Source organism: Aedes albopictus, chromosome 3 (genome assembly GCF_035046485.1).
Source record: "Aedes albopictus strain Foshan chromosome 3, AalbF5, whole genome shotgun sequence".
In the NCBI taxonomy this organism is placed as follows: domain Eukaryota; kingdom Metazoa; phylum Arthropoda; class Insecta; order Diptera; family Culicidae; genus Aedes; species Aedes albopictus.
The window spans coordinates 330,949,211-331,525,926 of record NC_085138.1 but is presented as its reverse complement, the minus strand read 5'-3'; the positions used below and the strand labels follow the sequence as shown (position 1 = coordinate 331,525,926).

The following is a 576,716-nucleotide window of genomic DNA, read 5'->3' as shown; positions in this document are numbered from 1 at the left end:
GGTTTCCAGAGAGCCTCAGAGGTGCATTATAGGGTATCAGGGGAATTACGGACGTTTCGGGGGGTTTCAGGGGGTGCCAGGAGGTATCAGGGGCGTACAACTAAGTCTCATGGAAATCTAAGGGGCTCCAGGTGGCTTCAGGCGTTTTAGGTTTCTCAAAGGGTCTTTTGGAATCTCAAGAGTGTTCCAGGGGATCTCAAAGGCGATTCAGGATCCTGGCGATTCTGGAAACCTCTTGAAAAGCCCCTGAAATGCTATCAAACGCCCACTATAAAATAATGGTTTACAGCAGACAAAAAAGTTAAAACTGTAAGCCAAAAACTTATGTAATATAAAAACTCGGAAGAATTGCCTTAAAGAGTGGACTTGGTGTTATGGTTGCAGCACGTGACTATCACGCTGAGAACCATGGATCGAATCTCACTCCCGACAAACTCACAAATTGTGAGTTCTTCCTTCGGATGGGAAGTAAAGCGTGGGTCCCGAGATGAAATAGCATAGGGATGAAAATCTCCTTAATATAGACAAAAAAAAGAGTTGTCTATGTTCAAAAGCTGGAAAAAATATCAAGAAAAGCATCCAATGAATATGTTAGCAGCTAAGGACCAAAGTTTTTCCTTTAATTACTAAGATATGCTGTTCCATAGTTAGAAGTTCAAACACGAATGCCACATAAGTGGTAAAGTGTCTTTTATAAATATTAATAATAATAATAGTTAGAAGCAGTTGGGAGTAGGGCTCAATTTGGTAGATCTTTCGTCGCAACGCAACCCAAAAAGTGATCTTCCTACGCTACGAGCTCCGTTAAAGATCGAGCATCCCCTCAACCACCCATCCCTCAGCACGGGTCGCCTGACACCTTGGATTGGGGTTACCTGTTTGGTGGACTTTTACCCCCGGAGCAGGTGGTCCGTAGTGCTATTCTAAGTCGGTAACTACACGGGCAAGCAAAATGTGTTACTTGGGTTTGAAAAATTTCTTGGAGAATCTCTAGGAAAAAAAAAATCTGAAGAAATTCGTAGATGAATTTCTGGAACAATCTATGCAAGATTTCTTGAAAGGAATTCTTGAAATACGTTTTCTTAAGGAATCCATGAAGCATTTCTGAAAACTATCCGTGCAAGGCTTTCTTAAGAAGATCTTTGACAAGTTTTTGGAGGATATTCCAAAGTCTTAAGGAATCCCTAGGAGATTTTCTTCTTATTGAATTTCTTTAGGATTTCATGGATGATTTTAGAAGTTGATCTACAAGGACTTTCGAAAGGAGTCCCTGAAGAATTTCTTTAAGAATCCCTGAGAGATTATTTTTTCAGGAACTCGTGCAAGATTTTTTAAAATAATCTCTGGATGGATCTCAGCAAGGGTCAATTAAAAAATTACCGTAAAATCTGTGGAAGGTTTTTCAAAGCAAATCTTGGAGATTTTTTACATTAATCTCTGGAGGAAACTATTGAGATATTTCTGAGGAATTTATTAGTTAAATTCAACTCATTTAAACCATGGAAAATTTTGGAATGAAAAAAAAAACCTCGAAAAATATATGGAGGCACCCCTAAAGCAGTTTCTATAGGAATGCCCGCAGAAAAATTCCGAAAGGATGTCCCATTTTATTGAAAGAATCCATGGAAGAATTTCTAAGAAATCCTGGGAAGATTTTCTGAAAGAAATTTCAGATTAAACAAATATTTAAAGAAATGTCTGAAAGATTTTTCGGAAAAAAATGGACAAATCTCTGAACAATTTTCTTAGGAAAATCATACTCAATTTTCTTACACATTTTTTTGTGAAACTATTGAAATTTATGGAGAAATAGGAAGTTTCTGTGGAGTTTCTGGTGAAATCCTTTGGAGAATTTCCAAAGTAACCCCAGTACAAGTTTTTGAAGGAACTTTTGGAATATTTTCTGAAAAAAAAAACTTTACAATATTTTCTGAAGGCATCGCTGAAAGTTTCATTGAAGGGTTCTGGAGGAATTTCTGGAGGAATCTCTGTTAAAATGTATGGATATTTTTTTGGAAAAAATTGAGAAATTTTAGAAGTAAGCCATGCAACATCCTTTGAAAGTATTACTTGTGGAATTTGTAGAATAAAAGAAATATCAAAATAAATCTCTTTAGAAAATTTCCGAGGAAATCCAAGGTAGATTTTTTCAAAGAATCTGTGAGGGAATTTTTGACCGAATACTCAGAAAAATTTGAAAAGATTTATTTTGAAGATTTTTATGACAAATTTCTGTAGAATTTCTTAGATTTTCTAAACGCATCTCTAATAGGTTTTCGAAACGTATGCCTAGAGAAATTTTTGAATAAATATTCAGAAGAATATCTGAAGTAATCCCAGGGCGAATTCTCAAACAATTTTTGAAAGGATTTGTGAAAAATCATGGAGGAATTGGCGAAGCAACCCATGTCAGATTTTGTAAAAGAATTCATTATGTTCTTACATGGAAGATTTTCCGAAATACTCTGCAACATGATGATTTGATTTAGGAAGTTTTCTTCGGAGACCGTCGTTATAAAGCTGTAACTTCAGGGATCACTTACTTTTATTTAACACTGCAGAATTGTAACAAAAGGCGACCGAGCAGATAACGGTACAAATCAATACTACTCGTACAGAAAGATCGTTCGGCAATCGGAGACATTTTCAAAGGAATCTCTGAATGAGATTCTGAAGTTTTTGATTTTTTTGGGACGCTTATGCAAATAATGTTATTGTATATGTCCATTGCTAAAAATATTGGCTTTTGAATTAACCATACATACATATTTTTGGAGACAAAAGATTGCGATCATAACAAGCTAGCGAAATAGTGGTTTATTCGTCCTTTAACGAGAATTACCAATAAATGTGAAGAACTCCGAGCCCTTTATAGAAAAATCAGTTTTCATGCAGTTTTTATATCGACTTTTTCGAACCCTCTAAGCAGAATACCCTCTACGAATGAGTGTAATCAGTTTTGTACTTTTGAAAAGTGGATTACTGACACTGAGGAAGATTACAAGTGGTAGTCGAAATACGCGTATCTTTCAAAGGATAAGCATATAGGGCGGTATTAAAAGGTACAAAACTGATTACACTCATTCATAGTTTTCATATGTTTTGCAGGTAGACAATTTAAAAATATAAATAAAAAAAATTGCTTCGATTTTATGTAAAATTCGATTTTATAGACATTTTGAAAATTGAAATGTCCACAAATCGAAGTATACCTGTTAAATGAATTTGGGAGCATGAGATTACTAATGGCACTCAGATCCTCTATGTCTCCGAAAATCTTCACACTTTTGTATGGGGCTTCAAGAACTCGAAGTCAAGTACACGGCAATTATCCAAAGTCGAGTTGAGGTCGAAATACGTGCTAAATCGTCTGTTTTTTTAAATAGGGCGAACATAGGGGCATACGATATACGATGAAGAAGCAAACTCATACCCTATGTGTCGTTTGTTGTCAGAGTAGAAACTAAAAATTAATTCAAAAATGATCGACTAATAACCCAAGTAATAATAAATGCTGAACAAGAACAGTGAGTATTAGCTGAAGAATAGCTGGTTAATGGTGTCAATGGCTGAACACAATGACAGCTGAATATTTGTCTGAAGTATGGCTTGTTCAACTTCTTTAATCAGCAATACATAGACGGCTGAATATCTAGTTGAATAGAATATTATTCATCTGGGTAACCAGCTTTGAAACATACACCAACATGTGGAATTAATCATATGTTTTTCAACCTTTCTTCTTCTTCTTTTCCTCAGGGTTGGCAGTCTACTGAAAGACTATACTACCAAGTCTTGTCGTAACTTGTTCTGTTAGTTCAGCTGATGACAAGCCGATTTAAATGTGCGGTTTTAACCCGATTATTTTAGATGTTTTTGATAAAACTCGTCTTTTGGGCACCAATCTTTGGATCGGTGGATGTTTCAAAATTATTTTTGTTTAAATAATTATTGTTTTTGTTAGTTGTTGTGTTTAAGTTCGTGTAATAAGTTAATATAACTTTGATTTCTTGTCCGATCCCGAAGACCAACCGGCTCGGTTGATCGTTGCTTCGGAACTGTTGTTCAACCTTTAATCAAATAGTTTTTGACAGCTGACTCAAGCATGGTTTTCGTGAAGTCCACATCGCTTCTTTAGCCCCAATACAACTTAGTTCATCTTATGTTCTTGACTATTCAGACACAACAAGTACTGCTCTTGTTTTCGAGGATATGTACACTACCCGCCATAAATATGGAAACGCGTATTGCAACACTCATACTGAATACTGCAGCACCTCAAAAAGTATTACATCACCCTGAAAAGTGATTATTTCAGGTCTTTGAGGCACAAATCACTTATGACCCCCCTAATTCGCTTTGAAAATGCAACTTCAGCTGCCATGATTGCTGTTTGAGTGATGCGATGGCACAATTGGAGCAAACCCATTGTCCTGATTCAGTGATTCGATGATGGTGTATGACGATTGGGATTTCCAGTGCCATGTCTTCCCGATGGCGTATTATGTCGAATTCGTTTTTGAACCTGGGTTGGAACTGGATTGGCGGAAAATGTGTAAACAAACAAACGTCAAACAAACTCAAACAAACTTTAGTACAAGCGAAACCGAAGTCGGGTTGGGGTTGAAACTGTGATCTCATCCAGTTCCAACCCAGGTTGGAACTGAATCAAAAACGAATTCGACATTAGTTGGCTCCTTTAACCATGTATCCACTGTCCTTCCAAAGGCATCCGGCTCGAAGGACCATTATGTTGGGACTTGATCCACCACCCACAACACGTAAAGAGGTAAGGCATCCAGAAGAACAATCCTTGGGGGTAAGTACCTTCCTTTTGCTGTCCATCTCCGCGATCCAGAATTGATGGGGATTTTGCTCTCCTAGAGCTTCCTGCTGGACTCTTCCAGCATTCTCCGATTCCTTCCACAATCGCATTAAAGAAGTGAGATTTACGGTTACACTATTTATTGCACGCTCAAACTACACAGAACTACATTTATTTAACTAGTCAAGTACTATATTACAACATGTATATAATTTGTCTTAAATTAAAACTTTGGTGACCGTTCACCTAATAGTCAAAAATGGCACTGATTTCTACAATGTCAGGTCTCTTGCCGATCGACCCGCTTCGATCGTGTAACGATGAGGTAATTATGCTGCTCTCTGCTCATTTCCTCAAAGGTTCTCATTCTATACGAAAGTTGATCCAGTGGTGTGTTGCAGAGTGGGTTAAGCGGTAACGCAGCTCCTAAACACTGAGTACTGCAACGATTCCATATTATTGGCGCGTAGTGTATACAATTGTGTGTTGTGTAGGTGCTAAGGTGAGTGACTATAAATCAGGAGGTCCGAGTTCAATTCCCAGTTTTCCCACAGATTAATTTATACATTCCTGAACATCTCTTCTGGAAATAAACGCAGCTAATGTTAAAAAAAGGTTCACGAAAGTGTTTTCATTTTATTTTTACACAATTAATAAATTTAATTGATTGCTGATTAAGAGTATATTAAGTCTTAAATCAGCCTTCCAATGAACCTCAAATCAGCTAAAGGTTGAATAAAATCACTAAAATTAGATGTTAAGGAGCTAAAGGATTGCATCTCTTGTGCTCAGCTCTTGTTCTGGTTTAAAATAGTTGGAGAAACGTTTGTACAGCATCAAACTGTTACCTGGGAAAGCAATTAACCCGTTAACGCCCAAGGTGTCTCACAATTTAAATCTTCAAATAAATTTGTTATCAGGGTCAAGTTCCAATAAAATAAGCATGATTTGATGAAAAAATGGAAGTCTATGGTGTAGTTCCAAAAACATTCTTCATTGTAGGTCCTCAATATCTGATAATTTTCTCGAGTTCTACTTCAGCACAACTTCTACGCTATCGTTATATTCTGATCCGTATAGATAAAATGCAGCTCTAAACAAGTGAGAGAGATAATAACCACTCAAAAAGAATAGAAAAAGAACTTATTAATTGGGGCAGAAATATAACCCGATAAACGCCTAAAAGTATGCAATGTATGGTTCTTGTAATTTCATGTAGTTTCGACTGCAGTGTTCAACATTTCTCATTTTTTTTAACAAATCAAATAAAGAGAGCTCACTATGTGTGGCATGAGCAAACGTTAAAATACTTTGGAAGTTAGATTTTACACAGATAATTATTTCTAATAAAGTAATTGAGTTGTTCCTTCAGCACCCCACAAACTCTCTACGTACTCACCATACGTAAACTTTTCAGAAGTTTTTTATATTTAAAAAAGAAAATCGTGTTAAGTAATGTTCCATTTAATTTGTCTCCTTTGACAGATACGTATTTCGACCTCAACTATATGGTCGTCTTCGGTGTCTCGTATTTACAGGTATTCTACTAACACGCCCAGGTTCATCATCATTCCATGTTTTGATATAAAATTTCAACCAGATATACTCTACACGGCTTCTCCACTTATGATTGTTTATTCGTGAACAATATGTGAATTCTATGGTGTTATTCTGGACACTATCAAAGTTACATCGAAAAGATAACGTGAAATCCCCGAATGAATCCCGGGAGGATATACAGAAGGAAGTCATATCTGGTAGAGTTCTGAGGGAATCGAAACTGAAAGCTTGGTAGGAATCCCTGAAATAATCACAGAAGAAATCCCGGGAGGAATTGCTGTATAAATCCCGAGCGAGGATCACGGCTCATAGAAAGAATTCCATTAGGATTCTCTGAATATGTTTCGATTTCTGTCCAAAGTATACTGAAATGAATCTGTGAAGTTATTCCAGAAGGAATCTGTGAAAGAATGCTGGGTAAAATTTCTGAAAGAATCCTTCCAGGATTTTTGAAAGCAATTCTGGCAGAAATCCCTGAAGTTTTTTTTTGTTGGTTTTAATTGGTTTTTCTCGGTGATGTTGAATGTCTTCGAACGGGCGGCGGAATTTTTCTGATGATGACCGAAAAAATAAAAAAGTAGGTTGAAACGTTAAATGGTTTTTTAAAAGACATTCAACATCACCGAGAAAAACCAATTAAAACCAACAAATAAAGTAAACGGTGATCAAAACCAATGAAAAATCCCTGAAGTTATTCCTGAAGGAATACCGCAAAGAATACCTGATGTATTCCTTAGAGAGATCATGACAGGAATGCCGGCCAGAAGCTGAGCAGATATTCCTGCAAGAACCATAGAAGATGTCTCTATGATCTAGGGTTGCCTGAAAACAATCTCGGAAGAAACATATATTTTTTCATTTTTTTTCGGGAGGGATCCCTTAAGAAATAGCAGCAGGAATCATGGAAGAAATCTTTGAAGGAATTCCAGCACAAATCCCTGAAATAATGCAGAAAAGAATAACTAACAGAATCCTTTCAGGATTTTCCAAAACTCCGGAGCAATCCATACAGCAATCTCGGAAGCAATATCTGAAGGAATCTCGGGAATAAACCTGAGAAGATTCTCGAAAGGAATGCCTGAAGAAATCCTGGAAAGAATTCCTGAAGGTATCTCAAAAAAGAACCTCAGCTCATTTAATCTCATCTCAATTCTTCACCCTATTCTCTAGCCCAGTGATTCCCAAAGTGGGCGAAATCGCCCCCTTGGGGGCGAAAATCAGACCCAGGGGGGCGAAAATTAAAGAAATCAATATTGGGGGGCGAAAATATTAAAAAGGGGGGCGATTTTTTCAATGATTGGAAAACATCAAAAGTATTGAATTACAAGTCGAGAATGTGAACTGAATCCTGACATTCAAGTTAAGTAAAAATATATTCGGAAATTCCTATAATGAACATTCGTGAATCGTGATTAGTTTTAGTCAAAATTATGAAAAGAACTATGTTTTTTTTGCGAATTGATGATAAAAATTGCGTTTCAACTCGTAGGCGCACTTATTCATGGAATTTCTAAGCAAAAACATGAATAAATAAACGAATTTCAGAACACTTTTCTGATGAAATTCGTATCACAGTGTTTACAAACAACTGAGTTTGAAAATTTTTCAAAAAAGCTTCTCGGAGGAATTAGAAATTTTACTGAAGTTAATTTGAAAACATTCCAAAAATTATGCGTAAAACTCCATTTAAATCTAGTCATGATTGCTGCATATTTACTTATCTAATAATTTATTTAAAATACAGAAAGTATTCAAATTTATACGAAGCTTGTTGATTTGAATCTGGATGTGGAAATGGAGAAATGTTACTACATTTGAAAATACACCGATTTTTATTATATTGTTTTTCTTTATTATCGAGATGTTCAGCCCTCGGCAACACACCGATATATTTCTGAGTTGCAATTTTTTCCCATAACATAATATGTTTGTGATTGTTTTCAAATTCTCCACCAGTCTTATTTGACTACTTGTGACCAAACATTGACTTTCAGTTGTTTAAAAAGTCCTTTAAAGAACAATGATAAAACATTTGGTTGGGAATATCGAGTGTTCATATGTGTTCACAGTTCGTTCTATTTCGATTAATTAATGTTCAATTAACCTTTCAGGACGCACGCCATGAAGCAACCGAAACTACACCGCGCTCGCGCTGTATATGACGAGCAAGGTTTTTTAGTAGTGTTGTACTTCTTACAACAGCGCGCGTCCTGAACGGTTAACAACGGATTGAGAAGTAGGCATAAACACGATTTCAATTCATTATATTTTTTTTTCAAATGCGGAAAATCAACGCATATACAAAACAATTTGATGAAAATGAGAGTGACACAGATTTAGATACACTGAATGGCACTGCTAGATTTGCCACAGTAGCGCTTTTAAAGGCTTTAGCTAAGCACAGTTTCAGCCTTCTACTATAGAAAAAATGAAATCTCACCTAGGGGGCCGAAAATATTTTTTTGAAGCTCTAAGGGGGCGATACCTCCTAAAAGTTTGGGAAACATTGCTCTAGCCTCTACCTTACTGTCTTCTTTGCCCTCTATTCCAACCCTCTACGGGGCTGTCCATAAACCACGTGGTCATTTTTTTGGAACTTTTCAACCCCCCCCCCCCCCCCCCCCGCGTGGTCATTTGTCCATACAAAATTTTTAATTCGTCCATACAAAACGGTCATTGGCCGAAACCCCCCCCCCCCCCCCCCCCCCATGACCACGTGGTTTATGGACAGCCCCTACCCTACGCTCTATCATAACCTTCAGCCTACCATCTGCCCCACCCTCTAAACTATCCTCTACTACAGTGATCCTCAGCCTAACTGTCTTTGCGGGCCAAAATTGAATTTTGAAAAGAGGCTGCGGGCCGCATGTCATTGAAGAGTATTTTCAAGATTCAACACAAAATCCATTTGTTTGATTTTTTGAAAATATTGAACAAGAGCTAAACAACTTGGAGTTATCAGGAGATTTTATTTCACTTGGAAAAGTCCTGAAAAACGTAGGAAATTTAAAACAGGATTTTCAAGACCGTAATAATTAGGTATTGTAGTTCTTGGTATTAATAATTTTGAGCAAATTATTTCAGACTAGTTACTTGAAAGTCATATGAAAAATAAGACATGGCGAAGCTGGCTAGAATAATATGAACCTCTTTAAGAATATTGTAGATAAACTTACAGCGTGTTTGTAGAGCAGAAAGTGAAGAATTCTGGAAATCCTAGACGCGAACACAGACAAATTTCTTGTAAAACCCCTGGATCGAATGAAGTTTCTTTCTGCAACTTAAGGATTTCTTAAAAAGTATATCGAACCCTTTATTAAAAACAATCTTGGAACTGTTAGGTTTTTTGGGACATCTCGTGGATTTTGAGAAATTTCAAAATTATCGGAAGAAGTTCTGTTGGCCCATGGCCAACGTAGTCGTATGCTTCGAAGGACCAGATGCCTAAGCATCCACGAGCGCATCCACCGGAATCACTCGGACCTCCAACTGTCGCCGCCAGCTCAGATTTGCCACTCAATTGTCACACTGCATTCGTCTGCCTCCTGGGAACCAGCTCTGAAAAGAGCTGGCTGAAAATAACTCTTAAGAAGCGGTAGGCAGCGAGCAATTCGGTGACCATGAATGCAACCGAGCAAGCAGGTACAGCAGCCGAGGATGGATGGATGATGATGGCAGCAGCAGCTTTCAGCAGCGGAACGACGAAATCTTCCCCATCAGTCAGCTCCGGACGAAACCAAACACTTTCGGTTGAGTGGTAGAAATTCGCCCCTGTTGGCGAGTCACGGTTGTTCGGATGGTGGAATAAATCTCCAATCACTTACACTTAACTTAAACTTTATTCCGTACAGTGTAATCGAACATGTAAAACTGATCAATGTTCACAAATGTTCCCCCCGTTTTATACCCTCTTGCTTCGATGCGATTGCATCATCTTTTCTCTGATTGGCTGGGCGCTATTGCGCAGTTAGATAAAAAAAGGACAAAAACAAAAACCACTGGAAGTGGGACTGGAAAGCCCACCTTCGTCGCGCAGGCGTATGCTGGCAGTTGCTGTCGGCGGCTGAGATTATGATTTAACGGCCGCGCTCAAAAGTGACTGTCAGTAGCATCAGTGTTTCTCAATGCTTTCGCAATCGCGAACAAGTTCCAAAAAACTGCCTGGAGATGCTGTTGTGAAAATCCTTGATGATTTTTTTAAGTTTTGTGTGCGTAGTTTCTTAGGAAGCCAATGAAGAAAAAACATACCAACACGATTTTCTGAGCAATGCGTGCAAGTATCTGTAGCCGATTTAGAATAGATATGTTAAGAGGAATTTCCAAAAATATTACTAGGGGAATGAAGAGTACTTTACCCAATCCCTGAAGTTTTTAGCGAAATTCCGAAAAATACACTTCCTTTTAAGAGAAATTTTTGGCAAAAAGTCTGTAAAACGTCATGGAACAGTTTCCTGGTAGAAGTGCTGAATATAAAGTATATAGAATACAAGGTGTTTTTCGCCGATAAAAACAAAATGAGAATTCATTTTATTTTATTTTCGTGATATTAAATAAATTAAGACGATATCTGCCACAAGCCAACATCCATGGCAAATGACTTGGAAATTTGTCTCAACTCATTATTGAAGTGAAACACACCGTTTTTAACAACAGTTTGGAATATTTTCCTATAAAAATCGAAAAAAGTAGTCTTTAAAATTTAGTAAAACTTTCAATAATTTTACTTCATTATGGAATCTATGAGTGGGCCACTTTCTAGTACATTTCAAAATCAGTTCGCGGGCCGCACGAAACCTGTTCGAAGGCCGCATGCGGCCCGCGGGCCGCAGTTTGGTGGCCACTGCTCTACTATAACCACTGCCATATCCCTTACCGTACCCTCTAGTCAGTCTAGTCTATATTGTGCTTAACCGTACCGTCTACCCTACTCTTTACCCTAACATTTTTCTTACCCTCAAACCTACTCTCTATTCTACCCTTCTCCCTACCGTCTACGCTATCCTCTACCCTAACCTTCTACTCTACTCTCTCTACTCTATCATTCACCCAAACCCTCTACCCGACCGTCTGCTCCACCTTTTATCCTACCCGCTACCATACCATCTACCCTTTAGATACGCATATAGCATGGTATTATAGCTCAAACTACCATTCCGTGGCCACTAACTTGGGTATGGTCCGCCATCTTGGGTTTCAAAATGGCGTCGGATATTCATTTTTGAGTTCTACTCATGAAGCCCGATCGATAGATACCCATATTGCATGGTTTCATAGCTCAAACTCTCTTTCTGTGGCCGCCATCTTGGATATGGGCCGCCATCTTGGATTTCTAAACAGAGTCAAATATCGTTTTTTGACTTCTACTCATCATGTCCGATCGATCGATACACATATTGCATGGTATCATAGCTCAAACTACCATCCCATGGGCGCCATCTTGGATATGGTCCACCATCTTGGTTTTCGAAATAGGGTCAAATGTCGATTTTTTGACTTCTACTCATGAAGCCCGATCGATCGATACCCATATTGCATGGTATTATAGATCAAACTGCCATTTCATGGCCTCCATATTGGATATGGTCCGCCATCTTTGATTTCAAAATGGCGTCTTATATTCATTTTAGAGTTCTGCTTGTAAAACCCGATCGATAGATACCCGTATTGCATAGTATCCGAAGCAGAATTGTCGTTAAAAAGCATATATTCTGGAGTTTTGACCGCCATCTTGGAACCTAAGCCGCCATCTTGAATTTAAATATCCTTGCTACCACCTCCACATCCTAATGAATGTGTGAATAACAACTCTGCCGAAGAAATGAACTGTAAATTATTAACCATTGTCAAGATTCCAGGGAAATAACTTTTTTTTTCGCATTGGAAATGATGCTCACAGATCGTGACAATATTCATTCTTTGCAGCATCGTTTACGCCACCTAGTGAACCAGTCACATACTATAATGTCCACTATGAGCAAGGTATGGGTGTGGAGAACATCTTCTCTGAAGAAAGTATTCTAAAATTTTGCATAATTGTGTAGATATTCACATCCAAAGGACTGTCCTATTTATAGGACGCTGGGCGTTCGAGGCATCTGTCCTATAAATAGGACGCTGGGCGGATATGGGTTAAGCTTTCAGTAAATAGTTGTAGACGTACTTATAAAACGTTAAGCTGTGAAACAGGTCCAAGACGTGCGCCAAGAAGAAGAAAACCTTTTATACGGTAACAGAATTTACCCATTTTGGAGCTGAAGTTGAACAACACAAAAAATGAGTAAGTTGCATTTTCAGCACTGGCCCTAGAGTGAAAATTTCATTGGTTTGAGCCGTATAATTTGCTTGATAATGTCAAGAGTATTATACAGCTTAAACTGATTGAATTTGGGCCAGCGATAGCGCTGGAAATGCAATTTACTCAGTTTTTTGTGGTGTACCGTTTAAGCTTAAATTTAACCCACGAGCGCTCGCGCTGTTGTATTTTGTACAACACGTTGAAAAAATCTCGCTTTTTGTACTCAGCATAAGCGTGGTGCTGACGCAGGTAGTCAACCGCGCGAGTTACGGAAGGTTAAGTGAATCTTGCTCATTTAAGAGTAACTTTTCTTTTATCGTGTAGTTCAACTGAGGTTGAACCAAGGGTTTAACATCCAGATCTACATGCGGATTATGTTTTCATATATTCAAACACGGACCATGCACCTTCCAGTAGCATATTTTGTCTATGTTTTGTCCATGACTTATTCAATTATTCTCCCTAACGATCCAAAAGGAGGCCACTTCATCCCATCCGTCATCAACTACATCGTAAAACAAGCTACTTATGACTCATTAACGTCAGTTTTTTTTCGTCAACATGAGCAGACGGCGCTGATGGTTGAAGTTCTTGGCTCCGTCGTCATTTGCAAATTTTAAATCGGCGCCCAACGAAAACCGGCTGCACGAACAACTATACCTATCTGTCTGCGATGGGGTTTTTATGATTTCATTAGCCTTCACAACCATCATCCGGTTTGCTTTTGCATCCAGCGTGTGCGGGTTATGTTCCGTTTGGTGCCGTTTTTCCCTTAATTATATCAGGGGGGATTTTGCTCCAGATCTTTTTGTTTTTGAAGTCATTCTCCACGCAGACGTGAGAACTCGTCAAGTGCAGACACACATTAAAAGTCGGATGCGGCGACGGCGACGGTGTAAAAGATACATAACTTTTAATCGCCCCATAGACGGATCCTAATTAAGTTTCTTTTGAGAGATATTGAAAGCACGCGCTCCCTTTCTTGGGGCATCATGAAGCCGTTAAGGGTTGTCATACCTATTAGAATGGGTTTTGGCAACAAATACAAACGAAGCCATTGTTCTTTATACTATTTCCGCCACTATTAAAGCGTGAGCTATTTCGAACGACAAAAAGTTAGGCTATTAGGATTTAATGAGGAGGTAAATTTCCCAAAATTTTATTCAATTTGGTAGATTGAGAAAATTGATCGATCCAACAATGCTACTGAGATTAAAGAAGCTTTAGAAAGCAGCTTCAGAACTCGTTCTTAAGCATTCGACTTTCGATCCTGGGCCCGGAGGGCTAAATACGAATAATACAACCATAATTTTAATAAATGTAGGAAGGGTTCTGCTCACCAAAGGTGGATTAAATCAGGTTTTAGTTAAGGATTTTCTTTGAAAATTGCCAATTTTGCATTTACTAAGCAGTCATAAAAATGGCCACTTCAAAAAGCCCCTAAACTGATCTGGAATTCACCTCAGTATGTTCCTCATGAATAGCTGCGCGTAAACCGCCTGAGTTATATGGGCGTCACCTGCAACGACCATCAAGCATCAACCATGTCACGATTGTTGACCAATCAAATGAACAAACGAGAGACTCAACCCCTTTAGGTTTCCCCTTTTTTCGTCCGGGGTTGTTTCATGTTCAGGCCATGTTAAAGAATTAATTACACTAGTTTACAAAATAAAACGAAAGTCATGAACTTGTGTCAACGATCAAAATTTTTGAAGTACAATTTAGCACTGATTTCGAAACCGTGCTTCAAAAAATTTTAAGTAGAACAGTTTTTGAGTTTTAGCTCAATATCGAGTTTTACAACTTTTAAAAATTTAGAATTTACTAAAATTCAAATATCTTGCATTTTGTACAACCAATTTCAAATCTTTTTCCATAAATTGAAAGCTGAATACAACACCATTCGATCATCTGAATGCAGGTTTTGCGTCAGATTGATGAAATTCAAGATATTGACGAGTTTTATGGACGATCTCCTTAAATTTTAGCTAAATTTCCAAAAATATATGAAGAAATGTATTTTTTTCAATAAGAAAATAACAATTTAAAAATTCTTTCTAAACATTTATTTGACATATCATATGTAGACGAGTTACAGTAAAAAATTCAGCTCAATCGGAGCATTGATTACGGAGAATTAAATGTGTGAAGTGAACGACGTTGCTTAAAAATAGAACAAAAATCGATTTTAAATCATCAACCTTGTATGGAAAGTCGAAAAAATTTCCGCTCTACTGTAATTTTTTTCCTTCGCGTTTTTGAACTCAGGGCATGATTCTACACCAAAAATGATTATCAGCTTACCGAGTTCAAAAATGCTGTAAACTAGTGTTAGTGATAGCGTAAATTTGACCGAAAAAGGGAGCTCGATGGTATAGAAGAACCTCACATAAAACACGGAAAATGCTGCACTGCAGAGGAGGAGGAACCCGACAGTTCCATTTGCATGACCACCACCGTACCTTATACCATTTGACAACACCATGGTCGCCGAAAAAAAAAAAACGCAGGAAATTTTTGTATGTTAATGAGTTTACATGATAGCTGATGGAGGTGGAATGTTTGCTCGTGTTTCTCGGGCATTTTTTTTTTGCGTCGCTGATGTCGCCGGGGCCAAGCCTTCCGCAAATTGTTCGCTTTTTTCGTGCTGGTTTGCTCGGGAACGTTGAAGCTTGACGGAATGAAGAAGTCACCGGGAGACACGTTCGAAACAAGGAAACACACCAGTCATGATGTTCTATGTCGAATGGTCCCTCAGCTCCAGTTCTCCGCCTTCGCCACGATTGGGACAACAGCACACGACGTCGACGACGACGACGATGACTGCCGAGGAAGTTGCATTTTTATTTTAGGGAACACAGCCATAAAAATGATAAGCAACTAACCAGCCAGCCAACTAACCAACAAGCGGCGGCAGCGCGCTGGTGGTTAAGCAACAGCAAAAAATCTGCACGAGTTTGATGTTTCTGATGTGTTCTCTCCATCATGTTGTTATGCGATGCTCCTGCCGGGAATTCTTATGACCAGCTAGAAATGCATCGGGGTTGTCAGGGATGCCAGAACTGATTCATCCAAATTTTTGAAATGTGATTCGAACTTACTTACTTATTTACTAACCTACTTATAAAACGTCGGTTGCTTACAGAAAGAACATTTTCGCAGGATTTCTTAGAATGCTTTCAGCAATAATTCTTCCAAGGATGCATGTCTGTCCATGGATTTCTTTGAAAATTTCTCCAGAAATTCGTTCAGTAATTCTCCTAGTTTCCTATAAAACTTCTCAAGAAATTTCTCAGAAGATTCAATTTGAAGCTGGTTCAATGGTTTCTTAAGAAATTCCTTGTGGGATTCCTTAAGAGATTCAATATGAAATTCTTTTTGAGAAATGCTACGTCTGTTCATGCTTGTTTATTCATTCGAGTATTTTTTGAAACAATTCTGAAGGAGTTCCTCATCAAATATTGTCAGATTTTTTTTTCAAAAGCTTACTTCTTTCTCAATTTCTCAAGAAGAATTTTCGAATTTTTCCAGGGGTTTTCCAGGAATTTCTCTAATTGTTTCTTATAGGCAATTCCAGGAAAAATTTTACCTCAAAGATTTGGAGAATTTTGCAGAAATTCCTCCAGAATCTACACTTCCCATTTTTTTTATTTTTTGTGTATGAACACCTTTACTTCTTTCAGGAATTATTTCAAATCTTTGTTCCGATTTCCGAAGGGAACCAATACCCAGTTCCTTTCTTAAGCATGTGGCTCCCATTTTCATCCTACGAAAAACAAAGGATTGAAGCGCTGTTTGTTTTGTTACTTATTTTTGTATTTTTTGTTAGAAGTGAGCACCCATGAAAACAAAAAAACGGAATCAATCGGTGTCGTAATCGCTTGTTTTCGAATAGGATGAATATGGGAGCGTGAGATTAATGATGGAACACATACCCTATTCAGTAGATCTTAAAAAAAAAATTGTTGTTTCTGCAGCATTTTGTTTTCGGAAATTTATGGGGATTTTTAATACAAATCCTTACAGAAATCGTATAACTTTTTTATCTGAAAACACCTTCTGGAGTATCTACAGGAGTCCTTCCACGAAATCCTTTCGAAAATCCTCCAGGGAACACCCACAAACTTATTGAGGATTTTTTTAAGAGTACCACTAGCATTTTTGTTCACGAATTCTGCAGATATTTTTCAATAATATTTGTTTGAGAAATTCTTAATCTTTTTTTTGGGAAATTCAAGCATTTTTGTTCTTTGAATCACTTACATCTTTTCTCCTGAAGTCTCTCGTTATTTATTTTTCGGAGAATTAAGACGGTATATTATGTGTTTCTTTAGGTATTCTCCTGGATATTATTCTAGGCATTTATCCAGGCATTGCTCGGGAAATAACTTCAGAAACAGCTTCAGCAACTCTTGTTCAGGAAACACTCAAAAAATTTCCAAAATTTCTTCTAGAAATTTCCAAAGATATTCCCGAGAATTTTTAAGGGATTTCTTGAGAAAATCTTCCTGGGATATGTAAGAAATTCCATCAGGGATTCCCTGAGAAGTTCGGCATCAGTAATTTTTGTAAAATCTCTGCAAGAACTTCAGAAAAAAAAAATCCAAGGAGAAATATCGGAACAACTCTACAGTGATCTCTAAAGGCATCACAAGAGATTTTTCTAATGTTACCACAGGAGAAATTTCTTAACAAATAACTTGTAGGAATTTCTGCAGGAAGGATCATCATACAGAATTCTTGGAGAACCTCTGGAAAAAATTTTCAAAGCAATCCCTGTACGATTTGTTAAAAAAATCAATAGAATTTCTTTAAAACTCCATGGATGAACTTTTGAAGAAATCCCTTGCTAAAATTTCTGAAAAAACCCTCAATATTCTGAAGAAGATTCTGGTAATAAAAATATCACCTAGAATAATTTATAAGGAATGTCAGCAGAAACTTCTGAAAGAATCTGTAGAAAAAATCTGCACAAATCTTAAGTAGAATCTTAGGCTGGACTTTGGAATGAATCTCTGGAGGAATATCTGAAGAAATCCTAGGGAAATTCTTGAAAGCGGAATTTCTTGAGAACTTTGTTGAAAATATCTGGAGAAACTTTTTGAGAAATCCTTGGCATAGTTCGTTGAAGAAATAGAGGAATTTATTGAAACAATTCAGGAGACATTGTGTAACGGAAAAAAGTTTTGCGGAACACAACAAATGCATTGTGCTCCCGATGTGTACCACAATGTAGACAACTGCAAATAGAACCATACAAATGCGCATTTTATTTTCCGCATCGAGCCCCATATTTTGAAACTAGTGGGATACGAAAAGTAAAATGAAACATTACAAATGCACAAAACACAAACATGCAACACATAACATTAATTTGTGCCCAGTCATCCATATGGATAACGAAGTCCAAACCGAGGATGACGAGGTTTTATTATTGTTCTTGGCCCATCAGTCATTCTAGAATTGTATTTTGTTTGGCAGTTCGCCTTTTAGTTCGCAGCATCTGATGCTGCATTTATAGCTTGTTTTGTTCTAGGAATTTGTAATCCTAAGGGGGCATCCTGATTTTGGCAACATCACAAGACGGTCTACAATTTGATGTCCGTGTTAGGGCACGGCTTGCGTGTTTTGTACTGGATCGCTCCTGAAATATTTGGAGCACTACAAATATACATCAAAATTCAGGGACAGATGTACAAACCTTAGTATAACATACAAAATAAACTGACAAAATGTTCACAACAATTTACTAACATAACAATTGTTCAATAAAATTCTTGGATGATTTTCTGATAGAATTCTTGTAGAAACCTCTGGAAGAATTTACTAATAAAATCTCAAAACCTGGAGGAATACCCAGAGATACGCATAGATAAGCGTCTGTAAAGATTCCTAGAATAAACTCTTCCAACGAAATTTACGTGGAAATTTCTAGGAAAATTTTTTGAATGAATTTTCCTAAGAATAGACATGCATGAATTACTGAAAGAATACCTTGAAAATTTTCTGAAGAAACCACTGGAATAAATCATTGAAGAAATTTTGAAAGAATTTCTAAAGAAATCATTGCAAAAAGTTCTAAAAGAATCTAAGAAGAAATTACCAATAAATTTTTTGAACGATTCCCGAGGAAAAAAAAATAAAGTAACTCCTGATGAAAATTGAGAAGGAATCCATAAAAATCTACCTTTAAGGTTTCTTGAAGGAAATTCTGAGTAAATTAATGAGGAAGAAATTTTGTAAAGCATCCTGGAATAATTGAAAAAAAAAAAAAATAATAAAACGGCGGAGAAGTTTCAGCAAGAAACCTTGGTAGATATTAAGACTGAATTTCTGTAGAAAACTCTGAAAAAAATCCATGGATAAATTTAGGAAGAAACCCATGAAAGATTTCCTTGGACAAATTTGTGGAGGAATTTTATTAAGCATTTTTTTAAGGAATGTCCAAGAAAATTTTCAAAAGAATCCGAATTTCTGGAAGAATATTTGGTAGAATTTTTGAAGGAGTTTGTGTTAAGTTTCTAAAGTAATCCTAGCGGCTTAAGGACATTACCCCGAATGGTTTACCTGCAAGCCTATCTGGAAACCCGCTCCCCGACTAGAAGATTCTAACAAAAATATAACATAAATTTAACAATACATGATATGTATAACTCATTATGATATAATCATGTTTAACATCTTTGGTGTTTAAAAATATTATAACTCAATTGTATCATATTGTGTTATAAATGTTGTTCAATAACTCATTGTGAATTAATTTAGTTTTGATTCCTTGACATTCAGAACATCATTTTACACAATTGTATCAAAATATGATAGAAACTAGTTTTCTTGAAGCTAAAATTAATATCATATTGTGTTAGAATTTTGATCTGATTATAACAAAATAGGTTATTATTTTGATTAGACCGGTGTACTTTTTGTTACGATTTTAGTTATTTTAACATCATCCTGCATCTAGTTTATAACATAATGAGTTATAGAAAAATTTCATAACATCATAACACAATGTGTTATAAACTTGTTATTTTTTTCTAGTCGGGTCTGGGTAAGAAACGGTGCTTCTAGTGATTGGCCAAAATTTTAACAAAGATTTTCCTTTTTTGAGCATATTTTGTCCTTTCTGGTCCTTACTACTGAGGATATTTTTGGCATTCCAACTGCTAATGTATCCGAAATTGGATGGAAAAAATCTACTTAAGAATTCCAGTAGAATTTAAGTAATTTATCGCTTCCAAATCATATAGCCTTCAGTGTACTCTTGGCCAAGTGTACAAACTTTGGTACAAACACTTGACAAAGCGTGTACTGAAGGCTTATGAATTTGAAAAAAAGCAGTTACGCTTTGGCAGCCGAAGAGAACGCACGCTTTTGCAATTGTTCGGAAGAAAAAGTGAAGCTATTATTCTGCCAGTCAAATAGGCTGAGCAATCCAACACAAAACAACACGAGCAAACAATGGCCGTATCACCATATCACCTCACATCAAATGGACCCCGAGTCAACACCATTGTCGTCGATCTGGCTACCATACCAACAAGGAAGATAACGATGGACTTAATAGTTCGTTTTATCAATCACAATCTGAAGATTCAATTCTCAACTGTTCAATCGTTGCAACACAATACGGGAAAGTCTCTGGTATTCTTGGAATGCCAATCGGAAGATCAAGCACTGGCGGCGGCAGACAAGAATGATGGAAAACACGAGATCACGATCGAGAACATCAAATACGCTGTGAATGTCTACATGGAGGATGGAGCGACAACTGTAAGAATTCACGATATCTCGCCGCAATCGGAAAATTCGGTTATCGAGCAAGCGCTGGAGCAGTACGGGGACATCATATGGCTGAAGGAGGAAACCTGGACAGAGCCCGCCATTTTGAAGGGAATCAAGAGTGGAGTTCGATCGGTTCGTATCCGGTTGCATTCTGCCATACCGTCTTACATCAACGTTCGGGGTGAAGTCACGCTGGTCACCTACAAAAATCAGCAGCAGACCTGCAGACACTGCAACAAACCGGTGCATTGGGGAAGAAAGTGCATCGAAGCCAACTACATGGAAATGCAGCTACAATCAGGGATGACCGGAAACATTAGCGACAGACTGAGAGCTTCAGGAGTAGACTACGCGGGAGCGCTGAAGCAAGTGGGTCATCAAACAGCTTCAGCAGCTGCAACAGGAAGTATCAACAAACAAGTAAGTGCCAATTTCACGAATCTTAACCAGCTGCTTCGTACAGAGCAAAATGCTCATGTGAGCAAATCAAACGATGCAGTTATCCCTGCCCTAACACAAAAAAACCACAATACTAACGACACACCAAACAATAACACAGACAAAGGTCTGCAGCACAATTCAGGCTCAAATCATCGCACCACGGTAGGTGATGAGAAGATCTTAACAAGCAACAGTGCCCTTGCCAGTACATCAAAGTTCGTTTCCGAGAGTTCATCGTTAGGAATACCACTAAACAATACGTTCACGGTACTCATTTCTGATGACGAGTTACCTGAAAACGATGGTACTCGGAGCAGAAGCACCTCTCCATCTCACAAAAAACAGCCAAAGCGGAGTAGATCAAGAAAAACATCGAAGTAATTTTTGAAATGAACGCGATATCGTATAGCATTGGGTCGATCAACATGAATGGGATATCTAGCAAAAATAAGATTGATGCTCTTAGAGCCTTTGTGTATTTGACGGAACTTGATATTGTTTTGCTACAGGAGGTTCCTGAGCAAATAATTATAAACGGCTTTGATTCGTTTATAAACATCGATCATAGAAAACGGGGAACAGAAATATTGGTGAGATCGCACATCAAGACCTCAGCAGTTCAACGTAGCATTGATTCTCGTATTATAAGTCTGAAGATAGATGAACACGTGACTATCTGTAACGTTTATGCACCATCAGGGAGCGCGCAAAGAGTGGAAAGGGAAAGATTCTTCACAGATACGATTCAATATTATATCAACAATGGAGTGGGTGAATTAATTGTGGGTGGTGACTTCAATGCTGTTATTCAGAAGAAAGATGCGAATCACACTTCTAACCATAGTCAATCACTGAAATTTCTCGTAGAATCTTTAAATCTGACTGATGCGTGGGAGCATATACACAAAACGGTTGTAGATTACACATTTGTACGAAATGGTTCAGGGGCAAGGCTGGATCGATTTTATGTAACGGAAGGGATTAGGAATAACGTCGTCAATATCAAATCAAATGTATGCTGCTTTTCCGACCATAAGGCAGTTATCTTGAAAGTTAAGTTACCAAATCTAGGGAAACCTCATCGAAACCGTTTCTGGCGCATGAACGATTCCGTATTAACAGAAGATGTCCTTACAGAGTTTAGAGCTAAATGGGTATGGTGGGTTCGCCAGCGTAGATATTATGATTCTTGGTTCACATGGTGGAACGAGCTAGCAAAAAAGAAAATTGCGTCCTTTGTCAGATGGAAAACTAGTATTGTTAGAAAACGGGAACATGACACAATGGAGTTTTACTATGCAGCACTGAATCTGTTGCATAAGGATTATATTGACAATCCGGGATTGATGAGTGAAATCAATCACGTTAAAGGCAAAATGTTAGCGCTTCAAAAACAAATATCTAGCAAATACTACGCACATTCAAAAACAATGATCGCGGGAGAAGACACCTCAATATTTCAGGTCGGTGAGCAAATCAAAAACAGGGGGAAAGCAACGATAAAATCACCAGAAATTTCAGGGAACACGGAACGAAATGCCGAAAGAATAGAACGAGAAATAGTAAGTTATTTTCAAAAACTTTATTCAGCTTCAGAAGTTATAGAGGATGATTTTTTCAATCCTCAAAGGGCCGTTGAAGAGGATCTACCAGCCAACACGGAGTTGATGAACCCCGTTACCGAGGACGAACTGCTATTGATAATCAAATCTAGTCATAGTCAATCTAAAAAATCTCCAGGTATTGATGGTCTCTCCAAGCAGTTTTATTTAAAGTGTTGGAGCATTATCAAAACAGAACTAGTTGCGGTTGTAAATGACGTTATGAATGGAAAAATGTCCAAAAACTTTGTCGAAGGTGTTATTATCTTAATTCATAAAAAAGGTTCTAGAGAAAATTTACAAAACTACCGCCCGATCACGTTGTTGAATTTTGATTATCGAATGGTTGCAAGAATTTTTAAAGCTCGTCTGAGCAAAATTAGCCCTTTGTTACTATCCAAATCACAAAAATGCACAAATAGACCTAGAAACATATTTGAAACCACCTGTGGGATCAGGGACAAAATTTTAGAAACAAATTTAAAAAAGAAAACTTCGATCTTTCTATCCTTTGACCTCGAAAAGGCTTTTGATAGAGTCAGTCACGCGTTTTTAGTGAAAACTATGCACAAAATGGGAATCAATAATAGTTTTATTCAATTTTTAAAACAAGTTAACACTAACTCTTTTTCTAGAATAATGATAAATGGTAGCTTTTCTACCCACATAAAAATTGAAAGATCTGTCAGACAGGGAGATCCCCTTGCAATGCTCCTATTTTGTTTATACTTGGAACCTCTTCTACAGAAGCTAAAAAGATTATGTCATACTGAACTTGATATGTTGAATTGCTATGCGGATGATATTAGTTTGATTTTGAATGATTTTGGAAAGTTAGATGAAATTAGAAGTATATTCGAAAAATTTGAATTGGTGTCTGGGGCTAAAGTTAATTTGTTGAAAACGAAAGCAATGATAATTGGACTAAAAAACACGCGGAGATTACCGGCCTGGGTTCAGCTCTCGGAAAACATTAAAATTTTAGGTATTTACTATCACAACAACAGTCTTGCAATGATGAAATTGAACTGGGAAAAAGTAGTTCAAAGTTTGAGGTTCATTTTGTGGAATAATCAGTTTCGAAATTTAAACTTGATACAAAAAGTTATTTACATAAATACATTTGCTTCATCTAAAATCTGGTTTGTAGCCTCCACGGTTCCAATTGACAAAAAAACAAATGCAAAAATAAAAAACATATACGGAAACTTTCTTTGGCATCGAGCTCCTTTACGAGTCGCATTCGATCAATTATGTTTGTCAAAAAAACGCGGAGGATTAGGTTTGATTTCTCCTGAGCTCAAATGCAAAGCTCTTTTGCTAAACAGATATTTACAATCAAAATTAGAATTGCCTTTCTTTCACACTATAACTGAACGTTTGGAAAATCCGCCAAATATTAAAGACATACCATTAAACTCACCTTTTCTTAAAACATTATTCTTAGAGCTTCCCTACATCGCAGAAAATGTTAAAGAAAATCCTACAGCAAATGCCTTTTACAATCACTACATTACTAAAATTGCAAGACCACACATTGAACAAAAGTACCCAAATTTTAGATGGTCACGGATATGGAAAAATATTTTCAACAAAAATATTTCTTCCGAAGACCAAACCTCATGGTTTCTTCTTGTCAATGAAAAAATCCCATGTGGAGAACAGCAATTTCGTTTCGGTCGAACTGCAAGTGAGATGTGCACGTATTGTCCTCAAGAGATTGAGGATTGGAAGCACAGGTATGCGAACTGCATAAAAGTGCGTAATTGTTGGTGGTATTCCTTAACACAAATCAAATTGATTAACAGAACACGAACTCGTAATTTGAGCTTTGATAATTTCAAATTTCCAGTACTAAATCACCTAAACACATTAGAAAAAACGAGAGCAGCCAAAATATTTATAGGATTTTTTAATTACATTAAAGGAAAAAGCAGGGATGAACTGGATCTAAGTGAGCTCATTTTTTATCTTAGCTGTAGAACATGAAATTGGCACTAAATAGATAAACAATCAACATTATGTACAATAAAATAAGAATTAAGATTTAAAAAAAAAAATGTATTCATCATTTATTATCCTTCTTTCAAACATGGGCTATTCGTTCAAGTAATTAGTTAGCTTTTCAACTGGCAATACTTTGATCAAAGATTTTGCCTTTTTTAACCATAGGCTATTTGTTTTAATAAAGTGGTAGAAGTTTTTTACAAAGCATCCCAGGAGTTTCATATACTTAGATACTGTTACGAAAATAGCGTTTATTGCCCACTTACTGTTTCGGTTCTGTAAAAGGCAGAATGAAATGTTATAAATCAAACTATCTCATTCCACGACTGGCGGTATGGCTTTCTTTTATTTAAGCAAGTAGATAATTTCTAATAGAGAAAAAATATTCGGGGTAATGGAATTCGGGGAAATGTCATAGTCATCCTAGCAAAAGCTTCAGGAGGAACCTTGGATTTTGTTAAAGAAACGTTGAATGCATTTCTGAAGGAAGCCATAGATGATTTAATGAAATAATTCTCGTATGAATTCCATAAAAAAAAAACTTTTGATGTTTTTAAGGAAAACCGTGGTAGCTTTTCTAGAGGATTTTTGGAGAAATTTATGGAGGATCTTCTAAAGAAAACTTGGAAGGAAATTCTAGACTTTGCGAAAGGAATTCCAGCATGGTTTGTTGAAGAAATTCATGGAGGAATATTAGAAGGAATCTAGGGAAGGCTTCATAAAAATGTTTCTGAATCAATTGATGTGAAACTTATAAACTTTGGAAAACATGCTAAGAATTTTCTAAAGGAATTATTTAAAGAATGGACCATTAAACTGCAGTCCCCATGTTCAAGACCGTAAACGGAGGCACCATTGTTTTGGTGTGGTGAGTACCATCAAAGATGGTTTTAATGATCGATTTCTGAAGGATTTCTCAGAGAAATCTGAGGCATCCTGGTAGAATTTCCTTAAATTCCCTGGAAGATTCTGTGAAGGAATTGCTGGAGGAATTTATAAAAAAAAATACCTGGAGAATTATTGGACGAAATATTGAAAAATGAATATATTCATGCATGATTTTAAATATATATTGCGATAATTTTCTGAAGGAATGTTCAAGGAATTTTTGGAAGATTTCTGAAGAAATTCTTAAAACAAAAATTATCTAAAATAATCTTTTAAAGCATTTCGGAGGCATAACGACACGTGAAATATCTGAATTAATACCTGTAAACACTAAAGAAATCCCGTGAAAAAAATTCGAATAAATCTTTGATGGATACGGGGCTGAACCAGCTTCGGGCTAAATTTCCCCATAATAAATTGATAGATTTTCTCAAAGACCCGGTAGAGGAATTTTAGGAGGGATTTATTGGGTAATCCTTGAATAAATATCTGAAGAAATCCCGGGATGAATTTCTTAAAGAATTCGTGAAATATTCCTATTTGTGGAAGAACTTGTGAAGGAGTCCCTGGAAGAAGTTCCAATATCACAATTTTTTTTGCACGGATAAGGGCAAATTAAAAAAAAGGAAAATTCACAATGGTAACTTACTTTTGACGAATTTCGCGCCAACTCGACCAGTGGTTGGCAACACCCTCCCAGAATCGAATGAAACTTGGTGGGCATAAAGACTAGGTTTTTATAAGCAACTTTGCAAACTTAAATTTTCGAAAATTTTCAAGAGTAACATTTGAAGAGGGCCTAACTTTTTTTCGAAGAATTTTTTAAAATCGATGTAACTCAAAAATGACAAGACCTATAGAAAAGTGTTGTATGGGGGACTTTTAGAGAATTGTTCAAGCTTTCATGAAAAAATATTTTAAAAATTCTAAATACATTTTTACACGCTAAAAAATATATTTTTAAAATTAAAAGCCAATTTACAGAAAATGCCCACTTTTTTATGTTTTGAAATTTTTTTCCAAGAAAGTCAATATTGTTGCCTGACTTTCCTCCATAAATCACAAGATGGGCACTTTTAAGGAAAAAAAGTTTTTCTAGCAAAAACTTTTTCATGTTATTTTTTTAGCGTGTTGCGCATTAACTCGTACAGGATGTATCAAGAATCCTTATACCCATTTAATAACACTCAATGGGCATTACAACTTTGTTTGATTGGGTGCCTTCTTTTTCTTGGCGTTACATCCCAACTGGAATAGAATCTGTTTCTCAGCTTGTTTAGATATCTGAATGCTTAAAACAGCATTCTGTTTGCTGAAATTGTATTATTGTGTGCCTAGAACCAGTGAACTAACATCATTATTAGAAGCGAATGATAAAGAATCGGTTTTATTTCAACAATGGCTAACCACTGATCGATGCAATTTGGAAACTATTACTTAGACTATAGACGAGTTTGTTCCGTATTTTGTAGAAAAAGTTGATAAGCTTATAACTCATGATTTCATTTATAAAGAACAATCCTCATTTTTGCGGGATAAAAAAGAATCTCTTAAACAGGGTGAAGTATTAACAATTTGTGACTTTTCAGAAAATTATTCATTTATCATTCAAAATTCAGCTCAAGGTTACCATTGCAATAATTCTCAAGCTACCATTCACCCCTTTGAAGTGTACTACAGAAAAGAAAATAAGTTGGAAAACTTGAGCTTTATAATAATATCTGAAGTACTTACACACGATACAACAGCAGTTCAGTTATTTATATCAAAACTGCTGGATTTCATTAAACAATCGATTGCTTTCTCAAAAATTACTTTCATGTCAGATGGAGCAGCAGCTCATTATAAGAACAAATAAAAATTGCCAGTTTGTGCAGTTTTCGGTCCAATTATGGATTGGAAGCAGAATGGCACTTCTTCGCAACTTCACATGGCAAAGGTCCATGTGACGCTGTTGGAGGTACTCTCAAGCGAATGGCAAAACGAGCAAGTCTTGCTCGAGATTATGGAAACACAATCACAAGTCCTCGAGAACTGTATGACTGGGCAGTTAAACAGTCAGATATACATATAACAAAATTGAATTTCTGCTTTATTTCAAATGAACAATATGCAAAAATGACGGATGAACTTGAAGAACTATACACATGCAGCCACGTAAAAATAATACCTGGTACACAAAAATTTCATTCATTTGTGCCAATTTCTGAAAATCAAATTGAAGCGAAGAAGTTTTCGAATTCAAAAGATAATCCAAAAAAGTTTACTTTGTTTCAGATAGACTAAAGATCTAATATTCAAAAAACGTTACAATAGAATGTATAAAAGAAGGATGTATATATTGTAGAAAAGAAAATAATTGAATACACATATACATCTATATATATAAAAATGCAGTGGCATACGTGGGACCGCGCATAACTTGCGAACGGGTGGTCCGATTTGAGTCGTCTAAGTTTTGCTCTGTTAGTTTTCACCCAAGGAAGGTTTATGAAGCCTAAAACATGGGAAAATTGAGAATTTTTGAAAATCGGGTTTTCATACATTTTGAACGGGGACTTGGGCGCTTGGCTAGGAACTCGAAACGTCAAAAACACAGTAGGCAAGACAAAGTTTGCCGGGTAAAGCTAGTATGTACATATTTCATCAATACACAAGCGTTTTCATTGATATAAAACCCTAAAAGCAAATTTATCTTGAGCCCTTTCCAATATCAAGCACGTTTTCAATGTCAAGCACGTTAAGATATTAAAAAAGTAGTTGAGCCCATTAAGTTTTTATGGATTGTCATAAGGATTCTGGATACATTACTGTACGAGTTAATGCACAACCAGGCTTTTCCGCACTGAGCGCATGAAAATTCTGCTCTTTGGATTTACACCATCAAGCACATCATAAATTAGAAATCTTTTCATCTTATCAGATAGAATGATGTTGAAATATTGTAAATGTCATTTCGAACTGTCAAAAAACCGCACCGCAGCGCCGCACGGGCCGTTCAAAGTGAAATTCACTAGAGTGTTTTCACCCGGGTGAAAATCTCTTTGCGCGCTCCGTGTGGCTCTGCGGTGCGGTTTTTTGACAGTTCAAAATGACATTTACAATATTTCAACATCCTTCTATCTGATAATATGAAAAGATTTCTAATTTATGATGTGCTTGATGGTGTAAATCCAAAGAGCAGAATTTCCATGCGCTCAGTGCGGACAAGCCTGTGCACAACTATATTGTCTTTCTTGGGAAAAAAATTCAAAACATAAAAAAGTGGGCTTTTTCTGTAAATTGACTTTTAATTTTGAAAAGATATTTTTTAGCGTGTAAAACATTTTTTTTATATTTTTTAAATATGTTTTCTTGAAAGCTTGGACAATTCCCTTAAAGTCCCCCATACATCACTTTTGTGTACAACTTATCATATTCGAGTTATATTTTTTGTGAAAAAAAATGCGCAACACGCTAAAAAAACTAACATGAAAAGTTTTTGTTAGAAAAACTTTTTTTCCTTAAAAGTGCCCATCTTGTGATGTATGGAGGAAAATTAGGCAACAATATTGACTTTCTTGGAAAAAAATTTCAAAACATAAAAAAGTGGGCATTTTCTGTAAATTTTAATTTTGGCCTTTAATTTTAAAAATATATTTTTTAGCGTGTAAAAATGTATTTAGAATTTTTAAAATATTTTTTCATGAAAGCTTGGACAATTCTCTAAATGTCACCCATACATCACTTTTTTGTACATCTTATCATATTCGAGTTATTTTTTGTGAAAAAAAAAACGGTTAAAGAACTTTGACTCTTTTCAAATGTTAGTCTAGGTTAATTTAAAAAAAAACAAAATACGCAAAGTTGCTTGAAAAGGTAAAGTCTTTAAACCTACAAAATTTCATAACATTCTGAGGGGGTGCTGCCAACCCCGAAGACGAGTTGGTGCGAAATTCGTCTTTTCCGGCATATAATATGGCCGCAAAATATCGTAGGTAGACGGTTTCTTATTTTTTCAGGAGATGGCCTGCCTCGCCTCAGAACTAAGTGTTCTTTGAGCACTTCCACAGTTATTAATTGAAGGGCTTTCTTTGCCTGCCATTGCATGAATTAGTATATTGTGAGGCAAGTACAATTATACACTATGCCCAGGGAGTCGAGAAAATTTTTCCGACCGGAACGGGAATCTAACCTGTCGTCTCCAGATTGGCGATCCATAGCCTTAACTGGAGACCCTAGGTGTTAATACTGAAATTCCGCCAAGAGTTCTAAGTGGCATTCCTCCACTAATTTACTTACTTCAGAAGCTTCACCTTTGGATTCATCCAGTAGTTTTGCCTAAGATTTCTTGAGCGCAATCTGCTAGGCGTCGTCTAAATTATAAATAATAAAATTTCTCTAGAAGTTCCACTTGGGATTTCTCCAGGACTGTCAGCTGTACCTATTACGATCCCCACTGGAATTTCTTCGAGATTTCTTCTGTGAGTTCCGGAGTGTTATTCCAGGATTGTTCTTCTATGTTCATGAATGTTCCTAAAGGAGTTCTTTGTGTACCTCAACACTAAAAGTGTTTTGTTTTCCTGGTGTTCCTCCGGAAGTGCTTCTTCAGAAGTTCCTCTGGAAATGTTCCCCAGCGGAACTCCCGAGTGGTCTCCATGCTTAGAGTTTCGCTCACAGTTTTCCTACTGGAGTGTTTCTTTTTAAGGTATTCCTTCTGGAGTGCACCTCTAAAAAATACTTTTGGGTCATTCCTACCTGAAGAAATCATTTCAAACCGTTCTTTCGTATGTTCCTTCGGAATATACTTTGATCAGTTTCTCCAAGGGGATTAAAGTCATAAATATAAAGTCCGTTAAGTCGAAAGAATTGCTAGGTTGAAGTTCATATGGCCGAATAGGTCAATAGGCCGAAATATCTGAAAAGTTTCTTCATTTATCTTCACAGTACCAAGAGCCAACATTTTTTTTTTTACGAAATCAGTAACTTTGTCATAGTTTGCTCGATTGCGATGAAAACATAACAAAAAATCATAATTGAATCGGGGTGGTTTGGTCTGAAGCTGGTGCGCAAAGAGTGTGATTCGGCTTTAACAGTAAAAAGATCTTGCATCGATTACATTTAAATCTTTGCCGACGTTTCTGTGTGAGGAGTGAACCTTCTTCAGGATTTTAAAATCTACAAGATAACATATTGTTTTGCTAATTAAGAAATGTCAAGTTTAACAGGGTTAATCTTTTTCCACTGAGGCATCAATCAGGATGATTTAGTCTCTGCTTACGGTTAGGGAAATTTTTGATGTTGCGGGGGATTTAATGACTATAGTGAGCCATGCTAGGACCCATGCGCAGCAAACAGTACCAAACACAGTTATAATCATTAAATACCCTGCAACATCAAAACTTTCCCTAACCGTAAGCAGAGGCTAAATCATCCTGATCGATGCCCCAGTGGAGGAAGATTAACCCTTTCAAACCCGACATTTTAAATTAGCAAAACAAGATTTTAATTTGTTAATTTAAAAATCGAACCTTGGAGAAGGTCCACCCCCGGACCGAAACGTTGGAAAAGATTTAAAAGTAATCGATGCAAGTTTTTTCGCCATTAACGAACTACACATTTGATCACAATTGAGTTATATTTTAATATATGTAAATAATGGAACCAAATGAAATGTTACGTAGTCAAGGATTTGGGCCATAGAAAACCGGAGATAGGAAGGTTCGATCTTCGGCAAAGTTATTTAAGACTACGAGTACACCCAGGTGATGAAGAACACAGTTCGGAATTTCACCACCATGTGGTGCTAGTGTACATAATGACGTCCGGTATGACTTTGGCGGAATATATATATATCTCGAAATTGACGGCTTTCACGAATTTCGCGGCTCACGTTGTTGTCAGCCGTCAGTAAGGATCCGAGGTAGACGAATTCCTCCATCACCTCGAAAGTATCCCCGTCTATCGTAACATTATTACCCAGACGAATCCGGTCGTGTTCGGTTCTGCTTACCAGCATGTACTTTGTTTTTGAGGCATTCACCACCAGTCCGACCTTTGCTGCTTCGCGTTTCAGGCGGGTGTACACTGTACAGCTCTGCCACCGTTCCAAATGTTCATGTCGTCTGCAAAGCACACAAATTGTCCGGATTTTGTGAAAATCGTTCCCTGGCTGTTGAGCCCGGCTCGTCGCATCACACCTTCCAGAGCGATGTTGAAGATTAGGCATGAGAGTCCATCACCTTGTCGCAGTCGCCGGCGAGATTCGAATGAACTGGATAGTTCACCCGAAACCCTTACGCAGTTTTGAACACCGTCCATCGTTGCTTTAATCAGTCTAATCAGCTTCCCAGGAAAGCCGTTTTCGCCCATGATTCTCCATAGCTCTGCGCCGTCGATACTGTCGTATGCCGCTTTGAAGTCGATGAACAGGTGATGCGTTGGGACCTGGTATTCACGGCATTTCTGGAGGATTTGCCGTACGGTAAAGATCTGGTCCGTTGTCGAATGGCCGTCGATGAAGCCGGCTTGATATCTTCCCATAAACTCATTCGTTTTAGGTGACAGGCGACGGAAGATGATCTGGGAGTGTACATGTACTACTTTCAGTATTACTTTGGAAAACTTAGTGAAAGAACTTTGACGGAACAGGAGACCGATACATGAAACGTTATGGTATTGATAGGCTTGTAGCTGTCGCTTACAAGATTCAGCGTATCATTTCACTGTTTCTCCAACAACGAGATGTAAGCCGGATGGGAAGGTTCGATCTTCGGCAAAGTTGTTCAGGAATACGAGTAATTCAAGGTCATGAAGAACATAGTTCCGAATATCACCACCACGGGACGCTAGCGTACATAGTGACTTCCGGTACGACTTTGGTGGGATATATCTCGAGATTGAAGTCACATAGGAAGGTATTGAATAAATTTTCAAGGGAATTGATAAGATGATTGTTGCAGAAATTTCCGAAGGAATTTCCTAAAGAAAATAACTTTTAGAAAAATGACCGACGGAATCTAAAAAGCTGGAGGCAGTTGCTAAATACTGCCTGATATGTGGCCGATGGTCAAAATAATGTCAAAAGAGTTTCTATAGAATAAAGCAAACCGAAAAAATCAGAAAAAAATATGTGCCAAATTGTGAAAGGAACTTCCGAAAGTACTACCGAAAAAGTTTCCAAAAATTCTATCGGCATTTGCGATGGAAGTTCCAAAACAGTTAAACAAAAACACTCCTGAGAATTTTCTGAACTGATGACTGGTTCGAAATTGCTTTCGAAAAATTTTCAAAGGAATTGCCAAAGAAACAAAACTGCTGGAAGATTTAAGAAATGCCAAAATTAATTCCCAAAAAATAGAGGAATCCTCGAAGAAATGTCTGGTAGATTTCCCATATTAATCACAAAAGGAACTTTTAAATGATTTGCCGTAAATAATCAAATTAAATTGGTGAAGCAACACCTCATGCAAAAATCCCAAGTAATCATTTGGCACTACTATTCGCCTTGTGTGCCAATACAGTGTTAGTGTAAAACTGTACAGTTTATGTTCAGCTTGGTTGCCGCTGAAGATCTTGCAGCAACCAAGTCTGTTCTGAGGTTATATATTGATTGTCGAATTAACATTGAAGTGCTATTCATCCAACGCTAATAACATATTGTGTGATTCAGAGTGATTTCCATGATATATCGTATTCACCATATATTGCGAACACGAAGATAAACGACAAATACAATCTGGCACCCCTGCCATCCACACAAAACTAACTGCGCTACTCCCGGTCCTGTGGTAAAGTTGGCCCGTTTTTTTTTCTTTCTTCTTGAACAAAGTCCAACTCACTGCTGGCTGGCGCTGCTGCAACTGCTGCCGTGTGGCCGTGCAGTTGATATGCCATATAATGTCCCCGGGAGAGTTGTCGCTTCTTCGGAGCATTTTTCCTCGGGACAACGACGACCGGTCCCGGTTGTTAGCTGAAGCTGACAAAGTGGTTCAGTGCAAAATAAAAACAAAAAACGAGACTAGCGAAAAACATTTTTATGACTCTTGTTTTATTTACATGTAGATCGTGACAATTATCTGATGCATCTCTGTGTGTTGCAATGGGTTTTCGTGGGGTGGGAGGGAGTAGTGGGAAAAGGTGAGGGATTTGGAGTTATCCACGACTGAAAACCGGGAATAGTGGAGCAAAAATAGGGAACAAGGGGATGAGTTTGTTAGAGGATGGTTTATTGCGCTTTTGAAATTTTAAAAGTAAACGAATAGAATTGCTCGCTTAATATCACCATGTGGGGAAAATTGCTTTGTTGTTTTAATCACGTAAGCAATTTTTAAATGTCGCTGATCATAAGTTATGTAGAGGGCAAAAATCGTTTCAATTGTTTTACTAAATGGTGCTTTGACATATTTGGCTCGTTAAGTCTTTACGAGCATGGCTGGATTTCAAACAAAATAATTGAATCTAGAGTAGTTATTGTATTTATGGAAGTCCTAAAATCACCGTAATTTGAGAATGCTTTTAACTCGATGAAGAATATAATACCTGTTACGTTTCATTGATTGTCCAAAATCACTAGTCTACACCTGAATGCGTAGGAAAAGCAAAGTTTAATCAAATGCATCATTACCTCTTAGTTACACGGATTACATACTTAGCCAGCAAAAGATGTGATTACAACATCCTCTGCCGATTTTAGAAATAACAATCGAATTCCAATCAACGCTTTCCTGCTGATTCATAGAAACGCGACTTTACGCAAAGTGTACCTTGTACCACTATTTTCGACAAAGTTGCAAACAACCGCTAGATAGCTCTCACAGCCAGTCTCACACCATTTGATTAATTGACCAACCATTTTTCACACTCAATAAAAAGAGACACCCCAAGAGTCACAAAAGTACTCAGTCGTAGATATCCAACGGAGACCACAATACAGCAGCAGCAGCTGCTGCTGCTGGTAGATTCACAGGTGAAATAACCCTGGTTAGCAAATTGATACACCTTGCGGCTGTCTGTCGCTGATCGGTTGGAAGTTGAAACGAGGAATTGGGCACGTAACACTTGGGAAGCTTGCTGTGAAGTAGAGTTATTGCTTCACCTTCTAACATAACTTCGATTTTCTCAAAGAAGAGAGGCTAATCTTGTGGTTTCACAGTGTGCTTCTTCTGCCAATTTCGAACCCTGTCCCGCCGAACCATAATCGAGCCGTTGGAAATTGTTCCGTTGACCCTCTGTCGTCACCCTCGGCCTCCCGAGGAGTGGCTCCAGAAACCACTGTTATTTATTAAATTAAATTCTTAATTTTGAATGATTTATGTTCGTTGCATACAGAGCAGCCTGAACCCAATGACGACGACGGTGGCGACGATGAGCGGATGATGACTATAATGGAATTCATGCGGTTTTTGAGCTAGTTTGCCGTTGCTCTTCCCTTTTTTAATGGCAACCTATAACACACTACTGCGGTCGGTCGGCTGGTCCATCCGAGAGGGAAGTGGTGTCATTCTTGGCCTGGAACGGTTCTGTCCGTCCGGCCGGCCGCCATGCGATGCGGCTAACTAGTAGTGGTGGGAGGACTTCGAGTGCCGTCATCGCTCGTTACGTTGGTTGCTGCTGCTGGTCGGTCATGCAGGTCCATGTAAGAACGCCGGCCTTGCTCATACATTCCGCTTCTGATTAATGTCCGGAATATGATGAGTTATAATAATTTATTACATTTTTATTGTCAGCTGCACGGTGTGGTTGATAACTCAGAAAATTGTAAATCAAACTCACTGTTGTGAATATTTTTGTAAGTTTTGTATTTGCAGCCTGATCACAAAACGATGTCGACTCAACGACAACCAGAAAGTAGCGTTCAACATGGCTTAGATCTTCACAAGTACCAACCTCATACTTCCATGCTTTTTCGTGTCAACTGGATCACTAGCAAACAACAACTTTGCAGGGTTGTTGTCCGGCATTCTAACAACACGCCCTACCCACGTTACCCTTCCGGTTTTGGTCACGGTACCTTCTTGATGCTGGGTTCGCCGTTAAGTGCAGAGAACTCGTGGTTCATCCTTCTCCGCGACACACCATTTTCCTGCACACCGCCGAAGATTGTCCTTAGCACGCGTCGCTCGAAAACTCCGAGTGCTTGCAGGTCTTCTTCCAGCATGGTCCACGTCTCGTGTCATGTAGAGGACCACCGGTCTTATTAGCGTTTTGCACATGGTGCATTTGGTGCGAGGGTGAATCTGTTTAGACCGCAGCTTCTTCTGGAGCCCGTAGTAGGCTCGACTTTCACTGATGATGCGCCTTCGTATTTCACGGCTCACGTTATTGTTAGCCGTTAGCAAGGAACCGAGGTAGACGAACTCTTCTATCACCTCGAAAGTATCCTCGTCTATCGTAAAATTGCTGCCAAGGCTTGTCCTGTCTCGCTCAGTCCCACCTACCATCATGTACTTTGTCTTAGCCGCATTCGCCACCAGTCCGACCTTTGCTGCTTCACGTTTCAGGCGGGTGTACTGTTCTGCCACCATTCCAAATGTTATACCATGTCATCCGCAAAACATTACAACAATTGGCTGGATTTCGTGAAGATCGTACCCCGGCTGTTGAGCCCGGCTCGTCGCATAACACCTTCCAGGGCGATGTTGAATAGTAGGCAGGAAAGTCCATCACCTTGTCGTAGTCCCCGTCGAGATTCGATTGAACTGGATAGTTCACCAGAAATCCTTACCCGGGTAGAGCTTAATAGCAAAAGAATGGCAAATTTTACCATTAAAACAGAATGTTTGAATGGCAAAATGTGTTATTTGTTTGTTTGAAATAAGAGTTAAAATAACAATAATAATAACAAAATTTTGGTAGCAGAAAAACTTAAAAATAACTTATTTTGCCACTGTAATAACAAAGTAATGGTAAAGCATGCGGATTAAATTGAAGAACAAAATAAGTTATTATTGAGATATTGATAACAAAATAAGACCCAAATTAACTGTTATCGGTGAATAACAAAATATGGCATTCTTGAGTTATTGATAACAGAATAAGAACAAATTAAGCTGTTTATGTGGCGATCAAAATAATGGTAGGTTTAGTTGTTCAAATTCAATTTTAAAATAATGGTTGATTCAGTTATTATTTCAAAGTAGCAGAAGAAAGGTAAAATGACCTATTTCAGTTCATCAATCAATGTAAAAACAGTCTTATTTTGGGGAAATGAAAAACTCAAAACGAAACGAACTTAAAAATCAAATTCACTTTGATGAACGTAGCCACCGTTGCGTCGAAAAAGATAGATACGCCGTTTTACAAATTAACATAAATTGATGTGCATCAAATAGAATCCATTGCGAATCAAACAAACAGCTGAGAATCCGGATTTGTTTAGTTTTGCGAGATACGTCGAATTGAGAAGTTATGCTTGAAATATACAATACAATAGTTAATGGTATATTAAGAGTAAAATATGTTATGGTGCCTAATGTTCATAAATAGGTTCTCACAATATCAAAACAATGGCAAATGTAGCTAAGAATGTAAATTATGTTATTGTTTTGATATTTTATACAATTCATTATAAAAGGTGCTAAATTGCAAGTTTTACCATGATAGTAATTTTTGTTATTGATGTGTTATTTAGCATTATTCATGAATAACATATCAATGACAAGATTTGCTATGATTGTATATTTTGCTATTGATTTGCCATTTTAAGTTTTTCATAATAACAAAAGAATGGCAAAACGAGATATGATGGCAAAACCAGTTATTATTTTGTCCTTTGTTTGCATTAGCCTCTACCCGGGTACGCTGTTCTGCACACCGTCCATCGTTGCTCTTATCAGTCTGGTAAGTTTCCCGGGAAAGCTGTTCTCGTCAATGATTTTTCATAGCTCTGTGCGATCGATACTGTCGTATGCCGCCTTGAAGTCGATGAACAGGTAATGCGTTGGGACCTGGTATTCACGGCATTTCTGGAGGACTTGCCGTACGGTGAAGATCTGGTTCGTTGTCGACCGGCCGTCGATGAAACCGGCTTGGTAACTTCCCACGAACTCATTTACTTTAGGTGAAAGACGGCGGAAGATGATCTGGGATAGCACTTTGTAGGCGGCATTCAAAATGGTGATCGCTCGAAAGTTCTCACACATTAACTTGTCGCCTTTCTTGTGGATGGGACAGGTTATCCATTCCTTCTACTCCTCCGGTAGCTGTTCGGTTTCCCAGATCTTGACTACTAACTGGTGCAGACAGGTGGCCAACTCTTCCGGGCCCATCTTGATGAGTTCTGCTGCGATACCGTCCTTACCAGCCGCTTTGTTGTTTTGAGCTGGTGGATGGCATCCTTAACTTCCCTCAGCGTGGGAGTTGGTTCGTTCCCGTCCTCTGCTGCACCAACGTAGTCAGTGCCTCCGCTGCCTTGGTCCTCCGTGCCTACATTCTCTTCGCCATTCAGGTGCTCGTCGAAGTGCTGCTTCCACCTTTCGATCACCTCACGTTTGTCCGTCAGGAGGCTCCCGTCCTTATCCCTGCAGATTTCGGCTAGCGGCACGTAGCCTTTGCGGGATGCGTTGAGCTTCTGGTAGAACTTACGTGTTTCCTGTGAACGGCACAGCAGTTCCATTCCCTCGCACTCCGCTTCTTCCAGGCGGCGCTTTTTCTCCCGGAAGAGACGGGTTTGCTGCTTCCGCTTGTGTCTGTATCGCTCCACATTCTGTCGGGTTCCATGCTGCAGCATTACCGCCCGCGCTGCATCCTTCTCCTCCAGAACCGTTGGATGATCAGTGTTACCAGTAAAAATATGTTTTGTCCCAACATGGAACAATGTGCCGCTCCTGAGGTGCACTATAACATTGTTGAACATTCGAATTGCCTATCATACACCATATCAGAAATATTGGGTTAAATTTGATTCTGTATTACCAGTGTTGCCAGCAATAACAGATGTTTGTGTCCCAACGTTGAATTATGTGCTGCATTTGGGGTTCACTATAACATTGTCGAACATTAGAATTGCCTATCTCACATCATATCAGAGATATTGAGCTGTACATATTTGAATCCGTATGACCAGTGTTGCCAGCAATAATATATTTTTTGTGTCTATACGTGAAACGATGTACTGCATTTGAGATGCACTATAAACATTGTCGATCATTTGAATGGCCTATCTCACACCGGATCTGTGATATTGAGCTATATTTGAATCTACATGATCAGTGTTGCAAGCTACTACAAAAAAATATGTGTTTTAAAATGACGTCAAAAATGTTTATATTTTAAAATGACGTCAAAGATTGACTTCTACATAATGACTTCTACATAATGTTAACTGAACGAAAGAATTTGATATATTATCTCAAAATCGTTTTGGTCGATGTTTAACATTATGCAGTGTTGCCAGTTGCAGAGATAACCAAATTTTACAAAGACAAGTACTCAAAATTCTTGCTGATATTGTGTTACGTTACGTCAAACTACAATGAACATGAACACCACCCATAGAAAATTTAATTGTCAGATTTTTATTTGCAGTTTGCCAGTGTTGCTAAATTTGAAAAAAAAACTTCGTTTCATGCTATGCAACATGAAACAGAAATTGACGTCTACTTAAATTATGCTGAAGAGTCTTTCATATTGCATACATGCATATGTATGGGGTCTCCAGTTAGCCTACTGATTATGGCTATGGATCGCCAATCCGAAAACGGCGGGTTCGATTCCCGTTCCGTTCTGGAACATTTTCTCGATTCCCTGGGCATACAGGGTGCGGCAGGAAAAAATGCGAAAAGTTCAAGGCAATATTACACGCTAAATATGGAATATATATGACTATTTTTTCATGACAGTGTATCAGTCAATGTCTATATTCTAGCACTGAAAAATAAAAATGAACATATTTGATGTGTAACATGTGATAATGTAGGCCTAATAAGCGGATATCAATATACTGCGCGCCCAATGGTCATTAAACTAAATGACTATAACAGTAACAAAATTCACTCAAATTCGATGAACCAGACCACACTGATCCAGAACCATGTAGTTTCACATAGCAGATGAAATAAGTACATATATTTGATGATATTGTAGAGAAAATCAAAAATTTTGTTTTATCAGATGCGAAATTTAGCGACCTGTGCGATTTTCTGCGGATTGAAAATTCTGGTTGTCTTCATCTTCAGGCGCCGCCCTGTAAAGGTTAGTGATCGAAATGGGAAATTTTTAATTTACTTTTCAGAAAACTAGCCTATTATAGATCATGGAACGTTGAAACATAGATTGGTTAATGTCAAATGGACGAAAATGAGATTTGAAGTTGAAAAACACTTTCGCATTTTTTCCTGCCGCATACTGTATGGTGCTTTTGGATGCGTCGTTGATAGCTGCTAAACACCTAATTCACTTTTTTCCATATATTCTCAAATATTTTTGCGCCTCCAAACATACCATAAATCTCTGTTAGTGGTATTTATCCCAGAGATTTTTATCAGAATTGTTTCTTTAGAACTTATTCCAGGAAATCCATTGTAACAGGCGAGTCATTTCAACAGTAGGCCAAAATTGCTTTATTTTATATTTGTATATTTTTTGTGAATTTTACCTTAAACTAATTCGTTACACCTGTGGCAGAGAGGCGTGTAGTATATAAAGTTTCGGTAATGGGAGGGTTCAAACCCCTTAAACCCCTTAACCAGAATCCTTGGACGCTTTCAGAAGTTTTTCCCAGGAATTCCTTCACGATATACTGAAAAATATGCAAAAGACTGTCTGTAAATTTCCTTCATAGTTTGCTTTACAAAATTCTCCAGAGATTCGTTTAGAAAATCCCATAGAGATTTTTTTAGTAATGTTTCTGAGAAAAGTTGTTTCGGAAGTGTTTCAGAATATCTTCCAATTTTTTCTACGGAAATTTCTCCAAGGACTACACCGGAAAGAAGATTTTTTTCATGCATTGTTTCGAAATTCTCCTTCGATTTATTTGGACGAATTTTGCAGGGATTGCTTTAGAAATTTATACAAACATTCCCTCAGAAATTTCCTAGAAAAAATTGCATGGATTGCTTAAAAAGTTATTCCATGACTTCATTTAAATTTTTTTCCAGGGATTTCTTGTGAAGTTCTTCTAGAAATTCCACCAACTATTTCACGAAGAAATGCCTTCAGATAATTCAGTAAGAGTTTTACAGAGAGTCTTTCAGGAAGTTTTGTATAGGTTTCTTCAGAAGTAAGTCTAAAGTTTCATACACAAATTTCTACAAGTATTTCATCCTTGAATTTTCCATGTATGTCTAAAACATTCTCTCCAGGGGTTCTTACACAAAATTTTCCGCGGATTTTTTTTTTTCAGAATCCCTCCAGCGATTTTTATGGAAAATGTTTCAGGAATTTATGTGGATATTTTCTCCTTGAATTCTTTCAAAAAATCCTCAAGGTTTTTCTATAGAAATATTTCTAGGTATTAGCATTAGCATTAGCATTAGCATTAAGCGAGTCGCACAAATTCGTAGGTGGTACAGTCCTAGAAATATTTCTAGGTATTTATTCAAAAAATTTTCCGGGTTATCTGGCGCTGTCCATAAACTACGTAGACTTTTTTTCGGCCATCTCAGACCCCCCCTCCCCCCTCGTAGACTTTTGTTCATACAAAATTTTCGAAATTTGTATGGAGCGTAGACTTTGGCCAGACCCCCCCGTCCCCCCCTAAGAGTCTACGTAGTTTATGGACAGGCCCTCTTTTATTTTCTGAAAATTTCTTCAGATATTTTTTTAAGTTTCCGTGAGATGTACTTCTTTAAATTTCTTAAGAAGCTCCTCTAGGTATTCTTTCATAAAATCTTTGGAGCATTCATTTGGAAATACACCACGAGAAGTAAGTATAAATACAGAGCCAATTCCCTAACAAAATATTCATGTTTTGGGACCTAAATCCAGCGATTCGATTGTTATGGAATTTTGGCTAGTATTAGCAATCACCATCCATGCGAACGATACATCGAATTTCCAAATAAGTAAAAAGACACTATATCCTTACTAAAAGTCAGAAGATTTAGAGAAGAAATTTCCAACGTAATCGTTTAGATATTTGAGACATTCCTTCCGAAACTACTGTTAAAATACCTTTAGAAAAATCTTCCAGGGATTACTTTCAAAAGTTTATCGAGGGAATTCTTTGTATAAATCTTCTATTGATTACTTCATATTTTTTTCCTTGAATGTCTTCACACATTTGTTTAGAGTTTCTATCTAAAATTCCTCTAGTAATTCCTCCAACATTTCTTGAAGAATTTCTCTAGAAAAAAAACCATTGATTCGGAAATCTTCCAATGATTCCGTGATAATTTCCTTTAACAGTTTCTTCAGAAATTCATAATAGATTCAGAAATTTATCCCAAGCTTCATTCAAAAATTCTTCCAAAGATTCCTTTGAGAAATCTTCAAGGATCTACTGAAATTTTACCAAATATTAATCCAAGTATTCCTGTTGAACCTTCTATGAATTCTTTCTATAAATACTTCACGGATTCCTTTAGGAACTCTTCCTGGTTGGAATTGGTTAAGGTAACCCTGATTTTTTGTCACAATCAAGGTCTCCAGTTAGCCTCGACTCCCTGCGCATAGTGTATCATTGTCCTTGCCTAACAATGTACAAATTCATGCAATGGCAGGCAAAGAAAGCCCTTCAATTAATAACTGTGGAAGTGCTCTAAGAACACTAAGTTGAAGAGAGGCAGGTCAAGTTCCAGTGGAAACGTAGAGCCATAAAGAAGAAGAAGAAGAAGAAGAAGAAGATGAGAAGAAGAAGCGACGGAATTCTTACCCAGAATGCCCAGCGCATCAAAAATTAAACCCAACAATAAACTCATACGCATCGAGTGGGTTCAGAGTTCATGCAGCATCAGCACAAAATGTGCTACTCAAGAGCCCCGTACGGGCCCAACGACCAATGAAATAAGACCTTACCAAGCTTCATCGCAACAGTACACCTTAAACTAATACACCATGGACCGTTTGGGGACAACGAAACCATCAAAAACAACATCAACGCACACAACGCTGTGTCCTATTCAACGGATGCGGCCTTCTTCGTAGCAATAGTTAAACCATCATAATCTGGAAGTGGAAACACTACGTCAACCATCTAAAATCACAGGAGGCAGCAGCGAAGCGCCGAAACCAAGAAGTCTGAGGGATGTCACCCGACACCTCAGAGCCTCGTCAGCGGGATCGGTGCATCCAGCACCAGTGAGGACTCCCCATGGATGGTGCTCCAGGAACCATAGTACTTCATTTTCTAAACTTTGTAAGCTAAGATTAATAACAATTCAGTTCAATTCAAAAAGAAACGCGCGAGAAAGTAGTTATTCTGATGACCACTCTTCGGATTAGTTTTAAGAACGATACAGGACACCTGGGATGATTTTCGGCGTGGCAGTCGCAATTCCAATCAAACGATCAGATATTCTCCTTCATCCGACCTTTCGATATATATTACATCTTCTTCAGGGAAGTAGGATAATATCTGATCGTTTAATTGGAATTGCGACTGCCACGCCGAAAATCATCCCAAGTGTCCAGATACCTCAATCGAAAGCTGCCTTCAAAATGCACGACACAGATATTCATAAAATACGTCAATGATCCTTCAGGGATGCCATCAAATATTTATTTAAGATTTTTTTTAATGTATCCAAAGATTCCATAGGAAAGTCTTCAATGGATTCCTCCAGAAACTAATACATATTGAGATTTGTTCAGAAAATCCTCTAAGGATTCCTTCAGGCATTTATCCGGTGATTCCCCCAGAAATTTTATTTCAAAGATTCTTTCAAAGATTCTTTCAAAGATTCTTTTGAAAATTACTTAGACGGATTCTTCCGGAATTCTTTCATGAATTACTTTAGTTATTGGAAACTACCGAAGAAATGCATACAGGAATACTCTTAGGAATCCTTCCGGATATTTCTGTATGTATGTTCTCAGACAACTCCTTCAGGATTCTTTCAAAGATGCTTAAGTATTTTCTCCTTGGATTTTTTTTGGAATTCATTAGGAAATTTCTGCAGAAATATTTCCTAAGAGCATCTAAATGTATTCTAAGAATGTTTGCAGATGTTTATTCATTTGTTTCTTCAGATTCTTTAGGGACTTTTTAGAAATACGGCCATGGATTTATGGGACATCACCAATTTTTGTGTGGGTCGTCACGTTATGCAAAACTCCCCACCACCTGAAAGCGTGACGTTATTTGTGCATGGACCCTGGGATTCCTTTTGGAATTTAGGAAAACCAGAGATTTTGCTTGGAATTGCTTAACCCTCTAATACCCAAATTTTTGATTTTGATCCAAATATCATTTTTCGTCATCTAATATCGATTTAAACATGTTTTGGAAGATGATTCTTTTTAATTCTCGATTTCGTGAATTTCAGTTTTTGATCTTTCTAATTTTTATTTATCATCCCCACACTTTTAAATTTTTCCTGGAAGCCAATTTGGGGAACGGATTTTTTGAGATGAAAACATTTTGAGATATTATGATTATTGTTGAAATATTATTATTTTAATTTTTTTCCACAGAAAATTTTATTTTCCGTGTAATTTTAAGAAAAATAATTCTAGAGTGTATTCGATTCCCTTAAACTATTAAACAAGGATAGAATGGTTTGGGAAAAATTTAAAATATGTTAATTCTAGCGATTCAATACAAAATAAGCAATGACTTTTAAAAGGTGACTAAAACATCAATTTTTCAATAGTTTTCAAAAAATGTAAATACGCTTTATAATACACCAAAAACCGTTTTGCGATATACAAAACAGTCCTAAATATCAGCCAAAAATATAAAAAAAATGATTTTCCAAGAAACAAAAATTACAAAGATGCTCAAACTACTCAAGTAACCACAGTGCTGAAACCTTATCGCTTGCAGATATACGGTGCATTTAGTGCAATCATTACTTTACATGCAAACTTAAGGTTGATTTAAAGTGGAAGTGGGCAATTATAGAATCAAATTAGGATTATACTGGTATAATCTTGAAGCAGTCGCTTAATTGCCCATTTCCACTTTAAATCAACTTTAAGTTTGCATGTAAAGTAATGATTGCTCTAAGTACACCGTATATCTGCATGCAATAATGCTTCAGCACCGTGGTTACTTGGGTATACCCCGTCTAAAGGCGGGATTGGGTATTAGAGGGTTAAGGTAGTTTCCTTCATAAAATCATTATTTGTCGCTTTAGATTTCTACAGGATATCGAATACATTTTTTTTTCGTAAATAAAACAGGTATTTATTTGGAGACTTATTAAAAATCCATTTAGACATTCCGCAAGAAATATTTTCGGACAGTGAAGAGAATTGTCAGACAAAAGAGGCACAAAACAAGCAACAAAGAAGGTGTGACGATTAGTTTTTATCCCTACTGGTGACAGATAATGACATGATCTCGAATTTTTTTGTTGCAGACAAAACGGAAGCTGAATTTGTTGCGTACTTTTCAACTCGTGAATAATCAATTATTACTAACCCAAAGTCGAAACTGTGATAGAGCTTCACCAGAGTTGCAGTATTTACCGACTCGAAGTTACCGTTCGAAAATCGCAATGCAAGGCTTAAAAATCTGTAAACTCGTGGTGTATGATGATAATCCCATTATTTTCAAGTTGGGACAAACTTATGTCGCATGGGTTGTTTTGTCGCAACAAATACAGGTTGCGACATTGTCATTATTGTTGCGCGATGGTTGAATTTTGATTCACTGTTTTCGGAAACTCCATCAGTCGCTAAAAGATTCCTTCAGGTATTGTAGCACCATTCTGCAATGATTATGTTTATGAAAGTCCTGCAGGAATTCCTTCAGAAAACATTTGCGCTATAAGGGGTAATTTTTTTCTTGAAAGGTTCTTTTGTTTTGAGGAGCATACATTTGTCAAATTATTTTACTGTTTGCTCTAGAAATTATTGCATAGGTATGAAGAAGGAACTGTTTTTTATGATCAGGGAAAACAGCCCCAATTAGAGTTATGATGGAACTACACAAATTAGTTTTTAACCTTCTTCCTGTTTTAGAAGGCGCTTAGCACGATGACATAGTGAACACTCAGCGAAACTATCTAGGTCGTAATGACACTAATGCACGTCCAGGGTTAATCCCTTGTTAGCCCATATCAGGCCTATAAGAGTAAGTTTTGTGCTTAGTACGCAACTGATTGCTGCTCATTCAGAAATTCATCTTTTTGTAAGAAAAAAAAAACTAAGACCGATTGTACGCTATTTCTACAAAAGGATGCACTTGCAAGAAATAAGTTTCACTTTTGATTTTTTTGGATTTTTATTTAAAAATTTTACAAATCGTACAGAAAAAATCATCCAAATCATGTTATTAAGGCACAATTCTTCCCATAGGAGCGTACCAACCACAACTGCGTCAAAATTTGGAATACCAGGTAATAGCTCTGATTCAACCTTGAAAGCACTACTGGTCAATTAAGAAACAATGAAACGATCAGGGGAGAGGGGGGTGTTGGTTGTTACACCTCTCCCTTTACGTCTTTTCTATGGAGCCGTTCATAAACCACGTAGACCTTTTGGGGGGAGGGGGGCGGTCTGGCCAAAGTCTACGGTCCATACAAATTTCAAAATTTTTGTATCGACAAGAGTCTACGAGGGGGGAGAGGGTCGGGGTCTGAGATGGTCAATTTTTGGTCTACGTGGTTTATGAACAGCCCCTATGCATGGCCCTGCTTACAGGCACTGCACTAACTAAGTCTATCATTATAGCATGACACATTTCATACCAAAAAACAAAACTTAGTCATATTTCTTGAGAATATGCCTTGATTAAACCCACCGTACATGCTCCCTAACACGGAGAACTACTAACAGCCAGACAGACGACATCGTGAAGAATTACATCCAGCAATGACGACCTCTTGGTGCGATGTGTGAACATTTATTTGAGTTATGAAAAAGGCGTTATAAAACCTAACTCTCATTGGCCTCCTTGTCCATTCGGTGGGTATCTCGCGGAATGGAACCGTTATTCGCATCCGTACATATCCACCAAAAGCGGGAAAAAGTACCCACTCGTAAAGACAGCGAGTCCGGATGTGCTTCCAAAATTTATGTTTCGTGAATCCTTTTATGCTATAGCGAGCATAAGCTCTTTACATGCATCGTACGCCATCAGTCATGCGAAGTTTTCTTTCAACCAGACTCGCGATGCCGTGCGTAGGTTAATACTGAAATCATTCACTGTCTGTCACCGAAAAGAATCACGCCAGTTTCAGAAACTCAAATAAAAATTAAGACTTCTTATTTAATTAGGAACAATTCGCTGATCGTAAAACCAACCCGCTGTAGATTTCGATTATGAGCGTAAAAGATGAAACTCACTGGTATGGAAGATCTTCTACCGCTCTGGGCTGAGGAGTAACTGACTGTCTGAATGCTTCACCCAAGCACCGTTTGCTCCCGATTGATGGGAAATGCCAAAATAAAGTAACAAAATATTAATGTGTTTTAACAAAAACTTTTAAAATAAAAGTGGAGCAAACTCAGTTAAAAGTTTGAAGCGCTTGTTATCAAAAAATTATATTTGGTAGCAATTGACCTCTATTCAACAAGCTTCTAATTGTTCATATCAAACTTAAACATATGTTGTAAAAATGTCAAGGTTGAGGTTTCTTAGATAAATACTAAAGTCTTGCAATTTGACATTCTTACCAAATCGAGTTGGAAAGATGTTTGACTCCAAGAATATACCGCCAATCTCGCTTGCGCTGCAAAAGCCAACCCACCCAGTAATTATCTAATGATTCGTTTTGAAATGTGCGCTCACATATTTGTTGCAATCAGCAGTTCCTGGCGTGGCGGGTGCGATGGATCTGACTGGATCCACTGTAAAATCCCCGGCAAAGATCTGCACCAGACTTGCAGAAAATCTCGCGCTCGTCATAGTCACTGGGGAATAATAATGGCGGTGATGCTGTGGATGCTGCTGCTGATGGCATCAGAAAAACTTGCGATATGGGATTAAGTTGGTGAAGCAGATTTTCCAAGTCAAGCGTGAATCAAATAGCACTGACTGGTAATCATCGCTTCCAATCCGATTAAGTGAGATTGTAAAACTTTTGATGTGGTGCCATGTAAGCCGGGAAATCATCACACCGAGAGCTTTTATTTTAATGTTTGATTATCGTAATGATGAGTGTGGAATTTTGGACGAGTTTTATTTGCTGTGAATTGGGGACACGGGATTGAAAATTGTGATTTGGAATCCATGATGGAGCATCCAACAGAACTCTGGTCCTCATACATAAGTTCCTACCTTATGCTTCCACAGGTTAGTCAATGGCATATATTGGCCACAAGCTAAGAGTTGTGTGCTCTACTAGTAGTGCAGCATGGACGCTGTTGTGTTGTCCTTCTGACTTCAGCTTGGTTCAGAAGCTATGTCCCGAGCATCTGGCCGCGAATGATAAAACTTAGATGACATCTTATAATTCATTTAAGGCACAGATTTGAAGTAGGGTCTTGGAATGTGGAAGCCTTGAATGTCGGCGTTTATGCGGCAGCTATCCAGTAGATAGGAATCGATCAGGCTAAGGACGGCGGGGTGGCCTCTGCTGTACATAGTAGCCGTCTCCATTCCACTCGGTCCATGGCTGTTTGTCTTCAGTTCCGCACTCTGCGAGAGTCAGATGACTCTAGAGAACCATTGCTATCCGACATCCTGATGACGTGACCCTCCCACCGTAGCCTCCCGATTTTCGCGGTATGGACGATGGTTGGTCCTCTCAGCAGCTGATGCAGCTCGTGGTTCATTCGCCTTCTCCAAGTCCCGTCTTCCATCTGCACTCCGCCGTAGATGGTACGCAACACCTCCCGTTCGAAAACTCCAAGAGCGCGTTGGTCCTCTGCACGTAGGGTCCATGTTTCGTGCCCATAGAGGACGACCGGTCTAATCAGCGTTTTGTAGATAGTTAACTTCGTGTTACGGCGAACTTTATTCGATCGTAGAGTTCTGCGGATGACTTTATGGGACCATGAATCAATTTATGGGACTAGTCAAGTGGTTTTGGAACATGGATTTTAGAACGGCTGACAAAATTACACTGCAATATTTAACCATAGACATGCAACATTTGACATTGAAATAACTGTTTGGTGTAAGTAATTTGTATAATCTGTATGTTATATGTTAATCAGTGACTAAATGTGAAATTTGTAGTTTGCCCTGAGGATGAATGAATAAACATTCGAAACGTTGGCTTTCAACCTAACCGGTTGTTTTTAAAGAAACCCGAAGACCGATACAGCGCCAAAAAGTCCCATAAATTAGTCGGAAATCAATCAATATAATATCAATATCAGCGAAACCAAGCAACTGAACAGACTTCGTCAAAATCGTCCCACTCGTGTTTATCCCCGCTCTCCTTATTACACCTTCTAACGCAATATTGAACAGCAAGCACGAAAGACCATCACCTTGCCGTAACCCTCTACAAGATTCGAAGGGACTCGAGAGTGTCCCTGATACTCGAACTACGCACATCACACGATCCATCGTCGCCTTGATTAATCGTATCAGTTTACCGGGGAATCCGTATTCGTGCATAATCTGCCATAGCTGTTCACGATCAATTTGATCATACGTCGATTTGAAATCGATGAACAAGTGAAGTGTGGGCACGTTGTATTCGCGGCATTTCTGCAACACCTGGCAGATGGCGAACATCTGGTCCGATGTAGCGCATGCACCCATGAATCCAACCTGATATTGCCCTAGCTATCTAGTAGATACGGTGGCACAAACAGGAGAGCGCAAATCCGAGTGAAGCAGAAAGAAGGATCCCCGGACAACCAGTAATCGTATAAGATGTTGCATAAGTTGATAAAGTGGAGCCCATATGCATGCATGTCTCCATTTAGGCACATGTAAAATGTACGCATATCGCCTCCACTTAAACATCTTATGCAACATCTTATTTGAGCACTGGTTGACTGGGTCCAAGCACCAAAACTTCATTCAAGTACCACATCAGCAACAGCGACAGCAATAAGGCAGCACATGAAGCGATTTTTTCGGTGGAGGTCGATAAGTGATCGAATCTGTGTATTGAGAAAGAGAAGCAAATTCTTCAACTATAGCCAATCAGCATTTTGTGCGCTGAAAACATGAAGGATGAGTTGTACATACATACATTTATTTGTTCAACATCATTAAGACAAGACATAATCAGTAGTACGCCACAATACTCGGTTTGTGGCTGCCGCTCTCCATCCTCGGTCGCGCCCAATGCTCGCCAAGTCACGCTCCACCTGGTCCGCCCATCGTGCTCTCTGCGCTCCACGCCTTCTTGTGCCAACCGGATCAATTGCAAACACCAGCTTTGCAGGGTTGTTGTCCGGCATTATTGCAACATGGCCTGCCCACCGTATCCTTCCGGCTTTGGCCACCTTCTGGATGCTGGGTTCGCCGTAAAGTGCAGCGAGCTCGTGGTTCATCCTTCTCCGCCACACACCGTTCTCCTGCACACCGCCGAAGATCGTTCTTAGCACGCGTCGCTCGAAAACTCCGAGTGCTTGTAGGTCCTCCTCGAGCATGGTTCATGTCTCGTGCCCGTAGAGAATCACCGGTCTTATTAGCGTTTTGTACATGGTGCATTTGGTGCGTGGGTGAATCTTTTTCGGCCGCAGTTTCTTCTGGAGCCCGTAGTAGGCCCGACTTCCGCTGATGATGCGCCTCCGAATTTCACGGCTCACGTTGTTGTCAGCCGTCAGTAAAGATCCGAGGTAGACGAATTCCTCCACCACCTCGAAAGTATCCCCGTCTATCGTAACATTACTACCCAGACGGATCCGGTCGTGTTCGGTTCCGCCTACCAGCATGTACTTTGTTTTTGAGACATTCACCACCAGTCCGACCTTTGCTGCTTCGCGTTTCAGGCGGGTGTACAGTTCTGCCACCGTTCCAAATGTTCTAGCTATAATGTCCATGATGATGATTAACCTGGGCTTGTTAGGGGAATATCTGTAAATAAAAAGAAAATCGGGTTAAGTACGGTTCCTTTGAATTCCACTAAGAATTTGCATCCTTTGACAGATACGTATTTCGACCTCAACTGTAAGGTCGTCTTCAGTGTCTTGTACTTGACTCGACTTATTTATTTATTTATAATGTCCATGTCGTCCGCAAAGCACACAAATTGACCGGATTTTGTGAAAATCGTTCCCCAGCTGTTAAGCCCGGCTCGTCGCATCACACCTTCCAGAGCGATGTTGAAGAGTAGACATGAGAGTCCGTCACCTTGTCGCAGTCCCCGGCGAGATTCGAATGAGCTGGATAGTTCACCCGAAACCCTTACGCAGTTTTGCACATCGTCCATCGTTGCTTTAATCAGTCTAGTCAGCTTCCCAGGAAAGCCGTTTTCGTCCATGATTCTCCATAGCTCTGCGCGGTCGATACTGCCGTATGCCGCTTTGAAGTCGATGAACAGGTGATGCGTTGGGACCTGGTATTCACGGCATTTCTGGAGGATTTGCCGTACGGTAAAGATCTGATCCGTTGTCGACCGGCCGTCGATGAAGCCGGCTTGATAACTTCCCACGAACTCATTTGTTTTAGGTGACAGACGACGGAAGATGATCTGGGATAGCACTTTATAGGCAGCATTCAAAATAGTGATCGCCCTGAAGTTCTCACATTCCAAATGGTCGCCTTTCTTGTGAATGGGGCAGATTACCCCTTCCTTCCACTCCTCCGGTAGCTGTTCGGTTTCCCAGATCCTGACTATCAGCCGATGCAAACAGGTGGCCAACTTTTCTGGGCCCATCTTGATGAGTTCAGCTGCGATACCATCCTTACCAGCTGCTTTGTTGGTTTTGAGCTGGTGAATGGCATCCTTAACTTCCCTCAGCGTGGGAGTTGGTTCATTTCCGTCCTCCGCTGCATTGGCGTCGTCGTTTCTTCCGTTGCCGTGGGCTCCCGTGCCTACGTTCTCCACGCCGTTCAGGTGCTGATCGAAGTGCTGCTTCCACCTTTCGATCACCTCACGTCCGTCCGTCAAGAGGCCTCCGTCTTTATCCCTGCATATTTCGGCTCGCGGCACGAAGCCGTTGCGGGATGCGTTGAGCTTCTGATAGAACTTCCGTGTTTCTTGGGAACGGCACAGCAGTTCCATTTCTTCACACTCCGCTTCTTCCAGGCGGCGCTTTTTCTTCCGAAAGAGGCGGATCTGCTGTTTCCGCTTCTGTTTGTAACGTTCCACGTTCTGTCGAGTCCCTTGCAGCAGCATTACCGCCCTCGCTGCGTTCTTCTCTTACAAAACCGTTCTGCACTCTTCGTCGAACCATTCGTTCCGTCGATTCCGTTCCACGTACCCGATGGTGCTCTCGGCTGCGTCGTTGATGGCTGCTTTCACTGTACTCCAGCAGTCCTCTAGAGGGGCCTCATCGAGCTCGCCCTCGTCTGGCAACGCGGCTTCGAGATTCTGCGCGTATGCTGAGGCGACATCCGGTTGCTTCAGTCGCTCTAGGTTGTACCGTGGCGGTCGCCGGTACCGTACATTGTTGATGACGGAGAGTTTTGGGCGCAGTTTGACCATCACCAGATAGTGGTCGGAGTCGATGTTGGCGCCAAGATAGGTCCTGACGTCGATAATGTCGGAGAAGTGCCGTCCGTCAATCAGAACGGTGTCGATTTGAGATTCCGTCTGCTGTGGTGATCTCCAGGTGTAACGATAAGGGAGGCTGTGTTGGAAAAAGGTGCTGCGTATGGCCATATTTTTGGAGGCGGCGAAATCAATGAGTCGTAGGCCGTTTTCGTTCGTCTGCTGGTGGGCGCTGAACTTACCAATCGTCGGTCTGAATTCCTCCTCCTGGCCTACCTGAGCGTTCAATTCTCCTATGATGATCTTGACGTCGTGGCTTGGGCAGCGATCGTACTCGCGTTCGAGCTGCGCGTAAAATGCGTCCTTGTCATCATCAGTACTTCCGGAGTGTGAGCTGTGCACGTTTATTATGCTGAAGTTGAAGAATCGACCCTTGATCCTCAACCTGCACATTCTTTCGTCGATCGACATTCATCACGATGAAAGCTGTTCCCAGCTCGCGTGTGTTGCCGCAGCTCTGGTAGATGGTATGATTACCTCTAAACGTTCGCACCATGGATCCTGTCCAACACACCTCCTGCAGCGCTACGATTCCGAACCCGCGGTCCTTCAGTAGATCGGCGAGTATGCGGGTGCTCCCAATGAAGTTGAGAGATCGGCAGTTCCACGTACCGAGTTTCCAATCGCAAGTCCTTTTTGTTCGCTGGGGTCGTTGCCGTTGGTCTCGGTTCGTATTATTCTGTTGCTGATTTTCCGTTACAATGGTTTTTTACGGCTGGCTCGTAGGGCCTGACACCAACCCCCTACTTTCCGGAGGACCATAGTGCACAGTTGAGCTTAGAGTCCTTCCCTGGCACTCGGACATAGATCAGCCGCCCCTAACATGGGGATCAGACGCTGTTGTGAGCCGCTCCTCTTGGAGTACAGACGCTCAGGTTTACCGAAGCAAACCCCCCTTCCCTGTCAGCCTATGACCAAAGTTCCCACCGGGAGTTGGTTACCCGATCTTCCCTAAGGTTGCTCATAGTTTCCGGCCGGTACCGCGTGGAGGTAGGGATAGGAGTTGCTGGGCAGAGGCTAGTGGATCACAATGGGATCTGAATTGCGCAGCATACCCAGCCTTTACCGTGCCAAGGATGAGTTGTATGTGACCTTGATAAAACCTACGGAATGCTTAAACCAAGATTTAAAAATGGTCATCGAAAATGAGTATTTATTGTGTGTCTCTTGCTGAGACCAGCCCGCTTACACCTTGCCTTGTACCGGTTCTGAACCATTTCTTTATCTCTTCAGCGCGCGCGCTGTTGTAAAAAGTACAATATTACCAAAAAACCTCGCTCTTCGTATACAGCGCGAGCGTGGTGCAGTTTCGGTTGCTTGATGGCGCGCGTCCTGGAAGGTTGAAAATGATCAAAATGGTAAAGTTCTGGAAGTTCTCGCCAATTTTTGCGGAAGGGCATTCTGGCAGGTTTTTCTTCTATGAGTTCAACAATAACTCTTCTAACGATTTCTTCAAAAAAAAAAATTAGAATTTATTCTTCTCCTGTAATGTTCTATGAATACCTCCCGGCATTCCACCAGAGATTCCTTTAGGGATTCTTTCAAGATTTGTCAAAAATTTTAAGAAGATTCTCGCAGAACGATTCAAGTAAGCTTCGTTCAGAAATTCCTCCTGGGATTCTTTGAACGATTATTTAGGAAATCCCATCAAAGATTGCTATTGAAGCTCGTGCAGAATTTCCCATCAACATTCTTTTGGATATTTCTGAAAAATTCTAGAAATTTCATCAAGGTTTCTCAAGGAGCTCCTCCGAAGATTCCATCAAAAAATACAATTCCAGGTATTTATGTATACAGAGATTCATTTGAAAATGTTTCTAGGGGTTTCTTTTAGAAATCCTATTTTTTTCCCTGGAAATCTTTCATTATTATAAAACTTTCTCCAGAACCTCTTTTGGTCTTATTCCATATACTCAAAGATACCGTCATGTATTATTTTTTTTAGAATTTCACCAGAAAATTCTCAAAAAATTTTTGCTTCATGTATTCTTCCATTTTTTTTGTGATGCTTTTGAAGTTTCTCCAAAGATTTTCTCAGAAATTTATACAGAAATTGCTGCAGCATCTATTCCTTGGTAGAACTTATCATGAAATCCTTCTACGAATACATGCAGAGGGTGCTTCTTTTCTTCCAGGTATTCTTTCAAAGATTCTTAAAAAAAACATTATACATATTTCATAAACCCATTCAAAAGTTCTCTAAAATGTTTTCAAGGTTATTTTTTTTTGTTTCTGTAGGACTTTTATGTTACTATCCCTGAGGAAATAGTATACGATATTATTCCATGAATTCCTCCAGGAAAATCTCAGAAATTTATTAATGGATTTATACAAGAGTTCCATCAGCACTTTTGTCAGTAATTTCTACAGAAACTTTGGCAGACATTCCTTCATAAGTCTCTCTTCGGTTATCTTAAGGTCTTCTCTCAGACATATCTGTAGCAATTTTTCCTTCAAATTACGTTCCGAGTTCCTCCAGAAGTATCGTACTTTTTTTTCTAGGAATTAAGGAGATATCTTAAGCAGTTTCCTCAAATACTTTTCCAGGCATTTTTGTCCAAGAATCGGTCCAGAAAATTTTCAAGAATTTCTTCTAGGAATCTCCAAAATTGTAACAAGGAGATTTTTTAAGAATGGATTTCAATAGACAATTATTCAGGGATATCTTTAGAAATTCATTTGGAGATTATTTCAAAAATTCTTCCAGGTATTTTTATGCAATTTCTGGAAAATCTTCTCAAGGAAATCCTTGTAAGAATATCTGAAACAATTCCTACATACATAAATCTTTGAATGTACCCAGGAGATATTTCTGACGGAGCCACCGAAGCTATTTCCAAAATAAAATCGTGCGGGAATTTCTGCAGAAATCCCAGAAGGAGTTTTTCATGGATTTTTAGAAGAATTTCAGAAAATAAAATATTTTGTTTTTTTTTTTTTTTAATTTTTCGATGAATTTCTGTAAATCTCCACGGAAGAACTGTTGAAAAAATCCTGTACTGATCTGAAGAATCTCTGAAGATATTTTTGTATAAAAAAATCCCAGCAGCATGTTTTGGAAAGCTTCCTACAGAAATACCTGAACAAATTCTTAGGAAAAGCCCAGGGCGAAATTCTTAGAAAAGTTTATTAAATTATCCTAAGGAAAAATTACGGAAGAAATCCTTCAATAAAATTCCTAAGGGAGTTTGTGGAAGATTTTCTAAAGAAATCTTGAAAAAATAAGCGTTGAAATAAGCTTCTGTAAAGATCTATTGAAGAAACTGTTTCTAAAAGAATTCTAGTAGAAATTCTTACAAAAAAATTGTCTGAATGAATTTCTCAAAGAATTCGAAAAGGAATTTATTGAGGAAATACCTGGAGGATATTCTGAAGGAATCTCTGTATAAACTTCTTGAAGAATTCCTGCAGAATTTTCTGGATGAATCCCTGTAGAAGTCCCTGGACACTTTCTGGTGGGGATTTTCAATGGAATTCTTAGAGCAATTCCTGAACAAATTTCTGGTGGACTGCCTGAACGATTTCCGAATGTATCTCTGAAAGATTTTTCGAAGTAACATCTGGAAGAATTTGTAAAAGAATCTCTGCAAAGGCTACCTAAACGAACCCCTTTAAGAATTTCTGAAGTTATCCCTGGCGGAGTTCCAGAAGGAACTCATGGCAATTTACATAAAAGTATTCTTGGATAAATTTTCGGAGAAATCGTCAAGTAAATTTCTAGAGGAAACCTTCCGAGAAGATCCATGGAGCAATTTTGAAAGCAATCCGTAGATGATTTCTTGATGGAATCCACAGAGTAATTTATGAAGGTGTCTCATAAAGAATTTTTGAAGAAATCTCCAGGGAATTTTTTAGTGAACCCCTGGAAGAACTACTGAAGAAAACTTGGGAAAATTCCTGAAGAAGTCGTTGAAAAATTTTCTAGGGGAATCCGTATAGCAATTTCTGGAGGAATACTGAACTTTTATTTTTTGGAGACATCGCTGAAAGCATTTCTGAAGAAATCTAAGGGTGATTTTTTGAAAGAATTCTCGTACGGCATTTTAAAAGAATTGAAGGAATTGAAAGAATCCATGGAAGGTTTTCTAGAGGAGTTCCTTAAAAAAAATTGGAAGATCCTCTAGCTAGAAGTAGTTCTACACTCAATTCTAGAGCAACTTCCGAAAATATTCAGGGCAGATGTTCTAGAAAAAACTTTCGGAAAGAAATCCGTTTAAGACTTTCTGAAAGAATTTAATTAAAGTTTTTCTAAAATAATCCATGCAGCAATTCCGGAAGGAATCCAAGGAGAAATTTCCCAGGGCATTCCTGGCAGATTTTTTTTAATTCTCTGGAGCATTTTCTGAATGAATCGCTTTGTAAATTTCTGAGGAATTTTAACAAGAATCCATAGAGTAATGTCTGAAAATATCCTGACTTATTTTCCACATGCATCCTTTGATAAATATTTGGAGGAATCTCTCAAAGAATGTCTGAAGAAATCACAGGTATTTTGAAAAAAAAAATCATGGATGAATTTCTGAAGCAATCTTTGCAAGATTTTCTAAAATACCCTTTTAGGAAATTTCCGAGAAACAGCTAATGAAATATCTAAAAAAAAAATCCTGTAAGAAACTCTTGAAATCTCTGGAGAAAATTTAGATATAAATCTTTGATATAGTTGTTTGTTCAAGTTATTTCTTGATATTTTGTGAAGTAATCCATGGGCGCTCATACTGGTAGGAAACTAATATTGTTTTGTTTTTATCTCAAGAAAGGGTGACTCAGTGAGTAACTTAGAGTCACTTCGATGACCCCTTGACTTGGAATACACGAATATCATAAATCTATGTTAAACATGTTGATGTCAGTGTTTGATTTTTGTAGTTCGATTTGGGTTTATAGTTCGCCCTCATCTGTCATCGTTTTCCTCTTCGTTTGTCCTCTTTTTGTCGTACTTAGTCTACCAATAAAGTATTTTTTATATTGGATCAGGACAATGTTTTTTGTTTCCATGTTCTGTAACGACGCATTCGGGCAATCTATCGAGATATCCAAGAAATATGAAGACTGTTAAAAGGCTAGAGAGGTTCAGAGGATGGCTGTAATGACGACTGACGGTAATAAGGGAATCACATCTTGTGTTAAGAAGTGTTTAACCCAGAAAGACAAAAAGAAATCTTGGAAATTCAAAACTTCGAAGCGATAGCAATTCCTGCAATTATTTAGCAACAAATATGCCAACTTCCTTTGAAATATTATGGGAGAGGCTTGAGGATGCGAATTGTACTTGATCATTTGTTACCCGACCTGACCCAGTGACCCATCGACCTTACTTCGTCCAGAAGTTCAAAAAATGCTGATCGCTTACATTTTTAAACTAACGGGTTATACGAGTTGGGGTAAAAGTCGGTTGAAAATGAGCTGTTGGTGATATTTTGAATTTTAATTTTCACCTTGGGTTAAACGGCTTGAAGAGATTTCATCTGAGATTCCTTCAAGAACACCTTCCGGGATTGCTCCAGAAATTTCTCCAGTGTTTCTCAAGATTCATTACAAGGATCTTCCAGGAGTTCCATTCTGAGGCTGCTCAGGATGCTTCTTCTGATATTCTTCTTGGGTTTTGTTCAGGATTCCTTTAGAAGATCTTTCTGTGATTCTTCTTGAAATTTCAATAAACTTTTTAGGGTTTCCAAAGAGATTCCTTCTTGTATTCCACAAATAGTTCTTCTCGAAATTTCTGCAGAAGCTCCTTGCTTACAGAATTCTTTCTACGATTTTTTAAGAAATTACAGAAATCTTCCAGGAATTATTATCAAGGTACCTGCAAGGATACCTTCCCATATTTCTCCAGGAGTTCCTTCTGAGATTCCTCTAGAATTTTTGTCATTATTTCCATTAGAAGTTCTCTCTGGGATTCCTAGAAGAGTTCCTTCTATAATTCTTCACAGAGTTGCTTTCCAGATGCCTACATTTAAGGATTCCACCTTCTGAGATTTCTTCAGAAGGATTCCTTCCTGGAATTCATGCCAGGATTCTTTAAAGTTTTCCCAAGCGTTCCATCTGGGATGCCAAAATGAGTTTCATTTGACATTCCTCTAGGACTAGAGGTTCCTTGAGGGACTTCTTTAGAAATTATTTTTTCTTCTTCTGTGATTGCTTGAGGAGCTCTTTCTGGGATTTTCACAGAATTTTGTTTCTAGGATTCCTCCAAGAGTTCCTTGAAAGAAAAACATTCCTGGAGGAATCCCGGAACATATTCCCAAAAGGTTTTATGGAGGAATCTCAGAAGGTATTACTGTAGGAAATTTTAAACGAATGTTTGAATGAATCCTGAAAGGAATTTCTTGGGAAAACCTACATAGATCTAACGAGAAAATCTCAGAAGGAATTCTTAAAAAAAATGTAGTTAGAAATTCAGAAATCTCAGACGAAAATCCTGGTAAAATCCAAGAAATATCTACTTGAAAAATCACAGAAAGAACTCATGGAGAAATTCCAAAAGAATTTCTGAATGAGTGTCAAAATCAATTCTAAGTAACATTTCTAAATTTTGAAGAAATCCCGGAAGGAATATCTTTAAGGGGTCCTAGAAGGAGTTCCTGGAGGAATCCCGGAAATAACTCCAGAAGTCGCAGGTTAAACCTTTTTTGGAATCTCAGGAGAAACAGCTGAAGAATCCCAGAGGGAACTTTCTCAATGCTCTCGTGAAATCTAACAAAGAGCTTCATGAGCAATCCCAGGAAGAATGCCCGAAGGAACTGCAGAAGATATTCCTGAAGGAATTCCTAGGGGAATCCTGAAAAGTTGTCCTGGAGGAATCTCAACAGGAGCTCCTGGGGGGAAATTCACAAGCAGGTTTCCGGTAACCCACATGTTAAATTAACCCTTAAGCGCGCGCGCTGTTGTAAAAAGTACAACACTACCAAAAAACTTCGCTTTTCGTATACAGCGCGAGCGCGGTGCAGTTTCGGTAGCTTGATGGCGCGCGTCCTGGAAGGTTAACACCCTCACTTTGTTTTTCGATCGATTCCACTTTTGAACGTTCGCATTCTCATTTACGCCAGCAAAATAAAAAGGGGTTAGGTATTCGAACGAATCAAACACGTTCAAAAGCGCCCGTAAACAAGAATGGCGTCATATATGAAACTGTTTCTACGTACCTGGTGAGAAAAGTTTGTTGTGATTCTGAGAAAACAACTCGAACTTACAGGGGATGGCCAAAATGTTTGGGATATGCAACTTTTTTTCTCCCACAAAAAAATTCAACATGCTGTAACTTTTCACAGAGTGCATCAAAAAATCTCAAATTTTGACTGTTTGTCAATCTATTATGTGTGCATCATTGGTACAAATTTGGGCTCGATTGATTATTTTTTCGCGAAGTTAGAACCGTTCGCGTAAAACACTATTTTTTGACAACTATTTTTTGAGCTGTCATAACTCGGAAACCAGTGAACCAAATTGAATGAATTTTTTAACGTTTATCAACGATATATTGATACTCAATACGACGTTATAAAATGTAATATTTTCTCACGGCGAATTAAGTTATATCGGGTTGAAATTTTTACCCATATAGAGGAAAATAAGTAAAATTTACAATACCACACAAAAATTATTTAATGTGTTCTTCCTTCAATCTAAATAGGCTCTAATATATCTGATTAGAGATAATTTGAGAACAGAAGTGGAAAATCGTTGGATATCAACACTAAAATTTATTCACATTAATGTAAAAAAAAATATATTTTTTCGAGAAAAGTCCAAAAAGTGTCAATCCATGATAACTTTTTTCAACGTTTAAAAAGTATCTATGTTTTAATAGTTTGTGAAGTATTTACATATTGTTAGTGTACGGTCAAAATTTCATTCAATTCGGTTTACTGGTTTCCGAGATATGACAGCTCAAAAATGCGTTGTCTAAAAAAGGTGTTTTACCCGAACGGTTCTAACTTTGCGAAATATTAATCAATCAAGCCCAAATTTGTACTAATGATGCGCATATAATAGGTTGACAAACAGTCAAAATTTGAGATTTTTTGATGCGCTCTATGAAAAGTTATAGCATGCTGAACTTTTTGTGAGAGAAAAAAAAGTTGCCTATCCCAAACATTTTGGCCATCCCCTGTACATGATGGACGTAAAATTGAGTCAAATTTGCCATTCAGTCATGAAATGTTTTCATATGTTGATAGTTCTCTCTACGCGTAAATTCCTGATTTTCTAGGAGGGAACACCATCGAAAAGCGGTTTTAAGCTCAATTTGCAGTGACAGTTTGTTACAGGTCCTTCTTGACATTAAGTAACTCACAATCGAGGCCTCTTCTCTCTCGGATTTCAGGTTAAATCCTTATATTGTCAAAATTAATGAACAAAAAATAATCTGCCTTCATTCAGATATCGATTTATTTATCACATATTTCCTTTATCTTAATACACCTGGTTACATTTATCATTTCTTCTTCTCAAGAACTCCCAAGATGTTTGACTCGCGGAACAGTTGGTACAGCTTCCCGTCTCCAAGATCTACCTTCAGTCCACCAGCCGGCAGCAAAACCCTATCACCGACGTTCACCGCCAATGGAATAAACTCTCCGGTTTGCATATTGCGAGATCCAGATCCGACAGCAATGACCGTACCCTCTTGCATTTTGATACGCCCTTTCTCCGGTAGAAAGATACCACCTCTGGATTGGGTGGGAGCTTCGGCGCGTTGTACAAGAACTCGGTCCAGCAAGGGTATCACACGCTTCGTGGCCATATCGGTGACGTTCTGCTGTTTAATGACACCGGTGGACAATGTTTGCTTTGATTGAGCTAGTATCTGTTCCCAGAGGAGGTTTATAGTTTGTGCTGCTTTGTGTCTCTTTGTGCTACATATTTCAAGACACTCAGGTAAATAGAAATACACTAGAACGCCAATGGCGCTATACTCAGTTTTCCTATTTATTTATTTATTTTAATAACTTTAGTTGCAATAATTGACTATTTTTAAGGGCCCATCTTGTAGAGGACCTTTTGTTTTGGTAAACAAAATTTATTTGACACTTATAGTACCGCTCTTGGTACCGCTACTGACGCTGTAAGGGCGAGGCAAACTAGATGTTGGTCACACGAACAGTCGCGACATTGGATTTCTGTGGCTGGGCATTCTAATCTCAGGTATTAAATTCTAACTGGCTGTATAAACTGAAACTCACTCGGATTCTACACCAACTAGTGGCTGCTTTGTTAAGGTAGGTAATAAAAAGCATTCGTTCCCGTTTCATCGCGTGCAATTCAATAATTCCACATCGCTTACTCAAACCCATGTTTAAAGAGAAGCCACGTTAGCAATATCGTTCAGTAGAAGCTTTGCCACAGAAGAACTTCTGAACCGCCACTAATCATAAAAAAAAGTTTTCCATCTGCCAAGAAGACGAAACATGTATCGGGCATGAAGTCTGCGAACACCATACCTCTAGATTCAATTTCAGCATGTCGTGTCACAAAACCGTCCTAAGCGTGGTCCTATGTCACATAGCCCGGGGTGTTTGAGATACAGATTAGCACAAGGCCAAGCGCTCTGCAGAAAAGAACTTCTAATGGAATTAATTAAAACTAGTTATAATTCTTAATTAACAAAAGCAGCCGGTTTCGGTCTTGATCTCATGAGCGATCGACTGAATACCATGCCGACACAGACAGACTGACTGTTGCGGCTACCAGACGGCAGTCAGTGCGGGAGAGTTGCATGCTACAAAACATTTCGTGTCAGACGAGGTCAGTTCAGGGATCGGAAAAATAAAATGCTAGTAAAACTATAAACGAACCGAATTTTCACGCCAAGCCACCAACACCGACCACAATTCTGTCGAACTCTGCTTGAGGAGGGCAGACCTTTTCGTGCGCACATAGAATTCATAGGAAAATCAGGCATAAAATACGAAAATTTAGAGTGCATCTTTTTTTATTTCAGGGGCGTTTCAAAAGCGTCTCAGCAGAATTCAGGGGCATGTCAGCTGGGTCCCATGTGGTTTCAAAAGGTACCAGATGGTCTCAGGGACACTTCAGGGTATCCCAGGAGCGTTTCAGGGGGCTTCAGGAGAATTTCAGGCGGTTCCAAGTATCTGAGGGCGCTTTGAGGGGTCTCAATGGTTCTCAGGGGTACTTCAGTGATTCCTAGAGGCATCGCATGGGGTCCGGGAGGCCTTTCGGACGCTTCAAAGAGTCTTTGGGGGTCCAGGGAAGTTCCAGAGGGTCTTAGGGACATTTCAGAGAGTTTCAAGGGATACCAGTAGATTCTGACACTCCCTGGGACCATCTTAAAACGCCCCTGAAATCTCCCGGTATGCCCCTGAAACCACTTGGGTCTTGCTTGAAACTCCCCTGAGATCTTCCTGAACCCTCTGAAACTCCCTAAAACGCCCCTGAGGCGACCCTAAGTACCCCTGATGGCCCTTGGAGCCTCATAGTACTCAGTGAAACACCCTGGGATCCCCATGAAACGCCCCCAAGATCTCCTGGTACCCCAATGAAATCCCGTGAAACACCCTTGAGCCCCTCTGAAGTTCCCCTTGAGGCCCCTGAAGTTACATGGAACACCCTAAGATCCTTTGAAGTGTTCTTGAGGTCCCCTAGAATCCCCCTGAGATCCCCTGAAACCGTGTAGAACCCTCGAGACCCCCTGGATTCCTCTGGATTCCGATGGAACACCCTGAAACCCTCTGATACTACCCTGAGGCCGCCTTAAATGCCCCTGGGACCTCTTCGTGTCTCTGAAATGCCCTGAGATCCTCTTGCTGCTAAGATCTACTGGTTCCCATCAAATGCCATGAAATGCAACTCAAAATTCCCTGAAAACCTCTGCTGAGATCTTGAGATCTTTTGAAGCGCCCCAGAGGTCACCTGAAACTTCCCTTCGATCGCCTGAAACGCCCCCGTACTCACTTCAGACTTCCTTGAAGGACTCTGGAAACTCATTGAAACGCCCCTTAGACCTCTAGGTGTCCCTACAAAACCCCTGAAACCATCCTAAGACCTCCAAGTACTTCTCTCGAAGCCAGCCGCCTGAAACACCTCTGAGATCTCCTAGAACCCCCTCTCCCTCAAACACATTAGCATCCTCTTGAAACGCCCCTGTAATCTCCCTCTGCTTTCTCCTATTAACGCCCTCTGGCCGCCGGCGCCATAGTTAACATCATTACATTATCACAGATATGCACAGTGGTTCTGAAGAGTTTTCTTTTTTTTATGCAGGGCGTAACAAAGGTGCGTACATTAAAATTGCGTGAAAATAACCTGCATAAAAAGAAGTTTTAGTGTATATATTTTTAGAATGTTTTCAGCAATTTTCACTATTCTCTTCAGTTTCCTCCTGGATTTGTTTATTTATGTTTTAGCAATCAATTTTACAATATTTGCCACACATGCCGACTAGTTTTGGAAGTAATGCTTTAAGGATTTCAAAATAACGAAATTATTCCCTCTGAGAAATAATTGAGCATTTCTAGAGTGATTCCTTAGAAAGATTTCAAAAAAGAAAGAAAAAAATCTCAAGATAACTCCTGGGAGAACCCTCTCAAAAGATATTAATAATATGTAATAGATTGCTTAGAAGAATTTTTGAAAAAAAAAAAACTTCTGATAACTTGCTGATTATCCAGAATAATTTTCAGTGAAATTTCTGGAGGTATCTCTGCAATCATTAGTGCTGGAAATTTCCCGAAAAAAACATTTGATAGGTTTCCTCAAGAAGATTCTTCTGAGGGATGAACCTGCCTACGGCAGAAAATCCCTAAATAAAAAAGAAAAAAAAATCTGAGGAATTCTCCACAATTATTGATGTTGGAATCCTCAAAGGAATTTCCCGGAAAAAACATTGAAGAAGTTCCCTCAAGAATATTCTTCTGAGGAATTCTTAGAGAAGGATTAAGGGCACTCTAACATGAAACTAAAGTGCTCCTTTAAGCGATTCCAGCCGGAATATCTGAGTAATATTCTGGAACAATCCTTGAATCCTTGAGTCCTTTCTGAAGGAATCGCTACCTAAATTACAATCGGAACCTTTGAAAGAATTTTATGAGTACGCCTCGAGCCAATATCTGGAAAATGACTCGACGGATCTTTTGGAGAATTTCTGGAAGATTTTCTGAAAACAAGCAAGAATTTGGCAGGAACTTGTGAAGAGTTATATTTGGAGAAATCGTCGTAAAAGTATTTAGTGATATCTTCGCAGGAGTTTTCTGGAGAAATTTCTAGATAAATCCTCGGAGGAACTCTTCAAAGAACAATATATTGAGAAATACTCGTAAAAAATAATGAAAACCTTCTAAAATTTTACATAAATTTTGGGGGAATTCTCGTAGAAATCTTCATATTTATTGAGAAATCCTTGGAAAATGAGATTGGGTTATCTATGGAAGGCTGAAACACACCAAGCTGAAACTATAAAAAAGGCTGAAATAAAAGAAGTGGAAATCACCTATTGATTGGTATTCATCAATACTTTCTTGCCTTAACTCAATCTAATAACTCATTTTATGCATTTCTGAGTTTTCGGCTTTTTTATTTTTTAATTTTTTTTTGTTAATTCAGCCTTACGTTACTATTCTACGACTTTAGCCTTCCGTGTTCAGCCTTTTAAATATTCAGTAGTCTGCAGCTTATTTTTCAAAAGTTGTTGAAACCTAGAATTCGTAAGCTCTTTCGGATTCAAATGACATAAAAAAGAAATCTCTGAGTTTGAGCCAAACGCAAACGCCTCAATGTTGAATTTGCGAGTAATTGAAAGGTGCTTTCACTTTGACTGCCATAACTTTTTCAATTTTCAACCTATTGTTTTCATCTTCTTTTTAAATTTAAAAGTCACGCAAAATATGAGTTTTTAAAATTTGTATTTTTTTTTCTTCTTTAAAAAAAAAACTTTTGGGCTCGATAACTTTTTAACCGTTTGAACAATTTGAAAACTTTTAGCAAACTTTAAAGCTAGCCCCCAGGGGGGCTGACTTAAGATGACTTGAGATGACTTTTAAGCGGCATACGTGCCCGATATGTGAATTTGCAAATAAACTTTACAGTTTTGAGGAATCAAAATGGCTATTTTAGATTTGTTTCTAGTTTCGTAAAATATATGGGTATGAACAATTCCTCCAGGATTTTTTCCAAAGCTTTCATAGCTCTGGAATTATTCCAGAAATTCCTTTTAGAATTCATCAAAGGATTCCACCAGACTTTTCTTCGGGGGTTTGTCTTGGGATATCTTTGAAGGTTCCTCCAGTGATTGTTCAAGTGCTGTTTTCGAGGTTTCCTTCAGGAATTTCTCCAGAGATCCCTTAGGGTATTTCTGCAGATATTCTTTTAGAGATTTCTTCAAGGTTATCTTAATATATTTCTTCAAGAATTCCGCTGAAGATTGCTCCAATAATTCCACTTCTCTCGTTTGTCGGGTGAAGATCACTGCGTCCCGATTTTAGAACTATTGTGATATACCCTTTTGCTGTGAGGTACGCAAGTTATCTCAGTAACATATTTGTCACTGAGATACCTTGGTATCGACTGAACTCAAGACCATCTATTATTGATGAATAGAGATCCTGAGTTACAGTATGTGACTCCCCCATTCTGGCGAGACTAGCTTTATGAAGCCAACCACGTCCTTGGGAGATAAGATCCATATGTCAGCAGGCCCTAAAAAGGGCTTGCTGAGAACTTTGAACCTACGTTGAGTGAGTGCGCTGCAATAGCAGAGGATGTGTTCTGATGTTTCCCTCTCCTCGTCACAGAAGCGGCAATTTGAGGTTTGGATTGCTCCGATCTTTTGTAGATGGTATCTGCAGGGGCAGTGTCCAGTTATTAGACCGGTGTAGATGTTGAGATCCCTTTTGTTGAGACCTAATAGTTGTTGGGTTTTCTTGGGGTTTATCGTTACGAGCCTTTTAGATTGGCTCGTATGGGGAAGTGCATTCCAGTTCGATGTGATTTGACTGACCATATATTTGTTCAGTTCCATTTTTACAGAGCAGTCTGAGATCCCGCAGAAGGGCTCAGGGCCAATGAACCTTTCATTAGATCCATTTCTGGCTAGCTCATCAGCAATCTCGTTTCCCTCTAGACCCGTATGTCCTGGGATCCAATATAGGTAGACTCGATTGCGTATGGATAAGTTTTTCAAAGCCAGAATGCATTCCCACACTAGCTTTGAGTTACAAGTGTAGTTATTAAGCGACTTAAGTGCCGCTTGGCTGTCAGAGAAAATACATATTTTTGCAAACCTATACTTTCTCCTCAGGCATAATAACACGCATTCTAATATTGCATATATTTCCGCCTGAAATACTGTGGGCCACTGTCCTAAGTGGACAGAGATTTTTGTTCTAGGGCCATAGATTCCGGAGCCTGTCAGATTATTCATTTTCGAACCATCTGTGAAGAAATTTATAGAGCCTGTTGGAACGCTGGGTCCACCTCCTTCCCACTCCTGGCGGGAAGGAATGAGCACATCGTAAGGTAAGTCATAATTGACTACCGTTTCCATCCACTCACTACAAATTCCTATTGCGGGATTTATGGCAAATTAATTTAATATGCTGAGGTGATCCGTAAGGTCTCCCGACAGCAGTGTTTTTGTTCTCTTTAACCTTAGAGCACTTTTTTCCGCTTCCAGCTTTATGAATTGATCTAACCAGGGCAGGTGAAGCATTGCGTCTAGGGCCAAAGTGGGTGTACTACGAACTGCACCAGTGATGGCTATGCAAGCGGTGCGTTGGATTTTGTTGAGCTTCGCCCTTGCAGCAGCCTCATTAGTTTTAGGTCACCAGACAAGGGAAGCGTAAGTAGTCCTGGGACGAACAATGGTTTTATATATCCACATGATCATACTTGGTTTTAGGCCCCATCTTTTACCCAGGGTTTTTGAACAAACCCAAAGTGTATTGAGACCTTTCTGCACAACTGATTGGAGATGAGAGTTCCAATTCAGTTTTGCGTCGAGTATGACACCTAGATATTTTACTTCGCTTGAATAAACTAGTTGTGTATGATTCAAGAAAAGGGGTTTCAGTTGGACCTTCCTCCGTTTGGTGAAAGGGATAATGGAAGTTTTTGTAGGATTTATGGATAAATGTTCCTTATGACACCAGGAAAAAGTGTGATTTAGGGCAGATTGCATTCTTTCCACGATAACACTTTCGAATTTGCCTCGTACAATAATGACAACGTCATCAGCATATCCAACCACTTCGAAGCCTCTTCTCTCTAAGCTGTCTAGAAGCTCATCCACCACCAGTGACCACAACAAAGGAGAAAGCACTCCGCCTTGCGGACATCCCCTCGTTGCTTTAACAGTAATGTATGAACCGCTAAGCTCAGAGGAGATTTTTCGATTAGCTAGCATAGCATGTACCCAGGTAACAATGCATGGGTCGAATTTTCTCCTCAACATTGCTGACCCTATAGACGAATAAGAAGCGTTATCGAATGCGCCCTCAATATCAAGAAATGCTACAAGAGCAATTTCTTTTGCATTGAGTGTTTTTTCGATCTTTTGAACTACCGTATGTAGTGCCGAGATCGTAGATTTTCCACTTTGATAAGCGAATTGGTTTTTTGACAAAGGCATTGCTTTCATAAATTTGTGATTTTTGTACTCGCATAGTACCTTTTCCATAATTTTGAGCATTACAGAGGATAAACTTATCGGCCTGAATGCTTTGGGGTTGGTTTTATCCCTCTTTCCTGCCTTCGGAATGAAGACAGCCCGGATTTGACGCCAATCGTTGGGTATGTGCCCCAAAATCAGACTCGCCCTAAAAATCTCAACCAAGAGTGGAACCAGTGTTTTCTCCTCTTTTTGGATCAACGCTGGGAATATTCCATCCATGCCAGGAGACTTAAATGGCTCGAAAGATCTCACAGCCCTCTCAACCCTGGCCTGAGTGAAAGCTTCCTTTGCAACCTTTATTGCGTCTTTTTTAGATCCAGAAACCCATGATTGGATCTCTTGTGGATCTGAGACAGCAATTCCAGTGTCTTGGTCGCCGATGCTCAACTCAGGGATTGAATCAGGGAAGTGGATCTTTAACAATTCGCTCAGTGTATCGCTAGGCTCTACAGTGAGCGAACCATCCGTCTTTCGGAGGCTACCCACACCATTGGAGTGGTCTTTTGAAAGAGTTTTTTGGAGTCTGGCCACTACGGGTGTATTCTCTATGCTTTCACACATTAGAATCCACGATTTCCGTTTGGCTGACCTTATTTCTTTGTTGTAGTTCGTCAGGGCCTTTCTGTATAGGCTCCAATCGCCGGTTCGCTTGGCACGATTGAATTCCCTACGCGCAGTTTTCCTAAGCTGCTCAACAGTTTTATTCCACCATGGAACGTCTCTGCTCGAACTAATTGATTTAGTTGGACAGCTCTCTTGGTAGGCATTAAGGATTTTGTTTTTAATGGATTTGGACGCATCTTCCAATTGTGTAATGGACTTGATGTGACTTTCTATGATGTACTCTTCAGATTGTAGGATAGCTGAGTAGGATTCCCAATCAGTTTTCTTAGGATCTTTAAACGTTTTTTCTATCGTTAGACCCCCTTCCCATTCGAAGATGATGTGTTTGTGGTCTGACATTGATATTTCTTCAGAAACATGCCAGTTTTTTATTTTATCAGAGATAGACCGACTACATAGAGTCAAGTCCAAAACTTCCTGACGAATGAGGTTTTCAAACGTGGGCTTGTCACCAACAATACAAATGTCAATGTTCTTGGAAGAGAGAAACTGTAACAGGTACTCACCTCTGGTGTTTATATTTGTACTTCCCCATACGGTGTGATGTGCATTTGCGTCACACCCTATGACGAAGGGGATGTTGTGTCGGTGGCTGTAGGCTACGAGCGCACTTAGAATTATTCAAAGCATTTCTGCAGGAATGTCGTCCAGAAATTCTTTCAGGAAATTCAACTTGAGATAATTTAAAAATTAATGCAGGCATTAAAAAAAAACGTACAAAAAATCCATTAGGAGCCCGTCCAAGTATTCCTTCAACAATTCGTCCAGGGATTCCTACATAAATTTTTCCAGGAATTCGCTAAAAAAGCTCTCGAGAGATTTCCTAAGGAAATCTTCAAGGGATTGCTTCCGAGATTCATCATGGGGTTTTTTAACAAATTTCTCCGAGATTCCTCCAGGGAATTCCTTCTGTTATTCTTTCGGAATCAACTTCCAGGATTATTTTGCAAATGCCTCCGAGAACTCTTCTTGGGATTCCTCCTGAAGTTCTCCCAGAAACTCCTCCAGGAACTATTCCAAGACTTCCTCCAGGAACTGCTTGGATATTCCCTAAGGAATTGCTCTTGGGATTGCTTTCAAGCTTCCTCCTGGAGTTTCTTCAGCAACTCCTCCAGAGATTCCTTCAGAAACTGCTACAGGAATTGCTCCAAGAGTTCCTTTTTAGGATTTCCTCTGGAATTTCAGCGATGTATTCAGTACTTCTTCCTGAGATTTCTTCCTCTCCTAGAATTCCTTTAGAAATTGATTCTTGGATTTCTTTAGGAATTCTTCCTGGGACTCTTGCAGGATTTCCTCAAGGGATTCCTCCTGAAATTCCCCAATGATTCCTCTGGGAATTTCTACATGGATTCCTCTAAAAAATCTTACAGGGTCTTCAGGGATTCGTCGGGGAATTCCTCTAGCAATTCCTCCAGAGATTCCTACTGAATTCCTTCTCAAGGAATTTCTCTAGAGATTACACCAGGAATTCCTACAGGCGTGTCTTCAGGTATTTCTCCAGGGGTTCCTCCAGGCATTCAGGAATTCCTTTTGGAATTGCTCTAAGCATTCCTCCAAGAATTCCTATAGGAATACCTCCACAATACCTACGGCAATTTTCCCAAAAAATCCAGAAATTCCGATTGAAGTTTATCCAGGAATTTTTCCAAGAATTCCTCCAGCGATCCCTGCATGAATTCCTTCTAAGATTCCTCTAGAAGTTCCATCAAAAATTTCTTCAGGAACCCTCCAGGAAATCCTCTAGGAATTCCTTCCGAAATGCCGCCAGGAATCCCTCCCGGAATTTATCCAGGAGTTATTCAAGGTATTCCTCCGCGAATCCTACCAAGAATGTCACAAGGGATTACTCTAGGTATTTCTACAGTAATTCCTCCAGGAATTGTCTCAAGAATTGCTCCAGAAATTCCTTCAGAAATCCCTACAGCAATTCCTCCAGGAAATCGTTCATTAATTTATTCAGGAATTCCTCTAGGAATTTTTTCCAGGGATTCCTCCGGGATATTTTCCAGGAGTTTCTCCAGGAATTTCTTTGGGAATTCCTCTCGGAATTTCTCTAGGAGTTTTTTTCAGAAATTACTCCAGAAATTCAAGGATTCTTCCGGAGATTCCTCCAAGAATTCCTCCAGAAAAAGTTCTCGGGAATTCCTCCAGGAGTTTCTTCTGAAATTTCTCCAGGGATTCCTCCCAGAATTTCTCTAGAGAATTCTTCCAGGGATTTTTGCAGGGATTTCTTTAAGATTTTCTCTAGGGATTTCTCCCGCAGTTCCACCTGGGATTTCGTCAGGAATTTATTCAGAAGATCCTACAAGCATTCCTCCTGAGGGTCCTCCAGAAATTGCTTCAGGAATTCCTCCAGCGATTTTTCCAAAAAGTCCTTCAAGATTTCTTTCAAGAATTACTCATAAAATTTCTCTAAAGATTCCTCCAGGAATTCCCCAAGATGTTTCTTCTCCAGGGATTCCTTCCAGATATCCTCTACGGAATCCTTCAGGAGTTCATCCAGGCGTTCCTTCCAGAATATGCTTCAGGCATTCATCCAGAAATTTCTTCAGGATTTTCTTTAGGTATTCCTGCAGGAATTTCTCCAGGAATTTCTTTAGGAATTCCTCCACGGATTCATCCAGGAATTTCTCCAGAGATGGTTCGATATACAATCTCAATTTTTGATTTAAAACCAAAACAGTTATTTATGTAACGAGTTGCAAAAAGTTGATTTTTTCAGCACGAGTCGTACATTTATCCAACTCGGCAAGCCTCGTTGGATAAATGTACGACTCCTGCTGAAAAAATCAACTTTTTGCAACTCGTTACATACAAAATTTTATGCAATGATTTTTTCATAATGCAACCCATTTGAGTTGCATAATGTTCATAATGCAACTCAAATGAGTTGCATTATGAACATTATACAACTATTTTTCATTATACAACACATTATGATACCAAAATGAGTTCTATAAAATGTAAATTGTGATACTCAATTGCATAAAAAATATTTCGCAACGGATCGATTGAAAACATCGATTCAAAGCATCCGATTAAATTGGTGAATCGATTCTGCTAGTTCAATTCGAATCGATTCACAAAAATTGATGCCTCAGTCAAACTTGCCTAATGCTTTACATTAAACCTTATCGAAATCTCGCTGAGACCCCCAGTGAAGTTTCATCGTAATTCTGAATATATGTGTATTTAGTATTTTCAAAGAAAGAGAAGTTACTGACCTAATGCCTCCATTGTTTTTTTTTCTATGAAGGCTTGTCAATATGTATTGACTTTTTTTTAGTAAAGACAGTTGCATGTTCGAATCATTTAAAGTGTCTGTGATGCATGCATCATTTTACAGCAAAAAAGTTTAATTCTTATGATTTCATTGCGCATTACATATTAAGTTATCGTAAGCAACTTTTTCCCGAAAAAAAAACAGCGTAACTTTTCCTAAGTCAACCCGAGGTGCCGGTTCGAGTCAGTGATGCGGTTCAATGGCGGATTTCAGTAATTTTGTGGTTTTTCGGTTCCCCCGCATAGAAAAGTCACTGTCGTTGGCATCGCCGTCTTTTTTATGCGCTCCAATTAGTCCCCGGGACGTGTTTCGGTTTGCTTTTCTGGCGTGTTGCTTTGTAACAGCTGTGTTGTAGTTAGTTACAATCATCATTTCCATTGGTTGCTTTGCTGGAAAGTTGTGTGTCGGCGGCGGCGGTGTGATTTTATGATCGATTTATGGCCCAAAGTTGGAACTGACTGTGGGATTCAATTCATTCAACCTGCCGGATGACGGTGTTGCAGCAACTGCGGTGAAAAATTTATACTGTGGAAGGTTGTAAATCAAAATGATGCCGAATGTTGGGGCGGTAGCTGTCGTCATCTTTGACGTTTGTGGGTTTCGGTCGAGATGGTTGACGATGTCGTAAAGGGGTCAAATGTTGTTTCTATCACAAATTATGGTTTTATTGGTAGTTGGAAGTTTTTTAGATTTCAATTAGAATGTTGCTTCAGCTGGTCCAATCAAAACTCCTTTTACCATTCATCGAATTAAAGATCAGCTTCAGCAAATTTAATTTGCAGATTCTTCCCAGAATTGTACCTTCATCGAATGTTTGTTTGTTTTTTCCTTCCCGTCACACAAATCCCTTGAGACACATCACCGACCGAATTTAACGTTCTTTCGCAGAAATCGGCACGGCGGTCAGAATGCAGGCAGCCGCAAAACAGTTGAAACTGAGGGCATGTTTCCCAAACCCAATGGAATGCAACGGGATGCAGAAAAAGTCATGAACTCTCGACGACTGACTTACGACGACAACGTCGCTTGCCGGTGCTTTTTCGTAGTTCGCAGAATGTCTCTTAAATGAAACAAGACAAGTCGAACGATGGGCGATTGCCTTCGACAAACTGCAGCAGCGGCAGCCAGGAGTCACTAGCAATGCCAAATATCTCAATTATCTGGCCGCAATGTCGGAGTATTTTTCGGACGGGTTTGTTTTTCGACTTGATTCTGGTTGAATTAATGTCACCTCTGCGGAGAGGAAAATTGGAAGTAGCACGAAAGGTTAACGCGGATTTATTTTTTCTGTGGGATTTTTTTTTTTCTTAATGCAGAAGGTTAGGATGAAAAGGCACACAGGAAATGTGACAAGATTTCTTACAAAATTTTACTATGACATTATTCCAACATTTTTCCGTTATTCTGTCATTTCGGCACTCATTCTGTGATCATGTGATTTTTCCATTCTTTCATAATTTCTTTTTAGGTAAAGTATCTTTTCTTTCTGTGATTCAATTTTTCTGTCATTTTACTTGTAAATCTGTAATGGCAGAACGCATTCATTATGTCGTTCTGTCTGTTTGCTATTATAATGTTATTATGTCACTCCCTTGTTCTGTCATTCTGATCTATCAATTTATTGTTATGTGGTTCTGTGATTTTGTCAATTTGCCTCTCTAGCATTTTAAGATTCAACTATTCCCTTTTTTTATTCTTCCAGTTGTTGTTCTGCCATTACCTATGTTATTCTTTCGTTCTGTCGCTTCAATCTGCTATTTTGTCATTTTGACACTCTCTTGTTATGCCCTTCTGTTTCTTTCCAGTTTAGCCATTCTGTTAACATTTCCTTCATCCTTTCTGTTGTTAAGTTGTTCTGTTGCTAAAATCAGCCGCATAACTGTCAATGCTTTAATCTTTATTACTTCAGTGGATGTTTAACACCCCAATTCGAGCCCCACAATTATGCAGTCGCAAATAATATCGATTCTAAAAAACGCTCATCAGCCATAACATCGCAAACCAGACGGGTCATCATCCGAAATGAATCATCACACTTAACCTGAGAGTCAAAACAAAGACCCCATAATTATCAGCAGAGCTGTAGAAACACCGCACATTCCAACGCTCCAGGCTACCATGATTTGCGTCTAGCCTTCAGGGATTCAGCAGCGGACTTTATGTTCCCGTAATCAGGGGGTTGCTTTTCAGAGTTTAACGATCCGCCGCCGAGTGAATGCACAGTGCACACACTTGATGCCGAGCTGGGAGGAAAAATTTTAACGATGTTGCACTCTTTTCAGACACAAGTGTGAATCACCGGCATACTTTTTTCCTGTTTCTTGTTTTAACTTCATCGTGGTTAAATGGGGATACAGTTCCATTCAGTGGGTATAATTTGAGGATGCAAATGGATACCCACCATTCAGGTGCAGCAGCAGCAGCTGTTTACAATGTGCAATAAAGGAATGCTTTTCAATTATGCTAGGCGGATGCATCATTAACAGAATTACTGTAGAAGCCAATTACTAACAGAAAAGAAACATTTGTGATGGTTACAAAATCCACGCTAATAAACTTGGTTTTCAAAAAACACTCGACCAGTTGCCTTATCAGAAGCTTTGTAAAGTATATCCAATAACTAGCAGATGTTTGGAACAACTTTGTCATAACTCAAGCTCCAAGAAATCTTCCGGGAATACAGACAAGTTAAGTAGAAACTTACTTTGTCATAAGCGCTAATTTCCGTCCTCTCGGATGGAATAGAGCCAATAATTAAAGATATACCATTTTTTTGCCAATGACTCATTAAAAGGAAGCAAAAAGATGTAGACTATCAATAACCAGCTCCTATAGCACAGGAAATCGAATAATTACGCGAAATTTCACTCCACTTAGGAGTTCACAATTTTTCTCGTTTTGCGTATGACGAAGGCAACCATACCAAAGCAGCAGCTGGCCGAAATGTTATTCATCACAGTTTTATTTCACCACATTCACGCATTAAACTAACCTTTAATTCATTGCTACAGATTGAAATAAATTGCTTTTTTCCCGTCGGTAAATTGCAAACAACGTTTAGAACAAGTTTAGAAAAATTAGCCATAGTAGATTAGGAAAGCTTTGTCAAGAAACTAAGAAAAGTTTCCATCAGTTCCTCCAGAAAACTTTTGAAGAGCTTAGAGAAGCTTCCTTTAAAAAACCAGATTAATCCACCTAGTGGTGATAGTGCCTTTCTCGTCGAATATGTACTCATAAACTTTTCTTCGACGTAAGCCAAAATGTTCCTGAATCCTGAAAACACTTTACACTAGCAACAATTTTAACAAAGCTATCATCGATTTTCGAAACTTATTGATGATACATATTCCGATGTTATGTTCAACAACAAAACAGAGCAGAAAAAGATCAGACCTCTCAGTTGACTGCTTGACCACCTTAACCCTAGTCGTGTATTGGGGTCATTGTGACCCCATTCCATCCACTACGGCAGCGGGGTGAGCGTCAGCTAATGCTTGAAGAAGGTTAACTTTATTCACAATCACAGATCACTTTGTGATCTTCGCCAATGTTTTTTTAGCACACTTTAGGCTATATTTTATTATCATTGGTAACACGAATAATGTAAAATTTGACCTTCCTACGAGGAAAATGCAGAAAATGTAAATTTTCCATTCAAATTTCAATCGCAATGAGAAGAGTGAGGGCTCAACCAGCCGCACCCAAATTGTGAGCAGTAATTTTAGAAGCATAAGGAGATTGGAGATTGAAAAACTGTATAAGGTTGACGCGATTAAATTATATTTTTATATAAAACGTTGATCCATCCAACTATACATTTACACCGCAGGAATCTGAAATGGTGTGATTTGAAGAGATCGCTTTGGTCACGATTTCGTTCTCTCGCATATATGAAGACTTTGATCATTTCTTCATTTATAATCTTTCCCAACGTTTACATGCTATCAAAAAAGCCACAATTTGATTTATCGCTTTGACATTTATTTTGTTAACCTTTATAATTCCGCTATTTGATGTGCAGCTTGCATAGGTTTGGTTAAATTTTACGTTTCACTACTTCCGGCGGGACACCTGGAACTGATTCCGGTTGTCTCAAATATGGTCTTAGACTATGTTTTTGTCAACTGTTCATCACGTGACCTGAAAAGCCGGAAATTGATGTGATTTGAGGCTATTTTCTTGCTAACCGTTCGGCAAATTTTTGAAAATGCCGCGATTTTATGTATCGCATGCATGGTTTTGGTTCACTTTCTATCAAATCACACCCGCAACCGATTCCGAACTACTGTGGCCTGAGACTATTTTCTTGTTGACCGTTCATCAGATTATCAAAAACGCCGCTATGGTTTAGTTCCTTTCTATATTTTACCACTTCCAACGCGTTACTCGTCTTGTCACCAGTTCTGGAACACTACCGGTTCTCCCAAATATGGTCTGAGATTATTTGTTGGTTAAAAGTTTATCTTGTTACTGAAAAAGTCATCGATATGTCGCATGTATTGGTTCTCTTTTACATTTGATCATTTCTGGCGGGACACCCGTAATCAGTTCCGTAACACACTGATAGGGCTTGCGTCTATTTTCTTGCAACTGTTCATCATGTTACCTAAAAAGCCGTGATTTGAGATATCGCATGCATGGGTTTGGTGTCACTTCCGGCCCGGAACCGGTTGCGAAACACTACCGATAGTCTCTTAAATAGTCTGAGCCTATTTGCTTGCTAAAGTTTATTAGGTTATCAAAAAAGCCATGGGTTTGATTCAATTTTATATTTAGCCGCTTTCGGTGGGAACTAGTTTCGGCACTACTGACAGTTCATAATGTGGTCTTAGCCTACTTCCTCAATAACCGGTCATCAAGTTGTCGAAAAAGCCGTGATTTGATTTGCCGCATGCAAGAGTTTTATCAACTTTTATATACGGCCACTTCCGGCGGAACACCCGGAACCGGTTCTGAAACACTACCGGTTCATATAAGGTCTAAGACTGTTTTCTTGCTAACTGCTCATCAGGTTATCGAAAATGCCGTAGTTTGATGTGCTGCATGCATGGGTTTGGATCATTTTTATATATGACCACTTCCAGCAGGACATCCGGAACCAGTTCCGGAACACTACCGGTTCATATATGGTCTGAGACTGTTTTCTTGCTGACTGTTCATCAGGTTATCCAAAATGCCGCAATTTGATGTGTCGCATGCATGGATTTGGTTCACTTCTATATTTGGTCACTTCCGGCGGGACTCCCGGAACCGATTCCGGAACACTACCGGTTCAGATATGGTCTGAGACTGTTTTCTTTCTGACTGTTCATCAGGTTATCCAAAATGCCTCAATTTGATGTGTCGCATGCATGGATTTGGTTCACTTTTATATTTGGCCACTTCCGGCGGGACTCCCGGAACCGGTTCCGGAACACTACCGGTTCAGATATGGTCTGAGACTGTTTTCTTGCTGATTGTTCATCAGGTTATCCAAAATGCCGCAATTTGATGTGTCGCATGCATGGATTTGGTTCACTTCTATATTTGGCCACTTCCGGTGGGACTCCCGGAACCGGTTCCGGAACACTACCGGTTCAGATATGGTCTGAGACTGTTTTCTTGCTGACTGTTCATCAGGTTATCCAAAATTCCGCTGTTTGATGTGTCGCATGTATGTGTTTGTTACATTTTTATGTATGGCCCCTTCCAAGGGTACTGGTCCGGAACACGAAAATGGCCATAACTCCGGAACGGCTGGACCGATCCGAACCATTTTCAATAGGAAACAATGGGACCACATTCCGCGTCGAATGAACCGTCGGTCATTAAAATCGGTTGAGGTTTACTGCCAAAAAGTGATGTGAGTTTATTTGTACACACACATACACACACACATACACACACACAGACATCACCTCAATTCGTCGAGCTGAGTTGATTGGTATATGTGACTTGACCCTCCGAGCCTTCTATCAAAAAGTCGTTTTTGGAGTGAACATATAGCCTTTCCAGTACACTTAGTGTACGAGAAAGGCAAAAGTACTTCCAGAAGCTTAGAGAGGTTGCTTCAGAAACTTCCTTTAGAATATTAGAGAAGCTTTCTTATAACGTGAAGAAAAGCGTCCTCCAGAAGCTTAAAGAAGCCTTTTTTAGAACGCTTGATAAAACTTCTCCCAGAAACTTGAAAAAGATTCCTATAGAAACCCAGGAAAGCTTCTTCTAGAAGCTTCTGCTAGATGTTAAAAAATCTTCCTGAGCTTCTTACAGGAACTTATGAAGGCTTTCTCCAGAAACCCAGAAAAACTTCCTGGAGAAGCTTCGAAGAAGATTTTTTTAGAAGCCTGGATATGTTCACCCAGAAGCTTCCTCCAGAATTTTAGAAAAGCTTGCTTCGCTTGATCCCAGAAACCAAGGAATCTTCGTCTAGAAGCTTTTGCTATATGTTAAAAAAGCTTCCTAAGCTTCTTACAGGAACTTTCTCTAGAAACCCGGAAAAGCTTCCTGAAGAAGCTTTGAAGAAGATTTTTTCAGAAGCATGGATATGTTCATCCAGAACCTTTCTCTAGAATCTAAGAAAAGCTTTCTTTTTCCAGTAGTTCAAAAAACAATCCCCGAGAAGCTTGGAAAAACTTTCCTTAGAAGCTTAAAAATGCTTCCCCCAGAAACTTGATTAAGCTTTAGGCTTTATAAAGCTTTACTTTTCCAAGCTTCTGGAATAAGTTTTTCAATCTTCTGGAGTGAAGCTGTTTCAAGCTTTTTCAAGTTTTTGGAAGCTTATGTGGGTCTTTATAGGTAGTTTTTTCAACTTCTAAAGGAAGCTTTTCCAAGTTCTTTAATAATGATTAATATGAAGAAAGTTTCTCAAAACATTTCAATAAAGCATTTCAAAGCTTCATTATTAATCATGATCAATTCATGATGAATCATGAAGCTTTGAAATGCTCTATTGAAATGTTTTGAGAAACTTTCTTTAAATTAATCATTATTAAAGAGCTTGGAAATGCTCCCTTTAGAAGTTAAAAAAAAACTACCTATAAAGACCCACAAAAGCTTCTCCTAGAAGCTTGGAAAAGCTTCCCCTAGATATTCCTCCAGCAGCTTGAAAAAGCTTCCATGGAAGCTTGAAACAGCTTCACTCCAGAAGATTGAAAAACTTATTCCAGAAGCTTGGAAAAGTAAAGCTTTATAAAGCCTACTTCAAATGTTTGCCAAAACTTCCTCCATAAGGTTGATCGCTTGGACAAGCTTCTTCTAAAAGATCATAGAAGCTTTTTCTAAAAGCTTGTAGAATCTTCGCTGAGAAGCTTCCTTTAGCTAGAGGCTACGATAAGATAACTCCATAAGCTTGGAAGAGCTTCTTACAGAAGCATGAAAAAACTTACTTCATAAGCTTAAAAAAGTTTCCTCAAAAAAACCCAGGAAAATTTCTTTCAGAAGCCAAGAAAAGCTTCTCCTAAACGCCCGGAGAAACTTCCTTTAAAAGCTTGGAAAAGCTACTTCCAGAAGCGTGAAGAAGCTTCCTTGAAAAGCTTACAAAAACATCACTAAAAACTTGTAAATTTAATCTCCAGAAGCTTGGAAAAGCTTTCATCAAAAGCTAAAGCTGAATAAGCTGAGGCAAGGTTCCTTAAAAAGCTTTCTCCAGGATCTTAGGAAAGCTTGCTCTTTCAAGCTTGAAAAGCCTTCTCCAGAAGCGTGAAAGCGTCGCTGAGAAGCTTGATAAAGTTTTGTCCATTAGCTTTAAAATGCTTTTTTTTCAAATGTTTTGAGAAACTTTCGCCTTAAGCTATGAGAACCATTCTAATGGATTATGGACGCGTGCAAAAGCTTCCTCCAGAGAATCAGGAAAGTTTTTGTCCAGAAGCTTGCTTAAGCTTTGCCCAGAAGCATGTAGAATCTTCGTTAAGAAACTTGGAGATGCTTAAAACATAACTCCAAAAGCTTGGAAAAGCTTTCTTCAGAAGTTTGCCAAGCTCTCTAGAAGCTTGTAAAAGTTTCCCCCAGATGCTTTGAATTACTTCTCCAGAAGCTTCGATTGCTTCCTTTAAATGATGGAAGAAGTTATCTTTATAAGCTTGGAATACCTTTCTTCAAGAGTTTAGACGCTTGGAAAAGTATACTGTAGGTACTCAGAAAAGCCTCTCTTTTAGCTTGAAGCTTCTTCCGAAATCTTTAAAAAGCGTCTTACAGAATCCTGCAGAAACTTAGTTTTGTAGCATGAAAAAGCTTTCTCTAGAAGCTTAGAAAAGATCACTCCAGAAGCTTGAAAAAGCTTTCTCCAAAAACTTGAAAAAGTTTACTGCAAAAGTTTGAAAATCCTTCTCCAGAAGATTGTGAAATATTCTTTCAGATTCTTGAAGAGTTTTGGAAAAAGCTTTCTTTAGAACTTCGAAATAGCTTCTCTCAGAAGCTTGGAAAGGCTTCCTCCAGAAATTCGGAAAAGCTTACTTCAAAAGCTTGAATTTTTTTTTCCAGAAGCTCGGTAAACCTTCTTCTAGAAATCCTGATGAGCTTTTTCTGGAAGCTTGGAGTATCTTCCTCCAAAAACTTGAAGAAGGTTCGTCCAGAAAGTTGGACAAACTTCCTCCAGGTGGTTATAAAAGCTTCCCCCAGAAGCGTAAAGAAGTACAGAAAGCTTCCTCCACAAGCTTGGAAAAGCATCCTTCGAAAGCCTAGAAAATTTTACTCCAGAATCTTGAAAAAAAAAATCTCCAAAAGCTTGCAAAAAGTTCACTTCAGAAGCTTTAAAAACCCTCCTAAAAAGCTTGACAAATATTCCTCAAGAACAATGAAAAATCATCCTTCCAGAAGCTTATAGAAGCTTCGTCCAGAAATTTGGAGAAGCTTCCCCCAGAAGCTTGGAGAGGCTTTTTTTTTTTGAAGGAATTTTATTCCTTCAGAAATCCAGGAAAGCTTCTTTCAGAAACATGGAGAAGCTTTCTTCAGAAACTGGGGGAACTATCCTCCAGAACCTTGAAGATGCTTCCTCCAGAAGCTTGAAGAAGCTTCCTCCAGAAGCTTGAAGATGCTTCCTCCAGAAGCTTGAAGAAGCTTCCTCCAGGAGCTTGGACAAGCTTCCTCCAGAAGTTTGATGAAGCTTCCTCCAGAAGTTTAAAAAAGCTTCCTCCAGAAGCTTAAAGAAGCTTGGAGAAGCTTCCCCCAGAAGCTTGGAGAAGCTTCCCCCAGAAGCTTGGAGAAGCTTCCTCCAGAAGCTTGAAGAAGCTTCCCCCAAAAGCTTAAAGAAGCTTTTCCCAGAAGCTTGGGCAAGCTTCCTTCAGAATCTTGGAGGAGATTCCTGCAGAATCTTGGACAAGCGTCCTCCAGGAGCTTGGAGGAGATTCCTCCAGAACCTTGGAGCAGCTTCCTTCAAAAGCTTGGAGAAGCTTCCTCCAAAAATCTTCTTCAAGAACCTTGAAAAAGCATTCTTCAGAAATCTAGGAAAGCTTCTTTCAGAAGCATGGAGAAGCTTTCGTTAGAAACTGGGAGAACTATCCTCCAGAACCTTGAAGATGCTTCCTCCAGAAGCTTGAAGAAGCTTCCTCCAGAAGCTTGCAGAGGTTTTCCCCCGAAGCTTGGAGAAGCTTCCCCCAGGAGCTTGGACAAGCTTCCTCCAGAAGTTTGATGAAGCTTCCTCCAGAAGCTTAAAGAAGCTTCCTCCAGAAGCTTAAAGAAGCTTGGAGAAGCTTCCCCCAGAAGATTGGAGAAGCTTCCTCCAGAAGCTTGTAGATGCTTCCCCCAGAAGCTTTGGCAAGCTTCCTCCAGAATCTTGGAGGAGATTCCTGCAGAAGCTTGGGCAAGCGTCCTCCAGGAGCTTGGAGGAGATTCCTCCAGAAGCTTAGAGCAGCTTCCTTCAGAAGCTTGGAGAAGCTTCCTCCAGAAGCTTGAAAAAGGTTCCTCCAAAAGCTTGGAGAAGCTTCCTCCAGCAGTTTGACAAAGTTTCTAAAAGAAACTCAGGAAAGTTTCTTCCAGATGCTTGGAGAAGTTTTCTCCATTAGGTTGGAAAGCTTCCCTCAGAAGTTTTCAAAATATTCAATTTAAAGCTTAGAAAATTTTACTCCAGAAGCATAAATAAATTCGGAAAGCTTCCTCAAGAAGCTTAGAAAAGCATTCACCAAAAACTTGGAAAATTTTACTCCAGAAGCATGGGAAAGCTTTCTCCAAACGCTTGGAAAAGGTTCACTTCAGAAGCTTACTCCAGAAACTTGGAGAAGCTTCCAACAGAAGCTTGGAGAAAGTTCTTCCAGAAGCTTGAAAAAGCATCCTCCAGCAGCTTAGAGAGGCTTCCCAAGAAGCTTGGAAAAGCTTTTCCCAGATGCTTGTAGAATCTTCTTTCAGATGCTTGGAAAAGCTTCCTTCAGTAGCTTGAAAAAGCTTCCTCTAGAAGCTTGGAAAACCTTCCTCCAGAAGCTTGAAGAAGCTTCCTCCAGAAGCTTGGTAAAACTTCCTCCAGAAGCTTAAAGAAGCTTCCCCCAGAAGTTTAGAGTAGCTTCCCCCAGAAGCTTGGAGAAGCTTTCTCCAGAAGCTTGGAGAAGCTGCTTCGAGAAGCTTAAAGAAGCTTTCCCCAGAAGCTTGGGCAAGCTTCCTCCAGAATCTTGGAGGAGATTCCTGCAGAAGCTTGGACAAGCGTCCTCCAGGAGCTTGGAGGAGATTCCTCCAGAAGCTTGGAGCTGCTTCCTCCAGAAGCTTGGAGAAGCTTCCTCCAGAAGCTTGGAGAAGCTTCCTCCAAAAGCTTGGAGAAGCTTCCTCCAGCAGTTTGACAAAGTTTCTTACACAAACTCAGGAAAGCTTCTTCCAGATGCTTGGAGAAGTTTTCTCCATTAGCTTGGAAAGCTTCCCACAGAAGTTTTGAAAATATTCCCCCAAAAGCTTAGAAAATTTTACTTCAGAAGCATAAAGAAATTCGGAAAGCTTCCTCAAGAAGCTTAGGAAAGTATCCCCCTAAACCATAAAAAATTTTACTCCAGAAGCATAGAAAAACTTTCTCAAAACGCTTGGAAAAGGTTCACTTCAGAAGCTTGAGGAGGTTCCTCCAGAAGCTTGGAGAAACTTCCTCCAGAAGCTTGAAGAAGCATCCTCCAGCAGCTTGAAAAGGCTTTTTCCAGAAGCTTAGAGAGGCTTCTCTCAGAAACTTGGAGAATCTTTCCCCAGAAGCTTGTAGAATCTTCCTCCAGATGCTTGGAAATGCTTCCTCCAGAAGCTTAAAGAAGCTTCCTCCAGGAGCTTGGAGAAGCTGCCTCTAAAAGTTTGGAGAAGCTTCTCCAAGAAGCTTGAAGAAGTTTCCTCCATAAGCTTAGGAAAGCTTATGGATGCTGGAGAAGCTTGCTCCATTAACTGGGAAAACTTTCCACAGAAGTTTCGAAAATATTCTCCAGAAGGTTGGTTGAGCTCCCTCAGAAACCCTGAAAAGTTTACAGGCTTTGAAAAGCATTTTACAGAAGATTATAAAAGGTTTCATAAGAAGTATAGAAAAACTTTCTCTCGATGCTTGAAGAAGCTGGCCATGGAAACTTGTAAAAGATTCCCCTAGAAACTTGAAAAGCTTTCCTCCAAAAGCTTAGAAATGTTTAATCTAGAAACTTAGAAAAGTCGTTTTTTCTGAAAAACTTTTTAAGTTTCATCCAGAAATTAAGTAAAGCTTAACCCAGAAGTTAACGAAAGTTTTCTTCAGAAGTGTGGATATTCCTCCAAAAGCTTGAAAAAGCTCCTTCAAGAACTTTGAAAAAGCTTCTTCCAGAACTTTGAAATAGCTTCTGCCAGCTTGGAGAAAGTAAAGAATAGTTATTTATGCAACAAGTTGCAAAATGATGATTTTTTCAGCACGAGTCGTACATTTATCCAACGAGGCTTGCCGAGTTGGATAAATACGACGAGTGCTGAAAAAATCGAGTTTTGCAACGAGTTGCATACAAAGTTTTTTTGTAATTGCAGAAAAAAACGGTAAGTTTAATCTCTTCTTGTAACACAAACATGTAACAAGAGAAACCACGTGCGCGCCTCCAAGCACGCCTGCGTTGTATTTTTGTTCGATCAGGTAGGCTATGGTAGGCTGGGTGTCACGAATTTTCAAGCTCGCGTCGTCGTCATGCAGCAGCATAGGCAAGAGCGAAAGCAGTTCCAGCTACAGCCTCTACACCTGATCTGCCGTCCGAATCAGAATCTAAATCATCCTGATTCGGACTCGAGCTGCTCAGTGAATATAGAAGCAGTAGCTGTATCAACGGAAGTGGTGGTAGTTGGGAAAAAGTGTGCGCTGGCAAAAGTGTCGAAAAGAATTACTTTTCAGCACTCTTAAGAGTGCCGAAAAGTAGTACTTTTCGGCACTTTTGTTTTAGTGAAGAAAAGTAGGCCGTTATATTGCCCTTGCCGCGAGTGAAAAGTAGGGGAATATGCAACGCAATTACAAAAAAGCTTTTTTCAATTTAAAATCTCGTGAAAATACAAAGATTATGCAAATATCAGGTATGCACCCAATCGCTTCAAATAATGACCCGTCCTTATGAACATACTATTGGATCATTGCTGGGCCTCAATGACCGGCAGTTTTGATTCATTAAATATTTGGACATTTTGTTAGCTCCGTTGTCAGCATATCCATCAATCACCCACTGGTGCCTATAATTCATCGATAACTAGCGTAATAATTTCGTATAATTCAATCTTCAAGAAACTCCCGCAGAAGTTACACTGCCCCCTAATTTACCACTGAACGTCCACCACTCATGATACGCGTAATCATCATCCATTAGCCCCGTCTATGAGTCAATGGATCATTCACCCGGTAGCTATCCTTTTCGAAGTAGGTATTTTCGCAACAGCAGCGCTCCCGCGTGAAATAAAACCGGTGCCACGCGGAGAGGCTTATTACCTACCCTACCTACATGAGCTCACCCGGTTTGGTCAACCAAATTTGCCATCTTCGATCACCATCTCTCCCAGTCGATTGCGTGACACATCATGTAGGGAACATGACACTGATGGCGGGCCATAAATGCTGGACGTCTTGAGCTGCCGAAAATGTCATACCGACGGAGTTTGAGTGACTTGAATGGACGCTTTATTTGGCGGGGGTTCAAGCAACACACATAAACCGAACAAGACGTTTCGCTGTTTATGCTTCATGTGACCGAGGCCTCCGAAGACGATGACGACCGACGTAAAATTGAGAATAATTAGCTTTTATTAATACTCTTTTATGTCGGTAATTGATTCCGTCGGCCGGGCAAATGGTCCTCAGTGTCCGCCGCGCCTTCGACCCGCTAAGAGGGCGCAATAAAATAATTCATGGCTTGTTTGGAGAGTGGACAACAAATTTGTCTTAGGGAAGCGCTGATTCTCACTTGGAGATCTTCAGGATCGTTGGTAAAGGAGGGGATTGAGGAGTTTTATGACAATATAACGAAGGGTTCCAGTTTTATGTTCAAGGGAACGAACTTGTTTATCAGTTGGTGTGAATCAGAGTCAATATAAGGTAAATATGACTACAACTTTTAATGGATAGACAGCGGAAAAGCTAATTTTAAACGCATATCTTTAGTAATACAATTAGACAGAAGCCTCATTTTCAAGCAAATTAAAATTCGTAAGTTGATGGCCTAAACTCCCCAAATGGAAGAGAACATACCTCTGTAGCCGAACTACTGATGTTCGTAAGTTAGTAGAATCTCAAAATCCAAGACAAGGTTCTTCCACTTTGAAGTAATGATTCTAACTGTATGAGAAACGCTTCTAGAAGATTTTTTTTTCCAAGCTTCTGCTAAATCTATGCTTAGCTTCTGAAAGAAGCATTGCTTAGTTTAAGGCAGCTTTCTCCGGGAGCTATTTTATGGAGGAAGCTTTAGTAACCTCTTCTAAGTCGCAGGAAACCATGCTTTTGGAAGTATTTTCATGCTTCTGGAGACTGGAGGGAACTTTCCTAGATTTTGGGAATTTCATGTTTCTAGAGTTGACTATTTCTTGCTGTTGTATGAAGCTTTTCCATATTTCTGGAGAAAACTTTCCTTAGCTTCTAAAGTATACCTTTTTTGTTGGCGATTACAACACAGATTTAATGAATTGCTGCATCCTTTTCAGTCTGGATTTAGAAGTAATTTCAGCTCTAATACTGCTTTAGCTAAGGTACATGATGACGTAGTCCAGGCAATTAACAAGAGAGGCATAGCTATACTGCTGTTGATCGACGTCGCCAAAGCATTTTCAATTTCAGCTTTTCCCAGTCAGCGGCTAGTTTGATCAAATCTTATCTGAGCAATAGACATCAGGCAGTTTTCTACAACGATGTTGTATCATCGTTCAGTCAAATAAAGTCTGGGGATCCCCAAGGCTCTGCATTAGGGTTCCGGGTCATTTGGCCGAACGCCATTTGGCCGAATGCCGTTTTACCGAACGCCATTAGGCCGAAAGGGTCATTTGGCCGAATGCCATTTGGCCGAATGCCATTTGGCCGAATGCCGTTTGGCCGAAAATAAATGATGAACTTAAGTGACCATGCCACTATTCCTCGCATAAGTATTACTCGAAAGAACAGCCTATGATTCAAAGAAGGAAAAATCTTTGGTAAAATATTGACAGGTTCAACGCTAACTCATCCGTGAATGTGAAAACTAGAAAGAATAGCCTATGATTAAAAGAACGAAATATTTCTGATGACCATATTGGTAGTTGGAATGTCAAAAACTTCCTCTGAATTCTTTTGAACATAATTCGGCCAAACGGCATTCGGCCAAACGACCATTCGGCCAGATGGCATTCGGCCGAATGACGTACGGCCAAACGGCATTCGGCCAAACGGCGTTCGGCCAAATGGCCGGACACCCTGCATTAGGACCTCTTTTATTCTCTTTATTTATTAATGATCTTCCTAATTCACTATGCTTTTGTTCACGATATACAAATCTATATATCTTTTGTAATTCTGGTGAGTTCAACATGACCGTTATTGCCAGGAAAATAAGTTATGATTTGAATTGTAGCCTGCAGTAGTCGAAGAGTAATGTGTTGGCCGTTAACCCATCTAAACTAAAGCCATGTTGATATCGAAATACAGAAATCCTCCTCAAGCACCAGTACTTGTTTTTGATAATCAATGAGTTGAATTCTTTGAAAAATTTGATAATTTGGGGATTATTTTTCGATCCAATTTGTCACGGGATACTTTTATCAATGCCCAATGTGAGAAAATATACGGGTACCTAAAACGACTGAACATGGTGAGCAAACACTTTCAACCTGCAATGAAAATTAAACTCTCCAAGTCTCTGGTACTTCCACATTTTACGTACGGTGAGTACGTTTACAGTAATGCATCTGCTGCATCGTTCAATAAACTGAGGGTTGCATTGAATACCTTCATTCGATATGTGTACAACTCTCTTCTCAGCCTTCTTAGGAAGTTTTTCTTAGCTACTGGGAAAAGCTTTTTCATGCTCCAGTAGGAAGTTTTATTATACATCTGGGGAAGCTTCTCCATTTTTCAGAAGAAAGCTTTTGCATGTGAACAGAGAATCTGATGAAAAAAACGACAAATATCTATTGTAGATACAGCAACATGATTACTGTGATGGAGGACAAAAAATCGATTGAAACAGTGCTTGTTGATTGGATTTTAATGATCTCTTAATCTGTGGTGAAGTTGATTAATGCACCTTATCCAGAACATAGCTTCAAAACCCCATTTCGCTACCCCCAACCATTTGCAGGCACACTTTTATTCTACTGCAAAAAGCGTGATGATAAAAGACTAGGAGGAGTGGGGGGGTCACGAAATCCAAGTAAGGAAAACATTAGTCAAAAAAATTGGGGAAACGTGGTTTCAAATCCTACCGGTGCTACGTGATTTTTTTTAGCAATTTTTTTTCATTTCAATTCATCTATTTTAATCACATTTTTGCCTATGACTTTCAGGCTTAACTTGTGTCCAACATAGGATTTTGGTTGGATCGTTGGATGATTGAAAAAACATCAGAATTTGACTTGTATCATAATTGTTTGAATGTTAAAAAGACACAAAAATACAGAAAATGCATCGGGAAATCGTTCGGCTATTTCTTAATATATTCATTTTGTTTTTTTGTAATTCCGAAGCAATTTTTTTTGCTTCTTTTAGATGACTTTCGGAAATCTATGACCTTTGCAGCAATTAGATTGTTAGTACTTTGGAAATTTATTTTGAAATTTCTTTTGAAATACATAAGAAGCTCCTCCTACAGTAAGTTATTTTTTAACTTATTCGGTTATACTAATACACATTTTTTACAGTACTGTTTCGGAAATTTCTATGAAAGTTCCTTCCGTAGTTCTTTATTATTTTATTCTGTAATTTGTATGAAAATAGTCAATTTCTGAGTGAAATTGCTAAGGAATCTTATGTTAAGGAATGACTCGGTTATTGCTTTGGAAATTACATCGAGATTTTTTTTACAAAACGGTTTGGGCTTGAAACTTTTTGAAAATTCCTTCGTCAACCCTTTTTGCACCCTCCGAAAATTATTTTTTGATAAGTATTAATATTTTGCGAATTTCTTAGGTAATGATAAAAAAAATATTAAGTTGTTTTTTAGTCATTCCTTTCAAACTTCCATAAGAAATTATTTGCAGATGGCTTCGGAAATAAATAAATTTTCAAAACAAAATTGTCTGAAGAAACTGCCGAAATAAATTCTGAAAAGATTCGAAGAGTAAATTGCTGAATCAAATTAAAAGGAATTCCAACTCCAATAGAATTTTCTGCAAACTCCAGCGAAACTAATAAATGAGGTGAATTAATAAAAATTATGCCGAAGGAAATCTAAAATACGTCAAATGAAAGAATATTAAAAACATTACCAATTAAAATTCTTGAACACTAAAAAAAGTTCCAAGGAAATAACCATTGAAATATACTGTTAATATACAAATAACATTGAAATTTCTGGGAAATTAAAAAGAAGTTTCTAAAATATTGCCGAATTTAATAAAATTCCAGAGATTTTATCAAATAAATTTTAAAATAATAACCGAAGAAACACATACGCTACTTACTATAACCGTACATAAAGAAGTTTCTGAAGTTATCCAAAAGGCATAATTTAAACAATTTTCAAACAAATTTCCAGATTAATTTCCAAAGAGGAAAATTTCCAAAGTTTCAGCAAAACGCTTGTCTCAGTTTCTGGAGAAAGCCCTTCCATACGTTTAGAGGACAATATCACATGCTTGAGAAGGAAGCTTTTCCATAGCTTTGGGAAACGCTACTCCAAGCTTTCTAGAAAAGCTTTTCCAAGATTCTGGAGGAAGCTTTTTCAAAATTCTGGAGAAACTCGCCCCTTTCTTCGGCAGGAAGTATACTATGCTTAAGGATCAAGCTTTCATCATTATCAACATCATCGAAACATTTACAAGCTTTTGAAGTGCCTTGAAAAATACTTAATAAACTTCCGGCACTTTTTTTAGCTTCCAGTGACAGATTTTTAGTTTCTAAAAAGTGTCTGCTTCCAAAAACAGGCATTTCTTAATACTACTCATAGGAAGATTTCTCAAGCTGAAGCTGTTAAAATAAACTTTTGTTTGCTCCACGCGCCACTGTTCATATTTTTCCATATTTTAACAGATATTTGGAAGCCTTTTATGGTAAGTTACGTATGGCATCCTTGAAGCATTTCCCACCGTATTCTTGGTAACATCTTAATAATGGCAGATTTTCGGTTAAACTCTCGTTAGCCTAATGGTTGAGACTTCGAATCGTCTATAGGAAGACGAATGATTTGATTCCCGATCCTAATGAATATTTAATGTTAAACAGACTTTTTTCCGGAATTCTTCAAGAGATTTCTCTGGAGATTCCACCCAAAAAAAATGCCACGGATTCCATCAGAAATTTTCCCATGTTTTTTGCCTTTCTCGTACACAAAGTGTACTGGAAAGGCAATATGTTCACTCAAAAAACGATTTTTCGGAAAAAGCTCGAAGGATCATGTCGCATATACCAATCCACTCAGTTCGATGATTTGAGATGATATCTGTATGTGTGTATGTTTGTGAGTGTATGTATGTCTGTGAGCAAAATAAGTTCACTCACTTTTAAGGCACTTCCCATTGGCAGATTTTTCGGATTATAGCTCGAATCGAACCGGAATTTTACCGCATTGTTTGCTATTGAAAATGGTTTGGATCGGTCAAGGTGTTCCGGAGTTATGGTCATTTGGGTGATTCGGACCAGCACCGGTAGAACTGGCCAAATATAAAACTGAACAAAGCCCCATCATGCGACACATCAAACTGCGGTGATTTTGAAACCTTAAGCATCGTTGACGAATTTTATGCGGAAATCAAAACTGGAGATCACAAATTCCGCGATGTCGGCTCAAAATTCAAGATGGCAGCTCCTAATTCAAGATGGCGGCTGTTTCATGGTGTTTAGACTCTAAAATTATGTAATATGGGAATATTTGGTATGGGGAAGATGTCCGGAGTCCAAAAACACGACCAAAATATCCAAGATGGCGGTATTAAATTCAATATGGCGTCTCCAAATTCAAGATGGTGGCTGTTTAATGGTGTTTTAGGTTCTAAAACCATGCAATATGGGAATATTTGATATGGGGAAGATGTCCGGAGTCCAAAAATAAGACCAATCCAAAATGGCAGTATAAAATCCAATATGGCGCCTCAAAATTCAAAATAGCGGCTATTGAATGGTGTTTTAGGCTCAAAAACTATTTTCGTAGACCTGTGCGCCGACTTTATTTTGCTCGGCGGCGGCGTGAGGGCCATTTTTGGCCGGCGGCGGCGGCGTCATCGGCGTCACGCCGGTGGCAGCTTTCGGCGGCGGCGGCGGCGGCGTGAATCGGCGTGACCAAAATTTGACCGTAATGTGAACATTGGCGAAACGAAGAAGTTGTCTCTACGCCGTAGAATTTGTAGTTCAGTCTTTGCTTTTTCATGACCATTCATGACATCCCCTGTATATATAAAATCCCAGCGTTGCACAATGGGGAAAAACCCATGAAAACCAGGAAAAAAAATCAATATCTTTTGTCGCAGTGGAGTGAAAATTGCAAACCAAATCATTTCTGCTTGGAAAATGTCTGATAAATCGAATGGAACTAGTGTCGTTCACCGCACGAAACTGTATGTCGACCTACAGAGTCGATTTATCATCGGATACTTGATTTTTCATACTAAGAGATGTGTTTTAACAGTATATCTCACAATATATTGGAATTATGAGTTTACTCTGGCATACAAGTGCTTTAGAATATACACAAGTAGTATTCGACATAAATATTTTTTATGTCGACTCAAGTTGGTTATTTTGGCGAAAATGGTCGATTTTCATACAAAAAATCATAATTCTGTCGTAGTTAACTAGGAAAACTAAATTATTTCCGCAAAGAAAATGTCTGGTAAATTGACTGAAACTAGTGTCGTTTACCGGACGAAACTGTATGTCGACCTACAGAGACGATTTATGACCGGATTCTTGATTTTTTGTACTAAAAGATGCGTTCTGTCAGTATTTCTCATACTATATTATGAATAAACTCTGGAATACAAATCCTTTAGAATGTACACAAATAGTATTCGATATAAATATTTTTTATGTCGACTCAAATTGGTTATTTTGGCGAAAATGATCGGTTTTCATAAAAAATATAACACTGTCGTTGTTAACTAGGAACACTAAATCGTTTCCGCTAAGAACACGGCTGGTAAATCGACTGGAACTAGTGTCGTTCACCGGACAAAACTGTATGTCGACCAACAGAGTCGATTTATCATCAGATTATTGATTTTTTGTACTAAAAGATGCGTTGGGTATTAAAATTATGAATTTATTTTGACATACAAATACTTTTGAATGTACACAAGTAGTATTCGGTACAGTTTTTTTATGTCGACTCAAGTAGGTTGTTTAAATGATTAATTTTCTTACAAATGATTTATTTTCATACAAATTAATATTTGTAATAGTTAACAAAGAAGTAAATATTTGAAAACATTTGAGTTTTGAACATATGTACACTGTAATTACTTCTGTACTCCAAATTTCTATCTCTCACTATCTTCTTGGCGTAACGTCCTCACTGGGACGAAGCCTGCTTCTCAGCTTAGTGTTCTCCCGGGAGTTCTTCCAAATGTACCTGCAGGAGTTCCTCCGAAAATTCTTCCGGGAGTTACTTTAGAAGTTTTTCCAGAAATTCCTCCAAAATTTCCTTCAGAATTTCCTCCGAAATACCTCCGGGAATTTTTCCAGGAAATTCATGCGGGAGCTTTTCCGGAAATGGCTGCAGGCATGCCCCCGGGAATTCCCCCAGAAGTTCTTAAAAGAGTTCCTGTAAGAGTCCCTCCGGTAGTTCCTCCTGGAATTCTTCCAGGAATTTTCCCAGGAAGTTCCTCCGACAGTTTCCGGAAGGAATTCCTGGAGGAATTTCCGGAAGACTTCCTGGAGGAATTACCGGAGGAATTCCTGGAGGAATTCCTGCAGGAAATCCTGAAGAAATTTAAGAAGATTTCCTTTGGAGGAATCCTTTGAGGAATTTGCGGATGGAATCCTTGAGGAATTTCCAGATGAAATCCTTAAAGAATTTCCGGATAAAATTCTTAAGGAATATCCGGAAGAAAACCTTGAGGAATTTCCGGAAGAAAACCTTAAGGAATTTCCAAAGAAAATCCTGGAGGAATTTCCGGAAGAAAACCTTGAGGAATTTCCAAAAATAAACCTGGAAGATTTGCCGGAGGAAATCCTGAAGGAATTTCCGAAGGAAATCTTGGAGGAATTTCCGGAGAAAATCCTGGAGGAATTTCCTGAGGAAATCCTGGAAGAATTTGTGAAGGAAATCCTGGAGGAATTTCCGAAGGAAATCCTGGAGGATTTCCCGAAGGAAATCCTGGAGGTATTTCCAAAGGAATTCTTGGAGGAATTTCCAGAGGAAATCTTTGAGGATTTTCCGGAGAAAATCCTTGATGAATCTACGGAGGAAATTTTTGGGGAATTTCCGGAGGAAATGTTTGAGGAATTTCCGGATATATTTCTGTTCCTGGAGGTATTTTCGGAAGAACTCCTGGAGGAATTTAAGGACAAATTCCTGGAGGAATTTTAGGAGGAATTCCATGAGAAATTTCCGGAGTAATTCCTGGACGAATTCCCGGAAGGATTACTGGAGGACTTTCCAGATGAAATCCTGGAGGAATTTCCAAAGGAAATCCAGGAGGAATTTCCTTAGGACATCATGGAGGAACCTCCGCAGGAAATCCTGGAGGAATTTCCGAGGGAAATCCTGGAGAAATTTCCGAAGGAAATCCTGGAGAAATTTCCGTAGGAAATCCTGGAGGAATTTCCGGAGAAAATCCTTAAGGAATTTTGGGAGAAAATCCTTGAGGAATTTCCGGAGGAAACCTTTGAGGAATTTGCGGAGAAAATCCATGAGGAATTTCCGGAGGAATTCTTGGAGGAATTTCCGGAGGAATTCCTGGAGGAATTTGCGGAGGAATTCTTGTAGGATTTTTTGGAGGAAATCCTTGAGGAATTTCTGTCACTAAACTGGCAAAATCACGAATCGACCACTCTTCTTCTGTCGGCTATCGAGCTAGTCGATTTCTGTACTAGCTTTTCTGCTCGACTCTATAGTGATATCAGGCGAGCCGATTTAATCGACTCGAGTTATAAAATAGCTGTTTACGATATAAAAATAAATTTGGAATGCAGTATTTAGGCCCACATAGCCACAGCTGTAAAGACGTGGATATCCAGCATGATCATGCTGGGAGTGACGGGTTCGATTCCAGATTGCTCCAGGAACTTTCCATAAAGGAAATGTCCTTGACTTCCTTGGGCATAGAGTATCTTCGTACCTGCCACACGATATACACATGCAAAAAGGTCATTGGCAGAGGAAGCTCTCAGTTGATTACTGTGGAAATGCTCATATAACACTAAGCTGAGAAGCAGGCTTCGTCCCAGTGAAGACGTTACGCCAAGAAGATAGTGAGAGATAGAAATTTGGAGTACAGAAGTAATTACAGTGTACACATGTTCAAAATTGAAATGTTTTTAAATATTTACTTCTTTGTTAATTATTACAAATATTAATTTGTATGAAAATTAATCATTTGTAAGAAAATTAATCATTTAAACAACCTACTTGAGTCGACATAAAAAAATTGTACCGAATACTACTTGTGTACATTCAAAAGTATTTGTATGTCAAAATAAATTCATAATTTTAATACCCAACGCATCTTTTAGTACGAAAAATCAAGAATCTGATGATAAATCGACTCTGTTGGTCGACATACAGTTTTGTCCGGTGAACGACACTAGTTCCAGTCGATTTACCAGCCGTGTTCTTAGCGGAAACGATTTAGTGTTCCTAGTTAACAACGACAGTGTTATATTTTTTATGAAAACCGATCATTTTCGCCAAAATAACCAATTTGAGTCGACATAAAAAATATTTATATCGAATACTACCTGTGTACATTCTAAAGGGATTGTATGTCAGAGTAAACTCATAATATCCTAGTTAACCTCGACAGAATTATAAGATTTTGTATGAAAATCGATCATTTTCGCCAAAATAATACATGAGTCGACATAAATAAATATTTATATCGAATACTATTTGTGTACATTCTAAAGGATTCGTATTCCAGAGTTTATTCATAAAATAGTATGAGAAATACTGACAGAACGCATCTTTTAGTACAAAAAATCAAGAATCCGGTCATAAATCGTCTCTGTAGGTCGACATACAGTTTCGTCCGGTAAACGACACTAGTTTCAGTCAATTTACCAGACATTTTCTTTGCGGAAATAATTTAGTTTTCCTAGTTAACTACGACAGAATTATGATTTTTTGTATGAAAATCGATCATTTTCGCCAAAATAACCAACTTGAGTCGACATAAAAAATATTTATGTCGAATACTACTTGTGTACATTCTAATTCACTTGTATGCCAGAGTAAACTCATAATTCCAATATATTGTATGGGATATACTGTTAAAACGCATCTTTTAGTATGAAAAATGAAGAATCCGATAACAAATCGACTCTGTAGGTCGACATACAGTTTCGTGCGGTGAACGACACTAGTTCCATTCGATTTATCAGACATTTTCCAAGCGGAAATGGGTTTGCTTGCAATTTTCACTCCACTGCGACAAAAGTTATTGATTTTTTTCCTGGTTTTCATGGGTTTTTCCCCATTGTGGTTGTCTGTCTGTCTGTCCGTAACGCTTTGAAATGTTTCGTTGAGATGTTTCACCGTAGTTGTATCAAATTTCTAAAAGGTACGAGAACATTCTGGATGTTTTTTGACTTTCCAGAAATAATAAGAAGAACCTTCTGGAATGTTCTGGATCATCAATATTCTAAAAATTCTAAGAACTTTCTGAAAGTTCCAGAAAATAAATAACGTTCTGGAATGCTCTAAAATATGGAACTTCTCAAATTTTCGAGAATCCCCTTGAAGTTTCTGGATGCTTAAGAAAGAAAAAGAACCTTCTGTAGCATTATGGAACATCTTTTTTTTTTTGCGTAACGTCCCAACTGGGACAAAGCCTGCTTCTCAGCTCAGTTATTAACTGAGAACTTCGTCTTCTAATAATCACTTCTAAGTTGTTAAACGTTTTAGAAAAGAACCTGCTAGAATGTTCTAGAGCATGAAACTTTATTATATTGGGAAAGGGTTATGGACGTTAGAAAACGAGCAAGGAAGCGAAAAAAAAACCTTCTAGAATGTTCTGGAACATAAAAATCCATAAAATTTTCAGAAACTTCCTGAAAGATACTGAACGTTACAAAAGTAAAACAATCATCTGAGATATTCCGGACATCACACTTCCTCAAATATCGAAAACTTTCTGTACGTTACTGAACGTTTCAAACAGAAAAAAGAAAGGACCTTCTGAAATGTTCTGTACACTTTTCATTATTAATTTCAAGAACTTTCTGGAAGTTAATGAAAGTTCAGGAAATAAGTGAAGGGCCTCCCAAATTGTCCTGGAATACCAAAATTCATAAAATTTCGAGACCTTTCTAGAGATTACTGAATGTTTTAGAAAGAAGAATAATAATCTACGAAAATGTTCTATATAATCAAAATTCTTAGAACTTTCGAGCAGTTACTGGACAAAAACAAGACAAAGACCTCCAGCAAACTTTTTTAAATTTACGAAAAGTGTCTGAGAGGTAAGAGGTAAGAAGGTTCTGAAACAACCAAATTCATAAAATATTTGAGAAATTTCTGGAAACTACTGAATATTCCAAATGAAAACAGAAAAAAATCTCTAGAATATTCTGGAACATTAAACTTTCCAGGCACTTTCTAGAAGTTACTGAATGTTTCATAAAGAATAAGAAAACTAACCTTCTGGAATTTTCTGAAACAATTTTTTTAATGCCAATTATGATTGGGGAGTTCAAGTCAACGTTCAAGAAAAAAAATGTCTAATGGACCTTCTGAAAAGTTCTGGAAAATCAGAATTCATTAAATTTTGAGAACTTTCTGGAGATTACTAAACGTTCAAGAGAGAAGCATTCTGGAGAGAGATTCTGGAATGTTCTCGAAAACAGTTTCATTGAAGAAGTGTAACTGGAATTTTAAAAACAATCTTTTTCTATCTAACGTGGCTAGCCTAGCTGTTAAGGGCCCATATAGCCGAGGCGGTAAACGCACGGGTATTCAGCATGACCATGCTGAGGGTGACGGGTTCGATTCCCGGTCGGTCCAGGATCTTTTCGTAAAGGAAATTTCCTTGACTTCCTTGGGCATAGAGTATCTTCGTGCCTGCCACACGATATACGCATGCAAAATGGTCATTGGCAGAGGAAGCTCTCAGTTAATAACTGTGGAAGTGCTCATAGAACACTAAGCTGAGAAGCAGGCTTTGTCCCAATGAGGACGTTACGCCAAGAAGAAGAAGAAGAAGAAGTGGCTAGCCACGTCGGGTCAGCTAGTGAATTATTATTATGCCAGTATACAGGATGAAGTATTTGGCCAAAAAGAAACCAATGCTCTAACATCTTGTTTGATTCATTAGTGTCAAACAGGTGTTTTTTTCTTGAGTTCATTTGTCAAATATCTGACCCTGAGTAATTATACCCTTACGTTTGAATGAACACCTTTTTTATTCCTGTTCGGGTCCATCACTGTGGCCAGTAATAAGACCTATTGTGAAATTACCCGTATCCGTATTAGTGCATGTTGCATTACTCCATTGCAAATTAAGGGCAAAAATATAGATTTTGCTACATTTTTCGTTTTGTTTTCTTAGAACCTTCAGAAGCTATCACATTTGATAATAAGGTCGCACTATTTTCAAGGAATCCACGAATGATTTCCAAAAGAATTCCAGGATGAGCCTTGAAGAATCTCCTGGAAGATTCCATGAAGAAACTGCTGGAACAATCCCTGCAACAACTGCTGTATGAAACCCTTAAGGAACTTCTGCTGAAATCACTGAAATGTAGTTCAAGAATCTCTCTTAGAGAGATCACTGAAAAAAAAACTTATGTAGAGTTCTCGAAGGAATTCCTAGAGGATTCCCCAAAAGAATTAAAGCAGGAATCCCGGAAGAATTTCAGAAGGAATCCCCAATGGAATTTTAGGAGTAATCCTGGAAGGAGTTCCAGGAGGAATGCCCATAAGAATTCCATGAGGGAGCCCTGAATGAATTCCAGAAGAAATTCCCGCAGAATTTGCATAAGGAAATCCCGAAAGAATTCCAGCACGAATTCCAAGCAAATTCCAGCAGTAATCCCCAAAGAAATCCCAACAGGAATTCCCGAAGGATTTCCAGAAAGAATCCTCGGAAGTATTCCAGTGGGAATTTCAAAGTGAATTTGAAAAAGAATCCCTCTAGGATTTCTAAGAGGGATCAACGAAAAATATCCAAGAGGAATCTCTGAAGAAATGCCAGGAGAAATCCCTGAGGGATTTCTAGGAGAAATTGCCGAAAGTATTCCAAGAGGAAACCTCGAAGGAATTCTAAGAGAAACCTCCGAAGAAATTTGAAGTGAAGCCCCAAAAGGAATTCTAGGAGGAAACCTCAAAGGAATTCCAAGAAAAATCTCTGGAAAAAATTCAGGAGGAATCCTCGTTAAAGTCCAGGAGGAATCCCTGAAAAAGTGCAGGAGGAATCCCCGGAGAAATTTTAGGAAGTTCAGGAGAAATCCTCGAAGAAATTCTAGAAGGAATGCCAGGAGAAATCCCCAAACGAAGTCCAGAAGGTATACCCGACAGAATTCCAGAAGAAATTTTTACAGGAATCCCAGGGGGAACCCCTTTAAGGAATTCCGGGAGGAATCTCCGAAGGAACGCCAACCGGAATCCTAGAAGGAGTTTCAAGAGGAAACCCCGAAGGAAGTACAGGAAGTACATCCCTGAAGAAATCCCCGAAAGAACTCTGTGAAGAATTCCCGCAGGAATTCGAATCGAAAATCCAGAAAGAATACCTGCGCGTATCTCAAAGGAGTTCAAGCAGTACATCAAAGAAATTCCAGCAAAAATCCATAAAATAATTTCAGTGGGAATTTCAAGGATGATTCAAGAAATAATCCCCGAAGAATTGTGAGGACGAACCAACGAAATATACCCAAGAGGAATCTCTGAAAAAATTCCGGGAGAAATTCCTAAAAAAATTTAAGAGGACCGAAGGAATTCCTAGATGAATCCCCGAAAAAATTCCAGGAGAACTCAGAAAGGAGGAATCCCCGGAAGAATTCTAGGAGGACTCACCGAAGGGAACCCCGAAGAAATTCTAGGAGGAATTCCATGAGGAATCTCCGAAGAATTTGGAAGTGAAAACTCCAAAGGAATTCCAAGAGGAAACTTTGAAGAAATTACAGGAGGAATCCCAGAAGCAACTCTAGGAAGAATCTCTGAAGGAATTATAGGAGGAATTCAAGGAAGAATTCTAGGAGAAATCTCCGAAGGAATTCTAGAAATAATCTCCGAAGGAACTTCCGGAGAAATCCCCGGAGGAATTCAAGGAGGAATCCCTGAAAGAAGTCCAGGAGGAATTTTCGAAGGAATCTCTGGAGGAATTCCAGGAGGAATCCTCGAAGGATTTCAAACCGAAATCCTCATTGGATTTCCATGAGGAATCTCCAAAGAACTCCAGGAGTAATTTCTGAAGAAATTCCCGAAGGAATCCCGAAGGAACATTAGAAGGAATCTCCAAATTAATTCCAGGAGGAATCCCGAATGAATTTGAGAAGAAATTATCGAAGGAATTCCAGGAGGACTGCTAGAGGAATTCCATAAGGACATATAAGAGGAATTTCCAAAGGAGTTCTAAGAGAAGTTATCTAAGAAATTCCAGGAGGAAACCCTGGAGAAATTTCAGGGGAACCCCACGACGGAGTATCAAATGAAAACTCTGAAAGAAATTCTGGTGAAATCCATGATTTAAGTCTAGGACGAATATCAGGAGGAATCCTTGAAAGAATTTCAGAAGGAATCCTTGAAGGAAGTCTAGGAAGAAACCCTGAAGAAAATCTAGGAAGAATCCCCGTAGGAATTCCAAGAGGAATCTTCGAAATAATTCCAGGAGGAATTTCCGAATGATTTCTTTGAAGAATCTCCAAATAAATTCCAGGAGGAATTACCGTAGGAATTTCAGGAGGAATGCTCGTAGGTAATCCATGAGGAACCCCTGAAGTAAATCCAAGAGGAAATCCCGAAGAAATTACAGGGCAAATTGCTGCAGGAATGCCAGGGGAAATTCCCCAAAGAATTCCGGTAGCAATCTCCGAAGCATTTCCAGGTGAAATTCTTGAAGGATTTTCAGCGGAATCTTCCCGAAAGATTGTCAGGAGGAGTCCCCGAAAGAATTCCTGGAGGAATTCTAGAAGGAAATACTTGAGGAATTCTTGTAGAAACTCCATGAGAGATCCCTAAATAATATCCTGGAGATATGCCTGATTATATTCCTAAGGTAATTTTTGGAGGAACTTTAACAAGATTCCCTGAAAGAACTCCTGTAAGAAATCTCTGATATAACTCCTGATGCATTCGTAAGTCCTCCTGGAAAAATCTCAGAAAGAATCCCAAGAGCGATCCCTTGAAGAACTCATGGATGAATTCCTAAATGAACTTCTCGAGGAATCCCCTAAGGTTATCTTGTAGGATTCTGAATGAACTTCCCATGTAACGGAACTAGCTGAATAACAGTTTCTTAAGTTGGTTTAAGAGTTGTTTGTTCCATTATTGTACAGCAAAAATGTTTGTTGGGTTCTAAAGGAATCCCTGGAGAAATTCAGGAGGAACCTCTGAAGAAACATCTTCATGAATCCCGGAAACTCCTGGAGGAATCTATGAAGAAACTCTTGGACTTATTTCTGTAAGAACTCCTGTATGAATGTCTAAAAGAACTTAATAAAATAGCCGTATTCGAATTTGTCAAGACTAGATAAGCCATTTCAAAGTTAAATTCTATCGCAGTCGAATCCAAAAATCGTTAATTGCTGTTCGACAGAACAACACTGGACGAAAAATCAGCAATATTTGAGTCCCTGAAGAAGGTACCAAATGTAACCGAAACGTCGGACAAGATATAATAATAGCTGTATTTGAAATATATCAAGACTGGAAAAGGCATTACAACGTAAAATTTCTAAAGGAACTTCAAAAGGAATCCCTGCAGGAACTCCTAGACTAATGTCTAAGACCTTCTTCCTGAAAGAACTTCTAACGGAACTCTTGATGGATCTCCAGGAGGCATCTATGAATCCTCCTGAAAGAATCACTGAAGGGACTTCTGAAAGAATACCCGAGTGAACTTCTGTTTAAATAACTTAAAGAACCTCTGAAGGAATTCCTAATGAACACCTGGAAGCATTCCTGAACCCTCCTGGAATTGTTGAGGAGATCCTTGAAGGAACTCCTGAAGAGGTCACCGAAGGAACTTCTGGAGCATTCCTTGAAAGATCTACTATACTGCATGAATCCTTGAAAATGCTCATGAATCTATGGAGGAACTTCTGTAGGAATATCTGAAGGAACTCCTCGATAAATCCCCAAAAGAACTCCTGAAAAATTTCCATGAGACATACCGAGAGGAATCCCTGAAGGAATTTCAGGAGGGATTGTTGAAAAAATTCCAGGAAAGATTTCCTGAAGGGACCCTTGATGGAACTCCTGGAGTGATTTCTGAAGAACACAGAACGCCAGGAGAAACCCATTGTTGGAATTCTAGAGGAATTCCTGGGAGATCTCCTAGAGGAATCTCTGAAGAAACTCCTGGACTTATTCCTGAAGAAACTCCTGTATGTAGTCCTGAAGGAATTTCCGAAGAAATCCTTGGAGAAACTCTCTGACTAATCTCTGAAGGACCACCTATTGGATCCCCTGATGAATCTTCTGGATGAATCTCGGATGTATTTCTAGGAGGAATCCCAGAAACCTCCTGAAAAAAAATCTGATCGTACTCCTGTCGAGATCTTCCTGAGAGATCTTCTGAGAAAAAAAAAGCATGTTAAAACTCCTAGAGGCATCCCTGAATCTCTGAAGGAACCACTGGAGACATTTTTGAAGAAACTCCTGAAGAGATCTCTAAAGGATTTTCTGTAGAATTCTTTGATTGGAATATTAGAGAAATCTTCGAAAGTTTTAGTATTTTATCTCAACTTAATGTAAACAAAATTTTGTTCGTGCACTGGTCATCGGCGTGAAAAATGAAAATCGGCGGCGTGACGAACATCGGCGTATGGCGCGCCGCCGATATCACGGTCGGCGTCGGCGTGGGGCAAAAAGTGTCGGCGGCGGCGGCGTGGCGCGGCGGCGCACAGGTCTATTTTCGAATGATTGTAATCAGATTCGTACCTTTTAATTCCGCCCTAATTATTTATTCTTTGACAGATACGCGTATTTCGACTACTACTTGTAATCTTCCTCAGTGTCAGTTATCCAAGTGGAGGAGGAAGATTACAGGTGGTAGTCAAAATACGCGTATCTGTTAAAGAATAAGCAATTGGGGCGGAATTAAAAGGTACGAAACTGAATACACTCATTCGAAGAGGGTATTCTGCTTAGAGGGTTTGAAAAGTCGGTACAAGATCTAAAACCATGTAAGTGTATTTGTGTGTGGGGTATCCGGAGTTGAAAAATTACGAAAAAAATATTCAAGATTGCGGAATAAAATCAAAGATGGCGGCTATTTATTGGTGTTTTAGGTCCTAAACCCATGCAATCTGGGTATATTTGTTATGGGGAAAAAATGACGAACAAAATATTCAAGATGGCCCGAGCAGAAGGGAATAGCAACAGCATAATAAAATGTGTTATTTTGGAAAAATAACTGAGTAGCGGAAAGAGTGATTTTCATGTTATTTACATAACACATCCTGTTATAAACTTGTCTGTCATAAGCGGCAAAATAACAAATATTATAACAAAAAAATGTTCCTGGAAGACCTGTTTAATAACATGTTTTGTTAGTTTCAATAACAACTTAATAACAGCGAACTTTGATAATGTTTCAATAACAAATTTTACGCAATTGACAACAATCTGAAAACAAAATTTGATTTTTTTCTGTTGCGGATAGGAACTCCTCCAAAGTCCCATATGAATTCAAAGGGATACGCAACAATAGGATCTATTGTTAAATGTTTCATTCATAATTGGGACGCTATTGTTGTAGCAAGCGATTTCTTATCGAAAACAGAGAGAAACAATAGTTCTCGTTTATTTTCCAAACAACTTACGATGAAAAACTACCGTCGTTTTGAAACCCTTTATTAGGTGGTTCATTGTTTATAAGATTAATTTATATTTTTTTTTTTTTTTTTTTTATCTGTATTAACGAGATTTTTAGCCCTAGGCTAGTTCATCTCGGGACCCACGCTTTACTTCCCTTCCGAAGGAAGAACTCACATTTTGTGAGTTTGTCGGGAGTGGGATTCGATCCCAGGTCCTCGACGTGATAGTCAAGTGTTCTAACCACCACACCAGGTCCGCTCCATTAATTTATATTATTACCTCATTGATTGACACATTTATCCTAGTTAATCTAAGTGAGCTTGATGCAGTGAAATCAATTAAAATAAAATGTCTAAAAATAATCAACGAAGTTCTTGATGACTTATATTTTTACATTTTTGTCGAAAATGTGTTGTTCGTCGTTGAATTCCACCAGTTGATCCAAAATGTTTCATAAAATGGCTAACACTCTATTACACTCTTTATTTTTCTATTCATACCTAACTGAAACTGGGAAAAAAAAACAGATATACTTTTCAAAGTGCTTATAAAACAAAAGGCTGATAAGTGGTGTAGTTTTGATTGCAAAGCTAGTTATGTTGTAATATTAGGGTAATTTTCCAATTGTTGCACGGCTAAAAACTCGCCTATTGTTGCACACTCCATGCTTTTCTTATGGAGTGTGCAATTATTGGCGAATTTTTAGCCGTGCAACAATTGGCAAATTACCCTAATGATCAACAATTTGTACTAGTCTCAATGACACAATAATAACTGAACTTGTGCTACAACAAAACATGTTATTGAAATGTAATTTAAAGAAAATATACCAAGAGCGCGATCATAACAAAATAAGATTGCCAAACAGAACATGTTATGGAACGGTGATGACTTAATAAGTTAATAATAACAATCCGAGATTTAAAAACAGGTTTTGTGATTCCGTTGTTATTATTTTGATATTTTCCTCTGCTCGGGGGTAGTCTAAAATCGAAGATGGCGGCTCTAAATTCAAGATAGCGGCTGCTGCATGGTGTTTTAGGCTCTAAAACCATGCTATATGAGTATATTTGGTGTAGCGAAGTATCCGGAGTCTAAAAATTACAACCAAAATATCCAAGATGGCGATATTAAATCCAATATGGCGGCTGTTGAATAGCGTTTTAGGCTCTAAAACCATGCAGTATGAGTATGGTTGTGAAGTGAAAAATCGTTGGACATTAACACTTAAATTTTTTGACATTGACGTAAAAAATTAAATTTTTTCGAGAAAAACCCAAAAAGTGCCATTGCAAGATAACCTTTTTCAACGTTCAAAAAGTATCTATGTTTTGATAGTTTGTGAAGCATTTATATATTGTTAGTGTACGTTCAAAATTTCATTCAATTCGGTTCACTGGTTTCCGAGATATGACAGCTCAAAAATTAGTTGTCTACAGGGTGCGGCAGGAAAAAATGCGAATACTTCAAGAAGCTATCACATGCTTAATATGGAATATATATAACTATTTATTCATGACAGTGTATCATTCAATGTCTATATTTTAGCACTACAGAATAAAAATGAAAATATTTGATTTTACCAAGTGATATTGTAAGCCTGAAAAGTGGGTATCAATAAATTGAAAATGAATAGAAATGATAGAGAAAATTTAATCATTCAATCGAAAATACTTTGCAAAATTCCTGACCGGATTCTCACTCAGATTTCTTCGAAAATATGTTCATAGACTCCTCCAGTAGTTTGAGCTTTTTTTCTATGAATATCAGCAAGGCTTTCCATCAGAAAGTTTTCCGTGAATTTCTAGTTTTAGATATTCATCTTAATCATCACTTTTATCTAAAAATATTTAATTGTTCTTTTGGAAGTTCTTTAGAAAGCTCCTCCAGGAATCCCTAGGAAAACTTAGTCAGGTGGAACTGAAGAAATTTCCCAAAGTCTTCTTCTTAGAACTACTCAGGTATTGCCTTTAGAAATATCACCTGGGATTTCTTCAGAGTTTCCTCCAGGACTTCTTTTTTTTTTCTTCACGGATTTTACAGAAGTTTCATGAAAAACTTCCAATTACACAAAAATATACTGGAGAAATTTTTCTAGGATTCCCACAAAGATTTCCTGATGATTCCAAAGTTTTGTAACCTTTCTGTTGAAATTCCTGAAAAAAATCTTTGCCGAAATTTCTGAAGTCATCTCTGGCAGAGTTTCTAAAGGAATCCTTGGAGAAAACCTGGAGGAAATTCTTGAGATGACTTTGGAAGAATTTTGAAAATAATTTTTGAAAAATTTGTGGAGGAATTCAAGGAAATATCCTGAAAGAGTTTTCTAAAGGATGTACTTAGGAAATTCTGAAGTAATCCTCGGAAAAAATCTAATCTGGAGGAATCCTTGAAATAATTTAAGCAGGAATTTGTGCAGAATCTTCAGACAAATATACCGAAGGAGTTTTTGAATAAATAAAAAAAAAACAACCTGAAGGTATTCGTGGAGGATGTTCTGAGACAAACCCTGAAAGAACTACTGAACATACTTCTGGAGGAGCTCTATGAACAATTTCTGGCAAGATGTCTAAAGTTCCAAGCAATGTTGTGTGACCGAGGGCCTTTTTTATTTTAACTATGTGAAATATTTCTCCTGTGACAGTGACCAACCCAAGTAGCACCTGCAACTAAAATGGAAATGATCATCGTTGCAAACATGTTACAACTGAGTTTTCATGAAACAAACCAAATTAAAACCTATTAAAATCCTGTTGTTACGGTCAAACTAAGGTGTAACAGTTTTATAACAACTAGCAAAATGAAAACAAACGTCATCATTAGTTGAAACTTGCGAAACCAATTTGTAACTGAAGTATAATCTGATTGTTTCAACGAATTTTAGTTACAACCGTTTACAAACCAAATCAACCAAAACATTGATTCTGATTGTTATAAACATGTTGACCTGGAACTTATTTAGAACACAACGAACAATTTTGACAGGAGAGATACAAGTTCCAAAATGTGCGGCAAAATGTTTTTGTGATCACGACAAATATAAAATGCACTATAAAAAACCAAAATGTTTCAAAAATAACGAAATCATGTACAAATAAAATATAATTCTTAATAAATTTATCGACATATTCCAAATTTTATAAAATTAAAGTGGTAAAATAGAAAAAAAAATCTGATTAGAAGTATAATATTGACCCAATAAAAAAATCTGCCTCATTTTCGCAGTACTGAACGACTGATACCTACCACTGGGAAGATTTGAATATATGGGATTTTGAGAAATCTAACGTAACGTACAAAAATATTAGGAGTTTCCCACGAAAAAAAATACAATGGGTTTACATTTTTTACAAAAAACGTGAAATTTTCTGTAGGTACATAATAAATGGACAGCCTCTTGTCGACGTAAATGGGAAGTACACTTCCAAGTGTCTGCTTTTTTGATTAGGGGTGATACACAAATTATGTCACGCTAAAATCGTCCTTTTTCAACCCCCCCTCCTCCCTATGTCACACTTTTTGTATGGGACCTCAATATTTTTTGCAAGGGTCGTCACGTTCTTCATAACCCCCTCTCCCCCCTTAGAGCGTGACGTAATTTGTGTACGGCTCCTTATTTATGTCCTACACGGAAAATTCAAACTACCTTACATTGGGTTGATTTTACCCTAAAATGAGTATATCAAATTGAATAGTTACTCAAAATTAGGTAGTTTTTTCTCTCTCCCCCACAGATGTTGTCGTAAATAAACAGAGATGCGTCTATCCAACGGGGGTCCTTGAGGCCAATAAGCCAATTTTGGGTAAATGTAGATTTACCCAAGTTTGGGTTGAATGAAGGGGGTCTTGGGTTGAATTTACATACTCTTGAGTATATTTTTAGTTGGAAGTAAAGGCAATTTACCTTGCGTGAGTTTAATCGATTCACTCAAATGTTGACTTATTGGGCCGAACTATAGGATTGCGTCAAAAGCATCAAATTTTTGATAGTTTGGCGGTTCCGTGTAACACGTGCAGCATTGTTGCATTTTGTCAATACGTATTCCCATAGACACGATTCAGAAAATAGTATCTTTCTAAATTCTAAAATTAATTTTCAGCATTTTATGGGTGCATTAAATAAGCTGCTGAAATGCACTCCGCCAAAGCAATATGGCGAGTTAATTTTTACCACAAATGCCTAAATTTTCACTCACAAAATAATAGGTAGACTGAGGCGCGTTGAGAATACGGAGCTATAATGCGTAACTTACCGATAAATCTGGAACGGCACACAAATTGACGTTCTCGGTCAGCCTTATTTGCGGCATATTTATGCACACAATTTATTTATCACCTGAACGAAACTGTTGATGCATAATAACTGGTAGTGACGAATGTGGTGACTAGCTGACTAGTTGTGGAATTGGTTACCATTTTTTATGTCGACTATAAGTTGTATCTTGGTTATAATTCGATTGCGTATTAAAACCGTTTATATCACGAATGGGTGTTTTATATTGGCTCCACCTCTTGCGCTTTTTTGGTTGCAATTTAGTCGTTAATAAGACGATTGGTTTAAATGGCATAACTTTCAATATAGTTGCATACAAATTACAGGAAATTATTAATGTCCAAGTTTGTTGCTTGGGAATTCAGTTAAACTACACTAATTATTCGTTTCTCTACGTTATTGTGATCACAGTCACCAGCAACAAATCATCACAAAAAATAATGTGTGCTACCTGGAGCTTACCGCCTGCCGCTACGAAATCCCAAATGATTATGGACGGGTTAGATAATAATCACCCATCGTTTCTCATTAATCCTGAAAGGCAAACAGCACCTGAATGGACCCCATCTCACAAACGTAATTACCTCCCAGTGAGTGTCGATGCCCTGTCTCAAACACGAACCAAAAAAATATCTCAGAGCGGTTTATCTGATAAACGACTCGGACAACTCTATTTGCCCTGCAGCCTCGGTAGCGTGTGTAGCACCATTCAACGCTGACGACAATGATTTGTTTTGGGGGATAGCTATAACCAAATATTAGGTGTTTTAAAATGTGGAAATCGGCAGTGACGCAGAACTAAACTTCAAAGCAAACACATATTAGTCAACCAACGGAGTGGTAAACCGTGTGTGAAAGTCGTCGATGTCGCCTGTCAGCGATAACAATGCGTTAAGGTCCAAATTTGTACAAATGGCCAATTAATCTTTGCCTTTTTGGCTGGCAGGGTAAATGTTCGAAATATGATTGAACTTGGGGTCTTTCTGAAATATGAAACTGTTCAGAGCTGCAAAGCAACAGCATGCTGAAGGACCTGCCGTAGTTGGGACGTAAGTACAGCAAGAAGCAAAGATTTGAGTCAACCAAACGAATCTCAGTCAGAGAAAAAACGAATACCTAGATAAACTTCGAAGTGGTCCAATTGCAGCTGACGGTTGTGGTTTGTGGAATGGTGCACGACTCCAAATAAAATCATAATCAATCATTTCGTTTTTTGAGAATTTGTCTAGCCTGACAAGTGTTGTCCCCTGCCGCCTTACTGAATGGGTTACGTTTGATAAATTCGCTCTGTCATGGTTCACATTTGTATAAAACAGTTACGCTCTAAACTGTGACAAATTGCTAGAAATCAAAACACGGATCGATCAAAGCTTTCTCACTCAAATGGCTGAAAGTTATGCAAGTATCCCACGAGTTTCCAACTACTACTGACTGAAATCAGAAACCCTTCCGATAGTGATCCTTGACATTCTCCTCGGATGGAACATTTTTCTTTTCACAGCTCCGAGGTCGTTCGTCGCTAATTTATAGTCGATGTAATTCATCCGGAGTAATCTTCGTGCTTTACCGCAGCAATTCCATTTCGAGAGACTCTGGTTACAACACAGATCACCACAATTCGCGTGACCCTGGCTGAAGTTCAACCGTGCACCGTCAGTACTACAATTCCACAAACCTCGAACTCTCTCGGACAGCAAGATAAGAACACGACTTAGTTCAAAAAAAAATACGACTGTCGAGCGCGGCGAAGCTTGATGTCTGTGGTTTTATTTTTCATTTTCTCAATTTAAATTTAATGCCCTTATCGTGAGCGTTCTATCAGATAGGAATAAATTTCCACCGGCCACCGAAATTTATTACTTTTCATTCGGATTGGAATCGGTTGTTCTTTCTTTTGCACGACTCCAAACGCGGGCGGGAGAAAGGATTTGCACCGGGGGATCACACCAGAATCGATAACGGTTTCGGTTTGGGCGAAGGTTCTTCATTACTGCGCTTCCAAGTGCTAACCACAAACACGACCGAGATGAGGTCGCTGCTGGTTGGATCAGGGTCAGCACTGTGCCGCGGCCGTGCTCGGAAAAGAATCTAATTTAATCAAACTGCCACCAGAGGGCATTCTGGTGGAGCCGCGAGAATCGCGGCGCATATTGAAAGTTCGTGAAAACCTCATCAATGGAATTGGTTGATAAATATTGAGTTAGAGCTAAGGTTAGAGCCAGAAGATATTTTTGCACAGGACTGAAATCGTTTGAGGTAATTGCTTCTATTGTGGCAGGTCAGTTTAATTTCAGATTGAACTACAAGTTAGTTTTCCGCAACCAATCGATCAAAAATTCTTATTACAGTATGTACACAGTTTTGCTTGGCGCTCATTGATTCTAGCTTTTTGTAAAAGCTATTTCAACTATCCATTTCCTGATACAGCATCACGCCCAAAGCTCCTCCGATTACCTGGTCTAACTATTTTGCCGCGTCTTGTGCCAGCCACAACAGTGGCGAACATCAACTTATCGTGGTTGTTGTGTAGAATTCTCATAACATTCTTTGTCTACAATATCCGCCCAGTTTTAGAGAGGGTTTTATCTTATTCCCGTCATAATAAGCACTAACGAATAATGATCGAGCTTATTCTTGCACTTCGCCCAATGCCTCATGGCCAGTTTGGAGTCAATGGCTAATTCATAAATTGGCATTCATAGCATGTAGAATCCTAATTAATCCAGTGATGGCGCCTTTCTCGTGCCTTCGAAAACCCATTTCAACAAAACTCATAAAAGCCACAATCTTGAATTTTAAGCCACCAGTTTTGGATTTAAGTCCACCATCTGGTCACCATTTCTGGACTTTTTCCCAATACCAGATGTACTCATATTTAATGGTTTTAGAGCCCAGAACACCATTAAACAGCCGCCATCTTGGATATTGGTAGCTATTCTTGAATTTCGGTTATCCTCCCTATACAAAATATACCCTTATTGAATAATATATTAACCTAAAACACCATTTAACAGCTGCCATAATAAATTTTGGGACCCCAACTAACATTTTTGCTGGGTAAAAGCAAAGATGTCCGATTTAAAGTTTAAAAGAGCTTTCTTTCGAAAGCGTTTGCTCCGTAAGCTCTTATGCAGCTACTTTTGTTAGTAGGGACGCCATCTGAGATTTACCATCGCCATCTTGGATATTCCGGTCGTCATTTTTGGACTCCGGACATCTTCTACATAGAAAATATACCGATTACATATAAAATATACGATTCATGATTTCAGAGCCTAAACCTCCACTAAACAGCCGCAACCTTGATTTTGGAGCCGCCATCTTGGATATTGTGGTCGCCATTTTTGGAGTCCATACATCATTGTCATACCAACAAGTATACCCATATAACATGGTTTTAAAGCTTAAACACCATTAAACAGCCGCCATTTTGAATATTAGGCTGCCGTCTTGAATTTTGGACCGATATCGTGGAATTTATAGTCTCCCCTGAGTTGATTTTCGCACTAAATTCGTTATCCATGCTAGAGGTTACAAAAATCGCCGCAGTTTGATGTGCCGCATGATGGGGCTTGATTCAGTACTACATACGGCCAGTTCTACCGGTGCCGGTCCGGATCACTGAAATGGTCATAACTCTGGAATGCCTTGACCGATTCGAACCATTTTATAGCAAACAATGCGGTAAAATTCCGGTTTTATTCGTGCTATAATCCGAACAATCGGCTAATGGGAAGTGCTTTAAAAGTGAGTGACCTTTTTCGTACACAGCCACACATATACAGGCTTTAGGACAGAAGGTCGAAGGACATAAGGTCGAAGGGACAAAAGGTCGAATGGCCAAAAAGTATAATGGGACAAAAGGTCGAATAGGACAAAAGGTCGAATAGAACAAAAGGTCGAATGCGACAAAAGGTTGGATGGGATAAAAGGTCGAATGAACAAAAAAATAGTAGACCAAGTTACCAGCTGGTGTGCCTCACTTAAAAGAAAAAAAAATGATGTGTCTTTGTTGTTGTTTATTGAGAGAACTTTATATGTAGTGCTGTTATATAAATCATATGCATTTCAGCCACTAACATTTCTATAGGAAATTTTTCCTTCTGTTGTTTATAGGCTGTTCTTTGAAGTTGTATTAATGTACTATTTAATGGCAATTTATTTTGTTTTTTTTGTTTAGGATTTTTTCCTCTTCAATTTAAAGGCTGTTCTTTAAAGTTTTGTTGCTGAAAAAATACTGACTCTTCAGGTACTGATAATTCAATCAGAAATTTTGCCTTCTTTTATTCAATAGCTGTTCTTCCAAGCTTTAGTGCAGAAATATTCATTGAACTTGTGCTTAGTGATCATCCTCTCTTGGAATGATAGGTAGTTCCTACGAATTGTACTGTATAACCCGAGCAGGAGAAAATAGCTGGAGAATAACTAACTCAGGTATGGAGAACCGAATACCTACAACCTGAATGAGATATTAAGTAGCCCTGCATAAGAGGTAAAATACCTAAAATAATAACTGGTGTGTATTCTGTGCATAACGCCTGAATAATGACATCAGGTATGGCAATACCTAAATAATAACCGGCGATTTTTCCATACAAATAGCGATTTTTCCATAATTGAATAATACCTCAAGCAGTCCTCAACACCAAACCAATAACTCATTGAGGTATTGTATCAATACCTATAAAATACCAAAATAAGTTATTTTCAATACCTGGATAACCGGCTAATCCCTTGTCTTGGTATGATACCTGACTTTTGTATTCTCCAGTTATGTGTCTGTTAGTCATTCCTGCTCGGGAAGGGGCTGTTCATAAACCACGTAGGCCAAAATTTGGCAATCTCAGAACACCCCCCCCCTCCCCCCTCGTAGACTTTTGTCCATACAAAAATTTTGAAATTTGTATGGAGCGTAGACTTTGGCCAGAACCCCCCAAAAAGTCTACGTGGTTTATGAACGGCCCCTAAGTAAATAGTTTCAATTTGTTTGCTCATATAATCAAGGATGGAAGAAAATCACCTCAAGCGATAAATGATACAAGATACGAATAATCCAAGATAGCCTTGTTCTTGCAGTAGCATGATGCCGACGCCTCATACCGTGCTCGTATCACAGAGATAATCAAAGCATCTGATGCACGCTTTATCGCGTGATGACCCGTTATCGGATCATGTTACAAGTCGTGATAAATTTTATTCATTACAATGTATGCACCCGTAAACCGCATTCATGATTCGAAATAATACATTCGTAATCATATCTGCAAATTAAAGCAGCAAGAATGCTCAAAAAGTGAATGAAATCTCGAATTTATCATTTCGACTTCATGATAACGATCGCATCGCGCCCGCACATGCCGAGCGAATCATTCTTCTCGGAACGCAGTTTGTTATGCCGCTTGACGACAAAATGTTATCGTTGTTGCTATGAACGCGCGATGCCGTTCAACCGCGACACATTCGAAATCTGATCATGATCACTAGATTTCCATCCTTGCATATAATACCCAGAGATTTGTCCTTCCCTAATTCATAGAGTATTTGGCTTTATCAACCCTAGTAGAATGTTGGGGTCGATATGACTCAGCCCAGACAATCACGCTGAACGTAAACAATGCCTTCGTGGCGCGAAAACCTAGCATCTTATGGGGGTTAAATCGCTGTAATGGTTGGAGTTTCAAATGACAATAATTCAATCAATGATTCATCCTTCTTTTTTTTTATTCCTGTTCGGGTTTGTCACTGCGACCAGTTTTTAGATCTATTGTGGCATTACCCGTATCCTTAGTGTAGTGCGAAAAATCATTCTATGCGGGAACATATAGCCTTTCAGTGCGCTTTAATGTAGGAGAAAGGCAGGAACATATTGTAAAACATCTAACATTTTCTTAAAATAATAAGATTAAATAGTTGTCCCTCGAATTCTGTTTCCGACTAACTAATGCTACACTATGGCGAAAAAGGGTGCAAGGAAGCCAAATTTCAAGGAAAATGATTTATTTCTATCATGATTTGAGCGAAATGTGGAGTTTAAATGAGTGTGACCATCTTTTGTGAACGTGATCTGTTGTTCACAATTTTTTCTTGTTGATTTACATCGTTAAAGGATTAGCTAACTTTACTAACAGCTAACTTTACTAACAGTTGGGTCGGTTGTATCCGTACTAGAATAGGCTCTGAAACAATCATGACCCTAATTTTATATTAGTACATTTTTAATACAAACAAAAATATATTGTAGTATTGAAGCTGACGTAAATTAAACGCTGCTTTCGATATGAGTTTCGCCAAACTGGAGATGGCTACCCCCAACACTGAGAATTGCTTTGAAAACCCTTCCAGATGCGCGTTAAAGAAAACTCATTGTTTCTTCAAAATTTTCAAGAAATTACTACAGAAATTAATTGAATAACTCCATTGTAAAACTTTTCTTGGAATTCTTCTGAAATTGCATTATAGAGTTCTCCAGATATTCCTTTCTGAAAGTCTTTCGCGGATTCTTTCCGAAAGTTCTATAAGAATATCCTACTAATTTCTAAAATGTCTTTCAGAATTTCGTAGACATTTTTCGGCATTACAGTCAAAGAAACCTTGCGTTGATTTTTTTAAATCTTCGTCAACGTTTCGGCCCTTGTTGGGACCTTCTTCAGGGCCTAAAATTTATTCGTTATTAATTTTTGGGGAACATTTCAAAAGATACTTTTACCCATCGGTGATACTGGATCCTTCGCAGTTTTGTATATAGATTTGACAACATTTTTGTTCGTGCATGATATGCTTACGGAAGGTATAGTGTTGTGCAGGATGCATTTAATCTGCTGATTTAGGCCTTGGACGTTAGCGATCGATCGTTGTGTTTTTTGGACTTTCAATCTTTTTTTCGCTGTCGTGCTTGTGGTCACCGAAGCAGTCTTGTGTGGAGAGGATAGTTGTTTCGTTGTAGAATTGTTGTTAACTTGTTATTACTGCATATTTCTCTTGTTCTGTTTTGACGGTGCTAAGGGCCCTGACTCGGTCGATGAAATTGAACGTTTCAGCAAGTTTTTGGCCCAGTGATTAGAACGAGAGAAAGTTCTGCATCCTACCCGATGCCATAGGTTTTGAGTACCAGTCTGTCTGCACATTTCAATTCTCTCCCCTGATGACCAGCACGTCCAAATAGGGAAGCTTTGACTGTTATGGTCTCGTTGAGCTCGTTGAACATAGCTAAGATTTTTGGATCTGATTCCGATGAAGGATGAGAAACAGATCATCATTCTTGATGTGCTGCGGTGTTATACCAGCCTGTCCTACTGCTCTCAAGATGATGTTTTCCGTCACAATGTCTGCTAGTATCGGTGACTATACACCCGATTTTTTTTTTGCACGGGTCTGGTTTTCGTAATAAACTCAGTCAATTTTTAACCGATTTTCTTGAAATTTTGTACACATGTAGGAACGGTAAGTAATATCAGTGTACTATCAATTTCATGAGAATCGGTGAAAAAAAAAAAGACTGAGTAATAGCAAAAACCAGACTCGTGCAAAAAAGAATTGGGTGTAATGCCGAAAAATGTCTACAAACAAAACACCAGTCGTGCCACAAATATTACACGTCTTTCAGAATTTCCCCTAGTCGGAGGTTCCTTCAGAAATTTCTCCAAGAATTTCTCTCTAAAAGCACCCATGAGTTTCCTCAGCAATTTATGGATACATAGGATAAACCAGAAATCCATGCGTGAATTCTTCCAGCAAATCTTTCACTAACTCCTTCAGAAATGCTTTGAGCAATTCCTAACAAAAATCAAAAGTTCAGGATTTCTTCAGGGTTGATTTTTTTTTTCAATTTTCCCCTGACTCATTTAGAAATTCTTTCAAAGTTTTGTTCAGATTTTTACAGAGATTCCTTAACACTTTTTCCTCAGAAATTCTCTATGAGATTTCCTCATAAATTTGTGCAAAATGTCTTTAGGAATTCTTCAAAAATTGCTCTATGGATTCCTCCAAAAATTACCCCGGCAATAATGTTTAAAAATCTATCATCGTTTCTTTTATAATTACCCTAGGGTCTTCAGAAAGTCTTCAAGAGGTTTTCAAATGAATTTCTTCAGGACTTCCTTCAGATATTCCTTCACAAGTGTCTCCAGAAATGTTTATGAGAATTGTCCAGGTAGATTTCCATGGATTCCTTCTTTAAGAAATATTAATAAATAGTAATTCGACCTTCGGGAGTTTCTAAAGGCATTTATTTACATTTTCAAAAGGAATTCCGTCACATTTTTAAAGATTGTTTCATCAATTCTTCCTGTGCGTTCTTCAGAAAATCTTGCAGAGATTCCATCAGAAATTCCAACAAACTTTTCTTCTTAAAGTGCGCTAGAGAATAGTTCAGTATTTGCCCTAGGTAGTCCCGCAGGAATGTGTCCAGGAATTTCTTCAGAGAACTCTTACAAAAATGCTGTAGGTATTCTAGAGATTTCTGCAGAAGTTCATAAAGGGATACCTTTAGGAACCTCCAGATATTCGTTCATGTATTTGCGTTGCGTTGCGTTGCGTTGCGTTGCGTGGTAACGGAGTAATTCGTAGATTGCATACTGAAAGTTGTCATGTTAAAACTTTAATACTCCTATTCTAACTACTTATGGAATGCTATTTGGGAGGGAATAGCTATCCAATTAGAGGTTGAAGTAAGAAAGACATGAAAACTTCCATTGCCGGCCACGCCCATCTTCTCCGTTACGAGGATAGGAAAGGATGTGATGATATGACACCTACTTTATGAAAGGCCAGCGACTCACCGGCGCCCCCATAGGTGTCAAGGAGTTGGATATTTGGAATGGGTTGATTTGGGGTTCACTGTAAGCGAGTGATGCTACAAAATGCAGATTGTGCGACTGTACTTGAATAGTACATGTAGATGTGTTGATGTGAGTGTAAGTGTTTTAGTATGTTTAAACACCATCGTTGGGAGTGACATAGCTAAAAGGTTTTGTCACTCCTTGGGCCATTTTTCTTCAGGGATGGGGCACAGGCATTTACACTGTGTCCTGGCTAACAAGCCTAGGCTTAAGCGCCATTGCTCGCTCTCTGAAACGATAAGAAAAAAGGGATAGCAGGGAAGGGATGATATCTATTTAACGAGATGCCAGCGACTCACCGACGACCTCGTAAATAGAAAGGAGATGGAATTTTGGTACGAGAATTGGAAATTTTGGAAGTTTTTGATTGTTAACCCTTCAGCGCGCGCGCTGTTGTAAAAAGTACAACACTACCAAAAAACCTCGCTTTTCGTATACAGCGCGAGCGCGGTGCAGTTTCAGTTGCTTGATGGCGCGCGTCCTGGAAGGTTAATAATGCTAGTTTTACTGCGATTTTATGATAAGATGGATAAAACTCAATATACATTGTATAAATATACAAAAAGGAAATCGACGAAGGAAATCGATAATGTTAGTTAGACCGTTATGAAAAATCATTGCCGAAATAAAAGTAAATATAAGTAAATATAAAAGGAACAATCTCACCAATTTTAAAAACAGCTTCATCGTCGTCGACCAAACGGCTGGGCTGGAAGTTTCTACCGAATGCACGATTTCCTGTGCAAGATTTGTGAAAAAAATCCTCCGCATTTTAGCACAATTCTTAGAAATTAAAAAGGTCATTCTCTCAAGAACGATTACTCAAACAAATAATACATGATGTTGAAAATTCGCACTTTTTTTCAATTGAGCATGTACTTCAATTTATTGAAAGTTTACCAGAGTTTTACCAGAGAATAGAATTGTTTAACCTCCGAAGAAAGGTATTCAAAACAGAGCTTTAAAGTTCGTCCAAAAAGTAGTTTTTTTTAGATAGACTATTAACTAAATTTTCTAAATTTTCTATTGAAAAAAATAAATTTAAAAATCGGTATTGAGTGATATGCTATGTGTACATAACTGCTAATAATAATTGTTATTATCCTGATTTTTCCCCGTATAATTTTTCTCGCTACAAATTATCGAAAAGTTAAAAAAAATAGAAGAAGGAGCATTTTGTACAGATTGTTGTTTTGTGTGGTGTACTCATTGAACCGTATTTTCAATAATACTAAACATTTTAAAAATTTCTTCCGGCTCTTCTAAACTTAATTAAATTGTGAAGATGTGATAGAAAAACCGAATAAAAAGATCCACCATGCTTAAAGATAGAGCATTTTGAACATTTACAGTTAATTTCCGATCCACTCCTTAGCAGAATTATTTAAAGATTTGTAATTGATTTTATACGAAAGAGCACCTTTTTCTGAGCCACTATGATTTTATTCAGGTTTTTAGAACTTTATTTTGGTACCTTAAATCTATTCCAAAGATTTTTTTTGAGATCACCTTTTGACAGCTGGGCAACTGTTTGACAGCCCCGCCCAGTACAAACTGCGACGAGGGGTGATTCGACAAATCGCTCCCATACAAACTTCAAATTGATTTTTAAATGGGTTCCCGGGCTCCAAAATTCATGAAAATTTGGATTTCGGCTCAGTTTGACATGCAGATTCAGAATATCGAATTATCTCAACACCGTTAAAGAAGCCAATTGATTCCATAATAACTCCTGTAGAAATTGCTAAAAAATCTTTGAAGAGTTCCTGAACAAATCCCGAATTTCTAGAGGTGAATTTAAGGGCAAATATTGGGGGAATCTGAGAAAAAAATCTCCTAGAGAAAATTTAAGAATGATTTCCAGAAGAATTTCGTGAAAAAAATCTGGAACGTTGTAAGTCATTTGGGCATTTTTTTTTAATTATCGTACAAATTGGGCCGAAGGGTCTCAGATTTTCATGAAACTATTTCCACAGGCAGGATTCATAGATATATGATCGAATCAAAATTGAGAAAAAAAAATCAGGGTCGCCTGTTTTCTCGGGAAACTCAGGTGGAAATTTCTTGTTTTCCCCTGACACTACTTACTTTGAAAAATCATAACTCAAGTACGAAGCATCGTAGAAACAAAGTTTTTTTTTGAGAAATTAAAGTAATTTTTCCCAGAAATCCAAAAAAAATATGAACTGGACAAAGTTTTCCACAGTTGAGAAAATTCGTAAAGAAAAGCCGGAAAAACTATGCCCGAACTCGAGAAAAATTTTCAAAAAAATATTTTTGAGAAGGTTTTTTCATAAGTTTTAATTGCTAAATTTTTTGTAACGCACTTTTTTTCGTTTTTGAGTTATGGACCATTTTGTTTGATAATGTCCAAATGCGCCTGTTCGGATGTTTCAACCAACTTTTGTAGCAGCCGTTACTTGCTTTGGCAGCTCAAACTGTAAATTCAACTTTTATTAATACTTCACTTTTGATCTAAACTAAAAACAACTTACAATGTTTGGTTTTCAAATCCACACAATAATCATTACAACTCCTCTTTCGCCGACAGTATGTTTACAATAACAAGTTGGATCCAAATACTTCGCGACTCAAACTATTTTCTTTTTAACATTATATCTTTTTACTTTATTTACAAACTTTACTAAACTCTTGCTCCACTAGTTTCAATGATTTTTCTTTTTCTTCTGTTTTGCCTTGTTTTTATCTCCCATACTTTCACTGTCACGAATAAAACTATTCGAACCCTGACTGCCCGTTTGACCGATCGTGCTGTTCAGCACTGTCGTAACAGCGCCATATATGCCTTTTTTTGAAAATTCATAACTCATAGCATCGTAGAAACAAAGTTTTTTTCGTAAGCCTATATTATATGGTCATTTTTCACAAAATTGGCCATAACTCAAGAAAGAAAAAAAAGTTCATTCAAAAAATTTCAGCAATCAAAGCTTATGAAATAATTAATCTTCTCAAAAATATTTTTTCGAAAGTTTTCCGCGAGTTCGGATATAGTTTTTCCGGCTTTTCTTTATGAACTTTCTCAACGGTAAAATTTTTGTGGAAAACTTTTTCCGCTTCATATTTTTTTAGGATTCCATAGAAAACTTGCTTGCATTTTCATTAAACAACTTTGTTCCTACGTTACTTCGTTCTTGAGTTATGATTTTTCAAAAAAAAAAAAAAAAAAGCTTACATGGCACATTTGGACATTTTTGAACAAAATTGTTCATAGCTCAAAAACGAAAGAAAGTGCGTTCCAAAAATGTCAGCGAATTAACCTTATGAAATAACCTTCTCAAAAAAATTTTTTTTTGAAAATTTCCCACGAGTTCGTGCATAGTTTTTCTGGCATTTCTTTAGAAATTTTCTCAACTGTGGAAAATTTTGTGGAAAACTTTGTCCAGTTCATATTTTGTTTAGATTTCTGAAAAGAATTGCTTTCATTTCTCAAAAAAAAAAATTGTTTCTACGATTCTTGAATTATGATTTTTCAAAGTAAGTAGTATCAGAGGAAAACAAAAAAATGTCACCTGAGTTTTCCGGAAAATAGGCAACCCTGAATTTTTCTCAATTTTTTTATTCATATATCTATGAACCCTGCCTGTGGAAATGTTTCATGAAAATCTGAGACCCTTCGGCCCAAACCCGTACGATAATAAAAAAAAATCCCCATTTCCCAGAAAGTCAGTTACGTATCCTGAAATGAATTTCACGACTTCGATCATATTTACTAATGTGTAATCGAAAAGAATCCTATCGTAAAATCGAAATCGAAAAGAATCCTATCGTAAAATTTTTGAAGCTTGCTACTTCTCACAGGATGGCAATACGGAAAAATGATCTAGACTCTAGTTTAGACCAGAGTTTATCTAGACATATTTTTTTACTATTTCAATCCAGGTGGCACCAAAGGAAAATGCTCTAGATCACATTTAGTCCACATGGTTCTTGTCTAGAACAATCCATTCCGCAGACACGAACCTACCATATCTAGACAAAAAATTATGAAGACGTTTCACACTCCTTTGAATAAAAGTAACACAACGCCAACAAGTGCTTTCCACTTTTTGACGTTTCTCTCCATTCCCATATTTGTTGTTGTCCTTCGGTCTTCATTGCTTATCGTTTGCTCAGCCTCATTGACTGGACTGTTAATTGTTTACAACCGACGACGGTGATACCAATACTTACCCACTAGGTTATGACGAAGGGGGCCGTCGAGCCGCCGTCGGAAGAGACGAACGACCGACAACAATATAATGTTGTGTTGTGTGTGCCTTGCGCAGTCTATATTTCCCTACACTACTGTGTTGGCTCGTCTTCCTCGTTTTTCCATAAGATATTGGGCGGGCGGATGTCTGTCTGCATGTTGCCACTTGTCTTTAGTAGTATTTCGGACGCTTTCGCCGTCGGTCGGTGCATTTGGTCGGTTTTCGTGCTTTCGGGGGTTACTTTTCGATCGAATTATTCGGTATATTATGTGTCTTTGAGTGTAATTGAGTGAATTTAAATGTGAACTCGTTCATTGATTGAATTTGTTTCATGAGAAACAAAAAAAAAGATCGAAAAGTAGCGATAGTGTCGATCAATATCGAAGTCGGCGGCGATCAAAGGGGGATCAAAGAAGGCGCGTGTGTTGTTGCGTTGGCGATAAAGAGCAACAAACGAGATAGCGTTGTTCCATCTGGTTTTTGTCAACGGCGAACGGTGGGGAATGTCGGGAGCAGTGTTGTATTGCTGAGTACGGCTGTTTCGCAGCCGACCAACAACGTTCGGGGTGAACGGTCGCGGATGGTGTAAAAGCGGAGGAAGTGCACAGCGGGAGGAAGAAGAGGATCAAGTTTTATTGCATTCAAGTGCGAAGAATAGAGCCAGAATGTTGTAAATTTGAGGCAGTTTACTGTCGGTTCAGTGGTGTTGGTGAAGCAAGGCAATCCAAGTGGCTGAGCAGAGCTGAAGAAAGCCAAACAGCCGTCGCCGGTTGCGATAGTGTTGGTGTTGAGAATAGCAGTCGATCGTGTTTGGAGTGTTGTTTATTGCACTTCGAAGTTATCGATAGCTTGGAAGTGTGCGTGTTAAAATAACACCGGAAAGTGGATGAAGTGAAATAAAGTTAAAAGCAATACAAAAAAGGGGTATAAAATCGAAGAGTGTGAGAAGGAATCGTGCGGTTTTTCAAAAAATTGGAATGGCTAAAATGGCAATGATGTTTGAATACATCATTTTGATGCTATGTTTAGTTGGTTCGGGATCCATTCAGCAACAGGAATCGTTCGGGGGTCATGAAATGTCCAGTATGAATTCGGAAGATTTTCAGCACCACAATCGATGTGAAACGATCACAATTCCATTCTGTACGGATATTCAATACAACAGAACCATCATGCCAAACCTGATTGGACACACCAAGCAGGAGGAAGCTGCACTGGAGGTTCATCAGTTCATACCGCTCGTGAAGATAGACTGCAGTCCAGATCTCAAGTTCTTTCTTTGCACCTTGTACGCACCTGTCTGTACAATCCTCAACTATCCCATACCACCTTGTCGGAGCTTGTGCGAGAGTGCACGAGTGTGTGAAACAATCATGAGGACTTTTGACTTTCCGTGGCCAGAGAACTTGGAGTGTAGCAAGTTTCCAGAAGATGGCAAAGAACTATGCGTTTCACAGAATACCTCATCGGAAAGCACACCAATGCCAACGAGTGCAATGCATCCCACTAAACCCCATGCTCCAAGGAAGAACGTCCATGCAGGAGCTGGTGCTGGCAACCACCTAGGAAGCAGTCATCGAGATTTGGGATTCATCTGTCCGGTCCAATTGAAGGCCCCAACGATTATGGGCTATCAGTTGACTGTAGGAGGAAAGGTAAGCCCGCATGATCTAATAAGTCGGTCATCACATCCAAAATTAGCATAATATATGGAGAACTCACTCATCACCAAAAAAGGCCAAGCTCCATCAAAAAGCAAATTTTTCATTTCGAACACGTTTCCCTCGTTAAGTCCATCGGATGGGATGTCTGTTGTTCGTCCGTCCGAGTTCTCCCCATTAAAAGAGCAGCAACAACAGAATACCTATACACAAACAGACCCAACAGACGTGGTCGGGTGCTTACCGTACGTGTCGGCCAGTCCGTTGGTCGGTGCCGGTCAAAAGCTGGAGAACTGGATGAAACGAAAATGTTTGCTTTTCCGTAGTTGCTGCCTCCGTCAGGGAAAGAACCTCGTTATTGCTGCCGGTGGCTGCAAAATCCAAAAATGAACCATCGCATCGGTTGTCTGACTGTGCTCGTGGTCCCAGGGTACCACACAGTCGACTCGACCGAAGAAGCCATAGCTTTGTTGGAGAAGCTTCATTCATGGCTTTGTGTACACTAGTCAGTCTGCGCTGTGTGTTCATAGTTTACCAACTGCCACTGCTGCTACTTGTTGATCAGAGCAATATAATACGGGCGTCTAGTAGAGTATTGGCCGTGGACTTCAATGAGATTTAAAATTGACATTTTATCGAACTTCAAACAGATCTTTCCACTTCGATAATAATGTGTACTGTGCTCTTGGCTTGGTATAGATTGCTGGTGGGAGATTTCATTCACCTGAATGCATTTAAGCATGTTCGTCTTGCTTGTTTGTTGGGACCAATGTCTCTATGAATGAGAGCATGTGAAGTCCCCTAATAGCCTTTTGAAACCTCTACGACACTCCCTGAAACTCCTCTAATGTTCTCTCAAATCCCTCGTTTTTGATTAGTTAAACAATTGTTTGTTTTCGGGTTTTCTTTGTGTTTTACAATTGATTTATCATTTCAAGTATTTTAATCACTGGATTCTAAATACATCTATGCCATTGTTATGTCTATTTTATTTTATTTAATATATTTTTTCTTGAGATTCCTAAAGAGATTGTTTGGGAAATTCCCTAAAGAATTACTACGGACGATATTCCTTCATGAATCTCTTCAAATATTTCTGTTGGAATTTCCAGGTTTATTATCGGAGTTCTCCAGAAGTTTTTCCTTGGGTTTTCTCCAGGAACTCTTCTTGGAATTTCTCAGTGAATTCTTATAAGAATTTCCTCAACGGTTTCTAAAGTCTGCTGCGAGAATCTTTGGAGAAATTTCTAGAAAATCTACAGAGAAAACATATGAAAGAATTCTTACACAAAGATCTGAATTTTCTCAAAGCAACCCCAGAAGAAATTAAAAAAAATGCCTGATAAAATGTCTGAATATTTGGAAAAATACTTGAATGAACCTATGAGGAAATTTCAATATCTATTCCCTCAAAGGTTTCTTCAAAAGATACAATTTCAGGAATAGTTGAGTATACACAGACCTTTTCGTAGGAATTCATTTTTTTTTTCTGAAAACGCTTTAGAAATTTCTCAAGATAATCTCTCAGCAATTCATGCGGAAATTACTTCAGAATCTATTTCTCGGCACTTTTCAAGAATGTTTTTAGGAAATCTTTCAATGGAAGCCTGCAGCGGGATTTTTCCTGGATTTTTTTTTTGTTCTGCTGGGTTTCCTTCAGAAATATCTCCATCAGAAATTATTCTTCAGAGATGTTTAATCCCTTCAGAAGTTGAGCAAGAAATTCTTCTATGATTTTTTCTAGAGGTATCTCTAAAAATTCTTCCAAGGATTCCTTCAGAAAGTCCTTAATGAAAAAATGAGGGGTTTATTCCTGAATTGAATTAGTACCTTTGTCGTTCATTTTTGCAGAAATGTCAGCACAGCAGATATATTTTATTGTTTTTTCTCGCATTTTTTTTTTTCTACAGTTTTCTACAGGATCGTTCCATAAATTTCTGAAATAATTTTTCCCTAAAACTAGGAATTTCTGCAGGAATCTTCAAAGGAATTAACATGAAATTCTTGGAGGAACCCTTAATAGAATCGAATTTTTGACGGAATCTCTCATTGAAATTCCTAAAAATAAATCTCCTAAATTCGGATTGAGTATCTGAAGATATTCTTGAAGGAATACTTGACGGAAAATCAAAAGTAATCCAAGCAGGAATTTCTGAAAGAATCCTTAAAGATTGGTTGAAGGAATCTCCAAATAAACTTCTGCAGAAATCTCTGGAAGAACTCTTAAATAAAGTTCTAGAGCTGTATCTGAAGAATTCCCCTGAAAATTCTTAAAGAAATCCTTTCCTGGAGAAATATCTGGAAAAACGTCTAGCAAGAGTCTTGATGAAATTCCTATGAAAATTTCTGAACGGATTTCTGAAGGAATTCCTGTAGGCGTACTTGGAGAAACGCATAGATAAGCTTCTGCAAAGATCTTTTCAAAAAAAAATGAGATGTTTCCAATATGAAGTGTGGTAAAAATTCCTAGAAAACTTCTGAATAAATTCCTTAAATAATCCGTGGAAAATTCAAATTATCCCAAAGGAAATGCTGAAGGAAATCTTTAAGGAATCTAACCTCTATATGAACTGCTGCTAAAATCTCACCTTGATTTTGGAATTTTCTTGATGAAAATCCTGGACACATTCTGGTGGGAGTTTTGAAGTTAATCGTTAAGCAACTCCTGAACAGAAATCAGTTGAACTTCATGAGAAATATCTGAAGAAATCTGTGGGGAATCATATGAGAAATTCCTGAAAAATTCTTAAGGAAGTTTCTGAAAGATTTTCTGAAAGGAACATTTTGAAGGAATCCATGAAATAAATTTAGAACAATCAATATAAGATTTCTAAATAGTGGTGTCATCGTGGTAACTCCAAATCGCTCACTGAGTAACCATCTCTTGAGATATAGCGCTCAAGGATTACTCCACAAAATTCCACGGAAATAACTTTACCGTCTCTTGAAAAATCTATCAAAAAAAATCATACCCTTTTTTCCAGGGATTTTTAGAGTTTCCTACAGGATTTCATTCAAATATATAATTAGCTATTTCTCGGCAATTTCTAAAAAACTTTTCTTGAAAAATCTTGCAAGAATCGCTTCAGAAATTTTCATGAAATTCTTCAGAAACCCTTCAGTGGTTCCTGCAGAAATTCTTTGAGAGATTCCTCCAGAAAAGCATTATACAGTTCATGGATATCTTCATACATTACTCCATGGATTCCTGCAAAAAAATCCTTCAAGAAATCCCAAAGCGATCCTCTCAGAAAATTCTTCAAAAAATTAAAAAAAATGCCGTGAAGCCCTTGGAGTTTTCTCTTGTCTCGCATAACACGCATAGTTTCCTTTAGAATTTCTTTCAAGCTTTCTCCAGATTATCCCAGAAAAATATTAAAGAACTCCTTTATCCTTCCTTGGATTCCTTCCGTTAGTGAAGCTTTAAAAAATCGTTCAGAAAGTCTTCTACGCATTCCCTTTAAAAGTTTTCAAGAACGTCTACCATTGATTGCTTGAAAAAATGATCAAGAATTTTCTTTAGAATCACCTTCGGAGGATCCTAGAAAGATTTATCTAAAAACTCATTTTAGAAAAGTTCCATGTGTTTCCTCAGAAATTTCTCTAGTAATTCTTTCAAAATTCCGTACAATATTATTTCAGGAAATCATCTTTCGGTTTCTACAGAAATGCTTTCAGCGATTTTTTCAGAAAATCGAAAATTCAGAATTCCTCCAGAAATTTCTCCGCAGATTTCTTCAGAACATCCACCACATTGGTAGATTTATTCAAAGGAATTCTGGAGAAATTTTCTTAAAGATTACTTAATAAACTTTTCTATGAATTCCGCCCATAGCTTTCCTAAGGAATTTCTCCAGGTATTTCGCTAGGAAGTTTCCCCATGGATTTTATTAAAGATATTTCTCTAGAGATTCATTTAAAAGCACTTCCTGAAATTTCTACAGAAATTTTACTAGAGATTTATTCAGAAATTACTTCAGAGATTAAAGGATTCTTTACGAATTTCACTGCGGAGTTTCATCATGAAGCTTTACAGAAACTCATCGAAACATTTCTTTATTTTATTTATTTACTTCTTACAACTTATAACAGCACAAATAATCTTCTAATGATTTTCAAAGTATGTGTGTTACAACTAATACCAATGAGCAACTACATATTAGATTTAAAGAAAATGCTGGTTCTTTTTTTTTTTTTTTTTTTTGTACCCGCCACTATCCCCCACACCAAAAAGCTCTATAGAGCTTCCTGGTAGTGGACGCAACTACCAAGCATACTCTCTGGACAGCACAATTGAAAGTAGAACAATAAATTGTATGCTTGGAATAATTTTAAACAACGAATGAATAGGATAGTAAGAATTAACTAATGTAATATCCCAGTGGAATATATATTCCTTTTAAGGGATTTACAAACAATAATATTATTAGTAAATTAACTTAAGCTGGTTTAACAGATGATATCATGATCATAGTTGGTTTTCGCTAAGTTGACATTTCATATATATTTTCAATTTTAGCCTAAATGTGTTGCGATTTGTTAACTGTTTCAGGTCAACAGGAAGCTGATTAAAGTTTAACGGGCCTATAAATCTTATACGTTTTTGAGCAAAACTAGTACTTGCTCTAACTCTTTGCAAGTTGTTTGCTTGCCTAGTTCCATAAACATTTGCTACTAGAGGAAATTGTATGTTGTGGTGCATTACAGTACTGTGCAGAACGTCGAAAACTAGTTGATGAGTTTGTAAATCACATAAAGCTGCCAAAGGCAAAATAGTGTGTGAACGATCTGAATACAGCATGAGAGTAGGATAAAGCAAAGGACGTTTAAACATTATTTTCAGACATCTGTTTTGCAGAACCTGTAGTTTTTTTAAGTTTGAAATGCATGCTCTTCCCCAAACGGAAACCAAATAGTTGAACTGTGAATGAAAATAGGCGTAATAGAATGACAAAAGGGCTTTTCTAGATACAAAAGTAGAAATACGACGCATAATGCCACACAAAGATGCTACCTTCTTTTCCACATGATTGATGTGGTTCTTCCAGGATAACGTAGTATCTAATAGAATTCCTAAATATTTGAAGTAATCCACTCGTTCGATAATATGTGTTCCTACCCAAGCAACACACATGTTATATAAGAGTTACGACAGCGCAAGTTTTGGTTGTATAGAAGTTAATTTTACGTAATTCTAACATTGTGTTGAAATAACGTCAAATAAACTTCTATACAACCAAAACTTGCGCTGTCGTAACTAATATATAACATGTGTGTTGCTTGGGTATTCTCACATTGCTACTGTAAACTATTTTCTTTCTAGGAGAATGAAAAAACATAAGTTTGGTTTTAGATAGATTTAGTGATAGAAGATTAGCATTAAAGTAAGCTAACAAAGTTTGCAAATCTTCTTCCATCTGACGCATGATTGTTTCACTACTACTGCCCGGGTAAAATAGTGCCGAATCGTCTGCAAACAATCTGGGGATTCCGTGAAGCGGCAAATTTCCTAGGTCGTTTATATAAGCTAGAAACAAAATCGGACCAATATTACTACCCTGTGGGACGCCTATGTTAATGGGTTTTTGAGAGCTTTGCACGCCATTAACAAAAACAAATTGTTTGCGGTTCTCCAAATAACTTCGAACGATACTGTTTGCAATCCCACGAATACCATACATTTCAAGCTTATCTAAAAGAATTTGATGGTTAAGCGTATCAAATGCTTTTTTCAGGTCTAAGAACAGGGCACCAACTATCTTTTTGCTGTCAAGCTCACTTAGAATACTATCGACTAGTTCAGTAATAGCAATCAATGTACTGCAACCCTGCCTGAATCCATATTGGAACTTGTAGAAGACATTATGCTTATGTAAGAAATCCAAAATTCTTGTAACTAATAGTTTCTCAAAAATTTTATTGAACACTGATAATGTTGATATTGGACGATAGTTTCCGACATCGTTGGAGTCGCCTGATTTAAATATAGGGATAACTTTGGCAACTTTTAGACAATTGGGGTAGATGCCGGTTTCAATGATTCTGTTGAACATGTTCTGTAGAAGTTGAGCAAACGTAACTGCATTGTTTTTTATTATTTTAGCTGGTATGTTATCGGGACCACAAGCTTTGTTGTTCTCTAGATCACTTATAATCAAAAGAATTTCATTTGTTGTTGCAGGACGCAAGTATATTGAATCTGAAACTCGACGACTAATCGAAGAAGGAAAGCTAGAGCTACGAGAAATGTTAGATGCCAAGTCGTGACCAACGGATGAGAAATAATTATTAAAAATGTTAGAAATATCGCTATTATCAGAAATGATTCTACCTTGAAAAGAAAGTTCTATTTGGCTTTGGTTTGATACGTTTCCTAAAATTGTTTTAAGGTTTTTCCAAAACTTGCTGTGGGGTGTATTATTCAGAAGTGACTCGTAATACTGCTGTTTACAACGCTTTTTTGTTGTTTCTACTTTCCTTGAGACGTGTTGTAACATTTCCTTCAGATGATTGTCGGATGGGTTCCTTTTCACACGTATGAGGTAATTATTCTTCAATTTGATCAGAGTCCACAAATCAAATGACATCCAGGGACAGAAAGAACTCTTAACATTTGCGTGTTTGGTAACCGTTCTGGTGCAACTATTAAGCAATGTGTTGTATTTCTCGATAATTTCTTCTAAACAGTTGTTTACATCATCAAAATCACCAATGTTGTTCAAGAAATTTTGAAATTCGGATTCAAGAAGACGACGGTTAATTATACTTTTTTTTAGTAGAACATTTAGTTTTTTTGACGGTAAATTCATAGAGGTAATGACTATTGAGTGGTCACTAATGTCATTTTCAATTGTATCGTTTCTTATCCTACCAATGTCGTCTAATTTGGAAATCACGTGATCTAGTACATTGTTGCTGACCGGTCTTGTGACGAAGGTGTTCGAACATACAAAACCATAAGATTCTAAGAGTGTTTTATATCTAACTACAACATTGTTGCTAGCATTATTTACAGGCACATTAACATCGCCAACAATTAAACAACACCGATTACGATTGGAGGATTCAATTATATTTTCCAGTTTAACATTGAAATCGACAAAGTCATATGATGGCGGGCGGTACAACCCATGAATATCATAATACATACCACTTATCTCTAACTCAACGTGTATGTGATGGAACCCTTCCTGACAAACATTTTTAATTACCCTTTGAGACAAACTATTCTTGACTAACATGGCAAGGCCACCATTTGACTGATTTCTACAAGAAAAATAACTAACATATCCAGGAATTTTATATAACGAACAATTACTATTATTTATCCACGTTTCACCAAGAACTATCACATCAATAGAACATTTACACATTTCCAAAGTTTGTAAGACATTATCAAATTTATCCATATCGTTGATACCCCTAACATTCCACTGTAAAATACGTAACATGTTAACCTCAATTTCAGTATAACAGTCATTGAAATCATCTATATTGTGATGAAAGTAATTTAGTGAATTAGCCATTGAAAAAACAATACTAAAGATAGAACTCCAATTACAGAAATCAAATACATGAATAAAATCATTGGTGCATATTTTTCGCATTTGGAGATTTTTCCGTGCAGTGACGGATAAAGTTATTCAAGTCGTCATGACATCTGATTGTCTCAGTCTTAGAACTCTCCTCATGCTTTACCAATATAGATCCATCTCGTCCTACCCAAACGTACATCCATCCTAGATCTTTTTGCAGGGCTCGCACATCGCGCAAAAGTTGTAATGAATACGGCGTCAGTTCATTCCTAACAGTTATTCTGGTTGGCTGTCGGTTTACTGTTAAGTTTTCATTGACTTGAGTTGATAACAAAACACCAAACTGTTTTTTCTTCTCAAGCAATGCTTTTTTCACTGAGTTCCGTTTAAATTCAACTCTGACTGGTGGAAGTGAATTGGCAGATTTAATTGACCCTATTCTAGTAGCTGACACCAAATCATCCGAACTCAGTTCAACTCCTATCGTTGAACTAACTTTTACTACGAGATCGTGGACATTTTCATTGGGCAAGGGTGGCACACCCAAAAATACTAAATTGTTAAGGCTTTTTTCTTTGTGGGCATTATCGACTTGCATTTCCAGCTTACTCAAAGTAGTTTTGAGAGATACTTGGGACTGTTTTAGCATTTCCAACTCCTGTTTCAGAATTATATTTTCCTTTTTGAGTAAACTAAAATCACGAAGAATTTCCTCAAATTTTGAAGACAAAAATTCTTGAGACATTTCAATAGCTGCAGTTAAAGACTTCATCTCTTCTCTCATGCTGAGCATTTCAACAGACACCACGGATTTCAATTCTGACGTAACAGATGATACTATCGATAATTCAATACTATTCTTAGATGTAATTTGTTTAAAATGACTAGAGCAACTATCAGAGCAAAAATAGGAATTAGTTTTTAAGCGGACAGCTGCTTTTCTTGATATATTTCGACAAGTGAAGTGGGCAGATACACAACAATATTTGCAAGAAATGATTTTGGAGTAATCAGATTCCTGTTTCTTACAAACAGTGCAAATCATACTGCTATCCATTGCAGGCAAAAACTGAAACACCTATGAAAGAACTTTCCAACGAAAATAATACAAAAAAATTATACAACACAAGATACAGATAAACAGACACACAGATAAAACAAAATAAAACAAACTGAATGTTCGGTATTAAAGTGATAGAGTAAATTTCATCTGCTGACCACAAAAAAAAAAGTTACATGGAACACGTCATTGCTCGGTTAGGTTCGCTTCTACGAAACTGAGGTGTACCAATCATTCACACATTGGAGCTTCTGATAGTGCTACTAGCCACACTGTGCAACTACGGCGAGAGCTCCTTTCTATCTTTAAGCGACCAAATCCGCAACTGTCGGAAACCACACTATGAGGTGTGATACGAATGTGTTCAATTGAATCTATCGAAAAAAAAAAAAGGTACACCAAAGCTTCCAACGCATGCCTACGAACTACTTGGTGGCAGCCGTATACAGCAGAAAGAGCTACTGGCGATTGACAGAACCACAATATGTTAGACACCAGTGTGTGTACTCTAAGATGTACTAAAAACTTCACACCATGACGCACGGTAGCGTTCGCACCAGAGCAGCAACAACAATAGCAAACAACAGCAGACCACGTTCACAGCTCACCGGGTAAAGCAAAAAGCCACTACACAAGCAAGGACCTATCCAATGGAATCTAACGATATAAATGGGTCAAACCAATTTGTTGGTTTTAAGATGCTTTTACTCTTAAAAATCACTGCACTTCAACGGAACTTGATCACTGACAAACTAATAATAAGACGGCACTACAACAAATTCACAAACAGCAAGTATTTGAAGGCAAATATTAAGAAAATATGCCAAAGGTAAAAGACCACTATCAACTGTTAAACCAGTGCTGCCAGAGATTCCTAAAAGAAAAGTAACTATTTGTAGATCTGCAGTTTCTGGGCAGATCATTCCAATTTTTTATAGCGCGATGACGGAAAGATTCTTTTAAATAATTGGTGGAACACAGAGGAACAGTCAGTAAGGACACACGTGAGGATCGAGAATAGCAGAAAAAACTCTCTAAATAAGGTGGAGGATTGTTTAACAACTTATAGGTTTGAATGCATAATCTAAATTTAAAGTGGTCCGTTAAGCTACATCCAAGTATAGCATTTTTGTAATTCGAAATATGGTCATACTTTTTCAAATTGCATACATATCTGGTGACAGCATTGAATGCGAGATTTAATTTCTTTAGGTTTTTCTTAGAGACAAGTCCAAACAAAACGTCACAGTAGTCGAACAAGGGAACAATCAATGATCTAGCAAGCTGAAGTCTAATATGTTGTGGAGTAACATGTCGTAATGTTGCAAGAGAATGTAAAGCATTTTAAATTTTACTGCAAACAGAAGTGACTTGGCTGTTCCAGTTTAAATTAGAATCCATCAGAAGACCAAGGTTTTTAACTACTTTTGTGTATTCAATCAGCTCATTTCCAACTTTAATTTGTGGAATATCAGCCAATGTTGAACGTTTGGACCGGAAAACTATGGTTTGCGTCTTCTTCGCATTTAAAGACAATCCATTTTGCTCGCACCATCTTAAGATGCTACGAACATCAGAATTAATGTGTTCTACGATACCAACAATGTCGTCAGGCTTTCCAGAGATGTAAAGTTGGCAGTCATCTGCATATAGATGAAATTTACAATTTACATTAATTCTTGAAAAAAAACCTCAAAATATCCTCTTGGTTTCTAGAAAAAAATCTTAAAAAAAACTTGGGGAACTCTTGTAGTGGTTCCAAGGAAAAACTGCTAAACAGGCTTGGCATTGGTCATGAAGTTCACAAGCAAGCTACGGTTTTGCTCTTATGATGCGTCGCCAATGAACGTGATGTTAGCAACCATACGTCGCGTACGCAAAGCACAACGACACCACCTAGAAGCCATAGGTAACCATAACTACTTTTTTCGTTATTTAACCATCATCCATCTAGACCATCAGACGAATTGACCGTCATGACTGGTAGTGCTAGTCTGGAAATTGTAGGTTTGATTTGCTAGTTAATATGATTGGTAAGAAATTTTTTCAATTAATTATCTTGAATTTCTATTGCAGATGAGTGCCTGCAATGCCAAATGCTGGAATTATACTATACAATTGAATGTACAATTTGTACATTCAGAAATTTCAAGGATGTAGGGCATAACTTGTGGAGACAATATTGTAGTTGAAATCCGAGTTTGTGGATCCGAATGAATTCGGGCCAACGGCTTCTTGAAATAAGACCACGTTTATGCTTACGGTCCCATGGAAAAGATCTATGTTCAATACACAAAAATACAAAATGCGTAGGCAGGGGCGCTAACTTAATCCAATTATTAGAACAGCAACTAGGGGGAAACACCAGGTTCTTATGATGTTTGTGTGTAAAAACTAGGAAATTACTAAACATTGGGGATAAAGGGGGTGGGTGTGGTGGTCAATCTATGCATTCCCTTTAGACCAGCTTCGGGGAAATCTCAACTGCCAAACTTTAACAGAATCAGGTCCAAGGCATGTTGAAAGTTTTGCAGAACCGTTGCTTGCTTGCGCTCATTTGCTAAAGCAAACAGTAACTATCGATTGTATAGGCGCTATACTCAGTGAATGCAGAGCCACTTACGGTGAAATACGACGCAATTTTGAAACTTCGTCAAATAAAAAGAAAATGTTCGATTATGTTCTTTCCCACTGCGACCTTCACGACCGTCGGTTCTGTACCGAATGACAGTCAAAGGTCAGAAAATATTCATTGACTCCTTCCACGGTAACTAGACGCAATCGTTCAATGTAAGTTCGTAGCCTGAAGAGCTCACGAGCAAGGCCGTACACGACTTGATGAGCCTTCTGCGATCGCTTGACACTGCCATCGGATAACTGTTCTTAGTCGTTTGAAATCGACTTTGAACGGTGATCAATTCCAAGCCTGCTGCTAAACATGTTTATGAATGAGATACGGCAGAAATACGTACAGCAATTTTAGGCAGAACGTCTTATAAATGTATGCCAAAATTTCTGCAGAAATAATAGGCGAAGGTACTGGTGGAGTTATTGTATAAATCCGTCAATAAAATACCGGAGTTATTTTGAAAGGAATCGTTAGAAGAGATATCTCTGAGGGAATTCATAGCAGAATTTCTAATGCAATTTCTTCAGGGATAATGAAGATAAATTCCCCTATAAGAACCTCATGCAGATACAGATATTCATAGAATGATTTCATGATAAATTATTTGAAATATTCCAAGGAACAGATTCCGGAGTAACATCTGCAGGAATTACTGAGAGAATCTATGGAGTTTCTGAGGCATTCCCGGAAAAAATGAAAGAATCCTTGAAGTAAGGTCTGAATAATCCCTGAGCAATCCCTGAAGAAACTATTGAATCAACATTCACAATCTTTTGTTTTTTTAGAAAAAATATATGTAATTTAATGCCTGAGGGAATATCTGAATATATGAACTAGGACCTGAACGGAATTCTGGAGCAATTTCAGCATTGATTCCTGAAGAAAAAATCTGCATTCTAAAGAAATTCCAATTTTTGAATGAATCGCTTAAATAATCTCCGATTCTCCGTCAAGAATTGCTTCTGGAATTGCATCTGCCGAAGAAATCTTTGGAGGAACTCTTTGAGAAATTTGTAGAATAATTCTGATAAGATTTCCGAGGGAAATTCCTACAGACATGTTTAAGGAAACTCATAAAAGGATACAAACACGAGCTTCCGTAGCAATCCTTGAAGGAATTTGCTAAAGAATCGCGGAAGGCATTCCAGGAGAAACTTCTCAACGAATTTCTGTAGAAACTCGTGGACTAGCTTGGACATGAATCTTTTGATATTTTTTTTCAACTTCTGAAGAAGACCCAAGGAAAATTCCTAGAGGAGTTCCAGAAATAATTTCTGAATGATTTCCTGGAGAAATTTTTAAAGAAATGCATTTTACAAAGACACTGGAGCAATCTTTGTAGAAATTCTTGCTTCAATCATTACAGGAAATCCTGCTTAAATCTACTTTCTATAAAAAATTGGGAAAATTTTTGATAAATCTTAAAATAATCACTAAAGGAGTTTCTGGTGGTATCCCTGAAGATAATCATGGAGAAAGTTGTTGACCAGTATAGGAGAAGTAATTATTTTTAAAAATCTTTTTGGAGCAATCTTTAGAAGAATTCTTGCTGAAATCATAGAAGGTATACCTGCAATAATCACAGACAAAAATAGAGAAAATAATTTTCATTGAGTGATTTTCCAGGAATAATTCTTAACTATTTGTACGATTGTACTAATTCCTATGGTTTACCAGAATAGAGGGCGCTGAGATTTGGAAATCTTGAGTAACCAGCTCTAATTTTCCCATGACAGCACTGAATGGAATCCTTGGACAATTTTATTGTGAAATCTCATAAAGATTTTATGAAGAAATCTTCAGGAAAATTTCTCCAGGAGGATCCCAGGGAGAGCTTCTGGAACGAACTTCTGAAGGAGTCTGAGGAATATTTTCAAAAGAGATTCGTATAAAATTTATGGAAGAATTCTGAATTTTTGATTTTCTGAAGGAATCACTGAAAGTATTTCTCTAGGAATCTATAGATGATTTCCTGAAAGAATTTTCAAACAGATTTTGAAAAAAAAAATCAGATAAATTCACGAGGAATCTCATGGAAGTTTTCTGGATGATCCTTTCGTGGTAACTCTGAAGGGAATTCTAGAGCGTGGTCTGAAGAAGCCCAGGCAACCAATTTTCACGTATAATGAAGTTCATGATCATGTTATATGTACTTTTATGCGGTAAAGTTACATCGCATAAGATGCAGTAAAAGTGCCTTATGCGTACAAAAGTGGAGGCGCCATACGTGCATTGACGGAAAAATAATAACGCTATATGACTTCAGTCTATATCTTATGCGATGCACGATGTGCACTATTGCGACGTAATATAGCATCTTATGCGACTTAATAATATTTGAAAAAAAAAACAATGCTTGCCACCTCTGTATCGAACTAAGAACCTATGGATTTTAGAGCCACACTTCACACTTAACACCAAACTCAACTTAGAAAACACACTAATTAATTGTTATGACATTCTAACTCACCTCAGTGTTTGTTGGAATGTACTTGATCTCCCTGCGCTGTACGTGTTCGACAGGCTATCTGGAGCTCAAAATGACGAAGCGTGATTTCCCGCAAAGTTGTCACTACCCCTCTCTTGCTAGCACCACCCATTGATAATTATCAGGTCAACAAAACAAATATGATGACTTTGTAACATGTTTTGTAACCATAATGATGACTGTAAGCTTTTTGGCACTCCAAAAGCACCTCTTTCATTGTTATCACATATCACATCGCAATATACCAACATTAACGATTCTAGCTTATGCGAGTTTGTTTGCACATTTTATAGAGTTTATTTTTACTTTCATGCGATTTAGTTTGTACACCAATGCGAGTTTAACTGACATAATAAGAAAAGTACCAAGCGAAGTCGTATAATCATCGTAGTGCGCAATTATGCGAATTCAATTGACACTTTGCGAGTCCGCTCGAACTTTTTTGCGAATAAGTAAAGTTCGTCGAAATAAAACATCAAAATATCGTCCACTACGATGTAGTTATACATTAAAAAAGTTAGTTTGCACTTTTATATGATTTTATCAAATACATCGCAATATGTTCAAGAAATAACATCATATGCGATGAAAAATGTTCCTCAGCCGTATATATACATATGCTGTAGTGAATAAAAATAGTACTTTGTACGATGGACAGCGTACATCCTTATGCGATTTATGGTTGTCTGGGAATCCATGCTAGATGTTTTAGAAGAACTTTCAAAAGGAATGCAAGTAATGAATGCATTTATAAAAACTTAAATTCTTCAGTAAAGTCTTTGTAAGCTTATTCAATAAAATTCTCTCTTTTCAGAATTTCGTGCAAATTTCTCTAGGTTTTCGTGGTATCAGCAAGAAACCTTTCACTTGGAGGTTCAAAATTCTTACAACAAGCAAAGAGTAAAAATAGAAAGAATTCCCTCTCTTGCCTTTTTGTATGCAAACGTCAAGCGACAAGACAAGTGGCGCTATCTAAGCGTTTCAAGGTGGAAGCTTTATGTAACAGTGTTCGTGATTTGCCATAAGAGAAGGTGGTGTGCGTATGTTTAGGTATCCGCATACAATCAATAACGCACACTGTCGCACGAAGGTTAAACTTTCATCCGCGCTGCGATACTGTCCCCCGAGCATCAGCGGAGAGGACATTCTGGATATTCTTATTCTTTGCAACAAGTCTATTAAAAATATTCCTGGGATATTTCCCGATTTTTCAACCAGTTGGCCAAATTCCTTTCTAGAAAATACTAATACATTTCTTGTTTGTTTTTCAAAACGGAACTGTTTGGAAATTCCTTCTAAAATTTCTTCAAGTAGATATTTGCGAATATGAACTTTCAAATAGATATATTTTGACAAATGTTGTTTAGTAAGCACAAAACCTTTTTTTTTAATTCCATCAATGGACTTCTAGCCAATCGAATATGTAGCATAATTTCTAAGGGATTTCAGAAAATGGTTAGAAGTTCATGCAGCAACTCCAAGAATTGTTGTTGATTATTTCTTCGCTTTGCCAGAGTAATATTTCAGAAAAGAGTATATGCCAAGTGCAGCCGGATAATTTATTAAAAGAGTATTTACGTAACAGTTTTCCTTAATTTACTTATTTCGATCATTTTTTCATTACACCAAAAGCCAACCAAACAAACATCAAACATTAATGGTACTTACTGCTAAACCTGCTGTCGGCTCGGTTGAATTATCCTATTACCCTATTCATAGAGAAAATGCGCATTCCACGAACAATATCGTCCTTTCAACATAGAACACCCATTCACCACTTAACGTGTCACCAGCATTTTCTCCTTCATTTCCGCAGTCTTCCAACCTGAATATCCCTGCTAAGCTGTCGTGAGCCTAATTTTTCATTACCTACTCCTTCTGACACACTGCTCGCATTCGTTCATTCTTCTCCACTCAGTGCAGTTTTCCCATTCCGGAAGAAATGGCAACTCAACCCTCCGGCCGACTGTGCCTTTGCTTGAGCATTTTGCTTTTTCGTTTCGGACCATTTCATCATCACCTTCCGGCCTAGTACCGCGCAACAAAAGGAATTTTTCTCATTCATAAACGCCTTGATGCTAGAATCGTGTGCAACGCCTAAATATTCCCACGCCTTCCGATATTCAAAGTCAATTCAACTGAAACAAAAATGCATTTTTTTCACCCCACATTCCCAACAGCTGCCCGGGGGATTTTAGATTCAATTTTCATCGTAGGGTCTACCTACCTCACGCGCGGTATATTGGAAGCAACGGGAAACATACCATTCGTTACTGACTTTGTTTTTATGACCCATCATCGTCCGGTGGTGGCCGGGTGCGATCGTGTTCGAACACGTTGGGCCTGGACCGGGGTAGTGCAGATTGTTACTACGCTTGGTGGGCCGACGACAAAGATGGGCAATAAACCCGAAAGAATGTTCTATTAATCGCGGTTGCACAAAGGTGACATTGGCTTGGGTTGAACCTAGGTGAACCTAAAAGGAACGTTTCGAAATCGAGGCACCGAATTGGCCGTCTATGGTCTCAGGTAGCCTGGATTGTTTTGCACCTGATTCGTTTTGAACTCAGGTAAACTTTAGCTGGAATGTTGCGAAATCAAGGCGCCGTATTGGCCGCCTATGGTTTCAGATAGCCTAGATTGTTTTTTTTGTCACAAGATTGAGGCGCCGAATTGGCCGCATGTGGTTTCGGGTAACCGCAATTGTTTTTGTTTGTCTCGAAAATCGATGCGCCGAATTGGCCGCGTAGCCGTGGTTGGTTTTTTTTGTTTTCACTGGGTTCGCTTTGAACTCAGGTAAACCCTTGCTGGAATGTTCTGAAATCGACACCGTATTGGCCGCATAGGGCGCCTGGCTTGTTTGCACTGGATTTGTTTTGTCTTCAAGTAAACCGAACGAAAAGAATGTTGGAGTACAATTTCAACCAACATCCGTGGCCGGGACCCGGCTAGGGGTCATTGTGCGCAAGCAAGGTTACATTTGAATAACAAGGCGGTTGCTTTGTTTTGAAGAATTGGGTGCCAAGTCCGAAAAGATGATGGGGCTAAGAATAATGATGATGATAATGATGATGATGATGGTGATGATGATGACGATGATGACGATGAGGACGATGGTGAAGATGACGATATGACACGCCCAAGCATTGAAGATGCCCAAGTGAGGCGGGGCTAGACGATGTAGGCCTTCGGGTAAAGATTCTTAGTAGGGGTTTTGCGAACACGCCCAAGTCAGGCGTGGTTAGGAAATTAGGTTTTTTTTTATCAGAACTAGGATTTTTGGTAGGGCTTGGGATACGCCCAAGACACGGCTAGGCTTGGGATACGCCCAAGAGAAAAGAGATTTTTCAAGAAGAGAAAGATGTAAAACACGATGTGGACAAGTAGGAAAGGTAGAAGGTTTTGGGACGTTTTAGTATTTTTTTTAGGTTTTTTGGACACGCCCAAGATGGGTTGGGCAACGTTAGGAATTTTCGTGACTTCTTCGGGTATTGCTAGGAAATTCAGGCTATAAATACGGAGGTTTTGGCTTCAATCGGGGCAGTTGTTGAAGAACAGAGTAATCGAGGAAAGTTCGACGTTAGAGTCGTTGAAGAACGCAGTTGTTGAGTTCAAAGATAGTCAGTGAGACAGTGGGTCAGTTTCAACGCTAGAGTGTTCAATCTTGGTTCAGAAAAGACAGTAGTTGTAAAAGTTCAGTTTTTCAACGTAAGAGTAAAAGTCCAGTTCGGTTCAGTTTTTTCAACTTCGGTGAAGAAATACAGAAAGGTGATATAAGAAAAAAAATTGAATCATTGTAATATAAGTTAAGTGATGGTTTGTGGTATTTCAATATAGATTATTAAAAAGATATCGTCGGACTGTTATGAATTAAAAGATATCACATTCCGTGTAGTGTTTAGTTGAGCCCCTGGACGGTACAGGGCGCTTCATATGGTGACAGCGGTGGGATTGTTCGACAATTAGAACAGCGGAACGCCAATTTTCTGACTGGAAGAAGAAATCAGTGTCAGAATCAGTGCAAACCATAAACATTGAACAGTTTTGAACAATTGAGAAGAAAACAATGTTACAGACTGGATGGAAAAGATGAAATTCGTGGCAGCGCAAGTGATAGTGGAATACAACGTAGCACCGAATTGGAAATGGCAACGCAATAACCTGTGTATGGAACCGAGGGTCTGGACCAATGGACATCATTCAGCCTGCATTATTTGATGGTATCGTGAGTATTAACCTTTTAAATGATTAAGTGTTTTGAGATGGTTTAATTTTTTTGTGAGTTGGTTGGAAATGATGAAAAATTTTTACGATATAAACAAAAACGTTTTAATTGAAATACTGTTGTGGGAAACATAAAGAAGTTATTCTAAAAAAGGAAATCATAGTGATTTTCAATAAATAATGGAAAAATATAACAAGAATAATGATTTCAAGAAGAACAAGTGGATGAAAAATACGAACAAATAACACTAGTTAACATAATCAAAGGAAAGTCGCGGACTTCTGTTAACGATTTAAATTATTGATGCATAATTACGTGCTGATTTTGAGACCGTGTTTAAAATAAGAAAACTAAGTAGTACAGTTTTTTTTATTATACGAGACAATCGCAACCAAGTTTTTTTTTAGAATTTACTAAAATTCAAATATCTCAAGTTACAATTCATCAAATTTAAATATCTTTATTGCAATAATAGGAAGCTGATTGTAATATGTTTTGAATATCTGATTATTTTTTTTCTCGTCAGATTAGATATTGATGAGTGTTGGGAACAATCTCCTTAAATTGTAGCAAAATATTCAATAAATAAAACAAGATTTGTATTTTTCTTTCAAAAAAAAAAAAAAAATCTTTAGCAGTTGTAGCAATGTTGATTCAAAATCGCCAGCTTTGTACGGGATATCAAAAATATTTTCAGCTCTACTGTATTTTTCTTTCCTTATGCTTCCAAACTTAGGGCATAATTTTACACTAAACATGATTTTCAGTTGTAAACTAGCAATTACAATGGAATGGAATCAATTAAAAGTTGAAAAAAATAATAATAATTTTGTAACTATGCAGCAGACCGGCAACAATTAGGTCGTGTTTATTTGAATTAAAAAAAAAATCAGTAAAAATATCAACATAAAAATGACCACGAATACAATGGATGAAATATGCAACAATAGTGGAGCGAACAACGCTAGATTTGAATTTCCAATAAATTATGCTATACAGTGTATTCCAGAATTTCATGGTAGTGCGTGTGAATTAGATGCTTTCATATATCAAATAAATTGTTTTTTGAAACCCATAAAACGGATAACTGATGCTATTGAAAGGAAAAATACAGAAACCGTACTCATTCAAATTGCACTGTCCAAACTTAAAGGCCCAGCAGCGTTAAAATTTAAAAACATTCTTGCAAATACTTGGGATGAAATGAAAGATATCACATTCCGTGTAGTGTTTAATGCAGCCCCTGGACGGTACAGGGCGCTTCATATGGTGACAGCGGTGGGATATTCATGTTGTACTGTCAAAATTGAAAGGTCCAGCAGCAATAAAATTCAAAAATATTCTTGCTGACACTTGGGAGGATGTCAGAGATAATCTTCGGAAGGAATTTGGAAGTAGCTTCAAATTAGAGGAATTATTTCAAAAAATCGAAACACTTGAACAAGGTCAACAGGAAACATTTCAGAGTTACAAAGATCGAGTTCTTCAATTTAAAAAGCATATTGAAGAATACGAGAAAGAGAACTTTAAAGATCAAACATTTGAATCTTATGCTCAAAGAAGTCTTAGAATTCACTTTTTAGCAGGTTTGAAAAACAGGAGTCTGAAGAATTTGGCAAAAACTAAAAAAGACGAATCATTAGAAGATTTAATCGATTATTTGGAAGAAGAATGCATCGATGTAGAACAAATTGAACAAATCGAACGAAGGTTGCAGGATTCACATATCGCAGAATCCCAAAGATTACGAAATAAAGATCAAAATTTCCGACCTCCCCGAAGAAACTTTGATAATAGGAATAAGGATTATGATCCAAGTCCAAGGAATTATCAAAGAAGGTTCGAAAATAACAGAAATCAAGGATTTCAAGAAGATTTTAATAATGACTATCGGAGGAATTTTAATAGAGGAACACAGGGACCACAAGGCGGTTTCCGCAATGAGTATCGAAGGAACGACTACAGCAGAGGACAGAACGACTATAGAAACTTCAACAGAAGTAATAGTGACAACTATCCAAGAAATGACAGGAATCGATACGAAGATTCATACAGAGACGATAGAAATCGATTGAACAATAACACTCAATACAGATATGAGAGAGACCATTATGACAACTGTCAACACAATCGAAATGACAATCAAAATACTCGAAATGAATATCAAAACACTCGTAGAGATTTTAACAGAAACGAACCCCCACGACAAGAGAACAGAGGCAGAAATGACTATTATCAAAATTCAAACCAGAAAGTTGGAAGATTCGACCACCCTCGCGAAAACAACTGGAACAACCGGAACTTTGGTAACAACCAGGAACGAAAAAACTAGAGCATGGGGGTTTGGATAGGAAAAAGATAGACGAATCCCATTGTTTTTACATAAATACACATGCTGACGATAGCAATGAAAATCCACGAAAGTTTTCCAATAGCCCAATGTATGGAGGGTTTTCTACAGGATTTTATTGGAAATTATCAACATGGGAAAATGTTGATTATATTGGAAAATATTACCTTGATACTAGCATTAACGAAAACTTGATTCATAAAAGCGTAGCGTTAAAAGTTGGAGCAACAAAGATTGTTCCACAAGACAAACAAGGAAATGATAGAATAAGTATGGGTTTTCAGTCGTTAGGAACTATATGGATACACTTAGCAATAGGAGAATTAAGCTTACCAATAAAGTTTTATGTAGTGGATACATTGGAAGTTCCCGCCAAAGTTGGGTACAAATTTGTAAAGGAACATGTTGACTCGATACATAAAAACTTTGAAGAGACAACGTTTAAATTGGAAAGAACGAGAAAATACAATGTTGCATACGATTTAGTTAGCAGAGATCTACTGGAATATTGCAACAAACACAAGTACGAAAAAGACATTGCAGTAATTTTAGATCAAATGAACGATGATTATGAGTTTGAAAGCGATACTGATTCAAACTCATCTGTTATAACAGAATCTGAGCAATCTGCAGGTTTAATATATTTGTCAAAAGACAACGAAAGGGTTACAGATGAATCTGGTAGACTTGAAATATTTGAAACACCACAAATACCTCTTTGGAACCCACATATGGATGGTCTAGAAAATATTGATTTTAGCCGAGATGAGAAAGACGAATACCTAAAAGCCTACTCATTTGAAGATTTTTCTAGAAACTTTGCAAAATATGATCCAGAAAAAGTAAAATTCAGCGATAAAATACTTCAGAAACATGAGGTAGATGGGACATTCGTGATAGCTAACAGCCGGTCTGTCTATAAAGAATTGAACGATTTGGTAGATCTCCCATACGGATTGAAACAGCACTTGAATGGCAGAATATTTTCTATTCCACAAGAAAAACTGTGGGGACTGATAATGAACGGTACGAGAAAATCAGAGCACGATTCAGAAGTACTCAGAGAAGGATTAATCGATGGATTTCACAATTGCCCAGAGTTTGTTCTCTCGGCCAAAACTATTCAAATTGTCTCATACAGAAAATTAATGGATATATTGGGATTGAATATACTGAGATACATAGCTTATAAATTCAACAAAACTCTCATACTGTATGCTCCAGATGAAGAAAATAATGGTGGCTATTTTTATGATGAAAAATTAGACAAATATAACAAGGAATTAGGTATGGTATTTCTTGCACAGCCAAATTCAGAACCACCTGCAAAAGGGGATAATAGTACCGCCGATAACGTATCAAGTCCACAAACGTTTTCAGAACAGATGGTTTTTACCAATGACAAATTTTTCGTTGAACTACCAACAGCAAATAGCTGTAAGAACAAAATAAAGTTTTTGATTGACACAGGTTCGTCGATAAATTTGCTAAACTATGATCTACTAGATTATGCGGGGATAAAATCCTATGATGCATCAGAAACTATAACCCTGGTTGGAATTGAAAATGGTAGTAAAGCAACACTGGGAGCTGCGAAACTAGAATTACTAATTCAAGATGGGAAATTCCCAGCTACATTTCACTTAGTAAAGGACCTAATAGTTCCTGGAATTATTGGGATTGAATTCCTGTGTCAACATGTTGCGACAATAAATGAAGGTTTTAAGTCCATAACTTTTAACCGAAATAAAAATGACAGTTTTGCGTTAACTCACAAAACATCAACAAATAAATATGTTCACACGATTAATACAGTGCGACATCGAGAAGACTCATTTAGTCGATGTGAAGAAATTTACTATGATTATGACGAAGGAAATTCGGTCAAGTCAGAAGATCTGGGAAAAGAAGATGAAAAACGAATGCTCAATTTAGATGCTGATACCGACTGTGATGTAGTCGAATATAAACAATATAAAACATTGATGGGTTATGAACGAGAAGAAAAGCTTTTAAAAATAGTAAAGCTTGATCACTTGGAAAAAGATAATTATGATGAAATTAAAAATATCATATGCGATTTTAATGATGTATTTTTTATAGAGGGCGATAATTTGACCTACACACATGCGGCAGTCCACGAAATTGAAACTTCAACAAATGTGCCAATTTACAAACGGCAATATAGATTTCCCGAAGCTACTAAACAACATATAAATGAACAAATTGATGAAATGCTTACTCAAGGAATCATCAAACCAAGCAAAAGTCCTTGGAATGCTCCAGTATTATGTGTACCGAAGAAACCAGATGCTAACGGAAATAAGAAATATCGGATAGTGGTGGATTTCAGAGAACTCAACCTTATCACAAAACCTTTTGTTTATCCGATTCCATTAATAAACGATTTATTGGACAGTCTTGGAAACAGTAAATACTTTTCTACCTTGGATCTGAAATCTGGATTTTACCAAGTACCAATACATCCAAAGGATGCCGTAAAAACCGCATTTTCTACCCCAAAAGGACATTTTGAATTCACGCGAATGCCTATGGGACTTAAAAATAGCCCATCGACTTTTCAAAAATTGATGAATACGGTTCTTTACGAGCTTGGAGACGTGAAAATTGTAGTTTACCTCGATGACGCTATTATTTTCGGGGACACTATTGAGGAGCATAATGAAAATCTATGCAAAATACTCAGTGTGTTGAGAAAACACAATTTAAAATTGGAACCAGGAAAGTGTCACATTCTCAAAGAAAAGTTAAAATACTTAGGCCATCTTGTGGATGAACACGGAGTCAGGCCAACAGAAGAAAACGTCGAAGCGATCAAAAATATGCCACAACCAAAAACAGTAAAAGATGTTCGCTCATTTTTAGGGTCTGTAAATTTCTATGGGAAATTTATTCCAAATGTAGCAAACATCAGGAAACCTCTGAATGACTTATTGAAAAAAGATCATAAGTTTATTTGGACGAAGGAATGCGAAGATTCATTCAACAAACTGAGACTTTGTCTCACATCTGAACCACTTCTGGTCAGGCCGAATTACGCCGACACTTTTGTGATCACGACAGATGCCAGCAACTACGCTATTGGGGCGGTTTTATCGAATAAAAAAACGACAGAACATCCAATTGCATATGCAAGCAGAGCCCTCATTGGAGCTGAAATACGGTATCATACAATCGAAAAAGAATTACTGGCCATTGTATGGGCAGTAGACTATTTCAAGCATTATATTTTTAATCAAAAGTTTATAGTGTACAGTGATCATAGACCACTAGTTTCACTATGGCGATTAAAGGAAACGTCATCAACCCTTACTCGATTAAGACTCAAACTGCAGGGTCTAGATTTCGAAGTTCGTTACAAAAGCGGGAAAGAAAATGTAGTCGCAGATTTCTTATCCAGACTCCCTAAACCTGAAAATCATCCAGGCGATGAAAGTAATACCGCAAGGTCGCAATTAATTGCTGTGGTCACCCGACAGCAAAAGAAAAAAGCAGAACAAGAAAACATATTCATTCATCCAAACAAACAGCTGATGGAAAAAGACACCGTTCCGTGCCGCAGTAACGGGGGCGCGATCGCTGACCGTGACCTAGAAAGCGAAGGAATCAAAACAAAAACGCAAACCATGGGCCGTATGAATGATAGCGTAAATAATAATTGCACGGGTTCCGACCTACACGGCATAAACAAGGTGTCAAATTCACCTCCAGCAAGTACGAGCGCAGTATCGGACGAGGCTGAAATTGAGGAATCCATTATGGCCGACGTTTTCGATTTATGTAATAACACGCACACTAATGACACATTTGCGGCAAGCGCATATGATGAATTTTTAGAGATGTTCAAGAATAATCCAATTGATGTAAACCGATTAAAAATTTCTAGGAATTTGAAAAATGCAGATGCTGATTGTAACATTGTAATTTTGAATAGCAGATCAGCATTTAATGAAATTTCAAAAATTATTAATTTACCCCATGGACTGAAAGATTTTTGCGAAGATGGAGTTGTTTCTATTCCAGATAGTAATTTATTCGGAATTATTGTGGAAGGCAAAAGTAATTCAATGATTAATACCAAAACATTCTTTTACAAACTTAGCAACTGCTTCAATCAAAATAGAGCGCCGATAACAGCGTCCAAAAATATTCATTTGATTTCGTTCAGAAAGATTAAACAATTTGAAATACTTGAGATGATTCAATTTTTAGCTTTGAAAAATCAAATTACGTTAAGCCTTTATAACGCAGATTCGGAACGCACTGAAGTACGTAATGAAGATATCGAAACAATTCTTCGAGAATTTCATGATGCTCCCTTAGGCGGACATGTTGGAGCAAGGCGAATGCGGAAACGCATTGGTCTCATTTTTAATTGGAAAAACATGAGAAGGGATATCGAGAATTACGTAAAACAATGTGATTCATGCCAGAAAAATAAAATTTGTAAATCCAATAGAATTCCGTTAAAAGTAACCACAACGTCATCCGAGCCATTTGAAAAATTATATATGGATATTGTAGTTCTCCCAGAATCCGAATGGAGCAACAAATATGCGCTGGTCATGCAGGATGATCTTACAAGATTTTTGGTAGTAGCTCCAATGGACAATCAAGAAGCGGAGACTGTATCCAAAACTTTTGTCGAAAAATTCATTTGTAAATTCGGTACTCCGTTGGAACTGGTGACAGACCAAGGAGCAAATTTCATGAGCAAGTTTTTTAAACACGCATGCAAAATTTTGAAAATCAAAAAAATCAATACAAGTGCTTATCACCCACAAGCAAATCTAGTAGAACGATCAAACAGAGAATTAAAAACATATTTGCGACAATTTGTCGGAGAAAACCCGCAACAATGGGACCAACATCTTGATTATTTTACCTTTGAATACAATACTACAAATAATAGTTCAACAAGCTACAGTCCGTTCGAACTTGTATATGGAAGAAAGGCAAGGATTCCTACCTCCATATACACTCCAACAGATTCAGATTTAACATATAATGACTATTTTTGCGAAATGAAACAAATTCTTAAAAATTTGCATGAAAACGCCAAAAGAAATTTGATTATTTCCAAAGAGAAACGTAAAATTATTTATGACAAGAAAACCGAAGAATGGCAACCTATGTGGGGCGAATTGGTTTTAGTACAAGCAATCCCAACAGGAACAGGTCAAAAACTTCAAAGTAAATGGAGAGGCCCATACGCAGTAGTTGACCTACCCAGCGAACAAACTACAATTATTAAAAATGGAAATAAATTGGAAAAAGTCCATAACAATAGATTAAAAAAATATAACGATTGATCAGCTCTTACGCATCAGAAAAAAATGTATAAAATTCTGTAAATATAATATTTTCCATACTTTAGTTACTACATGTTTTGTTTGAACACAAAACAGTAAAAAAAAAAAAAAAAAAAAAAAAAAAAAAAATAAATATATATATATATATACAAGTGTAACGGTTAGCATAAGTCAAGCGCAGGTGTCGATTAAAATAAACTATAAATACATTCAGTAGACAAGGAATACAAATGAAATCTACAACAAAGTGACTGATTATCAAAGAATATATGAGGAATATGTTGAATGATTGAAAACATGAAACAAATCAATAATGACATATTGAGAAGATGGAAATACATCATAAAGGATTAAAAAAAAATGCGAGGAATAAAATAAATGATTTTTGGGGATATTTTATACAGCTAAATTAGAACAAAAATGCGTCCATCATTTCGGCGTTGATTTAATGCAAAAACGACTTGAATGTACCGAAGAGCTGAAAGAAAGGGTAAATTGGGATGGGGAATCATAATAGGAAAAGATAAATCGAAAATTACTAGGGATACAAAAATATATCAATAATGAAGAAATTATGCACTGTTTATCAGGGTCGTGTAATTTCGAAAGGAAAACATGACGTGCGAAAGCCGTAGCAAATCGTTTCCCATACGAACGGACTGCTGTGATGCTTCATCTCTCACCCAACAACACACTCGTTCTCTGCTGCTACAGAAACAAGTGTGTATGAAACATGGAATGATACAGAGGATATAGGATAACAAATTCGACCACTTAAATCAAATTAATCGGCGCCTACCGAGTGCCACGATGAGCGGAAAGATTTTTTTTTATGAAACAGTTGAAGTGACTCATTCAAATGATGCATGAAAGTCTATCATTGAAACGAAATTGTACGTCCCTGCTGTTTATGCAAACAAGACAAATGGAGTAAAACATGGAAATAAGTTGACATATCGGGAATGATAAAGCAATATTTTTGAGACATGAGAGTGAAAATATCATTAAGGGAATAAAGTACAAAACAATAAGGTATGAATACGCGATAATAAATATACAAACAGAGGTAAATTCAATTCAGGAAGGTGAATTATCCACAGACATTTAAAAGAAATCAAATTTTTTTTTTTAATTTGAACTTTATTTACTTTCATATATTTCAAAATAATTTAACAATATTTTTGGGGTCTACACCCCCTACATCTAAGATATCCAATCTCCATCGATTTCCTCGATGAACAAAACGTATAAGTTTCTCAAAGAAACATAGGCGATCCCGGTACAAAAGTACCGGGTGATCCCAGCCGAGGGCATGGTAAGCCTCCAACTCCTCGGTGTCCGTCTGGGCTCCGATGGAAGAGGCCAGCCGCCAGCGACGGCACATCCAAGCCGTCATCTCGGGAATTATTCTGGACAATGGTAGTTCGCCAAAACAAACGAGGAATAGGATTCGGAGGAGATACCCGAATCCTACCAGCCGAGCACTCGGGAGCCGAGTACTCGACGGGAACCATTTGGCGGGAATTACACGCCCGACTCGCCTTAACCTCGGATCCGTTGGACCGACCCATTGTCCAATCTGGGGTCCGCAGGCGAAATTTTCTCCAATGTATGCCATTACTGAAAATGGAAAAAGAAAAACAAAAAGGGGGTTAACATAATAGTAAAGAAGTAAATCAACGAAAAGAAAAAAAATACCTAATCTAAAACCCAGTACTCACCTAGTGCAAAGCCGGGGACTATCCTGAGTGCAATGATCAAGGCAATGCACGGGGGCCGTTTTATAACGACAAAAACAACACCCTCAGCAAAATTTCGCATGTGGACTTTCGAACCACGCGGTACACCGTAACGAAAGTTACCTACGCGAACAAACAACCATAGCCCTCCATTCCAACGATGACGCAGTGGACATCGTTCATAAGCGATCGACCCCAACGATATATGGAGAGAGGGATAGAAGGGGGCGGTGGACACACGAAAGACATGCAATACTTCTCCACCTATACTTAGGCATCGAACTATTTTTAGATGGACCATATGCAATTAACATACGCGAGAGCCAATTCCATTCCAAATAGGTGGATATCGTTGGTGCCAATCTGGATGGGTGTGCAGGTGCATTGATGTACACCACCCAACCAGGAGAGAAAAAAAAATGAGCACAAAGAGAGTGGTATCGTTCCCTCCCGTTGCACAATCCATTACGACATTTAGGTGCAAGGTTGGAAGGAAAGCCACCTGAATCAGGTTACGATAGTAACCAAAACCCAAATATGCATGCGCAATTATAGGCATGTGGAGAGCGTGCGTGACCAATAATCACAGGGTCCGGGGTTCAAATCCGGCCAAAACCTGATGCGTTTCGAAAAAGTTGACGGCATTTAGGTTACAATATCTGCCATAATAAAGAAGAAAAAAAACAAATATATATTATAATTATTATTTTTATAATTATAATAACTATTATAATTTGAACATTTTTTTCTCTAAGAAACGCAAACGCGATTGATTCGCAAGAAAAAGAAAGACATAAATGACCACTGCACAAACTTAACAAAATAACAAGGTGGACAAGTAACAAAGAGTCTCAGAACCTATATATATATATATATTTCTTTCAATGGACTTTCCCTGTTCGGATAATACAAGAACATAGAGACCTGGGATACAAAAAAAGATTTTTTTTTTATTCAAGAAACAGAATCTAATCAATAAAATGTGGCGGCATTGCCGCAAAATTTCTAACTCTAACGGTTCCCGTGAGTCTTACCCCACCACGCTGGACCCTTAGGTCCAGCGGCTCCAATTGCAGATCATCCCGAAAGATCAGGAATTCAGCTAATAGACTCCTAAGCCGCTGTCTTTCCTCGATCTCCTCCTCGGAACTACTCCTCGGCCGTGTCGGGTACGGCCGATGTCTGCTCACCCGATGCTGGAGGGCCCCCAGAGTCCTCGCCGGTGTGGTTGGCAGCCAAAAACGCTGGATCCTCGCAATAGCGATGGTTTCGCTTGATAGGAAATCCCCTATCAAGCGCACCATACAATACGGGGTTGGAGAGTACGTAATTACGACCGACATTATGAAGTGCGAACTAATGAATGTTTAACTACCCAAATCGAACCGAAAAACACTCAGGTTATATGGGGACAAAATGCAGCATAAAACTATATCAGCACATTTTGCTTTCTTTTTTATTCCTTCTTCCATAAACCAAAACAATTTCTGCGTAAGACGAAATATCACGACACAACACTATAGAGGTAGGGATACCTACGGGGTCCTCTAGGCCTCGCAAATTTAGCCACGAGGGGTAGGATAAAATAAGCATGGCGAAGATCCGAGTTCGAATCCCACTTAAGTAAGAAAGTAATTTTTTTTTTCTCTCAACCAAAACATCTTACACAGTGGCTATAATCAAATTGTTGTTAAATCTGCTTTTATGAAAACTTAATACATAGTATTCAAAATTTTTTTTTTAAATCTCCTACCTTCCAGGCTTTTAATTGCCACTTCAAAATCAATTGCTGATGAGACACCGAATTTGTATCTGGAGAGGTTAGGCCCCACACAAATTATGCGTGGAACTTTCGGAGCAAAAGTCAAATTGGATTTTGGTATGTTAAACAACAAAATAATTTCTTTGGAAAGGGCATTTTCGCTATACAACGAATCTTGTAAAATGTTAGGAGACAGAGTCACCACAATGAAATGCGATCATCTAAGCACAAATCTAGAAATCGGAGCGACCAAAATCCGATCAAAACAACAATTTATTAGAAAATTCTTTCAAAGACGTGTAAATAGAGGATTTTGGACCTCCCTAGGAGCAATGGACTCTGACGACAGATCTAGGATTGATACAAATCTAGATAAAGTAAGAAAAAATGAGGAAACATTGAAAAACAAGCTAGATCATCAGGATTATGTCGTAGACTCAATGTATCATTTACTAAACAACGCATCCGATAAAGTAGACAAACAAACAGAATGGGTTAAGAAAAATGTTAATCTAATTAAACTCAGCGTTGAGAAGGGTTTAAATTTTACCAATGACGTCAAAATAATGATTTATCTGGAATCTGAATTAATAGAATTAGGACTATGGATTGTTCACTTATCAGATAACATAAAACAGAGCCAACAAAACCTTATCAACATTTTATTACACAATAAATTGGACGTTAACGTACTGCTAGATCTCATTGAACCTACCCATTTCTTGATCGAATTGGAGAAATATGAAGTCAATATCTCAGACGAAATTGGTTTCCCTAGAGGAAACAATGGGGAAATTAACCCAGGTATATTCAACATTATTGAATACGGGTTTATAATTAACAACAAGGAGGAAGTAGTAATAAACCTATTAATTCCCTTAGTGGAGAAAATTAAATACGAGACATTTAGAGGCACTATTTCACCAGGGGTCAATGGCCATATAATCACCCTTATAAATATAGCTCAAAACATATTATTAATGAACAGAGAGCACGAGATGGAAGTAGGGTACCTACTAAGCTCAAAAGAGTTTTTGGAGTGCAAACACTTGGGTAATACAAGGATTTGCGATATCAAAAAGGTACAAGAAAATCTTAGAGAAAGTGATTCTTGTCTTACAGAATTATTGTACAGAAATTCATCGTCAAACTGCGAGACGAAAGTTTTAAAATTAAATCATGAAATATGGTTAACAACTCTAAAACCAAACATATGGATGTACGTGGCCCCGACTTTAACTAAACTGAATATTTTACATGGGCGAAATTCGACAATAGTTGAAATATTAGGAACGGGAAAAATTCATATCGAACCAAACATGAAAATCTCAACTAAACACGTAACAATTTACTACTTCAATACAGAAGTCACAAATAACGATATACTTGTATATCAGCCGGAACTTAATTTAACCAGTTATAATAAAAATCACCCGGAATACGATAAAATTCCGAACTTAAACGAAACTAATCAAGTGTATTCTTTTATGAATAAAAAACGTTTATTTGATATAGGCATTGATGTTAAGGAATTGAAAGATCAAAGAACAGTTCTACAAAATATGATTTATGCTCCTTTAGAAAACCCTTGGTTTACCACAACAACTATAGCAATTATAGGAGGAATAATTGGAATATTTTTCTGCTGTTTTAGAGGAGAAATTTCGTGCTGTGCGCGAAAACTTGAATTCAGTCCTCAGAAACAAATTAAAGTGGTAGAAAAACAGAAGAAATGCGACAAACAAAATAAAGAGAATCGAAAACCCAAACAAAAGAAAACAAAAACAGAAAAATTTCATCCCAACATAACGGAACAGGAATCATTTTGCACAAACAGTCCCAAAACTGCAGATAAAGAGGAGAATATAACAAAGGAAATTATTAATAAGGAAAAGGAGAATACTAACACAAAGAAAGGCAACGAACCTCATACAGAAATAACAATTGAACATGAAAAAATCAAAGAAGAAAAGACTAAAACGAAAACTAAGCGACAGGGAGGTGCGTTTTACTGAATCAATTTCCACGACCTTAGGCATGACCAACGTACGAAGAATTGACGTCACAATGCACAACAATTTTGAATGGACATCCATCAAAACCTTAGCATAAGACGAATAGGTATCCTACGACGGTTAAGAAAAGGTAAATGTGTAAATTAAACGAAAGAAAAGGACTTGTGACAAAAACGCGAATTAACAAAACGGCAAATTAACAAAGAGAAACAATATGGAGTATAAGGTAAATATATACAAACGAGACAGTTAAAAGAGTAATGGCGAAAAGTGTATGAAAATGCTTGAATTAAGGTACAAATATAATACAATCTTTTAATAATTATATATATTTTTTTTCTTTTTATATCATCTCGTTTTAGTTTTTTTTAGAATAACCATAATACATAGTATTTTATTACAGAAGTAGATCCCTCATCAACCAACCGTAGCAAAGCCTTCAAAAGGGGGGAAAGGAGGAGTGATTTTGTAGCAAAATCTCAACCGCAAGCCTTACCCACGGAACCGGAAGGCGCAGACAGGAGATGCGTAAAGGAAAAGCAATAATGACACTTTTTATTCCGCACAGGTAAACAACAGTAACAGAAAACAATGAATTTCTTCAATTTAAGCCAGCCCCAACTTTTATTCAAAAATCTGAAGTTTGCAATTGAATTATTCGGTAATTGCATCTCAGTAAAATTCCAGAGGATCTACCTCACAATATTATAAATGCAATAAAAAAATCTATTACAAGAGTCATCATCAAATGGGTTAATTTTGTGGTCCTATGAGAAATTGAAAAAAAAAAAAATGTAATTAAATGAGTATACTGAGCAAGAAACAAAAAAAAAAACAACGATGTTATTAACGATCTTTTTCGATGGAATTTAATGTCATGTTTGAATAAATTATTTTGACAAAAATCTAAACATAACTTCCTCGAGAGATGACGCGGGAGGACAAGACGAGAAGGCAACATCCGGCGAGAGCAACCAGAGGAGCAGTTTCAACGGTACCTCTATGAAAACGTACCACAGTCAAATTGGTACGAAGACGAGAAATAACAGATCGAATGGAAAGTTGAAGGTCAAAGGTGCTGGTATGGCAGAGGAGAGGATTCAGCGAACATAATTTTTTACCGGAGACGATTCAAGGTCAACTCGGGTGGCACATCGAGACAAATATTATTGTACATCTGCGAATCTGCTAATATGAACCAACACAATGCAGAGCATCGGGAAAAACTACAACAACAACGACAACAACAACAAAAACAACAACAACAATTCATACAGACATATGATGAGAGAAGGACGTCTTCAAAGTTTCCCAAATTAACCGACATAATGTAATGTTCACCAACCGCATTACATTCACCATTGAGAAAGCACTTACCCCGTGCTTCTTACAACAACAATTAACAGTAACCATAACCCGGAATGCAACATTTCGACATCATCAAAAGGTTTGGAATTTAAGCCATCTAATTACAAACTCTTTAAAGAATGTGCAACAGTTCCACAATTTGCACCAGGTCAAAGACAACAATATTCGCATCACTATTGAGATTGATCCAATACCAACAAAATTCAGAAGGCGGGCGATAAGTAATCAACCATAACACCGTAAATGACAATGATAAACAATCCAGTTCGGAAGGCAACTTATGACACTATTTCGAGAAACAACAGAAAGCAACAGTAAAACCAATTCTTCTGTCTGCAAACGACAGCGCGGGAATTCCAAGCAGGGAAATACGATTCAACCGAGGTAATATCCGGATAACAAAGCTTCATGGTCACGTTCCCACAGGAGACGACATCAACTGAATCAACTACATCATCTTCAAGACAAACCAGTACAACAGAGAAGCAACGATACCATTCATCTGAGACCTGAAACTAACCAATTGATCTGGACATCTAACAAGAAGAGGTAGAAATCAATGGCAGGCGAACAAACCCTACGACGAATCAAGAGGAGCAGCAGCGAGTACCAAGGAAGTCAATCTCTTGAGGAAGACTGTAAGAAGGTTAATATAAAATTTAAAGTTTCTTTGGGATATTCAGATCAATCAACTGTAGTGGAAAATATTGTAAGACACTTACTGGGAAGATAAAGATTAGTTTAGCAGTCTCAGTTTAGAAAATTAACGATCATCGTTAACGTCATCATCTAAATGAAGTTTTGGGGGATACATTTTACCCACATCCTTACATTTGAACGTGATTTTATACACGTTCAAACTCCGCTAAGTGGGAGGGCATGCAACGCCTAAATATTCCCACGCCTTCCGATATTCAAAGTCAATTCAACTGAAACAAAAATGCATTTTTTTCACCCCACATTCCCAACAGCTGCCCGGGGGATTTTAGATTCAATTTTCATCGTAGGGTCTACCTACCTCACGCGCGGTATATTGGAAGCAACGGGAAACATACCATTCGTTACTGACTTTGTTTTTATGACCCATCATCGTCCGGTGGTGGCCGGGTGCGATCGTGTTCGAACACGTTGGGCCTGGACCGGGGTAGTGCAGATTGTTACTACGCTTGGTGGGCCGACGACAAAGATGGGCAATAAACCCGAAAGAATGTTCTATTAATCGCGGTTGCACAAAGGTGACATTGGCTTGGGTTGAACCTAGGTGAACCTAAAAGGAACGTTTCGAAATCGAGGCACCGAATTGGCCGTCTATGGTCTCAGGTAGCCTGGATTGTTTTGCACCTGATTCGTTTTGAACTCAGGTAAACTTTAGCTGGAATGTTGCGAAATCAAGGCGCCGTATTGGCCGCCTATGGTTTCAGATAGCCTAGATTGTTTTTTTTGTCACAAGATTGAGGCGCCGAATTGGCCGCATGTGGTTTCGGGTAACCGCAATTGTTTTTGTTTGTCTCGAAAATCGATGCGCCGAATTGGCCGCGTAGCCGTGGTTGGTTTTTTTTGTTTTCACTGGGTTCGCTTTGAACTCAGGTAAACCCTTGCTGGAATGTTCTGAAATCGACACCGTATTGGCCGCATAGGGCGCCTGGCTTGTTTGCACTGGATTTGTTTTGTCTTCAAGTAAACCGAACGAAAAGAATGTTGGAGTACAATTTCAACCAACATCCGTGGCCGGGACCCGGCTAGGGGTCATTGTGCGCAAGCAAGGTTACATTTGAATAACAAGGCGGTTGCTTTGTTTTGAAGAATTGGGTGCCAAGTCCGAAAAGATGATGGGGCTAAGAATAATGATGATGATAATGATGATGATGATGGTGATGATGATGACGATGATGACGATGAGGACGATGGTGAAGATGACGATATGACACGCCCAAGCATTGAAGATGCCCAAGTGAGGCGGGGCTAGACGATGTAGGCCTTCGGGTAAAGATTCTTAGTAGGGGTTTTGCGAACACGCCCAAGTCAGGCGTGGTTAGGAAATTAGGTTTTTTTTTATCAGAACTAGGATTTTTGGTAGGGCTTGGGATACGCCCAAGACACGGCTAGGCTTGGGATACGCCCAAGAGAAAAGAGATTTTTCAAGAAGAGAAAGATGTAAAACACGATGTGGACAAGTAGGAAAGGTAGAAGGTTTTGGGACGTTTTAGTATTTTTTTTAGGTTTTTTGGACACGCCCAAGATGGGTTGGGCAACGTTAGGAATTTTCGTGACTTCTTCGGGTATTGCTAGGAAATTCAGGCTATAAATACGGAGGTTTTGGCTTCAATCGGGGCAGTTGTTGAAGAACAGAGTAATCGAGGAAAGTTCGACGTTAGAGTCGTTGAAGAACGCAGTTGTTGAGTTCAAAGATAGTCAGTGAGACAGTGGGTCAGTTTCAACGCTAGAGTGTTCAATCTTGGTTCAGAAAAGACAGTAGTTGTAAAAGTTCAGTTTTTCAACGTAAGAGTAAAAGTCCAGTTCGGTTCAGTTTTTTCAACTTCGGTGAAGAAATACAGAAAGGTGATATAAGAAAAAAAATTGAATCATTGTAATATAAGTTAAGTGATGGTTTGTGGTATTTCAATATAGATTATTAAAAAGATATCGTCGGACTGTTATGAATTAAAAGATATCACATTCCGTGTAGTGTTTAGTTGAGCCCCTGGACGGTACAGGGCGCTTCACGTGCACAGTAAGAGAAAAAAATCCACATCCCCATTGTCCTTGCTCGCGTTGTACGCGAACGTTGTGTTTTTTTTCAGCAATTTTTCCTTTTCAAAGGAAATTTTTATGAATTCCGACCACCACCATGCGACCCAGCTAACGCCCCTGACCCACTCCTGGAAGGACCCCAAATGCCACCAACAAAGGCGTTTATTTTTTCGTGAAAAACGTGCAGCAAATCGTTCGTTGCTTGTTGGATGGGTGAGGGCGGATGGGGGGATATCCTGCATCTAAATTCTTACCCAGCTAGGATACTGAGAAGGCAGCTCGTTCTCTCTTGGTCGGAAGTATGGTGTCAGAGCAAAACAGCACTTCCTTTTCTTTTTAACGCTGTTTGGGTGCGTGTTTTGCCGGGTTTTATTGCTTCCGATTATGTTTTTTCGCGTTCTTTGCTGGCTCTTATTTCCAGGAAAGCGTTATTGCAAAACTGCGACCGGACGACGGCAAGGACGCGACGATCCTTGAAGGAAGGATTCCTGGTACCACAGACAGACAGACTGTGCTGGTACGGCTTTTGCACGGACAAACAATTGTCGCATCTCGCTCATATTGTGTTGGGATTGCTAACTATCTAGTGACCACCTAAGCAAATGCAGCGTGACATACATTTAGTGATTAGTGTTCATGTCCTTATGTTTGGCTGCAGAGTGAAGCATCTATAAGCCTATAGTTTTCTTGTTTGACGTCGGACAAAAAAGGCATTCCCCTTGGGTATCGGTTTCATGAGCCAAGAAAGAAGTTGAGTTTTCACGGCCAGATCGCTGTAATTAGATTATTTGTTGAGTCTATTAAGCATTGTAATGTTTTCATGTCATGCCTGGGACTGCCTCCTTCCAGCTGTTACCATTGTTACGTATCTCCGATACCACCGAGAAGGCATTGCTTCAAAGAGAGGTTAGTGCAAATCGCACCCTCCAGGTTAGCTGCGTACCCTTACAGCAGCGAACTTCATCATACGCTCTTTTGGGAGGACACCAAGGTAGTGTGCTAGCGATTGGCCAGTTTCCCGAGTGGTTCTTACCACTCTCTTTGTTCTCGGAAGGCATGCAGGGCCAAGACCACTCCTGCTTCCAACTGTACATCAAGTATCAGGAACTGATACCACGTGCACCGTGATTTGACCTTCCCGCAAGTAAGGCGCTGTCAACCAGCACGCAGAAGGACGTGCCGACATGGGGCCTCCACTTGCCCCGACCTTGCCAGGGACCCTTCTCCGACCTTGGGCTCGGATCCAATCCAGTAGACCGTCGCCACGACAACAACGCTACCAGGATGATTTCTACCACAGGGAACCGGAACCGACGTAGCCGACTACGAACCCTTGGACTACCTCTTGTATAGCATTTCAACTAGTAATTCAACTAGAACTAGTAATTCAAACCGGACTATCTACACTCGGAATCAACCTGTGAGTCCACCTTCCTTCAGTAGAACTGTTCCACGCGTGCTGCCATTTGACCATAGAGGGCATCCTGCTAGTCCTGCGTATGCCTCTTGTGCCACGCATTTTGAAGCACTCCATGTCCTCCCAGATAAGGATTCCGATAGGCACCAGCAGTGATGACACAGAGCGCATCGTATGACACGGTACGGTACACACTCGCAACCCTCAAACATATCAGCCTGTAAGTACTTAGCGCACGTTGACCATAAGCTTGCGCTTGCTAGCATACACCGCAGAGCTATTGGACATCATCCGGGACAGTGCAGTTATAGCTGTGGATGCTCTTTTGCAGGCATAATCACCGTGGCAACGGAAGGTAAGCTTATCGTCGATCATCACCCCCAAGTGTTTGACAGAGCGCTTCAAAGCAATAGTGCAATCGCCTTCACAGACCACCGGTTACTGCTTTGACTGTCGATTGCTCACAACCACCACCTCAGTTTTGTGGTGAGTGAATTCCAGTTTCCTGCATCTCATCTACTCCTGCACAACCGATATCGAGTGGGCAGTAGTCAATTCCACTTCTTCTATCGATTTACCGTAGACCTCCAGCGTCATGTCGTCAGCGAAACCGACGATTGCCACTCCCAGCGGGAGCTTTAACCTCAACACCTCGTCGTAAATGACATTCCATATCACCGGACCCAGGATGGAACCTTGTGGTATTCTTGAGGTTACGTAAAAGCACTTTCGACCCACCTCCGTGTCGTAAACTCGGTCTCGATTCTGGAAGTAACTTCCGAGAATCTTGTACAGGTACCAGGGTATCCCCAGCATTCCCGAGCCGTCACGAATGAACTTTATAGTTTAAAGTGACGTTAATAAAAATGGCCAATGGCCCAGACACAGGACCGTATCCGCAATAACCTCTCAACTAGCGCTATTGAACACGTTCCTCACATCCAGAGTCACTACTGCACAGTAGCGAACCCCCCTCTTCTTACGCTGGAGCGCTATCTCGGCGGTTTTTGTAACCGACTAGATAGCATCTACGGTCGACCTTCCCGTTTGGAAGCCGAACTGGTTGCTCGAGAGATCAGTTACACCCTCGGTGTGCCTCAACATTCTGTTGAGGATGCTCTTTACGGGCACTTTCCCCTCCGTGTCGATCAATCATATTGGCCTATATACCGACGGGTATCCGAGTGCTTTTCCCGCCTTTGGCAATAGAACCAGGCTCTGCCGCTTCCAAACCTCTGGGAAAACTCCTTCGTCCAGGAATTTCTGCATAGTAAACCTGGACATCCCGGAAACCTTTGCATCGCTCCGTCCGGACCTGGGGTCTTACCTACGAAAAGCTACTCTGCTATCTCCGTTGCGAACCGCCGGGTGATCGCTGGCCCCTACCGTAGCCTAATGGCTGTGGTGGCCATCTGCACATCGCACTATTGCCGAAGTTCCGTGACGAGCTCTTCCACTTCGTTGACCTCGTCTTCTAGGTCTTTGACCTTCAGGGTCGCCTCATGTGTGAGAAACCTCACTTCTACTCTCTTGCCAAGGAATTGTTCTGCCAGCCTCTTGTAGGTGGTGCCCATGCGATCCTTATCGCGCTTCAGCTTCAGGATCATCTCGCCCGTACGAGTACGTCTAATACTGCGTATGTCGGCTCCCAGACTCTGGAACTTGGCGTCGCTTAGCATCGCCTACATGACGTCCAAGTACTTGGATTGTTCCGTCTTGATGACGAGCGCGTCGCCTTTCTCGCGCTTGACACCTCCCCTTCGGAGCCTTGGCTTGGCGTCCTTCACTTCTACCAGCAATTTAATCTTCCTCTTCCTACGCACCAACTTAGTCCAAGGGGGGTCCTTCCCTTGGTTCACCCTACGCTGTGGTTGCTGCGGGCCTAACAATGGTCGCAACCCCCTGTTCCCTTCCATCCAAGGCGGGCCAGCCTTTCCAGGCCCACTCTTCTCAGCCTTCCGGGACGCCTGGCTGGGGTCGGACTTGCCGGCATTACTACCGACCTTCGGGATTAGTATCTTCCTAGCCTTGTGGCCCACAAGTTGTGGGTATTGCCAGACAGCTCCTCTCCTGATGGCTGCCTCATCCGCTTCTGCGAGTGCTTATCACGAGCAGTCGCATCCACCACACCTTTTGGGCTTCCTGCGAAAGCGAAGGCCTCCGTCTGGGTAGACTTCGTAACCTTTACTTGCACCGGTTCCGCCGCTGCTGCAGTCTTCACGAGTGTCATGTAATCCTGCTTCGCATCGTCCATCGACTTACGAAGTTGCAACAGGGCCGTTTTCAGGTCCTTACTTATATTCAGTTGGACTTCGTTATGTTGGACTTCATGGACGCAAAGTTGATGATCTTGCCAGGATGCTGCTCAGTCACCTCGATCATGGACAGCTCTTCTCTCTTTTGGTTGATGGCCCTCATCAACAATGTTCCGTCCCATATCTCCACCGGCAGCCTAGCCGGGAGAAGGATTAGAATTTCTACGCTGGAGTTGCGTTCGCAGCTTCCCGCTCCTGCCTCCTCGCTTCTCCTCAACGGAGATCTAGCCAACCCACTTCTTGCGAAGGGGTTAGCCTCTCGACTACCACTACCTCCTGATTGATTTTGTTTGTTTAAATATGACATCATAGTTATTCTGACGAATAGCATGGGTAGAGAGGTTCATCACAAAAGAGTCCTGCATTAACGCGGTAAGGGACGAAATACTGTGGTGTGTAGGGTGGAGATGGTGCCCGGGTACCCCACAGGCTCCGTTGACGATCGAGCATCTTTTTCACCCCATCGATCACTTATTCTTCGGCACGGGTCGCTTGACATCTTGAATTGGGGTTAGTAGTCCAATTCTTAGCCATCGACTACGCAGTTGACTCAAAAGCGCCAGCGGAGGGATTCGTCAGGCCCTGGGACTGATCACCAGAGGCTCACTCACACGCTTCTGCGATTGCTTGTCGTAAGCGATCGTATTCGCCACACGTTTGGAGCACCCGCGAAAGCGAAGTGAATGTCAGGGTAGACTTCGGAATCTTCGACTTCACGGGTTCTGCCGCTGCCGCACTTTCCATGAGTTTTTCATGGTATTGCGGTTGCCGTCAATGACTTTCGAAGTCTCAACATGACCTGCTTGAGGTCCTTGCTAATGTTGGCCTTCGAGGACGCACATTCAATTATCCTTCATCGCAGAGAACCCATCTCTTTTTTGTTGATTCCTTGTTCCACAAGTTGCTTGATACCTTGAATTGGGGTTACCCCGTTTAGTGGACTACCTGGCTGACTCGCAGAAATAGAGTTCGTCAAGCCCCAAGACTCCTGTCCCTGGTGTCCCAGGTATTCTACCAGTTCTAAATAACTATTGAGGTCTTCACTTGTGTGCAGGTCATCGACTTTATGGAGCCGTCAATCATTGTGACAAGTATATCATATAAGCTGTCAACCGAATTGATATCTGCTGTCTAATTGATTACAAATGGTATTTCCTATTCACCGTGCTGAATGTCTTTCATTTCATCGGTGCTTCCCACCCATCATCGATCGCTGTTTTCGCAATTTTAGTCCCCGTTATTTATGAACTCTTGCAGCTTTATTACGGTAGGTGCTATCATTTGCGATAACAACTACCAATCACGCTGTCGTCGTTGTCGTTGTCGTTGTCGGCTTGCATTCCGCTACCCATAAGATAGCAGCGCGCACAACGAGCGGTGCTATTTGTGTACCAATCCAACCATCAAACCGGCAGCAGTCGTCTACAAGCTTTGCCGCGTCGCGTCGTCGTCGCGGCAAAACTTCGTAGTTCTTTGAAGTAATGATACTCGCGCGCTTCGACGAACATTCAACCATACCCAGAAGTCCACAGCGCACAAACAAACGATTCATCAAACTCCAGAATCGCTCGTCTGATGATTTAGGGCCACGGTGTGTCTAAAACCGTTATTAACAAAATAAAATACCCATCTAAGCGGTACCCACCATTCGAAAGATATAGTATCCAGGTATCATCTCTGAAATTTTGGAAATGTTTCATCGAGGGAATTGATAGTTTGAGCGATTTGAAATTAGAGGACGATTTTCAATGAAATTTTCTTTGAACTATTAATATTCAATCGTTGTTGTATCACGATCGTGGCCATCGACCTGTCCCTCATAAATTTGGAACTCAACATTCGAAACGTATGGTATTCGTGTATTCTTACTGAAATTTGAGAACAGTTTATCTACGAAATCAAAAGTTATCGTGAATTGAATTTATAATCCAAATTCATAGGTTTTTACAGTATTTATAGCAATTAAACAGTTACCATTTACTACAAATAACCAAAACCAATTCAAATGCCCGCTGTTGTAGTCAATCACAGCATTCAACAACTGGTTCAAATAGGATATAGATGTCTGGAACGTACGATATCTGTCCCATGTTTCTGAAAAATTGCTGGGAACGCTCTCAGTAGCTTGCTCTCCGAACACACCAAGAGATTTTCCAGTATGTACCATCTCAGACCAGCAACTGGAACTGCAAAATATGAAACTTTGACAAGTTCGGCAAATTAAGGGTCTCCCATATCATTCCAAACCTAGCCTAGCCTTCAACGTGGTATAGTCTGGATCCAATTTATCTATGAAACAAGCTCTGTAGATGTCTTTGTAGAGTTTTAATGCCTGAAATATAATTATAATTAAACCATCATAGTCGATTAAACGCTTACATTCAAAAGATCGTGTAGCTTATGACCTCCTTTAAAAACCATCAAAGCGATCATTAAATTGTGACATGCTTTTCCTGTGAAGTCATACGTTCGTTGGTGATGTCTCACAACAGTACCTTTACCTGTACCTTTGCAGGACTTGCTTTTTTGGCGGCTTTGTACAATGCATTCCAAGAGTTATGTGCAAAGCAGGTTGGGGAGTGGCAGTCAATATCAACTCCTGATCCATACCGTTAACTAAGAGCCCATTTAAACAACAAACTAGGAGTTTCGCTTACAAACTTAGATGTTTTCGCGTGCAAGAATGATGACAACGCTACTTCACCATGCCGTGAGGCTAATAAAAATCGCCTAACAATTTGCTTTAATTGCTGACTCGCTTCTACACATTACAAAAAATGCTGCTTTCCCTTCTCAATTTCTGGTAACCATTGTTACAGATCCGCTAGACATCCTTTGACCATTCATATACCACGTTGATTACAAAGCTTGTATCCCAAAAGTTTCATATTTATCGGTTCCACGTTAAGCAGTTCTGAGAATACTCTGAGAAATATCTTAGTGTGTTTAGAGAGCAAGCTATTGACAGGGTTTCCAGCGATTTTGCCGAAACATGGTGGAGATATTGTACGTCCAGGACATCTAAATCCTATTTCATCCAACTATTGAATGCTGTGATTGACTACAATAACGGGCATTCGAACTGATTTTGGTTATTTGTAGTAAATATTAACCGTTTATTTGCCATAAATAGGGTAGCGAACCACTTGGGCAGCGGCCGGTATTTTGGGCACTCTTCGCTATAACTCAATCAATTCCAAACCAATTGACTTGAAATTTTGTGCATGGCTAGAAACTATACGTATCTCATCGCGTTCCAAAAATTGTGTCAATTGGTTCAAAATTGGCTGAGTTATAGCAGAAAAGTGCCCAAAATAGGACCCCTGCCGAGATGGTTCCACTTCCCTACCGTAAAACCTATGGATTTGGATTATAAATTCAATTCACGATAACTTTTGATTTCGTAGATAAACTGTTCTCAAATTTCAGTAAGAATACATGAATACCATACGTTTCGAATGTTGAGTTCCAAATTTATGAGGGACAGGTCGATGGCCACGATCGTGATACAACAACGATTGAATATTAATAGTTCAAAGAAAATTTCATTGAAAATCGTCCTCTAATTTCAAATCGCTCAAACTATCAATTCCCTCGATGAAACATTTCCAAAATTTCAGAGATGATACCTGGATACTATATCTTTCGAATGGTGGGTACCGCTTAGATGGGTATTTTATTTTGTTAATAACGGTTTTAGACACACCGTGGGGCGTGAATGGGTGAGGGGAGGATGGATGTGTGCGGTCGTTTGGTGCTGAGTAATTGTAATATTCAACTATGAATGCACTTTCCCCCACTCATACCCGGTTGGTACCCAAACAGAGAGGTGTAGAGACGGACTGGAACGTCATTCAAAGGCCGGGTCTTTGATCGCACAAGGCTGCCGACGACCGCCGTGCCGCCCGCACGGACGACGTCATCATCATTCGAAGCCAGAAGGGTGTTTATGTTTACGCGAGAATGTTATTCATAACACTCGACCGAGAGCAGAGGCCGCAAGCGTATGGCGGTAAACAAACGAAATGAAATCGTTCTGGAGAAATACACAACCCAGAAATTCCGAGGCCGCCAGATATCGTCGTCAGTTAGCGTTAGAATGATTGGAATGTTAATCTTCTTCTTCTTCTTCTTGGCGTAACGTCCTCACTGGGACAAAGCCTGCTTCTCAGCTTAGTGTTCTATGAGCACTTCCACAGTTATTAACTGAGAGCTTCCTCTGCCAATGACCATTTTGCATGTGTATATCGTGTGGCAGGCACGAAGATACTCTATGCCCAAGGAAGTCAAGGAAATTTCCTTTACGAAAAGATCCTGGACCGACCGGGAATCGAACCCGTCACCCTCAGCATGGTCATGCTGAATACCCGTGCGTTTACCGCCTCGGCTATATGGGCCCTGGAATGTTAATATTTTTCATAAATTAACAATTCACTTGATGACAGTTGAAAATACTGTAACACGTGCTGCGCCATATGCCAGTCAGCAGTGACGATTGATGCAACATCATAGAGAGTTTCCGAGTTATCTAACCGCGCGCTGATAAACAACTGTGGAAGGTTGGATAAGGAGTGAGTACACTGACAGTCCGTGTCTGTGAAGTGAGATTTGTATTTCCTTATCACGGTGAGAACCTCAAGGGGTGCTGCTGCGTGTACCATAAATCACACATTCAAGACTTGGGGCTTTGCAAGCGGCGACGAGACGATGAGCTATAGTGACGAGTCTTCTCTAACGTAAACCGGACATTTTTCATACAGCTAAGATTATCATTGCCACTGTTGCCAGAAGTCAGCAGAGAATTTGAGCATTTTTTATTCTATTTGGTGCTAGTTTAGATCGCACAATTCTAGTGCTGTGGACAGAAAAATTCAACTTGGCCAGTTAGAAAAAAATCGATTTTGTGGTTTTGAAACAGATAAGGAAAATGAAATTGGTACCAAAAAAAACACGTAACTGGGTAATTTTCCTGTTAGTAACAATCGCGAAAATTTTCTGATTCCTGCTTTATTTCAGTCTCAAACTCCAACCGACAGCCATCGATGGTACTTGAAGCAAAGCAGTACAAAAATCTCGGAACTACGCCTTGTTAGCAGAAGGATTTTTTGTAGCCCAACGTTCTTTTCCGCCACGTCGTCGGTTTGTCACACGGAAGAACTTTTTTCTCGCCGCTTTGCTATTCCAATGATGTCAGGAAGCGAAAGTTTTTCAATTACATCCATTGGTTCTGTTTCGATGACGATGACGAGAACTCCTGTGGTTCTACGTTCGTGGCGCTGACGGTGATAGTCACCGTTTTATTCAATTTTGCGGGGAGGAGTCTCGATGACGAATAGTTGATCAAAAGTGAAATTTTAGAAGGACTTCAGCACACAAGACAGACACAAATCACAATCTGCTCTATTTAGGAGATTTTGGTCGTCATTTTCTGTTTAAAACTAGCCCATAATTATTGTAGAACTTGTTTCATGGCAACATGTTACATTATTTTTCGCAAATTAGTTTTTACTATCTATTTACCACAAATGCCCCTGTGCGGCTTTGCTGACAGCTATCGCCATTCGAAAAGCTCCAGCGAAAAAAAAGGTTGTGAGAGAGAAATCCAGATGTTGATGCATAGGATGCCGAATAGATGGTGAATTGTTGTTGTTGGAAGTATGCAAATGGACCCTGTCGGTCTGGTGCTTCATTGTCAAAGCACTAACAACGCTTGTTACCGTCGATGGTGTTAAGGAAACTGTGCTTAGAAATAGTTTGGCACAGTTGAAGAAGGGGATACCTTACTTACCTTACCGGTCAGGCTAAGGCCGGGGTGGCCTCTGCTGTACATAGTAGCCGCCTCCATTCCACTCGGTCCATGGCTGTTTGTCTCCAGTTCCGCACTCTGCGTAGGGTCCGCAGATCGTCCTCTACTTGGTCGACCCACCTAGCTCGCTGCGCTCCACGTCTTCTTGTACCGGTCGGATGACTCTCGAGAACCATTTTAGTCGGGTTGCTATCCGACATCCTGATGACGTGACCCGCCCACCGTAGCCTCCCGATTTTCGCGGTATGGACGATGGTTGGTTCTCCCAGCAGCTGATGCACCTCGTGGTTCATTCGCCTTCTCCAAGTCCCGTCTTCCATCTGCACTCCGCCGTAGATGGTACGCAACACCTTCCGTTCGAAAACTCCAAGTGCGCGTTGGTCCTCTGCACGTAGGCTGCATGTTTCGTGCCCATAGAGGACGACCGGTCTAATCAGCGTTTTGTAGATAGTTAACTTCGTGTTACGGCGAACTTTATTCGATCGTAGAATTCTGCGGAGTCCAAAGTAAGCACGATTTCCTACCACAATGCGCCTCTGAATTTCTCTGCTGGTGTCGTTGTCGGCGGTCACCAGTGAGCCCAAGTACACAAATGCTTCAACCGCCTGGATTTCATAACTGTCGATAGAAATTCGGTGTGGCGGGCGCGTTGTTTCCTCCCTGGAGCCCTTTGCCATCGTGTACTTTGTCTTCTACATATTAATGACTAATCCGATTCGCCTAGCTTTACTCTTTAGTCGGATGTACGTTTCCGCCATCGTCTCAAATTTACGAGCAATAATATCAATAGCGAAACCAAGCAGCTGAACGGACTTCGTGAAAATCGTCCCACTCGTGTTTATCCCCGCTCTTCTTATTACACCCTCCAAAGCAATGTTGAACAGCAAGCACGAAAGAACATCACCTTGCCGTAACCCTCTGCGAGATTCGAAGGGACTCGAGAGTGTCCCTGATACTCGAACTACGCACATCACTCGATCCATCGTCGCCTTGATCAACCGTATCAGTTTATCCGGGAATCCGTATTCGTGCATAATATGCCATAGCTGTTCTCGATCGATTGTATCATACGCCGATTTGAAATCGATGAACAAGTGATGTGTGGGCACGTTGTATTCGCGGCATTTCTGCAACACCTGGCGGATGGCGAACATCTGGTCCGTTGTAGCGCGTTCACCCATGAATCCAGCCTGATATTGCCCCACGAACTCTCTTGCAATCGGTGATAGACGGCGGCATAAAATTTGAGAGAGTATCTTGTAGGCAGCGCTCAGTAGTGTGATCGCGCGGTAGTTCCCGCAATCCAACTTGTCGCCCTTTTTGTAGATGGGCACACGATACCTTCCATCCATTCCTCCGGTAATACTTCCTCCTCCCAAATCTTGGTAATGACCCAGTGTAGTGCTCTCACCAGTGCTTCTCCACCGTATTTTAGAAGCTCGCTTGGTAGTTGATCTGCTCCAGCGGCTTTCTTGTTTTTCAACCGGCTAATCTCCTCCTCAATCTCTTGAAGGTCAGGGGCCGAAAGTCTTTCGTCCTGTGCACGTACTCCTAGATCTGTTACTGCCACCTTCGGTGCTTGCAACGTCGCCATTGAGGTGCTTATCGTAATGCTGCCGCCACCACTCGACCATCCCACGCTCGCTTGTGAGAAGATTCCCGTGATTGTCTGGCACATGTCGGCTTGTGGCACAAAGCCTCTGTGCGAGTGGTTCAGCTTCTCGTGTGTTCTGTGATTCGGAGTCGCGAAGCCTACACAGTTCAAAATTGTTACTTAGAGAGGGTTCCTGATTTCCACTTTTCATCTTCTTCCACACTCGAATACAGTCAGCAGCGAACGGTTGTCGCTTTAGTTTGTGTGTTTGCTTGTCAGCCACGACAGCAAACACCGGCGAACGGTTGGAAGCCATACATGGAATTTAAACATTCGTCCACATTCGCATCGCAAGCGATGGAGAGGTGATGCGATTCGTGAGTGAATTGCGCGTACGAATATTTGAAGTTTTCAAAAAATGTTTATTATTTTCTTTGCTAATCTAGCATTTCAACAACAATACACTAAAAACGTATGCATTACATGCAGAAATTTTCTTCTAGTTATGATAATAGCCGCTTCGATCGCTCACAAGCATTCATCACCATTCGCCATTCATTCATTCGCTTGCGATCCAAACTGCGACGATCGGCCACGAATATCCATGTCAACCAGCTTGCGCATCGCTTCCTACTGGTGATGGAGTTGCGTGTTTGATCACGACTATCCGTTTGCTGCATCTTTCTCGATTCGCTTTAGCAAAGAGGAGTGAATATGAATGGAGTGAGCCGAATTTACCGATCCTTGCTTAGAGTTCTCTGTAACAAATTGACGTCCATCGCTTTCAACACAATTCTCCATTGGATTGTAAAAGCACAGGTAAAATCGAATGAAAATTCAAACGTTTCAATATTTACGTTCCATGTAGTTTTCAGATATTTTTTCTGTGTGGGTCAGAGGGTGTTTTTGAGGATTTTCGGAGCATTTTCAGGAAGTTTCATGGGCTTTTCGATGGTTTTCAGAAGCGTTACGCAAGCGGCTGGGACATGTAACGAGTGTTTCTGAAGATCTCAGGTGCCTTATATGCAGTCCAAGAGCATTTATGGGAGGTTTCGGAGGCAGTTTCAGAACATTTTCATAGACCTCTTCACAAAAACCTTGGAAACGCCGCCGGAATCAGATAGATGGTTGCAGTTGGAAATGATCTGCTTTTATTTGTGAGTGAAGAACAATGAGTAAACTGCTCGGTTGTTCCAGCTCCGCTCGTTAAAATTTGTAGACATCACCCACCTCTGCCTCTGATTTCCTAGAGCGCGTGAACTGGGACGAGATTCTTAGTGACTCCGACGTGAACTTTTCTGCTTCGACTCTATCCGGAGTATTGCTCTATGCCAGTGATCCTCAGCCTAACTGTCTTTGCGGGCCAAAATTGAATTTTGAAAAGAGACTGCGGGCCGCAAGTCATTTAAGAGTTAATATCAATGATTTTCAAGATTTAACATGAAATACATTTGTTTGATTTTTCGAAAAGCATTAGTTAAAACTCACAAATTAAAAAAAAAAATATTTTTTTTTAACATTGAACAAGAACAAAAAAACTAAACAACCTGGAGTTATCAGGAGATTTTATTTTACTTGGAAAAAAATTGAGAATCGTATGATATCGTATGATACAGTTTTTTGCAGTTTTTGGTATTCATAATGTTGGAGAAATGTTTCAGACAAGCTACTTTAAGTCACAAAGTGGCTAGAACAATATGAACCTTTTTAAGAATAATGTGGATAAACTTACAGCGTACTTATAGCGCAGATTATATGTGCAGAATTGTGGAAGTCCTAGACACGAACACGGACAAATTTCTTGTAAAACCTCTGGATCCAGTTTTGATAAATTTCCGAATGGAGTTTTACTGCAGCTTAAGGATTTCCTGAGAAGTTTTTAAAAAAATCTTGAAATTGTGAGGTTTTTTGGGGCTTCTCGTGGATTTTGAGAAATTTCAGAATAATTTCTTTAGAAGCCAATGAAGAAAAACCTGCAGACATGATTTTCTGAGCAATGTGGACAAGTATTTGTAGCCGGAGAAGAATAAAGAGTATCTTGCCGAATCCCTGAAGTTTTTAGCAAACTTCCGAAAGTTTGGGCAACACTTTTTTAAAAGAAATTATAGGCAACAATTCTGTAATAAAAAATGAAATAGTTTCCTGGCAGAAGTGGTGAATATAAAGTATATAAAAGGAAGTTTTTTCGCCGATAGAAACAAAATGGAAATTTTTAAGTTAATTTTCGTGAATTCAAATAAATTACTTATAACAAATTCAAAATCCATGGCAGAGAATCTGTGAAATTTAGCCCAAACTCATTATTCAAGCGAAGCCGCTTTCTTATACATTTCAAAATCAGTTCGCGGGCCGCACAAAATCTGGTCGAGGGCCGCAGTTTGGTGACCACTGCTCTATGCAATCGACAAGTTTGTTCCAGTCATTTCCAAGCGAGAATCGACTAAGTTGGTCAAATGCCGCCCTCAAAAATCTTAAAAGAGCTGAACAGGAAGCTTTGCGGCAGCACAGTAAACGGACACCACGAGACCAAGTTAATTGGAAGCGAATGGAGCATACAAGCACCTCAACGATAGTCTCTACAGCGCCCATTTAAGCCGTTTACAAAGCTGCCTGGAAACTAACCCCAAGAGTTTTTGGTGGCATGTCAACAACCAACGGAAAGAATCTAGTCTGCCAAATGCAATGACTGATTGATCCCATGAAGGTGATACAACTACCACTATAGCCAACATGCTCCGTTCACAATTCAGCAGCGTCTTTGTCAATAAGCAACTTGACCCGCAGGATGTACCGAAGTCACACGGAATGTTCGCAGTTTTACTGCATCTGTAGTGCAGTTCGCTATCACCAACGATGTTGTAATTGCTGCCGGCAAAGATTTGGAATCACCCACTGTATGTGGCCCGGACGGCATCTCATCGTTTGTCATTAAACGTTGTTTGAATTCCATTGCAGTGCCTCTTGCAACTGTTTTTAACTTTCCCTGATGTTGGTGGCAATAGTTCCTCTTTGGAGCCACCAAATGTTGATGGCAAAAGCTCCTCTCTGGAGCCACCAAATTTTAGTGTCAGCACAATCTTCCAATTTGCAGCGCGATTGGTGTGGTGTTCCTCTTGCGGTGGGACTAGACCCATATACTTACTGAATCCAGCCGCACTCATGTCCATAGCTATCGCGATAATCAGAGTCTTTTAAAGGTGCGAAGGGATACGGTATTACATTCTGTGTGTGCCAACCAACTAACTAGACGGAACGCGTTACTTTCAAACACCTGACAACCGACGTTTTTTTCCTAATTGCTGCAAGGAGTCGCTCTTTTTTTTCGGTTTCAAGAAAGGTTGCAAAATCACTGTCTTAAACTACAGAGTTCATTATTGTGCGCCACGTAGAAGTTGCAGGAGTTGATCGTTCTGCACAAAGCAATTCAAAGTTATGCACATTAAATTTCTGAGGATCAACACGAACATGTTCCAAAACGATAGACAACCTCTAATTTGACGTGTTTTACGTCGTACCTCATACTCCAATTTCAAAGTGGTCATGAAGTAGATGCCATCTATACTGACCTTACCACCGCCTTCGACAAAACGAGTCACCAATTCGCTCGGGCCAAATTCGATAAACTGGATATGAACAACAACCTTTTCTTGTGACTTCGATCCTACCCAACTGAACGAAGTACCCGAGTAGAAGGGCATACCTTACAAATACCATGCGAAGAGCAGCATGTGCTCTAATACCCAAAATTGTTATTGCTGCGTTATTCTACGAAATGTTATGAGAACATCACAATAACAGTTGGAGGTATTAGAGCAGAGTGTGGTATTGAAATGAAACTTCAATAACAAGAAATGTTATTAGTTTGTTATTAAATAACTTCGGGATAACAAATACAGCACTTGAAATTTTAGGTATGCTTTCATTATTGAAATAACAACACTTGTTATTTTCTAGGCGTTATTTTTACAAAATTTTGGTATTCGGTTTTGTTATTTTGCCTCTTATTACCACCTAATGAAGGGCATATCAAGGTATGGTAGTATTTAAGATAAATATCTTGATATGTTATTCTCTTGTTATTTTCTTCTGTTCGGGTATGTCTGTGAAAACTGGTGACCACATCTCTGCACCGTTCCCCAAGGCAGTCATCTTGGACCATTTCTTTTCCTGTTGTATATGAATGACGTCAACATTATCGCATGAATGCATGAAACTTTCATATGCTGACGACCTGAAGCTGTATTTATTATTTATTTAAGCAACGTCCCGATGCATTTTATCCAACATTTTTGTTCACTTATGAAAGCCTAAATCAAATCAATTGTATAAATCGTAAACTACACTTGCACTTGATTCCCCCTAATGATAAATTTTCAATACGGTGTCGAAAATTCCTGAAAGAAATTGTGGTGGGCTGTATTCCATCGTGCTGACTAAGTCTTCAAGAGTGCAATTCCCGTACGAGTTCACGGAAAAGATCATCAACCGAATACCCAACGTTTACCCACACATACAAGCCGGAAACCTTCCAACAAACCATCTGGTCCATATGCAAATCGCGCGTCGTGCCGACTGTAGTGCTGCCTCTCATCGCGCACACTGACTGTCGACAAGGAGATGAAAATTTCCGAACGTTTATTGCACCAAAGCGATAAACGAAATGTGAAACAATAAATTTACGGAAAACATTCCACTCTCCTCCATCACTACGCGCTTGCTACGTATACACTCCTCTCTGTGGATATATAAGCAATTGGTGTGATGTACAACACTGATCGTGTGTCGGTTCGGTTGGCTACCGGATTGTGCGGCTGTGTTCTTCGCGCCTTCAAGAAACTCGGTTCCCCAGCTAGATCCAGCGCTGATGGAATCGGGTGGTCGATTGGGTCGAGGTGCTATAATTGTAAATGGGAACGTACCGGTGGTGTCGAATGTGTACGTTTCGATTTGAGCCGGGTTAGTTCAAAGAACGCACTCGTGCTTTCGGAACGAATAAATTTAAGTTTTATGAGCATTTCATTACTTGTGCAGGTCGTGGTATTGCAACTGAATGCTATTCTGGGAGTAGTGAGTGCGCGTGTTTGGCTCGGAATTGCGATACCCTGAAATTATTACTTAGTGTATGCAGTTCAATAATCTGGATGAGCTATACATTCAGAGAAAATAGAGAGCAACGAAACCTGGAGAAAGATAAAGGAGCAAAATAACCCCAAAACCAAGATTGTGCGAGCGAAAACGAGAGGAGCCAGCTTCAGCCCGTCTGCAATAATTCGGTCTTCGAGATAGAAGAGAAACGCTGATGTGGCCAACAAATGAAGTGAGAAAGCCGCCCAGCCAACTACATATCGTGAATCATTGTGTGGAAAAAATCGTATATTTTCATATAATGAATCAGAATTGTATAATAATATGTATATTTGTTGACAATGATTGCGTAAAATCGCATTTCATGTTAAATTAAATTTCAATTGCGATTTTGTTTCATATAGTCGTCTCCGATCATAAAAGGTGCGAGAAACTATCGCTAGGATCGCACAGAATCGGATAGAATCGTGAAAAAAACATACATTCTTAGTGTCAAGCTGCAAGTTCGCTAGCATCGTATATATGATTTTTTTGAATTGTGGAAATCGTTGCTTCACATCGTATATGACTCTGGAAAATCGGTGAAATCATATACAACTATAACAATGTTGTACATTGATCGTTTGCGTCACACTCGCGTCGTATACGAAGTGATACGTCGCATATGATTGTTACTGCACTTTTAATAGTCAAATCTAATTCTCGGAAATCATAATGATGGAGAAAAAGAACCAAATGGTAGCAATAATTTCAACCAAATATGTAGGTTTTCATACTAGCAGATGACTTACAATAAGTGATGTATAGATTCCAACAACGATGTGAATTCCGGGCCTCTTGCACGGCACCACTTTTGGTGCCACTCAATGCACAACAACAACGCTCCCACCACAAGTCTCGCACCGTATCATGCTAATTTTTATTCGTTTCATGCCAATCACTTTGAACTCTCTATTTTCAACTTGGTAATATAGCCAATAGAGATAACACGCAGTTTTCAATCAAAGGAGCTAAGTTCGATTCCCACTGAACACCAATTGTTTTTTTTTTTATTTGAAAATCTTGCGTCGTATATTGGTACTCTCAATCGTAATAAGATCATGCATAATCGTATATTTAGATGGATAAAATCGGCGAAATCGTAGAAATTTTTCGAGAAATAGTAAATTATTTTGGATGGAATCGCAGTAATCGTATATATGTTTCGATATGGCCTTCACTTTAGCATCTATATGCCTGTTTCGTTCATTGAATACGATTTCTTTGGTGCTGTATATGTGTGACTATTTCAGTTGCAATTTCGATATAGCAACCAAATTGCTGGCTGGGCGCAGACACTGGTCACATTCGAATCCTCTACGATTTCTCAAGCCGCCATTGTGGGACTAAGCATTAAGATGATTGCTAAAATGCCAATATAAGACACGCCTGAACAGTGAACAGTTGTTAAGCTACCCGGCTAACATCAGTTGAAACACTTGTTTAAATACTTTGGACCATTTTTCGAGTGTTGACCGCGCCTTTATCATCTCTGCATGATCTGTCAAGGGTTTATCATCATAGCTGTATGATAGCAATAGACATCCATAGCAAATCCTAGGTTCTAAGGCTCAACTGTTACATGAATTACACGGACCATCTTGAGGATGGATTTGCTTCCATGTTAGCTCAGGAAGATTTCGTGATGGAAATTTTCTTGATTTTCTTTGTGCATACAGTATCCTCGTGCCTGCCACCTAATTATCATTCACAGAGGAGGCTCGTATTTAAAAACATCCGAAGAGCTTATAGAATACTACGGTGAGAAGCCGGCTTTGGTCACAGTTGAGACGTTACGCCTATAATAAGAAGAAACACATAAAACAACCGCCTGGACAACTGTCACACTGCACCTTTAAGCTCCGCACAGCTTCGCTTCCTGTTTCCAACTCGCCCAAACCCACATCTCCACTTGCGTTGTTGAGCCATTAATCTTCGCTGCCAAGCGCCGAAAGCAACACTTAGGCAAATTAGTTTCCAATAAACTCGCGCGTGAAATCCACCGAACAGCTGTTGTGTCTGTACTCTGTGTGGACTTGGATTGCCACGTGAACGCGAGTGTCCAGTATCACGATTTACTTCACGACGGTTGAGAAGTGGTTTTAAAGAGCTGGTCCATGCAGGGTAATTGACTGCGTTGTCGTTACCGAAGCGACAAACGGAGTTGTTGCAGCTTGTTTTATTTGACCAGATTGATAGTTTACTATCTCCGGTGTACGGTGGCCTCCCCTGGGGCGAACCAAGTGGAAAAGGTTGTTCTCTGGCGGTTGGTTTGGAAAGAAAAAGAAGGATTCACCGGAGGGGAAAGTGGTCATTCGACATCGATTTGATGGCAATTAATTTTCTTCGGGTTATTGCGACCCAGTTTTATGCATTATTCAGGAAGACTGATGATCAGATATAGTCGTCACTGCCTTCTGGGATAACATGTTCAGTTTATAGTTGGGCTTTGGCAAACAACCTACTGTTCAAACAATTAATAGATTTTTTTTATTAATCGACCATAATTACTTTGCAATTGTTTGAAAAATCTTTAGGAGTTATTTTACCCCGAGGGTGTAAAATCCCTTGAATTTCAGAAGACGAACGTTTTAACTTTAGAAAATAACCTTCAATCGTTATGACGATTAGCAGTGTTGTTATGCAACGGCTGCGTTGTAAGTATACTGATTGATATATTTAATTGGAAAGTATTTGGGAGCGGGCCTGGTGTGATGGTTAAAGCGCATGCCTATCACGCCGAGGACCTGGGATCGACTCCTACTCCCGACAAACTCTCTCCTTCGGAAGGGAAATAAAGCGTAGGCTAAAAATCTCGTTAATGCGGGTAAAAAATAAAATAAAAAAATTTAGAAAGTTTACCTTTAGTGCCAGAATAATATGTATTGTAATATACTCCCTAATGCAAATTAATGAAAATAGTTTTTTAGGACGTGATTCCATTCTTGAATCGTTAATTGCAGCAAGCCATTAGTGAAGAAGCTCATCTCAAGCTTTCAACTTCTATATCAACTAATTTTCAGTGAGAAAAGTTTCGCATTCTCATCAGCAAACTGAAAGTAATTACCTACCATCTACCCAGACCACGTCCCCCCAAAACCAAACCAAACATCCTAAATTGAGTCCTACTTTGCGATAAAGTTCGTGTCCATTGTATGCCGCCGGTTCGTTCAACTTATAGCCTCAGCCTCCAAGCGAGCCCAAGAGACAAAACAAAGACCAGAATAGGCTTCCACGTTAGACCGTTCGCGGTGGCGTTCTGAAAGCAAAAGTTACATCCCAGCCGAACAGCTCATTTGGGGCAGGAAAATTTTGCTCTTTCCGTGCTTTCCGTCCTCCGCAAGTGCCATCCGGTGTGGTGTATTATGGGTTTATAGCGGAAGATTTTGGCCGTTTGTCGGTGGAGACTAAGTTTTCGTTGTTGGCCGCTTTTGCTTTGAATGGTAGTGGAGTTGTGGTTCGCAATACCAAAATATAGAACAGACTATTCACAGTAGAAGTTTCAACTTTTATCTTTAACCGTCATCAGGGTTCGTACTGGCTGGAATCGAATACCTTTTTCATGAACTTCTTTAATTTCGTCAAATATACAAACAATATGATAATTTTATCTTTTGTAAACCTAAAACGTTAGTTTTATTGTTGAAAATTCTAATGTAACTACTTATTGAAACGGCTTTGGAACAGAAGGTCGAAGGACAAATGGTCGAAGGACAAAAGGTCGAAAGGACAAAAGGTCGAATGGGACAAAAGCTGGTGTGTCTCTCTTATAAGACAAAAAGCCCGTGTGGCTTCGTGATCATGCGGCTAGTGTCACTAAGCACTTAGTCGCATCGTGCTAAGGAGCGCGGGTTCGAGTCCCGCCGCAGCTGTCAGGAAAAGTTTTCGGCTGTGCCACTGGGCGTTGCGTAATAGTCCGTTGTCTAGTGTCGTGCTTCCTTAAAAGAGCGAATAGCTTACTGGAAGCATTGAACGTGTCCTTGTCTTAAAAAATGAGAAGTCTTTGTTGCCGCTCATTGAGAGATTGTAGTGCTGTTATAGAAATCATATGGATTTCAGCCTTTAACATTTATATAGGAAATTTTTCCTTCTTTTGTATATAGGCTGTTCTTTCAAGTTGTGTTAATGTAGTATTTATTTAATGGCAATTGAGTTTGATTTTTTTTGTTCAGGAATTTTCCCTTCTAAAATTTATAGGCTGTTCTTTTAACTTTTGTTACTGAAACAATTATTGACTCCTTAGGGATTTAATTTTCAATCAGAAATTTTGCCTTCTTCTTTTCGATAGCTGTTCTTTCTAACTGTACTGCAGAAATATTCATTGACTACTTGTGCTTAGTAATCATCCCCTTTTGGATTGATAGGTAGATCCTAATAATTATACTGTATCAGTTAACAATTTCATTTAGTTTGCTCCTACAGGCGTTACGCCAAAAATTGATAATATTCTATCCCCCTCCCCCTGTCCTATACTAAATATATTACTTGATGCACATTTGCACCCCCCCCCCCCCTTTAATCGTGACGTACTTCATGGATCACCCCTATAAGACTCAGAGATTTGTCTTTATTTAATCGCTGTAATGATTGGAGTTTCAAATTACAATATTCCGATCTTGGAATATTGCAATGCGGTAATAAATTGCTGCATAAAAGCTATTGAAAGTTTTAGTAGACACTTTCCTATCTTCCAATTGTAATTGTTTTGAAGTTGTTGAATAATTTTGGTAGCACTGGTTATATTTTTTAATCGACGTTTTTCTGTCGAATTCTGATCATTTTTTTATGTGTTCCAGTTTGTCTTTAGTCTTTTCAACCTTTTTGCCCTTTTCGACCTTTTATCCATTCGAGCTTTTGTCCATTCGACCTTTTGTCCATTCGACCCTTTCTCCCATTCGACCTTTCTTCTTATTCGACCTTTTGTCCCATTCGACCTTTTGTCCATTCGACATTTTGTCCATTCGACCATTTGTCCATTCGACCTTTTGTCCATTCGGCCTTTTGTCCATTCGACCTTTTGTCCATTCGACCTTTTGACCATTCGACCTTTTGTCCTTCGACCTTTTGTCCTTCGACCTTATGTCTTTCGACCTTTTGTCATAGATTCATTGAAACAACGTCACTGGTTGCCATATTTTGGTTCACTTTCACTTATTTAACTCTCCTCCCGAGTAGGTGGAAAAATCTGATGAATAGCATATTCAGTTATGATTGATTGAATTACTGAAGAGCAAAAACTGATATTGGTTTGATTGCTATAAGAGGTTAAAGAACAGAAATAATAGCAAAATCTAATATGGTGAACTACTCAATAATAGCTCGTTAAGATTTTACAAGATCAAAGCAATAGCAGACAAGATTTGTCACTTTTTTCTAGAAAAACAAATAAAAAAAATGTCAGCATCCAGCATCGAACCAACGACCTTAGAATTCACAGGCGGCGATGCTTACCACTCAACTGTTGCTCGCTGCTGTGAATAACTTGGGAATGCGGTTCTTCGTTTCCACAGCTCAGAAAGGGGCACATGGCATTTCACTAACAATGAGCCATCTCTATGGGTATGTGTTCCATTTCGTGCAGAAGAGCTAAACTTGTTCTTATGTAGAAATTTTCAGCTATTTTAACAAGAACAAAAACTGATATCATATCACTTTGAGCTATTCGTGCGATATTCATAAGATTTTTGAATAACTCATCAAAATCACATCGAGCTATGACAGCAAAAAGTGTTCAAATTGAGATATGATTTAGATATTCTCGTCTACCCGGGCTAAGATGTTAGGCTAGACGCAACATGATGTTGTAGTGTACGTTCAGCGAGCCTGTCTGGATCATATTGACCCTAACATCCTTTGCACTTTGAGTGAGTCGTGTTCGAGCATCTACCTCTACGTAGTTATCCGTCGTATCAAACAGAATGCGAACGACGCGTTTGATCGCCTTCCAGGTAGCAATTGTTCTTCCTCTACAAGTGGTTGGGGAAGCGGTGCCTGTACGATAGGCAAACAGTTTCAAACAATAAACAAATCGCTTTAGCTCTTCGTACATATGTACAACTGAGATGGTTATTATTGCGGTTTAGGGGAAGATGATATAGATCGATGAGATTGGAATTTAACCTTATGACAACTAAGTTGCCGGGTCATTAATTGGCTCGGTAGCTTAGTTGGTAAAGCACTTGTCTAGCGAATAAGGGTCGCGAGGTAAAATCTTACCTGAGCTGTGGATTTTTTCCCAATTTAACCAATAATTTACCCATCTGTACATATGTACGTTGAGTTATTTGAAATTCATAATTGACCACACGGATTGGTATTACCGAAAATTTGCACTTTGAGTGAGTCATTTACGGAGTGTTTAAGGGTTAAAAGTTTAAGAGTATCCGAGAACTCCCTGGATCATCTGATCTACAAGCGTAAACAGTGATCTATTGGAACGTTATGAATGAAATTTATGCTTACACACAGCCTCATGTTGCTATGTGTTGTCAAGTGGTGGATTCGTTGTTAGTTAAAAATGAGGTTTATACTCGCATAGCCCCAGGAATCTATGTTCTATCAAGTGGTGTGTTCTATGATTGTATAGCTGATCCGAGAATTCTCTAGAGGTAAGGCCATCTACAAGCGTAATCAGTGACCTATTGGAGTATTATGAATATAATTTATGCTTACACAGCCTCATGTAGCTATGTACTATCAAGTGGTGGGTTCATTGTCATTTTAGGATCTCCAAGAACTTCCTTGAGTATAGGTCACTGGATCTACTAACGTATTTGGTTGTCTCTCAGACATTTACGCAATAAAGGAACAGTTAAATGGGCTTCTATATTCCGCTGATACCGCTCTGAAGACCATTGAGATGGCTTGAAACGCTTTCAAACGCCTCTAGAACCCTCATTAAATCTTCATGAAATTTACCTGAGAGCCTGTGAACTTCCCTGAAACCACTCTGAAACCTTCTGAAACGACCTGAAACGCATTGAAACGACTCCAAAACTCTCATGAAACCCCATGAACCTCTGAGGTTCCCTAAAAACGCATTGAAACGCTTTGGAACACCTCAGAAACCTCTATGAAACCTGCGAGAAACCCACCAGCGAGCCTCTGAAGCCCTTTAAAATCGTCCAAAACCTCCTGGGACGCCCTGCAACGCATTTAAAATACTTGAAACGTCTTGAAACGCTTTGAAACGCCTCTAAACTTCCTACGAAACATCCATCAAATTCACCGGAAGCCCCCTAAAACCTCTGTGAAATTTCCTGAAACGTCCTGAAACGCATTGAAACGCCTTGAAACGTTTTGAAACGCCTTTGAAAAACTCCATGAAACCTCCGTGAAATTTACCTGCGAGCCTCTGAAGCCCCCTTTTTTTTTCTTTTAAACCATAGGGGGATAATCTGCTCAACAGACACCCTAACAGAAGGTTAGGGTAGTGTAGGTCTGAGGCCGTCTTCTACAACAAAAGTAAAAGCCAGGACTACTCTCTCCTCGACCCACTAAACCATTCCAAACCAATCGCCAAACCCTACGTCTCTCCGGAACCACCAAGAAGGTATTGCTTCAGAGAGGGGCTAGTGCACATCGCACCCACAAGGTTAGCTGCGTAGCCTGCAGCAACGAACATCGATGACTCGCTTTGGAGAGTCCATCTCGGTAGCATGCTGGCGCTTAGCCAGTTTCCCGAGTGGTCCTCGCCACTCACTTTGTCCTCGGAAGGCGGGCAGGGTCAATCCCGCCCGCGCCCTACTGCTGAGCGGATATCAAGAACTGATGCCCACATGCAACCCGATCTGACCTGCCCGCAAAGAAAGGGTATCACTACTCTTCAGGCCCTATCAGATGCATCCGTAGGTTGCAGACAGCAGGGTCTCACCTACCCCGACCCTTGTCGGGGACCCCTTTCCAACCGCGGGCTCAGATCCAACCCAGTAGACTGACGCCACGACAGCACCGCTACCGGGACTTCCTCTCCGCGGCCACATAATCGCTGTAAGGGTCGATCTCGACCGCAGGGCACCGATATGACCTACGAAGCCGACTCTGAAGCCCCCTTAAGACCCCCTTAAACCTCCTGAAGCGCCCTAAAACGCAATAAAACACGATGAAACGCCTCGAACGCTTTGAATTGCTATGAAACGCCTTAAAAAACCTTATTAAACCTTCGTCAAATTCACCCTTAAACCTCCTTAAAGGCCATGAAACGCCCTGAAACGCATTGAAACACCTTGAAACGCCCTGAAACGCATTGAAACACCTTGAAACGCCTCTGAAACCGACATGAAACCTCCCCGAAACTCACCTGAGAGTTTCCGAAGCCCCACAAAACCTCTCTGAAACGCCTTGAAACACCTCTGAAACACAAATGATATCCATGTGAAACGCACCTGAAAGCCTCTGAAGCCCCCTAAAATACCTCTGAAATCTCCAGAAATGCCTTAAAACGCCTCTAACACCCTTCCCCCTTAAAAGTACCTTAAAATCCCTCTGCCCATCTCCCCCTTTACATCTGAAAGCCACTTGCCCTTCTCAAACTTCTTTGCAACCTTGAAATCTATTTAGGTAATGAACTGAATCCATTTAGGTAAAATTTCTATTTAGGCATTCCAAGAGGCATTCCCGATTCGTTACCTAAATGAAGGTTTGGGTGTATCCAAGTATGGTATTTGGTTGTCTTTTCCAGTTCATGTGAATATAACAGAATATAGAATATAAGCAACAAAATGTTTCTTTGTCCGTCAAACGTAAAGAAAAGGAATGTTGAAGATTTAACTGCATAGTGCATGACGCGTGCTCGACGCACCGTTAGGTAACACGTCGAACTGAACATGATGTATGGCAACTTCGCACAGCATACCACATTATGACTTCAGTGATCGAACGTCAATTCAATTCTGTTAACTGACCATTTAACGACGTCGTAATCCATCAAATCAAAGTGACACGTACTGAACATGAATGCATTCGTCTCATTCCGCACCTCGTCGTTTCGCATCTCCGAAGACAACTCCGCCGCGTTAAATCTGCTGTTCGACTATAGCTAAGATAGATATCCGAGGAACCTGGGTCAATACAGAAGCGCTACACGGCAGCAACAGCAGCAGCAGCCGGACGGAACGGCCATTCGTCGGCGTAGGCAGTCTCTTAATGGTGTGTTTAATCTTGCTGAAATATTCAATTAGTCTCACGGGTGCAATTAATTACCATAGCGTAAAATTGGACCGTGACCGAGCAACTGCAGAACAGCAGCCCAAACGACGGCAGCCTGCCATGTGTTGGATGGGCTGTGGACACGAACCCAGCCGGGTCTAATGTTTTCGCCCGTAACGGTTTGGCGACGTGGACGACGACGACGGAGGGGTCAGCAGCAGGATATTGATTGTAGTATGCAAATTTCACCCGGTTACACAGTTTGACCACAGAAGGATTCGAAAGTGTTATTTTGCGTGTAAATTACGCTACCAGCACCACGGCGAATGACAATGTTTCCAAACGCTTTGCGAACATGAGGCTGCATTGGAAGTGCTTAAGTCGAACAAAATCAACCGACAAGATTAATTTTCATGCTAATTGCGGATCATTAAAAAGAGTTATGGCAGCAGAAAGGTTTGGGTGGGCCGGGCTGTGATAATTGCTGTATCGTTTTAAGACCCAATCGAATCCATGTATGTACTGGAAATTGCCTATAGTCATCGAAACACCAAACAACGCAAATGGCTGTCGTGCTCAATTTGAGCAATCAATACTGTTGTACAATGATGGTTTGTTTGACATGACATCGTAAAGCGACCCGCGGATGTTTCCGCATTGAAACGTTTTGTGCAATGCATTATAATTCAGGATTACAAATTCGGCAGCAATTTTCATTGTTTAATTTTCCATTCGACTAATATGTGCAAATTGCTTTATACAGATTGTACTGAAATATTTTCAGTTATTTCTTTTGCATTTTCTTGGAGGCTGTGCTGGCCTTATCTACATGACAAGTAGCAAAGGCTTCTACTGAATTTTATGTACAAAATTTCATTCGGCATAACTACCAGATTTGTTTTCAATCGGCTTTAGGAGATTTCCCCGAATTCCATTACCCCGAATGACCCATTTCCCCGAATGGCCCAATATCCGAATTATTTATCCGCAAGCCTACCTCGAGACCCGCCATGGATAGTTATCGGTAGGTCAAGTGTTTCACCACATTTTCAACAAAAATTTTCCTTCTTTGAGCATATGTTGTTCTTTCTGACCTTACTACCAAAGAACTTTCATTCAAGGAAATTTTACTATGCGGTCATCACTAATGATTAATTTAAGCAATTTGTGGACGTCGCAAATATTATTATTTTTATCAGAGATTTTTCCTTCTTTTAATCATAGGCTGTTCTTTCAAGTTAGACTGTTGGAAGAGTGACATGATCACATTAGTTTATTTCTTTCATCCATATGATCCGAAACCAATTGTTGAGTAGAGATTTTTTCCTTCTTTTGGTTATTGCCTGTTCTTTTAATTATACTGGTCAGAGATCTGTTCAAAGGGTTCCAGGAGCTTCATATGCTTAGGTATTCTCACCGCAAAAAATAGGCAGAATAAAGTTTTATCGACCAAGCTAGTTCGTTCCGGGATGAACGTCATGATTTTCCTTCGTATTGGAAAATACGAAATTTATAATTCAGAAAAAAAAATATTCGGGTTAATGGGTAATTCGGAGCAATGGAATTCGGGGAAATGTCATAGAGTCTTTCAATCATGCAGGGCGCACAAAGACTGCTTCAGAAGGTTTGAAATGGTGCTAAGAATGTTCCTGATGTGTTCCAAGTAGTTTCAGGATTCGTTCCTGGGGTCTTCAAGGGATATCATGGGCTTTCCAGGAGGGTTCAAGGGCGTTATTTGGAGTTTCAGGAGGTTTGAGAGATGTCCATGGATGTTCTAGGGGTTTTTACAGTGGTTTCTAGGTGTTCAGGAGGTTTCAGGTGGTTTTCATGATGGTCCAGAAGTGTCAATGAGGTTTCAGGAGTGTTCTATAGAGTTTAAAGGGCGTTTCAGGGTCTCACAGCGGGTTCCAGATCTTTTCATAGGTGGATTTTAGGAGGTCCCACGGTCGTTTTAGAGGTGTTATAGTGGTATCAGGACATCAGGGGCGTTCCATGTGGTTTCGTGGGCGTTCCATGAGGTTTCACGAGGTTTTAGAGGTGTTCCAGAGCTGTTCCATAGGGCTCCATATCCCTGATATCTGTTGAAAGCCTGAAACGCCTTGAAATCCCTCGAAACGCATTGTAACGTCCCGTGAAATTTGTGAAACTTCCTGGGATTTCCAAACTCCCCGAAAACTCTTCTGAAACCCTCCTGAAACCCTTGAAAATCCTCTGAGATTTTACTGAGGAACTCGCGTGACATCCGTTACCTCCGATTCTCCCCCTCTCTCTCTTCTTGGCGTAACGTCCTCATTGGGACAAAGCCTGCTTCTCAGCTTAGTATTCTATGAGCACTTCCACAGTTATTAACTGAGAGCTTCTTCTGCCAATGACCATTTTGCATGTGTATATCGTGTGGCAGGTACGAAGATATTCTATGCCCAAGGAAGTCAAGGAAATTTCCTTTACGAAAAGATCCTGGACCGACCGGGAATCGAACCCGTCACCCTCAGCATGGTCATACTGAATACCCGTGCGTTTACCGGCTCGGCTATATGCCCCCCCCCCTCCGATTCTCCCATGAAACTTAAAAATTTAAATCTGATAAATTTGTAACACATAATTTCAAATTTCGGCTACCGGTGTGAGCCCTTCAACAATAAGCGTCAACATTAAAATGACCCAGCTTAAAGTGAAACGTCAAGAAATCCCATTGCAATTTTTCATACAAACTTTAGAGACACAAATCTGACGAACGAAGCACCGTACCAAGCTGCACTTATTTATCCTGGCTTTGCTCACTTGCAAAAAGAGGCAGCTTTTCCAAATCGAATGCATGCGTTCACGATTTTTTAAGATTGGTGCTCTTGAAAACGTGAGTTGGGTTCCAAGCAGCCATATCTGAATTCTCTGAAGTTTCTCCTTAAACAACATCGATGTTTTTGTTCTGATTAATCAATTTTTTGAATCGATGTTGAAGCCCCACGAAATCGACCGAATCGATTTTTTTCATTCATTTTTTTGAGGTGCCTTGGGCTGAAAATCTCTCTAATAAAGCTAATGATAAAAATTCGATTTTTCATTCGGTTCAAAAATATGAAATTCCCTTTTTTAAAGATTGCACTTTTTTAAGAATTTTAACATTAAAAAAATAAATAAAATCGAGGTAAAATGTACATAAAATCGAAGTACGTAAAATCGGGGTCTCTATATAATCTAGGGTCAACTAAGTCGAGGTATACCTAAGTGAATCTTTATAAGGATTCTGGAGAAATCCTTCTTATGGTAGAGAAAGCCCCATTCAACATTCTAGCTACATCCGGATTCCAATCACTTTTTTTTTAGAATCCCTCTCAGGATACTAGATAAATTTCCCTTAATAATGTGGCAGATCCCCTCTTAGGATCCCTCTCAGGGTTCTGGGGTTTAGGATTCTAATGGGATGTCTTTCAATACTGCAGGAGAATTCTCTCAGGATTCTAGTAGAATCCCTCTCATGATTCTGGAAGTATCCTCCAGGGCACGGGTTCCCAACCGGTGGTCCGCGGCCCCCTGGGGGGGCCGTGAAGCCAGTCTAGGGGAGGTCGCGATGTTACCAAAAAAAATGTTAAATTTTTATTATATTTTGTGCAAATAATATCAATTTTTAATTTTGTATACCGCCACCCTCAAAAGCCACAATTTGAGGAACAAATTTTCAGTATAAAACACCTTCAGAAGAAAAAATTTTCGGCTGCGCCGCTATTTTTCAGCTATGATTCAAATTGAATTTTCATGATATTGATCTTAGAAAATCCCTCCCACAGTAAATTTCTGGCTACGTCACTGTACCCAAAAAACTCGGTTTCGTTCATTTCATTCATGTTTTTTTTCTAAAAATTTTCATTGGGCCGCGGATGTTTTGACAATTCTTAAAGGGGGTCGCCACCTCAAAAAGGTTGGGAACCCCTGCTCCAGGGGATATCCATCTAAGCATTCTGGGAGAATCCCGAGGAAAAACATCTGTCGGGATTCTGAGGCAACCCATCACAAGATTCAGGGATCCATCTCAGAAAACTTTTAGTAATCTCTCCCGGGATTCAAGGGATAACTCCTCTCAGACTTTTTGGAGAATCAAACTCAGCATTCTCAGTGTGTGGCGCAATTCCTTTCAGATTTCTGGAGGAGTATTCCTTAGAACTCTGGGCGAATCTCACACATGATCCTAGTGGTATCTTTCTCAGGATTCTGCGTAAGATCCTTTTGAGATTCAGGGAAAATATCACTCTTCCGCAGATTCTCTGAAAATTCGGCTTTCTGGAATAATCCCCGTCAGCATGCTGGGGAAATTTCTCTCAAGATTCTGGGGAATTTGTCTCATGATTCTGGAGAAACCTTTGGGATTCTGGGGCCATATTTTTCAAGATTCTAGGGCACTTTCTTTCAGAATTATCAATTATTGAAGAATCTTTCACGAGATTCTGAACAGAATTCTCTAGAGAAATTTGGATTTTGAAGAATTCCTCGCATATATTTTGTGATTCCTCTTAGGGTTCAAAGGCAACCTTTTCAGCATTCTACGAAAATCCCAGTAGAGTTCTGTTTTCTGTATTCTGGAGCAGTTGCAGCCAAAAATCCCTTTCAGGATACTGGAAGAATACCTCTTAGTAAACAGGGAAAATCCCTGACAAGATTATGGGAAGATTCTCTTGAGGTTCTTGTGTAATAATTTTAAGTATCCAAATGAATCAATTTCAGAGAAACCCCTTTCAGGAGTTAAGGGGAGTTCTTTCAAAGAGTCTGGGGAATGTCTTTCAGGAATCTGTGGTAATTTCTTTGTACTATGTGAGAATACCTCTTAGAATTCTAGAGAATCTTTCTCAGGATGCTGAGGAAGTCCATTCTAGAAGTTTTCGTAATCCCTTCCAGAGAGAGTCTTTATTAGATTTTCGAAAAATCCCTATTAGGTTTCTTTCAGAATTTTTCTCAGCATCTCACTCAGGACTTTAAGGGAATTCTGGGAGAATACATGAAAGGATTCTGGAGGAATTCTTCTCAGCATTCTGGGAGAATCCTAGATTTCAGAGTTCTATGAGAGTATATCTCATGTTTCTTTGGCAATTCCGCCCAGTATTTTAAGGGAACCTTTCTCGGGATTCTGGAGTAATCCTTTTTGTAATTCTTAGCTACCTTTTTCAGGATTCAGAACCATTTCTTTTAAGTTTCTTGGGGGATTCATTTCGGAATTCCGAAAATAATTTTTGTGAGAACCTCTCAGTATTCTAGACAAGGTTACCAATAATCGTATCGTGGAGCACTCGCCATGATTTTTTAGCCGATAAGCATTCCCAAGCTCACCGTGCATATTTTGATCGCTAGTGCAATGAACTCAGCTGTCACTGTCTAGCTGAGGAAAGCTCTCGCTGGTTGCAGAGTGGCGCTTGTAAACAAAGATACTCACGCTCTCGAAGTTGGTATTCATTCATCGATCACAACTCTCGCACCGCTGCTCGAAAGTGAACGATTAGAAGGAAGCGAAAACGGGAGCAGTTATTATCGCGGGTGATATTTTTCACTGCGATTGTTGATAATTTATCACCACGAGTGCCAATTCAAAGGAAAAGCAGCGCGGTATCGATACCGTGTCTTTAAATAATGCTCACCAAAGATGCACATTTTTATAACTTGATGCATTTGCATATTTGAAACACATATTTTGCGCTACAGTAAAATGAGCTTGGTAAGCAACTCTAACTCTAAACCTAACTGATGAACCGGAAGGTGTGTGCCTTTGGCAAGGTCATTTCATCGAGCGTGGATTGGTCGTTCTCGTATTACAAGTTAAACTTGTGTAATACAAAATGCACTGGTAAGAGCACATGAGGATGGTGTTTTCTGCAATGTTTGCTTGAAGAGTAAAAAAAGATGTAGTTTTAGGAAGCGTGGACTCCCTCTACGATTATGGGTCGGACCGTATACATATTACATAGTTAAAGAACATGCTTCTCTGAGGGAGAAGGGAGGAATCAAAAACTGTACAAACATACTAAAATTTAATACATCACATATCATGATTCTGACCATTTAGATAGAAATAATGTAATTGGACAAAATTGTTTGCTTTTTTGTGCCACTCAGCGGAAGAGTTACATTTACGAATCAAGCGACCATCTTCTGTAAATCTTTGAATTATTTAATAACTTTACCGGATACACCATTCGTCTAATAAATGTCCCTCGAGCAGTCGCGGCTTTGACTACCTGCAGCGACGCCGCGCTCACGCTGTGTACCACATGCGTGCATTTTTCATGATGCGTGTCTCAGTACACGACGCAACCACTCCCGGGATATTTATCAATTAATCAATTCCGAGATTTAAAATCTTCATGCACTTGACTTTTGTATTTTCAAATTTTTAAAATTTTGCATGAAGTGCGTTACGCGCTAGGCTTCCTTCCTCCCTGTTTTGTAATTTTTGAACGAACCCTTACATGTCAGTCCTCGATCTACCAAACAAATTCATAACTTTATTTCCGACTAATTCCGAACCCTAATGCACACAAACGGGCTTCTGATGAAATCTGCCCCATGCTCCTGCCGATTCCACAATCGATGATATTATCGCCATGAGTGGGAATCGGAATGAAAGCTGAGAATCAGCACTTTATTTTCGAGCAGATTATCTTTCGCAGCTGAATGAAAAATAGTCCGAGAGCACTCTCGCAATTTTCATTCCAGTTAGTTGGCGGGCAACACACTCACGCTGGATGAGTTCATTCACGCCTTTGTGAGTAAATGAACGAGTTGTTGTTTCTATGATGAACATTTGGGACGATGCACACTGAAATTAATTGTTTGGTTTTCGCGAGAATTTTCGTCTATCAGTAACCTTGATTCTAGATGAATTTATCTCAAGAATGTGGAATAACCGGTCTTTTCTAGGTAATGTCGCTCAGGATTCTGGTGTAATTAATTTCTGAATTCTGAAGAAATCCCTCTGTAAGATGATTTTTTTAAAGAATTCTGGAGAAGTCTCTTTGAAGATTCTGGGGAAATTTCTCTCAGCCGTCTGTGGAAATTTATCCCAGTACTAAAGGGAATACTATATAGGATTTTTCTTTCGATTCAAAAATATCTGCTTATTTTTTTTTTCAGAATTCATTGCTTCAACGTTATATTCATTTTCGAATCAAAGTCACGAAATGTCCGATGTGCAATCTCAAATTTTGATATTGAATTTATTTAGACAAATATAACATACCATGAACTTAGTACTTAGTAGTTTTCTCTATACGATTCATTTTATATTATTGTTTTTTTTTTTATAATATCGAATCGATGTAAAAACATCGATTCAAAGCATTGGATTAAACCGGTGAATCGATTCTGCTGATTCGATTCGAATCGATTCACAGAAGTCGATGTATCAGCCAGATTTGCCCAGTGCTCTCATACATTCGATACGGATACTTTATTGTCTCTTAGAAAATATAATTTAAGGGAAATCAAACGCAGTGCGAAGTAGACGATCACCGAATATTTTTCACTACCGTGGAATGATGCACGGAAAACATTACGGAATGACATTGTGGCAGTCATCTTCAGCAAAGTGATCTGCGACCTATAGCCAATCAATCATGAATATATGCTCTAAAATAGCAATCAATAACTATTTGTCAGCACGCTTTCCATCTAACCTCATTTCCCTTTCAATGACTCCCTGTGGTGCATGGTTCCAAAGTCATTACTCAAATGAAAGTGAAATCCATCTCAATTGGATATCTACATATGACCCGTCCACATAAGTGTGCCACAAACAATTCATACTTATATGCTCTCAGTTTTCTTCACCTTCGTTCCAATTCAGCATGGGGCCCACTATGTAGTGCTAAATCCAGGAGCAGCAGGTTCGTGATGTGCCTCCTGCTGTTCATGCGTTTTTGCTTAATCATCTCTTGGCTGTTGGAAGACAAGCATCTGCATGCTGTGTTTTAGCGTTTGCTGATTTATAGCTCCATTTAATCTATTGAAATCTTGCTGAAGTGGAATAAGACAGATTATGAGATACATTTTCTTTTTCGTTTCTCCTCTTTTTGAAAACTTCAGGACATATGTAGTTAAGTTGTTGATATTGTGACTATGTATGTGATACGTAGCTTCTTCTGCAGCTTATTTTCAACATGAAAATTTGAATGGTTTCCATACACAAACAGGAAGTACTTAGCCATTTTCTTGGACCATGTCCAAAACCGAAATGTTACCAAATGTTCGACATCTGGTCCTAATTTGGGATATAGTATGAGTCTATGCTTAACCGCTCATTAGCGGGTCTTTTGTTGGCATGAAAAACGATTCAATCCAGGATAGTAGTAATTACTCTTCAATGAATCTATTTAAAATTCCATTTAATCTTAAAGTTTTCTGATGCCCTACCCCTGACAATATGAACGCCGACTAATTTTCGTTTTTTTTTTCTCTCCATTTCAGGTACGAATCTCAATTGGCCATTAAACATGTAAGCACTCTGTCATTGATCACATCTAGTCCTAATAATGAGGGACCCACCAACCAGTAGTCAGTACCATGTAAATCACCGACGACGCGACGTACTTATTAGAGTGAACGGTTTAACCTATAGATTATCCTCCTCAGCATCGATGAAAGGGAAACCAGTTCTGCTGCTTGATCTCGGGCGGGCGTATGTACGTACGTACGTCGTACCTACAGTCCTACATGTGTTGCATAATGTATCCATCGCTATACATCGATCTGAACCGAGAAACGCATCGCGTAAAAATAAACACATAGGCTTCCATCCGCCGCCGTCCAACTTTGGAGCGTGCATGTGTGGCGCACCTCGGTGCACTAGAATTAAAACGTGTTGCATGTATCAGATTGGCGCGAACCACCACGCACCCACCTCACCAGCCTCGACCAGTCAGTCGGCTGTGGACTGAACGACTTCTCAATCAGTCCTTTTTATGTAACTTGAGTTTTGCCTGTGAGTCCGAGATTGGTTGCCTTCCATTAGTATCTGGGTAACGAGAACGATGCTCTTTTTTGCTTAATGTCAGCGTTAGAACGTACCGTAAAATAGGGTAACATTAGATAGAATACTAGTCAACCAACTTTCCCCCTGCTTTGCATCTTTTTATACACTTTCTCCCTTTACTCTGAAGAAACGAGTTGAGAAAGATGTTTCCCTTCTTTTCAAATATGTTACAAATGTCAACCAACTCACAGGCCGATTAGGTAAAATGTAGAAGAGAATGTTGCGTTCTTCCCTTTAAAGTAAATTCTTGTATTGCAAAGCAGGAAATTACAACTACATATAACTCTTAAGAGGATACGGGACACTGTGTTATTTTTCCTATTTTCCCTCTCTTTCTAACAATTTGCCTCGCGATTCTGTAGATGGTAATCTCGATTTCTATTTGCAAAGAAGAGGCTGAAAAACAATCATCATATGCACTGCAAGTGAGCATACACAATGATAAGGTTTGTTTTTCCAAAATATGAAGTTGATTCTGAGATCACCATCTTAGTAGCAACAGAGCAATGGCGGGTATTTCCTCGATCGTCCCGTTCGCCCTTATGTATCTGAACTCTGCAGAAATTTAAGTTTTCTGTAAGGGGTCATGCACAAATTACGTCACGCTTTTAGGGAGAGGGGGGGGGGGTGGGTTTACAGAACGTGACGACCCATACAATAAATAATGAGGTCCCATACAAAAAGTGTGACTTACTGGGCAGGGGGGGTTGAAAAAGGTCGATTTTTGCGTGACATAATTTGTGTATCACCCCCAATCCTAAAGCGTGTGTTATTCCTGAAGTGCTCAAATTCTTAAGATCGAGTATTGACCAATAGTTATTTATGAAACGAGTTGCAAAATTGAAGATTTTTACAGCACGAATCGTTGTCCAACGATGCTTCCCGATTTGAATAATTATAACGAGTTCTGTAAAAATCGAGCTTTGCAACGAGTTCCATACAACACTTTTAGCAATGATATTCACTCGGATAAGATCATTTCCATGCCATCAGTATATCGTGTCTTCTGGTGTAGTGGGAACGCCCACGTGTTCGATCATGCTAGATTCGAAATTTAAATCAAGCAAGCCGTGCTATAACCGTCACTTTTTCAAGCCCAATCGTGGAAACCAATTCAACAATGATTTTTCTTAAGGGCTAACTCACTTGACGACTCGTAATTTGGATTTCTAAAACGAAAATTACCAATACATTCAATTTTGATAGTATTCATCTATGCTCCAAACACATTAGGTTGTGGCTAATTTTTCAAAAGTTTTTGAAAACTGGATTTTGTATGTTCTCCTAGATGTAAATCACTGAAAAACAAAACCTCCTAGCTTGAGCCAAAATATTGATATTCAGAGATGGCGCAAACGCCTCAAAGTTGAATTTCCGAATTCACCGCAAACAAGCAGACGTCACACTTCAATCAACTATTAAGTCTATGCTTCAATCATTTCAATCATACACTGATTTACTGATTTAACGGTCCATATGAAAATTTGATAGTTGTCCGACGGGCCACCCGTGGCGCTCACAACGGTTTTATTCGAGTTTCTCGAGAACTAGTCTACCAGCTCTTCAGGCATTTCTCCAGGAGTTTCCGGGAATTTCTTCAGAAGTCCCTGAAATTTTCTCTTGCAGTTCCCAGGGAATTCCCCCCTTCCCGCATTTGCTCAGAAATTCTTCTAGAAGTTCAACAAGTATTTCTCCAGGAGTCCCTGAGACTTTCCCCCGGAATTTTCCAGGAATCGCTCCTCCGAAATTCCTTTAGAAGCTCCACAAGAATTCCTGGAGCATTTGTGATAGAATTCCACCAGGATTTCTATGGAAATTTCATAATGACTTTTTAAATGGCAAATGAATACATGATACATCCGCAAATTCCCTCCAGGATTTCCACAAAATACACTTCAAAAGTTCACCAAGAAGTCCTCCAGCAATAATGCACGACTCTACGAAAATTCTTCCAGAAGTTCCACGGAACTTCCTCCAGGACTTCTCAGGAACCCCTCCAGGAGCTTTTTTTTCGAATTTCTTGTGCATTTTTTTAGAAATTACTCCAGGAATTCCTTGGAAATTATTCCAGAATATCCTCGGGAATTTCTCCAAGAGTTTCCCGACATTTCCTCCTGGAGTTGCCCAAGAATTCCAGCTGGAATTTCTCAGGAATTATTCCAGGAGTTCCTCAGAAATTCCCACAGAAGTTCCTAGAAATACTTTCTGGAGTTCTGGGTAATTCCAGCAATAGCTCCTCGGGATTTTTCCAGGAGTTACGCGGAAGATTCTTTAGGAGTTCTCCAGAATATTCCTGCGGATTTCTTACAGGAGTTCCTTGGGAATTCCTCCAGGAGTTCATAAAATCATAAAAATTCCATCAGGAATTCTTCAGCAATTCCTCCAGGAATCCTTGAGAATCTCCCCCAGTAGTGTTTCAAATTTTTTTCGAACATTCCTCCAAAATATCCCTAGGAATATTTCAGGAAACTTCTCGAGAATTCTAGTAGGAGTTTGTCGGGAATTATTCCAGGAGTTAATCGGAAATTTCTTGGGAATTCATTAAGGAGTTCCTGATTAATTCTACTAGAAGTTCCTCGGGATTTTTTTTCTTGGAGTCCTTCAGGAGTTCGCAGGAATATTCTTCCAGGAGTAAAACGGGAATTCCTCCAGCAGTTTCTCGGACATTCTTCCAGGAAATTTCCCAGGAATTCCTCGAGAATTCCTCCTGGAGTTTCTCGGGAATACCTCTAGGAGTTTCTCGAGAACCTAGTGAAGAATTAGCATTCGTTAAAATTCACGACAAATAAAAAAAAAGTTTCTCAAAAATTCCTTCTGGAGAGCTTCGAGAATACCTCGAAAAGTTCCCCACGTATAACTCGGAAAGTTCCTCGAGAATTTCTTCAAGTTCCTCGAGAATTACTCCAAGTTCCTCAAAAATTCTCACAGGAGTTCAAAGGAAGTTCCTCCAGGACTTCTTTGGAAATTTCTTTAGGAGTTCCTCGCGAATTCCTCTAGGAGTTTCCCCAGGACTTTCCTCAGGAGTTCTACGGGACTTCCCACAGGAGTTTCACAGGATTTCCTCGGGAATCCATCCAGAAGTTCCTCGTAAATTCCTACAGCAATTCCTTGGAAACTCTTCCAGGAGTTCTTTGGGAATACCACTAGGAATTAAACGGGAATTTTTTGAAGGCCAGGAATTCCTTAGGAATACCTTCAGAAGTTTCGCAGGAATTCCTCCAAGAGTTCCTCGCGAATTGTTCCAGGGATTCTTCGGGAACTCCTCCAGGAATTTTATAGTTGTCACGTAGTCCTCGGTAGTTCCTGCAGGAGCTAGGAAATTCCTCCAAGAACTCCTCCAAGAATTCCTCGCGAGTTCTTCCTGAAGTTCCTCAGGAATTCCTCCAGGAATTACCCAGAGTTTTCCCCAGTAGTCTTCCAAGAAACCTTCAAGAATTTTTTCTAAGAATTTTTCAGGAAATACTCGCGAATTCCTCCACAAATTCACCGGGAATTCCTCCAGGAGTTTTTCGAGAATGTCTTCAGGAGTTTCTCGGGAGTTCCTCCAGAAGTTCCTCGAAAATTCCTCCTGGAGTTCCTCGGAAATTCCTCCAACAGTTCCCCGGGAGTTCTTTGAGAATACCTCCAGGAGTTTCTTGAGAACCTTGTGAAGAATTAGTATTAGTTAAAATTTATGAATAAAAAATATAAAAAAAAACTTGAGAAGGTCTTCAGGAGTATTTTGGGAGTTCCTCCAGCAGTCCTTTGGGAATTCTCCCAGTTCCTCGAGAATCCTCCCAGAAGTTCATCAAGAATTCCTTCTGGATTGCCTCGAAAATACTTCCAAGAGTTCCTCGCGAATATCTCGAGGAATTCCTCATGTACTACTCCAGGAGTTCCTCCAGGAGTTGCTCCAGGAATACTCCCAGGAGTTCCACGGAGGTTTCTCCAAGTGTTCCTTGGGAATTCCTCTAGAAGTACCTCGGGAATTCCTCCAGGAGTTTCCCCAGGACTTCCCTCAGGAGTGCCACAGGAATTCCTCGAGAATTTCTCCAAGAGTTCCTCGGAAATTCGTTAAGGAGTTCCTTTGGAACTTCTCCAGGAGTTCTTTGGGAATTCTTAGGGAATTTTCGGAAGACCAGCAAATCCTTCGGAATACCTCCAGAAGTTTATCATGAATTCCTCCAAGAGTTCATCGCGAATTCCTCCAGTGATTCCTCGGGAACTCCTCTAGGAACTCCTCGAGAATTCCTCGGTGATTCCTGCAGGAGTTCTTCGGGAATTCCTCCAAGAATTCCTCCAAAAGTTTCTCGCGAATTCTTCCTAAAGTTCCTCCAAGAGTTCGACGGGAATTCCTCCAGGAGTTCCAAGGGAGTTCCTCCAGAAGTTCCTCGGGAATTCCTCCTGGAGTTCCTCGGCAATTCCTTAAGCAGTCTCTTTGGAAATTCCTTCACGAGTTCTTCGGTTAGTCCTTCAGGAATTTATCGGGAATTTCTTGAGCAGTTCTTTGGGAATTGCCAGGTGTTCCTTAGGAATACTTCCAAGAGTACCTTGTGAATTCCTTCAGTCATTCCTCTGCAACTCCTCCAGAAATTTCACCGGAATTCTTCCACGGGTTCCTCGTGAATTCGTTCAAGAATACCTCCAAGACTTCCTCGTGAATTCTTCCTTAAGTTCCTCGGCGATTTACCCAGGGGTTCCTCAGAAATGCTACTATGAGTTTCAGGAGGCCTTCAGGATTTCCCGCAGGAGTCCTTGAACAATTTCATATGAATTGCATGTAAATTTTTGATGAAAATGGTTCTCGGAACAAACTTTTTACGAGAAATGAATGGATCAAAAGTTTTTCAAAGAATTTCACGGATCACCCTTACATAATTCTTTCAAAAAAGTATAAGTTTATAACCATAAGAGATGAAATATTGGTTTTTTCGCCAAATTTCCTCAAAATCAGTTCTTTTTTTAACGTATATAAAACTGTTTAAAAACAGATGTTTAGGTGATACAAACTAGATGGATCACCCTAATTTCACAAAAATTAGGATGTAGGTCCAAAAATAAGTAGAAACTTTCTCAAAAACATCATGCATCTAAAATTGAAGGTCTTACAGACATTTTTGTCCTCGTAAATGTGGCTCTGGATCCATTGTGCATTGTCCCTACTCAGGAGATATCCTGAGAAAAACAGAAAGAATACCATGAGAAAGAAATTTTGTAAAATTTCTGAGGAGAACCTAGGAGGAAATCGTGGAGAAATATTAAGAGCAATCCCAATAAACTACGAGAGAAATTCCTGGAAATCCTGAGAAAACATCTGAGGGGCAAAAATACCGACGGAAATACCTGGAGAAACATCCCAAGCAACATTTTGATGACAAATCAGTCTGAATAGGTTTTGAGAACCCTCATTAAACCTTATTCCTTTTATTTTGGTTTTATGATGGTTCTAAGAACTCCTTCTAGTAGTATTTAACTACAAAATGTTGTTTGAGATTTGAAGGAATACTACAAACATCTCACAGATGAATGTTGAGAAGAGGTTCTGAAAATAACACTAGTCGACAAAATTGAAACTTTTTTCACGCACTTTGACCATTTGTTCCATTCCTAATGGAATTTGGCCCGCTGAATCCGAATCTGACTTCAGAATTCCTGTAACACGTACAGTTTTTGAGAAAAATAGGGTTTCATTCACAAAATTTCACATTTTCAAAAAAAATTTAATATTGTCTTTAAAATTTTAAATTTTTCATCTGCTTATTATAACCAATATTCATATTCAATAGATTTTGATCCACTGAGTCAGAATCTGACCTAATAATTTTAGTAATACGTAAGTTTTTTAAAAAAAAATTGGGTTTTATTCACATATTCCATATTTTCATAGAAAATAGACTATTGTATTTATAATTATATTTTTTTTATCTGCCCATCTATACCAATATTTATATTCAATAGATTTTCATATTCTGATTTGAAATCTGACCTAAGAATTTCTGTAACACGTAAAATTTTTGAGAATAATAGAGTTTTATTAACAATTTTCATATTATCGTATAAAATAAAATATTGTTTTGATAATTTTCAATTCTCCACCTGCTCATCATAACCAATTTTTTTATTCAATAGATTTTGATCTACAGATTCAGAATTTGGCCTAAGAATTTCTGTAACAGGTAAAATTTTAGTAGGGTTTATTCAAAAAATTTCATCTTTTCATATTTGTCTTTATAATTTTAATATTTTTATCTGCTCATCTTAACCAATATTTGTATTTAATAGATTTTCATATACTGATTCGAAATCTGACCTAAGAATTTCTGTAACACGTACAGTTTTTCAGAAAAACAGGGTTTTATTCACAAAATTTAATATTTTTGAAGAAAATAAAATAGTGTCTTTAAAATTTTATCTCTTCATCTTAACCAATATTTAATAGATTTTGATCCAATGATTCGGAGACTGACCTAAGAATTTATGTAACCCGTGAATTTTTTGAGAAAAAATAAAACCCCATTCTTCTCAAACATTCCACGTGTCACAAAATTCCATATTTTCATAGAAAATAAAATATTACCTTGGTTTTTTATTTATTTAAGGTCCTCGCACCAAAACATATGTTTATATGTGATAAATTTCAATCTGCTTACTCAAAATCTAACCCCAGAACTTTTGTACCACGTAAAGTTTTTGAGAAAAACACAACTTTTCATATATTCGTGTAAAATACATTTTTACTGATTTTTTTCTTAAATTGGCATATGCTCAATGAACTGCATAATTATATTTTATAGGCTGTCCGTTTATTACGTAAGGGAAATCACACGATTTTTCGACGCCCCCTCCCTCTCTCGTTAGTTTATTTTTTGTATGTGAATTGTGAACCCCCACTTTTTATTTGTATGCGCGAAAGATTTCTGAAACCCCCCTCCCTCCATTAACCATTATGTCATTAATGGGCAGCTTTTTACTAGATCGCAATAGATTGTATTTAATTGATCCCCTTATTGCTTATTCTTACCTTAGAATTGCTGTAACACAGTTTTTTAAACTAGGATTTTATTAACAAAATTTCATATTCTCATAAAAATAAACCATTTTTTTATAAATTTAATTTTTCATGTAAATGTAAAACACTGTTTCTCTATAGAACTGTACGTTTTATAGAATTTCTGAGCAATAAATCTGAATCAGCTTATCGACTAGTATTTTATATGAATGATAGTAGATCTTTTCAATGACCATATGTGATGTTGTAAATATAAATCTATTTTTCACAAAATCTGTACGTGTTGCAGAAATTATAAGGTATGATAAGAACTCAGCGAATTATCCTTATAAATCTGTACAGTCGGGTTTTTTTACGCGGGGGATACGTACCACGCTAATTCGTGAACTCAGTTCAAAGCTGTCTGTGTTACAGAAATTCTTATGTCAGATTCCGAATCAGTGGATCAAAATCTACTGAATATAAATATTGGTTAAGATGAGGAGATAAAAAAATAAAATTGAAGGGGGTAGAAGAAAAGGGGTGTAAGTGACAAAAACTCACTTTCAAGTAAATGAGGTTTAAAGTTTTTCAATTGTATGGAGTTTCAATATCGACCCAATTTTCTACAATTTATTGTATTTTTTCTAATCATCACAAAAATAATCTTAAAATAGTTCCTCAAAGCTTTTTTTCTGTATATGCTATTGAATTAATCGAAATATATTTGCAACTTTGAAGCTGCCCAGTTTAGCAACTACCAAGACTGTGTTTTCCTTTTACTTACGCCAACAATTATTTTTCTCAAAAATTTTACGTATTACAGAAATTCTTGGGTCAGATTTCGAATCAGTATATGTAAATCCATTAAACATAAATATTTGTTAAGATGAGCAGATAAAAGAAAATAAAATTATAAAGACAATAGTTTTTCCATGAGAATATGAAATTATGTGAATAAAATGTTTTTCTCAAAAATTTTACGTGTTACAGAAATTCTTAGGTCAGATTACGAATAAGTGAAATAGAATCTTTTAAATATAAAATATGAACTAAGATGAGTAGATAAAAACTTTAAAATTATAAAGACAATATTTTATTTTCTTTGAAAATTTTGTGAATAAAATCCCATTTTTCTCAAAAACTGCACGAGTTACAGAGATTCTTAGGTAAGTTACTAAATCGGTGGATGAAAATCTAATAAATGAAAATATTTGCTAAAATGAGGAGATAAAAAATGAAAATTATAAAGACAATATTGTATTTTCTTTGAAAATATGAAATTTTGTAAATAAAGCCCCACTTTTCTCAAAAAAAATACGTTTTACAGAAATTCTTAGGTCAGATTCTGAATCAGTGGATCAAAATCAATTGATTTTAAATATTGGTTATGATGAGCAGATAAAAAAATTATAAATATTAAGAAAATATTTTGTTTTCTATGAAAATATGAAATTTTGTGAATAAAACCTTATTTTTCTCAAAAACTGTACGTGTTACAGCAATTCCGAAGTCAGATTCGGAATCAGCGGGCCAAAATCCTTCGGAAATGGATCAAGTGGTCAAAGTGCGTGATCCACTGTCGACCAGTGATAATCAAAGGTGTTACATCTCTAAGAGAAGCCTCTGGAGAAACAGCGAGAGAAATTTATCTTCTAGAAAAACCTCAACCTACAAAATATCCAGGGTGAAATGAAGTTCATCTAGATATCCCAGCAGAAACTCTAGAATGAATGCCAATATTAGGCAGCAAAACGTCGTATAACGGGTGGCCACTAAATAACGGGAATGCTTTTAGCAGCTGATTAAAAACAATAGAAGCGTCCATAGAGTAAACATTTTTTAGACAAAACCATCGACTATCTATCCACAAAGTCAGCGTATTTTTTATTTTGTGTCAACTTATTCTGTTCTGCAGAAAACGACATTGAAACAGGAAGCACTACCAAAACGCCTTGGACGGCTCTACTGATTGCTCAAAACAACCGTAAAAAAAGTTAATAGTAAACCATTATAAAACTAGAACCCGCCCGGTTTTGAATGAATTCCACATTTCGGCATCCCAAGAAACAGATCCTGAAGGAAATAGAGGAAAACTAGCAAAACCAATAAGCATGATATCATTTCACATAATAAAATCTTCTTTTGTGACATGGGCTGGATAAATCAATAGAATGCCTTGTTAAATAACAAATATTTACATCAAATCACATTTACACATTGAACAACATGTAAATGGTTCGTTATAAAAAAATAGCACAAAAAAAGTTCAACAATGAACCGCAGTGCACAAATTACATCGACACGTTTTGGTGATACAGAAAAATAACATTTTTTGGAAATTTCTATAAATGTCATTTACGGGAAAAGACTACAACCAAAGCAAAAAAAAAACAAGTCAGTATCCCCATTTTTTCTTATTACTGTTTGAGTGTGTAGATGCTAAAGGTAGCTGAGAAACCATTTATTTTGACCAACGATTTCACAGACGCAGAAAATGCGTGAAAGTAAACTCTGAAAAGTCGTACAAAGCAGTTGCTCCAACATCACTGCAAAAAAATACTGTACAAATTACTACGTTCAACTTTCTTTAATTTTATATTTTCCATGGACGTACATTGTTAAACCTTTATGATAGTTAAATTCAGATTGCCATTTTTAAAGATCATATATTTTTAAGAGCACATTCAAAGCATTCCCGTTATTTAGTGACCACCCGTTAGCCCACACGATGAAATCCTGGAAGGAGCTTTGGGAAATCTTCGGAGAGATACCTGTAAGAATTGGAATTCAGAGAGAATTTCTGGAACATTTTTAAGGGTGAATTTTTTCAAATATTTCTTGAAGAACCTGTATGAAAATTCCGAAAAGAAATCCTGAAAACTTCAAGAAAGCGACTTCGGGAAGCGCTTGATGAAAAACTGGTGGGATTCCGGCTATCCAATGTAAGATCCTGGGAAAAATTCCAAAACTAAACACAAAACGAATATTGTAAAAATAAAAATCATGGAAATAAGAAGATTTACACCATGTCCAATAACTTGGTATTTCGTCTCATTTTAACGAGTAATGGTTTTAAGTTGAAAGAAATCAGGTTCCTGTTCTCACCACTGCTAGTAGCAACTATGACCGAAAGAGAAAAATATGAGACTATGTATTGGTGAAGTACGAAGCCATTTTATTTTGTACATAATATAACTCAAATTAAACAAAAATGTCCGTTTACTTGTTTTATTAAGATTTGTTGTGTTAAAGAAGCATGGATGCATGTTATCTTATTGATTCACACTATTCTCACTTTCAAAACAAGCTTCTATCTCTATTGTGGTAAATTTTTCCAAAATTAACTATGTATGATGCTTATCTCTAATATAATGGTCATTTTCCAGGATATTATTCAAGTTGAGCTAACTTGGAACTTTCTTATCATATCATCACTTAAAATGTATTGTTCCAGCCTAAATATATTCAGTTAGTACAATACTTAGGATAAAAACTCAAAATTTAACTATAGTTATCGTGGAATGATAAACTTTTCGAGCCTTTTCTTGCGTGTCAGAGCAAACGCAATTCAGAAAACGGAAGTGCACTGCTAGGCCTCTAAAACAAATAGAAAATATCGTTATTTTAAAGCCGATGCTTTATTTATTCAGCATTATGTGGCCCTCCAATATATGCATTTATTTTGAAAATATGAGTCACAGATGTGAAACAAATTAATATTTTCTAAATTTGTATTGAGAACTCATTGGACACGGTGTAAAAAATCTAAGAACATTTCCAAGAGAAATCTTTTGAGGAAATTCAAAGGCGGCCAATCTAGAGACGACTGTTTCAATTCTTGTTCCGATCGTGGATATATTTTTGACTTAATGGGCATAGTGAATCGTTGCTTGCCACACAATAAATAAAATTTTGCAATGGCAGGCAAATAAGAACTGTGGAAGTACTCAAAGAACACAAATTTTAAAAGAAGCAGACCAAGTTCTGTGCGAATGTAGATGACTAAAAAAACAATGTTATTAAAAATGAAACGAGCTCACTAATAAATAATCATATCCATGTCTGCACCCGAGCAGAGATGGGAACACTCACTTGCAAAGAAATACACTCACTTGCTATTTTCTCAGCTCAGAAGCGTGCTATCAAGAAACGATGTATGGACGACTTTTGCCTTGCGGTTTTGTCTAAAACTTTGTCGAAGAGAGTAGGGGTCGCTCACGAATCCCAAAGTCGTAACAGAGCTGTGAAAGCGACTCTCCACGAGGTGAGTGTAATTTACATTCACCTCGTGGAGAGTTGCCTTCGCAGCTCACTCACGAATTCGGTTTGCGTGTGCGACCCTTACTCTATACCGCAAAATTTTAGACAAAATTTTAGACAAAATCACAAGGCAAAAGTCGTCCATACATTGTTTTTTGATTGCACGCTTCTGAGCTGAGATAACTACAAGTGAGTGTAAGTCTTTGCAAGTGAGTGTTCTCATCTTTGCACCAGAGAACAAAACCAGAATAGTATTTCCCAATGCTTGTAAACGCACTTCAAGCCCGGAATATTCTCTCAGTTTAGTCCTCATATCAACTTTAATGTTAACCCCTTCCTTAATATTAGAGACACTCCACTGTACGGTACCGAGCTGCAGGAAAAATGTGCCTCGTTAGAGAGTGTCACTTGCAATTGTAACCGCATGTACTTTCGTTATCTCTTTTTCATACATGGGCGGACGCTAGATAAATGTGTCAACCACACCAACTCAATCGATCTCACAAGAACTGGATCTAGGTAATGTACGTTTGGGCGACCACGCAGCGAGATTGCACACTGGGAAAGTGGATCTGGTCCGCCTCTACGTACAGTGCTGAGTGGGTCATTCCGTGTAACACACCCGATCGCGAAACCAATCCGAAACCACACAGACATTTCATGCCTATCGAGGGCTATGGCTGCTGGCTAATGAATCGTTACAAACAACAATCATCGAATCAACGAGCGCAGGCAAGATGAGATCGGCATGGTTCCAGTTCCGAACCCGGCGGGACCAGCCGGAACACCCGGACAAAACGAAAAAGCTGACCGAGCAAAAAACAATGAGCTCCATTCTTCTCGTGTGCCAACTCTATTACGGCAAGTCATGCTGCGTGAAATCTTGGCCAGTTAACAGTGCCATTCCAGTCGACTTCCAGCGGTGCGGAATTTTCTCCCAAAAGCGAACATTTTTGGAGATTTGAATGAGCTGGTACAACCATTCAATTGTGCATCAAATGCGTGGTTAACCCCACGAGAATATAATAACAGGAAAACAATAGATATCGTTGAAAAAAGGTTTAATTGCAACACACCTTGAAATACGCCATTTCGTCGCCGTTTCAAGGAGTTTACAAGAGTGATTATTTTATGCATCACCAATATTCCGTTTTTGAATAGTTTTAAAAAATGATTCGAAAATCAAATATTGCAGTTTTGTTCTGGAATTTCGCTTTTTACCTTGATTTTGATATTTCTTATGAACCACAAACAAATTAACGATAAGCTACCATTCAGTTTATTGTACTTCCGTCGAAACATTTTATCAGGGTATGCACGCGTACCACGTGCCCAAACCGTAAGAAGGCGGTAAAGATCAAAGTCGCGCCGGTCGTGCTGCCTTGGCTTGATCTAAACAATTAAGGTTATGTGTGACCACCAGCTAAGGCAAGGGCTGGAGGAAAGAAATTCGAACGGAGGAGCGTCGGAGAGGGGGTACAGCACAAGGCAACGAACGATTTAGATTCAACTTCAAAGCAATTACAAGCCGTAGGTGCGTCGCGTTGAAGTCGCAGTCGTGCAGTTAGTCGCGCCGCGTTGAAAACGACGATGGTGACGACGACCGACGACGGCAGAGCGATGAGGTTAACGGTGTGTGTGCGGTCACACTTTAATTGTGATGGATGAGCGTGTGAAATGTAGGTCTCTGGGGGCACATGCATGCGTGTAGGCTCTGGGAATTGGGGTAATGTTGGGTGGCCTGGAGGAAGCGAATTTGGAAGGTAATTTTTCAGAATTTTTGGATGCCATTGGAATGATTGATGGTATTAAACAAAAAGAATTGCCGATCTTAGGTTATTGTAGCAAGAAAGGTTTCGAACATTAACAACAGATATAACGAATTCAATTCCATTTTTGGTCAATAACTTATTCGCATGGGATTTTTTTTCATATATGTAATTAGAAAAGTCATACAGGGAATGTCTTATAAGTCAAACAACGTTTGAAATTCTTACATACATTACATACATACATTTATTTGTTCAACATCATTAAGGACAGACTTGTTAGAATCCCAAAATGGCCGCCACAATGGCCGACTTTGGCACCTACTCACGATTTCGAGGGCACAAATCTCTTCGTAAACAAAACCAGTGCACCTGAGCTTTTTATTTTAAGCTAATTACAAGTGAGCAAGAACAGAATAATGAAATACATTGTTGTTTGAAGCTTGCTTCTTGAGATTTGTGCGTCTGAAGTTTCGATGCGATGTTTAAGCGGGATTTCAAGACGTTTGTCCTTAAGACAAGACATAATCAACAATAGTACGCCACAATACTCGGTTTGTGGCTGCCGCTCTCCATCCTCGGTCGCGCTCAATGCTCGCCAAGTAACGCTCCACTTGGTCCGCCCATCGTGCTCTGTGCGCTCCACCTTCTTGTGCCAATCGGATCAGTTGCAAACACCAGCTTTGCAGGGTTGTTGTCTGGCATTCTTGCAACATGCCCTGCCCACCGTATTCTTCCGGCTTTGGCCACCTTCTGGATGCTGGGTTCGCCGTAAAGTGCAGCGAGCTCGTGGTTCATCCTTCTCCGCCACACACCGTTCTCCTGCACACCGCCGAAGATCGTTCTTAGCACGCGTCGCTCAAAAACTCCGAGTGCTTGCAGGTCCTCCTCGAGACATGGTCCATGTCTCGTGTCCGTAGAGGACCACCGGTCTTATTAGCGTTTTATACATGGTGCATTTGGTGCGAGGGTGAATCTTTTTCGACCGCAGTTTCTTCTGGAGCCCGTAGTAGGCCCGACTTCCGCTGATGATGTGCCTCCGAATTTAACGGCTCACGTTGTTATCAGCCGTCAGTAAGGATCCGAGGTAGACGAATTCCTCCACCACCTCGAAAGTATCCCCGTCTATCGTAACATTACTACCCAGACGAATCCGATTCGGCGTTCGGTTCCGCCTACCAGCATGTTCTTTGTTTTTGAGGCATTCACCACCAGTCCGACCTTTGCTGCTTCGCGTTTCAGGCGGGTGTACAGCTCTGCCACCGTTCCAAATGTTCTAGCGATAATGTCCATGTTGTCCGCAAAGCACACAAATTGACCGGATTTTGTGAAAATCGTTCCCCGGCTGTTGATCCCGGCTCGTCGCATCACACCTTCCAGAGTGATGTTGAAGAGTAGGCATGAGAGTCCATCACCTTGTCGCAGTCCCCGGCGAGATTCGAATGAACTAGATAGTTCACCCGAAACCCTTACGCAGTTTTGCACACCGTCCATCGTTGCTCTAATCGTTTAATCAATCTTGTCAGCTTCCCGGGAATGCTGTTTTCGTCCATGATTCTCCATAGCTCTGCGCGGTCGATACTGTCGTATGTCGCTTTGAAGTCGATGAACAGGTGATGCGTTGGGACCTGGTATTCACGGCATTTCTGGAGGATTTGCCGTACGGTATGGATTTGGTCCGTTGTCGACCGGCCGTCGATGAAGCCAGCCTGATAACTTCCCACGAACTCATTCGTTTTAGGTCACAGACGACGGAAGATGATCTGGGGTAGCACTTTGTAGGTAGCATTCAAAATAGTGATCGCCCTGAAGTTCTCACATTCCAAATGGTCGCCTTTCTTGTGAATTGAGCAGATTTACCCCTTGCTTCCACTCCTCCGGTAGCTGTTCGGTTTCCCAGACTATTCCTGACTATCAGCCGATGCAGACACGTGGCAAACTTTTCTGGGCCCATCTTGATGAGTTCAGCTGCGATACCATCCTTACCAGCTGCTTTGTTGGTTTTGAGCTGGTGAATGGCATCCTTAACTTCCCTTAGCGTGGGAGTTGGTTCATTTCCGTCCTCCGCTGCACTGGCGTCGTCGTTTCTTCCGTTGCCGTGGGCTCCCGTGCCTACGTTCTCACCGCCGTTCAGGTGCTGATCGAAGTGCTGCTTCCACCCTTCGATCACCTCACGTCCGTCCGTCAAGAGGCCTCCGTCTTTATCCCTGCATATTTCGGCTCGCGGCACGAAGCCGTTGCGGGATGCGTTGAGCTTCTGGTAGAACTTCCGTGTTTCTTGGGAACGGCACAGCAGTTCCATTTCTTCACACTCCGCTTCTTCCTGGCGGCGCTTTTTCTCCCGAAAGAGGCGGGTCTGCTGTTTCCGCTTCTGTTTGTAACGTTCCACGTTCTGTCGTGTCCCTTGCTGCAGCATTACCGCCCTCGCTGCGTTCTTCTCCTCCAAAACCGTTCTGCACTGTTCGTCGAACCATTCGTTCCGTCGATTCCGTTCCACGTACCCGATGGTGCTCTCTGCTGCGTGATGGCTGCTTTCACTGTACTCCAGCAGTCTTCTAGAGGGGCCTCATCGAGCTTGCCCTCGTCTGGCAACGCGGCCTCGAGATTCTGCGCGTATGCTGAGGCGAAATCCGATTGCTTCAGTCGCTCTAGGTTGTACCGTGGCGGTCGCCGGTACCGTACATTGTTGATGACGGAGAGTTTTGGGCGCAGTTTGACCATCACCAGATAGTGGTCGGAGTCGATGTTGGCGCCACGATAGGTCCTGACATCGATAATGTCGGAGAAGTGCCGTCCGTCAATCAGAACGTGGTCGATTTGAGATTCCGTCTGCTGTGGTGATCTCCAGGTGTAACGATAAGGGAGGCTGTAATTGAAATTCTTATATAAGTAAAAATTAGAAGTGAAGTTTTGAAAAAATGTTAGCTGAAAAACAATTTGAAATTTCACAGATGTACGTACACTCCCGATCAAAAGTTTGAGGTCACCCCCTCAAAAAAAATATCATTTTTTATTCCCATATCTACACTAATTTGCGTCCGATTTCAAAACACTAGGTCCCATTCAAAAGATAATAAGTCAAAGTAACTTTTAACATGATTTAAATGAAACTTTTACCAATATATTTGAATTTAAACTTCAACCAAAATTGCCAAATTTTCTAAAAAATGAATATTAACTTACGGCAGTGTCGCTGGAAATTTGGTCGACCAAATTTTAAGATAAGAGCGGTAATATAACCCATTTTCTATTAGCTTTCAACTGCTTTTTACAGAACTTAGCTAAAAAATCTAGAAAAAAAGTTATTAAGTAAATTAATCCTTGATGTCATCGGCCAAAAGTTTGTTGATATCTTTGTCATCTTTCATTCAAATTTAATTCTTCTTGGCCTATTTGAAACATAATGAATGATACTTACTGCATATACATTGAACCACACATATTTATTGAAAGTAATATACTAAAACTTAAGGTAAAGTTACCTCATTTAAATGTGTTAACTTGTCATTTTTTTTACATTACATTTTCAGGGTGTCTACTACCTGGAAAAACCTGGAAAACCTGGAATTATCAGGGAATTTCATTTACCCTGGAAAAAACCTGGAATTATCAGGGAATTCCGGAGTCAATCAGGGAATTTTTGGGGGAAAGGAATTTTTATTGAAACCTATAAACTAGACCTTGGTATACAAATATCTTGAAGAAATTCTGGTAAAATATATATAACAATTGCTTGGAATTCTTGAATAAGATTCTCCAGAACTCATGGAGTTGATTTTTATAGATTTTCGAAGGGAGTTCGTGACCGAAGCTGGAAAGAAATTTCTAACAATTTCTTAATAGCTTTATTTTCAAAAACAGCAGAAATTCTTCAAGTTCTTTTTTATTACTAGTAGATTTTAGAAAATTTCTAGAAGGAAATTCTAGATTCTTGAAAAAGAAAACTCAGAATTTTCTAAAGCATTCGTTTAGGAAATCCTTTAGGGAATATCTTACTTTTTTCTAAAGGATATCATGAGTAAGTGCATTGAGACGTTCTCTGAAGAAGCTAGAAAAAATCTCCGTATACCTAATAATTGAAATCAGAAGCTAAGCAAAAAAAAAACCTGATAAAAATTATAAACAGTACTCCAACGTTTCTAAAGTATCAAATGGAGACCCAGAAGTCCCGGAAACATGTCTGATGGAATTCTTAACATATCTTTTTTCAGAATGTATGAACAAACTTTCTACAAACTTTCAAGGAAATCACCCAGAGTGAGGATTTTAGTTGAATTGACATTCCTTAAAAATACCTGACGTATGTAATTGCTTAAGTCATTTCTAATAAATTTTTTCGTTACAAATCATGAGAATTTTTTTAGAAATTAATTTTTAACAAATCCCTTGAAAGGAATAGTTGATAAAACTTCCAAATAATAATGGGTGAACCAATGAAAAGCTCCGCATAATGTTGGATTTTGTAGGAGTAGTTTTAAACAATAGTTTAGATGATTTTTTTTCAATATTCAATACGAATTTATGGAAACAAGCGAATTCTTGATAGATATTTCTGTATAAACTTTTCGAATAATTTTTGGACTCAGATTTGCTAAGTATTTTTTCAAGAATGTCGACAGTAAAAAATCCCTTGCAGTTTCTAATGAAATATTGAAAAAAGTTCAGTATTTCATTTTGTGATTTTCTGTGAGATTTCTTGAGGAGAATTAATTACGTAATATGTTTCTACAACACATTATCATCTTATACCATCATAGATTTATACAAAATATTTGTCAATATTTCTTGAAGGCTCTCACCAGCATCTTAATCAGTTTAAAAAAAAATCGCAAACATTTCCTATTAATTGACAAATAATTTCAATAGACTTTTGCATTAAATTTATTTTGAAAGCCGCCGAAAATTATTGAAGCTGTTCCATTTCTGTTAGAAGTTCAACCAGAAATAAATCTACTAATGCCGCCATCATTTTTTTCTTACAAAATTTAGCAAACTCTTTTCTGCCGGGTATATGGTAAATTTACTTCTGCTAGTTATTATTTCTATTTCTGAACCTGGATTTTTTTTCTCAGACCTGGAGAAAACCTGAAAAAATCAGGGAATTTTATTTTAGTAAACGAGTAGACACCCTGATTTTACATTTTTTTTTAACTAAGTTCAGTAAAAGCATTTGAAAGCTAATAGAAAATGGGTTGTATTACCGCTCTCATCTTAAAGTTTGGTCGACCCAATTTGCAGCGACACTGCCGTAAGTTTATATCCATTTTTTAGGAAATTTGGCAACTTTGGGTTAAGTTTACATACAATTTTTTTTGGAAAAGTTTTTTTAAAATCATGTTTAAAGTTACTTTGGCTTATTATCTTTTGAATGAAACCTATGGTTTTGAAATCGGACACAAATTGGCAGAGATATGGGCCAAAAAAATGGCATGTTTTTGAGGGGGTGACCCCAAACTTTTGATCGGGAGTGTATGTAGTCCCCCTGGCATTTTATGAACTATTCCAAGATACTTCTGAGATATTCCAAATCAACCAAACTACTCTGGAGACCATAGCTTCAGGTCTACACTTGTGATAATAACTGCTGCCACTACGTTATCTAGTGTTACATAATCATCTGTATTTACCAAAGCAGTTCGAGGAACAACAAGCGTTGTTATATTTTTTTTTTGGTATATTATGGGTAATCCTTACTGTTATGGAGCTTAGTTAATAAAATTAACCACTGTAACATAAAGTGATTTCGTTTTAGATAGTTACGTATTCTTTTTCTTCTTCTTCATGGCTCTACGTCCCTACTGGGACTTGGCCAGCCGCGCTTCAACTTAGTGTTCTTTAGTACTTGCACAGTTATTAATTGAAGGGCTTTCTTTGCTTGCCATTGCATGTATTTGTATCTTGTGAGGCAAGTACAATAATACACTATGCCCAGGGAGTCGAGAATATTTTCCCGACTGGAACGGGAATCGAACCCGCCATCTCCGAATTGGCAATCCATAGCCTTAACCACTAGGCTAACTGGAGATAGTAACATTGAACAACCAAATAGGATCGATGAACCCTTTTAACTCTCAAAGGTCACTGCATGATAGTTTTGTGATAATTTAAGTAATTTAATCTTTCAAGGAGTACACAACTTTATATCTACACTTGCAGCAATGCTAGCCTGCTACACTGAATAATGATATATAACGAACGACGTTCATATTTACTAATATTCTTTAAAGACTAATAGGCATTGTTTTGTATCTTTGAAATATTTAAGGTTGTTCAACGTTTTATGAAACTCATTTTTAAAATCTGCATTCGTTGTAATCATTGTGAAGAATTGTTGATTCAGTTTTATTATAATTATTATTAACGCAAATAAATGAATTAGTCACAATAATTACGGTTGATAACAAAAATAAATATATGGTTACGACTGTATATTGCTTGTTATATATTGCAGAACACGATTCTGAATATCCCGAAGCTTGTCATAATCTCTGATTAAATTCTGTGAGCTCCAGTAAGCATAAGAGATTATGCAACATAACTCTATATTGCCAAACCAGAAACTTCAATTACTGTGTAGATGCTAAATCTTAACCACCATAATAGTTTGGATGACCTCAGCTGATCTGATGAAGTCCATTGAACATTCAGAAGATTCACTGAACATGATAGATAACATATCGTAGCTTTGTATAACGAAAGACTTTACCGTTACATCCGTACAGTTCTGATAGCGCAGGATATTCCGGCTGATCTGATACTGTCTATTTTCAATTTTCATTAGATTTTCTGGACATGATAAATTATAAATCGTAGTTTTGTAAAATGAATGAAATTACCATTACACTCGTAGACTTTTTGATCTAAACTCAAGAACAGTTTGGATGGCCTAGGATATCCAGAAAAAATATTCTGCATCATATTCTACCCATTTAATGCTGTTGAGCACCAAAACCCAAGAAACTCGTGGAGAAAAAAACTCTATAATATCGCTTGGAAAAATTCCGACTTTAAATTAAAGACGTCTATTTATTTTAAAACAATTATAATGAATTTGAGTAGAATACTATGGAACAGTGGCGTAGCCACGAGGGGGTTTGAAGGTTATGAAAATGCATCGGTGATTGTTGAAAACCCTCCTTAAAGTAAATTTCTGGCTACGCCACGGCTGTGGAAGAATTCTAAGTGAGACTTGAAGAAATCTATTGCTAAAGCATACCTAGAACTCCTTAGATTAATCACTGTACCAAGGATCGGTATATTCACCTCACTCCATTCATATTCACTCCTCTTTGCTGAAGCGAATCGAGAAAGATGCAGCAAACGGATTGTCGTGATCAAACACGCAACCCCATCATCAGTAGGAAGCGAAACGCAAGCTGCTTGACATGGCTTGACATGGCCGATCGTCGCAGTTTGGATCGCAAACGAATGAATGAATGGAAAATGGTGACGAATGCTGGTGAGCGAGCGAAGCAGCTATTATCATAACTAGAAGAGAATTTCTTCATGTAATGCATACATTTTTAGTGTATTGCTGTTGAAATGCTAGATTAGCAAAGAAAATAATAAACATTTTTTTAAAAACTTCAAAAATTCGTATGCGCAAATCACTAACGAATCGCATCACCGCTCGATCGCTTGCGATGCGAATGTGGACGAATGTTTAATTTCCAAGTGTGGCTTCTCCCCGTTCGCCGGAGTTTGCTGGCGTCGCTGACAAGCAAACACACAAACTAAAGCGACAACCGTTCGCTGTTGACTGTATTCGAATGAGGAAGAAGATGAAAAGTGGAAATCAGGAACCCTGCACTGTACACTCAATTCTGTTTTTACGCGATAGATGCGTCCGCGCAAAAAAAGTTCGTGTAAAAACGATCGCGTAACTTCGAGAAATCATGCAAAATAAAATCGCGTAAAAAGCCGTGTAAAAACAGAATTCAGAGTAAATTTCAAGGTTGAAATCTGTAGGAAAAAGAACATATTCTGACAAAAATTCTTTCTCCACGGACGTCACTAGTGGGACCACTACAGTAACCTTTTGAAAAATTTCAGGGAAGTCAATGCAGATTTTTTTCTATACATTTTACATTACATTATACATATAATTACAAATACTATTACTATACATTACTATACATTACAAAGATTTTTTAGTAAGAGAAAGGCGTTTATTCGTCACCATGAATGTTTGAAGTGTTGTTCTCTTAGATTTGGCGGTGTTGGCATGGGTAACGGCTCCTGACGAAGAGCTCACAATCACTGTCTTCCAGAATACTGGCAGTAAATGAGACTTGTGCAGTGCACAATCTATATACGTATGACAGTAGTACGCCAAAACTTCCTTAAATGCCGTGCATTTGTTGATCACACGTAAAAGTGTAGAATTAGCTCTAAGTTAAAATACACGTAAATAAAAACAAAAAAAAATTGATCACACGGTGTAGAACAATAGAAAAAAAAACTGGACGAAAAGGGTTTTCCTTGAAAGTTCACTAGACAAAGCTAGAATGGACAATGTGCAAAGAAAGAATACGATGGCCATGACATGTTGCAAGATCATGCATGCAGTTGCAGCATCATGGAAGCCAAACACAATATATTTCGGGTTGTCAAAAAGTCCATTTAACAAAATGTAGCTTTTGATTTTCGTTGCAACATTTTGTTATCTCACCAACTGTGCTTTATGGTTCAAGTTTATTAATGATGCCACGGGCTGTACCGTCTAGATCTGCAATTTAATGGTTATTTCGTGAACCGACTAATGGTTGCAAGCATCACACTGCCGCCGACACCCTATCTCGAGGTAATTATCGTTTAACTTGAATTAAACTAAACGGCATGGCATCCAACAACTGTCGATTTGTGAAAGGGTAAATATACTTCGAGCGAGGAGATTGAGATTGTAATGCTACGAAATTAGCCACCGTGATTAATTCAAGTTGCCAGTCGCTTTGTAGATTTTCTCAATCGTTTGCAACTAAAGTAAGAGTGATTTGCTCGAAAATAAACGTTTCCCACGGGCTCAGATCTGGGTGAAAGATGGCCCTCCACTATTGAATAATTCAAGTGGCTATCGTCCTCAACGAAAGCAGTCCAAACACGATCGTTATCTCCATTGGTCAGCTAATGTTCCCTTGTCTAGCTTCGCTGCCGGGATCGATTCACCTATTCAGTCGGCATTTCTCATAGCTAATGGGAATCATAACCGCAGAGCGCCACTCAAACCGTCATCGTTTAGAGACCCCCAACAACCAACAACAACAGGAACAAAGTGCAAAACATGAACGGTACTTGAAACGAGCCCAGTTTGTGGTTGGGCCACTTCACTTTCGGTCGGATCATAGACCAGAGCTAAAATTCAACTCACGTCAAAACAATAGCGCCATTTCCGCCAAAATTACGCGCCAACCGAAGGGTGTGTTACCGGAGTGATTTGCAGGTAATTACCGTTAGAGGAAAACATTCGGAACCGCACCATAATAGTCGTCATCATCATCATCGACGTCGTCGTCGGCATAATCGCGGCGGTGGCGATCATAACTTGTTGGTTCCGCTCGGGAGATGAACCGTACGGAAATGTTCCACATCATTATTGGGGTCCACCTGAGGCCTAGGGGCGTTTTGCACATACTCGCACACACATCTCAACCAAACTGAACAACTTTCACCCGAGGTGTCAAACCGTCATTTCCGATCTCTCTTCCCCCGACCGACCGGCGTTTAAATGGTGATGATGATGCTCTTTTGTTTTGTCATCAAGTGAGGTGCTTCGGTTTTTTTCTTTGCGTGGGAACGTGAATAGTACAGGCAACTGAAATGTCATTATGTGAGGGGAATTGTATGTACGTTTCATATGGGGTAGTTCTTCAATGGTGCAATTGTTTGAAGTACCTAGTGCTTGCAATAATTTGAGTTTCCTTTCCAAGCATTATACTCTTTCTTCAAAGTCATAGAAGCCAACCAAAGATATCCGAGACGGTAAATCCGATGGGACAAACGGGCGAAGCCTGCTGATTTTGTTACTATTGCTGTGCAAAGGGTCGTGGGTGTAATCCTTGGCTCGCCTACTTTCTCCAATTTCTTCTTTAGCTATAAGCAGAAATGCACTGTAAAACGACGCATCTTCATCCAAAAAATAGACCTCAACGAGTGCATTTAATATAATCTGCCAATAACATTAATTCGAAGCCAAAGCCTCTATATCCCTCCTGACAATGTATGTCCGCGTATTGTAGTATTATTAACCAAGGATTCCGGACTGATCTGATACTGTCAGTTGAATTTTCAGAAGACTAACTGGACATGCTAGATTACAAATCGAAGCTTCGTATAATAAAAGAAGTTACTGTTGTACCCGTAGCCTTTGGGATCTAAACTCAAGAACAGTTTGGATGACCTAGGATATCCAGAAAAAATATTCTGCATCATATTGAACAATGAAAAAAGTTACCGGTACACCCGTAGACTTTAGGATGTAATCTTAAGAACGATTTGGATGTCCTTAGACATCTCAACAGATGCAGCCTATTGAACTTTGAGATGTCCAGTTAGTCATGATATATTACAAGTCGTGGCTTTGTATGGTGAGCAGGGATGCCAGATGATTTTTCCAAAAATCTGTATCAGGATTTTAGAAAATATGTATTTGTCTGTATTTAGAAACTGTAACTGAAAGCCAAAAAAACACCAAGTTTCCGTAAATCCTGTCAGACCCAGTTAGAAATCTGTGGGTTCAACATGTAAACAACATGTTTGTGTCCCGAGTTTGGCACGAACATTTCCATTTGTAGTAAGTTTTCACTAAACGGTGTAAATAGCAGAACGTTGTGGTTTTGAATAGTAAAATAAATATGTCTATTCCTAATAATTCTGAACTTTTACGTTGCTGGATTTCTGTGAAAATTTCTCCTGGGATTCTTCCAAGAATTTTCCCTGGGAGTTTCTCAAAAAATATCTTGAAACCGGTTCACGGGTTCTTTTCGAAACTCCTCATTGGATTCTTTAAAGTATACAAGAGAAAATTCCTTCAGGGATTGCTATATAAGCTATGTTTGTATTTCTTAAGATATATTTTTTTAATGTTTTTGGGGAAATTCCTCCAAATTTTTTCAGGAGTTTTTCTATAGCATTTCTCCGAAAATTTATCAATGAATTTCTCCAGAGGTTTCTCCATAAATTTCTTCTCACGTATGTTGGAAAATGCAATTCTAGAAGATATTTTTCTTTAACAAACATTCAGAGATTCTATCAGAAATTTAGAAACTTTCAGTTTGTATGAAGAACTAGCATAAGTTAAAATACACAAAAAATAGAGAGAGTATAAAAAATAATCTTCAAGAACCATTCCAGAAATTTTTGCTTGAATTTCTTCCTAAAGGATTATTTCATTTTTTTAGAAATTTTCTCGGGATTTTGTTGGAAATATATTATAGCATAGTATATTTGTAGAGGGTTCTTCAGTTCTTGTAGGTTTCTCAAAGATTCCTTGAAAAATCTCTTTTTTATTTCTTTATTGGTTCTCTAAAATATTCTTCCAAGAAATCTCTTCATAAACTGCACGAGTTTTTTTTCCATGAATCCTCCAGAAGTACCTCCAGCAGTTCTTCCAAGGATTCCTTCGGAAAATCCTCCAGGGAATCTTTAGAAACTCGATGAAGGATTTCTTAAAAAAATCCACAAGTACCTGGAAGGAGTTTCTGCAGTAATCACTGAACGAATTTCTAAAAAAATCTTGGAGATCCCTGGGAATAAATTCCTTTAGGATTTGTGAATAATTTACTAGAAGTATTTCAGAATTTTTTTTTCATGTACACTCCATGAAGGAACTTCTTAATTTTGAAATCTTGATGAAATCTCTGGAGATAAATATATCTTCACATACGAATTTCTAAAGAAATCTAAGCTGAAAATTCTGAAAGAAATCTAACTCTTATGTAAAGTTAAGTTAGTGGTAATTAAAAACAATCGGGTTAAGTACTGTTTCTTTTTTTTCTTTATTTTTTATTTTTTTTTTTAATTTTTTTTATCCCTTACCTTGAAACAGCCGCGAGTACTTCGGCTCCCCAAACTAATATAGCATTTAGGCAGTAAATATTGTAAAATGTAAAATATATTATAAAAAAACAACAAATGATTTCGGCTCAGTTATGCGCATGAGGCGCCCGAGCCTTCCAAATAAACGAATAAGTAAAAAAAAAGTACTGTGCCTTTGAATTCCACTAAGAATTTGCATCCTTTGACAGATACGTATTTCGACCTCAACTGTAAGGTCGTCTTCGGTATCTCGTACTTGACTCGACTTCAGTCAAGTCCAGTCGAGTCAAGTGCGAGACACTGAAGATGACCTTACAGTTGAGGTCGAAATACGTATCTGTCAAGGGATGCAAATTCTTAGTGGAATTGAAAGGAACAGTACTTAACCCGAATTTCTATTTTAACATCATAGAAGAAGTACCTGGAGAAACATTTCGGGAAATCCTTGGTGGAACTCATTACAAAACATTTGCAAAAATCCCAGAAATAAATTCTTCAGGTATTGCTTGAAGAATTTTCGTAGAAATTCTTTGGAAATATTCCTGAATGAACTTCTCAAAGAATCCGTGGAGATATCAATGGAGTTATCCGTCGACAAAAAAATTTCGATAACTTCTTAAACCAATCTCCAGAAGAGTGTGTGAAGTTTTTTTTTGCTGGAGTTTAAGAAGGAACCCATAGAAATCTATTCAAAAGAATTCCTGGAGAAATTAATCAAGGAATATCTGAGAGAATGCCCTCTAGAAATTTCTCAAGGAATCCCTGCAAGAATTTCTTAAAAAAAAACCCTTCCCATTACCGGTGTTCCATACACTAGACGCCTCTCCGTCTTTTACCAAAATTAGAAAAAAAACCCCTCCCATGCCGCCTTCTCTGTTCTTCAACAAGCTAAAATGGGCAAAATTGTTAGGACGTGTTATTCACACCCAAAGGACCAGAGTTCAATTCGCGTTCGCAATTCTTTTCTTTTCATCTGCAAGGTAACGTTGAGAATGTTCAAATGTTTTCATCACATGTGACGTGTTCCTTTTGCTACATTCGATGCATCATATTTTTGCAGGTTGTATTCGTACTCTTTAGTTTCCAAAAGCTCTATCGATTTTTTATCATCAACGCAATTTTATAGTTGTTTGAAAATGTGTGTACTGGCTATTTTTTCTCAAATTCGATTCAATATTATTATTTTAAAAAACTGTCATTGTTTTCAATTTTCAACGAAAACATTATTCGTAAGTTTTCTCATTATTTTCATTCAACAGATAAGAATGAACAGCATAAAGAAAACCAGGTCTTTTGCTTAGCAAAGTTTCTAACTTTTATTTCAATTTTTCATGTACTGAAGCTTAAATTTTCCTTACATCTTCATATTTCACTGGAAATTCGCGACTCTTGCAAATTGTCAAACAAACAACAATACACATTGAAAAAAAATCAGCAAAGACATAGTTTATTCGATTTTTCCTTATACTAACGTGATAAAAACATAAAAAACGCCCTTAACGTATGCTTATTACATATCTAGGACGTTTTATGTTTCGTAATATTTGTTTTATTAAATTCAATTCCAGAGAAAAATTTCCTGTAATTAAAAATGATTGAAAATTGAGGTCAAATGTGAAAAATATAGATAATTTTTTTTTTTTTTTTTTTTTTTAATTTAAGGGGTTTGTACTCTCAATAATTTTTATTACTTTATTCTCCATCTTGCATGAATGTATGAGGAAAAAAATATGTGGAGGAAAAATCTGTATGAAGATCATAAAATCTGTATTTTTTCTATACTCTGTATCCTGTCTGTATCAACCTCTAAAAATCTGTATAATACAGAAAAATCTGTATATCTGGCATCTCTGATGGTGAGTGAAGTTACCGTTACACCCGTAGACTTTAGGATCTAAACTCAAGAACAGTTTGGATAACCTAGGATATCCAGAAAAAAAACTGCATCATATTCTACCCTTTTTATGCTGTTGAGCACCAAAACTACAGAAATATGTAGAAAAACTCGGTAATAATGTTCGGAAAAATCCGCGTAAATGAAACCCGCGTTAATTCAAAAATCCGCGTAAAAAAACCTCGTAAATGAAAACGGCGTAAAAAAACCTAACTTTATAATATCGCTTGGAACAGTTCAGGCTTCAAAGGGTGGTAATAATTCGGGACTGCTTAAGGGGAAACATTAGAGAATACAAAATATATGGCTGTCACAGTGGCCGACTTGGACCCCTACTCACGTTTTCAAAAGCACCTATCTTAGAAATTCGTAAACAAATGCGCTCGATTTGGAAAAGCTGCTTCTTTTTGCCAATGAGCAAAGCCATGATAAACAAGTGCTGTTTGTTTTGATGCTTCGTTCGTTAGATGTGTGCCTTTAAAGTTTGTATGCAGAATTGCAATGGGATTTCTTGGTGTTTCACCTTAAAAAGAATGTTAGCCTTAACCCTTTGACCCTTAACGTCTTTGACTACCTGCAGCGACGCCGCGCTCACGCTGTGTACTACATACGTGCATTTTTCACGGTGCGTGTGTTCAAGTCAGTACACGACGCGACCGCTCCCGAGTTAATATTTACTTAGATACATTTCCTAGGTGGATTTTGTTTATTATTCAAATTGATTTCAAGGTTGCAAAGGAGTTTATGAAGGGCGAGTGGCTCTGGGTAGGAGATTCAAAAAAGGTGGGGAGGGGTCATAAAGGGTTTCAGATGGCTTTCAAATGAGTTTCAGACGAGGAGAGGGGGATTGTTTGATAAGAGACGTTTTAAGACATTGCAAGACGTTTTAGAATATTTCGGAGGGATTTAATTGGGTTTCACAGAATTTCAGATGAGCTTAACTCAGGGGTTCTAGGCAGTGTTGCGAACTCATGCTCACTAGTAAAAAATTCTCACTCATTTTACTCATTTGTGAGTAATGATCACACTGTGAGCTACTCACGTATGAGTATACTCATCCGTGACTAAGATCTCGCTACTCACTTGCGAGTATTACTCACTTGTGAGTAATAGTCACGCGAGAGTATGACGTCACGAATCACGCGTGAGGTCGCATACGTATACCAAAGTCTTGAAAGAGGTGTGCGTGAGGGGTGAGTGAATTTTATGCTCATCTCGTGGAGAGTAGCCTTTACATCTCTCTCACGACTACGGTAGACTTGTGTGACTCTTAGTTTATTCGGTAATTTTTTTTCGATCTTGTTTTCGATAAATCTGCAATGTAAATGTTTTTCATACGCCGTTTTCTGATAGCATGCTTCGGAACTGAGATAGTAGCAAGTATGTATAACTATTTGCAAATGAGTATTCGAAGCATTGGTTCTAAGCTACAACTCTTCATCTATTCCGGTCACTGACACCGATACCGGCCTTCCCACATCAAAAAAAAGTGTTACATCAAAAAAGTGACCCCGACAATCTGAGACCGAAAGGAAACATAGCGGAACGTTAGACCAGACTGATGATAAACGAAACTGAATATCCAACTCATACCATTTGATTACGATTCCAAGCCTTTATATAAATTTAAGAAAACCGTATGAATATGATTGATTGATTGATTTGTCTTTATTAGAGAGACTTTCAGCCCTTGGTCCGTATGAATATGAGTAAAGCATACTCGTGAGTGAGTATGTGGACGTCAATACTCACTCGTGAGTATAAGTTGTACAGCGATTACTCAAACGTGAGTAATACTCACAATAAGTTTAAGGCAAGGGGATGGCATCCTATTTTTTCTCTATGGAGTTTGACAGGTTGGATTGTGCCTCCTTACGTGGAGCATAAATTTATACTCCGGCCAAAATGTTCACCAACACTATCGTGAAAGTGGAATGTTTACCTTTTTACGAGGGATACAAACGGGTCAAAACGCTTATTCCAGATCAGATCTCATAAATCTGTTGAGTAAGAAAAATAAAGACACACAACACTTCTTTTCGCAAACTTTCTTTGCCAAGGTGCGTTTTTCTTCATTTTGCTCCCGCTGCTGTATTGAGTGAATGTTTGTATTGGTGAGCTCTGGTTGCGCACGATAAGCGGCAACAAAATCAGATTACCGTAGCACCCTCGTGGTTTAAGGTGTACAGCTCATACTCATAAGTGAGTTTGACTAGTTGTGTGAGAGCTCGCTCATTTCCCAACACAGGTCCAAGGGGGTCTAAGGATCTGGAATTTTCAGATGGGCCATAGGGACTTACCAGGCTCACTTGTGAGCTTCACGAGTGGTTTCACTGTTTCAGAGACGTTCCAATACGTTTCAAAGCGTTTCAAATTTCAGGAGGTTTTAGGCGTAACAATGCATTTAAAGACGTCTGAGGGCGTTTCAGGAGGTTTCAGAAGATCTAAAGGGGCTTCACAGGCCCTCAGGTGGGCTTTGTGTGAGTTTCAGTGGCAAAGGCCTTTCAAAGATTTACAATGCGTTTCAAGAGGTTATGGAGGTATTTCAGGGGCATAACAGGCATTCAGGTGAGCTTCACGGGGATTTCAGGGGGTTTCATAGAAGTTTCAAGGCGTTATACCGTATTACGTTGTCTTCCATGGCATATCAGGGCGTTTAGGAGGTTTCAGAATGGTCTTAGGATGCTTCATAGGCTCTCAAATAAGTTTTACAAGAATTTCAGAGTGGTTTCAGATGCGTTTCAAGGCATTACAATACGTTTCAGTAAGCTCTTGAGTGAGCTTCACGAGAGTTTCAGATGCATTACATAGCGTTACCAAGCCCGTGCACAAGGAGAGGTTTTTGGTGTTAACCACCCCCCCCCCCCTTCAAGACGCTCCATACACTAGGCGCCCCTTCGCCTTTTGCCGAAATTGCGAAAAACACTTCCCTTGGCGCTACTTCTGTGCACGTTACAGCGTTACAATACGCGTTTGAAGGCGTTTCAGGAGGTTTTAGAGGAGTCTAAGGGGGTTTCATATTTGAGGCCGGCCCTCGGGTAAGCTTGGCGTGAGTTTCGAGAGGTTTTGAAGGCGTTTCAATAATTAAGAATACATTGGTTTTGGAGGTGTTTAAGGAGCTTTACAGGCACTAGGCACTCATGTTAGCATCAAAGGGATTTCAAGGGGGTTCAGAGACGTTTAATGGTGGTACAATGCGTTTAAAAACATTTCAGAACGTTTCAGGTTATCTGTTGCATGCTTGGTAGCATGAGTGTGTTTTGTGTATTGTTTTTCGTGTCTAAGTTCCCAGACGTGGGCCCGAAACGGAAAATAAAAGGAGCATTTATAAGGTACTAATGTACTATTTGTTACACTGGCGCCCAACGTTAAAACCCACGTGAGCAATTATAGTGAGGTTTTGTTCTGTGTACCAAAGTATTTTTTTTGTATAGAGAGACTTTACCGTTCTCGGCATTCGTCTCTTAAACCAAAGTATTTGTTTTGTTTCACTTTTCTGTTACATTTGATCTATTAGTTAGCATTATAACTACATAGGATTAAGGAATGTGTTTGCCATGGCGGCGATAAGTTTAGAGAAGAATGATCAAGAACTCAGTCAGAGTAAATTTGCCAGAACTTGCTGGTACACTGTCAAATTTGCTAGGACTCGCTGGTAGTTTTTGTTTTGTTGATTTGTGGATTAGCTTTATTAACATACATTTTGTCATACATTAACAAACATGGTCTTGTATTGTGGCCCGAATCAGGATGTCCGTTTAGGATTAGAAATTCCTGGACCAAACACAAGCTATGTAAGCAACCAACGCTGCGAACAAGAAGGCGATCCCTTCAGAAGAAATACGATAACAAGGTTGACTGATGGGCCAAGAACAAAAATGAAACCTCGCCCTCCTGGGATTGGACTACGTTATCTACAGTGTATCAAACAATTGTCCGTACAGCAATTTTTTGGTCAAAATAATTTTTCATTCAAATAATCATAACTTTTTTGTACGTCAATCAAATACGCTGGAATTTTGATCAATCATAAACCATATATTTAAGCTTTATTGGTAAAATTTCTGAAAGTTATAGAACTTTTAGTTAAACTTGAAAGATTTTTGAACACATTTTTAAAACATTATATCTCAATATGTACTCGATGAAACCTTTTTCCATTTTTTTGTGATACAGCTTATACCTAAGGCTTTCATATGCAGCTTCGTTTGAGGTTTTATATTCGCTACAAAAAATATGAAAAATTTGTATACGTTAAGAGTATTATTTGGAAATTTATCATATTTTGATCAATAAAAGAGCCAAGTGTTTTCAACGTTTTTAAACTCTCCTAATGTAAATTTTTATACAGGACCTACTAAACTACATATGAAGAGTAGGTCCTATGTATTTTTCGCTCAGTTAATGTACTTTTATTGGTGGAAAACGTTTGGCAGATTATATGTGCAAAGTAAGGTAAATTTTGAAACATCGTCAACTGCATAAGCACATTTTTCATATTTTTTGTAATGAATATAAAATTTCAAAATAGTTGCTTATGAAAACCTAGATATCAGCTGTAACACACAAAAAATTGAAAAAGTTTTATCGAGTACATACTGAGATATAATGTTTTTAAAATGTGTTCAAAAAAATTTTTAAGTTTTTCTAAAAGTTCTATGATTTTCTAAGCTTCTAAGCTTTTCTAAGCTTTTATATATGATTTATGGTTGGTCAAAATTTCAGCGTTTTTGATTGACGTATAAAAAGTGATGAACATTTGAATGAAAAATTATTTTGACCAAACATTTCCTGTACGGACAATTGTTTGATACACTGTATTAAGATAACTGGGCACAATTTATGTTATGTGTTGCATGTTTGTGGTTACTGCATTTGTAATGTTCCATTTTGTTTTTCGTATCTAAGTTCCCAGACGTGGGGCCCGATACGAAAATTAAAATGTGCGTTTATAAGGTTCCAATTCATTTATTACAGGGTTTCAAAGTGGTCCAAAGATGCTTTACATGCTCTAAGATATGCCTTACGAGGATTTTACGGGAGGTTTCACAGGTGTTTCGAGGCGTTTCAAAGTGATTCAAGGCGTTTCAGTACGTTTCATTCTGAACTGAACCTAAGCAGTATCAAGAGAGGTTTTGGGTGGGGCTTCACGGCTCTCGGATGAACTTTCACGTTTCAAGGCGTTACAATACGTTTCAGTACGTTTCGGGTAATGTAACGTTAGAATACATCATGCGAACCCCTGTTCATCTGGCTATTTTATTTGCTGTCTTTTTGTGGGTTTTTTGAAATAGTGAAAACAGCAGAGCTGCGAAATATCAGTCATGTCAGTTGACTTCTGATTTTGCACCACCGTCACTATCACTGTACGCCGATCAATATCAGAACGATAGTGACCGGCAACGACTTGATACTGATCCGCACTCCAGAGCACTATCATAGCAACTGAACTGATATTTTATCGATTTGATGATGATGATGATGATGATGGTTTCCATTCATTGTAGCACGGTACTAAGCCCGATAGCAGTGGGCTGTCCATCCAATGTGATTTGATCAAGCAAAACATTATAATTATACAACCAAGATCATGCAATTATATATAGTGCAAGCACTTCACATTGGAGGATGCCCCAATGAATGTGAAAAAGAAGAAGCTGTCATTAACTGATATTTTATCGATTTTAGCCAAAACTCAAAGTGTTTAATGACCAACATACGAAACTTTTTTTTTTATCTGTATTAACGAGATTTTTAGCCCCAGGCTAGATCATCTCGGGACCCACGCTTTACTTCCCTTCCGAAGGAAGAACCCACCATTGTTGTGAGTTTGTCGGGAGTGGGATTCGATCCCAGGTCCTCGGCGAGATAGTCAAGTGTTCTAACCATCACACCAGATCCGCTCCACTACATACAAAACTTGTTATTCTGTACCACATATTCAAATTTCATCACTTTAAGTGTTGATTTTGATTTTTAAACAAATTTTAAAAATGGCCTATCAGTGATATCTACCCGCCGCCATCGCAATCAGTCCAGTTGTGATGGGAAAAGAAAAGTGACGGTGACTCAACAGAGCACACGCTGACTTGGATCGCAGTCAGCCTATCAAAATCGGTGGTTTGTCTACCATTGATAGTGACAGAGATCAACTCTGGAAAACAGTGGGCAGACTAGAGACAACACGCATCGGAATCAATCATTCCCTGATGTAATTGAATCACCGAAGTTCTTTGTAGCATGTGGTTAAATATTAACCCTGCTGGAAGAGTGGTATTCCTGTCCTGTTTTCAACAAGGAATTTCAGAAGGTTTCGAAGAGGTTTTAAGTGGCTTCTGAGGCATTGAGGCGTTTGAAGTGGTTTCAGAATGTTTTGGGGCACTTCAAAGGCTTTCAACTGAGCTGCATAGGGTTTTCATAGGCATTTCAAAGCATTTCATGGGTGTTTCAGACGGATTCAGAAGAGCTTTATGACGTCCCAGACTGATTACACTTGTAGACCCGATAACTTCAAAGCATGAATTACTTCAAACACACTAGTCATACATATACTTACGTCCTATGACTTCTACAGTGTTTAGGGAACCTTAAATAGTATTACAGGTTATAATATTACATAGCGAGATAGTATGTTGATTACTATACGCTAGCATGGCGATAGCGTAGGCAATTCCTCCATCATTGCTCTGTGATCCTACGTGTCTGTGTTCCCTGGGCCGTTCTGCTGTTCGCCATAGTGCTGCTCTCACCTTTTAATAACTGTACATTGGTCGTGCAAAACAATTCTGTTCCCATTTCTGTGATGTGGAACCTTTTCGGTATGTGTTGATCTCAGTTTTGTTTGGGGATCCTTTCAGGCACTCAGATGATGATCAACCGATAAACAGATGCTCAAGTTTGCGGTTGGAAACCCTCTCTTCTTTTCTATCATCATTAAACTTAAGGATCTACTGTTGTGGGTTAACCGGTCGTTAGCACCAGGGTACCAGGGAAGAGGAGTTGCTGGATGAGATGCATATTACCATTCAAATGCTCTATTTTATCGCAGTGCATCAAACGAAGGTACGCACTACCCAGCCTCAGCATATGCCAACCAAACGAAGAAACCTCATTTCCACATTTGTCACAACTTTCTTACTCTTAGTCCACATTGCAAAGGTGTGTACCGTCAACTAACTAACACGGAATGCAATCATGTCGGTAATATGCATTTCCCAACTCAACACTACTGTGATGTCATCCAGTACACGATTGTGCTAATTCAGGGTGTAATATAGATTGATGATTCTAGCCCAGACGGTTTGAAAGTCAATCGTTCGGCAGTTGTGAAACAAATCCGATTTAAACTCTTCCCGAGGATGGATCATCACACTCGATTGACGACGAATCATCACGTCTCATCGACCGTCTGCCATTGCCTTGCATTGCATTGGCCTGAACGATATTATGTTCATAATTGGCAACTCAACACACAAGCCGGTGTCGTCGTGCAAATCCTTTCAACTCCATCAGCAGCCAGCCAGTCGCAGTCAGTCAGTGGCCCTAGATCGACACTCGTGCAAGGGGAAAAAGTCACACGCGCTATTCAGTCGCATGTGTTGTTTCTAATGGTTATTAGCCTTATTCGGTAGAATTGGCTTCGACTTCGCCGCTGGTCCAAACTGGCTGCGCTGCAGTTGACTGGTGAGGTGAAGGTGGAAATGTGTTCCCCAGCAACGCGCGGTGTCAGGTTAACGTACGATCTCCTCCTCCGACGACAAGAGCCTGATTGATGTTTGCAAACGGCAAATCGGACAGTTATATCGAATTAGAACCTCGTCGCAGTCTAGAGTGGCAGGCGGGCGCAAAAATGGTTCCATCAGATCCGGTGGCACTGATTGGCCCCGGCTGACTGTTGATGGACTGAGCTGCGCCGAAAAGTGGACGAGTTTGGATCAGGTTAACTTGGGTAGTCATTAGAAGCAGCTTCTAATTAACGTTAATCGTTGGAAATACGTGGTAGTTGAAGGTCACAATTGATGCTCGATTCGCGATGTTAGAATTTCTGAAAACAGTATAGCAAGGGAATTTCATACATTTGGTCATATCATCATTAAATTGCATTTTACGGTATAACCATAACTCTGCCATGAATCGAATTACACAAGAATCTTTCAGTTTACCTACATGCCACGTCTCTGCGTGACCAGTAATCGTTCTGATTCGTTTCACCTGATTTCGATTTCTCTTGCTTTGTGTAAAGCCGAGCAACAAGATCATCATTCATCCACTTTGGCTCCAACACCTACGCGAGTTCGTAACAAATCCTAACTCATGCAACCACACCTACATTTGCCTAACGACAAGAAAAAAATCCCGCACTTGGGGAGTGTTTTGATGGCGTGTCGCGTGAAAAGCCACATGTGATTGCCATAATCCGATTCGCGCCGTCAAAAATCACCTGTCCAATTTCCTTCTCTGCAGTGGTTTTAGCCCGGGTAGTAAGCACCCGTGTGGTGGTAACAAGCTAGTCACGTCTACTAGCATCCGATGCAAGTCGGCAAGCAATGCTGCTGCTGAGGCTGTGGTTTGAAAAGCAAAAGTGATGGATGGACCCCCTGAGGATACGGCATGTAAATACATCTCGGCTCGACAGACGGCGGCGGCAGCATGGAATTTGCGCATTTGATTTGATACCGTGTTAACATTGGTTCTGCAGAGCTGATGGTGGTGTCTGAAGTTTCGAATCGAACTGCGAACCTTGAGTTCCAGCTGAGTTGTGCGAATATTATCATATTTCTGCGGCTGATCATTGGATCGGGCTCATAACTTAATTAGTGATCTGGTTGGTGTCTCTGTCATGTCTCGACACTGTGATTTTTTATTTAGAAACAGTTTTTGCGACATTTAACATACATTCTTCAACGTGAAAGTAGCAATTTCAACAGTTTTTGTACCCGTATCTATTGCGTTATTCAAGTGTTCATCGAGATGCTGCTTTCATCTTTCGATAGTTAAACGTCCATTATTCAGTTTCTATAACCTGAGCATTCAAACTAAAATTAAGATCCTGACATCTTCCAGGTCTGCAAAGAAATGACCCTTTGTGAATCGTGTTAATTAGAGTGACTCAAGCCTTTGTAGGACCGAGCGACACATCTCATAGCATCAGGCTCAAAGGACCCTAGTGTCTCACAGTGGCAAAAACCTGAAATATTAATTGACCCTACGCAATTGCGCAATTTAAATGTATACAATAAATTTCTACATCAACTTGTTTTACCGTTTCTAACGTTATTTTCCCGTCAACTTCCAGGTTACCAAGGACTGCGGTGCACCGTGCCATTCGATGTTCTTCTCGGAGAACGAGCGAACTGTGCTCAAGTACTGGGTTGGCTCCTGGGCGGCCGTTTGCGTGGCCAGTTGTCTCTTTACGGTGAGTAATGATTCCCAAAACGTAATTCGATACCTGTAGCCTAGATGAATTTATAATCGTTAGTTAACGTAGTACAGCAACGGGAAGAAGAAAGTGGAGTGAAATGTATCTTCTAGAAAAAAAAAACGAATAGCTTTATTACCAATATTGCAATATTATTTTTCCTTGACCGGGATGGGTCAAGAAGTTTTGGACAGCATGCTCCATTTGATTTGACGTTTTTTTTCTCAGCTCCGTACTGAGGTTAAGAAAAATGCAACGATTTTGCAAATTTATTTCATGCAATTCTAAGCCTGAATTTCCCACGAATCGAGATAGGCCAATATATTTCTTACGATCTGCGTATTACCAATTAGAACGGCTCTTCCGTGTTCGAGATCGTCCCACGACGACACCCGCTTTCATCCTCTCCTCTTCGCTGTTTACCCTCCATGAATTACTTTAGATATTTCTTCAAGGAATATATTGTAGGAACTCCAGGCATTTATGATTACTGCAGACACGGTCTTCCCACAGTTTTTTCAGCGATTTCTCCTAGGACTCTCTCAAGAATTCTTCTAGAGATTTCTCCTGGCTTCTTGCTGTAATTATCCCGGCAATGCATTCAGAGATTTTTCCTGGGATTCCTTCAGGAATGATTGCTTCCATAATAAAAGAAAGACGGCGCAGTTTAGGGTGGTGCTTCGAATTCAGTTTGAAATTCTATTCCTCAGAATCTTAACTTGTTCTGTGGCTTAGTTGATTTAAGCGGCGGATTAGCGATACGAAGTCGTGAGTTCTAATCCCACCAATATAAGTGGTATTTTTTCACAAATTTATCTCTCAATTTGCCACACTGTGTTTTCAATATTCTAGCTCTTTCGTCCAAAATACCACTACCTATTCTTCCTCCAGGTATTGTTTTAAATAACCTGATAGGGATTCTTCCAATAGTTCCCTGATGGAGGTTTCTCTAAAAATTCCTAATTTGATTCTTCCTTGAATTATTGTAGGGATTCCTCTAGGAATCATCCTAGGAATTTTTTCAAGGGTTCTTACAGAATCGCTTTCGATGAATCCTCCAGGATATCCCTGGAACAATCGGTAGACTATTCCTAGAGGAAGCCATGGAGGAGATGCTGGATGAATAGCAGGAAGAAGTACTGCAGATACCGCAAAAACAGATCAGAATGAAAATCTAATTCAAGCTGCATGACAACTTTCAACCATTTTCAAAATATAGCCTTGGAACTGAATTCCGGAAAATCGGTTTACCGATTCCAAAATAATCATGGGCAACGGGTATTCAAATCATCATCAAATTAATACCAGAACTTGCAAACAGGAATGGCATTCCGCCCAGAAAATGTGCACAGTGCAGTTCATTTTCATATTAAATCCACGCACACTTGCACACACACACACTGAGGAGCATGCCATCCCTACATGCAAAATCATTAAGATTGATATGTCACGATGGTTTTTGTTTATTTTCGAAAAATGGACCTCAGAACCTCCGCATATTGGTTCCTGAAAGGCAAGAAGTATCTATCTATATATATAAAAAAAAGCAGTGGCATACGTGGGACCGCACATAACTTGCGAACGGATGGTCCGATTTGGGTCGTCTAAGTTTTGTTTCGTTAGTTTTCACCCAAGGAAGGTTTATGAGGCCAAAAACATTGGAAAATTGAGAGTTTTGAAAATCGGGTTTTCATTAATTTTGAACGGGGACTTGGTCTTGGTTAGAAACTTAAAAACGCAGTAGGCAAGACAAAGTTTGCCGGGTACAGCTAGTTTCGTATAAAACACAAAAATAACAAAAAATTACCCCGGAGCCGGTCTCCCGAAACATCCGTAAAACGATTTCCAAGACACTTAGTGACCGGGATGGGCATCAAGACATTTTTTTTTTCAATCTATCTGCTTAGTGCACTTAGGTCTATAACCTAAACTGTTCTGGTATCGAAAATTCACTTTTTTTTCAAATTTTCAATTACAATGACCTATTTTGAATTTAGAATAACTCCGGAACCAGTTGACAATAACAACAATACCCAGGGTCGGATTTACAAATGTGGGGGCCCGGGGCCACAGTGTTTTGGGGGCCCCATTTCCAGGGGTACATTTTTGCTTATATAAGATAAAATAAATGCAAAAATATTAATAATTCTTATAAGTAATGTCGTTGTGGAAGAAGTTGGAACTTATATAAAGAAATTTTTTTTTTGAGATTTTGGTCGTTGCTTTAGAGTTAGTCGTAATTCGTATGAGAGTCTTTAGAGAAATGTATAGAAAAATGTATATATATGCTATAGCAAACATCTTTGGGAAATTTCTAGTAAATTTTGTGCGCATCTGCTGGGGTAGTTTTTGTGAGTTCATGGTCGACTACCATGTTTTTTTTGTGGAGCTTAAGCAGAAAAAGTTCTAATTCGGCTGCCACAGGATTCTATGGCGACTTCCCGAAAAAATCCGACAAAATTATGAAATCAACTTCTGGGGAACTTCATAATGCAATAGAAATTCTGTCTTTTTAGGGGGAATTCGAATTGAGACTGTCATTTTTTTTTTGCGAAAATCCAGCCGAAGTTTGTTATGTAATTCCTAACTTCATTTTTTATAAAATGTCATGTGAAACTTCTAGAAAACCTTCATAAACTGATTTTTACAAAAATTGTTTATAAAATGTTTAAAGTGTTTTCAGATTTTATAGGAATTTCTCCACAAATTTCTTTTGCAATGTCCTCAAGAAATCTAAGGATTTTATCGGGAGTTCGCCATAAATTACATCCTAAGTGAAGAAAACTTCTTTAATTCAATTAATGTTTCAAGAATCCCATATTATTCCAATTAACTTTCCGAATGTTACAAAAAAATAAATAAAACAAGAATATTGCTGCAATTTTATTAGTAATTCTTGGAAAATTCTTCCAAAACATGTCTAGAATTTTCGACAGAAATAAACGCGAATATTCAGCAGGAACTTTTCAAGTATAAATTCTACAAATTTTATGAGTTAATCTACAGTTCAAGCGATGTTTTTTTCCAGGATTTCCAATAAAATATTATGGTCAATTGCACAAGATTGAGTAGTTCAAACAAAAAATTTTAACATGTTTTGGAAGAGCTTCGAAAGCTGCAGTCCTTCAAATAAGAATCACAATATATCACATTTCACAAGTAGGTAGTACATTAGTGACCCGATTTTGTCAACCCCTATGCGAAACACGTTTTTTTCTCTCCCTTAAAACTAAAAATTATTTCGAACATTGTATTCCTCTATCTTCTGTTTTTTTTTGGTACTCAGTCATTTTTTTTGTTTTACATTTTTATTCGTGAAGTGGGATTTTGTGGGGGCCCCTGAAATGTGGGGGCCCGGGGCCATGGCCCCCCTGGCCCCCCTTTAAATCCGGCCCTGACAATACCCTAAATTAGAAAGATATACGTTTCTTCAGTCAAAATTTGGTCACAAAATATTAAAATACATCAAAGATATAGTGACAAGAGAAGTTTTCTTTCCGCACTCTTGTTAAGGGATTGAGGGATATGAGATACTTGAACCACAGATAACAGGGATTAAGACTCTAACTGATGTCTATGAAAACGTATGTAAAGAATTGAAGCGTACTTCAACGCTACCAATGGAGAGTGCCCAACATAATAGCTTGTTTTGATGGCGTTGTCAATCATTGAAATGCATTAGTACATTAAGCGACGCTAGCGTTGAAATGCCAAAAACGGTGAAACCGAGAGCTAAAATAACAACAGGTCCCTACACTGAAAGACGGCTTGCAGTAATGTCCAGCATAATTGTTTTCAAATTTGCCATGGCAAAACGCGATCTTCGCCCTAAAAACGCTTCTCGTATTCTTTTTGTTTTCTCTCATATCAATCGGTTCAAAAGGTAGCGTGCGAACCTGGTGATCCCAAGGTTCTTGGCTTAAATCCGGTAGTCAACAAAAACTTGTTTGAATGTAAATCGGGTCCATGGAGAAATTGAATACATTAATCTGTTGAATTGAAATGAAACTGTCGTCGCGCACTTGCAATTCTAGCCACCGTTTCGTTCATTACTTTCGTTACTTCATCCTTTTTTGAGTAATATTAAGTTCACCGAAACAAGCCAATTCTCATGAAATGAAACTCAGTCTGCACAAATTTAGCGTGGTGTATTTAAATTGACCTTGCAGAATAATAATGTCAACCGCAAGCCCTTTTTAGTGTAAAAGTGCTGGGACACTAGTGCCACTCAACGGGCTCAACGGGAGCATTACGACAATACGGCATACTCTAATGTGACCGTTACAAAGTTTTAAACAAGGAGAGGACAAAAATGAACGTCTGTTCTCTGGGGTTAAATGTCAAAATCCTATTCAATATTTTAATTTAATTTAGATTTAATTTAATATTTAATATAATAATTTAGATCTCATACGTTCAGATACCTTTCAATGGTGAAGTTAGACCAGATTTGAACCGTACTATAGAAAACAAAAAAAATCTAATAAGTATTTCGGCCGTCAAAGTAAGAACCTCGGTGCCCACAAAACAGAAATAATCATATTTTTATCGATTTTGAATCATTTTTTATCGACGAAGTAATGTTCGAATGGTTCTGTACATAAGTTCAATATTTAAAAAAAAAACGGTGATAAATAGAAAAATAACATGATTATTTCAGTTCTTTGGAACCTAGAACCCTGCCGCCCGTGTACAGAGCGCATGTTTTTGTTAATCACACTACAGTTCAACTCTGAGCTTCTAAGAACAGTACTGGACATGGTAGAAAAAGTGCTAGTTGCTCAAGGTTTGTACATTTCAGCATTTAAGCGCCTTATGTGCTGGTACGCCACCATGGAAATCACTTCAATATTATCGTGGAAAAATGCCTCTTGCAAGAATGCCCCTGCAGGAATTCATTCTATAAGTTCAGCAAGATGTTTCTTCTGATATTCCTACGACAATTATTTTAAAATGTATATTTTCCCATGTAATTCCTTAGAATTTTCTCCACGACTACCTCAAGGAACCAATCCAGAAATTTCTTTCGGAATTCTTCCTAGATTTATCAATTATTTTCCTGAATTTTTAGAAATAGAAGTTTCATGCAAGATAACATAGAATGATTTCTGCAAGAATTACTCTAAAGAGTGCAATTGGTTTCTTTTAGAATGCAGTCTTGTCTATATTTTTTTGAATTTTTTTTTCCCAGGTATTCCTCCTGAGATTCTTCTAGGTATTCCTTTAGGAATATACCTTAGGCATACTACAAGAGTTTCTAAAGACATTTTTTAAACGGTTTATTTTGAAATGAATGCACGAGTTTTTACAGGAAATCTTTCAAAACACAAAATTCTTTAGAAGTTCCCCTGAAGACTTTTTGAAAAAAAAAATGCAGTTCAAGGAGATTTTTTTTTCACAGAGACTCAGAGATTTTTTCAGAGATTTTTTTGGGATTTCCCCTTGAATTTTCCTTCTAAAATTTCTTCAGGATCTCTCCGAAGATTCTCTCTGCAACTCCTGCAAAAATTACTCCAGAATCTATTCTTTGTCATTTTTGAATGACAAATTTATTCATAAATTTCTTCAATGTGTCGTTTAAGAAATTTTCCAGAATTTTTTTTTTACCCTGCTGGAGCTACTTCAGAAATTTCAACAGCTAGTACTTCAGGGTTTTTGTGAATTTATGTCTTCAGAAAAAGAGCAATACTTCTAAGTATTCCCACATATGTATCTCTAGGAGATTTTACAAGCATTCCTTCAGAAAATTTGTGTTTAAATTTAGAATAGTGCATTGATTTTTTTTTGTTTTTATGCAAAAGAGTACCAGCCAAAAAGAATCCCTGCACCGTCTAAAATTTATCCAGGAATATCGTCAAGAGCTCATCCAACATTTTTGTCTACAATTAGTGCAGACCTCTTTCAAGTGTCTTGTTCTTTTATGGATTTTTCCAGATAATTATGCAACAATTTTTCTTTGAAACTACTCCGAGATGTTCTTCTAAAAGTTTCTCATGACTCACTCAAAGTGCAAGTTTTCGGTAATGTCAATCCGTGTGGTCAATTATGAATTTCAAATAACTTGGGGAAGTAATGCCTGTACGATAGGCAAACAGTTTCAAACAATAAATAAATCGCTTTCGCTTTTTGTATATATGTACATCAGAGATGATTATATTTGCGGTTTAGGGGAAGATGATATAGATCGATGAGATTTGAATTACTTTATGACAACTAAGTTGCCGTGTCATTCATTGGTTCGGTAGCTGAGTTGGTAAAGCACTTGTCTAGCGAATAAGGGTCGTGAGTTCAAATCTCACCTGAGCTGTGGATTTTTCTCCAATTTAACCAATAATTTACCCATCTGTCCCGCGGCTGTCCCGCGTCAAATTGCACCACGGAAAATAGTGTAAAACTTTTGATTACATGCATCAAAATGGCTGATTTTTCAACCAGCAACACTTTATGGTGTGTAGATGATGCCATCAAAAATTCATAAGAATCGGTTTAGTATTGATGGGAATATCCCTGACGCGAGAAATTCAGATTTTGGAAAGCTTGTACAAACAAAGAATAAAAATAACAAATATTTTACATATATGTAACGCTAGAGCCAGAAATACTAAACCGATTCCAATGATTTTTTGTCTGTAGGTGGTGTATGTATGTAGAAATATTGTATTAAAATTTCATTCGATTTCGTGAAACGGATTAAAAGTTGTAGTCGTATATCTAGCCAAAAGTCGCAATAAGCAAAAATGTTTTATTGTATGTATTGTGACATTCAAAGTTTTCCAACTTTAGAAGTGTTAAGCCAAAATGGCTCAACACTGTCCAATTCTATTGAGAATCGCAGCAGTTGACAGTTTTATAGTCAAAATAGTGCAAACAGACTTTAAAATAGTTAAGAAGTGTATAAAATTCACTCTGAAGCTGTTTTGAGTTACATAAAAATAAGCAGTCAACCGATTTTGATGACTATTTTATCACTTGATATTTATTACGTTGAGAACTTAAAGTCAAATTTTCGGACGTTCTAATAGTAAAGTTATAGTATTAACCATTTTCCAAATGAGTGTACAAGATTCCAAAAATCTAATATTTTCGCGTCGGAGTTATCTCCGCCAATACTCAATCGATCCCGATGAACTTTGTATGGCATCATCTACACTTAGCATACTGTTGCTGGTTAAAAAATCAGCCATTTTAATGCATGCAATCAAAAATTATGCATTGTTTTCCGTGGTGCAATTTGGTTCGGGACACCCTTTATACGTTGAGTTATTTGAAATTCATAGTTTCTCATGATTTTTTTAAGGAATTAAGGAGGTATCTTACGGAGTTCTTCAGGAATTTCTCCAGGTATAACTTTATAAATTGCTTGAGGAATTTTTGTTCGGGAATGCCTCTACAAAATTTTCAAGAATTTCATCTGGCAATCTTCAAAGATTTCACTAGGAGTTTTTTAGGGTTTCCTTCAGACAATCCGACAGCAATTAATTTCAAGAATTCTGGAAGAACTCCTGAAAAAAATTCCAGAGGATTATCTGGAGCAGTTTTTGCAGGAATCTGTAAAGAAATGTATCCTGTTTCCGACGAAGCTGCATGAGCGATTTACAAAAAAAAAACCTGTAGTTATTTCTGCGGGAATACCTGAAGGAATTTCTCGAGGTACTCTTGGAAGAATCATTGGAAAAATGTCCAAAGGAATCTTTGTAGCATTGTTAAAGGAATGTTTAGAGGAATTTTTGAAAAACTTCAAGAAAGCTTTTTTTGAGAAATTTCCTTACTGAAATTCCTAAAGAAATCTGAAAAAGTTTCCGGATAGACTTTTGGAGGAATCCCTGAAGGAATTTCAAAAATAATTCAAAGAGGAATTTCTGAAGGATTTTTTGGTTCAGTAGTATCTCTATAGAAATCTCAGGAAACACTTTTCAATGAATATCTCGAAGATATCTGAGGAAATTTCTTTGAAAAATCTTGAAAAAATCCCAAGAGGATTCTCTGACGAACTTCCCGGAAAAATACCTGAAAAATCCCACCAGGAAACCCTGATTCCTAGAAATGTTTATTGCTGAATTGTTAGGAAAATTCCTGGAGATATCCTTTGATAAAACTCGTGGAGGATTTTCTGGAAGTATTTTGGGAGCAAACTGAGTACTTATTTCTGAAGGGAAAACCTGAAGAAATACCTGTAGAAACGCTTAAATAAGCTTCTGTGAAGATCTAAATATAAATAAATTTACCAAAATTCCTTTAAGAATCCAGGGAGAAATTCAAATGCATGTCCTTAGAGGACATGCCGGTGAAATTTCTGGATAAATGCATGATTATATATCTGGAGGTAATTCTGTAGAATGGCATGGATCGATTTTGAAAGGAATCCATTCAAGTTATATTAAAGAAATGCTAAAAAAAATTACGGCGAAAACTTATGAAGTATTTTTGAGTGAACTTTGTAATCGGAAATTTCCAATTCTGGTGTGGCGTACTTGATGGATGCTTCCAAAGGGTCTGAAATTCGTGGTCTACTTAGTTATGACTATAGTACCACTTATTCGCCATTGTTAATTTTCCCCAACAGATCACGTTCATAAAAGATGGTTGCACTCATTTACACTCCACATTTTACCCAAACTAAGGTAGAAATAAATCATTTTCCTTAAAATGTCGGCTTCCTTGCACCCTTTTTTGCCATAGTGTACCAGTTATGGCTAATCCCATAAGGAATGCATGCAAATGGTGCAAAACGGAACCGAAGTTAAAAAATGTAACCATAACTGGAACATGGTTCCTATCATTGGCACACGCTGTAATAAATACTAAAAGTAGTATTGGCTCCGTTTCTATATTTTTCCTGTAAAATATGGAAAACAAGTTATCTTTTAACATATTGATGACATTCGTTGGTCTTCTCGTTATTTTTGTACACATAGTTTTCCCTAGGTAGTGCCATAATTGGTACAGGCACCCTATTTCATTTTTTTTGGTCCCGAGTAACCCCGATGACACCACTGTTCTAGAAAGTTGAAGAGGGTTTCAAGAAGTTCCAGAAGGTTCTATTGAGGTAGGGACGACCACAAAAATATAAATTTCAGGATCTAGGAAGTTTCAAGAAATTTCAGTAGATTTCAGGAATTTTCAGGATGTAGGGTTCAAGGGAGTTTCAAGGCACTTCGAGGCATTTAAAGTATTTGGAAGTCTACAAGGGTCTCATGCGGATTTTTTTGGGGTATACGGCGATTCGAGGAGTTTTGATGAGTTTTAAGAGATTTCCAGGAGTTCTAGAGTTCAAAGGGCTACTGTTAAGTTTAAACTAGGGATGTCTACTAGAACCTCAGGGAATTTCATGGGTGTTTATGGGAAGACTTCAGGGATTAATGAAGTTTTCTGATGCATTTAAAGGCACTTCAGTGGATTAAAGGTTGTTTTAGCAAGCACTGTACTGTCAGGCAAGGCATTTGGAAGCGTTCAGAGAGGTTTCAAGAAGGTTCAACAGAATTTAAAGGGAATCAACAAAGTTGACCAGGGGGGAATTCTGATAGATTTAAAGGATCTGCAAGGAGTTTAAAGGTATTCAGTACTTGGGCTCCGCATGGTATTCTGTGGCTGTAAGGCATTTCAGTGAATTTCAGTGAGATTCGGGAGATTTTAAGCGTTTGAGCGACTTTCAAGACGGACAATGACACTTTGAGAGATTTCAGGGGATTTCTGGGAATCTCTGAGGGACATATGTAATGTTTATGGAAAGCTTACAGCGGTTTCAAACGGTTTTTCTAAGAGAGTTCAAGCCAATTTAATGTTTACCAAGGTTTTCCAAGATATTTCAGGAGGTTTCAAGGGGTATTGAAGAGATTCAATGGGGTTTAAGGAAAATATCAGGAACTCATAGGAGGATTTCTGAGCGGATTAAAAGCGTTCAAGTTTCAGGGGATTTCACTGCGTTTCAAGGAGTTTCCGACCTTCAGCAGAGTTTATGGGAAGTCTACGGTGGTCTCCGAGTGACTTTCTGAAGTATAAAGGCGTTTCGTTGAATTTCACGGGGTTTCAAGGTGTTTCAGGAGGTGAAGCCTAAGAGCTAAATGGAGGTCTACAGTCTAGGAGTATTTCTAAGGGGCAATTTTTTTCAATTCATTTCAAGGAATTTAATGACGTTTCTTGAGGTTTCAAGGTGTTTCAGGTGGTCTCAAAGGTCTACAGATTAAGGTAAGCCTACGGGGCTTTAGGGAGTTCTCTGGAAGGGCAAAAATATGTCCAAAAATACTCTGATGAAGAAAATGGTGCTACTCCCACGGAACACCTTCTACCGACTTCCCCGTCCTGTCAATTAATGGTCTGTTGGTCGTCCAACTAGCTAAACATCGTTTGGCCGCTTGTTCTGCGGATTTGTTACGTTTTGTTCGGTTCACCTCGTGCCGAACACCGCCGCCACCGCCGCCACAAGATGTACGACTTCCGCCGCTGAGCAAACTCCCATTGGAACCGAGCCAAAAACGGCGAGCATGCTGAATTTAAAATAATCACGCGGGAAAAACAGCGAGAAATTAAACGAGAAGCTCACGTTTCCTACACACAGACCTTAACTGAAACGTGAGTAGTGGTGTGGTAGGCCGTTTGAGTCAGCATCAGCAACCGGGGTCCTACCTCGCACGTTTGGACCCACTGCACTGCACTGTGTAGAGATCAGCGGCGGCGGCACTGGGGTTGACTCGCGTGTGCTTCTAATTAGTGCAGCACGGAGAAATTAATTCACATCCGTTCGACTAATTAACGCTGAATGGCAAACTTTCGGACCGAGATATTAGGAAGTGGTTCACCATTTATGGCTGCTGGGGTGGTTAACGAGAGGACGTTACGGCTTCTGGAATTAACAAGCGGTCAGTTTATTTGGTCAACAAGTGGATTTATGAGCGCCATTTAACTGATTTAAAACGTTCGCATTTTTGGCTCACACATCAAAGGCCTGACAGGTTTCCAAATTGGCTATTAAGCCCTCTGTCCGTCATTTGAAGTCAAAATTATTCCACCACATTTGATAAGATATGTAAATCGAAAAAAAAATAAACATTCTAACAATTCTTACAGAGAGTTGAATAAATTTGATTTTGAAAGTATGAAACAGTCCGGGAAGAATTTCGATGCTTCTGGATAAACATCTGTATGAAATCCTGATGTTATTGTTGAAGAAACTCAGAAATATTTGCATATATTTTCATGCAGACTGAAGCTCACCCCACGGTCAACACAATTCATGTCATAAAAAAATAAACACTGGATTCAAAATGTATTCTCCCTTTCCAGGTCCTAACGTTCATGATAGATTCATCCCGCTTCCGATATCCGGAGCGCCCGATTGTGTTCCTGGCCATCTGCTATCTCATCGTCGGATGCGCTTACGTTGCCGGGCTCGGAGCCGGTGATTCCGTGGCGTGCCGTGAACCGTTTCAACCGCACATCAAACTCGGTCGGATGCACATGCTGTCCACCATTACTCAGGTAAGCACGTCGTCCGTCGATGTCGTCAATATCGAGAGTTGACATCTTTACAGCCTCGAACGATAATAACCGAACATTTCTCACGGTAACCATAGGGTCACCGCCAGTCGACGTCCTGCACGGTCCTGTTTATGGCGCTGTACTTCTGCTGCATGGCTGCCTTTGCCTGGTGGGCTTGCCTAGCGCTAGCCTGGTTCCTGGCGGCGGGTCTCAAGTGGGGTCACGAAGCAATCGAAAACCGATCCCATCTGTTCCACTTGGTGGCGTGGGCGATTCCGGCGATCCAGACCATTTTCGTGCTCGCCCTCGGCAAAGTTGAAGGTAAGTTCCACCAAAGGCCACATCATTAGGACACGCCATCATTCAACGAGCCGCCAAGTTTGGTATCTTCCGTGCTGTGGGGATATAAATCTATTGGTTTTATGTTGCTGTAGCTGTAGTGCAACGGAAGAAGTCCCTTCTTCTGTGGGATGCGCTTCGACTTGCGTTAGGAAAGCTATTTCTCTTGAAGTCAGTGGAGCAATGGAATTTTGTATTGAGGGTTGAGACGGGGAAAGGAAGACCTTTGTCGGAGCAAATAATTGCTCCGGATAGAAACACTTTGTAGTGTAGTTTCGTTATGTATGGGAGTGATGCACGGTATGCGTGACTACGACGGCTAAACGAGGTTTGCCATGGCTCGTTTGGCTGATGGATGAAAGTTGATTGCATTTTCAGGATGAGACCTAAAGATAAAGAATTTACTTGCAAATTTTCGGAATATTATTCCTGGATGGTGTTACAAATATATGAGCAACCCAGTTTTTTATGTGATTACCTACAAACTTTGCATGCATTTTAAATGTCATACAAATTTTGCTATTTAGTTGATCTCGCGGAGATTGGCCCACTATTTATTTCTTGTTTTAAAAAATGTTTTGGTGGTAATTTTCTGAAAACCCTGGTATAAAAAGTGAACCAAATGCATTTGCTTGCTCAAACTGCTGGACCCCCTCATTAGTTAGAACCACAACCATTTCTGTGAACTCCTTGTGTTATGTCAGTTATAACTGTTATAACTAGAAAGTTTCTTCAATAACCCCTTCAATGCATTGCAATGTGTTGGAAAAAGGAAAGAAAGAGTTACTACATATTTGCATTTATAGAATTGGGACGGCCATATCGAATTCGGCCACCATCTTGAATTTATAGACAAAAACTATTTTTTCTCAATGTTTACAACCACTTATTTTCAACACTTTGACATCATTCGATACCAGAGCAGAAGGAAATCTATCTTCTATCTATCTATATATATAAACATGAATTTCTGTCTGTCTGCCTGTCTGTCTGATCATTATGCATTCGGTAACAACTGAACCGATCGGTGTAAAATATTGTAGGGGAACAAAGCCCAAAATGCCAAGATGGGGTAAAATGACCCAACTCATAAAATCATTCCTAAATGGGACTTCATCATTACTATAGTGAATGGTGTCAAGATATGCTTGCATCGAACATTCTTCTAGAAGCTAGGTCACCAAACCCACGAAAAATCTTTTGATTTCCCAGTGAAAATTGCCAACTTCCGGTTTTTCGTTCTTGCAATTAAGGTTTTCTGGTGATTTTATTACCAGCCTAGCGTTTCCAACTAGATTGAGGCACACATGGAGACGCATGGTTGTTGATGTCTACGCTTTCCATGTTAGGAGTCATTCAAATATTACGATCATCATTTTGTGGGGAGGGGGGTAACACTCCATTTATTGAGTATACGAAAAAAGTGGAACAGAGGAGTCGGAAACGACCGAAAACTGATGGACGTAATTTTTGAATGTTTTCATGAAGTGGCATCTTACCCCATGGCAGATGGTCGTTTTGCACCACTTCCGTTTTACGAATAAGTTTTTAAAATCGCTAAAAATCGATGAAAATACAATAGTTTAGTGAATAATTTTGCTTAAGTATCGAGCAAATATTGTCTAGTTGCTGTTACCACTTTGAAAGCCTAACAAATGAGGCTAATTATCATTGAAAACGACGAAAGTTTGAAAAATGGCATTTTACCCCACTTGACCCTATGTATGTGGGTATGTTTGAGGCCGGGGATGGTTCTTAGCTTGGTGTGAGACCTCTCCGGTCTCTGGAATGGGGGGCTCCCATACAGATGACTTTGCGGGGGACGTCTCTACGGAGCTGCATGTCAAAAAAACACAGTAGACAGGCAGTACGACGTTTGCCGGGACAGCCAGTAACTTATAAATACCATACCAACCTGTGATTTTATACCAAATATTGTTGTTGCTATGTTTTTACACGAAACGTTGGAAGAACATCACAATAACCATTTGGAGGTATTTGAGCAGAGTTTGGTATTGATGTGGTATTTGTTGATTAAACAACAATAACAAGTTTCGATATTACATCATGGAACTATCGACCAAAAGTACAAATTAATAACTAAGAATGTTATTACTTTGTAATGCAATACTTTTTTGGGTAACAAATACAGCACTTTGAGTTTTAGTTATGCATTCATTATTGCAAAATCAAGACATACTATTCCTCTGGTGTTGTTTATACAAAATTAATATTCGTTTTTGATATTTCGCCTCTTATTACTTATTACCCAACAAAGAGCATTTAGATGTTTTGATACTTTTAAGGATTTGTATACCGTCTAGTCCCGTTGGCTTGACCGCATCTAATCTGAACACTTTTTAATTTGACATCCTTTTAATTTGAGGCTCTAAAAAAGAGGGAGAAAAAGAAAAAACAGGAATAAATAAACTGCACATCGTTCAAACTATCAAAGGGCTACCACCTGTGTGTTTTTTCGATGCCCACGGGATTACTAGAAGTTCAAATTAAAAAATAAACCCCGTTGGCCTGCATGAGGTGTTGTTCAAACCAACGGGGGTAGACGGTATTCATATATTATTAGAGAATGGGTGACAAAACGTCGAAAGACAAAACGTCGAATGCCAGAACGTCGAAAGGACAAAACGTCGAAGGGACAAAACGTCGAAAGGACAAAACGTCGAAAAGTGTGAAAGTGCGCAGTTCAGTGTGGATTTTTTTTTTTTAGATTTGGTGTGAATTTAAATCGATCCTGTTGATATCCTGAGAGGGGTGGCGATACAATAGATCCACCAAGATGCCAGAATGATGAACTGATTAACTGGGATCCACGAACATTGTCTCGTTATCTCGGGACACTGCCCGAGCGCTGAAGGTCAGTGACTCATTTTGCACTCTATGATGTTTCAGACCAGAGTTGAAACCACCAGCTGAGTGAAGATTATTATGAGGATACTTAGCATTGTTGAATTAGTACCATATCCTGTGAATATCGGACGAATTTCGGCGAAGGACAGCTATTTTAGGTACAAATTTGATTCTGAATGAGGAAGGCATTCCCTTTCACCCCTTACGTTGGAATGAAAAGTACCGGCAAGTCGTGCCGTAAACCAATCGCCCAAGAATCCCCATCACCACCCTAAAAGTGCCAGAGATCCGGCCGACGATAGCTATAGGCCACCATCGTAGCCATGCTGAAGGAAGTTGTGACGTGACGCTGAAAAATTGGAGTAGGTGCCACTGACAATGTGCCACTCGCTGTGTTGCATTTGAACGCGTTCAATTTGCGTTAGTTTAAATACGGCACACTGCTTGGCACACTGCGATCAAACATTTGGAACCCTGGTACCTGGTAAACTGAAATGGTTATGTTTCTGCCATTTTTCACCAATTCTAGCAATCTAGCTGATTCGATTCACAGAACATACTCTCTACCGAGAGGGGAAACCGGTTCGATCACCGTGGATTGCGGAAAATCCGGATTTTGGTGCAGAATCTTAATGCCCGATGCCACAATGTCCCACTTCATTGTGGTGCATATTTTCGCGCAACACCGCATGTATGCAGATGCGTCACTAAGTCTTAAATAGAGCAGGACCATGGTCAGATCATGACAGACATAGTATTTGATGGCACAACAAAGCTCAGTTCATTTTTGGCTCGCGTTCAGTTCAAATACAACACTGGGTGCCAGTAGAAAAGACACCGAAAAAGTTAGCAATGGTTCTGAATGGATAAAGGCAGTGCTAATATTCCCTACCCGCGAAGAACTGGTTAAGATACATGCCGACCCTAAGGTGTTGTTTCTGGGAGTCTCAGAAAGGCTCCCCTGTAAACTAGTTGGCTGGTACAAGTGAAAGAATGAGTTTCCCTAAAAGAATAAGGAATTCACTATTTGCTCATTTTCGACGTTTTGTCCTTTCGACGTTTTGTCCCTTTCGACGTTTTGGCATTCGACCTTTTGGCATTCGACGTTTTGGCATTCGACGTTTTGTCCTTCGACGTTTTGTCCCTAAGCCATTATTAGATGTTATGCTCCTCTGTTCTGGGAACTGAGACATTTTTACACAACATTTTTCTCATATCAAGTATTGTATTGTGCAGGTGTAGGTGGCATCGTTCGCTGATGGAACACGAGTGAGTGGCCTCATCAGCAACAATAACACTGCGCTGCCGTAATTCTGCAAAGTGACGTAAGCGACATTGATAGTTTTGGCCCATTTTTTGGTTATTATGCATAAAACTTTTACCCATTCTCTAATTGTCTTTCCATAGATGATAGATTACGACTAGATCTTGCATTCTAATACAGTAGGCATACCACAGAGTTATTTTTACACCAGATATTATATATAATATACCAAAAAATATCGACATTTTGAATGGCGCTTACGTCACTCTGCAGAATTACGACAGTGCGGTGTGCATCCGTATCTGTCCGTCAGTAAACCTGAATGAATTACGGGATCCTCTCTGGAGCCACCATGTTGAACATCTTCAGGTTTATTGCTCTTCACGATGTCTTGTAGAGCTACCTCAATCCCAGGTTGTCTGAATATCCCTGATGCAGTGCGCACTAGGAATCGACGCACTCCTCCGTCTCTGCCAGAAAGCTGAGAGCTTGCTCTACCAATGACCATTTTGCAGGTGTATATTGTGTGGCAGGCACAGAGATACTCTATGTCCAAGAAAGTCAAGGAAATTTCCATTACGAAAGGTTCCTAGGCCGATCGGAAATCAAACCCGTCACCCTCAGCATGATCATGCTGAATACCCATGCCTTTACAGCTGTAGTTATATGGGGATTAAAGGACATTGTCCAAGAAGCGTCAATACATTAGAAACAATGCAAGACTAGCTTGTTCTAAAAACTGGAAAATCTGCACTCATCTTTAGATATCTATGTATTAGCGGTGGTAAGAAATTCATGATCATACCGATGTGTAGAAGCTCATAAATTTCCAGTTTTGAACACGACTGAATAATTTCAGAATAATTAATCAGTCACTGCGTGGAATAAACAATTCTTTTTGGAGATATTGTTGGGGACATTTAAAAATAGATAATTTTAAAACAATTCTATTCAAAGTTTCCAAGAACGTATGCCTCAAACATGCCACAGAAAAAAAATGCGATCGCGCAGATAATTTTCTATGAAACCATCAGGAGAATGTGTGGTGGAATCTGCCAAGATTTCTCAAAAAAAAAAAAAAAATACGGTAATTTTTTTTTTTTTTGAAAAGTTTTTTTTAAAAAAGATTCCGTCTGGGACTCCTTTAAAATCTTTCACCAGGATCCCTCCAGGAAACACTAATGCGATTCATCCAGAGTTTTTAAGGAATACCTTCTGTGGAGTTCCTGGATTTTTTTGATTTTTTTTTCCAAATCTTCTCTAGGTCCTCTAATTTCGAGATTACTCCAAGAGGGATAAATTGCTCCGTCCAAGATTAGCCCAGCAATATTTCCTGAGATAAGGCCAGAAAATCCTTCCGAGGTTTCTCCAATTTTTTTTCTAGGATCCCTCTAGGATTTCCTCCTGTGATTCCTCAGGGAGCTACATCTGAGATTCTTCTGAAGTTCATTCTAAGGTCCTTTTAGGAGTTTCTTCTGAGGAATGGGTTTCATCTCAGGAACTCCTTCTTGGATTCCTTCTGCGATTCCTTTTGGGACTACAAGGTATTTATTTCTTCTGGGCAGTGAAGAGAATTGTCAGACAAAAGAGGCACAAACCAAGCAACAAAGAAGGCTTGACGATTACTTTTTATCCCTACTGGTAACAGATAATGACATGATCTCGAAAATTGTTGTTGCAGACAAAACGGAAGCTAAATTTGTTGCGTACTTTTCAACTCGTGAATAATCAATAATTACAAACCCAAAGTCGAAACTGTTTGATGATAGAGCTTCACCAGAGTTGCAGTGTTTACCGACTCGAAGTTACCGTTCGAGAATCGCAAGACTCAAAAATCTCTAACCCCGTGGTGTACGATATTTATCCTATTATTTTCAAGTTGGAACAAACTTATGTCGCATTGGGTGGATTGTCGCAACAAATACAGATTGCGACATTGTCATTATTGTTGCGTGATGGTTGAACTTTGATTCACTGCTTCTTGGATTTCTCTTGGAGTTCCGGGGATTCCCCAGTGATAGTATAAGATGTTGCATAAGATGTTAAAGCGGAGGCAATATGCGTACAATTTAAATGCGCCTAAATGGAGGCATGCACGCATATGGCCTCCACATTATCATCTTATCATCTTATGCAACATGTTATACGATTACTGGTTGTCTGGGTCTTCAGGAATTCCATCCGAGATTCTCCTAACAGCTTCTGAGGAAAACCAGAAGGAACTTGCTTGAGTATTCCATAAAGGAACTCCTGTAGGAACTGTAGAAAATGAGAACAATAGTATTGAATGTTAGAATTTAATGTTTGGGAAGTTAACCACGAAGGTCACACTAAGCTACAGTTGTTTTTATGAGGAATTCGATAAACAAAAAACTGCAGCTGGAATTTCACAAAATAATCCCTTTTAAACTCCTGTCCATTAGAAACATCTGAAGGAAGAGACGAACCAGCCAAGGGCTGAAAGTCTCTTTAATAAAGACAAATCAATCAATCAATCAATCTAAAGGAATTCCAGAATTAACTTTCAGAGGCATTCCAGAAGGATTTGCAAGAATTCCAAACGGAACTCTTGGAGGAAAACAGAAAAGGGTTCTTGGATGAATCCTGGTAGAGCTCCTGAAGAAATCCTGGAAGCAGTTTCTGGAAGAATATCAGAAGAACTTTCCGGAATAAATTACAAGAGGAATCCCAGAAAAAGTTTCAAAGGGGATCCCGAAAGAAGATTCCGAAGAAATCCACGAAGGAGTTCCTGAAGAAATTCTAGAAGCAATTCCTGTCAGAAGTCTAGAAAAAAAAATCCCGGAGAAATCCCTGATGGAGCTCCCGAAGGAATCGTGGAAAAAGTTTCTGGACAAATCCCAGAAGAAGTTACCGGTGGAATTACTGTAGAAGAAGTTCCTGAAAGAATCCCGGAAGGAGTTCCATGAAAAATCCCGAAGAAGTTTTTTGGAGGAATACTGACAGAAGTTCTCGTAGTATTTCTGGAAGGATCTCATAAGGAATTCCTGAAGAAATCTCAGAAGAAACTCTGGGAGGAATCTCGCATGGAATTGCCGAAAGAAATCTCTGACAGAATTTTGGAAGAAGTTTCTGAAGGGATCTCTTACCGAATTCCCGAAGAATCCCCGACAGAACAAGCTAGGCAGACATCTAGGATCATTACCATAATGTTTTTTTTTTCTGGAACAAGGACAAAAAGTGGATGATGCGAAACATGTCGAAACATCTGCAGTTGAATCACCAAGTTTAATTTACTTTCGACTTCACTCTGGTGTAAACAAATGCATAACGTTTTTCTTTTCTCAATCATTCCATCTGACGGCATTCTGTTCACACACCCCAATAGTGAAAACGTTATTCCATGCAAATGCCACCCTCTCGGAACTCGCACTCACCCAACCGATGTGCTTTGCATAAAAATTGTTTTCACTTGCAAATATGTAGAGGTATGTCTCTGCTCTACTGCTCTTAAGTCACATTTCCAGACGGGGAGGGAAAAACTTAGCATCAACCCATTCGACCGAGTGTTGTTCTCCTATCATCGCGTGCAAAACTGACTGACATCATCGCGTGAGCCTGAGAATCTGGTTAACCGCATGCTCCCTGGCTAACGAGTCGAGTAGGTACCTCCGTACCTACCCAGTACCCATATCTATGGTTGAAATGAAAAGTGCGACGAAGTGCACAACAGCTGTCACACATCCGACTATGATGACTACGGTATACCCGAGGGCGGGCGGGTGGAAAGCAGGCAGCGGTGATGGTCGTTGTTGATCATAAGTTGCTCTTTCGGCGCCTTACCAGATTGAACTCCACTGGCAGGCAATGATATTTCTCTTTTTTCTTTCGCCAACTGATGGCATCTAAATTGAGCATACACACATAGACTGCTATCTGCGAAACGCGTTGCAATAAGCGTTCGTGAAGCTCGTTGATGGGTCTCCATGTGCCAACATCATCGCATGGCTATATCATCTGTGTGCGAAAGGTTTGACTTTATGGAACTTGTTGAAGAGTAACCCACAAGGGTGAACCACCATGAAATGGCAAACATTGCAAACTACTCGGCGATGACAGCCGATGATGTCTCTGCTCATAGCTCGGTTGTTGTGCTCGTTGGAGTGCGGCCTGAAGATGATGGCTTATGAACCGGTGGTGTTCGATAGCTGTAATCAGATACTCTTTGATGGGATGCCTGACTTTGACAGCCTAAGTTTCCATCCGCAACCGAAGACGACGCCGACGACGACAACAACGACGGGTTATCGTGTTTAAGGAGATGAAAAATCGATGTTGATGCAAGTCAATTAAAATTGTCGGGAGAAAACACTTGGAGCTGGATAAGCGGGCCTTCGCTGAGGTTGGAATCGGCAAGCTGTGAGACGATCGATAGCTGCTTTCACTGCCAATTGCTGTCAAATCACGCAGCTGGACAGGTGTTGAGAGCAAGCACTCCAATAGTCAATCAACAATATGTGCCTTGTTAGGGCAAGCTGGGGGCAATTAAATATTGCAAATGTTGTTTGAAAAAGGTAGATTCCTTGAGATAATTAATGAAGTTAATTGATCACTAATTTTGCCATGAGAGATCCGTTTCAACCTGGTCATTATCGCTACTGAACTGGGGCCATGTTTATGAAAAGTCACTGCACAGAAAACATTTCAAATTTCATCTCACACTGTTACTACGTTCATTGGTTCAGTCCTTGCCCGCACGTTGACCAAACTAATAGTTCTTTAGCATTACAACGTGGAAATCCAGCAGCACTTACCATACCAAACCGACCGCGAAATGGAAACCGGATTGATTTAGGCAGCGATGACGCTTGAATCGAATCCTCATACGAACAGGTTCATATGCTTTGCCCAAAACATCATGTGTGAAGGTTTGGTGCGCCCAATCTTCCGGCCGAGTGCGCAACAATTATTTACTTTCTACTTGGCTGCGGGTGCTAGGAAAATGAACCGTAGAACCTGTTTACTTGTGTGTAGAACATGTCGAGTCATTCATTTCGTGGTAACGAATTCAACGTAGGTTTTTTTTTATCTCATTCCCGTCTAACTAAGCCCCGACCAATAATGATCGAGCTTATTCTTGCACCTCACCTTATGTGTGTTGGCCAATTTGGTACTGATTACAAATTTATAGTTTTGCTCCTATAATCATGTAAATAATTGGGAAAGAACTATAATTTCCTCGAAAAAAATAACATTGAATAATTGTCCCTCGAATTCTGTTTCCATATAGTCCACGTCTATTTCGGGCACAACCTGAATTTAATTCCCAGCAAACCTTATATGTGACACTATGGTGCATAGGATGGTTAAAATTTATGTTTTGATCGTAGGTGTTTATTTGAAAAGTCGTTCAAATTCTTCGCAATCCTAATCAAATCAGGTGTTCAAAGTACTATTGTGCTGAAAGCTTTGAATCCACAAGGGTGTAGCTTTAGAATAACGATTAAAATTACAGTTAGTATTTTTGCACAACAGATTATGATACTCCATCACAGTGCAATGAACAGATTTTTTTCTCTGCGGCTGTGAAATACGATGTTTCGTACAGAAAATCCACGCACACATTTGCTTGCATCCTCCCTAGATGAAAACAACAATTGAAAAGATTTTGCTGCATACTGCTGCAGTGAAATCCAACTTTTAAGTGCGGGGTGTGAATTGAAGGTTGGTTCAACAAGTGAATCTAGCGAAATGAAAATTGAACGGTGATAAAGAACAATTGGGCTAGCTGCTGCTTTGGTGTGGTTGCCTTCGTCGTACACAATACACGTGAAATTTCGCGTTATCCTTCGATTTCCAGTACTATAGAGGCTGCTTTTTGTTCCATATGATGAGCCATTAGCAAAGGTAATCTGGAATATCTATAATTATGGGCTATTTTCCGTCTGATATGACGGGAATTAGCGCATAAGACGAAGTAGATTTCTATCTTATATGAAGCGAGAGGACGAGAGCTACCTGTGTTTTGGAACTTGATCGCAAAATTATCCGTGGGGTCGTAGCTGTGTTTGAGTTTCTGCAGAAATTCCTCCAGGGATTTGATTAGAAAATCCTCCAGAGATATACCCTATTTTTTCGGGACGTTTCTAGATTTTATTTTCCGAAAAATCCTTCAAAAATTCCTTATGGCATTCTCTCAAACGATTAATTCCAAAACCTTTTCCAGAATTGCTTTAGAAATTTCTTCGGGGATTTTTTTTTAACCCTCTAATACCCAAATTTTTGATTTTGATCTAAATATCATTTTTCGTCATCTAAAATCGATTTAAACATGTTTTGGAAGATGATTCTTTTTAATTCTCGATTTCGTGAATTTCAGTTTTTGATTTTTCTAATTTTTATTTTTGAACATCCCCACACTTTTATATTTTTCATGGAAGCCAATTTGGGGAACGGATTTTTTGAGATTTTATGATTATTGTTGGAATATTATTATTTTAAATTTTTTTCACAGAAAATTTTATTTTCCGTGTAATTTTAAGGAAAATAATTTTAGAGTGTATTCGATTCCCTTAAACTATTAACAAGGATAGAATGATTTGGGAAATATTTAAAATATGTTAATTGTAGCGATTCAATACAAAATAAATAATGATTTCTAAAAGGTGACTGAAACATCAATTTTTCAATGGTTTTTTTTAAATGTAAATACGCTTTAAAATACACCAAAAATGATTTTGAGATATACAGAACAGTTCTACATATCAGCCAAAAATATATAAAAATTGATTTTCCACGAAACAAAAATTACAAAAATGCTCAAACTATACCCCGTCTAAAGGCGGGATTGGGTATTAGAGGGTTAATCTAAATTCTTGTCAGAAAATCTTCCTGGGATTGCTTTAGAAAATCCTGCAGGTACTCTTAAAAAAAAAAGCAATGTAAGATCCACTCGGGAATTTTCATGCCTTTTATTCGACTAAAGATTTCTTCGGAAATATCCCCAGATTTTCCTCCAGAGATTTCATTACAAATTTCTCCAAGGATTACTTTTACCCTTTGGAGTCGGAGGGGTCATATATGACCCCAACATAGAAATTGCTGTATAAATTCACACATTTAATAAAACAGAACACTGTCAGCGGCAAAGTTGTTGCAAATTGAGTCTTCTGTTAAGAAAAAACGGGGGATATTTGTGTTTGAGACTCAAGGAAATGCTTCCATCACTTTTTAGTTTTTGATTTTTTATTCAATAACGAAGAAATATTTTCAAAATCCGTTTTCGTACACAGATAGAGAAAGGATCAAGGTATCTCCTGATTTATTTAGGTGGAAAACGTTTTTCAGTTTTAAAGAAACCATTTCTGAGTAAAATTTCATAAAAATATGTTTTTTGAAAAATTGGTAAAAGATTTACACCTGAAACAAATCCTGGAGATAGCTCGAGCCTTCCTCCAACTGTATATGAAAACCGATTTTGAAAATATTGCTTCGTTATGTAATAAAAAAAACAAAAACTAAGAAAATGAGGAAATGCGTCCAGTTTCGCCTTAATTGACATTCTAGAACATCCTGAACATCATGAAGTTTGGAGGAACGAAGTAATTGACATACCAGTTGCTCTTAAAGCTTAATTTGGATATGGGTTACGTTTATAGATATTCATTCAACCTTCGTCAAGAATATCAATTGATGTTTTATATTCTGAGATGTTATAGGCGTTCTATAGTGAAGTCCTTTAAATCTACAAGAATAATTATGTGTGTTTTATTACATAAATAAAAGCATTCTATAATCAACTGGGATCCGTGAAACTCTTGAAATATATAATGCCATTTGTAGACACTATAGGGATATTCCGGGACAGCCAAACTACCTTGGAATTCAGAACTTCAGGTCTACACTCGCACAGCAGCCATATCTGATATACTGACTAACGTTGCATAATCAATCGTGGTTGAAGGAATGCCCTCTCTTGTCTTATTCAATGTAAACGTCAAGCGACAACACAAGTGGTGCTCTTTATGCGTATCAAGATGGAAGCTATCTGAATCAGTGTGTGTATGTGTTGGTATACATATACAATCAGAAACATACACTACCGCATAAAGTTTCAACCTTCATCCGTGATAGCGCTGCGGTAGTGTCCCCTTTGAGGGTTAGCATAGTTAGCATTCTTGATATTATTATTCTTTACCTGAAGTCTACTAGATATTATTATGAACCTTTGGAACATTTAAGATCGTCCAAACTTTACTAAAGTTTGTCTTTTGACAGTAGCAGTCGTTATTCTCACAATGATCTGCAACATTACATATCCAATTGTAATCTGTAATAACCCTGGCATTTTCATGAATAATTCCAAGATACTTTTGAGATATTCCAGATCAACCAAACTACTCCGGATACCATAGTTTCATGTCTACACTTGTGATTATAGCTTTTGCCACTACGTTAAGCAGTATGATAAAATCAACTTATTTACCAAAGTAGTTCCAGGAACAATAAGCGTAGTTGTATATTTTTTGGGTATAATAGGTCTTCCTTACTGTTATGGAACTAGGTTGATAAAAACAATCACTGGTGATTTCGGTTTAGATAGTAACGTTTCACAACTAAATAGGAACCATGACCCTCTTAAATCTCAAGGGTCAATCCATGATAGTTTTGTGATAACTTAGGTCATCCAATCTTTCATGGAGTACACAATATATATACACTTGCAATGCTAGCCAGCTATATTTAATAATTATATATGATGAATCATATTTACTAATATTCTTCAAAGACTAGTAGGCATTGTTCTGTTACTTTGAAATATTCAAGGTTGAACAAACTTTTATGAAACTATTATTTTTAAATATTCATTCGAGAAGGACATATGCAAGCACTCTAAGCATTCGAGTATGGGGTGCTTAGGATCATTTTTGGCGGAGTGCAGGAGTACGGTGTGTGGTGATAAAGAATGAATCACGAGCTCGCTGTACTCTACGACGAACCTAGCATCCGGAAGGTGGCAAAAGCTGGAAGGATACGATGGGCAGAGCATGTTGTATGATAACATGGTCATTACATGGTGGTAATTTTTCACCAAATTGGTCATAACTCAGGAAAGAAAATAAAGTGCATTTCAAAAATTTCAGCGATCAAAGCTTATGAAATCACCTTCTCAAATTTTTTTTTTAACTTTCCGTGAATTAGGGCAATGTTTTTTCTGGCTTTTCTTTAGAAATTTTCTCAATGGTGAAACATTTTGTGGGAAACTTTTTTTCAGTTCATATTTTTTTGAATTCCTGAGAAAATTTGCTTTCATTTTCATTAAAAAAAACTTTGTTTCTACGATGCTTCGTTCTTGAGTTATGATTTTTCAAAAAAAAAAAGACTTTTATGGTACATTTGTACATTTTTCAACAACAGTTATGGCCAAACTCAAAAACGAAAAAAAAAGTGCTTTCCAAAAACTTTCAGCAATTAAGGCTTATGAAGTAACCTTCTTAAAATATTTTTTTGAACATTTTCCACAAGTTCGGGCATAGTTTTTCGGCTTTTCTTTACGAAATATCTCAACTGTGGAAAACTTTTATCAGATTATATTTTCTTGGATTTCTGCGAAAATTTGCTTTCATTTTCATAAAAAAAACTTTGTTTCTACGATGCTTTGTTCTTGAGTTATGATTTTTCAAAGTAAGTTGTGTCAGGGGAAAACAAACAATTTCCACCTAAGTTTTCCGGAAAAATAGGCAACCCTGAATTTTTCTCATTTTTTTTGTTCGTGTATCATAAACCCTGCCTGTGAAAAAAGTTTCATGAAAATCTGACCCTTCGGCCCAATTTGTACGATAATTAAAAAAATCTCGCTTAATAAATCGTAGCTTTGTACAATGAAAGAAGTTATCATTACACCCGTAAGCTTTAGGATCTAAACTCATGAAAATTTTGGATGCCCTAGGAGGATATCCAGGCTGATCTTATACCACCGACGAACCGACGTGACAGCTAGAACAAATAAATTCAAATTTGTTGTTCCCGTCACCATGATGAAAAATAGCCGAACACTACCATCAACTCTATAACGGTTTTCGTTGGTTTGCTGGCATTGCCCTGAACTCCCGTGTGTTCATATAGAAAAAGGTTCGCGTCTACGCTGATTTAACAGAAGCGTTCGCTCGCTTCGCTTGTCGACTGTTAAATTTAAAGGGGGGGGGGAGCTTTTTCAGTTTTGAAACACGCCGGTTCATCGGTGCTTAAACTGTCTATTATACTTTTTTTATCTGTATTAACGAGATTTTTAGCCCTAGGCTAGTTCATCTCGGGACCCATGTTTTACTTCCCTTCCGAAGAAAGAACTCGCATTTTGTGAGTTTGTCGGGAGTGGGATTCGATCCTAGGTCCTCGGCGTGATAGTCTATTAAACTTTCAGAAGATTCACTGGACATGATAGATTACAAATCGTAACTTTGTATAATGGAAGACGTTACCGTTACACCCGGAGACTTGAGGATCTTAGCTCAAGAACAGTTTGGAAGCCCAAGGATATCCAGAAAAAATATCCTGCTATATATTCTTCCATTTTTATGCTGTTGAGCTCCAAAACTACAGAAAATCGCAGAAAAAACTCTATAACACATTGAGAAAAAAATCCGGCTTCCAAGGGTAGAAAAAAAAAACTTTCACTGATTTTTCGCAGTTTTTTCATGGACCATTAGGATTTATTTAGAAAATCTTTCACGGGTTTCTGAAAAAAAATCCCCCAATGATACTTGAAGAAATTCTTCCAGGGACTTCTTTGGAAACTCCTCGTAGATTTACTTTGAAAAATATCCATAAAATCCTAAAGAAATTCAAACGGAAATTCTTTCACAAAATCTTCCAGGAATTCCTTTAGATTTAGAATGTCCTTTAGAAATTTCTCCAAGAACTCCTTAAGAAAGTCTTAAACCGTTTAAGGCGCAGGCGAAACTGGAAGCATTTCCTAATTTTTTTGGTTTTTGATTTTTTTTATTAAATAACGAAGCAATATTTTCAAAATCGGATTTCGTACACAAGTAGAGTATGGATCAAAGAACCTTCTGATTTTTTTTTTGGGGTGGAAAAAGTATTCCATTCTTGCAAAAACCATTTTTTTTCTTAAAATTTTGTTCAAAAATGATTTCTGCAAAAACAAAAAACATTTTCCACCACAAAAAAAAATTCAGAAGATACCTTGATCCATACTTTACATGTGTACGAAAACCGATTTTGAAAATATTGCTTCGTTATTTAATAAAAATCAAAAACTAAAAAGTAAGAAAATGCTTCCAGTTTCGCCTTAAGACAACAACGGATAGCTTCCAAAAGTGTTGCATGGATTCTTTTAGAACATACTTCAAGATTTCCTTTCAAAAAATCTAGCATAGATTATTCCAGAAATTCATCTAAAAATATCTTCATTTTTTTCCAAAGAGTTTCTTCCAGAAATTTTTCAAAGCATATACCTAGAAAACCTTCCATGAACTTTCTCAAAAATACACCATGGACTATATTCTTAGAAAATGATTCACGGATACGTTAAGAATCAGAAATTCAGAAGTCCTTCAGAATTTTTCCCAAGATTTCTTCACATTCCTTTAGATATTCCTTCACAAAATTTTTCATCCAGAAATTGAACGAAGGATTTCTTAAGAATGTCTTAGAAAATCCTCTAAAGATTCTTTCAGATTTTTTTCTACAGATTCTTTCAGAGATTCTGATAAGGATTCTCACTGAAAGGCTGGAAAATATTCTTGCAGAGATTCCTGCAGAAATTCACAAGGAGTTTTCATTAGAAATTCCGTCGGGTATTCCTGTATGTATTTAATCAGAAATTCCTCCAGGATTTCCTCCAAGCGTACCTCTTGGTATTTATTTATGGATTCCTTCTGAAATTCATTAAACAATTGTTGAGGATTTTCATTAGGCGATTCCTCCAGGATTTTTTTTCCCAAACATATCTCAAAAGTTATTGTTTGGTGTTCCACTAGGGGTTTCCAGGTGTTTTTTCAGGTGTAACTTTTGAAATTTATTCAGAAAATTCATCCATGGATTCCTGGAACATTCCTACTTTTTTCAGAAACTCTTTCAGTAATTCATTTGAAATTATTTCGGAAACATCTTATGATACTTGTTCTATATTCCTAGAATTTCTTCAGGGATTTCTTCAAAAGTTGTTCCATGGATTCTTTTAGAAGTTGAAGCAGCAGTTCTATCAGGAATTGCTCAAGCTGTTCCTTCAGAGATTCATCCAGGAATTCTTCAATGGGAATGTACTAGTGCAGGCGCTGAAATCGGGGAACCTTGACTAACTAGCTCTTATTTTACCATGACAGCATTGGAAATCTGCCGGGGCCCGTGGCGTAGTGGCTGCACGTTCACCTCATAAGTGGATGGTCATGGGTTTGATCCCAGTCCCGGCACAAGCAATTTCTTGTCAGTTGCTCTTTTCTCCGAGAGTGACTGACATCCCAAGTAGCACCTGCAACTAAAATGGAAATGATCATCGTTGCAAACATGTTGCAACTGAGTTTTCATGAAACAAACAAAATTAAAACCTATTAAATTCCTGTTGTTAATGCCAAACTGAGGTGTAACAGTTTTATAACAACTAGCAAAATAAAAACAAACGTCATCATTAGTCGAAACTTGCGAAACCAATTTGTAACTGATGTATAATCTGATTGTTTCAACGAATCTTAGTTACAACCGTTTACAAACCAAATCAACCAAAACATTGATTCTGAGTGTTGTAAACATGTTGCACCTGGAACTTATTTAGAACATTACGAACTTTTTTGACAGGAGAGATAGAAGTTCCAAAATGTGCGGCAAAATGTTTTTGTGATCACGAAAAATATAAAATGCACTATAAAAAACCAAAATGTTTCAAAAATAACGAAATCATGTACAAATAAAATGTAACCTTTTCTTCATAAATTTATCGACATATTCCAAATTCTATAAAATTAAAGTGGTAAATAGAAACAAAATCTGATTGGAAGTATAATATTGACCCAGTAAAAAAAATTCTGCATCATTTTCGCATTACTGAACGACTGGTACCTTCCACTGGGAAGATTTGAATATACAGTCAGGTTTTTTTTTACGCGGGGGATACGTACCGCGTAAAAAAAAAACTCAGTTCAAAATTCGAAAAACCGCGTAAAAAAAGTCTCACCATTTCTCGACGAATCATGCAAAAATAAGACGATGAAATTTTTTTTTGTATGGAGTTTTCATTTACGCGGCCGCGTAAATGAAAACCGCGTAAAAAAAGACCTGACTGTATGGGGTTTTAAGAAATCTAACGTAACGTACAAAAATATGAGGAGTTTCCCACGAAAAAAAATACAATGGGTTTACATTTTTTACAAAAAAAACGTGAAATTTTTGGTACGTAATAAATGGACAGCCTCTTGTCGACGTAAATGGGAAGTACACGTCCAAGTGTCTGCGTTTACCCAAATTAGGGTTGAATGAAGGGGGTCTGGGTTTAATTTACCTTCACTTGAGTATATTTTTAGTTGGAGGTGAAGGTAATTTACCTTGCAAGAGTTTAATCGATTCACTCAAATGTTGACTTATTGGGTCAAACTATACACACTTATTTCAGAGTCACTTGTTTGGCTGTTCTATTTTCGGAAAAGTTCGGATTACCGAAGTTCAGCACAGTTTTACCGAAGTTCGGCTAATCTTTACCGAACGTTCGGTAAACATTACCGGTGATTCAGTATAGTTTACCGAACGTTCGGTAATTTTTTGACGAACTTCGATAATATGTTGCTGAACATTCGGTAATCTGAACTTTTACCGAAAATAGAACAGCTGAATACGGTACTTTATTTTAAGTGTGTAGGATTGCGTCAAAAGTTTCCAATTTTTGGTATTTTGGCGGTTCCGTGTACCACGTGAAGCATTGTTGTGCTTTGTCAATACGGATTCCCATAGACATGATTCAGCAAATAGTATCTTTCTAAATTCTAAAATTAACTTTCAGCATTTTATGGGTGCATTAAATAAGCTGCTGAAATGCACTCCGCCAAAGCAATATGGCGAGTTAATTTTTACCACAAATGCCTAAATTTTCACTCGCAAAATGATAGGTAGACTGAGGCGCGCTGAGAATATGGAGCTAAAATGCGTAACTTGCCGATAAATTTAGAACGGCACACAAATTGACGTTCTCGGTCAGCCTTATTTGCGCTATACTTATGCACACAATTTATTAATCACATGAACAAAACTGTTGATGCATAATAACTGGCAGTGACGAATGTGCTGACTAGCTGACTAGTTGTCGAATCGGTCACCATTTTTTAAGTCGACTATAAGTTGTATCTTGGTTATAATTCGATTGCGTATTAAAACCGTTTATATCACGAATGGATGTTTTATATTGGCTCCACCTCTTGCGCTTTTTTGGTTGCAATTTAGTCGTTAATAAGACGATTGGTTCAAATGACATAACTTTCAATATAGTTGCATACAAATTACAGGAACTTATTAATGTCCAAGTGTGTTGCTTGGGATCTGACCCTCTTCTGAGCATATGCTCTAACGGACCCGGAAACATGGATATCGGTTAAAGGCAACTCAAAATGGACCCTCATCTCGTGCTCATCTTTCTACCATGGACATTAGCGTAGCTAGCTTTTTCTTTTTTCTTACTTACGCTCCTAAGCAAACACGAGAAAGAGTGGCATGCAAGAGGGGGCCCCTTTCATCCTTCTCTTTTTTCTTGTTTGTTTAGTAGATTGAGTGAAAAAAAAGAAAAGGCTAGCTACGCCAATGACCATGGACAGAGTAGAGAAGTGACAGCAGCGCAAAGGCAACCAGTTCGATAGTAGAATTAGAATAGAATACATTTAGGCGCTGTTTAAAGTGTAAGTGCAGCCGCAGTGCCCTAGTGGACAAAAGAGCTGTAAATTAGGTTAAGTGGTTAAAGAATAAAAAAAAGCATTGGAAATAATTTGGCATCTTGTAAGTAACCTTCGGAAGTATTACAATGACCTTCTTATGAAATTTGCTACATATTTTGGAATACAATCAGCTGAGTACACGCCTAGATAGTGTAAGGCATCTACCAAAAATATCAGTAATATATTACAATTCTCGGTGAGAAAGTTACAAGAAATCTTGAAAAAAGTTTACTTGAAAGCTTTGAGCAAAAGCCTGGCGAATGGGTAGTTTGCATACATCCGCCCAAAATGTTGGCATTGTTAAGGGATTTGTAAAAAAAAATATCGCCAGAGAATCACCCCATATACTCCGCTCATGTCAACGATCACGACAGCGGGAGAGTTATTGTTAAAAATAAAGTCAGAGAGGGAAGTATGAAGTATGAGATTAAGGTAGCTTTGGCGCTATTTTGGGTACTCTATAAAACAATTAATTGATATGAAGTGCTCCGCGTGTCAAAAAAAAAAAAAAACTAAAACCCCTGCATTATAAGTCACCATAAAACAAACTGCAAGAATTAAACTGATTAGACATTTAATCATTAAAAATGTTCATGAAATCAAGGTAAAATGTACATAAATTCAAGGGTCTATCTAAATCGAGGTATACCTGTACGAGTTTTTGTCAACAGGTTGATAATTGTTTCAACTGTATCAGAATTATACCAATATCGAATGAACTATTCGTGTGTCTGACCATCACCTATTGAACTAAATCTGACCATCGAAATTGGTTGGAGCTGTCTAGTTCAACCTACCCCACTCGCTAAATCGTCAAATTTCCTAGTCTGGGTCAGGAAGCCCATAAAACTTATTCAAATTAGCTTGCCCACTATGCCATTACTGCCACAGTACCAATTCTTCCTCGAGCAGCAACCGCAACCAGTCCAAGCACGGTTTGCCAAATTGAAAATTAAATTTAATTGAATGTTTGTTTGTATACACAGTTCCACTTGGTTCTATCGGACGTTGGAATTCGCTTCGCCCTTCCGAAGGCGCACGATTTATTTACACAATTTTTCTTCTGCTTACCAGCGCGGGCGCTGCTGGCTGACGTGAATCCGTCCAAAATCCATGGTCTGTGCTGGGGGGTATGTAGAATAGATGCTCCTATACGAATTTATGCCCGCTGCTCAGCGGTCGTAATTACACCATTCCAGTATAAATCTCCCCGGCCCGAAACCACATCCGAAAGCGCACCACACCACACCACCGAGATGAGGCGCGCTAACGAACCATGTGTAGAAGCGCACCTCGCGCTGATCCCGCCGGCAGCAGCAGCTGTTTGGGGATAACCATGAAACGAGTGAGCTCCGGGGGGATGATCGCACGGTTTCCATACATGCCCGGGATGCTCCTAACCTCTAGCGGTAGTTCTCAATGAATCGATCCAAACAGCACTACCGGGTACCGGGCATCCGAAGAAGCTAATGATTCGCCTGGATCAGCTTGGTTGGGTAAGAGAACGAAAAGTCGACGAGAAAGAATTCCGCGGCTAATGGACTGAAGTGGGCGTCGAGACTTTGTACCGAGCTACCGGAATACGTCGTCGTGGGATGGGGGAAAAGTTCAAGAATCGTTCGATTTTGAACATCTCCAACTAACGATCACCCGATGCTCAACGCCTGGCGGTGTACTTCCCGGCGGCCGTACTCCACGAGTGCTACCGTAACTTCGCACGATCGGTGCCTCCGATCAGGTACTCGATCATTCTAATCGCATTGTTTGGTAGGAAAATTCGATATGCTTTAATTAACCTCGCGCTCTTTCCCCATGGCAGTTTGCTCCTGGCTATGCGGTCGCTGGAGGTTCTGGCCACGGACCAGCTCGCTCACATGGACAGAAACCCATATGACAAGACATACCCACAGCAGCGAGCGCCTTGAGGAGATCGCCCCGTGAGAAGGAACGCGATTGAATATCAATTTTGCCGGTAAGGTAATTGGGCGCGCTCTGGCGATGCGATGTTTTCTTTCGGGCACAGCACAATCGTGTGCACTGTTGCGTTAGGCTGATTAGCGGCCACACGGTTGGCATGTTGACCCATTGCGGCCTGGCTGGTTGTCGCTCATGTTGCCAGTTCGTTTTAATAAGCTTCCTCTCTTTACACAAGGGACAGCATAAGGTTTCCTTGTGCACTAATCCTCCGACTCTTGTCCGAAGGAACGCATTTACATGGACGTTGCCCATGCTGTACCACTACATTTCAGCAGTCGAGTCGAAGGAAACAAAAGCCGCATTAATATTCCTTTATTAGAAAACAATGGCTTCCTCTCGACGGGATTTCAAGAATTGGTCGTTAAAGTTTATTGGTTCTTGTGTCGCGTCGAAGAAGGAATCGTCGGGCATCATTGTGAAGACGAATGTCAGAAACGGTGGTCAGGCTCAAGGAAATGAAAAATAATGCATGTCCACTTAGATGAAGCCAAACAGGCGCGTATGCTCTGAAGATTATGAGAAAGATAATTGCTGTAGAACCGAAGCTACATCGAAAGACTTGTTCAAAACTCTTTGGACGTCAATTCCTCAATAAAGAAATTCAATTTGGTGACGGCCCCCTTCCCCCTCGTAGCATATTTTCCCATACCTAAAACATGGCTCGTCACACAATCTCAGACTTCCGCTTCCCCTAAAATGCTACGTCGTTTATGGATGCTCCATTGAGGAATTCCTTCTAAGGAATCTCTGAAGGAATTAATGCCTTGAGGAATGTCTGGAGGTATTCCTAAAGTAATCTCTGGAGAAGTTCCTGAAGGAATCACTGGAGGAATTCCTGAAGGAATCTCTGGAAGAATTTCTGAAATAATCTCTGAAGGAATTCCTTAAGAAATTTCTGGAGAAATTCCTGAAGGAATCCCTAGAGGAATTCCTAAAGTAATCTCTGGAAGAATTCCTGAAGGGATCTCTGACGAAATTCCTGGAGGAATCTCTGGAGGAATTTTTGGAGAAATCTCTGGAGAAATTTCTGAAGGAATCTCTGCAGGAATTCCTGAAGGAATCCCCGGAAGAAATTTCTGAAGATATCTCCGGAGGAATTTCTGAAGAAATCTCCGTAGGAATTTCTAATGAATCTCTGTGGGAATTTCTGAAGAAATCTCGGGAGGAATTTCTGAAGAAATCCCTGGTTGAATTCCTAAAGAAGGAGGAACTTCTAAGGAATCTCAGAAGGAATTTCTGTAGGAATTTCTGGAGAATGCATTAAGGAATCTCAGAAAGCATTCCTAAAGAAATGCTTAAAGGAATCTCTGAAGGCATTCCTGAAGGAATCTCTGGAAGAATTTCTGAAATAATCTCTGGAGGAATTTCTGAAAGAATCTTTGGAGTAATTCCTGTAGGAATCCCTGGAGGAGTTCCTGAAGGAATCTTTGGAAGATGTTCCTGAAGGAATCTCTGGAGGAATGCCTTAAGGAATCTCTGGAGGAATTCCTGAAGGAATCTCTGGAGGAATTCCTGAAGGAATCTCTGAAAGAATTCCTTAATGAATCTCTGAAAGAATTCCTGAAAGAATCTCTGAAAGAATTTCTGAATGAATCTCTGTAGTAATTCGTGAAGGAATCTATGGAGGAATTTCTGAAGAAATCCCGGAAGGAAATCCTTAAAGAATCTCTGGAAGAATTCCTGAAGGAAACTCTGAAGAAATTCCTGAAGAAATCTCTGGAGAAATTCCTGAAGGAATCTCTGGAGGAATTCCTCAAGGAATTTCTGGAGTAATTCCTCAAGGAATTTCTGGAGAAATTCCTCATGAAATCTCTGGAGGAAATCTTGAAGGAATCTCAGGAGGAATACCTGAAGGAATCTCTGAAGGAATTCCTGAAGGAATCTCTGGAGGAATTCCTGAAGGAATCTCTGAAAGAACTCCTGAAGGAATCTCTGAAAGAATTCCTGAAGGAACCTCTGAAAGAATTCCTGAATGAATCTCTGAAAGAATTTCTGAAAGAATCTCTGTAGTAATTTCTGAAGGAATCTCTGGAGGAATTTCTGAAGGAATCTCTGAAGGAATTACAAAAGGAATCTCTGGAGGAATTCCTGGAGGAATCTCTGGAGGAATTCCTGAAGAAATTTCCAGAAGGAAATTTGGCCGACTCACCTCCACTTTCGCTCCCGAATTTCTGTCGCTATCGGTTTTTGATGACATCGACGATGGAGCTCCACTATGTACGAATTAGATACCGAATTCCTCAAGGAATTTCTGGAGTAATTCCTCAAGGAATTTCTGGAGAAATTCCTCATGAAATCTCTGGAGGAAATCTTGAAGGAATCTCTGGAGGAATACCTGAAGGAATCTCTGAAGGAATTCCTGAAGGAATCTCTGGAGGAATTCCTGAAGGAATCTCTGAAAGAACTCCTGAAGGAATCTCTGAAAGAATTCCTGAAGGAACCTCTGAAAGAATTCCTGAATGAATCTCTGAAAGAATTTCTGAAAGAATCTCTGTAGTAATTTCTGAAGGAATCTCTGGAGGAATTTCTGAAGGAATCTCTGAAGGAATTACAAAAGGAATCTCTGGAGGAATTCCTCATGAAATCTCTGGAGGAAATCCTGAAGAAATTTCCAGAAGGAAATCCTGGAAGAATCTCTGGAAGAATTCCTGAAGGAATCTCTGAAGGAATTCCTGAAGGAATCTCTGAAGGAATTCCTGAAGGAATTCCTCAAGGAATCTCTGGAGGAATTCCTCAAGGAATCTCTGGAGAAATTCCTCAAGAAATCTCTGTAGGAATTCCTCAAGGAATCTCTGGAGGAAATCTTGAAGGAATCTCTGGAGTAACACCTGAAGGAATCTCTGGAGAATTTCCTGAAGGAATCCCTGGGGAAATTCCGGAAGGAATCCCTGGGGAATTCCTGAAGGAATCCCTGGGAGAATTCATGAACAAATCCCTGGATGAATTGCAGAAGGATTCCCTGGATGAATTGCATGAGGAATGCCTGAGGGAATTTTTGATGAATTCCCAGGAGGAGTTCTTGAAGGAATCCCTAAAGGAATTTCCTGAAGTAATTCCTGAAGGAATTCCTGAAGGAATTCCTGGAGAAATTCCAAATGAATTCTTGGAGGAAGTCCTGGAGAAATCCCTGAACGAGTTCCTGGAGGAATTCATGGGGAATTCCTGGAGGAATCCCTGGAGGAATCCCTGGAGGAATCCCTGAAGGAATTCCTAGAGGAATCCCTTCAAAAATTTCTTTATGGATTCCTTCAAGCATTGCATCAGGGATTCCATCAGAAATTTTTCCAGGAATTCCTTCAGGAATTCCCCCAGATATTCCTTCAGGAATTCCTCTAGGGATTCCTTAAGAAATTATTCCAAGGATTCCTTCAGGAATTCCTCCTGGCATTCATTCAGGAATTCCTGCAAGGATTCTTTCAGGAATTGCTCCAGGGACTCCTTCAGAAATTCCTTCAGGGATTTCCTCAGGAATTCTTCCAGAATCTTCAGAAATTCATCTACGCATTTCTCCAGAGATGATTGCAAGAATTACTCCAGAGTTTCTCTCGGGAATTTCAGCATATATTCCTTCAGAAATGCCTCCAAGGATTCCTTCAGGAATTCCTACAGAGATTCTTCCAGGTATTCCGGCAGAGATTCCATCAGGTTTCTTCAGGAATTCCTTCAGAGATACCTTAGAAATTCCTCCAGGGATTCATTCAGGAACTCCTCCAAGGATTCCTTCAGGAATTTCTCCAGAGATTCATTGAGGAATTCCTAAAGGGATTCCTTCAGGTATTCCTTCAAGAATTGCTCCAGGGATTCCTTCGAGAATTTCTCCAGAAGACACGAGGAAGCCGCCATCACCGCTAGGATTTTTCGTGGGATTACTAATGGAATACCTTCAAGAATGCTTAATGGATTTATTTTGTAAAACTGCAGTCTGAAGAACTCAAAAAGATTCATTCTGGGATATTCTCTGAAGATACTTTTTATCTTATGATGCAAGACTTTTGATGACATCAAAATTAGAAAAAAAAGAGCGTTGCAGACCCGTCATCAAGACACTTGTTATGTAATATTATAAATATCGACACGTCGCATGTGGATAACAATCAAGTGCTTCAAACATTCAGGTGTGCCAATGGAAATCTGTTGTCTTGCATGTAGTTCATGTCACATGCCAACTTAATTTATCAAGTCACTTTATACGACCTACTCCAACATGCACATGTGAGAATAATTTTTCTAGATGTTGAAACTATTAGGTGCTTTTGTCGCCACCAGACACGATCCGGTGCGTTGGTGGGTGCTAGGAATAATTTACATCGATTTATATCGAATACTTTCTGTTTCAGCCACTTGTCCGAAGTCCATGCAGCGCATACCGAAGACTTAGATGGAGACGGGCCCGAGTTAGACAGTCAGTTTATCGGTCCCCATTTGCGGTACAATTAGGCACGAGTCGTGATGAAATATGCGGAACGTTGTTGTCCCCTGCGGGTTTCGTGCTCCGGACGGAAGCCGCCAAACGGCCAGTCAAATTGCGCCCCTACCCAAACGATTATTACCGATGTCGATAAGATTGTAGATTATGTGTTCTACATGGTCCGGTGTGGACAGGTACTACTATCCCCCGGTGGTGCTGGCTGCGAAAAGCTGCCTCAAAGGTTACGTTGGGATGTGATTTTGTTTCGAAAGTGCACAAGAAACGCCAATAGAAATCGTGTGCCAACTTTATGGAGTAACAAATTGTCCGTTGCCGATATGGAACGGAACGGTAGCGCAACACCGGAGTCCTTGCCAAAAACCCCGCGGGGGACTGATTTGAGCAACAGCTGAATCCAATACTGAGTACCCACACCGCGTCGTACCGTGCGCCAAGATGCCGGGTCTGGTGACTCCAGATGAAAATTGAATACCATACACCAAGTTTTGCCGTCTCACCACCAGTCTGGGGAATGTGTCGGAGTTGGATAACATTATTTACGAGAAAAGTTTGTTTCTTTTCTCGCCTTCGTTCACCAAACATAGCGCCGGCAAGGCCTTGTCTTTGAGTCTCGATGCGGCGGCGTCTCCTTTTACATACAAGTGTAATTAGAATGTAATGGAGTGAGTGAACTTTGTGGAATGCTGTTGACCGGCGACGCTCATACCATCATCCAGGGAAAAGCTGCGGGACGCGAAAGATCTTCGCGCCGCAGTTTGTCGCCGTAACAGACAGCCAAGAACGTTGTTGCTTGGGTCGGCATACGCTGGCAGGCAGGGTAGCACAAGGATGGAAGAGATGACATCTTTTGAAGTTCTTCCGACTCAATTTTCGCTTGACAGAGTGTCTCTGTGGCACTTGCGAATGACGGAGAAATGCGAAAATGGGCGAGGCAAAAAATGAGTGATTGATACGCGTTTCTTCAATATTAATTGTAATATTTACATTATGCTGGGGAAACGTACAGTCGGGTCTCCTACAGTACGATTTTAGTTGTAGTTTTCGCTATTAATAAATTCGATGGTGGTCTAGAGATTATAGTCCATCCTACGCTTACACATTAAAGCTCAACCCAATTTCCAAAACGATCTCCGGTGCAATACTTTTTATGTCTCCCACAACTCATAAAATTCCTCCTTGCTCGACTCTCACAAATCTTGTACCCGAGGCGCACCTTTAACCATAAGAAGATTCCCATAACTCGTTTCATCTCCATTACCAGCCAGCAGCAGTGCGCTGCTTAATATTCCATTCTGTGCCCGTTCATGATGAAATCTCGTTTTTATTTTCATATTTTTATTGGCGAAAACAACTTCCCATAAAAAATATAACACTTCGAGGCAACCAGCCAGTCGGTGTGCCGTGCCGACTGAAAGATGAAATTATGATTGGATTTCGGCGTCAATTTTGCACCTCCACGGTTTGGTTCTGACTGACAATGGTGGGCCTAATGGGCAACGGGCACGAAAGCTTTTCCAAAGAAGTGTAGGAAGAAAGACATCATCGAGATGGTTATCGTAATCCGGCTGGAACGGTCATAAAAATTAACTGGGACCACGTTATACGTTCTCGATGAGAATTTGTTGGGACTGTAAGTGAAATGAGATTTATTGCAGTTCTTTGTGGAATCGGGTCAACTTTTGTCTTCGTGATGTTGAGGCACCTGGTTCAAATAATAAACTGGCAACTGACAAAGGTTCAATCGTAAGGCTGGTCAACTTTTTCAAAAACGTATCATTTTCATGTTCACATCCACATTATCAATGGTAGCCAACTAATTCTTACTTGCTTTCAGCCCTGGGCACTCATGGTAATACAGAGGGCAGAATTGATCTGTGGTCAGGTCAAACTTATGACTACTTCCTTTATTTTGTTGTTGGGACTGCGCCGCCATGAGCCTCTTGGTCTGCCTCTGCTGCGTATCCTGCAGGATTCCAATCTAACACTTGCTTGAAGATTTCGTTTCTGCCCATGTGTAGAATTTGGCCGACTCACCTCCACTTTCGCTCCCGAATTTCTGTCGCTATCGGTTTTTGATGACATCGACGATGGAGCTCCACTATGTACGAATTAGATACCGATGGAATCGGTAGAACATTTTGGTGGCTCCAGAGAGGATCGAACTCACGACTTTCGCTTTATCAGCAAATTTCGGATTCTGGTGCGTCGACTGCAAAACGGTGAGTCGAGAGGGTGAGCTTCCAACATAGCTATGATCCTCACGGGGCAAGCGATGTTTGTCATGACATGACATGACATGAGGTACGCTGGCCAAAAACCAGAGAACGCCAATTCCGTACGGTGGATACATTCGCCAACACTTCATTCAAGTACCACATCTACTACAGCGGCGGTGATAAGGCAGAACGTGGAGATGGCTAAATAGTGATCGGGAAGCAGACGAAGCGAATTATTCGGTGGAAGCCGATAAGCGAGCGAATCTGTGTATTGAGAATGAGTGGAAAGCTCTTCAACTACAGCCTGATCAGCATCTATGCGCCAACGAACGACAGACCCGATGACATGAAGGATGAGTTCTATTAGAGCCTTGATAAGGAGACCTACAGAGAGTGCCGAAAACAAGATATCAAAATAGTCATCGATCGGAGATGCAAATGCGCAGATTGGCAGAAAAAGTTTCTCTTGAGCTGTCATTGGAACGAAAACCCTTTATTTCGTTACCAACGATAATGGTCTGCGGCTTGTGACATTTGCAGCTGCTAGAGAGATGAAAATCAGCAATACCAAATTCGCACGTATGAATATCCGAAAACACACCTGGCGACACCCGACTAGTAAAACTTGATCCCAGATAGACCACGTGTTGGTCGACGGGCAACATTTTTCGGACGTCATAGATGTGAGATCCTATAGAGGTCCGAACATTTACTTTTTTTATGCTTCAATCACTTAACCTAATTTACAGCTCTATTGTCCATTAGGGCACTGCGTGAGCGATTTCAATTGGAAGCTGTACTTACACTTTGTACAGCGCCTAAATGTATACTATTCTAATTGCACTATATCGAACTGGTTGCCGTTGCGCTGCTTTCACTTACTACCCTATCATGGTAGAATGATGAGCACGAGGATGTTGATGTGTCGCTGTTGGTTGTTCCTTTTTTTCAGTCCGATTGGGGGTCCATTATGGGTTGCCGTTCGCCGATGTCCAGGTATCCGGGTTTGTTTGAGCCAAGGGCTGAGAAGAGGGTCAGTGTCAGCTGCTCTCAAGAGGAAAGAGCAACTGACGAAAGTGCCGGGGCTGGGATCGAACCCATGACCATCTGTTTATGAAGCAAACGTGTGACCAATTGCGCCACGGGCCACGACAGATCATAACCTTGTAGTCGCCAAAATTCGGGCACCACGAGTTCAAGAAGCAACAGAATGATGCATTTCCATATCCAACGTTTGTCAGCCGAAGGGGTTGCTACACAGTACCATCAGAAGCTGGACGAGAAGATAGGTGAGACTAACGGATCTGGAGATGTCGACAGTTTAGGCATGGTACACAAATTACGTAACGCTAAAATCAGCGATTTCAGACTCCCCCCTGTAACGCTATTTGTATGAAAACCAAAAATATTTTGTATGGCTCGTAACGCTAAGCTAGATTCCCCCCTCCCCCTATAGCGTTACGTAATTTGTGTACGATGCCTTATGGGCCCGAGTCATCCTCTTACAGGTTTACTGACTTTTCAGTAAAAGAAATTTAACTGAGTAGTCAGCAGTTCAAAAACTCAGTAAAATTTTACCGTAGTCGGTAATTGAATTAGCTGTGCAGGATGATTGATTCAATGCTGAATGTTGTACATTACAGGAAACAGGAGAATCCAGCTTGGCACGCAGAACACGATTAGCTAGATAACTTTCCAACCACCGAAAAAAATCGCTCCGGTGCACCGTTGCGAGAAGGTGTGCAAAGAAGGATTCAATGATTAATAAAGTGGAGTGCGGCCTTCAGGTCCGTGTATACAGCATCAATTCGCTTCCATATGATCGGGAAACTTCCTTTGCTCAAATTACTTTCGTGAAATTACAGCCGGAATTTCATTAAGTGAATAAAAGTCCGTTAGCTTCCTAGGAACAACGATGATCAAATCCGATGAAATGTTGAAAGTAACCATATCAACAACGTCTCTTGATAGATTCCGCTCACTGTTGAGATGTGCGAAAACCGACGCGAAGTAGCTGGCAAATAATTCGCAGGAATCTTTCAATAAAGACTCTTGACAATAAACTCTCAGTGCATGTCTCCAAATTTGACCATTTTATATGTAGGGTGACTAAATTGCATGCCGAAAATTTTCGATAACGTGTTGTCCATAAACTACGTAGTCTCATTTTTAGTCATTTCAGATTCCATCCTCCTTTGTAAATCTCTGTCCATTAAAAAATTTTCAAAATTTATATGAAGCGTAGGTAGATATAGGCCAGTGAGGGAGTTCCCTAACAGTCTACGTAGTTTATGGATAGGCTCTAATGACAATGCCAAATATTAAGCACAGTGAACAAAGGGAACCTATGGGATCCCACGGGAAATCTATTTCAGTTTGTCTGCTTCATGGGACATCCAATGGATGATGGATAGAAAGTTGGAAATAATGTTGTAAGGCTTTGCTAACAGGTTCGCTGGTCCATTTCGTTAGCACTAAATATATACATAAGAATCCTGAATTGATTGGTGCCAAGAGATGCAAAATAGGTCGCAAATTATTAAGCAACATTATGAGCATTTCAGTTTGTGGGTACTCTTGTTACAAGACAGCTAACCACACATACTTGATTCTCCAGTTTTGCCAGATCAGCGACAGCATTCAATAAGATAACTGCTTGAGACGCCATCTTTATTATGTAAGTGTTCAAAATTTAGGTAGAAAATTTCAGGAACACAACGGAAGCGAGTCCAGGACCTCCTGCATAAGAATTTGAAGAAGTAGTCACGATCACGAAGCTAGTTCGTCGTAACCCCTTATTACTTAAATTATTTACCTCAAAAGTGTTGCTCTTTAAATAGAACTCTATGCGAATATGAGTTGATAGGCATCTAAGAGATATTATTTGACCTAAGCATTGGCGTATCTAGGATTTTTTCCTAGGGGGTGCCTAGGGGGTGCCAGTTTTAGTAGCTTTCAGTTTATGGTTCTTGTAAGAAAATACCAATCCGTCCTCGACTTCATAACCCTCCTTGTGCATTGGGGTCATTTTGCATCCAAACCGTGCACAACGTCAGCGAGCTGTTCCCAACGTAATGCATTAGGATGGTTAATAAAATAATAAAGAAGAGATCAGTTTTTTTTTATTCAAAAAATTGTATTTTAAATCACTTACGCTGTCATGGTATAAAACACTTACACCAGCTGCCATGCCTAAAAATAATGGGAACAATATTTTTGGACTTCAAAAGACAATTAAACCGTATTTAGCCAGTGGCTGCACTGACTGAATTACACTAGAAAACGGATATCACACTTAACTCGATGCAAAGTTTTCCCTGACTACCGAGGCTTACGAAACGCCTAGACGACTGATGCCACAAACCGCACGGCTACGAATCCGATTTGCAAAATTTTAGAACTTTTGATACTAGCTTTCAAGATAAATGTCAAATGTTTAAAATGTCGATTGTAACAAAGTTTTATTTTTGGAAACTGAAAAAATCAGAGCAGTGTGAAGTGATTCCCATACATACGTTGATGTTGAATTACTCGTATTGATGTAGAAAAAATAACGCATAGAAATATTTGGAAATGCACAATCTCAAAACTATAAAATATTCACTAAACTACGTAAACTACAGAAAGTTTGTATTTTCGGTTCAAACTCAACATTCATCATGGCAACATTTTTGTTTTATTGCATGAAAACAATCATTTATGAACAAAAATACCTTTCCGAACAACTGTAAAAATTACTATCAAATCGGTAGTTCCCCAGAGAATTTTTCCTGCAATTTATTTGAAAACTGTTTTCCAATTCTTCACAAAAGGTAATTTCTTTGGAGTTGGCATTTTTCCTCGTATTGTGAATCCCCTTCAGCAATTTTTTTGAGAATTTCAGTGGTATCACATTTGGAATTTCATTTCAAAAATCTTTCGACACATCCTTTAAATTTTTTATCGGTTATTACTTTGGAAACTTCTACGGAAATTCCATTAGGCGTATATAAGGCATTTCTTTAAATTTCATCGGCAAACCCTTCTTATTTTTCTGGACTTCCTTTGCTAATCGTTTTAGTACTTTCAAGCATTGTTCTTAAATCTGTCAGCAGTTATTGTGGTATTTTATTTAATTTCTCCAGCAACTCCTTCGACAATTCCTTTGGAAATTTTCTCGGTAATGCCTTTAGTAATTCGTCCGTTAATGACTCTGGGAGATTCCTCGCAAATTTCTTAGGATATTTCTTCGCATTTTTTTTAATATTCATTGGAAATATTCTTTGGAAAAATAATTTGACAATTCTTGCAGAACTCTTTTGGACATTCCTTCAGAATTTGCTTGTATATTTCTTCGGAAATTCCTTTTGAAATTATTTCAGAAGTACATTCAGAAATTTCTTGGAGAATTTCTCTGGTATGGTCTTTAGCAAATCGTTCGGTAGTTCCTTAGACAATTCCTCAAGCAATTCTTTTGAGAATTCTTTTCAATACTCTTTTGGCATATTCTGCAAGAAGCCGGTCGAAAATTTATTTAAAAATTATTGCAGAAATTTCTATGTTAATTTCTTCGGCAACTTTTTTGGATTAATTTTCAGGAATTTATAATCCAAAAACCAACTGATTTGAAAAGCTTTCTCAATTTCTACAGGAGTTTCTCTGGCAATAAGAATTATAAGAATTCTTTTGGCAACAAATTTCTTAGGCAATTTTTATGAACATTAATCCCGAAATTCCTTTGGGGATTTTCAGGAAGTTTTTCGAGAACTACTTCGGGTTCTCTTTTGAAAATCCCTATGCAAGTTGATTCGGAAAAAAACATATTTTTCGGCTTCCTTTTGGAAACCACAATGTTTTGTCAACTCAGTTAACAAATCTATTCCGAAATTTCCTTATTTCCAATGAAATTGCCAGAGAAATTTTCAAAAGAATAGCCGAAGAATTCCCAAAAAATATGCCAAAGTAATTCCTAAAATAATTGTTTGAAAAATTTCCAAATTAATGGACTAAGGCATTTTCAGAGAAATTGCCGAAAAAGATTCTTATGGAGTTTTCGAAGGATTTCTTCAACAAATGCCATAAATAATTGTTGAACAACGTAGTATTCACAAAAGGATTACCGAAAAAATTCTCGATGAAATAGTCAAAGGAATTCCCAAAAAAATTTCCGAATAAGTTCCCAGAAAAATGTCATCATAATTCATCACCAAGTTTTCCAAGAAGTTAAATAATAATACATATTTATACAATGAAATTATGAAAAATTATAGAAGAAATTAAAAACAGAAAGAAAAAAGTAATAGGAATAGAAACGTGCAAAGGAATGTCAAATGAATCGCCATTGAAATTTCAAAAAAACATTACCAACGAAATTGCTTATCACAATCGATCAAAACTACTGAAGAAATTCTCAAAAACAATAAAAAACAAGCTGCAGGAATTTTCAGAGAAATCGCGAATCCGATTTGCAAAGCAATTACCAAAGAAATTCACAAAGAAAATAAAAATAGAGTTTCCAAGGAAGTTCCGAAAATATTTCTAAATTTATATATCTAAAGAAATTTCTCGATTCGTCTTTCAAAAGGAAATATCAAATCAACTTCCAAATATGTTGCAGAAAAAAATTTGAATGTATTGCTGATCGAAATACCGAAGAAAATTTCCAAAGGAATGCATAACGCAATGATCGAAATAATTACCTTATCTATTTCCAAAGAAATGCTGAGTTCGATTCGAAAAAAAAAATTGATTTGAACATTCATAACCATCAATAATGGTCTATCACGTAACGTGTTTCGTGACAATATCGGCATAAATATAACATCTTTCAAGTGGTAAAACTACATGGTCAAAGAGCGTGTTTAATGGAAAATTTCAATCAAATAAAAAAAAATACTTAATAACAGCAAGAAGATTATGTAGTTTTAAGAATTACTACTTTTCAAAATTGATTTTGTTGAGCTTCGTGGCCGTCACCAAGCGTATAACCGTACCAATGCCATGGGGTGAGGGTTCGATTCCCGCTCCAAGTGAAGAAACTTTTCGCAAGAAATATCTTTTCTTCGTATCCACTGGTGCTCGTAATATTTATGTGTTATGTCCGTTGTCTAGTGTTAAGTTTCGTTCAGCCTCAGCTGAAGACAGTGCCCATGTCTTTTTTTTAAATTGATTTTGAAAACACTCAACTGTACATGTGATTATTTTCCAGCAATAAAATGTAGCTGTTAAAACGATGAGTGTCAGGTTTAGTTTGGTTATTCCACATTTTCTATACTATACAAAGTTTTGTGAAGGTTTTTTTTTGTGTCTTAAAAAACACGTTTATCACTATTGTATTACAAAGACAAGTACAAATAGGTAATCTTCACACACAAATACTAGTTTCCACGAAATAAAATAGATTAAACATCATGATGAATTTACTTTTCAAATAAAAAATAATTAAACCCGTATCTTTGTTAAGTTTTCTATTCATTAGAAAAAGCGCTTACCATAATTTCATTGAAAAGCCGCCGTGTAGGTATGATTATTTTTAGGCAGTAAAATATAATATAAATAAAATATAATAGATTGCCTTGGTGATCGCGACGTTTAATCAGTTTAATCAGTTTACGCTGTTAAGTGAATCCCCTTAATAATAATTTTGCGAATAATGTCTAGTTGGAAACGAAAATACAAAATTTCTGTGCTGTACTTAAGTTTCCACGATTCATACTTCTGACAATTGTTTTGAAAAAAGTATTCTTATAAACATATAGTTTATTTTACATAAAAGCAATGGCGTCATTTCAATGAAATTTGAGTTGGTTCAGAAATACAAATTTGTGTACAAGTTAAAAATAAATAAAATAAAAATACCAAAACGTTTACTGCTTGTTGAACTACTAGTTAACTGTAACTGGTAAAAACTTAGGTTTAAATGGTTAACTCTATTTGAATCTAAAGCCATTTTTGTAAAATGCTTTTTTTCTAAAAGTCTATTTTAAGGCTGTTATTTCTTGAGATCCATTTTGATCATGAATGTACAAAATTTAGTTTTATTTAGTCATAAACAAACAATTAAAAGAGCAGTCAGATAAAGCATTTTACTAGAATATGCAGATTTAATTTGTCATTCTCAAACCAATTAAAGTCAACTAGTTTATGAACTAGAAACTTTGAGAATTTCTATTACATTTTAGGATATGTTTTAGCTTGTTTAATATTTTCTAAGCAGAGATAGGTTTGCTTGTCTTGCTAATTTTGTCTACTATCCATAATACATAAGTGTTTACTGAATGACTGTAGTCTACTTGTATCAATAAAATTACCAATAGATTGTTTAAAATTAATATTTTATTGTTGGTTATGCACCACATTTCATTTTTCCGACAAGACAATGTTTTGCGTTTCGCTGTACTAAACAAAATAATCAGCAGTTTGACAGTTTGACGCAGTTTTGGTGCTTTGTTTACAGAGTATAAGTCTGTTGATTGTTTCTACAGCTAAACTAGCCAAAAACAATAACGAATAATGGAGTAATCCCCGATGTAGCTCAAGTTTTGTTCAAATACGCAAGCAAGATTCAGATGCGTCCGTTCCAGCATTATCGGTCGATGTTTTCAAATTTTGGTGACTGTCAAGATTGTAGGGGGTGCCACATACATTCTAGGGGGTGCCAGGCACCCCTGGAACCCCCCCTAGCTACGCCAATGGACCTAAGCTTTCGTAAAAAAAGTGTTATGCAGTATACATTTTCGAATTAATCAACCTTTGGAAACATTTGTGTACATGTAAATCCCATTCTTTACATGAAATCCCCCGAAAGCTACATTGTTTCCAATTCGCACCAACATTCCTCCCACCCAAGCGCCATGACGACACACATTAAACAGCGGCTTGATTTATCGCCCACCAGATTATTTATAGCCACTCCTCCGCGTCCGATAGAAAGCTCGACCACCACTATGTTGCATACAAGGTCCACCTGCTCCGGAGGCTACTGGCCACCGCACCGATGCGATCCTATCCGATCCGATTCGATGAAAAGAACGCGCAACAGGTTGTTTGGCGTTCCTCCAGCAACAGGGTGCAATTAAAGTACAACGATTCTCATTGAACGGTCTTCTGGTCGGAAGGATGGAGCTTGTAGCTACAAAACACCGTCATCATCTCAACAAGCTGCAGTCTGCATGCTTTCGATGGTAAACGACAAACGACCAAGAACAGCGACTTTCTGAGCTGCAGCGTCGTCGTCAACCAGTTATTAACGGGAGTAATAGATCAGATTTGTGAGCCATCCTCCGGTGGCTTTCTGACTTAGCTACCCGCATACTCACCCGCAGAACGCTGCACTGACTGGATTCGAGGAAGAACACTTCGCGCAAAGGGCCACCAGTACCAACCAACGTGGATCGTTGACTCGCGTCTATGAATAAATAGTTTCAGGCACTTTGGTCAAACCAACCATTTCTCTAACTAGGACGCTGGGATGCAGGGCGACGCGTGTAGTTACTCCGACGACGGTACAAACCATGTCGTCCATGTTGGGCTGCTGGAACGAAGGGAGTAATAAATTTCCATGAAAAAGTTCTGTATACAAATAAATCCTGCGGTGCGAAGTGCTGGCTGGCTGGTTGGGTTGGGTGGGGTAATACTCCACACACGCGTACACATGGTACATGAACTGACGACCACACTGGGTTCGACTGCTGTTTCGTTACGTAGGGCAATGAGGGGTTAAAGTTATATTTTCAAAAAACTATTCTGAGCATGAGAATAAGCTTAGATGACCATACAATTACTGATTGCTATTCCGTGATTGACTAGAACAATCGAAATTACAAGGGACACAGCAAACGCGGGTCGTCGGGAATAGCTTACCGTTCTCAATGTGCATCTTCGAGAACTCTAAACTCTCTTGTTCCAAATGAGTTTATTCAGTTTTGTACCTTTTATTTCCGCCGTGTTTTGCTTATTCTTTGACAGATACACGTATTTCGACTACCACTTGTAATCTTCCCCATTGTTAGTTATCCACTGAAACCCACACTGAGGAAGATTAGTATTAGTATTAGTATTGTTACGGGAAGGAGTGTTTTTTTGGAACGGGAAAAAGTCAGATGCATTGGACTCACTTTGGTAAGTGATGTGATGCATGCAACCTCCATTCAAGTTAAAACACTTTTTTCATTTCGATTTAATAAGGAAACTAATATGAAGTGCAAAAGCTAGGCTCTACAAATACTGGCGTGAGTGGGAAATTGACAAATTGGAGGGAAATTTGCCAAAAAGTTACTCATCCTCTCGGTGAGGCTTCATGCTATTGATCTATTGTGAACATTTATGAAGCATTTTAATAAAGAAACTAATATGAAGCCCACAAGCTAGACTTTACAAATACTGGCGTGAGTGAGAAATGGACAAATTGGAGTGGAATTTGCCAAAAAGTTACTCGTCCTCTTGGTGAACGCACGACTCCTACTCACTGGACAGGCTTGTTGCCAACTACACCACGAGAAGACCCGAAGATGTAGAGACTAACCTGAATTCAAGTTCAACTCGAAATTCTGAGGTTACCCTTTCCACAGACCACAATTGAACTTGGAAATTTGTCCATTTCTCACTCACGCCAGTATTTGTAAAGTCTAGCTTGTGGGCTTCATATTAGTTTCTTTATTAATGCTTCATAAATGTTCACAATAGATCAATAGCATGAAACGAGCTCACCAATTTTTTTGCATCTATCATTCCAGTGAAGGTATTAAACGTTTTTTATGTTTTTATTAACGTGTACTTAAACATAGGCTAATTCTACACTGAGTTTGTACACAACGTTCAACCGTGTGACGCTTTGACTTTGCACTCTCTCCGTGATGGCCACATTTTCGTTTTCAAATCATTTTTATTTCAGTGGCCTACAGAATATTTCAAAGTGATTTCCAGGCGTATCGGGGGATTGAAGGGGCTTCTGGGACAATCAGGAGAGCTTCAGGTAGGTTTCAAAGCGTTGCAAAAAGTTTCAGTGGGTTTCAGAGGACTTAAGAAAAGTCAACGGGAGTCTCCGGTATTTTACTGATGCAGTATTTCGAGACGAATCGAGTGGTTTCAGGTTGTTTCTGTAGATTTCAGTAAGTTTCAAGGGATCACAGGGTGCTTCTGTAGAGTTTAATGGATATCTCAGAGGGGCTCAGTAAGGATTTATGGGAAGTTTCGAGACACTTCGGTGGATAAAAGGGTTTTGTTGATATTTAAAGTAAATCTTCATCAATGTCAAGGGAGCTTTCTGAGACTTTTAAAGACGTTCAGAAGTGTTTAACCCTTATGTAGCCAGCAGGGTACCCGGGTGCCTTTCTCGATTTCAAATCTCGAAATTTTTACGATTATTGAGAGTAGGAAGTTGAAACTCTGCTAGATCTTAGAACTCGTAAATATATATCATTGAATGGGGTTGACCGAATTCCCAAGTGAAGACGGGCAGGGGGAGGTTTCTGATTTTTTTATTACGTGGAATGCCGGCAGGGTTCCCGGGTACCCACGAAACTGAAATGATCAAATTTCTGTCGATTTTCTACCGATTTTAAATTTTTTCGGCTCATTTAACTCAGAAACTCATTATCTATCTGGAAAATATGTGGTTGCGCCGATCTGATGACTGTAGTTTTCGAAAAATCTGGATTTCCGGGAGCATGTCCTCATACCATATTGAATTCCACATTGTTGAGCCTAAGATACCGTATAGTGGCCACTGCCAGCCATGACCCCACGGGAAGCCTGATCCAAAATCGCAGCTACAAAGTCAACACGTTTTATGATCCCAGGCTGGTCAGATATTATATGCTGAAGCAATTTTAGGATGATTGATACCGTAAACCGGGGTCAAATTGATCAGCGGGGTGAAATTGATCACTCGGGTCTCTCTCTCTCTCTCTCTCTTCTTGGCGTAACGTCCTCACTGGGACAAAGCCTGCTTCTCAGCTTAGTGTTCTATGAGCACTTCCACAGTTATTAACTGAGAGCTTCCTCTGCCAATGACCATTTTGCATGCGTATATCGTGTGGCAGGCACGAAGATACTCTATGCCCAAGGATCACTCGGGTACCACATTGTAATTCCATACTAGGAACTCTAAAGCGTCGTAATGATCTTAAACTTTTTACGTCATTTGATTCGTAGATGTCTAGAGATGAGTGTAGACTTTTAATTTTTTAGAGAAAAAATTGTTTTGCCTTATTTTTTCAAGGAATTGGTGATGTATTTTTCATTTAGCTGAAATCTTTGTTGCTAAACAATCAATTGCTAATAGGACTTTCCGTGAATTTTCTGTTTTAAGATTTTTGTGGAGCCTTGGTTGGGATGTTATGCAGCTAATCAGAACATGAAATTGTTATAAAAAGTTCATTTTATGAAGAAATAGTCATTTATTGTAATAGAAATCACTTATTTCAAATGAAATTGCCTACCTTTAGGCGTTTAAGGGGAAATTTCGAAACTTAATTTTGCATTTAAAGTATTAAATTCACTAGTTCTAAGATTTTAGACGCGTTATTCGGTTTTAGAAGAGCAAAATTGAGCGGTGAAGGAAATTTTCCTTTCCAACCGATGCTTAATTGTACACTGATCAATTTCGCCCAAAGTGACATTTCCAATATTTCGATATTTGAAGTTATTTAACTTAAAAATTAAATTTGTTGAACAAAATTCTGTCATATGGTTCCATGAAGATCCACAGGGTACTGGTTTTACAGAAATTCTTTTGGCAATATTTGAACAGGCACTGATGTTATCCGCAAAAGTTGTTTTAAAGTGATCAATTTGACCCCGGATTACGGTACCGATATTGCCACCAACCTACCGAATATTCCGAGCATTGTTTTGTATAAAAACATAATCCCGGAAATCCGGATCTCCCGGCACTCACGGTGATCGGACCGGTCTAACCAAATATTATATCGATAGATAATGAGTTTGTGAGTTTGATGAGCCAAAAAAATATAATTGGTGGAAAATTGACGGAGATATGATCATTTCAGTTTCGTGGGGACCCGGTTACCCTGCCGGCATTCTACGGGTGTTTTTTTTTGCTGGCCACACTACGGTTAAGTTAGTTTCAGGGCATTTTAGAGACCTCAGTAGAGTTAAAGTGAAGTCTTTTTACTAATTATTTTCTTTCAGAAGTACATTATTGGAATATGGTATCAAACAAGGCTGTTAACCGACAGATAATCGACAGTTAACTCAACGCAAACTCGATAACGATAAAGGTTATTCGATAATCTCTCGATAAAAATAATCAAACGATGAATGAACGCGAGGATTAACGTATCTTCGATAATTTTGCGATAAATCTAGTTACCCTAGTGATGGCATCAACAACGGGTCAGATCGCGAAGAACATTTTTCGGAGACGTTATTGAGTCGATAATTTTCACACACAGCAAAAAAATTCTTGTGATATCACATCATTTTCGCTGCACATCAGACGCGTCATTAAAATACACTCAGCCAAATAACCTTAAGATTTCCATAAGGCTCAACTTATGAAACGGCCTTTAAATAATTCATAAAGATTCGGATGAATTTCATAAGGTCACTCTATGACGTGAAATCGTCTCACAGCTTGGCTTTTATTCATGTTTAGCAACATGATATACTCAAGCGTCGGTAGCCGTGTGGATAGAACACGGGTTCGGTGATCCCAACGTTCATGGATCGAATCCAGCCTGCATCGTTTTAAGATTTTTTTGTTCTTTTCATAAGTCTATCTTATGAAATTTGTCATCGCAAGCACGATCAATTTTCATAAGGTATTCTTATGGCATCCATAAGAATTAGTTATAGCAAATTTTCATAAGGTATTTTGATGAATTTCGCTAGGTTTTTTCGCTGAGTGTAATGTACAAATTTACATCCTTTCCACGCAGCAAATTAGCCACCGCAGCTAGAAAGTGGGTCTAGCAATCACTAGAACCGGATCAATAGGTGAATCATATATAAGTAAAATATTGGCATAGATTCGTACACTGATCCGTTGATTGTGAGGCATATCCCTTACCTCTCGGCTATTTCACCGAGTTACAAAGTGGACGATAAATCTGATACTGCTTCTAGGTTTCTGCTGAAACGGGTTTGTTGACTCTTTCCGGTGCCAACCAAGGTGTACATGGTGAGTCAGCTTTCCAAGAAAAATATTAAAAAAAAAGTCGAAGGGTAAAATTTTTGAAAAAAATTAAATTCGGTATATGACACCTAACATAGGTTTGCGGTGAGTATTACTCTCAGTGTATTTTTGCCTTTCTTGTACACCTACACGCAAAACAAGAAAAGCTACCAAAAATTGAGATATGCCTTTTCTACCAATTTATGTATTCAAAACGTACAGAAAATGTGATAAATCATAACCCATTCGTTGTATCAAGATGCGCTACACGGTTCCATAGCTTCCATACCACTACACATAAACACCTCCATTGAAACCCGAGAAGTTGAACCGGGTTGCGTCTAAAAATAACTTTCGCTTCGCTGCTGAGCTTCGCGTCCTATTGTCTACATGGAATTTTCCACTTGCAAACAGCAACCTGCTGTATGCGGGCTTTTCAGTGCACAATGAGTCTAGAGTCGTATTTACGAAGACAAAAATGTTTCTGCCAAGTTCTGTCATTTCTTTTTTTTTTCATTATTGTGAAATGATTACGGTCAATCAAGTGTGGCTTATCCAAAAATCTGCTAATTAATTATTCTCTATACAATATCAGAATGTTTTACAAAGTTATAGCAAATTTACAAAAATAAAACATTCGATTGATTTGTCTTTATTCAAGAGACTTTAAGCCCTTGGATAAAACATTCGAATCATTAGAACTTTTCGAAAAGTTTTCAATAAATTGCAACTTTTTTGCCTTTGATCATATTTAGGTCGAATCCAACGATACATGAAGACCAATACATTAGTCACAAACTTTCAAAATTTAATTTAATTCGGTTCGCTTAGTCCTAAGGTACAGTAATTTGATAAACGGAAGTCAAAAACTAGTTCTTCGTTTAATTGCTATATCTCTGGATCAAGTGAACCGAATGAAATGCGACATTGCACAATTATGACTAATACATAGCTCTTTGAAAAACCTTTGACTTGACTTAGACACGTTCAAAGAAAACAAACTTACAGCTTGTTGATTACTTCACGAAAAAATATCAATCATTTGAATGATTTGGCAAATGTGTAACTAGCGCCGCCTAGTGGACCATTAACTGTAAGCCCTTGACTCACTGGCCTGAGATATATGAAATTTAGAATTTGCCGTTTATTGATGGAATTTCTGATTAAACGATCCATCACCATCCATCATGGCATCGCAAATAAAATTATTAGAAAGCAGATTTTTGAACCAGTTTAACCAGGCGAACCACCCTAACATAACAATAATAGGGAATAGGGTTAACAATTGAAAATAAACTTTCTAAAACACAATATGTGTCTAAAAACTTAAGGCTGAAGCATAAACAGTTTTGTCTTCGCAAATACGGCTCTGGACCCATTGTGCAGTGTGGCGGCTGTATCACTTCCATCACCAAGCCACGTTTGTGTTGATGATGATGGATTTCAGCCTCTTGTCTATTCATGTGCAGTTATAGCCGTGCTGGTTAAAGCGCAGGATACTGTGTATCACCATGATTGTGTCTCGGTTCAATTCCCGCCGCCGCCCGTATTTCTTTTTAAATATGTATTGGTATTTGATGCCGCCGCTGCTGCCATGATCAGTCTAAAAATAGAACAAATAATGAGAAACCAGTGCGACAGAGCACACGCACACATGCGAAATTTTCCTTTTCCAGATTCTAGGAAGTCAATACAATTTTTGGTATACTGCCACCTACCAATTTTTGTATTTGCAAGGCCCTAATACAATATTTGTATATGTTTCATACCCAATTGTATTAGAATCTGCCAATCTCAGGTTGCGTGTAAGTATAATGAAAGGCTATATGTTCACTCAAAAAACGAATTGTCGATAGAAGACTCGGAGAGTTGAGTCACCTATACCAATCAACTCGGTTCGACGAATTGAGATGATGTCTGTATCTCAGTCAACACAAGATCGCATATAATGTTGGATAGGATGCAAAAGTGGAGGCCATGTACGCACACTTTACACGCGGTTAAATGGATGCAGATACGCATATGGCCTCCACTTAAGCATCCTATTCAACATCATATAGGACTTTGCGTTAGCTGGGATGTGTGTTTGTATGTATGTCTGTGCGCAAAAAAAAAGTTCTCTCTCTCTTTCAAGGCACTTCCCATTGGCCGATTTTACGGATTATAGCTAGAATCGAACCGGAATTTTACCGCATTGTTTGCCATTGAAAATGGCGCGGATCGGTCAAGGCGTTCCGGAGTTGGCCATTTTAGTGTCATCCATAAAATCAAGATGGCGACCTAAAATCTAAGATGGCGGCCCACGACTAGAAAAAGCGGCTGTTTTAAGGAGTTTTAGGCTTAGTATGGGGAAGATGTCCGGAGTTCAAAAATGGGAACCAGTATGTTCAAAATGGCGGCCCAAAATCCAAGATGGAGGCCTAAAATCCAAGATGGAGGTTGTTTAAGGAGTTTCAGGCTCTTAAGTCATGCACTATAGGTATATTTGATATGCAGATGTCCGGAGTCCAAAAATGACAACCAAAATATACAAGATGGCGGTCCAAAATCCAAGATGGTGATCCAAAATAAAAGATGGCGATAGTTTTAAGGTATTTCAGGCTCTTAAGCCATTCATTGTGTATATAGGGTATAGAGAAGATGTCCAGAGTCCAAAAATGGTGACCAGAATATCCAAGATGGCGGCCCAAAATTCGAAATGGCAGTTGTTTGAAGGAGTTTTAGGTTCTCGGTATACTTGGCATAGAGAAGGGGTCCGGAGACCAAAAAGGGCGGCCAGAACATAAAATATGGTGGCCCAAAATTCAAGATGGCGATTGTTTTAAGGAGTTTTGGCTCTTAAGCCTTGCAATGGGTATATTTGGTATGGTCTAGAGCATAGGTTTCCAAACTTTCAGGTACGCGACTCACTTTGGCCAGCGGACGTACTTTTCGCGACCCACCAACAGACATTCTCCCATTTTTGTCTGTTACAGTAAAGCATTTGACTGTCGCAAGCGTCCCCCTGAATGAAGGCCGGCAACCCTCCTGGAGGGTCGCAACCCGCAGTTTGGGAAACCATGGTCTAGAGTCCAGAAATGATAGCCAGCATATTCAAGATGGCGGTTCAAATTTGTTTATATCTCTATTATCGAGACTTCCAGTCCGAGGCTGGTTCGTCTCCGGGTTCAACATTACTGATGGCAGCCCACAATTCGAGATGGCAGCTATTTTGTGGAATGGAAAAACCATGCAATATGGGTATATTTGGTAGGGAGAAAATATTCGGAGTTCAAAATCCATGATGGCGGCTCTCAAGTTATTATGGCGGTTGTAATAAGAAGTTTTAGTCTCTAAATCCATGCAATTTGGGCATATTTGGTAGAGGAAGATGTCCGGAATTCAAAAATAGTGACCAGAAGCTGGCGGCTCAAAATGCATGATGGCGATCAACAGTTCGAGATGGACGCTGGCTTAGGAATTTTAGCTTCTAAAACCATGAAATATGGGTATATTTGTGTATGGGAACCAAAATATCCAAGAAGGCGGCCCACAATTTAAGGTGAAAAATCAATAAATCCTATTGCTATTTTGCATACAAACTTCAGAGGCACAAAAAAATGACGATTTTAGCGTTACGTAATAAATGGATGTCGCCAAAGTATGTTTATGTTTTTGGGGCGTAACATTGCCGTACTGTTTGGCAAAATCCAAAGCCGAAATTTCACCCCTCATCACTCTACAACGGATGATGCTGGGGATGCCATGTCCCGTTGGTTGTAATACACACAGGTACAAAGTTGCGCGTTCCAGGGCGGGAGTTGGCACAGGGAATGACCATTTGTTTTAATTTATGAAGAACCTCCAGGTTACATCCAGGTTCATATACGTGCAAGTACGACTACGACGCGTATGTTGTTGTTGTTTGGTTCTGCTGCCACTGCGTGTTTACCTGACTGAATTGGAATTGGAGTTGTCGTTGTTTGGGGGCGAAAAAGTGAACTGAACATTGGATGGTCGACCAGAAGTTAAAGTAGACCCACGGGAGTAATCCTTTCGTCGGTCGCGGCTGGTTCGATAGGAAATGGGAACAAATGAGCTGCTCCACACCGAATGGAATGTAGTGGCGCGAAGGGTTTAAATTGGAAACTGTGTTATGGTGACATCTACCGTAAATATAGTGAATAATTGATTGCTTGTTTGGTGTGTAGCGTGGAATGGGATGAGTGTTGTTCATCGATCATACTAAATTTTGCTCTTTTCTTGCTTCTTTACAGGTATGACAATTTGCAGTTAACGGTACTTTTCGTGCATGCACACCAAAAATCGATTGAGGGTTTCAGCAAAATTTTGCTGAATTTTGCCGAGCTGAAGGTTTCAGCAAAAATTTTGCTGAAATTCAGCAAATTTTTTCTGATTTGCTCAGTAAACTGTGCTGATCACCAGTAACGTTTTGCTAAAATTCAGCAAACTTTGTTGAAAGTTCAGCAAAAAATTTTGCTGGATCCTTCAGCTCGGCAAAATTCAGCAAAATATTGCTGAAAGGGTTTGGTGTGTGGGATTGGGTAAGATGAATTTACAAATTGAATAAATTTAAGTTAATTTAAGTCTAGAGTCGTATTTACGAAGACAAAAATGTTTCTGCCAAGTTCTGTCATTTCTTTTTTTTTTCATTATTGTGAAATGATTACGGTCAATCAAGTGTGGCTTATCCAAAAATCTGCTAATTAATTATTCTCTATACAATATCAGAATGTTTTACAAAGTTATAGCAAATTTACAAAAATAAAACATTCGATTGATTTGTCTTTATTCAAGAGACTTTAAGCCCTTGGATAAAACATTCGAATCATTAGAACTTTTCGAAAAGTTTTCAATAAATTGCAACTTTTTTGCCTTTGATCATATTTAGGTCGAATCCAACGATACATGAAGACCAATACATTAGTCACAAACTTTCAAAATTTAATTTAATTCGGTTCGCTTAGTCCTAAGGTACAGTAATTTGATAAACGGAAGTCAAAAACTAGTTCTTCGTTTAATTGCTATATCTCTGGATCAAGTGAACCGAATGAAATGCGACATTGCACAATTATGACTAATACATAGCTCTTTGAAAAACCTTTGACTTGACTTAGACACGTTCAAAGAAAACAAACTTACAGCTTGTTGATTACTTCACGAAAAAATATCAATCATTTGAATGATTTGGCAAATGTGTAACTAGCGCCGCCTAGTGGACCATTAACTGTAAGCCCTTGACTCACTGGCCTGAGATATATGAAATTTAGAATTTGCCGTTTATTGATGGAATTTCTGATTAAACGATCCATCACCATCCATCATGGCATCGCAAATAAAATTATTAGAAAGCAGATTTTTGAACCAGTTTAACCAGGCGAACCACCCTAACATAACAATAATAGGGAATAGGGTTAACAATTGAAAATAAACTTTCTAAAACACAATATGTGTCTAAAAACTTAAGGCTGAAGCATAAACAGTTTTGTCTTCGCAAATACGGCTCTGGACCCATTGTGCAGTGTGGCGGCTGTATCACTTCCATCACCAAGCCACGTTTGTGTTGATGATGATGGATTTCAGCCTCTTGTCTATTCATGTGCAGTTATAGCCGTGCTGGTTAAAGCGCAGGATACTGTGTATCACCATGATTGTGTCTCGGTTCAATTCCCGCCGCCGCCCGTATTTCTTTTTAAATATGTATTGGTATTTGATGCCGCCGCTGCTGCCATGATCAGTCTAAAAATAGAACAAATAATGAGAAACCAGTGCGACAGAGCACACGCACACATGCGAAATTTTCCTTTTCCAGATTCTAGGAAGTCAATACAATTTTTGGTATACTGCCACCTACCAATTTTTGTATTTGCAAGGCCCTAATACAATATTTGTATATGTTTCATACCCAATTGTATTAGAATCTGCCAATCTCAGGTTGCGTGTAAGTATAATGAAAGGCTATATGTTCACTCAAAAAACGAATTGTCGATAGAAGACTCGGAGAGTTGAGTCACATATACCAATCAACTCGGTTCGACGAATTGAGATGATGTCTGTATCTCAGTCAACACAAGATCGCATATAATGTTGGATAGGATGCAAAAGTGGAGGCCATGTACGCACACTTTACACGCGGTTAAATGGATGCAGATACGCATATGGCCTCCACTTAAGCATCCTATTCAACATCATATAGGACTTTGCGTTAGCTGGGATGTGTGTTTGTATGTATGTCTGTGCGCAAAAAAAAAGTTCTCTCTCTCTTTCAAGGCACTTCCCATTGGCCGATTTTACGGATTATAGCTAGAATCGAACCGGAATTTTACCGCATTGTTTGCCATTGAAAATGGCGCGGATCGGTCAAGGCGTTCCGGAGTTGGCCATTTTAGTGTCATCCATAAAATCAAGATGGCGACCTAAAATCTAAGATGGCGGCCCACGACTAGAAAAAGCGGCTGTTTTAAGGAGTTTTAGGCTTAGTATGGGGAAGATGTCCGGAGTTCAAAAATGGGAACCAGTATGTTCAAAATGGCGGCCCAAAATCCAAGATGGAGGCCTAAAATCCAAGATGGAGGTTGTTTAAGGAGTTTCAGGCTCTTAAGTCATGCACTATAGGTATATTTGATATGCAGATGTCCGGAGTCCAAAAATGACAACCAAAATATACAAGATGGCGGTCCAAAATCCAAGATGGTGATCCAAAATAAAAGATGGCGATAGTTTTAAGGTATTTCAGGCTCTTAAGCCATTCATTGTGTATATAGGGTATAGAGAAGATGTCCAGAGTCCAAAAATGGTGACCAGAATATCCAAGATGGCGGCCCAAAATTCGAAATGGCAGTTGTTTGAAGGAGTTTTAGGTTCTCGGTATACTTGGCATAGAGAAGGGGTCCGGAGACCAAAAAGGGCGGCCAGAACATAAAATATGGTGGCCCAAAATTCAAGATGGCGATTGTTTTAAGGAGTTTTGGCTCTTAAGCCTTGCAATGGGTATATTTGGTATGGTCTAGAGCATAGGTTTCCAAACTTTCAGGTACGCGACTCACTTTGGCCAGCGGACGTACTTTTCGCGACCCACCAACAGACATTCTCCCATTTTTGTCTGTTACAGTAAAGCATTTGACTGTCGCAAGCGTCCCCCTGAATGAAGGCCGGCAACCCTCCTGGAGGGTCGCAACCCGCAGTTTGGGAAACCATGGTCTAGAGTCCAGAAATGATAGCCAGCATATTCAAGATGGCGGTTCAAATTTGTTTATATCTCTATTATCGAGACTTCCAGTCCGAGGCTGGTTCGTCTCCGGGTTCAACATTACTGATGGCAGCCCACAATTCGAGATGGCAGCTATTTTGTGGAATGGAAAAACCATGCAATATGGGTATATTTGGTAGGGAGAAAATATTCGGAGTTCAAAATCCATGATGGCGGCTCTCAAGTTATTATGGCGGTTGTAATAAGAAGTTTTAGTCTCTAAATCCATGCAATTTGGGCATATTTGGTAGAGGAAGATGTCCGGAATTCAAAAATAGTGACCAGAAGCTGGCGGCTCAAAATGCATGATGGCGATCAACAGTTCGAGATGGACGCTGGCTTAGGAATTTTAGCTTCTAAAACCATGAAATATGGGTATATTTGTGTATGGGAACCAAAATATCCAAGAAGGCGGCCCACAATTTAAGGTGAAAAATCAATAAATCCTATTGCTATTTTGCATACAAACTTCAGAGGCACAAAAAAATGACGATTTTAGCGTTACGTAATAAATGGATGTCGCCAAAGTATGTTTATGTTTTTGGGGCGTAACATTGCCGTACTGTTTGGCAAAATCCAAAGCCGAAATTTCACCCCTCATCACTCTACAACGGATGATGCTGGGGATGCCATGTCCCGTTGGTTGTAATACACACAGGTACAAAGTTGCGCGTTCCAGGGCGGGAGTTGGCACAGGGAATGACCATTTGTTTTAATTTATGAAGAACCTCCAGGTTACATCCAGGTTCATATACGTGCAAGTACGACTACGACGCGTATGTTGTTGTTGTTTGGTTCTGCTGCCACTGCGTGTTTACCTGACTGAATTGGAATTGGAGTTGTCGTTGTTTGGGGGCGAAAAAGTGAACTGAACATTGGATGGTCGACCAGAAGTTAAAGTAGACCCACGGGAGTAATCCTTTCGTCGGTCGCGGCTGGTTCGATAGGAAATGGGAACAAATGAGCTGCTCCACACCGAATGGAATGTAGTGGCGCGAAGGGTTTAAATTGGAAACTGTGTTATGGTGACATCTACCGTAAATATAGTGAATAATTGATTGCTTGTTTGGTGTGTAGCGTGGAATGGGATGAGTGTTGTTCATCGATCATACTAAATTTTGCTCTTTTCTTGCTTCTTTACAGGTATGACAATTTGCAGTTAACGGTACTTTTCGTGCATGCACACCAAAAATCGATTGAGGGTTTCAGCAAAATTTTGCTGAATTTTGCCGAGCTGAAGGTTTCAGCAAAAATTTTGCTGAAATTCAGCAAATTTTTTCTGATTTGCTCAGTAAACTGTGCTGATCACCAGTAACGTTTTGCTAAAATTCAGCAAACTTTGTTGAAAGTTCAGCAAAAAATTTTGCTGGATCCTTCAGCTCGGCAAAATTCAGCAAAATATTGCTGAAAGGGTTTGGTGTGTGGGATTGGGTAAGATGAATTTACAAATTGAATAAATTTAAGTTAATTTAAGTCTAGAGTCGTATTTACGAAGACAAAAATGTTTCTGCCAAGTTCTGTCATTTCTTTTTTTTTTCATTATTGTGAAATGATTACGGTCAATCAAGTGTGGCTTATCCAAAAATCTGCTAATTAATTATTCTCTATACAATATCAGAATGTTTTACAAAGTTATAGCAAATTTACAAAAATAAAACATTCGATTGATTTGTCTTTATTCAAGAGACTTTAAGCCCTTGGATAAAACATTCGAATCATTAGAACTTTTCGAAAAGTTTTCAATAAATTGCAACTTTTTTGCCTTTGATCATATTTAGGTCGAATCCAACGATACATGAAGACCAATACATTAGTCACAAACTTTCAAAATTTAATTTAATTCGGTTCGCTTAGTCCTAAGGTACAGTAATTTGATAAACGGAAGTCAAAAACTAGTTCTTCGTTTAATTGCTATATCTCTGGATCAAGTGAACCGAATGAAATGCGACATTGCACAATTATGACTAATACATAGCTCTTTGAAAAACCTTTGACTTGACTTAGACACGTTCAAAGAAAACAAACTTACAGCTTGTTGATTACTTCACGAAAAAATATCAATCATTTGAATGATTTGGCAAATGTGTAACTAGCGCCGCCTAGTGGACCATTAACTGTAAGCCCTTGACTCACTGGCCTGAGATATATGAAATTTAGAATTTGCCGTTTATTGATGGAATTTCTGATTAAACGATCCATCACCATCCATCATGGCATCGCAAATAAAATTATTAGAAAGCAGATTTTTGAACCAGTTTAACCAGGCGAACCACCCTAACATAACAATAATAGGGAATAGGGTTAACAATTGAAAATAAACTTTCTAAAACACAATATGTGTCTAAAAACTTAAGGCTGAAGCATAAACAGTTTTGTCTTCGCAAATACGGCTCTGGACCCATTGTGCAGTGTGGCGGCTGTATCACTTCCATCACCAAGCCACGTTTGTGTTGATGATGATGGATTTCAGCCTCTTGTCTATTCATGTGCAGTTATAGCCGTGCTGGTTAAAGCGCAGGATACTGTGTATCACCATGATTGTGTCTCGGTTCAATTCCCGCCGCCGCCCGTATTTCTTTTTAAATATGTATTGGTATTTGATGCCGCCGCTGCTGCCATGATCAGTCTAAAAATAGAACAAATAATGAGAAACCAGTGCGACAGAGCACACGCACACATGCGAAATTTTCCTTTTCCAGATTCTAGGAAGTCAATACAATTTTTGGTATACTGCCACCTACCAATTTTTGTATTTGCAAGGCCCTAATACAATATTTGTATATGTTTCATACCCAATTGTATTAGAATCTGCCAATCTCAGGTTGCGTGTAAGTATAATGAAAGGCTATATGTTCACTCAAAAAACGAATTGTCGATAGAAGACTCGGAGAGTTGAGTCACATATACCAATCAACTCGGTTCGACGAATTGAGATGATGTCTGTATCTCAGTCAACACAAGATCGCATATAATGTTGGATAGGATGCAAAAGTGGAGGCCATGTACGCACACTTTACACGCGGTTAAATGGATGCAGATACGCATATGGCCTCCACTTAAGCATCCTATTCAACATCATATAGGACTTTGCGTTAGCTGGGATGTGTGTTTGTATGTATGTCTGTGCGCAAAAAAAAAGTTCTCTCTCTCTTTCAAGGCACTTCCCATTGGCCGATTTTACGGATTATAGCTAGAATCGAACCGGAATTTTACCGCATTGTTTGCCATTGAAAATGGCGCGGATCGGTCAAGGCGTTCCGGAGTTGGCCATTTTAGTGTCATCCATAAAATCAAGATGGCGACCTAAAATCTAAGATGGCGGCCCACGACTAGAAAAAGCGGCTGTTTTAAGGAGTTTTAGGCTTAGTATGGGGAAGATGTCCGGAGTTCAAAAATGGGAACCAGTATGTTCAAAATGGCGGCCCAAAATCCAAGATGGAGGCCTAAAATCCAAGATGGAGGTTGTTTAAGGAGTTTCAGGCTCTTAAGTCATGCACTATAGGTATATTTGATATGCAGATGTCCGGAGTCCAAAAATGACAACCAAAATATACAAGATGGCGGTCCAAAATCCAAGATGGTGATCCAAAATAAAAGATGGCGATAGTTTTAAGGTATTTCAGGCTCTTAAGCCATTCATTGTGTATATAGGGTATAGAGAAGATGTCCAGAGTCCAAAAATGGTGACCAGAATATCCAAGATGGCGGCCCAAAATTCGAAATGGCAGTTGTTTGAAGGAGTTTTAGGTTCTCGGTATACTTGGCATAGAGAAGGGGTCCGGAGACCAAAAAGGGCGGCCAGAACATAAAATATGGTGGCCCAAAATTCAAGATGGCGATTGTTTTAAGGAGTTTTGGCTCTTAAGCCTTGCAATGGGTATATTTGGTATGGTCTAGAGCATAGGTTTCCAAACTTTCAGGTACGCGACTCACTTTGGCCAGCGGACGTACTTTTCGCGACCCACCAACAGACATTCTCCCATTTTTGTCTGTTACAGTAAAGCATTTGACTGTCGCAAGCGTCCCCCTGAATGAAGGCCGGCAACCCTCCTGGAGGGTCGCAACCCGCAGTTTGGGAAACCATGGTCTAGAGTCCAGAAATGATAGCCAGCATATTCAAGATGGCGGTTCAAATTTGTTTATATCTCTATTATCGAGACTTCCAGTCCGAGGCTGGTTCGTCTCCGGGTTCAACATTACTGATGGCAGCCCACAATTCGAGATGGCAGCTATTTTGTGGAATGGAAAAACCATGCAATATGGGTATATTTGGTAGGGAGAAAATATTCGGAGTTCAAAATCCATGATGGCGGCTCTCAAGTTATTATGGCGGTTGTAATAAGAAGTTTTAGTCTCTAAATCCATGCAATTTGGGCATATTTGGTAGAGGAAGATGTCCGGAATTCAAAAATAGTGACCAGAAGCTGGCGGCTCAAAATGCATGATGGCGATCAACAGTTCGAGATGGACGCTGGCTTAGGAATTTTAGCTTCTAAAACCATGAAATATGGGTATATTTGTGTATGGGAACCAAAATATCCAAGAAGGCGGCCCACAATTTAAGGTGAAAAATCAATAAATCCTATTGCTATTTTGCATACAAACTTCAGAGGCACAAAAAAATGACGATTTTAGCGTTACGTAATAAATGGATGTCGCCAAAGTATGTTTATGTTTTTGGGGCGTAACATTGCCGTACTGTTTGGCAAAATCCAAAGCCGAAATTTCACCCCTCATCACTCTACAACGGATGATGCTGGGGATGCCATGTCCCGTTGGTTGTAATACACACAGGTACAAAGTTGCGCGTTCCAGGGCGGGAGTTGGCACAGGGAATGACCATTTGTTTTAATTTATGAAGAACCTCCAGGTTACATCCAGGTTCATATACGTGCAAGTACGACTACGACGCGTATGTTGTTGTTGTTTGGTTCTGCTGCCACTGCGTGTTTACCTGACTGAATTGGAATTGGAGTTGTCGTTGTTTGGGGGCGAAAAAGTGAACTGAACATTGGATGGTCGACCAGAAGTTAAAGTAGACCCACGGGAGTAATCCTTTCGTCGGTCGCGGCTGGTTCGATAGGAAATGGGAACAAATGAGCTGCTCCACACCGAATGGAATGTAGTGGCGCGAAGGGTTTAAATTGGAAACTGTGTTATGGTGACATCTACCGTAAATATAGTGAATAATTGATTGCTTGTTTGGTGTGTAGCGTGGAATGGGATGAGTGTTGTTCATCGATCATACTAAATTTTGCTCTTTTCTTGCTTCTTTACAGGTATGACAATTTGCAGTTAACGGTACTTTTCGTGCATGCACACCAAAAATCGATTGAGGGTTTCAGCAAAATTTTGCTGAATTTTGCCGAGCTGAAGGTTTCAGCAAAAATTTTGCTGAAATTCAGCAAATTTTTTCTGATTTGCTCAGTAAACTGTGCTGATCACCAGTAACGTTTTGTTAAAATTCAGCAAACTTTGTTGAAAGTTCAGCAAAAAATTTTGCTGGATCCTTCAGCTCGGCAAAATTCAGCAAAATATTGCTGAAAGGGTTTGGTGTGTGGGATTGGGTAAGATGAATTTACAAATTGAATAAATTTAAGTTAATACCTACCTCTACCAAGGTGTCGAATTTCACGACTGCTATCAATATTAACACGAGAACAGCAAAACAGTCGTAAATCACCCAAAGTTTGTTGCCACCAACAAACAAACAATCATCCAACTCGCTCGCAAACTTCTTTCGAAAGATTACTCGTTAATGTCTGGTTCACACCCATCAAAAACGTTATGATCGACCTCGAGTGAAAGAAAATAATATGTGGATGAAATTCCGGTTGCACCGGGCCTGCCATTGCCAGCACCGCCCCGCCAAGAACGTGGTCTGATTGAAGGTTGCGCGTGATAGGCGCCCGCCGGCATCTAGTTTGCCATTTTTATGTGACGCGTCCGTCGAAAGGTGATCCAGTTGATGGCACTGCTCTCTGGGAGCGAAACTAATTTCGCATTTTATGGAAGTAGATTTCTGCCTCCGGTTTTATTGGACCAGGCTGGTTTTATGGTGTTGTTGGCTCGATGTGCTGAAATCTTTCGCCCAGAAGCGTGGCTTCGGATTGAAACTTAAGGTTGCCGAAGAATCCAGGTCCAGATTGTAGTCTGTTTCCGAAACCGAGGCAAAACTTGAGCGCGCGAATGATCGTGTTTGTGCAATCGTTTTAACGACTTGGTGATAAAGAGATAATTCGTGCTTCGAGAAGAAGATAATTAAGTGTCCAGGAAAGTCTAGCTGCTTCCAGCTAATTATGAGGGTTGTTTCCGAAGCAGCATTCCATGGCTCTGAAGCCGTCGATAATTGCTTTATAACTTAAGAACTTTAATGCTGTTGCACCCATATAGAATTATTTGTAGACTTGATATTGGAAAAGTTGAAGTGATAATTTGAAGAATATTTCCAACACGCGTGTTGAGTCTCCAAGGTTTCTGTACTTCATTCATGCTCCTCTCCAAGCGAAAAGTACACACACAATTATTCATTGCCACGGAGACGAAAACCTACCAAATCGAACCATGCCCGGGTGAAAGAACTCAATCTTCTTTGCTTCTCCATTTACCTATAGCTCTAGGTAATCTTCCACCACAGGGAACGAACTCGTCGATGGAGCAGGAAATTCGATCAGGTGAATTATGACATTGCATGAATTTCCGCGCAAGCAACTGAGATGTATTGACCATTAGCGTGCTTTTCCCGTCCGCCCTCGAACCGGTTTCGAAACCAATCCGATTGGTTATGCATCGGTTCCATCGAATTTGGTGCGAGAGATTATTTGATTTAATTTATTTTTTATCTCCATGTGTTGGCAGCAATGAATCACGTTAATTATGTGTCGCCTGTCACGTGGGTACAAACATATCCCATTCATTTTCCAATTGTTTGTGTTCAGGTTCAGGCGGTGACTTCCGGATGACTCGAGTGATGACGTTGACGACCCTGTCAGTGTAATGACATTTTCTGCTGCAGTAAACCGCATTCAGAGGCCGTTCGCTTCGTTACATTCTGATAAAACATTGATTAATGTGCCTACCATTCAGCTGAAACATGGGGCGGCACGATTTTTTTTCAACCCAAGCGAAGTGCACATTAATAATTACGCCAACGATGCACAAATAAACCGCGAAACAATAATCAGTGCATCATGCCAATCGGCAGCGGAATTCGAGTTTTTTTATTGCGTTTACAAAAGTCATGAAAAATTGAACAATAAAATGATACAAATAAAAAAGGGCTTTCACATGTCATTGAGTGGCGAGCATTGCATTGATTGGTGTTGCCGGGTGCATGACGAAGCCGTGAACCAATTCCATTAGTTTCGTCGATTTCATGAAAAGATAATGCAGACCCTGAAAACCACATAAAGGGAATCATTTTATTCATGTAGCGATATCACCTATATTTTCGCAGAAAAAGAATTGCATTCTCACCCGTTTTAACACTTAAGCTGTTAGTAACCAGGGTTAAATATTTTTCCAAAAAGAAACCAATGCTTAAACATCTTATTTGACGCGATCAAATTTTCATTAGTGTCAAACTTATGTTGTTTCTTGAGTTCATTCCTTGTCAAATATTTGACGCTGTGTACTTTAGGCCTTACCATTTAAAAATGATGCCGTTGGATTTTTTTTGTTAAATTGGTTTTTATTGGCATTTAATCATTATTTACATTAACATGAAATATAAACATATCTAAGCCTATTTCGTTTTCAGGTGTTTCAATTATATAACTGAAGTAAATTCCAAGTGACTTAATAACCATTTGTTTGGAGTTTCGACTTATGTTACTTAGAGTAGGGTATATAAACTCTTCCGGCTCAAGCCTGCACAAACTAATCAGGTATCAGGTATCAGAAGGCCGGCTCCAGAGGCACGTTATCCTCCATTTGGGACATTTGTGCCATCGCCATACATATAAGCCTATTTCATCATTTACCTGAGGGAATGGGACAAGGGATGGAATAGGATTAGGAAAGGGAAAGGTGATGAAATAGGAAGGGGTGCCCTAGAAGAGGGAATGAACGCAAAAGCGCAACGAGAGCTCATAGCCCATACCACAACGGGTTTAATCAGTGCCCTGAAAAGGACATTGTAAAACGCATAAGCGTAAAGAGAGCCTATAGCTCATTAGAGGTAGCTTGTGACGTCATGCCACTTTCAATATGACATTGAAAGGCACGTCATCGAAAGCATCCTCAATATTCAAGAAATCACCCAAGCAAAAACTACGTTTGAGCGAGTACTTTCTTGAAAACGTATACCTATACAACTTTGTGTACAAGAGTCACTGTGCACATCCCAAATTGGGAAGCATGTGAGTTCACATGAAATGGCATGTCAGCCAGACGAACATCACAGATGTGATAATCGACAATGCGTTTCAAGCATTTCAGAAAGAACGATGTAACCAGATGAATCTGGAACTCATTCCTTCTTTATACAACGCACGCACCCTTTCGGGATAAAACTATAGAGTAATTTCACGCCATGAAAATACCCAATAGCAAACTACAAGAGTTCAAAACATGTTTGAAATACTCAAATCCCTTTGGAGAAAAATGGGACAAACTCCCATTTGCACCTGGAGATTTGAAGTAAGCAGAGCTTTTTAGGGCCCACTAAGTCGATTATATAGCTATAAATCTCAAGCGGAAGCTAGAGTTTCGTAACTATACAAAAGAATGGTTTATCCGAAGATATTTTGAACTTGAACAGATCAGAGTTCTATTCAGGAACACCTCTTGTGGTTATAGTATACCACAATGGAGGGCGTTGTAGGTACAAAACCACAATGAAACTCTCTTGGAGTAGCAATGGAAGCGAGTTATCCGTAAAATGTGGTCACAACCAATTAGTACAGGTTCCCTAGTTTGTTGAGCAGGATCGCCTGAATACGCAAATTTTGCGAAGGAACACTCAAAAGTGCAAAGAAGGTCAAATGGAGACTCCTCATCTGACACATGAATCAGTCAACTCATGACAAATTCTGCTCATGCAGAGTTGGGTTAGGTGCAATTCTGTGGTTATCCATGAACTGTACTACCTAAGTAATCCATCAAACTAAAGCATCTCAAATTATTGTTTGAGCTACTTCAGATGATGTAATCATCGTAGCAAAACTGCCAAATACCAGCGAACAGATGCTGAATACAAGAGTTTGCTTGAAGGCATCCATAAGGAAATGTTGAAACATACTGTTAACGTTATTCTAAGATATAGCATGCTCGAGGCACGACACTTCATTTATAATGAAACAAGCAAACTGGGTTCACAAGGTAACCTATACAGAAGTTACCCTACGAAAATGAACTTTTCGAAGTAGAGCCACTTGAGCTTCGCACGCTTCTTACGCTGAAAATTGATCTGAGGTTTCCTAGCCATAGCCACTACCCAAACTAGACAGGATTACACTCTTCACAATCACAGCACAAAAAGGAAACATCAACGACACACCAAATCGGTGTCAATTGAAAAACGCCAATGGCGAAAACGCATTAAGCGAAACCATGAAGGTAGTAATGTAAGCTAATTTACAACATTTGAATAATCCCGCCCTTATTTAGTCTCAAATTTGAGACTGAAGAAGGGCAACTGATTATCTCGGAGAAACGCAAGGTCCACTGCACTATTGCTCCGGTTAGTGCAGCAAGGGCGTAATACTGTGGAGGACGCCCTAATTCTCCACAGGCTCCGTTTGTAGTTAGGTTTTTATTAGACCCCCCTAACCATTCATTCTTTGGCACGGTAAGCATAAAGCCGCATAACACCATGAATTAGGGGTCACCTGTTTAGTGGACTCTTACCACTGGATCAGGCGATCCGTAGTGTTATTCTTAGCCAATTGGAACAACCGCTACCGACACTACACAGCTCTCTAGGCTGATTGGGAAAAGAAGTTAACATTGATGGTTAACTTCCAAACGAGCCCGAACAGCCGTGAACCAATTCCATTAGTTTCGTCGATTTCATGAAAAGATAATGATGACCCTGAAAACCACATAAAGGGAATCATTTTTTTCATGTAGCGATATCACCTATATTTTCGCAGAAAAAGAATTGCATTCTCACCCGTTTTAACACTTAAGCTGTTAGTAACCAGGGTCAAATATTTTTCCAAAAAGAAACCAATGCTTAAACATCTTATTTGGCGCGATCAAATTTTCATTAGTGTCAAACTTATGTTGTTTCTTGAGTTCATTCCTTGTCAAATATTTGACGCTGTGTACTTTAGGCCTTACCATTTAAAAATGATGCCGTTGGATTTTTTTTTGTTAAATTGGTTTTTATTGCCATTTAATCATTATTTACATTAACATGAAATATAAACATATCTAAGCCTATTTCGTTTTCAGGTGTTTCAATTATATAACTTCCAAGTGACTTAATAACCATTTGTTTGGAGTTTCGACTTATGTTACTTAGAGTAGGGTATATAAACTCTTCCGGCTCAAGCCTGCACAAACTAAGGTCACTTCTCAAGATTAGGCTACGTTGATATCTCCAGATATCCCTAACATGATTACATCGAAAAACTTTATGCACTACAGTCTCTGGTTCTCCTGGTGATTTCACAAATTGTGTCATCAACAATGCCTCGTCGAAATAACAATTCCCTTTAATCTTCTTATGCATAACGGTAAACCAGTTAGAACGTTGAGGCGACGTTAACGTTTTACTATGGAGGAGTTTGAATACTGCTTTCCAATTTCGTTGTACTGCCGAGACAAATGCAGGATCGGGCTTTAGCGAAAGAAGATGATGATAAATTCCCAGTGATGACGGCGTGTCTCTAAGGCGATCCGGTAAACTGGGCAGCTCTCCGTTCAATAGAGAAATGTGGTTGAACACTGGAGGGACAGGGGTGTTTGGATTTTCCAACAAGCTCCTTAAAAATGGAAGCTGGGGCATTAAACTTATAAGACGATTTAGCAACAGTGATTTTGATTAAGTTTCCGGACAATGCAGATTCAATCCACCTCTGTTTTTGGGAAGAATTAATTTGACAAATGCTAGTTGAAGAGATTGTCCATGCCAAATAAATTTTCCTATTTCCGCTCTTATTTTGTTGATGAATCCTTTAGAAATCGGGATATTTTCAGCCATATACCACACTTTGGAATTAATGTAGGTGTTGAGCAATACGACTTTCTGAATTAAGTTCAATTTTCTTGGGTTATGTAGCCACAGCCGTGTTCGCAACCCACTCAATACAGCTTGCCAGTTTAGTTTTTGGGCTTGTTTGATATTAGCTCCATAGCATACTCCACGAATGTTGACAAATTTTTCTATGGTAACCCATTCCGTATCATTAGTTAGATTGATGTTGCCTATTATTATTGCAATAGTTTTCTCCTTATTAAGAACCACTCCTGACGTTAGTCCAAACTCGTTAAAGATGGCAGCTACTTCCACGAGGATGCCTTCGTCAAGGTTGCGACCATTCATTTACAAAGATTTACATTCATTTGCTATTATCTCAGTTCAGAAGCATGCTATCAAAAAACAATGTATGGATGAATTTAACCTTGTAGTATTACATATCTGAAAATTTGCCGAATAACATTGAGGTCGCACACGCATACCAAAGTCGTGAGCGAGCTGTGAAGGCAACTTTCCACAGCGTGAATGTAATTTACATTCACCGCATGGAGAGTTGCCTTCACAGCTCGCTCACGACTTTGGTATACGTTTGCGACCCCAATGTTATTCGGCAAACTTTCAGATAAAGTTACAAGGTGAAATTCATCCATATGTTGTTTTTCGATAGCATGCTTCTGAACTGAGATAATAGCAAATGAATGTAAATCTTTGCAAATGAATGGTCGCAACCTTGGCCTTCGTTATCAAAAAACATGGAGATGTCGTCTGCGTAAGCACTTAACACAGCATTTGGGAATCACTGCACGATTTCATCTAATAACGGCTGTAAATATAACACGAACAAGTGCATAGATAACGGGTCACCCTGTCTAACTGACCGATTTATTTTGAATTCTTGAGTTAGATGACCGTTGACAAAGATTCTCGAAAAAGATTGACTCCAAATTGTACTCAGCAGGTTAACAAACTATGGATTGAAATTCATTCGCAGCATAGATTCTCTCAAAAATCGATTATTCACTCTGTCAAACACGTTAACCCTTTGCTTAAGCAATCTTGCCAATACTTTGTAATCTTAATTTAATAGAGATATTGGACGATAACCTTTCATGCTTTTGCACCTTCCTTTCTTTTTGACAAGAACTATGATTCCATCGAAAAATTAATTCATAACGTTTCCATTGAGAGCGTCGTTGATCACATTTGTAAACTCAGTAGCAATTATGCGCCAAATCCTCAGAAAGATTTTTTTGGGTAGTCCACGGAGATTTTCTAGATGAGCTACCTTTAATCGCAGCGAGAATTTCATCTTGTGTAGCTGCTTGCACTAGACTTTCATTCAAGAGATTTGTTGCTGCCAGCACTGACCGTAATGACACTGCAACAGACCATTATTTCGATAGGACAAGTCGTCATACAAAGAGAGTAAAATGTGTTATCAGAATTCAGTGTATTGCAGTGAAATGGTATTGTTGGAAAGTAGCATCCCTCATTTATTATAGATTCATAAACTATTTTAGAAGATACTGTAACCCCCCTGAAGTAACTACGACCGAACTAGAGATGGGAAAGTGATTCAATTTTGAGAATGAATCGCTACCGATTCACTCTCAAAAAAGAGTCGACTCTTTTGACCGATTCAGTAACTCTTTTCCGTAACTTGATGATAAATGTTATTTTTCGATGTTAGCCGACTCATTTTTTATATGTCCAGTTTTCTAGCTCGCAAGGTATGGACGTCGACTCAGCCATCGACGCAATAAATACAGGATACACAGATTTTCATTCTTTCCATTAAAATGTCGAATCACTAGCGCGAGCCGACCATACAATATACGAATGAAAAATGATCGATTGGTAAAGATTACGTTGTTCTGTGTCTAAACATCACTTAAGTACGCAGTTAATCCAACTATTTTCGCCACTTCTTGTTCTCGAAATGAACTTCAGCGAATCGTAACTACTTTGAAAAGAATCGTGATTCACTCACTCGGTTTCGCGAATCGGTTCTTTGAGTCGACTCGCGATTGAGTTACCCATGTCTAGACCGAACATCAACATCGGGTGTCTTCGACTCTTCGGAAATGATCAATAACGAGACGAACCTTAGGCAGGCTTTTGATATTATAATTAGTAGGTTCTTGACCACCATACGTGTTGTATCTCGTCATAAATTATAGTCAACTAGCTGTACCCGGCAAACTTTGTCTTGCCTACTGCGTTTTTTGACGTTTCAAGTTTCCATCCAAGACCAAGTCCCCGTTAAAAATGTATGAAAACCCGATTTTCAAAAACTCTCATTTTTCCCATGTTTTAGGCCTCATAAACCTTCCTTGGGTGAAAACTAACAGAACAAAACTTAGACGACCCAAATCGGTCCAGCCGTTCGCAAGTTATGCGTGGTCCCACGTATGCCACTGCATTTTTATATACAGTGTATCAAACAATTGTCCGTACAGAAATTATATACCGTCGTTAGGGGTGACATTGGGCCTAGAGGGTAACATTGGTCCATCAATCGCACGGATCCAATATAAGTCAGAGAATCCAACGGTGGATGCAAAGTATCTTAGAATTATGTATTCTAGTAGTTTAGCACACAATATGCATTCCCGTCATATTCTAAATGTGCGGAACAGTGGCCCAATGTCACCCCACTTTGGCCCAATGACACCCCGCACGACGGTAGTCAAAATAATTTTTCTTTCAAGTGTTCATAACTTTTTTATATGTCGATCAAAAACGCTGAAATTTTGACCAATCATGAATTATATATTTAAGCTACATTGGTAAAATTTTGAGCGAGATCGAATAAGCTTTCTGAAAGTTATGGAACTTTTAAAAAAACTTATAAAATTTTTGAACACATTTTTAAAACATTATATCTCAGTATGTACTCGATGAAACTTTTTCAATTTTTTGTGTGTTACAGCTGATACCTGAGGTTTTCATATGCAGCTACTCTTGGACACGAATGCCAACTTTTTTGGTAAAGTGTCTTTAATAAAATATAATAATAATAAAATGCAGCTACTTTTGAGGTTTTATATTCATCACAAAAAATATGAAAAATGTGCTTATGTAGTTGACGATGTTCAAAAATTTACTTTATTTTGCACATATAATCTGCCAAACGTTTTCCACCAATAAAAGTGCATTAACTGAACGAAAAATACATAGGACCTACTCTTCATATGTTGTTTGGTAGGTCCTGTATAAAAATATTACATTAAGAGAGTTTAAAAACGTTGAAAACACTTGGCACTTTTATTGATCAAAATATGATAAATTTCCAAAAGACACTCTGAACACATACAGATTTTTCATATTTTTTGTAGTCAATATAAAACCTTAAACGAAGCTGCATATGAAAGCCTTAGGTATAAGCTGTATCACAAAAAAAAATGGAAAAAGTTTCATTGAGTACATATTGAGATATGATGTTTCAAAAATGTGTTCAAAAATCTTATAAGTTTTACTAAAAGCTCTATAACTTTCAGAAAACTTATTCGATCTCGCTCAAAATTTTACCAATGGAGCTTTAATATATGGTTTACGATTGATCAAAATTTCAGCGTATTTGATTGACGTATGAAAAAGTTATAAACATTTGAATGAAAAATTATTTTGACCAAAAAATTGCTGTACGGACAATTGTTTGATACACTGTATATAGATTTGTATAGTCCTGTAAATATAGTTGTGATAATTAAATGTTGGTTTTAAGTCAAATTAAGTGTTTTATTGTGTCCCATTAAACGGAACAATGACGAAACTAGCCAGAACGGGTCAGTAGGAAATACAACTTGGATGTCGGACAAGAGGACCCCCCCAAAACATACAGTCCACTCAAATCGGTTTGGAACGCCTCCCAACAGGCACGAAAAGAAAATTTGAGGATTTGTAGTGCAGTAACAGAATTATTTGATAAAAACTATTTGTATTTACAGCTTATATTTAAAACATTCACGAGCACATAAAAGTTGAACTATTCTAATTATCACAGATGAAATCACAGTAAGTTAATGACAGTACTTAAAATCTGCTATTATAACCTTGAAATCTACTATCACGATACATAATGCACAGATGTTACTGGTGAAGTTGAGGATTATTAAAAATTAAGTTGTTGACCGAATTATGTAAGTAACCTTGATGAAATGATTAATACTGAATAATTTGTAAATAAATTTCTAGCTTTAAGCTGTTTCGCACCCGCAGTACGGAGTTAGCGATCTGCTATTAAGAATTCGGAAATGAGCCTCCTGAAATCCCCCACCATTCGCCGTAACAAGATTGATTTCCGGTATCGTTCTGGCCGGAAGTAAATCGACAGCATTTACACTTTCTTCCGGAGTGTACAATGTTTCGAAGTATGATCTAACTGAATCCCTTATTTGAATTTTATCACGAACTTCGTCACCATTTTCTGCTTGGAGCATAGCGATAGTACTTTTAGATATTTTTCCGTGGATCTGGGCTACATGAAAAAGTGCAGTAGATTCTCCGGATATGAAATCTCGTTCATTTTTCGAAAATTTGTTGAAAAGTTCCGTTGGTGACGCAACATCTGCGCTTTGATATGATTGATAGTTGCAAGTTGCTCAGGATTCACTAAATAGTTGTCGTATGCTTCTTTCAGTAGACGGCGATACAATTCCATGGAGTCCCTGAAGTCCCGATGTACGATTGACGTTTTCCATTTTAGGAAGGAGACTAGTTTTGGTTTGTAAACAAAACCCACCATTCAGGCCAGGAACGATAGTTTCTTCTCGAACGCGCCCAGTATGCCTATTCCCTAGCCAACTCATGACCTCAGCATCATCCAGTATATGATGTTGGAGGAGCCAAATGCCACGTCCAGCAGGAGTACTCAAGTTAGGAAGAGCCATTCGTGTTATATAAGCCTTGTGGTCTGAAAGTAAGTACGTAACTGGAGTCTCATTGCACTTGACAACCTGTTGCATCTTTAGGATTAACGACAGCATTGAAATCCCCACCTAGCACCACATCTTTTGCTTCCCAGCAGTTGTCAAACAATCTCAATCAAAATGGCAGTACAACGTCTGCCGGGACCGCTAGTATTGAATTATATATATAAACTTCTAGAAAAATACATGAAGGAATATGAGGATAAAATCGTGAAGAAGTTCTTTAGAGAACCGATGAAGAAATTGAAAAAATGTTGGAAATAATAATTGAAAAAAAATACTTTTAAGAACTGGAGAACCCTGTGCAGTAATTCATAGAAAAATTTCTTGAAAAATTATTCGAAAAATGCTATAGAATACATTCTCGAATAAATTCTGTAGGAATTGTTGAAATAATCTTTGGTCAGAAATATGGAAGAATCCTTGGAGAAAGGTCTGAATAATCCCAAAGTAACCCCTGGAGGAAAACCTGAAGTAAATATAAGAAAATTCCATCGAGGAACTTTCATAAAAATCTCTTGAGAATTTTCTGGGGAAATTGCTTAACCTTTCAGGACGTGCGCCCGTTTGATCCTAAAACTGCACCGCGTTCGCGATCCATACAACGAGCGAGATTTTGTTCGGGGTGTTGTGCTTTTTACAACGATGCGCGTCCTGAAGTTAATAAATGTTCAACAAAATCATACCTGAACCTCTGGAGAAATTCGAGCAATAATTTTTAAAACAATTCTGGAAAACGTGGAAGAATTTCTGAAAGAATCTCTTAAAAAATCTCTCAATTTTTTCTCCTGGATTTGAAGGAACGTGAGGATAAATTCCTGAAAGAACCCAAGGAGACATTTGAAGAAGAATTTTTGGCGACATCTCAAAGAAAAAATCCCTGGAGAAAACTGACAATATAACTGGAGGAATTCCTTCAGAAATATTTGAAGAAAGACATAAAGTAATACAGGCTTTAACTTTTAAAGTTAATTATTGAATAAATGTCCCAAAGAATCCCTTATGCAATCCCAGGAGGGATTTCTCAGGAAATCCATGTACCAATTTCAAGACAAATCTTAATATTTCTTGAGAAAGTACTGAAGAAGTCTCAAATTTTTGGAGGAATCTCTGAAAAACTTTTAAAAGAAATGTCTGAATGAGCATTCAATCAAAAGAGATACAGTGGAAAATCTTTTGAGAAATTCTTGCCCAAATAATTCAAAGAAAACCTGCAAAAATCTTCTTTCTTTAAAAGTTTCAGAAAGTTTTTGAAAATCCTGAAATAATCTCCAAAGGAATTGTAATCGTGAAGAATATTCTATGAATTTTAAAAAGAATTTTCCTGAACTAAAAAGGAGTTTCAGCAAAAATGTCTCTAGCACGATAATTACAGAGATAAAATCGTGAAACCATTTACTTGGGAGCGTACCAGTATAAGGGACGCTCAAACTTGAAAACCTTGAGTAACCAGCTCTGTTTTTACCATGACAGCACTGTAAACAATATTTGCTTGATACTTCAGCAGGAAAATTCACGAATCTAATACATTTTCGATTTTTCGAATGTGTGTAATCAGTTTCGTACCTTTGACTTCCGCTCTATGTTGCTTATATATATAAAAGGTACGAAATGATTACACTCATTCGATGAGGGTATTCTGCTTAGAGGGTTCGAAAAGTCGGTACAAGAACATTTTCGGTGTTCAATGATTTTAACCCTCTTTGTACATTAGGATCACTTGTGACCTAAACCGTACACTACGCCAGCGATCTGTTCCCAACGTTATGCACTAGGGAGGTTGAAAGTTGGTTCGTGAAAAACGGAAGTGATGCAAAAAGGCCATCTACCATGAAAATGACTCTGAAAGACGACTTTAAAAAATGACGTGCATCATTTTTCGGGCATTTCAGACAAACTTTCTCTCCTCTGTCACGCTTTTTCGTATACTAAATACATAGAATGTCATAGTTTTACAGAACCCCTTTCCATTAAACGATAGACGTCCGTCGTATTTGTATAAACCCTAACATGGGTAGCGCATGCACTAACCGGCTGTTCGGGTCCGTATGAAGTTGATCATCAATATTATCTTCTTTTCTCGATCAGCTTAGATAGCTGTGTGTCGGTAGCGGTTGTCACAATTGGCTAAGAATAATGCTACGGACTGCCTGTTCCGGTGCTAAGAATCCACCAACAGGTGACCCCTAATTCATGGTGTGATGCGGCTATATGCTTACCGGGCCTAGGAATGAATGGTTAGGGGGCTCTAATAAAATCCTAACCGCTTAACGGAGCCTGTGGAGTACTAGGGCACCCTCCACAGTATTCTGCCCTTACTGCGCTAACCGGAACAATGGTGCGGTTGACCTTGTGTTTCTCCGAGATAATCTGCTATCCTTCCTAAGCCTCAACTGCGAGGCTCAATAAGGGTGGGATTAATAGTATGTTGTTCATTAGCTTTAATTATAACCTATATGGCTCTTCGCATTATGCGTTCTTCACAGTGTCCTCTGTGTATCTTCTATCCAGCGATGCCAGATGGTTTTCTGTATCACTCGTTCAAAAATCTGTATCCCATACAAAATTTAGGTGAAAAATCTGTATTCCATACAAATGAAAAATCTGTATTTCATATACACGCAATCTGTACAGATGCTCAAAAATCTGTATAATACAGATAAATCTGTATATATGGCATCCCTGCTTCTATCGTCTCTGGCGTTCTTCAATCGATACCGAATTGGTTTTATTGCTGCTCTTTTTTCTTGTGTTGTGATTGTAAGAGTTTGATCGTGCCTAGTTTGAGTAGTGGATATAGTTATGACAGCGCAGATCAATCTTCAGCACAAAAGAACAGCTTTGGTCCAAGAATTTCAGCTTTACTTTCTAAGGGGAAATTCTATGTACCTACATGTAATGCTTTAATTAGCACCAATATGATTCCGCATATTGCGTTTGACCAGATGTTTGCTACTTTCAGTAAAATTGAAATGGAAGTCTCGCGTGTCATGCCTCGCACCTCAAAATGTTTGGATAAAACTGCTTGTTTGCAGCCTTGCTATTCCCAAATCTTGGAGGGATTACATATACTGTCAAGTTAATTCTATAAGTGCATCGTATGAAGCTCAGATCTATCAATTTGACCCCTTTAGCCTAGTTTGGTGTTTGAAAGGAATCGCTCAAGAAACTTCTTGACCGATTCCTGGCAGAAACTTTCCACGGTGACTGCCATTTAAACTGTCATTTCTTCGCAACTGCGTATTGTGATCGAAGAAAAGCGGTTTCTTGGGAGATTTAGGCAAGGAATTTCCCATGCATCAAGGTAGGCCGAAAAATTTCTTCTGAACTGCAAACAGCGCTTTTGTTTGAATTTGAAATGATTAGAATGCTTTGTCGTGCATCACACGTGCGATGGTCCACTGCACGAATTCGTGTTGGCCTGCTTTCTCCCACAGGAAATTTGACGTTTGAGCGGTGCCGACACCGCTCAAACGTCAAATTTCGTGTGGGAGTAAGCAGGCCAGCACAAATTCGTGCAGTGGACCATTTTTTCTGGCAAACATGCCTCTCCATGGGAACCATCATGCTTATCAAAATTGAAAGTCTACTGTGATTTATTTACACAATGTTGTTTACGATATCGGAAAATCATTCATTCAAAAACAATTTTGTTTGGGTGTTTTCTTGGATTTCCAGGTTACTGTTGAACATGTACCTTTCGATTCCATATTGGAAGCCGCACGGATTGTCCTATTTATCTTTCAATGATTTCCAATTGTATTTACTAAATGCTCAAAAACCAACATCTCTTCTCCGCATTACGTCAAGCAGCGATTAGGAAATTGAGTGTTTGTGGATGTTCCATGCTGGAGTGTTGCCACCACTTTTGAGGAATCTCGTAGCAGAAACGCAATTGAGATAACTCAATGTGGTTTTCCTACTTATGATTTTGTCCCCCACAAGCCTCAATAGGCTGCTTCATTTGAATATCTTAGCTGAGAATCCAACTGTGGAAATTTGAATCATTTGATATGTAACTACCCAGTTTTTATGCAACTGCGTTTCCGAGTACTCGGTAAACAGTTTCATTTAATAACTTTTTGCCATTTTCAGGGCGCTGTTTGAACCCGTTTTGGTACGCTTATGCGATTATGTCGACCCTATTCCCTTACCTTCCCTTTCCTTATCGCATCCCTTATTCCTCCCTTCCCTCTCCCTCAGGCAAATGATGAATAGGCTCGTATTCATGGGGATGGCACAAATTTCTCAAATGGAGGAGATCGTGCCTCTGAAGCCGACCTACTGATACCCGATGCACCTCTGTCACGCTTTTTCGTACACTTAAAACATAGAGTAATATAATTTTACAGACCCCCTTTCCATTAAACGATAGACGTCCGTCGTATTTGTATAAACCCTAACATGGGTAGCGCATGCACTAATAACCATGCCCCTCCATTTGTTTATCAATCCATGGACCACTTGGCTGACATTAAAATCATCATAAAACAGTATTGCGACATTTGCACCCATTTAGACTCGGCCGAAGTTCATTGTCATCACAGTCGAATTTCGCACACGATTTCGCAGCGGCTGGCATACACAAGTTCGGTTGAGTTCATGACAGGGGCGTCGGATGCACAACAGGTAAACAAAATAAGTTTGATTAGTGTGAAATTTCGCTGGGAAATGATGATTCAGTGGATTCTCAAATTATCACAGTAGTCTAAACATTAATGAGAAATCCAATAATTGCAAACGAGAAAAACCGAAGCTGCCAATTTTAATGGGGAAATAAAAAAAACATGGATTTGCATGTCTGGCTTCTAGAAAGATTTTTTTGGAAACATATATTGACACTATTCTCTTATGGGGCATTCCATTATTTACGTAAGGGTTTATCTTAAAAAAATCTAACGGGCCATAAAAACATATTTGGGTTCTCGTACATAAAATCTTAGAAGGTGAGGGGAATCGTAAAAAAAATCCTTACGTAATAAATGGACAGCCCCAAAAGTAATGATCTAATCACATTCAGCAATGATTTGATCAGTTTGGCTATTTTTTTCCACCTTGGCACTTTGGACTTTCTTCCCTTACGTTTTAGATACTTTGATTAAGGTGAAGATATGACGAAGCCACACCTCGAATTTTCAAGAGCACAAATCTGTAGAACCCAATGTCGCATTGCGCTGAAAATTTGATCGATTAGTCACCACCAGCGGCTATCTAAACGATCAACTTTTCGGCGCGATGCGGTATTTGGTTCTTTATATTTGTGATTTTCAAAATTCATGGTGTGGCTTTGTTATATAATCACCTTGAAAAGCCATTACAATACTTTGATTAAAAAGCCAATTTTACCGCATCAAATGAACAATTCAAAAAATTGTTACCTGTACGGTGTTGAAAAACTGGTGGGGAAAAACGCCCGCTGGGATTTGCCACAGCTACTTATATGAAATACCAGGGGGCTCCATCGAATCATTTACTGCAACAATAGTAGGTGTAGGAGACGGATTGTAGTTTGATTTCATATAATCAATGTCCAGTTACTCAAATTCCGTGCTTGAACAAGCTTTCAAAATGTGGAAAATCATCGCTTGTCACGCTTTTTCTTCGACTATTCTAGTCATTCTTGGACTTAACAGGCTCAATTTTTTATCTTGTTTGCTTGCATCTGAAGAAAACTACACGTATAGTTATCTCAGACCAATTATCGCTCTTTATCATTCAATTGGCTGTCATCAGTCTTGTGGAACCCGGGAAGATACAAATATATGCTTCATAGATCATGTCTAACAATCCTAATGCAAATCCGTATATAGAAGTCGGATTATCTCCTTTGCGTAATGCATCAAAATGGCTCATAAAAGGATGACAAAACATCATTTTCTACTAGGCATCAAAGGCGCACACACAGCAGACTGACTGCAACAAATTGCACTTTGATTCATATGATAAATTGCTACATGCCACGACGACGTCATGACTTGCCGTATTTGCACCCTGTCAGGCTGCTATTTGCTCTCCGATATAATTTCACCCAGTTGAGTGAGAAAGCCTATTGAATGTGAAACGTGCATTTCATTGCAACTTGTCATTCAACAGGATATTGGAACCATTAGGCACCATACCTAACCATAGCCCTATTTAGGCGGGAGGAACACGGTGATGGCGGTGCTGGAGAATGTAGCAAATCCAACTATGTTAACTCGTGAAATGACTCAGCTGCTAGAGCGGTTTGCGTGCGTTGATCCGCTTCTCACAGCTGGAAATCAATTACTGTCCTCTTCTTCTGGCCGGGATGCTGGTCAGACCCACCTTTCGAAGATTATTACCTATCATTCTATCCGACCGACTGCCGCTGACAGACGTCCACGAATGCCACTCTTGCACTTACGATGTACGCTGCTCTTAGCTACAATGTGACTGCCCAGAAGAAAATTACACACCTTGTTGCAGAGAAAAGAGAAGTGCACCTCCTCCTTGTTGGATGCACAGCACATGCATCAGACAGGAACACTACGAGCGATGGGTTATAAAATGCGCAACCTAATGACACGGGGAAACGTGTTTTATGAGTTTACAGGCGAAAATAACGTGCCTCCGTTAACTGTGCGGTAATTTTGCGTAATGATAATGGTACAACGACCGACGCGCCCTTGTCGAGTGTTCGCTCGTTCCGACACTCGATGAGCATCCCTGGAAAGGCGGGATGCTAGTTGGAAACAATGTAACGTTTTACGATTGAATAAAACTGAAATCCGATTTATGGTACGTATCAAAACATGAAACAGCTGGAAAATTGTTGTTCTTGGTGTGTTTCTGTTAATTGTGATGGTCATTACAGTAAGTTGATTTAATCCGTTGTTCACATTGAAAGAGTTTAATTCAGTCATATTATTGCTTACGTCAACTATGAAATAATGGAGCGTGTGAATGTAATCATTCACACTAAATGATGAATTGCTAATGAGATTAAGAATCTCGTTTTATTCACCTTACTAGTTAGACTAAGGCCTGAGTGTTCTCTGCTCTCCATGTTCCGCAGTATGCGAAGGGTCCGCCAATCGTCCTTCATTTGATGGGTGATGATGCGAGCTATAATATCAATATCATCAGCGAAACCAAGCAGCTGAATGGACTTTATGAAAATCGTTCCCTTCGTGTTTATCCCCGATCTCCTAACTACACCCTCTGAAACAATGTGAATAAGCAAGCACGAAAACCACCACTTTGCCGTAACCCTTTGCGAGATTCGAAGGTACTCGAGAGTGTCCCTGATACTCGAACTACGCACATCACTCGATCAATCGTATCAGTTTATCCGGGAATCCGTATTCGTGCATAATCTGCCATAGCTGTTCTCGATCGATTGTATCATATGCCGATTTGAAATCGATGAACAAGTGATGTGTGGGCACGTTGTATTCGCGGCATTTCTGCAACACCATTCGCCAACATTCGGTCCGTTTTAGCGCGTTCACCCATGAATCCAGCCTGATATTGCCCCACGAACTATCTTGCAATCGATGATAGACGGTGGCATAAAATTTGTACCTTGTAGGCAGCGCTCAGTAGTGTGATCGCGCGATAGTTCCCGCAATCCAACTTGTCGCCCTTTTTGTAGATGGGACACACGATACCTTCCATCCAATACTTCCTCCTCCCAAATCTTGATAATGTGATGCTCTCGCCATTAGAATAATTAGCCACAGAAGTCCAATGTCGCGACTGTTCGTGTGACTAACATGTAGTTTGCCACGCCCTTACGGCGTCAGTAGTGGTACTATAAGTGTGAAATAAATTTTGTTTACCAAAACAAAAGGTCCTCTACAAGATGGGCACACATAATCAATTATTACAACTTAAGTTATTTAAATTATTAAATAGGAAATCTGAGTACAGCGCCATTGGCGTTCTAGTGTGTTTCTATTCTCTCACCAGTGCTTCTCCACCGTATTTTAGTAGCTTTGTTGTTTTCAACCGGCTAACATCCTCCTCAATCTCTTAGAGGTTAGGGGCCAGAAGTGTTTCGACCTGCGGACGTACTCCTGGATCTGTTACCACGCCACCTTCGGTGTTTGCAACGTCGCCATTAAGGTACTCATAGTAATGCTGCCGCCACCTCTGCTTCAATTGGCGTCAATTTAGCGCAATGTAAACAGTTTTTAGCAGACAATAAAATTAGCATGACAAAATCAGCAGCTTCTGAATTCGGTGCTAAAACTAGTTGACAATAATGAGGATATTAGATTGTCCGACACAATTAGCCTCATGTAAACGGTCTGCTAGACGAATTGTCAGCTAATTATGCCATCACGCCAATTTTATTGGCAGATAGGGAAGTGTTTACATTACGATAGTTTGGTACCAACACAGTCGGACAATTTATTGTCCCAGATTTAGCAGCTAATTTTTTAGCGGCAATGTAAACGATACTAGCGTGGAATAAATTGTCCGACAGAATATTGTCACGCATTATTATCATATATGTAAACGGGCCATAAATCATCAATAAAAAGCTTGACTGGTTCGCCTTTTGTCTGCCGACAGATGCCTTGTGACGATTGCATGTTCGATTTTCGTCATTGCTGAAGAAGACCAAAGAGAATGACGAAAACTGTAGCTCCCTGTTTTACTTTCGGTTCAATGTCGTCGTTGATCCTTCGTCGGCCGCTGAATGACGAAGTTTCATTTGCTGACGAACTTTTCTAGTTTTTCGTCGTTGGTCAGTGACGAAACTGATAGTTACCAACCCTGGTCTTGGTATTACTTTATGAATTCCTTCCTCGAGAACCTTCCAGGATTCCGGAATGCCGATCGATTTCTTATGGATTTGTTTACAGGGATCATACAGAATTTTTGTAGAAGTTTTCCCATATTACTCCCAGAGTTCCTGTGAGTTTCTACCAGGATTTATTCCGAGATCTCCACAAGAATTTCTCTCAGGATATTCCGCATTTGTTGTCGCGGAATTTTTGTTTATGTTTCTCACGAGATTCCTCTAGAAGAAGTCATACCTGGGGATTCTATTTAAGCTCCTTCAAGGGTTTTGAGAAATTTTTCACTAACTTGCTGCAGGAATACCTTCCTTTCGTTTCTCCTGTGATGTTTTCAAGAAATTTCCGGTTGCTTTCTTCTAGAGCTTCTCCATGAATTTCGACAGAAGTTTCAGCTGCTATATTTCCCAAAGGTTTTCGCGGGATTTCTTTTGATATTTCACATGATAGTTCTGTCGGAGTTTCCCTTCAGGTATCAGGTATCAGAAGGCCGGCTCCAGAGGCACGTTATCCTCCATTTGGGACATTTGTGCCATCGCCATACATATAAGCCTATTTCATCATTTACCTGAGGGAGCATGGGACAAGGGATGGGAATTAGGAAAGGGAAAGGAAAAGGTGATGAAATAGGAAGGAGTACCCTAGAAAAAGGAATGAACGCATAAGCGCAACGAGAGCTCATAGCCCATACCACAACGGGTTTAATCAGTGCCCTGAAAAGGACACTGTAAAACGCATAAGCGTAAAGAGAGCCTATAACTCATTAGCTTGTGACGTCATGCGACTTCCAATATGACATTGAAAGGCACGGCATCGAAAGCATCCTCAATATTCAAGAAACCACCCAAGCAAAAACTACGTTTGAGCGAGTACTATCTTGAAAACTTATGCAACTTTGTGTATAAGAGTCACTGTGGACATCCCAAATTTAGAGGCATGTGAGTTCACATGAATAGTCATGTCAGCCAGACGAACATCACAGATGTGATAATCGACAATGCGTTTCAAGCATTTCAGAAAGAACAAGATGAATCTGGAACTCATTCCTTCTTTATACAACGCACGCACCCTTTCGGGATAAAACTATAGAGTAATTTCACGCCATGAAAATACCCAATAGCAAACTACAAGAGTTCAAAACATGTTTGGAATACTCAAATCCCTTTTTTTATAAAAATAGGACAAACCCCCATTTGCACCTGGAGATTTGAAGTAAGCAGAGCTTTTTAGGGCTCACTAAGTCGATTATATAGCTATAATTCTCAAGCGGAAGCTAGAGTTTCGTAACTATACAAAAGAATAAATTATCCGAAGATATTTTGAACTTGAACAGATCAGAGTTCCATTCAGGAATACCTCTTACGGTCCGCACAGACCGCAGAGGACAAGCTTCTTTCAAAGCAATAGTTAAGGTATGCCACAATGGAGGGCGTTGTAGGTACAAAACCACAATGAAACTCTCTTGGAGTAGCAATGGAAGCGAGTTATCTATAAAATTTGGTCGCTACCAATTAGTACAGGTTCCTTAGTTTATTGAGAAGGGACGCCTGAAAACGCAAATTTTGCGAAGGAACACTAAAAGTGCAAAGAAAGTCAAATGGAGACTTCTAATCTGACACATGCCATTCAGTCAACTCATGACAAATACTGCTAATGCAGAGTTGGGTTAGGTGCAATTCTATGTTAAGTTATCCATGAACTGCTCTATGTACCTAAGTAATCCATCAAACTGAAGCAACTCAAACTAATGTTTGAGCTATTTCAGATGATGTAACCATCGTAGCAATACTGCCAAATATCAGCGAAAAGATGCTGAGTACAGCTTGCTGCTGCTTGCTTGAAGGCATCCATAAGGAAAGGTTGAAACACACTACGATATAGCATGCTCGAGGCACGACACTTCATTTATAATGAAAGAAGCAAAACTGGGTTCACAAGGTATACCATACAGAAGTAACCCTACGAAAATGATTTTTTTAAAGAAGAGCCCTTTGGGCTAAGCACGCTTTTTACGCTGAAAATTGATCTGAGGTTTCCTAGCCGTAGCCACTACCCAAACTAGACAGGATTACACTCTTCACAATCACAGCACAAAAAGGAAACATCAACGACAAACCAAATCGGTGTCAATTGAAAAACGCCAATGGCGAAAACGCTTTAAGCGAACCCATATAGGTAGTAATGTAAGCTAATTTACAACATTTGAATAATCCCGCCCTCATTTAGCCTCAAATTTGAGACTTAAGAAGGGCAACTGATTATTTCGGAGAAACGCAAGGTCCACTGCACCATTGCTCCGGTTAGCGCAGTAAGGGCGTAATACTGTGGAGGACGCCCTAATTCTCCACAGGCTCCGTTTGTGGTTAGGTTTTTATCAGACCCCCCCCTAACCATTCATTCCTTGGCACGGTAAGCATAAAGCCGCATAACACCATGAATTAGGGGTCACCTGTTTAGTGGACTCTTACCACTGGATCAGGCGATCCGTAGTGTTATTCTTAGCCAATTGAGACAACCGCTACCGACACTACACAGCTATCTAGGCTGATCGGGAAAAGAAGTTAACATTGATGGTTAACTTCCAAGCGAGCCCGAACAGCCGGAAAAATGTCTCTCAGAGTTTTTAAGAATTTATCCTGGACATTCTCTTAGGATTTTTTTTGAGAGCCTTTTCTGCAGGAGCTACTGCTGGTCTTTTTCATGGAATTCGTCCCGTGATTTTTTCGGATATTTTTCAAGGCTTTTCCTTGTAGGGGATTGTCTAATTTCTTGCACTGATCCTGATGTTATTATTTTTACAGATATTCTCGGGGACCAGAAATTATTCCTAGATTCTGGATGCTCGTTTTTGGGATTTCTTTAATAATTGCTTCCTGAGTTCTTGCAAAATATTTTCAAAAAGTTTTTCTCGAAATGTCTCTTGGGATAACTTTCTAGGTAAGGGTTCATTCAAATATTACGTAACGCTAAGAGGGGAGGGAGGGGGTCTAGCGCTGTGTTACGCTTCATACAAAATTTCGAAATCTCTCATACAAAATTTGTTACGTGGGGGAGGGAGGGGGTCTAAAATTGCCAAATTTTGCGTTACGTAATATTTGAATAAACCCTAAAATTAGTTTGTAGTAAGAAATTTCCAGAAAAAATATATGATAAAATCCCGGAAAAAAAGCGAAAATTCCACAAAGACTTATTGAACCACCCAGGTAACCAATAAGCATTTGAATAAGTCGTATTTTGTTTTATAACTGCATTCCGCCTGCTTACTGCATGCCGTATCATAGCAGTTCGACTGCTAAATTGCCCTATATTAACAAATCAAATGCTATTAAAAATCTGACAGCAGTTTCGTAACATTTTAAATGCACGGTATATTTTGGTAAACAGGCATCATAACTGCTACTACTTTATTGCCATAAAACTGCTAAGGGAGCATTCATTAAGTACGTCACGCTAAAATTGGGAATTTTTTACCCCCCTCCCCCTTCGTACGGGTTTTTCCTATACCCAATACATTGCTTGTCACACTTTCACAAACCCCTCCTCCCCCCTTGGACCGTGAAGTACTTAGTGGATGGCCCCTAAGAGAGATGAGCACATTTCCACTTTCTAATTTACGTGCCATGGCTGTAGAGGTCATCATCATTCGCATGTAAAGTCAATCATAGGTAAGAACGAATAAAATCAATGGGAAAACATGCATTGGCAAATTAATTCCATGGTTGGTTTTCTGTAATGGATTTCATTATCAGCACTTGCCGAGCTTATAGCATAACGAAGCAACTGCCGGTGTAATATTCATGTCTTAAATGGATTACAAATCCAACGCGCTTTATCTGATCATCTATAGCTTACCCTGTGGAACAGTTCAGTAGCATCGTCAACCCGAGGATCGAGGGATCGAATCCCAATTTGGTCGAAAGCAGCAAAAAAAAAACAGAAACAGCAGTTCAGAACGTGCCCCAAGCCTCAAAAGTTCCACAGCAGGAGAGTGAGAAAAAAGAAGAGAAAGAGAAGCCGTAAAATGGGCAGGGGAAATATTTTTTTGCAATCTGGGGGGATAGGAGGGTTAAGCAGTTAATCAGCCGTATATCGGGCCAAAACCTGCATTTAATTGGCACTAATGGTGCATATTCTGCAGATTAGCATTAAATGACCTGCTGTAAATGCGCATATAGTGTCGAATTTATGCCATTTTAACTGCCTATTGATTGATTACCGGGCAATCTCGCGAGGAACTTCGAAGAGACTTCTGAGAGAAACTGGGACATCTCGGTAAGAAAAGTTCTGGGACTAATCTCAGGAGAAAATATTTAGGAAATTTTAAGAGAAACTCTCTGAAATAAATCCCGGGAAAACTACGTGTGAAGTCCCGCAAAGAAATTCACGAGAAATATCTGAAAACTGTCTCAGAAAGAAATCCTAAGAAGAACTTTTGCCAAAATCCCAAGAGAAACGGTTGGAACTATCCCGAAACCACTTAGAGAAATTTCGCGAAGAAGTTTGGTAAAAGTTTGGAAAGATCTCCGAGATAAATCCAATGTGAAACTCTGGAATAAATTCCGGAGGATACATACTCTAGCAAAGACCCCGTAAAAAACCTCGAAAAAGCTAAAATCGTGAAAAATCTTGGAAGGAACTATTTTCATTTTCCATTTCAAAACGCAAAACATGGTTGCCTTTCCCCACAGACAACCCAACCGCGATGCGTGTGTTCCCTCTAATATGTGCCTCATATAAGCTCGCAAATTGAGCTTATTTTAGTTCGCAAAATCATTTTGTATGCAAATCAAACCACCATAAATAATAGGCACACCAACTGGCTATGACTGACGATGGCCGGCTTCAGTGCGGGAACCTACATAAATATGTGTATGAATTTGGCTTTCTGTTTCTGTTTTAGCCCATGTGATGTGACGCATAACAAACATCCCTTTCCGGTTCAGCGATAACTTTCGTCGTCGTCGTCGTCGGTTGAACAGGATAACGAGCCCAATTCGGTGTTATTCGGTGGCCAGGCCGGATAGAAGGGGATCGCGACATCGAAATAGTTTGCATAAATGTGGGATGATAACAGGGCATTACTGTTTTGCGTGCGTGATGACAACAACAGGTCCGGTCGTCAAAGGGTAAAGGGTTCGGGCTGGGATCCAACAACAGCGGGGAGGTGACCCGGAAAATGTGTCCTTTTTGATTTTTGACATCGCTGCCGACATCGACGGAGTGCGTTTGATGTCACCACCACCGGTGATGATTGGTGTCGTAAATAAACATTTGCATGTTTGATGTTTTCCATCGAGGTCCAGGGATAAACGAATATGAATTATTTAAATGTTTATCCTGTTTGCTTGTTTGTGCGCATCGATGGCTTATGAGGATTAGTTTGCATTTGGAACGTTTTGTTTATTTCTCTTTGAAAACATGTCATTGACCAAAATTACGTAATATATTAAAAGCAAAAAAAGTGTCACAATGTTCAAATATGTCGGATTAGCAGAGATTATCAAACATTTTTGTTTTTCATTAGAAATGAGGTGCCAAAATAACCTGCCATTCTGCAAAATGCATTTGATTGATAAATAACTAAACGTAGACCGTCAGCTGTCAATGGTCACGTCCATCAGGAACTTTTATCTCAACATCTCGTCGTACATGACATTTCATAACACAGAACCTTGCAAAGCCCTGAGGTAATGTGATAGCACTTCCGACCCATCTTTGTTTCGTCTACTAGTAATTGATACTGGAAATATCTTGCAAGCATCTTGTACAAAATATTCCAAAACGCAGGAGCGCATCGCCAATAGTCGCCCAAATGGCAACATTGACCGTGTTCCTTACATCTAGGGTCTCTATTGCAAACTAGCAAATTCCCCTCCTCTTACGCTGAAGAGTTACCTCAACGGTCTAGATACCTAGCATCCACGGTCGACCTTCCCTTTCGGAAGCCGAACTGGTTGCTCGAGATATCATTTACACCATCGGTGTGCATCTTTAGATAATGATCTATTCGAGGACCTCCCCGCCGTGTCGATCAAGCATATTGGTCTATATGCCGACGGATCTTCGAGTGGTCTCCCCACCTTTGGCAAAAGTACCAGGCTCTGCCGCATCCAAACCTCTTGGAAAACTCCCACGTCCAGGCATTTCTGCATAGCAGACCTGAACATCCCGGGAGCCTCTACAATAGCTACTTTTAATGTCAAGCTCGGTACTTCGTCCCGACCTGGGGCCTTACCTACGCTAAAGGTCTCTGCTAACCTCGCAAATTGCTCATCGGTGACCCTCTCCTCATCACCAGCTCCAATACCCAGCTGTCCCACGAGAGGAGGCAAAGGACTCTAGGATCATGACGCGGAAAAAACCCTTCGATGATCCCCTGCAACATCTCTGGAGACAACTCTGTAGGAGCCATTGCACAATTTTTCCTTAGCCATCACGATCCTGTAGGAATCACCCCACGGATTCACTTTGGCAACAGAGACCCTCAAAGCAGACCTTTTTGCATGCCCTTATCTCGGTCTTCAGCGTGATTTCGGCAGCAGCGAACGACACCCGCGTTCGTTTCGCTATTCCTCAGTTTATACTCGCTGCATTCGTCACCTAGCTCGTAGGCAGGCACCTCAAGTCCACCAGTAAGCCGGTGGCCTCCCATTTCTAGGGTGGACTCTCGGTCGCATCGCACGCACGCGAGAGCACAGCTACCAGCTCATCGCCGTCTAAACCAAGTAAGTTTCGCTCACGGCGGAGCGCTCCCCGAAATACCCCTTTGTCGAAGTATGATGTCTTCCATCTTCGAGTGCTTGACCTTCACCTGGCCGCCGCTTCCTCTACACGTTGCCTGCTGTTGTTGTAGTCGATACTGTAGCGAACCGCCAGGTGATCACAGTGAGTGTAGCTATCGTCTACTCTCCAGTTCGAACTACTTATTAGGCCAGAACTACAAAAAGGTAACGTCAATAGTCGACTCTGCACCGTTCCGAATGAAGGTACTCTTGGTACCGACATTATCCCGGTCAACATCTAGTATGGGCAGTGTCTCTAGTAGGATCTGACCCCGCTGGTTCGTAAAACGGCTTCCTTATTCCAATGCCCAGGCACCACCGGTCACCCACTATTACCACTGGCCATCGCCTTGTCAGCACGGTCGTCAAGCATATATGCGTGTACTGGTCGATCGACCACCGTGGAGGCGCATAACAACTACTAAAGAAAACCCCGTTTACTTTGGCGATCACGAATCCATCATAGATAGTAGACACCAACTCTTGGACGGGGTATTTAACCATCGTTCATATCGCCACCATTTTTCTTTCAATATTGGTCTCCCATTCAGCGACTACCTGCCACAACAGATGTTGGACTGTATTACAGTGGTTCAGCTGCGTTACCTGCACTGTGACTTGTTAGCAATGGCCGGGCACCTTGTGCCTCCCATTGGGTGGTTGTTGTTCGCAGATTTCCCGGAACAAATTAATGATTTGGAAGGATTTGGACTGCCTTGTACCTTTTGGCCTTTGACACCACATCGCCTACATATCTTGCATCCTTTAAGGCCCTTACAGTCCCATGATTTGTGTCCTGGTTCCAGACACCTCAAGCAAGCCTCTAGTCCAAGTGGCTCGTGTATGCCCAATGGATGCCCATCCTACCTTGAGCTTCCATATTTGATGAACTTATTGGTGTCCGCCAGAGGTAGCTGAACCAAGGTAGCTGTGTCCCTACTGAGCCATACCGTAGCCGAACGGCTGCGGTAACCACCTCAATGCCCTGATGCCGTCTTCCACGTTCGTGATCTCGTTTAGGTTTTTGACCGCTAGAGTCGCTCTAGTAGTGAGAGTCCTCAAGTTGACACCCTCACTAAGGGCCTCTTCTGTCTGATACTTGAAGGTGCGAGTTTTATCGTGCTTAAGCTCAAGGATAATTTCTCCTGTACGAGTACGTCTAATATTGCGAATGACGACCCCAAAGTCCGTCAGCTGGGCATCGCCCCTCATCACCTTCAAGGCTTCCAAGGACATAGACTAGTATTGGGCAAATCTGGCTGAGACATCTTTTTTTGTGAATCGATTCGAATCGGATCAGCAGAATCGATTCACCGATTTAATCGAATGCTTTGAATCGATGTTTTCACATCGATTCGATATTATGAAATGTTACAAAACTATAAAATGATTCGTTTGCTGCATGTAGTTCAAGTTCATGGTATGTTTTATTTGTCTAAATAAATTCGATATCAAAATCTGAGATTGTACAGCGAACATTTCGCGACTCTGATGCGAAAATGGATATAATGTAGAGACAGCGCATTCTAAAAAAAAATTAATTTAATATTCTTGAATCGGAAGAAAAATCTTGAGGTCCTGATATTCCCCAGAACTCTGAGAAGTATTCCCATATAGTATTGAGATAAATTCTCGCAGACTGCTGAGAGAAATTCCCCCAGAGTCTTTCAAGAGACTCCTCCAGAATTATGAGAGAGATTTCTTCAGAATGCTGAAAATGATTACACTAGAATCCTGAGAGCCATTATCTAGAAAATAAAGCACACAGCTAGTCGCGTTCGGTATTTTTTACTGAAATCGGTAAAAATGCGTTCAGTAAAATGTTATCGTTTATCTGTCAAACTCTAACGAAGTTCGGTAAAAGCTGTTAACATTACCGAATTTTCCGGTAAAAGAAACTCAACGGTTAAGATTTCGGTAAAACATTACCGAAGTCGATGTTTTTTAAGTGTGCAAGACTCTTCCGATATCTTGGTAGGAATCACCAGGGTGCGAGGACGCCACACGATACACGATAGATGTTGACTCTTGTCAGATGCATCAGGTGGGATTAGGGTTGCCACATACGTGGTAGGAGTTATCTCTAAATTCTATTGAGGTTTTTCCTAGAACACTGAGAGAGATTACTCCATATCTATGAGACAGATTGTCTCGGAGTCCCGAGAGGAATTCTCCCAGAATCATGTGATAGTTTGTTTCATAATCCTAAGAGAAGCTTTCCCTTGGGGTTCTCCCAAAATGTTCCAGAATCCTCAAATGGATTATCCGAGAAACCTGAATAGGATTATCCCAGAATCCTAAGATGAATTCTCCCAGAACCCTGAGAGGAATTCCAAGAATGGTTCTTCCACATTCTTGAGGTACATTCATGATTCTGCATCCAGAATACTGAAAGAGATTTTCACAAAAACAATATTTTCGGAATTCTAAGATGAATCCCCCAAGAAACTAAAAAGAAATGACACAGAATCTTGAAAAGGGTAGATTAGAACCCTAAGAAGGATTAATCCAGAATCCTGAGAAAGGTTCCCTCGCTATACTGGGCGGGATTGCCAAAGAAACCTGAGATATAATCTCACAGAATTCTGGGAGATAGGATGCCCCCAGAATCCTGAGAAGAATTCCTCCAGAATCTTTTAATGTATTCTCCCAAAATTCCCCGAAAACCATGGGTAGAATCCTTCAGAAAGCTGAGAATAATTCTGCCAGAATCCCGAAAGCTATGCCCAAGAATTCCAGAAGTGATTTTCCCAGAATCCTGAGAGGGTTCATATGAGGGGTTCTTCCAGATTCTTAAGATAAATATATCTGGAAACCTGAGAAGGGTTGTTTCCGAAAATCTGATGGGAATTCTTCCTGGTAGGGATAACGAAATCTTCTAAAATGGACTTCCCCAGCATCTTCAGAAGGATTCTCTGGAATTCTGAGAGGCATTCCTACATAAACAGACAAATTACCGCAGATTCCTGAAAGACATTCCCCCAGAATCTACGAAATGACTCTCCTAAACTCCTGAAAGGGATTGTCGCAAAACTCTGAGAGTGATTCCTCTAGAATACTTCAAATTATTACTCCAGAATCTCAATAGAATCTTCGCATAATCTTGTCAGGGATTTTCCCTGATTACTAAAAGAGACTTTCCCACAATCCCGAAAGGGATTTCTGGGAGTAACTGTCCCAGAATACAGAAGACAGAATTCTACTGGGATTCTCGTAGAATGTTGAGAAGTATTTCTTCCAAACCCTAAGAGGAATCACAAAATCTATGCGAGGGAATCTCCAAAATCCAAATTTCTCTAAAGATTTCTGCCAGAATCTCGTGAGAAATTCTTCAATAATTAATAATTTTGAAAGAAAGTGCCCTAGAATCTTGAGAAATATAGCCCCAGAATCCCAAGTAAGGTACACCGGGGCAAGATGAAACGCGAAGTTTTGAACTATATTTCAAAACAATTTGGAAATCCTTCGCTAAAAGATTGTTTGAATCAGAAACTATATGTTATAGCAATCAAATTGTTTATCATAATTAGAAAACATCATGTTAACCCACTGTTTCAACTTGCTCCGGTGTACTTTACTTATCCAGAACCATGAGACAAATTCCTCAGAATTTTTGGAGAAATTTCTCCAAAATTCTGATGGGGATTACCCCAGAAAGCCGAATTTTCAAAGAATCTTGGGAAGAGTACCCGCCGGATATTTAGCAATATTCCTCCAGAACCTTAAAAGGATCTAACGCAGAATCCTAAGCAGGATACCACTAGAATATTGTGTGAAAATCCCTCAGAATCCTAAGAAATACTTCCCTAGAATTCAGAGAGGAATTTCGCCACAATTTTGAGAACGCTGAGTATGATTCCCCAAGAAGTCTGAGAGGAGTTCCTGGGAATGCGGAGAAAAATTTCTTCAGAATTCCGAATGGGATCCTAAGTGAGGGTCTTCCCGAACTCTTAGAGGAATCCAAACAGATCATCCAGAAATTCCATAGAATCCTGAAAGGGATTTTTCCCTTGGTAAGGAACCCTGGTAGGAAATACCCCTAAATCCAAAAATGAATTCCCTTAGAATCTAGAGAATCCCTAAAATTCTGATAGATATTCCTATAATACTGCTGATAAAAATTCCTCCTAAATTTTAAAAAGGGCTGTTCTATAACTGTGAGAATTCCTGTAAAGTTCTGTGAGATTTCATCAAAATGCTGAAAATTATCACACCAGCATCCTGAGAGACCTAATACTAGATAAAAAAAGAAAGATATTTCCATTATGAATTCTCCCTGACTACTATTAAGGGTTTCCCTAGAATCCTGGGAGAGATTACTCCAGTTCTGAGATGGATTCTCTCAGAATATTTTATAGGAACTCTTCAAGAATCCTGAGGGATTTGCTCAGATTCCCGTGATGGATTCTCCATGAGTCCTGTGACGGATTGCCTCAGAATCCTGAGAGAAGTTTTTCCTCGGTATTCTTTTTTTCATTCTATCTTAAGAGAAATTCTTATGCAGTATTAAAAGACATCCTATTAGAATCCTGAAAAAGTTTGCCCCAGACCCCTTAGAGCAGTGGTTTTCAACCGGGGGGGAATTCCCCGCTTGGGGGGAATTTCGTCCTCCTAGGGGGGGAATGGTCTACCCAAGAATATTATTTTATTTTCATCAACATTCAACACTGAAATTCATTGTCAAGCACTTGCTTCCAAGACGATATCAACATCAGCGATGCTTTTGGATCGAATGATAACACTTGATTTTTTTTTTAAATCTGGTGCTTTGAAATCAAAACTTTTTACCAAAAATGGATTCTAATCATCAAATGGTTTTATATCACACCAACGCAACGTGCGTTGATTCTAGAAAAGAAATCTTTCTTTGATCTCAAAATTTTGAAATGATTCTTCGAATTCAAATCTAAATGGAAGGTTATTCTTGAACTTCAATTAAACGCGAACTTTTGGATGTGATGAGCAGTCCTCATTATTTTCTACAGTTTTTTACTGACATTTGCGAGCAATTGAACAAGCTCAATTTAAAGCTTCAAGGGAAGCAAGCAAACCATTTGAGGATTCTATCAATGCGTTTTTTGGTATATTGAACGCATAAAAATGTTAAAAACAATAAATTCTATTACAAACTTTACTTGAAAATGATCACATTTGTTACCGACAACCAAAAAATACTGTTATCTATGTTTTTTGCTTGTCGGTGTCAAATAAGTTCATTTTCAAAAAAAAATGTAACTGAATTCATTGTTTTGAAATTGTTCGAAGAAGGGGGGAATGCGATTTGAGAAAATTCCAAAGGGGTGCACAGACTGAAAAAGGTTGAAAACCACTGCCTTAGAGAGATCCTCCATATAATTAAGAGAAATTCATCTAGAATCCTGAGAGGGATTCTCAAAACAAAAAAAAATGTTCCGAATACGGAGATGGACTGACCTAGATTCCGAGAAGGATACGTTACAACCTTGAAAGGGACTCTCTAGATTATAAGGAGGATTCCTTTAGAATCATGAGAAAGATTAAATTAGACTCCTGAGAGGGACTGCCCAAGAAACCTCCGGTATACATGTATACTTCGCTTTAGTGGACTCTAGATCATATAGACCCTCGATTTTATGTACTTCAATTTTATGTACATTTTACCTCGATTTAATGTATATTTTTTAATGGATAAATTCTACAGCATCTGCCTTACTACGTTTCTTTGGCTCAGTTTTCCTTCGCTCCTATAACTCCTGTTTCCTTTTTTTCCTCTCCACAATGGTCCAAAGGGCGTCCTCCCCTGACTCGCCCTAACTTATGGTTGTTGAGGACCTATCAACGATCGCAACGCGCCTGTCCCCCTCGATCCGGTACGGGCCAGCTTTTTCAGGCCCACTCTTCCCATATTTTTTACACCTTACATGTAACGCAAAGGCACTCATTACCCACCAGGAATTTCCTTTATACTCAACCGGCGTTGTCGAACTCGTTCCATTTTGGTGACGAATTGTCTAGTTCTATGTCTGAACTGTCAAGTTAGAACACGATTCCGTGATCAATCTAGCTAACTAATTTTTGTTCAAAAATGTGAACAAGTACTGAACATGAGCGTTCAAAATGCATCTCTGCTTAGAGGCGTTTCAGTGGGTTTGAAGGCGTATCATTGGGATTTTAGGAAATCTCGGCAGGTTTCATGGAGGGTTCCAGGAGGTCTCAGAAGCGTTGTGGGAGGATCGCAGGAGGTTTCAAGATGCTACCATTCAGGAGCGTTTCAGAGGGTATCAGGGGTGTTTTAGTAGGTCTCAGGGGCATTCCAGGAATCATCAGTGGATTTCAGGAATATTACAGGGGTTCTCATGGGGTTTGAGGGAGGTCCAAGGAAATCGCAGGGGCTCAATGGGGCCTCAGGGGCGTTTCAGGGGGTATCAGGAGGTCGCGTCAGGGGTGTTTCATGGGGGATCGAGATCTCAGGGACATTTGGAGGGGTTCCACGAATTCCCACCGTTTTTTAAGAGGAGTTTCGAGGGGTCTCAGGGGCACTTCAAGGATTTTAAGGGGATTTGAGGGGGTATCAGGGGGTCCCGTATGGCGTCAGGGGCGTTTCAGGGAAGCTCCAGGAGGTCTCAGGGGCGTTTTGGGGGACCTCAGGGGGCTCAAGTGAATCTCAGAGGATTTCAGAGGCATTACTGTGGGTTTCAGGGGCGTTCACAGAGGTCTCAGAAAGTACCAGGAGGTCTCTGGAGCGTCCAGAACAGTTACAGGTGCTGTTCTGTACTGTACTGATACTCGCAAACCGGAAAATACTTGCACTTTTTCTTAGCATTTTCGATTCTTAAGACATTTACTTGGCTCGTCACACAAAATTGAGAACTACTAAATTTACCATCAGCGCTAGAGAAAGTGCGAGCAATTTGAGATGATATGTTAGTTATTGTTCATGAATAGCTAGAACCCAATTTGCGTAGAAGCGTAAATTGAGGAGGCGTTTTTTGGAATTTGGTGCGGAGGGCGTTAATTGAATTTGGTACAAATAAAGTGAGCGTAAATTGTGGTTTCAGTGTATCTCGTATTAGAATATTTGTTTGTTGCATTCAGAGTATCTTCATCTACATATCAAATTGATTATAGCAATATCCACCTTAGAACGACTGAGTGCACGATCGTTTTTTTCTGCACGTTTAAGGGCGGACGGGACGGTCGGGGAAATATCCGCCATTGCTCTGTTGCTACTAAGATGGTAATCTCAGATTCTACTTCATATTTTGCAACAAAAACCTATCACTGTGTATGCTCACTTGCAGTGCATATGCTGATTGTTTTTCAGCATCTTCAGTGCGATAGAACTCGAGATTACCATCTTCAAAATCGCGAGGCAAATTGTTAGAAAGAGAGGCAAGATAGGAAAAATAACACGGCGTCCCGTTTCACCTTAAGATTGCTGGACGAGAGACCAAACAAATTGAGTCAATAATGGGGATTGCGCACTCTCGTCGCTGTCGCAACTAGTCGAGATGAATTGTGGTCAATAACTGAAAGGGAGGCAGATGCTCAGTTAAATAGACTTGTTCGTTGAAGATATACGATCAGCGTAATTAGTATCCTTCATAACCGTAGTAAATATTAGCAGATTCTGACTTTTAACCGGTCAGAATTCATTTGCGATATCACCCCTCTGTTGGTTTATTGTGTTTGGGTTATTAAATACTATCTTTGCCTTCCCTAAGCGTGAGTATTAGACCGGATCAACATGGTCATTTTTTCGGAACAAAGCTTTTTCGATGCCTTTTGTGGTCCCAAACAACTGTGCAAAATTTGGGCACAGTTGGTTGTGTCCCCGCATTCCGCATTGCGTTTGAAATTTGTATGGAAGTATATATGGGAAAACACACTTTTCTACATTTTTCTTGTAACAGACTCGAATTTGTCTGGAACTATGTAACTTTCGATGTCAAAGTTTAGCCCAGGAGATGCTGATCAACTTTGCCAAAAAGAGTAAGATGCTAGAATAACTCTGAAAAAAGTTATTAATGTTCAAAGTTTGATATCTCCGCACAACTACTGAAAACCATTTTTTCTGCCAACACTGCTGGTGCTTCAAAGGATCAACTTATCCTTGCTTTATAATCTGTCATTTCATGGAACTTCAAGCCCATTTCATCAACAAACAACAATCAAGCTAGTGGTTTTTATTTGATTCTCCACTCATTTTTTTTATTAACCCTCTAATACCCAAATTTTTGATTTTGATTTAAATATCATTTTTCGTCATCTAAAATCGATTTAAACATGTTTTGGAAGATGATTCTTTTTAATTCTCGATTTCGTGAATTTCAGTTTTCGATTTTTCTAATTTTTATTTTTAAACATCCCCATACTTTTATATTTTTCCTGGAAGCCTATTCGGGATACGGATTTTTTGGGATGAAAACATTTTGAGATTGTATGATTATTGTTGAAATATTTTTATTTAATTTTTTTTTCACATAAGATTTTACTTTCCGTGTTATTTTAAGGAAAATAATTTTAGAGTGTATTCGATCCCCTTAAACTATTAAACAAGGATAGAATGGTTTGGGAAAAATTTAAAATATGTTAATTGTAGCGATTCAATACAAAATAAACAATGACTTCTAAAAGGTGACCAAAACATCAATTTTTCAATGATTTTTGAAAAATGTAAATACGCATTAAAATACACCAAAAACCATTTCGAGATATACAAAACAGTCCTAAATATCAGCCAAAAATATAAAAATTTTGATTTCCCTCGAAACAAAAATTACAAAAATGCTCAATCTGTACCCCGTCTAAAGGCGGGGTTGGGTATTAGAGGGTTAATTGATTACAAAGTTCTATTCATTTTAGCACTTGCATTTGGGGAATTGTTCTGGAACTATTAAAGAGAAGTACCATACAAATCTTCTTTCTGCAACCGATGGCCACTTTGTGAACAACTCATCCTAACCTGGCTTGCGACATATCTAATGGACATGGGTCCGGATTTAAAGAAGAATAATTCTAAAGCTCGGCATGTGGCCCATCTAATTTCTTGGTTTTCCACATTGAAAGCAATAAAAACGTTTTGAAACTTTTGACGGACATCCCAAAATCTGGTTTAATCTGTCCCCATGATAATAGTACATAGAAAGAGTTTCCAAGTGAAAAATTATGAGAGAGGCTTATGCGCTTGTTTTTAGCCATCTCAGACCCTCCTACGAGGGAAGAGTAGACTTTTATTGATACACAATTTTTAAAATTTTTTTTGAACCGTAGACAACCTATCCCGCCAACATTATCTACGTTTGATCTACGTAGTTCTTTTGATACCATGATCAAGGAATAACGACAAAATGATCGGTCTAAAACACATTCCTATCCCTTATAACGCTGTTTGTATGGTTGGTCAGCTACATAAGTTTATGTATGAACTGTAACACCATATGACACCAACTCATCCCACTTTATGCAATTTATGATAGGGTCCCTACGGGATGATACCTTGGCTTCCCCTGTAAGCTGGTGTTCAATAATATTCGCAAATGGTCTCTTCTTTGTATTGGCTGATGGCAAATGATCGCGCATTTTTTTAAAATAACTAACACATGTTGGTGTTTAATTTACGTGCTGTGGGAGCGGACCTGGTTGGATGGTTAGAACACGTGACTATCACGTCGAGGACCTGGGATCGAATCCCACTCCCGACAAACTCACGAAACGTGAGTTCTTCCTTCGGAAGGGAAGTAAAGCGTGGGTCCCGAGATGAACTAGCCCAGGGCTAAAAATCTCGTTAATACAGATAAAAAAAAAAAAAATTTACGTGCTGTGTAATGTGTATTGTTTTCTCCTGTGTAAACCTTATTGGTTGGAATCAAGACAGACATTCAATAAAAACTGTCATTTTCTTGGTCCACAAGTGACGCAACTTTTTCGCGACTAGTGCGCTGTACATATTACTAATGACAAGGAGATAGATGCGCACTACTTCCGAAATGATTCAGAAAACGAAGCGGGTTCGGGTCGTGCCACGACTCAGTTTCAATATTTTCTTTTAAACCACTACTTGTTGGAACCATTTCTTCATAGAAGTATTAAAGATGGAATACAAGGCAGTGGTAGGCTTATCCGTATCTATGTTCGGAGAGATACATTGAAATTGCCGGTTCTAGTAGGATTCGCAATAACATGCTATCCCAAAAAAAGTGGCCGCAAAAATTACAGAATGTACGATTTTATCAGTTGCAATCACTTGCATATCTTTTATTTTAGGCATGTTTAATCGTACCAAAAATAATAATATAATCTAATTATGAATTACTTGTTGCAGAAATATGTATTTGCAAACTATTTTCATCAATGCGTAAATCCAGAGCACCCTGAATTCACCCATCTCGTCAAAATGTCGCAGAATATATTGCATTTTATTTGCTCAAAATCCCAGGTCATGTTCAGATTGATTTAGTGGCCATCGGTGTGCCCTTTGAAATAGTTCCAGAAAAAATCCCCAAATGCAAATCCTGAAATGAATAGAATTTTGTAATAAATTAATAAAAAAATGAGTGGAGAATCAAATAAAAACCACTAGCTTGATTGTTGTTTGTTGATGAAATGGGGCTTGGAGTTCCATGAAATGACAGATTATAAAGCAAGGATAAGTTTATCCTTTGAAGCACTGGTGCTGCACTGCTGGTCAGCAGTGTTGGCAGAAAAAATGGTTTTGGTTTGGGGGTGGAAGCTCAGGTAAAATATTATCTCCTGGGCGCCCATTAAAAACACCACCCCCGGCGAAGACTGGCGCTCGAGCCTAGCTATTTAGCACTGTAGTTGGAGGAAATGCCAATGCAGAACCCGTAGCTTCCGGGAAGGTAAGCCCAGCTCCCTGGGTTAGTGGGTTGGTGTCAGGCCCTGCGAGCCAGCCGTAAAAAAGACTAGCACCGGAAAATCAACAAGAGAAGAATGCGAACCGATACCAATGGCGACGACCACAGCGACGAAAAGGGACTTGCGATTGGAAGCTCGGTACGTGGAACTGCAGATCTCTCAACTTCATCGGGAGCACCCGTATACTCGCCGATATACTGAAGGACCGCGGGTTCGGAATCGTAGCGCTGCAGGAGGTGTGTTGGACAGGATCTATGGTGCGAACGTTTAGAGGTAATCATTCCATCTACCAGAGTTGCGGCAACACACGTGAGCTGGGAACAGCTTTTATAGTGATGGGCGACATGCAGAGGCGCGTGATCGGTTGGTGGCCGATCGACGAAAGAATGTGCAGGTTGAGGATCAAGGGCCGATTCTTCAACATTAGCATAATAAACGTGCACAGCCCTCACTCCGGAAGCACTGATGATGACAAAGACGCATTTTACGCGCAGCTCGAACGCGAGTACGACCGCTGCCCAAACCACGACGTCAAGATCATCATAGGGGATCTAAACGCTCAGGTAGGCCAGGAGGAGGAATTCAGACCGACGATTGGAAAGTTCAGCGCCCACCAGCTGACGAACGAAAATGGCCTACGCCTCATCGATTTCACCGCCTCCAAGAACATGGCCATTCGTAGCACCTTCTTCCAGCACAGCCTCCCGTATCGTTACACCTGGAGATCACCACAACAAACGGAATCGCAAATCGACCACGTTCTGATTGATGGACGGCACTTCTCCGACTTATCGACGTCAGGACCTATCGTGGCGCTAATATCGACTCTGATCACTACCTGGTGATGGTTAAACTGCGCCCAAAACTCTCCGTTATTAACAACGTACATTACCGGCGGCCGCCCCGGTACGATCTAGAGCGACTGAAGCAACCGGATGTCGCTACCGCATACGCGCAGAATCTCGAGGCAGCGTTGCCGGACGAGGGTGTGCTCGATGTGGCCCCTCTAGAGGACTGCTGGAGTACAATGAAAGCAGCCATCAACAACGCAGCCGAGAGCACTATCGGGTACGTAGAACGGAGTCGACGAAACGATTGGTTCGACGAGGAGTGCAGAGCGGTTCTGGAGGAGAAGGATGCAGCGCGGGCGGTAATGCTGCAGCATGGAACCCGACAGAATGTGGAGCGATACAGACAGAAGCGGAAGCAGCAGACCCGTCTCTTCCGGGAGAAAAAGCGCCGCCTGGAAGAAGCGGAGTGCGAGGAAATGGAACTGCTGTGCCGTTCACAGGAAACACGCAAGTTCTACCAGAAGCTCAACGCATCCCGCAAAGGCTACGTGCCGCAAGCCGAAATCTGCAGGGATAAGGACGGGAGCCTCCTGACGGACAAACGTGAGGTGATCGAAAGGTGGAAGCAGCACTTCGACGAGCACCTGAATGGCGAAGAGAATGTAGGAACGGAGGACCAAGGCAGCGGAGGAAATGACTATGTTGGTGCAGCAGAGGACGGGAACGAACCAACTCCCACGCTGAGGGAAGTTAAGGATGCCATCCACCAGCTCAAAAACAACAAAGCGGCTGGTAAGGACGGTATCGCAGCAGAACTCATCAAGATGGGCCCGGAAAAGTTGGCCACCTGTCTGCACCAGTTAGTAGTCAAGATCTGGGAAACCGAACAGCTACCGGAGGAGTGGAAGGAAGGGATAATCTGTCCCATCCACAAGAAAGGCGACAAGTTAATGTGAGAACTTTCGAGCGATCACCGTTTTGAATGCCGCCTACAAAGTGCTATCCCAGATCATCTTCCGTCGTCTTTCACCTAAAGTAAATGAGTTCGTGGGAAGTTACCAAGCCGGTTTCATCGACGGCCGGTCGACAACGGACCAGATCTTCACCGTACGGCAAATCCTCCAGAAATGCCGTGAATACCAGGTCCCAACGCATCACCTGTTCATCGACTTCAAAGCGGCATACGACAGTATCGACCGCACAGAGCTATGGAAAATTATGGACGAGATCAGCTTTCCCGGGAAGCTGACTAGACTGATAAGAGCAACGATGGACGGTGTGCAGAACAGCGTAAGGATTTCGGGTGAACTATCCAGTTCATTTGAATCTCGACGGGGACTACGACAAGGTGATGGACTTTCCTGCCTACTATTCAACATCGCCCTGGAAGGTGTTATGCGACGAGCCAGGCTCAACAGCCGGGGTACGATCTTCACGAAATCCAGCCAATTTGTCTGTTTTGCGGATGACATGGATATTATTGCCAGAACATTTGGAACGGTGGCAGAACAGTACACCCGCCTGAAACGTGAAGCAGCAAAGGTCGGACTGGTGGTGAATGCGGCTAAGACAAAGTACATGCTGGTAGGTGGGACTGAGCGAGACAGGACAAGCCTTGGCAGCAATGTTACGATAGACGGGGATACTTTCGAGGTGGTAGAAGAATTCGTCTACCTCGGTTCCTTGCTAACGGCTGACAATAATGTGAGCCGTGAAATACGAAGGCGCATCATCAGTGGAAGTCGTGCCTACTATGGGCTCCAGAAGAAACTGCGGTCAAAAAAGATTCACCCCCGCACCAAATGTACCATGTACAAGACGTTAATAAGACCGGTGGTTCTCTACGGACACGAGACATGGACGATGCTCGAGGAGGACCTGCAAGCACTCGGAGTTTTCGAGCGACGGGTGCTAAGGACGATCTTCGGCGGTGTGCAGGAGAACGGTGTGTGGCGGAGAAGGATGAACCACGAGCTCGCTGCACTTTACGGCGAACACAGTATCCAGAAAGTGGCCAAAGCTGGAAGGATACGGTGGGCAGGGCATGTTGCAAGAATGCCGGACAACAACCCTGCAAAGTTGGTGTTTGCTAACCATCCGGTTGGTACAAGAAGGCGTGGAGCGCAGAGAGCACGATGGGCGGACCAGGTGGAGCGTGATCTGGCGAGTGTTGGGCGTGACCGAGGATGGAGATCTGCAGCTGCAAATCGAGTATTATGGCGGCAAATTGTTGATTCAGTATTATCATGAATTTGATGTGAACTAAATAAATGAAATGAATCTTCCCATATTTCCAGGTCGCCTGGCTGGGGAACAACTTTCGGGGTTATCAACCGCCTATCCCTGCGGTTGCGCCTGGTAGCTCCTCTCCTCACCTGACGGCAGACTCACTCGCTTCTACGATGGCTTATCATAAGCAATCTTATCCGCCGTACTTTTAGGGCTACCCTCGAATCTGTTCACGGGTTCTGTTGCTGCGTAGTTTCCATGAGTTTCTCATGGTCCTGATTGGCTGCCATCATGGACTTACGAAGTCTTATCAGGGTAAGGGTAAGAAGTCTTATCAGCGTAAGGACCTCAACTTACTGATGTTGGACTGCGACAGTCATGTACCGTAATCTCCATTTGAAACTGCTTTTGCATTAATTTGAGAAATCCGCTTCATGATCATGCGAAGGTTGTGTTTTGGAAGATTTGCCCTTCGTAGCAAGATCGAACCATCGGATTCAAATAATCCTGAAGGATGTCAAGTGCACTTCCGTTTTCTTTGTTTTTATTGAAACAAGTGATCGTTCTGCTGGTTTGATTGATTTTTTTCGAAGTCAGCTGTATGTTCCCCTTTTCCTCATATGTTTGAGTTCATTTTTCAACAAAATCTCTTTCATTTTGATGTTTTGCTTTCGGAACGAAACTCTTTCAAAATAACAACTTTTATTCGATTGTTTATGTCTTATCAGTTGCGATAAATTTCACGATTTTGTTTGAACAAATTTATGATACCCATGATAATGTGGGAAAATTCATATATGATTTGTTAAAATCGGCATATAAGACGCAATCCGGTCGTACGTGACTTTGTACAATGCTTTATACGATTTAATAATCGAAGTCGTATATAAAGCAAAAATCATCATGATATGCGATTCATGTCATACTTACGACAACATTTACCAAACATATTTACGATTGTGACGGAAAACATCCAAATATACGATATTTTTCATACATATATGTGTATCTGGTTAGCTGGGAGGGATACTTAAACTGATACACTTACTATAGGACACTTCCCTGCGTTTGAATTGAACCATTAAGGTTTATAGCATAGAAAGGCCAAACAAATAACACTGCTCGACAACATTTTACAAAATTTGGTGTTATGGGATGAGAAAAAACAACAGGGGTTTGGGACCCTAGAAGTACCATAGTGAAAGAATTTTTGAAAAATATTGGACCGGGCCTTCACAGTTTAAAACCAAAGTTTGCATGAAGAACTTTGGGTGTTCAATTGATATGTGAATTAGAACGTGCCGTGTATATTTTTAGGCGTTTTCAGTATTTGGGTTAGGTTCGTTATTGCCTAACGCCTAAATATATGCACAACGCACTCTAATGCACATATCAATTAAACACCCCAAGTTCTCCATACAAACTTCGGTTTTAAACTGTGAAGGCCCGGTCCAATATTTTTCAAAAATTCTTTCACTATGACACTTTTAGGGTCCCAAACCCCTGTTGTTTTTTTTTCTCATTCCATAACAAAATTTAGTGTTGAACGGTGTATTCGTTACTAAAATGCAACTAGCATTGAGATGGTACCTCGAGCCAACTTTCATGACTGTTCATGTCCTGTTCAATGACGTTGGTTGAACAATGTCATCGTTGAAGTTTCTGCATCCTGCTCTTACCCATTTATTGACAAATAGATAAAGAGTTCAATGCAGCAAGCTCGGCCATGTTCAACCTACTTCGTTGGACAGAACTAATGGGGTTTCCAGCGTTATTAGCGTTAGTTTTCACAAAAGTACCAAAGCCGTTGCTCCTCGTAGATTTTGTTAGTTCAAATCAATCAGAAACTTTCTAAAACTTTTTATTGACCTCGTTTACTGAATAACTCAAGATCATCTGAAAAAAGCGATGATGCTTAACATCCCTCTGTCGGTTTTGTAATCCGATCGCGCTGAAAAATTAGCACAACAAGGGTTTGAAATTTCGAACACCAATCACCCGGCACCGATGATGGCGTGCGGAAACCCAACTCATGTTGATCACCAGGGGTAAAAGATTATGACACGATCAAGTAGCATACAAATTTTACCCGAAAAATACCACACGCCACCTCCGACCAATTCTGCCAGGGTCCGGAATCCCGCTTTCTCAAAATTTATGAACCCATATCATCCTGTTTTGATCGCATTACCCCGCTCCAGAAGTGGTTGGGCCACAGCCAGCACCACCATCGTATCGTGTCGGAACAGTTTGTCGCTTCTGGCCTTACCTGATCCGCATGGCTCAGAACCAGTTCCCTCAGCAAGAGAAACATGCACAACACGCACACTGCACAGCCACACCGAGGAAGGAGGCTCGTCCGTCGTCATACGGGACAACGCACGTGAAACCCAATCCCTTCCGATCCCGACGCCAAGATATGCAGAGATTAATTAAATTTTATTTTAATTTCTCAACTCCCTGCGTGAGCTCGGTCGGGTCTTATCAGCACTTGTCACAGACCCACTAATCGATCGTCAATCAGTTCGGACGCGTTTTTTAATCGCTCCCGGTCGCGCACCTTTTTAATTGTAGCATACGTTTCATTTTCATTTTCGGTCGTACGTATCGTGTAATCAAGTGTAAGTTAAAATGAGCTGCGAAATTTGTCTGTCAGAAACTGCCGCTGACTTAACTCTGTGGTCATGCATAGGGTGTTCGCGTCAATTTCATCCCGCGTGCATTGGCATAAATGTGCAAAGATGCTCGCTTCGTAAAAAGGACAGAAGGACGGATACCTCATCGTTCGTGTTGCCGTGCTGCAGCTCCTGCCAAAACATTGTAGCCACTAGTTTAGATTTGAAGTCACTTGTAGATCAACAAGAAATACTAACTGCACAGATCAACAAAAACACGGAGGTGATTCATCGCACCTCAATTAAACAAAGTAACATGAGCGTAATCGATGAAGCCGTTGACCGCCTGGAACTGCTAGTTACGGATATAAAAAATCAGCTTGCGATGGCGAAAAGCAGCTGTTTCACTGGCAACGTGAACACCGTCAAGAATCATATTACCGCACTGTTTGATAAGGAGCGTGAGTCATCAAAACACAACATATCTACGGCTGTGAAATCGATGGTAACAATTTTATCTGACGAGGTCAAAACTCTGAGCAAGGACGTAAGGGAGCTGTCGTCTTTGACTTTGGACATCACTTCTTTGGAGCCTATGCGGAGTAACCCGATGTTTGAACTTGACATATTAAACGAGTTGAAAGCGATATCGGCGAACATGATACCATCACCTAACGCAGACATTGCATCTTTAGATACCTCCCCCAGTCTACATGCCGAACTCAATGCAGTAATGACCACTAACCAAGACAATTCCGGATGGCGCAAACTTGGCTCAAAAAGTATTTGGAAAGCTGATTGGACGGACTACGACAGGCGAGTATCGCATCGGTCAATTCAGCAGAAACAAGCTGATAAAGCTAAGAGGCGCAAGAGACAGGCCCGACGTAATGAACGAAAACAATCAAATCGCCCAGCACCCCCGAATAATGGCAATGGCAGACCCGACCGACAACGGGATTACAATGCGCGCACTAATTATAATCAACGGAATCGTGAACTACTATCGGATAGAGAACTGCTTGCGGCAGCGAAGGATCGTTTTTCAAGACCGCCAACGAGCTATCGACCGACAATCCAGTTTAAACGAGGAGAAATTTTAAACCCATATCCATCGAATGAAGCACATCAGCGTCCCGTTGCAGTACCTCCCCCGAGCCGGATGGCACCAAGAACTTCGTCAGCTGCAACCTGCGAAGCATGCGGGGCATGCAGCCATTCGTGTTTTCAATGGAACTGACGGAACCTTCGAAGGTTGACAACGATCCTACACTAGAACTCGGTGAAGCTGAACTGGACTTGAGCACTTCTCTTCAGCAAAGAGAGGTAATTAGTTTTAATTATGACAATTCACCGTCAAGTTCAAACGTGAATAGCATATTACCATTAATTTCTTCAGTTACAGAAATCTTAATTTATTGTCAAAATTTTAATCGCATGAAAAGCGCATCAAAAATGAGCGAAATTCATAAAAATATTTTAAGCTCCTCATTTTCGGTTATTTTAGGAACCGAAACAAGTTGGAATGACAGCGTTAAAAGTGAAGAAATTTTTGGTAGTAACTATAATGTTTTCCGTAGTGATCGTGATTTAAACTTGACACAGAAAAAATCGGGTGGAGGAGTACTCGTTGCTATCTCCTCCAATTTTAATTCCGAAATCATTATCTCACCCAAATTCAGAGAATTCGAACATGTGTGGGTTAAAGCGAATTTTAACGGTGATATTCATATTTTTGCAACAGTTTACTTTCCCCCAGATCAAGCTTGTAAATCTACATACGAAGTCTTCTTCCATGCAGCGGAAGAAATCCTATCTAAACTACCTCCCGAATATAAAGTACACCTTTACGGTGATTTTAATCAGAACAGTGTCGATTTCATTCCAGATTTCGAAAATGAGAGTATCCTTTTACCAGTCATAGGGGAGAATGAAACATTACAATTCATTTTTGAGAAGTTTGCATGCCTAGGTCTAAATCAAATCAATCATGTTAAAAACAGGCGAAATTGTTATCTAGATTTTTTATTGACAAACATTCATGAAGACTTTTGCGTAAATGAGTCGTTAGTGCCTTTGTGGAAAAACGAGGCTTTTCATACAGCAATCGAGTTTTCTGTGTTTTTGCATAAAAATCACTTTCCCGATGAAAGTGTTTACGAAAATGTTTTCGATTACAGCAGAGCAAATTATTCTAATATCAGACAAAAACTAAATAGGGCAAATTGGCAATCTGTCTTGAAAAATCAACAGAATATTGAAACTGCTGTTGAAGTTTTTTATAAGTTGTTACGGGAAATTATTCAGGAAGAAATCCCGGTTATTAGGAAACGTAGAAGTTTCGATTCGAAGAACCCCATTTGGTTTAACAGGCAAATCATTAATCTTAAAAATCGTAAGCAAAAAGCACATAAAGCTTACAGAATTAATGAAAGTCATGCCAATTTGGTGAAATATTTGGATATATGTGATCAACTTAATGTTGCTATTTCTACAGCCTTTACTGAGTACAATCTAAAAACAGAAAATGAAATAAAATCATGTCCTAAGAACTTCTTCAATTACGTGAAGACTAAACTAAAATCATGTAGCTTTCCATCAAAAATGACATTAGATGAAAAAGAAGGAAATAATTCTGAAGAAATTTGCAATCTTTTTGCAACTTTTTTCCAAGAAACGTATTCGAATTTTTCAGACAATGATCGTGATTTCGCGTATTTTTCACATTTTCCTGAATTTTCGAGAGATGTTGGTGTTAGCCATATTAATGTTCAAGACATTTTGCTAGGTCTTAAGAATTTAGACGGCAATAAAGGGCCAGGACCAGATGGAATTCCACCATTATTTATGAAAAATTTAGCAATCGAGCTCACTACTCCTTTATTTTGGTTATTTAATATGTCACTCGATTCTGGTGTTTTTCCTAGGGAATGGAAAAAATCCTTCCTAATACCAATTTATAAGTCAGGCAAAAAAGCTGATGTCCGCAACTATCGTGGCATTGCAATTATATCATGTATTCCAAAACTTTTCGAATCAATCATTAATAAAACTATGTTTGGCCAAATAAAAAATCGGATAACAAACGCTCAACACGGCTTTTTTAAAGGCCGTTCAACTACTACCAACCTTTTGGAATTTGTAAATTACTCATTGAATGTAATGGATAACGGTAATCATGTTGAGGCACTCTACACTGACTTTAGTAAAGCCTTCGATAAACTTGACATTCCTATGTTGATTCACAAGCTTGAAAAAATGGGAATTGAAATAAGTCTCCTTACCTGGATTGAATCATATTTAACTGATCGTCAGCAAATAGTAAAATTCAAAGAGCAAAAATCTAATCCAATTAAGGTTACTTCGGGAGTACCCCAAGGCTCACATTTAGGTCCTCTTCTTTTTATTTTATATGTTAATGACATTTCTTTTGTTTTAAATAAATTGAGGATTCTTATATACGCTGATGATATGAAGCTATTCTTGGAGATCAATAATGACGATGACTACATAGTCTTTCAGAATGAAATAAAAGTTTTTCATACGTGGTGCTGCAAAAGTTTATTGGAGCTTAATGTAAAAAAATGTAATATTATAAGTTACAGTAGGAAACAAAACACACCAAGTTTTCAAGTAGTATTAGGAAGCGAATATGTTACACGTTGTGAGAAAATAAAAGATCTAGGGATTGTTTTAGACTCCAAACTAACATTTGTGGATCATTATAATGCAATTACTCATAGAGCAGGCAACATGCTTAATTTTATAAAACGTTTTAGCTATCATTTTCAAGATCCTTATACACTCAAAACACTTTATGTTTCTTATGTACGTTCAATTTTAGAATACTGTTGTGTTGTTTGGTCGCCTTATACTAAAAAATATGAAGAACGTATAGAGTCAATTCAACGTCAGTTTTTACTATATGCATTACGTAACTTAGGTTGGTCTGTAATGCCTCTGCCATCGTATGAATCACGTTGCTTGTTAATTAATCTCCAAACATTGAAAAGGCGCCGAGAGTGTGCGATGGTGTCGTTTATCAATGATGTTGCCGCTCAACGCATTGATTCGTCTAGTATATTGTCAAAATTAAATTTATATGCTCCAACTCGCCAACTGCGTAGTAGAAACTTATTTGCTGTAGATTTTCACCGTAGTAATTACGCTAAATTCGGTCCACTAAATCAGATGATGTCCACTTATAATCAACATTGTGAAAGGATTGATCTTACCATGACGCGGACAAAATTGAAAAAATACTTTTATGATACTCAAAACCAAGGAACTTAATAAATATTGTTAAGTGGAATAGTGCAATATAAAATGTACAACTAAGCTTACTTATGTAACTAACGGTCTACGAATGATTGACGTCAAATAAATAAATAGATAAGCTGAGAAGCAGGCTTTGTCCCAATGAGGACGTTACGCCAAGAAGAGAGAGAGAATAATGTGAATGGAAAGAGAAATCCTGCAATATATTTTTTCTTCGATTTACTAATGCTTAATGCAAGTCTCTTTTGATGACTTGCGGTCGGTCGGTCGCTCAGTCGGTCGTCTTGGGGCGAAACAACTCGCTATAAAGTTTCCCAAATAAATCGGATGCGCGTGGAGCACGTCGGTTTGTTGTATTCAGTTGGGCTTTACAGTTGGAATTAGCATTTTTGGAGTTTGCTTTAATTCGATCAACTTACCGCCAACCCAGTTGGGGTTCTGTACGTTTGTAACGGAATAAACTGGTTGGTTGTGCTCTTTTTGGGCTCTGCCAACTGCAGAGATGAATCAACTGGGTTGAGGGTGATTAATGAGAGCTAAAGTTGTGACAAGCTTGGTCAGTTTTTAACACCCGACGTCGTGAAATGCAAGAAGAAATGGGTCTTTAAAATACAGTTGGTTTATTCATGTTTGGTGAGCGTATCGGTGAATGATCTATCAAACTAACAAACCACCTTAGTAGTGTCAAAGCATTTTCTACAGTGTAATTTCCCACATGGCTTGGTCAGCCAAAGCAAAAATCAAGAAATTGACATTTGTAAGGTGCTACGGTCACCCTTACCGTATTCGGTCGGCCGAGGACCGACCCGTCGAGAGTCCGACTGCACACTAATTGCCATACCAATAAGTGATTGGGAGGCAGTGCCCGAAGCTCTCGACAATTAAAAATAACTTCCTCTCCCGCTTTGACATACATGTGCACAACAGACAATGTGTTAGATGTTCATCTAATCCCATCCGAAGGGGGTTTGGATTGTGAAAAGAAGATAACCATGTGCGATTGTGGAATCGAGTTCAGTTCTAGGCCTGCTGGCGACGGAGATAGTCGAGTGACTCCGTAGCTTGAAGGAATAGAAGCGCCCGTCTAGCGAATTGGGAGTCGTGAGTTCGAGTCTCACCGGAGTACGTGGATTTCTTTTCATAATTTCAAATCTCAATTTGTTCATCGAGCACATGTTCTGTTGTGCACATGGATGTCAAAGCATTTTCAACAGTGCACCTTACCTTACCAGTCAGACTAAGGCCTGAGTGCCCTCTGCTGTACGTAGGAGTCGTCTTCATTCTGCTCGGTCCATAGCGGTCCATTGCGTCTCCAGTTCCGCGCTCTGCGGAGGGTCCGCAAATAGTCCTCCACTTGATCGATCCACCTAGCTTGCTGCACACCACGTCTTCTTGCACCGGTCGAATGACTTTCGAGAACCATTTTAGTCGGGTTGCTATCCGACATCCTGATGACGTGACCCGTCCACCGTAGCCTCCCGATTTTAGTGGTGTGGACGATGGTTGGTTCTCTCAGCAGCTGATGCAGCTCGTGGTTCATTCGCCTTCTCCAAGTCCCGCCTTCCATCTGCACTCCGCCGTGGATGGTACACAACACTTTTCGTTCGGAAACTCCAAGATCGCGTTGGTCCTCTGCACGTAGAATCCATGTTTGGTGCTCATAGAAAACTACTGGTCTAATCAGCGTTTTGTAGGTATACCCTCGAGTGTCGACGAACTTTGTTCGATCGTAGAGTTCTTCGGAGTCCAAAGTAAGCTCGACTTCCTCCCACGTCTTTCGATATGTTCGGTGATGAAAATGGTTATGTTTATCTTTTCTGGTCAATTCTCTCAAAATCATGAAGATTAATACGTCGCATACATGTTTTGGCTGAATACGAAAAATGTACTCAAAGAGGTCCCGGCGGAACTTGTGACAGATGCTCCGGAGCGGCCATATCAGTTGATATAGACTTCAGATTGTCTTTTCTGACCCATTCTCTCGAAACCATAAAGATTGATAGGTCGCACGGCATGTTTTGGTTGAAAACCAGAAGTGTCTCCAATGAGGATCCCGCGAACCTGACACAGTGCTCCAGATGGGATAAATCAGTAAAATCTGGCAGTTGTGCTTAATTGCTCTCAAAACAAACCTGCCAGGGAATCGATTGTATATACACAAAAAATAAACAGTCGAAACAATTACCTTTTGTTCATTTTGACAGGTTTTTTTTTTGTTTTTGAATGGTTCCAGTAATTTGTGATCATTAAGGATTATCTTCTTTGATTTCTTCTAGGATTCCTTCAAGAATTCCTCCAGAAATTTTCCAAGCACTCCAAGGCTTTTTCTACGATTTCTGGAGGGGTTCTTCGGATATTTAGATTTATACGGAAATTTCTGCTGGTATTTACCCAATACTTCTTGATAAGTTCAATTTATCTTCAAATTCCTCCATAAACTCCTTCTGTAATTTCTCCAAGAAATTCTTCTTCTAGGAATTGCTAAGGTGATTCCTCCCAGCACTCCTATAGAATATTCCCAGGTAGTTTTTGTAAAGATGTTCCCAAGGATTTCTTGAGAAGTCCTTCTGAGTTTTTTTTATTGAAATTCCGACTAAGATTTCTCCAGTTGATTCTTCTAGAATTTCTCCAGGAATTCATGTTAAGACTCCTTCTACAAACATCTTCATGTGGTTCTTTTAGAAATTCTTCCAGATATTTTATCTGGAATTCTTCAAGAATTATTTCACTCATTCCCCCCGGATTTTAAAGATTTTTCCAGAAAATACTTCGGTTATTCCTCCGGGGATTTTCGAGCATTTCTATCGTAATCACATTCCTTGGTCAAAGGATTACCAAGGAATTGCTCTAGCTTTTCTGTTATGGGTGTAACCACTCCCAGTATCACATCAAGACCAACAATTGAAAAGGCATCATCAATATTGCATAAACAAACACGTTTCTGTCGACTTAGGGCCTTCTGAACTCACCTACGCAACTCACCACCATTAACAGAAAGCTAGATATTTGCGCTTTCTGTTAGTGGCGGTGAGGTGTGTGGGTGAAGCTCAGAAGGCCCCAAGTCGACAAAAATATGTTTGATTACAAAATGTTGAAGCGACCTTTTCAATTGTTGGTCTTGACATGTGAGAAATTGAAACAAAGCTTGTGTTTGTACTCGACATCAAACGGGATTTCTTTATCCTGTTATGTTGGAAATATTCACTTTGTAAGAGTTACATTAACTTGCTAATATAGAGACGAACCAGCCAAGGGCTGAAAGTCTCTCTAATAAAGACAAATCAATCAATCAACTTGCTAATATATCAGAGCTCATTCAGAAGCATGCTGTCAAAAAACGATGTTTGAAGGGCTTTTACACTTTTACATTATAGTATTATCCTAAGGTTCACCAAATAAAGTGAAGGACCTTTGTACTTGTGCGTTTGGTAATCTCTTCAGGAATTTCTTTAGAAACAGGATATGCACTTAATTTACCTGCTTCTGAAATTCTTTTCAATTTTATTCGTCAATTTGTTTCCCAGCCAACACACGGTCGCATATGATGTTGAATAGGATGCCAAAGTGGAGGCGATATGCGTACACTTTACCCGGGGTTAAATGGAGGCATGTACGCATATGGCCTCCACGTTAGCATCTTATTCTACATCATATGCGACTTCGTGTTGGCTGGGTTGCGAATTCCTATGGGATTTCCGTGGATAATGCATCTGGAAATTGCTATGGCAATATTATTAAAATGTCTTTAGTAATTCGGCCATTTCTACAGTAAAGTAATTTTTCTGACAATAGATTTATAATTTTCTGCAGTAATTTATTTGACATTTATTCGTCATTTCTTTTTCACCTTTTTCTTTTTTTATTGTTTCAGATTTCTATAATGATTGTTCAGAAATTATTTTATGAATTATTTTTGAATTTTCTTTCAAATTCCTTCAACATTCAAAATCCCAAAATTTTTTATGTATACATTTCGAAATTTCTTCGTCAGATTTCTTGAAACTCCTTTTGTATTTTTTTTCTTTGTATTTTAATCAAACATTGCTTTGGAAACTGCCTCTGCAATTGGGAATTTCTGATAATTCATTCGGGAATCATTTTGTGAATTATTGCATTATTTGTTTTTTTTTTCTTTTGGGAATTGTATTGGCAATATCTTTGTAGTTTTCTACGACAACCGTTTTGGAAACTTCTTTGGAAATTCCTTTTAAATTTTATAAGCAAATTCGAAGGGACACTCATAAGAAAACTCCTTGGGTGATACATTTGGAAATTTCTCGCACATTTTTTTTAAATTTCTACCACAATTCCATCAGTATATTTTTCAGAAATTCTTTCCGCAATCACTTTATTTTTTTTTTTCGTTTTTTTTTAATTTCCCTAATAATTTTAGATTTTCTTTTATGTCATCCCGCTCGGAAAATTTTTCTCGGAATTCCGTGTCGAACAGTCTTATCAACTCGTTTTAACAAAGCCAAAAAGAAGCTGTACTCTTCTACTTCCTCTCAAGTACGCTAGTTATTGACTGGTTGAGCTATGTATATCGGCCCTAGAGCTGGCCACTATTTCCGACTATTTTTGGCCATATCCTCACAAATTCACTGAACCAAATCATCTCGTTAGATGCAACTTGACACACCATCAATCAGTCCGGCAGTCACTCAGTCAAGCTGTAGTCACGGCTGTATTAATTTGAAGAAACACATTTCGTAGAATGACGATGCAGACAAGACGACAGCCATCATCCGTCGTGACAGCATAAAGGTTCTCAGCTTTGCGACGTCCATCCAGTAGTGCAGCAGAGCCATGGCACCAACCAACGACGGCGATGGTGACGAAACGGAAGTTGCCCTTTGAAGGGCACTCTCCTTCCAAGCAGTCATAATAAATCTCGTTTAGGTACTTTCTTTCGAAAGAGCCGAGTCAAAAAACCAGACATAAGCTGACACCGCACACAAAAAAATGGAACTGACAACTGCAAAAATACATCAGAACCTACGTCTGGGCTAACGAACGATGTTCTCGGTGTTCGGAATCGTGTGGCGTTGATGAGGTTACCTCTCCTCGTTCATTAGTAGGATCAAGCATCGTCAAAGCGGAGAAAATGCCGCACTGATGCAGCACGTCAAAATGGCTTAAAGTAAAGTGCAAACTGGTTCATGAGTTTTCCTTCCCGTTTTCATCACCCAAACCCTTCCACCATCCCAAATAAAGAAATGCAAAGACAATTTTGTTAAACCACATTTAGCCATAGTCAAGCCAATCCCGGCCAAGTTGAATCCCATTTTTCAGCACTAATTAAGTGCCCGTCAGCCCTGTTTCAGAGCAGCCAGCGACGACGACGGGTGTGAGTTATGTTGGGCAAATGATGTCGCCTCATCGCACGCGGCAATTAATTACGGCACCAACAAGAGAGTAAGTCCGGACAAGTTTGCTTTTCCGAGTGAACTAAGATTTAATTATGCTGCCTTAAAGTTTCGGTGCAATTTGCCAGAGAATAAGGGGAAGAATGTCTAGCCGCTTTTCCATAAGAGTGGTCACGAAAAGTCAGATTTAGGAGGTTTGCATCCCCAACTCCGGGCGGAGGTTCTCCATCGCTGCATCGTCTCCATCGTCATTTTTTCGGTGCATGAACTCAGATTCTATATTTTTTGTGCCATTCGTTGTCAACGGCTACGGTCTGGCGATTTTGCGACGTACTTCCACAGCTGTGGCACGATGAATCACACTGGAGTTGTTCGGAGTTGTGGTGTGAAAAACCCAATGATTGCCGTCTTTCCTTTGTCCGTATTTCCAACAATGCTACATGGAACTTTTATTTTCAGACATATGCAAGTTGGCATTGGTCCAATAAATACCAGCTATCATAACGCAAAAAATCGGACTTGGTTATCATTGGTAGAGGTTGTTTTGTATTTTGGTGAATACAAGAAGAAAAATTAATTTAAATTGATAAATAACAACAGCAAGTTAGCCAATGTGTTTTCTAAGTAATTGTGTATCCTTTGGAACTTGGACTTGAAGTTATAATTGGACTTGAGGGGTTTTCCACTGCTGATGATCATTTTACATGTGTGCATCGTGGCGGGCACGAAGATACTCCATGCCCAAGAAATTTAAGGAAACTTAATTACTTTACAGGAATGAATAACTGCAAAATACTAAAGCCAGGTGTCATATCAAGCCAAGGAATTTGAAGGGTATCCTGGTATTGAAAAAGACTTGTTTCGGTATTGTGCGGTTATTAATTGCTGTCAAAATATACCTGCATGTGTTATTGAATTGGTATTGAGGACTGCTTAACCCATTAACACGGATTGTTGTCGAAAAGAGGAAATATGGATCTACTATTTATATTTATAAAAAGTTAAGTCGGCTGTATTAAATTCGGCCACCATTTCGAATTTTTAGAGATCAGCTTTTTTCACGATGTCTGCAACCACTGATTTTCATAATATTTGAATTTAGCATCAATCGAAAACTAAGTCATTTGTACATAACAAATCAAAACGTTAGAGATGTCTTGTTCTCCTATCAAAAGTTATCTGTTCTTTTGTGAATCATATCACTTTTGCGCACTGGTCAAGCGCCAGCTATTATTATTATTATTATTGAACAGCATTATTCCCTATGTTTTTCAAACATCAGTTTGAAGTCTGAACTCATTAATGAAACGCTGAAATTATAAGTACGGTAGCTATGACATCGGCGGCAAGTGGGCGTTAAAAGGAGAGAGCAAAGGGAGGTTGCAGTGGCGTTTCAGGGGGTCCCAACGGGTTTCAAGAGAGAACTATGGGGTTTCGTAGAGTACCAGAAGATCTATGGACCATTTAAGAAGATTCAGGGGGTAGTTAGTGAACTCAGAGGGCATCGATGCCGAGGCTGCTTCAGGGAGTCCCAAGGGGTTCTAAGTGGTGTTACGGCTATTCTAGAGGTCCATCGGATGCATCAGGGGATCAATCACTGGGGGTTTCCAGAGGTGATCAGGGGCGTTTTAGAAGATTCGGGAACGTTTCAAGAAGAACACGAGGGTCTCAGGGGGTACCTGGTGGTGTAAGGGGATTTCAGGGGGTACAGGAAGGTCACTGGGGTGCTTCAGGGGGTCTCAGGGACTTTTTTTTTGGTCCCATGAGGTTTAAGAGAGTTACAGGAATAGCTGGGTCGTTTAAGAGAATCCAAGACGGGTTCAGGAGGGTACTTGGAGGTCTCAAGGGCGATTCAGGTGGTCGCAGGGAGTACATAAAGGTCTCAAGGGCGTTTCAGAGGCTCTCATGGGGTTTCAAGGAGTCTCAGGAGCAATAGTTGTAAATGTCATGGAATTTCACGAAAACAAATTTCATGTATTTTTCAATTTTCACTACTTTTGAAGTAAACTACCGTCCGCTAACATCACCAACCCATCATAATGGTGATTAGGTATGGAAACTTAGTCGATACACATTTTTACTAGGGACAGGAAAAATAGCAAATAACAAAATAACATTTTAATGACATAGGGAAGTGGAACCATCTCGGCAGGGGTCCTATTTTGGGCACTTTTCTGCTATAACTCAGCCAATTCTGAACCAATTGACACAATTTGTGGAACGCGATGAGATATGTGTAGTATCTAGCCGTGTACAAAATTTCAAGTCAATTTGTTTGGAATTGACTGAGTTATGGCGAAGAGTACCCCATTCCATACTGTAAGTGTAGAATTAGCTTTAGGTTAAAAATAACATAAATAAAGAAATGTACCATCCTTGTTCAGGAGCGTATCAAGGGATCCAAGAGTACTTCAGGGAATACCTGGAAGTCTTAGGGACTTTCAGGGGTTTTCAAGTAGTTTCAGAAAGTCCCGCGGGTGTTTAAGGGGCGTTTTTGGGAGTCGCAGGTCAAACGCCTCAACGTATAACACTCGAAAACCATAAAAATCATGAAAACACAATTCCATGAAATCAATTCATGCGTCGTCAACGCGTATGGCTGAACGCCATTTATTTGGTCATGTGCAGTGTTCATGTGTATGGCTTAAAACAGTGTTTCCCAAACTTTTAGGAGGTATCTCCCCCCTGAGGATTGCGGACTGAAATTTGACAGCAGCCTGGCTGCTGCCAAACCTCCAAAATGATCAGAGTGTGCCGGGATACATAAATTGTTTGCTGAATCACGCTAAAGCAGGTGAAACGTTCAATGGCCCACAAGCTTTGTCATTATATACAAAAAACGTTTGAAACGTGTGAATATCACGTGTAAAACTTACCCAAAATTTGTAAATTATTCTTCCAAGTCTATGTGGTACACAATCAGCTGATTATATACGTTTAATTGTAACTTTTGCTGCAATTAGTATGTTTAATTTTTTTGTGGAGTAGTTCATGCGTGCACTGTGAAATTGATCTCCATAGAGATAAGCAACTCAACAACGGGGAGCACAGGAAGAAAAAATACGTGTTCAAATTGAATGACTAAAAAAGTTGAGTCCGCATCCCTCAGTCTCCCCCTAAGAGCTTGAGAAAAACATTTTCGCCGCCCTGCCCTAAGTGGAATTTATTTTTTTCCTGAAAATTTACTTAGTGAAAGCCTTTAAAATCTCATTATTTAACACTACTATGGCAAACCTGGTATTTAATGTATCTAAACTAGTATCGCTCTCCTTTTCATTGAGTTGTTTTGGCAAATGCATTGATTGTTTGCATTAAAAAAAAACTGCATTTTTGCATGTAAAACCAATACCGTCTACCCCCGTTGGTTTGACCGCATCTAATCTGAACACTTTTTAGTTTGATCCCCGCTAATCTGCACATCGGTCAAACTAAATGTGGTTCAAACGTCATTCTGCTCATAGAACGGGGTGAAACGAAACGCAGAATTAGAACAAAACAGCCCAAAGGGTTATCATTAGTGTGTTTTTCGTTGTCCACAGGGTTACTAGAAGTTCAAATTAAAAATGAACCCCGTTGGTTTGCATGAAATGTCGTTCAAACCAACTGGGGTAGACGGTACCAATACCAATACAACTCAGGAATATATTGGTGTATTTCCAAATGTAGTCAGCATTGCTCAGTAATTGAAAATCAAAAAAGCCAGTTATGCGAATTAACAAGCTTCCTATGAATTGGAAAACTTTTTTTGACAAATTAGAAGACATACATTAGTCATTACTCGGTTTTGAGGAAATTCAACGCTGAATTTGTGGAAATTTTTTAAAATGACTCCTTGTAATAAGCCACGTTTGAAAGCCTCTCTGACATATTTCCAAACAATGTGTGACGAATTTCATCTTAGATTCATTTTAAACTTCATGTTTATGATTGGAATTTCTATGAAAAACAAACCATATGTAAATTAAAAACAAAACTTTCTTATCAAGCAAAAAAAAAACCTGTTCCATACATAATTTGGACAAAAATAAATCATCAATTTTTGCCATAGAAGTTTCTTATTGATTAGATTTCCAGAATCACTAGGAATTCTCTCGGAAATTTGTATAGCAGTTTTATCTGTTTTTTTCTTGGCATTTTGCCAAAAACTCCACGTAAACATCAAAAATTCTGTAACATGTAGTATCCCGAGCAGAAGAAAATATCAAAAGCATAATAAAATATGTTATTTTGACTAAATAACTGTATAATAGAACCAGTAATTTTTATGTTATTAGCATAACATATTATGTTATAAACTTGTCTGTCATAAGCGGCAAAATAACAAAAATCATAACAAAAAAAATGTTCATGGAAGACTAACTGAATAACATGTTTTGTTCATTCTTTGTCGAGCGTTCGTGCGAGACAGTCGAAATTTCTCGGTCGTCCGGTTTGTCTTCGATACTTTCCAGTTCGGTGGCTATTTTTCGGCGTGCTAGTGTTTCAAGTGTTCACATTTCAGTGATTATCCCTAGTGGGACGAGTGCGGTTGGCTAGGCCACAATTTTTACCGCAAAAGTTTGTTAAATTCGAGTGAAATTCTCGTTTTCATCGTAACACGTGGCGCATTGTCCGATTATCGTGCGCAGCACCCCCCGCACACCGCGCCGCTCGCGCGGCCGTGATCGGCTTTTTCCAGTGAGTACCCAAGCTCATCGTCGTCGACAGCAGCAGCCCACCGAGAGAAGAGCAGAGAGCGTTCCGCCGCACACCAACGTCGGCGCTCAGCAGCAGCTCGCCTCCTCCCAGTGCGGGCGATCCGATCGCTTGGACCTGTCGTCGTCGAGCCTGTGGCTAAACAGAGTGCACAAAGATAAGTACATAAAGTTACCCCTCGTTGTTCCCCCCTCTCCACTGACTCTTTGATTAGATTTAATTTGGTATATAAGCAGTTTTTTTCCTCGCTTTTCCTGTAGCGTTAATTTTGTCCCTTGATTTTTTTTTTTTTTTTATTATTTCGCCCCCGTGATAAGTGTTAGTTTAAGATTTTTGAGTGCCCCGTGGTGGTAGTTAGCTGCCACAATGGGCGATGATGATGATGGCGGGGGTACATCGTACCACATCAACGAAGCTTTGTTATTGGCATCGGATTGCTCGAGCCAACAAGGCGATATAAATGCTAACCCCTTTGATTCCCTTCACCCTGGTGCTTCTCCAATGGACACCAACAGTAAATCTGTTTCGACGTCCCCCCGCCTCAAGGCCTACCCTCCCGACTTTGGCGGGCCATATGTTGTTTTCTTCCGACCCAAAGGCAAACGTTTGAACACCGTTCAAATCAGCAAGGATCTGACTAAGCGGTATTCTTCCGTTGTCTCCATTGACATGGTCGGTACAGCTAAGCTTCGGGTGACAGTAGGCGACCGAAAACACGCTAATTACATTGTGGCCTGCGAGTTGTTTACTCTTGAGTACTTTGTCTACCTTCCGAGCGCGTCGATTGAGATTTCGGGGAAGGTCGCCGACGCATCTTTGACCTGCGAAACGATCATGCAAGGCTGTGGTCGTTTCCATAACCCTTCTCTACCTCCTGTCCAGATACTGGATTGCCGGCAACTGCATTCGGTATCCCAGGAGGGCGAGAAGAAGGTTTACACACCATCTGAAGAATTTTGCGTGACCTTCTCCGGATCTGCATTACCAGATCTGCTGGTGATTGGCAAACTTCGGCTGCCTGTGAGGCTGTATGTACCGAAGGTAATGAATTGCATCAATTGCAAGCAGCTGGGCCACACCGCCCAGTACTGCAGCAATAAACCTCGCTGTGCAACATGCGGCGAGAGACATGTGGACGGTGCGTGTAAAACGCCGCCCAAGTGTGTTTATTGTGGTAGCGACCGTCCACATGATCTGATTGCTTGCCCAAGGTACATACAGCAGAAAAAACATCAAAAACGGTCGTTGCAGCAGCGATCACGGCGAAGCTACGCCGAAATGCTGAAAAAAGCTGCCCCGGCCGTTGAATCCCGTAACATCTACTCCTCTTTATCTCTCGATGATCAGGGCTCTGACTCTGAGGTCGGGGACGGGGTTCCCTTTGTTTTCAAGGGTGAAACGAGGAAACGGATGAGGCTCCAGAGACCCACCAAAAAACCTCGGAATCTGCCTAGCAGTGACCCCCAACCCACCGTGACAAATTCTAGGAGTGTTAAGAAAGGCGCCAAACGTTCACCTCCTGGATTCAAAATCCAAGATGAACGCGACTTTCCTTCGCTCCCGGGAACATCAAAAATCCCAGATGTCCCAATTTTTTCGACTTCTCAGCCAGAGGGACAGCATTCGGAGAACCAGGAACAACCCCTTGTTGCTCCGATGTTTACGCTTTCTGGCATCGTAGACATCATCCTAAACTTCTTTAATGCTTCCGACTCAGTGAAGAGCATTGTCAAAGCACTTCTTCCTTGTGTGTCCCCTCTTTTGAAGCAGTTGGCTTCTAAAATGCCCCTCCTTACGACATTCGTATCTTTCGATGGCTAATTTAACCACCGAGGTCGAAGATATGATTTCTGTGCTACACTGGAACTGTCGTAGTATCGTGCCAAAATTAGACGCTTTCAAATTTTTAATTAACAATTTACAATGCGATGTTTTTGCGCTATCCGAAACATGGCTGACAACCGATGTAACCTTACCTTTTTCCGATTTCAACATCATCCGTCTTGATCGGGCCGACTCATACGGAGGGGTGCTTTTAGGGATCAAAAAGCAGCACTCATTTTACAGAGTCGATTTCCATCCGATGACGGGCATCGAAGCCGTCGCATGTGAGGTGACTATCCGAGGTAAAACCCTCAGTGTTGCCTCCATATATCTTCCACCGAGAACTGCGATATCTCGCAGGGATCTCGCCCACATCTGCTCGGTTATGCCTGAGCCACGGCTGCTTATGGGAGATTTCAACTCCCATGGTACAGGCTGGGGGGAACTGTACGATGACAGCCGTTCAACTTTGATATATGACCTCTGCGACGACTTCAACATGACAATTCTGAACACCGGAGAAGTTACGCGAGTGGCGCCTCCAGCTAAAGATGGCAGTCCTAGAGACAGCCGATTAGACCTCTCAATCTGTTCGAGCTCACTATCGCTGGAGTGCTCATGGAGGGTTATCCAGGATCCCCATGGTAGTGATCACCTTCCGATCGCTGTTTCTATTTCCAATGGTTCACGGCAACCTCCATCTATCGACATTTCCTACGACCTCACGAAACACATTGACTGGGGGAAGTACGCGGAAGCAATTATCGACGGTGAGCAATCGGTAGAAGTCCTTCCACCGCGGGAAGAGTATCAGTTTCTATCAGAACTGATCATCAGTAGCGCGCTTCAGGCACAACGTCGGCCAGTGCCAGGTTCATCGGCTCGCAGGAAACCCCCCAATCCGTGGTGGGATAGCGAGTGTACAGAAATCTATCGCGAAAAATCCGCTGCGTTCAAAGAGTTTCGGAAACGCGGTTCGGTCGAAAACTTCAAGCGGTACGTTTCCCTTGAAAGCAAGTTCAAAAACTTGATCAAGGCGAAGAAAAGCGGTTACTGGCGTCGGTTCGTCGAGGGTTTATCGCGCGAGACATCAATGAGAACTCTTTGGAACGTCGGGAGAAGAATGCGTAACGCGTCGTCGGTAAACGAGGATCGAGAAAGCTCTCCTCGGTGGATTCTCAAGTTCGCAAAAAAAGTTTGTCCAGATTCCGTACCCGTGGAGCGAATAATTCGTGATGTTTCCGAGGATAGGGACGACATGGATAGGCCGTTTTCGATGGTTGAATTCTCACTTGCTCTTCTTTCATGTAACAATTGCGCTCCAGGAATGGATCGAATTAAGTTCAACTTGCTTAAAAACCTCCCCGACGTCGCTAAGAGGCGCTTGTTGAACTTGTTCAATCAGTTCCTGGATAACAACATCATTCCGGATGATTGGAGGCAAGTGAGAGTGATAGCTATTCAAAAACCCGGGAAACCCGCGTCGGATCATAATTCGTACCGTCCAATCGCGATGTTGTCTTGTCTACGGAAGTTGTTGGAGAAGATGATTCTCTTTCGACTGGACAAATGGGTTGAATCGAATGGCATGTTGTCTGATACACAATTTGGTTTCCGCAGAGGCAAAGGAACGAACGACTGTCTTGCGTTGCTTACTTCAGAAATTCAGCTTGCCTTTGCTCAAAAGCAGCAAATGGGCTCAGTGTTTTTGGATATTAAGGGAGCTTTTGATTCAGTTTGTGTCGATGTTCTCTCCGACAAACTACACGAAAGTGGCCTTTCACCAATTTTGAACAACTTTTTGTATAATTTGCTGTTTGAGAAGCAGATGAGTTTTGCTCATGGCGACTTGACAGTTTCACGAATTAGCTACATGGGTCTCCCCCAGGGTTCATGTCTAAGCCCCCTTCTTTACAATTTTTATGTTAGAGACATAGATGATTGTCTCATGGAAAATTGCACGTTAAGACAGCTTGCGGATGACTGTGTTGTTTCTATAACGGGATCAATAGCAGTCGATCTGCAAGGACCACTACAGGATACTTTGGACAATTTGTCTACTTGGGCTCTTAGGCTGGGTATCGAGTTCTCTCCGGAGAAAACTGAGATGGTTGTCTTTTCTAAAAAACACAAACCGGCAAAGTTTCCGCTCCATCTGATGGGTAAGACAATCACTCATAGCATGTCTTCTCAATATCTCGGCGTCTGGTTCGACTCCAAATGCACCTGGGGGAAGCACATTGTGTATCTGATACAGAAATGCCAAAAGCGAATCAACTTTATGCGAACTATTACCGGAACATGGTGGGGAGCACATCCGGAAGATCTGATCAGGCTGTACCAAACAACCATTCTGTCGGTTTTAGAATACGGTAGCTTCTGTTTTCAATCCGCGGCGAAAACACACTTGCTGAAGCTTCAACGGGTTCAGTACCGTTGTCTTCGGATCGCGTTAGGTTGCATGAACTCACACTATGAGTTTAGAGGTACTCGCTGGTGTACAGCCTCTGACAGACCGCTTTGCGGAGTTATCGTTCCGGTTCCTCATCCGATGCGAGGTTGTGAATCCATTGGTCATAGAAAATTTCGAAAAGCTGCTCGAACAGAACCCTCAAACTCGTTTTATGAGTGTGTACTACTGGTACATGACGCTGGAGGTAAGCCCATCTCCGGTTAACACCAATCGTGACAACTTCTCAAACTTCGACAGCTCCTCAGTGGATTTTGATCTCTCTATGAAGGATGAGATCACCGGTATTCCGGAATCTTTTCGTTCCGTAGGTATTCCACAGATCTTTGCAAGTAAGTTCGGGCATGTTAGCGGGGACAGACAGTTCTTCACAGACGGTTCGAAAACCGATGACCAAAGTGGTTTCGGTGTCTACAACGAATTTCATAGCGCCACCTACATGCTTCAAAAGCCATGTTCGGTATACATTGCTGAGCTAGCGGCTATATACTACACCTTAGAGTACATTCGCACTCTTCCACCTGAGCACTACTTCATTTTTACCGACAGTCTAAGCTCTCTGGAGGCTGTTCGGTCAATGAAACCGATGAAGCACTCAGCGTACTTCCTGAATGGAATACGCCAAGTCTTGAGTGCTTTGTCCAAACGCTCATACATCATCACCATAGCTTGGGTCCCTTCACATTGCTCAATTCCGGGCAATGAGAAAGCGGACTCTCTGGCTAAGGTGGGCGCTAGCGGAGGCGATATTTACGAGCGTCAAATCGCCTTCGACGAATTTTTTGCATTGGCCCGTCAGGAGACCTTGATCAGCTGGCAACACAAATGGAGAGATGGAGAGATGGGTAGATGGTTGCACTCCATCATTCCACAGGTGTCGAAGAAGCCATGGTTCAAAGGGTTGGATTTGAGCCGCGATTTCATTCGTGTAATGTGTCGGCTGATGTCCAACCACTATTTGTTGAATGCACATACCTTTCGTATTGGGCTCTCAGAAAGCAATCTCTGTGTCTGTGGCGTAGCTTACCAGGATATCGAACATGTCGTGTGGGGATGCAATGAGTATCGTGAGGTCAGATCTGAGCTGCATGAAATTCTCCGGGTCCGAGGAAAACAACAGAAACCCGTTAGAGAAGTGTTGGCAGGACTTGATTTGGAATACATGAACCTGATTTACCAGTTTTTGAAACGTGTTGATGTCAGAGTTTGATGTAGTACGTTCCTTGTTTTCATTGTCCGCTTTTTGGTTTTGTTGTTCGCCCCTGTCTGTCGTCACCCCCTTCCGTTTGTCCTCTTCTTGTCGTTGTCTACCGATAAAGTCCTCTCTTTTTTGTTCCATTTCAGATAAGGACATTTTGCACCATCAATGTTTTTAGTATAAGTTAGCAAATAATTTAGTTTAAGACCCCTAAATTCCTCCTTCCCAATTTTATTTTATTTTTTTTTATCCCTAACCTCGAAACAGCCGCGAGTACTTCGGCTCCCCAAACTAACATAGCATTAAGGCAGTAAATATTGTAAAATGTAAAATATATTGTAAAAAAAACAACAAATGATTTCGGCTCAGCTATGCCCATGAGGCGCCCGAGCCTTCCAAATAAACGAATAAGTAAAAAAAAAAACATGTTTTGTTAGACCACTCACAACTTAATAACAGGTAATTTGTGAACTTGTTACTGTTGTGTTATTGTTCATCACATATTTGTACATTCTCTATGGTAGAATAATAACTAAACTTGTTCTACAATAAAATATATTATTTAAATGTTATCTTGTGGATATATTCCAATAACTTGAACATAACAAAATAAGATTGCCCAACAAAACGTGTTATTAAAAAGATATATTCTGATAAGTTAACAATAACAAATTATGATATAAAAACAGGTTATGTGATTCTTTTGTTACCAATTTGCTATTCTCCTCTGCTCGGGATATCTCGAAACAGACAATTTTCAATAATCCTAGAAACAAAAAATCTTGAAGTGTCTTCTTCTTCTTCTTCTTGGCGTAACGTCCTCACTGGGACAAAGCCTGCTTCTCAGCTTAGTGTTCTATGAGCACTTCCACAGTTATTAACTGAGAGCTTCCTCTGCCAATGACCATTTTGCATGTGTATATCGTGTGGCAGGCACGAAGATACTCTATGCCCAAGGAAATCAAGGAAATTTCCTTTATGAAAAGATCCTGGACCGACCGGGAATCGAACCCGTCACCCTCAGCATGGTCATGCTGAATACCCGTGCGATTACCGCCTCGGCTATATGGGCCCTGACATCTTGAAGTGTCAGAAAGTTTTAATGATTAAGTTGACATTCAATACAATACATTCCAATATTTTTGATATTTCTCAATCATTTTAAAAATCGCCCCCTTTTTAATATTTTTGCCCCCAATTTTGGGTTTTCACATTTTCGCCCCTTTCGGCCTGATTTTTGCCCCCCGGGGGACGATTTCGCCTACTTTGGGAATCACCGGCTTAAAGGGACGGTCGACTCTGCCGACTGCCAATTTCCTTCCAAATTTTCAACTGATAGCAGCAATCATTTTTGTCAGAGGTTTTTGCTTTTTTATTGAATGCAGTGTGACCTAGGATTCATATTATTAAGGCAAAGCTGGAGGCATTATCGTCATTTTTTCATTTTTTGGTTTTTGCCTTTTTCATTAAATAACGAAGTAATATTTTCAAAACCGGTTTTCATGCATATTTAGAGTATGGTATCTCCTGATTGTTTTAAGAAATTGCATGGGATCGTTATGGCAGGTGATCTTTTGGGGTGGATGGAATTCGGGTGTCATTCGTGCGAATGGTTTTCGGTTGTATGGGACAGAATAATTTTCGTGGGGTTTCAGAGGGTACTTGGTGGTGTCAAGGGCATGATTTCTCATGGGGTTTTAAGAGGTGTTTAAGAAAGCCTCAGGGAGAAATCATGAGATTTTCAGAGGCGTTTTAGGAGATCCCAGGGAGTAATAGGAGAATTTCGGAGGTGTTTCAGGGGATCTGACGGGCTATCAGGGGGCTCACGGAGGTGTCAGGGGCGTTTTGGGGGCTTCACGTAGTTTTCAGTTTAAGCAGGCCTTAGGGAAAGGAACCAGGGGAAGCCATTTGAAACGCCTCTGAAACCTCTTGAAACACCCATGAAAGGTTCCTGAACCCCTCTTAAAACCTCTGAAACCTACATAGTACCATTGAAACGCCCTTGAAATCACCGTAATCATTTCTCGCGTTTAGTATCATACGGACGTATCTACAATGATCGATTTCTCTTCATCGATCCTCCCTTCGGATTATTCCGGAAAGTACGTCCAATATTCAGATGATCTCTCGATGCGTTTCGGTGAAGGACGACTAGGACTAGCATCCAAAACAACAAAAACAATCGAAAATGTTTTGATGATTAACCTGGGCTTGTTGTGAAAATGTTTTGCCGATCAAGTTATTAACCAAAGAGAAAATCGATGAAGAGAAATCGATCATTGTAGATACGCCCGTATGATACTGAGCGCGAGATTTTGAAATGTCCTGAAATGCCTTGAAAATCCTTCAAAAGGCTCCAGCTACCTGAACCCTGAAACGCCCTTCCCCTTGATACAACCCTGAAATGCTAACAAACGCTTCTGAAACCTCTAGGAAAGCCCAAGATAAAAAAAAATCCTAAAACCCTCTAAAATGCATTGAAACGCTTCTTAAACCCCTTGTAACGCCCATTACATTAGCTCCTCTAAATCACCCTTGACCCTTAACGTCCCTGACGTATTTTGCGCACTCGAAATTTGATGTTCATTTGGCTCTATTTTCTTCAATTTTTAACCGATTTTGATGGAATTCTGACTGAACAACCGGAAATTACTGCTTTTTCATAGAGTGCACCAGTTGGTTAACCAGTTCTGGATTTATAGGAAACTCAGTAAAGTACGTTGGTTAGAGACTCTTTCGTTGTTTTTTTACAGATCTTTTATGGATCAATAAGTTTTTACATCTGTATCATAAAGTATTCATATCTTCGGGTACTTTAAGGTCATTTGGAACTATAGTGGCCTGTTTCGGATTTTAAGGTACCGTGACATGGAATATTTTTGGTGGTTTTTCTGCACGCAGTGAATTTAGCAATCAAATCATAAACTGCTTTTTTTGTTTTAACTGTACATTAACATATTTTTATGTGTTACGCATATTATTTTTTTTTTAAGTTGTCTTAGAAATTTATATTAACACATTTTGGACACAACAGTTCTAACTACATGAAATTATATTGCATACATCAAGTAACAATTCCATTGCTGATTGGTTTTGTTTAATTTTTATTAGGGTTTTATTACAGCAATAATTGAAACTCACAGTTTTATGAATACTTTTATGAAAACCATTGATAAAATGTTTCATAGTATACTTGAAGATAAAGCCAGGTTTTAAGAGTAAACAAATCTCTCCGATATGTAAACCTTCTGACAACCATTGTTACTACAATAAAACTGTTCAAACTCTCAACAGATGGCGATCCGTTCGATTAGTAACGACATCTGTTGGTGGAAAATCAAAAACTACGACACTGCTAGGTTTATTGCGGTCATCATAAAAGTAAACTTGTTTTCGTTTTATTTTCGCTAATTATAGTTGTCGCCATACTGAAGAATGAGTTAACGTGCATGGGAAATAGTTAATTTTGCTCAAATTAGCAATAAATTGATAGTTTGCCACCATTTCCATAACACGCTCACTTAAATAAACTCTCTAAGCTGAGTTTTATTGTGATTCGAGATAGTTTTACTGAATTAACAAATGGATTTCTTTCATTCCAAGATGATAATATCCACCATTTTCGAAGCGCATTAATTATGATTCTGCAACCCCAACATTCACGGTAAAATTGAATGCGCATAGGCCTAGCAACACAATAACTACCAAAATATTACTTTGACATGATCGCTTTCTACTTCGAATGATGCATCCTCCTGAACTTTACATGCCATCGAAGCAACTCCTCTGCACCTTAAGCTGTCATAGTTTTTGTTAAAAAAAAACAACAACAATCGAGAATGAAAAAAAAATCAACTAGGTTTTATAACGGTTTTATTGCTACTCTTAATGCAGTTTGCACAACTTCCTCGAGAGTGGTCCACTTAGCCGGAAGATGCTCTCAAAGAGGTTATGAAGAGGTTTTTGTAATATCAATCAGTTTTATTGCGAGTTTTATAAAATTGGTCATGAAGATCTCTTATAGAGCCGAACAAAACTCAAAATGTTACTTGGGTAATTTATGCGTTTACCGATTTCCGTCCCAATTTTCAAAATTGATTCCAATTCGTCAAAACACGCTTCGTTAAGAGATTCAAGAGCATATTTAGATTCTACAACGATCGATCTACCGAGAATAAGTCACAAATTGTAAAAATAGGCAAAACGTTGTTTTGTAGCAAATTGTTTGCAGGCGGTCTCCTTTGGCTAACTGACGTACCCCACTGGGTTTCCGTATAAATCCGGAACCGGTCATCTAACTTTTTCAACCTGTGCGTTCTATGAAACGGTAGTAATTTCCGTTCACTGTTCAGCCACATTTTCATCAGAATCGGGTAAAAATTGAAGAAAATGGAGCTAAATGAACATCCAAATTAGAGTGCGAAAAATGCGTCAGGCACGTAAATGTTTAGACCTCTTGAAACGTCGTAATAATATTGAAAAGCTTTTGAAATCCCTGTAATCCAATTGAAACGCCAACAAACCTGCCTTCAACATGCTTCTGAAATCCCCTGAAACAACCCCCTGAAACGCTCCTGAAGCTTATTGGACCTTCCTGTAAACCCCTTCGACCTCATCTCAAATGCCAAGGAGCAAACCCTGTTTTCGCAAACTCAGTTTTCTCAGTAAAACCCTTGACTTAATTTATACACACAACACTCTCTTTTATGCCCTTTTTAATATTGGCACAGTTTTATTTATTACATTATCAGCCCATTTCACAAAAAGAGGTTCCAGTGTTTGACTTACAGGAAATGAAATTGAATACAGTTGCATTAAATTCCAGCTATGTCTTCAGGGTCTCGTACTCGACTGGTTGGTGTCACTTAAAAACATGTGGATACTTTTTTTTATTATTAAGAAACAAAATTTTTACCCGTTGTTACTTCATCGCGGAACCCACGCTTTGCTTCCCTTTCGAAGGAAGAACTCACATTTTGTGAGTTTGTAAGGAGTGGGATTCGACTCCAGGTCTTCGGCGTTATAGTCACGTGGTTTAACCTTCACACCAGGTTCACTCTACATATACACTAGAATTGTTAAAGTGGAGAAAGTTTTTATTTGAAGAATCATAACAACCGTAGGGTATTCATTGCACTACTGGGACAAGACCTGCAGCCAGATGTCCATAGTCCGTAGAGATATTCCTTGTTGTATGTTCAATGTTCATGCCAAAAAAATCATGAATATCGGCAGACCTCGACAGTCTCTCCTGTAAAGCTTTCTGCACCATCGCACACCGATAAAACAATGGGAAGGGATCAACCATAACTGAGTTTGACCTGCACGATTTGACACCTCATGGTGGTTCTCCTCTTGGTGACTCTCGAGGCTCTCCCATTTTTCCATAGAACGCAAATCGAACATGGTTTTTGTGTTCTCGAGCTTTCTAATCAGATTATTCTGCATTCGAAGCTCCCACCCATGTGGAAACTCGAACCCGTTCGGTTCGGAAAAGGCTTTGGGTAGGTTTTAGTTCGATTGACGATTTCATCGTTGTTGGTTGTAAGCCGCCACTCAGTCACGCTATGTATTTAATGTTCACCATTGGCGCTGTTCGAGTTCACACGATTTAGCTCCCGCAATAAAGTTCGTTAAAGTTTTTTTTTGTCTCGATACTGATCGATTGCACTTGCGACCTTCCTCTCGGCAAATTTGCCTTCCATGAGCACCGACTGAATCTGGGATCAATCCAAACTCGTTGATTGCAGATGAATGAGTTTCAAAGGCTTTGCGCTTTGGAATCTCGGTAGCTGAATTGGTACCAAAAATGTCAATCCAAACCTCAAGACGATTAACAATACGGTGGCGCGTCACATTACGAATCGTTAGTTGATTGTTGACCCCATTCCGCAGTGCCATGTTTGGACATCTGAAAAATCGATGGTGTGGCTGTTGCATACAAACTTCATCCATGGGGGTGATGGTATTTTTCAGCATCATCAATCATGACCCCTTGCGACACAAGATTTGGAGGATTAACCGTCGCATGGAGGATCGTAAATCGCTTATTATGAGGCCGTTGCTGTTTTGGTGAGGCAGCGGAACGATAATGACGTCATGGATGTAAACAAAAAAAATATGGAGAAATGCTCCTCCTGACGTGCCAAACATGAACCACCCGTACAGGTCTAGAAGCATACATACGCGCAATGATCACACGCTAGAATGACGGATGAATGAAACTCAATCTTCATCAATGGCACTCACCACAAAGCGATGATGCATATGATCATCCTGGAATCTTAGCTGTACGCACGAGTAATGCTGTTCTTGATCTTCGCCAAGTTGCTTTCACGCATAGAGAAAATTTCCTGCTCACCTCCGACCAACCAACTGATTGGTAATTGGATACAGCGGGAAGCCTCTCGCAGTCGATTCCAATAATAAACAGACGTACACATGAGGATGGGTGGTAGATGACTGACGATCCCTGACCATTACCACAGTGAGAGATGAAATGGATTGATCGAGGCAATGAAAAAGGGGGTTTACCGGCTGTTTTCCTAGTCAGAAGATCCAAGAATGCTGCTCGCGATATAACAGCATATAACAGCGTGTGATCGATCAATGCTTGCGATAGAGATTTCACTTGACGGCATTGGGGATCGGATTTCTCACTTGGTGGGATACTTTCCATATGGAAGAAATCAACTGAGATGATGATCAATCGTATCAGATTGAGAGGTGATTCCCAGTGCTTACATCCATCCGTGCAACACAGGTAATGTGGTGTAAGTGTTTGAATCCGCATGCAGACGTTTTGTTCTCGGCTTTCCAAATTTTGGAAAGATTGCGGGGAGAAAAGCGAGAGATAGTGGCATCGTAATTTGACAACTGATTCAACGAAAATTCAGCTTGCGTAAAATTGCAGAATGTTACGCAATACACTATCAGTTAAAGACATTTCAGGATCAACTCATCCGAAGCGTGTGTAGCAATCTCCCTCACTTTGGTAATATGTTTCGCTGAACAAGACTTTCTGCAGGACCACCGTCAGACGGTATAGTGATAAAGCATTCTCACCACATTCATCCGATTTTATTCACTGCTCGACAGCAAACTCAAACTGTACAATTTGTCGAGCAAAATGTATGTTATGTAGGTTGTTATCCGTTGTATTTAGTGTGCCTGAAAATACCAGAAATTGAATTAGTTTCTCGGAGACTTTCCGGCATCCGTTTTCCGAATTATAAAGCTCTCCCTCGGACGGACGGCGAGCAACACGATGAACCTGACACGTAACCGAGAAGAAAAGGTGAACATTTTGCTACTTCATCGTTCCTCGACGTCGTCGACGTCAGTTGTGTTCTTCGGCTGGAAACAAGATAATGGCTGTGTCGTGCAGGAGCTCTGTGCTGCCGCCAGTAGTGAACTCAAGTCTTGTGTCGGTGTGGGATTATTCATACGAAGAATTTAATTGAGTTTGTTTGCAGAAGCAGATTTGTTAAATTCAATTTCGAGCAGCAAGTACAAACAACTGTGGAATTGCAAAGCTTTCCGAGATGTGAATAGTTTTTATTCGTTTACGTAAGCTGACGTCATGCAAAATACGAGCTTGTTATGAATTGCTGCTTTGAAATTTAGGTTAGGTTTGAATAAGTTTAACAATTTGATTTTAGGCTTATGATACATGTGGAGCGCACCTGGTGTGATGGTTAGAACACTTGGCTATCATGCCGAGGACCTGGGAACGAATCCCACTCCCGACAATTTCACAATACGTGACCTCTTCCTTCAGAAGGGAAGTAAAGCATGGGTCCCGAGATGAGCTAGCCTAGGGCTAAAAATATCGTTTATACAGAAAGAAAAAACTAATAATGATACATGTATGATTTGCATCCGGTCGACATTATTTCATCTTAGTCCATTTCTGGACATAGTGTTTCATTGTGTATGTGTAATGCACAAATTCATGGAATACAGGAAACCATTTAATAACCAATTGAGGAAATGCTCACAAGAATACAGAATAAGGTAATAAGGGATAAGTTTCATCGGTAATATGGAGTCAAAAATACGAAACTCAAGAAGAAGTATTCTATCAATAATGGAAAGTCTTCATGAACTCCACTTCATGGTCCACTTTTAAAATTGTGTTGGAGTGCGGCACCATGTGCTCACTCAGCCAATATTATACCAAATTTCTTGACTGTTGGTGTACGTTGGGGTACGTCCAGTATCTAGCCAGGACCAAAAATTCGGGTCAACGGCTATAAAATTGACAGAATTATGAGCAAAAAGTGTCCAAAACACAAGCTCCTGCCCAAATGGTCACACACCCTATATTATCTATTTTAGTACAAACACAGTCAAGTCGAGAGAAAAATACTTGAAATTAGTTAACTACAAAAAGCACCTTAAACAGCACTGCTAGCAGCAGATGCCATTCTCCAAAAAAAGGAGCTAGATAATTTTGTGCTGATATGTTTGCTGTTTCGTTTACTGCGAGCGCCTCCTTTGCTCCTTTGAAATAGCAGTCGTCCTGTTTGATGTCACCTACAACAAGATGAAAATGTCAGTCAGTTCTTCGTCATTCCTTTTCGATCAGAATGAGCTGGTTTAGCTGGGCTAGGTAAAGGACTAGTATTGTGTTCATTTACATCTATTTCTCGCATTACAAATTCAAAGTTTAGGAATAACACATGAAAAAGAAAGAATGTTTCTTCAAGGATTCTACTAAAATTACCGAAAAAGATCCCAACTTAAATACCTTGAAAAATTCGGCAAAAATTCGTCCAGGGATTCTCAGTGAATCCCCTTAATATCTCTAGAAAAATTTCCCGTGGATTGCTTATAAAAATTTCACCAGCAATACCTAAAGAAATAATACTGGAATCTCAAAAAGGATTTCTACAGGAGTCCTCATGCAGTACCTCATGAAATATCTACAACCTTTTATTGAAACCCTTTACAAATTTTCCCCTTGGAATCAAGACAGGCATTTCCGATAAAACCTACACCAACTGTTGGAATGCTTGCAGATATTTTAAATTTTTTAAGAAGTTTAGAAAAATCTTGGGGAACTCCTGGAGAAATATCTGAAGGAATTCTGGAGGAATTTTTAAAGAAATTCCTGGAGGAATTTCTAAAGGAATTCCGGCAGGAATTTCTGAAAAAAAACCTGAAGGATTTTTTGATTGAATTGCTGAAAAAATTTCTGGAAGAATTTCTGGAGGAATTTCTGGAGGAATCCCTTTAGGAATTTTCTAGGAATTCTGGAGGAATTTGTGATGGAATTCCTGGAGGATTTTCTGGTGGAATTCCTGCAGAAATTCGTAGAAGAATTCCTGTTACAACTTCTGGAAGAATTCCTGAAGGAATTTCTTGTGGAATTCCTCGAAGAATTTCCGTTGAAATTCCTGGAGGAATTTCCGGGGGAATTTCCGGAACAAATTCCGAAGGAATTCCTGGAGGAATTTCCGGGGGAATTTCTGGAGAAATTTCCGGTGCAATTCCTGGTGGAATTTCTAATAAAATTCCTGAAGGAATTTCCTTGAGGTCCTGGTGGAGTTTCTGAAGATTTTTTTGGCGGAATTCCTGGAGGAAGTCCTGATGGAAGAATTCCTGGTGGAATAACTGAAAGATTTCTAGTTGGAATTAATAGAAGGATTCTTAATGGAATTCTAGGAAGAATTACTGGAGGAATTTCTAGTGGAATTGCCGAAGTAATTTCTTGTGGAATTCCTGGAGAAATCCCTAATGGAATTCCCGGAGGCATTCCTAGTGGAATTCCCGGAGAAACTCCTAATGGAATTCCCGGAGGATTTCCTAGTGAAATTCCCGGAGGAGTTCCTAGTGGAATTCCCGGAGGAATTCCTAGTAAAATTCCCGGAGGAATTCCTAGTGGAATTCCCGGAGGAATTCCTAGTGGAATTCCCGGAGGAATTCCTAGTGGAATTCCCGGAGGAATTCCTAGTGGAATTCCCGGAGGAATTCCTAGTGGAATTCCCGGAGGAATTCCTAGTGGAATTCCCGGAGGAATTCCTAGTGGAATTCCCGGAGGAATTCCTAGTGGAATTCCCGGAGGAATTCCTAGTGGAATTCCCGGAGGAATTCCTAGTGGAATTCCCGGAGGAATTCCTAGTGGAATTCCCGGAGGAATTCCTAGTGGAATTCCCGGAGGAATTCCTAGTGGAATTCCCGGAGGAATTCCTAGTGGAATTCCCGGAGGAATTCCTAGTGGAATTCCCGGAGGAATTCTTAGTGGAATTCCCGGAGGAATTCCTAGTGGAATTCCCGGAGGAATTCCTAGTGGAATTCCCGGAGGAATTCCTAGTGGAATTCCCGGAGGAATTCCTAGTGGAATTCCCGGAGGAATTCCTAGTGGAATTCCTGGAGGATTTCCTAGTGGAATTCCTGGAGGAATTCCTAGTGCAATTCTTAGTGGAATTCCTAGTGCAATTCTTAGTGGAATTCTTTGTGGAATTCCTGGAGGAATTCCTAGTGGAATTCCTGGAGGAATTCCTAGTGGAATTCCTGGAGGAATTCCTAGTGGAATTCCTGGAGGATTTCCTAGTGGAATTCCTGGAGGAATTCCTAGTGCAATTCTTAGTGGAATTCCTAGTGGAATTCCTGGTGGAATTCCTACCCAAGTAACCAGTAAGCATTTAAAATAGCATTCCTTCAGCATTATAGTAGCCTTTACGACAAAGCGTTTAATGCTAATTAGCCGTATATGCGCCTATAGTGCTACCTGACAGCAGGTTTTGGCAAAATAACGGGCTGTCTTAGTGCTATCCCTTCAGAAACGTCGTGACGAAATGTCAAAGAAGCGTAACGCCTCGTCGAGCAAAAAAATAAACAAAAATAGATTGACGTCTGCTTCTCGTTCTCTTCCCCACTTCATCGTCCTTCCATATTCCAGCCGGTGCTAGGTGGTACTTTTTTGCTGATTTTTGTAGTGATGTAGGCTTGAACTTACGATCCGGAGATTGATTAATCATACCTGCTTCTGATTCTGTTGCTCCTGATCCACGATGCTAAAGCTGTTCCGGTGGCGTGCGTTGATTTAATCGCCAATAAAAAGAATGATTCAATTACAGCTTCACATTCAACATCTAAAACTTGTTTTCATTGAGGTATTTCATTGTGGTAGAGCATTACGATCCCACAGATTAAATATCTGTGGAATATGATTCTTTCTTCCCTCTTTCAAACAATCCTATGATCCACCAAAGCATCCACCTATTCCGACGAAATGATAAATAATTGGTGATTTTTTGATGGACAAGCTCCCAATCCAATCCAGCTGCAGTAATGTTTTCTTTGGTGCTTTTGGAAAATGAAGAAACAAATAAGATGCACAAATTTCTAAACAGAAGCATAGGCGCTGTAAGAGAGAGACAATATGTGTTGCCAAATGTGTAACATATCTCCCAACCTTTTTGCACCTAGCATTTGAAGAGCAGTTGAAAAGCATTCTGTATGCTCCCAAGTGAAACCACTTCAAGCAGTTAAAATGCTAATTTACAGCCAAAAGCTTTTGAGCAGCACAGCTTATGCTAACTCAAGGCAGCTATGCATTCGAACTGCTTATGTAGGTCAGCAAGCAGTTTAAATGCGTAATACGGGCTGATATACGGCTTATTCAAATGCTTAGTGGTTACCTGGGTAGTGGAATTCCTGGAGGAATTCCTAGTGGAATTCCTGGAGGAATTCCTAGTGAAATTCCTGGAGGAATTCCTAGTGGAATTCCTGGAGGAATTCCTAGTGGAATTCCTGGAGGAATTCCTAGTGGAATTCCTGGAGGTTTTCCTAGTGGAATTCCTGGAGGAATTCCTAGTGCAATTCTTAGTGGAATTCCTAGTGGAATTCCTGGTGGAATTCCTAGTGGAATTCCTGGTGGAATTCCTAGTGGAATTCCTGGTGGAATTCCTAGTGGAATTCCTGGTGGAATTCCTAGTGGAATTCCTGGTGGAATTCCTAGTGGAATTCCTGGTGGAATTCCTAGTGGAATTCCTGGTGGAATTCCTAGTGGAATTCCTGGTGGAATTCCTAGTGGAATTCCTGGTGGAATTCCTAGTGGAATTCCTGGTGGAATTCCTAGTGGAATTCCTGGTGGAATTCCTAGTGGAATTCCTGGTGGAATTCCTAGTGGAATTCCTGGTGGAATTCCTAGTGGAATTCCTGGTGGAATTCCTAGTGGAATTCCTGGTGGAATTCCTAGTGGAATTCCTGGTGGAATTCCTAGTGGAATTCCTGGTGGAATTCCTAGTGGAATTCCTGGTGGAATTCCTAGTGGAATTCCTAGTGGAATTCCTAGTGGAATTCCTAGTGGAATTCCTAGTGGAATTCCTAGTGGAATTCCTAGTGGAATTCCTAGTGGAATTCCTAGTGGAATTCCTAGTGGAATTCCTAGTGGAATTCCTGGTGAAATTACTAGTGGAACTCCTGGTGGAATTCCTAGTGGAATTCCTGGTGGAATTCCTGGTGGAATTCCTAGTGGAATTCCTGGTGGAATTCCTAGTGGAATTCCTGGTGGAATTCCTAGTGGAATTCCTGGTGGAATTCCTAGTGGAATTCCTGGTGAAATTCCTAGTGGAATTCCTAGTGGAATTCCTGGAGGAATTCCTAGTGGAATTCCTGGAGGAATTCCTAGTGGAATTCCTGGAGGAATTCCTAGTGGAATTCCTGGAGGAATTCCTAGTGGAATTCCTGGAGGAATTCCTAGTGGAATTCCTGGTGGAATTCCTAGTAGAATTCCTGGTGGAATTCCTAGTAGAATTCCTAGTGGAATTCCTAGTGGAATTCCTAGTGGAATTCCTAGTGGAATTCCTAGTGGAATTCCTAGTGGAATTCCTAGTGGAATTCCTAGTGGAATTCCTAGTGGAATTCCTAGTGGAATTCCTAGTGGAATTCCTAGTGGAATTCCTAGTGGAATTCCTAGTGGAATTCCTAGTAGAATTCCTAGTGGAATTCCTAGTGGAATTCCTAGTGGAATTCCTGGTGGAATTCCTAGTGAAATTCCTAGTGGAATTCCTGGAGGAATTCCTAGTGGAATTCCTGGAGGAATTCCTAGTGGAATTCCTGGAGGAATTCCTAGTGGAATTCCTGGAGGAATTCCTAGTGGAATTCCTGGAGGAATTCCTAGTGGAATTCCTGGAGGAATTCCTAGTGGAATTCCTGGAGGAATTCCTAGTGGAATTCCTGGAGGAATTCCTAGTGGAATTCCTGGAGGAATTCCTAGTGGAATTCCTGGAGGAATTCCTAGTGGAATTCCTGGAGGAATTGCTAGTGGAATTCCTGGAGAAATTCCTAGTGGAATTCCTGGAGAAATTTCTAGTGGAGTTCCTGGTGGAATTCCTAGTGGACTTAGTGGAGGAATTCTTAGTGGAATTCCTGGAGGAATTCCTAGTGGAATTCCTGGAGGAATTCCTAGTGGAATTCCTGGAGGAATTCCTAGTGGAATTCCTGGGGGAATTCCTAGTGGAATTCCTGGAGGAATTCCTAGCGGAATTCCTGGTGGAATTCCTGAAGGAATTCCTAGTGGAATTCCTGGAGGAACTTCTAGTGGAATTTTTGGGGGAATTCTTAGTGGATTTCCTGGAGGAATTCCTAGTGAATTTCCTGGAGGAATTCCTAGTGGATTTCCTGGAGGAATTCCTTGTGGATTTCTTGGAGGAATTCCTAGTGGAAAACCTGGAGGAATTTCTAGTGGAATTCCTGAAGGAATTCCTAGTGGAATTTCTGGAGGAATTCCAAATGGAAATCCATGACGAATTTGTCATGGAATACCTGGTGGAATTCTTGTAGGTTTCCTAGTGGAAATCCTAGAAATGTTTCTGATGGTGAATTTACTGCTCTCCAGTCTGACGGAATTCGAGAAAACGCACTTCGAAACAACTTCCTTCGAATCTGTTAGGTGGATCGCTCCCTCCAATCATCCTTTCATTTTCCTCCCAGTTCAACTCGATACGTGTCTTTGATTTCGAACCATCGACAGCTAGTATTTCATTTCCGTTTTCGTCGTCCAACAACACTTTTTCCGCCACCTTTTCGCAGCTATTTCGCATTTTCGTCAATCAGTCCCATCCGAAGAAGGACCCTGTCGAATCAAATATCGTAAACAACTTTTCCCATTTATCGACGGGAGGCCATCTTCGGCACAGCACTTGTTCAGGAGGCATCATCTTTTCGCTATCGATTTTCTTCTATTCGTTGTACGTGGGCGAGTAAGAAACCTACTTTTACTTCATACCTCCTCCCGTGCGCCGGTTCGATCGGAATAAGTTTGTTCTGACTGAACAACTTCGCACCGGAGGAGGAACGTTTGTGTAGTGTGGGTGGGTGGGTGGTATCTTCTAGGGCACGGAGACCGGATACTACGTTTGTTTAACCCTTGTCAATTCGGTACCCAGTCAGAGTAACAAGGCTTGAGTAGAAACCTTGTTTCGTGATGTGAATATTTTATAAGGTTGTGGTCGAAAGTGAAAGCCACGTACTTTCGAGTTTACTTCCAATCGATATTTTCCGTTCTGGTTTCCGGTAAAATATGTGGTTTGGGTTGTTACTGTGGCATTATGAAGTCCTCAAACAGCGATTATGGTAAAGTATGCTCTAGCTTGAAGGCATCATCAAAAATTAAAAGCCACTCGCCTTATTCGGCACTAAGACGAGAACCCAGCCTGAAGGTACTGAGATGCTTCGAGTACGTACTTGTCCAAATTTTCAAGTACAGTCACAACACAGCCCGTCTGAAAATTTTACGGTGCTCTAGGCAGTCGTAAATCAGTCGTTAATGGTGGCTTTCCGCTTTCCTACAGTAAGAGAGACTCCGCCGTTTGTCCATGGTTACGAGCCAGACAAATCAAAAATGACTTCTTTTTTCGGAGAAACATTAAGTGTAACCACATATGAGAGTGGTAGCTGTGGGCGATAGTCAGACAGCAAAAGGCGTCATTCGCAACAAAACCAAGCAAAAGCAAAAAGGGCCAATTTGCTGTACAATTTCCGTGCAGAGGATTTTTCATGGTGCACCCCGGCCAATAGGATCGCGTGACGAATTGATTTTCCCACTAGCTGCTGCCCTATCTGGCCATGGCCATAGATGTACTCTTACGCATCCGCCACACCAACGGCGACGACTATGAGCAGCAGTGATTCACTAAACCATAAGGAAACGGATTTCCCCTCTGGCATGGCAGCCATCCAGCCAGCTAGTGCCACAGCCAGCGGTGAGTGTTGTGTAATGACTGCTGAAGTGCCGTCCCCTATGCTTCGGAGGGAAACCGGAAAGAAGATACAAAATTTTATGTTGACATTTTCCTTAACGAAATTATAGAAACAAAAAGAAAACTGTGCTGCGGTTAGAGGATGAGACTTCCGTCGCGTCGTCTTGCTTTGCTTCATTATTGAGGGAATGGAGATTTTTTAATTTAGATCTAAATCGTGACGATGGAGGAGGCAATACGGGCCCAGGCAAAGGTCAAAGAAACCATAAAATGCAGATTTTTTACGGATAGCAACGCAGTCGTCGTCTTTTACGGTCTAAACTTTTTGGACTTTGAATCGAATAGGCGTAGGAGTATTTACCATTTCGATTCGATTCGAAAGCGCTTGTTGCATTCTAATGAGCGTGAATGAGCGTGGTGGGTCCCCATGAAGATGATGATCCAATGCGTGGGTGTTCATTTTATTTCAGGAATCAAATCAATAGATTGGATTTGAACAGGCTATAAAATTGTATTCAAAAAAAAAAAAATACGAATAGTCCATGAGAGGCAATCACGACTAGCGCATGGTCACGATTTAGAGTTACATATACTAAATTGGGTGATACAAATGGAGACCTATTTGCATGAAAACAATTTGAAGAATTTGGGCAGAATATTTCCTGTTTAGGAGGCATGGCAAGTTGTTTGTTATTTCAACTTCTTCCCCTAACAGGCACAGTCGGGCTTGGTGCTCGCGTGACCATCGTTTCTGAATCGGATTCATTAATCGGAATTGTAGAAAGTCTTGGCTTCAACCAATGACCCACCAATCCTCCCACTTTGTGTTTTTCTATCTACTTTCCTACTCTCCTCTACATATGTATATGTCATCGCCAGAACCATCAGAAAAGGAAAAAAAACGGTTCCCTCCCTTACAGCCATCCAACATACTAACAATCTACGCTTGGTGTCCATGCACCAACGTGAACACTCTGCCAACAAACATGTCCTTAAAACACTTCGACATCCCAGAATAAACTTAGTCAGACACAGAGGACTCAAAAGTCCGTCATTGGAAAATGCATTGCGTCAGTCATTTTCTTCTTATTTTCCACGTTGACTGCAATATGACGTAGCAGGCGCCAATCTCGCCTAAAAATAGAATACCATCAACACTAACACACTGAAGGGGCCTGTTAGTCCAAAGCAGTTATTGCATTGTTTTCTTGTGCGAACCCACGGTGTACAATATTTAAAAGGTGATACATTCCGCAAATCTGACATTTTTTTATGACGTAATTCAAATCGTTCATAGGCATGTACACAATGATCTAGTACTCCTCACCAATTTGATCAACGTTAAACGATAAGAATGACGTCACATGTTCACATAAAAAAAATGATGTTTACATAGGTTACTATCCTGCCTTGTGGTCTTTATGCCGTGGTGAACCAGTATTGCCTGGAGTGACATCTACAGGGTAGGAAATTTGGCGAAAGTTTTTTTTTTTTTTTCATTTCAAACCTAATTTTAATCCATTTGACGTAAATCAAAGCATGTTTTGGCGTCACATTTTTATCAGCTTTTTTATCATTATTTTTAAGTATTTTTCATGTTTGTCAATCATTTTTACAATATCAGTAGTTTTCAAGGAGGTTCTAAAGGGTTTTCTGTGGGATTTGAGAGGATTTTAAGGTACGATTCACGAGAGCTTCAGGAGGGTTTTTAAGTATATTTTATAGCGTTTAGGGCGAGTTCCAAGGACCTTTTTGAAAAAGTCTCATTGGGTTTTTGGAGCGTTTCAGGAGGTCTGAAGGAGTTACAAGAAGGACATTTAGGGGATCTCAGGGGGTTTCAAAGGTTTTGAGGTGCGTTTGAGTTAATTTCAGGTACTTTTCAGGAACTTTGAAGGAACTTTGATGCTGAACAATACGGTTTTAGAGAAGGATCAAGCTAGGATAGGATGTGACAACTGAAATTCGCTACTTTTCATTATTCCAAATCTTTCAAACGATTTAAATATAACGATTGGAATCTGGATGCATATTTCTCACCGTAAATCATTAATTGCAATTTGAATAGCATAACTTGCAAATAAAATTGATTTCAGACGAAAAGTTCTTTCATTTATAATGATATATTTAAAAAAATCAATTCATTTTGTACCAAATCAATGGTATTTATCAATGTTCAGACATATTAGTCACTTAAGGTTGATTTTCATTTAGGTGCTGACATTTAAAGCTCGATAAAACTTGAATAGAAAAACACAATTATTTTGAATATTGCTATCACATGCTAAACCTATAAACTAGCAACACGGCCAAACCAATAACAAAGCGATCTGATCGCAGCAAACGGATATCAGTTTCGACCAATCAGCGACTGGTCTCCGTTCGACAGCAAAATGGTCTCAAATCGGCTAACTACGTGACGCATCCTATCCTAGGGATCAAGCACTCTGATAGCATCGTGTGACTTAGTTGATCGCATCTACGATGCATTATAATCTATAGATGCCAAGCAATATGCGAGCACGTTGTTTATCGATTTGAAGTAAGCATTCGGCACGATTTATCACGACCTTCTGATTGCGAAAATGGAAGCATACGGTATCAGATGCGTTGTGAAAAAATTGTTTGCCAGTTACCTGTCAAATAGGAGGCAATATGTAACCATCGGTGCTAATAAAAGTGAGATGCTTTCGATTTGTATAAGGGTTCCACAAGGAAGCAATTTGGGGTCAATCATGTCCCTTCTCTTCATGAACGATTTGTCAAAGCTTCGTTTACGAGGACAACTTCGCCTCTTCGCCGACGACACTTGCTTTTTTTTACAAATGACCCGAGTGTGAATCAATTCTACGTTTTATTCAACATGATGCAGAAGTTCTACTAGATTATTTTGAAGCAAATACTTTATCAATGAGCCTGAATAAACCTAAATACATGCTGATTCAGTCACCGAAGCGAACTGTTCCAGACCATCGTTCAATAGTTATTCGAGAGCAAATATTAGACAAAGTCTCTCAATATACTTTTTTCATTTCGGGAGCATGAGCATGAGATGACTGTACAAGCTCATGCTCACGATATGAGGTCTTCAACTCATAGTTGAATCCTGGAGACCTCATATCGAGATGCTTAAAAAGAAAAATAGTTCGCTTTGTGGAATTTTGAGGAAAATATCTGCATGTATGCCTTCTGATTGTATGAAAAATACATATTTTTCTGGGGAGCAGCAAACAAATCCAATTTAAAGGGATTGCAAGTCATTCAAAATAGATGTCTGAAAACAGTTTTCAAAAAACCCATATTGTACCCCTCAAAGCAGTTGTACACTGAATGTCCTGAATCGGGTTTTCCTTTGAAAGCTCTTACGAAATTCAAATTTTGCTTCAAATGCACAAAATTTCTAAAAACCAACTGTTTCATCTCAGTTATTATCTTTCAATACTTCAAGCAAATAGAGCATCTCCAAGGAAAGGAACTTTTGCCTCACACGTCCTCGAACGGAGTTTGGTGGAAAAAAGATTACATTTATTGGAAGTAAATTGTATAATGAACTACACTGTGGTGCATAATTGATCGGAAAAACGCTGATTTTCATACAAAATGGCCAAGTTTGGGATGTTGTAACTTTGGTTTGCGTTGATGGATTGAGCTTTAACGCGATACTACCAATATGCTGAATTTTACGTATACGAAGTTCAAAATGTTTTCGTTCACAGGTTTGGGCGATGATTTTTCGACTGGAACTGGGTGTTTTTGCGTAGAAACGGCTATCTCAGTCTTTCTTTACTGATGATTTATTTTATTCTACTTTACCGATGCCGAAACGTCGGGTAGAATAAAATAAATCGTCAGTAAATTAATGCTGAGATAGCCGTTTCTACGCAACAAAAAAACTTGACAATGCTTCTTTTTAGTTTGATTTAGCATATGCAATTCATAATCAATAAGCACGACCGTTCAAACATTTTTTTAAATTTTATTCTAGTCCAAGGACCTTCTGCATACGATTCAGGAATAGTAGCCAATAGACCACCAAGCCCGTCTTGTTAATATGTTTAATTACATAATCTATCATAACTCACGTTCATTATCATCAATCACGCACACATATTCTTACTGACTAACTTACTCACTTGCTGATTCACGCATTCACTCAAACATTCGCTCATTATCGCACTAATAGGCTTACTCATTAACAAACTCTAACTAGTTCACTCTTTTACTCGTTCATTCACTCATCAATTCACACACTCAATACCATATTAACTAATCAAATGCCTCCCTAACTCACTATATTTATTATGAATTTACTCACGTACTCACTAACTCACTCTTTAACTCACACATTATCTTATTAATTCATTAACAGACTCACTCACTCGCTACCTCACAAACTCAGTAGCTTACTCGCTCATCCGCTAACGCATTTACCAACTCACTCAATCATTAACATATTAACTCTCTACATCTCTCAGTAACTCACTTTTTTGTTAACCTTTCAGAACGCGCGCCATCAAGCAACCGAAACTGCACCGCGCTCGCGCTGCATACGACAAGCGAAGTTTTTTGGTTGTGTTGTACTTTTTACAACAGCGCGCGTCCTGAAGGGTTAACTCACTTGCACAATAATTTACTTATACGGTAACTCACAAAGTGACTCATTCACTACCTCGCTGACTTATACAATTATTCACTCTCTCCCATCGATCAGATCTTACACGATCACTAGGTCTGCCCAAATTTAAAAAAAAATCTCTGATTCTCAAATCTATCCCCATAGCCACCCTCAAATAAGTAACTGGTCAAAATTTCAGCCAAATCCATTGAAATTAAAAGGTGCATCAATTGATTGATTGATTTGTCTTTATTATAGAGACTTTCAGCCCTTGGCTGCTCCATCTCTTGAAGGTGCGTCAAAACAATTTTGTGTTTTTCGACTATTTTCGAACTTCAAAAAATCATATCTACACTGAAACTTGTCGAAAACTAATTCTTTCAGCACAAATCGAAAGATATACTTGTTTGCTACAAGTTCTCCGAACAACAAATGTCACTTGATTCGACTCAAGGACTTTAAGGTTTTTTTGATTACAAATGTGATGATTACATATGTTTTCTTTGATTTTTTTTTTGCATTCGTTGTTCGCAGAATTTGTAGCAAACAAGTATATACCTATTTCAATTTGTTCTGAAGGAATTTATTTTTGACAAGTTTTAGTGTAGTTATGATTTTTTAAGTTCGAAAATAGTCGAAAAAACACTAAATTGTTTTGATGTACCTTTTAATTTCAATGACTTTGTCCAAAATTTTGACCAGTTACTTTTTTTAGCATGCCAATCAAAATATGGGGGTGGACTTGAGAATTGTTTGAAATAGTGGGCAGGCCTAACGATCACTAACTCCTTCTTATTTTCAGTCCTGGGCACCCATGGTGGTGCAGAGGGTCGAATTGAAAGATTTCCATCCTGGGCGATTGCCAGCCATCGCCTTGACCTGTGGCCAGGTCAAATTTCTGTCGACTTGCTTGATTTCGTTGTTGAGGCTGCGCCGCCATGAGCCTCTGGGTCTGCCTCGGCTACAATGTCATGCTGGGTTCCAATCGAACGCTTGCTTGTAGATTTCGTTTCCGCCCCTGCGTAGAGTGTGGCCGACCAACCTCCACTTTCGCTACCGAATTTCTGTCGCTATCGACTTTTGATGACATCGACGATGGAGCTCCACGTTGGAGATCCAATTGTGAGGCCACCATGCACGTATTACCGCAGGCACCTATTGATGAAGAAGCCGTTGCGTGCTCTCCGCTGATACACATCAGGTTTCACTGGCGTATAGCAGCACAGATAGCACGTTCGAGTTGAAAATTCGTAATCAATGAACACCAGGTAGAGAGACTCTTGGAATTCATTGATTTGCTCCAGGATGATACGGAGCGTGACAATATCGTCCACACAGGATCGTCCGGCACAGAATCATAGTTGCTGCCCTCGGAGAGTTGCGTCAATCTTCTCCTGTATCCGGTTGAGGATCACTTTGCAGAGGATTTTGAGAACGATACACAGTAACGTGATGCCCCGCCAATTATCGCATACCGTCAGGTCACCTTTTTTGGGTACCTTTACTAAGACGCCTTGCATCCAGTCGGCCGGAGATGTCGCGGTTTCCCATATGTTGCAGAATAATTGATACAGTAGTTGTGCGGATACTACGGGGTCAGCTTTGAGCATCTCAGCTGATGAGCGATCGATCCCTGGGGCCCTGTTCGATTTCATGCTACGGATGGCTGTTTCTATCTCCTGCATTGATGGTGCTTCGGTGTTGACACGGGTAATGCGTCGAACTCTTGGCGGATCATGCTGAGGTGTTGATGGCGTGACCGTCACTTGAAAAAGGTTTCCAAAGTGCTCGAACCAGCGTTTCAACTAGGCAGCCGGGTCGGTTAGTAACTGTCCACACGTGTCTTTCACGGGCATCGTCGCATTCATCTTAGTCCCACTAAGACGACGTAAAACATCGTAGAGGAGACGAATGTCGCCGGTGTTTGCGGCTTTTTCGCCTTCGTCGGCTAGGGAGTCCGCCCATGCACTTTTGTCCCGTCTACACAGCAAAAAAAATCTTGTGATATCACATGATTTTCGCTGCACATCAGTCGCGTCGTAAAACTGATGTACAGATTACATTCTTCCAACGCAGCAAATCAGCCGCCGCAGCTTTGAATGGGGGTCTAGCAATCGCTAGAACCGAATCGATAGATGAATCATATATTAGTAAAATATTGGCATGGATTCGTACACTGATCCGTGGATTGTGAGGCATATCCTTTACCTCTCGGCTATTTCACCGAGTTAGAAGGTGGGTGATTATTATGATACTGCTTCTAGGTATCCGCTGGAACGGGTTTGTTGACACTTTCCGGTGCCAACTACGGTGCACATGGTAAGTGCGATAATTGTTGGAAAACGATGTAACCGAGTGAAATTACGTCCAAAAATGGATACGTCGCCAGAAATTACGCGCCTGGAAATTACAAAATTATTTGCTGTGTACATGAGCATTTCACTTCCTTCTCGAGAGCCAAATAGCACTGACGGGCTACGGCTTTGGCTCCTCGTGTTTTCGCTCGCTTTGTCGTTCCTTCGCTCCTCTATCTTCCTCCAGGTATCATCTGTGATCCACTGCTATCTCCGGGTGCGTAGCTCACCCAAATTATTCTTGCCGGTGGCGGTAAAGGCGTTCTTGATGGCGCTCCATTGATCTTCTACGCTTCCACCTTCTGGAATATTCGCAGCACGGTTCTCTAGCTCCTCGACGAAAGACATTTTCATCGCAGCGTCTTCCAGTCGGCGTGTGTTGAACCGGCACGCGGTTTTCTCCCCCTGTTGATGGATCGTAGCAATGCGCAGTCGGAGCTCGCCGAATATGAGATGATGGTCGGACGCAATGTCGGCGCTATGTTTGTTCCGCACATCAAGAAGGCTCCGCTCGCATTTCCGGCTGATGCAGATGTGGTCGATTAGATTTTCTGTGACGCCATCACGGGAAACCCATGTCACTTTGTGCACTGGTCGATGAGGAAATAGCGATCCCCCAATCACCATGTCATTATTGCCACAAAACTCTACAAACAGCTTTTCGTTTTCGCTCATTTCTCCGGGACCTTGGCGTTCCATGATGTGTTCATAGTCCGAGTTGTCGGACCCAACCTTCGCGTTGAAGTCGCCCATGAAGATCCCTTCGGAATCTAGTCCACGACAGTACCGTCTACCTCCGTTGGTTTGAACGACACCTCATGCAAACAATTTTTAGTTTGAACTTCTAGCAACCCTGTGGGTGACGAAAAAACACACTGCTGGCAGCCTTATTTGATGTTTTGTTTTGGTTCTGCGTTCCGTTTCACACCGTTCCATTAGCAGAATGACGTTTGAATCATTTTTAATTTGAACGATGAGCAGATTAGAGGGCGTCAAATTAAAACGTGTTTAGATTAGATGCGGTCATACCAACGGGGGTAGACGGTATTCAGTTGACTGTAAAAGTTCTCTTTGTCTTGGAATTCGGCAGCATTGGTTGGCACGTAGCATTGGATCATCGTAAGGTTTCGAATCCGTGTTCTAAATCTGGATACAAGTATCCTCTCATTAATAGGTTCCCACTTCATGAGCGCTGCGTGGGCGTGATGGCTGAGCAGAAAACCAACTCCACGGTGGCGCGGAGCGTGTTCACTTCGTAGACCAGAGTATAACAAGATTTGACCCGACGCGAATCTGTGTTCTCCAAAGTTCGGCAAACGAACTTTGCTCAGTCCTAGGATCTCAAGCTTCATACGGCATGTCTCATTGACTAGTTGTGCCAGTTTAGCCTGCTGGGCTAGGGTTATTACATTCCAAGTTCCAATTCTTGTCCGTTGTTTTGCGCTAAAAGTCGTTGCCGTTGAATCAGTTCGTATATAATCTTTCATTTTCGGTTTTTGTAACGGTTTTTTGGTTTCGGAAACAGTAGGTTCTTGGCCCTTAAGTGTAGCTTCCGGTGGAGGAGCATTTCATAATTAGCCGCTGGATTCCAGAACAGACGCTGTTTGAGCCGCACCTCCTTGGTGAACAGATGCTCGAGACGTACCTCCTCAATCTAGCTGAAGTCAGAAGGACAACAGTGCCCAGGCTGCGCTACCAGCTAAGCACACAACTCTTAGCTGGCGGTCTTTGTCATCGCTTGACCCGTGGAAGCATAAGGTAGGAACTTGTTGGGACCACAGCTATGTTGGACGCTCTGCTTTTCGACTCACCGTTTTGCAGCCTAATGATCACTAATCAACTAACGTATTTACTCACAAACTCACACAGTTACTCACCAATTCACTAATTCTGTCTGTACTAACCCTCTGAAATTCCCGGGACAGATCTCACTCATTCGCTAACAAACTAACTCATAACTAACCTACACTAAAAACTGACTGACTCACTAAGTCACTCTATCTCGGATAAATTTACCCACTCACTGATTGACTAATCTACTTATGTTTTCTCCAGCTGGTCACTCAAATGTTTTCTACTTTCTCATCATTAGGAACGTGTGAAAGTATGGAGCCACTTTTAGATGTTTTTTTTTTGCAATGGAAGTCATTCGATCTAATGCATGAATGCTATAATTTCTTTTGCTAACATATTTGGTTGCTGAACAAAAAATAGAACAATAATGCACAGCATAAACCATATCAGGTGAGAAAAGTAATTTTTGTGGGCCTGATATGCATAGAAATTTTGCCAACTGGACCATATTTTGTAACCATCGCTAGAATCAGAAACGGATTGAAAAGTGAAGTGAACAAGCGATTGCAATCATCAAGTTCCTCCCTTTGTCACAATGATTAGCAACTTGACGTAGCAGGCACCATTTCGTCTAAAAATATAAAATCACCAATACTTACACACTTAAGATGCCTGTCATTTCCAAGCAGCTATCTCATTAGAACACTGTGTGAGTATAGCACGATCTGGCGATACTGAAGTAACAACTACGAGCGGCCAATCCAGTTCAAGTTTTTATAGGTTTACATGAAAAGGTTCTTTATCGATTCATTGTAAAAAATATTCCGACCAATGGAACAAAAGTTACGAGAAGAAAAAATCTGCAAACAATTGTTCTACTTGACTAAAGCTATGCTTGACATTTCTAATTTTATTCTTATTTTCAAGTTATCATAAAACCTCACCGTGATTGATGATACGTAATACTTCTCCAATGCACAAACTTCACAGTTCTTATGTTTGAACATAGGAAAAACGAGGATGCAAGTTAACGATTATAACGGAGCAGAAGCGGTATTATATAAAATCTAGGGCACCGACAATAACATGTTTTATTAATTTGTAATCAGTTTCAACTGACATTTACCACCTTAAACTATCACACGAACATTTCCTTGCAGCGGTCAGCAACAGCATATATTCAATTACCCGAACAGACAGTCTAATTAAAAGGTACATAAAATGTGTGGAATCTATCACCAACGAAGCACATCCCCTTGGAGGCTATCCTGACACACAAATGTATTGCGGCTATTTCTCACTTCCAACGGCTACCGACTGTAGTGAAAAGTGTAGTGGCCATCAGAAAGCACCTGCCACATAAAAACAGCTTACATTAATGTCATATCTAACTGACACTTTATGGCACAACATATAACACAGGCCCGACCACCCTGCCTGGTTGGTTTTGAAGTTAACCGATCAGCAGGATTTACAACGACAACCGACTCGTGAATCATGAACAATCCTAGGCGGAAACTAAGCCAGATTTCATTTGCCCATCCAGTCGGACACGTTTTCGCGGTTACATCTGCAACAGTCATTACTCCAGTAAAATGTGGTGACGGTTTTCCTCCTTGTGGCCGCCGTCGCCATTGCCAAGTATCTCAAATCCTAATTAATAGCTGCCTCCATTTCGAGGGCGCGCGCGTCATGCTGAAATGGATTTAGATGGCTTACAAATGTTCAAGCCATCGTCGTCGTCGTCGTTTTCTTTTAATACTATGTAATTACCAACTACAACTCGAACGAGAGAAAACGCCTATGTCCAACGTGCACTAATTTGAATATTTCTCCACTTATCGTTTCAGGTATGATCGTGCACCTAGGCAGCGCAAAAACTACGTGCGACATCTTATCGGCGATGCCGCATCGATCCGCTTGGTTTGATTTGGTAGGATGTGGGGAAATGAGGTGAAATGTGTCTTACCAACATGGGACAGATAAAACTCAGCAGCACAAATTGTGGTTGTTCGTCCCGAGAGGGTATAAGGAAGCAATGAATATCTATTTGGGACTATCATCCAGTGTATAAGTGCTGGAGATTGTTTTGTTCTTGGACAGAAATGGCACACAATGTAAGAATTTTAAGATAAGGACGGAATTGATTATGCATTCGCTCGTCCACTGCAGAAATAATCTTACTGTGATTTTCAAGCTCCTATTGAATAAATTGAGTCACAGAGTTTGAAGTTACATTTTACTCGAATCGCCCACAAAAACATATGTAAGAAAGCACCACCAGCATCCCGTATTTGTCGGTGTTTCGGTCAAACCAACGTGCACACTCTCAATCTCCAACCTCTTGATGGCTTGTTGTTGGTGGCAATTTAAAATAATAACACCCAGGTGATATCAATCTCGCCAGAATATAACTTTTCGCCCGCCCCGCGGCTGCTGGCAGGTTCCGCTCGGGTAATGGAGTGTGTAATGGTGCATGATTGCATCCACCAAACGCGCTCTGGATCCCGATGCCGATGCCGCCACCAACCATCGCATCGATGCGCCGCCGTCGCGCCGGTGTGGAGTGACAAAAAAGAAAACTGAGCAACGAACGTGAGGCTCGTTGAACCTCTAAGGTGCATCGGAAACTGTGCAAAAAAGGCTATCGCGGATTGTGCCAACAGCAGCCACCCTGCTGCTGCCAAGTCATCGATTTTCGAGAGTGCGCAGTTTTTGTGGCATCAGTTTTTTTTTTTTGTTTTGTTTTCAGCTTCAATGCAATTCAGTGAGATGATAACATTGCTCTTGATCGATCAACATTGCTGATTGGAAAGTTGTAATCACTAACTGCATTCGGGGCCAGGCAATGCCATTGATGACGGCGGGAGACCATTATCATTAAAAACATTTTGGAATTGGTCTCGATCAGTTTATGTCCACGAGGGTGTCTTTACAGCCAATTCATTGATGATTTAGTTTTTAGTTTTTTTTTCTTATTTTGGCAACAATCAAGACGAACAGGAATTTCATGACTGTACGTTGCACTGAACAGTTGCACATTTTTATTAACGCAATCTTTGTAATGCATTTCGTTGGGAGCACCTCGCGGACGTAGTGAATGGTTTGGGAAAAAAGTAACATTTTTGTCTTTTCTTAAGAGGTTTTCAACTTTGAAATTAAAAGTAACTCAACAAAGTTTTATTAAGATCAAAACACCTGGTACCAGGGAAACCTTCAGAAATACCTCCTAGCCTTTGTTCAGGAACTTCTCCAGGGATTGTTTCAGGAATTCCTCAAGGGACTTCTCCTTGAATTTCTCCTTCGTGAATTGCTCCATAGACGTCATGTGGGGTCAATAGTGGTTGTTCCAGAGCATGTTCCATGAAATGCTTCAAGAATTTCTCGCACGATTTCTTCAGGTTATTTTTTACAGTTGCTTCTACAGGGATGCCACGTGGAATTCCTCCAGAAATTTTCCCATAGCTTCCTTCAGTGATCATAGATTTCTTCAGAAATTCTTTCAAGAATTTCTCTAGAAATTTCACCTGACATTCCTCTGGGAATTTCTTCCGGGACATCTTTTGTGGTTCCTCAAGCGAAACTGCTGAAGTGATTCCCAAATAAATTTCACCGGCGATCTTTCTACTTATTGCTGCAGGTATTCCTCACAGATTTCTTCAAGAGTTTCTTCATGTATTCCTTCAAAAATTCCGTTAGATTGCACCAATAATTCCATCTGGAATTTTTCGAAGTATTTCTACAAGAACAATTTTCAGAGCTTCAAAAAAAAATACAAGACATTATTCAAAAATCAATCCAGGAATTACTTCAACATTTTGTACAAGAAATCCTTTAGGAGTCCATCCAAAGATTCCTTTAATGGATTCAATCAACTTCAAAACCAAAATTACTGCAGACATGGATACCTTCCTATTTTTCCAGGGATTCCTACAGAAATTCTTCTGAGAATTCGTTTAGCTCTCCTGGGATTTTCTAAGAAAGGCCTCATGGGATTGTTAACGAGATTCCTCCTGGATTTTTTCAGAAATTACTGTAGGGGATGCAACAGGGATTTTGCCAGGAATTCCTTTAAAGGTCAAAATGTTGACCTGCTATGCAGATATTTCTCCAATAATTCCTCCAGGGATTCACTCGGCAATTCCGCCTGGGAAATTCCTCCTGAAGTTCTTTCAGTAACTTCTGCAAGAACATTTTTTGGATTTCCTTATGAATTCTTTGTGGGATTGCATCCGTAGTTCCTCCTGGTTTTTTTTTTCGGAAATTACTCTACAGGGATTTCTCCAGAAGTTCCTTCACGATCTCTTCTTATGATTCCTTAAGGATTTTTCCAATAATACCTCCTGCGATTTCTTCTATACTCCCATCTAAGATTTCTACAGAAACTTCTTCTGAGATTCCTCCAGGAATTCCAACAGGGATTTCTTCGGAAAAACTTGCAGGAATTTTCAGAAATTCCTTTAGAAGTTCTTCTAAGAATTCATCTAGGGATTCTTTCTAGAATTACCATAGAGATTCCTCCATAAGTACCTTAAGAGATTCCTCCAGGAATTTCCATGGATTCTTCCTGAAATTGCCCCAGAGATTCTTCAAGGAATTTCTCCAGGGATTCACCTAGGAATTCCTACAGGAAATTACTTCAGAGATTTCTCTAGGCATTCTTCCAGCATTTTATCCAATAATTCTTCCAGGGACTTCACCTGAAATTGCTCCAAAAACTCTTCTAGGAGTTTCTCCAACAATTCCTCCTGGAATTTCTTTGGGAATTTTCAGAGATATTCTTCCAGGAGTTCTCTAGAGATTCATTTGAGAATTTTTCCAATAATTCCTCCAAGGATTTCTTTAGGAATTCCTCCAGAAAATTCTCTAGGAATTACTTCAGGGATTGCTTCAGGAATTGCTTTAAAGATTCTTCAAGGAATTCCTACAGTGATTCTTCGAAAGATTCCTCCAAAGAATTCTCCAGAAAAAGTTTTTGGAATTCCTTTAAGATTTTCTTCAGAGATTCCTACAGAGATTTCTCTAGGAATCCCACTAAGGATTTCTCCAGAAATTTCTCGAAGAATTTCTCAGTAATTTCTCCAGGTATCCTTTCCAGAATTTCTCTAGAGATTCCTCCAGGAATTCATCTAGACGTTGCTCCAGAGATTCCTCCAGGAATTCCGCCAGGAATAAGTCCAGAAATTTCTCCAGGAATTTCTCTAGGAATTTCTCCAGAAATTGCTCAAAGAAATGCTTCAGTAGTTTCTCCAGGTATTCTAGATTCCTCCAGGAATTTATCTTCAGATTGTTTAAGAGATTTTTTCAGGTATCCCGCCAGGCATTGGTCTAGAAAACTCTTAAAATATTGTTTCAGGAAGCCCTCAAGGCATTCTTCCAGAGATTTATTCTGAATTCCATGCAGGGATTTCTTACGGAATTTCTTCAGAGATTGCTCCGGAAATTCTTCCTGGGATTGCTTGAAAATTTTCGCTAGTGGTTCCTTAAGAAATTCCTCTAGAAATCTTTTCAAAAAATGTAGTCATGGGCTTCTTAAAAAGTTTCAGAAATCCTTCCATAATCTTTTCCAAGGATGTATCCAGAGATGCCTCAAGGTCCAGGAATACTTGCAGATTTTTTTTTAATTTACTTTATAAATTTCTAGAACAATACCTCCGCCAATTTATAATGAAAATGCTGAAGATCATTATAGAGAGATGCATGTAGAAGCCAGGAAGTTCTTCAAAAAGATTTCCTTTCAAAATTTTCTCCAAGAAATCCTTTACGAGTATATTCCCGGACTTGTTCAGGAATCTCTCCATGATTTCCTTCAAGAATATCACAGCAGCTATTGCAAAGGAATTCCTTCAGGCATTCGTACTGCGATTCAGCCAAGAAAAAGACCTGTGATACTTTTTCTCCTAAAAACCCTTTAAGAATTGATTGATTGATTTGTCTTTATTTAAGAGACATTTTAAGCCCTAGGCTGGTTCGTCTCTCCTTTAAGAAGTTATCCACGGATTTCTTCAGGAACTCTTCCAGAAATTCTCCTGGGAGTTTTTTTTTCAGACACTCCTCCATAAATTTAAAATTCTCTCGATAATATCTCAAGGGATTCTTCAAACGATTGTTTTAGCACTTCAAGGATTTTTTTTTTTGAATTTTCACTTTTTTTCAGAAATTTCTCTTTCGCAGTGAATCAAAATTCAACCATCGCGCAACAATAACGACAATGTCGTAACCGGAATTTGTTGCGACATTCTACCCAATGCGACATAGGTTTGTCCCAACTTGAACAGCATAGGACAAAGATCGTACACCACGAGTTTAGAGAATTTTTAGCTTTGCATTGTGATTTTCGAGTGGTAACTTCGAGTCGATAAACACTGCAACGCTGCTGAAGATGTATCATCAGAAAGTTTCGATTTTGGATTAGTAATAATTGATTATTCACGAGTTGAAAAGAACGCAACAAATTCAGCTTCCGTTTTGTCTGCAACAAAAAATTTCGAGATCATGTCGTCATTATCTGGTACCAGTTGAGATAAAGAGTAAACGCCTTCTTTGTTGCTTATTTCGTGCTTTTTTTTGTTTGACAATTCTCTTCACTGCTCTTTCGGTAATTTCCCCAATATTTTCTTTTTTTTTTATTTTTATTTATGTGTATTTTAACTAAAGCTAATTCTACACTTCCCAATACGTTCTTCATCAGTTTACTCCGGGATTCTATTAGGAATTCTTACAATTATTTCTTCAGGAATTCTAGAAAGCTTTCAGACATTTCTCCAGGGGATCCTTCAGTTATTCATCCAGGGATACTTTATCGGAATTTTCCCAGCGATTCCTCTCGGAATTTCTCTTGGGAATGCACCAGGACTCTCTCTAGGGATCTCTTCTTAAATTCGTTCATACATATCTTTTTGAATACATTCCAGTTATTCGTTCAGAAGTTGCTTTAGGTGAATTGAAGAGTTTCATTTATAAAAATCCTATTATTTGAGAGTTATACCTCCAGAAATACCTCCAGGAAATTATTTAAGAACTTCTCCAGGGATTTTCTTCAAGAATTCTTACAGGATACCTCAAGGGTTTCCTCCAGTGATAAGGCTTTTGCAAGAATACCTTCAGGACATTCAGAGGTTTCAGTTGTTTTTCATGGTCGTTTCAGAAGGCTTTTAGGGGGTGTCAAGTAGTTTTCCTGGATCGGCTTCAGAAGGATGATTTCAGAGGATTACGTGAGAGTTCAAGGGAAGCTTTCGCATTCATTAAATAACTCTTAAACCTCCAAAATCCCCCTGAAGTAACTGTGAAACCACCGAAAGATCTGTGAAATCCAACAGGATCTCTCTGAAACGCTTATGTATCCCCCTTGTACAATCACGTCAGGTAGTCGACGTCATCACCCAAACCCACCGCGACGTCCATTTCCCTTGGCACCTAAGTGGGATCTCCTGCAACCCCCGGAAATCTGAAGGAATCCTCCCTATGGAACGTCAGGGAACCCCTTAGAACCCGAAACACGAAACCCATGAAATCCGTCTGAATCTTCTGAAACGCTACCGGGAAACACTTGTGAAATTCATTGATACCTCTCTGGATCCGTTTTCAAAATCGAGAGAAACTCTTTGCACCTGAACAACTAGGAAGACGAACCAACAACAGAAGATTAAAAAATTTCAACTACCGGAGTGAGTTGAATAATAATTGGCGAAAATTGGCAACAATAGGTTGAGCTAACTCAAGGATGCGTTAAACGTATGAATTTCAGATTACCGGTTCAGGGCAAATCTGGGTGTATTTCTTTATTTATTCATTTTTAAATTAAGGAAGAAAACTTTCAAGAATCGGTTTTCACACACAGTTAGGTTCTCCCATTTTATTTCCTGGTGGAAAATACATTTTTGAAACGAAGTTTCAATAAAAAAAAATCAAGAGCAAATAGTAAATGAACTTGTTTTTCTGCTCAAACAAAATAAAATGAACAGCTCACAAGAAAAATGTGAGCTCATCGTAACAAGAGAGTCCAGAAGGAATATTTGAAATTCTGAATACATCTTTATACATATTCATGATGGAATACCCAAATAAATTACTCAATGGTTTTCTAAAAACATTTCTAAATGAACTTCTGTAGGAATTTCATTTGAAAAAATATCCTGTTCCTGTGGAAATCTCTGGAGGATTTAAAGAATCAGGAAGGAATTCCAGGGAAATCCTTAAAAAACAAAGGATAATTTTCTGCAGAAATTCCTAGAGCAATAAAAAACTTTTTGAGAAACCCCTGGTGCAAGCCCGTGTACAAGGGAGAGGTTTTGGGGTGAAAGCCCTCACATTGCTGCTGTTTCATATACTTGGCGTCCCTCCGCCCTTTGCCAAGAATTTGAAAAAAAAAACCCTCCCTTGTCGCCTTTTCTGTGCATGGGCCGTGCCTGCCCTGGTGCAATTTCCTTAGATATTTGGATTTTTTTTACAGAAACGTTCTGGAGATTTTCTAAAAAACATTCCGGAAGAATTCACAGCCGTTTTTCAGAAGAAATCTCTGGAAGAATACGTAGAGAAACAAATGAATTAACCTTTGTAAATATTCTTTAAAAAAACTCTTAGGAATAACTATATGAATCCCTGTACAAATAAGCAGGAAGAAAAATCTAAATTTCTAATCGATTTCCTAAATATATCCTGGGAGAACTTTTTTGGGAATATATGTGAAGAAATACCTAAAGGATTTCTCTGTATTAGGTTTTACCGAAATTTTTGAATTAATTCCTGCAGGAATCACTGAAAAAAAAAAATGCAAGAACCTCTGGAAAAATAAATTCCTGAAGAGGCTTTCATGAGTACATTTTCCAATAAAATTCGTGGAGGAATTCGTGAAGGAATCCCTTGAGGAGTTCGTGAAGGGTGTATGGATTTTTGAAGAGATCTCTGGAATAATTTCTTAAGAAATCGCTGTAGGAATATAAAAAAAATACTTGTTAGCTTATTTCTAAAGGAACCCCTGGGGAAATTTTACGAAGGAAGCCTTAGAGTAAGTTTTTAAGAAGTTCTGAATGTTTCATTTTGTGAAGAATTTTTTGCAGGATTTTCTTTACAAATTTACAAAATAATAGAAAGACAATAGAAATACATTTACACCTTCTTTGTCCTTGCGGCCTCTACAGACTGAACATTACTAACATTCGACAACTGACAACACATATAACACCCAGTTGCCCAGTGCACAATTTTCCGTTTGAAGAAAAGTTCGAAACCACACTCCGAAGCTTACGAGACACCTAAACGACTGACGCCGCTAACCGCTCGGCCACGAAGCCTCAAAAAACCATGCGAGATTTCCTAATAAACACAACATTTCAAGAAATCTCCGGTGAAATATGCGAGAAATATCTTTTACCAACCAGGTCGGTGCGCAGAAGGGAGAGTTTTGGATTAATAAATGATCGAGTTGCCATCTTCAAAAGTAGCTGTGCATTATCGAAAATAAAACTACAGGGGATAGACAAAATGATCGGGACAGTCAAAATTTTCACTTCTCAAAAACTGTTCAACTGGCTGTAACTTTTCAAAAAGGCATTCAATATTCTCAAATTTTCAACTTGTTCAACCAGTTGTGTATCAGCGGTCAAAATTTGGAAAAGATCAAGCTATTTTGTGCGAAGTTATAAAGATTCTAGAAAAAGGTAGAATTATTCGACAGCCAACTTTGAGCTGTAATATCTCCGAATTAAATGAACCGAATGCATTGAAATTTTGAGCATTTATGACTTATAAAATATAAAGCTATAAAATACTTTTGACTTAACTTTAAATTCTTAACACGTAGGATAATTATGACGATTAGATGATTTTTCTTACATAACATTATCCAAAACTTCAACATCATTACAAATTTCAAGATGCAAGTTATGTATCATATGTATGTTTTTAAGGAAAGTAACAACATAGCCGGCAAAAAAATTAAAAAATAATGGGATGAATATAATATAAGTCATGAATGGTCAAAATTTCAATGCATTCGGTTCATTGAATCCAGAGATATAACAGCTCAAAGTTAAATAAAAAGAAAATCGCGTTAAGTACTGTTCCTTTGAATTCCACTAAGAATTTGCATCCTTTGACAGATACGTATTTCGACCTCAACTGTAAGGTCGTCTTCAGTGTCTTGTACTTGACTCGACTCAAGTCGAGTATGACTCGAGTCAAGTACAAGACACTGAAGACGACCTTACAGTTGAGGTCGAAATACGTATCTGTCAAAGGATGCAAATTCTTAGTGGAATTCAAAGGAACAGTACTTAACGCGATTTTCTTTTTATTTACAGATATTCCCCTAACAAGCCCAGGTTAATCATCGTCAAGATCAAAGTTGGCTTTCGGATAATTCTACCATTTTCTAGAATCTTTATAACTTCGTGCAGAGCAGAACGTTTTCAAATGTTGACCACTAATACACAACTAGTTGATCAACTTACAGTGAAAATTTGAGAATATTTAATGCCTTTTTTGAAAAGTTACAGCCAGTTGAATAGTTTTTTTTAGAAGTGATTATTTTGCCTGTACTGATCACTTTGTCTATCCCCTGTAGTCCCAGCAGCTGCTTCTAAAACGATTTGCAATGCGAATCTTCATGGTTTTGTCCTGATTAGGATTTGAGCTGCTCAGTGAATGTTGAAGCTGTCCTTTTGAGTATTGAAAAGTATAACTTGTCTATACGGGCCTGCAACCAATTAGGGATTCGTGAAACAAAGATTGGAAAGCCTTGCTAACCGCCCTACAAAGCTCTGTCAGCTTCAAAATGTCAAAATCACTTAAATTGTTAAATGACTCGTCTCGGCTGTCATCGTATTTCTCTTGAGTATGTACTTATCACACAACTGCACACCCCCAGGGCACTACGTATTCAGCCATCTCCCTCTCCCATAATCTCCATTCGGTTGTTAAAATAAAATTTCGTAAAATCAACCCTCGCAGAAAATCCACTTACAGTGTTGTTGAGTCGTCACAACGCTTCTTGACGGCATAAGACCACGAAAGTCGCTGATGGATTTACGAGCTTTCATACTGTAGGCCCTCTCTCTTACTCTACATAAAAAAAAAACCCAGATGGTTGCAAACAAAAATAAAGACGTCAACCCCCTTGAATCATCTGAACCGTTGAATTGTATTGTCTGACAATTAGACGAATCCCACGTACGGTATAAAACAAAACGCCCAAAAGCAAATTGCCCCTTAATTGGAGCTAATTGTCAGTATACCAGCGCCAAGCTCAGCTCAACGTCGCGGAACGATGCCACAAGTGCCTTAGATATTGAGTTGAAGAAGTGGAGACTGATGGTGGCGCTACACCCAAACATCATCATCATCAGAGGTGTTGATTTCGCAGAGCTGTATCTCTATATCCATCGCGGCGATGAATAGGATAATGGGTGATGACAATCTTTTCGAGTATCTGCTAATGAAGAAAACGACACTTCACCTCTGTTCACTGATGGTACCGACCGACGACGACGACGGGACGACTTCTAGACTGCGTGGCTTCTGGTGCTCTGGTTTTAGAACCCAACAACAGACACAGGGTGGAAGTTAAGTCATTAATTTGAAATTGTACGTTGAGAGGAACTTCAAGTGAGGGGAAAAATGTGGCAGGATATTCCTCTTTTTGAACCCGAGCCAAGAGCAATTAGCTCGGAGGTTCTTGAACATAAAAATGGTTGCATCCTGTGTAATAAAGGGTAGCGAGGGGATGGTCGTTGGGGGATACGTTCGCAAAATGTTCCAACATACTCCCGGATAATGTGCAATACATGCGCTGAGCTGTGCATATCCACTCGACATCGTTCTTCATCCGTTTCGTTAAAACCCCTCGGGGCCATGATGTATTTTGCAACCAATAGAAAGAGTTTCGTGCGGTATGTCCCGTCTTTGCTGCTGGGGAATACTATGTCTACTGCAACGAGTTGTATGTAACTATACTCCGAGAACCGCAATGCATTATGCAGGCTCACAAGTGTGAGGTTATGCTACATATTAATGTTCATACATACGAGGAGCATCGTTCCACAGAAGTTTATAGTGCAAATGTACTTCTGATGAAGAGATCCCCGGGGATGAAGGATGATGCTTTTAGCAGTGAGTTAAAAGCACTCTCCATGTGCTGAGATCAGCTCTTGGTGCAGACAAATTCACTGAAACATTCATAAGTATATATCTGTTAATATTTATGAAAAACCCTACAACTCGAATATGAATACTTTTCATAAGGTTATACTTTTCCAAAAGTTTGCAAGATTTATTGAAATTGAACTTTGTTAAACATTAGCTTTATGACCATATCAACTACACAGATAAAAATAATGAGATTCACACGTCATGTAAACTTCATTTTAGTCATGTAAACTTATTGTTATGATGGTTTGCATGATATATCATGTAAATTTGTGTTATATGTCATGTAAATACTCAGAGTCATGCTGAATTACATGACATATAATGGAAGTTTACATGATATTTCATGACTTTTACATAATATGTCATGTAAACTTCTGTGATATCCCACGCTTCAATCATGTGCATCATATGTCACAGAATTTTACACTCTTTTTTCGATCTGTGTATGGTAGTTATTCAACAACAGTGTTGTAATTGGTGATGTTACTGGAAAACACGCATTGAACGTTGCATTGGGCTTCTGCGACAACTAGTTGTTCAACTTCACATTTCAGATGAGACATAATCAACAATAGTACGCCACAATACTCGGTTCGTTATTGCCATTCTCCATCCTCAGTCACGCCCAATGTTCGCCGGGTCACACTCCACCAGTACTATCATGGTAGAATCAGAGCTGGTTACTTAGGTTTCCAAATATCTGCGCTCCCACTGGTACACCCTGAGAAAATGACATCAAAACTGCGCTTATTGAGAATTATTCCGGGGAAACCCCTCCATGAATTATTATTCTTCAATTTTTTTTCTGAAATCATACTCTTAATGTATTCCTTGTATGAATTTTGCAAGATTTTTTCTTAAAATTTCTAGAAAATTCTCCAGGATTGCTTCCGGAGACACCCCAAAATAATCCTTTGGGGATTCTCTCAGATTTTTTTTTCTATTAATGTGTATTTTAACTTAAATGCTGATTCTACACTCTCTCAGTATTTACCAAAAACTGTCAGAAAGAAGATTATCGTAGAACTCTTGGAACGCTTTTAGCAAGAACTAAAACTAAACTCTATACTAGTGGACCGGACCTGCTGGGATGGTTAGAACACTTAAATATTACGCCGAGGACCTGGGATCGAATCCCACTCCTGAAAAACTTACAAAATGTGAGTTCTTCCTTCGGAAGGGAAGTAAAGCGTGGGTCGCAAGATGAACTAGCCTAGGGCTAAGAATCTCGCTTATACAGTTAAAAAAAAACTGTACTCTAAAGATTCATCTTTTTCCGTATTGAGAATATAGTATCAGTAGATTCCTCTTAGTATTCACTCAAAATGCATTCTTGTCTACGAGTATTTTTGAAAATTTCTCCAGAGAATCCTCAAGAAAATCTTTCAGGTATTTTCCTGGCACTTCTTCAGAAGCTTTTAAAAAGATTCATCTTGAAACTGGTCTGCGGATTTACCCAGATTTTTTTTACAAAATTCCTCCTGGGATTCTTTAACCCTTTGGAGCCGGAGGGGTCATATATGACCCCGGTGATGAAACCGACTCTAACAAACGTGTTCGAGGCCAGCGAGGTTGCGGCAGCAGTGGCGAAACAGTCCGGCTCCAAAGGGTTAAGGTATTCTATAGAAAATTCCTTGAAGGATTGCTAAATAAGTTCATGCTTGTATTCATTTATATATTTCTTTAAACATTTTTGAACAACTTCTCCTTTAGAAATATTGACAGATCTTTTTTCATGTGTTTTTCTTTGGAATTTCTCGAAGATTCTTCTAGAAGTATCTTAAGGCAAAATTGGACGCACTTCCTAGTTTTTTGTTTTTTTAAAATTTTTTTTATTAAATATCGAAGCAGTATTTTCAAAGTCGGGTTTCGTACCCGAGCAGAGGAAAAAAACTCAATAATAGCATATTTTGATATGGAGAACAAAAAATGATATTTGTTTGTTTGAGATAAGAGGTAAAAGTACTGAAAATAATATCTCAATTTTACTCCTGGAACATCATCATCATAGCACATTTAGCTCTTGGTAAGATCTAACCAATAGCAGTGAGCTATTTGATTGATCTTCAAATATCATATTTTGCTATTGGCTAGATGGTTCAAGAACAAATTTTTGCTATTATTTTCAGTACTTTTACCTCTTATCTCAAACAAACCAATATCACATTTTGATCGCCAGTACTTGAACTCTGCCCGGGTACACATGTAGAGTATGTACCAAGGTATCACCTGATTTTTTTCCTGGTGGGAAATGCTTTTCGTTTTTGCAGAAACTATTTTTTTAACAAACTTTTTCTACCACAAAAAAAAATATGAAGATACCTTGATCCATACACTACATGTGTACGAAAACCGATTTTGAAAATATTGCTTCGTTATTTAAAAAAAAAGAAAAACTAAAAAATGAGGAAATGCTTCCAGTTTTGCCTTAAGAAATTCTTCTAGGAATTTCTCCAGTGGTTCAAAACGTTTTTATTTTCAAAAGATGCACTTCCAGGAGCCTTTTTTATGTGCAAAAGTTCGAAGATATTTTTAGAAATTTTTCCATGAATTTTCTTTAGAAGTTCAGATTCTTTTCAATTTTTTTTGCTGGTTTTTCTCCATAGGGTCCTACATGTATTACTCAATTATTCATTTATTTATTCAATTTCATTTATTTATTTATTTCATTTATTTAATTTAAAATCAAGGGTTTTCTCGGGCATTTATTTGAAAATTCCTTTAGACAATTCTCAAAAAAAAAATTTCTGGAATTTGTTGCTTCAAAAGTTCCTTCAGGTATTCCTCCTGGCATTGCTTTGGATTTCTTCGTGTTATTTTATTCCTATTTTTTCAGATTTCATTTACTTTTTTTTTCAATTACTCTTTCAGCAATTCCTGCAGATATAACTCCTTAATCTATATCCTTAATCTCCTTATAGATTCCTTCAAAAATTCATTTATTTCTTTCTTCAGCGGTTCTCTAAAGAATTCTTTCGGTTTTTTTTATTGTATTCACAGGATTTGCTTCTGATAATTTCTCCAGGTAGGTTTCCTTCAGAAAATCATCTAGGAATCCATCAGAAACTTATTGAGGGATTTCTTTGAGCATTCCACCAGTACTTTTGTCCACAATTTCTGCAGACATTTGTTAAGAAATTCCTTCAAAAATTTTTCTGCGGATGTTTCCAGCTAACCCTCAAAAAGTTTCTCAAGCATTTTTCCCTTCAAATAACTTGCAGAGTTCCTCCATAAGCATATCATATTTTTTTTCTGGAATGAGTCAAGAGTTAACTCGAGAAATTACTTCAATTTGTTCAGGAATTCCTCAAAACCATTTCAGAATTTCTTACAGGTGTTCTCAAAGGATTTCTTGAGACAATCTTCCAGAAATTTCTTAGAAATGCCTTCAAGGATCCCTTAATGATTCTTTAGCAATTGCTGGGCAATTTCTAGAAGATCTTGAAAAAATCCCTGCATAAACATCTCAACCAATTATGTAAAGATATCTGAAATCATGCCAGCTGATATTTCTGATGCAACCGCTAAAAAAGTGTTGTAGATATTTCTCCAGGAATCCCTGAATAAATTTCTCCAAAGTATTCTTTGAGAAACTTTGGGAATAATTTTCAAAGCAATGTCGCATTTCAAAAGAAATTCTTAGAAGAATTTATGATAACTTCAAGGGAGAACTTTTGAGAAACTACTCGGCAAACTCTTTGTGGAATTCCTAGAAAAAAATATTGAGAAATTTATAGGAAAGTTCCTAAAGAAGTCCTTTGGAAAAAATCTGGGGGAGTTTCTGCAAAAATCTTAATTCCCAAAGCAATCTAAAGAAAAAATGTCTTTGGAGGACACACCTGATATTTTTTTTGTGGAATCTTGAAGTAATCTATGTATGAGGTCCTGCTGCTATCTCTGGATTAATTATTGCATGAATCACTGAAAGTAGTAATGGAGGACTTCCTGCAGGATTTTCTGAAAAATCCCTGTAGCGATTTCTAAACCCATTCATGTGATAATGTGGGTTACGTACAAAAGGCTGATATAACAAAAGGCTGAATTACGAAAGGCTGAATCACAAAAGGCTGAAAATTTCAAAAGGCTGAAATAACATAAGGCTGAAATAATGATTCGACTAGTTTTCAAATGGCGAGCCTAAAGGCAGTCATGCGGGCCTAAAGGCAGCACCAACATCACAGACAAACAGACATAACACTCTAATTAATCATAGTGTACACTGATATAATGATCTTTATGGAAATTTTCTAGTTGGCCGACCACTCCGCCCTGACACTTGCATTGGTTTTGCTTGAGTTTGACATTTGATGCACACTACCGCTAATTGGTTGATGGTTCATTGGACGAACATGCTTCCGTTACTATGTTCGAAATCGGAAAGCGTTAGGACTGTTTTTCCGCGCTAAAGTATGCATTTTTGATCGCCTACACAACTATGACAGTATTTCTCCAAAGAATAGCATATATTTAAAAGAAGGAAAAATCTCTGATCACATTGTTGGCAGCTGTAATGTCAACCAATCTCCAAACCAGCATGATTCGAAAGAATAGCTCATGCTCAAAGAAGGAAAAACCTCCGATTGAAATACCATCAGTCATTTTTTGTGTTAGTTGGTATGCATCATTAGCTTCTTCACTAAGCACATTCTATGACTAGGACTCATATATGTAGCCGATCTGGTTAGCGAACGGGTAGTCATGCTGAGGGTGACGGGTTCGATTCTCCCTCGGGCCATAAACTATTTGTAATCAAAAATTCCTTGACAACCGCGGGTATAAAGTATCTTTCTGCCTGTCACATGATATACAAATGCAAAGTGGTCATTGGCAGAGAAGGCTCTCAATTAAAACCTGATGAAATGCGTATAGAAGCTGAAAGCAGGCTTTGTCTCAGTTGGGACGTTACGCCAGAAAAAAGAAGAAGAAGAATAAGAAGTACTATAACTCATTTCCTGCATTTTTGCAATTTCAGCCTTTTGTTCATTCAGCCTTTCGAAATTCAGCCTTATGTTATTTTCAGCCTTTCGTGTTCAGCCTTTTGTACATTCAGCCTTTTGAAATTCAGCCTTATGTTAGCATCCCGATAATGTGCTCAGGTTTCTGAAAAAATACCTGAAAGAATTTCTAAAAAAAATATGGAAAATTTTCTGAATAAACCACTGGAAAAATAACAAACAAGTCTAAAAGAACTGATGGAATCCATGAAGAAATTTCCGATGATTTTATTTTTTAAATGAATTCATAGAAGAATCTCCAAAGTAGTATCTGATAGAGTTTTAGAACAAACCCATAGAAATCTAACTATAGGAATTCATGGAAAAAATCATGAGGGAATATCAAAAGAAACCCCTGAATAAGTTTCTGAAAGAATTTCTGAAAAAAAAATACCAAACGAGTTTCTATAAGAAACCTTGTAAGAAAATCACTCAAAGGGGTTTTTCCCTCTTTCAAAATTTTTAGTTAAAAAATAAATAATAATAATAATAATAATAATAATAAGAAACCTTGTAAATTTTAAGACCGAATTTATGGAGTAATTTCTGAAGGAATCCATGAATAATTGTTGGTAGAAATCAATAGATAATTTCCTTGGACTTGGATACCTTGAAGAAATTTATGGAGGAATCTCTTAAGGATTTTTTTAGAGTTCTCTAATTAAATTTCTAGAAGAATCATCCTTGAAAGAATTTCTGATAGCGATAGTAAATTCCCGACGTGCTAGGTTTTCTCAATTCTTCAGGACGCGCGCTGTTGTACAAAGTACAACACCACCAAAAAACCTCGCTCGTCGTTTACAGTACGAGAGCAGTGCAGTTTCAATTGCTTGATGATGCGCGTCCTGAAAGGTTAAGGAATCTTTGGCCACATTTCTGGAGAAACCTTTGAGCATCTTAAAAAATCGCTGAATGCATTTCTGAAGCAATCCGTTGAAACTCTGTTCCGTGGAAGATTAAAAAAAATCCGTAGAACACTTTCCGAAAGGAATACCTTAAGGATATCAGATATCGGAAGGAATCCAGAAGGGTTTAACAAAAAATATTCTGAAATAATTTCTGGGATAATCTTTACAAAACTTTGGAAAAAATTCTGGAGAAAAACTTAGAATTTCCTGATGGAATAGAAGGAGTATTTCCTAAGACCAATAGCGTAGGCATTTTCTGAAGAAATTGCTGAAAGATTTCCTGTAGAATGAATGAATGAAATTTATAAGATACATATCCATGAGAAATTAAGAAAATCCCTAAAGAAGATTTCCGAATAAATTTTTGATAGATTTTTTCAAAAGCCCGTTGAGCAATTTCGGGAATAATTAAAGATATAATCTATAAATAAATTGCTGAAGAAATCTCTGGACGAGTTTCGGAAAGAATACCCCGAAATATAGCGACATCTGTAGGGTTCTGAAAGAATCTCTGGAAGAAAAAAAAAGGAAAACTCACGAAAGTAACTTAAATTTTCGTTACGCACGGAGGCATAAAACAATTAGGAAGTACGTATATAGGTGATTTTATTACACTCAGGAGGGCGGAATAAAAATTCCCGAGTATGAAAAGGCCATTATGTTTCAAATGTTGGGAAGCCAACATTTTTAAAAATGATACAGGTAACTTTTCTTATATTTGTGAGGCCGCAAATATTTTCGTATAAATCCCATGATCAAATCACTAAAGAGGTTCAGGTTCATAAACTGTTTGGAATGAGAGCGCATACAAAAAAAAAATGAAATATCATTTTGGGGTCGTTCATAAATGACATAGCTTTTTGGGGGGGAGAAGGGTGTTTGTGATTTTGTGACGAAGTGTGACGATAGGGGGTATTCTACGTAGCCTAATTATTTTTTTAAGTATTATTATCTAGTATATTAAATAAAAAATATTAATGTAATAAATGCCGGCTTCCTTGCATAAGATATGCAGCTATCGGACGCAGAAACTGTATCTGGAAAAATGTTTTTGAAGTCCTGCGTAAAGAATAATAATCATTGAAAGAATAATGTGTATGAAAATCAATTTCGCTCAAATGCTCACAACGATCAATAGTTTGCTGCTTGCTATAGGGCACTGCACGCTGCTAAGGCTGCAAAGTTTTTGGCATTATGGCATTATTCCAGGAGTGCCTTATATAGTTTCTACAAAACTTCATCGAAGAATTCCTCCAAAAATGTCTTAAGGAGCTCCTCTAGTAGCTTTGTAAGGAATTTTTCATGGAGTTCTATATAGGTTTCCCCAACAGGAGATAACATTTTCACAGGAATTCCTACTGGGAATCCCAGAAAAAGCTTCTAAAAGCATCCCAAAGGATTTGGAGGAATCTCAAAAGGAATCCCTCAAGGAACTTCCAGAAGAATTTCAAAAGGAACTCCTGGAGGAATCTTGAAAGGAAATCAAAGAGAAATTCTTAAAGAGCAATTCTAGATGGAACTTTTAAAGAAATCTTGAATAAACTTCTGGAAGAATCTCAAAAGGAGCTATTTATATGAGACTGTATGAAGGAACTCGTGGTTAAATTTCTACTCGTGGTTAAATTTCTAAAGAAATCACGGAAGAAATTATTGAAGGAATCCCGGAAGAAATTTCTGAAGGAATCCCGAGAATAACTTTTGGGAAATTCCGGAAGATATGCAGATAGAATTCCTGGCAGGCCCGTGCACAAAAGTGGCGCCAAGGGAGGAGTTTTCCCAAATATCGGCAAAAGGCAGAGGGGCGCCTAGTATATTAAGCGTCGGTAATGGGAGGTTTAACACCCAAAACTTCTCGTCTTGTGCACGGGCTTGACTCCTGGTGAAACCTTAGAAAGAAAATCTTGAATGAATTCCAAAAGAAGTGAATGGAGAGATGCCGGAAAAAGTTCCTGGATGAGTCCTGGGAAAATAATCCTAGAAAAATCCTAGATGGAATTCCTCGAGGAATCCCAGAAGAAACTCCCAGAAAATCCAGGAATGAATTCCTGAAGGAATCCCAGAAGCAACCTCTGGAGTGGTTTTGAAAGAATGCTGGAGGAGTTTCCTACATAGATCTCGGAATGAATATCTGAGTGAATTCCTGAAGTAAACCAAGAAGGAATTTCTGGAGGAATCCTAAAAGGATCTTCTTCAGGAAACCCAGAAAGAAGTTCTGATGGAATCTCAAAAGAAATTTCGTTTGAAACCCCTGAAGAGATGTCCAAAGAATCTGCTGGTAAAACAGAGGAGAAGAAAACCTTGAAAGAACTCCCGAAGGAAACCATGGATAAACTTTTAAAAAACCTTAGAAAAAAACTCCCGGAGAAATCCCAGAAGGAACTCTTAATGGAATCGAAAAAAGAACTCCGGAAACAGTTCTTGAAGGAATCTCTGATGGAACCTCTGAAAGAATACGAAAAAGAGGAAATCTCAAATGGAATCCCAATGGAAATTCTTGGAGAAATTTCAGAAGGAAATGCTGGAGGAATTGAAACGGGAAGAATTCTCAAAAATGGGAATCCCAAATGAAACTCTTTGAGGAATTCCAGAATGAACTGCTGAAAGAATTTTGGAAGAAACTCCTTCAGGGTCCTTCGAATGTCGTGGTGAATTTTATTCAAATGAAACCAAATTGATATTCTTAACAGGTTTATTAGTCAGCAAACTAATATCTTCGAAAGAGCTCCTACAGTATGCGGCAGGAAAAAAAATGCGAAAGTGTTTTTCAACTTCAAACCTCATTTTCGTCCATTTGACGTTAACCAATCTATGTTTCAACGTTCCATGATCTCTAATAGGCTAGTTTTCTGAAAAGTAATTTAAAAAAATCCATTTTGGTCACTAACCTTTACAGGGCGGCGCCTGAAGCTGAAGGCAATCAAAATTTTCAAACCTCAGAAAAGTACACAGGTCGCTAAATTTCGTATCTGGAAAAACAAAATTTTAAATTTGCTCAACAATATCATCAGATATATGTACTTATTTCATCTAGTATGTGAAACTACATGGCTCTGGATCAGTTTGGTCTGGTTGTTCATCGAATTTAAGCAAATTTTATTACTGTTATAGTCATTTTGTTTAATGACCATTGGGCGCGCAGTTTTTTGATACCCTCTTATTAGGCTTACATTATCACATGTTAAACATCAAATATGTTTATTTTTATTTTGCAGTGCTACAATATAGACATTGACTGATACACTGTCATGGAAAAATAGTCATATGTATCCCATATTTAGCGTGTAATTGTGCCTTGCACTTTTCGCATTTTTTCCTGCCGCACCCTGTAGGTTACTGTTCTTGGGCATTAAGCAGAACGATGAGTAGTTTATTGACTTATTAGCTTTGGTCATAATCTCCTCTGGTTGCACCTAAGGTCTTGATGCTGGCGATCGGAACCTGGCAGTCGGATTTTTTTTCTTTCTGTATTAACGAGATTTTTAGTCCTTTTTCATCTCGGGACCCACTCACATTTTGCGAGTTGGTCGGGAGTGGGATTCGATCCCAGGTCCTCGGCGTGATAGTCACGTGCTTCAACCATCCCACCAGATTCACTGCGCAACAATATAAAAAAAAATCAAAAGGGTTCTTTAAAGGTATTCTAATATATATCTTAAACATTTTCGAGAAAAAAATCTGATTTCCCCACTCTACCTATTTTTTTTAAACTACGGGGGCGCTAAGCTTGGAATATTCACGGAAGGACAATGTTTCATAACTGAGCGACATATGATATATGTATTTGGCCACCTTCTGGATGCTGGGTTTGCCTCATAGTGCAGCGAGTTCGTGGTTCATCATTCTTCGCCATACCTTGTTCGCAACCACTTAACCTAATTTACCGCTTTTTGTCCACTAGGGAACTAAGTAAGCGATTCCAATTGGTAGCTGCACTTTCACTTTGTACAGCGCCCAAATATATTCTATTTTTCTACTATATCGAACTGATTGCCTCTCGTTCTGCTTCCACTTTCTACCCTATCATGTAGAACACGAGGATGTTGATGTGTGGGCGTTGGTTGATCCTTTTTCTCTAGGAGGATGGCTTACCAGTCTCGACAAAAATAAAAATACTGCTATTTTATCTTGGCCGACGTTTCGGTCCGTTTGGGACCTTCTTCTGGGACTCTAAAAGATTATTTATTAAATCAATTAGACAAAATTACAAACTTTTCAATTTTCACCGAATTTCACAGATTTTTCGTCCAGTGTGATTCTGTGGAACGTGTAAATGTCGGTTCAGAGCTTCTGTTTTAAAAACGCAAATTTGAAAAACTTAACTCCGTGTACTTACTCCCTCGTCAAAACGGACGGTGTCGGTGTAAGCCTAACCGTGGAAAAGCTCTTGTTTAGGCTGAGCTGGAATCTAGTACCCGGTACTTGATCTAGCACCATTGCTTTTTGGCTCTTTTCTGATTCCTATTCTAGAGTGTGTGTGAGATCTTTAGTGTTTTGGTGTGAGTAAATAAAACTTTTCCCGATCGTGAGTATGTTCCTTTTTCCAGTCCGATTGGGGTCCATTATGTGTTGCCGTTCGCCGATGTCCAAGTATCCGGGTGCGTTTGAGCCATGAGCTCAGAAGAGAGCCAGTGTTAGGGGACTCTCAGGGGAAAAGAGCAACTGACGAAAGTGCCGGAACTGGGAAAGAACCCATGACCATCCTCTTAGAAAGCAAACGTGTGACCACTTGCGCCACGGGCCCGACTAACAGAAGATTCTTGTAAGAAAGAAGAAGAGACTATGTGAAGCAAGATTTGTGGATTTTGGGAAACAATCGAGTTAACTAAACTATTGCCTCGAAAGTAATATATATCGTAGAGTTGTTTACTCAGCCTTATTTTATTGTTAAGCTCAGAATGAATAAAATACATGTAAAAGCTTTAGAGCGTTAGACTCGTGTCCGCTTATTAAACTTTTATATCGTATACCCGTTGGACATCTCCAAACTCAAGCACAGCTATCATTGTCTACTTCAATCCAAAAACAAATTCCACTTCATACATCGCAACAGGTTGGATCAATAGACGCGCGAAACGACGGAACAAAGTGGACAAGTGGACACCAAATGGGATGTGTCCCATTGCCGCACCATCGTCATCGTCGTCGAAACTGTCTGCCTTGTCTAGGTACCACCCAACTCTCCCTGCCTCTTCGGAACGATGTTGGTGCAGGTTGCGGTGGTCAGGGTTAAGCTAAGACTGGCCGGCACACACGAAAAAACAGCACATTTCCATACAGCATCAAGGGAGCTGTCATTTTAACGCGCGGGGCCTTGACACTGTCGCATGTTGTAGGGTACTGGCTGGCTGGTGGGTCTGGTTATGTTCCGTGCAAGAAAGACGATGACCAACGACGATAGCGAGCGGCGGCGGTGACAGCGAGGTCGACGGTCAACCGACGTGAAGCGACACCATAATGGATGTAGCGCGGGACCTCTTGCACCCTTCCCCTATATTAGATTCTTGGGTGATTATATCGTGTTTTGTTTTTTCTTTTATTTGTGGCGGGCTTTGATCGACAGTGTGGATGGAATTGACGACGGAATGTTGGAGGTTAACTTGGCAGTCGTGGACGCCCCTATTATCCAGTTAGTTTGAAAGGTTATATCGAGATGGGCGTATTGTGGTCATCAATTGGTTAAGCGATCACAAGGAAGCACTACTGAATAAAATATATCATACTGTGAGCTTTTAGTATCAGAGTCAGCTATTCTACAGGCTATGCTGAGGGTTGTTGAGCTCGAGCTCTAGTCTAGTCGAGGATTTTTGGGGATTCGACAATTTTACGATTTTCCTGAAAACAGTGTATCTAAACACCTGCTGATGTAAAAACAGCTCTCAGTTAAGAACTGCGGAGTGTTCCGAGAGCAGCGCTATTCTCCTTGTTTATGTAATTACAACCAAAATGACGAAAAAAGGTAGCGAATTCGCCAAAAGCTCAAGTGATGAGCGTTTAACATTGTTCATAACAATTTGCACGAGACAATGTAGCAATCAGAATTTCCGCTGGTTTGCACTCCACTTGCTGAAATTAAGCTTTTCATCAGCTTTTGTTCCCGTCCTCGACGCTTCAAACCAGGTGGTGCAACACACTCAATTGAGCTGGAATAATCCGTAAATCCCTCGCATCATACCATTACAATGTAGCACCTTTTGCATACCGCACACACACACACACACACCGGACACGGAACCGGTGGCGGCCGGAGTGCAACCATATCACTCAAAGCTTCACTGGTGATGCACACAATCTGCACATCCGAGCATATCGCATCTCGCGGAAGGATACCAACCGACACTTCATGCCTCAAAACGTGGCATTTAATCCCCACCCGTCTCTGTCCGTCCCTTTCATCAAGCGTCAGCCAGCCCTTTCATTCTCCTCACCGTGATGTTGGAGAACTGAAGTTGTGGGCAGAATTCGCGCTCCAATGGACCGAACCTAATGCTTCTGTCCTGACTGAGCGCTACATACCTTCGCTTGAGCTACTGCCCAGCAGTTTTCCCGCGCCAAGTGGATCTGGCTTTTCCCTGCCTGAGTGATAGAGTCCCGTCCGCCGATCCATTCGATAGCTGGAGTAAGCAAGGTAGAAGTTTTTATCCTCCTGTCTTTTGCTGGGTGGTTATCCAAGGTAGAAAGAGGAATATCGATTTTCATCAGCGGGATGGGGAGCTTTGTGGGGCTTGTTGGATGGGAATTTTATTTTATTTGGTATATTAGAAGCTAGAATGAAAGGCGAAGAAAAATTTCGACATTGGGGATTTTATTTGGATTTTTTCTCCAATAATTTTTCAATACACATTCGGTTTTTGCGTAAATTGTCTTCAAATGGATCAAAGCTTATTACCTATGGTAGAACTCAAGGACCTCAACTTGTGCAGAGGTGACGTTTTCTTCCTATAAATATTTTTTTGGCACTATGCTGCCCCTTATAGCATATTTTTTCCGGGAAACCCTTTCGATTCGTGGAAGGAATCCCTGAAAGAATAAGGTAAGAATCTCGACCAGGGATGCCAGATGATTTTTTGAAAAATCTGTATCCCATACAAAATTTGAGAGAAAAATCTGTATCCCATACAGGGATATTTTCGATCACCTGGCAATCGATTGACTCATCTGTCCATAACTCAGTTCCGAAGCCTAACATTGAAATGTGGTGTTCGGCAAAGTTGTAGATTTGGGTTTTTCCTACAATTGTCACCAAGGACGTTATATTCTAACTCTCATATATACTGCGCTAGAGCACTAGTACCACCTACTCATACTGAACGATCGAAAAATCCGAACTAAGTTATGGACAAATGAGTCAAACGATTGCCAAGAGATTGAAAACATCCTTGATCCCATTCAAAAATAAAATGGCTCCTCTAGCTCAAAAATTTGTATTTCATATAAAACGGAATCTGTATAATACAGATAAATCTGTATATATCCCTGATCTCGTCAGAAATTTCTTGAGACATCGGGGAAGCAATTTATAAAACAAAACGGGAGTAATCCCTGATAGTTTGCCAAGAATATCAGTGCTAGACCCTGAGAAAATCCTGGTGGAATGAAGAATTCCTGGGAGAAAAACCCGGAATCCCGAGATGATTTTCGGAGAAATTATTGAAATGATCATGTAAGCATTCCCTGAAGGAATCTCAGAAAAAAGAGCTCTCAAAAGAAAATCCGAGAAGATTCGATGAATAACTGGGAAAAATTCCTTAAGGAATCCTCGAATCTTGAAAAAATCACTGAGAATAAAAAGTTTTGAGGAGTGCCTTCGAATATCCTGGAGGAATCCGTGAAAAAAATCCAAAATTCTAAGTTTTTCACACATAAAGGAATCCCAGTAATAAAAACTAATGGTAGGAAAAATCCCTTATAAAAACAAAATTTTGGAGGAATCCTTAGAAGTATATTTAATGCGATTCCATAAAGAATTCTGAGTAAAATACCAGCCCAGACAACCAATAATCGTATAAGATGTTGCAAAAGATGATAAAGTGGAGGCCATATGCATGCATGCCTCCATTTAGGCGCATGTAAAATGTACGCATATCGCCTCCACTTTATCATCTTATGCAACATCTTATACGATGACTGGTTGACTGGGAGGAAGAATTCCTGGAAAAATCTGTAACGAATCCCGAAAGGATTTTTGGAAATACTTGCAGATGAAAAGTGGTAGGAATCCTAGAAGAAATTCCTGGAGAATTACCGGGAGGAATAGCTGAATATATGCATAGATATATCCCTGTGGAAGAACTCATGTGTACACTAAGATACATATATTCCAACCTTAATTCATGTCTTAATGGGGGAGACAGTGGGGGTTGAGGTGTAAACCAAATTGGACGTAAAAAAATCAGAATACTTAACAATTTGCATGGAAATACTTATACTGGATGCTAGTTTACCTTCTCCATGTGTTCGGCAAAGTTTGAGTACTGAGCACAAGCTATCACGTGTGGCCATTTACTATTTGGTATTGTGACCTCAGATGGCAACACTGATTGATCTACATAAGATCGTCCATTAACTGGGGGTGTTGCTAGTTATCAAGTAAAGTTTCAGACTTCTCTATATCGGGATTAAAAGCATATAGTAAAGTGTGGTATTCGACAAAGCTGTTAAGAAGGACAAGAATATACTGGTGATTTTGCAATGAGTTGAAGATTTTGTCACTAGGTAATGCTAGTCATCAAGTAAAGTTCTCCATTTCTCTATATCGGGATCCAGATAATGTTTACGTAACGTATCCACTGGTACAAGTCCTGCTCTTCGGCTTAGTGTTTTATGAGCACTTTAACATTGTATATCTGAGAGGATTTTTCCAGGGAACTGTGATTTATTCCATTACTCTTCCACAATTATCAAAGGTATTCGTCCATGGTTTCAGCTCAGCTTTTTGAAAATATTGTTGAGTTAGGGATGTTTCTTTGTCACGGACGATCACCTATCGAGAGCAGCTTTTGTGGAGCAGCTTCAATGCTGTTAAATAAGTTTATTAATAATAAAAATAATTCAATGTACATACAATAACTTACATTATAGTGAACAAAGGATCCGATTTTTCAACTAACTGGCCTTTTTTTCTCAATTTTCCCATCTATTCTGTCTCTATTCAGTGTTAGCAGTTTCACAGTATTTATCAAAGCTTGGCAATAAATATTATTTTATATATTTCTTCCAATAACTCATCAATGACTTCTTCAGGGATCGTTTGGTATTACCCCAGATATTCTCTTTGGAATGTTTCTTCCCGGGACTCATCCATTTTTTCGCTACATTTGAAATTCCTCCAAGAATTGTTTCTTTAGAATTCTTGGAAGATTTTCTCAGAAATTCCCCAGGAATGTTTTTCATGATTCCACAAAGGATCACTTCTTTTGTGCCTCCAAGGGATTCCCATGATTCAAGCAGAAAGGTATTTCTTCTGGGATTATTTCAAAGATTATTTCCGAAATTTCTAAAAAAGATTCAATTCCCATTTCTCTTTGAAAGTTGCCGGAGAATTTTCGTAATTCTGACAGCCTCCCGAAAATTCAATTTACCGGACGTTCGGTAGTTGTATTGATTACCGAGCGCATTACCAAACCTTCAGCTGTTGAAAATATGGTAAAAAAATACCGAACACTGTGAAAAATTTAAGTATGTATCTCACTGGGATCTGACATATTTAGCTATATTTGAATTTACATGAGCAGTATTGCCAGCAATAACATCATTCTTGGGGTCTCCAGTTAGCCTAGTGGTTAAGGCTATGGATCGCCAATCCGGAGACGGCGGGTTCAATTCCCGTTCCGGTCGGGAAAATTTTCTCGACTCCCTGGGCATAGTGTATCATTGTCATTGCCTTACAATGTACAAATTCATGCAATGGCAGGCAAAGAAAGCCCTTCAATTAATAACTGTGGAAATGCTCAAAGAACACTAAGTTGAAGAGAGGCAGGCCAAGTTCCATTGAGAACGTCGAGCCATAAAGAAGAAGAAGAAGAAGAAGAACATCATTCTTGTGCCACAATGTGAAGCATGTCCTATAATATTACCAAACATTCGATTTGCCTATCTCATACCAGATCTGATATACAGGTCGGACTCCATTATCCGGAGATTTCGTTTATAAGGGGTGAAATTTTTTTTAAGTTACCCGGATAATCGAGTCAGACCTGTATTGAGCTTTATTTGCATCTGTATGATCGATGATGCCAGCCTTTTTTTGTGTCGCAATGCACTGCACTTGAGGTGTTCTATAACATTACTGAATATTCAAATTGCCTATTCACACCATATCAGAGATATGAGCTGTATTTGAATCTACATGATCAGTGATGCCAGCAATATTATATTTTTGTGTCGCAATGCGAAACAATATACTGCACTTGAGGTACACTATTGCATTGTCGAACATTCGAATTGTCTATCTCTCACCGGATCTGAGTTATATTTGTATGATCAGTGTTGCCAGCAATATTATATATTTTGAGGTTGAAATGTTGAACAATGAACTGCACTTGAGGTTCACTATGACATCGTCGAATATTCGAATGGCCTATCTCACACCGGATCTGAAGGCCATGCGAGGCGAAAATCGTCTCTCACCATTGGGCGCGGATGTAAAAAGCATCCGGCGCACCAGGACGGGAGAGATGATGCTAGTGCTGAAGAAGGAAGCAGCCAATAAAGGTACTTCCTACAAAGCACTAGCCCAAGAGGTACTTGGCGAAAAGGTGCAGGTAAGAGCCCTAACGGCGGAGGCAACTCTCCAGTGTAAAAACCTGGACGAGATTACCGACGCAGAGGAGCTCGCAGCCGCACTCAAACAGCAGTGTGAGATAGATGTACCAAGTGCATCGATCCGCCTGCGTAAGGGTCCGGCTGGCACGCAGATTGCCGCGCTCAAACTCCCCGTAGGGGATGCGAATAAGGCGATTTCAGTCGGGAAGATCAAGGTAGCTTGGTCAGTGTGCCCGCTCAGCATATACGAGCCGCCAGTGGCGTGCTTCAAGTGCTTTGAGCAAGGGCATAAGTCCTGGGCATGCAAAGGCCCAGACCGGAGTAAGCTCTGCAGGAAGTGTGGAGTAGAAGGCCATATCGCCAGGGAGTGCAACTCTGCACCAAAATGCCTGATTTGCACGGCGAACAAGGGCCACACGACGGGCGGGCCTAAATGTCCAGACACGCGAGGAGGTCGAAGTTCCAAACGATAATGCAGGTTACACAACTAAACCTGAACCACTGTGAAGCCGCACAACAGTTGCTATGGCAGTCAGTCTCGGAGTCAAGTACAGACATCGCACTACTATCGGACCCATACCGCATCCCTCCCGATAACGGAAACTGGGTAGCTGATAAGGCCAAGCTAGCGGCGATCTGTACAACCGGTCGTTTTCCGGTCCAGGAAATAGTTTCCACGTCGCACGAGGGCTTCGCAATAGCGAAGATCAACGGGGTATACTACTGCAGTTGAGGGCCCATATAGCCGAGGCGGTAAACGCACGGGTATTCAGCATGACCATGCTGAGGGTGACGGGTTCGATTCCCGGTCGGTCCAGGATCTTTTCGTAAAGGAAATTTCCTTGACTTCCTTGGGCATAGAGTATCTTCGTGCCTGCCACACGATATACACATGCAAAATGGTCATTGGCAGAGGAAGCTCTCAGTTAATAACTGCGGAAGTGCTCATAGAACACTAAGCTGAGAAGCAGGCTTTGTCCCAGTGAGGACGTTACGCCAAGAAGAGGAGAGAGGAGAGGACTACTGCAGTTGTTATGCCCCTCCCAGGTGGACGAAGGGGCAGCAAGGACTAAAGTCCTGGGGCCTGACGCACCCCCCCCCCCCCCCCCCGCTTGCGAGTCAGCCGCGTAGTCGCGGCTAAGAATAGGACTACTAACCCCAATTCAAGGTGTCAAGCGACCCGTGCTGAGGAATGACTGATCGAGTGGGTGAAAAAGATGCTCGATCTTTAACGGAGCCTGTGGGGTACCTGGGCACCCCCCACAGTAAGCTGTCCCTTACCGCGTTAATGCAGGGCTCTGGCGTGGTGGACATTCTTTCCCGTGCTACTCGTGGGATTTAATCATGAAGTCAAATAAAAATCAGAATCTAGGTGGAAATAGTGGTGGGATCAACCCCTTCGCAAGAAGCGGGTTGATGAGATCTCCGACAAGGAGAAGTGAGGAGATAGGCGCTGGAGTTGCGTACGCAGCTTAAGCGTGGGTGCTCCAGTCCACTTCCCGGCAAGCCAGCCGGTGGAGGTTATGGACGGAGCGTGGTTGTTGAGGGCCGTCAACCGAGGATCCAAAGGACGGTCCGCAATAGAGGTGGCTGAGCAGCAGCTTGGCAAAATCATCGACATTGCGTCCACTAAGTCGAACATAAGCAAGGACCTGAAAACGGCCTTGCTTCGACTTAGGGCGTCGATCGACGATGCCAAGCAGGAGCACGCGGCACTCGCGTTGCTGACTGCTGCAGCAGCGGAGCCTGCAAATGAGAAAGTGCCGAAGTTTACCCAAACGGAGGCCTTCTCCTTCGCAGGAAGTCCGAATAAGGCGGAAGCGACTGCTCGCGACAAACGGGGCAAGCAATCGCAGAAGCGGGCGAGGCAACCGTCAGGCGAGGAGCTGTCTGGCGGTGCCCGCAAGGCCAGGCGAATCATTACCCCGTCGGTAATAATGCCGGAAGGTCGGACCCCAGCCAGGGTTCCCGGAAAGCTGGGAAGGGTGGGCCTGAAAAGGCTGGCCCGTCCCGGAACGATGGGAACAAGGGGTTGCGACCGCTAGTGGGCCCTCAACAGCCACAGAGTAGGGCGATCCAAGGGGAGGACTCCCCTTGGACGAAGGTAGAGCGGAAGAGGAAGAAGAAGGCGAATCCGCAGGTAGTAGCGCAGGACGCCAAGCCAAGGCGTAGGAGGGCAGGTGCCAAGCGCGAGAAAGGCGACGCTATCGTCATCAAGACGGTACAGTCCAAGTACTCGGACGTCTTGAAGATGATGCGAAGCGAAGCCAAGCTTGAGGGTCTTGGAGCCGACGTACGCAGTATTAGACGTACTCGTACGGGCGAGATGATCCTGGAGCTGAAGCGCCAGAAGGAGCACAAGGGCGCCGCCTATAAGAGGCTGGCAGAAGAGGTCCTTGGTGAGGGTGTGCAGGTGAGGGCTCTGACACATGAGGCGACTCTGAAGGTCAAGGACATCGATGAGATCACCGAAGTGGAAGAGCTCGTCACGGCACTGCGGCAACAGTGCGATGTGCAGGTGGCCGCCGCAGCCGTTAAGCTACGGAAAGGGCCAGCAGGGACACAGATAGCTTTGGTTCAGCTACCTGTGGCGGACGTCAAAAAGTCCGTTAAAGTAGGGAGCATAAAGGTGGGTTGGTGTGTATGTCACCTGACATTCCACGAGCCACCAGAGGTTTGCTTCAGGTGTCTGGAATCAGGACACAAGTCGTGGGACTGCAAAGGCCCCGACAGGCGCAAACTGTGCAGGCGATGCGGCGCTGAAGGTCATAAGGCCCAAAGCTGCACGAGTCCGCCCATCTGCATGATCTGTACCGGGAAATCCTCGAACAACAGACATCCGATGGGTGGCCCAAGGTGCCCGGCCTTCAAGAAAGCCGCAGTGAACAACAAATCACAGTGCAGGTAACGCAGCTGAACCTGAACCACTGTGATGCGGCTCAGCAACTGCTTTGTCAGGCAGTTTCTGAGTGGGAGACGGATATCGCCATCATATCGGACCCATACCGAGTACCCGCCGGCAACGGCAACTGGGTCGCGGATGGGACCAGAAAAATGGCGGCGATATGGACGACGGGTAAATACCCCGTTCAGGAGTTGGTGTCTACTACCTATGAGGGCTTCGTGGTCGCAAAAGTAAACGGGGTCTTCTTCTGTAGCTGTTATGCGCCTCCGCGGTGGCCGATCGAGCAGTTCACGCAAATGCTGGACCGCTTAACGACCGTGCTAACAGGGCGAAGGCCGGTGGTAATAGCGGGCGACTTTAATGCCTGGGCCGTGGAATGGGGAAGCCGTTTCACGAACCAGCGGGGTCAGATCCTGCTAGAAACACTGGCCATCTTAGATGTCGACTTGGCTAACGTCGGTACCAAGAGTACCTTTAGTCGAAACGGAGCGGAGTCAATTATTGACGTGACCTTTTGTAGTCCTGGCCTAACAAGTAGTTCGAACTGGAGAGTAGATGATGGCTACACTCACAGTGACCACCTGGCGGTTCGCTACAGTATCGACTACAATAACAGCAGACAGCGGATAGAAGAAGAGGCGGCTAGGCCAAGGCCAAGCCCTTGCAGGTGGAAGACATCATACTTCGACGAAAGGGTATTTAGGGAGGCGCTCCGCCGTGAGCGAAACTTAATCGGTTTAGACGGCGACGAGCTGGTAGCGGTGCTCTCACGTGCGTGTGATGCGACCATGCCTAGGCGAGTCCACCCTAGAAATGGGAGGCCACCGGCTTACTGGTGGACCGACGCGATTGCGGACCTGCGCCGCGCCTGCCTACGGGCTAGGCGGCGGATGCAGCGAGCACGATCAGAGGAAGAGCGAAACGAACGGCGGGTGGTGTTCGCCGCTGCAAAAGCCGCGCTTAAGACCGAGATAAGAGCAAGCAAAAAGGCCTGCTTTGAGGGTCTCTGTCAGAGTGCCAATACGAACCCGTGGGGTGACGCCTACAGGATCGTTATGGCCAAGACGAGAGGTGTGATGGCTCCTACAGAGCAATCTCCAGAGATGTAAGAGGGGATCATTGGAGGACTTTTTCCGCGTCATGATCCTAGTCCTTGGCCTCCTTTCGTAGGACAGCCGGGGACTGGGGCTGGCGATGAGGAGAGGGTCACCGATGTGGAACTTGCGGGGATAGCTAAGTCCCTTAGCGTAGGTAAGGCCCCAGGTCCGGACGGAGTTCCGAACCTGGCCTTAAAAGTAGCTATTGCAGAGGCTCCCGAGATGTTCAGGTCTGCTATGCAGAAATGCCTGGACGAGGGAGTTTTCCCAGAAGCTTGGAAGAGGCAGAGCCTGGTACTATTGCCAAAGGCGGGGAAACCACCCGGAGACCCGTCGGCATATAGACCAATATGCTTGATTGACACGGCGGGGAAGGTGCTCGAAAAGATCATCCTCAATAGAATGTCGCGGTTCACCGAGGGCGAAAATGGTCTTTCGAGTAACCAGTACGGCTTCCGGAAGGGGAGGTCCACCGTAGACGCTATCTTGTCGGTTACAAAAACCGCCGAGAAAGCACTCGAGCCTAAGAGGAGGGGAATTCGCTTTTGCGCGGTAGTGACTCTGGATGTAAGGAATGCGTTTAATAGCGCCAGCTGGTCTGCTATTGCCGATGCGCTCTTGCGTCTGGGGATACCGGAGTACCTGTACAAGATTCTCGGAAGTTACTTTCAGAATCGTGTACTAGTCTACGACACGGAGGTGGGTCGGAAGTGCTTTCACATAACCTCAGGAGTCCCGCAAGGTTCCATCATGGGTCCGGTGTTATGGAATGTCATGTACGACGAGGTGTTGAGGTTAGAGTATCCAGTGGGAGTGGTGATTGTCGGATTTGCCGACGACATTACGCTCGAAGTCTACGGTGGAACGATCGAGGAGGTAAAGTTGACTACCAACCACTCGATCAAGGTTGTGGAGGCGTGGATGCGGTCCAGGAAACTGGAGCTGGCTCACCACAAGACAGAGGTGACGGTTGTTAACAACCTGAAGTCGGAGCAGCAGACGGAGATCAGTGTAGGAGACTGTACTATCCTGTCAAAGCGCTCCGTCAAACACTTGGGCGTGATGATCGACGATAAGCTTACCTTCGGTAGCCACGTCGATTATGCCTGTAAAAGAGCCTCCACAGCTATTGCGGCACTGTCCCGGATGATGTCCAATAGCTCTGCGGTGTACGCCAGTAAGCGCAAGCTTCTGGCAAGTGTTGCTACATCCATACTTAGGTATGGCGGCCCGGCGTGGGGCACCGCGCTAAGTACTAAATGCTACCGACGGAAGCTGGAAAGTACTCATAGGCTTATGTGCCTGAGGGTTGCAAGCGCGTACCGTACCGTGTCACACGACGCTCTCTGCGTCATTACTGGTATGGTGCCTATCAGCATTCTTATCAGTGAGGACATGGAGTGCTTCGAAATGCGCGGCACAAGAGGCATACGCAGGACTGTCAGAATGGCCTCTATGGTCAAATGGCAGCGCGCGTGGGACAGTTCCACCAAAGGAAGGTGGACCTATAGGTTGATACCGAGGGTAGATAGTTGGATTAATAGGCGCCATGGGGAAGTCACATTCCACCTGACACAGGTCCTTACAGGTCATGGTTGCTTCCGACATTATCTACACCGTTTCGGGCATGCGGATTCTCCCGAATGCCCAGTGTGCAATGGTTTAGAGGAAACGGCGGAACACGTTTTGTTCGTGTGCCCGCGTTTTCGCACAATGCGTGACCGCATGCTTGCCACATGCGGGGAGGACACAACTCCGGACAACTTGGTCCAGAGGATGTGTAGGGATGTGTTTGGCTGGAACGCCGTTTCAACGGCTATTACCCACATCGTCTGGGAGCTACAGAGGAGGTGGCGCGTGGACTCGGAGAATGGCTAGTCCAGATGCAGTACAAGAGGTGGTCCAGGGGTTCGGAGTCGGCTTCGTAGGTCATACCGGTGCCCTGCGGTCGAGATCGACCCTTACAACGATTAAGTGGCCGCGGAGAGGAAGTCCCGGTAGTGGTGCTGTCGTGGCGTCAGTCTACTGGGTTGGATCCGAGCCCGCGGTTGGAAAGGGGTCCCCGGCAAGGGTCGGGGTAGGTGAGATCCTGCTGTCTGCAACCTACGGGTGCATCTGATAGGGCCTGAAGGGTAGTGATACCCTTCCTTACGGGCAGGTCAGATCGGGTTGCACGTGGGCATCAGTTCTTGATGTCCGCTCAGCAGTAGGGCGCGGGCGGGGTTGACCCTGCCCGCCTTCCGAGGACAAAGGGAGTGGCGAGGACCACTCGGGAAACTGGCTAAGCGCCAGCATGCTACCGTGATGGACTCTCCAAAGCGAGTCATCGATGTTCGTTGCTGCAGGCTACGCAGCTAACCTTGTGGGTGCGATGTGCACTAGCCCCTCTCTGAAGCAATACCTTCTTGGTGGTTCCGGAGAGACGTAGGGTTTGGCGACCATAGGAATGGTTTAGTGGGTACGAGGAGAGAGTAGTCCTGGATTTTACTTTTGTTGTAGAAGACGGCCTGTCAGACCTACACTACCCTAACCTTCTGTTAGGGTGTCTGTTGAGCAGATTATCCCCCTATGGTTTAGAAGGAAAAAAAAAGGTGGACGATAGACCAGTTCTCGTCTATGTTGGAATCGTTAACAAGCGCAATGGTGGGATTGAGTCCCGTGGTCATCGGTGGAGACTTCAACGCCTGGGCGATTGAGTGGGGTAGCCGCTTGACTAACGCGAGAGGTTGGGCTTTACTCGAAGCTATGGCTAGATTAAACGTGGATGTCGCGAACGTAGGCGACAAAAAAACCTACAGTAGGAATGGTGCAGAGTCCATCATTGATGTGACCTTCTGGAGCCCGGGTCTAAACCCTAGCTCGGACTGGAGGGTCGACGACGGATACACGCATAGTGACCATCTGGCGATTCGATACAGAGTGGAACACGGAGGAAGACGGCCACAGCCGAAGGTCATCGACCGTCATCGGGGATGGCTGACTTCGCGATTCGATAAGCCGCACAGATAGAAATAATGAGATTTACACGTCATGTAAAATTAAGTTTAGTCATGTAAACTTAGTGTTATGATGGTTTACATGATATATCATGTAAATTTGTGTTATATGTCATGTAAACACACAGAGTCATGCTGAATTACATTACATATAATGGAAGTTTACATGATATTTTACGACTTTTACATTATATGTCATGTAAAGTTCTGTGATATCCCACGCTCCAATTATGTGCATCATATGTCACAGAATTTTACACTCTTTTTTCGATCTGTGCGGCATTTGTGGAGCGATTGTTTATGGAGAGTAACACCGACGATCTATCCAGCGATGATCTAGTCGGAACCCTAAGCCGTGCATGTGACGCCGCTATGCCAAGGCGATCCCTACCCAGAAATGGACGCAAACCGGTGTACTGGTGGTGTCCAGAAATCGCAGAACTCCGCGCATCCTGTTTAAGAGCTAGAAGGAGGATGGAAAGGGCTCGTACCGATGAGGATAGAACTGAACGAAGCGAGACCTACAGGGCGGCTAAACTGGCACTGAATAAAGAGATTAAGACTCGTAAGCGGGCGTGCTTCGAAAATCTCTGCCAGGCAGCCAACACGACCCCATGGGGTGATGCCTACAGAGTAGTCATGGCCAAAACGAAGGGCGCGTCAGCACCCCCAGAACGCTCCCCAGAGATGCTGCAGAAGATCGTGGAAACGCTGTTCCCGCGCCACGATACAAGACCATGGGCCCCCGTTCCCTACAGCCAAACCGGCCATAGCGAGGTAGCCCCGGTGACGAACGACGAACTCATTGCAACAGCGAAGTCGCTTAAGTTGAACAAGGCTCCGGGTCCGGACGGTATCCCGACATTAGCCATCAAGACGGCCATCGAGGCTAAGCCTGACATGTTCAGAATGGCTATGCAGATGTGCCTAGACAGAGGCGAATTTCCGGAGAGGTGGAAAAGGCAAAGATTGGTTCTACTGCCCAAACCCGGGAAGCCACCTGGCGACCCGTCGGCATACAGACCTATCTGCCTGCTGGACACCGCCGGAAAACTGTTGGAACGGATCATTCTGTCGAGGCTGATGGTCTATACCGAGAAACCCGATGACTCTGGTCTCTCGGATAACCAGTTCGGCTTCGGAAGGGTCGATCGACGGTGGACGCTATTAGGGCTGTAACCAAAACGGCCGAGATAGCGCTCCAAAAGAAGCGAACAGGTATCCGCTATTGCGCGGTCGTCACGCTGGACGTTAAGAATGCGTTCAACAGCGTCAGCTGGACCGCCATTGAGTGCGCAATACACCACCTAGGAGTCCCGGTTAGCCTATGCCGGATATTGGAGAGCTACTTCCAGAATAGAGTGCTAATTTATGACACCGAGGAGGGCAAGAGGAGCTACAAAATCACCGCAGGGGTACCGCAGGGGTCCATCTTGGGCCCGGTACTATGGAACGCGGCGTATGATGGCGTATTGAGGCTCAAACTTCCACCGGGCGTAAAGCTGGTCGGCTTCGCCGATGATATTACCCTCGTGGTATACGGCGAGTCGATAGAGGAAGTGGAACTGACAGCAACTCACGCAATTGGCATAGTGGAGGATTGGATGAGGTCGAGACATTTGGCACTCGCGTACCACAAAACGGAGGTGGTGGTGGTAAACAACCGCAAGTCTGAACAGCAGGCTGTGGTCACCACAGGTGGATGCACGATCAACTCTAAGCGCTCACTGAAGCAATTGGGGGTCATGATCGACGATAAGCTGAAATTCGGAAGCCACGTAGAATATGCCTGCAAAAGGGCAAGCATGGCGATAATGGCATTGTCAAAGATAATGTCAAACAGCTCAGCAATAGTCTCGAGTAAGCGTAAGCTGCTCGCGGCAGTAGCGGTCTCCATACTACGGTATGGCGCCGCTGCATGGTCGAAGGCGCTAGTGGTTAACCGAAACGTGAAGCGACTTGAGAGTACCCACAGGCTGATGTGCCTTAGGGTGGTGAGCGCATACCGCACGGTCTCAAAGGACGCGGTATGTGTGCTTGCGGGCATGATGCCCATAGCTTTAGTGGTGGCAGAGGATGAAGAATGCTTCGAGCGACGCGGCATAAGAGGCGCGAGGCGTATCGCCAGAACCTCGTCTATGCTGAAGTGGCAGAGCGAATGGGATTCCTCCAGCAAGGGTAGATGGACACACAGGCTCATACCGAGCGTGTCCAAGTGGACGAGCAGGCCCCATGGCGAGGTGAATTTTCACTTGACTCAATTTCTGTCAGGCCATGGGTGCTTTAGGTGGTATCTGCACAGATTCGGACACGCAGGCTCCCCCGCATGTCCGGAGTGTGCAGACTGCGACGAGACCGTGGAGCATGTGCTCTTTGAATGTCCACGTTTCGTGGAGCAAAGGTCGAGTATGCAGGAGGTATGCGGTAGAGATATCACGCCTGACAACATTGTTGAAAGGATGTGTATGGGGGCGGACAAGTGGGACTCCGTTACTTCCACGGTTTCTCGAATCGTACTTGAACTACAGAGTAAATGGCGAGCCGAACAACAGCTAATTGAGTTGGCCCCCCTTCCCCATCCAGGAGCTTGAGTTCAACGGGTAGTCTAAGTACTAGCCAGGACCCGAGCCTCCAGGGGAGAGTGAACAACTTAAGGCGGTAGCTGGTGGAACGCTTACTATTAGAGTGTACTCATGTACGCCCCCCCCCCCTTCTCGAAGTCATCCCTAACGGGCGTACCGCGAAGGTAAGGAAGAGAGAGAATGAGTTTTTAGTGGGTCGATCCCCACATCACCCGAGGAACCACCTCTTGGGTATCTGTTGCAGATTTTCTCATTCTATAAAAAAAAAAAATACCGGATCTGATATATTGAGTTATATTAGAATCTGCATGACCAGTGTTGCCAGCTACTGCAAGAAATATGTGATATGAAATGACGTCAAAAATGTATGTGTTTCAAAATTACGCCAAAATGCCACTTGATATCTACATAATCTTAGCTGAACATTCGAGTTCGATACATTATCTCGAAACCGCGTTGATCGATGCTTCACATTAACCTTCACATCCCGACACATTCGTCAATTTTCATCCGATTTTTTTTAAGTCGCCCTCAATCGATCAAAAATTGGTGCATGTTTATGACACTCAATAAATTCGCTGATGATATTGATATTATTGCTTGTAAATTTGAGACGATGGCGGAAACGTACATCCGACTAAAGAGTGAAGCCATCGAATCGGATAAGTCATTAATGTGTCGAACTGTCGAAGACAAAGTACATGATGGCAAAGTGTTCCAGGGAGGAATCTCCGCCCCGCCACCCCGAATTTATATCGACGGTGATGAAATCGAGGCAGTTGAAGAATTCATGTACTTGGGCTCACTGGTGACCGCCGACAACGACACCAGCAGAGAAATTCAGAGGCGCATCGTGGCAGGAAATCGTTCTTACTTTGGACTCCGCAGTACTCTACGATCGAATAAAGTTCGCCGTAACACGAAGTTAACCATCTACAAAACGCTGATTAGACCGGTCGTCCTCTATGGGCACGAAACATAGACCCAACGTGCAGAAGACCAACGCGCCCTTGGAGTTTTGGAACGGAAGGTGTTGCGTACCATCTACGGCGGAGTGCAAATGGAAGACGGGACTTGCAGAAGGCGAATGAACCACGAGCTGCATCAGTTGCTGAGAAAACCAACCATCGTCCATACCGCGAAAATCGGGAGGCTACGGTGGGCGGGTCACGTCATCATTATGTCGGATAGCAACCCGACTAAAATGGTTCTCGAGAGTCATCCGACCGGTACAAGAAGAAGTGGAGCGCAGCGAGCTAGGTGGGTCGACCAAGTGGAGGACGATCTACGGACCCTACGCAGAGTGCGGAACTGGAGACAAACAGCCATGGACCGACTGGAATGGAGACGGCTACTATGTACAGCAGAGGCCACCCCGGCCTTAGCCTGATCGATAAGTAAGTTATTACACTCAATTGACCATGTAATATCCGGAACCTTTCCGGAGATATTCCGGATTGTACTGTGATCAGGAGGTGGGGGAGGGGTTTCTGTTTTGCCAAATGGCTAACAGTAACTTCGTGTGTTATTGTGTTTGAGAGGCCCCCGCGGAACCTATTTCAGGTGTTCCGGAGCGGCCATATCAGTTGCAACATACTTCAGTAAATTTTTTCTGCCCCATTCTCTCAAAATCAATAAGTATGATACGTCGCACGGCATATTTTTTTTGGAAACCAGAAAATGTCCCCGATGTCACCCCCGTGGAATCTATGCTAGATGTTCCGGGGTAACCATATTAGTTGATACAGACTTATCGTACAGGGTATCGTTTCTGACTCAGTCATTCGAAATCATGAAGTTTGATATGTGGCACGACATGTTTTGGATGAAAACCAGAAGTGTCCCAAATGAGGCCCTCGCGGAACCTGTCACGGTGATCCGGATAGGTCAACTTATTCAAATCTGATTATCGCAGTTGTGTTTTATTGCTCGCAATGAAAATTGCTCTAAAAATCGATGATTCAAACACCCTACCTGACCCCAGTACAATCTGGAATATCTCCAGAATGGTTCCGAATATCGCGGCCATCAATTTAGAAGTTAATTGTTCATTATATACAAAGTATTGATATTCTCATTACCTTCTACGAAGACAGAATTCTGAAATAATATGTAATTCTCAAGATATTCACTTCTAAAGTAATGTCCTATAAATAGGAGGCTGGGTGGATATGGATTAATCTCAAATGAGTTTTTCAATAATCCAGTCAAAAATTTGTAAGATATCTTATCGCATTTTTTCCAAGAAACTCGGGAAAATATGTAGGTTACAAGTGAAATCTTACCAAGCCACGATTTAAATCTGCTACGAATTTTTCCAAGAATTCTTCAGGGACCTGATTAAGAGTTCATCAAATGTACCAATAGTATGTCCAATGTACAAAAAAAAAACAAGTATCTGTTATCTGAATGAAGCTCTGAGTTAATAATGACAAACATGTTTCTTAAAATAACTGTTTGTTACCCCGGAAAGCGTATTCCGGGTCGCAATTTCATTTCAGCAAAACGTGGTACAACTCATTTAAAAGGACACCACTGAGGAAAATTTAAAATAAAACATACACACGTCGACAGGCACACAACGGAAACCTGCTCCCCGGGTAACTTGATATTCCCCATCAAGGACGACCGCAAGACCACGGTTAGTACTTAGTGAAGCCATCGTATCGTCGTCGTCATCGTCATCACTACCATCATCTTCGGTGTCGTAGATGTCGATACGGTTGCTGCTGCTGTTTCTGCTGCTGCTGCTGTTGGTATGATTGGGGGGTTTCAACTTACTTTCAATTATTTTCGAACGCACGTACGTACACGGTTCAGGAGGTACTAGGTAGGTACTGCAATGTGTCGCTCCAAGGCAGGAATTATGAAGGATTTAATGACGCTTTCAGACACGTCGTCTTATTTACGTGCATACGTACGTACACAGGAGCTTTGTGGGACCGAACAGGTTTCCGAGCGAAGGAAGTTGCATTATCCTATCATTATTGGTATTTCGTCTTGCGTTGACGTGATGGAGAAGTTTTTTTTTTGGGTTGAAAGACATAACAATTCAGAAGATTTCGTAAGGTGTTTCAAAATGTAAAAGGTCGGCTCCAGAGGCCCTTTATCCAACATTTAGGATGGTAGCAGCATGCTGCAATTCCGTTTGGAAAGATTACACAGCTAATCGCGTTCGGTAATTTTTACCGAAATCTCAACCCCCGAGCGTTCGGTAATGGATTTTTAACGAAATTCTGTAAAAAAATAACAAATTTCGGTAAAATGTTATCGTTTATCTGTCAAACTCTAACGAACTTCGGTAAAAATTACTACCTTTACCGAATTTTTCCTGTAAAACAAACTTAACGGTTGAGATTTCGGTAAAACATTATCGAAGTCGGTGATTTTTTCTAACTGTGTAGTTAGATACTCCGCCGAGTATTTCATTAAGACAGAATAGTCAGATGGAATTGAAGAATGTAAATACATCGCATAACCTTAAGGACAAACTTCTAGAAATCCCGCTTCAATAGTGCACCAGAACTTCAAACGCACAAATCTCAAGAAGCAAGCTTCAAACAACAGTGCATTTTATTATTCTGTTCTTGCTCACTTGTAATAAGCTTAAAATAAGAAGCTCAGGTGCGCTGGTTTTGTTTACGAAGAGATTTGTGCCCTCGAAATCGTGAGTTGGTGCCAAAGTCGGCCATTGTGCCGGCCATCTTGGGATTCTAACAAGTCTGTCCTTAAAGATACACTATAAGAATTCGTAGATTTTCACATTGTTGAAAGCTGATTATCACTTAATAATAGCTTAAACGCCTTAGGATCCAGTGCTCCTGCAATAATATCAAACGCCCAACAAATGCCAATAAATTCTCAAGTAACAAGCCGCCCTTGTCGTGTTGGCCATTCGTGTGCAGCGGCACCCAGTGACAAAGTCATAAATCACTAGCCCGTCTATCGATGCCATCGGATATCGGACCCCAGACCCAGACCAATCCTAATAAGCGGTTTCCGATCCCTATAATCAATTGAGCTAGGAATATCTTAAGCTTGTTTGCGTTGTTGTTGTCGTCGTCGTTCGCTTGTCCAAAGCGAAACCGCGGGAAACCGATTTGCAAGCGTTGTTGCGTTGGATTACAAGCGGAGCGAATTAATGAGGAAATCGGATCCGAAGCCGTCGACCGGTGGCGATTGTGGTGACCAGCTCTAGCAAAAATCCACAACATTATGTCTGGTTCCTCCCACTTCCTATTATGGACGGGTTGGGACGGTTTTTCTTGTTGAGCATTTAGGAGGGATTAGGCTGTTTTTCGCAATGAAAATAACCTCTTTGGGATGATCCCACAGATGTTTGATTAGTGGTTAGTAATCTTCCGGGTAGACATGCCAAGTCATCAATATCTTAATTATTGGAGAGTAGTGACTTCCCGGTCAGTTCTAAATCATGTCATTTCAGGTTGTTAAGAATGGTTAAGCTTGAACCGGACAGTAATTACAACGTTTCCACTGTTTTACTGTTTCTCATGCCTGAAATTACCCGTCATAAATGCGGTCTTCAAATCCCTATTTATGAAACGGAGCATCCGCTTGAACAAATCATTAACGCCGTGTTGTGTTTGTCAACATGTTTACCACTGTTAGGATCTAATCTTCGTTTCATTCAGATGCCTAAACCCTGATAAGAGGCTCCGACCAAGCAAGTATGTCTCTGCAACCCAGTCATTATATTTCATGAAATAGTCGATTCTGCAAAGCGCATCCGCTCACGTGACAATCTGCCGAAGAAAACGCCGTCAAACGATCGCATAATCATAGGTATGGGCGTTTGGTTGCGATAATTTCTTCATTGAAGCTCTGTATCTGCAGGATAAGTCTTCATCTGTACGGTGCAGGTGGCCACGCGTTGCGGAATGATTTGTTTGTAGTCGGAGTCGGGTCTGTCGGCGCCTAGACGGTGATGGGAGGAACTACACATCATCCTTATGTGTAGTCACAAAAATACAGTTAGAGCAAACGTGTTATTATGCTATTAGACGAGCCATAAACAGTTGATGGCTTCATTTAGTGCAAATTGGAAGGTTATGGAATTTGGCTGAGCTGATGATTTTCTTTTTCACATGAAAGAGCCTGTAAGTGCTGTGGCCAACAAGCTGGTATTAACAACTGCCAATTACTGCAGTACATATACGATAACCGTAAGCGTATACTTAGGTGATCGAACACAAAGTGAAATGGTTTGACCTGAGTGTGTTATCAGCTTTACTGAAGTGTCAGTAGATTTCAGTAAGAGTCGGCCGCATCCTCGTGATTGTGATTTTTCACACGCCAATCTCTTTTGGAAATGATGACGTTTTGGTTTAGCCCTCAAAAACCCTAGACGAACCACTTTTTTCAATCGGCTACTACTCAAAGACCATACAATGAAAAAATTTGAAACCAATTTCAAATTGAATGCGGTTAGTTGGTCTTCCAATATCTGGGTGTGGCATCCCCCTGACTCCTCCCCCCTTTCTAGGTATTGAGAAATGCATTGCCACGGGAATAATTTACGGCAATTTTATTGAATCTCACACATAATATTGTTCTTAAATTCGTAATGTAAAATGTATTTGGTCATAAAATGATCGCTCTGTGCTATGGGCATGCCACCGCTAAGGAATCAGTTCCGAACGTTCGGGTTTCCGGACATAATCTCCGGAGAAACCTGCTACATACTGTATACCGGGGTTCGCATTCATAATCCTTTTTTTGCGGCTTCAAATATTGAATTTAGAAGTATAATGTCTAAGAAGAGCTTGTTCTATATACTTAATTCTTTATTTTAGAATTTTCACCTAGATGATTAATCCACCTAAAAGTGCGATAGGAATTCACTTCTCTCATAAATAAAGATAGAGTATTGATGCCTTCTACAAAGTTGCAGAAAAAGGTATTGTTGGAAAGCTTGCCAAACAAACTATTACCTTATTTGCTCAACTTTAAGAGTTATGTGTCATTGTTTGTGGACGACCCCTTGTAATAGGTTTTTGATATAACTTTTTCTATTGATTTTTAGGATTTATAGAGTGTTCTACAAAGTTGTTCTTTCTGATGGAATACACCTCATTCTGCTGTTTTCTTCGTACTGGAGTAACGCTCCAAGTGGTACAGTGCCTGCATCTCAACTTCCAAAAATTTCAAAAAGACTCCATGGAAGAGTTTTTGGTGAAATTCTCTTTATTTAAGAGGTATTTCTCTAATGATTATAATACTCCTACAGAAATTATTACTGTAAACTCTCATGCAATTTCAGCTAAGATTCCTACGTACAAAAAAAAATGCTGTAATTTTTCTAGACATTTTTTTCCTGCTGTAATTCTTCCAGTGATTTCTACGAGGATTCCTGAAGAAAATTTTCTTAGTATTTATCCAGTAGTACATGCCGAAAATCCACTTAAAGTTTCTTCAAAAACTTTTGCTAGGATTACACAAGGAATGCTTCTGGCATTAATTCAAGAATTTCCTAAAGAATCCACCAAGAGCAATTACTGAAGAAATCTCAGCTGATATTGTTTGAGAAATTCCAGCAAGAATTCCTGAAAAAAATTGTAGAAATATCTGAAGGAATCCTTGCAAAAATTTCAGGTGATATTGCTAGGGAAATTCCTATATCCTTGAAAAATCTCTGGAGAAATCACAAAAGGAATGCCTATAGGAACCCTTGGAGGAATTACATGCAGCAAATGTAAAGGAATCTTTGGAGAAACCTCTGGGGCAATCTCAGCAAGAATTTCGAGAGAAAGCCCATCATTATTTTGTGGAGGAGTTTCAAGAGGATTTCTCAAAATACGCTTTCTTGGATTCCTCCAAAAGTTTCTCTTTGCATTTATCTGAGCATTTCTCCAAGAATTCCTTCAGAACCTCATTTACGAAAAAAAAAACTCTAAAATGCCCAGTCCGCAGGAATTTCTACAAAAGTTCCTTTTGTGATTTTTACAGGTTTTTTTTTTCTAAACATTCCTCTACAAATTTCACTTCAAATTTCCCCAAAACGCCTGCTGGGTAAATTCACAAATTCCTCAAGTTTTTCCTCTAGTAATACCTCTTGGAATTTATCCGAAAATTCTTCTGGGATTACCTCTAGACATTCTTGTTGGGATTTATTGAATTATTATTGATTGGATTCATCCACCAACTAGTACTGTAACTTCTCTTCGGTAACATCCTTCAGAGTTTCTCTTGCGCTTCTTTTAAGAATGTTTCTAGGGATTGTTTCAAGAATTCCTCTTCGTTTTCTCATTGGAAATCCTTTTCAGATTCCTTTGAGAAATTAAGTTGAAATTGATTCAGATTTCTCGAGGAATTCGCGGTGGGAAACCTCTTGGAAGTCTTGCTGGGATTCATCATAATGACAGAAATTTTTCATTTATTCCTGAAGGACTCTTAAAAGCATTTACAGCAAAAATACCATCTGGAAATGCTTGTGAAATCCCAGCAAAAATGCTTGGAGAAATCCTGGTAGGAGTTCCTGAAGGAATAGCAGCAAGAACGCATAGAGATATTCCGAGAGGATTTGAATAAACTGTAAAATGTTTCTTAAAGACGGAAGAATCCTGACAGAAACTTCTAGAACAATCTCATCAGGCATTCCTGGAGGAATTCTAAGAAGATTTCTCAAAAGATTTGTCCAGCAATTTTTGTAGGGATGACTGCTGGGGTTCCTCTGAAGATCCCTCCGGAATTTCTCCTTGGAATTCTACTCCAAGGATACCTCTAGAAATTCCTCTTGTAATACATCCAGTAAACAACAGGTATTTCAAAAATACCTTCTGGAATTTCTTAGAAAATTCTTGCTAAAACTTCCATGGAATATCTCCAATAAATATAAATATTGCTCTTAAAAGTCCTGCTGGAATTACTGGAGGATTCTCTGCAGCTATTTCTTGGGAATCCCAGAAAAAAAATCAGGACAATACCTACTTGAAGTGTCTAAAAAAACCCCCAGTGGAAGTCCTGGAGCAATTCTAGCAGTAGTTCATAATATATTCTAAAGAGGATTCCTAGTAAGAATTACTTATTTCTGGAGAAATCCATAAACAAATTACTGCAGGAATTACTGGGGGAGTCCCTGCAAGAAATTCCTCTTGGTAATGCAAGAAAAATCGAGGAGTTCAGGTGCATTTTGTCGATTTTGAGCTGAGCATATCAAAAAATTCTTATAATCTTAAGCTTTTAGGAACTTTTTCAAGATTATTTTTACGATGAATTACAATAAATCGGAGAAAATTGGGTCCATTTTGAAACCATATACATTTTGCATGGGATGAAAAATTAATGCAAAACTTCATTTACTCAAACCTCATTTACTCGAAAGTATATGTTTGTCAGTTACTCCCCTTTGCTTCTAACCCCCTAAATTCTTGTGTGAGTCCTTGCAGAAATTTATGGACGAATCCCAAGAGCAATTGCTGGAAGAATTCTTGGTCAAAACCTCTGAAAGAAGCACACAAATTCACATCATCACACGTCTCTTCTAAGGATATTCTTTTCTATAACTCATTTTAGGCCAGTGCTGTCATGGAAAAATCAGATCTGGCCACTCAAGGAATTCAAACTCCAGCGCCCTAAATACCGGTACGCCCTTAAGGAAATTACTTTAATATTGAACATTATTTGGATGATTTTTCTTAATCAGGACGATAATTCTTTCATCCTCATAGGATGTTGGGGTCAATATGACCCAGACAGGGTTTCAGGAGGGTTAAGAGTAGAATTTTTTCGATGCCTTGAGCCTATAATTTTTTTTGCCGGAATGCTTTCTGAAAATTTTGTAGGTGTTACTCTTGAGATTCCTTAATGATTTTACATTTTTCCTTAGAGTTCTTTTCGGAAACACCTCTCAGGCGTTTCTTCAGGAAGAGATTCTTCTGGAAGTACCCCCTGGGAGCTTCCTAAAAGATCCTCCTCCAAGGGTTAGATCGTTAGCTTTTCTAAGGATTTATAGAAAACTTTCTTCATGAATTCTTTCAGATTTTTTTCTCTGTTGACCCTTAATCCCTTCACACTTCAAAGATAATTTCAAGAAGAGCTCATTTAGAGATAACTTCAGGATTCAGTTCTTTCAGGGTTTATCCTCCAAGAATCCTTTCAGAAATTGATCAGGAGATTTATTCAAGAATTCCTCCAGTACATTTGTCTGTAATTTCTGAACGAATTCTCGAAGGAATCTCTATAGTTATCTTCGATTCCTTAAGAAACTTTTCCGAGACTTAATTCAGAAATTCCTTCCAGTTTTTCTCAGAAACTTCTCCAGGATTTTTAGAAAATTACTCTTGCAATTCTTCTAGAAATTCCTTCCAATGCCATTTCAGGAGCTCCTCCAAAGTTATTTTTTCTGAAATTGTATCAATGAAATTGGAATTGAATCTCATCAGAAATTTTTTAGACATTCTTATGAAATTCCTTCAGGTAATCCTTGTTGAATTACTGTAATTTCACAAAATACATCTGTCAATATCTGTGAAGGAATAATTCAAAGAATTCCTGCATGAATTTCTAGAGGAATCCCAGGAGACGTAAAATGTCGAAGCATTTGAAGGCAAAATGCATTGTATTGTCAAATTGAGTGATAAATTAATGAAAAAAATTGCCGTTTGTTTTGGTGAGATTCGAACCCACGACTTCGTATCACTAGTTCAGCGCTTCAACCAACCAAGTTACGATTTTGACTTTCTATTCCGCTGAATCGTAACTTGTTCTGTGCCTTATTCAGTTTATTGAAGCGCTGAACTAGCGATACGGAATCGTGGGTTCGAATCCCACCAAAAGAAGTGGTAATTTAAAATCAAATTTATCTCTCAATTTGATAATGAAAAGGCCCTATGTCTTAAAATACTTCAAGTTCATACATCTATTTCAGACATACTGGTCGACTGGTATAGTCGGAAAAGGACAATAAATTAGTTGAATCCCAGGAAGATATTTCTGAAAGAATCGCAGAAGAAATTCCAAAAAGAAACCTTCAAGACATTTATTCGGTAACCCCTGACAAAATTTGAAATTTCCTGAAGGACCTCTGGAAAAATTTTCCGCAGCAATCGCTAAAAATTCTCTGCAAATTTTGAGTAGTAAAAACAAATCATGGAAATTTTGTTAGGGAAATCTCTTACTGCCCAAGTAACCATATGACACTATTATTCGCCTTGCGTGCTAATACAGTGCTAGTACAGATCTTACCTGCTCTATTTTGGCTATCTTATAGCCCTATGAGGCCAAAATGGCGAAATATAGTGCTAATGATTACTTGGGTGATATTCATGAAAACTGCTGAAGGAGTCTTTATTTATATTTCTGAGTTAGTTTTAGATGAAATCCATGGAAGAATTTCTATAAAAAAATCCTTGGATGATTTTTAGCATAAACTGTCTATCTGATTCTTGCAAAAATCCCTGGAGATATTCTTAAAGAATCCACGGAGGATTATATGAAAGATTTCCAGGGAATTTCCTAAAGGAATTCCAGAAAAGTAACTAAATAAATTTCTGGAAACTCTTTTTTAGAACCTCTTGATGGAGTTGCTATAAGGATGTATTATTAAATGTTTAGAAAAAAAAATCTTAGAGAAATGTTTTACCAAAATTCATGGAGGATTTTGTGAGAAAAATCCCGGTGGAATTCATGAACATATTTTTAAAGCAATCGCTGAAAGAATATCTGGAGAAATACTTAAACTTCAGTAAATGTTTATAGAAAAACCAGATTAATCCACCTAGTGGTGATAGTGCCTTTCATGTCGAATATGTACTCATAAACTTTTCTTCGACGTTAGCCAAAATGTTTCTGAATCCTGAAAACACTTTACACTAGCAACAATTTTAACAAAGCCATCATCGATTTTCGAAACTTATTGATGATACATATTCCGATGTTATGTTCAACAACAAAACAGAGCAGAAAAACATCAGACCTCTCAGTTGACTGCTTGACCACCTTAACCCTAGTCGTGTATTGGGGTCATTGTGACCCCATTCCATCCACTACGGCAGCGGGGTGAGCGTCAGCTAATGCTTGAAGAAGGTTAACTTTATTCACAATCACAGATCACTTTATGATCTTCGCCAATGTTTATTTCAGCACACTTTAGGCTATATTTTATTATCATTGGTAACACGATTCATGTAAAATTTGACCTTCCTACGAGGAAAATGCAGAAAATGTAGATCTTCCATTCAAATTTCAATCGCAATGAGAAGAGTGAGGGCTCAACCAGCCGCACCCAAATTGTGAGCAGCAATTTTAGAAGCATAAGGAGATTGGAGATTGAAAAACTGTATCAGGGTTGATGCGATTAAATTATATTTTTATATAAAACGTTGATCCATCCTACTATACATTTACACCGCAGGAATCTCAAATGGTGTGATTTGAAGAGATCGCTTTGGTCACGACTTCGATCTCTCGCATATATGAAGACTTTGATCATTTCTTCATTTATAATCTTACCCAACGTTTACATGCTATCCAAAAAGCCACAATTTGATATATCGCTTTGACATTTATTTTGTTAACCTTTATAATTCCGCTATTTGATGTGCAGCTTGCATGGGTTTGGTTAAATTTTACGTTTGACTACTTCCGGCGGGACACCTGGAACTGATTCCGGTTGTCTTAAATATGGTCTTAGACTATGTTTATGTCAACTGTTCATCACGTGACCTGAAAATCCGAAAATTGATGTGATTTGAGGCTATTTTCTTGCTAACCGTTCGACAAATTTTTGAAAATGCCGTGATTTTATGTATCGCATGCATGGTTTTGGTTCACTTCTATCAAATCACACCCGCAACCGATTCCGAACTACTGTGGCCTGAGACTATTTTCTTGTTGACCGTTCAACAGATTATCAAAAACGCCGCTATGGATAAGTTCCTTTCTATATTTTACCACTTCCGACGCGTTACTCGTCTTGTCACCAGTTCTGGAACACTACCGGTTCTCCCAAATATGGTCTGAGATTATTTGTTGGTTAACCGTTTATCTTGTTACTGAATAAGTCATCGATATGTCGCATGTATTGGTTCTCTTTTACATTTGATCATTTCTGGCGGGACACCCGTAATCAGTTCCGTAACACACTGATAGGGCTTGCGTCTATTTTCTTGCAAAGGTTCATCATGTTACCTAAAAGCCGTGATTTGAGGTATCGCATGCATGGGTTTGGTGTCACTTCCGGCCCGGAACCGGTTGCGAAACACTACCGATTGTCTCTTAAATAGTCTGAGCCTATTTGCATGCTAAAGTTTATTAGGTTATCACAAAAACCATGGCTTTGGTTCAATTTTATATTCAGCCGCTTTCGGAGGGAACTAGTTTCGGCACTACCGACAGTCCATAATGTGGTCTTAGCCTACTTCCTCAATAACCGGTCATTAAGTTGTCGAAAAAGCCGTGATTTGATTTGCCGCATGCAAGAGTTTTGTCAACTTTTATATACGGCCACTTCCGGCGGAACACCCGGTTCTGAAACACTACCGGTTCATATAAGGTCTGAGACTGTTTTCTTGCTAACTGCTCATCAGGTTATCGAAAATGCCGTAGTTTGATGTGCCGGATGCATGGGTTTGGATCACTTTTATATATGATCCCTTCCAGCGGGACATCCGGAACCGGTTCCGGAACACTACCGGTTCAGATGTGGTCTGAGACTGTTTTCTTGCTGACTGATCATCAGGTTATCCAAAATGCCGCAATATGATGTGTCGCATGCATGGATTTGGTTCACTTCTATATTTGGCCACTTCCGGCGGGACTCCCGGAACCGGTTCCGGAACACTACCGGTTCAGATATGGTCTGAGACTGTTTTCTTTCTGACTGTTCATCAGGTTATCCAAAATGCCGCAATTTGATGTATCGCATGCATGGATTTGGTTTACTTTTATATTTGGCCACTTCCGGCGGGACTTCCAGAACCGGTTCCGGAACACTACCGGTTCAGATATGGTCTGAGACTGTTTTCTTGCTGACTGTTCATCAGGTTATCCAAAATGCCGCAGTTTGATGTGTCGCATGTATGTGTTTGTTACATTTTTATGTATGGCCCCTTCCAAGGGTACTGGTCCGGAACACGTAAATGGCCATAACTCCGGAACGGCTGGACCGATCCGAACCATTTTCAATAGGAAACAATGGGACCAGATTCCGCGTCGAATGAACCGTCGGTCATTAAAATCGGTTGAGGTTTACTGCCAAAAAGTGATGTGAGTTTATTTGTACACACACATACACACACACACACATACACACACACACACACACACACACATACACACACACACACACACACACACACACATACACACACACACACAGACATCACCTCAATTCGTCGAGCTGAGTTGATTGGTATATGTGACTTGACCCTCCGAGCCTTCTATCAAAAAGTCGTTTTTGGAGTGAACATATAGCCTTTCCAGTACACTTAGTGTACGAGAAAGGCAAAAACGTATCAGAAATTTAAAAAAAATACGTTACACTCTCTAGTAATTGTTTCTGATGATATTTCTGCTTTTTTTTAGGAATCCGAGTAAAAATTCCCTTAAAAAAAATCCTGGAGGAATTTCTGGTGAAATACATGGAGGACTACCCAGAGGAACCCATGAAGGAATCCCTATATGAAGTTCTGCAGAAATCGCTGAAAGAATAGCTACTTGTAACACTAAACAAAATCATAAAATATCATTTGGAGAATTTCCTGGCGACACTCCATGAATAAATTTATAGAAAATACCCTGAGAGTCTCCTGTTAGCATAGTGGTTAAGACTATGGATCGCCAATCCGAAGACGGCGGGTCCGATTCTCGATCCGAACGGGGAAATTTTCTCGACTTTTTGGACATAGTGCGTCATTGTCCTTGCCTCACAGTATACAAATTCATGCGATGGCAGGCAAAGAAAGCCCTTCAATAAAAATCTGCAGAAGTGCTCCAAGAACACTAAGTTGAAGAGAGGCCGGCTAAGTTCCAGTGGAAAGGTAGAGCCATAAAGAACAAGAAGAAGAACCCTGAAATAATTTTCGATGCAACCGATGGAGGAATTACTGAAACAACCCTGGGGCTAGGATTACTTTGTAAATTGAGTTCCCGGAGTTATTTATTAAGGGGGAACGTCCATAAATTACGCCACACTTTGAGAAAGTAGGTGTTCTGAAAAGTGTGATAACCCAAACACAAATTTTAGAGGATGCCACATACAAAAAGTGTACCATAGGACGAGGAGAGGTGTTGAAAATGAACATATTTTTGCATGATCTAATTTATGAAATTTCTAAGAAATCAATGTAGCCATTTCAGGAGGTTCTATATAGAAATTCTTTGGAAAATGTATGGAGGAAGTTATGGCATGCCTAAAAATATTTTTGAAGGAACATTGGATTTTTTTTGAAGAAATCCTGAATTCTGAACTGGAAAAATAAAACGCTGTTAGAATGTCTGGAATCCGTGGATGGTTTTCTGAAAGAATACCCGAAGAAATTTCTGAAATACTTCATGGAGGAATTTCTTAAGCATGGAAGGTTTTCTAGACGAACTCATGATAAAATTTCTGGAGGGTTCTCTAAAGGAATTAAAAAAAATATAATAATATAAATGGCGCTTCCCCCAGCTTACGCTTCCCCCATTTTGAGCGTAAATTGGGGTTTTAGTGTACCGTTACCGTTTGAAATCCGCACATACTCAAGTTGCTCAAGGTTTCGATCCGTTGAATTTAATTAGTTGAAATTTTGCGAGACAATAGGCATTGTTATTTTTTTTTTCAAACATGACACTGTTAGACACATCTATATTAGGCCTGTCCAGCTTTTCAAAAATGCTCTCTGATTCTCAAGTCCACCCCCGTATTTTGATTCGCATCCTAAATGAAATAACTGGTCAAAATTTCAGCCAAATCCATTGAAATTAAGAGGTGCATCAAATAAATTTTGTGTTTTTCGACTATTTTCGAACTTCAAAAAATCATAACTACACTAAAACTTGTTAGAACTTAATTCTTTCGACAGAAATTGAAAGATATACTTGTTTGGTACAAGTTCTCCGAACAACGCATGCCAATAAAATTGAAGGAAACATATGTAATTATCACATTTGTAATCAGAAAAACCTAAAAAAGTTGATTTTTGGATAGATTTTGTTCTAGAACACCCTAATATACGTAATATGCTAGATTTTTTAAAACGGCATTATATTGTCTAATGTTTTGTGGTTATTTGCTTCTTTGACATCATTTCTGTAGGAGTTGAGCAAAAATTATTAAAATTCGTGAAAGCCAAATGTGTCCTAAAAACTAGGTTTTCGGGGGCAATCATGCTTGGGCGCGCAGAAAGTGGCATCGCGTCAGCATTGATATTGATGGCCAACACGCTTGTTTGTTTACACCCGAGATAAGGGGTAGCCAAGGTAAACTGCAAGGAAGCAAAGCTACTACGTTCAGTACAATTTCGCGCCACAGCGTGATTGCCCCCGAAAAGCTAGTTTTTGGGACGAAATTGGCTTTCACGAATTTTAATAATTTTTGCTCAATTCCTACAGCATTGATTGCGAAGAAGCAAATAATCACAAAAAACGATGCCGTTCAAAAAAATCCAACTTATTACGTATATTAGGGTGTTCCAGAACAAAAATCTTTTAAAAAATCAACTTTTTATGGTTTTTCTGATTACAAATGTGATAATTCAATATGTTTCCTTCAATTTTATTGGCATGCGTTGTTCGGAGAACTTGTAGCAAACAAGTATATCTTTCAATTTCTGTCGAAAGAATTAAGTTTTAACAAGTTTTAGTGTAGTTATGATTTTTTGAAGTTCGAAAATAGTCGAAAAACACAAAATTGATTTGATGCACCTTTTAATTTCAATGGATTTGGCTGAAATTTTGGCCAGTTACTTCTTTCAGGATGCGAATCAAAATACGGGGGTGGACTTGAGAATCAGAGAACATTTTTGAAAAGCTGGACAGGCCTAATCTACATATATCTATCTATATATATAAAAATGAATTTCTGTCTGTCTGTCTGTCTGTCTGTCTGTCTGTCTGTCTGTCTGTCTGTCTGTCTGACCGCTATGGATACGGAAACTACTGAACCGATCGGCTTCAAATTTTGTATGCAGGGGGGTTTGGGACCGGGGAAGGTTCTTAGCCTGGTGTGAGACCTCTCCGGTCTCTGAAACGGGGGGCTCCCATACAGATGACTTCGCGGGGGACCTCCCTATGGAGCTGCATGTCAAAAAACACAGTAGGCAGGCAGTACGACGTTTGCCGGGACAGCTAGTATATCTATATATCTATCTATCTATCTATCTATATATATAAAAATGAATTTCTGTCTGTCTGTCTGTCTGTCTGTCTGTCTGTCTGTCTGTCTGTCTGTCTGTCTGTCTGTCTGTCTGACCGCTATGGATTCGAAAACTACTGGACCGATCGGTGTGAAATTTTGTATGTGGGTATTTTTGGGGCCGGGGAAGGTTCTTAGCTTGGTGCGGGACCTCTCCGGTCTCTGGAACGGGGGCTCCCATACAGATGACTTCACCGGGGACGTCCCTATGGAGCTGCATGTCAAAAAACACAGTAGGCAGGCAGAACGACGTTTGCCGGAACAGCTAGTATATATATAAAAATGAATTTCCGTCTGTCTGTCTGTCTGTCTGTCGGTCTGTCTGTCTGTCTGTCTGTCTGACCGCTATGCATTCGGAAACTACTGAACCGATCGATGTGAAATTTTGTATGTGGGTATGTTTGAGGTCGGGGAAGGTTCTTAGCTTGGTATGAGACCGCTCCGGTCTCTAAAACGGGGGGCTCCCATAGGAATGAACCGGAAATGAGCTGGGAGAGGAGTTCAACACAGTCGTAAACAAATCCAATCTAGAGTGCGGCGCTGAAATGATTGTCATATTTGAAAGGGCTGAAACGAATCAACAACATAACGCTGCTATTCGATCACCGATCAGCGACTTCTGTGGAGCTGTGCGGCCGGAAATCTCACCGGATGGCAAGGTGAGCGGTGTCTGGGCCTGTACTCGGCCGACAGGAAAGCGGGCATTGTAGGAGGGGGGTTGGCCAAGAGGGGAAGGAAATCCTTTACGGTAAGTCGCAGAAACTGATCTTCGCGGGCCGAGCCGTGTGCTGGTCCAACAAAAGAAATCTTCTTCTTCTTCTTGGCGTAACGTCCTCACTGGGACAAAGCCTGCTTCTCAGCTTAGTGTTCTATGAGCACTTCCACAGTTATTAACTGAGAGCTTCCTCTGCCAATGACCATTTTGCATGTGTATATCGTGTGGCAGGCACGAAGATACTCTATGCCCAAGGAAGTCAAGGAAATTTCCTGTACGAAAAGATCCTGGACCGACCGGGAATCGAACCCGTCACCCTCAGCATGGTCATGCTGAATAAGAAAATCTTATTGGACGCAAATAAATTTTAATATATGCTCTTAAGAACCATGCAGGATAATTATATTACCTAAGCAGAGTTTTCCCAAAACGCCCACTTAGCTCCTGCAAAGGGCAAAGGGGGGGGGGGAGGATTCAGAAGGAAACAAATGTTTTTCCGGTGTTGTGGGACCCCTCCTTTCTGTGGAAAGGGAGGCTCCCACATACATGAAACGGACATTTCTGAATAACTCGAGAATTCATCAAGCAAATGAAAACAAATTTGCTACGCGGAGGTTTTAGAAAGCAATAAATGGTCCGATGGTAGAGTGAGACTCCTCCCCTCTCGAAAAGGGGGTTTCCATACAAATGTAACGGAAATTACTGCATAACTTGAGTTTTAGAAGCCTAAACACGTTACTATGGTAGGGTCTTTGGAAAGGGGGGGGGGGGCTCCCATTCAAATGCAAACTCGAGAACTAATCAAGCAAATGGAACCATATTTGACATGTAAAGGGTTTAGAAGGTAAGAAATGCTTTCATGATAACTTGAGACGCCTCCACTTTTTGGAAAGAGGGGGCTGCCAAACAAATGAATCGAAAAATTCTTCATCACGTAAGAGCCAATTAAACAAACCGAACCTAATTTGCCATGTGCAGATTTAAGAGAACAATAAATGTTTTTATGATAGCTTGAGGCCCTTCCCCGCGCTGGAAGGACATCTATATATATAAAAATGAGGGACATCAACCTTTGAGGCAACAAAACTCAAGAACGGTTGAACCGATCAGCATGGCTCTTGAACGGTTCGGTTCGTATTCGTCGTGACTGTGTTTATATGTACAAAAAGTTACGAAAATCAACTAGAAAAGTAAGAAAATTGATAAACTACTGATTTTTCATGAGCTGGGAAGGAAATCAATATGATCGAAATAAAACCAATCTAGAGTCCGGTGCTATTCTGAGCTCAACAGTTGTCAAACCACCACAGCTTGGCAAGACAAAGTTTGCCGGGACAGCTAGTATCCTATACAAATAAATCAACACTTTTATGAATATATATAGAACAAATATGAATAATATGAATAATATGAAGACCAAAGCAAATGGAACTAAATTATTAATGTGATGGGTTTTGAAGGCAACACATGTTTGAAAAGTCGTGTGCGACCCCCATCTCGCAGGACCCTCCTCCTATTCAACCAAAAAAAGTAGGGCGGCTGTACCAGTTATAACACTACCTAAGTAAAACTATTTCTACAAAAATAAGAAGAAAACCTACAAAAGTCAACAATATGTCAAATCATAGCTTAGTTTCCATACTTTAGAGGAAAAATATAGAAACGATATCAAAACTGCTTTTGATATTTATTACGGCGTGTGCTAATGATAGGCACCCTGTACCTGTTATGGATACATTTGTAATTTTGGTTCCACTTCGCACTATTTGCTTGCATTCCTTATGGGACTTGCCATAACTGGTACACTATGGTAAAATAAGGTGCAAAGGAGCCGAAATTTAAAGAAACATGATTTATTTTTACTATAATTGTAGCAAATGTTGATGTTTTAATGAGCTTTTCCATCTTATGTGAATATGACCTTTTGTTCACATTTTTTTTTTCGTGTTGATTTGCATCGTTAAATGCTGAAAATCAACTATGGCCAATTTGAGGTACAATAGCCATAACTGGTACACTGAGCCTGGCATAACATGAGCAGTAAAAAGCAAAGGAAACCAAATTTTGCATCTGGTGGTTTTTGAAGGCTAAAAATGTCCGTAATATCCATCCCTGGAAGGAGAAAAGGTATATTTTGGAAGTGATGTCCGGCCGACGGCTATTAGGTCGAACGTCGTCCAGCCGAATGCACAATGTTCCGAATAAATATTAGGCAGAATGATCATCATGTCCTAATTGTCACACAGGTTGTTCTTCTTGCTCCTTATACTGCCACTCTTTCTGAGATTATTCCTTCTTTTAATAATAGGCAGTTCTTTCAAGTCACACTGTTACATTTTTTTGTGGCCCAACTCCTGAGAATGACAACAGAAATGTTTTCTTATTTTAATCAAAGTTTTTCTTTCGAGTGGCATTGTTGTGTAGCTTATGAAAGTTGAACTGTTAACTCTATGGTAGATTTTCTATTTTAAGGTGAATCTGGAAGCATTTCCTCATTTTTTGATTTTTGATTTTTTATTAAATAACGAAGCAATATTTTCAAAATCGGGTTTCGTACACAGAGGAAGGATCAAGGTATCTCCTGAATTTTTTTTTCAGGTGGAAAATGTTTTTCAGTTTTATGGAAACCATTTTGAAATAAAATTTAAAAAAATATGGTTTTTGAAAAATTGGTAAAAGTTTTACACCTGGAAAAATTCCAGGAGATAGCTCGATCCTTCCTCTAACTGTGTATAAAAACCGATTATAAAAATATTGCTTCGTTATTTAAAAAAAAAATCAAAAACTAATCAAATGAGAAAATGCGTCCAGTTACACTGATAAAAAGTTGGTTAACAACCAAACTGCATCTGAGACGTTTCCTTCTTTTAGAAACAGGTTGTTCTTTTGCATTACACTGTTACAAAAGCAAGGACCTTCATATAAAAAACCTTCAAGAGATAAAACTTATTCAGGTAAATAAAACAGGAGCGGTATGTTTCTCAGGTAATAAACATGTTCTAATAGAAGTTCGAATTTTTATTAGTCAAGCATATTTGAATCATCAAATTTTTGATGATGATTTTTGAATTCAATTAGTTTACAGGATGACGTGTTTAAAGCATAAGCAAAAACACTAGAAAAACTTTGAAACTTAAATTCAAAACCGTCTCAACTAAACCAATATAAACTGTCGTAGTGCAAGAGCCCCAATTGATATGGGCAATACAAAGTTTGCCGGGTCAGCTAGTCTATATATATAAAAATGCAGTGGCATACGTGGGACCAGTCATAACTTGCGAACGGAAGGTCCGATTTTGATCGTCTTAGTTTCGTTCTGTTAGTTTTCACCCAAGGAAGGTTAATGAGGCAAAAAAATTGACAAATTGAGAGTTTTTGAAAATCGATTTTCCAAACAGTTTATGACCGGGGACTGGGTCTTAGATAGAAACTTGAAACGTCAAAAAACGCAGTAGGCAAGACAAAGTTTGCCGGGTACAGCTTGTATAATATATTATATTATAAGTACAGGAAAAAAAAGTTTCTTACCTTAGATTCGAACTGATATTTATCTTTTGCATTATCTTTACTCCAAATAAATTCCTGAACTGTCAGCTCTTGCGTAAATATCGCACATTCCCGAAGACCAAAAATTTCCTTCCTAGGGAAACAAAACTCAATGCCACTACTATTGGTAAAACTTTCACGCACTGTGAGAGATCCACCCGAGATGAGCTTCAGGTTTGATTGCGATTGAATTGCCAATCTTGCGCGTTTTCATTGCCCTGCCTAGAGGCTGTACCTTCAGGAAGAAATACGATTCAAGCGTGGAAAAGCTGCCTGCACAGATTCTAATCCAATTAAGCAAAGCCGTCGCGTCGACGGACCTCTCTCGGGAGGGATTTGCTAGATGGGCGGAAAAATTGATCTTGATTGGTCGGCGTGTAGATGTGGAAGCTCTGGCTGGCTGGCTGGCTGGTCCCGACCCGTGTATGAGTGATGATTATTGGCCGGGAAGGTGAAAACTCCGTTAGGGAGAAATTGACTCAAATGATGATGTAAGAGGTCCGGTCCGGCCGTGAGGGATCATTAGAGCCGCCGATTAGATTATGAAACCCCGGTGGGGTTGATTGTGTTGAGCTGTTGGTGATAGGCTTTCGAGGATTACAATTTAATCGCTATTAGGTACAAATCGAATTCTGACTTTATTGCCGTGTTTGTATTATTGATAATAGCTTTATACCAGGTTGGCACCATCTTCTATCCAAATCCAAATTGATGGTGTTTCATCATGAAAATGCATCGTTTCAACCATGACCTTCCCGATCTCAGAAACGGTTTGATTTGTCACTAATCTCAATAAACATCACCTCCTCATCAGGGATGGGAACACTTACTTGCAAAGAGTTACACTCACTTGCTGTTTTACATTGTTTCTTGATTGCAAGCTTCTGAGCAGAGAAAACAGCAAGTGAATGTATCTCTTCGCAAGTGAGTGTTCCCATCCTTGCTCCTCATTAGACAAGTGTGTGTGATTGCCACTTTAGCACAGCAAAGTGCGTTTTCTTCATCTCCATCAGACTAAATAGACAAGCACATTATTTGCATAAATTATCATACCGATACCAGAACCAAACAGCATAACATCACTACTATAACCCATCACACAATGACGACTATTTCACCCTTTCGCCGCGATTTTCCGTACAATGCGGCCAGAGACAAGGTTCTATCGAACGATAATTTGAATATAATAATTGTGCTCCATGAATAAACATTCTTACCACTTGATACAAGAAATGGGCACAAGTTCTTGATCAAAGCGGAGAGATGGACTCCCGGCTCGCGAAAGGCCTAAGCATGGTCTTCGAGAATCAGTCGTCCTACGGCAGTGGTTGGCAACCATTTACTACGTGGGGCAGAACATCTTTTTATTGATTCTCAACATAGGTATTTGTGGAATTAAAAATGCAGGCTTTTGGAACTTCAGTGTCCCGCTGGCAGCAGGTTGGAAACCTCTGCTGCACTGCTTCAATGCTTCGACAGCACCCTTACAAAGCGGAAAATTGTTTACTCACGAGCACAAGAGAAGAAATGTTCCGGATAGCGGAACGCCAACGGGTAGTAAGTGAGGTTGTTTTTCTCTATGCCGTTACAACTTGCGACACACTCGCAATTGACGGACTCTCCCCACACAGCAGGGCACGGGTACACCTCCCGGAGGGGACAGTATTTTGCAACCTCTAACCAAGATTGGATGATTTTCCTCGTCCCCAAGAGGTGGGCAAACATTGTCTGCCACGCTGACTGGACCCAAGATCGCCGAATCATCATCTTGTTTGCAATCAACTATCCAATTTTTGCATACCGGTACCTACTCGGACGGACGCCACCAACAAGATGGGACCCCAACATAGCACCACAGCCGAGTCATTCTTCCATTCCGGCGAGATCGCCACTTGCTTGGCGTTGGGTGATTACAATTTATGATCCAAAAGTCGAGAAGAAAAAAAGCAATTTTCCTCTATGATACGCCTGCCTGGTTTCGTCGACGTCGTCGTCGTTGCGTTGCGTTGTCGGGCTCATCAAGTCTTTGAAGCCGTAACATAAATGGCGACGAGAAATCATTATACGATCAGGCACGGCGGGCAGCGGCGGCAACCGCGTTAGACCAAAGGATGGATAAATGGGTTGGGTTGACGTTGAAACTATAATTATTGACTTAGCACTAGACTCCAGTGTGCGCCGTGATGCGATGCATATTTTTTGATGGACTTTTGTGTAGACTATGGCAAATTGGCAAGGTTTGAAAGCTGAACTCATTTCATGAAGTTTGATGCCAGGTTTGGTGCCGTGCTGTTTTAAAATGTTGCTGGTTGATAAATGGATGTTGTACACAACAAAGATTTATAGCAACGTTCATCAACAATAGTAGCTGGGGATATATACTTTTTTTTGCTCAACTGAGTAAAACAAGTTCAACATGATAACTAATGCAAGAGAGCTTGCAGCAACGGTTGTCAAACTAGCATTCCTTCCTATCCCAGGTTGATTTTACGGACGTGGCCAACTTCATCGACTGCCACTCGACAGACCAGAGCTTCCCTGTGCGACAAATCCTCCTGAAATCCCACGAATTGCAGATCTCAACTTGTTCATCTACTTCTAAGCGGCGTGAGACAATATGGAGCGCACAGATCTATTGAAAATCATATACGAACGAGTTTCTTCGGAAAGCCTACCAGACTGGTTACAGCAATGTTGAACGGTGTGCAAAATACGCAAGGGTTTCGGGTGAACTATCCAGTTCATTCGAATCTCGCAGGGCACTGGGATAAGGTAACGGACTCTGATGCCTGCTCTTCAGAATCACTCTTTTTTTTTCATCTCTAAGCAAAAAGGGAATAATCTACTCAACAGACATCCGAACTGGGATGTCCAGGTAGTTGGGGTTGAGGACCACCTTCTACAGGTAAAGTAGAAGACAGGACTACATCGCTGACCCACTAAATACATGGATTGGCCGAAATTGCGCTGCAGAAAAAGAGAAGAGGCATACGGTACTGCGCGATCGTAACGCTAGACGTTAGAAACGCCTTCAATAGTGTAAGCTGGGCCGCCATAGAGAGCGCCATAACTCGCTTAGGTGTCCCGGCTGGCCTAAGGCGTATTCTGGGTAGTTACTTCCAGAGCAGGGTGCTGATTTACGACACCGAGGAAGGCCAAAAACAGTACAATGTCACTGCGGGGGTACCGCAAGGATCCATCTTGGGTCCGGTACTGTGGAACGCGGCATACGATGGAGTACTGAGGCTGGCACTACCACCGGGAGTAAAGTTGGTTGGCTTCGCTGACGACATTACCCTGGTGGTATACGGTGAGTCGCTCGAAAAGGTGGAATTGACGGCAGCGCATGCGATTGACATAGTGGAGGGCTGGATGAGGTCGAGGCAACTGACACTCGCACACCACAAGACGGAGGTGGTGGTGGTGAACAACCGCCAGTCTGCACAGCAGGCAGTGGTCACCACGGGCGGGTGCTCGATCGAGTCCTGTCGCTCACTGAAGCTTCTTGGAGTCATGGTCGACGACAAGTTGAGCTTCAGTAATCATGTCGAGTATGCTTGTAAGAGGGCGAGTGTAGCGGTTATGGCATTGTCTAGGATGATGTCAAACAGTTTGGCAGTTGTCTCGAGTAAGCGGAAGCTGCTCGCGTCAGTCGCGGTGTCCATACTACGGTATGGCGCCGCCGCATGGTCGAACGCGCTCAAGCTGCAGAGGAATGTTGACCGACTAGAGAGTGTACATTAGGGCAGTTCAGATTTCAAACATGTTAAAAATTCAAAGCTCCCATATGTTCATTACAATCTTTAGTGCAAAACTAGAGTCCTGTAAAATTTTTGGCCATTTCGGTGGTGATTTAATGGTGGCCCAAGAGCAAAATAGGTTTATATGGGAATTACTATAGACAATTTTCAAAAAAAGTTATCCGCGTTGTAGAACATTTACACATGGCTAAAGTCATAGGGCCAAAGCCAAATTGAATTCTTTAGATCTCAATGATGAATGTTGCCGAAGACCGGAACTTATTTCGACAATCGGCAAAAAAGATATTTAACAAATTCTCACTCGAATGCGCATCTTCATACACGATGTCCTGCAAGGTGTGCAAGAAGCTAACACGCATACTATGATTGCGTGTCAAGCGTGTCGGTCGAGCTGTGGTCTTCCGTTCAAGCATGCATGGATGAATATTGATTAATAACTTCTTTTTGGTGAGTCTAAATGAGTTGCGGTCTTCGGCAATATTCATCATTGATATCTGAAGAATTCAATTTGACTTTGACCCTATGACTTTATCCATGTGTTAATGTTCTACAGCGTGGATAATCTTTGTCGAAAATTCTCCATATTAATTCCCATATAAACCTATTTTGCTTTTGGGCCACCATTAAATCACCACCGAAATGGTTGAAAATTTGACAGGACTCTAGTTTTGCACCAAAGATTGCAATGAACATATGGGAGCTTTGAATTTTTAACATATTTGAAGTCTGAACTGCCCTAGTGTACATAGGCTGATGTGCCTCAGGGTGGCCAGTGCATACCGGACTGTCTCGAAAGACGCGGTATGCGTGCTAGCGGGCATGATGCCGATAGCATTGGTGTTGGCCGAGGATGTTGAGTGCTACGATGAAAGAGGTACGAGAGGTGCGCGACGAAACGCCAGAACTTCGTCTATGGTGAAATGGCAGAGTCTGGGACTCTTCAACAAAGGGTAGGTGGACACACAGGCTCATACCGAGCGTGTCCCGGTGGACGTGTAGGCCCCATGGCGAAGTGAACTTCCACCTGACACAATTCCTGTCGGGCCATGGGTGCTTTAGGTGGTACTTTCACAGGTTCGGGCATGCAAACTCACCCTCATGCCCGGAGTGTGTAAACAGGGCGGAAACGGCGGAACATGTACTCTTCGAGTGCCCGCGTTTTGCGGAGCAGAGGTCGAGCATGTTAGAGGTATGCGGCAGGGATTTTTTTTTTCCTCTGTTCGGGTGAGCCACTACGACCAGTATTTAGATCTTTTGTGGCATTACCCGTATCCTTAGTATTTAGTGCATGTCGTACTACTCCATTGTCATTGAGAGGCAATGAAGCATCGATTTCTGTACAGTTCCTGTTTTGTTATCCCAGAGGTGCAAGAAATAGATTGCGATAAAAAGGTCCCGTTACCATAGAGATTTAAATCCCAGTGAAAGAGCGCCCCTAATCAAACACAATCTATTTGAATTCTGAGAAAAACAAAACGGTGGTACTGGTATTTATCCATGCATCGGAACTCTAGCCCCATCCATGTCATGCTTCTAGTTTAGTCCTAGGACAACAAAGAAAAACCCGGGACTTTAGGCTAGTTGCAAAACTCTGTCAAATTAGAGAATGTGTTCTGCAATAAGAATGCACGTGAGTCCTTGAATTACCAGAACTTAACAGTCCTTGATAGGTTAGTACGCAGTTAGATACGTAAAGCATGTTTGTTTTCCTAACATCAAGTGTAGTCTCGGGTGGGCAAAGTCCGATTCTTTAACTATCAGCAAGGCAGAATAAATGCAATTTTAGAAACTGTCACCATCACGGTGTGCTGAAACACGATTATTATCGAAGTTGCATGAACCTAAAATATTTTTTCGTTATAAGTTAGCCTTAAGCGTGTAGAAAAAGATTCTGGGGGGTAGAAAATCTTTCATCAAGGAAAATTGAAATAAAATTGATTTTAGTATTCTACCATTTTTGCCTTTCTCGTGCACCAAGGTGTACCGAAAGGCTATATGTTCACTCCAAAAATGAAATTTTGATAGAGCCCCCGGAGGGGCAAGTTTCATATACCAATCGACTCAGCTCGACGAGTTGAGATGATGTCTGTGTGTGTGTATGTGTGTGTGTGTGTATGTATGTGTGTGTGTATGTGTACAAAAAAAGGTCACCTCACTTTTAGATAGTAAATATCAACCGATTTTAACGATCGACGGCTCATTCGACGCGGAATCTGGTCCCATTGTTTCCTATTGAAAATGGTTCGGATCGGTCCAGCCGTTCCGGAGTTATGGCCATTTAGGTGTTCCGGATCGGTACCCCTGGAAGGTGCCAGACATGAAAATGCACCAAACCCATGCATGTGACCCATCAAACCACGGCATTTACGATTATGTGATGAACGGTAAGCAGGAAAATAGTCTCAGACCATATCTGAACCGGTAGTGTTCCGGAACCGGTTCTGGGTGTCCCGCCGGAAGTGGCCAAATATCAAATTGAACATAACTAATGCATGCGACACATCAAACAGCGGCTTTTTCGATAATCTGATGAACGGTTAGCAGGAAAACAGTATCGGACCACATCTGAACCGGTAGTGTTCCGGAACCGCTTCCGGATGTCCCGCCGGAAGTGGTCAAATATAAAAGAGTACCAAACCCATGCATGCGACACATCAAACAGCGGAATTTTCGATAACCTGATGAACGGTTAGCAGGAAAACAATATTGGACCGTATCTGAACCAGTAGAGTACCGGAACCGGTTCCGGGGGTCCCGACGGATGTGGCCAAATATAAAAAAGTACCAAGCCCATGCATGCGATACAACAAATAACGGCTTTTCTTATAACCTGATGACTGGTTATCGAAGAAATAGGTTAGGACCACATCAGAGACAGCCGGTTGTATTCCGGAACCAGTTCCGGGTGTCGCGCCGGAAATGGACAAATATAAAAGTGAACCAAACCGATGCATGCGACACATCAAACAGCGGCATTTTCGAGAATCTTATGAACGGTAAGCAGGAAAACAGTATCAGACCATATCTGAACCGGTAGTGGTCCGGAACCGGTTCCGGATGTCCTGACGGATGTGGTTATCAACGAAATAGGTTAGGACCACATTGGGGTCAGCCGGTAGTGTCGTAACCAGTTCCGGGTGTCCCTCCGAAAGCGACTAAAAATAAAATTGAACTGAACCTATGTATGCGACACAGCAAAGCTAGGATTTTTTGATAACTTTATGAACGTTAGCAAGCTAACAGGTTCAGACCGGTGAAAAAAATGTTTTACGCATATGGTCAAATCTCAACCGTTACGTAGTAATTGAACTTTTCATGTTTTTGACTTTACTTGTCTTAAACTGACTATAACTTAAAAATGGTCAAACTTATCGCATTTGAAAGATTATTTAATTTGCTACCAAAAAAGATCTTGGAATCTATTGGTTTAGTTAGATAACTGAAGCAAAATAGCTCGAAAGTAGTGTTTTGCCTATCTCGTACACTTAGTGTACTAAAAAACTATATGTTCACTCAAAAAACGATTTTTCGAAAAAAGGCTCGGAGGATCAAGTCACATATACCAATCAACTCAGTTCAACGAATTGAGATTATGTGCATGTATGTATGTGCGAAAAATAAGTTCAGTCACGTTTAAGGCTCTTCCCATTGGTCGATTTTTCGGATTATAGCTTGAATCGAACCGGAATTGTTTGCTATCAAAAATGGTGCAGATCGGCCAAGGCGTTCCGGAGTTATGGCCATTTCAGTGATCCGGACCAGCACCGGTGGAACTGGCCGTATATAAAGCTGAACTAGCCCCTTATGCGATACATCAAACTGCGGCGATTTTTGTAATCTTTAGCATGGTTGGCGAGTTTTGTGCGGAAATCAACACTGGAGACCAGAAGCTCCACGATGTCGACCCAATATTCAAGACGGCAGCCAAATGTTCAAGGTGGCGGCTCAAAATTCAATATGGTGGCTGTTTAATAGGGGCTCTTAAAGCATGCTATATGGGAATATTTGATATAGGGAAGATGTCTGGACTCCTAAAATGGCGACTAGAATATCCAAGATGGCGGTCTGAAATCTAGGATGGTGGCATCAAATTCAAGATGGCGTTTGTTTAAAGATGTTTAAGGCTCTAAAACCATGCAATATGGGTATATTTGGTATGGGGAAGATGTTCGGAGTCAAAAAATGGCGACCAGAATGTACAAGATGGCGATCTAAGATCCAAGATGGCGGCTTCAGTTTCAAGATGGCGACTGTTTGATGGAGATTTAGGCTCTAACGGCTGTTTAATGAAGTTGGCGATTTAAAATTTAAGATGGCGGCTCCGAATTTAAGATCGCGGCTGTTTAATGGAGTTTTAGGGCCTGAAACAATGCATTATTGGTATATTTGGTATGGGGATGATGTCTGGATTCCAAAAATGGCGACTAGAATATCCAAGATGTTGGTCCAAAATCCAAGATGGTGGCTCCAAATTTAAGATGGCGGCTGTTTAATGAAGTATATTTTTCGTAGGGAAGATGCCTGGACGCCAAAAATGGCGATCAGAACATCCATGATGGCAATCTCAAATCCTAAATGGCGACTTCAAATTCAAGATAGCGTCCTTTTCTTAAGAGTTTGAGGCTAAAACATTAAAAGCCAGATAAACGATATGATTTCTGGTATCATGAAATGGATTTCTGTTAATTGTATGAAAGTGCGATATACACACTATACACGTGTGATATACGCTTGAGTTTTATTGAAATGGGGTTTCGAAGGCACGAGAAAGGCGCCATCACCGCGAGGTGGATTAATTAGGGTTTTTTGATATACAGCTAGTGTTACGCAAAAACAGGTAGGACAAACTCCTCTTTAAAAGTCACCTTTGCAATCATAAAATTAAACATCCATAGAGTAAAATAAATGTAAAACATTTTACAACGAATTGCAAGTTATTTGAGACGTTCGTTCTATGTGACCAGCCCACTAGAGTCTGCCAAAATCCATATATCAGATATATGAATAGCGCTTAAATTCAATGCCCAGGGAGCGGACCTGATGTGGTGGTTAAATCACCTGACTATCACGCCGAGGACCTTGGTTCGAATCCCACTCCGGACAAACTCACATAAAAATGTGGGTTCTTCCTTCGGAAGGGAAGTAAAACGAGATGAACTAGCCTAGGGCTAAAAACCTCGTTAATACAGATAGAAAAAAAAATGCAATGCCCTATATGTGAAGATTCTACCTCTTATCTCTTGTAGAATTTCACTTACAACAATCTGTTAATGAATCATCCTTAAGTATAGACGTAATATATTCAATGCAAGTTCGATAACAAAAAATGCAAGTTTCAGCACAAAAAATTCAGAATAACAAATATTGAACAAACAAGAAATACCACGAATTGGCTCATGTAGGCTGTAATTCATGCTGTAATTGGTGTTTGCTGATGGAAGATTTAGGAACGGATGAGATCTAAGACTACGTTGGCGTGTGTTGATGTGCTGGACAATCAATGTTGCCTTGAATAAGATCGCCAACAAAATAAACTTTGACCACATTGCGTCTCGCACTGAAAGGTCCAAATTAATAAGCTGACAATGGCTTTTACAGCTTGTCAATGTTAGCGGATTCCTCTACCTGACATGACGTAGAGAAAAACGAATATATTTACGCTGTACTCTTTCAATGCGACGAATTTCAATGTTATAATAAGAATTCCAGACACCAACCGAGTATTCCAAGATGGGGCGCACTTTTGAGCAATATAGCGACTTCAAGCTGTAGATGTTGATTGATTGATTTGTCTTTATTTAAGAGACTTTCAGCCTTTGGCCCAGCTGTAGATGTCCTTAAACTTCTTGGTGAGGGCGAGGCGAAACCAAAACCGAATGGCAGTTTTGTGTCAAACAGAACTCCGAGATCTTTGACTGTCGATTCACGCTTTAATTTATCTACGTAGTCAAAGTAGAAAATGGACTTTTTGCGGCCGAATGATATGACAGAGCATTTCGATAAATTTAGTGATATCCGATTTGACGAGTACCATGCAGCAAAAGTTTTAAGCTGTTGCTGCAGAAAAGCTGCATCGGGACGCTCATTTATCGTGAAATACAACTGCAGGACGTGGAAGTTTCATGCATTTAAGGTTAACGTTAACGTCATTCATATACAGCTGGGGAAGAAACGATCCAAGATGACTGCCTTTCAGAACGCTGGACCATGCTGTGAACGGTGAAGAGACGTCACCAATTTTCACAGACATACTGCGTCTGGTTGGATGGAATTGAAGCCAAATGAGTACTCCTTTTTCATACCCAGTTTATCGAATTTGACCAGTGTGATTTTATGACCCATTTTATCGAAGGTGGCAGAAATGTCTGATTGCAACAATTGAAAGATAATAACAGGTCAAACATAAATTTAATCATTTAAATTTAAACACAATTACAGAAAATAATTTCATGTTTTGAAGTTGCAATGAAGAAATAAATAAAAATAAAACAAGGACGCGCAAATGACAAGGATAATTACAGGCAATTTCAGGGCACACAATAATTTAATTTTATTACTAAAATTTTATGTTCTCTTTTTAGGGTTGCCACACAAAACTAGGTATATATTAATATAATTCACATCACAACACATAAAAGAACATTGATGCTGGTTAGGCTTCTGGTATCGTTGACTCAGAATCAAATATTATTATAAGTTTCATCAGAAAAAACCTAACGTTGCCATTTAGAAGGGAAGTTGGGCCATTGGCATCGACAGGAACTACGGGTAATGACTGAAAATTCACAAGTCACGTCTATGCTTTCGGACGATGTATTGTCATTGTCAGAGTTTGTTATGAGTAAAATTCAACAAAAGATAAGAGGCAGAACCTTCACATAGAGGGCATTGAATTTATGTGCTATTCTGATATATAAAATTTGGCAGACTCTAGTGGGCTGGTCACATAGAACGAACGTCTTAAACAACTTATAATTCATTGTAAAATGTTCTACATTTGTTACACTCTATGGATGTTCAAATTAATTATTGGAAAGGTGTCTTTCAAAGTGGAGTTTGATTTAACTGTTTTTGCGTAACACTTGCTTTATATGGAAAAAATGGTAGAATACTAAAATCCATTTTATTTCAATTTTCCCCGATGAAAGATTTTCTACCCCCCAGAATATTTTTCTACACGCTTAAGGCTAACTTATAACGAAAAAATATTTTAGGTTCATGCAACTTCGATAATAATCGTGTTTCAGCACACCGTGCACCAGTAACAAGGACTTTGTACCATGAATCCTTATTACCAAAACACATTACCCCAACTTGACAAACCGGATGTCACTAGGGTTCGGTTTGGTAGATCTTGGACCGTAACGCAACACATAAAGGCGATCTACCTACGTTACGGGCTCCGTTAAAGATCGAGCATATTTTAAACCCCCTCAACCATCCATCCCTCAGCACGGGTCGCCTGACACCTTGGATTGGGGTTCCCTGTTTAGTGGACTTTTACCCCCGGAACAGGTGGTCCGTAGTGTTATTCTTAGCCAATTAAGACAACCGCTACCGACACTACACAGCTATCTAGGCTGATCGGGAAAAGAAGTTAATATTGATGATCAACTTCATACGGACCCGAACAGCCGACAGGGATACTACTCCCGATAACATTATAGAGAGGATGTGTACGGGGGTGGACGAGTGGAATGCCGTGTGGACCACGGTATCCACAATCGTGCTCCACCTCCAGAGGAAATGGCGGGCCGACCAACAGTTAGTCGAGTTGGCCCCCTAGAGATACGCCGTATGTGATGGCTGACAGATGATAGCGAGAGTGCGAAAGCACAGTCCCCCCCTCCTCTACGAAGTAATCCCTAACGGGCGTGCCGCGGAGCAAGGCCAGGTAGTGCAGAATGTGGTTTTCCTACGGTGTTGCTAACCAACAGGTTTCCTCATTCTATAAAAAAAAAAATACATCCCCATTGCCGCCTAACCCTTCGTCCCTCTGGAACCACCAAAAAGACATTGCTTCGGAGAGAGTCTAGTGCACATCGCACCCTCAAGGTTAGCTGCGTAGCCTGCAGCAACGAACATCGGTGACTCGCTTTGAGGATTCCACCAAAGTTTCCCCGGTGTGACCCTTACCACTCCCTTTGTCCTCGGAAGGCAGGCAGGGTCAACACCACGCCTGCTTCAATTTGCACAGCAAGTATCAAGAACTGACACTACGTGCACAGCGATGTGACCTTATCGCAAGTAAGGCCCTATCAGCCAGCACACAGAAGGACGGGCCGACATGAGGCCTCCACCTGCCCCGACCTTGCCGAGGATCCATTTCCAACCACGGGCTCGAATCCAACCCAGTAGACCGACGCCACGACAGCAATACTGCCAGGATGTTCTTCCCGCGACCACTTAATCGCTGCAAAGGTCAATTTCGACCGCAATGCACCGTTATCGTTATGACCTACGTAGCCGACTCCTAGGTCCTAGGGTTCCACATCTTGTATAGCGTCTGCACTAGCCATTCTTCAAGTCCACGCGCCACCTCCTCCGTAGCTCCAAGACGATGTTGGTTATAGCCGTTGAGACGGCATTTCAGCCAAACTCATCCCTACATATCCTTTGGGCAAGATTGTACTGAGTTGTGTCCTCCCCGCATGTGGGCAAACATTGGGCGAAAACGCGGGCAGACGAACAAATCGTGTTCCGCCGTTTCCCCAATAACCAGATTTCCACCCCACCGAAAACTTCAAACTCAACAACTCGTCGTACATGACATTCCATAACGCCGGACTCAGGATGGAACCTTGTGGAACTGCCTGGGTTATGTGAAAGCTCTTGCGACTCACATCTGTGTCGTGAACTAGTTCTTGATTCTGGAAGTAATTTCCGAAAATCTTGTACAGGTACCCGGGTATCCTCAGACACAGCAGCCCATCGGCAATAGCCGGCTAACTGGTGCTATTGAACGCGTTCCTAACATCCAGAGTCACTACTGCACAGTAGCGAATTTCTCTCCTCTTACGCTGGAACGCTATCTCGGCTGTCTTTGTAACCGACAGGATAGCGTCAACGGTCGGCCTCCCCTTCAGGAAGCCGAATTGGTTGCTCGAGAGACCATTCAGTGTGCCTCAACATTCTGTGGAGAATGATCCTTTCGAGAACCTTCTTCGCCGTGTCGATTAAGCATATTGGTCTATATGCCGACTGGTCTCCGAGTGGTTCCCCTGCCTTTGGCAGGGTATTGGCACTCTGACAGAGACCGCAGGCAGACACGGTGCAGGTCCGCCAGTCCACCAGCAAGTCGGTGACTTGCCTAGTCGCATCGCAAACGAGAGACCGCTAGAAGATTACCAAGTAGTTTTCGCTCGCGGCGAAACGCTTCCCTAAATATTTCATCGTCTAGGTATGATGTACGAGGGCTTTTTCTTGGCCTAGCTGCCTCTTCCTCAACCCGCAGCCTGCTGTTGCTGAAGTCGATACTGTAGCGAACCGCAAGGTGATCGCTGTAAGTGTAGTCATCGAACTACTTGTTAGGCCAGGACTACAAAAATTAACGTCAATGTTCGACTCCGCTTCGTTCCAACTCTTCGATATCTAGCATGACCAATGTCTCTAGCAGGAGCTGACCGCACTGGTTCGTAAAACGGCTTCCTAATTCCACGGCACAGGCATTGAAGTCACCCGCTATTACCTCCGACCAGTACGGTCGTCATACAGTCCAGCATCTGCGTGAATTGCTCGATCGATCACTGCAAAGACACATAACAGCAGCAGAAGAAGACCACGTTTACTTTGGCTACCACGAAGCCCTCATAGGTAATAGACACCAACTCCTGGACGGGGTATTTACCCGTCGTCCATATCGTCGCCATTTTTCTGGACCGATCCGCGACCCAATTGTCGTTGCCGATGGATACTCGCGTATGGTTCCGTTATGTTGACGATTGTTCACGGATTTCCCGGAACAAATCGGACAAATGGGTGGACACGTACAGCCTTATGCCTTATGGCATTCGGCACGACATCTCCTACACAGTTTGCTCCTGTCAGAGCCTTTGCAGTCCTATAACTTGTGTCCTGGTTCCAGACACCTTAAGAAAACCTCCGGTGGCTCGTGGAAGGTCAGATGAGATACGCACCAGCCTACTTTGATTCTCCCTGCTTTAACGGACTTTATTTACGTCTCCCACAGGTAGCACAACCAAGGCTACCTGTGTCCCTGCCGGCCCCTTCCGTGGCCGAACGGCTGCGGTGGCCACCTGCACGTCGCACTGTTGCCGCAGTACCATGACGAACTTTTCCGCTTCGGTGACCTCGTCTACTGGTCCCTGTTCCCCTCGACCTGCGGTTTGTCTTCTTCCTCTTTAGCTCGACTTTCTCCAAGGGGAGGTTCTCCCCTTGGTTCAACCTATTCTGTGGTTTCTGAGGGCGTATCAACGGTCGCAACCCCCTGTTCCCTTCCATCCGGGACGGGCCCGCCTTTTCAGGCCCACCCTTCCCAGCTTTCCGGGACGCCTGGCGGGGGTCCGCTTTACCGGCATTACTGCTGACCTTCGGGGTTAGTATTCTCCTAGGCTTGCGGGTACCGCCAGTGAGCTCCCTACTTGAAAGCTGCCTCACCCGCTTCTGCGAATGATTATCACAAGTAGTCGCATTCGCCACACCTTTAGGACTTCTTGTGAAAGCGAAGGCCTCTGTCTGGGTAGACTTCGTAATCTTAATTTTCACCATTTCCGCAGCTGTTGCAGTCTTCACGGTTCTCACGTGATCCTGTTTGGCATCGTCCATCTACTTACGAAGTCGCAACAGGACCGTTTTCAGGTCCTTACTCATGTTGGACTTCGTGGACGCAAAGTCGATGATCTTGGCAAGTTGCTGCTCAGCCACCTCCATCGCGGACATCGGTTGATGGTCTTGATCAACCAGGCTCCGTCCAATATCTCCCTCCACCAATATGCTAGAGCCGGGGAATGAATCGGAGCTCCCACGCTGGAGCTGCATGCGTAGCTTCCTGCTCCTGCCTCCTCGCTCGAAGACCTCGCCAACCCACTTGTTGCGAAGGGGTTAGCCACGCCACTATCACTACCTCCTAATTGATTTGTCTTCATAGTTAATCCCACGAGTTTCACGGAAATAGAGGTCCACCACGCCAGAGCCCTGCATTAACGCGGTAAGGGACGAAATACTGTGGGGGGTGATGCCCAGGTGCAGGTATTCCACGGGCTCCGCTAACGATTAGCATTTTTATACCCTCTCGATTACTCATTCTTCAGCACGGGTCACCTTGATTTGGGTCTAGTAATCCTATTCTTAGCCGACGACTACGTGGCTGACTCCCAAGCGGGGAGGTTCGTCAGACCCCAGGACTGTAATCCATGCTACCCCCTAGCAGGATCTGACCCCGCTGGTTCGTAAAACGGCTACCCCATTCCGCGGCGCAGGCATTGAAGTTACCCAGTGTTACCATCGGTATTCGCCCTGACAGCACGGTCGTCATACAGTCCAGCATCGCGGAGGAGCATAACAGCTTTAAAAGAAGACCCAGTTTACTTTGGCAACAGCGAAGCCCTCATAGGTAGTAGACACCAAATCCTGGACAGGGCATTTACCGTCGTCCATATCGCCATATGCCTGGTTACTGAGCTGCATCACAGTGTTTCAGGTTCAGCTGCGTTGTCTACACTGTGATTTGACCGCTACGGCTCTACTGAAGGCCGCGCACTTTGGACCCGTTGGATGCTTGTTGTTCACGGACAAATTCGGTTGAAAGTCACGAGTTGTGTGTCATAGACAAGGTCACAGTCTAGTGATGACTTAGATTTTAGGGGAAACTCGTTTTCATTTCATTGACGCTATACATGCATGTTGTGTTCTCCTGTATAAACTAGCACCCAACAATCAATCCATAGAACAGTTCTCATCATCCATCATATCAATCATCTTTCTAAGAACCAAGTACAAGTATGCAAATCAGCTTGGTCCGTTCTAAAATAGAACGTCGTCACTAGATTCTGTGATGCCAACCCCCCGCTGTCGGCAAGAACAAATGGTTCAATCTACTCGATCAGGTCGGTGACCTCGAATCGCGGCCACGGCCATTCCATCACCTACCTAGCCTAGCTATAGTAGATTATGTGCTCTTTCGCCCCCTAATTCAGATCGCTAATTCCCATGGGCGCTTTTGATTGTTTTGGACAAGTGGATTTCTCAGCGGGCGTGAGTATGGACTCCACCACCAGCACCACCGCACAGCATGGGAGATCGCGGTGCGCTGGAAATTGATACCACATCACTCAATTTTCAGCTTGTCATGGTCGTCGTCGTCGTCGTCGGTCGGTCCATGTTCGCGTTCTCCAGCCGCCCCAGGCAGGGCAGGGCGTGACGTGGAATGCGCGAAGAATTGGGGGTTCTCTGGGCGCAGAACGGAAGAGTGTTAGACATTTTGATCGTTCTATTCTCTTGTGGGGCTTTTCTTTTCGTCTCACACTTGAGCATGTTTTCGCTGGCAAATCTTTCACGGTGGTATGTGGAAACGATCTTAGGCATCACACCGTGGGGATTCTCATAGGATTTGGGCTGGAACGATCATGTGAAGCACCGACCGCGCACTGAGCACACTTGAACCGGAATAAAAAATGGTCATGGGTATGGGCAAGCACATACGATGATTATGTTCGCTGGGTGCTGCGTTGGTAGGACAAGGGAAGCAACAGGGGGGAAAATCCCATTTGTATGTAATAAAGTTGAAACGATGATGCCGGGGGCTATCCAGTAGGTACCCATGCGGGAACAGAACGGGATCAAACCATTTCGATGGTCAATGGAGCAACCAATATGGATGTATGTAGTGGCGGCAGCCATTGCATATGGAGAGACAGTTAACTTTTATGAATGCCATTAGAGAAATGGGAGAAACCTTGCCATTTCGATTACTGCAGATGATTTTGGACTCGACCATTTGTAACGTATGGGGTTATGACGATTCATGGTGAGATCGGAATTAGTATCTCTACTGATTTTATGAGGTGCAGTAAAAATATCCGGCTTGGCGCGTTTGATGCGAACGTAGATCTGCAATTGTGGAATTATTTTACAAACCGTTTTATTGTGCTGGATCGTAAAAAAATATCATCGTTGCGCTGTGGCAACGAACTTCCCTACATCAATCGGCTTTTCCGATGCATTACCATGTTTATCTACGATCTGATGCAAAAACAATGCAATTTGTGTTTGTCTGGTATAATACTGAGCTCCATTAGAATGCCTGGTTTTGTAACATCAAATAAAATTCTTTTATACACAAGGATTAGCAATTGATTTTTACGATTCGATACAATGCAAACATCGAAATTTCATTTCTATTCGGAAATTGGAAGATATGATCTTAGAGAACTAATCGTGACATTTAAATTATGCCTAACGTAATGTATGTACCACTACGTCCACTAAAAATATCTAAACATGGTTTGTCGTTATTCTTAATTAACGGACACACGATACCATCGAAACCACTTCGCGCATAAATTTTCCCATGGATCATAATGCCCTTGTAACACGTCGTCAACACCTGTCATAGGCCCAACCACCGCCCAGGGACTCATTCTTTCTATATAGAAGACCTACGCAGCTCGAGGCCTACATTACATATGTACTGAACATTCTGAGCACGCTCCCTCTTTTACCCGTAATGTTGTTACCTCCACTGACTGGCATTGCCTACGTGGTGCGTCGTCGTCGTCGTCGTGTGCACCCTTTTAATGTAGCTACCATTAATAGCAAAGCGTGCCATCATCGTCTTACATTTACCTACCCACCTTCAAGAGGGTTTGTATTTGGTTTTCTTGGTGGTTTAGTGAGCAGTGGAGGGAGGTTGAATTCTGCTGGATTAATATGCCCAAATCAATTTTCTATGTATTTGCAGCAACACTGTTGACAGCGTTGTTCTTCAAGGAAAGGTTAAAAAAGGTGTTCTACCAGTACGATTGTTCCCAAGTTCGAATCTCACCAAAGCACACAGTCTTATTTGTGTGTTTATCAATACTTTCCAAATATAAATTCAAGTGTTGAAAGCTATATACAGATCTTATTCCAACTGGCATGTAACGTCACAAATGATGCATGGAAGCGCTCCCCTTTTTCCTCTCACGTTTTTTGCCATCTAAGAACACCTCCTTCTTCCGGAGCTTCCACTCCACACTCCCAATGTACACAGAGTCAAGCGCTGGAAGCGGGCGAAACATCCGCACAACTCCGCGGAACATGACTAGATTTCAATCTTAACCTTAAAAGGAAATGAGCATCGTCGTCATAGTCAGTCAGTGCTGTGCTGGTGGTGCAATGGGGGAGCGCCCCATCATCGTAATGAAATAGGTACAAGACAAGAGATGCGCTTTATTCTGCCTTGTGCCGATGAGCAGGAAAGTGCATGCATAACGGAAATTCTTCAATAATTTAATTATGATTCTCATACCTATCGCGGAACCGACAACCAACGACGACGACGATGACCAAGGGGTGATGTGACGATGAGTAGACGGCCCATTCAATACTCCCATAAGATGCACTGAGCAGAGCAAAGAAACCTCAAAGCTCAAATAGCTTCTTTCTCGAGTCAGAATATCTGCAATGGATAAAAAAAAAACGAAGAGATGTGCACTTTGTTATCTATTGACTATATACAATTGGAATGGCACGACACCTAGTTTTTAATTCAAACAATATTTTGGTAAGGTCAATTTTTCAAAATGAAAAACCCTTCTTAAAACTCTGCTTTTCATCTTACTTCGGTGTAGACACTACACTACCGTGGCACAGACTGAACATTACTAACACGAGACAACGGACAACACACGTAACACCCAGTAGTGGCTCAATGGAGAGTTTTACGTTTTGACGAAAAGTTTTCCCCAGCTGGAGTGGGAATCGAACCCACACTCCGAGGCTTACGAAACGCCTAGACGACTGACGCCACTAGGTAGGGTTTACAGACAACATTGTTACCTAATAAGCTGTAACATTTGTGTTTGAGTCTATATCGATTTGTTATTTGATGTAAGTTAACTTACGAATTTTGTCTTCATAATACATAGATTAGGACCACTGTGTAGAGTCTCACCCTCGTCATGCGTCGATATCTGTTATCAATTTTATTTTTACATTCAATACACCCAATTCCTCTACTTTTGTTTATGTTTTCTTTTCCACTCTCCTTTGACGACTATTCGTCTTCCTTTCAATACTGTCATCTCTTCTGTCACTCTGACACCTCATTTTTGATCATCACACACCACCTCAGACTTTCGTTCAACAGAATTTTTGAAATTTGTTTGAACCGTAGACTTTGGACAGATTCCCTCTCCCCCCTTCGGGTCTACGTAGTTTATGGACAGGCCCTTACGTCACGCTTTTAGGGGGGAGGGGGTTCAGTAAAGTGTGACAACCTGTATAAAAATGTCAGAGGTCTAATACAAAAAATGTGACATAGGAGTGATGAAGGGATTGCAAATGGGCAATTTTTATGTGACGTAATTTTTGGACGCTCCCTTACCACAGTCAATTTCCATTCTGGTCGGCTTCACTGCCGCACGTTTGTACCTTCCAGTGCTGGTACGCACCCACGCAAGCACCCACGCTTGACGGATTCTTCCATCACTGGACGCGATGACTTCCTCTACTACCCCACGGACCCAGCACTTCCGGTTGGCACCTTCGATCACGTGTCGTAGACTGCCTCTCCGACTCGCAACGGCCTCGATTCGCCAAAGCATTTCGTCCTCTGGTTCAACGAAGCACGTAATCCTTGACCCTTTGGAGCCGGATTGTTTTTTCTTCGCTGCCGCAAAATCGCTGGCCTTGAACACGTAGTTAAATGATCCCCACATCACGCTGGCTAACTATTGCAAACGATGGAAGGTGTCTCGAAGGGCCTCCGCCAGTTGGGGAGGTAACCGCGTAACACACGGCTGGTTCGGAGATCAGAAAGTGGTTCAGAGTAAGCCCTTCTACTTCATCAAACTACTGCGATATGTATGTCAGCGGACGGGAGTTGATAATGTCCTCTGCCTCAATGATCACCGTCTGCAGAATCTCGTCCGTTAACTTTCTTCCGTCATCAAGCGCTGTGAGTGCCACCTTAACCGAATGAACCAATCGCTCCCAGACGCCACCCGGAGGGCTGAACGTCCACATCGTCGTCGCATTTGTCATTGGTCGGCACAGTCCCGTTGTCTCGTTGTCCGAGAAGAACGTGACCGGCCAGTCATGGCGGCCATTGAAACGGGGTATCGCCATCAAACACGACTGCGTCGTCAGTCCAAATGCCATCTCCAGATGAACCGCGCGTGTTACCATGCAGGTCAACTTCCGCTTCTTCAAAACCATGCTTTTAAAATACGACGTTCTTCGAGACACGTTCCTCATCACTATTTTGAAGTTCAAAATCAATTCGACGGCCTTCAAGATACGCTCTTCTTTCTCTTTCCTCGATCCTCTTGCGAATTTCTCGACGGCCTTTGAGGCGCGTCATTCTTATTTATTTCTCGACGGCCTTCTAGGCGCGTCCATTCTTGCATTTCTCGACGGCCTTCGAGGCGCGCCACTTTTTCGCATTTCTCGGCGGCCTTCCAGGCGCGCCCCTTTTCGCATTTCTCGACGGCCTTCGAAGCGCGCCCCTTTTTTGCATTGCTCGGCGGCCTTCGAGGCGCGCCACTTTTTCGCATTTCTCGACGGCCTTCGAGGCGCGTCCCTTTGCTTTGCATTTCTCGACGGCCTTCGAGGTGCGTCTTCCGATTCCGAAAATCGAACATAACCTATCCGACGGTCTTCGAGACACGTCTCCTAGCATGGCATACTGGAAAATCAGGTAATTCGGACGGTCCTCGGGACGCGTTTTTCTATATTTTTCAATCCAAAACTTCTACTCGGTGAACGACGTGACACTCCTTCGCACATTTTGAACGAAAAAAAAAGAAGCTCATACCTGCCGCTTCACCACAATACAGCATTTTTCAATCATTTTCACTTTTCATTTCACTTAACTGGCTGAGCGATTCTCACCTATATTTGAGTTTATTGCAAAAAAATCGCAATAAAGCCTGGCAGGATTGCCATTGTGGGAATTTAGCTGATGGTTCTCGATGAGAATCGCCCAGCGCAGCGACCCGATACACTGCACGTCCGACGTGGTCGAACGCTGACCAAAGAAAGTGGAAGAGTCGTGGCCTGCTGTGATGTCGTCAGCAGCTGTCACTCGATAGCGTGGGCATTACCCCGGGTGGGGAATGTGCGTGCGTTATCAGTTGTCTGTTGACATATTGGGGGATAAGACTCTAAACACACTGAGAGATGCTTACTGTCAGATATATACCACACAAGTTGAGCGGCCGTAAATCAAGGAATTGGCATCACTATCCCTCCAATGCAATGTTTTCGTAGCCAGCATAACAGCGGCTCAAGCGTACGGCTCAAGCTGACAACCTATCTTTTAACACAGCAGCATAATTTTAATGCTGGGTAAGAAAACAAGAAGACCACAACAGTCCCCTGCCGTAAATACGGTGTTAGTCGCTGCACTGGCAGCGCCGCCATCCTTGGAACTTCAGGACGACAACAATGCACTTTGCATCCTTTCTCGACGAAAATCCACTGACTGACTGGGCGACCCTTGTTTCTCAATAGCACCTTCAGCTCAATGATTGAGCTACTTTTAAGAGACACCACTCCGCATTCTCGTTATCCTTTTGTCTCAACATTAACCTTCACATCGTGCAGCAGTAGGTGCACCCAGCCCCTCCGTAGTGTTCGCCGGTGGCATACTCTTTCTCGGCCAATCTTCCTCGCTCTCGTACAGGAACCACTGTTCTCTCATCCAAAGGCTGCATTGGTATATATCCGGATTCTTGCCCACTTTGTCAGCTGATCAGCTACGCTCAACTTCGTGGGCACCCATCGCCTGTCGGTAAGTCTCGTCCAGTTTAAGTCGCGGAATCGACAGCTGCTTCAACGACGCCACCTTTGCTCGACTGGTCACAAGCGTGCACATCACCTCTCCTCGTACAACGGCTCGGAAATATGCTACGCATTCGCACGCCGTCTCACTCGCGTCTGCAAATATATGCATTGACAACTTCGTTCCACTGACATCCTGTTCACCAAAGATCCTTGTATTGTTACTGGCGCCAGGAATCCCATAGGGTTGAACTACGCTATCACGATACTGAGCCCGATTCGTTCAGTCGGGCGTAATTCTTCTCGAAGGACTCTCGAATACTCTGGTTTTGACGTGGAGGTGTATTCCATCAGCACCCGTTCGTACTCCGTGCTCTTGTTCAGGCTGAAATGAACTGCTGTTTCCCTGCTTCGCTCTCCTAGTTCCTCCAGGACCGCGTCCGAATTCGAAACCTAATTCCTGATGTGAAAGTCACCACGGGTGTGATCGCATTTCACCTCACTAGCTTGCTGCATCGCTTCTTCCACAATGTCCACAATAGTCGTCGACGTACATAGTGACGCTAGACTATCGCTACGGCCGCTTCTGGGTACTGCTCCGAATACTGTTCAGCTTTCCAGTTTTTCACAAACTGATCGGAACTAGCTGAGCACGTTGAGCCGAGTGTCGCTACGATCATAACGTATACCTGCGGAGCTTCGTCACTGTTAGCCCTGAAGAAAAATCGCTGCACCTGCTTGTCCTCCGATCGGATGAGAATTCGGTTTCTTCAAGACTGTGTATGTGGCTAGAGGACGGTTTGGGCTTCTCACAAAGGGCTGGACGAGACTACGTCGTTATGGGGTCTCATGTGATCTCCGACGCCTACAATGCCCCGTTTCCTTTTCTGTCGGGAATAACGTGCCAAGGATTAATGGGACATAATAGCAAAAAATGGGTATTTGAGATTGGTTATTAGGATTTCCACTGGGTTAATATTACAGGGTAATTTAACTTCTCTTGGATTTGAACATGGAAGGAAGGGGTAATCTGCCCCATTCGCAAGAAAGGCGACCATTTGGAATGTGAGAACTTCAGGGCGATCACTATTTTGAATGCTGCCTACACTGTAGAGATGCATTTGAACGTGTTCTGTTCATGTTCTGTTCAAAAGCTTTGCTCACGCGTGCCGTGTTCAAGTTCAAACAATGCAAAGCGTTTGAACTCAGTGCACTGTGTAGCTAATAGCAACAGCGATTTTTGTTGTCACTCGGTCATCGTCGTACCACTGAGAAGGGAGAGTCGGTCGGTTTTCACAAGGTATTCGTGACATCGTTGCATACGAATTATATGCAGAACTTACGAAATTATCAGCTCACGATAAGATGCAGTCAGGTTTGATCTCTTATTAGAGGTTTCCGTACACTTCTGAACACATAAGGCTTATTATACTGGGTAAAACCCTTGGTAGAATCCCAACCAGTTCCCGAGCTGGAAATGCTTCTTACTATCTGAGCCACGACAACGTTGGACAGAAATCCATTTCCGGGGCTTGGTCCGTTGCTGACTCGGTGTAATGGGGGGACCTACAATCCATCGTACACCCAACAATCCAACATCCAACTCAAAGAAATTTACCTGCATCGCAAAATTCGCTGAACTGGTTAAAAAATAACGAAATGCAGTGGGAAATAGGTTAAATTGATGTCTTTAAGTAAATATTATTTAGCAGGACCATGGTGGTTCGACTAGGCACTCATCGATTCAATAGAGATTGGACGGCAGACGGTATACGAATTATCTGGCCATAAGTCTGACCTGTCAAGTTTGAACACCGTTGCGTGAGCAATCTAGTTACCTAGATTTTGTTCAAAAGTATGAACACGCTCTTGAGAGCAATATGGGAACATTTTCGGCACACTCACAGAACATGAGCGTTCAAAATGCGTCTCTGCTACAAAGTGCTATCCCAGATCATCTTCCGTCGTCTGTCACCTAAAACGAATGAGTTCGTGGGAAGTTATCAAGCTGGCTTCATCGACGGCCGATCGACAACGGACCAGATCTTTACCGTACGGCAAATCCTCCAGAAATGCCGTGAATACCAGGTCCCAACGCATCACCTGTTCATCGACTTTAAAGCGGCATACGCCAGTATCGACCGCGCAGAGCTATGGAGAATCATGGACGAAAACAGCTTTCCTGGGAAGCTGACTAGACTGATTAAAGCAACGATGGACGGTGTGCAAAACTGCGTAAGGGTTTTGGGTGAACTATCCAGTTCATTCGAATCTCGCCGGGGACTGCAACATGGTGACGGACTCTCATGTCTTCTTTTCAACAACGCTCTGAAAGGTGTGATGCGACGAGCCGGGCCCAACAGCCGGGGAACAATTTTCACAATATCCGGTTAATTTGTGTGCTATGCGACGACATGGACATTATCGCCAGAACATTTTGAACGGTGGCAGAGCTGTACACCCACCTGAAACGCGAAGCAGCAAAGGTCGGACTGGCGGTTAATGCCTCAAAAATACAGTACATGCTGGTAGGCGGAACCTAACACGACCAGATCCGTATGGGTTGTAATGTTACGATAGACGGGGATACATTTGAGGTGGTGGAGGAATTCGTCTACCTTGGATCCTTACTGACGGCTGACAACAACGTGAGCCGTGAAATTCGGAGGCGCATCATCAGCGGAAGTCGCCTACTACGGGCTCCAAAAGAAACTGCGGTCGAAAAAGATTCACCCACGCACCATGTACAAAACGCTAATAAGATCGGTCGTCCTCTACGGGCACGAGACCATGCTCGAGGAGGACCTGCAAGCACTCGGAGTTTTCGAGCGACGCGTACTAAGAACGATCTTCGGCGGTGTGCAGGAGAACGGTGTGTGGCGGAGAAGAATGAACCACGAGCTCGCTGCACTTTACGGCGAACCCAGCATCCAGAAGGTGACCAAAGCCGGAAGGATACGGTGGGCAGGGCATGTTGCAAGAATGCCGGACAACAACCCTGCAAAGCTGGTGTTTGCAACTGATCCGGTTGGCACAAGAAGGCGTGGAGCGCAGAGAGCACGATGGGCGGACCAGGGCGAGCTTTGGGCGCGACCGAGGATGAAGAGCGGCAGCCACAAACCGAGTATTGTGGCGTACTATTGTTGATTATGTCTTGTCCTAAATGTGATGTTGAACAAATAAATGTATGTATAATGTTGAAAGTTCTCGAACTGTACCTTCACATTGAGAACGACAAGCTAGTTCCAAGCCCTATTTATTGATTCCTTGTGCAAATTCGATTCTCTTGTTAACCACGGAATACCACCTACGAGTTGTACGGTTATCTATGCTCATGGTCATGCTTACATAAAACTAAAAAGCAGTAAAGTACGAGACAATAAAGACGACCTTCCAGTTGAATTCGAAATACGTCACAGTTTAAGCATGCACCCGATTTTTGATTACCTGCAAAGCAGCCGACGTGAAAAATATAATGATATAGGTAGAAGCTTTCATTAAAAAAACCTTTTGAGCAAATCATATGACTGGAAAAACTTGTAATTGGAAGGCACGAAATGTTGGTGATTGACAAATTGAGAGATAACATATATGAAAAAATCGCATTCGACTTCGTATTCACTACACCTTGTGAAAAAAAGGATTATTCATGGTATGGCTACGGGAGTCAGTTTGGCTTTCTTTTCCGCAGAATCGTTACATGTTCTGTGGCTTAGTTGGTAAAAGCGTCGGTCTACCGAATACGTAGTCGAGGGTTCGAATCTCACCAGATTGTGATTTTTTTTTTGTTCACAAATGCTGTCGCGACGAGACCCCTCGTCACAGCTCAACTGTGGTCGTTCAGGGCTGATCACAGCTGTGGCCGGTGGAAGGGTCACCAGGGAATAAGAGAAACGAAACAAAAAAAAAAAAAATGATCAAGCAAATACGAAACTCTATGTTAAGCATTGTGCATTGAAATTGTTGAAACTGCGAAAATTTATAAGTTGAAGTTGAGTTTACCGATAATTCTTACGCCTAGTTGGTTTCTTCCTAAATGTAATAGTACGTAGAAGTATGACATGCACTTATGAACTACTTAACCCTAAAAGGGATACCTGGGGTCCATTGGACCCCAGGCGCCTTTCAGAGCTCGTCTTTGATGGAACACACTCAGCGAGGTGACGAAACTGAGGCAACGAAGGTATCCCTTTTAGGGTTAATTATAAAAATAACGAATACTAAACTAAATTGTACTTAACTCTAGGCAAACACTATTGGTGAACTAAAAGTAAAATTTGATTGCTGATCTTAACAATACCGCAAACAAATCTGAGGTTTGCTTTTTAGATTCGAAAGACTCCCACAACAAATGCCATCTTTCAATTTGTCGATTAGAAACATTTCATGCCTTCTAATTACAAGTTTTTCCAGTATGTTTCAGACATGCCAGCAAATCTTATAAATGCCAGTAAAGGACACTATATATCATTGTACACAAAACATTTGATTAGGGTTATTCTCGACATCATTTTTACTGTTGTCAAGACAACCTTTTCCCCCTCACAAAATACCTTTAAGCGCTATCACCTTTACTTGGCGGGTCGCAAATGGGGGCTGGGTGAATGAGTAATTGTGTTAACCTTTATCTTACCTTTTTGTTTTTTCTTCTCCTCCCTCCCCCTCCACAGGTGACGTCCTATCCGGAGTGTGCTTCGTCGGTCAGCTGGACACGCACTCGTTGGGGGTGTTTCTGCTGATACCGCTCTGTATCTACCTCTCGGTCGGGGCGCTGTTCCTGCTGGCCGGCTTCATTTCCCTCTTCCGCATCCGAACGGTGATGAAGCACGATGGTACCCGCACCGACAAGCTGGAACGCCTGATGCTCCGGATCGGATTCTTCAGCGGGCTGTTCATCCTGCCGGCCTTGGGCTATTTGGGTTGTTTGTTCTACGAGTACTACAACTTCGACGACTGGATGATCCAGTGGAACCGGCAGATGTGCAAACTGTTCTCCATTCCGTGCCCAACGACGGCGACGATGTCGACGATGACAATGGCAGGGAGTGGAGCGCTAAAGTACGGTTCGGCAGGGATGATGGCCCAGGACGAGGAGAAGCCCATCTTCCACATCTACATGGTGAAGTACGTGTGCTCGATGCTGGTCGGAGTCACGTCCAGTGTGTGGTTGTGGTCCGGTAAGACTGTGATCAGCTGGAGACAGTTTGCCGAGAGGCTGCAGGGGAAGGACAACCGCAATCGTGGGGCGTATGTTTAGGTTTAGGTAGGTGGGCTGGGATGGATGAACTATGCCTAGTGTACTAGCTAGCTTTGAAGTGAGCTTACAATGCTTAAATTAAGTTTTGAAAAACCAAATGTTTTGTTCTAGGAAATGTTGGGAAAAAAAAAGCATTTATCGTAAGTAAAAAACACAATCGAGATTAACTGTTTAAGTCATTTATTAATACTTAGGTTGGAAACGAAGGCATTATAATGGTAACTGTTGATTTGGCAAATTGGTGGGAGACAATAGATATAGACCCAGTTGACTGACAGAAGATTTCGAAGCAGGTCAAACTGTTCTTACAGTTTTTTGATGGCTGCTTTGTATGTGAAATATGACTTTTCTCTCATTCGATTATGTTTAGTGATGCACGACAGTGTTATTTTTATAGGGTAGAAATTTACTTCGTCATATGCGCTAATTCCCGGCATATCAGATGGAATATAGCCAGACATTAAAGTTATTCCAACTTATCTTTGCTTATATTTGCTAATTTATTAGAAGCAATGGCTTAATTCCCCAACAGCGGGGTAGGGGAAGCACTGAAAATCGAATAATTACGCAAAATTTGACGTTTCAATTTTACTCCACTTACGATTTCATATTTTTTCTCGTTTTGTGTATGACGAAGGCAATCGCACCAAAGCAATAGTTAGCAGAATTGTTCTTCATCATCGTTCAAATTTCACTTCGCCAGATTCACTTATGGAACTGAGCTTCAATGAACGCCCCACAAAAGCTCTGTGGCACTTCAAAGCTGGAATTCATTGCAGCAGAATGCAGCAATAGTTGCTCAATTAATCAAATAAATTACTTTTTTCTCGTCGGTAAAATATAAACAACAAATTGTCTTCGTCTAGAGAGGATGGAATCAAATGTGTGTGTGAATTTTCTGCATACGAAACATCGTATTTCACAACTTTCATTTTTGGTGTCAGTAACGGTTTTTTAGGTTTCGGAAACCTAACAGTAAGTTGTTGGCCTAAGGTCCCATATCCACCGTGGTGGGGCTGCCACCTTAGGTATAGCTTCCATTGGAGGAGCATTTCATACTCAGCCGCTGGATGTCAGAACAGACACTGTTTGAGTCGCACTTCCTTGGTGAACAGACTCTCGAGACGTACCTCCTCAATCTAGCTGAAGTCAGAAGTCCAGGCTACACTATCAGCAAAGCATACAACTCTTAGGTGACAGTCTTTGTCATCGCTTGACCCGTGAAAGCATGAGGTAGGAACTTGTGAGGGCCAAAGCTCTGATTTCCGACTCACCGTTTTGCAGCCCGTATCTCACAACCACAGAGAAAGATTTCTCCGTTGCACTGTGGTAGTGTAGGAATAACAAGACTATGATGTTCTCTTTTCAAGGCTTTATTACGTAATGGTCATAGTCTGTCACTTAGTCTATGTCAAGACCTACTTAGGTTTAGAACTATTCACCAGTGCCTACTATAGATAGTGTGATGGCGTATTATCTGGTGCGCAGAAAATATTGAACATTCTGGTCGTTATTCTAAAGCTACCTACATCCATCTCAATTTTAACGCTTTCTGCTAAATCGTAATTTGAACACATGATTTGATTTGGATTTCGAAGGATTTGACCTACTTTTGAATAAACAATGTTAATAATGTTTGACCATCCTTCCTATGTACCATAGTGTCACGTGGAAGCTGTGCCGGGATTCAAATTCAGGTTGTGCCTGATGGCCCGAAATAGCGTAGACTAAACGGAAATAGAATTCGAGAGACAATTTTTCTATCTTATTATTTTAAGGAAATTATCTTTTAACATATTTTTGCCTTTCTCGTTCACCAAAGTGAACTGAAAGGCTATATGTTCACTCGAAAAACGAACTTTCGACAGAAGGCCCGGAGGGTCAAGTCACATATACCAATCAACTCAGTTCGTGAGTTGTGTGAGTGTGTGTGTGTGTGTGTATGTCTGTGTACAAAAAAGATCACTCACTTTCAAGGCACTTCCCATTGGCCGATTTTTTTTGGATTATAGCTCGCTTCGAACCGGTATTTTACCGCATTGTTTGCTATGAAAAAGGTCCGAATCGGTCAAGGCGTTCCGAAGTTATGGCCATTTCAGTGATCCGGACCAGCACCGGTAGAACTGCCCGTATACAAAACTGAACCAAGCTCCATAATGCAACACATAAAACTGCGCCGATTTTTGTGGCCTTCAGCATAGTTGACAAATTTTGTACGTAAATCAACACTGTGGACCAGAAATTCCACGATGTCGACCCAAAATTCAAGATGGCGACTCCAAACTCAAGATAGCGGCTGTTTAATGGAGTTTGGAGCCCAAAGTCATGCAATATGGGTATATTTGGTATAAGGAAGATGTCCGGAGTACAAAAATAGCGACCAGAATATCCAAGATGGCAGCCTAAGATCCACGATGGCGGCCCCAAATTCAAGATGGTTGATGTTCATTGGAGTTTTGAGCCCTAAAACCATGAAACATGGGTTGGGTATATTTGGAATGGGGAAGATATCCAGAATCCAAAAGTGGCGGTTAAAATCCAAGATGGCCGTACCAAATTCAAGATGACGGATGTTTAACCTGGATCCAGCCAACGTACATTCTCCACCTTCGGAAAAGCACAAAAATGGTCATAACTTTTTTGTTTTTCGATGGATTTTGATGAAATTTTCACAACTTCCCGAAAAACTTTTCTAGTTTTTGATGCCGGGGACGTGGGTGCCTGGTCCACATGGTTACGGAGTTATTCCGGATTGTCTTGGGATATCAAAATTGGCCACATACTTTGCGCAAAGTATATCTCAAGATCTCGATGAGATAGAAGTATAGTGAAATCGGCGAATTTGTTCAGCAGGTTAAGAACTAACTGGCAACGGCGACATTGGTTCGTGATTCGGCCGCTAGGCGGCGCCAGTGTCAAAAAATTTCAAACCTCATATCTCAGAAACCTGATAAGATAGATAATGCTGTCTTCGGCAAAATTCTTCAGCAAGCTCAGAACTATCTGATAGTAAAGTCTTTGGTTTGGAATTTATCCGCTAGGAATTCAAACCCTAATGAGGTACAAGCATGCCGTTTTCAGCAAAGTTGATCAGCAGGCTAAGAACTATCTGGCAAAAGCGTCTTTGGTTCGAGAATCGTCCGCTAGGTGGCGCCAGGGTAAAAAATGTTCAAACTTCTATATCTCAGAATCCTGATAAGATAGAATGATGCCGTCTTCAACAAAGTTCGTCAGCAAGCTAAAAACTGTCTGATAGTTAAGTCTTTGATTCGTGATTTATTCGTTAGATTATTCGCTACACCATCTTTGACCCCCTATAGACAAATTTTGTCACCCCACAATATTGCTCCGTTTAGTTCCGGGAATATCTCCGGGAATTTCTACAGGAACTCTTCCGGGGTTTTTTCCAAGAATTTCCCCGGGAATTTCTCTAGGAATTCCTCTGGAAATTTCTTCGAGAATTCTTCTGAAAAAAATTCCAGGATGTCCTCTAGGACCCACATCAGGAACTCCTTCTGGGAATTTCTCCAGGAGTTTTCCAGGAATTCCTCCGAGAATTTTATCAAGAATAACTCGATGAGTTCCTCCGGAAATTACTCCATGAATCCGGGATTTTTCTCAGAAATTCCTTAAAGAATTTCTCCAGACTGGATTTCTCCGAGAATTTTTCTAGGAGTTCCTCTAGGAATATCTCCGAGAATGTTTCCGGGAATTGCTTCGGAAATTTATTCAAGAAATTGTCCGGGAAATCCTCCTAAAATTCTTCCAAGAATTCCTGCGGGAATTCCCCCAGAAATTCCTTCGGGAATTTCTTCAGGAACACTTCCGTTTAAAAAAAAAAAATCCACTGAAAATTTCTCCAGGAAGTCTTTCTTCAGGAAGCCTTCCGCGACTTTTTTCAGAAAACGCTCTGAGAACTTCTCCAGGAATTCCTCTGGGAATTTCTCCAGGAATTCCTTCTTTGTTTTCTCCAGGAATTTCGCCGGGAATTTCTCTGCAAATTCCTCCGCGGATGTCTCTAGAAATTTTCCCTGGAATTTCTCCAGAAATTCCACTAGGAATTTCTTCAGGAAATCCTTCCAAAATTTTTCCTGGAATTCCACTAGGAATTTCTTTACGACTCCCTCTAGGAATTTCTCCGGGAATTCTTCAACGCCTCCCATCAGCAATTTCTCCGGTGATTCCTTCAGTTATTTCTCCAGGACTTTTTCCGGGATTATTTCTAGGAATTCTTTTGGATATTTCTCCATGATTTCTCCCGGGGATTCCTCCAGAGATTCGTCCAGCAGTTTCCGTCGGGGAATCCACCAGGAAGGAGGATTCCCTGAAGAGTTTTCTAGAGGAATTGCTGAAGAAATTACCGGAGGAATTCCTAGAGAAATTTCCCGAGGAATTCCTGGACGAAATTCTAAAGGCATTCTCTGTGGAATACTTTGAGAAATTCCCAAAGGATTTCCAGAGAAAATCCCGAAGATTTCATTTAAAAATTCCCGGAGGTATTTCAAAAGAGTCCCCGGAGGAATTGCTGGAGGATTTTCGGGAAGATTTGCAGAAGAAATTCCCTAAAGAATTCCTGGAGGATTTCCTGGAGAAATTGCCGGAGCAATTACAGGATGATTTCCCGGAGGTATTCGTAAAGGAAGTCCTAGAGGAATTCTGGGAGAAATTCTCAGAGGGATTTGTGCGAAAATAAAATCACGGAAGACTTCCGGAAGAGATTCCTGGAGAAATTCCCAGAGAATTTTCTTGAAAAAAAAACCGAAAGGTTTCCTTAGAAAATTCCCGGATATATTCCTGGAAAAATTCCTAGAGGAATTTTTGGAGAAATTCCTAAATAACATCCTGCAGGAATTCTTGAAAAAAATCCTGGAGGAGTTCGTGGAGGAATTCCCGGAGGCACTCATGGACGAATTCTTGGGGAAATTCTTAGTGAAATTTCCGGAGAAAATCTTGGAAAAAAAATCCGGAGGAATTCCTGGAAAAATTCTCCGGAGAATTTCTGCAGAAATTGCCGACTCCTGATGGGAGTCCTAGAGGAAATCCTGGGGAAATTTCCGGAGGAATCCCTGGAGAAATTCCTGGAGGATTTCCTAGAGGAATTCCCGAAAGATTTCCAAAAGAAATTGCTGGAGGAAGTTCTTGGGGAATTCCCAGTGGAATTCTTGGATAAATTCCTGGAGGAATTCCCGGAGAAATTTCTGGAAAAAATTCCCGGATGAGTTCCTGTAGAAATTCCCGGAGACATTCCCGAAAGAAAAAACGGAGCAAAAGAAGCAATATTGTAGGGTGACAAAACTTGTCTACAGGGGGTCAAAGACGGTGTTAGAGTATTGCTTCTTGTCCACCGTACTCGACCGTCTACTATCCTGTCAAATGGTTCTTAGCTTGCTGAGCAACTATGCTGGAAATGGAATATTTCTTGTTCATTAGGGTGTTCATACAAGTATTTTCTTAATATTAGACGAAACCTATCGAATAAAAGATGGGTTTCGTGGCCGAGCGGTTAGCGGCGTCAGTCGTTTAGGTGTCTCGTAAGCCTCGGAGTGTGGGTTCGATTCCCGCTCCAGTCGGGGAAAACTATACGTGATTGAATTTTTCAGACACAAGGCGCCACCTAGCGGATAAATCCCAAACCAAAGACTTTACTATCAGATAGTTCTGAGCTTGCTGAAGAATTTTGCCGAAGACAGCATTATCTATCTTATCAGGTTTCTGAGATATGAGGTTTGAACATTTTTGACACTGGCGCCGCCTAGCGGCCGAATTACGAACCAAAGTCGCCGTTGCCAGTTAGTTCTTAACCTGCTGAACAAATTCGCCAAAGACACTATACTTCTATCTCATCGGGATCTTGAGATATACTCTGCGCAAAGTGTGTGGCCAATTTTGGTACCCCAAGACAAACCGGAATAACTCCGGAACAATGTGGACCAGGTACCTATGTCCCCGGCATCAAAAACTTGAAGAGTTTTTTGGGAAGTTGTGAAAATTTCATCAAAATCCATCGAAAAACAAAAAAGTTATGACCATTTTTGTGCTTTTCCGAAGGTGGAAAATGTACGTTGGCTGAATGAAGGTTAATGAAGTTGTGGTCCATGAAATATGGGTATATTGATTATGGGGAGGATGTTCGGAGTTAAACAATGGCGACCAGAATATCCAAAATGGCGACCCAAAATCCAAGATGGCGGTTCCAAATTCAGGATGACGGATGTTTAATAGAGTTTTGGGCCCAAAAACCATGAAATATAGGTCTATTTCCTATGAGGAAGACGACCCGAGTCCAGAAATGGCGACCAGAGTATCCAATATGGCGGCTCGCAATTCAAGATGGCGGATGTTTAATGGAGGCTTAGGCCCAAACCATTCAAAATAATTTTTGGTATGAGGAAGATGACCGGAGTCCAAAAATGGCGATCAGAATATTCAAGATGGCGTCTCAAAATTTAAGATGGTAGCTGTTTAATAGAGGCTCAAAAATCATGAAATATGGACATATTTCATATGAAGAAGATGTCCGGTCCAGAGTCTAAAAATGGTGACCGGAATATCCAAGATGGCGGTTTTAAATCCAAGATGGCGGTTTTAAATCCAAGATGGCGGCTTCAAATTAAAGTGGCGGTTGTTTAATGGAGTTTTAGGCTCTGAAACCATGCCATATGGGTATATCTGGTATGGGGAAGAAGTCTGGAGTCCACAAATGATGATCAGAATATCCAACATGCTGGACTTAAGTCCAAAATGGCGACTCAAAATTGAAGATAGCGGCTTTTTCTTAAGGTTATAGACTCAAACATCAAAAGCCAGATAAACGATATGATTTCTGGCGCCATGAAATGTATTTTTGTTAAACGTATGAAAATGCCATATTCATCATCATGTCAATTGGTTTTTGTTGAAATGGGTTTTTAAAGGTACGAGAAAGGCGCCATCACCGCCAGGTGGGCTAATTTGGGTTTACATGATATGGAATGGGTCTTCAGTTAGCCTAGTGGTTAAGGCTATGGATCGCCAATCCGGAGACGGTGGATTCGATTCCCGTTCCGATCGGGAAAACTTTCTCGACTCCCTGGGCATAGTGTATTTATCATTGTGCTTGCCTCACACATACAAATTCATACAATGGCAGACAAAGAAAGCCCTCCAATTAATAACTGGTGAAGTGCTCAAAGAACACTAAGTTGGAGAGAGGCAGGCCAAATTCCAGTGAGAACGTAGAACCATTCAGAAGAAGAAGAAGAACATGATATGGAAGCTAATTTATCTATATATATAAAAATGAGTTTGAAGCTCCTTTGAGGCAACAAAACTCACGAACGGATGAACCGCCCAGCATGATTCATGCACGGTTCGATTCGTATTCATGGTGGCTGTGTTTATATGTGCAAAAAGTTAGGAAAATCAACTAGAAAAGTAAGAAAATTGATTAAGTACTGATTTTCGAGAGCTGGGAAGGAAATCAACACGATAAAAATGAAACCAATCTAGAGTGTGGTGACGTTATGACCTCAACAGTTGTCAAACCACCACAGCTTGGCAAGACAAAGTTTGCCGGGACAGCTAGTAAATTATAAATTGATACGCATTGGCCATGAGGCGTTAGGCGAAGTGAAAGAATACATTCGATCATTATTGGTCGGTGCTTAGCTAGACGGGAGTTGAACAAAATTCCTACTTTAATTTTTGGAAAGTGATCTGAGTCACCTTGACAGAATTCAGTTAAGGCTTTTTACGGCATCATCAGCATCGACAGCCATGTTGGATGTGAGCCTCAAAATTTCAAAGTGATAATTCTCTGCCACCAAAGCGAATGTTAGTATGAAAAAGTATCATCCTCTATGCTCACTCACAGTGATTGCGATGATACTTTTTCTGCTGCGTTGCTGCAGAATTTACAGTTTTTCATCACTTCAAAAATGCGAGGCAAACAATCATTGAAAGGTAAAAAGTCAATGATTCGTTTGAAAACTTAGTGATGCAGTAAGACACCTTAAAAAAACATCTCTTACGAAGATCAGTAATGCATCAATACCAACAGTTTTAGTACCACCATCTTGCCAAATCAACAGAATTTACAAATAAATACAATAATTTATTTAGTCAATATGTATTGTCCAAGTCCCAGTCCAAAAGTGCATACATGAAACTGTTCAAAAATATAAAATTATTTTTTATCGCCTTCTAGTGTCAAAATGCCGATCAATAAACGTAACCGCAGTCCCAGAAAATGCCAATACAAAACAATCCATCGTCATCAATCATTTGCATGAAACACTATCTCCCGATGTGATATGACCAGCAAATCGTGAATCATGTTCGAATTAAGCCGTCAACTACTTTTTTTCATCTCTCAGGTGAAATAAGCATATCAACCGCGATCCCCACGTGCAGTGCAATCGAATGTAACAGCAATCAAAATTAAATTAGTACTTTTTTCCCGTAGCTGGTTGCAGCAGCGCCAAAAACAAGTTGCTTCAGCTACCTTACCGCGTCCGTATATTACTGTACTGTAGCCTCGTAAGGACGATAATAATGCCACGCAGGAATTGGAGAGATCCCAAGAAACCAGTTTCCTCCCAAAGTTTTGTTCCCACACGTCGTGTCGGTTCATAATTTTCGGCAAGTGAGAGCGAGAGATCAATAAAAAATGCAATATCGCGAAAGTTGCGTTTGTAAATCGAGAGACGAGTATCCTTTAATTCTTCGTTTTTTTTTGTTTGGTACGGAGTCTGACGATGATAACAGTAGTTGATAATTTGCACCTTGCCTGAACCGGTCCGATTCGGAGGGGAAACTGGTTCACAGAGGAGGTCAGTCTGATTAATGGATGAATGAATGGAGAAATAAAAATGTCCAACATGCCAGGTTGGGTTGGATGGATTTTTGACGTTCGATGTGTCGAATTGTGCCGAGTGATAGCGTTAGGTTAGGATAATTGAAAAATTTCATGTTATAAATATTGCCATTTCATCTCATTGCTAGCAATCATGCTCATTTTAGACTATAGTTAATAATGTATCCTAAGTTTGATACTTTTAGGGAAACTAATAAAACTGTGCGTCCTATTTCTACACAAGGAATATATCGCTTTTGTAAATATGTACAAACTTAAGTAAGCAATTCATAAATAAAAGTCGACTATTAGGAAAAATATTGAATACATATGGGTAAAACATTCCGAAAATCCTTTAGTAAAACAGGAACACTATCCTAGGGTCTCCAGTTAGCCTAGTGGTTAAGGCTGTGGATCGCTTATCCGGAAACGGCGAGTTCGACTCCCGTTCCAGTCGGGAAAATTGTTGTATCATTGTACTTGCCTCACAATATACAAATTCATGCAATTGCAGGCAAATATAGCCCTCCAATTAATAATTGCGGAAGTGCTCAAAGAACACTAAGCTGGAGAGAGGCAGGTCAAGTTCCAATACGAACGTCGAGATATAAAGAAGAAGAAGGAACACTATCCGTGCAGAAGAAAAAAAAACCTAAAGAACACCAGACTCAGGTAGGCAAAATTCCTTGCAAAATCGAATGCCTTCAAACTGAATAGGGTATTGAAGGTATTCATAAGAGGTAAAATATAAAAGAAAACATTTAGAAATTTCTACAAATACCTGGTGAATAATAACACCAAGTACTCTTCAATGCCTAAATAATTTCGGTTTTCTTTTTCATACAACACGAACAAGAACGATCTTAGATATTAGGAAAATCTGAGGGAGGGAGAAGCAAATAGGTGAACACTAGAGTATCTGTGAAGGAGCTATAGAGGATCTCAGAGAAGACTCTAATGGGTTCAGCGGGTATTTCGATCAAAAACAAATTGGTTTCGGTGATTGAAGGAGGTTCCTGAGGTTTTCTGGGTGATTTAAGGGGCATTTCTTGAGGTTGTAGTAGGTCTAGGGACGGTTTTAAGAGCGTTTAAAAGTGAAGCTTCAGGGGGTCTCAGGCGGTTCCAGGAGATCGCATTGCGTTTCAGGGGTGCCTCAAGGGGTATTGGCGGGAGTGTGTGGATTAAATACATTTTCATGGGCATTTTAGACGACGTCTCAGGGGAGTTTCAGGGTTTTTCAGGATCTTGGGATGTTTCGGAGAGTCTCAGGATATTTCAGAGTGTTTCCGGGCGTTCAGGAGAGTCTTAGAATGTGTTGAGAGGCACTTCAGGGCATATATGCCTGCTAAACGTCTAAAATAATCATTGACAGAGGAAGCGTCTCATAGAACACAAGAAGCAGCCTTTGTTCCAGTTGGGAGATTGCGACGTTAACAAAAGGAGTTATTTAAAAAATAATAAAAAAAAAATCGTTGGCTTCCTCTTGAGATTCCTTCCGGAACTTCTCCAGGAATTTCTTCTGGTATTCCTCCTGGAGTTCTTCCTGCGATTTCTCCGGGATCTAGATCTTGGGATTCTAACAAGAGTTGTTTTTCTAATATGTGTTCCTAGAAAGACTCTTTACAGTATTCCTCCAGACAGTCCTTCCGGAATTTCTCGAAGAATACCTTATGAGATTCCTCCGAGGCTTCCAGGATTCCTCCCGGAATTCGTTCCGAGATTCTCCTAGAATCTCGTTTGGAGAATTTCTCCAAGAGTTCGTTTCGAGATTCCTCCTGAAATTCATTCTGGGATTCATACAGAAGAGCTATTTTTTTCTGAGATTTCAGGTGTTTTCCAGCAATTCCTTCTGAGATTCCTCATGGAGTTGCTTCTGATTTTCTTCATGGGGTATAGAAGCTCCTCCTGGAATTTTTGAAATTGGGGGCTTCAGAAGTTTTTTCTAGAATTCTTTCAGGAGTTTCTTCTGAGATTCTTAAAGTGGACCCATCTGGGATTCCATTTAATTTTCTTTCTGGGATTCCACCAGGAAATGGTTACTACACGACTCCTTCCAAGAATTCTATAGAAATTCCTTCCAGGAATCCTCCGGGATTCCTTCAAAATTTTCTTCTGAGAATCCCCTATAACCTCCATCAGAATTCCTTTAGGAGTTACTTCTGAAATTCTTCACGTTCTATTGGAAAGTCTTTGGAAGATTTCCTGAGGAACTCAGAACGAATTCCTGGAGAAATGTAACATAAGGAAAAGCAATTGTTGGGGATAAAAATGAACTTATGGAAAAAATCGTTATAAAACAGCAGCAGAATTCCTCATTGTCTTTTTTAACAAAACTTTCAGCCCTCGGCTGATACGTCTCGTTAGGAATTCCTTGAAATTGTTCAAGGAATTCCTCAAAAAAGTCCTGTAACAATTTCATAAGGAATTCATGGAAGAAATCAATTCGGAATACCTGAAGGTATTCTTTAAGGAATTCTGAATAAAACACCTGAAACAACTCCAAAATAAACTCCTGAAAGATGATGATTAACCTTCCTGAAAGATTTAAAAAAATAAAATACCAGAAAAAAAATCCAAAATGTACTATTGGAGGAATTCCAGCAACAAGTCCTGGTTAATTCCGAAGAAATCTCAAAAGGAACTCCGAAAGGAATCTGAAAAGGAATATCTGAAGAAATCTGAGAAGATGGGGGAGCTACTTCTGGAATTCCTCCAAGAGTTTTTTTTTCCTGAGATTCCTTAAACAATCATTTCAGGATTTCTCCAGAAACTCCCTGAGGGATTTCTCCTGAAATTCCTTCCGGATTTTTTTCAAGATTTGCTTCTGAGATTACTCTGGGACTTCCAAGATTTTTCCCGGATTAGTTCCGAGATTCTCATAGAAACTCGTTTTGGGATTCCTCCGAGAAATCATTCCAAAATTTCCCCAAAAATTAATTTTGGTATTTCCGTAGAAATTCCTTCCAGGTGTCCTACAGGAGTTCATTCTAAAACTCATCCTTAAACTCTTCCTGAGATTTCTCCAGGATTTTTGTATAATTTCTCATGGAATTCCTTCTCAGATTCTTCCTGGGGTATATTCAGAATTCCTTCAGAAGTTTTCTCTGGAATTCTTCCAGGAGTGTCTTCTGAGATTCCTCAAAAAGTTTCGTTGGGAATTTCTCCAAAAGCTCTTTCTGGGATTTGACCGTTCAGGACTGCTCTAGAAATTCCTGCCTGGAATTCTCCAGGTATCTTCTGAGAATCCTCCAGAAGTTTCTTTTGAGATCCTTCCAGTTCCGTTGGAATGTCTTCGGATTTTTTTTTCTGAGATTCCCAAAATGAATTCCTGTAGAAATTTAACCCAAACAAAAACAGTTGGAGGATATCCGAATGGAGCTTATTGAGATATTTCTTGAAATATGTTAATGGGATTCTTCAAGAAAGTTCTGTAAGAGATTTATAGGGATCTCATGGATGAAACCCTTTTGGAAATCCAGAAGGTATTCTATGAGGAATTCTGAATTAAACATCTGTAACAACTACGTAATTAATTCCTGACAGATTTCCATTAGTATCATCCGAAAATCCGAAATCTAGAATGTAATCCTGGAGAAGTTTCAAGTTTTGATTAATCTCAGAGAAAAAATCCTGCAAGAATTCAAGAAGGAACTCTGGGAGGAACCCTGAAAGGGATATCAGAATCAAGAGGAATCCCAGAAACGAAGGAATGCCAGTTAGAACTCCTTGGAAAATCCTACAAAGAACTCCTTGCGGAATTCCTGGAAGAATTCGGTTGGAATCTCAGTGAGAACTCATGGAGGAATCTCGGTAGGAATTCCTGCAGGAACTTTGAAAATGATTACTAAAGGGCTCCTGGAAGTCTTGATGGAATCCTGGAAGTAATTCGTATAGAAACCGTAAAAGGACCAAGGAAATCCCGTAAGGAGTACCTGAAGGAGTTCAGGAAAAGACTCTTAAGGGTATCCCAGAAGAAATCCATTTAGGCATCTATGAAGATTTGAAAGAGAAAACAGCTCTTTGAGGAAACGTAGAAGTAACTCCTGGAGGAATCCCAGATAGAGCACCTGTTGTTAGAAGAAGCTCCTGGAAGAATCTGAGAGGGAACTTCTAAAGCAGTCCCAGGAAGAATTTCCAGAAAGAGTCTCAGAAAGAACCTCTGAAAAACAACCCTTATGGAATTCCTGAAGGAATCTCGGAATGAACCCCTGAAGGAAATCAGAACGTTTCTGAGCGTTCCATGAAGTACAAACAGAGTTCAAAGAGTTTCGGAGGTTTCACTTAATTTTATAGCGATTTTCAGGGAACTTCAGGGAGCTTTAGGGTCGTTTCTGGACGTTTCCAGCGTTTTAAGAAGGTTCCAGATAGTTTTAGGGGTCTCAATGGGCCTCAGGAAGTTTAAAAGGAAATTGAGAGAAGGATAATCAACGTGGTTTATGGGCATTTTATAGGGTCTCATGGGGTTTCAGGAAGTCTAAGGTGACTTCAGGGGCATTTGAGGGAAGTTCCAGAGTGTATTTAGATTCCAAGGGTGTTTCAGGAAGGTCTCACCTCCTTCTATGGAGTTTTCAGGGTTGTGAGGGTTATGAGTCTTAAGAGAATTGAATAAGTTATCAGAGGTGGTTGAGTGAGTTTCATGATCATTCCAAAGGGTCGCAGGGAGAATTTTTACAGATGTTTTAGCGTGTCTCAGAGGATTTCAGGAGATTTCAGGGAAACTTTAGAAGTCTCACTGTGATTTAGGTATTCAGAGATGTTTCAGGGGATTGTCAAATTGTCAGAAGGGACTTCGGGGATTTCAGGGGCATTGTTCGTTTGTACACTTAATCACTGGTTCAGGAATCGTCGGATAATCGCACTTAAAGAATTGAACTCGCGGAGTTACCTTGACGGAGTATAGAGAGGTTTATTGGTGCTTAAATTTGTTCACAATAGTTCACTATGCAAACACTCGAATGTATGGATGAATGGACTGTATCACTTGGTGTTTTATTTTAGACTAACTTGGTAGAATTTTACAGAGTGGCTGCTGACCGCGTGCGATGTTTTTTGGACATCGGTTTTCTACCTGCGGTCGGCTCTAGCGACGATCGTGAGGCGATCGACATGGCCTAGAAATGTGAAACAGAATGGTAATTTGTGTTTGATAGAACGGTACAACTATAACTGCTATCAGTTTTGTTCGGTCTCTAGTTACCTGACTGACCTTGTCGTGTTGGTCGGTTGATTTGATCTTGTACAGTAGTGCTCAAAATTTTACAATCGATATTTGGCGCAAACAGGCATTATAATCATAAATTTGTTCTTTCTTTTAAACATTGGCTATTCTTTCAAGTTTCATTGTTAAATTTGCTATTGGCAACAATTGATGTAAATAAAAAAAAACGGATCCGTTTCCAGTTTCATAACTGTTTGCAATAGCAATTCGTCCTGATGACTATTCGGCCTAGCGACTATTCGGCCTAATGTCCCAGCTTCAAGAAGGGCTTCAGTGATTGAGAACGTTTCAGGAAGTAATAAATGTATCCATTGCGTTTCGAAGCATCCAAAGATATTTTTAGGGGGTCTCATGAGCGTTTCAAGAAGCTTCAGGTAGTTTCAGTAGGGTTTCAGGTGCAACTTTGGAGCTCCATGAATCCCTATGAAACGCCGCTTTAACCGTCCTAAAATATTCCATTTTCAACCACCCTCCTTCTTACTTTACATTTTGATATGCAGTGACGAATCCACCCTTGCAAAAAAAAATATTGAAATTTATGAACTCGACGAAAACAATAATTTTAAAGAATTTGCCATGAAATTCCTGAGTGAAAAAAATATCTGAGGAATATCTGAAATCGGATCCTCACTTATTCGCCAGTGAGCTTCTGTCAGGTCTGTTTTAACCACCGCTAACAATGTTGCTTTTCATGTTTTTGGTTCATGAGTGGTAAACATCGTGATGCTCTTCAACACTGCGTTTGGGATGATATTCATAATGAGAAGTCATAAATGTTAAAACAAAGATTATGTAGCACCTCTTAGTTTTTGTGTGGTTATACAGTATTGTTACAATGATGTTAAGGACCATGTTGTATTGCCCAAGGTATTGCCACTATTTGTTCTGGTTTGCTGAGAAATTAGTGCAACTATGAATGAAAACAATACCTCATAGTTTCATTGAAACACAATGTAACAGATAAAAATGCTCTTAGGGAACCGGCTCCTAACTACGATTTCTGATAACTTTTAAATGTACCACTAGCCTCAGGAATATAGCTTGTCCCATAAGTACTAAATACATTACCTAATTCGTCATTTACGTCTATTACAACGGTGTTAACTCAACCGGCATGATATTTGAAAAGTTGACCAATTAGCGTTGTTAGCTTTAACATACCTTGTCGGCTGCTAACAACTATCCATCCGTAGGTTTCTCCATTTGAAATATCGCAACACCTCCCACTGGCTAAACCCAGGTTGTGTCCATTGCAATTCAGAAGCCCACGTCTAGTCGAACCATAAGCACCCCCAAATGGGTACCAATTATTCGCACTCACTTAGCAAAAAAAAACCTAGATAAACTTTTATCTACAGTAATTTTTCACCTGTCGCTATTTAAACCACCCTTCCTCGGTGCGATGTAGTTGGTAATTGAAACCACTATTGAACGCTTTGAACTGCTCAAGACAAAACGACTTTGCCACGAATGGGAGCATTATTTTATTAGGCGCCGCCTTCGATGTGGAGTACATTTATCTCCGACAGGCCTAGTTGTTGGTTGCGCAGGAGGATCAGGTTTGTTTAAAAAATAGAAATCGAAGGTGGGAGTTGACTTGCTAGGGAATTGCCCACTGTTTCATTCTGGTTCAGTTGGTTGAAATATCGATGCATGCTCAAACGCAATTTTGTAATGAAGCGATATGTAGGGTACGGTTCCGGGTCATTTGGCCGAAAGGGTCATTTGGCCAAATGCCATTTGGAATGGAATTCGGCCAAATGTCCGGACACCGTAGGGTACCTAATATAATTTGGACCTCCAAATATTTTGGACCCTCCGGATAGTGTCGCAGGCAGTACTGTCATGGTAAAATCAGAGCTGGTTTCTCAATTTTTCCAAATTTAAGCGTCCCCTATGCTGGCATGTGCCAAGGAAATGTCTTCACTTATGCGCATAGCCAAGAATTATTCCGTGGAAACCCATCCATTTATTATTATTATTTAACGATGTCTATCTGTATTCATCGCGAGAGGAACATTCTTGTTAAAATTCCTTTATGAGTTTTGCAAGAGTTCTCCTTAAAATATTCCGAAAAGTTTCCTGGATTACCTTCACACTGCCATAATCCCTCTGAGAATTCTTTGATGATTTATCAAAAAATTTCTGGAAGGAAGAAGATTCTTACAGGAAATCTTAGAATTATGTCAGCTAGAGTTCCTTTTTGTATCCCTTAAAAATGATTTCCTGTTCACGGATTTCTTTGAACATTTTTGCAGGGATTCCCCAAAAACATTATTTTAAGAATTTTCTCCTAAAAATCTTTTTGAAATATCTCAAGAAATTCTGATAGGCATTTTTTCAGGGGTTTCTGCAGGAATTCCTCCAAACATTTCTTCAAAAGACGTTATTCCAGTAGAATTAATTCACAATGATACGGGCTTTGTTTCAGAGAAACTTCTTGGGTTTTCCTTAAGAAACTGAGATATTTCTCCAGACTTTTTTTCAGAAATTATTGTTTTAATTTCTTTAGATCTCCAGGTATTATTACATTTATTCAGGCATTTTCTCGGGCATTTATTTGGAAATTCCTCTTAAATATTATCTACCAATTTTTCTGGAAGTTCCCCCAAAGATTTCTCTACAAGTTTCTTCAGTTATTCCTCCAGGCATTGCTTTGGCGTTATTTATACCTTTAGGACCTTTCAGATTAATTTTAAATAATAACTGAACAATTCCTGCACACATCACAAAATTGTCAATGATATGTTCAAGAAAATTTTTCATGAGGTTCTCTTGTTCTTTGAGATATTATTATAAAGATTTCTTCAAACAATATTCATTTTTATTTCTTCAGTGGTTTTCTAAATAAATCCTGCAAGTTTTTTTATGTTATTGCGAGACTTACTTCAGGAATTTGTCCTGGTAATTGTTTACAGATTTTTGTGTACAAATTCCTTGAGAAATGGTATGAAAAAAATGTGAGATGTCTCTGGGAGTTCTTACAAGATTTTTTTTAAGAAACTCCTCGGACGATCCCTTTGTCTGTAATTCCGGTAGACAATTTTTAAGGCATTCTTTCGTAAAGTCCTCCATGGGTTTTTTTCCAGAAACTCTTCCAGAAGCTGCTCAAGGATTTTCCCTTGAAATTACTTGCAGACTTCCTCCATTAGTTTTCAGAGCGTTTTTTTTTTTCTAAGCATTAAGGTGTTTTTTAAGATATTCTCCCATGTATTATCCTCCTCGGAGATGAACCAGCCATCGGCTGAAACTCTCGATAATAAAGATAATAATAATAATGTATTATCCTGGGCAGAGATGCCACACGATTTTTTAAAAAATCTGTGTCACTCTTTTCAATAAATGTGTATCCCACACAAAAATAAGATACCCTGCTTGCTCAAAAATCTGTATTTCATATAAAATCTGTACGGATGCTTGAAAATCTATATAATACAGAAAAAATCTGTAACTTCAGAAATTCTTCCGAATATTTTTGTCCAGGAATTTCTCCAAAAAAAAAACATGAATTTCTTTTAAGAGTTTCCAAAGGTGTCTCCAGGAGTTATTAAAGGGATTTCTTGAGGCAACCCTCCAGGAATGTCTTACATACTAAAAATCAATTGAGGGTTTCAGCAAAATTTTACTGAATTTTGCCGAGCTAAAGGTTTCAGCAAAAAGTTTGCTGAAATTCAGCAAAATTTGCTGATTTGTTCAGTAAACTCTGCTGATGACCAGTAACGTTTTGCTGAAATTCAGCAAACTTTGTTGTAAGCTCAACAACAATTATTGCTGGACCCTTCAGCTCGGCAAAATTCAGCAAAATACTGCTGAAAGCGTTTGGTGTGTACAAATACCTTAAAAGATTTTCTGGACGAATTTTTCAGTATTTTTTGTAAAATTTCTGGCGAAACTTCGGAAAAATGCCTAGTGAAATATCTGAACAAATTCTGCAGGGATCTCTATAGACATCCCAAGAGATATTTCTGAAAAACATGGAACCGTAAAAGCAATTTGTAGGAATTCCAACAGAAATCATTGAAGGAATATCTCAAACAATTCTAGGAGAGTCCTTGGGAAAAAATCCCGAAGGATTTATATAGACATTTTTAGACGAGTTTTTGAACATAACTCCATGGATGAACTTTAAAAAAATCCGTTACTGAAACTCCTGAAGCAATCTCTTTCACTCTAAAGAAGTCTCTGGAAATAAAATCTTCTCCTGACAGGAATTTCAGTAGAATTGCTGTAGGAATTTAAGAGCGTACTTTTAAATTAATCTGTGGAGGAATATCCGAAGCTATCCGAAGAAAATTCTTGAAGGAATCCCAGGAGGAATTTCTCAAGAACTCTTTTAGTGTGGCTCTTACTTCGGGTCCGAATTCGTCGTTTATACTCTGATAAAACCCCGCCATGGTGGATATTAACAGCTTTGACGACGACTGTTTGGTAGACTTTTTGGGTATTTTTGTGGCGTTTCAGTCTTTTTGGGGATCAAAAACAACTATATGTTTTCTATTTCCAACGTTTCGATCCTTATTGGATCTTCTTCAGGGAATCGAATAAGTTGTTGTTTCTTCGTCTAGTAGTTGTTTTTTGAAACATTTTAACTGTCATTCCTTGTATTTGAAATTTGTCCGTTTTTTGGAACCGGAAAAACCTTTCAAATTTCGAAAAACTGATTTGGTAGTCGGAACTCGGACCGCAATCCACTACTAACTATACGCAAAAGTAGTGGATTGCGGTCCGGGTTCCGACTACCAAATCAGTTTTTAGAAATTTGAAAGGTTTTTCCGGTTCCAAAAAACGGACAAATTTCAAATACAAGGAATGACAGTTAAAATGTTTCAAAAAACAACTACTAGACGAAGAAACAACAACTTATTCGATTCCCTGAAGAAGATCCAATAAGGATCGAAACGTTGGAAATAGAAAACATATAGTTGTTTTTGATCCCCAAAAAGACTGAAACGCCACAAAAATACCCAAAAAGTCTACCAAACAGTCGTCGTCAAAGCTGTTAATATCCACCATGGCGGGGTTTTATCAGAGTAAAAACGACGAATTCGGACCCGAAGTAAGAGCCACACTAAAAGAGTATGCGGACAACAACCGAAAGCTGAGCAACATGGTGGTACGAAAAGACTTTCTCAAGAACTTCAAGTATAAATTCCTGGATTAATTTCTCGGGAAACCCTTGGAGGTTTCCATAGAAAAAAAAATAGAAACTGAAGGGCCCAGAATCAAAGAGGTGTGAGTGACCATTTTGTCGATTTTGAACTGAGCATATCAAAAAATTCTTCAGACTTTTAGCTTTCGGGAACTTTTCAAGATTATTTTTACGATGATTAGAAAAATTACAATAAATCGTAGAAGATTGGGTCGTTTTTAAAACTCCATACATTTTGTATTGGATGAAAAGTTTGTGAAAAACTTTAAACCTCATTTAATTTTTGTCACTCACACCCCTTTGCTTCTAACCCCCTCAATTAATAGAAAAATTGCTGAAGAAATTCTTTAATTGAATTATTGAAGGATTTTCTGGAATATTCTTGGAGAATTTTGTGGACGAATTTCTGCAAACAACCAGAATACCTCGATAAGCACAAAGATAAGCACCTGCAAAGATTTCTAGAAAAATCTTTTGAGATATTACCAAAGTAATTTCCGAAGAAATTCCTAGAATGAGTGTTTGAATAAATATCCTAAAGAGTCCGTGTAGAAATAATTGGAATTAGAGGAAACGTCGGATAATTTTCTGGAATCTCTGTGTGGACTAATGCTCGAATATCATGAGGAATTCCTGAAAGAATTTCTGCAGAAATTTTTAGACACGTTGGAATTTTTAAACAAATTCCTTTTTTTTTCCTGAAGAAATATCTGAACAAATTTCTGAATTTGAATATCTATAACATTTTCTGAAGAAACCACTGAGAAAATTTACTAAAGAATCTATTCCAGGTGGAGTTTTAAAAGGGACCCATAGAAATATTCCTTAATTGTTTTTTGCAGAAATTAATGAAGAAATATCTGAAGGAACTTCTTAAAAATATCTTAATAATCTCTGGAAGAATTTCAGAAAAAAAAATCGCCAGAGGAGTTACTGTAAGAAACCTTGGTACATTTTAAGGCCAAATTCATGGAGTAGTGTCTGAAGGGATCCATGGATCACTTCTGGAAGAAATCCATAGAAGATTTCCTTGGACTTGAAATCCTTAAACAAAATCTTGGGGGAATCTAATAATGATTTTTTGAAGGAATCTCATGGAAAAATTCTAAAAGAATCGTTTAGAAAATTTCTGTAGGAATCTCTGTAAAATTTTCTGAAGGAATCGGTGAAAGCTATTAGAATCCTCGTATAAATTTGAAGCGTTGAAAGCAATCCTGGAAAAATTCTTGTGCAGATTCCTGTACAAATCTATGGAGAACTTTTTTTTAGGAAACCATTAAAAGATTTTCTAGAACATATTTTGGAGAAACTTCTGTAGGCTCCCCTAACAGAAATTCCGAAGGAAGTTTAAAAGGAAAATCTGTAGCAATCCTTGGATACTTACTTGATACTTGGTGGGCTACAACTCGTAGCGATGAGTCTACGCCGAATGAAGTATCTGCCTCCACTGGCCTCGGTCCTGGGCCAATCGCTTTCAGTCGCCCAGAACGTTTAGAGTCCTTAGGTCCTCCTCAACTGCAAAAAGCCAACGTGTGCAGGGCCTCCCATGAAGCCGACGACCCCTTCCTGGTTCTCTGCTGAATATAATTTTAGCTTGTCGTTCCTCCGGCATACGAGCTACGTATCCAGCCCACCGCAGCCTGCCGTGTTGTATTCGCTTCACTATATCCATCTCTTTATATACCTGGTACAATTCGTAGTTCATGCGACGCCGCCAGATGCCGTCCTTCAGTTTACCGCCGAGTATTGTTCGCAGCACTTTACGTTCGAAGACTCCAAAGGCTCTCCGATCAACTTCTTTCAACGTCCACGTTTCATGACCGTAAAGAGCGACCGGGAGAATCAGAGACTTTTACAACGCGAGTTTTGTCTTCGTTTGCAGCCTGCGGGACCTCAGCTGGTTTCACAGACTGAAAAAGGCTCGATTTGCAGCCGCAATCCGTCTTTTCACCTCGCGGGTAACATCATTATCGCACGTCACTAGAGTACCAAGATAAACAAATCCATCCACAACTTCAAACTTTTCCCCACCTAGCACCACTTCGTCACCACTACCACGGCCGGGCCGACGTTGAACACCAGCAATCATGTACTTAGTCTTTGTGGTGTTAACCGTAAGTCCAATAATCCTCGCAGTCTCCCTCTTAAAAGGTACGAACGCTTCTTCCACGGCCCGACGGTCGATTCCGATGATGTCGATATCGTCCGCGACGCCCAGGAGCATATGCGATTTTGTGACAACGGTTCCGCTCCTGTGCACACCAGCTCTCCTTATCGCTCCTTCCAGTGCTATGTTGAACAGTAAGTTCGAAAGAGCATCGCCCTGCTTCAGTCCGTCAAAGGTAACGAACGATGAAGAAATTTCATCCGCAACCCGTACACTTGATTTCGATCCGTCAAGCGTCGCACGAATCAGTCTAATCAGCTTCGCCGGAAATCCATTTTCGATCATAATCTGCCATAACTCGTTTCTCTTCACTGAATCGTACGCCGCCTTGAAATCAATAAACAGGTGATGGGTCTGCAAGTTGTACTCTCGAAATTTATCGTGAATCTGCCGCAGGGCGAACATCTGGTCCGTAGTTGATCGGCCCTTACGAAATCCTGCCTGATATTCGCCAACGAAGGACTCCTCAATCGGCCTCAGCCTGTGGAACAGAACTCCGGACAAAATTTTGTACGCTGAATTGAGGAGTGTTATTCCTCTGTAATTAGCGCACTCCAGTCGAAGCCCTTTCTTGAAAAGAGGGCAAATGAGACCATCCAACCAACTAGCAGGCAGTTCTTCCTCTTCTCATATATTCAATATAATGCGGTGTAAGAGTTGATACAGCTGCTCACTACCGTGCTTGAGAAGCTCGGCCGGCAGTTCGTCCTTCCCAGCAGCCTTGTTGTTCTTCAGTCCCCTAATGGCTGTCTTGACCTCGTCTAGCGTTGGAGGTTCCACAGCTTGTCCGTCGTCGTCGATTCGAATTCTGTTCGTCGCTCTTCCACTCCCACCGTTCAACAATACCTCGAAGTGCTCTCTCCACCTGGCAGCCACCATTGTCTTGTCTGTCAGCAAGTTTCCATTACGGTCGTTGCACATGACGGGAGAAGGCGCTGTTTCTCTCCGCACGCCATTGACAGTTTCGTTAAATCTTCGCATATCATTCTGTTCCATACTCTCTTGCGCCTGAGCAAGACATTTTCCTCGTGCTCTTTTTTTCTTTCGTCCAGCTTCTGGTGATAGTCAGCTACCGTACCGTCTGCTGAAAACCGCTGGATGTTGAAACGCATCGATCGCCGGTTCCTAGAGTCCGACACGGTTGATAACCGAGCTCGAATCTTACTAACTACGAGATAGTGATCTGAGTCGATGTTGGGACCGATGTTCTAACATCAATTACGTCCGAGAAATGTCGGCCATCTACCAGCACATGGTCGATTTGGTTGCAAGTATCGCCGTTTGGGTGTCTCCAGGTGTGTTTGCGGATATCCTTGCGTGCAAAGTACAGGGGTTACTCAAAATAACTGGGATAGGTAAAAATTTAACTTCTCAAAAAATGTTCAACTCGCTGTAACTTTTCGAAAAATGCATCAAATATTCTCAAATTTTTACTGTAAGTTCATCAACTAGTTGTGTATCAGTGGTCAAAATTTGGAAAAGATCGAGCCATTGTACACGAAGTTATAAAGGTTCTAGAAAAAGGTATAATTATCCGATAGCCAACTTTGAGCTGTTATATCTCCGGATTCAATGAACCGAATGCAATGAAATTTTGATCGTTTATGACTTATATAATGAGCTAATTAAAACATTTGACTAAACTTAAAATTCTTTACACGAAAGAAAATTATTACGATTGGATTATTTTTCTAATATACCACCAATTTATCCAAAACTTCATCATCGTTTCAAAATTCGAGATAGTAATTATAGTTCATTTAAATTCCCTCTAATATACTTCAATATGAATATGTTTTGAAAGGAAGTAACAAAATAATCGGCATTAAATTGAAAAAGTAATGGGATACATATGAAAAATAGATAAATTTACTGAAAAAACATACATTTATTCTAACCGCCATAACTTTTTTTCTTATTAATAATTTCAAATTGAGTAAACTGTTTTTCAAAGTTCATTATATGAGTCATAAATGATCAAAATTTCATTGCATTCGGTTCATTGAATCCGGAGATATAACAGTTCAAAGTTGGCCATCGGATAATTATGCCTTTTTCTAGAATCTTTTTAACTTTATGTAGAAAGCTCTGATCTTTCCCAAATTTTGACCACTGATACACAACTAGTTGATCAACTTTCAGTAAAAATTTGAGCATATTTGATGCTCTTTTCGAAAAGTTACGGCGAGTTGAACATTTTTTAAAAAGTGAAAATTTTACCTGTCCCAGTTATTTTGAGTATCCCCTGTAGGTGCTACTAATGGCCATCCCCCTGGCGGCAGCACAGTCGACTAATCTCAGGCCGTTGTCATTAGTGACGGAGTGAAGGTTCTCCATACCGATGACGGAAAAAGTCCTCTCTTCCGACCTGCGCGTTGGCGTCACCGATGACAATCTTAACGTTGTGTTTTGGGCATTCTCCATAGGTCTTGTCAAGACATTCATAAAACGCATCCTTCACATCATCGGTTTTCTCGTAGATATTGATCAGGCTGTAGTTAAAGAATTTGCCCCGGATCCTCAATACGCAGATCCGCTCGTTGATCGGCTTCCACTTCATAACTCGCTTCATCTGTTTCCCGATCACTATGAATCCGACCCCATGTTCTGCCTTATCGCTGCCGCTGTGGTAGATGTTATATTTGAACGATGCGTTGGCGACGGGATCCACCGCCCTGAATTCACGTTCACCAGTTTTGGGCCACCGCACTTCCTGTATAGCAGCCACGCACACACCAACCTTCTGCAATTCACGAGCCAAAAGGCTCACTCGTCCAGGTTCATTTAAGGTCCTGACGTTCCAGGTACCGAGTTTCCAATCATAGTCCTTATTTCGTTGCCGGGTCGGTTTCCGAGAGTATCGTTCGCATGTTCTATTTCTTACTTCATTTTTCGTAGTGTTGAAAGGCTTCGACAGGCTACCTTACCGGGGTCGCGCTGCCTACATCGCGTTGGTGGGACTGCCACCTTAGGTATAGCTGACGCGATACAGCGTTTCATATTCAGCCGCTGGATGCCAGAACAGACGCTGTTTGAGCCGCACCTCCTTGGTGTACAGACGCTCGGGACGTACCTCCTCAATCTAGCTGAAGTCAGAAGGACAACAGTGCCCAGGCTGCACTGAGTACCAGCTAAGCACACAACTCTTAGCAGGCGGTCTTTGTTAGCGTTTGACCCGTGGAAGCATGAGGTAGGAACTTATTCCGACTTCAACTGCATTTATTATTTAACAAACAATTTTTGACCCATTCTCACCCCAACGACGGTAACTTTGGAGAAAACGAATTAAAAAATTTCTAGAAGAATCAATGGAAGAATTCCAGAAAGCATTCATGGTAAAATTTGTTGAAAATTCTTTTGTAGATTTTCTGAAGGGCTCACTGGAGAAATTTCTGGAGAAACACCTGTAGGATTTTTGGATGAATTTCTGAAGATACCCATGAGAAACTAAAGAAAAGTTGATTTTTTCCCAACACGATTGGGAATGGGAGCCGAAACAAAAATTCAAATACCAGAACAGAAAGAAAGTTTATATCGAAAAAATCAAAGAGATGATATTCCTATACCTTGAAAGTTTAAGACAAATTTCCAATATTACAAAAGGGATTCTTCATACAAGTATGTGAGACCAAACAATTTGAATTTTTTTTTACTGGCGCCCCTCTACGTTTTACTGAAAATACGACCCCTGCCTTGCCACCTTTTCTGTACACGGGCATTGAGGGCGCAAACATATCAATAAAAATCACTAAGGTGATATTTTTATATTCAGTAGGGCGGAAACACTTCCTAATTTCACTGAGAAGCTGTTGTCTAGCATGTGTGGAAACACAAAAAAAGATTTTCTTATATTTGTGAGGGCGCTCCTATTGGTAGTTTTTTTTTACCTCAAGAGCTGGTTACTCAAAGAGTAACTTAGAGTAACCACGATGACACCACTGGTCGCAAGAAACCGGGTCCATTAAATTAAAGATGTTTAAAAGTTTGAGGTCACAGGTTAGTAAAACATTAAAACGTGATTTGTAGATATCTTGATCATCTTTCATTCCATTTTAATTCTTTTTGGCATATTTTGAAAAAAATAAACTGATCTCAAATATTTAAGGTCAATGTCATTGTCATTCCTGTTTTTAAATTTAAAATTGTTCAAACCGATGATGATTTTTCACAAGTTCAAGACGTGATCAGATACCTCAATTTAGATCAAATTCTCTTCTTTTTTTTTACTGAATTCCAGACACCGCTTGTCATTCAACAGAATCGATCATTTTATAACGGAATTCTAGCGCAGGCTTCGTCTTCGCAATACCAAATTGGACACTATCAACGTGTTTTGATCAGCGCCAGGTGACCATCATCAGACCTCAGCCCAGGCTGGCTGGTTGATCCTCATCCACAGGACCGAGCAAGAAGCGCCACTCAGCCGGTGTTGGAAATTAATTAATAGTGTAACACGAGCTAGAACAAACCAGAATCGATCGAGCCGAGTCAGACGGGCGATTCCGGGATGAGCGCGATCTCTCTCTCGATATGGACGGACGAACGATCAACGGTTTCTTATTTATTATCGTGGACATAGTGTCGACAAATCCATTAGGGATGCAACCGGCGCTCATGCTTCGCGTTGCAAAACAAATTGCGCAGTTTGATAGGGAGCTTTGCCGTGTCTTGAACGGCAATGGCGCTGGATTCGAAACGGTATGTTTGAATTAATTACCGACGGCGTTGGTCTGCTCTGCGGTGGACGTGGCACGCGTTGTTCTCGATAATTATCTTCCTTTATGTTCGGAAGATTTCAAATTGGAACAAATGAGATAAATTTTACTGTTTCGTTTAATGGTCTTGAGAGATATTCATCGTTTGCTAATTATTATAAAATACGACCGGCGCCTGATGCAAGTCAAACTTATCCTTCTTATATAATTACCCGGTGCGATTTGAAATTACATTAGTTTGCCATTAACATCATTACCAACGATGAGCGTACACCCAATCAATAAGTTTGTTTTTCGAAAACCCACTAACGATTGCATTTAGCTTGGTCATTTAGATGGGTAATGAACGGCAGCACTCAATTTTAATAACTTCATTATGCCTTCACTCCGTTCTAGGCGAACCTACCACGCCGAATGCAACTCCTCCATGAAGCGCAGTGGACAGCTCTGCAAACCAGCCCGAGCTGCACAAGGACTTCAATGCGGCGGCAACGGCATCTCTGCATCTGACGATTACAATTGAAACCACTGCACTGCACTGCCCAGCAGTAGTAATCCACTCACGTTCGTAAAAGAACCCTCCAGGGCATCGCCGGGAATGGTGGCACCAACAGCAGAGATTCCATCACCATCAACTGTCGATGTGTAGCCAGTAATGGCGGAGAATGCAGCACGAGAGCTGGATTCAAATTATGAGCATTTTATAAGTAGATCGTTTATTAAATTACTGCCTTTTGTCGGTGGAGTGCGACCAGGGAAAGAGCACGCACGACTGCGGTCGGTTGATGTCCTTGGGCAGAAATTTTGCATGTAGGGCTTTTTATATAAACTGCGGTCACATTATCGGACATATTAAAATATAGAGCAATATTCTAGCACGTTAACACTCTTAATTCTTGTTTGATGAGTTTTGTGACGGATCCTGTTTCTTTGGAATTGCATGGTAGATCTAATCGTTCACACTCTCTTGATCTTCTATGCTTCCACATCTTTGTGTACAAATCTCAGTACTTCTTAGAGCACTTCTTAGCACTGCGTAATTCTCGCTGAAACCGGCCCACTATTTACACCTTGTCTTCAAAAATGTTTAACCCTTTGAAGCCGGAATTTTTCCAAGCGTTATTATGGAGTTTTTTTATACGTTTTTCTGTAGTTTTGGTGGTCAATAGCATCAAAACGGTAGAATATTATGAAGAATATTTTTTCTGGATATCCTAGGTCATCCAAACTATTATTGAGTTCAGATCCTTAAGTCTTTGGGTGTAACGGTAACTTCTTTCATTATAAAAAGCTACGATTTGTAATCTATCATGTCCAGTAAGTCTTCTGAAAGGTTAATGGACATTATCAGATCAGTTGGGATATACTAGGTCATCCAAACTGTTCTTGAGTTTACATCCTGAAGTCTACGGGTGTAACGATAACTTCTTTCATTGTACAAAGCTACGATTTGTAATCTATCATGTCCAGTAAGTCATCTGAAAGTTCAACAGACATTATCAGATGAGTTGGGATACCCTAGGTCATCCAAACTGTTTTTGAGTTTAGATCCTAAAATCTACAAGTGTAATTGTAACTTCTTTCATCATACAAAGCTACGGTTTGTAATCTATCATGTTTAATAAGTCTTCTGAAAGGTTAATAGACAATATCAGATCAGTTGGGATATCCTAGGTCATCCAAACTGTTCTTGAGTTAACATCCTGAAGACTACGAGTGTAACGATAACTTCTTTCATTATACAAAGGTACGATTTGTAATCTATCATGTCCAGTAAGTCTTCTGAAAGGTTAATAGACAATATCATATCAGTCGGGATATCCTAGGTCATCCAAACTGTTCTTGAGTTTGCATCCTGAAAACTACGGTTGTAACGATAACTTCTTTCACTATACAAAGCAACGATTTGTAATCTATCATGTCCAGTAAATATTCTGAAAGGTTAATAGACAATATCAGATCAGTTGGGATATCCTAGGTCAGCCAAACTGTTCTTGAGTTTAGATCCTAAAGTCTGCGGGTGTTACGGTAACTTCTTTCATCATACAAAGCTACGATTTGTAATCTGTCATGAACAGTAAGTCTTCTAAAAGGTTAATAGACAATATCAGATCAGTCGAGATATCCTAGGTCATCCAAACTGTTCTTGGGTTTAGATCCTAAGGTCTGCGGGTGTGACGGTAACTTCTTTGATTATACAAAGCTACGATTTGTAATCTATCATGACCAGTATGTCTTGTGTAAGGTTAATAGACAATATCAGATCAGTCGGGATATCCCAGGTCATCCAAACTGTTCTTGAGTTTAGATTCTAAATTCTAAAAATGCAACGGTATTTTTTTCAGATAACAAAGCTACGATTTGTAATCTATCATGTCCAGTAAGTCTTCTGAAAGTTACATTGGTTGTTTTCATCAACTAAGCTTCATAACAGTACACACTCAATCCTGAATTGCCTGTTCGGTACTTTTTTGACGAAAATAGAACAACAGAACTTTTTCGGTAGCTACGGTAATCGATTTTACTGAGGCTCAGTACACCAACTGTCAAAAACGGGTGCAAAAGGTAAAAAATCCGTTATAGCTGTATTCAGCTGTTCTATTTTCGTCAAAATTTTACCGAACACGGTATTCAAAATTAAGTGTGTAAGGAAGCCCATAATATCCCAAAAATGTATAACAACGCCTATTGTTCCTCTAACTGCTTCGGCAAGTACGGTGAACTATGTAATACTACTTAACGTAAGTGGCAAGAACCATTATCACAAAAGTAGACCTAAAGCTATGGTCTTCGGAGAAGTGTTGTTGATCAGCAATATCTCAACACTATCTTGAAATGACTCATGATATTATTATTATTGATTTTTTAATGACACTTTACACCAGGGTGCATTCGTGTCCTACTCAAGATATGCCAGGGGGATTACAGATTACAGATTAAAGTTCATTGTGAGAATAACTACTGTTACTATGAAGAGCTAAACTTCAGGATGGTTTGGACAACCCTCAATGTCCCAAAGGTTCATAATAGTAGATAGTGAACTTCAAATTGGTCCAGTCACCACGATTGATTATGAAACGTTACTCAGTATGTCAGATATAGCTGATATTACGAGATTTCTGAACTCAAAAATAGTTTGGATGACCTGGAACATTTCCATAGTGTCTCTAAATGACATTTGAGGTTTCAAGAGCTTCATGGATCTCAGCAGATTATGCTATGCAATTATTTATGGCGAAACACATAAAGTTATTCTTGCAGATTTGAAGGACTTCATTATAGAACAGTTTGGACGACCCTGAATGTCCTAAAGGTTTATAATAACAAAGTAGACTTCAGATTGCTCCAGTTACTACGGTTGATTTTACAGCGGTACTCAGTATAACAGATATGGATACTGTTAGGAGTGTAGACCTGAAGTCATGAACTCCAAAGTAGTTTGGCTGACCTGGAATATACCTGTAGTGTCTCTAAATTACATTTGATATTTCAAGAGCTTCGCGGATCCCAGCAGATTATGAAATACTATTATTTATGGCGAAAACACATAAAGTTTTTCTTGTAGACTTGAAGGACTGTATTATAGAACAATTTGGACGACCCTGAATGTCCTAAAGGTTTATAATAAGCTAGTAGACTTTAGATTGCTCCAGTTACTGCGGTTGGTTATGCAGCGGTACTCAGTATAACAGATATGGATACTGTTACGAGTGTAGACCTGAAGTCCTGAACTCCAAGGTAGTTTGGTTGACCTGGAATATCCTTGTAGTGTCTCTAAATGACATTTGAGATTTCAAGAGCTTAGCAGATCCCCGTAGATTATACAATACTATTATTTATGGTGAAACACATATAGTTATTCTTGTAGATTTGAAGGACTTCATTATAGAATAGTTTGGACGACCCTGAATGTCCCAAAGGTTTATTATAAGTTAGTAAACTTCAGATTGCTCCAGTAACTGCTTTTGATTATGCAACGTTACTCAGTATAAAATATATGGCTACTGTTACGAGTGTAGACCTGAAGTTCTGAACTCCAAGGTAGTTTGGCTGACCTGGAATATCCCTATAGTATCTATAAATGACATTGTAGATGTCAGGAGCTTCACGGATCCCAGTAGGTTATGCAATGCTATTATTTGTGGCGAAAATACATATAATTACTCATGTAGATTTGAAGGACTTCCCTATAGGAGAGTTTGGAACACCTAGAACATCCCAGAATATAAATCACCTTTTGATATTCTTGACGAAGACTATATGAATGCATAAAAACGTATCCCACATCGAAGTTCAGCTTTTAGAATAACTGGTATGTTAATTATTTCGTTTTTCCAAATTTCATGGTGTTCGGGATGTTCTAGGTTATCAATGAAGTCCCAAATACAAATATTCTTATTTTTCCCTAGTAGAGGACTCAATTTGCAACAACTTTGCCGAAGACAGTATTCTGTTTTATCGAATGGGTGAATTTATACAGCCGTTTCTATGTTGGGGTCATATATAACCCCTCCGGCTCCAAAGGGTTAAGGTGGCGATTTTCTGAAAGTCCTCGCTCAAAAAGTAAAGGAAAATGCATTTGGTTACTCAAATTGATGGACCCCCCGTTAGTTAGAGCCACAACAATTTTTGCAGACCCTCGATTTTGGTCAAATGGTGGCTCATTTGAACAGTTATAACTCGAAAGTTTCTCCAAAAACCACCTCAAAACAAGTTGTTTTTGAAAAGAGGAAAGATAGAGCTACTATTTACAATTATAAACAGTTTGGCCGAAAAAGGAATGATGATATTAAGGACGAACGTCTTGAAATCTCGCTTTAACAGCACATCAGAACTTCAGACCACAAATCTCAAGAAGCAAACTTCAAACAACAGTGCGTTTTATTATTCTGTTCTTGCTCACTTGTAATAAGCTTCAAATAAGAAGATCACGTGTTCTGGTTTTATTTATGAAGATATTTGTTCGCTCGACAAGTATGTCCTGAAGTGATCATGCCACTATTACCCATATTAGAACATATAACTCGAAAGAACAGCCTATGATTCAGAAAAGGAAAAATCTCTGACAAAAATATTCGAAATCTCAACGCCTACTACCTTAACGGTAAAAATGGAAAGAATACCCTATGATTAAAAGAAGGAAATATTTCCGGTGATCATATTGGCGACTAGAATGTTCTCCAGAATTTGCCCACGCCTTTAAATTCTTTGGATCATCATCGCTCATGGCGACAGTAAAAACAGCCCACAACGCGTCCAGATGTGCAGTAATGTGCTAACTTTTGTAAGAAACTCTGTCTCATGGCGACAGTAAAACAGTCCACAGCGCGTCCGGATGACCGCACTCTTACTTTTGCAAGAAAGTCTGCCTCATAGCGACAGTAAAACAGTCCACAGCGCGTCTGGATGACCGCACCCTTACTTTTGCAAGAAACTCTGTCTCATAGCGACAGTAAAACAGTCCACAACGCGTCCGGATGACCGCACCCTTACTTTTGTAAGAAATTCTGGCTCATGGCGACAGTAAAAACAGTCCACAGCACGTCCGGATGACCGTACCCTTACTTTTGTAAGAAATTATGTCTTATAGCAACAGTAAAACAGTCCACAACGCGTCCGGATGACCGCACCCTTGATTTTGCAAGAAATTCTGGCTCATGGCGACAGTAAAAACAGTCCACAGCGCGTCCGGATGACCGTACCCTTACTTTTGTAAGAAATTATGTCTTATAGCAACAGTAAAACAGTCCACAGAGCGTCCGGATGTCCGCACCTTCACTTTTGTAAGAAATTCTGGCTCATGGCGACAGTAAAAACAGTCCACAGCGCGTCCGGATGACCGTACCCTTACTTTTGTAAGAAATTATGTCTTATAGCAACAGTAAAACAGTCCACAGAGCGTCCGGATGACCGCACCCTCACTTTTGTAAGAAATTCTGTCTTATAGCAACAGTAAAAATAGTCCACAGCGCGTCCGGATGACCGCACTTTCACTTATGTAAGAAATTCTGTCTTATAGCGACAGTAAAAACAGTCCACAGCGCATCCGGATGACCACAATCTTATTTTTGTTAGAAATTCTGTCTCATGGCGACAGTAAAAACAGTCCACAGCGCGTCCGGATTACCGCATCCTTACTTTTGTAAGAAATTCTATCTCATGGCGACAGTAAAAACAGTCCACAGCGCGTCCGGATGACCGCACCCTTACTTTTGTAAGAAATTCTGTCTTATAGCAACAGTAAAAATAGTCCACAGCGCGTCCAGATGACCGCACCCTTGCTTTTGTAAGAAATTATGCCTTATAGCAACAGTAAAAACAGTACACAGCTCGTCCGGATTACCGCACCCTTACTTTTGTAAGAAATTCTGGCTCATGGCGACAGTAAAAACAGTCCACAGCGCGTCCGGATGACCGTACCCTTACTTTTGTAAGAAATTATGTCTTATAGCAACAGTAAAACAGTCCACAGAGCGTCCAGATGACCGCACCCTCACTTTTGTAAGAAATTCTGTCTTATAGCAACAGTAAAAATAGTCCACAGCGCGTCCGGATGACCGCACCCTTACTTTTGTAAGAAATTATGCCTTATAGCAACAGTAAAAACAGTCCACAGCGCGTCCGGATGACCGCACCCTCACTTCTGTAAGAAATTCTGTCTCATGGCGACAGTAAAAACAGTCCACAGTGCGTCCGGATTACCGCACCCTTACTTCTGCAAGAAACTCTGTCTCATAGCGACAGTAAAACAGTCCACAACGCGTCCGGATGACCGCACCCTTGCTTTTGTAAGAAATTCTGTCTCCTAGCGACAGTAAAACAGTCCACAGCGCGTTTGGATAACATCACCCTTACTTTTGTAAGAAATTCTGTCTTATAGCAACAGTAAAAATAGTCCACAGCGCGTCCGGATGACCGCACCCTTGCTTTTGTAAGAAATTCTGTCTCATAGCGACAGTAAAAACAGCTGACAGCGCGTCTTGATGACCGCACCCTTGCTTTTGTTAGAAATTATGCCTTATAGCAACAGTAAAAACAGTCCACAGCGCGTCCGGATTACCGCACCCTTACTTTTGTAAGAAATTCTATCTCATGGCGACAGTAAAAACAGTCCACAGCGCGTCCGGATGACCGCACCCTTACTTTTGTAAGAAATTCTATCTCATGGCGACAGTAAAAACAGTCCACAGCGCGTCCGGATGACCGCACCCTTACTTTTGTAAGAAACTCTGTCTCATAGCGACAGTAAAAACGGTCCACAGCGCGTCCGGATGACCGCACCCTTGCTTTTGTAAGAAGTTATGTCTTATAGCAACAGTAAAAACAGTCCACAGCGCGTCCAGATGACCGCACCCTTACTTTTGTAAGAAACTCTGTCTCATAGCGACAGTAAAAACAGTCCACAGTGCGTCCGGATGGCCGCACCCTTACTTTTGTATGAAATTCTGTCTCATGGCGAGAGTGAAAACAGTCCACAGCGCGTCCGGATGACCGCACCCTTACTTTTGTAAGAAATTATGTCTTTTAGCGACAGTAAAAACAGTCCACAGCGTGTCCGGATGACCCAACACTTACCTTTGTAAGAAACTCTGTCTCATGGCCACAGTAAAAATAGTCCACAGCGCGTCGGATAACAGCACCCTTATTTTTGTAACCAATTTTGTCTTAGGTGAATTGATCTATCATATAATTTTTGTTTGTTGTATAATTGTTATTCCATCAGAATCTGACCGAAGTCAATAGACGGTATGACATTTGTATAATATGCTGCGGTCTAAGAATAATACACGCAAAAGATGAGCCTAAGGGAAGAACTGTGAGATTCTGATTACATATTTTGGTTTGGTATGTAGTCATAGATAGTAAAAATTAATATTTGTTTATTACCTATGCTTTGCAAGTTTATCGGGATGAATGATTCGTGTTGCTGATTGAAATGCGAAGGCTGCGCACAACTTCCACAATGATAAGAAAAATGTCAAACAGGGTGGTTTCGTGACTCAGTTGTGCGACTTCTAGTTTAATGACAGTACAGCCAACTTTCGGTCGTTGGGCTACGTTTAGGTGGGCTACGTTTTAACTGGGCTATAACCCAATTTAAACGAAGTCAAACGTCACTTTTTGACATGAAGCACAATATGTCAAGGTTTGTAGCCCTGATTTGCTATTGTTAGAGATTATTTGACAGCTGAAATCTCAGCCAAATTAGCTCAAATTTCCATTGTCCACCATTCTTGAGATATTAGCCGTTTTATAAAATACCTACCTTAAATCGAAATTTTTCCATTAAAATACATTTTTAAACAAATTTGATGTCCGTTTTTGAGTTATAATAATCAAAAATACTAAAATAAAACATAAATCGAGAAAATTAGATAGAAAACAACAAAATATGCATTGATTTTATATAAAAAAAATCCCGAAAATCATGCAAAATGTAAAAAAAAAGTATAAAAAAAATCCCCGGAGGAATTCCTGAAGTTTTTTTTTTCGAGGAATCCATGGAGGTATTCCAGGAATAATTCCTGGAGGTTTTTCAGAGGGAATCCCTTAAGGAAACCCTGGTGGCATTGCTAAAATAATCCTTGAAAGAATCCCTGGAGGAAATTCTGAAATATGCCTGGAGAAATCAGTGAAAAAATTCTTGAAGGAATTTCACGATGAATCCCAGTAGGGATTACAAGAGGAATCCCTGGATGAGTTTCTGAAGGAAATCTTGGAGAAATTTCTTGAGGAATCACAGGAGGCATTGGAAGAATTATTGGAGGAATTCGTGGAGGAATGCCTGGAGGAGTTTCTGGAGTAATTCCTGGACGATCTCTGGAAGGATTTCTAGAGATATCTGGGTAGGCGTTCTAGGAGGTTTTCCTGGAGAATTTTCAGAAGGAATCCCTGGCGGTATCCCTCGAATAATATCAGAAGGAATCCCTGGTGGCATTTCTGAAGGAATCATTGGAAGAATTTCTGACGGCATCCGTGGAGGCATTCCAGAAAGTATTCTTGGAGAAATCCGTGAACATTTGAGAAATCCCTGGTGGAAAGTTTAGAAGAATTCCTGAAGTAATCCGTGATGAAATTCCAGGTGAATCCCTGGAGGAATTCTTGAAGGAACTTTTGGAGGAATTAATGGCGGAATTTTAGGATAAATTCCTTTAGAAATCCCTAGGGTGCGGGCACCGGTTTTGGCCAGTCTAAAGGAAATCATTTTTATAAAAATAACCAATAATCCAATGAAAACTACCAATGTGTTAAATAAAAGGTTTTGATCTATACTTTATTAGAAAAATACAGAAATCAAGCTAATACTTGATTTTTGTATTAAAAGTGGCACTGGCCAAAATAGAAGCCTAGCCGCAGTTTTGGCCATATTCTCAGCTTTGGTTTCTATTTTGGCCAATCACGTGTATTTCTTATGGGAGTGGCCAAATTAGAAGCACCCTGGCCAAAATAGATATATGGGAGCTGATTTTTTAAGGAAAATTATTTTTTCTTCAAGTTCTTAATCAAAATGTATGGTTTTAACAGCTGCAATCATACACTAAAACCCCAATTTACGCTCAAAACGGGGGGAGCGTAAATTGGGGGAGCGTAACTTGGGGGGAGCGCTATTTGGGAATTAATGCGTAAATCGGGGGAGTGTTTTTTTTTCAGTTTTATAATTAGTTTGTGAAGATAGAAATCACAAAGTTCCTAACCTATTAAAAGGTTATAAGTTATTCAATTATAATTAATAATTTAGCAGTTTTGCTAAGTTTAGTGGTTCCCAACCTACGGTCATGGGCCAAGCGAATTTCACAAGAACCAGAGGTGTGAAGATAAGGTGAAAAGGTTTTTCTAAGTCTGCACTTCAGGGAGTATGTACTTATCACAATGTAGTTGTATTGCAACAATCAGTGGTTTCCAACTTATGGTCACGGGCCACGTGAATATCTCAAGAACCGAAAGTGCTAGGAAGAAGAGCAAATGTTTTTCGGATTGATCATCTCAAGGATCAGTATCTCTGATATAGATATGTTGAAAAATCAGTGGTTTCCAATCTATGGTCACGGGCCACGTGAATATCTCGAGAACCGAAAGTGCTAGGCAGAAGAGCAAATGTTTTACGGATTGGTCATCTTAAGGATCAGTATCTCTGATATAGATATGTTGAAAAATCAGTGGTTTCCAATCTATGGTCACGGGCCATGTGAATATCTCGAGAACCGAAAGTGCTAGGCAGAAGAGCAAATGTTGTATGGATTGGTCATCTTAAGGATCAGTATCTCTGATATAGATATGTTGAAACATCAGCGGTTTCCAATCTATGGTCACGGGCCACGTGAATATCTCAAGAACCGAAAGTGCTAGGAAGAAGAGCAAATGTTTTTCGGATTGATCATCTCAAGGATCAGTACCTCTGATATAGATATGTTAAAAAATCAGTGGTTTCCAACTTATGGTCACGGGCCACGTGAATATCTCAAGAACCGAAAGTGCTAGGAAGAAAAGCAAATGTTTTACGGATTGGTCATCTTAAGGATCAGTATCTCTGATATAGATATCTTGAAAAATCAGTGGTTTCCAATCTATGGTCACGGGCCACGTGAATATCTCGAGAACCGAAAGTGCTAGGCAGAAGAGCAAATGTTTTATGGATTGGTCATCTTAAGGATCATTATCTCTTATATAGATATGTTGAAAAATCAGTGGTTTCCAATCTATGATCACGGGCCACGTAAATATCTCGAGAACCGAAAGTGCCAGGCAGAAGAGCAAATGTTTTACGGATTGGTCATCTTAAGGATCAGTATCTCTGATATAGATATGTCGAAAAATCAGTGGTTTCCAATCTATGGTCACGGGCCACGTGAATATCTCGAGAACCGAAAGTGCTAGGCAGAAGAGCAAATGTTTTAAGGATTGGTCATCTTAAGGATCAGTATCTCTAATATAGATATGTTGAAAAATCAGTGGTTTCCAATCTATGATCACGGTCCACGTGAATATCTCAAGAACCGAAAGTGCTAGGCAGAAGAGCAAATGTTTTACGGATTGGTCATCGTAAGGATCAGTATATCTAATATAGATATGTTAAAAAATCAGTGGTTTCCAATCTATGATCACGGGCCACGTGACATTCTAACTGCCAATATGACCATCAGAAGTTTTCCTTCTTTCAATCATAGACTATTCTTTCTAGTTTCGATTTTCATTGATAAGTTGGCGTTATACTATATACTGTACGGCGTTATAGATATATACTGAAGTTTTTTTTACGACGGTAATGGTCCCGCGTAAAAAAAAACGCGTTATCTCAAAAAAAGTCGTAAAAAAATCCGCGTTATTTCAAAAACCGTCGAAAAAAAACCGCGTTATTTCAAAAAACGTCGTAAAAAAAGTCAAGTCACATTAGATGTGATCCTAACTATTTTGCGCGTGTTTTTGAAAAAAACTCGTTTTTTTACGACGTTTTTTGAAATAACGCGGTTTTTTAAAGCGGAAACAATGCCATGGTCACTTTATTTCATAACCGACCTTTTCGGTCAAATGGAGTTCGACCAAACGACATTCGGCAAAACGACCCGGAACCCTATTGTATAATGCTGCTTGAGATGTATAATTTAGAAAGCCGATTTCACTTTCTCATCGTCTTTAAGATTCTTGAGAAATTTGCATGGCCCGTAACTCCAGTATGAAAACCCCTGATGCTTACAACACCAGAGCATTGTAATAAATACCCCTTGAGATGCATAATCCAACAAATATTCACTCTTTCTCCTCGGCATTTAGGTTCTTGCGAAAACAGCATGGCTCGTGACCACAGCTTGAGAACCACTGTTTCTCATCTCTCATCTAATCTCTCATCTCATCTCACATCTCATCTCTCATCTCACCTCTCATCTCATCTCTCATCTCATCTCTCATCTCATCTCTCATCTTATTTCGCATCTCATCTCTCATCTCATCTCTCATTTCATCTCTCATCTCATCTCTCATCTCATCTCTCATCTCATCTCTCATCTCATCTCTCATCTCATCTCTCATCTCATCTCTCATCTCATCTCTCATCTCATCTCTCATCTCATCTCTCATCTCATCTCTCATCTCATCTCTCATCTCATCTCTCATCTCATCTCTCATCTCATCTCTCATCTCATCTCTCATCTCATCTCTCATCTCATCTCTCATCTCATCTCTCATCTCATCTCTCATCTCATCTCTCATCTCATCTCTCATCTCATCTCTCATCTCATCTCTCATCTCTCATCTCATCTCTCATCTCTCATCTCATCTCTCATCTCTCATCTCATCTCTCATCTCATCTCTCATCTCATCTCTCATCTCATCTCTCATCTCATCTCTCATCTCATCTCTCATCTCATCTCTCATCTCATCTCTCATCTCATCTCTCATCTCATCTCTCATCTCATCTCTCATCTCATCTCTCATCTCATCTCTCATCTCATCTCTCATCTCATCTCTCATCTCATCTCTCATCTCATCTCTCATCTCATCTCTCATCTCATCTCTCATCTCATCTCTCATCTCATCTCTCATCTCATCTCTCATCTCTCATCTCATCTCTCATCTCATCTCTCATCTCATCTCTCATCTCATCTCTCATCTCTCATCTCATCTCTCATCTCATCTCTCATCTCATCTCTCATCTCATCTCTCATCTCATCTCTCATCTCATCTCTCATCTCATCTCTCATCTCATCTCTCATCTCATCTCTCATCTCATCTCTCATCTCATCTCTCATCTCATCTCTCATCTCATCTCTCATCTCATCTCTCATCTCATCTCTCATCTCATCTCTCATCTCATCTCTCATCTCATCTCTCATCTCATCTCTCATCTCATCTCTCATCTCATCTCTCATCTCATCTCTCATCTCATCTCTCATCTCATCTCTCATCTCATCTCTCATCTCATCTCTCATCTCATCTCTCATCTCATCTCTCATCTCATCTCTCATCTCATCTCTCATCTCATCTCTCATCTCATCTCTCATCTCATCTCTCATCTCATCTCTCATCTCATCTCTCATCTCATCTCTCATCTCATCTCTCATCTCATCTCTCATCTCATCTCTCATCTCATCTCTCATCTCATCTCTCATCTCATCTCTCATCTCATCTCTCATCTCATCTCTCATCTCATCTCTCATCTCATCTCTCATCTCATCTCTCATCTCATCTCTCATCTCATCTCTCATCTCATCTCTCATCTCATCTCTCATCTCATCTCTCATCTCATCTCTCATCTCATCTCTCATCTCATCTCTCATCTCATCTCTCATCTCATCTCTCATCTCTCATCTCATCTCTCATCTCTCATCTCATCTCTCATCTCATCTCTCATCTCATCTCTCATCTCATCTCTCATCTCATCTCTCATCTCATCTCTCATCTCATCTCTCATCTCATCTCTCATCTCATCTCTCATCTCATCTCTCATCTCATCTCTCATCTCATCTCTCATCTCATCTCTCATCTCATCTCTCATCTCATCTCTCATCTCATCTCTCATCTCATCTCTCATCTCATCTCTCATCTCATCTCTCATCTCATCTCTCATCTCATCTCTCATCTCATCTCTCATCTCATCTCTCATCTCATCTCTCATCTCATCTCTCATCTCATCTCTCATCTCATCTCTCATCTCATCTCTCATCTCATCTCTCATCTCATCTCTCATCTCATCTCTCATCTCATCTCTCATCTCATCTCTCATCTCATCTCTCATCTCATCTCTCATCTCATCTCTCATCTCATCTCTCATCTCATCTCTCATCTCATCTCTCATCTCTCATCTCTCATCTCATCTCTCATCTCTCATCTCATCTCTCATCTCATCTCTCATCTCATCTCTCATCTCATCTCTCATCTCATCTCTCATCTCATCTCTCATCTCATCTCTCATCTCATCTCTCATCTCATCTCTCATCTCATCTCTCATCTCATCTCTCATCTCATCTCTCATCTCATCTCTCATCTCATCTCTCATCTCATCTCTCATCTCATCTCTCATCTCATCTCTCATCTCATCTCTCATCTCATCTCTCATCTCATCTCTCATCTCATCTCTCATCTCATCTCTCATCTCATCTCTCATCTCATCTCTCATCTCATCTCTCATCTCATCTCTCATCTCATCTCTCATCTCATCTCTCATCTCATCTCTCATCTCATCTCTCATCTCATCTCTCATCTCATCTCTCATCTCATCTCTCATCTCATCTCTCATCTCATCTCTCATCTCATCTCTCATCTCATCTCTCATCTCATCTCTCATCTCATCTCTCATCTCTCATCTCATCTCTCATCTCTCATCTCATCTCTCATCTCATCTCTCATCTCATCTCTCATCTCATCTCTCATCTCATCTCTCATCTCATCTCTCATCTCATCTCTCATCTCATCTCTCATCTCATCTCTCATCTCATCTCTCATCTCATCTCTCATCTCATCTCTCATCTCATCTCTCATCTCATCTCTCATCTCATCTCTCATCTCATCTCTCATCTCATCTCTCATCTCATCTCTGATCTCATCTCTCATCTCATCTCTTATCTCATCTCTCATCTCATCTCTCATCTCATCTCTCATCTCATCTCTCATCTCATCTCTCATCTCATCTCTCATCTCATCTCTGATCTCATCTCTCATCTCATCTCTTATCTCATCTCTCATCTCATCTCTCATCTCATCTCTCATCTCATCTCTCATCTTATGTCTCATCTCATCTCTCATCTCATCTTTCATCTCATCTCATGTCATCCTTATCTAACCCTCCATCCTATCCTCTACCCTCCACCCTACACTACCTTCTACCCTACTCTCTACCCTAACCCTCTACCCTACCCTTTAACCTAACCCTCTACCCTAACCCTCTACCCTAACCCTCTACCCTAACCCTCTACCCTAACCCTCTACCCTAACCCTCTACGCTAACCCTCTACCTTACTTTCAACCCTACCTTCTACCCTAACCCTCTAGCCAACCCTCTACCTTAACCCTCTACCCAACCCTCTATCCTACCTTCTACCCTAACCCTCTACTCTACCTTTTACCCTACCCTCTACCCTACCTTCTACCCTACCATCTTACATTACCCGCTACCCTAACCATCTACCCTACCCTCCACCCTAACCCTCTATCGTAGTCTCTACCCTACCCTCCACCCTAAACCTATATTATAGCCTCTACCCTATCCTCTACCCTAACCCTCTACCCTACCCTCTACGCTAATCATCTACCCCAACCCTCTACCCTACCCTCAACCCTACCTTCTACCCTACTCGTTACCCGAACCCTCTACCCAGCCCTCTACCTTAACACTCTACCCTAACCCTCTACCCTACCCTCTACCCAACCTTTTACCCTACCCTCTACCCTACCTCCTACCCTACCATCTAACATTACCCTCTACCCTAACCCTCAATGTATCATATGTATCACATGTTACTTGTCCCCAAATACCTAAAACCCCAATTTACGCCTAAGGAGCGTAAATTGGGGGAGCGCTATTTGGAAATTAGTGCGTAAATCGGGGGGCGCAAATTGAGTTTGGCGCAAAAGAAGTGAGCGTAAATTGGGGTTTTAGTGTATTATTATATTAGAATCTACTAGTAAAAATAAATGTATGCCAATTTAGATCGTTACAGGCTGAATACCGCACTATGGCCAAAACTCCGGGCTGGCCAAAACTGAAGCTTCTGCCCTATAGGAATTCCTGGAGAATTCTTAAAGGAATCCCATGTAACCCAAACTTCCGCTTCCCATGACAAAATGCACTTTCAAGTTCCACGAAGTTCATATAAAGTTCCAAATGGAACTTCCTGGCTGCTTAAGAGGCTAACGATGAGCCTTGCTGGAACTTCGGTTACAAGTTCCGGCAAGGCTCATTGTTAGCCTCTTAAGCAGCCAGAAAGTTCCATTCGGAACTTTATCTGCACTTCACGGAACTTCAAAGCTGCTTAAGATGCTACTCGGAACTTTGTCGGAACTTTCAAGTTTATAGAAGTTCAGTTAAGTAGCATTGTGTTTCAATGAAGATTAAATTTATTTCTTTTACAGAAAACAACTGTTTAAGCATACACGAATAAAAGACAAATATGAATTTATTAAATTGATAAATACTAGGTTTGAGCAAAAAAAATGTCGCCTATCGGATTCGAACCGATAGTCACTGCGTGAGAACCCTACGCTCTACCACAGTATGTACTACAGTTGCGATTGAGTGAAAAGCAGGTAAAGTCTGACTTGAACCGATTTTCAATCAGCAGCTGGTTTTGCGCATTTTAACAGTAGTGAAGTTAGATTGATTTTGTCAAGTGTCTTCAGCAGCGCAGCGTTAAGTCGACAGGCTACCACGCAGGAGGATCCAGTTCAAATCCACATAGCAGCGACATGTGTGAAAATATAATTATCGAAAGCAATTTCCAGACATGAATCACAAAACCCACCAACAAACAGGGTGGAGTTGTGATTCTGAAAAACACATTGTTGATTCTGCATGAGTTTTGTCAAAGTTCTGTTAGAAGCTGCTTAGAAGGCTATCCAGCGTGTTTGTGTGAACTTTTAAGTTCCAAAATTACTAAAAAATGAAGCTGCTTAGAAGGCTAATGAACAATCTCGAACAAGCTGCTTAGCTTATAAAGTACCCTTTTATCTGAACTTTTGATTACTTGGGATATCTGGAGTAGTTGCTGGAGGAATTTCTGGAGGAATCGCTGCAGAAATTTTCGAAGCTATCCTGGAGGGATCCCTGGAGGAATGTATGGAGGATTTTTTTGAAGAATTTCTGAAGAAATTGTTGAAGGAATTCATGGGTGACCCTGAAGATATATCTGAGAAAATTCCTGGAGAAATTCCTGAAGGAATCCTGGAGGAATTCCGGGAGAAATTCCCTGACGATTTTCTGGAGTAGTTCGTTAAAGACATCTTAGAGGAATCCTTGGAAACATTTCTGGAGGATTTTCTGGAGGCAACCCTGGAGGATTCTTTCCTTGAGAAATGCCTAGTGGAATTTATTGATGAATATCTGAAGAAGTTCCTGGAGGTATTCATGAATGAATCCTTGAAGGTCTTCCTGGATAAATTCCTGCAGGAATCCCTGGATAAATTTCTGAAGGAATTCTTGGAAGAATTTCTGAAGGAATTCCTCGAAGAGCTACTGAAGTAATACTTGGAGGAATTTAAGGAGAAAACCATGGAGGAATTTCTGGAGGAATTCATGAATGAATTTCTGAAAAAAAAAACCCTGTAAGAATTTAAGAATCAGTCCCTTGAGAAATCCCTGAAGACATTCTGGAAGAATTTTCGGAAAAATTCTTGGGAGAATTCATGGAGGAACTCATGGACGAATCCCTGGAGGAATTTCCGGATAAATTTCTGGAGAAATCATTGAAGAAAATCCTGGAGGAGCTGTAGATTTTAACAAGATTCCGATAGAAATTTTTTTATCCACGAATTCCAACTTTATCAATTTGTTAATCATAGCATTGCTAATTGAACAACATTAAAATTCTTTCCCAACGACATTCATATTTTTTGTAAGAATTATTGACAATTTGCTCGATTTTTTCCGTTTTACGGATATGCTATGTTTATCAGATTTCATCTGGGTCGAGATAATGCCTTTACATTAGAGTTTCGTATTGCTTTGAAATCATCACCATCCGAACGCTCCTCCAAGAGCCCAATATGTAGAAACCCCTTCTTGAAAATTCATATTGCGTGTAACACTATTAAAACGAAACTGGAAGCATTTCCTCATTTTTTTGGTTTTTGATTTTTTATAAAATAACGAAGCAATATTTTCCATATCGGTTTTTGTACAAATGTAGAGTATGGATCAAGGAAGCTTCTGATTTTTTTTGTGGTGGAAAATATTTTTCTTTTTTGCAGAAACCATTTTTTTGTGAAATGTCGTTCAAAAATGGTTTTTGCAAAAATGAAAACATTTTCCACCACAAAAAAAAATTCAGAAGATACCTTGATCCATACTCTACATTTGTACAAAAACCGATTTGGAAAATATTGCTTCGTTATTCTATAAAAAAATCAAAAACCAAAAAGTGAGGAAATGCTTCCAGTTTCGCCTTAATCTGCTTTACACCATGATCATATCTTGCACCATCATTGCAGTGACCCCCCGTCCCCTAAGCTAGATCCCTGCGCACGCTAGTGGAGTACAGGCTGATATTGGACTAAACAGAGAGCGATGGCAAGAGCAAACGAGGAAAAAACTAAAAGGCAGAAAGAACAGGTAGCACCGTCACACTTTCGATTGCTGTAATCGTAGGAAAGTATGGATTTGAACGATATGCATAAGAGATTTCATGCATCATACGGTATACACAAAACTATCGACTAGCCTGTTAGATAGGCTACGACTGACGATATGCGCTGGTGCTGACCAAACGATCATCTTTTCAGAGCGACATATCCATTGGTTCTTCAGATTTGTGGTCTTGAAAATTCGCGGAGTGGCTTCGTCATATCTTCACCTCATCATAATGGAACAGTGTTGGGGATTATCACGATCATCACGACATAATTCTTATATCACTCTTCCCAACTGATACGAACCATCCAGCATATCACGCCCGAAATGACTTGCAGTTCGTGGATTTTGCCTTTAGGTTTTTTGCAGCGATGTCATTACTGAGCGAGCTTCAGACTTTAAGAATTTTTAATAACTATTGTTCGAGGGAAAAATTTTAATGAAACTTCGAATGTTAATAAAAACGTTACAAAAAGTTGGAATAATGACGAAAATGGTACATACCAATCACAATACAGCTGTTTTTTTCACACGCACATTATTTTCTTTCTTAAAACTTTGGCGTCCTTGACTTTCTCATATGCACGCAACCATGTCGAACACATATATCATGACAAATTGAGTCAAAAATTAATTTCAATCAATTAATTGAAACATCGCGTGACAATTTCCACTTAAAAGAACCGTCGTTTACTTAGTATACATTTTCGACTCCAATTGCGACAATCACTCTTCAGCCGTTTCTGAGTGAGAGCCGTGCATTTGTCCTCTGGTAAAGCGATACCTCATTTCAGCTCCGACATTGAAGAGAAAAATTCAATTTGTCATAATTTGATGCTCTGTTTTCCATACAAAGAGCCAACTGAAGAGTCATTAGGCCGCTTCCGATACCGATCTTAATTGTCTCGCCGCGCATCTCCGAAGCTCGAACTCACACTCGTCGTCACCACCGTTGTTGGTGTTCTTTCCTCCTCTGACAGCCACTCCTGAATCACTCCGACTCAACTGATGGAACCGCTGGAAAACTCGTTGCCCACAGAGAGATGACGATATCAAACAGTTTTGAAAAATGCCACAATTATCGTTATTTATGAACGATTTATCTTTACATTCATGCAGGTTGGCTCTGGCCTTCCTCGGACCCGGGATAACTACCCGTTTCGTTACGACGAGAAATGGTCAACAAAACGGCGGCGACGCACCGCGGACACGTACGCGCGGACTTCGGGGGGAGATTCAGAGGTGTGATTTAGACGGTCCAATTCACAGCGCTGGCTGCTGGGACGCATAATCATCATCGTGACCACTAACAAGCTTAACTATGAGGGTCCACTATACTGAGCTATCACTAAAATCTCCCGGTAGCCTGTCAAAATATTATACCGCTAATGGCTAGATAATGGTATTTAGTGGAGGATTTACGTGATAGCGAAATACATATAGTGTGTGAATATCATTGAGATGAAACGAACTGATAGTCAACATGATTTAAATCCGGAACGGTATGGTATACACTAATTTAAATCTGCATTCTAAATTTGACAGGAAATTGAAATTGTTGTTCATGTTTGAGCTAAAATAGGCGGAGCAGTAAAAGTGCTATTTTCCCGCTGAGACGAGCTATTTACAATAGATACTTTGTTAAGGGTTTGGGATTACTTTTCGGTCGGCTCACGACTTGTTCGTAAAAAAACATTTGACAAGCTTGGTCAAAAAGTTTCTTCATGCCGAAAGCAGACAGGAGATATAGATTCTGATTACCTAATTAAATTACAAAGCTGAACGCATGTAATTCTCTTCGTACTTACCTCCATTACCATAGCATAAGCACCGCGAACCGAAAACTCGCAGAACAGTAAAATGTTGCACGCCGGTTCAAAGTTTGCACACTATGTCCGAACTAAGTAGGTTGTAATTACAGGCCATAAAGATCGCTACCGTTTACTTGCTTGTTGTGCGGATGAGTAAATTGGATGAACATAGGTTGGTACCTACTCAGTTTGCGCAAAAGCAAATTTGCGGCCCTCTGAAAACGCTCATTAATCTTGGCGAGCATAACGTAATGCTCTGTATTTGCAACACAGGAACAACATAACTGGACCCGGTGCAATTACACATCATTGTTCAATCTACATATTACCTACGAACGTTTGTTGTTTCGAGCATTACGGTGTTTTGCAAAGTAGGAGAGGTTTTTGGTGGAGCATTGCTAAGTTGTTATAGCAGAAGAAAGCATTTCAAACATGCGGTTAGTGTTACCTGTCTTCAATATTATTCCATTTCCGCTTCAGTCTGTACATAAATCCGTCAACTATTCAGTTTCATTTAGTCTGTGATATTACTTACCTTACCGGTCAGACTAAGGCCTGAGTGTCGTCTGCTGTACGTAGAAGTCGTCTTCAGTCTACTCGGTCCATGATTGTGTGTTTCCAGTTCCGCACTCTGCGAAGGGTCCGCAAATCATCCTCCACTTGATCGACCTACCCAGCTCGCTGCGCAGAACGTCTTCTTGTACCGGTTGGATGACTCCCCGAGTAGAAGTAAAAATCAGAACAATATCATCATTTGATATTCCTCAGTGAAGTACTCAAGATCATAATAAGCTATTGGTTTGTTTGACATAAGAGATAAAAGATCAAAAATAAGATCAAAAATTAGTATGGGGAAGAACAAAATAATATCTCATTTTGATATTATAAGATCAGACTAATATCTGGGGAGATTTGGGCTGTAGCACATCAAACCAATATCATAAAATGATCTGACAGATGGATTAGAGTAAAAAAAAAGAAAAATGGCCGCGACCAGAATCGAACTTATGACCTTGTGATTTATGAGCAGTGACATACTGCACTACGACTCACATCTGAAAATAGGAGATAACAAGAGCATCAAGTTCTACGTATTCCAAGGTGTTTGCGAGTCATGGTAGTTGTGTTGGTTGGTCCTGCCATTTTGTAGATCAGTGTGTGAAAGAACTAATTATGATCTTGAATAGTAGTTTTCAGATCTTACAATTTTCGGATGTTTTAGATGAATGTGTGAAAGAACTGATTTTGATCTTGAGCAGTAATTTTCAGATCTTTCAATTTCTGGATGTTGCGGATGGAAATGTGAAGAGCTAATTTTGATCTTAAGCAGTATTTTTCAGATTTTCCAATGATAAATGTTCTATTGCAGAATATTAATACAGTTTCCACCCAAAATTTGCAAACTCAAGCAATAGTATGGAACATAAAAATGAATTAAGGCTCAATTAGGAATTGCATATTTTCCTAAACTAAGAGAGTACTTTTCTCTAGATGATTTCACATTTTATGCATATTCTCTGAATTGTTAACAAAGCTAGTGATCCAAACTTTAAAAACGACATGTGTAGAATGTTTGGTTTATTTTGCGCCTAAAACAGGACGAATTTCCACCAATAGGACGTAATCAGTGAAGTACTAGATTGTAATAATGAGCTGATTTTTTGTATGGTGAGAAGGTAAATTCTCAATTTCTGCAATGAAATGACGCAAAAAGCTTGGCTATTATAATTTCTTGCCTAATTCAATGGTGTTTGAGTAACTGTGTTATTGTTTTCTCCATTTCTCCACTTCTTGCAACAAAGTTTTCCACTAACCGCATTAAATAAGGCAAGGAATCATAATACCCACGCTTTTTGCATAATTTCGTTGCAGAAACGGAGAATTTACCTTCTAGCCATAAAAAATCAGCTAAAAATCTAGTATGTACTTCACTGAACGTGCTCAATTGTGAACTGTCGCCCAGAAAAGCTCTGGAAACATTATTTTAGAAGATCGTAGTCGTCACGACTGTCGTCTGTTCCTAGGCAGAATCGCTACGCAATTTGTCGGTTGAATCCCAAAAAGCTGGTCGTCTGCAGCGGTATGTTTTGTTGAATCTAGAATCAATGGTCCGTTTTTCGAAATGGACGTATTTTGCTTAGCGGGCCGATAAAGTTCCCGAATTGTCCGGTGATTCATTTATTGGATTCGTACCACAAATGCTAGCTCGATATCGAGGTCTAGCTTATGGAGCTCATGTTGTCATCGGACTCAATTGGAAAGCCTGTGCTGGCTTACTAACAGTGAAATAAAATAATTATAAACTGGGATTAAGTAATCTATCAGATAATTCAGCATTCAGCATATACTTTTGTATGCATTTTTGTGCCGATTACTCTGTTGTTTTTATTTGTTCAATTGCCGCATCTATAAACCCGCTTATTGAAAATGGAGGCCACTTCTACTTCCTTTTTGTCCCAGTGCTCGTTTGTAAAATTTGTGGAGGACATAAGGGAACATCTATTAATTATGTAACGCTAAATTCGACATTTTTGAACTCGGTGGTTGGTTTATTAGGAGCCACCAGATCCTAAGGGTTTTTTGTATGCTAACTCCAACTTTTTTGTATGGATCGTAACGCTAGGCTGTATTCCCTATTCCCCTGGAGCATTACGTAATTTATTAAACCCCTATCTCCTGAAGCGTTATGTTATTTGGGGACGGCGCATAATGAAAGTTGAAGACTTAAAATAGTTTTATGCGCAATGCTGGGAAATTTCGACATTCTTACAGCGGGTTGCACTAGGCTTTCCAAAGATCAAATTAAGTACTAATTTTGAAATCATATCACGATGAGATATTGAGCAGATATTTGGCAACTTTTTGCATATCTCATCAATATCACATTATGATATGACATCAAAATTTGATCGTTTTAAGATATGATTATGATATTCACGTCTACCCGGGTCCCGAGAACCATTTTAGTCGGGTTGCTATCCGACATCCTGATGACGTGACCCGCCCACCGTAGCCTCCCGTTTTTCGCGGTGTGGATGATGGTTGGTTCTCTCAGCAACTGATGCAGCTCGTGGTTCATTCGCCTTCTCCAGGAGTTGGAACAGACGACGTTCGGCTGGTTCGGAGGCTTTCAAGTCGGCTCGCAAGGCCTACAGGAAAGCTCTCCGGTCTGCTGAACGATCCGGCTGGAAAAACCTTTGTACAAATGTTTCCAGTTTGAGTGAAGTCAGTCGGTTAAATAAAATCCTTGCGAAATCTAAGGATTTCCGAGTGAACGAACTTAGTTTGCCAAATGGCGATCTGACTTCCTCTGATGAGGAAGTTCTGGAATGCTTATTCAGCACACACTTCCCTGGATGTGCGGATATTACATCTTCAGATGAACCTGATGTCTTTTCTTGTAGTTACGATTTCCTGGCTTCTGCTCGGAGTATCGTAACTATAGAATCGATTGAGTGGGCTCCTTTCAAGTCTCCTGGGGCAGATGGGATTCATCCTTTTTTGTTACAGAAGGGATTTGATCATTTCAAACATGTTTTGAAAAAAAAAATACTTGTTTGCAGTTTTGCTACAGGGTATATTCCCAAATCCTAGCGGGATATTACTGTGAAGTTTATTCCGAAAAAGGGGCGTGCGTAGTATGAAGAAGCAAAGAGTTTCAGACCTATCAGTTTGTCCTCTTTTCTTCTGAAATGCTCAGAACGCATTGTGGATCATCACACCCGTAATGTTCATCCGGCCAACGTGCCTCTTCATGTGAACCAACATGCCTACCAATCTGATAAGTCCACTATGACTCTTTCACACAAGGTTATTTACGATATTGAAAAAGCATTCGCTCAAAAGCAATCTTGTTTGGGTGTTTTCTTAGATATCGAGGATGCCTTTGACAATGTGCCTTTCGATGCCATATTGGAAGCCGCGGATGCCCCCAAGGGGGAGTTTTGTCACCGCTTTTGTGGAATCTCGTAGCAGATACGCTCATCTCATTTATTTAGTTAACATCAAATTCATGATAATACTGAATCAACAATTTGCCGCCATAATACTCGATTTGCAGCTGCAGCTCTCCAACGCTCGCCAGATCACGCATCACCTGGTCCGCCCATCGTACTCTCTGCGCTCCATGCCTTCTTGTACCAACCGGATTGTTAGCAAACATCAACTTTGCAGGGTTGTTGTCCGGCATTCTTTGTACATACTTTGCCCACCGTATCCGTCCAGCTTTAGCCACCTTCAGGATGTTGGGTTCCCCGTAGAGTGCAGCGAGCTCGTGGTTCATCCTTCTCCGCCACACACCGTACTCCTGCACGCCGCCAAATATCGTCCTTAGCACGCGTCGCTCAAAAACTCCGAGTGCTTGCAGGTCCTCCTCGAGCATCGTCCATGTCTCGTGTCCGTAGAGAACCACCGGTCTTATTAGCGTCTTGTACATGGTACATTTGGTGCGGGGGTGAATCTTTTTTGACCGCAGTTTCTTCTGGAGCCCATAGTAGGCACGACTTCCACTGATGATGCGCCTTCGTATTTCACGGTTCACGTTATTGTCAGTCGTTTGCAAGGAACCGAGGTAGACGAATTTTTCTACCACCTCGAAAGTATCCCCGTCTATCGTAACATTGCTGCCAAGGCTTGTCCTGTCTCGCTCAGTCCCACCTACTAGCATGTACTTTGTCTTAGCTGCATTCACCACAAGTCCGACCGTTGCTGCTTCACGTTTCAGGCGGATGTACAGTCCTGCCACCGTTCCAAATGTTCTAGCAATAATATCCATGTCATCCGCAAAACAGACAAATTGGCCGGATTTCGTGAAGATCGTACCTCGGCTGTTGAGCCCGGCTAGGCGCATCACAACTTCCAGAGTGATGTTAAAGAGAAGCCATGAGAGTCCATCACCTTGTCGCAGTTCCTGACAAGATTCGAATGAACTGGATAGTTCACCCGAAACCCTTACGCAGTTTTGCACACTGTCCATCATTTCTTTAATCAGTCTGGTCAACTGCCCAGGAAAGCCGTTTTCGTCCATGATTCTCCATAGCTCTGCGCGGTCGATACTGTCGTATGCCGCCTTGAAGTCGTTGAACAGGTGATGCGTTGGGACCTGGTATTCACGGCATTTCTGGAGGATTTGCCGTACGGTGAAGATCTGGTCCGTTGTCGACCGGCCGTCCATGAAGCCGTCTTGATAACTTCGTACGAACTCATTCGTTTTAGGTGACAGACGATGGAAGATTATCTGGGATAGCACTTTGTAGGCAGCATTCAAACAAGTGATCGTTCTGAAGTTCTAACATTCCAAATGGTTGCCTTTCATGTGAATGGGGCAGATTACCCATTACTTCCACTCCTCCTTTCGATCACCTCACGTCTGTACGTCAAGAGGCCTCCATCCTTATCCCTGCATGGTGGTCTCCCGTGCCTACGTTCTCTACGCCTTTCAGGTGCTGATTGAAGTGCTGCATCCACCTTTCGATTACCTCACGTCCGTCCGTCAAGAGACCTCCGTCTTTATTCCCGCATATTTCGGCTCGCGGCACGAAGCCGTTGCGGGATGCGTTGCGTTTCTGATAGAACTTCCGTGTTTCTTGGGAACGACACAGCAGTTCCATTTCTTCGCACTCCGCTTCTTCCAGGCGGTGCTTTTTCTCCCGAAAGAGGCGGGTCTGCTGTTTCCGCTTCTGTTTGTAACGTTCCACGTTCTGTCGAGACCCTTGCTGTAGCATTACCGCCCTCGCTGCATTCTTCTCCTCCAAAACCGTTCTGTACTCTCCATCGAACCATTCGTTCCGTCGATTCCGTTCCACGTACCCGATGGTGCTCTCGGCTGCGTCGTTGATGACTCTTTTACTGTACTCCAGCAGTCCTCTAGAGGGGCCTCATCGAGCTCACCCTCGTCTGGCAACGCGGCCTCGAGATTCTGCGCGTATGCTGAGCAGGCTTGTAAACATTCGACACTTTTCACTACCTTCGTTTCGTTGCCGCGGCCGGGTGTCATCTTGCTTTGTTTCATTCGATCGCGATCGCTACCTCTTACACACAACACGAGTGGCAGAACGAAGATCAATAAACAAAAATGTGGATCAAATCATCGTCGTCTGACACGATGACATTTGTCTAATTCCAGCTTTTTGCAAGATTTCAGCCAATTTTGATTAAGATTGGTATAATATTAGTTTAATCGTGTTTGATTAATCGATTACGACACATACATTTATACAAAATAGCTCTCTTTATGGGAAAGACAGGAATAACAGAAACCGAACTATCTCCCGAAGACGCAATCGTGGTCAGGCGCATTCATTCGACATTTTTGTTTCGTACAGTAATTTGATCGCTTGTGTTCGGAATGTTGGAGACAAAGGCAGCCGAATATCGACGAAAAGATGTCAAAGACTGTGATCGCTAACAAGACTGATGCTGAGGCGACATCCGGTTGTTTCAGTCGCTCTAGGTTGTACTGTTGCGGTCGCCAGTACCGTACATTGTTGAAGACGGAAAGTTTTGGTCGCAGTTTGACCATCACCTGATTGTGGTCGGAGTCGATGTTGGCGCCACGATAGGTCCTGACGTCGATAATGTCGGAGAAGTGCCGTCCGTCGATCAGAACGTGGTCGATTTGATATTCCGTCTGCTGTGGTGATCTCCAGGTGTAACGATGAGGGAAGCTGTGTTGAAAAAAGATGCAAAGGTGTTGGAAAAAGTGAACGTATATCGAAGATACTCCATGTCCAAGGAAATTAAGCAACTTTCCAGCACGAAAAGTTAATGGACCGACCTGGAATTGAACCCGTCACCCTCAGCATGGTCGTTGGTCATGCTGAATACTGACGTCTTTACAACTGTAGCTATTTGAGCTCACATACAGGCATGCTAAATGTATGAGCATGAAGGAGTGATTTGTTCAGCAAAATTTAAAATGAAGCGAAAAATACAAGAGTTGATTGAAAACTTTTTTTAATTGAAACATTTAATCAAAAACATTATAATCAAACAATACAACGTCTGCATTAAGCCGGTAGTCAGTAATTAAATAAAGGTTACACCAAGATTACAATTATTGATTAACTGGAAACTGAAAAAAAAAATCATGCTGATCAACTCAGAAGCCCTCCTTTTTCTCTTATCTTCAACTAATCTTATTCTCTGATGCGGCTGACCTTTCGCAAGCTTACAGCAAATCGATGTGGCAGCGGCACGTCCCGCCAGTACCAATTAAATCTAGATTAAAGCATCCCTGCAATCATCAGGTAGCCTAAACTCATTAAATAATCCACTGCTGGTCCGGGTGGTTGCCATGCGAGGACCAAAGGTATTGATTATTATTTGCTTTATGCTTTTTTACTCTCTCTTGGGTAGCAAGGGCTCCACCAAAACTTCCTGACCAACCCCATTCAAGTGGCGAAGCAACGAAGTCGTCTTCAGTCGGAGGATGCCTACTCTGGTGAACGGCAGTACATCCTGTGAGAAGATTCATTAATTTAAGTACCGGCTCGAAAAAAAAGTCGGCTGTCAAGTACCTGACCATCATCATCCAGCACAGGAGTTTATGTCTGCTGGGAAACTCTTGGATATTACGACGATACGTTCGTAAGGTCAGGTGACTGCGCCAGTCAGTGCAGGTCATGAAAGCCTACCGAACGCGATCCGTAATCGAAGATAATCAATGGTTTCGACTTACAGACCGGAGCGCGTCCTGTGTGGATGGACGGTGCCGGCTGTTTTTTTCTTCTCGTTCAACAATTGAAGCCAACCGGAGATAAGTTATCGGTTAGAAAATCTAGTGGAAAAGGGTTCTGAAACTCTGCGAGATTGGAAGTCTTTCGAATTGGATAAATTGCTTTATGCAACTACGTTCGCCACTTGGATGATTAAAGCCTTACCATGGTATTCGGTGTTGATGATCGGAAAACGTTTCATTTCGCTTTGGGACAGCATTATAGTTCAGCTCTATGAGCAAAAGAGATTGAAGGAAAAAACAAAATGTGCTCTCTTGTGTCACCGAGGGCTGGTCAACGACAAGGATATTAATTAACAGTAATTACTGAGAAGCGGCTCGCTACAGTCGCAGTATTGCGTGCTGTGATCTGGAGCAGTTGAGCATTCATTTTTACAATTGATTGCTTATAATGGCCTATAATAAAAGCAAAAGTCGAGCACAGCCAGCTTTTTGTACGTCCTTAATTGAAGAAGAAACGTTTTTCTCGCCATCCACGATAATGTGCCGGAAGCATGCATTCAGGGCTGAATGTTAACTCCCGTGAAGAGCTCTGAGCATTGGTTGACAACGCAGTGTAAACGATTGATGCAACTGTTAATTTGCCGACATCATGCAACCACAGTGGATTTTCAGTGGAAATACATAAAATATCGCCTATCATAAGAGGCCACTCATATGGAAGAGTCATGCATAGAATGAATATGTCATAGCTCAATCGTAAAATAGCAATTATCATGTTAATGCCAACGTTTCCCCATCATCTTAACAAAAAAACAATTTCCGAATACCAAAGCACATCTTATCCACCAAGCAATATCATTCGCTTTCGCACAAACAGTCATAAATCCAAAAAGCTACATTTTCTCCGCCTGTTTCGTTCAATGCGCAATAACGAAGAACATTCAATTTCCGTGGGGTTTTTAGGGGAGAAGATATAACTTCCTTCAAAAACATGCGCTGCGTAATTTCATCGGAAAATCATCTACGCTTGTCGTCGTGTTGACAAATGATTTCTTGTAAAATTTACGACCGCGTTGCTTTGGGTGCGTTGTTCGGCCCCGGAAATTGGAAGAAAATGTTTACGCATTCATCATTTTGCCGAAAGAATGGACTGTTTGACGAGAGTGGGGTGATTGATTTTCGCGTTTTAGTCATTTAGTATTAAGTGCTTATGCTCTCTCAGAGACGAAGGTATATATTTGTTTATGGATGTAAGTACAGCACAGTAAATATTTCAGTAAATTGACAATTCAAGCGTTGAAATACAGGTCGGCATACCTAGGAAAGAAGGTCGAACCGACCAAAGAGAGAGAGAGCTTGCTTGTGAGAGAGCTTGATTGACCATCCGTGGATGCTAATCCAGTATCGCTAGACCAACTATACTTACACAAGGAACCAAAATTTGCCAGGAACTAGCAGATATCTTCAGTGTATGAGTGTTCTTCTACTTTTAGGCGCTTGCCACGTTAGGTTGCAAGTCAATGTGGAGAAGGGGAAGGAAGCGATATATGCAATCGTTTGTATCCCCAGCAGATCGAATATACCTCTGCGTTTGGACAAATTCATACGTATGTCGGAGTGTTGGTGGGATATGGTTGGTAGAGGGTTCACACATTGGTGCGCGGATGCCAGGCGTAAGGTGAAAGATTAGTGTATTTATTACTCTGAAGATAATGCGGCACAGTTCGCTTGATTGCCATAACTCGTAGGCGTTATATGATAGATTGTTACTGTGCTGTGAAAGTGGGATGGAAGGGAAACGGATTTTCAACCCTTTCCTGTTCTAACGATAGCTATGCGTTGTATATGTAGAAAAGAAGGAGAAAGTATGTAGAAAGATTCAAAGTAGAAGGAAAGCGACGGGCCAGGGATTGAACCCAGGACTTTCTGCATACGAATCAGAAGCGGTAGCCACTAGACCACCAAACGCGTCAGAAGGTCGAACCGACCATAGATCAGCAAGAAATAGGGTAGGTGATCTTCGATGTAACGTATCCCCGATAAAAAGTATCTTCGAAGTTGCACACTTTTTATAAAGTAGAATTTACTTCTATACAACCAACAAACGCTGCAAACGGAAGGAGCGTTCAGCATAGCCCTGGTCTTCAAAATTTCCTCTTGCTTCCAAGAATCAATCAAAGACAAAGACCGCCAGCTAAGAGTTGTGTGCTTAGCTGGTTGTGCAGCCTGGACACTGTTGTCCTTCTATTTTCAGCTAAATTGGAGAGGAGTGTATTGTCTGTCCAGGACTCACGAGGTGCAGCCCAAGCTGCGTCTGTTCTGACACCCAGCAGCTAAGTATGAAATGCTGTGTTGCATCAAAAATACTCGAGAAGGCACCCCGTCAACACACGATCTCATTTGATGTTGGATAGGATGCAAAATTGGGGGCGATATACGCACACTTTACACGCGGTTAAATGGAAGCATGTACGCGTATGGCCTCCACTTTAGCGTCCTATTCAACATCATATAAGACTTTGTGTTGGCTGGGCAGCCCCTTCAACACGATTTGGGCAGTGCGGCTTTGGAAAAGTAGCCAGCTGAAATCCTTCAACTGCCAGGATAAGCAGAATTAGAGCAAATACATCGATCCAACGGCAACAGACGAGGCAACGAATTAAGCACCATGATCGGATAGTTTGAACCCTCGGAAGTACTGACGCATTCTACGCGCAGCTCGAACGCGATTCCGACCACTGCCCATGCTACGACGTTATCATAGGAAACCTAAAAGCTCAGATAGGCCAGGAGAATGAATTTAGACCGACGATTGCACTCACCGGCTGACGAATGAAAACAGCCTACCTACCAGTGCTGTCATGGTGAAATCAGAGCTGGTTATTCAAGGTTTCCAAATTTCAACGCCCCTGTACTGGTACACCTCCAAAGAAATGACTTCACTATCGCGCCTTATTAAGAATTTTTCCGGGAAAACCCCTCCATGCACTATTATTTCACGATTTTTTTATGGATTTATCATACATAGTCAGAAATAATTACAGAAAGTGGATTCTCGCGGGGTTTTACAGAATAATTCAAGCAAGAATTCATCTTATGTTTACTTTTACTATCATTTCAAAATGCTCCCGGCCGTCCATGAATTTCTTTGAAAAAATCTCCAGGCATTCCTCCAGAAATTGTTTAAGGTATCCCTCAATACTTTTCCCTTGACTTCTTCAAGAATTTCTCGAGGAATTTCTCAAGAGATTCATTTTGAAACTGCACCACGGGTTCGATCAGAAATTTTTTTCGAATTCGTTCCAGGAATCCCTTCATAGATTGTATGGAAAATTCCTACAAGGATTGTCACATAAGTTCGTTATTGTATTCCTTCATGTATTTCTTTAAACATTTCTGAAGGAATTCCTCCAGAAATATTGTCAATATTGCCATTTCTTCAAAAGTTGCAAATCTAAGCCGAAAGAAAGATGGATTTGTTAAAAAGGAGTGTTCGCGGTATGGCTTCGGAGTCAGTTTGGCATTCTATTCCCCAGATCCATTACCTGTTCTGCGTCTTGATTAGTTAAAGCGCCGTTCTATCGAATACGGAGTCGTGGTTTCGAATCTTACCAGAATGCTATTTTTTCACAAATTTCATCTCTCAATTTGTAAATAAGCAACATTTCGTGCCTTCGAATTACAGCTTTTCCAGTATAGATGCAATTCCAGGACATTTTTTTAGAAATTCCTTAAGGCTTTTCTTTAGAAATTCTGAAAATTTCCCAGAATCTTATAGTTTGAACTTCTCCAGAGGATCCTTCAGATAAGACGCCGTTTATTCATGGATTTTCTCGAGCATTAATTTGGAAATTCCTCTAGAAATTTTCAAGAGATTTGTTGGGACGTTCCTCGAGGGGTGTGTTCAGTAGTTCTTTGAGGTATTGTATGAATAAAATATTCATAAATCCAAGCAATGCTTTGAATATATTCAGAGCTTCTTACAGGGATTTTTTCATATTTTTTTCTCCAGGTTCTCTAAACAATTGCTGTAGAAATTACTCCAGATTATATTCGCTAGCATTCTCAGATTTTTTCTACGAATACCTGCAGGGCCCATATAGCCGAGGCGGTAAACGCACGGGTATTCAGCATGACCATGCTGAGGGTGACGGGTTCGATTCCCGGTCGGTCCAGGATCTTTTCGTAAAGGAAATTTCCTTGACTTCCTTGGGCATAGAGTATCTTCGTGCCTGCCACACGATATACGCATGCAAAATGGTCATTGGCAGAGGAAGCTCTCAGTTAATAACTGTGGAAGTGCTCATAGAACACTAAGCTGAGAAGCAGGCTTTGTCCCAGTGAGGACGTTACGCCAAGAAGAAGAAGAAGAACCTGCAGAGAGTTCCCAATTTTTCCTGTCATTATTTCAAAGATTGATTTAAATTTTTTTTTCGCTGGTAGTTCACTAAATAAATTCTTCGGGAAAACCCTTCAAAAAATGTACAAGAATTCATTTTGAAAATTCTTTGAGATGTATATCCAGTTTTTAAAAAATGCCACCAGTACCTTTGTCTGCGAATTCAGCATAAGATTAAGAAATTTCTTCAGAAGCTCCTCAAAGATTTTGCAGGAACTCCTCCATAAATATCGCATGCATTTTTTTTTTTATATTTGCAGAGTTCCTCTTGAAGTCTCACAAGATTTTTTTTTTTAGAGAAGAAAGAAAGTATCTTAGGGTGTTTCATCAGATATTCTCCTAGGAATAATCCTTTTAGCATGCAGGAATCAGCAGATAAATTCAGAAATTAATTTTGGAGTTTTTGTCCTGGAATAACCCCGCGAAAAAATCCAAAAATTTCGTCTCAAAGCTTCTGAAGGTATCCCCAGAGGATTTGAAAGGAATTTCTTGAAACAATCCTCATTACTTTCTTATAAGGAGATATTTTTGATGTAACTGCCAAATTATTTAAAAAAAATCTTTGTAGAAATGCCCACAAGATTCACCGAAGGAATTTGTCAAAGATTTTTCGAAGAAGTCATGGAAAGAATTTCCGAAGTAATCTCTGTAGGACTTGTAACGAAATGATTGAAAATTTTCTGAAAATCTCCATGTAAGAGAGCTTTAATCATGTTTTTTAATTCCTGAAGAAATTCCCAAAATTTTGAAGAAATCTCTGGAGATAAAACATATTTTCGCAAAGAAATTTAAGAAGGAATACCAGCAGGTGTTTCTAAAAGAAATAATACATGGAGCGATATCTGGAGGAAATACTGAAGGGATCTACTACTGATTTCTGTGGAGGAACTCCTGCCTAAATAACTGAAAGTAGTAACAAAACAATCTCTGAAGGAATTCGTCCAGAATTTTCTCGATGAATCCCTGAAAAAAATTCTGGACACATTCATGTGGGACGAGGGTATTTGGTATTCCTAAAAATCCGAAAACCCTTTGGTATTCCTTAACAAATATCTGGTGAACCAATGGAATTTCTGAGCTTATTCCTTAATTTTTTTTGAAGAAACCTCTGAAAAAAAATATTAAAGTTTCTTTGAAAAATATTCCAATAAATCCTTGTAGAAATTATCAATATTTAAGCAAATCTCTTGACAAACTTCTTAAGTTATTAGTATGTAATAATAATTGGTATACTGTCAGAAGGAATCCGTTAAAAGGGTACCTAAAGAAATTTCTTAAGAAATAAAAAAAAAATCTCTGGAAAAATGTCTGGAGAAAAAATCGCCCGAAGAGTTTCTGAAACAAACCTTGAGAGATTTAAGACCGATTTCCCGAAGTAATTTCTGCAGATTTTCTTGAACTTGGAATCCTTCAAAATTTTTAAATTAGTCAACGTACTTATAACGCAACAATCAAATACGGATTAACATATTGCCGGAAATTTGCATTTTGAATTAGTTGGAATTCTTTGACAAATTGATGGAGGAATCTCATCAGGAATTTTTGAAAGAATCTGCAGGGAAATTTAAAAAATCCTGGCCGAATTTGTGAAGGACTCCAAGAAATAATGTCTAAAGGAGTCGGTAGAAGATTCTGGAGAAACCTTTCCTTTTTGCTGAAAGCAATAATGAAGGAATTCGTGGATGGTTCTTTAATGGATACCTGAAAAAAATCTGTGGAGGAATTTCGAAAAAAAAAACACATGGAAACTCTCATAGGGTCTCCAGTTAGCCTACTGGTTAATCCAGAGACGGTGACTCCCTGGGCATAGTGTGTCATTGGCCTTGCCTCACAATGTACGCAATGGCAGGCAAAGAAATCCCTTCAATTATTAACTGTGGAAGTGCTCAAAGAACACTAAGTTGAAGCGAGACAGGCGAAGTTCCAGTGGGGACGTAGAGCCATGAAAAGAAAAAAAAGAAGATATGGAAATTCTCCGACATTATCGACGTCAGAACCTATCGTGGCGCTAACCACTATCTGGTAAAAATGCGCCAAAAACTCTCCCTGATCAACGACGTACGGTACCGACGGCAGCCTCGGTATAATCTGGAGCGACTGAAGCAACCAAATGTGGCCACCGTATACGCGCAGAATCTTGAGGCAGCGTTACCGGAAGAGGACGAGCTAAATGAACCCCTCTCGAAGACTGCTGGAGTACAATAAAAGCAGTCATCAACAACGCAGCGGAGACCAACGTTGGGTATAATAGGGAACGGAACCGAAGGAACGATTGACTCGACGATGAGTGTATAGAGATTTTGGTAGAGAAGAACGCAGCGAGGGCGGTCATGCTGCAGCACTGGACCCGGCAGAACGTGGAGCGATATAAAAGAACGCGGAAACAGCAGACCCGTCTCTTCCGGGAGAAAAGCGCCGCCTGAAAAAAGAGGAATGTGAACAAATGGAACTGCTGTACCATTCTCAAGAAACACGGAAGTTCAACCAGAAACTCAACGCATCCCGCAACGGCTTCGTGTTGCGAGTAAAAATAAGGACGGAGCATCTTCACTGGCGGACGTGAGGTGATCGAAAGGTGCGAAGAACGCAGACAGGGAGGATCAAGGCAGTGGGAGATACGACTACGTCAGTACAGCAGGGTGCACCAACGGGCCAATACCCACTTTGAGGGAAGTTAAGGAAGCTATCCTGCAGTTCAAGCACAATAAGTCAGCTGGTAAGGATGGTATCGGAGCTGAACTCATCAAGACCGATCAGCTACCGGAGGTATGCAAGGAAGGGGTTGTTTGCCCCATCTACAAGAAATGCGACAAGTTGGAGTGTGAAAACTTCCGAGCGATCATAATTCTGAATGCCGCCAACAAATTGATATCCCAGATCATCTTCCGTCGTCTTTCACCCAAATTTAATGAGTTTGTGGGAAGTTCTCAGGCCGGCTTCGATAAAGGACCAAATCTTCACCGTGCGACAAATCCTCCAAAAGTGCTGTGAATACCAGGTCCCAATGCACAACCTATTCATCAAAACGTTGTACGACAGTATCGACCGCAGAGAGCTATGGAAAATCATGGACGAGAACGAATTCTCAGGGAAGCTCATTAAATTCATCAAAGCGACGATGGACGGCGTAAGAAACTGCGTAAGGATTTCAGGCGACCTGGTTCGTTCGAATCTCGTAGGTGATGAATTTTCATGCCGGCTGTTCAATATCACCCTAGAAGGTGTTATACAACGATCCGGGACTCAGCTGCCGGGGCACGATTTTCAGGAAACTTGTCTGTTATGCGGGTGACACGAATATTTTGTATTGCTAAAACATTTGAAACGATGCAAAACTGATGCGGAATGGGTTAAATACATAGTACATGTTGGCAGGTACAATCAGGAACGATAGGGCAAACCTAGGCAGCAGTGTTACGATTCCTTGGTGGTGGACTTCGATTACCTTCTTCTTCTTCTTTATGGCTCTACGTCCCCACTGGGACTTGGCTTGCCTCTCTTCAACTTAGTGTTCTTTGAGCACTTCCACAGTTATTAATTGAAGGGCTTTCTTTGCCTGCCATTGCATGAATTTGTATATTGTGAGGCAAGCACAATGATACACTATGCTAAGGGAGTCGAGAAAATTTTCCCGACCGGAACGGGAATCGAACCCGCCGTCTCCGGATTGGCAATCCATAGCCTTCACCACTAGGCTAACTGGAGACCCCTCGAGACTTCGATTACCTCGGGTCCTAAATAACGGCAGACAACAACGTTAGCCGTGAAATACAAAAGGCACATCATCAGTGGAAGTCAGGCCTGCAATGGGCTTCACAAGAACCTATGGTCGAAAACGATTCATCCCAGCACCGAATGCTGTGTACGAGACGCTGATAAGACCGGCTCTCTATGGTCACGAGATCTGAACTATGCTCGAGGATGACCAGCCAAGTTCCTTCATTTCTTAGATTCTACTTCCATGAGGCCTGGTTATAAAGTTTCTCTTGTCAGCTAATAACAGTTCTTTTAAACATGTTTCCTTGTTCCAAAATGAAATTTACTCCTCAGTTCATTGACCCATTTTTCAGCATCGAAATGTACTTCTTCAACCAGGTTTATGCGCTTTCATGCGATAAATTAATAGTGTACCATTATTTCCTCTTTCCGATACGAATCAACATCTCCGGTCTGACACCTACCCATTTGAAGAATTCTCTGTGCCCAGTGGGCCCTGCGGTAGGCCGCCTTCGAACCAGCAGGCATTTCTTCAGTAGCTGCAGAAAAAAAAACAAACATAATGGCCACCGCAGATTTAGATAAAACTGGTAGCAATTTGGCGCTATCGCACCCACTGCTGTCGACTAACACACCACACACCGCCGGGGCCGGGAAAAGAAAGCTTCCATCCTCCTGGGTAGGTACCTAATGGACTTCCACCAGTCGGCAACCGTGTCCATATAAATGGATCCGAACACCGATCACGGGAAGGAGTAACCCCGCCCGACGTTGCTTTGGGTTGGATGCCCCGGCAAATAAAGCAATTGTGGTTTAATCGAATATGTAATGATTGCAGACTGGTAGAACATCGCGCGCTGCCGCCGTCGTCGTCAGCCAGGCAGAAAAATGATTTATATTCCACACCCACCCACTGACTTACTACTTCCCGTTCCAACGTAGGAACGATGGAACACGATGAAAAATGCAGTGGCGGGGGTGCTGCGTAATACGGCGAAAAAATCAATTACTCGACAGGGCGCTAAAAGGTAGTCTACACGCGGTGGTGGCGGGTTGCGTAAAGCTATGGGCTAGCTCCGATCAACGATACTGGTCGCGCACGCGTAGGGAACTATGCAAGAGTAAGCGAATGACCCGATCGAGTGGAAGTAATCGATGGGATTGTGATAAAGCAGGCCAAAGACTGTAGGCATTTTGAGAAGGTCAATGAATCTGCTCAAGTGACGCGTTACTATGCAGTCCATACCCTCGAGGTTAGCTGCCTAGTCTTGCAACTACGGACTCCATGATTCGCTCTTTTAGGAGCCAAAAACATGTCTAAACATCAACTGTACACTGAAACCGTCATTTAGGTAGGATCCATTAAGGTATAATCTATTTAGGCCCCTTCATTTAGGTAACGTTACCTTAAAGGAATTTGATCATGTTCAGAGCAGTTGGGGTACTCAAGATTACAGATTAAGTTGGTATACGAAAAAAAGGCAGAATTAAGAGATAAGGGACGTTTACAGAGTGTTTAAGGATTAAAAGTTTAAGAGTATCCAAGAACTCCCTGGAGTTAAGGCCATCTTATCTACAAGCGTAATCGGCGATCTATTGAAGCATTATTAAAGTAATTTATGCTGACATAACCTCATGTTACTATGTATTGTCAAGTGGTGAGTTCGTTGTCAGTTTGAGGAGCTTCAAGAACTTCCTTGAATATAGGTCATCGGATCTACTAACGTATTTGGTTGTCTCTAAGAGAGTTACGACTACGGTTCATACTCACACAACCTCAGGTTACTATGATCTATCATGTTTAGAGTTCGAAGTATCTTTGAAGTATAGGTCATCGAATCTACGAGGGCTACTAGTTGTATCTAATAGCATTAAGTGTGAGTTTTATACTCACATGGTCTCAGGCATCTATGTTCTATCAAGTCGCAGGTTCTATGATTGTTTAGGAGTATCCAAGAACTCCCTGGAGTTAAGGCCATCTGATCTACAACCGTAATCAGTGACCTATTGGTGCATTATGAATGAAATTTATGCTTACACAGCCTCATGTTGCTATGTGTTGTCAAGTGATGAGTTCGTTGTCAGTTTGAGGATCTCCAAGAACTTCCTTGAGTATAGGTAATCGGCCTGAAACGCCTTGAAACTCCTCTAAAACCCCTTTTAAACCTCCGTAAAAGTCACCTCAGAGCCTCTGAACCCCCGTTAACCCTTATGTGGCCGGCAGGGTACCAGGGTACCCAGCACCCATTTAAAATACACGGTGTAGAAAAAAGCAAAAAGTTTGCCGGCCACATAACGGTGAAACCTCCTAAAATGCCCTGAAACGTATTGAATCGCCTTAACCCTCTGGAGCCGGAGGGGTCATATATGACCCCAACATAGAAACGGCTGTATAAATTCACCCATTCGATAAAACAGAATACTGTCCTTGGCAAAGTTATTGCAAATTGAGTCCTTTATTAGGGAAAAACGGGAATATTTGTATTTGGGACTTCATTGAAAACCTAGAACATCCTGAACATCATGAAATTTGTAAAAACGAGATAATTGACATACCAGTTGTTCTAAAAGCTGAGCTTGGATGTGGCTCACGTATATATGTATTCATTTAGCCTTCGTTAAGGTTATCAAAAGGTATTTTATATTCGGGGATGTTCTAGGTGTTCCAAACTGTCCCATAGTGAAGTCCTTTAATGCTACAAGAATAAGGTTGTGTATTTTCGCCACAAATAATAGCATTGCATAACCTACTGGGATCCGTAAAGCTCTTGACATCTACAATATCATTTATAGACAATTCCAGGTCAGCCAAACTACCTTGGAGTTCAGAATTTCAGGTCAACACTCGTAACAGTAGATATATTTGTTATACTGAGTAACGTTGATAATCAACCGTGGTTACTGGAGCAACCTGAAGTCTACTAGCTTATTGGAAACCTTTGGGACATTTAGGGTCGCCCAAATTGTTCTATAATGAAGTCCTTCAATTCTACCAGAAAAGCTTTCAGAAGACTTACTGAACATGATAGATTACAAATCGTAGCTTTGTATAATGAAGAAAGTTACCGTTATACCCGTTGAGTTAATCATCAAAACTCAAGAATAGTTTGGGGACCTGGGATATCCAGAAAAAATATTCTGCATAATATTCTACCATTGTTATGCTATTGACCACCAAAACTACCGAAAAACGTAGAAAAAACTCCATAATAATGCTTGGAAAAATTCTGGCTTCAAAGGGTTAAAACGCTTTGAAACGCTTCTGAAACCCCTGTAAAACCTCCGTGAAATTTACCAAAGATCCCTTGAAGCCCCCTCAAGGCCCCCTTAAACCTCATGAAATGTCCTGAAACGCATTAAAACGCCTTGAAACGCATTGAAACGTCTCTGAAACCCCTAAAAAAAACCTCCGTGAAACTCACTTGAGAGCCTCTGAAGCCCCCTAAAACCCCTGTGAAACCTCCTGAAATACCTGAAATGCCCTGAAACGCCCTGAAGCTCATTAAAACGTCTTGAAACGCTTTGAAAAGACTCTGAAATCCTCAAGAAACCTCCGTGAAATTCACCTGCGAGCCTCTTAAGCCCCCCAAAATTCATCGGAAACCTTCTGGCCCCGAAACGCACGCTTCGAAATGCCTCTGAAACCCCTACAAAACCTCCGTGAAATTCACTGAGAGCCTCTTAAGCACCCCCAACATTAATCGGAAACCTTCTAAAACCTTCTGAAACGCTCTGAAACGCTTTGAAACGCCCTGAAACGCCTTGAAACGCCTCTAAAACCCCCTATGAAATCTCCATTAAATTCACCTGCGACCCTCTGAAGACACTCTTAAACCTCCTGAAAGGCCATGAAGCGTATTAAAACACCTTGAAACGCTTTGAAACGCCCCTGAAACCCTCATGAAACCTCCGTGAAACTCACCTGAGAGTTTCTGAAGCCCCATAAAACCTCTCTAGAACTTCCTGGAACGTGGTGCAACGCCTCTGAAACTCAAAAGAAATTTATGTGTGAATACCTCTGAAACCTCCTGAAACGCCTTGAAACGCTTTGGAACGCCTCTTAAACCCTCGTGAAGTTCATCTGAGAGCATATGAAGCCCCCTAAAAGCCCTTTGAAAATTCCTGCAACGCCCTGAACGCCCTAAAACGCCTGGAAACGCTTCTGACCCCCACCCCCTTAAACCTCCCTTGAAATCGCTCTGACCCTCCCCCTTTACATCTGAAACCCTTTACCCCCATCCCCTTTGCATCGGCAAGCCACTTGCCCTTCTCAAACTTCTTTGCAAGCTTGAAATCCATTAAGGTAAAAACTCTATTTAGGCAGTACCGACTCGTTACCTAAATAGAGGTTCGGGTGGATCCATTTTTGGTCACTCTCGCTCACTCGGGTGACACCTCGAATGGTTGCAGCAACGCAACGGTATAGGATCACCAGAGATCTACTAGCGTCTGCCACCGCTGGCATAATGCCTGCAGAGGTTTTAACCTGAATGTATAGCAAGGAGCGAGATTTTGCATTTAGATCGATTATTCTGATTAAAGTTTTTTTTTCCGTCCACCTACCACGCCAGCCGGTGAAAGGGGGGTTCGGCGGACCGTGTTCTGGAAAGCACCCGTTCCGTTCGGATAGATAAGAGAAAGCGGTCGGTCTGCAAGACTTTTTCCCTCCGGACCCGGGGAGAATCCCGGTGCCAATCCGAATGAAATCATTTAAATGCATTGGATGCTGGCTGGCTGGATGGCGGTGCGGTGGTGCGCTTCCAGATCAATGGTTGATTTAGAATGGACCGGCGCTGCTGCTGGCTGCAGTGTTTCAATTTGCTGTTGCATTCAATCATCGTTCTTTAGGATCTGGAGCAGAGTGAAAATTCAAGGGGTTGGCGCTGCATGAATAATGCTATATTAAATCTCTTTGAGTGAGATTTTAGGTCAACCATCGTGTGCGTCCGGCGGCGGCAGAGTGCAAATACAACATCTATTGCGCTAGTGGAGTTCCCCTCCCGCAACAACGGTAACGGTCTTCAACATTTCAGCACTAATGAGTGGCTCTTAGTGAAGATTTAAGGTTCGGTTTTTGCCGACCCCAGTACCATCTTCAGCACTCCCCCCGGTGAAGAGGTCCATCATCGCGGGCTGGAAATGGTAGCGTCGGCGCGAGTTCATCGATTACGCAAGGCCAGTAATTAAAATTCAAAGCCGAGCTGCCTCCCTTTCATTCAATCCGAGGCCATCATTAGAGTGGAGCTAAGATTTGGTCGTGCGCATCTTCCTTTCATCGCGTAGTTTTTCACCCTTAAGAGAGACATAGGATGCAGAGCATCAGATTTGCGATCCCATCATCTATGACTCTTCAGCAGCACCAGTAGTGCCTAATTTATCGATCCAAACTAGATAGATGGGTGTCGCTGATGGTGAGTGGAGATAAATCAAAAGGTTAGCCTTTACTGAATATGCGCGTGATCAATTATCAGACTCGAGCTTCACTGGTGCTCATGATGATGTTATCGAATGGGTTGATAATTGGTGAATGTTGAATGCATTACATCATATCATTCGTGGAATATTTATTATGCAGCGAAGGTTAACTCCTAGCCGGGGCCCGTGGCGTAGTGGCTACACGTTTGCTTCATAAGCAGATGGTCATGGGTTCGATCCCAGCCCCGGCACTTTCGTCAGTTGCTCTTTCCCCCCTGAGAGCAGCTGACACTGACCCTCTTCTGAGCCAATGCCTCAAATAAAGGGTGATACGGTCAAAATTTGGTCACACAATTTTTTTCATAACTTTAGACTGCGTACACCAAAACAGCTGATTTTTGGACCAGTAATGCTACATTATATGTAGCTTATACCATAAAATTTTCATCAAAATCGATTGAGTATTGGTTGATATATAGACAAAATCATCGACCTACCGTGCGACATGAATGCACCCTTCCGGTGTAAAATGTCGGAAATAAACAAACAAACAAACAACATCGACCTACCTTTTTAAAATTTTGTACAAAGGCGCTCCATAGAAATTTTCGGAAATTTAAGGTCAATAAAGCACAATTTTGATTATAGAACTACCAATGCTGCTCCGATTTTTATCAAAATTTTACAGTATAGTACTATTATGAAAATACGTTTTTAGTAAAATTTTGAGCCATTTTGTATGAATACTTTCAAAGTTGTAGCAGTTTGAATATGAAAAAAACTGACCGGGTGCCACTTAAGCAAATATAACTTTGTAACGGCTGGATCAAATTGAATGAAATTTTTACACAGCATTTTGATATGCATACTTCACATACAGAAAAATTTTCATTGAAATCGGTTAAGTATCTCTGGCTCTATAAATAAAACAGTAAAAATGTGTGAATCCTCTTTGCACAAAATTTTAAAATTGCGGATCTCAGGGTTCAACCATATCTCCGCAAATACTAGACCGATTTTGATGAAAATTTTATGGTACAAGCTACATATAGTGTACCATTACTGATCCAAAAATCAGCTGTTTTGGTGTACGCAATCTAAAGTTATGAAAAAAATTGTGTGATCAAAATTTGACTTGACTTGACAAAATTTGACAAAATTTGACCACCTAAACAAATATAAGTTTGTAACGGCTGGATCAAATTGAATGAAATTTTTACACAACATTTTGATATATATGCTTTACACGCAGAAAAATTTTCATTGAAATTGGTTCAGTATTTCTGGCTCTATAAAAAAAAGAGTAAAAATGTGTTCTTATTTTTAAATCCTCTTTGTACAAAATTTTAAAATTGCAGTTTGCAGGATTCACAATATCTCCGCAAATACTAAACCGATTTTGATGAAAATTTTATGGTATAAGCTACATATAATGTACCAATACTGGTCAAAAAATCAGATGTTTTGGTGTACGCAGTCTCAAGTTATGAAACAAATTTTGTGACCAAATTTTGACCGTATCACCCTTTAGACCCGGATACTTGGACATCGGCAAACGGTAACTCATAATGGACCCCCAATAGGACTGGAAACAGGAACAACAAACAGCCACACATCAGCTTCCTCGTGCTCATCATTCTACCATGATAGGGTAGAAAGTGAAAGCAGCGCAACGGCAACCAGTTGGATGTAGTAGAATTAGAATAGAACACATTTAGGCGCTGTACAAATGATAAGTAGAGCTTCCAATTGGAATCGCTCACGCAGTGCCCTAGTGGACAAAAGAGCTGTAAATTAGGTTAAGTGATTGAAGAATAAAAAAAAGGTTAACTCTTAAAGTACGATGAAAATACATTCAAAAGAACTGTAAGCCTTGTAAACTACTTCGTAATTTAAAAAGGATGATGACATGTGGAGTCACAAATTATGACCATAGTGGAGCTTAGGGCCGAATTTAAAGATCTCCGTCCTGGGCGATTGCCCGCCATCGGCTTTACCTGTGGCCAAATTAAGTTCCTGCCGACTTCCTTCTTTGTTGATAAAGATGAGCCAGAACGAACGCTGTTTGAGCCGCACCTCCTTGGTAAACAGACGCTCGGGACGTACCCCCTCAATCTAGCTGAAGTCAGGAAGGACAACAGTACCCAGGCTGCACTACCAGCTAAGCACACCATTTTTAACTAGCGGTTTATGTCATCTATTGACCCGTGAAGGTAAAAGGTAGGAGGTATTAGAGGCACCAGAGTACCAGAGTTCGTTCTCGTTACCTCGACTGCAGCACTAGGCCTCGCGACTCCGAATCACAGAAACGACTGGTACGACGGCAAATGTGAACTGTTGAAAAACGAGAAGAATGCAACACCGTACGAGAGCGAACGTGTAACGTGCCTTACAGACAGGCGCGAAACAGGAAGAACTCAGTCTTCCGGATGAAGAAACGATTAGTTGTACCGCGCTAAGGACACACGTAAGTTCTACGAGAAGCAAAGCCGCTCGCGCAGAGGCTTTGTGCCACAAGCGGACATGTGCCAAGATAATCACGGGAATATTCTCACGAGCGAGCGTGAGGTGGTCGAGAAATGGCGGCAGCATTACGATGAGCACCTCAATGGCGACGTTGCAAGTACCGAAGGTGGCGTGGAAACGGATCTAGGAGTAGATATGTGCACAGGACGAAATACTTCCAGCCCCTGACCTTCAAGAGATTGAGGAGGAGGTTGGCCGGTTGAAAAACAACAAGGCCGCTGGAGCAGATCAACAACCAAACGAGTTACTAAAACACGGTGGAGAAGCACTGGTGAGAGCACTACACTGGGTCATTACCAAGATTTGGGAGGAGGAAGTATTAGCGGAGGAGTGGGTGGAAGGTATCGTGTGTCCCATCTACAGAAAGGGCGACAAGTTGGATTGCGGGAACTACCGCGCGGTCACACTACTGAGCGCTGCCTACAAGAAACTCTCTCAAATGTTATGCCGCCGTCTATCACCGATTGCGAGAGAGTTCGTGGGGCAATATCAGGTTGGATTTATGGGTGAATGCGCTACAACGGACCAGATGTTCGCCATCCGTCAGGTGTTGCAGAAATGCCGCGAATACAACGTGCTCACACATCACTTGTTCATGGATTCCACATCGGCGTATGATACAATCGATCGAGAACAGCTATGGCAGATTATGCACGAATTATATCGACGGTGATGAAATTGAGGCGGTTGAAGAATTCGTGTACTTGGGCTCACTAGTGACCGCCGACAACGACACCAGCAGAAAAATTCAGAGGCGCATTGTGGCAGGAAATCGTGCTAACTTTGGACTCCGCAGAACTCTACGATCGAATAAAGTTCGCCGTAACACGAAGTTAACTATCGACAAAACGCTGATTAGACCGGTAGTCCTCTATGGGTATGGACCCTACGTGCAGAGAAACAACGCGCCCTTAGAGTTTTTGAACGGAAGCCGTTGCGTACCATCAACGGCGGAGTACAGATGGAGGACGGGACTCGGGAAGACGGGAGAAGGCGAATGAACCACGAGCTGCATCAGCTGCTGAGAGAACCAACCATCGTCCATACCGCGAAAGTCGGGAGGCTACGGTGGGCAGGTCACGTCATCAGGATGTCGGATAGCAACCCGACTAAATTGGTTCTCGAGAGTCATCCGACCGGTGCAAGAAGATGTGGAGCGCAGCGAGCTATGGGGTCGGCCAAGTGGAGGACGATCTGCAGACCCTACGCAGAGTGCGGAACTGGAGACAAACAGCCATGGTTCGAGTGAAATGGGATTGTAACATAAGGCTGAATGCACAAAAGGCTGAATACGAAAGGCTGAAATCAAGAAAGTGTAACATAAGGCTAAAATTACAAAAGGCTGAAAGTTGAAAAGGCTGAAAATACGAAAATGCGTATATAAGTTTAGCACTACTTCCTTTTCGCCCGAACTGAGATCGAGCCTGCTTCTCAGCATTGACATATCGTGTAACAGGCACGAAGATACTCAATGCCAAAAGGAGTCAAGAAAATTTTCTTAATAAAAAGTTCTAGGTCCGAACGCGAATCGTACGCGTAACCCTCAGCATGGGCCCTAGTTTCGAAACTAAGCTTTGAGTAAAAAGGCTAATGGTGCATATCAACGAACACAAAAAGGAACTGATAATATTCATATTGTTAATTTATCCTTCCTTAGTCACAGTGACTTCTGTGCAATCCTTACATGCGCTGCCGAGACTGTTTTGTAACCATGTGTGTTGCTTGGGATGAGCTATTCTTTCGAGTCATGTTGTTTTGGAGGTTGTTGACATTACGGCTACTAAAACAATATCATCAGAGATTTTCCCTTCTTTAAAATATATGCTATTCTTTTGAAAAATACTGTCTTAGTAATGTAGGCGTTCAATAATCCATATCATTATGGCCAGTCGCAAAACTTTCCAATTCAGAACATAGTAACTGAAGCATGTTCCCCCAAAATGCTCAAGCTTAAGCAAAACCAATGCGAGTGCCATGGCTGGGTAATTGATCAACAAGCATTTCAAATAGATCGTATAATCAATGAATGTATGTAATTATTCGCAATTGGAGTGATCTGTTCATCTGAGTTGTTAGTGTTGATGTTAGCCTTTAGGCTGGTGCGTTTGAAAACTAGTCGAATCACTATTTCAGCCTTATGTTATTTCAGCATTTTTATGCATTCGGCCTTTTGTAATCTCAGCCTTCCGTGTTTCAGCCTTTTGCTATTTCAGCCTTTCGTAATTCAGCCTTTTGTACGTAACCCAGTCAAATAGAGACGGCTACTATGTACAGCAGAAGCTGTAACGGTGAACCAGACTCAATCTGGAATCGGTTGGATTAACCACTTCGCTTAAGCGCCAAGCAAGCGAAAAGTTTCACTTTCATGCGAAGAGGCAAGATTAGAACACTCGGCAAGATTCCTCAAGGCGAGTCCTTCAAAATCAACCGAACCGACGAATCGTCCCACAGCACACACTCACAAAACCTAATCATAAGCAGGATATTCAATGGGGAATCACTGATAAGAAAACGCATGCAAAAAATGAAAAACTTAAATCGAATATTGAATTTTCTCTCTTCTTCCGACTGTTGTGTAGGGCTACAATTGCTGTATTCGAGTAACGATTGCTCCGTTTATTTTCTTACCCACCCGGTCTTTTACTTTACCGCCTCTCTTTCCCCCAAATAACATCCACCTTAGCATCCTGTGTCTGATGACCCTATATTTCCTCTCCACAATTTCTTATTCTATGGTTCTGGTCCAGACCCAAGAGATCTAGTGTTTTTTTTATTTTGACCAATTTAAACAAATTTCTAATGAAAAGATCTGAAACAGGATGCGCAGTCGTCGAGCTCCTTCCGCCTTGCCGCACCGCTGTCAGTGGTAGGCGTCCTGACCGTGGCGGCTTCTTCGGTAGGCTTGAACGTGTACACGTGGTTCTCTTGATGGCGGGCCCGCCGGTTTTACTCGCGAGTTCTGCTTCGAGGTCAACGATGAAGTATTTCTGGCACTTGGCGACCAGTGAAACACTTCGGAAGTAGTGGTGACTTCCAATAGCCTGTAGATGTGCTGGGATAGAAACACTAACCCGCCACGAGGAAAAACCTACAAGCGAACGAGTTTTCGGTCCTATGCAGAGGTCACACGACGTGCGTAACCCCCTACACCTACCCAGGAGAAACACCTTCGCTTGAAAGATATTCGGTCCTTATTATTATTATTATTATTATTATTTATTTTAATTCAAAATTTAGAAAGAGGGAAAAGCCCCCTTGAGCGATTTACATTTAAAATCATTCTCAAAAGGGCGCAAAACCTCTTTTTCTTTTCAAAAATCATTACAAAAATAAAATATTTTAAAACTAATCTAAAGGCTCAAACGGAATTTATCCATCGCAGAGCCGGAATCTTGATAGTGGATCCTCAACCGAAAACCAGGCAATATTCGGTCCTTCAAGCGAATATCACATGTTACCAATTTCGTTCCAATCGTTAACAAATTGTGTTCTCATTAGAATATTTACCTGGACCTCGAGCAGATAGTTCAACAAACTTCCACATACTTCAATTGGTAGAAGTTTTTCCGAGCCTACAGTATGACCCATAAAAAATGCGACATTCCATTTTTTTGCGGTATTTGATGATTTTTAATAAAATAACCCTAAAGAATTAAACTTTTTTGGATTAGGATACAATAAAGAGGTCATTGTCATACAGGATCTCTAAAATTTTTGTCAAAATATTCATTGGTTACGTATATGGGATACCTTATAATTGTTAACAATTTCTAAATAAAATCAAGTTTTCCTCTAATTTTCAGAGCAAAATGAACTAATATAGAAACTTTTAAACACATGAGAACAATGAAGAAATATGTACTCTTTAATACGCCCATGTTTGAAAAATATTTTAAAAATAATTTCAAATGTTTAGGAAACAAAAACTAAAAAAGGTGCTACATATTAAAAACCATATTTAAGATAAATTAATAAAAAACTAAACACTGTTTAAACATTTTTCAAGACATTTTTTTTTGTCGATATATATGCCTTTATGATAGGTGCAAATACTAAGTACTTAAAAACAATTTCATGCTCAAAACATTATATTTTCTAAAAATTATCATTTGTCAAATAATTCAATCTCCAGAAAATGTCTCTTAATTTATAAGTAAATATTTTTTTCGTTCTTGTCCGACGAACCAACGAACTCCTGAAGACCTTATCCAGCCATAAAAGTACTATTTTGAAAATAAAATTTGATTGAATGTGATTGAAAGCAATTGAAAGAAAATGATATCCTTAAAAAACGTCCTCTGGCGCGTAAACGATTTCGACATCCATATGTTCAACGTTATATTTCCAAACGTAAGTGCATGAAATCAGTTTATGTCCCTTTGCCATTATCAGATTAGTGGCTCTACTATACTATCCAATAGATACATGCAAGGTTAATCAGTTCGAAGTAGGGGAACGATGACTTTGAAAACTGTCGCATTTTTTTATGGGTCATACTGTACAGGCAATTAATTATAAAATTACAAAATGGTCATTTTTTTATAACTTAACTCACTTGACTTTGCTCAAATTAGAGGCTCACTTTGGGCAGGTAATCACGTCCTCAACCACTAATTGTCTCGAATAGGTACAGCAATTTTACAACAATTAATTATAAAAATTCAACTCTTAACTTTTCTTCTTTACAATGGTTCACTCACAATAGAACTTTCGACTGGCTAACAAACTGAAGATCTAATAACTTTTCACTATGCTTGGGACTACGTCCTTACACTCAGCCGATCAATTCGAGAAAGAACGATAATCGCTTAGTCAAAGATGGCCTTCACATATTGACCTTCAAGAAATCGCGGGATTCCCTTATCACACATAAAAGCATACATACATATATTTCTAGCAAGTCATGTTTTCTTTTTAAACATTGGCCATACTGCCTATTTTCGAAGCAGAGCGATGTGATCTGCTTCGCGATCCGTTAAGAATGGGTCCTTTCAATTCTCGCCACCCATGGCGCTGCGATCGAATAAAAGCTTGCATTTCAAATATTGCCTCTTACATACAAGTCTCTCACTTTTCGCCTTGGTTGTATCCCGGGAAGTGAGAAATCCAACTAGATATAAAATTTGATGTTTAAATAGCCATATCACATTTTGTAACCTTGCTACAAGGCCAGCCTGATCGATAAGGTAAGGTAAGTGGAAAATCTGACCAAAAAGGCGTCAAAACGTTGTAACGTCACGGTAGAATGTGCCAATAGATGTTATACTCGGATTTACCGAAAGGCTATATTGGCGACACCAACCCTCAACTACCTGAAGAGCGTTTTGCATCTAGTCAAAAAGGGTGCTGATGCACATACTGAATTACAATGTTAGGTAGTCGTCGGCAAAACCACAAGTAGGAAAACCGCTATTTTTGAGTTGCCTCAATGGCGTATCTGCTACGAGATTTCACAAAAGCGGTGACCAGACTCCCCCTTGGGGTAATCCATAAACACTTAAATTCCTAAGCGCCGCTTGACGCAATGTCGAGAAAAGATGTCGTGTTTTGAGCATATGGTGAATCCAATTTGAAATCATTGGAGATATACCATGACCCGTGCGACTTCCAATATGACATCGAAAGGCACATTGTCAAAGGCACCCTCCTAGATATCGACACCCAAGCAAGATTGCTTTTGAGCAAATGCTTTCTCAATATCGTAAACAACTTTGTGTAAAAGAGTCACAGTGGACTATCCAGATTGGTAGGCATGTTGGTTCACATGAAGAGGCACGTTGGTCAGATGAACATCACGGATGTGATGATCAACAATGCGTTCTGAGCATTTCAGAAGTAAAGAGGTCAAACTGAAAGGTCTGAAGCTCTTTGCTTCTTCATACGACGCGCGACCCACTTTCGGAACAAACTTTACAGTAATATTGCACCAGGATTTGAGAATATGCCCTGTAGCAAAATTGCAAACAAGTAGTTTTTACAAAACATTTTTGAAATAAACAAATCCCTTCTGAAGCAAAATAGGGTATAACCTATCTGCTCCAGGAGATTGAAAAAGGAGCAAAGTTATTTAGTGCCCACTCAATCGATTCTACAGTTATGATACTCCGAGTGGAAGCTAAAGAATCAAAACTACTAGAAAATACATCAGGTTCATCCGAAGATATAATATCCACACATCCGGGGAAGTGTGTACTGAATAAACATTCCAAGACTTCCTCATCAGAGAAGGAGAAGTCGCCATTTGGCAGACGAAGTTCATTCACTTGGAAATTCTTATATTTTTCAAGGATGTTCCGACTGACTTCACTGGAAGAATTCATACAAGGGTTCTTCCAACCGGATCGTTCAGCAGACCGGAGAGCTTTCCTGTAGACCTTGCGAGCCTACCTGAATGTCTCTGATCCAGTCTACATTGTTTCCTGAGCTTGGCCAGATCAGAGTTCCTCCCCTTGTGATCTTCACAAACCATAAAAGCCAAGCTTCTTCAAAAGCTTCCATGATGAGGGCCGTTGTAGTATCAACGGCATCATCTAAATCACTTGGAGTGTCAATGGATGGAGAGAAATTTGGCTGCAACCACATCGGTAAAGAAATCCCAGTTGGTTGACCGGGGGTTCCTAAAACGAAAAGTTTGAAAAGTAACATTTAGATGCTCAAAAAAGCGATGGTCAGATAAAAATTCGTCATCTGACACATGCCAATAGGTCAATTAGTGACTAATTGTGTTAGAGGAAAGCGTTATGTCTAACACTTTCTCTCTAGCGGTAAATACACCGAACAATAGACGTATTTTCTGTTGAGGTTTCCAACAGAAACATAAATTGTGATAGCACATAAATCTCTGGTGGTTAGTTCAGAGATGAGTGTAGCAACGATTGCGTTGATGACAAGTACACATGCTCGAGGCATAACACGCGAGTTTGTCATTTCACTTTTACTGAAAGTAGCAAACACCGGATTTACAAGGTTCCCTAGATATAAATTCCGCTTACGAAAGTAAGGTTCTTGCACTAAGGCCACTTGGGCTGTACCATTTTACATAAATCTGCAAAGATTGATCGTTGCTGTTCTTTTATGCTGAAGATTGATCTCAGCTATCCTAACCGTAGCAACTACCCAAACTAGGTAAAATTAAATTATTAACAGGTTGACAACAGGTGACAACTTAAACTAATTAACAGCATATTCATATTCCTGCCCTTATTTGGCCTCAAGTTTGAGACTAAAGATGGGCAGCTGATTGTATCGGAGAAACACAAGATCCACTGCACTATTGCTCCGGTTGGCGCAGTAAGGGCAAAACACTGTGGAGGGCGCCCAGGTACTCCACAGGCTCCGTTTGCGATTAGGTTTTTATTAGACCCCCCCCCCTAGCCATTCATTCCTAGGCACGGCAGGCATACAGCCATATCACATCATTAATTAGGGGTCACCTGTTGGTGGACTCTTATCACCGGTTCAGGGAAATCTTCAAAACAAACTTTTGAAGAAATCTGAAGGAATTTCTGCAGATCTCCTGGAAGATTCACTAGATGGAACAACTAAAGAAACCATCTGAACAAACTCCTGTAAAATTCCCGGCAGGGATTTTCTAGAAGAATTCTCAAAAAGATCTGTTGCCAGAGGGAACTCCAGGAGGAATCTCGAGAAGAAACTCCTAGAGGATACCTCAGAGGGAAATCCTGAAAAAAAAAATCCCTCTAAACACTTGCATTAAAATCTTTAGAGAAAGCTTCTGAAAGAATTCTCCTGAAGAAATCTGCAAAGAATACTCCTAGATAAATTCCCTGCAAACATTTCCATTGAAATCATTAGAGGGAACTTCTGGGGAAAGGGATCACCTAGATCACATAGGGGAATGTCCAGATGAGAATCCTAGAGAAATCTCGAGAAGGAACTCCAGGAGGAACACCCGCAAACTTGTGAGGTCCAGATCTATTAAAGCCTCCTTGTCGACTCATCATTTTGCAGCCCTTCCCCTCGTAATGACGCAAAATAGGTCGAATTGTACTAAACATTTCTTCATTCTTCAATAGTGGCAACGCATTCCAGTCATCAAATCAACGGCTAGATCGCTTTAAGCCTCAAGCGACAGTCATTGGGTGTTCTTTTCTGTGCGTGTAGCGGCGGCAACCTAGACTCCCATAGATCAATCCGCGACTAATGCGAAAGAACGTTTGACGCAAATGGTCAGTCGTCAGTCCATGTGGTGCGGAATGCCAAATGAACCGTGACCGACGACGTGATGGACAGCGGACGAAATGCCACCAGCGCAGCACTTGAAGGTAACAATGTCGTTTGTTGTCTGTTTGCTGATGATGGGTCAGTTCGCTCGTTTGATCCAGTTCAAACATTCCAAAAAACGGCATGAACCGAAATTCAAATCTTGCGACCGCGCGAGTACGGTGCGGGTACGTTCCGGCTAATTGGATTTGTGTGGTTTAGGCTCTTGTTTTCGTGCTTTTTTCACTCTCTCTCTGGTTGGTTGGTTGGTTGGTGGCGGGCACTGACTGAGTTGTTTGTTTATCTCGATGCGGTCCACTGGCTATACGGAGTACGGATGAAGAACGGACGACGGTTTCGACGATGGATTTTCGGGTATGCCAATTACAATCCGAAGGTTGAAAGATGAACCCAACCCAATTTCGGGTTGCGTGTTTTGGTTGAAAGCTCTGATTGTTGGATTTATGATGATGACGAGGCTGGCGGGTAATCAGCTTTGCATGAATTCCTTCTCTGATTGCATGGCGATTGACGTTCATGATTTCCATGCGACTTTAAACTGCTTGCTTACGTTATACGAAATGACTTCGAGTCGTTTCACAATTTGATAATACAATTTACAATTAGGCTACATGGGGTCAGCAGTAGTCAAGGCAATAATGCTTTTAGTCAATGGGAAAGCGGTCATCGTTTAAAAGTTAATCACATTCCTTTCTCTATTCGTCATCCAGGTCAAAACTGTAATGGTTGTACTCAGATCCATGGACAAAACGAGCGTTGTACTGCATATGAATAAGACAAGCAAAATGGTGAGTAGACAATCCGAAAGCAGCATCCAATATAGATCTGGGGCTCACAAGTTCCTAGCTCAGCTAACATGATTGAATCGATGAAACTGACCAGCAGCTAATAGTTTTGTGCAAAGCAAAGCAAAGCAAAGCAAAGCAAAGCAAAGCAAAGCAAAGCAAAGCAAAGCAAAGCAAAGCAAAGCAAAGCAAAGCAAAGCAAAGCAAAGCAAAGCAAAGCAAAGCAAAGCAAAGCAAAGCAAAGCAAAGCAAAGCAAAGCAAAGCAAAGCAAAGCAAAGCAAAGCAAAGCAAAGCAAAGCAAAGCAAAGCAAAGCAAAGCAAAGCAAAGCAAAGCAAAGCAAAGCAAAGCAAAGCAAAGCAAAGCAAAGCAAAGCAAAGCAAAGCAAAGCAAAGCAAAGCAAAGCAAAGCAAAGCAAAGCAAAGCAAAGCAAAGCAAAGCAAAGCAAAGCAAAGCAAAGCAAAGCAAAGCAAAGCAAAGCAAAGCAAAGCAAAGCAAAGCAAAGCAAAGCAAAGCAAAGCAAAGCAAAGCAAAGCAAAGCAAAGCAAAGCAAAGCAAAGCAAAGCAAAGCAAAGCAAAGCAAAGCAAAGCAAAGCAAAGCAAAGCAAAGCAAAGCAAAGCAAAGCAAAGCAAAGCAAAGCAAAGCAAAGCAAAGCAAAGCAAAGCAAAGCAAAGCAAAGCAAAGCAAAGCAAAGCAAAGCAAAGCAAAGCAAAGCAAAGCAAAGCAAAGCAAAGCAAAGCAAAGCAAAGCAAAGCAAAGCAAAGCAAAGCAAAGCAAAGCAAAGCAAAGCAAAGCAAAGCAAAGCAAAGCAAAGCAAAGCAAAGCAAAGCAAAGCAAAGCAAAGCAAAGCAAAGCAAAGCAAAGCAAAGCAAAGCAAAGCAAAGCAAAGCAAAGCAAAGCAAAGCAAAGCAAAGCAAAGCAAAGCAAAGCAAAGCAAAGCAAAGCAAAGCAAAGCAAAGCAAAGCAAAGCAAAGCAAAGCAAAGCAAAGCAAAGCAAAACAAAGCAAAGCAAAGCAAAGCAAAGCAAAGCAAAGCAAAGCAAAGCAAAGCAAAGCAAAGCAAAGCAAAGCAAAGCAAAGCAACGCAAAGCAAAGCAAAGCAAAAGAATGTCACAGAGCAAAGCCAGCATGAAAAGGAAGAAGGGACAGATGAGGTTATTGTTAAGCAGTTGAAAAAAACAATGCCAAATTCTGAAAAACGGTAAGCTGTTGTCTAGACGACAACATTCGGCCCATTGTTAACCGCATATATCCTCTAGAGCCCCACAGTAACAAAGGTGTTAAACCTCACGCTGTTTTCATTGGAATTCCTGTACCTTCTGAAACAAAGCCCCATCCAATATGTTCCATCGTCAAAAACGAACAGCTATGAGAAAGGAACCTTACTTGGGCTTCCTGCTTGTGCGAGTATCGAATTTCAACCAACCGAAGATCCAACAAAAAATTCCAACCAAAATCCATGCTACCACACCGCCAAGGTGGTGCACCGGTCCCGTCCAGCAGTAATTCCTGGAACCTTCACGGCCGATGCATGCCATATTTTTTACCTTTTCACCACGACCCTCCGGTTCACCGTCGTCGCCATCATCAGCCAATGTGACATTATTAGCCATTTACCGGCAATGTTTCGATCGTAATCGATGCTGTTTAAACAATCCCTTGCGGCTACTGCCATACCGCTACCGAAGAACCGAAAGGAACCGCATCGCATGAAGTCGCATGCTGGGAGGATGACAGCTCGAAAGTGTCGTCACCCGCCCGAAGAGAACACCCTTTACTTGGTGATAAACTCGATCTTGGTCGTTCATTTGCACCCATTAGAGAAGGTATATGCTCTTTACATTAATGCACTTGCACATTTACACTTTGAAGAAGCCTCCCCAGATAGAGACTGAGCGGGCGATGCAGTTGCAGTATGTGAAGGAACCGCTTCCTCCGAGTTCCCCGCCGGAGGAATGCCCCAACTGCTAAAAGCATATTTTACATTCTTATGAATAATTTATGCTGTTTAGCGACGAGATAATTCCTATAAGCACATTCATGTAGTACTCGAGAAAGGTTTTCCTCCCACCACTAGGCTCTGACAGGGCGCACAAGCACTCACACATTTATCTTCTTGGAGACCAGAGTAGCCACTGCCAGCAGCCATCAGTGCACTATGAGCTAAAACTACGAAGTTTATAATGAATGTTAACTTGCATAATTTAGAAAAATCATTCAGTTACTTTTCGTTCTTAATTTTACCTTTCAATTAGATCACGTGTTTGATGGTCTAATTAAAATTTAAAATCGACTGTTTAACTGAAAAATTTACCTACTGTTTCGACAGACTTAACTGCATATACCAATGAAATGGTTGAAACCTCGACTTCCAATCCAGAATACATTGTTTTCATAACTGATGTTTCGCCTTCCGGTTCTATTTCAACTGACTCCGTTGAATCTTCGCCGAATGAAGCAGCCGTCTCTAGTAGATACGATCCTGTGGAAATCATTTCCAGTATCCCTGGACCTTGAGTGCTCTTAAGTCTACTTCAACCGCGAAAAGCCACCTTGTGCGATCACCGGCCTTTTAAGGTTTCCTTAAAACTTTCTTGAGCATAAATAATTGAATCCGCATGCATAACTTTTGCGTTTGAATGGAAATCTGGAACGGACTGATTCTCTTCTGAATCGTTCATAAATCGCTTTAAAACTCCTCTGAAATCGCATTGAGGCTCACCTGAGTGCAGTGATAAAAATATTTTCAGGGACTCCTTGTAACACACCTGAGACCTTCCTAAACCCCCAAAATTGCGCTTGTAACGCATAAGAAACTCGCTGCAGAACTTCATGATATGCCACCGAAACCCGCTGAAACCCCCTTGGATTTCTTGTAACGTACCGAGACACCTAACATGCTGAAAATTTATGAAATGCAACTGAAACCCCCTAAACCTTCATGCCTTTGTAATACATATGGGACCCTCCAAAACCCCCGAAAACGCCCCTGTTGCATATCATCGGAGTGCTATTTTGCGAGATGGTAAACAGTAAATCATTTACAACATCCTCTCTTAGAACTCAATGTTCGTTCATCAGAAAAGAATGAACAGTTCTGCAAGACATTCAGTTTTTTTCGTTTTTTTTAGAGAACTGAGAACTACCGTTCTTTTCAAACGAACAAAAGTTCAGTCATTCTCTCCGTAGAACTAGTTCTTCGGAACCGTTCGCGAACGGTTCGCCCATCTCTAACGGAAACCCCCTTGGCCTCTCAACGCACATGATACCTTCCGAAATTCCCAGAAACGGTCCTGTGATGCCTCCTTTAAAAACCTCCGAAACATCCTGAAATGTGTCCAAAAACGCCTTGAAACCCCTCAGATCCTCTGTAAAACACCTGAAATCCTCAGAAACTTTCTCTAGCTAACATTGCTATTAGACTCACGCTGTCTTCCAATGATCATGTACTTTGTCTTACTGGTGTTGAATGTGGAGCCAATTCTTGCTGTCTCACGTTTAAACGGCAAGAAAGATTTTAAAAGCTCAGTAGATCATTGATTTTATGGGGTTTGGTTCAAGGAAAGTTCACGAGGATCTCAGGAGGCGCAGGGATTGCAATGCGTTTTGGTGGATTTCCCTGGATTTTAGAAGGCTTAAATAGCAGAATAACTAGCCACAGAAGTTCAATGTCGCGACTGTCCGTGAGACTAACATTTAGTTTGCCACGCTCTTACAGCGTCAGCAGCGGTATTAGAAGTGTCAAGTTAATTTTGTTTGCCAAAACAAAAGGTCCTCTACATGAAGGACACTTAAAAATAGTAAATGATTGCAATTAAAGTTATTAAAATAATTAGTTGAGAAAAGTGACTACAGCGCCATTGGAATTCTAATGTACATATTTCTATTGCTTAAGTAGAGATTAAAGGAAGTGTACGAAGGCCTCAAGTTATTTTCTAGGGGGATTCAAGGCGTTTCAGTGGATTTTAGGGGCTTTTTAGGGTGCTTCAGCAGACTTCAACAAAAGTGTACACAGGTTTCAAATAAACTTCATTTCAGTTACAGTGGATTTCAGAACGTTTCAGCTGGTTTCAAAGGACTTCTATGGAGTATGCCTTTGTCTTAAGAGCAAGAAAACAGGATTCTTAAAGGGATATCGGAGGGGTTTCAAGGTGTTACTTCGTGAAATTACTTCACGAATAACTAAAAAATCCAGTATTTCCTGAAGAAACCTTTGTTTCGAGGTGGCTTGACAGCCTTGACAGAAATAAAACAGTGTTTGAAGAGTTTAAGAAACCTTGCCAGAAATCTACACTCTTTCATATTCCTTTTTGGGAGGAATTCTTTAAGGAATCGCAACAGGAATCCCGGAAGAAATCTTTGGAGGAATTCTAAATAGAACACCTAAAAGAATTAATTCAAGATTATTTATCTGAAAAGATCTCAGGAGCAATCCCTACAAATATTCCGGAACGAACATCTGGAGAAATACCCTAAGAAATCCCGGAAAAAAACTTCTGAATTTAACATGAGAAAATCTCAATAAACTCATCTCATTTCTTCACCCCACTCTCTATTCTTATCCTACCCTCTACCTTACCGTCTTTTCTGCCCACTATTCCAACCCTTAACTCTCTATCCTAACCCTAAGCCGTACTTTTTCCTTATCCTCTACACTATCCTCCACCCTACCGTCTCCCTAACCCTCCACCCTACGTAGTCATCACCAGGCTTGACAGAAACTCCCTCGCGAGAAAATGAGGAAGCGATTTCGGCGATTTTCTGAGGAGTGAAAATAAAACTCAGAAATCACAAAGCAAATCTTCAACAGCACCGAGTGCGAGCTTGCCACGCAGCGAGGAGTTCGTCCAACACTCATAATTGCTTGTTGTGTTTCTCACGTCCACTCACACTCAAAAAGCTCTCGCGAGTTCCACTCCCATACAAAGAAAGACTCCCGAGGCGAAAATCGCACTCAAAAACCCGAAATAATCATCGGCTCTTTTTTCGTTGCCCTCTTCCTCGCTCAGTTTTTATTGCCTCTCTGTTTGGGGTTCGTTCGTTCCCTTGCGACGAGGCAAAATCAAAACACCGCTCTAGAGCATGGTGCAAAACTCTTTTGATTTCGAGGAGGATTATCAAGCCTGGTCATCACTCTAATCCTCTACCTTACCGATTACCTTGCCCTCTACCTTTCCTTCTACCCAAACTTGAATTTCAAAATGTCGTCAAATATCGATTTGAATTATCTTCATCAAGTCCGGTCGATAGGTACCCAAAATGCATGGTATTATAGCACAAACTTCCATTCCGTGGCCGTTATCTTGAGATCGTTCGTTATCTTGGATTTCAAAATGGCGTCGGATATATATTTTTGAATTCTACTTATCAAGCCCGATCGATAGAGAAACATCTTGCAAACTTTCCCTAGCAGTATTGCCGTTAAATAGCATACATTTTGGAGTTTTGGTCGCCATCTTGGAATCCAAGCCTGAGGAATCACAACCTCAGGAATGTGTATACCAAATTTGGTTGAAATTGATTGAGTAATTCCAGAGTCATGCCGGGGAAATTATACATACATGCATGCGAACAAACAAACAAACAAACAAACAAACAAACAAACAAACAAACAAACAAATAGACAAGCATAGAAACATATAAACATGCATATTATGGGGCCATAAACCACTTAGACTTTGTTGGGGAAGGGGGTGTGGCCAAAGTCTACGCTCCATGCAAATTACTTGATAATTTGTATCAAATTTTTGTATGGACAAAAGTCTACAAGGGAAGAGGGAGGGGGTGTCTGAGGTGAACAAATTTTGGTCTACGTGGTTTATGAATAGCCCCTATAACATACAGATAGAAGATAGATGACCAACCCTGCCGAAGACATAATTATCCATGAAAATGAAGGTCATAGATCGTGACAATACATAATCATACATAAGCAGCAAAGTTTACGCTATAGATATGAGGAACCACTTCACAGAAGACAGTATTCTAAAATGTTACCTGATTCTGGAGATATATACGTGAAAAAGACTGTCATATATATAGGACGCTGGGCATTCGGGGCAGGACAGAAATGGGGCGCTGGACGGATATGGGTTGATATGATACGGTGCAACATCCTACGGGTACATAGAGCATTGTTCTGTAAAGAACTAGTTTCCAAAGGTTAGATCATTCAAGAACTTCCGTGAGTAAAAGCCTTAAGATCTACAAGCATAGTCAATGGATTGTTATAAAATTACTGATGCAAAGTAACATCCTATAGGTCTATGGAGCATAATTCTGTAGAGAAGTAATTTTCAAAGATGTTATAGGTCATCCAGGTCCAGGTCGCGAGTAAAGATCTATAAGTGCAATCAATGGGTTATTGTTACATTACTGATGCGGTATAACATCAGGTAGATCCATGCAGAATGGTTCTGTAGAGAACGAGTTTCCACAGATTTTCCAAGTCATCCAAGGATGTCCGCTTGTGCTTATGGTCTATTAGCATAATCAGGCTTATAATTTCCAAAGATAATCTAGGTTATCCGAAGAACTTCCGTGAGCAAAGGCCTGATGAACTACAAGCTTAACCAATGGATTGTTGTTACATTACTAGCGCGATGTAACATCCAACAGATCCATGTCGTATGGTTCTGTAAAAAACTGCTTTCTAAAGGTGTTCTAGGTCAGCCAAGAACTTGGACAAGTGAATTCCTGAAGGTCCATAAGCTTAATCGATGGATTGTTGTTACAGTACTAATATACTGCAACATCGTACAGGTGATCCCGGTGATGACACCTAACGTAATTAACAAGTTCGAAGCCAGGCGAAGTTTCGGCAAGAGCGGTGAAACAATCCGGCTCCAAAAGGTTAAGAAAAGTGCATGGAGGGCTCAGCCAACTTTCAAAGGGGTTTCAAAGCATTCCAGTGGATTGTAGGAAGTTTCAGAAGACTTCTGTAGAGTGTCTTTGTCTTCAGAGGAAGTCAACTAGGTTCTTAAAGAGATTTCCGAAGAGTTTCAAGGCGTTTCAAGAGGCTTCATGGGATTTCAAGCGCTTCATTATTATTTAAGCAAAGTCTAAGGGGGCCTAAGAGCGTTTTCCAAGGGTTTTCAAAGCGATGCGTAAGTTCAAGGAATATCATGGGGCCTCAGTAAAGTTCAAGGTAAGTTTTTGGGAGTCTCAGTGGTGATTTTGAAGTATTTCAAGATGTTTCAAGGGGTGTCAGGGAGAGTCAGGGGTTTTAAGGGGCTTCAGTAGAGTTTGAGTGTAGTTTACGAGTGTTCCAAGGAGGTTTTCTGAGGGGTTTCAAGACTTTTCAAGGCAAATGTTATTTGTAATATAGTGAGGGATCACTTGTTATGCCTGTAGATCCAATGACAGACACTAAAAAGAGTTTCAAGAATTCACTCAGAGTCTCTCGTACTCCGATTTAAATTCACCAAAAACGCCCTTCACCTACCCTCCTGAATACAATGTACCTTATTAGAAGTAGTGTAAATAAATTTTACCTAAATGGAGGTTCCCGGGTAAAAATTTGATCCATATTTGATCGAAGCTCTCGAACATCGGCTTGATGTTTGCCGACAAATGTTTCCTCATTCGGATGAACATAAATGGAAAGAAAGGAAAAATATAGAAACTGAACTAAAACTACTTTTAGTATTTATTACCGCGTGTTGCCAATGATAGGAACCCTGAACCAGTTATGGTTACATTTTTAGCTTTGTTTCCTTTTCGCACTATTTGCATGCATTTCTTATAGGATTAGCCATAACTGGTACACTATGGCGAAAAAATGTGCCAGGAAGCCGAATTTTTTTAATTTCTTCCATAACTTGAGCAAAATGTGGAGTTTAAATGAGTGCAACATCTTTTGTGAACGTGATCTGTTGTTCACTATTTTTTTCTTATTGATTCACATTGTTAAAGGGTGAAAATCAATTATGACGAATAATTGGTTCTATAGCCATAATTGGTACACTTACTCTACATGTACTTTTGTGTGTACATTTCTGGCGCCCACAAAACGTGAACGAAGAAGCTCACTCATGCTCTATTTGAAAGTCGTGTATAGAATGTATGATTTGCTTCTCACGGTTCGCACATATAAGCATCCCATCAAAATTGTGGAGATTCTCCTTGGAATGTCATGGCGTTCCCTCTAGAGTATCGTGCAGATTCTCCCTGGAATCATGTGGAGGAGTCCCCCTGAAATCTTGTGGAGATCCCCTCTGGAATCTCGTGAAGATTAAAATTATAAAATACAGAATGTTGATTAATTGGAATATTGAGAGATGAAATTGTGAAAAAAATATCGAGTTCTAGTGGGTTTTGAACCCACGGTATTCGCTAGACCAGCTCTTTAACCAACTAAGCCACAGAACAGGTAACAATTCCGTGGAATAGGAAGCCAAACTGACTACGAGCGTATACCATGAACACTCCTATTTTCACAATCCCATCTCTCTTTCGGCTTAGATGCCAACCTCTCAATATGCTCATTGATATTTCCCCAGGAATCTTGTAAGAGATTCCCCCTATAATCTCGTGGGGATCACCCCTGGAATCTCGTGGAGATTCTCCCTGCAATCTCGTAGATATTCCTCCTAGAATCTCATGGAGAATGTCTTTAAAATCTCGTAGAGTTTCACCCTCTGGAATCTTGTGAATTTCGTGGATATGCCCCCTGGAATCATATGATTCGAGATTCTACTACTAGAGGGTACGTTTTGAATTTTATTCATCTGAGGATCCTGATTATTTAGAAAGATGGTTGCTCCGGCAAAGTTGTTTGATTGGTGAAAGGTTTTCAGTTGAATAGCCATTTGGTTCGAGTTTAAAATTTTCTAAAGAACTTTACCGAAGACTGCAACCCTCCAAGATACAAAAAGAAAAAAATGTCTGGAACAGATACTGCCAATCTAGATCTAAATCGAGGGTTTACAAATGTGATACCAACAAGGGTTCTAATCAATCTAAGGTACTTATTCGAATACTCCAACCCTCCAGGATGCATATCCAAAACACTAGATAATCATATCGAAAGATATAAATGATCTAGATCAGTTAAAGTAGATCGAGATCAAATCCTAAGACGTAAGAATGTAGTGCCAACCAACCCGAAGCACTCCATCCCTCTAGGATGCATATCAAGAACACTGGAGTGTCGTATTGAATTATAAAACTTATTTCATGAAAAAAATCTCGTTCAAGTTGAACAATATCCAGTCAAAAATGGCATTACATGTATTTTTTCGTGTTTTGGACTGGAATTGATCTTTCAAATTGTTTTGGTGTGTTTTCTGAACCACAGTGCAATGGCTGGAATTTAGTCAGTTTGTCTTATTGCACCTCCATCTTCTAGGAGCCGAAGGCGACTTATGAAAAAAGGTGAAAGGAAAACAACCTTCTTATAAACTACATACACACGTAAGTCATGTTTCCATAGAACAGCTCACCTCACACGGTTACCGCTTCTAGGAAGGTTAATTATCATCTTCATACAACCGCCAAAAGGGATGACATACACTACTTCAGAGCTGCGCGCGGAGTGTTAATTATCCCAACCGTTTGCAATAGTTTTCCAACGACCTCGGGCCAGCAAGAGCGTTAGTGTCATTTAACACCACCGCATCGCTGCTGCTGTCAAACACTCACGGAAAAGTAAAAAGAGACATTGACTAAGGCCATTTCGAGATCATCATTATTTTGCAATTAGCTGAATTGCGGTTTACCACAGCCAGCCGTAGGTTAGGTACGATTGCATGTAAATCAGAGTCGAATAATAACTCTGTTTAAGATTCGTTTATAATGGAAACCGAATCATAATCGGACGGAGATCTACTTCCCGCATCATTCAGTATGCAAATCCAACCGCAAAGACAATTTCACATATCACGATTCCGAGCTAAGCTGCCTTAATGGGAATTTTGAGGTTGAAACTTATGCTTGCATGAGATGGGATTGTTGGTAGGTTGGGTATGGTACTGACTGAAGCTGGGAGGTTCTCTTGGTTGGGTTTTTCGATTATGATGACTGTTAAGATGAGATGGAGCACTTGAATGGGGAAGCAATCAAATATCGGATTACCTACCTTCCTCATGCCGAATTGATACACAGCTAAGATGTTTTGTCATTAAAAATGATGGTAAGGGTAGCGATGTAAAACAATCGAATTGCCATTAATGGAGTCATTATCTAAATAAGTTTTGTTTTTCAACATTGCGTTTATCTATGGCAGTGAAGTTGATTTGAAAAAAAAACTCCTAGTGCGAAAATGCGCTGCTAAATCGATCCAATGCCTGGAGATATGGCAGAATTGGAATTAGCCTAACCAGGAATAGGTGGGAAAGGGGATTGGTCAAACTAAAATGTATTATTGAGTTTAAAGAGGAAAAAAAATACAGCATCTCTAGATGAATTCCAGAAGAAATATTTCGAGGAATTTCTAAGGAAATCGTCAGAGGATATTGTGAAATTCTAAGGGAGATTTTTTTAGGAATCCATGGAAGAATTTTTAAAGGAACTCTATGAGAAATTGTGGAAAATGTTAATGGCTCGGAGGTAGTTAATAAACTTGAGTAATCACCGTGCAATATATAATAATTGGGTTGCATTGGCTTTTCTCGGTGACAGGTTGTATTAACAGCAAGATTAACAGCGTTTATACGTTACGCGTTTCGGCCTACTATTCTTCAGCCTTCCTCAGACGCCTACAGTACATTTATTAGACAATTACAATTTTCGTCAAATTCTTACGAAAAACACAGCGTAACAAAAATTAACTTTTGGTCTGTCTCAAGAGCAAACATATGTGTCCCTGACAGATTTTGGGCCGCTGAATCCGAATCCGGGCTCAGATTTGCTCTAACACGTTACAACTATTCCCCAATTTATAGGGCAAAATGTGCGATTTTGTGCTTCTTTGACTGCCAGCCATTAAGCATGGAAATATGTTTTTTAAGCAATCAAATGGTAAATTGGTCAATTAACATCTAAACTAACGACTCATGTAAAATATTTTGTTTTACCAAATCAAATTTGATAGATTTAAGCATTTTATGTTAGTAAGTAAACTTGCATGCAACTTTTGGAGGGTGGCTTGCATGGGAAATATCGTACCTAACATAAATCGCTTAAAACTATCAAATTCGATTTGGTAAAACGAAATATTTTGCATGAGTCGTCAATTTAGATGTTAATTGACCAATTTACCTTTTGATTGCTTAAAAAAAAATATTTCGATGATTAATGGTTGGCAGTCAAAAAAGCCCAAAATCGCATATTTTGCCCTGAAAATGGAGGTGTAGCTCAACATTCTGACATTCTGAGCCCAGATTCGGATTCAGCGACCCAAAATCTGTCAGAGACACATAAGTTTGCTCTTGAGACAAAAAAATGTTGCGCTGTGAAAGGGGGGGGGGGGAACACTTACAACATGCTGAATGCGACCTTACAGCTTGGTCTGTCACTATTAACTAATTTTATCTTACTATACTACCAGGAGGTAGTTTGCCTTTCTATTCCGCAGAATTGTTACTTGTTCGCTGGCTTAGTTGGATAAAGCGTCGCTCTAGCGAATATGGGGTCGTAGGTTCGAATCTTACCAAAAAGCGATTTTTTTCCACAAATTCATCCCTCAATTGATCAGTTAGCGACATTTTGTGCCTATTATTGACCCTCAAGTGATCGCGTTGTTGTATTTTGTACAACACGTTGATAAAAATTCGTTTTTTGTTCTCAGCATCAGCGTGTTGTTGGCAGGGATAGGGTGCGACTCAAAACTCTTTGCGTGCTGCACACTCTGCTACGAGACAGCACAACAAACTAGAAGGAGACGAGTACGCGCAATCGGTTGTGTGTTGCTCGCTTGCTTTGCCGCGCGCTGGAGCTCGCCTGTCTCTCACGCTGCACTCTCTCGGTGCTTGTCTCCGTACTTTGCACTTGGCTTGATACTACGCATGATTGCAAAAATTTCGATTCAAACGACCCATCACTTGTCAACCCTTGACAAGCTTAACAACTTTGCCGAAAACACAAACTCTTCAAATAATTTAATAATTGATTTTTTATGTTTGGAGACAAGCGCAGTCCCAAGCACCGTGCATTACTCCCTGCGCCGTAGAGCTAGTGCTGCGTTGTCTCTCGCACAATTACGAAAGCTCTCACTCATACGTCTCTTGTCTCTCGGCAAAACGGGAGACGACCACTTGCGATTGTGTGAAGCACACCCTTTTTTCGCACCGCACGGTGCATGCCGCCAATCCCTGGTTGTTGGCGGTGATGGCAAACCGCCTGAGTTACGGAAGGTTAATTACAAGTTTTTCCAGTATGTGTCAGACAGACCAGCAAATCTGGTTAATGCCAATAAAAGGCAATATATAACACTTTCAATGAATTGGGAGGGTTTGATTGAATGGAATAGTTATGCTACGGAAACGGCTAAGCAGTCTCGAGGAAATCAAACGATACTATTTGATTTTACCCAACGTTTCGACCACTTTTTTGGTCTTCTTCATGGGTTAATCCTTATTATCGTTTTTCGTCAAGTTTTCTGCTTAGACCCCCGACAGTTCTATGCAGAAAATCTGACGAAAAATGATAATAGCGATTTACTCCTTGAGAGGACCAAAAAAAGTGGTCGAAAAGTTGGGTAAAATAAAAAAGTATCGTTTGATTTCATCGAGACTGCTTAGCCGTTTCCGTAGTATGACATTATCCTCAAGAGATACTTCCAGATTGTTTTCCCAAAACTCATTGAGAAAATATTTCTTAGATTGCTCCTGAAGTTTCTGCATGAATTCCTTTTGAAAATGCTCCGAGGATTCCATTTTGAAAATCATACACACTTCGAAGAAAAAAAAATACAAATATCCCTTAAAAAATCATTCTGAGATTGTTTCAGTAATTCATCCATAAACTTCATCGGAAATTTCTCCAATTTCTTTCAGAGATCTCTGCAATGACTCCTCTGAAAAACCATCCATAAATCTCCCCAGAATTTATTCCACAGATTTTTTCAAAGATATCTTCAAACCTTCTGGGAATCCTTTAGGAAAATCTTACAAAAATTCCTTCAGAAATTCCTCAGGCAATTCTATCAGGAATTCAGATTGTTTTCCAGAACTTTTCAAGCGATTTAGAAACTCCAGAAATTACTTTAAGATTTTTAAAGAATTTTTTCAAGTATTTTTAGTGAATCTTCCAGAAAATTCTTTAAATAATTCAAGAATTGGAAATTCTTTCAGATATTTGTTGATTTCTTCAGAAATTCTTTCATGGGTATCTTCAGGAATTTCCTAATGTTTTACTCCAGAGATTCTTACATGATTAATTTTAGTGATTGGTTCCTATAGAAATTACTCAGAGTGCTCTATGTATTTTTTTGCTAAAAAAAAACTGCTCCCAAAGAGGTAAACCTCATGGATTCTTTTGGAAATTGAATCAGACATTTCCCCGGAAATATTTTCTATGAGTTTCTACAGGTTTATCCTATTGCTTCTTCTGATATTCTTCCTTGGATTGATCCAACCTAGGATCCAACATATATCTGAAAAATTCCTTGAAGTTGTTAATTTTTATTTCCGTGGATTTTCCTTGAAGTGTCGAGTTTTATCTTTTTTATTTTTATTTCCATGTATTTTAAGGTATTCGTTGGAGAAATCCGAGGAAGAGTATCAGGAGTAGCAAATGTATAAACCTGTAGGAATTCCAAGAACAAATTTCTGGAAAAATTTCAATTTTTGAAGCAATTCATGCAAGATTTTTTCAATGAAGCCTTGAATTGTTTAAAAAATTCCATGGAAGATTTTCTATAAGTGATCTCTGAAGTTCTTCTCAAAGAGTTCATGCAGCAATTTCAAAAGTAAGACTATGTGAAAGAATGCTTAAGGAATTTATAAAGGTATCTCAAGGTATCCGTGGAGGATGTTCTTTAGAAAACTATGAAAGAATTTCTGAAGGAATTATGAGAAGAAATAATGAAGGAGTACTTGTAAAAATTTCTTAAAGAATCACTGGAAGAAGTTTTGAAGGAATTGCTGAAGAAAATTCTAAAGCAATCCGTAGAAGATTCTTTTAAAGAATTCCTGGGTGATTGTTAATGAAAATACATGGATAAATAACTCAAGAAATCTTTTGGATATTTTCTAAAGAAATCCTTGGAATAAATGCAGGGGCTATATTGAGAGGACTTTTTCGAAGGAAACTGTTGAGTAGTTTCTGAAAAACTCCTGGAGATATTTCTGACCCAACTCATGGAAAACTCAAGAGATTTTTAAATATTTTTTGAAAGTGTCCCCAGAGAATTTTTTGAAAGAATCTCTGGATGATTTGCTTAATGAATCACCGGACGAAATTCTTTTGGAATCTACGAAATACTTTCTTACAAAAAAAAACCAGTAAGGTTTCTTCAGAAATTTTCTGCTACTACCATTTTTTTTGGACGATTTCCATGAGAAAACTGGAATGTAGGATTTCTAAAGACTCCATTGAAGGTTTTTTATAGAAGTTCTTCGAATCATTTCTGAAGAAATCCCTGAAATAATTTCTTGAGGAAACTCACGAACATTTTCCGAAGGAATTCATGGAAGACATTCCAAAGGATTCTATGGAGAAATTTCTAAAGAGCTTTCTAAAGAATTATCAGGAAAAATTGTATAAAGAATCCTTGAAAGTGTTATGATTGGAAGCCCAGAATGGATTCCTTAAGGAATTGATATATCAATTTTGAAAGGAATTCATGGAACGTTTTCTAAAGAAACCCTTGAACAACTTCCAATGGAATTTCTGAAACAATCCAAAACTTTGAAAACATTTCTTGATGAGTCTTTAACCTCCCGTTACTCGCGCGGTTGACTACCTGCGTCAGCACCACGCTAATGCTGAGTACAAAAAGCGAGATTTTTTCAACGTGTTGTACAAAATACAACAGCGCGATCGCTCGAGGGTTAAGATAATTTCTTGATGATTCCTGGATGGAATTTTTCATAATACTTCGAAGAAATTCTAAAAAGAGTTCTGAAATTCATATATTTTGAAGGAATGTGTGGGTTTTTTTTTCAGAAAGAATTTCCGGAGAGATATCTGAATAAATCCATGGAATTCTAATTTTTGAAAATACCCTTAAACGGGTTTCTAAAAGAGGTCTTTCGAGAAATATCTGCAAGAAAATCGGGAGAAATTTTTGAAGAAGTTAAGGTGAATGTTGCAATGCAAGGCATCCGTGAAAGATTTTCAGAAAGCAATCCTTGGAAGATGTTGCAAAACAAACTCTGGAGGATTTTTTTAGGAACTCATGGAGAATTGTTTTAAGGAATCCTAGGAAGAACATATGAAGTAATTCTTTAAGCACAAACGTTTTGAAATCCCGCTTCAACAGTGCATCTGAACTTCAGACCACAAATCTCAAGAAGCAAGCTTCAAACAACAGTGCATTATATTATTCTGTTCTTGCTCACTTGTAATAAGCTCAAAATAAGAAGTTCAGGTGTGCTGGTTTTGTTAACGAAGAGATTTGTGCGCTCGAATTCGTGAGTAGGTGCCAAAGTCGGCGGCCATTTTGGGATTTTAACAAGTCTGTTCTTAAGAAGCTTCTGAAGAAGTATCTGGAAAAATTTCTTGAAGATCCCCAAGAAGATTTTTGAAAAAGTGCTGAAGGGATTTCAGATGTTTTTTTTTTTAGAAAATTGTAAAAGAAATACTGAGGAAAACTATCGAACATATTCTAAAGGAATGACGCGGCGCGACACGGACACAACACTTATCGTTCTTACAAACATAAAAAGTAATTAAACATTTACCTTTTCGTCGACCGGTTTCGGGCTCGATGTTGCCCATCTACAGGACGATGTCCAACTGATTACAAGAATAAAAGCAGCTTCGTACGTGCTACCGTACACGTCAGAGGGAGATGGGTCTATTTGATGTTTTGTTTGGTCAAGCGGAAGAGTGGCGAAACTATCGGAGCATCGTCGTCATTCATCAGCGGTTGTTCAGCGGTGGTGATGAACATCGATTCCCATGCATTTAGTTGGGAAACTTTTCGGATGCATTTTTTTAATTTCGCTTGGTCCCAATCTATGGTGTGGTTGAGTTCCGTAGAATGTACTGCCACACTCGATTCGTGAACTTTCCCGTTGTCTGCGGCGGCTCTATGCTCTCTCAAGCGCGTTTTAAGTTTCCGACGAGTTTGTCCGATATATACTGCTGGACAACTTTTGCAGGGAATTTCGTAAATTCCCGACATTTCTTCCGGCGGAACTCTGTCTTTCAAGCAGCAGAGAAGCTCCTTCAATGTGTGTCCACTTTTGTAGACTGCCTGAAGCCCATGTTGTTGGAGGATGTTTTGGATGGAATTTGTCAATTTTGGGTAGAAGGGTAAACTGATACGTTTTTTCGGGTCCCGGTCAGGTTGAAGTGTAGTGTAATTTTGGCGATGTCTTTTCCTTTCATGTTTTCTAAGGATCTTGTCTACAAATTTTCTGTCGTAACCGTTCAATATCGCGGCTTCGTGGATCTTCTTTCTTTCCGCACAAAATTCTTCTTTTTCCATCGGTATATTGAAAAGCCGGTGCGCCATTGAATGGAAGGCGGCTTGTTGTTGTGCTCCGAAGTGGTTGGAGTCGGACGTTATGTAACGGTCTGTGGAGGTCGGTTTGCGGTAGATGCCGAATTTCAGGGTATTGTCTTCTTTCTTGGTTATCATCAAATCCAAGAAAGGGAGTGAGCCATCCGTCTCTTTTTCTACCGTGAATTTGATAGAACTGTGTCGAGAGTTCAACAGCTGAAGTGTCTGCGCCAGGTATCGCTCTTTCACTACTGCAAAAATGTCGTCGACATAGCGTCTCCAAATGCGGGGGAAGATTTTTTCTTTTTGGAGTTCTTCTTCAAAATCACTCATGAAGACATCGGCCAAAAGCGGTGATAATTTACTGCCCATGCTGAGTCCAAACGTTTGTTTGTAAAACTTACCCCTGAACATGAAGTAGTTTTGGTTCATACATACTTCAGCTACGGTACTCAGCATGGGCAGTAAATTATCACCGCTTTTGGCCGATGTCTTCATGAGTGATTTTGAAGAAGAACTCCAAAAAGAAAAAATCTTCCCCCGCATTTGGAGACGCTATGTCGACGACATTTTTGCAGTAGTGAAAGAGCGATACCTGGCGCAGACACTTCAGCTGTTGAACTCTCGACACAGTTCTATCAAATTCACGGTAGAAAAAGAGACGGATGGCTCACTCCCTTTCTTGGATTTGATGATAACCAAGAAAGAAGACAATACCCTGAAATTCGGCATCTACCGCAAACCGACCTCCACAGACCGTTACATAACGTCCGACTCCAACCACTTCGGAGCACAACAACAAGCCGCCTTCCATTCAATGGCGCACCGGCTTTTCAATATACCGATGGAAAAAGAAGAATTTTGTGCGGAAAGAAAGAAGATCCACGAAGCCGCGATATTGAACAGTTACGACAGAAAATTTGTAGACAAGATCCTTAGAAAACATGAAAGGAAAAGACATCGCCAAAATTACACTACACTTCAACCTGACCGGGACCCGAAAAAACGTATCAGTTTACCCTTCTACCCAAAATTGACAAATTCCATCCAAAACATCCTCCAACAACATGGGCTTCAGGCAGTCTACAAAAGTGGACACACATTGAAGGAGCTTCTCTGCTGCTTGAAAGACAGAGTTCCGCCGGAAGAAATGTCGGGAATTTACGAAATTCCCTGCAAAAGTTGTCCAGCAGTATATATCGGACAAACTCGTCGGAAACTTAAAACGCGCTTGAGAGAGCATAGAGCCGCCGCAGACAACGGGAAAGTTCACGAATCGAGTGTGGCAGTACATTCTACGGAACTCAACCACACCATAGATTGGGACCAAGCGAAATTAAAAAAATGCATCCGAAAAGTTTCCCAACTAAATGCATGGGAATCGATGTTCATCACCACCGCTGAACAACCGCTGATGAATGACGACGATGCTCCGATAGTTTCGCCACTCTTCCGCTTGACCAAACAAAACATCAAATAGACCCATCTCCCTCTGACGTGTACGGTAGCACGTACGAAGCTGCTTTTATTCTTGTAATCAGTTGGACATCGTCCTGTAGATGGGCAACATCGAGCCCGAAACCGGTCGACGAAAAGGTAAATGTTTAATTACTTTTTATGTTTGTAAGAACGATAAGTGTTGTGTCCGTGTCGCGCCGCGTCTTGTGTGTGTTCTTACGTTAGCACGAAACCTAAAAAATGAGTTCTAAAGGAATCCTTAGAGAAAATGCTGAAGGAATAATTCGAAAACTTTCGGGATTAACTTTTATTGTGAAAAAAAAACTTAAAGGAATTTCCGAACCAACAACCCATGAAAGGTTATATAAAATAGACCCTCGTGAAGTTTTTGAAACAAGTTCAACGGGAATTCCTGCAAGAATCTCTAAGAGATTTTCATAATGGATCCCTGAATGAACTTCTTGGGAAATCAATGCAAGATTTTCTAAATAAATAACCAGGAGAATTCCTGAAGAATTTCATGGAAAGGTTTTCTAAGGGAGTACTTTGAAAAATTGTTCAGGAATCCCTGAACTATTTTTTAAGAATGCTTTAGAACATTTTCTGACGGAACCCATGGAAGACATTCTAAGGGAATCTTTGTAGATTTTTTTTAAGAACCTCCTAATGAAACACCTGGAAGAATTTCTTGAGAATCCTTGAGAGATTAATTATTACATTTCTGGAGTTCATTTTACTATGGAAAAAATCCCAGAATTAATTCAAAAAATGATTGTTGAAGGAACTGTAAAAGGTATTCTTAAAAAGGTTTCTAAAATATTCTCAAAGAAACTTCTGGAAGGACCTCCAAATTTATTCCTGAAACCCTTGGAGGAGTTTCTAAACGAATTTCTTAAAAAAAAATGTGAAGAAAACTTTGAAGTTTTTTTTTAATGAACCCGTAAATTTATTTCTTGAGGATTTCTGAAAGGGTTTTTGAATAATTCTTTGGATAAATATTTGAAAGACTCCTATATTTCATATATTCTTAAAGAATTGCTTAAGAAATTCTTGAAGGAGTTTGAGAAGGAGTGGAAGAATATCTGGGGTACTGCTAAAAGAGTATTTAAATAAATTTCTGGATGGTATTTTGGGGAAATTTTGACGAAGATAATGAAGGAGTTTTTGAAGCAATTAATGCAAGAATCTCCTCAAGAATTCTCGGAAATGTTCACTGGGATCCATGAAAGATTTTTGGATAGGAATCCCTGGAGATTTTTTTCAAAGAATTCTGGTAGCAATTTCAAAATCAATATAAAGATTCCAAACACTTTTGGAGGCATGTATAAATGGATTTCTGAAGAAATATCTAGTAAATTTCTAAAGAAATCCTAAAAAAAGATTTTGCGAAAGAATCCCTAGAGGAGGATTTTTTAAGGAATCCGTGTAGAAAATATTTCTGATAGAATTCTAAAAGAGACTTTTAAAGAAGCCCTTGGAAGAATTTCTTAAGGAATCCTTGTTAAACTTCTTGTATGTATTTTAAAGCAATTTCCAAAGCAATTAATGGATAATTTTCTTAAGGAATTACTGTGAGGAAATGCTGATGGAATCTATAGTTTTCTAAAGAAATTCCTAGAGAAAATGCTGGAATATTTAGAGAACATTCTGACGGAAACTTTGGATTTTTTTTTAATCGAGGAGGAATTTCCGAGCCAACTCATGAAAGATTGTGTAAATTAGTCCTTCGAGAAATGTTAGAAGCAACTTTTACGACCATTCCTGAAACAATCTCTGGAAATTCGTGGACGAAATTCTTGAGTAATCCATGCAACATTCTTTAATGAAGTACTTGGAAGAGTTTTTTTAGATGCCTTTGGACCATTTCTATATGAAAACTCTGGAATTTTCTAAAGAAGTTTATGGAGAAATTCTTGATGAAAACCGTGGAAGGTTTTATAAAGAGTCCTTCGAAAAAATATGAAGGAATCTTGAAAATAAATACTAGAGGAGTTCTTGGAAGAACTTTTGAAAAAATTGTTGGATACATTCCTGCATCAATCCTTGCAAGATTTATGAAAATATTTTTTTGAGATTTTTCTGAGGGAAACATCAGCGGCGTTTCTGAGTAATTTTGACAACAATCCCTAAAGCAAATTTCCTATTGCATCCTTAGAGGAAATGTTCGAGAAAATCCGATCCTGGGGGAATTTTTGGATGAAGCCTTGGAGGAATTTCCAAAGAAGTTCTGGTAAGAATTTTTCCTGTAATTTAGGGATGGTTTATTTTAAAAAAACCTAAAATCATTTCAAGAAAAATCTCTGAATGAATAATTTATGAATGAATATATTTTTTTTTTTTTTTTTGAAAGAATCAAAGAAACATGTCTGACGAAACTCAATGATGATCACTGAAGCAATCCAAGCTAGATTTTCTATAAAAAAAATCGTTAAGATATTTCTGGAGGAATCCCTAGTGGGATCCCAAGTAACACACTTGTCACAGAAGAGTCACGGCGGCGCAGGTTTTTGTTGCGTAGAAGTCACTGTGACTTACTTCTAACAAATAAACACTTACTTGTTAGAAGTGAGTCACAGTGACTTCTGCGCAACAAAAACCTGCGCCGCCGTAACTCTTCTGTGACAAGTGTGTTACTTGGGATACCTAAAGGTATTTCTAAAGAAATCCTATACCTTTTTAGAGGAAATTTCTAAACTATTATTTTGAGGAATTTCTGAAGAAGTTCATGGAAAAAATCATAAAGAAGCCCGTTGATGCTACTTAAGGCACTACTGTTTTAAAATTTAGCTACTTATTCAGAATGTCGCAACAATGCGAATGTGAGTCACTGCCGTGAATGCACAATATGGAATAAATGTAATCAATAAGTGTTGTCAATTTCTTCTAGTACTAGTACGAAGTACTATTTCTCAAGTTATTTAAACGTTGTTCAAATACTAACCAAGCCATCCAGCAGCAACATGCCTCTATTGAGTTGTCAATTTACGAAACACACCGCCCCTAGTTCAACCTCCAATCGATCGTGTCGTGACCTCAATCGTCCCAAAGATCGGCATATTTTTATGATCCGGGTGACCAATCCTCCGTATCGAATTCCATCAAAAGCACACACAGTAGCCTAGCCACTAGCCTAGCCTAGCCAGTCATCCAACATCGAGCGGACTTCTTTCAGTGCCAGTGTTCTGTCCCGCGCCCATCCACGATCATCCGATACGCCCCAATCCGTGAGAAATGAGTATGTAAACATGGCACGGCAGTCCAATGCATACCGCCGCCGCTAAGATTCGGGAAGATCTTAAACATCGTCTGGCCAAGAGCGCAGTGGCCGCGGCCAGCATATCGTTTGATTCGATGGACTGAGTTATGTAATTGCCTCGTTTGGGGAAGAGCGCGCGATATGGGAAGTTCGTTTCGAGGAGGACGTAGACTTTTTATGGTCTTCATTAAAATTTGACTCTGGGACTGTCAACACAACATAGATGGTTGTCGTGCATCGAGGGATCGAGGTCTTCTCCGCGAGAAGGAGCGCCTAGCACAGTGGCGTGTATGACATTTATATCGTTTAATAGATGGGATGATTATTTTATTATTATTTCATGCTCTGGCTTTAGACGGAGGATGACGATGGTGGTGCTTCACAGTGAGTTTGCTTTTATGGGCTTTAAACGAAATGGGTCGCAATGTAGTTAGGAGATGCAATCTGTTTGCGGCGAGTTTGGCGTCATCTCTACTTAACGTCGTCCATGTGGTGACTCGACATCAGATAATAGACGACTTTTCACGCACTCGGATAAAACGAAAAATAAAACCTCGTGGAATGTTAATTTTTACGAAATTAACGATGAGTAACATTCCTTCACTCGAAAAGCTGGGTAATAAAAAAAGCATCTTCCTAATTCTCAGATAGTCACCCAACTAGCGAAACATAATTCACTATTAACCGCTAGAAACACCAACTCGTTTACGATCGTAAATCCTCCTTCTACACGATTCGAAACTAGAAAACCAAAAAACATGGGACCACTAATTATCGTGTGCCACGAGGGGTCTCGTTTTCTTGCCATCCGTGTCGTCAATATGACTCCGAAAAGAATTCTCAAGTTATCTGGGTTTGCATATCTCGCCAGCTGAATTCGCCAGCCTAGACGGCTTCTGAATTGGGTAACTATCGAGCCAATCATGTTCCCTAATATTGGATTTCACAGGTCCCGATCCGCGTTTTTTTTTTTTTTTGACAACGCCACCTTTCTTGTTCCCCTTTGCCTCCCGTTGAAGATAGTTCGAATTTCGTTTGGCTTTTGGCAACCCGTTCTCGCTTTGTGAAAGTCCACTGCTGGCGACGAGGGTGACTTAATGAACGCCAATAAATTTTTAACAGTTGTTAATAAATTATGACGCTTTGAATATTTATCACTATTAGCGTGTGGGTTTTGTTTTATTACTGTGAGATAATCCCGGATCAGTCGGTTGTGGGTGATAATTCAGGAAAACGGTTCTTGAGAAAATATAAACAAATATTGCCTATTATGAAAATGGTGCGACAACATGTTTATAGCTATTGTCTCATGGAATAGTCTTCAGAATAAACCCCGATTGATCCATTTAGTGATGATGGTACCTTTCTCTAGTGCTCAATTAAAAATTCCAGCAAAATTCGAAAGCTAAATCTGTAATCATTGCGTTCTGTTTGGAATTATTCATTTCATTTTTTTAGTATTGCATCAAATTCATGATTAAGCTGAATCTACAATATTTCTCCATAATATATGGTTCGTGGCTGCCGCTCTCCATCCTCGGTCGCGTCCAATGCTCGCCAGGTCACGCTCCACCTGGTCCGCTTATCGTGCTCTCGCGCTCCACGCCTTCTTGTACCAACCGGATCAGTAGCAAACACCAGCTTTTCAAGGTTGTTATCCGGCATTCTTGCAACATGCCCTGCCCATCGTTTCCTTCCGGTTTTGGCCACCTTCTGGATGCTGGGTTTGCCGTAAAGTGCAGCGAGCTCGTGGTTCATCGTGGCGCCACACGCCGTTCTCGTGTACACCGCTGAAGATCGTCCTTAGCATGCGTCGCTCAGAAATTCCAAGTGCTTGCAGATCCTTCTCGAGCATGGTCCATGTCTCGTGCTCGTAGAGGACCACAGGCTAGACCGCAGGTCTTGTTAGCGTTTTGTACATGGTGCATTTGGTGCGTGGGGGAATCTTTTTCGATCGCAGTTTCTTCTGGAGTCCGTAGTAGGCCCGACTTCCGCTAATGATGTCAGCCGTCAGTAAGGATCCGAGGTAGACGAATTCCTCCACCACCTCGAAAGTATCCTCGTTTATCGTAACATGACTACCCAGACGGATCTGGTCGTGTTCGGTTCCGCCTACCAGCATGTACTTTGTTTTTGAAGGCATTCACCACCAGTCCGACCTTTGCTGCTTCGCGTTTCAGGCGGGTGTACACTGTACAGCTCTGCCACCGTTCCAAATGTTCTGGCGATAATGTCCATGTCGTTCGCAAAGCACACAAATTCACCGAATTTTGTGAAAATCGTTACCCGGCTGTTTAGCCCGGCTCGTCGCTTCACACCTTCCAGAGCGATGTTGAAGAGTAGGCATGAGAGTCCATCACCTTGTCGCAGTCCCCGGCGAGATTCGAATGAACTGGATAGTTCACTCGAAACCCTTGCGCAGTTTTGCACACTGTCCATCGTTGCTTTAATCAGTCTAGTCAGCTTCCCAGGAAAGCCGTTTTCGTCCATGATTGTCCATAGCTCTGCGCGGTCGATACTGTCGTATGCCACTTTGAAGTCGATGAACAGGTGATGCGTTGGGACCAGGTATTCACGGCATTTCTGGAGGATTTGCCGTACGGTGAAGATCTGGTCCGATGTCGATCGGTCGTCGATGAAGACGGCTTGATAACTTACCACGAACTCATTCGGTTTAGGTGACAGACGACGGAAGATGATAACACTTTGTAGGCAGCATTCAAAATAGTGATCGCCCTGAAGTTCTCACATTCCAAATGGTCGCCTTTCTTGTGAATGGGACAGATTACCCCTTCCTTCCACTCCTTCGGTAGCTATTCGGTTTGCCAGATCCTGACTATCAGCCGATGCAGACAGGTGGCCAACTTTTCTGGGCCCATCTTGATGAGTTCAGCTGCGATACCATCCTTACCAGCTGCTTTGTTGGTTTTGAGCTGGTGAATGGCATTCTTAACTTCCCTCGGCGTTGGAGCTTGTTCATCTCCGTCCTCTGCTGCACTGGCGTCGTCGTTTGCTCCGTTGCCGTGGTCTCCCGTGCCTACGTTCTCTACGCCTTTCAGGTGCTGATTGAAGTGCTGCATCCACCTTTCGATTACCTCACGTCCGTCCGTCAAGAGACCTCCGTCTTTATTCCCGCATATTTCGGCTCGCGGCATGAAGCCGTTGCGGGATGCGTTGAGCTTCTGATAGAACTTCTGTGTTTCTTGGGAACGGCACAGCAGTTCCATTTCTTCGCATTCCGCTTCTTCCAGGCGGCGCCTTTTCTCCCGAAAGATGCGGGTTTGCTGTTTCCGCTCCTGTTTGTAACGTTCCACGTTCTGTCGGGTCTCTTGCTGCAGAATTACCGCCCTCGCTGCGTTCTTCTCCTCCAAAACCGTTCTGCACTCTTCGTCGAACCATTCGTTCCGTCGATTCCGTTCCACGTACCCGATGGTGCTCTCGGCTGCGTCGTTGATGGCTGCTTTCACTGTACTCCAGCAGTCCTCTAGTGGGGCCTCATCGAGCTCGCCCTCGTCTGACAAAGCGGCCTCGAGATTCTGCACGTATGCTGAGGTGGCATCTGGTTGGTTTAGCCGCTTTAGGTTGTACCGTGGAGGTCGTTAGTAAGGTACATTATTGATGACGGAGAGTTTTGAACGCAGTTTGACCATTACCAGATAGTGGTCGGAGTCGATGTTGGCGCCACGATAGGTCCCGACGTCGATAATGTCGGAGAAGTGACGTCCATCAATCAGAACGTTGTCGATTCGAGATTCCGTCTGCTGTGGTGATCTGCAGGTATAACGATAAGGGAAGCTATTTTGGAAAAAGGGTGTACGTATGGCCATATTTTTTGAGGCGGCGAAATCAATGAGTCGTAGGCCGTTTACGTTCGTCTGCTGATGGGCGCTGAACTTACCAATCGTCGGTCTGAATTCCTCCTCCTGTCCTACCTGATCGTTTAAATCTCCTATGATGATCTTGACGTCGTGGCTTGGGCAGCGATCGTACTCGCGTTCGAGCTGCGCGTAAAATATGTTATTGTCATCATCAGTACTTCCGGAGTGTGGGCTGTGTACGTTTATAATGCTGAAGTTGAAGAATCGGCCCTTGATCCTTAACCTGCATATTCTTTCGTCGATCGGCCACCAAACGATCACGCGCCTCTGCATATCACCCATCACGATGAAAGCTGTTCCCAGCTCGCGTGTGTTGCCGCAGCTCTGGTAGATGGTATGATTACCTCTGAACGTTCGCTCCATGGATCCTGTCCAACACACCTCCTGCAGCGCCACGAACCCGCGGTCCTTCAGTAGATCAGCAAGTATGCGGGTGCTCTCAATGAAGTTGAGAGAACGGCAGTTCCACGTACCGAGTTTGCAATCGCAAGTCCTTTTTGTTCGCAGGGGTCGTTGCCGTTGGTCTCGGTTCGTATTTATCTGTTGCTGATTTTCTGTTTCAATGGTTTTTTACGGCTGTCTCGTAGGGCCTGAAACTAATTCCCTACTTTCCGGAGGACCATAGTGCGCCGTTGAGCTTAGAGTCCTTCCCTGGCACTCGGACTTTGATCAGCCGCCCCTAACATAGGGACCAGACGCAGTTGTGAGCCGCTTCTCTTGGAGAACAGACGCTCAGGTTTGCCGAAGCAAACCCCCCCCCCCCTTCCCTGTCAGCCTATCACCAAAGTTCCCACCGGGGTTGGTTACCCGATCTTCCCTAAGGTAAGGTTTCTCGTAGTTTCCGGCCGGTACCACGAGGAGGTAGGGATACGTGTAGCTGGGCAGAGGCTAGTGAATCACAATGGGATCTGAATTGCGCAGCATACCCAGCCTTTACCGCGCCATATGACCGAAGAATAATAATGAATAATAAAAATAATGAACTAGTGGTCACTACAGGTACTCTTCGATATAACGTACAAAAAAGTTTTCTCTTTGTACGTTACATCGAAGTGTACGTTATATCAATGCAGAGAAAAAAATAATGTTTTTTATGCTAATATTGATGATTTCGACGTGAAATTAACCCCAAAAAATGATTTCGGTGAAAATCACAAAACCAATAATGAAAAACATGAGTTTTCACGAAAAAGTAATTTCGTTTTTTGTGCTTCGATATAACGTACATTTTGCTTCGATATAACGTACACAAAATTTTACCCCAAGTTGCGCTAATTTTAGGTAACAAGGTTTATACTGCAAGAAAACATTGATTTGAGTGGTTTCGTAGCTTTTCTGAGGGTTATTCCTGGGGAAAATTAAAATTTTCAATGTTGTACGTTATATCGAAGCAAAATGTACGTTATATCGAATTCTCTATATCGAGGGTACGCTATATCGAGGGTACGTTATATCGAAGAATACCTGTATTCTATATGACAGTACACCTTGAAAGAATAGCCTATGATTAAAAGAAGGAAAAATCTCTGATAATAGTATTAACAGTTGAAACGCCAACAAATTTCTTGAAAGAATAACTAGAAATAATAGCCCATGTCTGAAAGAATGATACATATCTGATGATCATAGGGTAAAAGCCCCCTTCTTCGGCCTAGTACCTATATTCATCTCATTTTGTCTCAAGGACTAGAGATGTGCGCCGTCGAGATTTATTACTTCACGCCGCCGGATGTTTTGATTTTCTAGCACGCCGCCAGCTTAAAACTCATCACGCCGCCGAACTTAGAATTTCCCCAATAATCTTCAGAAAATAATCGATTTAAGTTTAAACGCTCCCAAAATGAATGCATGTCATTCATTGCCGAATAAACAAAATATTTCGTTCAATGATCCTGTTGAGATTTTAGTTACTTTTTAGTCACTTATATATCATCATATAAAAATCCTAGCAAATATCATATTCTTCACACAAGGTGTATAACGCATGCAATGACAGCATGCATGCTTTTCCCCGCGTGACGTCGTAACGACGTTCGTTTATAATTGAGGGGGTTAGAAGCAAAGGGGTGTAAGTGACAAAAACCCACTTTCGAGTAAATGAGGTTTAAAATTTTTCGTCAATTTTTCATTACATACAAAATGTGAGGAATTTCAAAATCAACCCAATTTTCTCCGATTTATTATAAGTTTTTTTTAATCATCGTGAAAATAATCTTAAAAATGTTCCTGAAAGCTTGAAATCTGAAGAACTCAGGTTCTAATAATTCAATTCATGCCATGACTAAAGAATTATTTAGGCAGCATCCATTTATTACGTAACGCTAAAATTGATATTTTTGCGACCCCCCCCCCCCTCCGTAACGCTTTCTTGTATGGAAATCCACATTTTTTTGTATGGGCCGTAACGCTTGGCCATACTACCCCCCTCCCCCAAGAGCGTTACGTAATTTGTGGACTGCGCCTTATGGATTTTTTTTATTTATTATGAAACGTTATATTGTCTGCCGCACTATATACGAGTGCGCTATTACAAGTTACTACACTAAAACCTCAACTTATGCACATGGCTGGCAGTGCATAAAATAAAAAAAGGCATAAAATGAGGGAAATTTGTGCATAAAAAAAACTCCTCCATAACGCTTCCGTAACGCCTCTGAATCCCGCCGAAAATGCTCTGAAACTTCCTGAAATGGCTCCAAAATTCCCCTTAAACCGCCTCGGACCCCATGTAACGCACCTGCGACGCTCCAAAACCCCCGAAATCTCCTCCGTAACGCTTCCGTAACGCCTCTGAATTCCAAACCCCAAAATTGCTCTTAATAAGACGCTCCGAAACCCCCGAAAACGCCTCCGTAAGGCCTCTGAATCCCGCCAAAAATGCTCTGAAACTTCCTGAAATGCCTCCAAAATCCCTCTAAAATCCCCTCGGACCCAATGTAACGCATCTGAACCCCCAAAAACGCCTGCCTAACGCCTACGAATCCATCTAAGACCCACTTGCACCCGTTTAACGCACGTGAGATCCTCGGAAACCCCCGAAAACGTACCAGTAACGCCTCCAAACCCCGTCGAAAATCCTCTGAAACTCTCTGCAATGCTTTCGAAAACCCCCCGGAGATCTCCTGGTACCTCGCGGAAATCCCTGGGAACCCCCTGAAACTCCCCTGTGACTTCCATTTGCTCATCCTTATAAACACCCTTTAGCCGCTGTTGCAATAGTTACCGTCATTATTAAATATTATTATGCACAATATTGGTTATGAGTAGCTTTCCCTTAATTTATGCAGGTCATAAAAAAAGGTGCATAAATTAAAAAGTGCATAAAAATAACATGCATAAATTGAGGTTTTAGTGTATTCACATTCTCATATGCAAAGTATAGTTTGTTAAAATGTTTCGCTATATGAGATGTAAAAGAGCGAAATATTGAATTCTCATTTTAACGCCGCCGCCGCCGACGACCAAAAATGATGTTTTAACCGCGGCGCACATCTCTGCCGAAGCACCAAAGCAAGCATCACAGCGGTGCCAGACATCAAGAAACAAGTAGTTAATTGAATGAGATTTGGTCACTACAAATACGATGTTTTTACAATCAGAATTTGGTCGTTTCTTGGTTTAACATCTTGGTAATCGAACTTCTACGCAAATCGATCAATAATTTCATTTTCCAACGCCATTTCTTTCAAAATATTTGGTTTGGTTTTCATCTAAATATGCTGCTACCGCTCAAGCTTTACGAACTATCATCCAGTTCGGCAGCACTGATTTGCCAATCAGCTGTGAATGTATGCGAGTGCAAAACGTGGGGAGCGAGCATAGACGATTCGTCGCGCCGCACATTGTTGTGACTTCTCCTTTGCAAGAGAGAAAAACAATCACAATGAAACTGTCACCTGCTAGGGAAAGGGAGTGCGTTAGTGGGTGAGTGCAGAATGCTCTACGATGAGAAAATGTAGGAGTGATTGTGGATTTGCTGTAAATACTGTTGAGATGAAAAAGGGGCCACCCGGTGAACCGCGATGAGATGAAAATTTTACGATGTGCTGAAGATAGGTGCGAGTGTCTCGCGATTTGTGATCGCAATTAAATCAAATATTGAAGATAAATCCCACTTTAGCGCATCGTAGGATCAACAGTGGAAGTGAGCACGTGTGTTAAAGGTTTGTATCATTAAGTTTGAAGCGTATACATTGCGCTGTGAGTGATTTTTCATGTTGCACATCCTTAATGAGACTAAGATAGGCACAAATACCCTATTAGCAGTTGGAATGTCAGAAAGTTCCGGTGTGTTCCATGTGTCTATAAGAACAACATATGCTCCAAGAAAGAAAATCTTTGTTGAAAATATAATCAACCACTTGGAAAACCGTTAGTTACCCATAGCGCGTCTCCAGATAGGCTTGCGGATAAATCATTCGGGGTAATGGAATTCGGGGAAATGTCCTTAAGCCGTTGACCAACTGCCCACCCGTAGTGCTCGCATCAGTTTTGTTCATGTGACGTTTGCCCACTACCGCCACCTAGTTGATGGTTGGCCAAACTCAGCCTAGAGGTGTGCGCCGATTTGAAATCGGTCGGTGGCGGCGTTTTGCATTTTTTGGCCGGCGGCGGCGGCGTGAAACGGCGTGGTCATAGTTTTTAATTGTTTTTGTTAATTCCGTTAATCAATATCAGTGTTTTATTTTTAAGGTACTCATCATGTTGAAGATGCAATGATATGTTTATAGTTACGGTTTAGCTATAAGTTTTTTTATTTTCACATTTTTTTAAATTTTTTGAAATAATTGTTTTGGTGAATCATCTATCAGCCGCGCAACAATTAATCCAGAATGACCTCCTCAGGAAATTCCCGGAAGAAATTCTAGAGGAATTCCCGGTGGAGCAGAGGATTTTCCGCATAAACTTAAAAAAAAAAAAATCCCGGAGGAACTCGTACAGGCATTCCCGTAGGTACACTTACAGGAATTCCCGGATGAACTCCTAAATGAATTTCCAAAAAGCATCCTAATGGAACGTTTGGATAAACTCCTGGAAGAATTCCGGAAACAAATTTTAGAAGAGCTCTTAGAGAAATTGCCGGAGGAACTTTCAGTGGAATTCACGGAAGAACTCCTAGAGGAATTTCCTGAGCAATTTTTAGAGGAATTACCGGAGGAACTCATAGAGGAATTTTCGGAGGAAACTCTGGTCATTCCTTGTGCAACTCTCAGAAATACTTTTTGAGCAACTAGTAAACAAATTGCCGGAGGAGCTTTCGGGGGAATTTTCGGAGGTACTCCTAGAGAAATTGCCGAAGAAATTCTGACAGAAATTCAAGTAAGACCTCGTAGAAAAACTAGCAGAGGTATTCCTGAATGAGTTCCCGGACGAACTCTTAAAAGAATTCTCGGAAGAATTCCTTGAGGAATTCCCGAAGAAATTCGTAAAGAAATTCCCTGAGGAACTCATAGAGGAGGTCATAGAGGAACTCGTAGAGGAGTTGCCGGAGGTACTCCTAAAAAATCCCGGATGAATTCCCACATAAATTCCTGAGAGAAGTTGTTGAGAAATTCTCGATGGAACTCCAAGTAGAATTCCCGGGATATTCATAAATTCCCGAAAGAACTCGTAGAGGAACTCCCGGATGAACTCATAAAGGGATTCCCGGAAGAACTTCTAGAGAAATTCCCCGAGATACTTTTAAAGAAATTACTGGAAGAACTCCTAGAAGAGCGATTGAGGAAACTCCTGGATGTATTGCTGGAAGATATCTTGCAGGAACTCCTTAGAAGAGTTCTCGGAGGAACTCCTAAAGGAATTACTGAAGGAACGTTACAGGAATTTCCGGAAGAACTTCTGGAGGAACTTCCGGGGAAATCTTAAAGGAATTCTCGGAAGAAACTTCGGCATACCCAGTGCAATTGCTAGATAAAACTTATAGAGCAACTCGTAGTGAACTTGCCCGGGGAACTTCTTCCCGGAAGAACTTCAAGACATTCACGGTGAAACTCTTTATAGAATGCCCGAAAAAAAAATCGGTAAGGAATCCCCGTGGAGGAATTAACGGAGGAATTCCTGGAGGAAATGCTAGAGAAATTCCCACAGGAACTTCTAGAACATTCCGGAGAAACCTCTGGAAGAATTTCAGGAAGAAATCTAAAAGAAACTTCTTGGATCAGTTCCAGGAGAAACTGCTACAGAAATTACAGGATGAACTCCTTGATGAACTCTCAGAAGAATTACCGGAAGAACTTCTAGAGGAATTACTGGAGCAAACTTCTGATATTACCAGTTCAATTTCTATGAACTCTTAAAGGAATTCCCATAGAAATTCGTAAAGAAATTCCCGGATGAATTCGTTGATGAACTCGAGGAGGAATTCCCGGGGGTGCTCCTTGAGGAATTCCCAGGAAGAACTTCTAGAGGATTTGCCGGAGGATCTTCTAAAAGAATACTCGGAGTAACTTTTAAAGGAATTTCTAGAGGAAGTACTAGAAAAGGCCCAAGTGAAACTTCTGTAGCAATGCCCGGAGAAACTCCTAGGTGATGTCTCGAAGGAAACTCTCGAAATTCCAGAAGAACCTTCTAGAGTTCCAGGAGCAACTCCTAGCGCAATTCTTGGCGAAACTGCTGGAAGAATCCTTAAAAGAGTTGCTGGAGAAATTTTATCTCTTCTGGAGATTGACACTACAAAAAGCAATTTCTTCAATCTTCGGAGTCCGTAGATTCTTTCTACAGCCATCAGTTATCTTCAGGAACCCCTGATATCTTTGTATACTCGATTTAACTCAAAGGACAAACTTTTTACTTTCAAAACATCGTTGATGCGACATGCGAAGTTTAGAATTTAAAACAACTAGTGGTGAAATTGAGCGTAATTTGATCTATTTTTAGCGTCCCAAATTTTTTGAACTGTTATAAATTTGGACCATAAAAATGAACCACCACTGAAAACGACCTTACAAATGCTATGTATGCAGATGACTCCAATAAATTGCTTGAAATATTGTAATGAAATGAATCAAGAAATAATATAATTTTTCAGTGCGTTTTTGAGATCGGCGTAGAAAATTGCAGTTCGGCGGCGTAAGCGGCGGCGTGTCGAAAAATAATCGGCGACGGCGGCGTGAACAAAAAATCGGCGGCGGCACCGGCGTGGCGCGACGGCGTACACCTCTAATCAGCCCTTTCAATGTGCGAATGTGCTTCCGTGACTGTGATTTGAATCGAAAAATGTTCGAAGTGTTACGTCTGTTTGTCTGTGCTGATATGTTTGGTCTGGAGGAGCCCTCATCCATATCAGGTACAACTCTTTTAAACTGTGCAGCTATCCGATATCGACACTCTGCTTTGCATGCAGTGCAGAACCCATCATTGGATGGGTTTCTTCTGGAAACCACAAACGGCCCTAAAACAGATTCAATAATACGATGTGGTTTACCACTAGCTAGCAAACAATTGATCGTTGAGGCGATTATGTCCATTCAATGATGGACGCCGTCTATAGGGAGTAGAGCGAGTGCAGTGGTGGATATGCCGAGCACATCAGTCATAAATACCTTTTAGCGTGATTTGTTGAGCAATTTGTATATCTATCTTCCAGAGTTGAATGAACATCCTCCTTAGAGATCCACGACCATCCATTTAACATTAAAGAAGGGAAAATGATGGATTCGAATTGGATACAGGACTCAATGCTCATCCAAACGACA

General features: G+C 40.1%; 2 protein-coding genes across 2 annotated transcripts; one reads left to right on the top strand and one right to left on the bottom strand.

Annotated features, from left to right (window-relative positions):
- Positions 1–60,420: 60,420 nt before the first annotated feature.
- Positions 60,421–60,866, bottom strand: LOC109427001 (10 kDa heat shock protein, mitochondrial-like). Its single transcript, XM_029864969.2, has one exon. The coding sequence runs from the start codon at positions 60,797–60,799 to the stop codon at positions 60,491–60,493; it is 309 nt and encodes a 102-aa protein (XP_029720829.1). The 5' UTR covers positions 60,800–60,866; the 3' UTR covers positions 60,421–60,490.
- Positions 60,867–119,586: 58,720 nt separating this feature from the next.
- LOC109427049 (frizzled) lies at positions 119,587–474,099 on the top strand. The gene is made up of 5 exons (XM_062842923.1): positions 119,587–121,223; positions 227,119–227,238; positions 238,522–238,716; positions 238,812–239,037; positions 464,362–474,099. Exons 1-5 carry the CDS (start codon positions 120,546–120,548, stop codon positions 464,946–464,948), a joined length of 1,806 nt encoding a protein of 601 aa, XP_062698907.1. The 5' UTR covers positions 119,587–120,545; the 3' UTR covers positions 464,949–474,099.
- The last annotated feature ends 102,617 nt before the right edge of the window (positions 474,100–576,716 follow it).

Excerpts from the sequence above, each read along its gene's own strand:
- LOC109427001 (XM_029864969.2), bottom strand. The coding sequence starts at position 60,799 with ATGGCCACGAAGCGTGTGATACCCTTGCTGGACCGAGTTCTTGTACAA.
- LOC109427049 (XM_062842923.1), top strand. The coding sequence starts at position 120,546 with ATGGCTAAAATGGCAATGATGTTTGAATACATCATTTTGATGCTATGT. Across the intron at positions 121,224-227,118 it reads AGTTGACTGTAGGAGGAAAG|GTTACCAAGGACTGCGGTGC; the intron begins GTAAGCCCGCAT and ends GTCAACTTCCAG. Across the intron at positions 239,038-464,361 it reads CGCCCTCGGCAAAGTTGAAG|GTGACGTCCTATCCGGAGTG; the intron begins GTAAGTTCCACC and ends CCCCCTCCACAG.